General features: G+C 51.0%; 15 protein-coding genes and 1 pseudogene across 27 annotated transcripts; 6 read left to right on the plus strand and 10 right to left on the minus strand.

The window, feature by feature from the left end:
- Nucleotides 1–101,390: 101,390 nt before the first annotated feature.
- Nucleotides 101,391–103,448, minus strand: LOC127014031 (syntabulin-like). Its single transcript, XM_050893047.1, has 2 exons — nucleotides 103,439–103,448; nucleotides 101,391–102,541 (listed from the first exon to the last, which is right to left on the minus strand). Exons 1-2 carry the CDS (start codon nucleotides 103,446–103,448, stop codon nucleotides 101,391–101,393), a joined length of 1,161 nt encoding a protein of 386 aa, XP_050749004.1.
- A 6,288-nt stretch (nucleotides 103,449–109,736) lies between these two features.
- On the plus strand, nucleotides 109,737–110,625 carry LOC127014032 (NADH-ubiquinone oxidoreductase chain 2-like; annotated as a pseudogene).
- A 4,770-nt stretch (nucleotides 110,626–115,395) lies between these two features.
- On the minus strand, nucleotides 115,396–151,030 carry LOC127014781 (cullin-9-like). The gene is given in 42 exon segments (XM_050894360.1): nucleotides 115,396–116,395; nucleotides 117,389–117,480; nucleotides 117,676–117,809; nucleotides 118,162–118,279; nucleotides 119,523–119,633; nucleotides 120,128–120,202; nucleotides 120,425–120,518; nucleotides 121,446–121,609; nucleotides 121,699–121,863; nucleotides 126,034–126,174; nucleotides 126,492–126,855; nucleotides 126,934–127,193; nucleotides 127,274–127,470; nucleotides 127,910–128,027; nucleotides 128,207–128,352; nucleotides 128,506–128,541; nucleotides 128,544–128,670; nucleotides 128,769–128,979; nucleotides 129,341–129,498; nucleotides 129,833–130,015; nucleotides 130,518–130,633; nucleotides 130,909–131,085; nucleotides 131,165–131,298; nucleotides 131,816–131,991; nucleotides 132,080–132,175; nucleotides 132,544–132,649; nucleotides 132,861–133,032; nucleotides 133,115–133,205; nucleotides 133,371–133,601; nucleotides 133,919–134,024; nucleotides 134,423–134,668; nucleotides 134,827–135,030; nucleotides 135,183–135,376; nucleotides 135,481–135,688; nucleotides 135,998–136,199; nucleotides 136,421–136,805; nucleotides 137,306–137,496; nucleotides 139,300–139,438; nucleotides 146,497–147,030; nucleotides 147,399–147,553; nucleotides 148,353–148,961; nucleotides 151,001–151,030. Coding segments are annotated over 41 exon segments (7,554 nt in total). The 5' UTR covers nucleotides 148,948–148,961; nucleotides 151,001–151,030; the 3' UTR covers nucleotides 115,396–116,193.
- Nucleotides 151,031–157,230: 6,200 nt separating this feature from the next.
- SRF (serum response factor) lies at nucleotides 157,231–173,539 on the minus strand. Of its 3 annotated transcripts, none has more exons than XM_050894587.1 (8): nucleotides 173,490–173,539; nucleotides 168,404–168,670; nucleotides 162,771–163,032; nucleotides 162,247–162,426; nucleotides 160,470–160,589; nucleotides 159,585–159,776; nucleotides 158,981–159,057; nucleotides 157,231–158,711 (listed from the first exon to the last, which is right to left on the minus strand). In XM_050894587.1, exons 1-8 carry the CDS (start codon nucleotides 173,526–173,528, stop codon nucleotides 158,616–158,618), a joined length of 1,233 nt encoding a protein of 410 aa, XP_050750544.1. In that variant the 5' UTR covers nucleotides 173,529–173,539; the 3' UTR covers nucleotides 157,231–158,615. The 3 variants fall into 3 exon arrangements, with proteins under 3 accessions (XP_050750544.1, XP_050750542.1, XP_050750543.1); XM_050894585.1 differs by lacking the exon at nucleotides 173,490–173,539 and adding an exon at nucleotides 170,133–170,570; XM_050894586.1 differs by lacking the exons at nucleotides 162,247–162,426; nucleotides 173,490–173,539 and adding an exon at nucleotides 170,133–170,570.
- A 3,378-nt stretch (nucleotides 173,540–176,917) lies between these two features.
- Nucleotides 176,918–214,662, minus strand: PTK7 (protein tyrosine kinase 7 (inactive)). Its single transcript, XM_050893761.1, has 20 exons — nucleotides 214,607–214,662; nucleotides 190,510–190,803; nucleotides 189,869–189,971; nucleotides 189,223–189,413; nucleotides 188,357–188,504; nucleotides 187,207–187,337; nucleotides 186,668–186,934; nucleotides 186,307–186,440; nucleotides 185,752–185,887; nucleotides 185,502–185,621; nucleotides 185,184–185,333; nucleotides 184,761–184,911; nucleotides 184,295–184,422; nucleotides 183,795–183,998; nucleotides 179,593–179,748; nucleotides 179,177–179,409; nucleotides 178,505–178,585; nucleotides 178,273–178,424; nucleotides 178,017–178,195; nucleotides 176,918–177,796 (listed from the first exon to the last, which is right to left on the minus strand). Exons 1-20 carry the CDS (start codon nucleotides 214,635–214,637, stop codon nucleotides 177,636–177,638), a joined length of 3,150 nt encoding a protein of 1,049 aa, XP_050749718.1. The 5' UTR covers nucleotides 214,638–214,662; the 3' UTR covers nucleotides 176,918–177,635.
- A 2,281-nt stretch (nucleotides 214,663–216,943) lies between these two features.
- On the minus strand, nucleotides 216,944–221,705 carry LOC127014602 (heme-binding protein 1-like). Its single transcript, XM_050894060.1, has 5 exons — nucleotides 221,552–221,705; nucleotides 221,215–221,300; nucleotides 218,425–218,566; nucleotides 218,099–218,282; nucleotides 216,944–217,943 (listed from the first exon to the last, which is right to left on the minus strand). The coding sequence occupies exons 1-5, from the start codon at nucleotides 221,703–221,705 to the stop codon at nucleotides 217,769–217,771; spliced, it is 741 nt and encodes a 246-aa protein (XP_050750017.1). The 3' UTR covers nucleotides 216,944–217,768.
- A 265-nt stretch (nucleotides 221,706–221,970) lies between these two features.
- KLC4 (kinesin light chain 4) lies at nucleotides 221,971–245,963 on the minus strand. 5 transcript variants are annotated; one of them, XM_050895236.1, is made up of 16 exons: nucleotides 245,676–245,963; nucleotides 237,636–237,902; nucleotides 237,213–237,443; nucleotides 236,763–236,841; nucleotides 236,448–236,673; nucleotides 236,046–236,130; nucleotides 235,552–235,653; nucleotides 235,053–235,226; nucleotides 234,795–234,894; nucleotides 234,180–234,232; nucleotides 231,331–231,398; nucleotides 231,140–231,248; nucleotides 230,194–230,343; nucleotides 223,261–223,385; nucleotides 223,095–223,152; nucleotides 221,971–222,579 (listed from the first exon to the last, which is right to left on the minus strand). In XM_050895236.1, the coding sequence occupies exons 2-16, from the start codon at nucleotides 237,882–237,884 to the stop codon at nucleotides 222,490–222,492; spliced, it is 1,899 nt and encodes a 632-aa protein (XP_050751193.1). In that variant the 5' UTR covers nucleotides 237,885–237,902; nucleotides 245,676–245,963; the 3' UTR covers nucleotides 221,971–222,489. The 5 variants fall into 5 exon arrangements, with proteins under 5 accessions (XP_050751193.1, XP_050751194.1, XP_050751192.1 ...); XM_050895237.1 differs by having other exon boundaries at nucleotides 230,221–230,343; nucleotides 236,043–236,130; XM_050895235.1 differs by having other exon boundaries at nucleotides 236,043–236,130.
- A 2,001-nt stretch (nucleotides 245,964–247,964) lies between these two features.
- Nucleotides 247,965–249,701, plus strand: MRPL2 (mitochondrial ribosomal protein L2). The gene is made up of 6 exons (XM_050895085.1): nucleotides 247,965–248,220; nucleotides 248,319–248,460; nucleotides 248,550–248,665; nucleotides 248,755–248,865; nucleotides 249,209–249,282; nucleotides 249,372–249,701. Exons 1-6 carry the CDS (start codon nucleotides 247,965–247,967, stop codon nucleotides 249,582–249,584), a joined length of 912 nt encoding a protein of 303 aa, XP_050751042.1. The 3' UTR covers nucleotides 249,585–249,701.
- Nucleotides 249,702–251,200: 1,499 nt separating this feature from the next.
- LOC127015264 (cullin-9-like) lies at nucleotides 251,201–264,926 on the plus strand. The gene is given in 31 exon segments (XM_050895082.1): nucleotides 251,201–251,804; nucleotides 252,602–252,756; nucleotides 253,125–253,643; nucleotides 253,785–253,931; nucleotides 254,251–254,442; nucleotides 254,943–255,117; nucleotides 255,120–255,326; nucleotides 255,549–255,750; nucleotides 256,060–256,267; nucleotides 256,372–256,565; nucleotides 256,718–256,935; nucleotides 257,095–257,326; nucleotides 257,723–257,828; nucleotides 258,146–258,376; nucleotides 258,541–258,631; nucleotides 258,714–258,885; nucleotides 259,088–259,193; nucleotides 259,561–259,656; nucleotides 259,745–259,920; nucleotides 260,438–260,571; nucleotides 260,651–260,827; nucleotides 261,103–261,218; nucleotides 261,722–261,904; nucleotides 262,239–262,396; nucleotides 262,758–262,968; nucleotides 263,067–263,232; nucleotides 263,386–263,418; nucleotides 263,421–263,530; nucleotides 263,710–263,827; nucleotides 264,267–264,463; nucleotides 264,544–264,926. Coding segments are annotated over 31 exon segments (5,910 nt in total). The 5' UTR covers nucleotides 251,201–251,209; the 3' UTR covers nucleotides 264,829–264,926.
- A 202-nt stretch (nucleotides 264,927–265,128) lies between these two features.
- LOC127015265 (phosphofurin acidic cluster sorting protein 1-like) lies at nucleotides 265,129–333,340 on the minus strand. 2 transcript variants are annotated; one of them, XM_050895084.1, is made up of 24 exons: nucleotides 333,239–333,340; nucleotides 286,660–286,747; nucleotides 279,452–279,541; nucleotides 278,940–279,065; nucleotides 278,587–278,749; nucleotides 278,339–278,430; nucleotides 277,222–277,302; nucleotides 276,376–276,435; nucleotides 275,580–275,731; nucleotides 271,681–271,774; nucleotides 271,296–271,367; nucleotides 270,859–270,989; nucleotides 270,603–270,735; nucleotides 270,374–270,478; nucleotides 268,871–268,977; nucleotides 268,407–268,561; nucleotides 268,189–268,299; nucleotides 267,999–268,083; nucleotides 267,190–267,232; nucleotides 267,045–267,087; nucleotides 266,801–266,942; nucleotides 266,385–266,608; nucleotides 266,096–266,209; nucleotides 265,129–265,995 (listed from the first exon to the last, which is right to left on the minus strand). In XM_050895084.1, the coding sequence occupies exons 1-24, from the start codon at nucleotides 333,328–333,330 to the stop codon at nucleotides 265,880–265,882; spliced, it is 2,619 nt and encodes an 872-aa protein (XP_050751041.1). In that variant the 5' UTR covers nucleotides 333,331–333,340; the 3' UTR covers nucleotides 265,129–265,879. The 2 variants fall into 2 exon arrangements, with proteins under 2 accessions (XP_050751041.1, XP_050751040.1); XM_050895083.1 differs by having other exon boundaries at nucleotides 267,999–268,101.
- Nucleotides 333,341–340,463: 7,123 nt separating this feature from the next.
- Nucleotides 340,464–343,825, plus strand: LOC127015017 (transmembrane protein 121-like). Of its 2 annotated transcripts, none has more exons than XM_050894727.1 (2): nucleotides 340,464–340,486; nucleotides 342,275–343,825. In XM_050894727.1, exon 2 carries the CDS (start codon nucleotides 342,276–342,278, stop codon nucleotides 343,212–343,214), a length of 939 nt encoding a protein of 312 aa, XP_050750684.1. In that variant the 5' UTR covers nucleotides 340,464–340,486; nucleotide 342,275; the 3' UTR covers nucleotides 343,215–343,825. The 2 variants fall into 2 exon arrangements, with proteins under 2 accessions (XP_050750684.1, XP_050750685.1); XM_050894728.1 differs by lacking the exon at nucleotides 340,464–340,486 and adding an exon at nucleotides 341,033–341,052.
- Nucleotides 343,826–345,471: 1,646 nt separating this feature from the next.
- Nucleotides 345,472–356,833, minus strand: RRP36 (ribosomal RNA processing 36). The gene is made up of 7 exons (XM_050893048.1): nucleotides 356,545–356,833; nucleotides 350,454–350,592; nucleotides 348,319–348,385; nucleotides 347,329–347,433; nucleotides 347,132–347,206; nucleotides 346,903–347,020; nucleotides 345,472–346,665 (listed from the first exon to the last, which is right to left on the minus strand). The coding sequence occupies exons 1-7, from the start codon at nucleotides 356,831–356,833 to the stop codon at nucleotides 346,526–346,528; spliced, it is 933 nt and encodes a 310-aa protein (XP_050749005.1). The 3' UTR covers nucleotides 345,472–346,525.
- A 5,296-nt stretch (nucleotides 356,834–362,129) lies between these two features.
- On the minus strand, nucleotides 362,130–385,144 carry KLHDC3 (kelch domain containing 3). Its single transcript, XM_050894153.1, has 11 exons — nucleotides 385,113–385,144; nucleotides 377,184–377,419; nucleotides 374,667–374,843; nucleotides 372,274–372,389; nucleotides 370,831–370,902; nucleotides 370,398–370,611; nucleotides 370,019–370,105; nucleotides 368,753–368,861; nucleotides 363,468–363,541; nucleotides 363,049–363,127; nucleotides 362,130–362,829 (listed from the first exon to the last, which is right to left on the minus strand). Exons 2-11 carry the CDS (start codon nucleotides 377,335–377,337, stop codon nucleotides 362,763–362,765), a joined length of 1,149 nt encoding a protein of 382 aa, XP_050750110.1. The 5' UTR covers nucleotides 377,338–377,419; nucleotides 385,113–385,144; the 3' UTR covers nucleotides 362,130–362,762.
- Nucleotides 385,145–385,579: 435 nt separating this feature from the next.
- MEA1 (male-enhanced antigen 1) lies at nucleotides 385,580–386,839 on the plus strand. The gene is made up of 3 exons (XM_050893165.1): nucleotides 385,580–385,834; nucleotides 385,948–386,065; nucleotides 386,145–386,839. The coding sequence occupies exons 1-3, from the start codon at nucleotides 385,580–385,582 to the stop codon at nucleotides 386,306–386,308; spliced, it is 537 nt and encodes a 178-aa protein (XP_050749122.1). The 3' UTR covers nucleotides 386,309–386,839.
- Nucleotides 386,718–417,411, minus strand: PPP2R5D (protein phosphatase 2 regulatory subunit B'delta). 5 transcript variants are annotated; one of them, XM_050893162.1, is made up of 17 exons: nucleotides 417,353–417,411; nucleotides 416,348–416,431; nucleotides 412,389–412,409; nucleotides 409,453–409,579; nucleotides 408,017–408,192; nucleotides 407,519–407,629; nucleotides 405,601–405,693; nucleotides 404,962–405,092; nucleotides 404,498–404,557; nucleotides 403,695–403,803; nucleotides 402,768–402,821; nucleotides 399,840–400,010; nucleotides 397,022–397,149; nucleotides 394,851–394,952; nucleotides 390,638–390,710; nucleotides 390,062–390,178; nucleotides 386,718–389,682 (listed from the first exon to the last, which is right to left on the minus strand). In XM_050893162.1, the coding sequence occupies exons 1-17, from the start codon at nucleotides 417,377–417,379 to the stop codon at nucleotides 389,545–389,547; spliced, it is 1,722 nt and encodes a 573-aa protein (XP_050749119.1). In that variant the 5' UTR covers nucleotides 417,380–417,411; the 3' UTR covers nucleotides 386,718–389,544. The 5 variants fall into 5 exon arrangements, with proteins under 5 accessions (XP_050749119.1, XP_050749118.1, XP_050749117.1 ...); XM_050893161.1 differs by having other exon boundaries at nucleotides 408,017–408,216; nucleotides 409,384–409,579; XM_050893160.1 differs by lacking the exon at nucleotides 412,389–412,409 and having other exon boundaries at nucleotides 408,017–408,216; nucleotides 409,384–409,579.
- Nucleotides 417,412–420,193: 2,782 nt separating this feature from the next.
- LOC127014034 (testis-specific serine/threonine-protein kinase 4-like) lies at nucleotides 420,194–421,805 on the plus strand. The gene is given in 4 exon segments (XM_050893049.1): nucleotides 420,194–420,400; nucleotides 420,862–421,076; nucleotides 421,443–421,551; nucleotides 421,554–421,805. Coding segments are annotated over 4 exon segments (783 nt in total).
- The last annotated feature ends 5,883 nt before the right edge of the window (nucleotides 421,806–427,688 follow it).

Here is a 427,688-nt window from a genome sequence, read left to right on the forward strand (position 1 = left end):
CACTCATGAGCAAGGAGGGACCAGTTTCATATACCGTGCACCAGGACTCATGCTAACACAGAGTGCCACTAAGCAAGAAGGAGGGTAATGGGGGAAAAACAAGGACACACATAGAGAAAATTGAATTCATGGGAAAAAATAAAGGCAGCAAAGAAGAGAAGCCACTGAGAGATGGGGGAAAAGGAATAAAATAAAATGGGAATAAATATGTGAAAAGGAAAAGAGAGGAAAAGAAATTCAAAGTAGAATTTTTAAATTTATGGATTTCACTTTAGATTTCTTCAGCTTTGGCATGGTTTAACCCCAGCCAGCAACTAAGCACCATGCAGCCGCTCACTCACTACCTCCACCCAGTGGGATGGGGGAGAGAATCAGAAAAAAAAAACCCCAAACTCATGGGTTGAGATAAAGACAGTTTAATAGGACAGAAAGGAAGGAAAAATAATGATAATGATGATGATAATAATAAAATGACAATAATAATACTAAAAGAATTAGACTATACAAAACAAGTGATGCACAATGCAATTGCTCACCACTCATTGACCGATGCCCAGTTAGTTCCCGAGCCACAATCTGTCCCCCCTGGCCAACTCCCCCCCGTTTATATACTGGGCATGATGTCATATGGTATGGAATAACCCTTTGGCCAGCTTGGGTCAGCTGTCCTGGCTGTGTCCCCTCCCAACTTCTTGTGCCCCTCCAACCTTCTTGCTGGCTGGGCATGAGAAGCTGAAAAATCCTTGACTTAGTATAAACACTACTTAGCAACAACTAAAAACATCAGTGTGTTATCAACATTATTTTCCTACTAAATCCAAAACACTGCACTGTACCAGCTACTAGGAAGAAAATTAACTCTATCCCAGCTGAAACCAGGACAAGCTTATATTACAAAGTTGCATTCCACAGTGAAGTTTAACACAGTGGACTGCTTCTTTTAACTCTCAGGCTTGGGGAAGATAGGACAAAATATGTAGGTGAAATTCTCTGTCTTGTCCATTAACAGACATAGATATCAGTCTTGGATCAAAGCAAAACAGTAAATGACTCAAAGTTTGGACTGTTGGGCTTTGTTTCCTCCTAGCAAAGGGAACATGGCTGATACAGAAAATATTTCTTCCTGGAGTGATTCCATGGAAAGACTAACTGCCGAGCGCACACCAGGAGCAATGGTTAGTGCAAGGGTTGCAATGTGCATTCTCAACGCAGTCCCGAACAGTAGTTTCTGGGTAATTGCAAGGCCTGAGTCACACTGTGAGCGCTGTTTGAATAATCTGACCAACCAGCCTGAAAAATGATACCCTTTTCTTCTGAAGAAGAGAGCTTTCTCTCTAATTTTAAAAAGAGAGGAACACAAAAATCAATTAATATTCCATTGTAAGGATAAGTGTAAAGGTGCAGATGTTTGAGTGAACTGCTAGGTTTTGTCTTGTAATCCCTGCTAATTGGAAGGCACAATATGTTATTTAGAGTGCACTTATAGGACTAAGTTCTGCAAAATACAGGTATAGTGTTATGTATGGAATTGACCATCTTTGGACCAGACCATGGACTAAATTCATCCCTGGTGACCAGCCTGTAGGCTTTACTGGGTCAGCATGTAGAGAATCAATACTGCAGTGAGGTCTAATGATCAGCCACACAGAAGGGAAAGGCTATGTGGGGTGTACATGTATTCCTATGGGAAGTCTGCAATCTTTGTCAATCCTTGTTTTGTACTGGTGCTATGTAGTTCAAAGATGAAAGCAACATCTGTTACTAATGAAAGCCTTAGGTTGTGACATTAGTCACAACAAAGTAAGAAGTCTTGCACTGATTTTAGAAGATCACACACTCCTGTGCACTTTAAAGGAGTAGGGTATCTTTTGTTACTTTTCTAAATGTGAAATAACGCTTTTGTCACTGAGTTTCCTTTAAAGGAAAATCACCTTGATGTTGAAAGAAAATGCTAATGATGTTACCATAACTATATTGATAATGATTCCTGATTTATATGTTCCTATACCTGAAAATCTAAATGAAATTTACTGTTTTCTCTGTCTTTTTTTTTAAATGAAGTGAAATCAATTAAAAAATTAGATATTTTTAGACTATTTTCTGTTGACAGTATTCCTTGTAAACATTAACTCATTATTTATCTATCCCAAGGAATGATATGCATTGGAAGACAATTGCCTTGCAGTGGAATGTGACCTTGGCTAGTCTATAACAGCTAAAAAATGCCATCCCTCTGACGTTATATTATTTTGATGGAAGGGAAAATTAGCTAACTTATTCGGAATAGTTGCAAAGAAATCTTCAACTTCTTAGAATGAGTTCAGCTAACTTTTAGACTCTTTCTTTGGGAATGCTATTAGTTTGTGCTTGCGCAGTGTCTTTTACCTAAGAGCTTTTTTCCAAAGCATTAAGGAAACATTAATTAAGATTACAGCATTGCAGGGGAGAGGCAAAAGTTAACTTCACTTGAAATATCAGACTCTGGACATGGTTTGTCACTTTGCTGCATCTGGGACTGTGGATGGACCCTGTGACCAGCACTGAGCTCTGCCCATGGATTCAGACGCTGTGGGATGATGCCCATCAGGGAGGGCACAGCTAGCGCTGGGGTCACCCTCAGCTCCTCGCTTGTTCCTTGTCCTGGAGCAGCCCTGCTCTCGCTACTCTTGGACAGGTTTGCAACCGAATTGAGTTTGTCACACAGGCTGTGTCCACAGAAAACAACAGCCTGTGTCCTTTGCCATCCCAGCAAACGAGGATTGTGTGATAGTCCTGCCATTCTGTCCATGGTCTTTCTGCAACAGAGGATATATCTCCTCCCAAAGGACGTTGTCCCAAAAGCTCTCTGTGCTGCTCTAGTGGATGCTTGTTCTGGGGCTCCTGTTCGGGTGTCAGGGGACAGCTGCCAGGATGCATGGGTGCAGATGTTGTAACACTGTTAGCTATGTTTTATAATGCTGTGTTTTTGAAAAAAATTCCCAGCTGTCCCCACTTGCTTTGTTTAGGTTGAAAAAACAGAGCAGTGTCAGAGCACCCAAAATGGGTTCCCCTCAGGTAAAACTAAACTGAAGGATGAACTCCAGGACTGCACCTAACGCCCTCTGGCCACTACGGGGCCTTCAGTCCCTGGGGCCAGGCTGGAGCTGGTCTGGGGTAAAACTGCCAAAATATGTATAATGTGGACACGGGGTCTTAGCACCAGTTGCTTCCCCCTCTGTATCTGCTCCCAGAGCTCTGCACTTGCTGATGCAGCCCAATGGCTGGCTCTGAATTTGGAGCAGCTGCACCATGGGGGTCCAGGCCTCGCAAGCTGTGGTGTGCCTGATGGCATGGCCTCAGCTCAGCCATCATGAGCTCGGCTCCACTGCCACAGAGGACTCATCGTTCCTTCTCTCTAGAAATGTGTGTTTGGGGAGAATTTAATGGTCTTTTTGTGTGCGCTGTAGGAAGTAAATAGATCATGCATGTGTAATGTTTGGCGTGTATGCAAAGGAAAAGATACCTCCCTCTTCTACTACTTTTTCTAGTCCTTGTACATGAAGTAACCACACTTTTTCCTTGCTAGAACTCTCACTTTTGCTCTTGTCGTTTCCTTGTATTTGGATATTTCTGTCTGAAATCATGCTACCTCAGGTGAGGTCACCTACTTGTTAGACAGTGGCTTGTAGAGAGCCCAGACCATCATTTCCCCAGCTCCTTCGGCTCCCTGAAGGTTAAATTGGTTTCCTGCAGCAGTTTGTGCTTCATTATATATTCCACACATGAGACTATTTTTTCTCATTATAAAGAGTCGTTTAGGTCTCCAAATTCACATGGATGAGTTTTAATCTTTAAATCAGTCACACATGCATCAAACTTGAATGGTTCAAATTACTCTTGACTGCACATTGGAAAACAAAACAAGACTCTCAGAAGAATCTCTCTCTCCCCCCATCCCTGTCCTGTCCTGTTCTCCTCCCCCCAAAACAGAGCATATCAACTTTGTCCATCAGATTTTCATATCAGAATCTCTTTATATCAGATTTTTATCTGCTACTGGTTTCTCTGTCAAGCATCATGACAGCTGCAACATTGCTGAGCTTGATACTAGACTGTGAGTCTACAGAAAAGAAACTTAAACTCTAAGCATTTCCAATTATTCCCTCAAAGGATGCTATTTTTTGCAAGCTCTTCTTGCAAAGCCAGAAGACTTACAGACTCTAAAAGGTCCATATTTCTGTCATACATATTGCTTAATGAGTGCTCAGGAGAAGGGTAATTACTGGAGCCGTAGATTTGGTTGCAAGGCTAGAAAAATATTAGGATAATGTCATATCAAAACAGAAATTCACCAGGATTTTGCCACAGAGAGAAATTCCATAAAATTTCATTTTTATATCTACCTGTGCCCTAAAAATATATTTCACTTACTTAGTTTCCTGTTTTTCAACCTTTTTGCTAATCTTTATTTTCAAGTCAAGATTAAAATGCAAAAAATATTTTTGAAATATCATAATTAAAAATGTCAAAACTTACTGTCCATCCCACAATTTTTCATGTTCCCATATCAGGATTGCTGGAGAAAAGACACCACACTTATAACTGTATGCATAGTGAGGCATCTAGTTTAATCAGTTTGAGTGTTTTAAAGCTGTAGAAATATCACCTAATTCTGCTTTGCCTTACAGCCTGAGTCAGTGCTTGTGAAAAATGAATATGAAATGAGACTATCTGTATGAATGAGAAAGCATGCCCAGCAGGCCAAATCTGGGTGTTGATAGCACAGTTAATCTTACACTAAGGTTACAACATCTGATGAGCATACCATCAACCTCATACCAATCCATACACAGAGACAGCCATACCATTAAACCCACACCACAATTTGCATCAATATTAGCCACATATTGCTGACAAGCTTTGTCGAGAAGCCAAAGACTGAACAGATTTGGAGAGTGAACTCTCTCTAGTCATCAAGGTGGTCCCACGAAAGCTGGCAAGGCAGAAAGGTATTCTGTGGAGAAGCCTGTATGTCTGCTGCTTTCTACATTAAACAAGGATGCCATGTCTGCCCTACTAGGCAAGAGCCTGTTACTTGTATATGTGCATCCTCTAAATATTTTAGTGAATGAGATTTATGCTCTACAGCCCACCTTATGAGGATATTGCAGATAATTTGCAGAAATGAGATTTCAGAGTAAGAGTCACAAGAATGTACTATGGAAACCCAATCATCAGACTGCTGTTTATCCAATCAGGAAATATAGCAGGGTCGTGTGATCTGAACAGCTTGCTTTTCAGTACTCCCAAACATCTTGTTACAGAAATAGCTATGACTTAACAGCTATTTGCCACAAACTACTTTTAGCCAGTAATTTAAATACCAATTGAATTAGTGAAAACCATTACCTGTGCAGACAGGTAATGTTTGCAAGATTAATAATTTCCTACAAACTATTTGGCCTACGCTAATTAGATTGGATATTAGGAAAAATGTCTTCACCGAAAGGGTTGTCAAGCATTGGAACAGGCTGCCCAGGGAAGTGGTTGAGTCACCATCCCTGGAGGTATTTAAAAGACGTGTAAATGTGGCACTTACTTAGGGACATGGTTTAGTGGTGGACTTGGCAGTGCTAGGTTAACAGTTGGACTCGATGATCTTAAAGGTCTTTTCCATCCTAAACGAGTCTATGATTCTATGATTCTATGATTCTATCTCTGTTATTGAACCACTGCAGTTATCTTTTCCCTACAGGCTAGTTGCTCTCTAACTGCAAGCTGACCTTAAGGTATAGAAGCTAATGACAACAGCTACACAAAAGCTAACACAGGCACATGGGGTGGAGCATCACCAGCAAAACAGAGCTATGGTTATTACTCAGCTATCGCATCTTAGCTCTGCTTTCCTGACTGCAAGTCAGCTCTAGCACCTCTGCGTTGAAAACAGCTACTGCTGTTTATTGATCAAGTTTCTATTTTGGCTGCACATGAGAAGGCATCAGAAATTATCTAGCGGAGGTAGTGTTTCATTAGCCGGTGGAAGTTCAGTGTGAATTGGGTCAACCAATTGGGTCTTGGGTCAACCATTAATTAGCCAGCCAAATTACTCACTCAGCTTCAGGCTCTCTTTTCTCGGAGATGTGACCTTTATTTAAGTCAAAGTAACAACCGAGAGTGCCTAATATCATGAGTCAGAGACAGGCAACCTGAATCTCACTCAGATGTGACCAGAAAGTGTTATAGGTAACATTATAGCATATAGCATATCAGAGAAAGCCTTAGCTTTTATTATCCATGACCACAAACTGATCCGGTGGCATTAGCTGCTGCCTGGGGAAATGGTTATTCAGTAGGAGCTGTGCCTGTCTGCCCCTTAACTTGTATGTCTGCAGGTCACTGAAGACCTTTGGACGGCCAAGTTCCTGTGCAGGTGGATGAGAGACTCCTGCACGGAGTCGAAACCTGAGGGCAGGCTTTGCGGGTGAGAGCCCAGCAAGGAGAAGAAGCTCTGCTCCACATCTCCCACAGGTTTGTCCAGCACCGTCATCCCCAGGCGCTGCAGAGGCCTCTCCCTTGTGATGCCCACCCAGAGCAGGGGCCGTCATGGCAGGGGGCCTGGGTCTGATGAGAGTCCAGAGGAGCTGTGCTGACGGGCGCCGGGGGAAGCAGGGAGGGACTGGGAGCCAGGGCAGCCACGTGGGGCTTCCCCCTCTCCTCCTGGGGGATCTCCTGTGCTACATGCAGATCTGCAGGACAGGGGAGCCAAAGGCTTTGCTTTGCTTTTCAAAGGGGGTGGATATTCGGCACAGTCCAGGGAACAACTGACTTTGGAGTTGTCCTTTTCTGAATTTTCCTGCATGAGGGAGTGAGTTAGACCACTTCCTTGTTTATAAAAGGCTCTTATTTCATCCTCCTGTACAGAGAACTATGATAAAAAATATAAGGTGTCATGGAAACTTGTTTTTAAAAGATGAATTCTGGAAACTTGAATAAGAACTGGATTGTGTTTCCAATTACTGGGGCCAAATCCTTCTCTCAGTTGCCTCCCATAAATCCAGAGTAACTACCTAGTGTAAGTGGAGTTATTTCAGATACCTCTAGTGTGACAGGAAAAGATGTGTCTGATTACATTCAGATTTGCAGCATTTCCCTAATAACTTAGATTGCATTTAAATTATTTTTCTGGTAGTCCAACAGGATGGATGTTGTTCAGGGAGTGATAAATCTGTAAATATTTTCTTTGTTAAACAGAAATACCAGCCCCAGTCTTGTCCTCTGGGAATGTGGCACTGACAGGTGTTAGGGTTCAAAGATCAGAAAACAATAGCATTAACTTTGGAATGGACATGGGTTCCTGACCTGCGGTGTGGTGAGTGGAAAATTCACTCATCAAAGCCCTGGGAAATTAAACACCACCCCCCTTCTGACTCTTTCATACTGTATTAGCTTTCCTTCACAAGGTTCACTTATCCTTGCTTATTTTGAAGCGGGTCTGAAGATTTTGTTCTTGGTATTACATCATATGCCTTTTTCTGTAGGGGCTACTGTGGAACAGAACTGTTCAGATCCTGAACAGTTAATGTCCTGAAGGGCTGTACTGGCAAACTAAGAAGCTTGTGTGTGTATATACGTGTGTGTGCATGTGTGTTTAATAGCGGGATTAACATACTCTCAGATTAATTTATTAAGATGTGTGGTAAGTGCCCTATCATATGAAATCTTTTAGCCCCTCGAGAAGCTGTGTATCTTCACGCAGAAATTCCCGAGAAAATGATGTGTAGAAAGTAGAAATCCAAACTAGACAGCTCAGAAGTGCTCCCTTGCCTTTGAAATGACAGCTGGTCCTCCCCAGCATGCTGCCAGAGCCAGTATTATGGAATATCAAACAGGCAATATGACATTGCTCCTTTATTCCAGCCCATGGCCAGTATTTTATTGCTGATCCCACTCATTAGCTATATCATACTCCTGACTCTGGGACAAAGAGGCTGAGGTCAATATGCTAATATGCTTCAAGGAGAGGTGCCCTGGTGCTGCCCCCACTTTGAGTGTGGTTTAGAAGTGAGCATTCCCAGAAAACACCAAAGAAAGATCAAAGGTCTTCCTTATCAGCTGGAGTGTTCAGTGGCTTGTGTTAGCTTTTTAAAACATTGTCCCAACACAGATGAGAGATGAAGTGACAGGTCCTGTCATTGTGCCCAGGAATTTTCACTCTGTGACCAGAGTTTTGATATACAATACGGACAAAGCAGTAGGGAACGAGGGTGCTGTGTGCGCTGATCCCTTTTCTGTGGGATTCATTCCTTTCCCTCTTAAAAAAAAAAATTAAAATCCTCACTTTACATTAGGTATCATGAGCACCTATTCGCACAGCAGGTGTCCTGGACAGCCTTATTTCATGCTCCATCAGAAAGACATGAGGCCTGTAGGAGTCAAGACTTCTGCAAGAAGTGACTCCTAACTGACCGAGGGGACTCTCCAGGATGGGGAACTCTCTTCTGGTAAAAAAGGCTGTTCATTTCACATTAAGTTTTAATTTAGCAGAACAATCGCTTGCTTTCTTCAGAGAAGGAGAACATGTTCCACGAACAAAGACTGTCTATAACCATTAACTTTGGCCCCACTAAGCAAGAGGTCAGGTTTATTTTCCATACACTGTGCCTGCCAGACCTTTTTTTCCCTTGTTCCATTCTACTGTTTTTCATCAGGTCACTCTTATTATAATTCATCCATGAAAAAAAAGGAAGAAAAAAAATCATTCCTTTAAAGCAAAGTTAATTCAAACATCAACATGCAAGAAGGAAATCAAACAATAACAACCAAATTTAGGAATAAACTTCTTTCTTTGACCAAGCAGCACATGTCCCACAGCTATAACAGGACAAGATCAAATACTTTTCTAAGACCCCAGCAATTAGCAACAAAACAGTGTGACAGTTTTAAAGGATGAAGAAATTCTGATTGGAGTTAGCTACAACTTGCTTTCAATATAGTGTAGTCACAGGCAAGGGAGGGATGGAGGGAGTAATTCAAGATTTGTTTTTGTGACCAAATTTTGCTCTGAGCAGCCTGGATTTTGGCATTACATCAAATGACTAGTCCATTAATCATATTTTAGTCTTTGCTTTTACATTTTCCTTTTTTGATGAACAAGAATATTTTGTCAATGACAAAGATATGTAGATTCACTTAGCAAAATAAATCCCACAGACAGACTGATAAATTTATTTGTGTCCAAGGGAAAACAGTCTTAAGATTACTGAGAAAACCTGTGGAAGGAAAGACTATCTCACACTTGAGTATCCTCCAAACTCTGCAAAGAGCAAGCTGGGCCAATTTTGTTGTTCAGGGTGTATGAGTGGCTGCTTTAACTCAGCTCAAAGGCAGGAGGACACCAGAGCTCACCTTGATCTGGTGTGGACTTGACTCCAAAACTCACTGCAATTGATAGAAAGACTGTGACATCTTGGAAACACTAGCGCAAGTGGGCTTGGGCAGCTGGTTGCTTAGCTGAGACCTGTGCAGCCCACAGGAGCTGATGCTCTGTTGGTGGGCCAGCTGTTTTGTGGCATTCCCGGGGGTAAGAAACATCCAGCTGTGGGCATGAAAACGCATTCAATTGAGGTGCCAACTGAAGTCTCCTTCTCATCTGGCTGGGGGACAGCAATGCCAATGGTACCGCTCTTGTCAGAGAGCAGGATCTGGCCCCAGAGAGAGGAAGACAAGTGAAAGGCAAAGAAAGCTCCAGCCCTTTACTTGGGCACCCAAGGCTCTCCTTGTGCTAAACTCACCTGAATGAAGAAACACCACACCTCCGTGCCAAAGAATAATTCAGCTGAACTAAACCACAAGCAAAGCCACAAAGAAAAGGCTGGGATAATGAAAGGCAATGTGCCCATCACGAAACCCAGATATAGCAGTGACATTGAGGAGGTTGTTTTCTCAGCAAATAAACTGTGAAATATGTGAAATATGGAATTTCCCAGCAATATCCCCTTTTTGTGTGTGTACTAAACCACCACTACCACATGAAGTGAGGAAAACATAATGTGTCAGTTTGAAGGATATATCAAGGTGCGAAAGAGCTGCTGGCTTTCAGAGCAACTGACTGCTACAGCTGGTCACTTCCCCTGATGAGCCCAGGGCTGACCACTGGTAAAGCATGGCTGAGGTAGTGCAGGAGGGAGGTAGTGCATGACCTTTAATTCCACAGTTAGAGGAAACTGCCTGCAAGAATGCAGGAGAAATTAGAGGAATTAACTTTGTTCTGTTAATGTTAGATCTGTCAATCTAGTTCTTTCAGGAAAGCGCATGGCAATTCCTGTAAACAACCGATGGCTTTAAAGGCCTTTATCTAGAAGTCTGGTCACCTTCCATCCCACTTTTCCTGACCTTGAGCCTTAATTAGAAGGTCTGTGATTTATGACTAAACAGCATAATTGCATAAAGCAGAGGAGAAAGGCATCCAGACATAACTGGATTTACTCTAAATGTGAATGTTCGTGCATGTACTGATAAGCACCAGGATAATAAGGTGGTACATTCCAGATCTCTGTATATATTAGTGCAAAGCAAATGGCCCCAGGTGGTTTCTGAAATGAATAAAATCCTGCTCTCAGTCTGGAACTGTTAATTGTTAACTACTCAGATAGGCTTACATTCCTCTTACTTCACAAATTAAACCCACTTGTCATTTGTTATTGATTTCATAGCTTTAAGGGAAGGAAAACAGACTGGGGAAGTGAAAAAAGAAAATCTGTGTCAGGATGTGCTCCACTGTGTGTGCAGTATAATAAAAGGCCTACAAACAGATTATCTCTTTGGCATTGTCCAGCCTCCTTGTCCTTCACTCTGGGTGGAAAACAGCAGAGGAAAAAGGGGTTGTGTTTTGCAGAGGCAGATGAGCTCTGACGGGAAAGCCTTCCTCCCATGGCGCCCTGAGTGCGTCTCTACTCTCTCTAAGCAGCACACATAAGGGCAGCACTGAAATTTAATCGCTGAACAAGGCATAAACCTGAGTTCAAGTTTTAGCAGCCTGAGGGGGCGATCGTGGCACTGGGATCCACCCTCCCGCTTCCCTGTGCACCTGCTCATGCCAGGAAGGGAACAGGGGGTTTATTCTCCAGTAATTCCCCGTTTATAGAGCAGCCTTCACTTCTGGGTGTGCTCTCTCAGAACTCTGGGGACATTCTGCAGATATCTGGCTTCTTCAAGCAGAAAGTTTTGAGTGCAACACAAATGTTGCACTTCTGCCAAGTGCTGCGACCTCTGAGAGTCAGGATCCAGCCCATAATTTTCTTCAGCACATTTTTTTAAACATTTTGGACAAACGTAACTACAGAGTTTCTGAATTCAGATGTAATCCAACAAATGGCCACCCGTCAAGTGCAGAGATCCCCCTGTAGCAATCAATACACAGTAATGCCCATCACTCTTTCATGAAGTCCAAGGACCAACATTCAAGTTCTCAGTCCTTTACAGCAAGGAGGTAGGACACCCACCTCCTGATAGTGCAGAGACTTGCAGCGTGGCCTCTCCTCTCTCCCCTTACGCTATTGCTATTTCTAGAAATCCAGGCTTCACTCCTTAAAATGAGATTCCATTTCTGTAGGCACAGTGGGCCCAAAAAGAGATGCTACCAAACAGCGTGTTGTTAGCTGCAACACTTTGGAGATGGATTCTGAGGTCGTATTTGGCCTGTAATTAAGGTTTGACAAAATCCAGCATTTATCAAACCTAAATGCAGTAGGAATATCCCTCCTTTGACAAAGCAGGTAAATTTTTTCCAGTAGTGTGTACACATCCCAGTCAGTACAGCACCAGTGGAAGGAGGATAAACAGAGAAGTGAAATCAAAGAGAAATCGGCTGCTAAGCAAAAGTGAAACCAACACCTCAACCACAGGCAACACAGTAAAAGTAAAGGCAGCAGAAGTGCATGAGCAGAGAAAAGACACAATTTTCTGTGTGATATTACCTGGCTGCTTAAGGTAATTTAGTAGTTGCAATGCCAAGTGCAGGATTTCTTGTAATATATGGGGTCAAATTTTTGCAGACCTTCCTCCTTCCAGCTTGTGGAGAATCACCCTGGTACTTTGAATTTGAGAAAGTCCCTTTAACTAAGATACTCCCTTGCTTTTTAACCCTAGAAAACTTTGTTACTTTTACTGTCTTCCTGTGAATTTGGACTTTTCTTTAACTTGCTGGGACTCTCTTCATGACTATCCATTTTGCATTCACTCCCTGACACCAGCAGCTACAGCAAAATAATTAGTGGTTTGATAAAAACTTGGGAAGAGATGGACAACTGACAGATCTTGTGTAGGTCCAATATTTTTTTCTTCTGCATATTTTAATTATCTGATCCCAAACCCCAACATTTGGAAGGTAACATGCCCTTACCGTGCCGTGACTCTGCAGTCTGCCTTGCCAGCCAGCAGTCCATTCCCCATGCTAGCACGGTGCATCACAGCTCTCTCTTGCAACCTGTAACTGGATGCAAGCCACCATGTGATGCAGATTCAGGTGTACCCTGTCACACAGCAGGTGCATATGCCTTGGTATGGGCTCATTTGCCACTTCTTCCTGTCTCTTTTTGGGAGCAGAGGCCCAAGGAAGAGAGTAGTACTGAATCACAGTCCTAGACTGGGGGTCCCTGCCTCGGGTCTGTCACCGTGGAGTGGTTGCCTATGTCCACCCCTGATGTAACCACAGGGCTTTCAGTAACACAACTGGCAAGTAAGACATCAGTATAACAATGCTTTAATAGTTTGGAAATGTTTTACCAATTAAAGGAACTAAATTAATCATGTGGAGAGGGTGTTGCCTTCTCTACAGGAGCAGACCCTGCATACCTACGCAGCATCAGATACAAATGAGTAATGATATTCTGTTGAAGAAGAGGAGAGATGGATGTTTTCAGGATAGTTTGGGGAACCAAATCTCTCTTTTGATTGTGAACTATTTCAGATACCAGTTGCTTTGGATAAATTAGTTTGGACCAAATTTATTTTTAATCAAAATCATGTCACTTTCTGTATGCTTGCCATCCACAGGGAATTGGTATTTGGATTTGGACTTGGCAGCACATATCAGACCATCTGGTAATATTGTGTAGGGAATGAGATCAACAGGTTAATATTCAGGCACACACAATGATGCCACCATTTCCTCCTCTGCCGATTAGCTCTACTCTCAGGTTCTGCTGAAGGGTAAAACAGACAAGCAAATGGCTCAGAGTACTGGTGCATTACTATCTGGCAGCCATTCTTATTTCTGCCTTCACTGTGCACTGCAGGAGCAAGCTGTTAGCGCAGAGCTCTCAAGAGAAGAGCATCGCAGAGGAAGGTTATTAACCTCTACTGTGTCCTCCAGAGAGCTCCTCCCTCCTAAAGGTTAATTTACTGATTTCACTGTTTTGCACTTGCTCTGCATGCAAAAGGGAAGCACACAGATGACTTCCTAAATCAGCAGGAACCTAATGAAGATATGAATACCTTTGGAGACATCTCTGTGTTGCTCACAACTCCCAGCTATCCAACATGCAAATCTAAAGCAACCCCAATGCTGTCAATGGGTGAAATCCCTGACGTAAATCTGCTAAATTTCACCAACTTCCAGAGAGTGTCCCAAACTCAGACTTGCCATGACTCTGGCCCAGTGGTGTTGGCAGACAGGAGAGTTTCCCCATGTTGCTTTCTCTCCCAGGAGAAAATGATGAAGAGACAATGTCTCCTCTTGGACAGTATCTCTTTTCTTCACCAGTGAAATCACTCTGGCAGTTTGGGCTGGGAGATGAAGGCTTCAGCAGGTTATTCTTGTAGAACTATAATGTTTTATTAATTTTTTTTAACACACATTTGCTAGTTGCTCCCTATATTTGCATGTGTTTGTATTTTCATACCACAATCAAAGGGTTTTAAAATCTGCTTTATCTACTCTGATGTGCTGAATCAGGAAGAGGCGTTGGCATTTTTGTGGTGACATTTGTGAAGGCAGCAGGGGTACTGATGGACTCCTTGATGTACCGCTGACTCATTTGATGTGCAGGATGCACAGGGCTCACAAAACGACTTTGACTCCTTGCATCAGGCAACTTGCTTCATTTGTTGCAATAAAAATAAACGAGGCAGGGAGTTGCAGTGAGTGATCTCAAGGCTATTGTGCCTGAATGTTTTGTTTAGCAACTGGATTCCTTTCTGGCCACAAAATTCACACAGGCATCTTGCTTATTCTGACCCTTGTATAAGTGGTTTCTAGCTGCGTGTCCCTCACTTCTGGTGCCTGATTTGAGGCAGAGCCTGGATGCAGGACTGCCAGACATCCACTCCTATAATTATTCTAGCGCATGTTCCCATTAACACCGCAAACCAGCTTTAGAGCAGGCTGAAGCTAAAAGTGACAGTGCCACCTCCACACCTCCTCCAGCTCCACATTCCTGCCCTCTGCTCTGTGCCTAGAAAGCTCAGTCAGGCAGTTATGTCTCTGCCAGGCTTTGACCAGATTCAGATGCCAGGTGTCAGATTCGCTGTACTCTACCGGGGATGTTGCTTCTCCTTTTAATTTTTCAAGAGAACAACCAGTTACCAGAAAACTCAGTGATGCCGAAATAGAAAAGCCAGACAACAGACCTTAGAAGTTGGGACCCAAATTCAGTCTTCTCTTTCAATCTTAATCTCCTCTGTACTTCCAAGTCCTTTTTGTAGTGTCAACCTAAAGGTTGCAGTATCAGCTAGTGATTAGCAGGAAAATGATCCTATGAAAAGTAACAGATGTGTCATCATTGATTAAAGACTAAAGCAAATGGGATCAAATTAAGACCATAAAAGAAACCTCATTTCTGGCATTTCCTAAAATCTCTGTGTTGTATTTTATAAGTAAGTTTATCTTTCTCTAAGCATTCACTTGTATTTCATACAAGTCTGTTTAAGAACAGGAAGAAAAGATATGCTGAGAGAGTACACATGCAACACCTACTGCTTTAGTCCTTTTTACATGCAGTGTCAGGGAATACGAAATGTGAATGCAAAGGAGCATTAACCTAAACGCAGGAAAGAAAGTCCATTCCTCCTGAGGCCTGTAGAGGCAAGATTATCTTCTGAGTCAGGGGAAAACTGCAATTATAGGGATTCTCCAGTACGAGAGTTATTTTGGTTTTGGTCAATGCTGATTTTATTCCTAAAAATGTCTGGACTGGATTATAAAAAGCTGCATGCACTCACATATACGTACATAGAAAGGACCAGAAGACAAAGTGAGCTTTCTCCTGCTTGCAGAGGAGTGGGTCACAGTCCGTAGAGGGTGGGAAAGGTGGGACCACTGCCCCAGCCACCGTCTTGCACTGCAACCAGAACAGGGCCAACAGGGAAATGATGGGCTGTCACTTGAGCCCAGACCAACTGTGACATGGCTCAGCTGTACTGTCCCGAGAGAGTCCGATCTCATGTGCACACACACACACATATACAAAAATAAACACACATGCATTCAGTGCATGCCCTCTCCAGTCCAGGTCATGTCTTAAAGCCACAGTAGAGCTCTAGATTGCTAAGACAATTTTAAAAGTTAGTCAGCTGAATTTTTCCTAACAATCACAGATAATTCACTGCCTTCCCTTATTTGCAGCCTGATAGCTGCCCAGACATGTGGGAAGCTCAAGACTGTATGGTTGTGAGTCCCTTGTTTGGAGAGAGAAGTCCTGAGGAAAAGCTCTCTTGCAGGCTCACTCCTCAACCACAGCGCTGCCTCTACAGGGAGAGGCGCATCCCTGGGGAGGGAATGCCCTTACCATTTTTTTTTTGCCATCACTGCAAAACAAGTGCTCATAGAAAATACTAGCCTGGCCTGCAAGGATGTGCCCATACTCTGAGACTTGTCCTCCCTCAGCGTACTCAGTGCAAGTGGAATTTTATCTGTTGGTGCTGGTTTGGAATATCCAAGCCATTTTCCTTCTGATGACTACCTACCTCCCCCCTACAAAAGGAATGTTGGGTTTTTTTTTTGTAATATCCTGAAGGAAATAACCAGCAGAGCCCTGCTCTGTGAAAATAGACCCAGGTTTCAACATGCATTACTTCTGTCCCATTTCAGAACTGTTTGCCTTCAGCCTAGTGACTTTCAGCAGCTAGCCTGGGTTTGTCCAGTTGCTTATTTATATCTTAAAATGACAAGAGCTCAAACACATTTATTGATTCAAGAGCTGCAAAACTTTGGCATCCAGGAAGGAGCTGTTCTTAAACGACTGCTAGTGGTGTATCCATGTGGCAGTGCTTTGGTTTCTGTTTTACTTGGATCAGCTCCAAAACCCAGTCCATTGCTTTCAGCAATACACCAGACACTGCTCACTTGTGCCAGTTTACAGGCATAATGTTGGTGGCTTTGTGGTGAAAAGTTATTCTGAGAGTTTCTTAAACAAAGCCTTAATGATATATGGCTGCCAAAGTAAAAGTTAGCTGTTTCACAGCTGTAATAGCACACTGTAGGCTGCATGGCAGCCAAGCTGTCTTTGTTACTGTATTAAGTGAGGTGTGAGTGCCTGTGAGACCCATTGTGGGTGGCAGCTGCCTTCAGAGTCCTTGAAAGGATACGCTGTGATAACTTGATAAGGTGTTTGCATGTGTTAGAGAGCATGACATCTACACAAGGCTGGGTGATTAGAGCACAATTTTCTTTGGACTCGAGGTGCTCCAAACTGCATAGAAATCGGGCAGAAAATATGAAGCATGCTGTTTTTTTTTCCACAGGGCTCTAATTATTTCATGAGAAGTAATATCCCTGCTAATGTCTGATTCAGTTAATGTGTTTATGCAGAGCTTGATATATTCTTTTAGACTGCTCTCAACTTTCTCAATCAGGATACATCACATTTTGTTAGAGATCCCGACAATTGTGACGCTGGGATGTAGGATGACATTCCCAGTCTGGGGCTGGTCTCTGTAAAGCTGGTGTAAATCAGCAGGAATTCCACTGAAATTATTTAGAGAGTCTTTGCATCCTTGCATCCAGGTGCCACTCAGCCATTCTTGTTAGGTTGCTGTGGTTCTAGTTCATCGTTACCAGGCAGGGCAGCTCTCTTTTAAATAAGTGCATAGGATCCTATATCTAAGGGTTTATGTTAGTGCGCATGAGGGTGATTCTCCCCTCAGTCACATCAGTCTGTGGAACTATGTTAGCACAGGGGAGTGAGATGCAGGACCCATATGTAGTGTGAATATTGGCATTCCTTGGAGAGGGGTAAATGGCATGCCCAGCTTCTTTGAATTGCCTGTAGTCAGTCAGAGGTACTGTGGCTGCATTTTCCAAATAACTGAGAAAGCTGATTTTAACATGGGTCTGTTTTTCAGAAATGGGGATTACACCATATGACTGACTGGCATGCCGACATTAGATGTGTATCCTATAGTGATAGAGTATTTTAAGACTGTATCCTGCCCTTGATGAACAAACTTAATACACAGTATGAACAGGGTTTGGTCCCATTTCCTCTTGGTGAAACCTCATACCTCATGAATACAAGTTCTCGGGGTTTTTTCCCCTTATGATTCATTTGTCTAAATTCCACTGAAGTTGTTGAGTTATGAGAGCTTAGCAAGAAGAAAATAAACTCTTCATGACTGTCTTGTTTTGAAGGATTAAATGATTTAATTTTATAATTAAACCAGGGATACAAGCCAAGTATGTCTGGTTCTGAAATAAACACAGATGCTGAACAAGTTATCAATATCAGTGAACCATTTCCATGGTAGGAACCTGAGATGAGTGATTTGGACTGCAGTACATGTAGCTCATAGCAAAATCTGTATTGCTTAAACTTGACAAGGCAAAAGCATGTACTGTCTTGCACGTGACTACATTTGGGTTTCCAATTATATTATGCTAGCAGAAAACACAAAATCCCTCTCTCCCTTCCAAGAAGTCTCCAGCAAGAGAGAGAACTGTAAAACCCAACCATTGGTAAATTCCTCTTTTTGGCTAGCAGCATTTACAAAATATTTCTCTCTTTTGCACAGGTAAATCAGGGCCAAACTGATTGCACCTAGACTAAATGTGCTTCAGGAGGTCTTTTCAAAATACCAGTAGAGATCCTCTGTCTGCAGTGGGTTACCCAAACAAATTACTGCAAATTAAGGTAGGGTGTGAACTCACAGCAGTGCACATGTGCATGCAATCATCCCACCGTGAGTGCAGAGTGCCTTACTCCTTTCTCACTCAGAGCAGGAAAAGCTACTTCATATTTACTGCAGGCTTTTATGGTGCTTGAAGCAAGTGGTGTGCTATAAATTCACATCTTTCCTTATCTTCCAGTACCTTGTTCTTATGCCCATAACTTGAATGCCTTTCCTAGCAGTTCCCTAATCTCATTACTAAATAATGTGGTGTATTGGGTCCCTGACCTCCAGGTTATTTCAGGATGCTGCAGAGTGGGTGTAGCTGGAGATCTTGGGCACAGGCTGCAAAAGTGAATAGATATTGAACCGAGGTTGGATATAGAGTAGAAGTCAAGGAACATAGGGCTAAATTTCCAAAATTCATCTAAAGAACATCAGAACTCAACACTTTTTTGGACCGATGTTTCCATGCTGCATAATCAAATGGATTGTAGTTGTGCAGTTGTGAAGAATCTTTTCCCTTAATGAAACTGTTTTCATGTTTTCTGAAGCTGCTTTTGTTCTAAATGTAGGTAACCTGGTACATGAAAGGCTTTTCACTAGCATCTTAATATCATAAGCACAATAGCTGTGCTGAAGATTCAGATGAGCTGAGAATAAGTTAACTTTTAACAGGTGGTTTCCAAATAGACTTGCAAGTTGCAGCAATGCTGGTCTATTGATGCACATTGGAACTTGCAACTCCAGTGGAAAATACCTCAAGAACTGAAAAATCAGGATGTACTAAATTCCATCTCTTTTAATAGCTTTCCATACTGTGCATTAGCATTGTGTTTCTAGCTGAATACCACATATTTTCAAGTTATTTCTTCTTCTACGTGACCAGAAAACCTGACCTTGTAGGCTCCACTGCACAGTCCTGCCTTTTGCATGCAGACTGAGTGAATGGGTCAGACCTACGTCAAAACTCACGTGGTTGTTTATTTCTTTTTTCGGTAGCCAGGCAGATGCTGAGTTTTATTCCAGAACCCAGGTCCTGGATGACTGGCTGGCAGGGTATTCAACCCCAAATTAAAGGAACACCAAGACATGAAGTGCTATTTCTGTTCACTGCAGCTATTACAGCATTATTATTTTATTATTATTATTAATGCACTGGAGCAGTTAGTTTTCTCCTTAGTAACAGGAAGAGGTGGCCTGAGAAACAGCAGTTCAATGAAAGTTCAAGTGGTTACTCACCTAATGTGCACAACAGATCCGAGATGTGGAACCACTTAGAAATGATAGTTAAACCAAGAAATCAATGAGGAGGTGATGAATCTTGGGTGCATATTAGATTTATGTGTTAAGCTAGCCATCTGGGAGCTATTTAAATCAATTCAAATCATTCTGTCAACAGATGAAGATAGCAAGTAATCATTCATGGTATGGCTGCTATTCAGAGAGCAGTTGGGCTCCTGTCCTGCCTGTTTCCCCTGACACATGGAAAACTTCATTCTGAATTTGTGTGGAGAGGCATGAGCAGAAAAATCAACCTTCTGGGAATTTACTTTTTTAATAGTCTGTGAAAAGACTACTAGAATCTAAAGAGATTCTAGCGACCCTCCGCTCTTCTCCAAGGGCTTTCCCTTGGCCTTGTTCCCTGACTAAGCCAGGTGGCTGTGGGAAAGACAGTTTCGTGCTGCTCCATTCTACATTTAGACACAGGCACAGAGCAAAAGTGGTATTATAAAAATTTTCAACTCCAGTGAGAAGTTCAAATCTGCCGCTCATCCTGTAGGACCCTCTAGAGTGCTGCTCTTCCTCCAAAGCCCCCTTCTTCCCTCACACACAGGCAGAAAACATTCTCAGAGTCTGAAACAGAGGTCACACCTAAGCCCCAGTGAGTTTATTTTGCAAGCCCTTCGTGCAGAATGAGTGAAGTAGTAATTATAGGTTTTTCCTCCAGCTTTGTCGGAAGAGCACATGAAGGGACAGGTGGGGTCTGTGCTGCAGGGGGACAGCGGAGTTGGGCAGCTGGAGGATCGGCAGAGTGAACCTGTGGAAGTCACTGTCTCAGTGCTCAAGTGGTGCAGCTCTTGCATGTAGGGAAGAAGCAGGAAGAAAAAAGCTCATAGACTGGGAAAGGACTTTAGAGGAGATGCTCTCTGTTTCCCACTCCCCCAACTGCTTCTTCCAAGGGAGGAGAAGGGCTTTGGGTATGGCTGGCTTGTCCAGACTCTCCACTGCTCAGTAGGTTCCTGCTGGCTTCATCTCTCCCTCATTCAACAGAAAAGGTGGTGGAGTTTTAAAGGACAAAAAACTTTGTGGACATCTTTGATACTGCCTTTAAGTGCTCTGTGTTGGCTTCCCATGTGATGAAAATCATGTAGTGTATATGTATGTATGTATGTATATATATTCAGTATGTTTCATTGTTGATTAGCCACCTTCTGGCTAGCACTGTAACAACCTTGAAAGAAAGTCACCTTGCCAACACATCGGTACATAAGATATCATAACATTGCCCTGTACATAGCCTATCCAGTGTCTGCCATAATGGTGGGATATATCTTGGTAAGTATTGACTCTCTGTAGCAAAGATGGTACCTGTTGTGTGCCTGCCAAAATTGGTGATTGATCAAATCCCCAGCGATGCATATAGATGAGGCTCCTGAATTTGCTGCTAAGGACAACCACTTTTTTGAGTTGTGCTGTGAAGCCATTTGAATTGTGTGCACATCATATTTCATTTAGCTCAGACTAACTTGGATATATTTCTAACTGCAGAATTAAACACAATGCATTATTAGATCTTAATAATGCAAACATGTGAAATGGCCTCACTCTGTAACCCAGAAGGTTAAACACCTGTCACCTTCTTGACTGGAAGAAGAGGATGCTGAGAATTTCCAGAGGTATCAAAATTTAAAAGACTTGATCCAGAGGTTATGAAGTGGTTACTTTGAAGACTTGTTTTGGTTAATTCAGTGTGTAGGGCATTGTCGCTTATACAGCATGTCCCTGTACCTCACCTTCTGCAGCACCGCCACCACCAGGATTCATCTTTTCCCTCTCATGGGTAAATGTTAAAGAACGTGGTCAAGGATGAGGAACTGCTGACATGAACAAGGCTGCAGAGGATTTACTATTCAGTTGCAAAGTGACTTTTAATCTGACTTTGTAAGTGCCTGGATGGTCTTGCCTGTAAGCGTCTCTAAGAAAAAAAATTTCATGTTCAGAAACAGATTGAACTTGCATCCTTGTTTTCCTAAAACATTTTAGATATATAGCATCAAGCACCACAAGCCAGCTACTTTCTGATGGCACTATAGCATCATTTACAATATTGCAGCCAGACTGATTTTACTATAATCATTAATTGTATAGGACTATTTGCTGCCTTCCCCGTAGACTTCAGTTGTTTACATTTCAGAGACTCAAACTGGATTCTGAATTGCAATTTTGTTTTTCAAACAACAGAGGAGACCAAAATAAGTTTTGAGATTCACCATTAGATATGGCAATCCCTCATCTATTATTTTTAAAGCAGCTGCTATCCCAAGGAAAAGATATTTAATTGCTAGGGAGAACATCCAAGCAATGGTGAGTCTAGACAGCTTTGTGGGACATGGATCTAGAAATTCAGCAAAAAGTCATTTAAGACTATGTTTGTACTAAAATCTGGTCAAACACCTATCATATTTAAGCTGGTATAAATACATGCATCCATATGGCTTTGAGCAGTTAGTAAGGGATTAGTACTCAACATGATAGATTTATAAATATGTTTAGCTCTCCAATTATAATTGGCCATTTCCAGCTATCTTTTTCTTTTTTGAAAACATATATGAGAGAATAACAAAGCTGGCGACAATATTTGATGTCTTTATATGCCTTCAGAAACATGAATATTCAAGTGTGATCTTCTATGTTCTGGCATCAGCAGTGATAACAGGCATTTCAGAGAGATATGATTGTGCCCAGATGTGCGCTCACCTTCCCTGAGTGAGCGCAGGGGCTGTGGAATGAGGTGTCAGGGCTGTTTGAGTGAACACCTGCACTGGCTTCATTTTCCACTGCTTTGGCAGAAAGTCCCAAATGTCCCTGGTAATTTGGAGAGGTTACAATTAATACTGCTCCATATGGCCTTGTCCCAAAAATAACTTTTAAAATAATTTCCAAATACTGTCTTTACAAGAAACAATTCTGGAAAAGTCTGGAGAAGTGGTTTTATGAGGGACATTTGGACATTGCATAAAAGGGACAGTAGGCAAAAAGGAAATTTCAGTTTCCTGAACCTGGAAAAAAAAAAATCTTCTCCTAAAGAAAGAGAAAAAGAGAGGACAAAATAGACAGTTTGTTGTAGCTTTAATTGACTTAAGTGTGAAGGATTTATTGAACTCTCTAATTCTTTTCTGCTCCAAAGGGATTTTATTCCATTGTCACAGTCATTTTGTTTTGTGGCTAAGGTTATCTTGGTTATGAGCCTGCAATTCGGTTTCCAGTAATGAACCAAGGTTCATTACAAGGTGAAGAGAGGTATGAATGCAGCTGAGAAAACTTCTACTAAGTTGTCTCTCAAATGGTCATTATAATTTATAATTATTCTTCCAGGTCTACTTATGATATAACTGTAAAAGATGATATATAATTTCCCAAAGGCATGAAGTTACTGTTCTATTTTGATTTCTCAATCATATTACTTTTTTCTGGAGGGCTATTATTGTAGAGTTACAATCAAGAAATAAAACCATCCTTTGTGTCAGAAAGGACTTTACTGGTGCTTGTTAGGGGGGATATTAATGTGTTGGGTGTTAACTGTGCTGTTCGAACAGTTCACACTGCTGTTTAGCAAATGTGGAAGAATTCAAGGTCTTTTAGAAGAAGACAGATACCTTCCCATCACACCTGCAACAGTGCAGATGATAGATAGATAAATGTTGCCTTCAATTTCTACAGGAAACAGACAGAAAAAGGTGAAGGAAAGGAAAGAGACCACAGTTACTCAAAAAGATAGTAACAGACTTGGGAGAATGATAAAATGACACTTAATATTTGTATTTAGCATTTGAAAAAAAACCAACACACAAAACCAAGCAAAAAGGCAAGAAAACAGAAAATGTCCACAGTCCTGACACTGAATAGTATCTTTGGCAGCAATCTTACAGGAACCCACAACTACCCAAGCAAAAATCAATCTTAATATAACTACTAGCGCTACATATTTTAAAAGAATAAAGTCTGTCCTTCTTGCCATTCCTATTCCCTCAGAGGGAATTTCTTGTATATTTGTTACTCTACTGACATTTTCACTTTCTTCTGATGAGGAATGAATGGCCTTATTTCATCAAAAGAGTGGTTGTAAGAAGGGTGCTTGCAAATGGAGTATTTTTTTATCATCAAAGAGAATCATTCTAGTCATGCATAACAACTCTGTTTCAATGAAAGCAATTAATTTTCATCAAGAACTTAGTTTATATCAGGCAAGATTTTTCACTGTAGCTAAGTGGTTTGTTTGTGACAGCAGTTGTCACTACTAAATATGTGCCATTTATCCAGGGAAAAAGTAAAAGGCATTCCTTCTGCTATCATTTGGATATATAAGAAATAGCAGAAAATAAATATGTCACTAAGCTACACTCACAACAGTGAAATAAGTGAAGCTCCTCTTTCATATTCTTATGAGTGCTTCAATATAAGAGAAAAAACTAATATTGAAAATCATAAAAAAACTGAGTCCCTATCTGATATTACTATACAAGTGAGCAGTTCTACAGCAAATCTGGGTAGAGCCTTGCTAATAGAACACAGGAAGAAAGACCACGAGGAAACTTCTTTTGCCCAAAGATATGAATTTCCGTTTATTGGTCTGGCTGAAGATAATCTATTTAAAGATGGCATCTGGGAGTTAAATATGAAGTGAGAACATCCAATTTCAGGTATGCAGAAATCATGGCAAAATATACACAAGGACTTGTGTTAAGACACAGTTTCCCTAGGGGAAGAATCATGCTTACTTCCCATAAAAAGTGAGGGCAATTCATCAGCTGGACATGTGTAAGTAAGCAAGTTTCCCCTCTGTCTTGGACTTTTTCACAGGAAGGAAAGGAGAAATATTGTCTTCACAAGTAACAATTCTAGTTGTCTTGTTACCGTACATATGTTACTGTGCTAAAAGCTCACACAAAAATGTGTGGCCAGAAACTGTCAGTTTGAAGGGGCCTGGAGAGAAAGCTGGGGGACCCTTAGTCTTCACAAACCCCAAAGAAGCTTAGTCCTCAGCATTTGTAAGCCTGCATGTCAAACACATAATTCTTTGTTTGCTTCCTACCCTAGAAAATATGTGTTAATGAAGATGCCTGATTAGTTTATTACTAATAGCAAAGAACATGCAAGTGGACAAATTATTTTTGCTGTGACTTACCTCTGCTTCTGCAGAGATGCCCAAGCTAGCCCCAAGGGAGCTGGTTCACACTCCTGGGCACAGGACCCCACAGTGGCCCAGTGCTTTCCCTGACCTTCAGGATCACTCTGCACCACGCCACATTATGACATGCAGAGGGTTTAGGTCTGTGTCTGGGACTCCCAGCCAGCAGTAGTATCCCACAGAGGCGTGTCTGAGCACGCTTTGGGATGTTAAAGCACAGTATCTAAACTAGCCCTATTACTATATGCAGGACACAGATAATCCTGCCTCCTCAATTCCTTCTGTCACTTAATCTGTAGCATATGTAGTTTAAACTGTAGCTTAAATTTAATCAGGAGCAGCTCCAGCATGATGTATGGGGAGGAGGCAGGTTTCCTGAAATGCTTCTGTCTCTGTCTTGCTGCACTGCTGCCATGGTGCCAGCTGCAGCCACAAGAGCCCATGAGGGCCCTGGCTGTCTTCAGTACACTCATCTTTTCACACACACATTGAGCAACTAACACTGGTACCAAGCACGGCCTCAGGGGGCCCTTTTATGTCACAGGTTTCTGCAAGGTTGCTCTCCATTCCCATGGCACATTGCTGTTATGGTTATGTTCTTGGCATTTCCTGAGGCTGTGTTAGTCCTGCCCTTAGAGTGGCTCCTCCTCGTGAACCATGAGGTACCTCCAGCAAACTGCCATACAGGGATGGCAGAGCAGAAAGTCAACATGATGGCTTCATAGGGCTGGGCAGAAAAGGAAAACACTGTCAAGTGAGAGGTGCTGAGGTTCTGACACTTTGTTATTTCCCCAAACTGGGACAAAAAATTACATTCTCTGATACCCTCCCCATGAAAGAAAATATTTGTTTCTAAAAGTGGTAACGAAATGGCTACCTTTGACTTTACTGTTTGCATCTATTACAGAATGTATTGCAGAAAAATGGAAGTTGTTATGCTGGCATTGGCATGAAATGTCCTGGCTTCTTCAAACCAAAGCATTTCTGTGGTCCCCTGGGACTGTCAGTAGTCACAGATTCTTGTGGAGCATCTCAATTCAGTGTTGCTTCAATAGCATTCACAGATGGAAAACCACTCTCAGAAAATTTTCAGCCATGGCTAATCATAGATATCTCCTGTTGATTAAGGACTTTGACTCCAAGGCTTTGTTGGGTTTAATACACTTTCACAAATGCACACAAAACAGCCTAAGTCCATGATTTGTTGCTTAGAGGCATTTCATACTACCAAACCATCCTATCACTCTTCTCCCTCAAGACTATAATTTTTTTCTCTTACTAACATTCGAGTCTGTGAACATTTTTGGAGATGGGATACTTTTCATACAGGCCAAGATTTCCAGGAAAGACCAAAGATTATGGAGACCAAATGACAGATACTTTAAAATGATGGGACTTTCAGTGGGTGTTCTGCACTTCAGGACAAGCAAGGTGGCTACATTGAGCCCACAAAAAATAAAGCATTATACTGTATTCAGCTTTTTAAATCTTGGATGATCACTAATCTGTTGCAAATCCAAAATAAATCCTCAGAAGTCATTTGGGCTATGCAGAAATAACTGAGGAAAAAAAGGCGGCAATCACACTGTTTAAACTGACACCTGGTGCAAATTTTAACTTTTTATTGAAAGGAAAGTGCTGCGGGGACCTTTATCCTGAGGATCCCATCACAGCTACTGTTTCAAACAGAGCCTTGAAAACCCAGTCAAAGGTGTCGAAACAACTCAGGCTGGAAAGTGAAAAAAAATAGATGCAAATTTTGTGATAATTTCAATCCATGACCTGTCACTATTCTGCTGACACAGAGAAAAGCTGCTGCTCCGAGAGGAAGCAATGCCTCTTGTAGTCAGAAGAAGAGGTGGTTGACAGCAATCCTGGCAAGAGCAGAAATTTGCTCTCAGCCACAGCTAGTTCATTTTAGGAGATGGTGGCATTTTGCAGGCCAATCCCAGTGCTGTGGAAAAACGTGATTCTGCCTGCAGTGTGTAATAATTCTGCACTGTTTCTTAATGTCAGGAGCATCCAGATTTCTTGCATCAACTCAGCTTCTCCCAGTAGGTCTATTCTGAGCTCCCTGTGCAATGAAATAAGAGCTGTGCATATGTCAATGTATTAAAGGTTCTGCATGCTGTGAAACCCAGTTAAGGAAGTTTCTCACAGGCTCCCCATGCTTTTATATTTGGAGCTCCAGCAACCCTGCAATGGCACAAGAGTCTGGTGAGAAGCATGGCTTTGATTTCAGCTGACAAGTAATAGAGATTTAAGCCAAATTTACCTCTCTTTAAAGCATAATTTAGCAGATTGCTGTTCACTCTTGTTATTTCAGTGACACAGAGTTGAAGAGCACCAAATCAAAGCTGCATAATTATGAACTCTTACTGAAATTTAAAATACTCCCAAGCAATTAAAGGGTGGCTGCTCAGATGCTGTAGTACAGATCACAAATAATGGAGTATAGGGAATTATCTCACACACTGGTATTATTGATAGCACAGACACTTTCTGATCACCTTGAACTGATAATAATTCAATATAAGCTCACACAGCTCAAGAATGCCTCTTTGAATCTCAGTTTTGATTAAGAAAAGTTCATCCAAACACCAAAAAAGTTTTTTCCGAAATCAGTTTTTCCACTGAACAACAGCTTGATTGACCAACATGTTTTAAAAGATGATTACTCCATGTCAAAAAGCCTACAGTTTCAAGTGAGAAAAAACATGTTGCATGAATTTACTGATATACTATAATAAATATTTCTAGATCCTTCTATTCTATTTACTTCCAGTCCTTCAGCACATCTTGAGGTGGAAAACTCTGGAATATCAGCACTGGACACTGCAAGGCTTCATATAGAAATATAAGTGGCTAAAGTGGAAAACTGTCATCACACTGCCCTTTGATATGTCTCAAACCAACTCCAAATAGGTAAATTCTTACAATTCAGTATCCATTTATATCTTAACATCTCTCCTGTATCTGACAACAGGGATGTCAGTCGGCAACATGAGTTCAGGATATAGATGCTTATCTACCATAAAACACACAGAAACTTTTATTTAGGGATAGGTGACTTCCCTGGCTTTATAAACCATGGTCCAAAGTCCGAGGCACACAGGCATCAGAAGACACATATGCAGCTGAACCAAAGGGAGAGCGAGCTCAGGCAGAGTTTCATAGGCAAGAGATGAAAATGGTTCCTCATGAGTCCCATGGTTTTGATCAGTTAGTTAAAATAATGGCAGGAAAATGGAGACCTGCTTTTGTCAGAGTGGCTCCAGACACATCAGAAACACTTTGGTAGTAAGAAGATGGAACAAAGACCTCTGATGAGTAATATCTGCCCAGATCTGCAACACTCCCATGGACAAGCAATTATGACTACACTATCAGGTAACAAATGAGATGAAATAATTAATCCCTTATCCAAAGGATTTAGAATTACTAATCAGTTATGAAGATTTGCCAACAGTTCGTATTTGGCCTGACAAGGAAAGAGTAAATTTTCTCACAGTAAAGTTGATTTAAAAAAATCTCATCTAAGGTCCTTGAAAACTATCATTAAGGTAATTATTTGCCCAGAAAAAATAATACTACTGGAAAGACTGAATTCTAATTAAAAAGAAACATTTATGGTTGCATTACAACTAATTTCTTCCTCAGTATTGCTCGGTTCTCACTCAAGAACAACAAGGTGTATTGGTAGATATGTTAGTCAAGGGCCCTCAGAAAAGCTCAGTTTTCAACTACACCCATTTAACAGCACTTGAGGATCAGAATAAACCAACTAAGACTTAATTTTGCACTGATTATATGCCATTTTTGTTTAGTCTAGAGCAATCAATAATGCACTGTTTTTAATGGTCGGTACTGTCTCTTCTTACACATCCATAAACTATCAAAGTGCCAAAGCCACTCTTATAACAGTTCAAACTGAATGAATTATTGCACGTTAAGGAGCAATGCATATTATTAATCACTGCTGCAGTTTTCAATTAAATGCAATGAGGACTGGATCCTGGTCACTTTACCCATATGAACTGGACTAATTTAACAATTATTTATTTGCAAAAATTGACCAACAGTGAAAAGTTCAGATCAGCAGCATTTTGTCAGATGATAGACAGAACCTGATTTAAAAGCCATTAACAGGATGCCAGATGTAATATCTCACTGTACCTTGCACAAACACTATTTTCCCTAGCAATGCCATAAACAGGGTACTTTTAGAATTAAAAAAGTAGCCTCCACAATATAAAATGCCAAGAAGGGCAGTTTATTATTGTTACAAACATGTTATTAATGATGAAACTCAGGTATGATTTAAATGACTGTACCAATCCACAGCAGAAGACACTACCAGATGTAGGCTATGCCATCCAGAAACATTCCCTTGTTTCATCCTAGTGATCAGGTAAGTGGATTTATATTTCTCCCTAACAGTATTTAATATTCTTTGTGTATCTTTCTCACCTACAGCCCTCCAGAGGTATTCAATTATAGCAACAGAGAGAGAGAAGAAGTAGAATATGCTGACTTCCATTTAGATTCCAGTCAGTGTTATCAGCTTGGTCCAGATACAACTTTAATTTCCTATATCCACTGCTATGCAAGCAGAGAAGTTGTAAAACACACCTATTGGAGTAACACAAAAGGATATTCACCCAGAGCTCTCCATCAACAGTGGGATGTGAACCCATCTGGAAAGTTGCTTACAAGCCATCTGAAAGGGGGACAGAGAAAAGGATTGAATCATAGCAGGCAGATTGAAAAAGACCCAAAAATCATTGTTTCAGAAGGAATAGTGCAAGAGCTAAGCTCCCTCCCAGAAATTTGTGCAGCCAGTACTTATGCAGCTGACCTTTCCAGCATTCAAAGGGTAATAGCTTTGCTGAGATGAATGAGTATTGAACAATTTTTCCAGTGCATCAGGCAAAACAAGCTCTCAGTTGACACCATCTCTGCTGTCTTTCTTCATCTTATGTGGCTGTTGCAGAAGCATATGAACCGAGACCAGTTGCAAGCAAATGCCGTGCTGCTTTTGTTCAAATTTCACTATCTCCCTCTTTCATTATATCTGAACAATATCTTGTTCTAAACCCACCTGATGGGGGATAGGAAAAGCAATTAACCTTTAAAACTTTGGTGCCATAGTGTAATTGGCGTCTCCTTTCTCCCTTCATGACCATTTCAAACGCATGCTATTAAAATCTCTTTAGTACCTCAGGATTTATTTCTAACTTATTCTAATCCAAACAGTTTCAGAGACAGGTAAGATTCCCAACACCAACAGTGCAGTTATTTCTCAGTTGTTTGCATACCCCAAGCACTTTAAAGCAGAAGAATTAATAGTTAACTGCCTTCTAAACCTTATGTTGCCTAGGATATTACTTTTATCAGATATAGAACAATGCATATTTCATTACAACACAATTATCTGAACTCTGGCTCAGAACAAGAAACCATTAGTTTTCTTACAGCCTCAAAGAATAAACATATTTCCCTCTGAAAGAAAAATTAAATATGTACATATTGTTCAGTCTCAGCTGCATCCCTAGACACAAGCCCACCATATGCCTTCTATATTTTTATTACTACTATTTTTGTATTTTGGGAAATGCCAAAAATAAACATTTCCATCCCTGCCTTGGTAAGGTTTTGAAGTGGTGAAAGCTGACTCGACTGACTTCTACAGGGCAAATTAACAGGACCACACCATAGAAACTTTTGATCTACTATAAATTTAAGCATACCCACTGTGCCATATTAATAACTGTTGATATGAAGGTAAACATGAGCTTCCTGACTCTGGGAGCCCCTCCAGAAAGCAGTTTCTGTGAGAGCTGAGCATACTGAACCAAAGGGATACTCAGTTTCTTAATATTGCACTACTACAGCTCTGCTGTCCTTTTGCTGAACAAAAGGGGTTCAAGGGAAAGGTATCTACAAAAAATTGTCCAGGGGATAAGAAACATTGTTCTATGGCTAATGTAGATCATGCAGAAGCATCTGAACTTAGTTGCTTGTCTTGGGTGATTTCATCAGCTAGTCCTACAAGCACACCTTCCCTTGGAGCAGATGGCTCGGGCATATCCTCGCCCCTGCAGGAGTGGGGTTTGCAGGCACCACCAGTGAGCTGAAAGATGGGCAGAAGGGGGTGACATCTGCAGTAGCTCGTGTTGAATGTCACCCTTGAAGTGCAAGTTCAACAAAGGAATTGTACACCTGGGGGGGAAATACAGGTGCTCCCCTGTGACAAGTCATTAGTGTCATAAATGCCATGACAGCATGTCATTGTCCATACACAAGCATCATTGCACCTCACGGTAATCATATTTCAATATTATACAAAGCTTTTCATTAGTAGGTCTCAGGAGCACAGCAGCATTATGTGTATCCAGGCATAAGGAGCTAAAGAGGTCTGGGTCTGGGTCTGGCAGAGCCTGGAGAGCCTGAGTTTCTGGTAACCCTTGCTTTCATGCTGGCCACTCAACCACATCACTTCCATCACCTGGGAGTTAGCTATTGGTGGCAGAAGGCTGCAGAGTTCACTTAGGGTTATCACCTACATCCTTCCTTTCTCATTCCAACTTCCAAAATATGCCTGGCAATGAACAGATGACAGCACTTTACTTCCAAGGCGTTTGTCTATGGCTTAACAACTCCTTATCTCTGGTTTATAGCTCCCTACCTTAGCTTATTACATGGAATGATGCTTACAGCAATCTTTTATGAAAACCCTGGCTACTTCCTCCCACTCATAACTAGGTGCACCTCGAGGGTGAGGCTGCAAAGTGCCTAAGACAACCTGCACCATAGTTCTCATTTTGAGGGGTCAGGGGCAGGTTCCCAGGTCCTCACTGCATCACCCTTCCACTGTTGATAAACGGGAACTGGGTCCAGGACAGGAGACCTTAGATGATTCAGCATTGGACTACAGGATAGAAAATGTAAAACCTCCCCAGCCCCATCACACAGCTGCTGAGGGAATTGCAAAATGGGGGCAGGTGGAGGGGCACCCATGTCAGGCTAGCATAAAGATCGTTTCCCTGATGTGCCCTTTTGGTGTACAGGATTCTTGCTCCCAGCAACCGCTGCATGCTTGCCTTTTCAGACTGTGCTTCCCCTGCTCTGCTAGTGCTCTTTGCAGCCCCTCCTTCCCCTCTGTCTTGCATTTCTTTTACCAAGCCAGATGCAACTTGCCCTTCTCCATGTGAGGACAAACTGCACATCTGAGGAGACAATTGCTCCCTACAGATTTACTCGCAGAGCCTGGAAAACAGTCCTTTGCAGAAAGGATTTTTCAATGCTCAGTGTGCCTATGCCAAAATGCCTCAGCAGATTCTCTCGTCTTTACTTTTCTGCTGAACTAATTACATTGCCGGAGTCTGTTACTGTTTTTCTCAGGGAAGCCATGGAATAAACTATAGATAATTGAAGCCATAGAAGTGGCAAATGTCCTGTGTCCTATTCACCTGCTCTTCCTGCCCTAGGAAGGATGTGGGTTGATCTTGAGAGGAAAGACATCAGATCAGTTCTGTTTCTTTCTTCTTCCAAAATCAGCTGCTAAGTGAAGCAACAAGGCATGCACAGGAATAATAACAGAGCTTTGTTTTTCCTTCTCGTTAAAAGCCAGAAGCTGCTTAGTGTTTCACAGAGCAAGATAAGCAATGTGACATTTATGGCCATTCACACGCGTTGATTTGTTTTAGTTTATTGTGTTCTCAACTGAATTTCTTAGTGCTTTGGGACTGGACAAAAAGCCCAAAGAATATCAAAATTATGAAATTGCTAGGAAGAAAAAAAAATCAAGTAAACAAATTATGATTTAATAGTTCTTCTATAAAGTGGCTTTGCTGACAAGACAAAGCAAGATGATCTTGGCAAGCAGGATGTTGTGTTAGCTGCACAAACTTTTTCTGTGCTCATATACAGTCTCTTAATAGTTGGGTGGGATCTTCTTTCCACATTTCATGGAGAGACTGATTTACAGGTTCAAAAGAAGATGATGTTTTTTAATTGCACAGCATTTAAACAAAAATCTTTCAGTATTCCAAATCAGGTTTTCCGTGTACTTAGCAACTATCTCCAACTCTTTATTTTCCAGAGATTTTTTATTTTACCAGATTCACTTCATTGCTTCCTTCTTCAGAACAGATCTATCCTCCCCTTGGGCTCTTCATGATTATAGATTGTTTGGAAAGAGAAATAATTAAAGATGGGGAGGGGGGAATGAGAGGGGTTGATGTCACATCTTCAGTCATGGCTTGACTTTTCTTGAGACCTCTTATACTGTAGCTGGCATCTCTTGAACAGACCCCTTGAACAGACCCTTGCTTGTCATAGCTCCACCTCCATGAGTGAGGAAAAGACATATTTCTATGGATCTCCAACTAAAACCACTTCCAGAATCAAATGGTCAGTGCCCTGAATTGTCACATAGCAGATGCACAGTCTTTAAATCATTTCAGCATATATGCAGATTTAATGGGAAAGGGAAGCTGAGGGAAACCTAAATAGGTCCCATTCCCCTTCCCTTCTTCCCTTTGCCCTATTTCTGTGCTTCCTCCTGGTCATATAAGTCAATATAAAAGCGCATCCTCTCTGCTCCTGTGCCAACCTACTCACGTTGTGGCTGTATTCATTCAGTCCTCATGCAACAAACACCTAAGTAGTTTGGGTCCAAGGTGTATCACACAGAGCAGGCTCAAGCCTCCTTTTATCTTTGAATCAGTAAGATCAACATTTCTGTCTGTCACATAAGCTATTTTCCCGACAATATGAGTCACTGGAATTAGAGTGGGCTGGAGACCAAAACCAAAAAGGGAAGATTTGCTGTAATGTTCGCAAATTAAAGAAAAGCCGAAATTAGTGTAACTTCTGAACAGTACACTTGCAAGGGATTATGCAATCACTGACTTTCATGGAACTGCTTCTGCAGCCCCTATTTCACAAATGCCCCACAGAAGATGAAATGGATTCATATTGGCCAAAGAGCCATGGAGGAGAGTGTGGCTCCCAGTTCATTTATCTTCAGCACAGAAAGCTGTTTACAGGGATATAAACTGAAGATGTTTCCAGTAATGCTGCCCTCTCAGCTACGAAAGAATTGCAGAGCCCTAGACCTCACTGGAGCTCTCTTGCTGGATCCTAGTTAATGCACTGGCCTAGCCACTTTCTAAGCTCTGTCTATAAATTCCATTATAAGAGCAGTGGTGCACACCAGACAATATATTTTGAGAGGATTATTGTTCTACAAGCAAGACCATATCATTGTTTGTAGTCAGCTTTTGGACTCATGTTTTACAATAACGTCTGAAGCATGTCAGAATAGGGCAGTACTGCCTATCATTTCGTATTATGCCAAGAATGAACCTATTGATATGAAAAAGGCACTATGTGAACTATTTTTACTGATGTACCACATACACAGCCTTCCACAAGGCCAAGGGAGGGGAGCAGAGGAGACTGATTACTTTGACCCAGTCTAAATGGTATTTTTTCATAAAGGAATCTGTCTCCAACAACTTCTACTGTGACCATAAAGGATGTTGTGAGCATTATATGTTTGTATTATGGTAGTGAATAGAGGCCCCCCAGTGTGGGAGCTGAGTGTGCTTGTCACTCATCTTCTCTACTCCAAAGTGCTTCCATCTTGATTACAAACAAGATGCAGAAGTGATTTGATCCACTGCTAGGAAAAGGTTGACTAAATGAGAAAAAAAACACCCATGCACAAACATAAACATTAAGTGCACAGGCAGATGACTTTAGCCTTATTACATTAAAGTTGTATTTTGCTATAATTCTGGAGACTGTTACTTACCAACAAATATGGGATAGTCCCTTTTCTTGGTAAAAATATTACCAGAAAATTCATCTACTTTCTGCTTTCCACTTCCTTGAAAGAAAAGGTCACCTCTCCTATAATACATTTCAGATATGCATAACATTTATACCCAAATATCCCTATCAATAACCTTCCACATATTTGAGATGGACCCTCATTTCCTTCTAAATGAACCTACATGCAGAACTTCTTGTGTGTTCTGGTGTATTCTGATATCAACATGTGGGGTAAGCAGGTAACGCCTGAAAGCAATACACAAACACGACTTTTCCACGTTTACTTATCAACCTGTTTGCTCACCTGGCACGTGTTTCCATGGTCTTCTTAGATTGTGAGCTTCCCGAGACTGGGACTTTTTTCATGTTATTCACTTGGCTGTGTATGTTATGGCCTGCTGGGGGTTCTTAAATCCAGAGAAACAGACATTGAGATGAAGGGTGTAGCTGCCACTGCTGACTGAACTTTGATGTCAATGGAGTGTGTCATACTCCAAAACAGCAGTTTGAGCTCAAATGAGAACAATTCTCAAGGGAAAGAATAAAGTGCTGGTGTGCCTCCACACAGGGCCAGGCCCATGGACTGGACAACCACAAGTCCTCTACCAGGACGACTTTCTTCACCTGTTCTGGGTGAGGACAGACATTCCAGCACTTGGAGAGAGTGGGTCCTTAGGAAATACAGAGGCTGTAAATACTTGGAGGAGACTAGATGCTGGGACACAGTTTTTTATCTGGCATTTTGAATGCAGATGTGACCAAGTCTGGTGCCTTTGACCTCTTTATTTGATGGGAAGAGATACCATGTATCCTAATCTGATGAATTTGTGTCCTCTCCTGGCAGGGAATTTGTCTACCTCACAAAAATCCCACTTGCTCAGAAGACAGGACAAGATAGATTATTTTCTTATGAAGTTCAGAGAATAACTTGGTGTTTCTATTCATTCACAGTTTTCTGACTTTTCCTTTGCCCTTTCTATTTGCTTTAGTCTCCATGCACTATTATTCTTGTTAAGGTGCAGTTTTTACTTCACAGGATTTTCTAACATGAGTGGTAAAACTTAGTTTCTGTGACTAAATTTAAGTCCATTAAGGAACGATTAGGTTTTATATATACAAAACCAAAGCTTGAGTCCATAATGATTCATTCACTGTTGTACACACCTCCAAATTAGAAGTGGAAACATGAAATACAGGGAGCAATTAGTTGATGACTAATGGAGACTAATGATTTTGCTCCTACAAGACAAGATGACAGTTTTAATGTCATCTTAGTTTCAGATAGACTTCACACACCTATAACTCGTCAGCTGAAGCTTGCCATGGAATGAATTACATGTTGAAAATTAGTTGAGAGGTCTCTTGGAGATCCTGAAGTGCACATTCCTACTAAGGGTATTTGAGGTGAGCAGAGAAATAACCATTAAACCCTAATAAATCCAGTTCCAAAGAAAGTCTTCAAATGCTAAGGTTAAAACAACAGAAAGTTGTCTTTATGAACTTGCAGATAACCAGAAACAATGTAGAAAGGAGTGAACTGCCTTTATTCATCTCAAAAAAAGGTTTAAAACAAGATCCTGACAATTATATAAATGTCAGTGCCATTTACTAATTTGATTAAAACTTATATGGGAAGTGATCTTATTGTGAGTATCTGCACATTCTTCTGTGACTGACATTTCATGTGGGGGCCTGGAATGAGCAGAGGTTTGGGGAATGTGAACTCTTTCCTGTCATCTAAAGGAGTAAAAGTTTAGGGGGGTTTAGGGGTAGCTGAGACCTTGAGGGGGAAGCAAGCCCCAGGGCTGTTTTAGCAGAGCATGGGGATTGCATTTGAACTGCTATACATTCTGCTCCAATAGGCATGTTACTGTCACACTTCAAATAGGTGGAGGGAGCTCATGCAGCATACAAAGCTTGGGATTGCACTGCTATTTCCTATAACTTTTCATATGAACAAGATTTACTTCTTGTCATGGTCAGATCAGTGAAGCCACAATGTCAGTGTGCAGTACCTGCCCAAGAAGTAAGGCAATATTAAGGAGGTACTACAAATAGGATATATGTTACAGATGTTATAGGATCTCAGCACCACCTTCTGAATGTTCATCACAAAAAGTGGAGCAATGGAAAGACTTCAGGGAAATTCCACAAAAATTACCTTCCTGAGAATAAGAAGTGAAGAAACAGGAAGGACTAAAGGACTTCCAAGTAATGAGTACTGTAAAAATACATAGGAAATATAGGCTCAGTGACAGAGCAAACTGGTAACCTCACTGATCTCATGTGTTATGTTTCTGCTGTTTTCTCTTCACATTGTAGATAAGGTAAAGAAAAATCATAACACATTGTATTAGAAGGGGAAAATGCTATTTTAAGGCCAGTTTGAGCCTTTAATCCATGAGGTCTCAGTTTTGTCCCAAAACAGAATGAAAAAATAACTGAAGAAACCTTGAAATCTTTGATGAAACTGAGTTCTTTTCTAGCCAGCCTTGCTACCCATAATCCCTGTGCCAGGATGTGGTGGGTTGACCCTGGCTGGATGCCAGGTGCCCACCAAAGCCACTCTATCACTCCCCCTCCTCAACTGGACAGGGGGAGAAAATATAACGAAAGGCTCGTAGGTCAAGATAAGGGCAGTTTAATAAAGCAGAAGCAAAGGTCGTGCGCGAAAGCAAAGGAAAACAAAAGATTTTATTCTCTACTTCCCATCAGCAGGCAATGTTCGGCCATTTCCCGGGAAGCAGGGTTTCAGTACGCGTAGTGGTTGCTCTGGAAGACAAACGTAAACAAACAAATGCCCCCCCTTCCTCCTCCTCCCCCTAGCTTTTATGCTGAGCAGATGTCATATGGTATGGAATATCCCTTTGGTCAGTTTGGGTCAGCTGTCCTGGCTATGTCCCCTCCCAAGATCTTGCCCACCCCCAGCCTACTGGTGAGGGGGGGGCAATGTTGGAGAGACAGCCTTGATGCTGTGGGAGCACTGCTCAGCAGTAGCCAAAACACTGGTGTGTTATCAACACCTTTCTAGCTACCAATACAGAGCACAGCACTATGAGGGCTGCTATGGGGAAAATTAACTCCATCTCAGCTAGACCCAATACAATCTCCACCCCTTATTCCATACCATTTGCATCATGCTCAGGTCCCACATAATTTAATACACATATATATATATATCTTCTAACCATCCCATCATATTTAATTCTCATTACTGAAATCCCTTCTTACCAACACTTACGACTTTAACTACATACTTAAGCCATCTTCATACCCAACATACAGATTTACACATTCTCATTAACTACTGTCTTCTGTCCTTTAACAGAGAGATCTCACTCTCCCATTCCATGGGCTTCTTGCACTCCTCCAGATGTTCACAAACAGGCTATGACTTGGGCCTCGTCTGTCAAGATGGATGTTCAGGACAGGAGAAGCAGTATGTTTGATTGTTGAGCACCAACACTGGCTTGGTTTCAGTCATCGTTGCACTCGTCTGGTTCCTTGTGAAACTCACTCTTCGTCAGTTCAGGTCGTTCCTGCTGCATTACTTCCTACAAGATACAACTCACATCACAGATTATTTTTCCCCCAAGGTTAAATCCCCTTGAGGCACACACCGGGTCTCCCCATCCTTCCTCATTACCCACCAAGTACACCCAGGTCCTTGAGCAAAGACAATCCCATGAATGGGTTTGCCTTTTCCCATGGGAGGAGCAATCCATACCGCCTTCCCCAGCCACTTCCCCATGTGCACTACGGGAACCTTATCTCCTCCCACAGTATGTAAGGGTTTTGTTTGGGCAGGACCAGGACGGTTAGCAGATCCCCTGGTGTTAACTAGCCAAGTGGCTTCTGCTAAATTTGTATCCCAGTGCTTCCATGCCCCATTGCCCAATGCTCTCAACATAGTCTTTAACAGTCCATTATATCTCTCAATCTTTCCAGAGGCTTGTGGGTGATAGGGGATGTGATACACCCACTCAATGCCGTGTTTCTTTGCCCAGGAGTTTATGAGTACATTTTGCACAGCTGGTCCTGTCCGGACAGGCCCACGAGCTACTGCACGAGCTATTTCCTGTTTGATCTGCTCAAAGGCTTGTTGTTGCTCAAGGCCCCACTCAAAATAGTTTTTCTTTCAGGTTACTCGATAGAGAGGGCTCACAAGCTGACTATAACCTGGAATATGCATTCTCCAGAACCCCACAAGGCCTAGGAAAGCTTGTTTCCTTCTTGTTAGCTGGTGGAGACATAGTTGCTATCTTGTTGACCACATCCATAGGCACATGACGGCATCCATCCTGCCATTTTATTCCCAAGAACTGAATCTCCTGTGCAGGTCCCTTGACCTTGCTTTTCTTTATGGCAAAACCAGCTTTCAGAAGAATCTGAATTACTCTTTTTCCCTTCTCAAACATTTCTTCTGCCTTGTTGCCCCACATGATGATGTCATCGATGTATTGTAGATGTTCAGGGGCATCACCCTGTTCCAGTGCAGTTTGGATTAGTCCATGACAAATGGTAGGGCTGTGCTTCCACCCCTGGGGCAGTCGATTCCAGGTGTATTGAACACCTCTCCACGTGAAAGCAAACTGTGGCCTGCACTCTGCTGCCAAAGGAATTGAAAAAACCGCATTGGCAATGATGTTAATTGTAGCATACCACTTGGCCGCCTTCGACTGCAGTTCATATTGGAGCTCTAACATGTCTGGTACAGCAGCACTCAGTGGTGGTGTGACTTCGTTCAGACCACGATAGTCTACTGTTAACCTCCATGCTCCGTCAGACTTTTGCACTGGCCATATGGGACTATTGAAAGGTGAGTGAGTCTTGCTGATGACTCCCTGGCTCTCCAGTTGATGAATCAGCTCATGGGTGGGAGCCAGGGAGTCTCGGTTTGTGCGATATTGCCACTGGTGTACCGTCCTGGTCGCAATTGGCACCTGCTGTTCTTCAACTCGCAGCAATCCCACAACGAAGGGATCTTCCGAGAGGCCAGGCAGGGTAGATAGCTGTTTGATCTTCTCTGTGTTCACAGTGGCTACACCAAAAACCCATCGGTACCCGTTTGAGTCCTTGAAGTACCCTCTCCTGAGGTAGTCTATGCCAAGGATACAAGGGGCCTCTGGGCCGGTCACAATGGAGTGCTTTTCCCACTTGTCCCCTGTTAAGCTCACCTCAGCCTCCAATACAGACAATTCTTGGCATCCCCCTGTCACTCCAGAGATCCAGATGGGTTCTGTGCCCCTATATCCTGATGGCACCAGTGTACACTGTGCACCAGTGTCTACCAAAGCCTTATACTTCTGTGGGTCTGATGTGCCAGGCCATCGGATCCACACAGTCCAGTATACCTGGTCATCCCTTTCCTCCTCCTGGCCGAAGGCAGGGACCCTCTATTCTTGTTCCTGGTCAGAGTATTCACTGTCTGACCCTTGCAGTGCCAGACCAGAAGTCCCCTCACCAGGATCAAGGGAGGTGATTTCAGTTCTTCTATGTCTGGGAGATCGCTGATTGCCTTCTTGTGTCTCTACAGCAACTACGCTGACAGACTTCTTGGGTGGCCCCTTCTTAACAGCAGTCTTCCCTCTCAGTTCACGTACTCGGGCTTCCAGCTTAAAGGTGGGTTCACCATCCCACTTCCTCATGTCTTCCCCCTGGTCACGCAGGAAGAACCAGAGTGCACCACGCGGCATGCGCCTGGGGCTCCCTTTCCCTCTGACCGGGGCAGGAGGGGACTGACTTCTTGGGGCGCCCCTAACAGCCAAGGCGCTGGCCCGTAGGGATGAGGAGGTACAGAGATTTTCTTCAAAGTTTTGGAGCCAAGACGACACTTTCTCCACAGTTGGTGTATCCATATCTGGGCAATACATCGCTGCCAAGCTGTTAGAATAGGATGCTGGAGCACTTTGAATCACCTTCCTCCACATGGCCCGTGTGCACAGGACATCCTCTGGATCTTTGGAGACCTCATCATCATCTAGATCACTGTAGATTACTTCCAGCACTGCTAAATCTCTCAGGTATTGGATGCCTTCATCTGCGGTAGTCCACTTTCCTGGGGAGTTCACAAGATCTTCCTTGAATGGATATCTTGCCCTCACACTTGAGAGGAGCCGTCTCCAGAGACTGCAAATTGCTGCCTCTTTTCCAATTCCTCTCTCAATCCCCCGGTTTCTAGCAAGAGATCCCAACTGTTGGGCTTCCTTACCTTCCAATTGCTGACTGTCGGCCCCGCTATCCCAGCATCGGAGCAGCCAGGCAGCAATCCGCTCACCTGGCTGGCGGCTGTAATCTTTCCGCATGTCTCGAAGCTCTGATGAGGTCAGAGACCGGGTAGTTTCTGCTTCCTGTCTGAGTTCTCTCATTCCTTCCTCCCATTTCTTTGTCGAAGGACCGGCTTCTTGATCAAACCTTTCCTCTTCTTCCTCCTCCCTTAGTCATCGAGGGTATGGACCCATTGTTCTCCTTGTCCACTGTTTCTTTTTCACTACTGGGGCAATTACTGTAGTTGTTGTTGTTGTTTGGGTGCCTATCATCTCAACCATGGCATTCTCAGATGCAGTTTGGGTCCCTGCCTCAACCATAATCCTCTGATAGTAGTGAACTGTGGCTCGATAGGCACAGGCCAGGCCCCAGTACAGTGCTAGAAGCTGTTGGTTTTCATTGGGATAGGCAAGGCACCCCTCTATCAAGTGGCGCGTCAGTTTGCCCGGGTTGCTTGCCTGTTCAGGTGTAAAGTCCCAGGCTATGGGAGGTGATAACCGTCCCAGGAATCTGCCCAAATCCTTCCAAACACCCTGCCACCCAGCGACCGGCTGCCTCAGGGCACATTTCAGTATTGCCTCACCCAAAAGTTGTCTTCTCTTACACCAGGACGAGACCAGATTCCACAAAACCCATAATATGCCAATAGTATTAACTAATAGTATTAAACAGCTCACATAAGGGTGAACAAGGACCTTGGGAGCTTGCATAATAAAACCATCCACATCAATCCCGGGTAGGGAGAGGGAGATGTATTCCCTCATCTTCTCCACAAGATAGCTCCCGCAGCACAGCAAGGCCATCAATGCCAGGGCAAAGCACATCATAGCCATTGTTTGTACCAGCATGTTCCCAAGTTCCTTCATCCTCCCCACAAAATAGCTCCCCCAACACAGCAAGGCCGTCAATGCCAGGGCAAAGCACAGAGCCATTATTTCTATTAACATGTTCCCAAGCTCAGCAAAATAAAGAGATAAGCAGTGCAGCCAACAAACTCTGTGACCCGCACAGGAGCTTGCCACTTAATAACTACTATAGCTATAGCACGCTTAATACGAAACTGCCGTTGTCGAGCCACACATTGGGTGCCAAGAAGGACTGTGGTGGGTTGACCCTGACCGGATGCCAGGTGCCCACCAAAGCCACTCTATCACTCCCCCTCCTCAACTGGACAGGGGACACAAAATAAAACGAAAGGCTCGTGGGTCAAGATAAGGACAGTTTAATAAAGCAGAAGCAAAGGTCGTGTGCGAAAGCAAAGGAAAACAAAAGATTTTATTCTCTACTTCCCATCAGCAGGCGATGTCCGGCCACTTCCCGGGAAGCAGGGCTTCAGTATGCGTAGCGGTTGCTCCAGAAGACAAACATAAATAACGAATGCCCCCCTCTTCCTCCTCCTCCCCCTAGCTTTTATGCTGAGCAGATGTCATATGGTATGGAATATCCCTTTGGTCAGTTTGGGTCAGCTGTCCTGGCTATGTCCCCTCCCAAGATCTTGCCCACCCCCAGCCTACTGGTGAGGGGGGGGCAATGTTGGAGAGACAGCCTTGATGCTGTGGGAGCACTGCTCAGCAGTAGCCAAAACACTGGTGTGTTATCAACACCTTTCTAGCTACTAATACAGAGCACAGCACTATGAGGGCTGCTATGGGGAAAATTAACTCCATCTCAGCTAGACCCAATACACATATCTAGCCTGAGTTTACTGGCATCTGTCAACTAAGAAGGATAAGCACATCCTGGACCCTAGAGTAGAAAGACTTCCACTTGAATTTTTAAAAAATCTAGCTCTTATTAAACACTATCAATAATAATAAATAATAAAAATCTCCAAACTACTGTACTTATTTGCAAAGACAAAAAAAAATTTGCTGCAAAAGCATTTTGCAACTACTGAAAGCTCCAGACTAAATTGTTTGGCAAGTCATAAGGCCATCAGTGCACTCAAAGAAATGGGCTCTGCAATTATCACTCATTAACCACCACCTAACAGTTGGGAGCCAGTTGGAGAAGGTTTAGCATGAATGTAAATGAGGAGGGAGGGATATGTGGGAATGAGATTGTGTGGCATATTTGTTTTGTTTTTACTTCTTTCCAGACATATTTCAGTTTACATAAATATTTGAAGGTTGGATCAGACAGGATTTGCAGCACAATAGTATTAGGAATGCCTTTTTGCTAAAACTTTGATATGTTCTAAATTAGCCTCCAAGGAGGGGAAGGCAAATGAAGCTTTTTCAATGTATACATTTGAGCATTTAATTATTTACAGACCAGAGTGACTGACTTCCCTGCCAGTTTCTCCTCTTTTTCTTGGTCTTCCCTCTCTCTCTGTGGTATGATTAGAAAGTAAACTGCATTTTTTTAGATGACTGACACTATCTAAAGTTCCTTGCAGAAAGAAAGATGCTTGCCAAATGACAGAGTTAGGCAGTACACATGGGATGTCACGTTATAAGTGGCCTCTCACTGACCTCCCGATTTGGCCACAGAGGGTTGAAGCTGCCTTTTGGCATTTGGGCACACTTGCCTCCCCCAGGTGTGTAGGGAACGGCAGGAGATGTGTAGGGAACAGCAGGAGGACCCACCCTGCGCACAAGCTGCTTCCTGCAGGAGTGGGTTGGAGGCTCTACCAGGCAGTGCCTGGTGAAGGCAGAGGCCAGAGAACCTGGCACTGCAAAGGCTTTTGGTGCACTTTCAAGTACCTAATTTTCCAAGTGGGCAAGGAGGTTTCTGAGGAAGGGCACTTGGAGGTAGCAGGAGGTAGAGCAAGAGCAAGATACTTGGAGCAGAGCACTGCAAGGGTGAAACCTGTGATGAGGGAGTCTTGCAAAAGCAAAATATCCATTTTTTATCTTATTTACTGTTATGTAACTCTGGACCAGCTCTGCAGAAATCAGTAGATGTATTCTGGATTTAGACAGGAGTAAAGGAGATGATAACAATCTGACCCCAGCGCTTAAAAAGCTTTTTCTCAGAGTTGCTCAGGTCAGATTTCCTTCAGCTCTATATTGCCAGGATAAAATAGATTTTCAGATATATCCTGTTGAATACGAAATGCATTTTTATTTAAAGCATCTTTTAAATTAGAGCATGTTCATTAAATAAAAGAAAGGCAAAATGTATGAGCCCATTGCTGAGTAAAGCAGGAAAGGGCTTCACAGTGAGATTTGATTGTTTACATTCAATGAAAGGAAAAGTCTGATTTGGAGTGCTCAGATTTAATCTTGGTGCAGATTAAAATGGTGCTATTATGTTCTTCTGGGCTGTTTGGAAAGGTGAACTGAGACTTTCCTAGGACTGTACCATTGTAGTATATACATGAGATTTACATGCAATCACACCAGACAGTCACACAAAATTGCAGAGTCAAGGTTCTCTGGCATAAGCAATGTTAACATTGTCTTTCAGGTTTTGAATTTCTACCTGCTGTTGTAAATCACCTCTGAACATACCTTTTGGTGGGTTTGTCTGGTCATTTCCTGATGTTTCCTGTTTCTCTTGCCTGGCTGCAAAAGACAGTTGTACTGTACCACAGATGTAGTTTCACTTTTGGGGGGGATCTGCAACAGATTATTGCTAGCACACTTGCTACCTCTCCTCTGCAGTGCAATTAGACAGTGCTTGCAACCTTTAGCGGATGTCACTGGCAAGATGTCACCGGCAAAATGTCACCGGCAAAGTTTTGGGTTTTTTGATCATGGGTTGGTCTACACGACACCAGGCCTGCTGGTGACAGATGGCATACACCTGTATCAAAGGGGGAAAAGGATCTTTGCACAGGAGTTAGCAGGTGTATTGGGTTTGCGTGGCAAGGTTTTGGTAGCGAGGGGGGCTACAGGGGTGGCTTCTGTGAGAAGATGCTAGAAGCTTCCCCTGTGTCTGACAGAGCCAATGCCAGCAGGTTCCAGGACAGACCCGCCGCTGGCCAAGGCCGAGCCAATCAGCAACAGTGGTAGCACCTCTGGGATAACATATTTAAGAAAGGCAAAAGAAGTTACAGGGGAGTTGCAGTTGCAGCCAGAGAGAGAGGAGTGAGAAGATGTGAGAGGAACAACTCTGCAGACACCAAGGTCAGTGAAGAAGGAAGGAGGAGGTGCTCCAGGCGCCGGAGCAGAGATTCCCCTGCAGCCCCTGGTGAAGACCATGGTGAGGCAGGCTGTCGCCCTGCAGCCCATGGAGGTCCATGGAGGAGCAGATATCCACCTGCAGCCCCTGGAGGACCCCACACTGGAGCAGGTGGATGCACCTGAAGGAGGCTGTGACCCCGTGGGAAGCCTGCGCTGGAGCAGGCTCCTGGCAGGACCTGTGGACCCATGGAGAGAGGAGCCCATGCTGGAGCAGGTTTGCTGGCAGGACTTGTGACCCCGTGGGGGACCCATGCTGGAGCAGTCTGTTCCTGAAGGACTGCACCCTGTGGAAGGGACCCATGCTGGAGCAGTTTGTGAAGAACTGCAGCCCGTGGGAAGGGCCCACGTCAGAGAAGTTCATGGAGGACTGTCTCCCGTGGGAGGGACCCCACGCTGGAGCAGGGGAAGAGTGTGAGGAGTCCTCCCCCTGAGGAGGAAGAAGGAGCGGCAGAGACAACATGTGATGAACTGACCCAAACCCCCATTTCCCATCCCCCTGCGCCGCTTGACGGGGGAGGAGGTAGAAAGTTCAGGAGTAAAGTTAAGCCCGGGAAGAAGGGAGGGGTGGGGGGAAGGTGTTTTTAAGATTTGGTTTTATTTCTCATTATCCTACTCTGATTTGATTAGTAATAAATTAAATTAATTTTTCTCCAAGTCGAGTCTGTTTTGCCTGTGATAGTAATTGGTGAGTGATCTCCCTGTCCTTATCTCGACCCATGAGCCTTTTGTTTTATTTTCTCTCCCCTGTCCAGCTGAGGAGGGGGAGTGATAGAGCGGCTTTGGTGGGCACCTGGCATCTGACCAGGGTCAACCCACCACAGCAGGGCTCATTGAAAGAGCTTTAAACTAGATTTGAAGGGGGAAAGGGATAAAACCAGGCTCGCTACTGATAAGCCTGGGAGCAGCATGCCAATGTTTGAGGGATGGTGTGCTAGTGAGGTCCTTCGGTCTGCTCCACGATGTGCTGAGTACACTGGAGCACATTTGAAATGTCCCTGTACTAATGTGCGCAGCACCCTAGCCATCTCAGTGGAGGTAGGAGATGGAGATCCATGAGGCAGCAAAGACGCAAGGGTTATTGATGTGTTAGAAACCATGGAAGCACTTGAAAACAGCCACATAGGAATTAGGGCTTCTCCCACAAAAAAGGTGGCAGGATCAATGGCCCAAATGAAGTGCATCTACACCAATGCATGCAGCATGGGTAACAAACAGGAGGAGTTGGAAGCCACTGTGCAGCTGGAAAACTATGATGTAGTTGCCATCACAGAAACATGGTGGGATGACTCACACAACTGGAGTGCTGCAATGGATGGCTATAAACTCTTCAGAAGGGACAGGCAAGGAAGGAGAGGCAATGGGGTAGCCCTGTATGTTAGGGAGTGTTTTGACTGTCTAGAGCTTGATGATGGTGATGAAAGGGTTGAGTGTTTATGGGTAAGAGTCAGGAGAAAGACCAACAAGGCAGATATCATGGTGGGAGTCTGTTATAGACCACCCAACCAGGATGAAGAGGGAGACAAAATATTCTATAAGCAGCTGGGAGAAGTCTCACGATCGCTAGCCCTTGTTCTCGTGGGGGACTTCAACTTACCAGATGTCTGCTGGAAATACAATACAGCAGAGAGGAAACAGTCCAGGAGGTTCCTGGAGTGTGTGGAAGATGATAACTTCCTGACACAGCTGGTGAGTGAGCCAACTAGGGAAGGCGCCCCGCTGGACCTGTTGTTTGTGAACAGAGAAGGACTTGTGGATGATGTGGTGGTTGGAGGCTGTCTTGGGCACAGTGATCATGAAATGATAGTTTATGATTCTCGGAGAAGTAAGGAGGGGGGTCAGTAGAACTGCTACCTTGGACTTCCGGAGGGCAGACTTTGGCCTGTTTAGGGGCCTGGTTGACAGAGTCCCTTGGGAGGCAGTCCTGAAGGGCAAAGGAGTCCAGGAAGGCTGGACATTCTTCAAGAAGGAAATCTTAAAGGCGCAGGAGCAGGCCGTCCCCATGTGCCGAAAGACGAGCCAGCAGGGAAGAAGACTGGCCTGGCTGAACAGAGAGCTTTGGCTGGAACGCAGGAAAAAAAGAGAGTTTCTGACCTTTGGAAGAAGGGGCAGGCCACTCAGGAGGACTACAAGGATGTCGTGAGGTTATGCAGGGAGAAAATCAGAAGGGCCAAAGCCCAACTAGAACTTAATCTGGCTACTGCTGTAAAAGACAATAAAAAATGTTTCTATAAATACATTAGCAACAAAAGGAGGGCTAAGGAGAATCTCCATCCTTTATTGGATGCAGGGGGAAACATAGTGACAAAGGATGAGGAAAAGGCTGAGGTACTTAATGCCTTCTTTGCCTCAGTCTTTAATAGTAAGACCAGTTGTTCTCCAGGTACCCAGCCCCCTGAGCTGGAAGACAGGGATGGGGAGCAGAATGAAGCCCCCATAATCCAAGGAGAAATGGTTAGCGACCTGCTACACCACTTAGACACACACAAGTCCATGAGGCCGGATGGGATCCACCCCAAGGGTACTGAGGGAGCTGGTGGAAGTGCTCACCAAGCCACTTTCCATCATTTACCAGCAGTCCTGGCTAACCGGGGAGGTCCCAGTTGACTGGAGGTTAGCAAATGTGACGCCCATCTACAAGAAGGGCCGGAAGGAGGATCCGGGGAACTACAGGCCTGTCAGCCTGACCTTGGTGTCGGGGAAGGTTATGGAGGAGATCATCTTGAGTGCCATCACATGGCATGTACAGGACAAGCAGGTGATCAGGCCCAGTCAGCATGGGTTTATGAAAGGCAGGTCCTGCTTGACTAACCTGGTCTCCTCCTATGACAAGGTGACCTGCTTAGTGGATGAGGGAAAGGCTGTGGATGTTGTCTACCTGGACTTTACTAAAGCCTTTGACACCGTTTCCCACAGCATTCTCCTGGAGAAACTGGCTGCTCATGGTTCGGACAGGCATACTCTTTGCTGGGTAAAAGACTGGCTGGATGGCCAGGCCCAAAGAGTTGTGGTGAATGGAGTTAAATCCAGTTGGCAGCCGGTCACAAGTGGTGTTCCCCAGGGCTCGGTATTGGGGCCAGTTCTGTTTAATATCTTTATCAATGATCTGGATGAGGGGATCGAGTGCACCCTCAGGAAGTTTGCAGACAACACCAAGTTGGGCAGGAGTGTTGATCTGCTTGAGGGTAGGAAGGCTCTACAGAGGGATCTGGATAGGCTGAATCGATGGGCTGAGGCCAATTGTATGAGATTCAACAAGGCTAAGTGCCGGGTCCTGCACCTGAGTCACAACAACCCCATGCAACGCTATAGGTTTGGGGAAGAGTGGCTGGAAAGCTGCCTGGCGGAAAAGGACCTGTGTTGTTCGACAGCCAGCTGAATATGAGCCAGCAGTGTGCCCAGGTGGCCAAGAAGGCCAATAGCATCCTGGCTTGTATCAGAAATAGTGTGGCCAGCAGGACTAGGGAAGTGATCAAGTCCAACTGTAAACCTAACACTGCCAAGTCCACCACTAAACCATGTCCCTAAGCGCCACGTCTACATGTCTTTTAAATACCGTCATGGATGGTCACTCAACCACTTCCCTGGGCAACCTGTTCCAGTGCTTGATAACCCTTTCAGTGAAGAAATTTTTCCTAATATCCAATCTAATCCTCCCTTGGTGCAACTTGTGACCAGCCAGTGCTCCAGTGACCAGAAACTGTGCTTCAACAGATTATTGAGAGATGAATGTATACACCCAAGGCTTGGATTTTCATAGACAAAGCATGTAACCTATCTGTGGCTGCATCCTCCTGTCTGGCTCTGAAAGAAGGTGTTTACTGATGCTGGACTGGTGAACCCTCTATGTTCCCGCCAGCCAAAGTTCAGTTTCTTTGGCAGCAGTGAGGGAAGATCAGAGCAGAACTCTTCTTTGATCATATTTTGGGTTTTAAGGCTTTTTGATGCCTAGAATTCCTTTTTTTTTTTTATTTTTTTAATCATGGAGCACAGCAACTGCTAATTCTTTCAGTTCTGTTATGGCTCAGATCAGAACACGCAGGGAAAAACAGTTGCTTCAGGGAGGACTAGGGCTGTCCTTGGAGGTTAGGACACGATGCTCATTACTGATCAACGAATCTTCTCTCCACAGTGACAAAGAAAAGAGAAAGAAAGGACAGCTATTGCCTTTTTCCTGATGTTCCAGGTCTTTGTTTCATCAAAATGACCTTTAAAAGAAGTAACAAGGAGAGGAAAAGTGCAATTCAAAACAAGCAGATTTCATGCTGGTGGAAATACATTTACACATTCAGCAGTTGAGAAAGCAGCAAGTGGCAGGGTTGTGGTGAATGCCCAACCCAAAGTGACCTGAGAGGCAACATCTGAAAAACACACCAGTCCGAACTAATATTAGCTGTACGGGGGAAGTCTACACCTGCCACCAAAGAGAGGATCTAATCTAAGCATTTGAAGCTTGCAGTTCAAGACAGCGTTCATTTAGTACTCTGGTACCATTTGTTGTTTCTTTCATTTTAGCTTAGCCGTGATCTTCCTGGGATGGTGTGTGGGTCAGGTCTGCACAGCGCTCGTGGCTTCCCTTGCACTTTGCATCCCATCAGGAGAGGTCACATCAAGCGAGACTTCACAAGGACAACAGAAGCACCAAGTGCCCAGGCTTGATTGCATCCAGCAGAGACGCAGATGCAGAGCCAAGAGAAATTCTCCTGAGTGCCTGCCAGCAGCTCAGGACAACAATGAAACCACTAAAGCGGGGAGGGAGGAGCCTCACAGCTGCTGGGCTGACTCAGTCTATAATGATCATTCCCTGCACTTTTATAAGCTTGTCTGATCTTCAGCCCAGCTTCAAGAAATTCCTTGCATATGTTTCATCCCAGCTATCCGTTTCTGCAGTGTTTTGGTTCTCTCTTCATGTGTGCTGTGAATATATAAACACGTCTCTCAAGCAATTTCGCATCAAGTGAAACCTGAGAGAAAATAGATATTAAGCTTAATTGTTTGTTTAAAGGCTTTTAGCCAGACTCCCTTTGACACCAACTATGAGTTGAGTAGGAGGGAGGCTCCTTGTCTGTAGCCGAAATTGGCAGCTGATGCTCCACGTGGCCTAAGATGCAGCAGCAAAAGTGTGATCTAAGTTAGTCAAGGGAAGCTAAAATGGAGGCAGAATTTCTTTTAGTTAATCCTAGATGGACAAATTCTTAATTCCCTTTGCTATCAAGGACTGATTCCTACAATGTCTCCATGGCATCTATGAATCCTCGTCTGCCTCTGACATTCCCAGCTGTGTCATCGTGGGAAGTTCCTGGGGAAAGTCCCTCCTTGTGCTTGTGCTTTGAACAGTCCCAGGTTGTGGACAATGTACATGCAAAAATAAAAACATGGCAAATTTTCCCTTTCATGCAGATTTAAATTTTTTCATACTCTCTCCCTTAGGATCACCCCTTGAGGGATTTAATGAAGAAAAACTTTCAACATATATTTAATTTCAGTCGCATGCTTCAGGTTCATTGACTTCTGTAGGACATAAGCATGCACAGAGACATGTCTGGTGCAGATAAATGCCAAAGGCAGAACAGAGAAGTAGGTGGATTGTGGGTACAATCAGTTATGTCAAATCCTACTGTCTTTTACTGAAACAGAGCCTCAATGTTTAGTATTTTTTACCTTGTCTTCCTCTTTTTATTTTGTTCTAAAGGGCACTGTATAGATACATTTTACTCACATGCTTTGTTATATCCAAATATTTGCTGCTGTTAGCCACATTCCTCCCTTCCCATTGAGAGATAACACCCACTTCCATATTCTTCCTACATCTGGAAACACCCACAGATGTTTGCTCTGTAAAACCACCCTCTGTTCCAACAGCAGAGCGCCTGTAGCTACATAGAGAATCATAAATTAAAATAACCTAGGAAGGCCAACACATGTGGAAAGCGCTGCAGAAGCAGGGAAATAATCCTCTGCAGAGATGTGAATGCTTTCATTATGATGAAACAGATTCTGAGGCCAATTTATCTAAACACCACTGTGCTTTAGAGTACTCAAACAACAGTATTCAGTCACAGTGACTTTAAAAAAAAACCGAAACAGCAAATAAAAATGCTCCAGGTTGCTCAAGGGATTGAAAAGGTGCACCTAAAGTCTCTGAAAAGACAGGCAGAGCCCTGGCTTCTCAGTGCATCTGAAATTCAAGGTCTACCTAAAGGTCAAAATACAAATGTAGACATCTAACAGTAGGCAAGAAAAACTGTACAGCAGTTATTAGGCCAGTATAGTCATGGTGAATTGTTATTTGGCACAGGTCTGAAACAGAAGCCCCTGTCAATCCCCCACCCTTCCTATCGCACTTGAGAGCCTCCATCCCCTTCCTCCCCAGTGCTGCGTTGGGTTGAGGCTGAAGTGGTTCTTCCTTCCTGAATTGGGTTTTGGTGTGACCAAGACAGCAGCAGTCTCAGGAGAGCAGAACCCACCATCTTCTCACTAGTTGGAGCTGAAGTCTCACAAGGATTTCTCTGAGATTTTGGCATTATCAAAACTGAATCTAAGCCTTGAAATGATTCTGAGCCCAGAGTCCGGAGTCAGATGTGGGATCCTAACATCATCTACAGACAACGATCAACTGGAAACAAAAAATGGCTCAAACTGTTCATTTACAATATGTATCACAGGAATGCTGCAAATATGAACTCTGGTCATTAGAAAGGGACATTTCACTTTGAAGATAAACACAAGATGGCACACAGGCTCTGAAGAGTTCAGACATAGTTGCACATAATGAAAAGTGATCACAGAAACCAAAGTCATTATCCACTTTCTTAAAAATTCTGCATTTTTATACTCTGCTGTTCAATTTTTTACCTAATTTGTAAAATGGGGATAATGTTTATCTCTACATTATAATTATAATTTTATAACTGAAGTGCTTTGAGTTGCTTGGCAAGAAGATAAGATAACATAAAATAATGCTTTGCACATCTAAACTCTGACAGGCTATGCAAGCAAATGGCAAAACCAGGAGGAATTTACACAGTTTAGAACCTCTGCTTCACAGTGAAAGACAGTGAGTACGGGGATATTTGTGCAGAACTCCAATTAATATGCAATTTACAGAATTAACTAGAGGAATGCAAAGATCTCCCCTTTTGGTGAGTCATGTCTGAGTATTTTTACCTGGGGTATGATTGCTGTCACAAAAACCAGTCATAATAAACCTTCCATACTGCCAAGTACCACCTCAATAACAGCCACTCAAAGCAGGCACACAAAGAAGTCAGATATATTTCTTCTGTGTATCATTTCACATGTTTCTCAGTGTTGTATAAAATAAAACATTTCCAGCCTTGGCGTTCTGCTACTGCCATCTCCTTCTGTTAAAAGAAGAGCAAGACAGCATTATTGTGTATTACTCCTACAACTTACATTACAGTAGGATCAGTTTACTTTAAAATAAAGTGTGTGACACTATACAAAAACATAGAGTTTATTTATCTCTACAATGCCACAGCCATGCTCAGGGTCCCAGAAGTTTAAGTACTGAGGTATCATAATCATCTGGAATATCATGGCACTCTGTTGGGCTATTATACTCTACCAAAAAATATAAAAATAGACCATAACTTCACTGTTAACATATCTGCTTTGGAATCAGTCCCTGCTCTGGAAAACAATTTAAAATAAGGTGGGAGTGGGAAAGGACTATTTTATCTTCCATTTTGCAAGCGGGAACTGGGAGATTTGGCTCCTAATCCAGAGCTCATTGACTCAATGACAACCTTTCCCAGTGACTTGCTGAAGGTCATCCAAGGAACTTTTCACAGCATTAATCAAAAGCCTGTCTTCATTGCAGGGAAAAGAGCTTGAAAGGAAAGGAGGAGAAAGACACACTTGACATGCTATGTCTTCTGCAAAGTCCAGAACATCTCATGCTCATGAAAGCTAGGAGTAAGTTTTATATTGTACTAAGTTTGTAAAAAGCTGTCAGGGTTCAAGTCAAGGCTTGTATGCAAAAAACCTTTTTTCTCTTAATGGTGTAGCCTCTCCCATTATCAGATGAACAGATTATGATGTTTTAGGCAGGATCCACACAAAAGGGTTTTGGATTTAATGGCTTCTCTTCTGGTCATGTCTGATCATGTCTTTCAAGTACATACATTACAGTATAATATCTCAGACAGACACATGCAGAAGATGTAATTTAGCCTTTCTCACATGGAAGGAACCTGGGCCAAGAAAATGCAGAAAAGTTTGTTGTTTATATTCTTTTTCTTTCCCTCCAAGAAGAGATCCTTTATTTTCAGGATAATTGAGCCTGCCTTCTAGATCACCAAAATTGTTTTGTAGAAGGTTAACAAATTACACAACCTGATTCAACCTGAATCTAATGTTCAAGGAAAGAATTACTCTGAAATGAGAAAAGACAGAAAAACTTAAGCCTATATCACTGGACAGCTGAGAGTTGACGGTCCTCTTCTGAAAAACCATTAATCTCAACAAATTTCACAGATTTCTTTATTGCTCACATACAGTTATTAAGTGTTCAAGTGCTAGGTTAGAGAATATCTAAAAAGAAACTATTATTAAAACAGCTGGCAACATTCCATTGCACTCTGAGTGCATGGCCTTCTTTTATTGTGTGATCAGCTTTGCAAGTCTAAGTAACATACAGCAATTTGTTCAAGGAGTAGCTATATCTCTTACTAAGATAATGACCAAAATATAAATAAATTTCACAACACGTAGGAGGGATCAGATTGAAACTAACATTGAGAAACTACACTTCAGAAAGATAAGAGAATTAGTCAAAAAAGTCTTCATATCAAGACTTGGGGAATTAAAGTCTTTAAGCCTTGGCTGGTAGAATTCTTATTTCTCCCACACCTACTGAGTTTTAAAGATTGAGAGCTACTGTAAAAAACAGGCACTGCAATAAGAGCAGGTGTAATAAATTAGCAACTCAATGAAAAACAGGTCATCAAGATCAGTTAGTATTCATCCAAGAATACTGAAGGAGTGTAGGAATAAAGCTGGTAATAAAAAAAGAAATTGTAATTTTTATTACAATTCAGAGATGTAATGTTTTTAAAACCAGAGACCTCTGTGATGAGCTAGTCTGATCCCTGCAAAGCACTAGTTAAAGATTTTTGTGAAGTGTTTGCTATGTCACATTCATAACATTTGAGTGAGACATAGTGTATCTATTCAGAATGCAGTGGTCAGCGTTCAAATGTATTGTATGTAACGTACTAGCAAGTAGACTTAAAACCTAAAAATATGAGAATGATACTAAAGAAATTGCTGCTATTCTGGTCCTTCTGTCACAATGAAGGAAAGGCATACAAAATACCATAATAAAGAAAAGTGATGCTGGAAATAATGAAAAACTTAGTTCAAGTGAAGGGATATAAATGTAAAACAAGGTATTTGTTTACACAATAGAAGTTGCCTCCACACAATATCCTAGAAGTCAAAAGCTTAAAGGCTTCAAAAGCATTAAAGGCACTCCTCTGGATAGTGAGAATACCCTCAATTACATTATAGATCATAAAACTTACTGAGTAAATACATTAGCAGTGTAAGCATTCATACTTTGAGTCAAAAGGGAGTGAGGAAACAGTTGGAATGGAAATATACCTGTGGCAGACTGTTAGATAATTTTCTTCTATTGGGTTTCTTGTACGTTCTTCTGAATTCTCTGCTATCGATCTCTACTAGATCTGGATCAAAGGCATAGCCAGGGTCCAAGGCAATAATTGCTATGCTCATAATTGAGAAATAAGTCTTATACTGATTTCAAATTTGAGGATCTAATATTGAAAGAAGATGTAGAAACTTGTAAATGCAAAATATTTATTATGCATATAAATAGCTTTGTGAATTTAACTTCTGCAGTCATGAGGCAACAATGATACTCTTTGGGGTTTGGGTCCTGAGCTGAAACCTCTCTGAAATTCATATATTCTCAAATGACTCTTGGTTTATTTATCCCTTATTTGGTCGTGCTGCTTTTTGCATCTTGATATAGAGTCACAGAACAATCAGTTATTTACTTTTATTGAAAAGTAGGGGGTTTAGTTTGGATCTAAACATTGCTTTGTAAACTAGTATTTCTTCATGGCACAAAACCCCAGAATTAACTATAACAGTCATTTTCAACTGGAAGCCTGTCTGTAGTAAAGGGCTGCTGACTGCTTGAAGATGTGTGAGAAAAGGGATAGGAAAGGCAAATTCACCTAACTGTTTGACAGCAATCATCTACATGATATTTGTAATGTGGCTGAGGCCTGCATCAGAAAAACCTTGAGGTTCCCCACCCTGAGGAAGGTGAGAACCACTGCTCTAGAAACACCAGAGTAGTAAAACTAAAACAAAATAAAACTAATTTCACTGTAGCAGAAAGTCAAGAAGTAAACATGTAGAAAGTAGAAATGTGTTTTAATGCAATTTATCCTTTCTCAGAAACCCCTCACTTGAGGTAATTTCACTTTTAGCAATCAGTACCCACGTACTCAAAGTTAGTGCGTTGATGTTGATGACCTTATTCAGCCTTGGTGATTCTGATGGTCTTAATTACACTGGAGAAAAGTGAACTAATAAGAGCTAAACCATTGTCCTTTTACTGAGGCAAAGCTGAATTCAAAAGGCTGGTCTTTCATAAGTTAATTTAGGGTAGATCTGTTTTCATCCCCTCTTTGTGCTAGTGAGGAAGAAGGTGGGGAGAAGAGGCTGGAAATGAGATTGGCTGCTCATTTGCATCTTACCAAGCTCATTGGCTGACCCAAGGCCAGAAGGCCAGTGTCCTGCAGAGCCAAGTCATCCTTGTCCTGCTGCCGCTGATCTGAGTCCAATCCAAACCACTGTCATACCAGTGGAGTTTCACATGTTGTCGAGGCAAGATGGATTGAAACACCTGTGTAGCTGGGCTACACCAAACTTCAGAGAGAGTAATTTTTCATCATTAATCAAGAAGATCCACAAGATTACACAAGGCTCTCCATCAGCAGCCAGCATTATGGTTTAAACCATGACATACACTCTGCACAATTTCTGTGCCTTAAGGAGACCATGGAGAAGCTCTCTAGCCATCCACCACTCTAACTACCGTGGCATGCTCTAAACTAGTTAACTTTAGAAATCCCTGCACACCACACCACTTTACCTCAGAGGCTCCTGTCATGGTTTAGGCCCAGCCGGCAACAAAGCACCATACAGCCGCTCGCTCACTCCTCCCCCCCGCGGTGGGATGGGGAGGAGAAAATACAGCAAAAAGCTCGTGGGTCGAGACAAGGACAGGGAGGGATCACTCACCAATTATGGTCACAGGCAAAACAGACTCGACTTGGGGAAAAAAGGAAATCTATTTAATTTGTTACCAATCAAATCAGAGTAGGATGATGAGAAATAGAACCATATCTTAAAAACACACCTTCCCCCCACCCCTCCCTTCTTTCTGAGCTCAGCTTTGCTCCTGATTCCTCTACCTCCTCCCCCTCCAGCGGCACAGGGGGGTGGGAATGGGGGTTGCGGTCAGTTCATCACATGCTGTTTCTGCTGCTCCTTCCTCCTTGGGGGGCAGACTCCTCACACTCTTCCCCTGCTCCAGCGTGGGGTCCCTCTCACGGGGGTCAGCCCTCCACAAGCTTCTCCAACGCGAGTCCTTTCCATGCACTGCAGTCCTCCACAAACTGCTCCAGCATGGGCATTCCCACAGAGTCACGGCCTTCTCCGGGCCCAGCCACCTGCTCCAGCGTGGGGTCCTCCATGGGCTGCAGGGGAATCTCTGTTCTGGTGCACCTCCTCCCTCTCCATCTTCACTGACCTCGGTGTCTGCATGGTTGTTTCTCTCACATCCCACTCCTCTCTGCTGCAGCTTTTTTTTTAGCAGTCTTTCCCCTTCTTAAATATGTTATCACAGAGGTGCTACCACCGTTGCTGATTGGCTTGGCCTTGGCCAGAGGCAGGTCCGAATTGGAGCTGGGGAAGCTTCTAGCAGCTTCTCACAGGAGCCACCCCTGTAGCCCCTCCCCCACTACACAAACCCAACACAGCTCCACACCCAAAAGACTCCCAGACTCCACAATCATCATAAATACTTGTAATGAGGAGCTTTCGCTATATCTTTTGTTTACATAAGCTTAGTACTTCAGTGTCATAGCCTGCTCCTGCTTCCATTCAAATCAATGGGAGTTTTGCCATTCTCTCTAATGAAAGTAGCCCCTAGCATTGCATTACATTTGATGATGATGGATCACTATTCCTTCCTTGCAAGAACAATAATTTAGCAACTATGCCAACAAATATGCATGTGCTTAGCTTTAAGCACCTGAATAGTCTTTATTGGTTCCAGTGGAATTACATAAATTCTTGAAGTTAAATGCTCTTTTTGTTTAACCTAGCCAACCCCTGGACTCCTCTGTCAAGTAAACATGTCTTCCATTAGAATACATACAAACTTGGTATAATCTAGATACTATCAGCAAGCATATGGCTGATCCGGCTTCATACTACAAGTCTTGTAACTGATTATGCTAAAAATAAAAATGCAAACATATTCAATCAATTTGCAGTATACCTAGGTTTATGTTTTGGGGCTTTCACAATAGAAAAAATAAAGCTAGTGGTGTTTATATGGAATATAATCCTGGATGGAAGTGCAATGTATTGGGTCATCTACCAAATATAGGAAACATGTTATTCAACATGGTGACTTACACAATGAGTAATATAGTCTAAAGGGTATATTCTCCCCTGTGAACAGACAAAACTCTCAATAATGCTAATAATCCCATAAATCCCAAAGGGCCTCATCTAGCTGAAAGTATCTGCAGCCTCATGAACTGTGCACACTGCATAGGGCCACAGATGTCAGCTCCTCACCACCAGCACAGCCCTCCCAACCCCTGCTTGCCCTAGGAGAGCAGTGGTTCAGTGGCAAGCAGTTGCGGAGCTGCCCAAGAGCAGAGCCCATGCTGGAGCTTCCCTTGTATAACTGTACAGGAGGCTTGACGTCACTAGTTCCTGTACTCCGACTCCATAATTCTTCTTGAGGCTGTGATGGCAACTGGGACGTTGACTGCCAAGCCAGTTTGAAGATGATCTGTCTGCTTAAGAAATCTAGTCTGCTTGGTGTGGAGGGCTTCCAGCTCCTTGCCATATTTGAGGAGGAGGCACGTGTCTCTCATTGTCATTGCGGATGATGCTGGATAACAAGGAGTGACATTCTGGGACTATACTGGCCTCTTCAGACTTTGCTGGAGCTATCTTTTTGACTGAAGCTTCTCGCTGAGGAAAGCAGAATTATATGTATGAACTAGGGAGCACCAAACTTCAGCAAGTTACTGATGGACCTACCTGGAACTGGGCTGGGTGCTTGGGAGAGGGACAATTTGTGGTACATTTCATAAGGCAGGCAATGACTTCTGGAAAGGGGAATATTTTCCCTTTTGAAATAGAGAATAATTACAGCCCCACTTCTGGAGCAGTAAAAGACTACAAGGCAGTGTGCAGCCTCAGCTGATAGGTAGGAATCAAGGAAATCCTACAGTGTTGAGCTTTACACTCTCCCTGAGTTACAGGATACACTGATGTCATTTTCTTCTGGGACAGAAGTGCTCAGAAATTATAGCACTTCTGTAAAAAACAGAAAGTGGAGTTGGTGTGATCTGATTTTAGCCAGATTTCCCAGCAAAAGGAGGCATATGTGTTCATACCACCCCCATATACACACTTCTCTGGATACCTGCTCATCCACATGGCTTATTTCTTTGTTCACCCCTTAGCTTTGCCTTACATGGCCCCAACCAGCTTTCTCCAATACAACACCCAGCCTTGACTTGGGAAATAGTTTGTCCAGGGGCTGTTCCCAGGAGGCAGCATGAATGAGCTCTTCTCACTAGACTTGGTTCCTCCCAGTCTATGAGTCCTTCAACACTATCCCAAAGGCATTGCACCATCACTGCCTATATGCTTTACCCTAGGGCATGCAACACATATACTCAGTTTTATACTATAAAAAAACCACTTGTGTGAGCTGCAACAAGGTCTGACCTTTATTTTCAAACACTTAAAAAAAAAAAAACAATCACAACACACTAAGAATAATAATTGTTTCTTAGGGACCCTTTGACAAGTGCTATGCTGGCATGACAATTCTGCTCCAGAAGCAGCCAGTGGTATAGAGTAAGTCACTTTGCTTTACTTGTCCTCGGGACCAGGAATCGATCACTGGCTTCCTTTGTTCAGCAGTATAGACCTATACATCAAAACCCAGCCCCCATTAACTCTGTTGCTTGTGGGAGTCATTGGTTTGATTTTGTTTTTCAGAGGACCTTCATGTTACCACAAGGAAGTCACTCTACTGGTGGAGGAACCTCTTGCCAACCTTGGGCTCTCAGTACTGTTAGCAGCAGCTGGCCATTTTCGAGATTTGCTGTCTGTGGAAAGAGCTAGAAGCTTCATCCTGAATGCTGAAATTAAGCCAATGCCGAAGGAGCCCCTCTGAACCCATGAAGTTGTGCCATGACCTGCTGGATGCCTTTTGTCTCAACCCCACATTCAGAGTCAGCATCAACCCTTCCTGGGAGTCCCTGCCTCACACACAGTACAAATCATTTGATCAAATAAATGCAATGTTGGGCAATAATTGGACAGTTAATTGAAACCCTTTCCTGCCCATGGCCTCCCCAACACCTAGAGCCTGTTGAGAGGCATCTGGAGCCCACAGCACGCTGCCGCTCGGGAGCCTCCACCGAACTGGTGATGCAGCTGCAGTGCCCCAGTGGGGATAACTGGCCAGCTCTGAGGACAGCTTTTGTTCTGTGTGTTTTGGGGAGCAAACATGCCTGGGAAGGTGGGCTCTGGTGTTTGTTTTAACTTCCCAAGGAGTTAAAAGAGCCATTCCAGCATTACTCAGAATGTTGATTATAAACTCACAATTTTCTGTAATTGGGCCTCATTAATAAATTCCTCAAGTGTTCCAAAAGGCAAAATAGGTAAAACAAGAGCCACAGGGATCAGAGCAACAGGGAACTATGAGGATACCCGACTGTGTTGTTAATTCCACTTAATCAGCTCAGAGAAGCTCTGTATTCAAAAGAAAATAACCATGACTCACAGAATATCCCTGCCAGCAGGGAATGAGATTCTCTCCATTTATAGTAATATTTTTCCCACTTTTTATCCTTTCTTTCATTCCAGTTTTGAGCAGGGAAAACGACTCTCCCTCAGGGCACCCTGAGCACCCTCCGTGGCCCTGGGCCTTGGTGCAGGCTGGAAGAGCTGTGCTCCCAGGGAAAGTCCAGCACGGATCCCTCAGGGAAAGGCAGAATGAGGGTGGAGAAAGGGAGTAGAAAGCTTTTGAGAAAAAAAGTAGGGAAGAAAAGATTTGGTGGGAGAAGGCTTGCACAGGACCTGGAAGATGCTTGAAAATTTGAGAGCATAAGAGTCTGCAAGCAGCTGAAAAACAAGGGAGGTTGTGAAGCAGTCAGAGCCGCTGCTCAGGCTGCTCATAACCTCGTATCTGCACTTCTTCCCCTTCCTTCTCAAAATGGAAGATGGACTGTGAAGTTACTGGGTACTGCAGTGTCATGTATGGCCTGAAGGTACTCCTGAATATGCCTGTGTATAGCCTGATACCTGGGCCTGTTTAGTTAACCAAGGATCACACACACGAAGGTGGCTGTGTATCTATGAGGTCCCCTTAGCGCTTCTGTGTGTGATTCATCTAGTAAACACATCACAAGGGGTCATGAGGGCATCCTGCAAAGGGGAAAATCCTCCCTCAAAAACATGCCATCTCTTCTACAGCCAGCATGACTAAGGAAAATGTGCACTGCCACGGGCAACAGTTTTTTTCTTTAGACGTGCCACTTGAGGTTTTCCAGCATAAAAATCTTCCTTGAAACATGCAGTTTTGATGTCCTGACAAGCAGCAGGAGGGGAAATAGATATTACAAATGAAAACAGCTCCAATCACTGACCCCTATTTCTTTTGCTTTCCCACTTGCAGACTTGCTCCCTTACTTGATATTTGGGAATCCTCTAGTCTCAGCATCTATTTACTTTATTTTATTTTTATGAGTGTCCTTGAATGTAATGGAAGAATAAACATTTCAGTTTTCACAGCCTTGTGGCTTTTCATGGGAGCTTAGCTGCATCCAGTGTGTTTACAAAACAGAGCTGCATCATCACGTTTGTTAATTTGATGGTTCTTGGCCTATCTGCATTTTTGGCTGCCAAGCTCCCACTTAAATGTAGAGTTTGTTATGTTTTGATAGGCCCCAAGAGGAATTTCTTGATCAAAGTTTTAGAGTCAAACAGGACCGGCCACTTTTATAGCTCACAGAATTACCAAATTGTCAACAGTTGTAGACCACTGGTGGGAACTCTGTCACAGCAAGGAGCCAGCCCTGCATGTCCCCTCCTGAACCCACACCAGCCTCCTGGGGGTTGCACTCTGGCAGGGGAAATGCCAGCAGGCTGAAGCCCCTTACTCTTGCACAGGTGTGTCTGTGCTGGGATTGGGAACAGAGCCATGATCGTGATTGGGGTGGAAGTCCCTCTTCCTGATTTCCATCATGAGACGCAGAATCTTGGAGGGGTGATGACAATCCAGACCTAAATCCCTGAAAATCTGGTAGTGATGAATTAAGATAACACAAATTTCAACTCTGGGTAAGCAGGAAATATGAAGATAGGACATACAGCACCTTAAAGTGGTGGGGAATCAGGGGATGGCTGCACTGGGATGAGGAGGAAGATTTGCTGGCCTGTGGTGGAGGGAGACTAGGTGGACCACGAATATGGCTGGGAAAACTTGTCTGGAGATGCAGGAGGAGAGTATTTGGCTCAGTGCGCAGCTCAGCCAAGGTAAGCAAAGGAGTGTTTCCCTTCAACTGCCATTTATACATATATAAGCAAAAGCAAGCAAGCAGTCTTGTATGTTGTCGTGGTTTAACCCCAGTCAGCAGTCAAGCACCACGCAGCCACTCCCTCACTCCCCCTCCCCCCCCCGCTCCCAGTGGGATGGGAAGAGAATCAGGAAAGAAGGTAGAACTCGTGGGTTGAGATAAGAACAGTTTAATAACTAAAGTAAAATATAATACTAACAATAATAACAATGAAATATAATACTAATAGCAATGAAAAGGAATATAACAAAAAACAAAAAAGAGGGGAAAAAAAGGGAAAAAAACCCCAGTGATGCACAATGCAATTGCTCACCACCCACTGACCGATGCCAGAGCTGCGATCCGCCCCTCCCAGCCAACTCCCCCCTGTTTATATACTGGGCATGACATTCCATGGTATGGAATACCCCTTTGGCTAGTTCAGGTCAGCTGTCCTGGCTATGCCCCCTCCCAGCTTCTTGCACACCTGCTTGCTGGCAGAGCATGGGAAACTGAAAAGTCCTTGGCTTAAGATAAGCGCTACTTAGCAACAACTAAACCATCAGAGTGTTATCAACATCATTCTCACACTAAATCCAAAACACAGCACTGTACCAGCTACTAAGAAGGGAGTTAACTCTGTCCCAGCCGAAACCAGGACATATATACTGTAGCTTCTAGAGAGTTAATGGCTTACAGAGGAGTTAAGATGAAAATTATGGTAGTCAATATATGTTGCAAGATGTGGTGGGGGCAGGACTGATGAGAGGGAGAGCGCTGTGTGTTACCATTGTATGAGAGATACTGTGACCAACAAGAATGGAGCTGTCAAGGGGTTTTGATTAAAAAACATGCCTATGGCTTCTTCTGCTCTGCCAGCAGCTGTGCCCTGTAAATATTATTTGTTTCACTCCTGTAAAGTAGAAAGCAAAACTGGAAGATCTCCACAGAATTTCAGCAGGTCCTTTACCTACAGCTAGGCACAATAACATGCCACCTGCACAACCTGGGAGTAATGACAGCTGCCTAAACACATATTAAGGAGAAAATTGCTTCTTCTTTTAATCACTAAGAAATTTACTGGCAAAGATATGCATTAATGCAGTACCAAGATTGCACACTTCGGAGTACTAAGCTCAGCAAAACTTAAAACTTCTGAAAACCAGGACACATGCTAAGCGTCTTAGCTCTGTCCCCTTTGAGCAATGCCCCAGCTTGCCCATTGCACACATCCTGCCTTTGCACCATCACCCAGCTCCTGGACCATGACCACAGAAGGCAAAGAGAGGAGAGCTGTGCCTTGATAGGAGGTACCCACACCTGTCCTGTCCTCAAGCACTGAACTTGCTTCCCTGAAACAACATCAAACCTATTGCATTTTATAACCCACCTCTCCTTATGAAAAAAAGACTGCTGTCCAAGACCATACTCTCAGTGAAATGTCTTTAACTCACAGATTTCTCTCATATCCCACCTTGTTCCTGATTCTCTCCATGGCAAGAAGACCTTTGTACATCACAAAGTGGTAAAATGATGATGTTATACTTTCATCTTTCCCTTTTAATCACCCCCATGGTGGAGGCCTAGAGGAAGATTTGGTTCCTTTGCTCAGATCTGCCCAGCTACTCCACAACCATGGCTGCTGCTCAGGGCACCCCCAACATGCCACCAGCACTTACTCCGTAAGCCCTTTGCTTCCTCCCTGCTCTGCTTTTAAAGAAAGATTTTAGAAGACTGAGAACAGAGAAAAGACAGAGGGACTAGCTTTAGACTGTGAACTGGCATTATATTTATGTATACATGTGCCAGAAGCAGAAAAGGGATGGAGAAGGATAAGGGTGGATCTCCCATGCCTTGACTCATGTGAATAGTCCCCCTAAAGTGGAATGAAGTCGATATCTGAGTTACGGCATATCCACATGAAATGGGGTTTCAGCAGATCCTGAGGGCTAAATATTTAGACTCTGATGGTGTTGTGGTTTAACCCCAGTCAGCAGTCAAGCACCACGCAGCCACTCCCCCCGCTCCCAGTGGGATGGGGAGGAGAATCAGGAAAGAAGGTAGAACTCGTGGGTTGAGATAAGAACAGTTTAATAACTAAAGTAAAATATAATACTAACAATAATAATAATAATAAAATATAATAATAATAATGAAAAGGAATATAACAAAAAACAAAAAAGAGGGGAAAAAAAAGGGAAAAAAACCCCAGTGATGCACAATGCAATTGCTCACCACCCACTGACCGATGCCAGAGCTGCGATCCGCCCCTCCCAGCCAACTCCCCCCTGTTTATATACTGGGCACGACGTTCCATGGTATGGAATATCCCTTTGGCTAGTTCAGGTCAGCTGTCCTGGCTATGCCCCCTCCCAGCTTCTTGTACACCTGCTTGCTGGCAGAGCATGGGAAACTGCTTGAATCCTTGACTTGGGATAAGCACTACTTAGTAACAACTAAACCATCAGAGTGTTATCAACATTATTCTCACACTAAATCCAAAACACAGCACTGTACCAGCTACTAAGAAGAGAGTTAACTCTATCCCAGCCAAAACCAGGACAGATGGTCAGATAGTACATGGTCTAGAAAGAGTGTCTGAAGACATACTGGAGAAAGGAAAATGCCTGCTGATATCTCCTGCATGGAAACGGAGTCCCTGAGCGTGGGAAGCCTTGCACAGGACCTAAGCCCAGAGCTACACTAGTCGCACCAAATAGGAGAGAAAAAAGGGGGACACAAACAGTGAAACCAGAGGAAAGTATGCAGTGTACCTTGAGAAAGGGTGATTAAAGGAGCTCTGCTCTCCATGAGCTCTGACAGGTCCATGAGCTACTCCTGCCATGCAAGACTCAGCATTTCCTCACACTCTTCCCCAGGCAGCACAGCTGAGGGCTGTTTTCCACCTGGGTCTTAAGCCACAGAGGAGGTTATTTAAATAAGGAGCAGGAGGGGAAGGCAGGAAGAAATGTGATTTCCTTCATTCTAAGCAAACCTGACACCCTGGGCTGAGCCTGCCTTGAGCTAAGGACACAGTCTACCAGCTAAACTGGCATATCTTCACCAGGAGTGTATGACCCTCTGCACACGCACAGCCATCGTCAGCAAGCGGAGAGACAGTGGTGCCATTGAGCAGCCCCAAGAGCTGTGTTAGCTGCCCAGCTCTTCCATCCTATCCTGTGAATGCATTATTGATGGCAATCACGGAGCCAAGGAACCTGCAGCCTGTCTTGTGCATGGAGGCACCAGCTGCGGCTTTCCTGGGCTGTTACTGCTGGCACCAGCCATCCTCCCAGTGTAGTGGGAGAGAGAGGGGAAGAGGAGGGACTTTTGGACCAGGCTTGTCCCTGCATTGCAGTGTCCTGGTTTCAGCTGGGATAGAGTTAATTTTCTTCTTAGTAGCTGGTGCATGCATGGTAACATGCAGTTACAGCTAAATTTTCCCTTGGAATTGTGAACCACAGCCACAGGCTTCCCAGGGACTTCAGCACCCAGGCTTCAGCCTCCCTCTTAGCCACTCCAGGGTGGGTAAAGTTGCCTCCTGAAGCGTGCGATGTAATCCTACATGGCAGAGAGGCTATTTATCTGCCTTATTCACTATGCCTGGGAGGAAAGGGGGGCTGACGGTGGGCTTCGTGTGGGGTGCTGCCATCCTGCCCAGCTCCTGGGCACGCATAGCTGGAACAGCCCTGGGAGGCACGATGGGGCACAGCACAGAAACCATGAGCAGCAGTGGTGGAAGGACTGCCTGGCAGGAGCCCTGGGGATAGCAGAGGCCTTGCATCAGTGGACCCACACCTGAGCCTTTAAGATAATGGAGGGGGACCTGGAGAGGACAGTGTGGAGTTTGTTGCAGCACAGGAAGCCACTGAAAATTGCTGCACGTGAAGTGGGGCTGGACTTTCTCTGCAAAGAGGGGAGATGTGTTTTAATCTATATCTCACACAGCAGGTCTGAGTTTTCCCACTTAAAGACCATCTTCCTTTGGTTTAGAGATCTGGATAGACTAGAGAGCTGGGCAGTCACCAACCATATGAAATTTAACAAGAGCAAGTGCAAGATTCTCCACCTGGGATGGGGCAATCCTGATTATACATACAAATTGGGGGACGAGAGGCTGGAGAGCAGCCCCACAGAAAGACATCTGGGGGTTTGGGTTGATGGCAAGCTGAATATGAGTCAACAGTGTGCCCTGGCAGCCAAAAGGGCCAACCGGGTCCTGGGGTGCATCAAGCACAGCATAGCTAGCCGGTCGAGGGAGGTGATTGTCCCCCTCTACACTGCACTGGTGCGGCCCCACCTCGAGTACTGTGTGCAGTTCTGGGCACCTCAATATAAGAAGGACATCAAACTATTAGAGTGTGTCCAGAGGAGGGCAACCAAGATGGTGAAAGGTCTCGAGGGCAAGACTTATGAGGAGCGGCTGAGGTCACTTGGTTTGTTCAGCTTGGAGAAGAGAAGGCTGAGAGGTGACCTCATCGCAGTCTACAACTTCCTCAAGGGGGGCAGCGGAGGGGGAGGTGCTGATCTCCTCTCTCTGGTGACCAGCAATAGGACACGAGGAAATGGTATGAAGCTGCATCAGGGGAAGTTCAGACTGGACATTAGGAAAAGGTTCTTCACTGAGAGAGTGGTCGGTCACTGGAACAGGCTCCCCAGGGAAGTGGTCATGGCACCAAGCCTGTCAGAGTTCAAGGAGCGTCTGGACGACGCTCTTAGTCATATGGTTTAGTGTTAGGTAGTCCTGTGAGGAGCAGGGAGTTGGACTTGATGATCCTTATGGGTCCCTTCCAACTTGAGATATTCTATGATTCTAAAATGTAATGTTCTGATAAAGCTAATGCAAGAGACTGGAAACCTATGATAGCTTTTGGCATGCTTGGTGGTGTGACAGCTATACCTCAAGGCTCTGGCCAATGCAGTGTCCCATCGCATCTTGCTCTCTTCAACCCTTAGCACTGCCCAGACCAAAGTGTTGCTGAGATCTTTGGTCTCAGAAATAACCAGCAGCAGAGGAACCACCAGGGCATAACTCGGCCCCTGGCTTGTTCTAGCACAAAGCAGTGTGTCCTTATTCCACATTGTAATGGTCTGGTGTGATAGTGCACCCTTATGCTTTGGAGAAAAGGCTGTTATTCCCAAACCTCTAGCAGCTTAGCCAGAAGAATAAGGAAATTTCATCTTTGTGATTCTTTTGCCACAATAGAAAAGTGCAGGTTAGGCATAGCTAACAATCTCTCTCTTTCCTCTGTCTCTTTGCTATTAAAAAACCAAAAATTTATTAGCAGTTAACTAGGAACTACAGAATAACAGAAACGACAACCTAGAAATTTGTTCTTCTCATTCAAGCCAAGATTACCAATACATTATCTAGGAAAATACATAAAATCCATAGTAAGTTATGTAGAGTCAGTTAAGATGCAGAACTCAAAGAATTAAAGAAGTGTCCCCAAAGCACAGGATTATCACTATATCTATTTGACAAATTTAGTGTTTGCTTTAATCTACAAGCTCTTGGTATATGTCTACCTCTTAAAAATGCTTAGGGCTGCTGTGCCTTAGAATGAGAGGTGATGGTGAAAAGTGATGGAAAAACAGTGGAAATGTCTGGGTCAGAAGAAGGACAGTTTCTAAATCAAGTTCCTGCCTTATCTGCAGAGATTATGTCTCTTCTCAAGTGTTAAAAATATTTTCTCCCTCCTGATTTTACACAGAGAGAGCATTGGTTGGATTTGCAGAGATGCAGTTCTCAGGCTTGGTCCTTTCCCACCAGAGGCAGGTATGTGCTACACCCATCCTGTAATTAGCGCCTGCTCTGGGCCTCTTGTGGAGGAGAATTGCAGTTTGCCAGCATATTTGAAACAGCTCTCCATATCATTGGGAGTGCTCCCATAAAAGCATTCTGGCTTGTTAAAACATCCAAAATCAAATATGTGACTGCCAGATAGAGGATCATCCCAGCTAAATATGAAAAATGCCTTAGATCAGAGAGTCCATCCCCATGCTAAGGTAGGATATAGCTCTCAACAGATACACATCTCTCTTATGCTCCTTGATTTCTCTGCAGGATGCATGCCAAAGGCTTTTATCATCAATTCAGAGAAGGATCTACACAAGAGAAATTCCAAAACAGCATCAGGGAACAGTATGCTTTTTTTCTTCCCTCTCATTATTTCCTCACATTAAACAATTCATTGACTTTAATTGTGCTCGCCTTGGGCAAAGAAGTCTGGCAAATTTGAAGACCATTTTATTGTTAGTTAGGTGAGTTTACTTGCCAAGCATACTTTCCCGTGTTCTCTGAACATGCTACTCATCAGTCACTAACAAAGGCCCCATTCACACAAGAGCTACCAAATGGGTTTGCAACATGGTTGAGAACTGGCCCAGGGTGAGAGCTTTCAGAACCCTGCTCTGTCTGCTGCTATGGCATCCAAGGTCATCTACCATTAAGGAGGGTGCTTAAGTCTCAGTAAGAGGAGGACTCGCCTAAAGGAAGGCTTAAGTGGAATTGCAATGTCTTGGAACAAATTTGCAATCCAAAAAGTCCCTATTCTCCCAAGGTATATCAAATTCTGCTCCTTCAGGCATCCAGATCTGATACACATCAAGCAGTCCCTCTTACTTCTGTGTGCAGCTGGTAGCTGTTCCCTCTCTAATTTAAAAGCTCCTGAAATAGGTGACACATGTTCAGCTCCATCTTCAGCCCAGGGAGTTTTACTGGCTGTTTCCCGTTTTCCCAGGTAGTACCCCAAGCACCAGAGCATTGGAGGGCAGGAAGACATTGTCCTGCTTTCTGGCTGAAGCTGGATCCAAGAGCTGAAAATAAGATTAAGTCCAAGAATTTATAGAAGAGAGAGGGCGAGTCTGTAGTGGTTAGGAGATAAGGCTTAAATAAGGCTTTTCAGGGTGAAGAAGGAATTCAAATTGGGTCCAAGTGCTGCTCTCAGCTATGGAGGTGGGCCCTTGTCATGGTTTAACCCCAGCTGGCAACTAAGCACCACACAGCCACTCGCTCACTCCCCCCACCCAGTGGGATGGGGGAGAGAATTGGAAGAGTAAAAGTGAGAAAACTCATGGGTTGAGATAAAGACAGTTTAACAGGTAAAGCAAAAGCTGCACATGCAAGCAAAGCAAAACAAGGAATTCGTTCACTACTTCCCTTCTGCAGGCAGATGTTCGGCCATCTCCAGGAAGGCAGGGCTCCATCACGCATAACAGTTACTTGGGAAGACAAAGCGCCATCACTCCGAACGTCCCCCCTTCCTTCTTCTTTCCCCAGCTTTATATGCTGAGCATGATGTCATATGGTCTGGAATATCCCTTTGGTCAGTTGGGGTCAGCTGTCCCAGCTGTGTCCCCTCCCAACTTCTTGTGCACCCCCAGCCTACTCGCTGGTGGGGTGGTATGAGAAGCAGAAAAGGCCTTGACTCTGTGTAAGCACTGCTCAGCAATAACTAAAACATCCCTGTATTATCAACACTGTTTCCAGCACAAATCCAAAGCATAGCCCCATACCAGCTACTAGGAAGAAATTTAACTCTATCCCAGCCAAAACCAGCACAGCCCTTTACCAGGAAAAGCCCTCAATTTGTCCTCTAAGGTTTTGAGCCTATGCTGGGGCCCCCCACAGTGCTGCAGGAGGCAGAGTGCCTGCCAAGCAGCCACAAGGCTCTGCCTGAAAATACCCCCAAGGTAGGTAGTGGGAGTGTGGGGGAGTGCCACTGAGGCACACCTACACCTCTGCTCTTCCCCAACGACTGATGGATGGGCTCAGAGAAACTGTTTGAAGTTGAGTGCAAGTTAACTTGTCGGTAACCTGTGCCAAAGCAAAACCTTTGCCTCAGTTTTTGATCCTTATGGTCCAAGGAGGAACTGGGGCTGAAGCGCTTAGATCCGTGTTTGTCTGTAGCTGGCACAGTCCTGCGCAGGCAAGTAATAAGAGACTGCTGCTGAAGCACCCTAGCAGAGGTGATGTGGCTGCCAGGCAATGTCCTGGTAGGGCCTGGGAGCGGAGGCAGAGAAAAGCTGGAGAGAAGAAGGTAGCTGAACCCTTGCAAGGTGGTGAAGTCTCTCTTCCACTTTGCACAAGTGTAGAAATAGAGCTGCCTGGAAACTTGACACCAGAATGTTGTTTGTGCCATGTGCTCTCTGTTACCTGGGGATAAAAGATCTGCTTTGTACTTCAGGTGGGGCAGAAGCCCCCCATGGAGGCTGGATGGCATGTGGGACTGCTCCCAGGGCCAGAAGCACCACACTTGCAAGGAGTCTGAGCTAACGAACCTGCCTGGAAACAAGGGTAATGGGGAATGCAGAGCCTGACACAAGGGCAATAAGCCTTCACTGACTCATCACTCAGAAATCCTGCAGGTCCCATATTATCTTGTATTGCCATGAATAGGAGGGTCCCAGCCACCAGCCTTCATAACAGAGTGCACACTTTTAATTAAATGCTGCTGAAAGGAATTTTGCTGAGATTTCCTATGAAAACCAGTTGGATTTTTTGGTGTTTTCTGCCCTGTGAAAGTCCAATTTGACTGTTCGGAGGGTGTGGACTGTATAATCTGCCCCTTCTGCACCCTCCTCCCCATAACATGGACTGCATGGACCTTTTATCCTTTTATCTCATAAATATGAGATCTCATATCCTTTTATCTGAATATAATGCATGGGGCAACGTGAGGTGGAGCTGCTGGTGGAAGAGGTCATGAAATTCCATTGCACTAGCATTTTGAAAGGGAATACTATAAAAAAAATAGCCTGTGACACGGCTGCAGAGAAAGATTCTGCACTCTGTCAATGTCTTGGCATGGAGTTAGCAGGGACTATGGGACTGGACAAAAGCGGAGAGTGGGCTTTTCTTGGCATTGGCCACAATGAATGTGGTTGTCCAAGGAAAGTTTGTGGGGGAGGCTGAAGGGATAGAAGACGACAGACATGTTAAAGGGAAGTGTGTTCCTACATAATGAGACATTGTAACATATGTTAAAAAAAGAAAAAGAAAAAGAAAAAGAAAAAAGTCCAGGGCGGTGAAAGGATTTCTCCAGCAAGGAGGTTGAGCAGAACATAGTTTTGGCTTACCATTATGGGCCATTGTATCTTTGTAGGCACGGGGCTCTTTCTTACACTGGGACCAGCCTTTGTGTCAAATCTAGCTACAACGTCTGAGTTCTCCAAGCTGCCTCTCATCTGTGAATCAGCTTTGGTTTGTTTCTACCCATGCAGCTGCTATTTTTTATTTAGTCTAATTTTAGCATATGTACCAGCAGCTGCAAATGTAAATGGTCCCATTTCATATCCAGCACGTCTAGACGGAGAAGTGGCCCACATGAGGTATGTTGGGTTCCCCCTCTCTGCATAACTTATGTGGTGGGTTGACCCTGGCTGGATGCCAGGTGCCCACCAAAGCTGCTCTATCACTCCCCTCCTCAGCTGGACAGGGGAAAGAAAATATAACGAAAGGCTCATGGGTCGAGATAAGGACAGGGACATGCAGCAATTACTGTCATGGGCAAAAAAGACTCGACTTGGGGAAAAAAACTAATTTAATTTATTACCAGTCAAATCAGAGTAGGATAATGAGAAATAAAACCAAATTTTAAAACACCTTCCCCCCACCCCTCCCTTCTTCCCGGGCTTAACTTTACTCCTGAATTCTCTACCTCCTCCCCCACAGCGGCACAGGGGGACGGGGAATGGGGGTTTGGGTCAGTTCATCACATGTTGTCTCTGCTGCTCCTTCCTCCTCAGGGGGAGGACTCCTCACACTCTTCCCCTGCTCCAGCGTGGGGTCCCTCCCACGGGAGACAGTCCTCCATGAACTTCTCCAATGTGAGTCCTTCCCACGGGCTACAGTTCTTCACGAACTGCTCCAGCATGGGTCCTTTCCATGGGAGACAGTCCTTCAGGAACAGACTGCTCCAGCATGGGTCCCCCATGGGGTCACAAGTCCTGCCAGCAAACCTGCTCCAGCGTGGGCTCCCCTCTCTCTCTCCATGGGTCCACAGGTCCTGCCAGGAGCCTGCTCCAGCATGAGCTTCCCACAGGGTCACAGCCTCCTTTGGGCATCCACCTGCTCCAGCATGGGGTCCTCCACAGGCTGCAGGTGGCTATCTGCTCCACCGTGGACCTCCATGGGCTGCAGGGGGACAGCCTGCCTCACCATGGTCTTCACCAGGGGCTGCAGGGGAATCTCTGCTCTGGTGCCTGGAGCACCTCCTCCCCCTCCTTCTTCACTGACCTTGGTGTCTGCAGAGTTGTTTCTCTCACATATTCTCACTCCTCTCTTCTGGCTGCAATTGCTACTGCACAGCAACTTTTTCCCCTTCTTAAATATGTTATATCACAGAGGTGCTACCACTGTTGCTGATTGTCTCGGCCTTGGCCAGCGGTGGGTCCGTCTTGGAGCCGGCTGGCATTGGCTCTATCGGACACAGGGGAAACTTCTAGTAGCTTCTCACAGAAGCCACCCCTGTAGCCCCCCTCGCTACCAAAACCTTGCCACGCAAACCAAATACACTTAAAAAGTAGACAAGTAATAAACAGTTTCTGCAAAGTATGATATTAGGAGAAATTATATTGCACAATTAATTTTTTTTCTGAGAAATTCTGGAGACAAATTGTAAAGTTCACACATAAATATTTCCTTGCAGAATTGGGAAACAAAGGACTTTGTCCCTGAGCTGCAACACCAGACCTGGAGACTGAAGCTTACTGGAAGCACAGAAATGGGGCAGATGATATGTAGACTTCCTGCAATGAGTGGTATTTTTACATAACGGTGTGTTTGTTTCTGGGGAAAGGAAACGAACCATCTAGGAGGAAGAAAGGGACAATTAAAAAAAAATCAAAAGTAGAATTAAGAATATTTAATTTTTGGAAGAAAAGGTAGAGATAGTAATAAACTGATGAAAAATATTAAAATTATATCAGCAAGTACTGGTCTACCGGGTTCAAGACAGTTTTTAGGAAAAACATTGAACTGTCTGGGGGAATTGATATATCATTAGGATTTTGATATATTTGAGCCAGTTATGGCTTGTTTTCCCACTTACTATGTTTCGACAATGCAAGTCTCTGTTTGCCTTTATTTGAAGTTCACTACCACCAAATAACATCCAGCCTCGGTAACAGCTTGAAGGACTTACCAAGTTACTGGTGCTGGAGTATTCATCCTAGGGAAGTACCGTAATTCCCTAACCCTATGCCAAGGAGTCCTTCAGTGTGATGAGATGAACCACGCTGTGCCTTTTCACCAAGCCAGTCGGAGTCATACAGCCACAGACTGGACTGTGAATGCAGACGCAGATCTGAGTGATGTGGCCACATTGTTTGGTCTCTTCCAGCGAGGAATTAAGGACTTGCTCTCGCCTTGTGCTGCTGATGGTGCAGGGCCCTGCAGCTCCGCACCTGCTTGCTGGCTCTCCCGTTCCCCTGCCCGTGGCTGCTCCCAGCACTCGCCTCCTCCCACAGCCTCCATGGCCACCTCACATGCAAGAACCAGCGCAAGTTTTGCTCCCACCTGTGTCAGTATGTGGTTCGTGGTCTGCCAAGGTTTCACACACATCAGTTGAGTGCTACACCAAAACTGAGCCAAGAAAATTGAGACAAGAAGCTTCCATCCCTTCTTCAGATCACTGTACCTCCATCGGAAAAGGGAAAGCACTTTTTTTTCCCTTGCTGATACAGCAGGCCAATCCTTCCCAGGCATGTTCTTTGCTGCTCTGGGCATGCTATGAAAGAAATTCAGAGGTGGATATCATCTTTGCTCAGCCAAACTCAGATGGTTTAGTTGCTGAACAAGCTCTCTGACTTGGGTTATTCTTTCATCAAAACAGAACTAAATGAGCAATGTAGGCTTATAATCTCAAGATTATGCAGCAAAAGGCTTAATGTTTGCTTATTCGGGGACATACTTTGAGGTCTTGTTTTCTCCCAAATATTTTTCCATTTTCTAACCAGGGACTAGGCAGTGTGGGATGGCTATACAGATCCTCAGATCAGCCCTATCCTGCCCTGGTAGTATTCTCCCCATCCTATTATGGTCCTGTGTATCAGCAGAGAGACCAAACTGGTTTCTGTTCATTTTTATCTATATGCCATGAGACAGACAAGTTGAGTGGGAGTTTGAGAATAATAATTATTAAAACATCAATATAATAAAATTATCTTATACCTGTTCTCCTTCGTGAACTTTGAAGTTTCTTTTTGAGTATTTCAAACCAGCAATCTAGATGTGATCTCTCAGACTACTGGCGGTCTTTGCTCATTAATCTTGCTGAATGAGAAGTGAAGATCTGTTACAGTCATTGAGTAAAGCCTAACATTGAGCCTTGCAAGGATGAACACTTCGCCTGGAAAAGACTGTCAGTTGAGGGAAGCAATGACAAAAATATTTGTTAGGTGAGTAGATGGGGAATTCAGTATCCTTGCCTGAGCACTGGGTTGTACAACATCATTGTGTTTGGCCATCACTTTTGGTACTCTTACTGCCTGCCTCCTTGTTTTCAATCAATCATGAACATGTTACATGCTCCACCTCCCTTCTCCAAAATGTAACTGATGCCAGAAGTAAGCCAGATCAGCTCTGGTGATCCTCACACACTTAAGCAGCAGGCTGACTTTTGCATGTAGTAGTTTTCCTTTTTGATTTAAGTTTCGACATCATTACAGGGTTCTCAATATCTGTCAATACCAGAACCACCATACTGAAAACAGAATAAGTACTGCCCTGAAAATCAGCACAGCAGAATCAGGCCTTCGGGTTTAAATTCTTCAGCTCTATCACCTTGTCTTGCACATCATACTATTTGTACAATGGAAATGATAACCGGGCAAGGAATCTTATAACCAAAATAATTTGCACTCTCAGTGAGAAGAGGCAATGCAGGTCATCGGCAGTGCTGCACTGCCCATATTGTTGTCATCACCATAAAACTCTGACATAAATAAATTTTGCTATAAAACCTCCCTGTCCCAGCAGCCACAAGCCAGCCACAGCTTCTAACCTCCGTGCTACTTGGGTGTCTGAAGGCAGCTGAGAAGCAACAACACCTGCACATATTGCAGGGGACAGGCACCTTCCCGGCTTTGCCCCTCTGATGGGGGTGCTACAGTGGGGACGGAGGAGCCTGCGGGGCATCTCTCTGCTGCCTCCTGACTCAAATGCCCGCTTGAGCTGCAGCCTCTCTATGGAAGAGTTTCCTATCAAAGATGTGGTTTTATTTCAGAAGCACAAGGGCCTCTCGTGCTATTACTCAGAGCACAGTAAATAAAATACAAAGCACTGGGACTTCATGTCTGAATTGCTTACCAGTCATTCTTGGTCAGCAGTCAAGAGATGACATCCCTCACTTTGGATGAGCCTCTGGTTTTACTCTCAGACCTCTTTTGCCATTTCAAACATCCCTGTTCCCCGTGGTTGTGCTTGTTTTCCACCTGACCTTTCATTTTAAGTACAGCCAGCTAAAATGTATGTTCATGCTGGTTGCAATTATTAGTGGTTGCTGGTCTTCAAACATTGAAAAAGTTATGTTATTGCAGGTTTGACCACTGCCACGTTTACACACATGAAATTTTTTGAAATATGAGTTGTTGCAAGCATTTGTCATTAGAGATGTGCAATATCCACATGTATTTAGATTTTTTCTGTGAATATTTACATGGCTATAAACAATGAGCGCAATTGGGGGTGGCAGGATCATATAATTAATTATTCATGACCATTTCACATTTTTTAAATCTGTGAATATAACTCTGTGTCTTGACTTATAGCAAAACCAAACAGTTATACTGAAAATTGATATAAAAAAGCACCATATTTGTTATATGTCATTCTCTCTTTATAAAAGTTTCAGTCAAGCAGAAACACAGAACACACTGGATACTGCATGGCTTATAGGACTGATATAGCAAATTGTTAATAATAACAGCTTGTGAATCAGCCATATATCAACATTGCTTCCATATGCTAGCAGGCAACTACCTAAAAATAATTTTACCTGTCAAAATCAGATCACTAACAAATAGGGAAAAGTACTCAAAATGACATTGTAAAATATTCACAAAAAGTAATTTTACTAATTCCATGCTAACATGATAACTGAGACAAAGTTGAATCAATCTACTTTTCCAATGTAATGTGCTATTTATATAATTGGCCATTTTTCTTTTCTGATGGAAAATTTAATACAATTGGAATAAAAGACAGTGGGGAAAACCACTAAATGTCCACAGAGATGGATATGCTACTCTGTATCGCTCCATCAGCTTATTTGAAAACAGGGTCAGGGAAATAAATGTGAAAAAATCAAGATCAGTAGTTTGTTGCTTTTTATATCCCTTTTATTAGACATCTAATTTTATTAGCTAAATTGCTAGCGAGTCTTGCTCAGCCTTTGCCGAGGGGAGCAGCCCCTTGCTGAGGCCCCTGCCCCACCGCCCGGCAGCCCCGCTTTGCCAGAGAGTGGTGCAGGTTCGGCAGAGGAGAACCATCAAATCCTGAAATCACTTCTGATGTCAAAGTCACCTCTTGCTTAGGCTAAAAATTTCCCCCCCATAGTCTTCACAAATTTGGAGAGCAGCTTCCCTCACCATCTCCAGCTCTCTTTGTGCTGCAGGAGCCCATCCTGCCTGGGTGCCGAATCTCCCAACTGAGACTGTTAACTACCCAGGCTGCATTTTATTCTTATGCATCACCCCAAGCCCAGGCTTCAGGCAAGTCAGACTCAGCTGGCTGGTAGGCTAGTGGCTCTGCAGCTCTGACAGCTAGGCTGAAAGGCCTTAGGAGCTAAATTGCAGAGTGACAGACCTCAACAAAACTCCCTTGTCTTCTTTGATTCATCATCTCCTCCTTCACCTTTTCTGATGGCACTCCCACATGGGTGGGATCTGAGAGCCAAGGGCTGTGCCCTGCCCTGCCAGCATGGAAGGGTTTATCTGGGGGCAGCAGGGATGGGGCTCGGTGCCCCATCTCTCCTGTGGGATTCATCCTTCCCTTTCGTGCCTCCCCAGAAACTCAAATGGCAAAGTATGCTCAGGGGTGTTGGCCTGGCTGGAGCCCCATGGCTCGCCCTGTGTCACACCGCACCTGCATCATGCTGTTCAGACATACCCACAGCATCACAGTGGGGGCACCCAAAATTGCATTCAGTACATTCAGTCATACCCTCCCTGCCTCAGTTTCCCCCCTGTTTAAAATGGTGCTATTGCCTACCACAACGGGCCGTTGTGATTAATGAGTGGACATCTCTAACATGCTTTGCAAAGGAAAGGTGCTGCATACTCTCAGTGCTAAGTATATTCATTTCTTAGAACAAAGCTGCTGTAAGAACACAGAACTTGTGCGATGTACAGTAGACATTTCTGGCATAGCTTTTATTGAGGTTAATATAATATTCATAACACTGCTAAAGGACTATTTGTTGGACAAAAGGATTTTGCTACTGGCATTTAGCTATAGAAAAGTTTTTCTGGTTTATGCCCACATACTAGCATATAGTTATAGTAATAGAGTCTAGTCCCTCACTTGAAGTGACTGCTGCCAGTATTATGAAATCATGGCAATGGTTGTAAAAATAAAAGAGGTCATAACCCCTCCACACACCCCCCCCCACACGCTCTGTAGCTGATATCAAATAGTTTTGGTGGGAAAATGCAGACCTTTAAACTTTCTCTACCAAACTCAATGCATTCTGTATTTAACTTATCCTCTAAACCAGTTTGTGTTATAGGAATTTGAAAACTGCATATAACCATGGAAAAAGTCTGTACTTAATTAGCTACTGAGTCCGGCTCTATTTAAGCAAAATAACAACCATTTCTTTGTGCTAACTATTTTTAATGATATGCATTACATGCATCAGCCTGTCCTTATGCCAAGGCTATTCGAGCATCAACTCCTGCTTCACTGTTCTAGTTTTGGCAAAGAAAGAGAAGCATCAGGAAACATCTGCATGACGATGCTTTTTCATGTCTACCAGGGCAAGAACATTTCTTTCTCAGGAACAAAGCCAATTATCTTAGAATTGCGGTGGCATCAAGCAGAATACATTACAAGGTCCCAGGTGCCTTCTGGGAAAGCAGCACAGGGAGCTGGAGGAGAGGCAAGAGCAGGTAGAAAAGGCTGCTGCCTGTATTCTTTGCAGATACTTTTCTAGGGACCTCTGCAGCAAATATCCCTTTTTCCCCTTTATAAATATACGCAGTAGAAAAGGTGTTAGGGAACTCGTGTTAGTCGTGCAAAAAGGAAAAGCAGAGTGAGGCACGACCTGAGCCTCCGTGTGTTGCAGCTAAACATAGAAGGTGGCACCCATGTGCAGCGCCTGGGACAGAACAAGGCCGGCTCTGGCTGCCAAGCATCTCCAGATGCAAAGCTGCACATAGGGCTTTTAGGTGCCTTCCTTTTGAGATGCTTACACTGAGGCCCTGGTTTTGCAAAGTGTTTGAGCTGCCCTGCTGAAGGAGCTTGAATTTCGTCAGGTGTTTGGAGCAAATCTCAAAAAATCATGCCCTGCATGCAAGTCTCACTTGGGTACCTGAAGTCACTTGTTAGTCTCAAAAATCGTAGCTTCAGATTTGGCTCTGGCCAAACAAGACAGAATTGAAGGCATAGTCAGAGAGTAAGAAGAGGAATTAGAGATAAATCAAACAAGCGCAAGACTGCTGCATTTGACAGCCTCTTCCTGTTCCCTAAACTCTTCATAGTCTAAAGAGTATCAAAAGCATACAGTGGAGACAGTTGAAAAGTACAATTCCCAGCATGGCCCTGAGTGAGCTGCATTGTTTTGTTTTCTTAGCTGAGGCCTTTGGAGCCAGTGGGAAAAGAAAAACAACAACAAAACTCTCAGTTGTTCACTCTTCTTTACTGGAAGTGAAAAGTAAAGAAGAATAAGCAGTGTAGGGGGGAGGAAGATAGCAGGAGTAATTTACAGGTTGCCAAAGGGAGAAAAGATGCTCAGAAAGAGTGATAAAGGAAGGGGTTTTTGGAGAATGCTAAGAACGATGAAAAACTCACTTGAATGAAAAACTGGAGACTTCTTAGATTTTCCCTCCTGCTCCTGTGTCTCATTCAGGAAGAGGAAAATTCAGAAAATGAGTGCAAGCTGGACACAAACAGGTTAAGCTTAGAGAACAAAGCAGTAAAGCCAAAAATATGGTGACAGATCCTGCTCTTGTTTATCCTGGGGTAAATCTTGAATTATCCCATTGGGACAACTCTGGATTTGCCTCAACACAACTGAAAGCAGAATGTGGCCCTTGCACAATATGTCCAGATGTTCCTTTTTTCTATGATGAAAATGTGAGAGATTCAAAGACATCTCTCAGACTGATGAAATTCACAGCCTCCATGCTCTCCCCATGTAGCTCTACTGAATTCAGCTAAGTTACACCAGAGACAACTAGACTTTTGGCTCACAGAATATTTTTTTTTCAATGTTTTACAGCAACATTTTTTTTTTACTTCTTACCTTATCTGCAGTCTGCGGGGGCAACCAACAACCTGCAGAAGGAAATATTCCCCTTGTCTCTCTTGGGCATCATGCCAGTGACAGATAATCAGCAGGTGGAGAGGTAATCCATTATTTGCCACTGAACCTCCTGGTGCAGGTGTATATCCTTTACTTCAGCTGTCTTTTGCACTAAGTCTCTGGCTGAATGGTCTCATTTTGCACAGATTCCCTGCACTTTGTAAAGAAGCCCAGAGATATAGAAGGGATCCATCATTTTACACTCCCATGCCAAATTCTGGCAGTATATAAGCAGGTGCTCAGACATGCTGGAGATCCAGAAAATCAAGGTAATTACAAAAGAAGATGGATAGTGGGTTTAACTCACTGCACTTCCATGGATGTGCTCATGCTTATTGCAGGAGCCAAATATTGCCCCAACGATACAGTGCACAGGATTTGGGGAGAGCAAAGGGGGAGGTTGGTGGGGGGCTAAATGTGTAGCACCCTGCCGTTTCCCTTCCCTGGAAAACCCTCCACATTGTGAGGCTGAGGAGGTCATGGGTAGAGAACAAAGATACCCTGTCCTGCCTGGCAGTGCAGGCAGCTGCCCGTATGTGCCTCTGCCTTCTCCACCTTGCAGCCCAATGCCGGGGCCAGCTGGACCTGCCCACAACTCAGAACTTGTCCACTGCAGTGGGGCTGACCGGGGAGGCTGCGCGGCTGGGGTGGCTGTATGATGTGCTGCAATCAGCCCTTACATCCTTCCTCCGATGTTTTCCCATTGGCTGTCCCCAACAGGTAAGTCAGATCTGACACACAGGTTGCAATCTTGTCTGGGCAGCAGGGGCTGCTTTACCACCGTCTTCAAAAGAAGATGAGCTATGGGTGCCTCATCTGCCACGTGTCCAGCTGCAGAGAGAAGAGTTACTCAGTCATTATGGCCAGGGAGCCACCTTCCCTCTGTCTCTACTTTCACTCAAACTACACAGCCACTGGCATCATGCTGGTAGAGTTCCCTTTGCTCTCTTATCTCTTTTAGCCATGCAAACTTCTCTACTTGGTTATCTGCTATTGCAGCTGTAGGGCCTGATCCTGTCATATCTGGGGTCCTTTATGGCCCTCAAAATGCCTTTGCATTCAATAGGCAGCCCCAGGACTGGTCTTACTACCCCAGGTTTGGGCAAGTGAAGACAAAATGCATGGACAGGCTGCAGCCATAAGGTTCATCCCTGTTTCCATGGAAGACCATGACAAACTCCTGTTGTTTCACTGGGTGCAGGTGCAGACTGCTTCCAGTTCTCACAACAATTGGGTTTGTGTGGCAAGGATTTGGTAGTGAGGGGGCTGCAGGGGTGGCTTCTGTGAGAAGATGCCAGAAGCTTCCCCTATGTCTGATAGAGCCAGTGCCAGCTGGCTCCATGATGGACCTGCCAATGGCCAAGGCTGAGCCAATCAGCGATGGTGGTAGCGCCTCTGTGATAACATATTTAAGAAGGGGAAAAAACTGCTGTGCCACAGCAGCTGGGAGAGATGAGTGAGAATATGTGAGAGAAAGAACTCTGCAGACACCAAGGTCAGTGAAGAAGGAGGAGGAGGAGGTGCTCCAGGCACCGGAGCAGAGATTCCCCTGCAGCCCCTGGTGAAGACCATGGTGAGGCAGGCTGTCCCCCTGCAGCCCATGGAGGTCCACAGTGGAGCAGATATCCACCTGCAGCCCCTGGAGGACCCCATGCTGGAGCAGGTGGATGCCCGAAGGAGGCTGTGACCCCGTGGGAAGCTCATGCTGGAGCAGGCTCCTGGCAGGACCTGTGGACCCATGGAGAGAGAGGAGCCCACGCTGAAGCAGGTTTGCTGGCAGGACTTGTGACCCCATGGGGGACCCATGCTGGAGCAGTCTGTTCCTGAAGGACTGCACCCCCTGGATGGGACCCATGCTGGAGCAGTTCATGAAGAACTGCAGCCCGTGGGAAGGACTCACGTTGGAGAAGTTCATGGAGGACTGTCTCCCGTGGGAGGGACCCCACTCTGGAGCAGGGGAAGAGTGTGAGGAGGAAGGAGCGGCAGAGACAACACATGATGAACTGACTGCAACCCCCATTCCCTGTCCCCCTGCACCGCTGTGGGGGAGGAGGTAGAGAATTCGGGAGTAAAGTTGAGCCTGGGAAGAAGGGAAGGGTGGGGGGAAGGTGTTTTTAAGATTTGGGTTTTATTTCTCATTATCCTACTCTGATTTGATTGGTCATAAATTAAATTAATTTCCCCAAGTCAAGTCTGTTTTGCCTGTGATAGTAATTGCTGAGTGATCTCCCTGTCCTTATCTCGACCCACAAGCTTTTTGTTATATTTTCTCTCCCCTGTCCAGCTGAGGAGGGGGAGTGATAGAGTGGCTTGGTGGACACCTGGCATCCAGCCAAGGTCAACCCACCACAGAGAGTTAAATTTCTTCATAGTAGCTTGTATGGGACTATGTTTTGGATTTGTGATGAAAACAGTGTTGATAACACAGAGATGGTTTAGTTATTGCTGAGCAGTGCTTACACAGTTTAACCTCAGCAAGCCAGGGCATTTCTTTAACCAATAATAACTGGGGAAAATTAAACATGGTGGTGCATCAGTGAAATAATTTACCTTTTTTCTGCTGCTGGAACAAGAGTCCTCGCGGGTTTTCTGGTGGCTCCTTTCCTGGAGCACCACAACGTCCCCTCCTGCAGCTGCAACAGTGTCCCTTTGGTTTGTCATGCTAGACCTGGGCTGCAGCATGGTTGCTTTGCTATCCGCAAGCTGGGCTGCTGGGAGGAGGGGGGCAGGCAGTGAGGCTCCCTGCAAGCTTTCCCCCTCCCGCACCAAACCCTGCCAGGAGGGAGAGGCGTCACCAGGCCAGCAGGACCAGCGGGCCAGGGAGAGCCTGGAGAGGGGCAGATCTTGTAGGCTTCGAATAGTGTCACAACTCATCTCTCACATCCGTCCCTTGCTCATGGAGAACCTCCTCTCAGCTGATGAGCTTGGGCACAGTAAGCTGGACATCAAATTGGGTGCCCTACTGGAAGCAGTGTTTCTGTATTTGAGGTCTCTGTCTTAACCTCCCACCCCACGCTCCCATGGCAGTGGCCTTACAGCAGCCCAGCATGGCCTGGCAAACCCGATGCCACATAGGACTGCTGTTCTGAGACTCACTCTTTGGGGTAAATTCACTTAAACCAGCACCTATCAGCATGCTTCAGCTCCTGTCTGTTTTTCTTCTGCAGAACTGAAGATCCTCAGGACAAGAACCCTTTCTGGTTGTATGCTTGCATGGTGCCCCGCCACAATGGAATTGAGTCTACAGAGGTTTCCCTAACACACTTGAGCGGACTGACCAAGAGAGCTCCCTGGCAAGCACGCAGGCAGCTGAAGTAAATCCTCCATGCCATTGCTACCCCCCTTTTTAGCTGCCTAATCAGGGCACAGCAGTAGCAAAGTCAGAATTGTTTAGTACCTTTTGCCCAGTGTGAAAGACAGAGAGAAATACCCAGATACCCAGGGAGAAAAAAGTTGCCCTTGGGCACAGACTTTAGATACACAGCAATGAGACACAAGAGGGAGGACGACACATGAAATTGCCTCTGGCCAAAATTTATTTCTCAGGGAAGTGTTCAGCAAAACAACAGCCATCACCACCACAGAGCTCTCTGGGTCATCACAGGAGATGATTACACTGATTAGCCTTGAAGTTAAAATCAGGAAAAAAATGTTTGGATTGATTCTTGCTAGCAACTGAAAAGAGAGACTCATACTGCCCTATATGGTAAAAGTGCAGCTCACATTCAGTGGGAAAATGTGGATTTTATTTTCTTCAGTTACAGTGGTTAATCCTGTCAGCTCATTTTAATAATGCTTTTTATAAACCCACTCTGATCCAGATGTGGTATGTTATTGTGTTCTTTTCAGGGATGCTGGGCATTTAGTCCGCATTTACAACACATTAATGATGCTCACATAAAAAGAAGGGATCCAAAAGCTATGGTCCAATAATTATTTCTAACATTTTCCAGCATCTTTTTCAAAATGCTTAAATTTGCTTTATCTCTACAGGATAAGGCTTGTCTGCATACCAGGTTTTGAAAAAGATAAAAGATCCTGGCTTGACCTGAGGTTGACCTTTCTATACACAAGCTCCGCTATTGTAGAAGAACCGAAAGCAGCAGTGCTTAGGAAAACCAAACCAAATAAGCCCCGAGAAGCAGGTGGGGGGGGCTGGAGGTGTCGCCCTGCAGAGAGGTGCAGCGCAGAGTGCCAGCCCCTGCCTCTGTGCACTGCCCGTGCCCAGGCGCTGGAGAGCCAAATCTCAGTGCAGACCTCAAAGAGCATTTGTTAGCAATGAACCTCAATGGGCCATGTTCCTCCCCAACTTTGGAAAGCCTTGTGTCTAAAAGCAGATCCAAACAACTGTTCTGAAGAAAAATACTTTTTTTTTACTTTTTTTTTTTCAAGTCAAATTTGCTGTAAGCCTCCTTGGTTTCATCATCCTGAGCAAGGCACGTTCAAAGCAGGCTGAAACTGCTCAGAGATTGATGAGGAATTTGGACTTGCAGTTACTTGCAGGAATTTGGATTATTACTCATCCTTTAAATCTGAGACATTTTATACCCGTGCAACTCCTAATTACAGAAGCCACATCAAATTTGTGATTCCCTGTAGATGGTTTTTAATGGGTCCTGTTATGTGATATGAGGATTTTTCACAGACATGGGAATATACTTTTGGCTTCCTGGCCTAGTTCCCACATTTGAACTATTGGTGCTTTGACTTAGCTGCAGGAAGCTGCTGACCACGCTCCTGCTCTGCAGATCTCTGCTATGCTCTGCACATCTCTGCTGTTTAGCAGAGCAAATGAGGAAGTGATATTTCCCTTAAGACAAAATTTCCTCCAACTGAAAAACAAACCACTTTTTAAAGAACTACTTTGTCAAAATTGGTCAGGTTTTTGTTGGAAAAATCTGAAAAGCAAGTCTCTGCATAAAAGCTTATAGATGAGGGAGTCAGCTTAGGTGGGTACTCTGCAGTAAGGACAGCTTCAGGGCTGACTTCAAGATGAGATTCATCTCCCTTCTTAGGTGCTGTGAGCCTGCCAGTAAGGCTGGAAGATGTCCTCTAGGGCACATGGGTCCGGCAGTGTTTCGCAGCCACCCAAGCTACCACTCCATGAGGCTGGTTTGCCCAGAGGGGCTGAGACACCCCCTGCACCACAGCAGGAAGACCAGGAGGGCATCTTGCTCCAGGGCACCCTGGGGCCACCCTTTCCCAGGGCTGTACAAGTAGCTGGACAGTCTCACTGATTTTAATGCAATTGCTCGCAAGTGACGTGATCAGGATCAGGCCAGATAAGTCCCATTCCTACTGCTGGCTATATAAAGATCCCTGTATCAAAAAGTTTTCCTTACAATATTCAGTGCTTCCTTTCCCAGTTCTGACCAGCCCCTAGCCTCCCAAGGTACCTACAAATTACAGATGAAGAGGCTGAGAGGAAGAGAGGAACAACACAACCCAACCCTCTCAGGGCTCACAAGAGCTGCAGCTCAGCTTGTGCTCCAGAGGAAAGGGGTGGTCTTACTGTATCAGAAATAGTGCAGCTGCCACTGAAATATTAACATGCTGCATCAATTTATGTGCTTCCTGAATTAACTATATTTTACTTGCATCTGTTTTTCAGACTTGACATTGGCGGTTTCAGTTCTGCTGCTAAAATGCATCTTGCACTCAAGAAAATATTTCCTGTTCTGGTTCCTTCCCGGTGGCTTACAGAAACTGTGAGAGATCAGACAGCAATGGAAATTGTGACCACGTCCTCCTGCAGCTACTCAGCAGCAGAAAAACAGATGCAGACAGCTGCTGTTACTGAGAAGAGGCACACATGCTGAAACCACCACCTGTCTGGTCCCTCTGCCAAAAGGGAGCCTATAGGAGAGCCTGACCTATGTGGAGGATGGGAGTGAGACCTGTCTCTGTGTGACATCATTGATAAAACCATCTCACTTACCCTTGGGGTCGCTTCCCTGCATCCTCTCTTCAAGCAGACTCACCCTCCCGCATCCAGCAGTGGGGCCGGTGGGAGCGCATCTGCCAGGACGTGTGTGCCCAGGCGCTGCTGGGCCTGGGATGTCCCCCAGCACCTTGGCCCCAGCACATGCCCTCGCTGTGCCCTGAGCTAGGAGCACCCTCCATGGGGCCACCCTTCCCCAACCCCGTGCCCTCCTCTGCCTCTCTGTGTCCCCTGAGCAAACCCAGCTTCGCCCAAGGCATGGGCTGCAGAGCTTAGGAAGCGATGGGGTGTCTTGCAGGAGGAAGATGTCTGGATAAATGCAGACAGAAGCCTATTGAAAGCACAGGGACATTTCCCTTCACCTAAATCAAACTGATTTAAGCTGTGACAGGCAGTTTCACACTTTAAAGTGGCCTCTGATTAGACTGTGTCATTGTGATCAGGCTCTATGTAAACTGTGGGTGATTTCACGCTTGTATCACATTTAGTTCTTGCTAATATTTAGATCATGTGTAAGATTTTTATAAATGAGTACAAAAACCAACTATGCTGCTCATAAGGCGCTAATTACAAACCAGGGAAGGGGAAGTCTAAGAAGTAAGTGCACTTGGCAACAAGGCCATTAATGGGTATGATGTTATGTCATGAATCAAATACTGTCAGAAAGGTGCATCAAAACAGACTGAGGTATGTATAGTACACTGCTACAATACCAGTGGGAGCAAAGTTAGTCAGACCAACATTTCAGGTGCTTTATTAAGGCCAAGTGAATAATGTAGAAATAACCATCAATAATTTAACCAGTAGTTCCCTGAAACACGGAGGGATTTAAATTATTAAACAAATGCTCTTTGACTAATTTATAGAGCTGGATCTATAACATGAAAAATTATTGCTCAAACAATTTGAGTGACAAATTATGGATATTATTTGACCACAGTTAAACAGTACACAAATGTGTCACTTGTTTCTTAGACAGATTTATGCCCAGGGCTGAAGCTCTTACTCTGTGGGCATGTTCACAGCTGTCAAACACATGTGCCTGCCCTGCACACCCCAGTATGTGTACATGCCATCTCTGCATGGCATACAGTCTCCTGCTGCCATAAACACACTGAAAGTTGTCAAATCAGTCTAAAAGGTGCTGATACTTATGCTTCTCTTTCCCTCCATATTATACTGATCCATCTTATGCTAATCTTGCTATTAGCTGGTTGACACTAGTAAGAGGTGTGAACACAGCTGTGCGGCAATTCCACAGTCTGTTTATCCTGAATAAGGCATTCAGGTTTAGCTGTTGATGTCTGCTCCAACACTTCTGGGAAGGCAGGGTCCTGGGTGCAGGCAATCTGCCTGGGGTGAAGGGAGGTTTTATCAGGTAGCTCACTAGTGTACTGGATTACCATCCTCCCTTACAGACATTTTTCCTGAAGTGTTGTGCATCTAATTGCAACTAGAAGACTGAAGAAATTCTTCTTTGAAGTCTCTGCAATTACTTTGTCTGGACTGTAGTGTATGGCATTTTTTAATTTTGCCAAGCACAGGCTGCTTGCAATTGATACAGAAAGAAGGGAAGAAGGAGAAGAAGATGGAAGGAAGGAAAAAAAGCATGGTAAGATCACTGGAGCACAAACTAAGCTTTTGGATATGTGAAGAATATCCAGCATGATGAAACACTCATCTCTTCATATGACTTTCAGATGTTTTTCCAATACAAACACTGATAGTCATAACAAAACAACACTAATTAATCAAGATAGCCAAGCTATTTCCTACTTACTCATTTGTAAAGTGTGACATAGCTGTTTACACAGCACTCTGTAAAAAACACAGATAGCAAGAACGCATTGAAAAGGCAGCACTTTCATTGCATTCACCTGGTTTGCTCTTGAATACACAGCATTCTTTATAAAACAGCAAACTGAGCAACAGGGGAATCTACAAATTGTAAGAGACTCTTGCAAAAGAACTGACATTTTATCTTAATGTACATCTGCAATTATAAAGGTTGTGAGAAAGCTGCAAAATAAACCGCAACCCTGGAGGACCTGGTTCTGCACATCTACTCTCTTACGAACCAAGAGGAGCTGACAAAAAACTCTTTATATGAAGCTCAGAAAGCACTGAAAATTGAAAAACAGACTCCTATGTTCTTTGTGTATCCAAGCAATTTCCCAGAAAGGTTTCAAATTTTACAGTTAGCTTTTGTACTGAAAAGAAAAGAAAGATAGTAACCTTTACAGCGAGTGACAGCTCTGTGAAAACATAATACTGTGAGAAAACATATTATATTACATATTACATCATGAGGTGGTTTAATTAATTAGACAATATTAGTTTCTGTTGACATCAAGTATTCTTACTTTACCAAATCAAATTATAGACAGTTTCGCAATCAGAACAACATGTTTTTCACCAAAGGAAAAAATAGGTAATTATGTTTTAATATCGTGGCCCCAATTCTTAGGCTGTATTAACCTGCATTCTGCAAGAGATTAGTGGAATGGATTTTACCTTGGATCTCCACCAGCCAGGACTTCCTCTGCATTCAGAGAATTATGATTTCTTTATATTACAAGAAAAAACAAGTTGTGTCAGAGCTGCGAATTGGGTACTCCATCTTCATCAGCATAATTTGTTGGATAAATAATGTGGTCTGGCAGCTAGGGAAAGGCCTGGGAGATACGTCTCCTGGGTTATGTGCCCATTTTTGCTACCAGAGTACTTTATGAACACTCAGCAATCCCATAACTTTCCTGTGCCTCTGTCTCCTGCTTTATGAATAAGGCCAATGATAACTTCACCTTTGTAAGGAGTTTGGGGAGCAATGGGTAAAAGGTATTATCTTCATCCTATAGCTTATCATTGTTATCATTACTGAAAAAAAAATGGTTGCAACATATGCAGGAAGGAAACTATCTAAATAAAAGTTTTAGTAGATGATGTGTTCTGGATCACATGGCACAGTAACAGTTCAATTGACATAAAATCATAGAAAAGTAGAACTGGAAAGGTTTTCAATTACATTCCCATGCTATAAGGCTGTATCAAGCATAACCACACCATCCCAGACAGTATCTGTACAGGGACAGGGACATAGGGATAGGGAAGACAGGATTGCCACAATGTTCCTAAGCAATCTATTCAGACACTAACTACCTCTGTAGTTAGAAAAGTTTTCCTCCTATCTAACTTTGTTGACATTTAATTAAGTTAATTCAATCTTATCCCACTCTTACTGAATTTGGCAAGCAATTCATTCTTGTCTTTTGTTCCAGATATAGCTAATATGTCCCTTTTCAGTCCTCTTTTTTCTATTCAGAGTAAATCCAGCTCCTCACAAGCTGTGTTTTCTCTCATTGTTATCTCTGAGCTTCTTTGGACTTTCTCTTATTTGTTTACAACTTTAAGTGCTGAGTCCAAGTGTAGAAACTTCACTCCATCTGAGAGGCCTCACCCAAGCAAATGCAGCAGTTACCTCCCATGACTTTCACATGATGCTCCTGCTAATATTTAATGGCATAACGTTTGCCATTTTTGCAACAGCCTCACACTGTTGGATCCACTACAACCCTGATTTCCTGTAGCAGGACCACTGCCTACCCATTTTGCATTTTACGCTGACCTCTGCTTCCTAACTATAGTATGTCACATCTGTTTTTATTAAATGTCATTTGCTCATTTTTAGTTCTTTTCCCAGTCTAGAAAGGCCTTCTTTTTTTCTTTTTTTCTTATCCTGTCCTCCAAAGTCCTGGCAATCTTTTTCAGCCAATTTTGTAGATGTACCCTTTATTCCCTCATCAAAATTATAACTGAAAATACTGAACATAGAGAGTACTCAAGTACAGACCACTGTAGGTATCAACAGAACATCAAATTATTGCTGGCACCTTTCTGAATACAACTTTTTCAGCTAGTTATGAATCAAACATAACGCACATCATATGTCCTTAATTTGCTCATCATGAGGAAGAAAGTTATATTGGCATGAGACAGAGAACACAGAATAATAGTTCTTTAAATGAAAGCCTATTGCAATGTTGAAAATAAGGACTATTTTAGTTATATTTTCATCATATTTTAACCTTAAAGAAAGACAGAAATAAACTGAGTTGAAGTTATCCATTACTGTTTATATACTTAATCGCAAAGCTCTTGTACTGGGGCAGTCAGTACTTCCACAACCACTGAATTTTTAACTTCATTTTCATGAATGTGAGTGTATTCCGGTGAATTTTAAATATAATGTGTCACTGGATTCGGACTGGCCCCAGTTCAGGGCTGGCTGTGTCTTTAACCTCTCTCACTCTCTCCTGGGGCATTTAGGTGACTGGGCTCCCATCTCCACCCCCTTATAGCAAAACCTCGTAGCTCATCCCTCACTCTCAGGGCAGCAGCCTCTCCCCTGCTGACTGCATTTGCCTCACGGTCTCAGCCTGACGCAGCTGCCTTGCAAGACATCCCTTTGGGAGCGTTGATCCCAAAATAGGCTTTTCATAATAGCATCATTAATTTCTATAGAGGTTACCACAGCAAACAGCCCACACTCCCAGAGGGAGGAAAGGCTCCTCTAGTTCTGCATCTCAGGGGGGTTTGGGTGCCCCATTCACCCAGCCTCAGAGACCCGCAGTGGGGAGCTGTGCCAGCTCTTACAGACTGGCTCCAGCCTGCTCTGCACCCCTGTTCATGCCCCAGTTTTGCTGCCAAGCGACCTGCCCGCCTCGGGGCCGGGCAGTGAGCAAAATGCCTTCCACATCCGTGCCCCCCTTCAGCGCAGGGACTCAGGCTTATCTGACCCCGCATCAGCGCAATTACCCTGGCATCTTCAGCAGTGGCAGGTGAAGCTTCACATTTGACAGTCATGTCAAAAATGGGAGCCCAAGTTAAACTTCCCAATCCAGTCCCATTTCAAAAAGCTTTGGGTGCCTTATTGCTCCCACTTGGGTACACTTTGCATTACAGAGCCACGGTCATACAGCATGGCAGTGTCAGAGCTGGAGACAACTGCTGGCACTGGGACACATGCTCTACCAACTAACCTGGTTCATCCTCACAAGTGCAGGAATTATGTGGCTGTACAAACAGAGAAACTTCCACTGGTGACAGAGACACATGCAGAGAAAATCAGTTTGTCAGTACAGTCCTTTCCCCCTTGTAGTGCTGATGTGGTTTGTGCCTGCACCCAGCTTCCCTAAAATCCAATTAAAACCATCTGCTTGCCTTTCTCCTTTTGACATTAAGTGTGTAAAACATCTAAATGGCAGAATCTGACTCCTGTTTTGCACTGATTTAACAACTTAATGTTGGTGGAGGCACTGGAGAATCAGGGTCTCCTCCAAAAATGTACCACCTGACAACAGTGCTGATGTTACATCCTTAATGTGGTAGGTACAGAGCAGCTTATAACATGCAAAGTGCAATCATCACATTTCCATGCTGAGCTGCTAGCACTAGACAAGTGGTAATTCAGCTCCCCCAGTCCTTCCCTGGTAATAAAGGAGAAAGACACACCTAGAGAAAAACAATGGAGCAAGCTGTTTTTTGGATACCACATTAAGGCCAAATGCTGCCCAGTTTCTGCTGAAGACCTTCTGAACATTGCAGCTGAGTCAATAAAGTCTTTTCAAATAGGCTTATTCTTTTGCAGGCAGTTGCCCAAGCCAACACTTGGAGCAATCAATCCCAGCCCATGGAACCAGGTTTCTGCAGGCTGCTTGCTCTTAGCCACAAGGTAAACTGCAGCTGGCTCTGTGTCTGCATAAAAAGTGAGCACCCTACAGCAGACATGGTAGAGACTCCCCTTGGAAAGGCAACTTCAGGACAGAGGAGTGGACAGGACTGGCCATTTTTCACAGTTGTCATTTGGAACTGCTGAAGTCTTCATGGGTTGGAGCCTGAGCCTCCGCCACGGGGGTCTCTTACACTCACACAGTATGTTAATGCAAAGTCTGCTCTCAAAGACCCTGTCCACTCTGCAGACGTTTCTTCTCAGATGCTGCTGCAGATCAAAGATCTCGCAGGGACCAGGGGAATGGCAAAACAGTGTTTTCAAGTGGCTTGCTAGTTGTGGATGTGCAAAATTTGCCTTTAGTACAGGAAAATCCCACATGCAAGCCAGCCAGTCAACCAGGGAAGTGCCAGTAGGTAGGTGCAAACATTTTGCCATATGCAAAGCCCACCGTTAGGTTGCTCCAAAAACCTCTCTTTAACGTGTTTTCTCCTCTAGCCCTATTGCTGTATAGAGTACCTTGTGCATTTCCTTAGCTTTCAGTCGACCTCCACATGGCAGTTAAGTCTGTAGTGCGCAATTAATTTCACTCACTAAGAGGCACTTAAAAGAGCTGACAGCTCAATATGCCCTGGACATAGTTTATTATAAGGATAACAAGCTTTTGGTTTGCTACTTGTGCTTCTTGCAAACCTGCCCTCATTTTCTGATGTTTTAGTTATTATAGCCGTTTAATCAATCCTCTAGGAAAATAAAAGCATTTTGCCATCAATCACAGCTGGTAAAAGTAAAAAAGTCATTTTAAGCCAATTTTTTTGCCATTGGTGGAGAGGGGTCAGAAGCTTGACCCTTTGAAAATGTTGAGATGGCTCTGGCAGACAGGGAGAGCAGATGATCTCCCAGGCTTCTTCCAGCCACATGGTTCTCTGATTGTGTGAATAATGAAGTAACTTCCTAAAGCCAGTTGTGCTGCCTGCACTTATAGATATGGTTAATTCATGAGATTGTCCATTAATAATAAAGCAGAACATCGCTATGGAGAGAATATTCTACTTATTACCAACAACTCTCCGGAGATCTGCGGGGTGCAAGATTCTGCTTCTCTTAATAAATAATATATAACTCTGTTATTTCTATAATATTATGCCACTAAAGAAGATCTCGTTTAACCAGCTCTGCTCATCATCTTTCACCTGCTGTATAATTGTTGTGGTTTGTTTAGAGAGGATTACTTATCTCCCCTTGCCTCCTCCATAAAACAAAGACAATCTCTTTTCTCTTGACTGTTATATCACTCCTTTTTCCAAGGAGACAACATTTATATTGCACCTGATATATTATCCAATATCCAAATGAAAGGCTGAATTTGGCCAACACATCTCCACAGATCATTCATCATGCTCCTGAATGCTTGTACATGTCCATACTGAAATGCATAGTTTAAGTTGCTTTGTAGTAACACACTGTATTGTTTTCTCTCTCCCATAAGAGAACCTGAGGAACCTGAATGTGCACAAGTCCATGGGACCTGATGAGATGCACCCGAGGGTCCTGAGGGAACTGGCAGATGAAGTGGCTAAGCCACTATCCATCATATTTGAGAAGTCATGGCAGTCTGGTGAAGTTCCCACTGACTGGAAAAGGGGAAACATAACCCCCATGTTTAAAAAGGGAAAAAAGGAAGACCCGGGGAACTACAGGCTGGTCAGTCTCACCTCTGTGCCCAGCAAAATCATGGAGCAGATCCTCCTGGAAACTATGCTAAGGCACATGGAAAATAAGGAGGTGATTGGTGACAGCCAATATGGCTTCACGAAGGGCAAATCGTGCCTGACAAATTTGGTGGCCTTCTACAACAGGGTTACAGTATTGGTGGATAAGGGAAGAGCGACTGACGTCATCTACCTGGACTTGTGCAAAGCATTTGACACTGTCCCACACAACATCCTTGTCTCTAAATTGGAGAGACATGGATTTGACGGGTGGACCACTCGGTGGATAAGGAATTGGCTGAATGGTCGCACTCAAAGAGTTGTGGTCAACAGCTCAATGTCCAAGTGGAGACCAGTGACGAGTAGTGTCCCTCAGGGGTCTGTATTGGAATCAGTATTATTTAACATCATTGTTGGGGACATGGACAGTGGGACTGAGTGCACCCTCAGCAAATATGCAGATGACACCAAGCTGAGTGGTGCAGTTGATAAACTAGAGGGAAGGGATGCCATCCAGAGGGACCTTGACAGGCTTGAGACGTGGGCCTGTGTGAACCTCATGAAGTTCAACAAGGCCAAGTGCAAGGTCCTGCACATGGGTTGGTGTCCTGGTTTCGGCTAGGACAGAGTTAATTTTCTTCCTAGTAGCTGGTATAGTGCTGTGTTTTGGATTTAGGAGGAAAAGAATGTTGATAACACACTGATGTTTTAGTTGTTGCTAAGTAGTGTTTATACTAAGTCAAGGATTTTTCAGCTTCTCATGCCAGCCAGCAAGAAGGCTGGAGGGGCACAAGAAGCTGGGAGGGGACACCGCCAGGACAGCTGACCCAAACTGGCCAAAGAGCTATTCCATACCATAAGACATCATGCCCAGTATATAAACTGGGGGAGCTGGCTGGGAGGGGGGATCACGGCTCGGGAACTAACTGGGCATTGGTCAACGAGTGGTGAGCAATTGCATTGTGCACCACTTGCTTTGTATAGTCTTAATTCTTTTAGTATTACTATTGTCATATTATTATCATTATCATTGTTTTTTCATTTCTTTCTGTCCTATTAAACTGTCTTTATCTCAACTCACGAGTTTTTTTTCCTGATTCTCTCCCCCATCCCGGGGGGGGGGGGGGGGCGGGCAGTGAGCGAGCGGCTGCGTGGTTCTTAGCTGCTGGCTGGGCTTAAACCACGACAGTCCTTTTTTTGGCGCCCAATGTGGGGCACGACGTGTTGAGATAATGACAAATCTGACTGGAATGTGTTAGAACAAATTTCTTATAAACATACATTATATTAGTTCAATAGTTGCTGGTCACAATGTTGATGTATTTGCTCTCAAAGTTGGTGCACTTGTTCTTAAAGGTGCAGTATGTAATACCTTACTTGCAGTATATGCTCCCTGTTGTGCTGTTTATCACCCATGGGAACTGGGCCAGAGTTATCATGTTGTTGTACTTTGTAACACTGGCTTATGATACGATAGAATTGCTGGTCATGAAACTAATCTGGTATTTGTACTCAGCATTGCCTTCACCTCCGTACTTCAGGAGCCGTCTATCAGAAACTATTAATAATTACACCTTGTACCTTTTCTCATCGGAGAGCCAAGCCACGGGGGAGACACATTTCTTCAGCTTCCCCTTCTCCTCCAGGCAAATTACAGTAGCTCTTGAGAATTTTGAATATCCTTGGGATGTTCAAACCAGCATGTTTCTATTTCTATGTCTCCTGAATGTGTTCCAGGCCTTGTTTAAGGCTAAACAACTGTTTAAGAATACCTTTCAGAAATCTGCCCCGAGGCTTAATAGCCATGGGTGGCATGGCATGTGGGAGAAAATGGGCAGGTATCTAGAGAACTTCTCACCTCCAATGGTTTGGAACTTCACTCCCAAACAACTACAGGACCCTGATAAAGTGATAGACTATCTGAAAGGAAAATGCTGTGGCGATTCCAAAGAGGCACAACTTATCGCACTGTGCTGGGCCCTGGCTAGTATCTACCAAACACTGCTCGATACTGTGCAGCACCCTCAGGGGGAAGGGAGGGAAAACAGACCGACAGCTACTGCGGCTACTCCAACCCCTGCAGCAGACACAGCAGCTACTGCAACCCCAGCGACACGCAAGGCGGCTACTCCAGCCCCCACAACAGGCGCTGCGGCTACTCCAGCTCCCACAACAGGCGCTGCAGCTACTCCGACCCCTGCGACAGGCGCTGCGGCTACTCCGACCCCTGCGACAGGCGCTGCGGCTGAACCAGAGAACCAACCTGTGCCAGTATCAGTCGCCCCTATACAGAAGAAGAAATATACAAAAAAACCAGTTCGTTTAGAGAAGGATGAAGATGAACCAGGGCCATCACGAGAACAGGAGGAAGAGGCAGAACCAGAAGTGATCACCCGATCTCTATCCCCGAGTGAGCTGCGGGATATGCGAAAAGATTTCAGCCGTCGTCCAGGTGAGCACATTATCACCTGGCTGCTCCGATGCTGGGACAATGGGGCTAGTAGCCTGGAATTAGAGGGTAAGGAAGCCAAGCAGCTGGGATCACTTGCTAGGGAAGGAGGCATTGATAAGGCGATTGGAAAAGGGACACAAGCCCTCAGCCTCTGGAGGCGACTCCTGTCAAGTGTGAAGGAAAGGTACCCCTTCAAGGAAGATGTTATGTGTCAACCAGGCAAGTGGACCTCCATGGAAAGAGGTATTCAGTACCCGAGGGAATTAGCCGTGCTAGAGATGATTTATTATGACCCGGACAGTTTACAATTACCCAGAGATCCAGATGAAGTTCAATGCACACGACCCATGTGGCGGAAGTTTGTACGGAGCGCCCCATCATCGTATGCCAACCCATTGGCAGTACTAACTTGGAAAGACGAAGAGGCACCGACAGTGGATGAAATGGCTCGCCAACTCCGGCAATATGAAGAAAATCTCTCTTCATCCCTACGAGCCTGTGTCTCAGCTGCGGAAAAACTGTCCAAAAAGTCCGAAAAACTGATCGAACTGATCGAAAAGTCCTACTCCCCACCTGTACAGACCAATATCTCAGCTATTAGGAGTGAGCAATCCTCTGATCAAGAGAGAGAATATAGAAGGTATACACCACGGGGTACCCTGTGGTTTTACCTGCGTGACCACGGAGAGGACATGAGGAAGTGGGATAGAAAACCCACCTCGGTCCTAGATGCACGGGTACGTGAATTGAAAGGAAAAACAACCAGAAAAGGGGATTCTTCCAGGAAAGACGCCGCTCCAGTTGCCAGACAAAGTAGAAGGGCTTCTGACCCTCTTGAAGGGACCTCTAAGTCATTTTTACAAGAAGTGAGTAACAAATACTCTGACCAGGATTAGAGGGGCCCTGCCTCCAGCCAGGTGGAGGAAAGGGACAACCGGGTTTATTGGACTGTGTGGATTCGATGGCCTGGCACATCAGACTCACAGGAGTATAAGGCTCTAGTGGATACCGGTGCACAGTGTACTCTAATGCCATCAAGTTATAAAGGGGCAGAACCCATCTGTATCTCTGGTGTGACAGGGGGATCTCAACAGCTAACTGTATTGGAGGCTGAAATAAGCCTAACTGGGAATGAGTGGCAGAAACACCCCATTGTGACTGGCCCGGAGGCCCCATGCATCCTTGGCATAGACTGTCTCAGGAGAGGGTATTTTAAAGACCCAAAGGGGTATCGGTGGGCTTTTGGTATAGCTGCCTTGGAGACAGAGGGAATTGAACAGTTGTCCACCTTACCTGGTCTCTCTGAGGACCCTTCGGTTGTGGGGTTGCTGAGGGTTGAAGAACAACAGGTGCCCATCGCTACCACAACGGTGCACCGGCAGCAATATCGCACCAACCGAGACTCCCTGATTCCCATCCATACGCTGATTCGTCGACTGGAGAGCCAAGGAGTGATCAGCAGGACTCGCTCACCCTTTAACAGCCCCATTTGGCCAGTGCGAAAGTCTAATGGAGAATGGAGACTAACAGTAGACTATCGTGGCCTGAATGAAGTCACGCCACCGCTGAGTGCTGCTGTGCCAGACATGCTAGAACTTCAATATGAACTGGAGTCAAAAGCAGCCAAGTGGTACGCCACAATTGATATTGCCAATCCATTTTTCTCAATCCCTTTGGCAGCAGAGTCCCGGCCACAGTTTGCTTTCACTTGGAGGGGCGTCCAGTACACCTGGAATCGACTGCCCCAGGGGTGGAAACACAGCCCCACCATTTGCCATGGACTAATCCAAAATGCACTGGAAAAAGGGGGAGCTCCAGAACACCTGCAGTACATTGATGACATCATTGTATGGGGCAGCACAGCAGAAGAAGTTTTTGAGAAAGGGGAGAAAATAATCCAAATCCTTCTGAAAGCCGGATCCTGCTCTGCTGACTGAGCGGACTTCACACCATCTCTCCTGCCCAGACAGACTGTTATGATAGATGGAGTCCAAAGTCATGGACTGAATGAACTCAACGAACATTTTAAATGGACATTTTAAAGGCTTATACATTAAGGGAATGATATCTGTGTGTATATGTATTAAAAGGCAGCAAAAGTGGTGGTGATTAATTGAAAATGCATTGGAAAGTGTGGGACCTGGACATGATGTAGATGGTATAGAATAAGGGGTGGATACTGTCCTGGTTTCAGCTAGGACAGAGTTAATTTTCTTCCTAGTAGTTGGTATAGTGCTGTGTTTTGGATTTAGTAGGAAAATAACGTTGATAACACACTGATGGTTTTAGTTGTTGCTAAGTAGTGTTTATACTAAGTCAAGGATTTTTCAGCTTCTCATGCCCAGCCAGCAAGAAGGCTGGAGGGGCACAAGAAGCTGGGAGGGGACACCGCCAGGACAGCTGACCCAAACTGGCCAAAGAGCTCTTCCATACCATAAGACATCATGCCCAGTATATAAACTGGGGGAGCTGGCTGGGAGGGGGGATCGCGGCTCGGGAACTAACTGGGCATCGGGCAACGAGTGGTGAGCAATTGCATTGTGCACCACTTGCTTTGTATACTTTAATTCTTTTAGTATTACTATTGTCATATTATTATTATCATTATCATTGTTTTTTCATTCCTTTCTGTCCTATTAAACTGTCTTTATCTCAACTCACGAGGTTTTTTTCCTGATTCTCTCCCCATCCCGGGGGGGGGGGCGGGCAGTGAGCGAGCGGCTGCGTGGTGCTTAGCTGCCGGCTGGGCTTAAACCACGACACTAGCCAGCACCGTTCCTTGGAAGAGCTTTCACAGGTGCAGCAACACTGCAGCTCTGTGCTTCTCTAGCCACCTAACCTTACGCTCACTATCTCTCCCTCTCGTAGAGCTGAGCTCCGAAATTGAAAACGTCCAGCAATTGCTCACACATGAAAAGTGCCAGCACTGAATGCTCCTGCTTGATCTAACCATGCCTTGGCTAGCCTTTCAGAGCCACACAAGGGCTGGGGCTCTGTGCTTCTCTAGCCACCTAATCAGCTCATCCTCTCTCGCAGTCGAAGGAGAGCACAGGTGAGACATTTAAACCGTCCAGCAATTCCTCACACCTGAAAAGTGTTAGCACTGAAAGCTCTTGCTAGCCAGCACTGTTCCTTGGAAGCGCTTGCACAGGCGCAGCAACACTGGGGCTCTGCACTTCTCTACCTACCTAACCTCACACTCACGATCTCTCCCTCTCGTAGAGCTGCGCTCCGAAATTGAAAACGTCCAGCAATTCCTCACACCTGAAAAGTGCCTGCACTGAATACTACCGCCTAGCCAGCACCGTTCCTTGGAAGCGCTTTCACAGGCGCAGCAACACTGGGGCTCTGCGCTTCTCTACCCACCTAACCTCACGCTCACTATCTCTCCCTCTCCTAGAGCTGTGCTCCGAAATTGAAAACGTCCAGCAATTGCTCACACATGAAAAGTGTCAGCACTGAATGCTCCTGCTTGAGCTAACCATGCCTTGGCTAGCCTTTCAGAGCCACACAAAGGCTGGGGCTCTGTGCTTCTCTAGCCACCTAATCAGCTCATCCTCTCTCGCAGTCGAAGGAGAGCACAGGTGAGACATTTAAACCGTCCAGCAATTCCGCACACCTGAAAAGTGTTAGCACTGAAAGCTCTTGCTAGCCAGCACCGTTCCTTGGAAGCGCTTGCACAGGCGCAGCAACACTGGGGCTCTGCGCTTCTCTACCCACCTAACCTCACGCTCACTATCTCTCCCTCTCGTAGAGCTGAGCTCCGAAATTGAAAACGTCCAGCAATTCCTCACACATGAAAAGTGCCATCACTGAAGGCTGCTGCTTGACTTCAGTGTCCCTTGTCTACTCTTTCAGGGCCACACCAAGCGTGGGGATCTGCACTTGCCTAGACACCTCATCTTATGCTCTCTCTCTCGCAGGCTATGTAGAGCTCAGCTCCCACATTCAAAACGTCCAGCGACTGCTCCCACATGGAAGTTGCCAGTAATGGAAGCTGTTCTTACCATTCAGCTTTCCTTGGAAGTCCATTGAAAGGCCCAGGAACACTGGGGCTCTGTGCTTCTCTAGCCAGGTCATGTTATGCTCGCTCTCTCTCACAGTCGAGGTAGACCTCAGCTCCGTAATTCAAATCGTCCAGTGAATGCTCCCACATGGAAAGTGCAAGCACTGAAAGCTGTTGCTAGACCTCACCTTTCCTTGGAAGCCCTTTCACAGCCACACCAACACTGGGTCTCTGCCCTTCTTTACCCACCTAACAGAATGGTCACTATCTCTCAGTGTCATAGAGCTCAGCTTTGAAATTGAAAACGTCCAGCAATTCCTCGCACATGGATATTGCCAGGACTGAATGCTGCTGCTTGACCTCACCGTCCCTTGGCTGCCCTTTAAGGGCCACACCAAGCGTGGGGCTCCACGCTTGCCTAGCCACCTCATGTTATCCTCTCTCTCTCGCAGGCTAGGTAGAAGTCAGCTCCCAAATTCAAAGCATCCAGCGACTGCTCCCACATGGAAGGTGCAAGAACTGAAAGGTGATGTTGGACCTCACCTTCCCCTGACAGCCCCATCAACTTTGAGGCTCTGCACTTATGAAGTACCAAGCTGTCCCCTCTCTGCTTAGAGGGGACCCTGCCACACAAAGCCAACACAGAAGGCCAGCATTAGGTGTCAGTCCTGGCCAGATGTCTGTGGGAGAACTAGCTGGTGGTTGTCTCTATTGGAACTACTGTCTGGTACAGTGCAAACAGGTAGCCTAGTGTGATGGTTAGCTCGTGGGGGAAAAGCAGGGCCCAGTATTGGTGGGGCTCTTAAGGGCATGCTGGGGAATTATATCGGCCAGCAACAGCTTTCAGTCATGGACAGATCTAGCCAGGAGAAGACTGTGGGGAAGTAGCTCGTAGCTGTCTCTATTGGAGCTACCATCTTGTTCAGGGTAAGGCAGGTAGCTGAGTGTGACGGATACATTGTAGAGGAGGAGCAGAGCCCAGTGTTGGTGTGTCTCTTAAGGGGCTGCTAGGGAAAGATTGCGGCCGCCAACAGCTTTCAATCATGGCCACATCTAGCCTGGAGAGAACTGTGGAGAACTATGTCATGGTTGTGTCTTTTGGAGCTACCCTCTAGTTAAGGGTGAGTGGGTAGCTTAGTGTGATGGATAGGTCGTAGAGGAAGAGCAGACACCCAGCGTTGGTGGGGCTCTTAAGCAGTTGACAAGGAGAGATTATGGCCACCAACAGCTTTTAGTCCTGGCAACTTCTGTGTGAGATCCCTTGGTGGTGCTTCGCCATTTAGGAGCAGGGTTGTTACGAGAGTGAGTACAAGAAGCTGCGACGGAGCATAGCCAGGGCAGCTGACCCGAACTAGCCAAAGAGCTATTCCATACCTTAGAACGTCATGCCCAGTATATAAACAGGCGGGAGTTAGCCAGGAGGGGCGGATTGCTGCTTGGGCATCGGTCAGCAGGTGGTGAGCTATTGCATTCTGCATTACTTGTCTTTTCTTGGGTTTTATTTCTTTTTTTTTGTTATATTCTTTTGCATTACAATTATTATTATTTTATTAGTAGTAGTATATTTTATTTTACTTTAGTTATTAAACTGTTCTTATCTCAACCCACAAGTTTTACCTTTTTTTCTGATCCTCCTCCCGATCCCACTGGGAGGAGGGAGGGGGAAGCGGCTGCATGGTGCTTAGTTGCTGGCTAGGGTTAAACCATGACAATCGGGTATAAAATATTGCTCTCGGCCTTGAACAGACATACTTTGAAGTAGGAATAAGGCATTTTCTGTAACGTGTTCCAGTCCCAAGAGGAGATATCTAGGAATGATGAAATTCCATGGTTGTGTAAAATTTACATTAAGACACACCCCACCCCCACCCCAAACTATTAATTTTGGCCCTTGTGTCCGTGTACTTAATAGAAAAAGCTCTTGAAAGTGATCTTTGGCCAACTATGTATTGCAGTAGTGTCATAAAGCAAGCCAGCTGGCCTGCAGGAACCCAAGGCGGCAGGAGAGCATGGAAGAGGAAGTTACCGGCAGAGAAAGCAAGATTCTCTCATGGCCATCTTTGTGAACTCTTGGGGACTATGTTACATCAAGTTGTTTGTTAGATTTTTCTTCCTTAATATAACGCTTAATGAACCCTCCTGAATCTTTGTTGCAAACACAAGTAATTCAGAACTCAGGCATCACAGGTCTCTGAGTTGCCTCTGTAAGCATTGGTGCATACCACCCTCTTGAGCAAATGCTCCCCGCGTGCTGGTCAATTACTCCTCCTCCCTTCTGGCTTACTAATAACTCCCTTCTTTTCCCTTCTTCAAAATGATGGACTCTGCCAGAATATACAATAACTTTTTGTGATCCATCTCATCCTTCTTTCTCCCTGCCTCAGCCAGCTGGTGACGAGGGACAGAGTGGAATTTAGGTTTTGATATTGAAGGGAGTACGGTGTAAAGAGTGCAGGGCTACCAGGCAGCAACCACAACGCAATGCTCTGATACTGTAAATAGGGTTTGTTCCTCCTCTCTGAGTACTGAAAGCCCACATGATAGTTGGTACAACAGGGACTGCTACAGCCAGAAGATCTCCGAGGAGACTGCTGCTCCAGTATCTCCTCTTCATTCCTCTCTGAGAGACAGTATTGACATACCCAAAGGCTTCAACATCATGAGGTTCTGCAAAATCAAGTTCTTTCATGAAATGGTTTTCATTAACAACGTGCTCCACCTTCCTGCATGGAGACTCCATAGGAGATAAAAGGATGGCAGAGTTTGGATCACTTGGAGTTAAGTCCACTATGATACCAGAATCAGTGAAGCTTCCAAGAGAAAATTCACCCAATTCCTTCAGTGAAGAAGGTGGGCTTAGAGGACAGGCATCTTGAGCTCTGAAGATGTTCTTGATGAGCTGCTCCACATCTAGGCTATATGGCACCATGTCAGTCTGGATGGCCTGTTCCACCATCACGTTGCTGATTTTCCTCTCCTCCTCGGAAGAAGTTATTTTTTCATTCAGAACATTTTCAAGCATCTCTTGTTTCACAGCAGAACTGGAGGGAGCTGGATCACTCAACTCAGAGGTTGTGGTGGTCAAACTCTCTTCAAATGAATCAATCCCATTAGCTGTGTCCTCATTAAGAAGCAGCCCACTATCTGCCACCTCCTCCAGAGCTTGGTCCTCTGTGATGATGCTGTCTGGCATCATGGCACACAACACTAACGGCTTCCCCTCTGAGTCACACATGTGCTCCAGGCACGGCTCATCTCTCACAGAGCTGTTCCGAGGGATCTCCATGTTCTGCTGCAAAGATTCCAGTTTCTTGTTTTCAAAACTTATGTCTATGAAGTATTTCTGAATTTTTTTGTCTTTCTCAGCCAAGCTGTTTCTCATGCTTTCAATAACCTGCTCGAGTTTTTTAATTTCCCTTCTTGCTTCCAAGAAGGGGAGCTCTGCCTGCATACAATTACACTCTTCTTCAATCCAGTCTTCCTGCATCTGTCCCAGCTGAGCTTTGAGCTCTTCTATTTCTGTTTCCTTGTAGCAAAATAAAAATGTTGTAACACTTCCACTGACTGGTCAGTTAAAGAGTCAACATGAAGCTCCGCTGCACTGGGATGGCTATACTGCAGAGCATCGTGGTTTAACCCCAGCCAGCTGCTAAGCAACACGCAGCCACTCCCTCACTCCCCACCCGCTCCCAGTGGGATGGGGAGAAGAATCGGGAAAAAAGGTAGAACTCATGGGTCTCAACCCATAAGAACGTTTTAATAATTGAAGTAAAATATAATACTAACAATAATGAAAAATAATAATAGTAATGAAAAGGAATATAACAAAAAAAGAAGGGGAAAAAAAGGAAAAAAACAGTGGTGCACAATGCAATTTTACTCCTGTTATGACCCAGACCGGACAGACCAGAGGGTCGTAGAGGTTCTGGGATCTCCCCCAGGCTAAATTAAGGTGAAACGACACCAAACGATCACTTTGAATGTTTTATTTGAACAATCCAAACTGTGGAAGGCGTAAGGGTGGGCAGTGTGGGTTGCAGCAAAATGTTCATGAGAAGAGAGAAAAGAGAGGGAAAAAAAAGAGGGGCAAAAGAAAAGAGATAGTCACCACCCTTGGATCCCACAGTGTCGACGACAAGCGTGGTAATACTCCGGTGATGGGCGCGCACAACGTGGCTCTTTGCAATTGTGTCTTTTATAGTCTAAATCTCCGTCCACAGTCACGCCTCTTGAAGACTTCTATGAGTTCATTCTAGACAGTTCTCAACATGTATGGTAGTGTTCCAGAGGGTTCTTTATCTACTGAGCATGTGTGACTTATTGGGGCGGTGGTCTTAGGGACTTTCCAAGGAGCTACAAGCCCCCTCCTCAAATAAACTTTGTGTGACCTCTGACCATATATGGTGGGTTACCAGGCTGGTTCTGCCAGAACACAGGACTGCATATGCTCTGGCACACCACCTGTGTCCATGCCAACCAACTTCTTGCTAATGTCCCTCCCTCTTTGTTATGCAGACTGTACCTTGGTTGCTACAATATTTGAGACATTGACAGGCATTAACTCTTTCAGTCCCTCACAACTCCTGCTTGCTGGCACAGCATGGGAAACTGAAAAATCCTTAACATGAGCGCTACTTAGCGACAACTAAAACATCAGTGTGTTATCAACATTATTCTCACATGAAATCCAAAACACAGCACTGTACCAGCTACTAAGAAGAGAGTTAATTGTCCCAGCTGAAACCAGGACAGAAAGTAAAGGTAGTATGTAGTCTAGGCTAGAGAAAATTTGGGGAGAAAGAGGAAAGAAATAAAAGGTGCTGCAGAGAGACAGGTAAAATCTTCTGGCTCCTCTGTAGCAAGAGGCTGGGATTAAGGCCAGGAAGGAAAACTTTCTAAGTGATCAGACTGGTAGGTGCTGCAGTAAGGGTCAGAGAGAGATGGCACAGCTTTTCATGAGAGTCTTGAACATCAACCCCCAAACTGTCAGCGTTGGGTAGGGTGCTTTAGTTATGTCTCTAGATGGTCTAGATGGTCTAACTAGATGGTCTCTGGGAGGTCTCTTTCATTCTGTATTTGTGATTCATGAATAGATGACATTTTTGTCCCTACAGGAAAAGGGCTGTGGAGAAAGACGGTGACGATGATGATGAACCAAATGAATACAACCTTAATGACAGCTTGATAGATGATGAAGATGAGGAGTGCAAGCCTACTGATGAAGACTCTGGCTGGGAACCAAGTTCAGAAGACAAGGATAATGAAGGTGTTGAAACATCTTTTCCAAGGAGCATGCAGATTTGTTAAGATCAAAAAGGAGGTGCATGGAACAACATTAGAAAGGTCCAATCTGGTTGTGTTAAAACATGGATGCGCAAGAAGAGGAATTGCTTTGAAAACTTTTTTCCTCAGTGATACAGGCACTACAGGAAGATTGTAATGGGGGCAGTGGGATTCAGCAATGCTTTTCTTGTCCATATGTATTATTTTGGTGGGGTTATTTTGTTTGTTTTCTTAAGTGGTGGAGCCAAAGCATGGAGCTCTGGGATTATATTCTGTGGCAACTGAAGTAGGACTTTTCTAGAAGAAAATTTTCTCAGCTACTTCTTTTCCACTTCTGTCTGTAAGCAGTACCTGGCAGTTTTCTCTTTTGCACGTAGACTCTGGTTGAGGTGAGGGTGATGTTGAAATAGTAGAGCAAGCACAGAATGCCAGTGGGGCAGTGAAGGGGTAGTGGAGTGTGTAAGCTCTAGACAGCAGCTGTCCAATTTCTTGCTGAGCTCTGGCAAGGCTGAGGGTAAGGTGGTAGAGCAAGCGCATAACGCCAGTATTGGTAGGGCTCTGAAGGGGCTTCCAAGTGAAGGTGAGGGTCACCAACAGCTTTCAGTCCTGGCACCTTCTGTGTTGGAGCCCTCGATAGAGGATTTTTGTCTTTTTATACCAGCACTCTGGCTACTGTGAGACAGTAGGTGTGTGAGAGCATTAGGTGGTAACACAAGCACAGATGCTCCAGTGTTGGTGTTCTGGTTTCAGTTGGGACAGAGTTAACTCTCTTCTTAGTAGCTGGTACAGTGCTGGGTTTTGGATTTAGTGTGAGAATACTGTTGATAACACTCTGATGTTTTAGTTGTTGCTAAGTAGCCCTTATCTTAAGTCAAGGACTTTTCAGTTTCCCATGCTCTGCCAGCAAGCAGGTGTGCAAGAAGCTGGGAGGGAGCATAGCCAGGGCAGCTGACCTGAACTAGCCAAAGGGATATTCCATACCATAGAACATCATGCCCAGTATATAAACAGGGGGGAGCTGGCCAGGAGGGGCAGATCGCAGCTCTGGCATTGGTCAGTGGGTGGTGAGCAATTGCATTGACATCACTGGGTTTCCCCCCACCACCCCTTTTTTTTGTTACATTCCTTTTCATTACTATTATTAGTGTTAGTATATTTTATTATCATTATTGTTAATTTTATATTTTACTTTCGTTATTAAACTGTTCTTATCTCAACCCACAAGTTCTGCCTTCTTTCCCGATTCTTCTCCCCATCCCACCAGGAGCAGGGGGAGGGGGACAGGGAGTGAGGAAGCGGCTGTGTGGTGCTTGGCTTCTGACTGGGGTTAAACCACGACAGTTCGTTGGGCTGTTAAGGAGTTGCCAAGGGAAGGTGAGGGCCATCAAGAGCTTTCAGTCCTTGCCACTTCTGTCTGTAATCAGTAGCTGGCATTTTTCTCTTTCAGACCTAGGCTCTGGTTGAGGTGAGGGTAATGTTGAGGTAGTAGAGCAAGACCTGAGCCCCAGTGTTGGTGGGGCTCTGAAAGAGCTACCAAGAAAAGGTGAGGGCCACCAACAGCTTTCAGTCCTGGCACCTTCTGTGTGGGAGCCCTCGCTGGAGGTTTTTCTATTTTGAACCTGGCTCTGGTGAGATCAGTCTAAGTCTGAGCATACAACGCATTGCGGCCTAACTCTGGTCCTTAAGGATTACTTAATGAGATGGTTGGAGTATATGGGGAATCATCAGTGATTTGTAAAACAAACGCACTTTGTTTTACGTTTCGTTATGGTGTGCCCACACACTCTTACTTATGCTGCTATTTAGTGAATGCTTGCAGGACATCATAATTTCTTACTTTCACATTTCCTCTAAAATCCTAAACACCACCAGTAACTTTCAACCAAATATTCACCGTGTTGTTAACACACATTTTATTTACACTTCTTTCACATATCAGCAGCACTGGAATCGCATTAATTAAACAGCCATTTCATACACAAACATACACAATGCACCACAACTTAAAGAAACTGCCCTACACATGCACAACCAACCACCCACCACCCTAAAAACAACCACCCTAAAAACAAACAAGAAAAAACAACAATCAAGCAACAAAATACAACAAAAAGCAAACAAGAAACAAACAACTGTTCTTGTAGCACTGAAGTGCCCATGGCACTGAGGCTGCCAAGATGGTCGCCACATACACTCAAGGACAGAAGACATAGTGCTAACTTTACTGTTAATTCTTCCTATACATATACGTGCAAGTATCTGCACCGCAGCATAAATGCCCTTGATCGCCTTGTTAAGGCAAAAGGAGTGGGCACCAGGCACACCTAAGTCGTAGCCCAAGACGCCTTGCTTAGCCACACCCCCATGGGTACTCAGCAGTAACTAACATTAAGCAGTAAGTGCAAACTTGACTTATAGCGACACCTAGGGTTGGTAAATCTTGTGCCAGCCACCGCGGTCACACAAGAGACCCAAATTAACTGTAATATGGTGTAGAGTGGTAACGTGTTATCAAGGCAACTAAGATCAAAATGTACCTGTGCTCTCATAAGCCTAAGATGCACCTGAAGCCACCCTCCAGAGGATTTCAGCATCCACAATTAATTGAACCCTACGAAAGCTAAGACACAAACTGGGATTACATACCCCACTATGGCTACCCCTAAATCTTGATACTTTACCGAAGTATCCACCTGAGAACTATGAGTGCAAACTCTTAAAACTCTAAGGACTTGATGGCACCCCAAACCCACATAGAGGAGCCTGTTCTAGAATTGCTAACCCACAATCCACCCAACTGTCCCTCACCAAGACAGACTACATACTGCCATTGCCAGCTCACCTCCCCTTAGAGCATAACAGTGAAAATAATAGCCCCAACCCCACTAACAAGACAGGTCAAGGTATAGCTTATGAGACGGAAGAAATGGGCTACATTTTCTAAAACAGAAAACCTACAGAAAGAGATGTGAAATCATCCCTAGAAGGCGGATTAGCAGTAAAGCAGGACGATAGAGCCCCCTTAAATTGGCCTTGGGGCATGTACATACTGCCCGCCACTCTCGTCACAAGCTACAAACTCCTATAGCTAATGTGCCCATCAGCCGAAGATGAAGTTGTAACAAGGTAAGTGCACTGGAAGGCGCACTTAGCATACCAAGACATAGCTATAACCTTCAGTTTACACCTGAAAGATATCTGCTACTCACCAGATCCTTTTGAAGCTCGACTCTAGCCCAGCCAAACCACAACTAGAAATGATCACCAAACTAAAGTATTCTTTCCTCTTAGTATAGGCAATAGAAAAGACCCTTGCCACAATAGAGATTTGTATCATAAGGGAAAGATGAAAGAGTAATGAAAAACTGAAGCAATAAATAGCAAAGATAAACACTTGTACCTCTTGCATCATGATTTAGCAAGAACAACAAATCAAAATGAATTTAAGCTTGCTATCCCAAAACCCAAGAGAGCTACTTACAAGCAGCTATCACTGAGCAAACCCGTCTGTTGCAAAAGAATGGGATGACTTGTTAGTAGAGGTGAAAAGCCAATCAAGCTGGGTGATAGCTGGTTGCCTGTGAAATGAGTCTAAGTTCTCTCTTAATTTTCCTCCACAGACATTCAATCTAGCCCCCATGTAGTAAATCATGAGCAATTTAAAGGGGATACCGCTCCTTTAAAAAAAGACCACAATGTCCCCTAGCAGATAACTACTCAACTCTTATTCCCCACACTGTAGGCCTTTAAGCAGCCACCAACAAAGAGTGCTTCAAAGCTCCACACCTAAAAGTCCAAAACCAATACGACTCCCTTATCACCAATAGGCTAACCTATAATAATAGAATTAATGCTAAAATGAGTAACTAGGGGCCTCCCCCTCTCAAGCGCAAGCTTACATCATCACATTATTAACAGATTACAACTAATATCTCAGTTTTAACAGGATTAGATATTAAACCCACCCTGTCAATCCAACTCAGGAGTGTCTACTAGAAAGATTAAAATCTGTAAAAGGAACTAGTCAAACTCAAGGCCTGACTGTTTACCAAAAACATAGCCTTCAGCTGACTAAGTATTGAAAGTGATGCCTGCCCTAACCCTAACTGTCTCTCACAGATAATCAGTGAATTTGATCTTCCCGTGCAAAAGCAGGAATATATAGATAAGAAAACCCTGTGGAACCTAAAAATAGCAGCTACTACACACAAGCTCAAGCCCACCGTGTTCACTGTCCCCACCCCACCCCAAAATGCTGGCCCGCATTTTTTGGTTGAGGTGACTTTGGAGAAAAACAAATCCTCCAAAAATAAGACCACACCTCTTAACCAAAAGCAACCCCTCAAAGTACTAATAGTGACCAGACCCCATGTAGTTGACTAATGGACCAAGCCACCCAGCGATAACAGTGCAATTCTACTCCTAGAGCCCATATAGACAAGGAAGTTTACAACCTCGATGTTGGTGCAGCTGCTATTAAGGGTTCATTTGTTCAACGATTAACAGTCCTACGTGAGCTGAGTTCAGACCAGAGCAATCCAGGTCGGTTTCTATCTGTGATGAACTTTCCCTAGTACAAAAGGACCGGAAAAGTGAGGCCAATAGTACAAGCATGCCTCCCTCTAAGTAATGAACTCAACTAAACTACCAAGAGAGCCCCCATACCATACCCTGTCCTAGAAAAGGACTGCTAGCATGGCAGAGCTCAGCAAATGCAAAAGGCTTAAGCCCTTTACCCAGAGGTTCAAATCCTCTCCCTAGCTCCCTCTTTCCCACCACACCTACTCATGACCTGACCCTCTACTTTAAAATATCTTATCATATCCCTGTCCTATGCTATCCCAAGTCTAATTGCTGTAGCCTTCTTAACATTAGTAGAACGAAAAATCCTAAATTACATACAAGCCTGAAAAGGCCCGAACATTGTAGGCCCCTTCAGATTATTACACCCAGTAGCAAACAGAGTAAAACTATTCATTAAGGAGCCTACTCAGAAGGTGAATCCAAGCTAGTATCAGGCTTCAATATAGAGTATGCTGCAGGACCAGTCACCCTGTTCTTCCTAGCTTAATATGCAAATATCATACTGATAAGTACACTAACTACTATCCTATTCCTAAACCCAAGTTCACTAACCACCCCCCCCCCCCCAACTATTTCCAGTGGCCTTGGCTACAAAAGTCAGGCTTCTTATGAATTTGTGCTTCCTGTCCACGATTGCACTATAACCAACTCCTATACCTCCTCTGAAAAAATTTCCTGCCACTGACATTAGTGCTATGCCTTTGACACACAGGCGTACCAATCTGCTATGCAGGCCTGCCTCATTACTTAAGGAAATGTGCCTGGACAAAAAGGATCACTATGGTAAGCTGAACATGAGAAGGCTGGTATAGCTCTATTTCCTAAGAAAGATTTAGAAAAGTAGAAATTGAACCTAGACAGAAGAGCTCAAAACTCTCCATGCTTCCTCTATATTATTTTCTAGTAGGGTCAGTTAAAAAGCTATCGGGCCCCTTCCCCTACTAATGAACCCACATGCAAAATTAATCTCCTCCCTAAACTTACTCCTAGGAACAACCATTACAATTTCAAGCAACCACTGAATCATAGCCTGAACAGGACTAGAAATTAACATCCTCTCTATCATTCCCCTCATCTCCAAATCCCACTACCCACAAGCCATTGAAGCCACAATGAGACATTACCCAACTAAGCCACCCAACATCCTGCCTCCTACTGACAACAGCAGTTGCAATCAAACTAGTACTAGTCCCATTCCATTTCTGATTCCCAGAAGTACTTCAAGGCTCATCACTAATCACTGCTCTACCACTATGAACAATAATTAAGTTCTGCCCCCCGTCACCATTCTCTTCCTAACTCACTCAACCCAACACTATTAACCACCATAGCCATTGCCTCAACAGCCCTAGGAGGCTGAATAGGACTAAACCAAACACAAATTTGAAAAATCTTAGCCTTCTCATCCATCTCACACTTAGGCCGAAGAGCCATAATTATTATCTACAGCCCTAAACTCTCCCTACTAACTTTCTACTTATACTTCCTAATAACTGCCACAATATTCCTTGCCCTCAACACAACAAAAGTTCTAAAACTATAAATGATAATAACCTCATGAACAAAAATCCCCCATACTAAATATAACCTTAATACTAGTCTTACTCTTCTAGCAGGACTTCCTCCACTAACAGACTTCCTGCCTAAATGACTTACCATCGAAGAATTTATTAAACACAAAATGACCACAACAGCCACAATCACCGCTATACTCTCACTTCTACCTTCGCCTTGCATACTACTCAATCACACTTCCACCATACTCCACAAAAAAACCCTAACTAAATCTAAGCTTAACACTAACCAAAATCCTAACCAAGAAAGACCCTGATCATAAACCTTACCTTAATGACCATAAACTCTAAACCTAACACTAAACTTAACCCTAAAGATTGAAACTCCAACCCTATCCCTAAGCCTAAAGGTAACAGTAACATTAACCCTAATGACTGTATCCATATCCCTAAAACTACCATTTAAACCTAACCCTAACACCTAAACCCTAAGTCTAACTGAAACTCTAACCCTAACCTTAGCCCTAACCCTAACCCCTCAGCTTAAAACTAATCCTAACCCTAACGTTGACCCTAACCCCTAACCCTAAGGCCCTAGCCCTAATAGCCCTAACCCTAAAATTTCACCTTAAAACTAACCCTCTTACCCTAACCCTAAATTTAACCAGAACAACCATAGGCCTAATCCTAACCCTACCACCTAACCCTAACACTATTAACTGTAACCCTAACCCCTAACCCTAATAACCTTAACCCTGAAGTTAATCCTAAACCTTACCCCTAAACCCTAACCCTAAATGAAATTATAATCCTAATGTTAGCCCTAAACCTAATCCTTACCCCCAAACCCTCACCTTAAACCTAACCCTAACCCTGACTCTAATCCTAAATTTAACCAAAATAACTGTAAACTCAATCCTAACCCTACCACCTAACCCTAACCTTACTAACAGTAACCATAGCCCTAACCCTAAGCTCAACCCTTACCCTAGGTTGCAAGTGTCTGTTTTGGACCTAGCTCTGTCTAGGGTTAGTGTCCGAGTGAGGGTGAGGGATAACGCAAACCCTAAAACTTAAACCCTAACCCTGACCATAACCTTAACCCTAATGACACTTAAACTAAACCATACACGAAGGGACTACAAAGGGAAGGTGAGGGCTTACAAAAGCTATGGGTACTGGCCACTTTCAGTGTGAGGCCTAGCTGATGTGTCCAGTTTGGACCTGGGCTCTAGCTAGGGTTAGTATCTGTGTGAGGGTGATGAATAACCCTAACCCTATCGCTATCCCAAAGCATAACACTAACTCTTACCACTTAACCTCACTCTAACCCCTAACCCTAATGCTAATCCTAATGGCCGTAACCCTAACCCTAAACCTAAGGCCCCTTACCCTAAACCCTAATGCTAATAGTGCCCTAACAACAACACTAACCCTAACCCTTAACCCTGACTGCAACCTAACCGTTACACTAATCCTAACCCAAACTGTAACCCTAAATGACCCTAATCCTAACCCTAATTCCTAACCTGAACTGTAAACTTATTCCTAACCCGTTAACTCTAACCCTAACTTCCTTGCCAAGGGAGGTGGCATTTTTGATAGCCTAAGTGCCCTGTCGGTACACCAGTGCTGGGCATGGTGTTTTGTGGGAGGGTCCCTGAGGCCCACTGCTACAATGGGCCAGGGCACCCTGCTTTGCACGTGGCTATGTGCCTCACCAGTATCCTTGGGACCATGATCCCCAAGGCTTGCAGTATCCCGGGACTAAGAAGCACAGTCTGCTGGGCAGGTATCCCCCAGCCCCACCAGCATGGGGTTGGACCTGATGCTGGGTGCTTCGGTGCCTGGGATTATATAACACAGTCCTCTGTGCAGGGATCCCTGAAGGATTATTTTGGTGATCTCTTAGGAGTGGCTTGTTAAAATCTTGCCAATCCTTCTTCTGAGTTTCTTCACCCTGTAGAACACACCGCTGATTATGTCTTTTGATCCTGGCTTCCGGATCTGCAGGGCAATACCCACTAATATGTGAGCAACTCACTCTCAGCTTGACAATGCCAGTAGGTCTTAACTTGAATTTCCTGTCTACCCTGTGCTAGAAACTCCCTCGTGGGGTAGACGTTCGCTCTTAATAGTAAGGCACTAATGAGTTTCTTGTGGGGAACGCCCCTATAACATTCACCCCAGTTGTTACTATTTTGTCCTTTTCAAAGTTGGCAATTCCATGGCCCTGACAGGGCAACCTAGTCCAGTGCAAAAACTCTTCCTCCAGTCACTAGGACTCAGAAAGATGACATTTAGAGTGGAAATCTTCCATTCCAAGACTAGGGTCTCACCACAAACTGCTTCTAGAATCATGATGACAGCTTTTGGGTACCAAATTGATGGAACTTTCTCTTCTTTTCCTCTTGGGGCAATCCACAACTTTCTAAATTAATTCTCAATACCTTCTTGATGAACTATCAATTTTATAGTGTCGTCAGCCAATATGCAGTTCCATATCTTTCCCAAGGACTGAGGTGAGGCTGACTGGCCTCTTGTTTCCTGGATTGCCCTTCTTGACAATGGATATACTGTCTGCCTTTTTCCAGTCACTGGGAGCATCCCCTGATTGCCATGACCTTTTAAGGATGATGAAGAGTGGCCTCATTGCATCTGTCAGCTCCTTCAGTACTCTCAGATGCATCCCATCTGGTACCATCGACTTAATGCATGTCTAATGGACTTGAGTGGTCCCTAATTCTATCTTCCACTACTGTGGGTACTGCTTCACTCCTACAGATTCTGCTAGGAGGCTTGGGGACCTGGGAGGCCTGAGGGAAAATCTTACCAGTGAAAAGCGAGCTTTGACTTTCATAACTCCCTTTCTACATGTGTGAGGTTTACAAAGACATTGCCCACAAGTAGTCTGCCCTTGCTTCTACCTTCTGTGTGTTAGGTGAAGCCAAATCTGACAGCCCAACAGAGACGAGGCTGCTGCAGCTCCATGCCCCCAAGTCCAACCAGTAGTGAGGCTAAGCACGTATTCCGTGTAGGCACACAGACAAGTAAAACACACAAGTATAAATACCTGGCCAGCCATGCAGATCAACACAGACAGAAACACTCCACTCCCACAAAAACAAGCAGCACAAATAGCCTCATCCTGTTTCTCTCATTGGCTGATCAGGATGAAGAATTGTTAGTGGGAAATACATATACACATACGTACGCTGCCAGTCCCCCAGCAGATGGGCATAGATCTGCAGTGGACCCCTGGATATCAGCCTCCCCAGCTGCCAGCACCTGGACACATGAGCCCTCAAGGCTGCAGACCCGCATGGGGGAGGAAAGGAGAGGGCAGGGGAGGGGAGGGGAGGGCAGGGCAGGGCAGGGCAGGGAGCACATCTGTAGTTATTGTACATATCTTTGCAAGTTACATGCAAACTCATTTGACTAAATAAATTACATTTATGGGTTGTCACGATCTAGGGATATGGATGCTTGTTGGAAGTAAGGGAGGTAGAAGGGATAGTAGGTAGGGAGTAAAAGGGAACTTGGTAATCACGCTGCATAATCTTATCTGCCAACAAAATCAACCGGCTTTACCTCGGGGGACAGGCCACCTTGCTTAGCCCAGAAGGTGTAATTATGTGTGATCAATAAATAGCCAAATGCCTCATCATCCAATTAGTGATGTGCATGAATGGATGAATGAGATTCCCACTGTCCCTACTTACTATCCAGTGAAACCACAGCCAAGAGAACAGGTTTGGCGGAATCAGCACGGAAAGACGACCCTGTTGAGCATGACTCTAGTCTGGCACTGTGAATGGGAGGCCCCATGGTTATGCAATTCAGGACATGGTCCAGTTGCCAGTGAAATACTACTGATCATTTTTTCCACTTACCCAGTGAGGTGTGTGGCAGGGCAAGCCCCAAAGGGCTCTCACTTCTGATGCCAAGTGCCTGGCATGACCTGCTCCAGGGACCGTGTCAGGTAGGCAGTTTGACTGGGGCAGTACACCTGTCAAACCATAACACAGGTGTCCTAAGGGAGCTCAGGGAAGACAGAAGCTTCTCACAGAGCAGAAGATCAAGGCTTGATCTTGATTTTCAGTACAAACATCATCCATGAAAGCAGGGCCTCACAATCCTTTGACTTTTTGGGTTTTAAGCAGGCATCCAGGAGACAGTGGATGAGGAACTCCAGGCATGAATCTCCACATGAGGAACTCAAGCACTTAGGATGTTCTGCTCTGTCCCCCAACAACCTGGGGAATTCAGGCTGTTCCTGCAAGGACTGGTCACACTGAGGAAGATGAGGATTTCTGGGCATCCCCACCACGTCTCTCCCCCTAGTGGCCCCGAGAAGAGGGCCCAGAGAGGCATCACTCCCTGGTTGTGGGGCAGGGAACCCATTTGCCACATAGGGGGAGCAGGGTTGGCACTTCCACCATGACAGACTCTGGGGTTCAGCCAGGAGGACTGGTTCATGCAGGACTAGGAGCAAGGGGGTGGGGGGGAGTGGAAAAAAATCAGTCCTCTCTCCCTGGTCTGCCCCTGGCAGTTGTCCTCTGCCCAGCATCCCCTAACAACCCCACATCCCTCTCAGATGATACCCAAGACCTGAGAAGAGCCCTGTTATCTCCAAAACAATCCCACAAACCTCCAAATCACCCCTCAAGCCCCAATAGCAGTCCCACATCTGCCTTCTGCTGGGCACCAGATGTTACCACCTTCATCAACAGGCAGGCATTCTGTCTTGCACCTGCTCCCAGAAGCACGAGCCCCATCACTCTGTGTGGTCTGGTCCCCTGCCTTCTTTCCCATCCCTCCCCATACCTCTTACTGTTCCCTGAACTGCCCAGGAAGGAAAAGCCACTTTGCAGGGCAGACTGCATGGCCTGGGTGAGGATCCCAAACCCACACATATTTCACAAATAACTCCTGGCATGAGCACATCCAGGTCACATCATCCTCACTCAAGAACATCCTGCTCTCCCTTCACACACATGTTCCCCATAGACAACAAGGAGGCTCGTGCTAGAAGAAAACTATTTCTTTTTTAAACAGAACTTTTTTCAACCCTTGTTCCTCAGGGTCTTCTTTTTTGCAAAGACAAATTATTATCTGAACGATGTCTGTGTGTGTGTGTATATATATATAATCTATGTGTGTGTGCGCGCATGCATACATTTAGACACTTAAGAACAGTCCTGCAAACTTGTGCCACTCATAGCAGCCCATCCTGCTTCATAGCAGAGAAGACAACAACTCTTCAAACAAACAGCAAAAAAGCTGTCCCCCTCAACTATAGGAATGCACTTAACCACATCCATGTGTGGCTTTGGAGGGAATCCCACCAACTCCAGATGGGAGGCTTTGACTTGAGTGTAAACACATCGCTTTACAGTATTTCTAGACACTGGTTGGATTAGACAGTGCCATGCTAGGACACATGCCACACTCACCTGCACCTAGTCCTTGGGGACAGCATGCCCAAGGACACTGAACAGTCCTTTAACAGGTGGCAAGCAGTCCTCACTTTGCAGCTGGACTGTGACTTTCTAACTCATTTAGATACCTATGGGCAGAAATGGAGACAAGGGAGAAAGGCGAGGAGAGCGAGGAGATGTCTGAGAGAGGTGGCCACGGTAACACAGCCCATCTGTCCAGAGCAATGTTTCACCATGTTAAAGGGGGGTCACCGAGCAAGTAGCCCCCAGAGGAAATGTCTCTTCATTCCACCCGAGAGCTCCTCCCTGTCTTTGAGGAAAGACACTAATACAAACTGGTCGAGATGGAGTAGAGGCAGAGGTCCAGGCTGGCGGGCTGGGTGACAGCCCACTTCTAGTCATAGGCATCATCATCATCATCAAAGTAGGAGTCACAATCAAGGTTATCTGACTCATCATCAAACAGAAAGTTGTCTTCATCAAGGTCGTCATCATCATCATAGTCTTCCTGCCACTGCGGTTCATACTCCTCATCTTCAACCTCTTTGCCACCTTCATCTGTGTTGGGGGAGTCACACAAGATGGTATGTTTTGGCCTATTGAGGAGGAGAGCATCAGAGCAGAGCCCTGGCTGCGAGCAGCAACCACAACCCAGCCCCACACCACCCTCGTCCTCCCTACTACCATCACCTCAGCATCCTCATCCAAAGCCATGCCTCAGGGACACAGCAACCATGCAGATGCACCTAGGAGAAGGTGATTAAATGGCCTTATTCATGCATGCAGCACAGGGCTGTGTCAGAGCACCACCTGTGACTGGGCTAACAAGCTGCAGTCTGCCACCAGCTCTGGTGTCTCAGCCTCATTCCAAGGAGACCAGAAACCCTGCTCTGAAACAGAGTGTCTTTTGACTTAGTTGTCATTCTTTCTTGCAACACTCAGCACCTTGTTCAGCTCCTGGAAACACAGCAGCTGTCAGAGGGGATTGGTCACACTGGGATAGCAGATGCCAGTTGTGTTTCTTGGTTTTAAACAGCTTGTCATAAAGGAATGGACTTTGTTTTGAACTCATCACCTTCCACTCATACTTAATACCTGCCAGCTCAGTACTCTAGGACAGGGAAACAACAGACGATCCATTTCACCTCTCAACACACTATTTAACAGCTGTGTCACCTCTTCTCCATTCCCTTCTTAAAATAAATGTCAGGCCCTTCCATCTCCCCCCATGTATGTTCTTATTCTTGCTTCTCTCACCTAGACACCTCCTAGATCTCTGACACACCTTTGAAGAAAGAGTGTGACTCTCCATAGAAACCCAAGAGAGTCCAGGGAGAGCAATTTCCATAACTGGGTCTGCCAGTGATGGAGCTTTCTTGACCATAGCTGCACACCAGTGGAGGCTTTGCTGGTCTCCCTACACCACTACGTCACTTACATTGTTATCTCAAACCACAACACAGGATGCAAGCAATCAGTATCTGTTATTAACTCTTTCGTATGTCAGCGAGCACAGGAGAAAACTCTGGTCACCTGCTTTTTGTCCGCACTCACCCACCTTTCCTTGTTACCCCACTAAGAAAACTCACCCTATACATGCAGCGGCTGAAGTAGGCACATTTGAGAGTTTCACCTTTCTCTGACCAGGATCTGCCAAAGTCTGGAGCCCAACATGGAAATCCTGCTAGCATGGAAGAACAGCCAGAAGAGAGAGACAATATGCAATCTGGGGTGTATTTTGTGCTGCAAACCCGCTCCCTACATACACACAGCACTGAGAGTCTATCCCCTCAGCTGATCAAGCCCCTTTCTAGGTTTGCCGAAGATCAAACTAGACCAGAGCAAGACAAGCCACTAACAGCCATGTGAACTTCACCTGTGTGGAGTGCCAGAGAATTGCAAAGAGACGCTCCTTGATCCGGTGTACCAACTCCAAACCAGCACTGAAATGCTCTGCTTTCAGGAGCTGAAGAGAAGAGGCCAGGTCCTGGTACTGCAGCAGGGTTTCCTCTGCAATTCAAGGCCAACAAAGTCACGCTGCTTCTCACACCCTTAAGCAGAGACCGAGTCCCTTGGCTCTGATTATGAAGCCAGTCACAGCTACTTAGGTCTCCTGTGCACATACATTCCTCTTTCAGAAGGGAACATGTTGCTCCTTACTGCATCAATCTCCACCAGCAGCCAAACTGCTTCAGTGGACTTCCCAGAAATGACATCAAGAAGGCAAAAATGGGCTGGGAGAAGTGAGAGAGACCAGCTGGGTGCTGGTGTGCATGCTATTGCCCCACTACAAAGCTGCCACCCTTTGAACCAGACAGCTGGGAATGCTAGTCTTTTACTTTGGAGAGGCTGCGGGACTTACCCAGAAGGATCTGCAGAGCATTAGTGTGCAGCTCTAGGCTCTCAGTCTGCTGTTCCACAACATCCATGCTCTCAGTGTCCTGGTTATAGTAGCTGTACACACAGGAGTAGGCCAGCACCTGGAGCAGTACAGATCATGCTGTAAGCATCCTTTTTCAGCTTCAGAGTGGGCAAGATAGCCCAGTGAACCATTATGCCAAGTGACAGCAGTGCCAGGCTACCTAGAGCTACTCGTAGGATTGGAAATGAATGCGTAATTATTTTGTACTGAAGCCTGAAATAACTGATTGTTCCCACCAGCAAACCATCACAAGAACACAGACTGTAAATGCATAACTAGTGTGACTGACCAGCAGGCAGAAAGTCGAAACAGCCAGCACACAGAATCTATACATTGCTGGGCAGCCCAGGTTGAACTCAAGTGGCAATGAACTGAGAGAACTGAGCCCAAAGGGAAGCAGGCATGGTGCTATACAGCACCAAGAGCCCATGACAAAGGCGCTTCAACAAGTGACAAACTCCTATTATGAATGAATGACCTCTAAAGCCATCCAGCAGGAAACAAGACCACTGTTTCCATTTAAAGAAATAGGCCAGAAAAGCCAGCAGCAGCAAGCAACAGTGATATGTATCCTGGCAAACACAGGGGCTACCATACTGAAAAGACAAAACAGGGTCAGACACCCTTGTTCCATACGCCTCTCTCAAAATCAAGTCTGCCTGCACAAACAAGGTATATATTGCAAAGGCAATACTGCAAAGGCAATTCCCACCTCCTTCCTATGTTTCAGGGGATAGAAGACATTGCAGGCCTACACTGTCACAGGCTTACTGCACACATCCAGTGGCTGCACTGCAAATCCTTCATAATGTGGCTATCAGGGCATGCAGTACATAACTCAGTGCTCCCAAAACACCTACGGCTCATGAAATGAAGTTAAGAAAGGAAAACCGTAACATGAGCATCAAGAGGAACTTCCTAACTATAACACAGCATCAGGAGAGCTCTCAAAAGGTAAGTACCACCACTGGGGCATTTCAAATTGGAATGGACCAAACCCAGTATATGAAAACCCTAAATATAGATCCTTGTGCTGATTCCATGGTGTCAACTTGAGCTAAGCTCCAAATCCTATGACCTGACTATGAGGAACACTGCAGACAGAGCCCAGCTCAGAGTGACAGCAGGGAAAGGCAGACATGAGCTCTTCCCCTGTCCTGATGCTGTTCCTCCCCTCAAGCTTTTTCTGTCTCCCCTTGTTTGGAGTAGAGCAAAGTTGGCATCTCCTCACTTTAAGAAAGGCATAAAACCCACCAATAGAATTAGGCCTAAACCTCAGCAAGCCTGTTATCCAGCCTTACCTTCCGTGCCTGTTCTAGCACTTTGCAGGCATCAAGAACAAAGGTCAAAGTCCTAATTTTTGGCTTCTCACTGATGGAAGAAACCCTGTTCCTCAGACTCATGGCAAATTCCTGCAATAACCAAAGGAGGAAAAAAAGTCAATATCAAGCTCCACAAGATCAAAAAAATAGCACCTTCCACACAGATAATTGCTAAGCATCCTGAAGTGCCATCCCAGAAGATGCATGCAGCAGGAGAGCATTTACTGCATCCAGCTATGACATCTCTACTGTGCCATCACTTCAAGCTTTTACAGTATCTCAGCTCTAGACAGAGTTCAGCCTTCAGTCCTTCAGTTGCCACTGCTTCCAAGTACTGCATCAGTTTGAGCACGTGAACACCCCAAGTTAGGTGTTCAGTTTCCACAACAGACTTGGTAGAAGAAAGCAGGCCAAGAACTACCCCTTGTATGAGAGCAAGGGTAAAATGACCAGGCATCCCCACCTGGATCCAAAGCCTGCTTCTCAGCTTCAGGTGAAATACATTGAGACACAACAGAAACTGTCCTGCTCACCAGGGCTAAGGCAACAGAGTCAGCATCTGCAAAGGAAGGAGGAGGCCTTACCCTTGCATGATGATGAAAGGTGCATCTCTCATTGTAATCCTGAAAACGCTTCTCCTGCCAAGCTGCTTTACTCACCTGAAAGGAAAGGTGGAAGTAACCTGTAGCAATTTCCCTCAAGCACCAGGGTTGCCTGGAAATGGCAACCACACATACAGACTTTGACAATAATATCAATACTACTGGCAAGTGCACAAAGTCCAGAGTAAAGGGCACAAGTGGAGATCCTCACCCTCTCTCTGAGAGGCCAGGTGCATCTGAACACAAGCATGAACTACTGGGATATAGCAAACCACTCACCATAGCAGAGCAGTTGTAATAATCCTTATGAGTCGGCCTCCAGGGCTTGAGGCAACGCCAACAGAAGCCATGATTACACTTTGCACACGTCATACTGCATGGTAGGAGGAGAACAATGGGAATCACTCAGTCCTAACAGCCACTTTCAGACAGTTCCTCCCAGTGTTCCCCTACATCACAGGGCTATTCTGGATGTGCGACTCAGTCACTCCCATTCACTCAGTACTATGCATTTCCCTGCATGTATTTTTAAAAGCCTTTGCTGGAAGCAGATGATGCTCAAAACCAGTCATTGTGTCTCCAAAAATGAGCTGGGTAAACTGGCAGCACAATGTCACAGTACCAACTTACCAAGTACTTGAAGGGTGAACTAAACATTCCACAGTTTGAAGCAAGATCCACATGAGCACCTCACCTCTTCCCTCAGTAATGCAGCACTCCACAGTGCAGAAAGGCACTGCACAGCCCTAGGGCCACACACATGTGGGGACAAATCACAGCTAGGCTCTAAGGGCTGTGCCGGTGCAAGAAAGAAACAAATGGCGACTCCTAAGCCCTGGCTTCAAAGCCAGAGGTAACGCCCCGTCATGTAAAAAGCTGCCAGAGATCCAAGCCAATTCAAAGAGGCAGTTAAAAGAAAATTGCTTAAAGTTACAAGAATAGGTGAGCATGAAAGAGAAAATGGTGCTGGGCTATCCACTCGCCTAACCTGTACCTCTGTATGTCTATAGTGGATTCTGAGAGCAGACAAGTGCGCACGATAAAAAGGTACTGCAAAATGAGTTTTGGTTCTACTACAGAGCTATCAATGGATTTAACTCTGAATGCTGGGGAACATTTTGCTCTTCCTAGGAATTAAAAGCAATCACTCATTCTTCTAAAACTATAAAACAGACCTGCTATAACTCTTACTCCACAGCCAAAAAAAAAAAAAAAAAAAAAAAAAAAAAAAGCACAATGGACCTAACTGTATGTCTTTGCCCTCTCCTGTCTCCAGTAGCAAACAAAAATGGATACTCACTGCAGGCACCCCTCATTTTTCTCTATCTGAGCCTGGCAGCTTGGGCAGTGCTTCGAAATGAGCTTAGCCAGATGTTTGCTTTGGGCTTCACTTGTCATTCCCTCATAGTACCCATCATCATCCACCCATTGAGACATGTGGCTGCAGCTGGCAGGATAATGGGCCTGAAAGAGAGCGCCAGTCAACCACACAAAAGCAGAATAGTGTGTGCCAAACCCAAGACAGTATTGCCTGTGATTCAGCTCAGCCTCACCTCTGGGAAGTTGCAGTTGAAGCAGGATATCCAGGAGCACTTGGAACAGGCTGCCCCATAGCCAAGTCCATCCTTAAGGAGGATCTGATCACAGCCCTGAGGGTTGGTGCACCATGTCAGGTTGGAACAACACTCAACATAGCCTCTGAGGAGGGCTTTTTCATACTGTAATAAGAAGCCAGGAAGGAGATTTAAGGCAAAGAAGCTGCAAGGTCAGGTCTTGCAACCGGGGTCTGGTGCCTCTGGGCTCTACATCTGACAGAACTGCTCACAACAAAACAGTACTAAATTAGTTTACTCTTTCATTCTCTTTGTGTAAACTCCCCACCCCTCGTGTCATATCTGGAGGCTGTTTCATATAATCACAGAATAGCTGAGGTTGGAAGGCACTTCTGGAGATAAAAACTAGTCCAACCCCTCCAGCTCAAAGCAGGGTTGCTCGGGACCATGTCCAGTTGGGTTTTGAGCATATCCAAGGATAGAGACTACAAGCCTCTCTGCCCAACCTGTTCCAATGCCCCATTACCCTTACTGTTACAAAAATAAAGTTTTCTTATGTTTAAATGGAATTCCTTGTATTTAAATTAGTGCCCACTGCCTCTTATCCTTTCACTGGATATCACCAAGAGGAATCTGGCTCCTTAATCCCATTTGTGTATTTACACGTCGATAAGATCCACCCCTGAGCCTTCTCTTCTCCAGGCTAAACAAACCCAGCTCTCTCAGCTTCTCCTAGAGTTGTTCCAAAACCTAAATCATTTTTGTGGCCTTTTGCTGGATTCTTCCCAGTATGTCTATGTCTTACTTGTACTAGTGAGCCCAGAAATGGACATAGTACTCCAGATGTGGTCTCACCAACACTGGGCAGAGGGGAAGCATCACCTTCCTCAACCTGCTGTCAATGCTCTTCCTAATGCAACCTAAGATGCTAGTGGACCTTCTTAGCCACAAGGCCACACTGCTGGCTTATGTTCAACTTGTGGTCCATCATGATCCCATTTTTTTTTTTTCTGCAGGGCTGCTTTCCAGATGGTTGGCCCCCAGCACATACTGTTGCATTGGGTTATTCCACCCCAGGAGCAGGACTTGGCATTTCCCTTTGTTGAACTTCACAATATTCTTGTTTGCCAAGTCCTCCAGCCTGTTAAGGTCCCTCTGAATGGCAGCACAACCATCTGGAGCATCAACCAGTCCTCCCAGCTGTTTATAATCTATAAATTTGCAGAGGGTGCATTTGGTTCCATCATCCAGGTCACCAATGAAGATGTTAAACAATGTTAACCTTAGTATCAGCCTCTGGGTTACACCACTAGTGACTGGCCTCCAGCTGAGCCTTCTGCCATTGATCCATAACCCTTTGAGCTCAGCAGGCCATCTCACTGTCCATTCATCCAGCTTGTACTTCATCAGTTTTTTTCTATGAGAATGTTGTGGATGATGGTGTAGAAAGCCTTACTAAAGCCAAGATAAACAACATCTCCCCTCATCCACCAAGCCAATGATCTCACCATAGAAAGCTATCAGGTGCTCTTTTTAACTCTTTCTGATTTTAAATTCCTCAGCAGAGTTTTGCTTAGTTACATGACGTGCAAAAGGGAAGGAGACTCGCTTTGCCTACAGCCTCTAGACATTATCGCAGAGGACAAGGCAAATTGGTTATCAATAAGGGACTGTTCAGGTAGGGACCCAGGGATGCAAACATACTGCACACAGTAGCTTAGTTTCTATGCTCAGTTACTATAGTGTAAGGACTGTGCAAACATACACAAAGCTAGAGGAAGTTCAGAAGAAATCCTGTAGCCCTCCTGCAGAGATTTTTGCATACCTGGAGAGCTGTTCTAAAGCCACCAGGCACAGAAAGGACAATACAGGTCACAACAAGCACTAGAAAAGGTGCAAGCCCTGAGCACTGAAGGGATCAGACAGGGTTCTCATTCATTTCTCTCTCTCGTTTATTCTCTCTTGTTCTTTCTCTCTCACGCAACCTAAACCAGAGTGCGCACTGACAGGTTGCAGGGACGTCAGCCTGTGTCATAGCAAAATGCCTGGCGGAGGCAAAGTCTCAACAAAGCCACTTCATTTTTCTCAGAGAGTCTACATCTGTGTCTGTTGTCATCCTGTTGATAGGCAATGTGATCATTTCTGCCCAGAGACCAGTACCCAGAGAGATAAATGGGTACTTGAGTCAGCAGACAGCACCAAATCACAGCCTTCACAGAGGCTGAATTTCACAACGTCTGATGTTTGGAGTTTTGCTCTATCTTGTTTTCTTGGTGAGGAGGAGAGAGAGATGCAACTGCTGAAGCAGATCTAGGATTCTTACTGGAACCATAAGAGAAAGAGCTGCTCTCAGGAAGCCTAAAAGGAGAGGGAACAAGTGTCCAACGAAGGTCTGGGAAGAAAACTAGCCAGGTACAATCAAGAAGTTGAAGTACTGCATGACACTGACCAACAGATCTTAGAGGAACCTTTGCACATGCTGGAGTTAATCCAGGTATGGAGCCTATGGCATGATTCCCAGCAAAGAATCCCTGGGGGCAGAATGGGAGACCATTTCTGAAGAACAGACTCTCAAGGAACTTGAGGGAAACAAGGTTGAGAGAAAACCTCTTTCAGAAACATAACAGGGTTTATGTTTTGTAGAAATACAAGCATGAAAAGTTTAAACTCAAATATTCTTGTATTAGCAAGCTTCCCAGCAGGCATGGGAAGGAATTTCTCACAGCTATTTGGCACCGGAGACACAGCTGCATACTGGGAGCAGTTTGGGCTTCCAAGTACAAGAAAGACGTAAACAGATTAGAGAAAATGTTGTCCATAGGCCACCAAGACAGTCAGGGGCTGGAACACAAAATGTATGAGGGCAGGCTGAGAGTTGGGTTCATTCAGCATGGGGAGAAGGCAGTAGAAGGGGATCTTACCACTGCCTAGAGCTACCTAAATGTAAGATGCCGAGAAGACTGAACCTGGACCAGTATGTTTTAACTTCAGTGTTAGATCTTCACACAATAATCTGGCTATTTTGAGTACAGGGTTGGACCAGAGATCTCCACAGATTATTGCAACCTAAATTATTCTATGACTGTATGTGTGACTGCACGAGGCATTAACACTCCGGCCATACCACTTACTGAGCAAAAAGGGAAACAGGTAACATTTCAGTGAGAGCATCAGAGCAACTTGTTAAAATTGGCTGCAATTTATGTTGACCTGCAAATTATTTTTTTTTTTTATAAAATCGCCATAGCAACAGGACATTAAATCCTGCTCTCAGACAGGTGTGACTACAGGATTTGCAAAGCCAGTAAGAACTGCCCAGATACATGCACTAATTCTCCAAGCACTTCTAGAAAACAAGATACAAAAGATACACTGAAGGAAATGCTTTTCTGTAGCCTTGCCCATTTTGATTGCCGGTATGCAAGCTTAAAGAAAAATTATAAGATAGAGCAGTCTTTACGACTACTGTTCATTTCTCCTTATGTCTGTTCACACAGAATCATAATGACAGTAACGAGCTGGAAGAGGAGGAGAGTATTTTTGGAGAAGCAATTGCTGGCAGAGACCTGTCAAACAACAGAGCAGTGGAAAACAGATGAGACACCTGTTCTGTCCAGCAATTAACAAAAAGAGTCTGTCACGTGACAGCCACAGCTCTGCCATTAGGTGGGGAGGGCATTCAGCTCTAAGTAATAGCTAAAAACTGAAAGAATAGGGAGAAAAAGTAGCTTCTGCCTCACAACAAGCAGCTCCTGCTGCCCCCTGCTGACTGAGGACTAAGGTGAGCAGAGCTCCGGAAGCCTGGTTTAGAGATGTCTGTAGACCCACACAGACTTAGAGTGAAGATTAAGTCTGGTGTGGTAACTTCTGTCATCTTCACAAAAACCGGAGGTGCTCAAAGCCAGAGACTGATGGAAGAGAAAGGACGTTGGGGTCATTGATGCAGTGATAAAATGAAATTGCTCAGATGTTTTCTCTTCATTTGTCCTAGATTTTACGGTTGCTTCCAGCACACCAGCAGAGGATACTTGTCGTGAGCTGCTACCACAGGTCTCACTTGGTTCTCAACTAAGGATGCATCTGAAATGTTGTTTGCTGGAGACACGTTTAGAGGAAATACCACTGTGCTCTTTTGCTGATGTTATGCCTTCCTGAATAGCTGGTATTGACCATGATCAGAGACAAGACACCACTGGGCAGAAATCTGGTCTGCCTCAATTATCACACCGCCAGTCCTAGTAACGGGAAGGGGAAAAGCAGCAGCAAGATTATCTGCTAGTGCTGACCAAAATGAAACAGAGCTTGGACACCCAGTAACCATCTCTCCTACTTCACCTTGGCTATAATCTCCTTGGAGGAAACGATGGAACAAATGAAGGCTGCAGTTGGCTGCGCATGGCACTCAGATATGGGACAGGTGCAGTTGACAACCATGTTCTGTTCAATGCGAGTCGTGAGATACTCACTCCAACAGGACTGTGAAGGCAGAAGAGGAGAGATCAGAGCTAAACAGGAGCTGCACCACCTGGGTCATGTGACCCTGGAAGCCCACCCCACCCAGCAGAAGGTGCACAAAACCACCACAAACCATGGATAAGTACGCAAACACACAAAAGTGGGAACAGACTAATCAGGAGCTGAAGGACTACAACAAACAAGGGAGCTGAGAAAATAAAATGTATGACATCTGTGAAAATCACCTGATAACAGCTTCAGACAAAAAACAGCTGCTCCAACTAGGCAGCAGCGATTCCCTACTAAGTTACAGGAGCCAAAGACCCCAGGACCTTCACCTTGCAGCAGTAGTGCATGCAACAGAGGGTTGGTGGCTTCTCAGTGGGACACAGCTGGTTCACACAGACTGGGCAGTGGGATCCTGGGCTCGGGGGGGGCTGGGCATCCTGCACTTGCAGCCCCGAGGAGATGAGCAGGGTCTCATGGTTCTCCACATAGCACTGGATCAGGAAATCCACATTCCACCTGCAGTGCATGAGCAGGTGCCGAGCAACATCATCTGTGATGCTCAGAGTATCCTGGACCTGCTGTACTGTCTGGTTCATGAGCAGCTTCGCCTCCTCTGGACTAAGCGTGTGCCCCATTGGCACCTGCAGCATTGCCATGAGAAACTCCTCCGACCTGCCTATGCCAGGATTCAACCTGACATGGAGAAAATGTGTCACGTCCATATAGGGTGGAGATGCGCACCCCTCCACACCTGGTGACATGCATTCCTACCAATACAGGCAGTCTATGCTGTCCTCATCCAGAAATGCCTCTGGCGGCCTGCTCTGGAGAACCATCTGTGCCTGGCCCCCAAGAGGTGTTGTGGGTTCAGCAGAGATGTACTCCAAGACATGAGGCCTCTCCTCCTGGCGCCGCAGATAGCCCTGGTTCAGCAGGTGCAGGACACAGGACAGCACGTCCACGCTGTGGCAGCAGAAGCCCAGGAACTGCAGCCCTGGCCCCAACTCACCCTTCTGACAGGCATCAGTCACCTACAGCAGCAAGGGAGCCCCACATTGCAGTGCGGCACAGCACCCAGGAGGCCCCTCTCTGCCCCTCAAGCTCTCCATACCCTAAACACCAGGTTGTCAATGTGGAGCTGCTTCTCCACCTTGAGGATGCGGGTGATGAGGCAGCAGAGGACGTTCCTCTTCCTTTCCAGGGCGCTGACCTCAGCCCTCTCTGCCCGCAGGTACCTCTGCCGGGGCAGCAGCCTCAGGGGGTGGCCAGAGGCATGGGCCAGGGCTGCCTGGTTCAGCCGCAGCACACCTGGAGCTAGCACCCGACCCAGGGTCAGCCAAGCCCCGAACTGGGCCCTGAAGGAGCCCCAGGACACATGTGCGGCTGTTGCTGGACCCAACCCTGGGCCTCCCGCTGCTGCCTTCACAGGTGTCAGCCCCATCCCTGTCCCCCACACACAGCCCCAAGCAACAGCCACACACAAAACCCCTGGCCCCGGTCCCCAACCCCACACACAGACCTGAGACCCAACTACCCATGCTGACCCACGCCCCATGCACAGCCCCAAGCCCCAGCCCCACACATGGCCTCAGGCCCCAACTTCACACACAGACCTGTGCCCCGAGCACCAACAGACAGACTCACCCCAGCCCACTCGCTTCCCCTGCAAGCTCATGCACCCCTACCCCAGCACCCACTTGGGGCTCAGACCAACACCTCCCCAGGGGTGCCCCAGCCCCACACTCACCTCCTGGCATGCAGCTCCGCACCAGGACGCCCTCGCCATGGATCAGTGGTGTCAGTGCGTGGTCCACCAGGTCAGCAGGGAGCCCCGTAGCCTGCAGCAAGGCCTCCACAGCCACCTCCTGCAGGAGGGCATGGGAGCGGAATGGCCAGCCAAGACCCACCAGCCACAGGCCCAGCCAAACAAGAGGGGGGCCTGTGCCCCAAACACCGCTGGAGACCCCACCGGAAGGGAGGACACGGCCCTGCCACACTCCAGCATCCGCTGCCTCCCTCACCCTACCGTGGCCCCAGCTCCTACCTCGGCGCTGTTGAAGCACAGCAGGATGTACATCTGCAGCGTGGACACGTGGAGGACGCAGTCTCCAAACTGCACTTCGGCATGGCCCAGCCACGTCCACTGCAACCGCCGGGGCTTCGTGCACTCCCAGCCCAGCTGGCTCTGACCTGCCAGAGAACAGCATCAGCACAACGGCCGGGGACCAGCCCTACCGGGCACTCCCACCACACCCCAGCACTCCCGCCACTTCTGGCTGAGCTGCTGTGGAGGGCCTTGGCCCCAGCCAGACCCGCACGCACACCCACAGCCGCAACACTCACTCCGCCTGCAGAAGTCAGCAAACTCATCCAGGGGGAGCTCAGCGCCGCTGAGAAAAACCTCCCAGGTTCATCCATGTAGCAGAACGGGGAAACGGGCCAGCAGCGCGGGGACAGGGCCAGCACCTTCACCTCCGGCACATCCGCCACCGAGGCACTCCCCAGTGCCTGGGCACGCGGACACGAGGGCAGCTCAGGACAGGCCTCAGGATCCCTGTGAGGAACGTGGGTGGCCCCCAGCCTCCCCACCCCACCAGCACGCTCACCTCATCCAAGCCCGTGTCCAGCTCCAGCAGCCGCTTGTCCTGCTCCTGCAGCTGGAAGAGGTAAAACTGCTGCTGGAGCTCCTCCGACTCAGCCAAGTTGCTCAGCATCTCTTGAGGGAAGCGGCTGGGGAAGCACAGCCCGATCTGCTCCACGATGGCTCCTTCCAGCCAAGACAGCCCTTGCGCCAGGAGCCGGTCCCCCAGGTAGTGCCTGCCACAGCCGCCAGCGTCAGGTCAGGGGCCGGCCCGAGCCCCGTGGCCATCAGCCACCCGCCAGGAGACGGAGACAGAGACAGCCCCAGCTCTGGCCTCACCCCAAGGCGCACGGGCCCAGCAATACCTGTCTCCCCTCCCTGTCACCAGCAGGGAATGTGCCTCCGCAGACTGGCAGCGCCCGCAGGCCCTCACAGCCTTTCCCTCCACACACCAGAGCCGGGAAAAGCAAAGCGGGAGCACCACTGCCACACCAGGCCAGGCTCAGCCACGGCCTCAGCACTGCCTGCGCCTCCCTCACCATGCCACACCACACCACACCAGGCTCTCTGGTCCCGTGGAGACACGGCACCCCTCACCGGTAGAAGTGCTCGAAGGTGTGGGCGAGCTCCAGGCCACTGAAGACGACGAAGGGCTCCAGGATCTGCTGCAGCCGCTGCAGTGGCCCTGCGCTGCCCGCAGCCCCGTGGAGCTCCTGGATCTGCCCGTCAAGGTAACGGGCAAACTGCTCACTCACCTGCAGAAGGACAGGGCTGGCTGCGGAGGGGGCTGACCGGGTGGCCGCAGGGCCGGGCTGGGGGAATGTCCCTGGGGGGAGCAGCTGGGAAACCCTGGGGCTCTCGGGCAGGGGCCAAGGGTGCCCAGGCACCAGCCCGAGGCAGGAGCACGCTAGGGCTACGCCATGACAAGCGCCACACGCCCGCAGCTGGGCACCATCCAGGGCCGCCGCAGGGCAGGGCAGGGCAGGGCTCCGTGGCTCGGTGAGGGGGCCAGGACACCGCCCACCCGCAGCTCACCCTGAGGCCGTGGGCCAGGGCAGCCTCCCCAGCAGCCACACTCCCTCGACTCACATGCAGGGCAGTAAGGAAGGAGAGCTGCAGCAAAGCCCCCGCGAAGCCCTGGCCCAGGGCCAGCACAAAGGCAGCCTGCTGCCCAAAGAGCTCCTCCGTGGCACCACGCAGGCGCTGGTACAGCCCGCAGTATCGCTCCACAAGGTCCGGCGCCTGCCCTGCTGCCTCCAGGAACCGCTGCACCTGTGGGATGCGCCACGAGAGGGGTGAGCCCCGCAGCAGGATGCGCCTGTGGCCCGCGGGAACATCCACAGCCAACACCACTCTGCCGACACCAACTGCCTGGGTCCCGGCCAGGGCCGACTAGAGGCCCCAGTGCTGCCGCAGGCTACTGACAGCTTGCAGCGAGGCGAGAGTGCAGCCCCGAGGGCTGGGCAGGGGCTGCAGGGGCAGGACAGAAGCGCAGCAGCTGCCCAGTAGGAAATAAGTAGCCCGACACCATACCTGTCTCCCGGCCTGCAGCACCAGTCTGGGTGCAGCGGCAGGCTGATGCCCAAGCCCTGCCAGGGTGGCAAGCACAGCAGGGCTGTCCCCACACCCCTCCGGGTCCCGCGGAGGCCAGGTACAGCCCCGCACCCTCCCCACGCTCCCAGGGCACTGCCAGGCCCCACTCCCCCCTACACCCACCCGGTGCCAGGTCCCACATGCCCTCTCCGGCCCCCACAGCCAGCTCTCCAAGCTCTACCTGCTGCTGCACCACGCCACGCCAGCACTGCGAGATGCCCCACAGGCTGCTCGACTTCTCCACCACCGCCTTCGCAGCCCTGGCCGGCACCTCCTTGTTCTTCCCCTCCTTCCCACCTGCCAAGGGACAACCCCGGGCTCAGCGCGACTCCATGGGCAAGCCCCGCACACTGACCGACAGCAGCCTCCCCCTTTCCCTGAGGGGTGCAGGACAGAGGAGATGCCGGGGAGGCACGGCCACTGCGGGGGCACGGCCACAAGCCTTCCCCAGCTCGGGAGCCTCCTGTGCCACACAGCCGTCCCCAGAGCTCCCCAGCGCATCCCCACAGCCACAGCCTGGCACTCTGGACCACCACCCTCCCAGCCCCATGGGAGGGCAGCCCCTCACTCACCAGTTGCTCTTGCCTCCTCTGGCTCTGGGCCGCCAGGGTCCACGTGCACCAGGAGCTGGGTCAGGCGCCGCACACGGGAACCAAAGACAGCACCACGGCTCGTGGCATAACGGGGCGGCTCCACGCTCTCCAGGTACTCGCTCAGCAGCCAGGCCAGGGGGCTGATGCCGTGGGGGTCTGCGAGGCCAACCAGGCTCAGAGTGCGGTGCCTCAGACTGGGGCACGGCGCGGACGGGCCCGGGAGAGCGCAGAGTACCTGGGCTGGTGATGCTCTGCACCAAGGGGTTCACCAGGGCCTCCCAGCACGTCCTGCCCAAGGCCTGGGCCGCCTCATCGTCAGGAAGGAAGCGGTCGGCAAAGCCCTGCTCATGCTGCAGCGCCCGGTTCAGCCTGCAACAGCGACTGGGCAGCACATAGTGCTGCCAGGCACCTGCCGACAGCTGAGGGGACTCCCCCAGGAAAGCAGAGCGCGGCGGTCGCTCCCAGCTCTGCCCCTTGCCAGGCATGATGGCTCAGCAGCCCCACTCGCCCCCAGCAGCCAGGGCCCCTCGCTGCCCCCGGGCCCTGCCCGCACTGGGCCTTGGGGCCCTCGCGGCCCCCGCCAAACTGGGGGGCTGTGCGGCACCTGCGCCTGCAAGATCCTGCCTGCGCCAGGTCAGGACGCGCCAGCCCCTCTCTGGTGGGGTTAGCCGTGCCCACGTGCCCAGCTTAAACCTGGGGGACCCCAAGGTGGTCCTGGCCCTCTGGGACTGCTGGTGGCCATGGACGAGTGAGGGCCCCTCCCTGTCCAGGTAGGACACCTGGCTGCTCCTCTCCTGGCCCTGTAGTCCCCTCGTGGGCTGCCACCACCGTCCCCCCAGGCCCTGGGACACTGGGGACACGATGGCACAGCCAGGAGACAACTCACCTGCCAAAGAGCTGCAGCAGTCGGCCTCGGTCCTGGCAGATCTCCTGGCACCAGGCATGAGCCCGAGCAGTGCAGGAGAGGAACGTCCGCCGGCACAGCTGCTCCTTGAAGATGGGCCAGAAAGTGGGCTTGGGACCCAGCACCTCGATGCCACGCACACGTGTGTCAATGCCGCCCTACAGGAGAGCACGACCCTCAGCTCCTCAGGCACGGCCCCGACGCCCCACACTGCCAGCTCCCTGGCCCGGTCCCCTGCTCCCCTACCTGCTGGCACCGCTTCACCCGGATCTGGATGATGGGCCAGAAGCGGGTCATGTTCTCCAGCAGGATCACTCTGCTGTCTGAGGGCAGGATGGTCACCTGCAGGCAGGCAGACAGCCCTCAGCACGCCAGGCAGCGAGTGCCAGCCACCCTGCAGGCTCCCCTGGCCACCCCCCATTAAAGCCATGGCCTCTGTCTCCCCCAGCAGCCCCTACGCAGCCACAGGGCACCCCCCGCCAGGACCCCACTTCTGGCTCGCAGCCTCAGGGCAGCCCATGCCCAAGTCTCCAGCACCCGCTGCCTACAGCCAGGAAGAGGCTCCCGCAGCACAGCTCCTGCCATCCCCACCTCCCTGTGGGGCACCTCCCAGGGCCCCGCACCAGGGCGAGACCTTCACGGGGCACGGCAAGGACCAGCCCACCGCTCCCGTGGGGCCCCATGGCCTGAGCAGCCCGTGTGGGACTCACCGCGTTGAGCTCAGTTCTAATGGTGGCAGGGCTGTCTCCCCCCAGCACCACGACACGGGCCGGCATGTAGCTGGAGTCCTCACTGGCCACCAGCATGCTCATCTCCCTGCAGCACAGCACACACGGTGCTGCCCGGCAGTCCCCACCTCCCTGCCCTGGCCCCTGCCAGCCCCACGCACTGCTGCCCACATCCAGCAACCCCCAGGACAGGGACCACTGGGGCAGGGCTCGCACAGATCCCCAAAGCCCTCTCCTCCCCACACGGCTGCTGGCCCTCCTGGCCCCAAGGCCCCCCAGTCCTCCCGGCCCAGCCCCACCTGACCACCACACCACACTGCATGTGGATAGTGATGAAGTGCGAGCCAGTGCTGCCGTTTGACTCCCAGTAGGTCTTGGGGTTCCTGTCCGTGAGCTTGCTGGCCCGGTGGGGGTTGGACGAGACCTGCACCTTCTCCCAACACTTGTCCTCCTTCACCTCCACGCTGGAGCCTGTGCGGAGAGCACATGGAGCCTCCAGCCGCCAGGCCAGCATGTCAGGCACAGGGGTCCAGCTCCTACTCCCCGCACTCACCTCGGCACAGGTTGTGCAGAAAGACATCAAAGAAGGGGATGCTGATGGGCTGGTGGCTCCGGCGGTGCTCCTCAATCTGCCCCAGCACCAGCTACAGGATGGGGCAAGGCTCTTACCAGGGGCCCTGGGTCCTCCTCCCCTCGCCCACCGCAGGGCTGCGGCAGGCAGAGAGCAGAAGGCTGCCCCTCGGTGCCGGGGACAGCTGGACGGCCCCAAGACCCAGAGCCCCAGCGCAGCCGGGCCTCCCCAGGCCCACCTGGATGCAGCCAGCCAAGATGCTGGTCGTCAGCTTCTTGTAGAGGCTGGCGTACTTCTCACAGTCAATCACCAGGTCGAGCAGGGCTGGCGCCAGCGACGGAGCCGTGCTGTGCTTGTCCAGGGCTTTGGACAGAGCCTCGCGGGTGCCCACACGGCACATCACCACCGCGCAGTCCTTGCTGGCGGTGGCCAGGCGGTGCAGGAAGCCAACAACCTCCTGCATCACCTGCTGAGCAGGCAGCCGTGAGCGCCTGGGCGGGTGCTGGGAATGCACCAGGCCCCAGCAGCGGGGTGCTGCAGCGCTCCATCCCCTCCATCCCGACACTGCAGCAGCGCCCACAAGAGCCTGGTCGGGCACGGCACTGGGCACGCCAGCCACCGGGATGCGGCCAGGGCAGCTGCTCCCCACCTCTCCCAGCACGTTGGCCACAACAAGGCCGGGCTGCTGCAGCCAGGGACCCCGCTTCACCAACGCCAGGCCCGGCCAATGCTCGGCACAGCCAGCAAAGCCACCCCTGCCTGCTGCGAGTCCCGGGGCCCCCTCACCTCCCGGTCGCTGCTGTGGGCACTCAGGGAGGACAAACAGGGCTCCACACACTCATGCCAGGGCAGCGCATCCTCCTGGTAACGGTCCAGGAACTTGTTCAGGATCCTGAGTGATGGAGGGGGGCCACTCAGGCCGGGGCACACAGACAGCAGTGCCAGAGGCAGCCCTGCTTCCCTGCCCCACCTGGAAGGCCAGCATCCCACAGGGACTGGGAGCCAAGGCTCCCAGGCACCTCAGGCACCCCACCAGCACCCAGGCACGTGCTGCACTGCCCCTGCGTGTCCCCACCAGCACCCAGGCATGTGCTGCTCTGTCTCCCCATGGCCCTGCGCCCCAGGACACCCCAATCAGCACCCGCATATGTGCTGGGGTGCACCTGCCCCTGGTGAAGAACAGCCCCACCAGGGCCCACAAACATGCACCATGTCCCCCCAACATCACCACCAGCACTCACACACCTGCTGTGGGGGCCCCTGACCCCCACCAAATCCACCTGGACCCACCTGAGGATGCTCAGGCTCACGGCCTTCTCCGCCCCCAGCAGCTCAAAGCTGCGCAGCAGCAGCCTGAAGCATCTGTGGTCCTGCAGCAGCTGGGCCTCCTCACCAGAGGGGACGGCGCCTTCACTGCAGAGCTGCCGCTCCAGGGCCACCACCACGTCCTTGGACAAGATGCCGTCCCCCACGCCACCCAGAAGCGTCCGCACATCCCTCAGGTCCAGTGGGGCCTCTCTGCCTGCCACAACAAGGACACATGGGCCCAGCCCTTGCACTCGCTTGAGAGGCACCAGCGGGGTGCTCTGCCCTGCATCCGTGCCCCGCATCCAGGCAAGGCAGCCCTGCCCACTGCATCCGTGGGGCCATGGCATGGCGGGGGGTGCAGGCAGCACACTACCTGCCATCCCAGGCCCAGGGGTAGCCGGTGCTCCGCGAGGCGGTTGATCGTGCTGAGGGCCAGCGTCGCGTGAGGGCAGCCGGTGCTCTGCCCGTCCCACCAGCAGCTCTGCAGCACCGTGGGGAGATCACAGCTTGCCAGCTGCTCTGCCAGGCCCCGGTGGCTGTCGATCAGCATGTTCACCACCAGCAAGCCATTCTGCACACCTGAGGAGCCCCTGCAGGGACAGAGCGATGCGGGTGCCTTTCTCCCCCAAGCACAGAGCCTCCCCTGCACCCACAAGCCATCTGCCTGCCTTGCCCGCCCCCCCCTTCCCCCCCATGCAGAGGGCCCCCCTACCGCCAGCCACTGTCCTCACTCTGCCCCTACCCTGGGACCCTCTGCATGGTGCTCATGGCAGCAGGGATGGCACTCAGCAGGCTTGCCGAGCCCTCGCTGGAGGCAGAGCCGATGCTGGCAAAGATCTCCCGCATCATCTGCGCATCGGCATGGTTCAGGGGCAAGGGCTTCCCACCGGCACCTCCTGGCTCGCCGACCACAGCTCCTACCAGCACCTTCAGGGCCTGCAAGGTCAACAGCAGTCAGGAGGGCAGCAGGCATCTCCGCCACATCTGGGCGAGCCTGCACCCTGCCCGCCCACCTACAGCATCCCCTCTGCCCCACTCACCACCAGGCCAGCCTGCTGCACCAGGGCGGAGGAGGCGTGCTGCTGCATGCAGGCCAGCACAGCCCGCACACCACCCTCCGTGGCAAACGGCACGCGCCAGTCATACTTCGCCATGAGCACAGCCAGCAGCCGCAGCATCACCACCACCAGGGCCTTCTCTGCCGCCTCAGTGCTCAGCAACTCCACTGCTAGCCTCACCAGCTTCTCCCTGCACGGGAAAGGATGCCTCAGGAGGAGCCTCCTGGCACTGCCGCTGGCACGCCGGCACCTCAGGCCCTGCCAGCCACCTTCTCCCTGACCACATGGCTCTACCGCAGCTGGGTCAGCCCCAGGAATGAGCCTGCCTGGGACAAAGGGACACAAGATCCACCTCTCTTCTTGCCGAGCATGCAGGGACATACCGGCCTTCACACTTCCATTGCCACCTCCTGCACTCCCACCTCCAGTACTGTCCGCCACCCTGCCAACACTGCCCTCCCCAGCCAGCAGGAGGGGAGCGCAGCACCCCACGGCTCACCCAACACTCCTGGTCCCCAGCCCACCCTGGGCTTTGCCGACTTGCTGCTTGGACTCAGGCTCCTCCTCCAGGATCTTCATGATGTGCTTCAGCCCGGCTAAGCGCAGCCCCACCTCTGAGCTGCTGCTCTGGATCACGTCCACCACGGCTGCAATCTTGGCCAGCGAGCCCCTCTCGCTCACCCCCTCGGAGCTGCCCAGCACTGGCGGAGGGAGGCAGGGACGCAGGCATCAGGGCAGCAGTAACACCTCCAGCAACTCCCAGGGTGCCATGCACCCACAGACCCAGCACCCACAGGCTCCCCCTCCCCAGGCAACCTCTGGGTGTCTGGCCTCCCATGCCCTGCCCCGAGCCTTCCTCCCTCGAGGCAACGGTGCCGCCTCCAGCACTGTTCGTGTGCCCCAGCACATAGCAGGCCACTACCTTTGATCTGCTCCTCTGTCACCGCTGGGAAGAACAGCCCTTCCTTCTCAAGGAGCTCGCTGAACAGCTGGGAATCCGACTTCACCATCGCAGCGGGGGCTCGGGGCGGCACTGTGGCTGCAGAAAGGTCTTCCTTCGCTGCCTTGGCCATCATGGCTTCAGGGCCAGTGCTCCTGCAGCTGGCACCCTCCAAGGACACCGCAGTGTTCCCCCCACCATCCTGCTTGGCCCCTCTGCCGAGGAAGTATTTGGCATAGATGTGGGAGCCGCGCAGGTCACGCTGAGCGCTGCCCTGGCACCGCTTCTCCAAGACCCGCAGCACCTTCTGGGCCAGCTCCGCAGGTATCGACAGCTGGATCAGGGCTTCTTCATCCACCTCCAACAGCTGGACAGATGGGGTCAAGTTAACCCTCACAGACTCACCACAGACCCCACGCTCTTTGTGACGGCCAGTGCCAGAATGGACAGAAAGGCTGCAATGCCAGAGGCCCCCAGGGCCATTCCCCAGTGCCACCCTCCCCTGGCTGTCCCCAACTCAACTACCACCAGCCCAGACCTTCCACCTGCACTCACCACTCAATCGCAACTGGCAGAATCACCCCATGGGCTTGCCTCGCCTACCCAAACCTCGCTGGACACAGTCACTCTTACAGGGTCATGGGAGACCGCGTTTCCTCTCATCTCTCCTCACCCCTTTGCTGTGACCAGCTCCCCACGCTTTTGCCATCCCCCACTCACCCTCCCATTTCAGTCCCATTTCTGCCCCGTTCAGGCTGTCCCTGCACAGCTCACACTTGCCATCTCCTCCTCTGGGCCCAGTCCCTTCCCTAACGTTCTCCCTCGCTCCCTCCCTCCCATTTCCCCACTGCAGGCTCTGGCCCATACCTGCTCTCCCTGGTCCTGCTGGATGAGACAGACGATCTCTTTCTGCTCCTGTGCTTCCACCTTCTTCACGAAGAAGAGCAGCTCCCACCACTCGGCACGGCTCAGGGCCTCTGCAGCCTTGGTCGCCTGCTCCCCCAGGTAAGGCAGAGAGTACAGCCCCGCAAAGGGCTTGCAGAAAAACGGCTGCACAACTGCAGGAGAGCAGAGCAAGGAACGGCACTGTCAGCTCTGCCAATTCCCCCGTCCTCTACTGCACACCCCTCATTCCCCAGGGAAAGAGCTCATGCGGACCGTCTGGGCAGAAGCCTGCTGTGGGAAAGGGAGGTGACAGGAGGGCAGTGAAAGAGGGGGAACATGCTGGGAGGAGACCCCAGAAGCTGTAGAGATGGGGATTACCATCTTCACTTGAACCTCTTTGGGCTGTAGAAAAGAAAAAGCACACACTCAAAATGGTCACCTCTAGCTCACTGCTCTGCCAACCTGTTCCCACAGTGCCTGGACCAGCCAGGGCAACGCACTCAGACACCCAGCACCAGCAGAATCCACAGTGCCAGCATGCAGCTGCAGAAGGGGAAACAGAGCTGGCCCAAGATGCTAGAGGAGTCAATGGATAGGAAGTTAATTCTGCCATGAGCTTCGCTCTTTTCCAAACGCCTCCTGCTGGCTAACAGGGCAAATACCTACAGGCAAAAGCAAAATGAGACTGCACAGTTATCATGCTGCTTTTAGCTAATGCATCCAAAATGAAGAGTGGGAGATAAAATCCAATATGTAGGTTAGATATTTCCTAGGTAATTTAGAAATAAGATCTGAATCAACACTTGCTGACATCTGCTAAGCAACAACTTGCAGCGCTCTCTGCAAATGCAAGGTGGGAGACATTTACCACCTCAAGACTCAACAGAAAAGGTGCAAACTCACTCCAAGAGGCTCATGTGTGCTCAGAGCAACTACATACACAGCTGATTACAGTCAGTCAGTCAACATGAGCTAATTTATCCAACTGTCAAGATCCAAAGCAGAAAGCATCTACTTTTTCAATTCAATTTCTATCTGGGGTATGATGACTGGAAAGAGCTCTACATGGAAGTGGAATAGAGCCAATGCTTCTACCAAAATCAGAGAGACCAAGACAAAAGGCAAAGTCTAACCAAGTTCATTTTAACTTAGCCACTTCAAACTGACATGCAGATAAGCCTTTAGTTAAGAGAGGCAGAAGCCATTAAACAAGCCATCTTTTCAACTGGCAATAAGAATATTTTTTAAAGTGTGTAATTAGCTGCTGATCTCATGTATATTCTGTCTCTTGCAGCAGTCACATCCAAATCACTCTACCCTAAAGATGTCCTACAAGATCACAGGCGTGATAAAAGAGTTACTCTAACAGGTTCCCGTGGCCAGAGTCACGTCAGACACTGAACAAGAAAGTGGTATGTGAAGTCTGGATTTTCCCTTTTATCTTCTCCCAGTACAAGGGCAGTGTCAAAGGATTCTAGGAGATTCTGCAGGTGTCTTACGAAAACAGTGCATTTAATGTTCACCTTGCCCAAAACTGAGTGGTATGAAGTTAAATAAATTGTTGGCATGTTAATGCTTTTAAAAATCCACATCACTTATTTAAGGGGATCTGAGGGTCTCTAAAGCAGCTTCATCTCAGAGAGATTCTACGTTCTTATTTTGGCAGTTTGTTCAGTTAATTCAAAACACACATTTTTGACAGTCACAGTTTAAATCAAATTTTATGCTTTTTATATCATGACTTTTACTATATCATGACAGAAGTCTAGGATTCAAAAACACTCCATGCAACCACAAGCCATGTAATTACTTAACCAGCTCTACATGGTCATACAAACTAAAAGCTCATGGTGCTTTCTAAATCCAACCTGCTAGCTGCTATATGCTTAGCCATATAATGTTCACCACTCAAAAATAAGCCACAGCAGAATCAGAAAGAGATGGTACAGCCACACACATGCAGCACATAATCTCACCTGTGTCTAGATTAAAGCTCTCTATCAGACTATATTCTTTTTCCTGAGCAGGAGGATCTTCCCACTCATCTCCAAAGCCAACAATCTCCAACATGTGCCAATGCATCCAGTAGGTCCGACCTGTTGACTGCCATAAAACCTGTGGGTGAAACAGATCTAGATGATCAGATTTGCTCACTCATTCAACCCTCGTGCTACATTTGTCCTCCCATTTCCCAAATACATGGAGATAGCAAGCACTGTTCAAGTAGAAGACAACGTAATTCATATACAGATTTCAACATGCACATTGTCTAATTTTTAAGCATGCCATCTTTATTAACTTGTTCCCCTGGTTACACCTGGATCTTTATTAAAAAAACCACCAACTTTGCCTGCAACCACTACAGATCTCATCTAGCACAGCAGCAGTGACGGGAGTGCATCTAGTTAAGCATGCTCATTCCAAAAGCGTCCAGCAGCAGGTGCCTTGGGAAAAGCACACAAAGGAAGAACGTAACAAACACTACCTCAAGGCAGATGAGCTGTATATAAAGTGTCTTGAGGCACAAACCACTTGGAGAATGCAAATGTAAAGAAAACTATTTTTCCTACTTTGACTTTACCTTCTCTTGGTTATACTTTTACACCTTGGTCATTTACCAACCCTCTCAGACAGATTTTGGGCTCTTGACAAGCATGTCTCAAAGAAGGCAATTGTTTCCTGTGCTTTGTCCAAGTTGCCTCTCAAAATCAAAAGGATTTTTTTTATGGCTTCCCATACTGTAGTTTTACATTTAACCTTCTGAGCAGAAGGAGGACCCAGCAACAGCAAGTACAAGTCAATAACTTAAAAAAACCAGCAGAAAAACATATGGGTTGCCTGATTCACTGAGCTCTTTTGGAGTTACACCAGTGCTACTAGGACTCTGTTGTGCTGGAGAGCTAAAGAGAGAAGATGCTGAGAGACTTTACGAAAGCACTATATTTATGCACCAATTAGTCTTCAATGAATCCCTGACCTAAATTGGTTATGTACCAAATATTATCTCAAAGGAGTCATGGAAAGGTATGACTGAAGGACCAGACACAACAGTGAAACTTTTTCTTTGGAGAGGCAAAGAAAGCAACAGAAAACAGAGCAACAAAGGGAAGATGAGACAAGGTAGGAGACAGACTCTTGATGGACTGGCCCCAATCAAAAATGCACATGAATTTGCATTTTGCACACAGAAGACTGACAGCAAGCCTCAGACAGGATGAGCTGCAAAAGCAGAACTAATCAAAAAGGAAAGTATCAAAATTTTCACAAAGACCATGGAGAAGGTGTTCTTGTAACTTGGAACTCACTAGTCACCAGCAGATAAACTGTCAATACAAAGCAAGTGTGATACACAAGATAAGAAAGAGGAACAGAGATAAAAATCAAAGTTCCCTTCAAAGAGAGACTGATGGCAAAGGCCCAGAAAAGCAACGATGATCAAGAGATGTCATTACAAAGATGATTTTGAGATGTCACTCATTGAATGGTTTGACTCACAAGTTTCTCACATAACTCTGGGGGACTGCTACAGACACATACACAGATATGAACATAAAGAGCAGGGTAAAAATTAACACCCCCAAAGACTGCATGTACATTCCCAACTTCCTAGACAGACTGGAAGGCAAGGAACACTAATAGCAGCAGAAATTAGGTACTTCCAAATATAACAGCCAACAAACTTCTTCACGGAATATTTATTACCATTTAGATCTGGTTTTGCCAGTAGTGTGAGCCTTACAGAAGACTGTAATTGAAAAAAAAGCCTGGATGGAGCAATTGCAAGTTCATTCAACCTAATTAAATAGAAAAATAGACAGGAGAAGGAACCCAAGGAACCAACTGGACAAAGGGAATGGAAGTTAACAGTATACTTCAGCTCCACAGTGAATAAAAAAAAAAACCCTCTGAAATTTATATCACAGGCAACAGGAGAAAAATGTGAAAGGATCTTGGTGCTCTTTCCAAGTGCCCAGTTACATTAAGAGTAAAAGCAAGTACAAGCTTATAAGAAATAGAAAACAGAGTTTCAGAAAAACACAGATCTTAGAAATCAAGGAGCTTAAGGACAAAGAAAGAATCAGTAGGAAATGTATTTCCTTTGCAATTTATCTTTACGGACTGCATTATAAAAGACAAAAGGTTTATCAACTACTTAAAAATAAGATGCAAAGCAGTTATTCAATTGAGAGGGCCTGCAATGAAAAATCACCTATGCATCGTCCAAAACTAGAAGAGTATTTTACTTGAATATTGAGTAAACACAAAAGAAAGCAAAGCAAACTGATAATGGGTAGAGGGATACAAATCCGGAAGTTGCCACAACTGAGAGAGAAGCGAAATTCAGTTTGGAGGAGAGAGATGAAAGACATGCCAAGTAATCTGCCAGAAGCACAGCTGGAAAGTGGGAAGGATTTAGGTTATTCAGTGGTGTTTCCATGTGACTGACGAACACTAAAGCCAGTGCTTCTAATTTGAGAAAAAAAATTGATTAAATAAATCATCACTACAGCTTCACTACTTCGGCTTCAGTAGTATGCAAACCTTTAAAGCATATTTTAGTGGAAAGAACAACTAAAAGTGTTCAAGATAAACAATAAATTTGAATTAACAGGTAAACCTGCTTCAAGTTTCAATTCTGACAGATTGATGCATTAGCTTTCTTTGCTGAAGTAACTGGTTTTCTAAATAAAAAACAAAGATCGATTTCAATTGTCAACTTCAGTAAAGCACAGGGCATCAAATGGTAAATTATTAAACCAGAGAAGAAAGCGATTAAGTAGAGGAACTGTGGGCAAGAAATCTGCTCAACAGAACCCAAGAACTTAGGAGTATGAAGGGGAAAGAACAGGACTAGAAGAAAGTGCAAATAAGATGGGCAAGCCATATTTGCACAGCACATGCTGCCCTAACAGTTACGCTCTCCCAATACAAGCACACACTGGTAATATCCACCACCAAAGCAGATAAGGCTGGAAGCATCCTTCTTGCACTTGCACATTCCAGAGCATTTTAAGCTGCTGGTTTAAATTACATCTGCAAGAAGTGCTCCAAAACTAGAAGGCAGTTAGTTAAGGAGCCTGGACCAGGGTAAGTTAAAGTTACTGAAAGGCAACTGGAAAAATTCATCCCAAAACCAGTTCTCACTGAATAACAGAAGAGTATCAGAAGAAAGAAGCAGTCAGCAACCGGCTGAGAGAAAACACTAAAAGAATATTCACACGATTTCCCTGTGCACAAGAAAAAAAAGGAGAGACAATAGGAGAAAAGAAATAAGTGTTCAGTGTTCTTAATTGGCTAATTTTTATTTGGCTGTAAATGAAAACAATGACATTACACAAAATAAAATGGGCTGTAGTCCAAGAAGGCTAGAGAATCTCATGCTTAACAAAAGCTGAAAGTAGATTTAAAGGAGATGGTCTTCAAACATGCAGAAGGTCATGTCAAATTCTCTACCTCCTCTCTGGAAAGGTTGGTAATGAACTTTAAGTTACAGCAAGACAGATCTGGAAAGAGCATTAGGAAGTCATGTATTTCTACAGATACCAGAGTAAGGCTTTTCAGCTATTGATTTTTGAATATCAGCAACGCACTAGCATGGCACTTAAGTCTATTCACAGGCCATCTACATCTGCAGAAATCAGCTTGAAGTAGTGTCATGGCTTAACCTGGCAGGCAGCTAAACACGACACAGCCGTTCGCTCACTCCCCACCCCCGCAGTGGGATGGGGGAGACAATCGGAAAAAAAAGTAAAAGCCTTTGAGCATAGGCTGAAGTGGCACCTGAAGTACAGCTATGACCCACTGAAGTGGCCTCAGACTGCTTATTTATCATCTGCAAAACCAAATTATGTACTTTTGCAAATTACTTGGGGGAAAGAAAACAAAACAAAACAAAACCCCAAACCCACACCCACAATTGCACACACTAACGTGTGCAGTGGTTACAGTTTCTCATTTTACTGGTTACTATCTCAATTTAGTAAAGATTTCATGAACTGAATTATAGCCCTGTTTGCACCCAACACAATGCTGGATTGAGCAGAGGACATGAGCAGAGACAGCCCTCTATCTATGGATGACAGCCAGCTAAAGCTTGATTTTTAAGAGAACAGAAATTGTGCCTCTAGCTGCAGTGTTTGGGAACCTCAAAAGCATGCCCAAAGTGCAAGATCAGCAGACAGCCTGCAGAAATAACCATACATAGAGTGATGCACAAAGCCCACCAGCTCTCCACTGCATAGTCAAAACAACATCTCAGCTCTCACTGCCCAGCCTTCAGGATGGAGAAGAAAGTCTCAAGAAAGAGCTCTAAGTGGGAGCAAACACCTCCCCATGCCCACAAAAAGGCTGGAACAGCACTCAAATGCTCTCCCACCCCCAGGACTCAGTCCAAGCCCTGCTGCTCCAGCACCGACCCATACAATAGCAGGATGTTCTGGGAGTGGCAAGAGCTGAATGCCTCAGGCCAAGAATCAGAGATCAAGCCAACAAAGGGAGCCTTGTGGTCGGTGTTTAGTACAGGCTGCCCAATCAAGGGGAGCCTATTGACAAAGCCTTCTTAGTCCAGCTACAGGAGGGATTGCACTCGCAGGCTGTCATCCTGCTGGGGGACTTCAACCACCCTGACATCTGCTGGAAAAGTAGCACAGCAAGCTGCAGGCAATCCAGGAGACTTCTGGAGTGCATTGAGGATAACTTCTTAGGCCAGGTAATAAGACAGCCCTACCAGAGGAGCTGCATTACTGGACCTGTTGGTCACCAACGCAAGTGAGCTAATCACAGACACTAAGACTGGAGGCTGCCTGGGCTGTAGTCATCATGCACTGGTGGAGTTTACAGTTCTGAGGGATACGGGACAGGCAAAGAGTAAAGTCAGGACCCCGAATTTTAGGAAAGCAAGCTTCCAGCTGTTCAAGGAGTTAGTCAATGGGACTCCCTGGGAAACTGCGCTCAGGGACAAGGGAGTAGACCAGAGCTGGCAGACCTTTAAGGATGCTTTCCATAGAGCACCACCCGAGGAACCTGAACATACATAAGTCTATGGGACCTGACGAGATGCACCCCAGAGTCCTAAGGGAATTGGCTGATGTAGTTGCCAAGCCACCTTTTGTGATATTTGAAAAGTCATGGCAGTCAGGTGAAGTCCCCAGTGACTGGAAAAAGGGAAACACTGCACTCATTTATAAAAGGGGTAGAAAGGAGGACCTTGGGAACTACCGACCTGTCAGCCTCACTTCTGTGCCTGGGAAGATCATGGAACAGATCCTCCTAGAAGCTATGTTAAGGCACATGGAGGACAGGAAGATGATTCGAGACAGCCAGCATGGCTTCACCAAGGGCAAGTCTTGCCTGACATAGTAGCCTTCTATGATGGAGTGACTACATCAATGGACAAGGGAAGAGCTACAGATGTCATCTATCTGGACTTCCGTGAGGCCTTTGACATGATCCCCCACAACATCCTTCTCTCTAAATTGGAGAGATATTTGATGGATCGACTATTCCGTGGATAAGGAATTGGCTGGATGGTCGCATCCAGAGAGTAGTGGTCAACAGCTCAATGTCCAGGTGGAGATCAGTGACAAGCGGTGTCCCTCAGGGGTCTGTATTGGGACCAGTACTGTTTAATATCTTCATCAATGACATAGTGGGATCGAGTGCATCCGCAGCAAGTTTGCAGATAACACCAAACTGACTGGTGCGGCTGACATGCCTGAGGGACAGGAGGGACCTGGACAAGCTCAAGAAGTGGGCCCATGTGAACCTCATGAGGTTCAACAAGGCCAGGTGCAAGGTCCTGCACCTGGGTCAGGGCAACCCCTGCTATCAATATAGGCTGAGGGATGAACGAATTGAGCGCAGCCCTGCAGAGAAGGACTTGGGGGTACTGGTGGATGAAAAACTGGACATGAGCCAGCAATGTGCGCTTGCAGCCCAGAAAGCCAACTGTATCCTGGGCTGCATAAAAAGACGCGTGGCTAGCAGGTCGCGGGAAGTGATTCTGCCCCTCTGCTCCGCGCTGGTGAGACTCCGCCTGGAGTACTGTGTCCAGCTCTAGAGCCCTCAGTACAAGAAAGACATGGACATGTGGGAGCAAGTCCAGAGGAGGGGCAACAAAATGATCAGAGGGATGGAACACCTCTCCTATGAGGAAAGGCTGAGAGACTTGCAGTTTGTTCAGCCTGGAGAAGAGAAGGCTCCGGGGAGACCTTATTGCAGCCTTTCAATACTTAAAGGGGGCTTATAAGAAAGATGGGGACAGACTTTTTAGTAGGGCCTGTTGCGATAGGACAAGGGGTAATGGTTTTAAACTGAAAGAGGGTAGATTTAGATTGGACATAAGGAAGAAATTCTTTACAACGAGAGCAGTGAAACACTGGAACAGGTTGCCCAGAGAGGTGGTAGATGCCCAGTCCCTGGAAACATTCAAGGTCAGGTTGGACAGGGCTCTCAGCAACCTGATCTAGTTGAAGATGTCCCTGCTCATCGCAGGGAGGTTGGACCAGATGACCTTTAAAGGCCCCTTCCAACCCAAACTATTCTATGACTCTATGATTCCTCCCCCTCCTCAAATATTGAGGCCTTTTCCCTGATCTCCGGCACAAACTGAGCAACTCAACTGCAAATATGCAGCTCTAACAGCTCTTTTCAACACAAACTCTCATTTAAGGTCTACTCACCGAAAGGGCGTTTTTAAAGGGAAACAGATCCTGGCATATACTTGCAGATCAAAAGAAACAGCTATGTAGGCCGTGTCCAACCCAGTGAGAACAACAGTATGCCATAAGTATTGTCATTCACACACCAAGGCTTAAGACCTTCAAGCACCTTTTGCTGTGTTACTCGTTTGTGCCAGCTAGCCTGTTTGCTAACCACTCCCAAGATCAAACCAGGGCTAGGGACTGTTCCTGGGAGGTAGGATATAGCCACCTGTTTCAGAGGCTAAGAAATCTTAGCAGGACAGACCATACTAAACCAGACTAGCTTTCCTCAGGACCCACACTTCCAGTTCTGAAAGGTGACTTCTTTGCTAGGACAGATGTAGACAGTGTCTTAACTATGATAGCCTATTGTCCAACTTCCTGCACATGAAGACATCATTAGGAAAACATCAGTCACCCCTGTCACTCCCCTCTGCCATCCCGGCCAGACTACTTCCACTAATGACCTACCTGCACTGTGTGCATGCTATTAGTGCTCTGAAGAAACTCGCCTTCCTCCCCAGCTCTAACATCACCACAGTCCTCCAGCAAGCGCACCCTCATGCCGCGCACCAGGTTTGCCTGTAAGTACTCCACATAGCCACTGCGGTCTGTGAAGTCTGACGGGGTCAGGAAGGCACGACCCTGCTTTTTGTGGGGACCATGATTTGAAGTGAGCACAGGCATTTGGGCAGCAGTGCAGGATGTGGCCCTGTGCTGGAAGATGGAGCGGGTGGCACGAGGCTGCAGCTCCTGTTGGGGCAGCAGCTCTGCCTTGTGGCTCTCGTCCCAGCCCATCACATGCACCAGCTCCAAGATGAGGTTTGCCATAGCCATGCTGAACTCAAACTCCTGCTTCACACGGCTCCTCTCCTCAGTCAGCAGGCTGGGCACAGCGCGGTCCTGCTGCTCCCCTCCCTGCTCCACGCCACTGCTGAGCTTGTCCATGAGAGAAGTGACACACAGGTAGCGCTTCACTAGGATGAACAGCAGCTTCCCGGGGATCTGCAACAAGCACCGCTGTCAGAGTCCAGCCTGCAGAGCACCTCCAGCCCCCAGCTCTCTCCAAGCCACCTGCTCATCCATAGTCAGGCTCCCGTGAGAGCTCCGGACCAGCAGCCAGCAGCAGAGTCCTCTCAGCCCACCCTCATCTCCCTGCTCAGAGACAAGGCTCTCCATGTGCCTCTCCACCACCCCCCAGCCTCGAGCCAGGTCCAGATCCTGTGCCAGCTCTCCCAATACCCAGTCCTGCTCAGCTGCCCACTGCTGACTACCCTCCTGTCCCAAACAAGGACAACAGCTCTGGCCCCCCACTCTCATCCCTCCTGACCCCTAAAGCCCACAGGCCCAGGGCTGGCAGGGCCTGCCGCTACCTGGGGAAGGTGAATCCCCTCAAAGGACATGCAGTGCTCGTCAGAAGACATCATCTCAGCAAACAGCTCCAGCAAGGTGTAGCGACTGTCGAAGTCCATGTGCTGCTCAATGCCATCCTGCTGGCTCAGGGACAGCAGGACATAGGCCCGGCTCCCTGCAACAACAACAGAAATTCTTCAAGCCCCATAAAGATAACCCTCATCCCACCCTCCCTGCGCGAGACAGACTTGCAGGCAAGTCTGAACAGCTTTGCTGCTCAGTGTAACCTAGAACCACGTTCTGTCCTTTAATCTCGATTGGCAGCATTTTGCTCCACTGAGTAACACTGCATTTTTTCCACCCCTAAAGCTGCAAGATTCCCCCAAAGCAGCAACCCCAAATAACTGACTCCCAAACAGGGTTCCACGGAAGAAAAAAGTTAAGTTTTAACCTGAATCAGCCACCCATCTGCCCCACTGGAGAGCCACATGAACTCGGGCACTAGGACAGGGAAAGCCAGATCTCTTGTGGGACACACCGCCACTAGCAACCTTCCACGTGCACCCAAGCCTCATCAGGCACTTCTGAGCCATGGCAGCTCCTCTCAAATGAGAGGACTGGGTGAGGACCAGCCTCTACCCACCACGGCCTGAGGAAAGGCTCCTTCTCAAGAACAGGCCAGAGCCTTTCCAATGGACCCCAACACTCTGCCAAGCCCCTTGGCTAAGTCCTCCTAACAGTTAATCAGCATCTCAGCCCAGGAACCTGTCAGGGGAAAGAGCTCCCAAGTCTTAGAGCACCCCAGACAACTACGACCCAGGAGCCACTTGGAAGCTCCAGTCTGATTCTTCCCCTTTTGCCAGCGAGCCCCGAGACACACTGCTTCCTACACATCCCACACCTACAAAAGGACTGGCACCCCTCAGCTGCCCAGCAGCACCTCCTCAGTGGCACTGAGCAGTAGCAGCCCCCACCTGCATCATGCGAAGCCAGGGCCCTCAGCATCTTGCCGGCACTGCGGCGGATTTGCTTCTCTTTGTGGCACAGCATCTTCATCAGCAAGTCAAGGGCTCCCGTCTCCTTGAAGGCACCTGCTAGTGAGCCAATGCTGGCGTACGCGCTCAGCACGTGGATGGTGTTGAGGATGGAGGACTCGGGGGTCCCAGTCTCAGCCATCTGCCGGCCAGCTCGCTGCACCAGGCTCCTGACATCAGCCTTCATCTCCAGCAGCGAGGCTTCATCCAGCGGGACATCTGCAGCAAACGGGCTGGCTGCCTTCTCCTCTTTCACCCACTGCCCTTCCAGCTTCCTCTTGCCCAGCAGCGCCGGGCAGCTGGCACAGACCTCTTCTGCAGACATCCACATCGAGATGTTCTCCGGCTTGGTCTCTGCAGAGGAGGCACTGCTGCCTCCCACTGCTCTCTCTTCCAAGCTCACGATACTCCACTGGATCAGGTACTCAGGCTGGCCGTCATGGCCTCGCCGCTGCCGGAGCAGCTCCTCCGGGTAGGCCTGCAGTTTGGCTCCCAGGTGCACAAGCAGGTTGCCATTATGCCTCTCATTCACCATGACGGGAAATGGGCCTGCAGAGACAGAGGGGAAGGAGAGGCAAGCTTTTATTTCTGAGCTGCGTGCCAGGGAAAGTGTGAGCAAGCACCTCAGTTGCTTGACAGTGGAAGTGGCTGAGGCACAGCTTTTGATCGTGAGATCCTGCACCCCAGATAAAGCTCTGAAGAAAACCCCATTTTGCAGAAGCTCACATCCCCCCTCCAAGATAATGAGCCAGTGTTTCATACATAAACCCTGTTCCCAGCATTACTGGCACACACAGAAAGAGGTTCTCCTCAAAAAACCCAAGGCAAAATGGGCCGATTCAGATCCTCTTATAAGACAGCAAATAATGACAGGAGACCTGGGTCCTGTTCTCATCTCTGCCACTGTCCACAACATGACCCTGCACAAGTTGCTGCTTTTGCACTTCTGTCTTCTCTCTTGTTATTTACCATTTATATCTGTTTAGACTGAAAGTTTACCTAGAGCTCAAGGCTCTCTCACTGTGGAGCTGTACCTAACTTGAGTCACCAGGCCCTAAAGAAAATAACCAGCAATTTCTCAGATCAAGTTCATATACATCAAATCAGGTCACTATCTAAAAGCCACTCAGTATTTCCTCCTTGGCCTCCTCTCAGATATTCTTTGCCTTTACAATGTTTAGTCAATTGGAAAATTCAACAAAATTAAAAGATTGCTACCCTCTGCTGCCTGATTGTTCTGCATATGTTAGGACTAAAAAGAAGCAGCCATGACACTTCTCTGCTTTCATCTATGCAAAGAGGAGCATGAAATAATTTGCTGTCTAAGACTGAGTGCCAGCAATCAGCTGGCCAACTGTATACAATACCACACACAATGGACTGACTTCATTACTACAAATAATGCCAGATCAGTGTCTGATAAGAAGGTTCTTAGACGAGCTCAGGCAGGTGGTGGTGGAAACACATGAACAGGCCCTCTTGTTGTCACTTACTGTGTTGGGTTTGTGTCGCGGGGTTTTGGTAGTGGGCAAGGGGCTACAGGGGTGGCTCCTGTGAGAAGCTGCTAGAAGCTTCCCTGGCTCCAAGTCGGACCTGCCGCTGGCCAAGGCCGAGCCAATCAGCAATGGTGGCAGCGCCTCTGTGATAACATATTTAAGAAGGGGAAAAAAGACTGCTGAAAAACCTGCAGGGGAGAGAGGAGTGGGATGTGAGAGAAACAACCATGCACACACCGAGGTCAGTGAAGAAGGAGAGGGAGGAGGTGCGCCGGAGCAGAGATTCTCCTGCAGCCCGTGGTGAGACAGCAAGCTGTCTCCCTGCAGCCCATGGAGGTTAACGGTGGAGCAGAAATTCCCTTGCAGCCCGTGGAGGACTCCACGCCGGAGCAGGTGGCTGGGCCCGGAAAAGGCCGTGACTCCATGGGAAAGCCCATGCTGGAGCAGTTCATGGAGAACTGTGGCCCGTGCAAAGGACTCGCATTGGAGAAGCTCGTGGAGGACTGACCCCCGTGGGAGGGACCCCACGCTGGAGCAGGGGAAGAGTGTGAGGAATCCTCCCCCCCAAGGAGGAAGGAGCAGCAGAAACAACGTGTGATGAACTGACGGCAACACCCATTTTCATCCCCCTGTGCTGCTGGCCGGGGAGAAGGTAGAGGAATCAGGAGCAGAGCTGAGCCCAGGAAGAAGGGAGGGATGGGTGGAAGGTGTGTTGTTAAGATATGGTTCTACTTCTCATTATCCTACTCTGATTTGATTGGTAACAAATTAAATTGATTTCTTTTTTTCTCCAAGTTGAGTCTGTTTTGCTGTGACCATAATTGGTGAGTGATCCCTCCCTGTCCTTGTCTTGACTCACAAGCCTTTCACTATATTTTCTCCTCCCCATCCCACCGGGGCGGGGAGGAGTGAGTGAGAGGCCACATGGTGCTTTGTTGCCGGCTGGGCCTAAACCACGACACTTACACATACTAGCAAGAGAAGCAGTGAAGCAACATGCTATTCAGCTGATGGTAACACAAGTCATTCTTAAAAAGGAGTTAACATACATAGGAAATAGTCAATCCATGTACAACCAAAGAAGATACTGACCATCAAAGATTATGATAGGCACATTAAAGATGTTTCCCAGGTGCAGAGGGAAGCCTGAACTCCTGAGAGATTCAAACCTGCCTTCAGTTGTGCCTTCCTTGGAGTTTGCAGCAAGCCAGCTGGGAATCTTCTTACAGTCTCTGTAATAAAAGGACCAAGTTATTCTCCTGTGCTTTGTAACACTGTTTAGATGCTGCACCATAAGCCAAACAATTGTTTTCCTTAACTGTGCCTGTACAGGGCACAAAAAAACCCTACCCCAAGAGGTTCACATAAAATAAAAATCATAGTAAACCAAGTCTCTGTGAAGCATTATTTTGTTTGATAACATCACCCTGTCCCCACTTCACAGCATTTAGCATGAAAAAACTCTTTAAAGCAGAGCTATCAGAAGGCGCTCAAAAGGATTTGTAGCTAGGTAGGGGAGAATTTGGATTTAGGGCACCTGAAGAAGTAGCTGCAATGCGTATGATGAATGAGGCAAACTAGAACATATGACAACCCACAGCTAAACTGTTAGACTGCTTAAATACATGCACTACGGTAAGTTTCAGAGTTGTGGCAAATGAATATGCCCGCTATGACGCCGAGTCCATAAAGCACCATGGCACCCGGTTCAGAAGTGCAGCCCAGCACAGCCTGCGCACAGGCAGGCAGAGCATCCGATCACATTCCCGGGACGGCAGGGCCAGAGGCCTGCCTGCACATGGAAACCAGTAGGGCCGCTAAAAACGATTTGCCTCGGCAATGGCCGCCGCGGAAAAGACGGGTTTTCTTCCGGGCCGTTCCAGACACCTCAGCAAGCCCTGGTCCGCCTCCCGGTCTCTTCGTTCACCGCTGCCCCGCCGCCCCCACCCCAGGAGCCGCAGCTAGGCCTGCCGCAGCGCTGCCGCAGCGGGGCAGGGGACAACGGGGCCCGGCCCTGGTGCACGGGGAGGCGGCTCATCCCCCAGGTCTGTCCCGACACGGAGGAAAAGGAGGCGCCCCCTCACGCGCCAGGCCCCTCGGGAGGTCCCGTCCCCACCCAGCGCCGTTTCAGTTCTCCTCCCACACAGTTAACAGCACGGGGCGACGAGGTGGCCGAGAGTCGCGGCCTCCGCCAAGGGTGGCGCGAAGCGGCACCAGCCCACTCACTCCCTCCACCGCCGCGACGGGAGGGGACCAGAAACAGCACCGCGACCCGCACCTACCAAAGCCGCCGCCACTACAACTCGCCACTTCCGGGTCCCCGGCACGCACGAAAGTGCAGACCACGCCCACTACGAGTAGCGGCGAGGGCTACGAGAGCTCGCGGGAAGGGAGGGCGGAGTCGTTGCGTGCTGCGCGCTTGCGTTTTGGTGGCGCTTCCGGCACGTGCCTGGGGCGCCTTCTGCCGTTCCGCGGGCCTGAGCGTTTCTCTTGGGCTCTGGAGGTCCTGGGGTGCGGTGCTACCCAGCAGGACTGAACCGGGCCGCAGCCCGCAGGCGGGTGCGGAGAGGAGCCGCCCTGCCCCGCCCCGCGGCGTGTGCCTCGCTCGGGGGCGGCCCGACATCCCGGCCTCTTGCGGAGGACGCAGGCCTGGGCTGGCTCCCGAGAGCGGGGGGCCTGTTTGTGGTGGCACACTCCAGCCGTGTGTCACTGGGCTTCTGCCCCCCGCTATGCTGCCTGCACACCAAAAATGGGTGTGAGGGACAGAAAAGTATGAAAAATCAGAGTATCTTCTGATTCTCCTAGCTAATATTAGAAACGAGACAAAAATGAGGTTGGGAGCTGAAGACTGCATCTGCAAGAGCTCAAGGTGCTTGTGTTACACTGTGTGTTGGTATGGTTTCTCTGGTGATAAATGAACTTTGTTAAGGACTGTTGCAGGGCAGGTGAAATGAAGGCTAAAAGCATGTAATGTGGCACTAACATTATTGCAAATGCAGTGTTAACCAAAAATTACAGTGCAGCAACTTCTTCAGGCCTGGGGTTCTGGGGTGATTTCAGCCCTGCACCCCACCCTCTATCCACCTTGTCTGGCTTACTTCAGTGAGAACTGCGCTCAGTCTCGGCAGGTTTTGGGTTGTAATGCTGCCCTATTCTCAATGTTGCTAGAGAGGCAATTGAAGCCAGTTGCACCCAAGTTTGGCTTGTTTCCAGTTCCTTTTCTACTTTGGTTTTATATTGATCTGTAATGCCCATACCATAAAATGTAAATTCTTATCCTTTGCCCATATTTCCCTTCCTTGACAGGCCTCACAGCAGTTAGCTACAATCTAGTAGGTGCAGGTTTCTATTGGTCTGTTAACATTTGTTTTAAATTATAAACAAACATTAAAATCAAAGGCTAAATGGGTGAGAGTCTTATTTGATCCTAGAGCAACTTCATGTATGTGCCCAACCTCATTTCTACCCTCAGTACTAATGCAACTGATAAGACAATTTCCATGTTTTACAATAGCAATCAGCAATTAATACAAACAATATAATTGCAATTAACTATAGGCTGGATAAATCAGTGCAGTGCTGCATCACTCTGTGGGGACCATCCTCTAAAGCTGTGGCACCAATGGTGGACTGTAAATGTTTGTGTTTCCAAGCCAGCCTCTTGATTTTTCCATTAGTACACATAACCTGTGTTGATGCTATTGATGCTCTCTTTCCAGAATCCTGTGGATGCTCTTGAAATCTCTGTGTTTTCCATTAACATGTCATCTTCTTTCCCCATTAACTCCCAAGGCATTGTTAAAATTTAGAGGATCGAACTGGTATTTAGTTATATCATGCTTTGCCTTTACAAGTCTCTTCATCTCCTGTACAGATAAACACAGTATATTTGCACTAATGAAGGGGAAAATAACTTCCTAAATGCACACAACTACATAAAAGCTGATACCACACACACAACCATTGATGTTTTCCTCTGTTCTTGGCAGCTGTTATTTTGTGTATGTACTGCACTTGCAACAATGCTGTGTTTAATGTCACAAACACGAGGTGGTGATAATGCTCTGCAGTGGGAAACACAGCCTGGCTGGTAACATCAGCTGGCAACATCCCATAGCCAAAATTGTCACCAACAATAAATGGCAGTGGCTGGATAGGACACAGGCATCTTGTTTGTGATGCTGTAAGGTTTTCTGTGGTATTCATCTGCTCTGCTTATGTCTTGGCTCTGATGGTCTTGATACCATGCTTAGTCAGTCATTTATCCTAAAAATAAAGATTATGTCTGTGGTATCTTGCTCCATGTTAGGAGTCTTATATGTCATACACAGACTCCTGTGCACAAGTAACGTGGGGTTACTTGTGCTGATAGGGGTTTTGTGGTGCTGAACCACAAGATATATCTGTGTAGGCATGCTGAACATGGGGCTGGCTGTGGTGTAACCCGTAAAAGTGAAGCACCTCCCCTCCCAATGGAGAAAGAGCCATTTCAGTTGTGTTTTGCTCCTAAGCACTTTCTGTACAATCTTCTCCCCTCCTGCTACACTGAGATATATTTTCTCCAAATTGCACTGTGAGGAATAGTGTAGTCCCTCCACTGCACTGACTTTTATCAGTGCTAAGCTTTCCTTACATTATACATCTGCTCCAGGACCTGATGATATGTAGAGGCTAGTAGTTGCATTTTTAGATGGCATACTGTTGACCCAGCAGCACTGATGATTGTAACGAGCCCTTCTCCCTTTGGTTTCTTTCCCACCTTTAGACACTTCACTGAGCCCTCATGTGCCCTTGACCTGGCTTCTAGGGGCCTACAGGCATCCACCTTTGACCTGACTTTAAGTAATGCCTCTCCAGTTTGGACTTCAAATATTGCTGTATCTTCTCATAGCAGTTTTCTGCAGGGAATTTAACATTCTTAGTGCTGGGCCTCATAAAGACAACAGTTAAGCTCCATCCTTAAAGGCATCAGGTGTCCAAAAGTAATGGACTTGGAAGAGAGGAGGGGAAACAATCTCATTTTCATTTGAAACCTGGATCAGATGCCTGTCAATGTCAGAGGAAACTGTTCTGCCTGCAGCCTTTCAAGTGGTTTATTTTAAAGCCCAGTTTGTTCTTTCTCCTTGTTCAGAGGCCTGGGGATGGTATTGCACACACCAACCACCATGTCTGGATGCTCTGAGATGCCCGCTGCATGACATCTCCCATGATGACAGGGCCTTGGCCAGCATCACTTATCTGTCGAGTCCCATATCAGGTCAACACTGCCTTAACAGCAGCATCATCTTTTATCTATCCTGGAAATCCTGAAAAATTTGTCACTACTAAAAAATATCTGTCCTCCTTTGGTTTGTGGTAGTTTATCAATATATAAATATATAATCAGCCTGGGGCCAGGCCTAGGGATCATCTTTTCTTTGATGTTACAATGGCAAAAATTCCTCTTCCTAGGCCTTAGTTATTGCCTAACTACTCCATAACCAACATGGGCTGTTTGTCCTCCATGTTTTAACTCTTGCTTGAAGTCCTCCTGCTCCTCCCTGTTAACACTCATGAATTAGAACAATTCTTTTCTTTTTCAAAAGTCCCCATTCCTCCTCATTCCTGGTTTTTATTTCTCTTGACTCGACACCATGCCCTGCTCACCAGCACTGCTCCTAAGCTTTCAGAAAGGACAGCCCTCACAGCCCTGCTGTCCACCACAGGCCCCCCCTGGCCCACCCACTGGCTCTGGGACTCCCAGAGTACAAGTCCAGCTGGTCAGGTCTCACCTGTGCAGGAGGCAGTGGGGATGGAGACTTTTGCAAAAAGCCCCTTTGCCACATCATGCCCAGACAGCCCCCCACCCTCCACAGTACACAAACAGGTGCAGGAATCTGCCTCTGATCCCCATTCATTGGCCCGAAGGTGTATGTCGTCCCCTCCCACAAAGCATGGCCAAGATCCCAAATCTGTGCACAAAATGATAACATTTATTGAAAGAGTAATTTTTTTTAATACAAAAGAAAGCTCTGTACATAGTACTGTGATTACTTCCACATCCTTCCAGAAACACAACCCTGGAAACTGGAGGGGAAAAAAAAAAAATCCCACACACACTTATGCGTGCACACACGCACACACGCACACACGCACACACGCCCCCCTCAAACCAGTAAAATGAACTAAAAATGTCACCACACAATAAATGCCATTTCATCCCTGATACACAAGTGTTCTTACAAGTCTGCACTTAAATAAAATACACCATTAGCGTTTAACCAGCAGTTGCCTTTGGGGAGCCAGGGAGGGGATGCAGTCAGACACCCTGTAGCAGCAGGGGCACTCCTGCCATCCTGGCCCAATAGCTCTGCTCCACAGTGCTAGCACAAGCAAAGCGGAGCAAAGCCAGGCCACAGTGATGTGCTGGGGCAAAAGACAATGCAAACCCCAACCCCAGCCTTCTCCCTGGATGAACTCCTAGGTACCCAGCCTTGTTTTGGAAGCATCACTGACCAGCTTTCCTACACCTAGCAAAGGAGCATGGCACAGCACTCCCACATGCTCCGAGCTGCAGGGTATGCATCACTCTTAGAGCAAGGATACTAAGGGGAGGCAGCATGCAATGTCACTCTCACCAGATGGGCCACCCCACTCCCCACAAGCCCTTCCCAGGCTGCCTAACAGACCAAGGGCTGAAAGACCATTCTGGAGCTCTTTGCACAGGGGGCTTGGAGGGGACCTGTCCATACCTGTGCACTAAGGAACAGCTGTAGAGGGGGAACTACAGCCCAGATCATCAGCGAGGAGTTCAGGAGATGCTGCCTGCACAGTGAGCAGGGAGAGCAGAGATCAGCCACTGCTGGCCACTTGCCACCCATGGAGGAGTGGGGATGCCCATATCCCTTAGGCAGTCACAGGTAGCACTGCCCCACACCAAGAGCAGTGACAGAACAGCCACGGTTCCCAGGACCAGAGGTGAACAGGGCAGCCATCAGAAAACCCAGCCCATCTCTGGCTCCCAGGCACACTGCAAGACCCTTGCTCCTGAAGGATGGGTTTCCCACTTCCAGAGACCAGCAACTGCTTCACTTGCCTTCTGCCCACTAAGCCCAAAATGATGGGTATGGAGTCCTCAGTACAGGTAAGTGGGAAACAAGCATCCCACTCAGTTCAGCTTGATCCCTGGCACATGCTGGTGGGTGAAGAGCACAGCTTAAACGCTAATGCTGAGGGAACATGTCCAAGGTTACAATACAAACTCAAAAGCAAGGCCCCTTTCCTGCCTCCATGCCCGCCCACCCCTCTCCCATCCCCCTGGTACAAACCCCATGAAAACTGTACAGGAGCCAAACTTTTATTCCTTAAAGAATTACATAAATACTGAGTTTAACACTTAGAAAAATAAAGTCATTTTCTTTTTTTTTTTTTTTCCTCCAAGGCGTCTTTTGTCTTTAACTTAAAAAAAAAAAAATAAATGTTACAGTAGCTGCGTCTTCCCCTAAGGATTCAGCAGCTTCTCTCACTCACTCTCCCTCCAGGGACAGGGCTAGGCAGCAGAGCCATTCACAGCAACTCCCATGCAGGACCAAGCATGCTCCAGCCCTTTTCCCCTGGCCTTGCTGAGCTTGCACAGGCATCACAGCTGCTCCTCCACAGCCCAGGATGGCCTGCAGGTCACCCTGGTGCTCAGAGGAAGAGCCTGCCATCTGCCCAGCAGCTCAGTGCCCCATGGGCTCTTCCCTTTGACACTTGAGTTGTTTCTCCACCTTGCATCAGACACAGAAATTTAGAAAGCACTGGCTGGAGCTGCAGGGGGATGTGGGAAAGACCCAGCCACGTTCCCCTGGGTGTAAGGAGTCCACAAGCAGTGTGACGGCTGAGAGGAGAGCGTGGGGCTGGACTGGCCACAGAGCCCCTCAGGAGCTCTCTGTGGCATCGTTGTGCTCCTACGCATCCAACCAACCACCTCAGCTGTGCAAGGGCAGCCACCCGGGCAGAGCCAGTCAGGCTGCAAATCTGCCAGGCAGCCCAGTGAGGAGGCACTAAGGGCAGAGGGCTCACTGTAGTGCATACGAGGAGGACAGGGCTACGAGCCGCAGGCTGTGCCCTGCCCTCCAGAGGGAGGGCGTGCACGCCCAACCAGAGATGCACATGCAAACTGGCCACTCTCCCCTGTCCAGAGCCCAGGGTGAGTTGCTGCAGCCAGGACCTGTCACCCCCCACAAAGGCACATTGCTGAGGCCAGCAGCACAGCCTTGGCCTGCTCTGCTCTGAGCTGCGCCCGCAGGACAGCTCTGGGTCTGAGCTGAGCCCCACACAGAGCAAATACTCATGGGCAAGGTGACTTGGAGTACCCAGAAGGAGCCAGAGCCTCCAGCTGGGAATGGCCCACAGTATTTATTTACAGCGCAGAGCAATCCTCCGCTCAAGAGACAAGTTTCTTTGGCTGGCGTGAGACAAGCACAGCTATCGCAGCATCCGAACGCCCCCAAGCCCTGCATGGCCCCAGCACAGCTCCACCCCAGGTGGGTCCTGCAGCCCCATGCGCATGCCTGTGTGTATGTGTGTGTGTGGGTGGGTGCATGTGTGTGTGCATGTGTGGATGAAGGAAACGTGAAAAGGCAACAATAAATAACTGGTGCAGTCTGTACGAGAAGGAATTGCCGCCAGCCCCAGCACTGGCATGACAAGCCAGGGACAGCACAAGGCTGGCAGCAGAGGCCTCTCAGTCACTCTTGGCGCTGTGTGAGGTGTCCAGGTTGACCACCTGCAGCTCCGTCAGGCTGCTGCCACTGCTGCTCTGCTGCCCGATGACAGCCATCTAGAGAGAAAAGGGAGGAGGAAGCACTGGGGGACAGCTTGCCCTGAGACCATGTGTGCCAACAGCTGGGGTGGCACTGTCCTTTCTGGGCACCTGTCCAAGGAGGGTAAGACTTCCTCACCCAAGGGTGGATGGCACTGACAGCTTTCCCAGACCTGAGGCCTGGCCCTACCCAAGGGCCTGGGTCTTCCCAGACCCACAAAGGATGTGCAGGCAGGGGCAGAGCAAGGACAGCCCCTGAACACCTGCGAGTACCACTCTGCACCTACCTGGTGAAGCTGGACAGCTGAGACTGGGATCTGAACGGTGCCTGATGGGGCTGTCAGGAACACTTGGGGGACACCACCTGCCACAGAGAGAGAGCACAAATGACACCGTCCCTTAAACAGTGCTCTCCCATGGGTCCCTTCTCTCAGCTCCATGGAGCTTCACAAGGGTGAAGGTGCCTGTTTGCATGCATGGAGGCATCCCAGGAGAAAGCCACATGTGTTAGTTTTCCAAATGCTGGGAGAAGCAGGCACAAGCCCTCAATCCAAGTCTTGCCTGCACGGCTTCATGCTGCTTTGCCCCCTCATGCAACCACATGTCCTTTCCAGAGTCTCCTAGCTCCCTCCACTGCCTGCCCCATATGCCACCCATCCCAGCGATCCTCACTTTTTCCCCAGCAAATGGCTCAAGCAATCCTTTGCATAGGAGAATGGCGGGATCTAAAAGCACGCATCAAGCGTCACTCCTGCCAGGCCTTTGTACAGCTGCTAGGACTGCTTAGAAGAAAATTCTTTGAAATTAATATACAGCATAAATACATGCGAGACGAGAAAAATCAGGGTGTCAGAGCACTTAAGGGAGCACTGACCCAGACAGCTGTCTTACCCTGATCCTGGACCTGGCCGTGGGACACCTGCATCGCTGAGGGCGCCTGTGAGAAAGCGTTGAGGACTGCAAGTCCACCATCCGCAAGGCCAGATGTGGGCGCGTACATCACCGCATGTGGGCTGGGGTACATCATGTGGCCACCCACAGTGGTTGGCACAGACGATGTCATGATGGTCGCCGGGAGGGTCACTGGCACCAGGACAGACTACATGTGAGCCACACGAAAGGAGTCTGCTACACTCACACGTCTGCTCAGCACCCCTCCCTCAGCCACCCTTGGCATGCTGTCCTGAAGCAGCAGGTGCATGGAGATACCGATCTTGTTCTCCCAAGCTCTTGGGGGAAAAGCCCCATGGAACAGGCAGGAGAGCTCAAACCTCTCCTTTCATGAGTGAGTATGAGAGGGCAGAAAAGCACAGTAGCCATATATCCCAGGACTGAATTCACCTTGAGATACAAGTTTCCTGAAGAAGCTTTAACAAAGCTGTTGTACTGGATTCAGCCTGCATCCAGGCACCTGAACTCAGATTTTGCTGACAACAGAGGTGTCCTCTGCATATACAGGAAAAACCTCTAGGGGCAATGCTGGCTCACATCTGAGAACTGGGCAACCTGTTCCCAGCTCCATGCTGCAAGTAAGAGAGGCTCTGAAATCCCTTGTAATGTGCCCTATGCACAGTGGCATCTATATATAGATATAGTGTAGCACAGGGGCTGGCAAAAGGGATAAATACACCTGGGAAACTGTCAGAAAGGCTGGGATAGACTTGGTCTGAAGAAGGATCCTAGGCAGGGAGCAGGCATGAGGTCTATTGGTGTGAGTTGTTATCAGCAGTGGTTAGGAAGGAAGACAGAACATGGTTACCATAATGTCCCAATTACCTGTTCCGCTGGAAGAGGTCTGGGTAAGGTCAGTGCTGCTGTCACTAGAGGGAGACGTTTGCTGCGGTGCCTGGTGCACCTGGATTGCCTGGACTGGGACCTGCTGAGCCATAGTACCACCTGGGGAGAGAGAGGAGCCCATGAGTCTATGGCTCAGCAGGGATACAGGCACTCTTGGCCGTGTGAGAGCCCCCTAGTCCTTCTCTGGCCGCATGGCTTTGCACTGTGCTGGGGAAGGCTAGCCAAAAGCAGCACGTGGCAGAAGCCAGGCCCAAAGAGCAGGCCAAAACCTGCTCTTTCCTGGCACGCAGGGGCCAAGGAGGGGTTAGCTGGCCTACAGGGCTCCAGAGAGAAAAGGAAAGGCCACAGCAGCTTTTGTCCAGCTCCCAGGCATGGTTCAGGATGTCTGGGGTCCTCCTCACCATTCCTGGCTCCACCAAGACACAGCAGAGATGATGTTGGGAGGAGAGGGCCCAGCACATGACCCCAGCACTGCCCATGCTCAGCCAGCCCTGCAAGGATCATCTCACTGCACCAAGCAGAACTGCGAGAGCCCAAATGCCCAGGCCAGCTGGTCCCTGCTGCCTTCACACTCTGGAGCCCAGCTCCATCCTCCACAGGGCACTCGGGAAACAGCTACCTCACCCAGCTTGTGATCTTAGGCACATCAGTGCCCTACACAGGGATTAGAGACCACTGGGCCACAAGGCGTGCATCCCAGATCTGCAGGGGCACAGCCACACAGCCTCCAGCCCAGCCCACTCACTGTAAAGCTCTTCAGCTCCAGAGACGGAGCTTGGCACAGAAAGCTCCCCTCAGGCTCAGATCCTGTCTCCAGAGGGAAGATCAAGGGATGCCAGAGAGCAGGAATCACTGGCCACCTTGCTCAGACTGGGCATATCCCCACACATCGCACCACAGAGAGACATGTCCATTATTCTCTTAGCTCCTCCAGATCACAAGGAAAACCCAGTCCCCTTGCATGGGATCATGCTGTCTGCCAGGGCCTACGGGAGCCATAAGGGTTCCAAGAAAGCACGCAGGCTATCAGACTCATCAACTTGGGCACAAACAGGCAGGACACAAGAAATACTGTTCTCACTCTCAGTGCTAGTCATCAGATGATGGCTGCCCCCACAAAGGAGAGCCTAGCCCTGCTCTGAAACTCCAGCCAGGAGCATGTCCAGTCCCAGTACAACACCTGGAGAGGCTTGACTCAGCACAACAAGAAATTCCTACAAAGGACAATGCACACAAGGCAGCACAGCACCACCACTCCCTCCTCTGCTCTGGGTCTCTCCTGATCTATCCTCTGTACTGTGGTTCAGCGACTGACTGCAGATCCAAATACAAAAGCAGGGGTAGCTGCTCAGAGCCAAATGCCAGCACTCAAAAAACATCTCTTGGGCATCTGAGCCCCTGCAGTCTCCTTCCATCAGTCCTCCTAGGAGCACAGTTCAGCCTCAGAACAGCTGCACCAGGGACCTGTCTCCTCTGCATTTGCTAGCCACAGGGCAAACCCTGGGGCAGGAGACTGACAACCCACTGCTTCCCTTCGTCTGTATCCCCCAGGATGCTGCTCCTGCCTATGCCAAGCATTCTCTGCCCTGTCTTCCCATCTCTCCCCTACAGCTACAGCCACAGCCAGGGTGCTCTGTACTCTGCCTCCTCTGTGCTCCCACCTCAGTTGGGGGTCAGCTCTCTGGCCAGGACCAGGACCCCCACAGACTCCTCCATCCCCCCACCTCAAGCAAGCGGAGGAGAAGCGAGTGCTGACCTGTCAGCGACACGATCTGCCCTCCAGCTCTGGCAGGGAAGCGGAAGACTGTCTGTTGTGCCTGCTGCAGCTGTCCAGCCGTACCTGTGACCACCTGGCCCTGCTGGCTGGAAAGAGCCAGGGAGTGCGGCTGTAACTGAGTGAGAGGAATGGTAGGGGTCCCCGGAGAAAGGGAAGCACCTGCCAAAAGGAGGGAGAAAGAAAGGCTTTGTCACCACCAGCTCTTTTCACTCCCTCCAGGCTTCTTGGTGCTGCCCTGGGGTCCCATCTCAGCTCCCAGCCACCATGCCCTTCCCAGCAGCAGGGCCAGCTAGCAGCACTCTAAGGAAACAGTCGCTACATTGACCCTTCTTCAGCCACTGGCCTGGCTGGGCTCGAGCAACGAATCCCAGCCAGGTTCACCCTACAGCAGCAACCACTCTGCTTCCTCCTGCCACTAGGTCTCCTTTCCTCTGGAGAGGGCGGCAACACAGTCCAGGTGCAGAGATGGATGGATGCAGTCCTCAGCCCGTAAAGACACTGACCTGACATGAGGGTGAAGCCAGTGGGTATCGGCATGAGGCCCCCAGATGTCACTGCACTGGCTCCAGTAGTCTTCAGCACTGTCCCGTTGGCACTGGTGACGGCATTGGGGCTGATGCTAGCAGACACTGGCGCCAGGTAATTAGTGATGGGGAATGACGGGCCACTGCTGACCTGCATGGAGGTCGAGGTGGTGGGGGCTGTCTGGATGGTAGATGTTGTCCCCGGCAGGTTGGTGACAGTGAACGCTGGTTTCAGTGCATCCTGGGGAAGGAGAGATTGTGACAACTCAGACCAGCCCTTGGATCTGGTCAACATCTGCCCATTAGACCAAACCAGGCTCCGTAGGTTGCAACCCTGTGCTAAACCATACCCCCACAGCCTGCTGCCAGCACATGGAGCAGAGCCAGGGTAGCAGAGAGGAGCTGCTCGTACAAACATGAGGAGACTGTGCCCAAAAATGCAGCATGAGGAGAGCTGGAGAGAGCTCAGTGTAAACCTTGGATACAAGCCCAGGGCCACACAGGTCCCCTGAGAGACTTCCCTGCAAGACACCAGGGGACAAAGCAATCCTTCTCATCCCCAGGAGTCCCCACATCCTCTAAGAAGAGAACAGCCTCTTTTTGGCACACAACAGGCAAAAGCAGTCCTTGCAGGGACAGACGTAAAGGCAAACACACTGTCTCCTGTCAGGAGCACACACCACTTCCCTTATGGCAGGAAACACATGGCCAAGAACAAGCTGAGAACTGGCTCTTAAATGCAGCTGTACACCGAAAGCAGCAAGGGAGAGGTGAGTAGGGCCAAACCCAGACACCCGGGACACCCAAACCCAGCCCCGACAGCTGCTTTGGCAGGCCCTGGGGAATGCCTCCACAAATCTCCTGGAGCAAAGGGGAGAACCTGGCCGGGGAAGCACCCATTTGACAGTCCACTAGCAGGAGATGGGCACGAGGCAAATGCTTCCAAGGGACCCCGCGTGTTAGCTACAGCCAGCACGCACCATGGTCCTGCAAGGAACGTCGGAGCTCTATGCCTGTCTGAGGGCAGCATCGCCAGGGAAGCTGAGCACCAGGAGGAAAAGGGTCCTGCGCTGGGCCAACAGCCTGAGAGGCTGGCCTCCTGGGTCTCGGAACAAGGGAGGAACATGTACGCCAGGCTGCAGGGCACGTAACACCCCAGTTTCCACAGCCACAAAGCACATGGCTGGACATGGCTTGGATCTGCAGGAACCAACCAAGCCCAGCATGATCCCTGCTGCCCCCGGTAGCCACACTTCACCTAACATGCCTCCTTCCCCCAAATCCCCTTTTGGATACCCAGGGTCTCCATGGCTCCTCTCCTGCTCAGCTGACCAAGAGCAGACTGCAAATACACTGCTCCACAGGAGACCATGCCACAGGCCACAAGGGACCTGCTGTCCCCATGCCCTGCCACGGCTGCCAGCACGCCTGGGAAGAGTTAAGGCTGCCACGCTCCCACCCCTCCCGCTGCAGGCTGGTGGGCCCAGCTCTCCCACATGCTAAGCCTTGTTCCCAGCTTGTCAAGCTGCCAGGAATGAGGAATTCACAGCTCAACGAACAGCTAAAAAAGGGAAGGCAGCCCATTTTGGACAGGGGGAGCCAATCCCGGGCACTCAGCCGTGCCCCAGGGCCTGGGGAGGGAGGAGAGCAACACCCCTCCACCTTGGCACCGCAGTCCCTGAAGTCCGAATTAGAAGAGGCACGTGATAACAGAGCGGAGCCCAGCAGAGGCACTTTCCATTAGCTCAACCACAAGCTCCTGCCATCCCACATGGGATGTGGAGGCTGTGGGTGCCCTCCCCACATGGGTGACAGGGTAGAGCTCCCCCCAGCCCACTAGGCCACGGGAGCCAGAGCAGAGCAGAGCAGGTGCTGTTCCCAGGTGGAAAAGCCAGGCTCCCTCATGCCCAGGCATAGCCCTGAAGCTGTACACCCCTGAGATATAGTCCCCAAGCAGCCAGGGCACTTAGCCTCCCCCCACACTCTGTACTCTCAGGGCTGGAGGAGGCATCCCAAAAGATTCACCCTACTCAGATGGACTCCCAGGACTCCCTAGAAGCACGAGGGCAAACTTCAGTATGATCAGAACAGCAAAGGTGCTTGGGAGGGGTGCTGTGCCAGTAGGCTTGAACCACGCACGCCCCACCTCTGCCCTCCCTACTTTGCCAGAGGTAAGACTCCGATTCGTCCCATCTTTGCTGTGTTTCTCTTGGGCTGCAGCAATAGCTCCCAGTACAGAAAGAGAGCTGGGAGAGACCTTGGGAATGGACACCCATTGCCTTCGCCCCATGCCTGTCTGGGATGCCTCAGAGCCCCTGAGCACTGTGGCTCACCCCAGCACCCTGCAAAGCCCAGGCTACGTGCATGAGGCCAGCCTCCAATAGGAGCCAACTCATGGGTCACCTTCAGCAGAGATTACCCAAGGGGTCACAGACAAGCCCTGAGGCAGCACAGCAGCCCTGAAGGCCCTTCCCTTCCTGATCCAGCTGCACATCCATCCCCCACCATAGATCACTGCCAACTTCAGTTTACAGAGCAGTGCCTGGGGAATCAACACGCAGCAGAGAGGTGCAGCAGAGCAGCAGGAGATGTCTGCACAGACCCACACCACTGTGCATGCTTGATAAATACTATACAGCATGAGTGGACCACAGGGCATGGCCCAGGCCATCTGATGCCCATCCTAGACTATAGTAGGGTCTTAGGGACAAAAAACAATCCCACTCCACAGCTTCTGGGGGCTGCCTGGGACAATGCTGTTCAGCATGGCCCAGACCCCCCAGCCAGCATTATTACAGGGATGTTGCAGGACAACTGGCCTTGGAGGTACATGGGAAATCCCAATCTGGTCTCCAACACTTGGTCTGCATTCTAGATGGGGCATAAAGTCCCACCCTTCCCCCACCCCAAAAAGAGATGACCAGACCAGGGCTACTCCCATGCTCTCACCCTAGTCTAGAGCCCCTGAGCTCCCTCCAAAATCCCCTCTCCCACATAACCACACCCAGGAGATTACATGAGGGCACTGTGTCCTTTGGGGCCCGCAAAAGGTCAAACAGGTCAGTGTACGACAGTATCATCATGAGGATATAGCTGCTGCTTGAAAGTACAGCATGCCTCAGTCTCAGCTGCAGCCTGAGCTCAGCTCCGTGGCAGGGAGTTTGTGTTTGGCACAGCAGGAGGATCTCATAGCTGCTGCTGGCTGTAGCGCAAAGGAATACCAGGTGACTGCAGGTAACAGCCTGGCTGCATTGCTCCCCCCTCTGCTGCAGCAGCAGAACACAAGCAGGTTTTGTCCATACAGAGGTCCAGGAAGCAGAGTTCACAGGAAGGCCAGGGAGCAACTGCCCAACCCTCTCAGAGCATCCTATGTGGCTGGACCTGACAGTCCAGGCACTTAATTTCCTGGCACCTCCTCCAATGAGGCACCCATAACCCAGCCCTGTGTACCACCCACCCCTCAGCAAGGATGCCAGCCACCTAGCATGGCCCACCCACAGGCTCCCTTCACCCTCACAGGGCTTCTTGGTCTATCTGAATTGGGCTGATCTCTGCCAGAGCACCAAACTGGGCTTCCAGCCCTGCAGAACGCACAGTAGGACTGGGGAGGGTCAGGGTGGGACTGTCCCCAGCCCCAGGGCTTGCCATGGCAAGAACCCTCAACAGGCCAGGGGTGGATTTAGCCAGAATGTTAACCAGAAGACATGGCGACAGGGCTCCTCCAGCCCCACACCAAATGCTGGCTGTGGCCACAAGGCACCCCACACTAAGCATTACCACTCATGAGTACTGGGATGGAGCTTGCAGGGTTGCATCAGAAAGCAGGCAGAGAGAAGCTGCGTTAAGATCTCCTCTGCAGAGTAACTGCACCCCAAGAGCACACTTCCTTTGGAGCCACCTAGCAGTACTTTCAGGGAAAATCTTAAGGGACATGATATGGACAAGCCCCATGCCAGGGACAGGTCAGCTGCCATGCACAGTGCTTCCTGCACCTCCAAATTACTCCACGCACTCATTACCAAAATGCCCACAGGACTTGCCTTTTCATCCAGGAGAAGCCTGAGAGACACAAGTCCTTACAAACACAGGCTGCACAAGGGAGAAATTGCTGGTGACAATGGGCTCCTTTGCCTACTGGAAAGGGCTGGCACAGCTCACACTAGGAATCAGAGGCACCAAGGGGAGTCACGCCAGACTGGGACAGCCAGGACTGTTGTTGGGCTCCCATCAGTGGGAAGTCTTCCCAGGGACACTTCTGGGCTGCAGCACAGAGCTCTCCAGCCAGCAACACCTTGGCCCACCACAGCTCCTCTGCCTGCATGGATCTCTGGGACTGCTGGTATTTCTCAAGGCTCAGCAGCTTGATGCAACACTGCACACACGTGGGCAAGAGGGCATGGAAGAATCGTGGCTGCCAGGTACCAGCAGCACCGTGATCAGAGCTGTTGGGCTGCCACAGGATACAAATATGCAGCTGAACACCCCTGAAGCCCAAGACAACATGCTGGACACACCTCAGGGCTGCACTCACTGCCTTTGGGATTACAGCCCTTCTCCAGGTTCTGTCTGCTTAATGTTTAGTGGCTACTGTATGGCAACGATGCTGCTGTGGCTTGGGTAGAGTTGGCTGGAGGGCTCCTAGAGTAAGGCCACAGTTCATCTGGAAGGATGCTTTTGCAGCAAGCCCAGTACCTGTGCCATGAGCATAGGTACAGCAGAGCTGCAGCAACTCGCAGCACCCAACGGCACTCCATGCAGGCCCAGGAAGCTGTGGCACAACCCCCATTTCAGCGTGTTGTCCCAGCCTTGCACCACAAACTCCCCTGCCTCCCATCTCCAAGTGCCTGCGGACCCGAACACCAGCCTGCAAAGGAAGCAGCAGGGATATGGGAGCCAGCTTTCTTGCAACAGCTCCAAGGAACAGCACCAGGGGATGCAGGGACAAGACAGGGCCCTTCCACCAGAAAAGGGCCATTGCCTGACTCTGCACCCACAGGCAGGTCCTCTGAAGCACCCTGGGCAAAAGGCCACAAGTAACACAGGCAGGCAAGGGCCGGCGCCTGCAGGGACACCAGGCAGGGAGCAGAAACGGTCCGTCCAGCCAAATGTTTCCATTCCCCATGTCCTCCCTGCCCCCTTCCAAAACAGCACCAAAGCAAGAGACAGCTGCAGCTTATAAGGAATGTGAGGGGCCCTGCCAGGGACTCTGGCGAGGGAAACCAGGCCTTATAAGGCCATGGAGGCAGAATCAAATTTTTATCAATGAGTGCAAGAGCATGGAGACGCCCGGGGAGAGATAACAGCACTGAGAGCTGGCCTGGGGGGTGGGCTGGGCCAGTGGGGAGCCCCGCTGCAAAGGCCAGGGCCAGGACACCTGCGACTCACTTCCCTCCCTCTTCGAATCACCACGACCACCAGCCAAGTGAAGGAGCCAGCCCCGAGAGGCCACAGCATGAGCTCGCTGGAGTCGCAGAAGAAGGGGACCCGTCCTCAGCTTCCCAAGCTGCTATTCAAGGAGGGCTGGGGATGATCAGGGCTCCCAGCACAGCCCCACGGGCACAGCCGATGCTCCCCAAGGTGCCCAGGCGTGCGGCTGAGCAGAGGAACGTTACCTTGGTCTCCCCACTGCTGTCTGACTCAGACACCTGGTAGGTGAGGTCCGTTTCCTCAAAGCCCGTGGCGCTCATGCGCTGGTCAGTGGTCGGGTCCGAGCGCGGGGGCGAGTCTGGGGAATTGAGGCACGTTTGGATCAACGCCTTCCCCGTCTCACTGGTGATCATGGGCTGCAGCTTCCGTGTGGCAAACGTGTACACATGGCCCGTCTCGCTGGCCACCAGCAGCAGGACTTGAGTGCCAGTCAGCGTGGAGAGCTCGTAGGCCTGCCAGCAGCACAAGGGAAGAACAGGGAGTCACAGACAGCAGGGACACATACAGTGCAGGACAAGAGTCCCTGGCATGTCCCTGCACTCCCAGCACGGCCCTCCTTTTTCTCACACCAGCTCCAGCTCCCTGTCACCCCAGTGGAGCTGTGCCCTCTAAAACCAACTCAAGATTGGTTCCCTACCAGTTGAAGTGCCCCATGCTGTGTTCCCATCTCCTTTAGCATGCCTTCAGGGGATGTGCATGCCAAGAGGCCACAGGAAAAGAGTGGTCCCCTCAGGAGAGTAGCCTGAGGACATGGGGACACTGGGTTGTCCCCATTCTGGAAATCCCACCTGCTTCTCCAGACATGTCTGGGTGCCTCCCCCCCTCACCTCTGCTGAGCCATGCGAGAGGATGCTACTCAGCCCATGTATCTCTGCTACCTCTTTCCTCTCACCAACACCCCAGCCAGGCTAGGACCCAGACTCCCCTCTCAGTCTTCACAGTCCTGACCACAGCTGCACCCAAACACCCCTGCAGTGAGGCTACCAGCCGCTGGGATTGACCTGTGGGCTAGGAAGAACACTTTTCATTTACCATCATGGCACAGCCTGTGCGAGACCACTGAGTATCACAGACAGGATGGCCTCATTCTGCATCCTGCGCAGCCAAGACGTGCCCAGCAGTACTCACAATCATTCCCACCTTCCCAGGGTGCGTGAAGCCCAACTCAGCTGGGATACAGCGCTGCCCAGTTGTTCAGAGGATGCTATAAGCACCAATGGGGATGCAGATGAGCTAGCAGCATCCAACTGCACACAAAATCCCCCAAGTTTCTAATCTGTCTTTGCACAACCGCTCCAGCCACCAGAAACCACGGAGAGCACTCTGGACCGACCGAGACATGGCACTGGCCCCTTCCGCAGCTGAAGGAGCCAGCCCTGCCGGGCCCTCGGCAGGGCAGGGCAGCCCAGCTGTGCCCAGCCACAGGACTGGCGCAGCACCCAGCAACGGCTCACAGAGAGGGGCCTCGAGGGCTCCTATCAGCTCCGGCCGAGGACTGCACTGGGACGGGCCTCCCCGGGCGCAACAGCCGGCTGGGGACCGCCAGGCGCACCCGGTATCCCCTGGCCCCGGGCTGCAGGACCGTGATCGCCCTTCCCGCTCCCGGCTGCCCGTAGCCCCGCGGACGCCAGGGACCGGCCGCATGCGACAGCCAGCCCCGCCGGAGGCTCCCGCGCAGCCCCCCGGAAGGAGCTGGTGCCGGGCCGCCCTCCCCCCGCGGGACCGGGAAGCCGTCGCCGTTTCCGGGCACGGCCCCGCCGGCCGGCTCCCTGCTCGGCCCGGGCGCGCGCCGCCCAGGGGCCAGGGCTCCCGCCGGGCCGCCGGCCACGGACAGGTGGGTGCCAGCCGCCCCCCCCCGGCCGACCCCCCCGCGGCCGCTCGCCTCCCGCGCCAGCCGGAGCCCCGGGGCCGCACCTTCTTCATGATGCCGGTCTTCCTCTTACTGAAGGTGGTGTAGCGCCGCAGCTTGTTGTCGATGAACTCCATCTTGATCTTCACCCGGCCCCGCGTCTTCTTCCCGGGCTTGGCGCCGCTCACAGCCCCACCGCCCCCGCCGACGCCGCCGCTGTAGGCGGCCGCCGCCGCTCCCGCCGCGGGCCCCGCCGCCGCCGCCGCCTCGACCAGGCCACGCTTCACACCGCGCCGCTCGCCGCCCAGCTCCTCCTCCTCGGCCGACTCCGAGTCGCCCTCGCTGCCGCTGTACAGCACCTCCCGCTCCAGGCGGCCCCCGGGCGGCCCCGCCGCCGCCCCGCCGCCGTTCGCCCCACGCGGCACCGGCGACCGGCCCAGTCCCGAGCCGCGGGCCAGCGCGGCGGCGGCGCCGTTCCCGGCCCCGGCCTGGCTCGGCAACATCGCGGCGGCGAGCGCAGGTCGGGTCGGGTCAGGCCGGCCCCGCCATGGCCCCGCCACCCGCTCCGCACTCACGGCTCCGCTCCGCCGCCGCCCCCGCCGCGCCGCACCACCCCCATATAAAGCGATACAATGTTGCCTTTTATGGCGAAGGCGCTCCTTATATGGGGCGAGCCGGCGCCCCGCCGGGAGGCGCTACCCCATTGGCTGGCGGCCGCCAAGCGCCGGCGCCCATTGGCCGGCGGCTGGCGTTTGATTTGCATACGTTCCGACTGCGCTCGCGTCACTCCCAGATTGAAACACGCAGGGAGGCACTTAAAGAGATAGCACGCTGCGCCGCACGGACGGGGCGGGCCAGGTCGGGCGGCAACGCGCACCGAGGGCGTTACGCTGCTGCGGACGGCGCGGCCCGGACGTCCTGCGGCACGGCGGAGGAGACTGGGCTGAGACACCCGCTCTCACAGCCCTCGCTCCCCCATTCCTGCTGCCAGCTTCAGGCACTCGTGTCCTCGTACGGGACACACCACGTGGCTGAGACTCCCTGCCTGCCCGTGTCTTGCCCTCAGCCCCCGCCTCACCATCATCAGGAGCTCCGCACCACCACGCCTGCCTCTTAGTGATACCACCAGGTGTTGCTCCAGGCAACTCTCCACCCCCACTGTTCCCACATCCTGCAGGGGGCAACGCGCTGCCTGCTTGTCTCTGGCGGCTGCAGGGTCTGCCTAGGGTCAGGAGGAGGGGCTGCAGAGGCACTGAGAGGGTCCGGGGGCCACGGGGGTGCTCGAGTGTGCAGGGCACAGGACTGGGCAGCTGTGACCAAAATACACATTGCCCAAGCACGAGTTGACCGCTGGTCAGAAGAAAAAGGGTCTCCGTTTAGCAGGGTGGGCCCCAGCTACCTTCGAGTCCACAGGAAGAGAGAATGAGGTCCTGTACCACAGCCATGCATGCGTAGGACAGACCACCTGTATGCCTGTCCCCTGGGGATATGGCTGGGCTGGCTCCAGTACACAGAGAGAGGCCCATGTCCACCCCCACTCTGCAGCTCAGAGGGTTCCTAGGGGGTGGCACAGGCCATGTCCTCTGCTCAGATGTGAACCAGGACCTCCACAGGAGAGGGACAGCCCACGCAGGCAGGACAACTGGGTGCATTGTGGCAGGCTGCATGTGGGTCAGCAAGGGTGCAGGAGGGACCACACAGCCCCAGCACTCAAAGCTGTGAGGACAGACAGAGCCACATCCTTGCCTGAGAAAAGGGCTCTCCCACACCCTGTCCTACAAACAGGAATTGCAACCCAGGGCAAGACCTCACCTCTGCCAGCACCAGCCCTGCCACAGACCCATTTTGCCTCCTGGGCACCCCATGGAGGGTTCTGCAGCTTGCACAAGCCCTTTCCATATCTGCCTCATCACTCGGAGGACATGCACGCTTGCCACCAGCCTTCACAGCTGTTTCCCACTCTCTAGGGCCAACCTCCTACAAAGCAAGGGAGTAACTGCAAAACCAAACACCCCCCTCGCCGCCGCCGCCACCACCACTGCCGCCTCCCCCTCCTCCCCGCCAGCCATGCTCCTCCAGTGAGCACACATGCCATTTATAGCTCCCAGCAGGGCTGCTGGGACTCACATGCCTCCCATCACATGTCCTGGCTACCCTCCCTTCGAGCTGAGTGCAAACTACACCTGGCACAGGTGAGACAGAGGCCTTGCTGTGTCACGCCAGACTGAGGAAGGGTCAACGAGACCCTCTGCATGGCTGGAGGCACCAGTTAGGCTGAGAGCAACTGGCACGTAGATCCAACAGCCAGAGCCAGGCCGGTTGCCTGCTCAGCACAAGCGTGCAACCGCTGCAGGTGTCAGGATTGGGGTTCCTCTTGTCCATGGGGCTGCTACATGCTCCCTCTTTCACCCTCCCCAGGCTGCAGGAGAGTCTGCACAGGGAAGAGGTGAGAACTGGCTCATTTTGGGCTGGCTCATCCCTTCTGCTGCCATCCTCTCCCTCCCTAGCCTCACCTTGGGGATGCTTTCTGAGACGCTTGTCTCACTTGTGCTCTGAATGGGACCAGAGCATCAGCCTGCCTCTGAGCTTCCTAGGATGCTAGTCTCTCACCAAGGCAGCCAGATGCACGCTGTAGAGCCAAGCTCTGTCCCCAGGCCACCATCACCCACAGGACACAAGTTACCAGCAACACTGGACCTCCCTAACCAAACAGCATCCAGTGGCAGCTGAAAGCAGCTTAAACCAGGTTTTTGGCCACTTGACAGTCCCATTCATCTTCAGGGCTATTCTCATTTACAACCCCCCAGTCATAAAATTCATATTTCTAACCTTCTTCTTTCACAGCTGTGGGCACAGCACTTGGCACTATGCCATAAAAGCCTCTCACCCAATTACCCCCAAGGATCCCTCCAGACAAGCTGCTGCTCCACTGTAGCATGGGCCTGCTGCCAGATGCCCCCAGTGTCACCCCAGCCCTCCATGTCCCCTTTGCAATCCTCCTCTAGGCCATTGCAACAAGTCCTTTCTCATCCTTTTCCAGCTCTTCATCCATATTTCAACTGGGGAACTATTAAACACTCTCTGCACTCAATGCTGGGGTTGTGATGGTTTCCATTCTCTTACTTATCTTACCATCAATACTTCAGCTGCTTTTTTGACTGCTGCTGAGTACAGGTAGATGCTCTTTTTTTAACAGCCAGATCTCTTCTATGAGCAGTAACAACTAGATTGGGGGTACTGCTGCACATGCAAAATGAGGTTAGGGCCTTTCTTAATGTACTTTTTTTGGTCAGCAGAGCAGTGCTTCTGCCCTTCATACGTGGTATCAGGGAACAGCACGAGTAGGGCTGCTCCATGTGGGTGACTAGCCAGTATCTAAGGGTGATCCCCTGCCCTCACTAACAGGTATAGTCCCACGGTACCTGAGCAGAGCAAAGACAGGTGTTGGTAATAGGGTCCATCCACAGAGCAAGCGATGAACCAAGTCCAGTATCCACCTGGTCAGGAGATAGGGCCAAAATCAGGACTGGATAATAAGGCTACAATCTATGCCTAGAAGACAGGGCTAGAGGCAAAGCCAAAACAGGAACACCTGCAAGATTGCTCAAAACAAAATTGAAGGCCCAGGCTTGAGCTTAAATGCAGCTCAAGAGGGTGGGAGGTCCCAGGTGAGGCTGCTTAGAACAATTAAGGCCCATTAATTCCCCCACAGGTGTCTGACACAGCTGCATAAGAGCAACAGGGCAGTAGATGAAATCAGAGCAAACCAAAAAGCGCTTCTTCAAGCTGCATAGTGGATCTGTGTGCTCATTGTCCTGGGATGCTCAAAGCATGCATAGGTGTAAGGGGAGCTTGCATAACTTTCTAGCAAGAAAAAACATCAAGAACTGCTGGAAATACCTGGTTTGGAGGTCCTTATGCTTTAGGGAGTTGTTAGCTGGGACAGTGCATACCTGCTTGCTGTACTCTTACACTGTTCTGTAAATGTTCAGTTTTGGCCACAGCTGGTGGCCCACAAGGTGGACCTTTGCTCTGATGGAGCCGTGCTGTTCTTTCTGGCCCCGGATACCACAGGTTGTCTTCCTTTCCCAAGTTTTGTTTTTAAGATGTTCCTTCAATTTGGGCTGAGGCAGTTGGATCCCACCTCTGTCAACTGCCCAAGTCCTCTCATTCTCCTGCAGGGGCTCTGATTTCCTGCTCTCCTCCTCCACATTTAGCTAGGACTATATTTGCTCAGCTCGCTGTTTCCAATTAGTTTGGCCAACATCTGTCCCCAAGGATACAGAACTTTTTCATGACATCACTCCCAAAAATACACATTCCCAACCCCCGTCTTTCGGCACCCTTTGGGTCTGGAGTTTGTCCTAGCTTTGGTGCCTTTCCATTTGGGTGCTTCCCTGTAGCCACCAGGTCTTGACTGCATGGTAAACAGGCAGTCGAGTCCCCAGGATGTGTTGGGATAAAGCGGAGCACCCCATCCTGACACTGCTCACAGAACCAGCCCACTGCAGCCATGTTGTTCCCTCCCAGTACACAGAGATACCTGCATGCATGAAGCTGGCAGAGCAAGGATGTCACCCCGTAAGTCCTTGGCATCTCTATTCTCTAGCCATGGCATCAGAGAGATGCTGCTTGGCTAGGCCACCACAAGCGATGGTGCCTGGCTCCTCATCCAGCCCACCCAGGAGCATTTTGAGCAAGCACAGCAATAGCCCTGCTACTCTGCCTGTCACGTCCAACATGTGGCAGCAAGGTGGGAGGACAAGGGATCATTCATTGTATCCAATATGCAGATGGCCTTCGCCTGGGGCAGAGACTCAAGGTCACTTGCTGACCTGTCTGTCAGCTGATGCTGTGCAACTGCCCTTACCTGCCCCTCACCTCCCAGACAGCCTCTGAGGAAGAGCACGCATGATCAGGATGGAGTAGGTAACCCCTGCTGAGGGATGAGATGAGATGCTGCAGCATAGGAATGCTAGTCCAGCTAGAAGGATCGAGTCACAGGCTCCGATGTGATCTATCCACAAGTGCCCAAGTAAGCAGTTGCAGAACCAGCTGGGTATATTTCTGGGGCAAGATGTGCTCTAGAGGTAAAGAATACCACAGGGATGCACAGGCAAGACAAGACACATTCATTAGTGACTTGGCCGCAGGAATCAGCCCACAGCGTGCAGCCATCCTGCCTGAGATGTAGTGCAGCAGGCAGGAGAGTCCACAGGAACGGGATGGATGGGAGAGATGGAACAAAAGAACATCAAACAACAGCAAATGCATGTGAGAGGTCACTTGTAAGTTGGAGAGCATGCATGCAGCACTGCTACGGCACTTGCACGCTTCAAAAGGGTTGTGTACACACTGGGAAGGACTGGAAGGAGCGACAAGAGGGATATGGAGCTGCAAGGGAGAGAGAAGGCACATCCCGAGACCTCTGCCCATAACAGCTCTTCCCAGTGTGCACAATGCCACCAGCCCTAGGCTGTGGCCAGGCCACCTAGGGAAGGGTCATGGAGGCAGCAAGGGTTCAGGGTGGTGATAACCTGCTGCCAAGCCCACTATGCAAAGGAGCACCATGTCTAGGGAGGAGAGAGGGGCCCAACAGCCAGCCACAGCCACCTTAGCTCACCAAGAGGCCTTGGCTTGGGGAGACTCCACAGCTCCCAGCTGCAATACACATCACAAGTGTTGGGAAAGGAACAAACACTTGTGATAACTCTGCTCTATAGCTAGCAAACTTGCTTGCACCCAGACAGGCCCAGATGACCCCATTCCCAAGCCCTGGACCAAATCTGAGCTCAGAGCCAGCTAGCACATTCCAAGAAATGAGCCCTCTTCACCCTCCAGCATCTCCATAGCCTCTCTGAGTAGCAGAGGTGGGAAGATCCTGGACATTTTTGGTCCATCCCTGCTTAAAGCAGAGCCAACTAGATTGGGTTGTTCAGGGCTTATCTGGCCCAGGGCTGAGTATCTCTGACGATGGAGATCCCACAGCTTCTCTGGGACTGCCTCAGACCTTTACCGCTCTTGGGGGGAAGCATTTTTACCAATATGAATTTCCCTTGTACAGCTTGTGTCCATTGCTTCAAGTCCAGCCCCAGTAGGCCTCCTGGAAGAGCTCAGATCTTTCTCTGTAACCCCCCAACCCAGAGCTGTGCAGCAAGCAAAACTGCTGGTCTGCAGCTTGGCCAAACCCAGCATCCCACTCTGGCTCCAAGGGAAAAGGCCTACCCCGTGCTGGCTTGGCTCATGTTCATGCTGTGCGGACTGGGGCTTCTTGTATATCATCTGCCCACCCCTCCTTCCCCAAGAGACTGCCAGGACCCTACCATTGCTCAGGGCCATTGGCACAGGGGAGAGGGCTGCAGTCCACATGTGACAGCAGGAGTCCCCCCAGGATCCCCATCCAGGCCTGGCCCTGCTAGCTCCTCAGTTGTGTAAGAAGCAGCCGCTGAAATCTCGCATGCAAAAACACAACCCAGTGCTGGCTGCAAAGCTGCCCCAGGCCACAGGGGTAGGTGCACAAACCCAATTACAAAGGAGAAAAGTTGCTATGAAACCTTGGCTACCTGAACTGGCCGGGGAAGCCTGTCAACATGTCTGTAAAGCAGCTGCTTGCAGGGAGTCCGAGGGACATTTTCTCCTCCCTCCTCAAGGGCAACCTATGACTGCTCCGAGAGACAATAAGCGCTGAGGCAAAGTGCTCCCTTATAGCATGACAGGCTGGGAACGACATCTCAGATCCAGCTGGGAAGGGGGCAAAAGGGTTAAACACAGGAGACAGATGCCTGAGGAACCAGCCCCCAACCCTTCCCAGGAACCATGTGGAGGAAAACAGCCATCTGACAGCAGCATCTTACAAAGACCAAACAAACAAAAAAAAGCCTTCTTTATTGAGAGCAGCACATAAAAACCCAACAAAACCCAACCCTTCTTGGCTGTGGTACCCTCCGCTCAAGCAAACAAACTAACCCACTCTAGGCTGCATTCCAGTAACAGAAATACTATGGTAGGGAGGAGTCAGCGCTCTGGAAGAGAAAGAGGGAGAGAGGGCGCTGCCCAGAGTCATCGTACAAAAAAAGGCACAGGGTAGTTGGGAAAGGTAGTGAGCTCCTTCATACGCCAGGCACTTGTGTTCCTGCTGGCTGGCCTGTACCCATGAGGTGCGGGGGAGGCAGGCATGCCTAGCACAGATGGACGGAGAGAGAGGCTGGGCCAGGCCAGCAGATATGCATGTGGTGAGCGGGGACAGAGAGCCTGGTGCTAGAGCCCAGCTCTCGCCGGGTGAGGGGGAGCTGTGCTCCATCCATGCCAGCAGCCCAAGGGTGCTGGGCTGGGCAGGCGGAGAGCAAGAGGCAGCAAAGGCTGTCTTTTGGGACCTGTGGAGGAGAGGGGTGGGGGGGACTGGGGTACACTGGCTTGTGCTTTGAGTCCAGCAGCTGCTGGTGCCGAGCTGCTCGCTGGCGCATCGGGGTCTAGCTCAGCAGGGGGCCACAGGAGTGCCAGGGGCTCCCCAGGCACCTACAGGCCCCTGTCCACCCCTCCACGTCCTTCCCCAGCAAGGGCTGGAATGCTCAGGCTTTGCTGTCAGCTGGGCTGTCCCCAAGGGCAGTGGCGAGCTCGCTGAAGGAGGGTCGATCCTTAGGGCTGGGGGCCCAGCAGCGCTGCATCAGCTTGGCGAGGCGGGAAGGGCAGCCCTCGGGGTGCGGGAGCTTCGTCTTTCCAGACTGCAGACCTGGTGTGAAAACGAAGTCCAAAGGGCCATTGGGAGAGGTGTGATCCTCTCCACGGGGTGCAAGGAGGGCAGCATCTCTCCACATGGGCTGGAACAGCCTCCCCAGCCAGACCAGCACCGTATCAAGAGGGGGGATGTCACACAGCCCAGCTGGCCCCCTCTACCACAAGAAAAGGAAGTAGGCTACAATGCCAGGGACAGCACAAGGTACTCCACCTACCTGCTAGGACCTCATCATCTGCCAGTGGGGTGTAGGGCATCTCCCCATGCATGAAGACCTCCCACATGAGCACCCCAAAGGACCACACGTCTGACTTAGTGGAGAACTCGTCCTCCAGCACAGCTTCAGGTGGCATCCAGCGCAGTGGGATCCAGGCCTGGCGGAAGTGGTAGTACTCACTGCAGGCAGGACAGGCAGGCAATGAGACTGGTGCCATCCCATCCCCTCCCATTCCCCTGCCAGGCTCCCAGCTGACCTGTTGTACACATCCTTGCTAAGGCTCAGGGATGAGACCTTGACCTGCCGCTGGGCACTGACCAGGCAGTTCCTGGCTGCCAAGTCCCGGTGCACGAACCTGCCGTTGGAGAGATGCTCCATGCCCAGGGCCACCTGTGTGCAGAGAGACACCTGACCCCAGAGAGATGTCAGGACTGGCTGCCCTCCTCAGGGTCTCAAGCCCCACAGCACTTCCAAAGCTGCACTATCACCTTATGTTTGGTAGTGAGGGGCTGTGGCTTCAGAGACTCATCTTTGCTCTTGGAGATCCTCAGGAACTGCTTCAGGTCCCCCTAGGAGACAGACAGCAACTCAGAGGGAGCACCTCTCCATACCGCCAGCCGCATCGGTCCCTGCAGTGCCCAGATGTGGCAAGCCCACTGGGAGGCCCACGGATCCTCATCTCCTGGGCCACAGTCCCCGCCTGTCCTCCCAGTCCCTGCCCTGTAGGGCAAGCCAGTATCTCACTTCTGGGCCTCAACCAGCTAAGATCAGGGCAAGCAGGCCTGATGTTTCCAGGAGGTTTTTCATGCCCCAAATTGATTTCTCTCCCATGAACTCCAGGCTCCCCATAGCAGCCCTTAGCATTTGCAGCCATTCTGCAGCATGGAGTCCCACAGCTTAACTTACTCCGCTGAGTCCTGGACATAAACCAGAAATCAGGAGGATGTGGAAGAGGGCAAAGTCACCTCCAGGTCTTGCAGGAGACCCCCATTCCCCTTGAGACTCCTCCACACATTGGGAACAGTGGTAAGCTCAGCCTGGTCTCCCTACATCTCGCTTGCCCTGTGCTGCCAGCCTGGACCATGTCACACTTGCAGGCCCCATGCCCGTTGTCGACCCCTCCTCCTCCGCACTGCAGGCACTGCTGGCAGGGCCCTTACCAAGTCCACATACTCCAGGACCATGTAGTGTGGCTCTGCCTCGCGGCACAGCCCCAGTAGCCGTACCACGTTGGAGTGGTTCAGCTTGCCAAACATCTCTGCCTCTCGCCGGAAGTCCAGCTGCAGCTGCTCATCCCTTGTCTGCAGGCTCTTCACCAGGACCAGTGCTTCACCCTCACCGTCCTCTGCACCTTTTGCCTTGGCCAGGAACACTTCGCCAAACTCCCCCCTGCCTGGAAGTGTAGAGCAGCACATGGGAAGACAGCATACATTAGGACAGCATATGTATTTGACAGCCCAGCAGCTGCAGGCCCCTCTGTACCCCAGCCCATCCAGTTTTCCGGCTAGGACATGCTGGGGTTTCAGCCACAGGTTTCCTGCTGGAGTGGGGTCAGGGCCAGGGTGGCCCAGCATACCCAGGGTTGTGATTGACTGCAGGTTGGAACGTGGAAAGTGCATCTTGTCGGCAGCACTGTGACGCTTGCTGGCCCCAGAGCTACTGCCCAGGTTGGTCAAGGCCAATTCTTCCTGGATCTCTGCTGTCATCTGCCCATTCTGCAGCAAAGCACCACCTGCAAGGGAAACACAAACAGCTTCAGCATCCTGCCAGGCTGTGCAGAGAATGTCACGCTGGGGATCAGCCCCTTCTGGGGCTGACACTCGAAGCACCCAAAACTGGCTCCAACCACCCCAGCCTGCTGTCTAGCCCCAGGCAAGAGTGGCCTCCACACAGTTGTTCCCTCTGGGCTCACATCTGGCCCCATCTCTGGTAGCCCTGCAGCCACGCTTGAAATCAGATGCTGAGCAATGGCTTTGGTCCCAGAGCCATCCAGCCCCATCTGGCCTTGTCCATCCCATGCCACTCAGTCATCCCAAAGGGGTGGCTACGTCCAAACTGCCATTGACAAAACTCTGCAGAACAGCAACAGGAGATTGGATGTGGGAGGCAGAGATAGACCAGAGAGGACCCTGCTCACTATAACCACAGTCTCTTGATGCCCAAGAGACTCTCAAGTCTATCTAGCATCGGCTGCTGCCACCTGACCCTCCTGGTCCTGCTCAATTCCCAGCAAGGCAGCAATGCTCCTGTCCTTGGTAATCTTGAACCTGTCAGACCAGATCAGCCTGGAGTTTCCTTTACTACCTGGGTTAAAGCAGTGCTAGGAAGCACTGTCCTTGCAATCAACCCCAGCAAGCTTTCTGCTCAGGAACTCCATTAGAAATTTCCCTGGCACAAACAGAAGCCAATGAACAGGACAAAAGATTATTGCCTTAAGAAAGGAGAGAACCCTTCATTTTACAGGCAGCTTGTAGAGGAAAGACTGTATAGATAGCTGTATAGATAGCACACCTTGATTTTGAATGCATTTACTGCTTGGATCAGACTTGGCGCTAGGAAGCGGTATTTCCCATAAGCTGAAGGTAGGAGTTTGAATGTAAAGTGGGGCACAGCACCGAGCTAAGGTGGCTGGCACATGTGCAGCATCACCCTGCGTTACTGTGCACACTCCATTTCAGCTAGTCCGGGAGCAAGCATTAAGGAAACACCTGGCCATGCAAAAGGATTTAATCACAAAATTAAGACTTGACTCAACATGAGGTAACTCCAACAGGCATCCCACTGCCCATAATTTCCATCAAGGGGTATTGTACAGCAGCGTGTGTACACGCACGCTTACAATGCATGCGTACAAGAGAGATACCAGCTCACCAGCACATCCTGAGCAAGTCTAGCCACGATGACAGGGACCGTGGTTTTGTCACAAGTAGGCTTGGAGCTGTGAAGACTGAGATATGTTGACTTAAGAGCCATGGCTACTGACAGCTGTCCTCTCCCACATGCTGGAGTAACATTTGCAGAAGACCATAGTGAAAAAACACCATCTACCCTATAAATCAAAGCTTGATGCTACTTACACTCTCCCTGTTTTTATGCTAATTATTAGCAAGACTGTTTGACCCTGTGCTGTCTGCACTCATGACTGATAATGTCTCAAGACTACAAGCTTGAAGCCAAGAGGATAATACAAGACAACCACTGCAACTGTGCCAAGAAAATACCAAAGGCTGCAGAGTGAGTACACTGCCACTGAGAGACAGCACCAGCGGGCAGCAACAACAAACACTTTTGAGAACAGACATCCCCATGTTTCACAGAGCTTTGACAAGACAGTCGATAACAAAGGGACCGCAGAAATGACCAGGAAGTTTAATTTATGTATCCAGCAGTCCAGAGGGGAACCAAGTGTAGAGGAGCTGCCTGCTTTGCCCACCTGCTTGCAACACCTGAGCATCTCCTGGAGAAAGAGACACAGCCATGCTGCCCTGGAGAAATTAGCATGTGCCAACACAGAAATCAAATGCTCCCCTTAGTCTCCACAGCTGTTAACCTCCCCAAATGCTATGTCTTTATTCACCCAAAAAGCAGCACAGTCAGACAGAGGAACACTGAGAGCAAGCACCCTTGTTACAGAGGATGTGGCACACCAAGGATGTGACCTTGGAAGGTGACTGACTTGTTAGGAGTGCATTGATCCATAGGAAATCCATAGGAAGGATCCACTGCAAATCCATAGGAAGGTCAAATCTGTCTGGATCCTGAGGGCACTGGAAAAGTCAACTGGTGGCCAGCCAGGGAGTACTTGTCATCAGGTAGGTGCTGAGATACTCCAGGTTACCCAGCTAAAGAGGGACTACATCAAAAGGAGGAAAACAGCCAAATCTTTGAAGACCATGGTGAAGGGGGTGACTCCACTGGAGCTGACAGCAAACACAAACCACTTTTCCAGAGAGGCTATGGAAGTACCAAACAGGAGTGTAGACATCTGGGCAGCTGGGTCTGCTTGTAGCAGTGAGGATGCATCTGACAGCTAAACTGGTTCCAAATGAAGGGGATAAGAAGAGGCAAACTCTGGCAGAATAAAAAGAAAAATATAATGAAGATAGGCCAAAATAAAAAACTGAGACTACCTCAAAAAAGATTAAAACAAATCCTTTCCCAGGAAGAGGATGCTGGCCAGAACCTGTTGGCGCAGGTGAGCTGCCTGCAACTTGTCCACAGGAAGAGCTCAAAGTGGTGACAGCAGCAAAGCATAAAGCTGCAGAGATGCTCCTGCATCCTTGCTCCCAGGTGGTTCCCCACAGCCAGACTTCTCCTCTGGAGGTTTGGCTCTGTTCAAAGTACCAATACAAGGGGAAAAACAGGAGACAAACCCAGTGGTGATGTTTTGCCAGGACCTCACAGCAACCCCCACACAATCAGGACGTGGCTGCGTGCTGGAGAACTGGGAGGGGGAAGCACGATGTCTGTATTTACAGTGGTGTGGGGGGAGATCCAGGGAATTATAAGGGCACCAAACTCAACCGCATCCCATCACTTACAAGTCCTCACTGGTATCAGTGATGCAAGGACAACATGACATCAGGAGAAAGAGCTGAAACAGCTTTTGGAAATGAAAATGATGCCCCAGAGATCTCTTGAATTCACTGAAGGAGTCATGTAGCTCATGCACAATGGGGATCCAGTTTAGTCTATTTGCAGAGATTTTGCAGGGTCTCATGGAAACAGCTGTTAAAAAGCAGCTCAGCTGCCACAAGACAGGAAAGAACATCCTCCAATGGACGCACAGAAGGTAGGAACTAGGGTAGTACAACATGCTGCCAACATGGAAGGGGCGCTGCTGGCAGCTGTTTGCCAAAGCCGCCAACTTAGCTAGCAGCAAAGGTACAGGCCAGCTGTGGCCAGCTGCAGAGGGTCACTGAGAACTGGGAGGTGCAGCCCGAGATACAATGTGAGGCCTGGGGAAAGCAACCTCAATGTCCCATCCACAGTGGTGGGCTCAGCCCTGAGCTGCCTGCTGTCTCTCCAGAGTGAGCTCTGTGGACAGGGAACTGAAGCCAGTGGCACAGCTGGAAACAGGGCACAGCACAGCTGTGTCACTCTGCAAAGCTGGATGCACCAAGTCCTGTCTGGGGCTCCCCATCTCAGAAAGGTGATAGTGCAGCCAGAAAAGGCACTCGCAGGAACAATCAGACATACAGAAGAGCTGTGTGTTCCAGTGCAGAGCTGATAGGTGACAAGCTTGAAAAGCAAAGAGATAGTTTTTAGATAACCTTTATGCTCCAGAAGTCCTTGTTGGAGGATGCTGTAGATGCTCAAAGCTTATATGGGTTTCAGAGATAACAGGGTGAGTTCACAGCAGAGTTCAAGGCTGTTCAGTGAAAAGTCTTCCCTCCAGCACCAGGAGCTGCTGAACTGTGATTTGAACAGGCTGGCAGAGTAGTACTATTTCATTACGTTGCAATAGGGATACTCCCCTCCCCTTGGCAAAGGGCGTATGTGATGCCATGTATGGGTGCTGGAAAGCAGGAGTGATAAATAACTCAGCAGACAGCGATGGCCACCACGTGGGACTGGGATGCAGGTTTCACACTAACTTGCCTATTTCTCACCTGGCAACAGGTCTCTGCCACCAGCCATAGCCAAAACCGACAGCAAGAGACTCCAAGGGTAAGGAGGAGTCCCCTGTTCCCTGGGAGCTCCCTGCCCCTCAGCCCCTCCAGCCCAGGGGTAAGAGGCCAGCTGTGAAGCCCCCACCCCCAGGGGTGCCAGTCTCACCATTCAGACACTCCATTTCAGGCTCCTCGCACTCCGGGTGCTTCTTCAGCCTCTTGGCTTTTCTCCGCTTCTTACAGTAGAACATCAGCCCCAGCACGATAATAATGTAGGCAACAGCTGCCCCCACTGAAAGCCCAATGGTCTGGATCATCTTGTAGGGTGTGTGGCTGCCAGGTCCCTCATCCTCTTCCGCTGCCGGCTTGTCTGTGGGGCAGAGAGCACCGAACCCATGAGGGTGCAGAGGGATTTCCCAAATCCTGCTCAGGAATGTGCTGGAGGAATGAGAAAAGCCCTCCTGCTGCTGTGGCCACTGCCTCACCCAGCCACAGAACACTAGGCAAAGCCCACAGCACACTGCACTGCATCCCGATAGGGACGCTGCCGTGACTCCCCAGCAGGCATGACCTGACATGCAGCACCCACCAGTGGGGCCAGAAGCAGGGCCTAGAGCTGCTGGGGATACCAGGAGGCCATGTCCTGACATTGGGTACCTCCCTTACCTACAACGTATAGGAAGGCCTCACGGTGCTTGATGTTGCAGCTGTTGCCGGCGATACAGGTGTATTTTCCAGAATCCTCGGTGGTGACGTCGTAAATCACCAGGGAGCCATTGGGCATGATCTGAATCCTGCCAACCACATAGAGCCCTTTGCAAGCACCAGAGGGCAGAGGCGGGCTTGGGGCACCTGCAGCCCCATCTCCCCAGGATGCCTCAGTCTCAGCCCCATATCCCCACTGCAATCATCTTGAACGACAGGCTGTGCAATGCTCAAGAACAAATGGTTGCAGCTCAACTGCAGCTTGGCAGGCTGTGGCAGAAAGGGTAACCCTGGGGCCAGGAGAGTCCAGGCCCTGGGACATGGAGACAACTGACTGTGTGCCCCGCAAGCTGGGAACCCGCATGCTGGGTAGGCACAGGGAGTGCCATGCTGCGTCATATTTCAGTTTGGAATGAAGGCTGTGTACCTGGGCAGGAGCTTGCTCGGATCCAAAATTTTGTCCTTCCCTTTCCACTGGATGTGCGGCACGGGGTCCCCCTCTGCCTGGCACTGGAACATGGCTGTGTGCCCCTGGTACACCGTCGTGGGCTCTGGCTCTAGCTTGAAGGTGACGTAAACTGAAGGCAGAGAGACCGACACAAATGCTGTCAGCTCCTGGGAATGGTGCTCCCACAAAGGAGCAGGGCCAGCACTGGCACAGTGGCCCATGCCCTCTCACTCTGTATGCAAAGCACTGACAAACCAGACACTCAAGTGCCACGGGGCAGAGCTCGGGGTCAGGCCAGACATTTCTCCCTCTGCAGGGGCATGTCAATTGGGTGCCACCCAGGCAAACCTACTGCAAGGCCAGCACAGCAGGAAACCCACCTGCCTGCTGTAGAGCCCTCACCTGCTACCACAAGCTGCACGGTGGCACGGATCTCGCCCTGTGGGCTGTTGGAGGCGATGCACGTGTAGTTCCCTGAGTCGCTCCTGCTCACCTTGTGGAAGGACAGGATGCCAGCATTGTGGCTGACATGGGATGGCAGGCTGCTCCCATCTGCAGGATGCAAGAGGGATGCAGCAGTCATGCATGAAGCGCTGTGCCACATGGTGGCTTCCCATGCAGCCGCAGCACCGCTGCTTCGCCCATGTTGGAGGTGGGCCAACGCAAAGTTCCAGGGGCCCCATGTCAGAAACAGACATATCGTATCCAAGTCCCCCTTACCTGTTTTAGTCCACTGGATGGTGGGTTTTTCCCGACCAGTGGCTGAGCAGGACACTGTAACCTCCTTATCAAACTCCATGCACTGCAGTGGCTGGGGTGGTGGGGTGAACTTCAGCTTCTCTGCAAGAGACAGATGTGCTGTTAGGCCCCCCTAGCCACAGGAGGCACTGGAGCTGGGGTATCATGCCTGCACCCTGCCAGGCAAAAGAGCTCCCCACAAGAGGAGGATGTGGAGTGCTTGTCAGCATACCTAGCACGTGCACCCGTGCGTATCCCTCGATGCTGCCTGCTGGCGTGCTGCTCACGCACTTGTACATGGTCCCATCATATACCTCCACGTTGTTGATGCGCAGTGTCCCATTCTCAGAGATCTCAAACCGTGAGTCCTGCCCAGAGGGAGGGAGGGAGTGGGGCAGAAATGACACTGTCACCAGCCCTGGGCTCAGGCTTTGCTTGTGGCACTCCTGATGCTCCACATGCCCACACCATGCCTCAGACAGACATAGCCCTGCTGAGACCCACATGGAAAACTGAGACAAGCTGCAGTGACATCTCTCTGAGGGACATCTCTCTTGTCACTGCCCCAAAAGTACAGGGCTGGCTGCCAGCCAAGTGGCTGAGGACAGCCAGTTGTGCACGCATACACCAGTAGGATGGAGATGGTGCCAGGAACATGGCCAGAGTGGGGGTGACAGGGATGCTGGGCCTAGGAGCAAGGTGAGAAACAGCAGCAGCAGAGGAAGGAGCTGAGCAGGTGCCTGGCAGAAGTGCCCATGAGCAGCAGGGGCTTGCCCCATCACCTCACCTCAGAGATGGAGACACCGTTGCGGTACCAGGTAATGGTGGGCTTCAGGGAGGCCTTGCTGAGGCAGTGCAGGTATCCCGGCTTGCTCTCCTCCAGCTGGCTGTCCTTGGGCATCTCCACCCACTTGGGTACCGCTGGGCAGGGAGGCAAGGGGTTACACAGGGCCACTCACCACCCCTCTGGCCAGCACCAGTGCAGACCAGACAGGCAGTGTGCAGTCAGCCATGGGGCCTTGCAACCCAACCATGAGAGATGTGCCTCTCTCTTATCAGTAAGGTGATACGCCATCCCGCCCCAGCTCACCCCACCCCCCTATCCAGCCCCTTTCTCTGCTCCCAGCCCTTCTCGGAAAGCTGCCTACTAGCCACAGTGATGCTCAGCTCCTGTTTCTTCTCTCCAGCCTTGTTGGCAGCATGGCACGTGTAGGTCCCCGCGTCCGTCTCAGTGATACTGGTGAAAACGAGCTGCTCTGCCTCTTGGTGCACCCTGCCAGCAGTGGGAACTCGTTCCTGGTTCCTCTCCCACCAGACTTGGGGCGTGGGTATGCCTCGCGGGGCAGTGCAGGCCACGCGGTGCCCCTGGTTTGCTGTCAACACCTTCGGGGACAAGGGTGCCATTTCTTCGATCTCTGAGAGGAGCAACAGACAGCAGGGCTCAGACAGGGCAGGAACATGTAGCTAACCCACCAGTATCATCATCCCCATGGGAGGCACCAGCCGAGGGAGAGAGTGCACAAGCTATATTTGCTCCCCTCATCCAGGCAGCAAGGATGTGCCATTTCACAGATAAACCAAGCAGTTCTCCATGTACTAACCCATCACTATATTGTCACATAGCTCCAGAGTGACACTGCAACTCTGGGACCCACTGCCCGCCCTGCCACCAGCCCCATGACCTCACCTGCTAGCCGCAGAGTCGCCTTCAGCACAAGAGCTTTCCCCCTCTGCCCACGGCCAATGCACTTATAGATACCGGTGCTGCGAGCCCTCACCTGGGTGATCAGCAGGGAGCCATTGGTGAACACAGTGGTCCTGGGCACGTGGGGAGAGGCAGGGGTCAGTGGGCATCTCTGCAGGACATGGACCAGAGCCACAGCCCCGTGACGTCCTACATAAGCCCGTGGAACCAAGAGGGAGACTTTGTGCTGAGTCAAGCTTCCCAGTGCGGGGGGAGCAGCACACATAAACAAGGAGATGGTGGGACACATGCTTCATGGAGGAAATGAGCTAATAGAAGTCTCTTTCTTGGAGAAGAGCTGGCTCCCACCAAAAGAGGTATCACCAAACTGGGCCAGGTCTGAAAGCTGGCACAGCCAGGAAAGGGGTGTGTAGGGGGCACAAGGTGGCGCCCGGGAGCTGCCAGGCCACTGGGCATCTGGCACCCAGATAGCACCACTTGCCTTGCACAGTCTGGCTGAGAGACTTCCTGGGCTCCAGGATCGCCGTCCGCAGGCAGCCTGGGCTGGGAGATGTCCCCAGCTCTGCGGACTGCCCATGCATAGGTGTCTGGGGCTCAGAAACATTCCTGGCTCTGGGGATCACCATGCACTGGTATCTGCAGGTGCAAGATGGCCATGGGCCCAGTGATTGCTGCGCAGATGTTGGGGGATGGGAGGTGTCCCTGAGTCTGGGGATCACCACCTGTGGGCATCTGGTACTGGGACATGTCCCTGACTCTAGGAATTGTCCTAAGTGGATATCTGGGGCTTGAGCTCTCCCTGGCTCCATGAAATCACCACATGCGGACATCTGGGGCTGGGAGACATCCCCAACTCTGGGGATCATCATGCGTGGGCATCTACGACTGACAGCCCCACAGACTCATTTGAGGACAAACTGCTTGCTGAGCCCTATACAGATAAAAGCCATGCGCAAGTACCAAGGCCCTGCTAAACCCAAGCCACCCAAGTTGAGAAACTAATCCCAATGGCCAGCCTGAAGTTGAATGCTTGCCCCTGGGCACAGCCAGGGTTTGGCTTCTCTCTGTTGCTTCTGGAACACGGTGCCCCCTCTCCTCCCAGCCCTGCCTACATCACCAGGGTCCCTGTTACTTGGATCTGTTGGTGATGGGGCTGTCTTCAAAGAGCCACTCCTGCGTGGGAGGAGGCACGGCTGCGAACTGGCAGTCAAACATGGCCTCTTCGTTCTTGGTCACGATGAGGTCCTGCGGGACGATCACTGCCTGAGGAAAGCTCTCATCTGCAATGGCAGAGACCACAGGAGGGTGAGAAGAGCAGAGTAGCCTGTGGTGTCTCTTTACCAGTGCTCTGGGGGAAACTCAAAAAAGAGCTGGGAGCACCCTGCAAGCACACTGCGGGCCCAAAGGAGGCAAACATGGCAGCACAGCTGTAGTTACGCAGCCAGAGCCCAGGACTGCACGTGGTAGGTGCTCTTGGGAAAGCCCCTTCTGCTTCCAGCAAGGCCCTGAGCACCCTGGGCTCCTAGCAAACAGATCAAACCTGCCACTGGACTGCAAATTCCCTTGTCCAGTTCCAAATACCTTTCTAAGGTCAACATCTCCTGCCCTCCCTGGGCCTTGCCTCCAAAGGCCAACGGGGCATCTCACCCACGCAGCACTGCAGTGGCACTGGTATTAACAAAACCAGTAGCACCTACAGCCTCCAGGGTCCAAATCTTGTTGAAGGAGGGAGGACCCTGGTGCTCCAGTACCAGAGACGACAGCATAGGCCTGCTCCAGGAAGATGCAGGGGCAAATTAACACCTGTAGACAGGGTAGGGTTCAAACCCAGCCAGGTGTGTCAGGCCTGTCTCTGGCCAGAGGCTTCACACAGGGAAAGTCACACCAGTCTGACACTTCCCCTGCAGCCTGGCTCCTGCCCTGCAGCAGAGGACAGGCTGTTAGCAGAGCAGTAAAACAGCTGAGCCCCCAGCCCTGAGCAGCCAGGACACAGCTCACCAATGATATTCAGTGTGAAGTTGTTCTGGCTGCAGACAAAGCTGACGGCACTGCGGGCACAGCAGTAGTAGAGACCGTTGTCATCAGGGCTGGCACTCTGCAGGGTCAGTGTTCGCTCCTTGTTGCTGACAGAATAGGAGCTGCGGCCGTCGGGGAGTGGGGTACCGTCCCGAAACCACTGCCATGTGGGGCTGCAAGACAGGGGCAAGAGGGTGACCAGGTGCAGGGCACCAGCAGGGCTCCCCAGAGAGCATGTGTGCGGAGTAGACAGCCCAGAGATGGCCCATTTCCCTGCTTCTCCATCCCCACTGCTGGCCCCAACACAGACACGAAGCCATGAGACATGCAGTCAAGTGGACGGGACATGACTGGAAAGCAACGGAGAGTGACCGCAGCACACCAAGCAGCTCAGCGACTGGACTGTGACAGCCCGTCCTTACTGTGCTCCTCGCTACGCGGCTCTGAGGAAGCCATTTGCCTTCTCCCCCGGTGCTCAGCCACAGGCTCAATCCCGCCTTTCGCCTTCCCTAGACTCTACTGAATCCTCGCAGGAGAGAGGAGAAAAAGACACAGAGAGGGGAAGAGCACGCAGCGAAGGTGCAGGGGAACCCCTGGCAGGGTCCACTCCTTGGGAGACAAGCCTTACCGCGGGTGGCCGTCGATCTGACACCGCAGCACCACTGTGGAGGAGGGCTGGATCTCAGCTACACTGGCTGGCTGCTTCAGCACCACACTGCCTGTCTCAATCCCTGTGGGATCAAAGAATATCAACACAGCTGGCTCTCCAAAACTAGAGAGCCCAGGTGGATGCCAACTCAGTAATAACCAGAGCAGGCAGCAAGGGCACAAGTATGCTTAGAGACACATAAGCCCTCAAGCCAGCATGGCGTAAAGGGACACCCACCCTGCAAATGCCCCACACTGCCCTGTGTAGCTGTTCTCTGAGGGATAAGAGGGGCTCTGAAAGGATCTGTAGTGCTCAGAACACACTTGGTGCAGTAACATCCCCGTTTCATATATACAAATAGGGAAGGCAGCAGGAGAAAGCATCTCTGACAGCCTTAGGGACATCAGAAGATACAAGCGGCCTAGAGGGCAGGAAGGACATGGTAGCTGGAGACGAATCCTCCTTGCACAGTTCATGCCGTCCGATCCCCGTCTGACCACCACCCCCACAAGCAGCCTGGCAAAGCTGCTGTTTCCAGTCTCAGGCCCTTCCAAGAGGGTGCTTTGCCCTGTCCACGGTGGGCAGCACCAGGCTGCGGCGTGCACCTGCCCCACACTCACACTTGATATTGAAAGATGCATTGGCTGTGCGGGCCTCCTCCCCAGTGAGCAAGTTCCTTGCTACACACTGGAAGTCCCCGGCATCCCGGTGCCGATCAACAGCAGCAAACTGGAGGTTGCTGCCTTCCTTAAAGCGCTGCTCCGTGTCCTGAACGGGGAGCCCGTTCTGCAGCCATTCAAACTCCACAGCTGCTGGCTCCTCCACCTCGCAGCGGAGGATGGCACTGCGGCCGTGCAGGGCGTCCTGGGAGTATGGCTCCTTGGTGAAAAGGATCACTGCCTGAGTCCCCACAGCTGCAAGACAGAAAAAGGAGAGCAGGTTTAGAGCATGGGGATGGGGAGAAGGGAGTAGGTAAGCATGTACTGCTCTCAAGGGTCTCCAGACAGCCAAAACCACCGTATTAGGAGAAACATACCCCAAAGCACATCTGCCAAAAACAATCCCCAATGGGGGAGTTCAGACAGATCTGTGCTCAGATTCCAGCACAGCCGCTTTAAGGCTGTCTCTCCAGCAATCACTGGGACAGGGCTGCCTGAGCTTGCCACAAGCCAAGGAGAGTCCTCTATTCCTTGGGGCCAGGGGCGCTGGGAGGGAGCTCCCGTGACCTACTGCTGAGTGCTGCACTTCCAGCCCAAACAGAGAGGTGTCTTGCAGTGTATGAGCTGGAAAGTCACTCATCAAAACATTGGAGAGCAAACAGCTTCCTGGGCAGTTCAGATGTTTCTTTGAGCTCCTCTTGTCCTGTTTTTTGGGATGCATCCTAAGTCCCAGCCATGCACCAAGTTTGCTCCAGATCACAAACACCCATAGACTGTTTCTAGGCTTTCCTCAAAGCTTCTCTTCTTGGGATCATGTCTCCGTCTCACCTTCACATCCTCAGAAACTACCCAGAAAAAAAACAGTCTGGAACAAGGATTGCCCATGGGAATAAACACAACAGCTGCTGGAGCACAGCACAAGAGGATGCAGCAGTGACACCCCAAGCTTGTGCTGGGGACTCAGCGCACTTGCAAGTAGGAGTGGAAACAAGAAATTTCAATGGTTGACCCCAGGGTCTGATAGCGGCCGTGGGGAGGCTCTGGAGGGCTGGAAGCATCTCTCTGCAGTGGTGGGAAAGCCAAAGAATCCTCCTCCACACACTAACCCCCATCCAAGAGCTCAGGGTCCTGGGGACAGAGCAGCCAGTGCTTCCCTAGGCACTGCTTGATGTGGCTGCCAAGGGACTGTGCTAGCATATTCCTAAATCTGGCTGCTGCCTGGCCACAGCCAGCCATGCAGGCACTCTGCTCTGCTTACCAGCTGGCCGCAGAAAGGAAAGCAGACAAAGGGCAATTCAGTACATCCCGATTGCTGTTGCACTCTGTTCCCAGCACCATGCTCTGCAGGGAAAGGGGCCAAGTCAGGCAGATTTCGAGCATCTTAGAAGCAATCTCTCATGAAGGCGAACAAGAAAGTGGTAAAAATGGTGCATTCCCATCACTGCAAGGAAAACGGCTTCAGAAAGCAGTTGCCTGGATGAGTTACATGAACAGGATTCAAGCCCAGCTGAAGGGCGGCTCCTCTTTGGAGGCTCAGCCACATCCTCCTGCCTGCTGTTTGTATAAAAGCCTGGTAAAGGGACACAACTTGACAGGACATCTCAGTCACCCAGAGCTAAGGGTAAGGGATCCTGAAGGGGATGTTTTGAAGGGGGCATCTAGATCACCACATTCCAGAAAGCCTCAAGAGCCCTTTCCATGCTGGAAAGCCTTTGGAGCCCACTGTGTAGCACGAGCACCAAGCAAAGCCTCTCCTGCCTGTAGCCACTCCTGGGCACTCCAGTGCCACCCACACATTTCCAGCACAGCTAGCCTGAGCTCTCCCGCTCACAACAACAGTGAGGCACAGATACAGGCGCTCATCCAGCACTGCTGCTCCCCAGGATGAGGCTCCAGTCTCCCAGCTCCAAGCACATGTCAGCCAGGAGCACGGGCACCTCAGCCTGTCTGCTAACACCCTTTCCCCATAGTCCAGACAGAGAGAGCAACAAAGTCCTCCCATTGCAAAAACCACAGAAGCCTGTTTCGAAAGACGGTGGGGCAGAGGACACAGTAGTTCAGAGCCCAGAGCTCTTTCCTGCCTGCAGCCTTTGCAAGATGGGACTGTGGGTTCAATTCTAATTTTCAGTCACCCCAAAGAAGCCACCAGGAAGGGGGCAGCAAGGAATTGGGAGGTCACAGGAACAGCAGTGCACGACATGTCACAGGGTCTAGGACATGGACCTCGTTGCAGCCTGGCTTTTTACCTTCAGCATGCTATTGTGCCACTGACCTTGGTGCACAGGCAACATACCGAGGGGACTGTCCCCAGCCAGGTTAAGTCCCACAGCTCCTGGGTGGACATCACTTGTCAACTGCACTCACAGCATTTAAGGCCACCAGGAGTAGCCACAGACTGACCCATGGCCTGCATGACAGAGCTGCAGACAGTGCCCGAAGTCCTATCTCCTGGGTCTCATATTGAGCTAAGCCCCATCAGCATACTGTGCTCCAAGGGTCAGCATGTCCAGTGAAGTTTCCATCATCAGAACCGTGCACCTCCCCAAAAGGTAGGAACTATCCATCAGTCTGTGACAGTTGTCTCATCAACACCACAAGATGAACACATGCCCCAAGGCGACACAATGTGCGGGAACATGTGTTCTTACATAGGTACACACATCTAGTTCCCCGCACATCAGATCTGTCTCGCCAAGAGCACTCAGCAGGGTAGCAACCACCTGACCCCACGGAAACACAGCTATGTGCTCAATAGCGCAACATCTCCAGAGTATCAGGAGCTGAGCTCATGTCAAAACAGGCTGCTGGGACAGACAGACAGGAGCAAAGGGGAACAGAACAGTCAAATCCACTCAGGTTTGAACCTACAAGAGCTCGGTCTGTCCTTTTCCACAGATATGCTTCAGCGCACCAAGGCACGTGTCCATCAAACCATACCTGTATGGTACAAAACACATGCAAGGCAGCAGTGTGCATTAGGAGAGCTCATGAAGGAGATGGATCCATTCTCCTCTTGGGCTCTCGGCATCCCAAAACCTTTCACAGTCTACTAGTCATGCTACTGCTGGAGTTAGTGATGAAGAACCTCCCTGAAGGTGTAGGCCATTAGGGTATTAAGACATGATATTTTAAATTAGGTGTGCTTCTAGCATTAAATTGTCAGCATTAGCAGTATAACACTAAACAGCAGCAGAACTGCTTTCACCCCATCACTGCCAGCACAATTGCATTTCACTCAGCGCTGGTCAGCTGAGAGCTTCAGCAGCCTCATCACATGCATCCTGCTGCCTCAGCATCCCCCATGTCCAGGCAAGAGGACATGGCTCTGTGGACAGGGTACACGATGAAGGCTTGGCACAAGCTCCACATGGGAAGCAGGGATTTTACAAGGTGTCACGAAACACTGGGATCCAGCTCCTTGGTAAAACAGGAGAAACTATTTATGTGTCCATTTCCCCAGGATGGAAGGACAACCATTTCAGTTCAAGCGAGATTCCCGTGATGAATGTCTCATGAGCACAAGTGCCAAAGCAAACTGGGATAAATAAGTGTTAAAGCGCAGTAAGAGCCATAAACTTGTGTTTTGTTTGGACAATAGCATCCAAGGTGCCATGGATGGACTGGCTGCACATGCTGCAAACCACTGTCCCAACCATATATGAGATCTGGGCTGCAAGGAAAGACCGGTAGCAGCTAGATGTGGTCCAGATGTTTTGGAGTGGAAGACATCAGAAGCCCAGAGCTGGACACAGCTTTTCACAGTACTCTAAATCCAGAGTACCAGGGCCTAGTGTTCGGAGATGGGAAGTGCTGCACTTGCCCGTAAAAGCTGTACAGCCCTGGTCCAGGAAACAGCTGCAGTCAGCAGGATTCACGCATCCCCTCCACCTCATCTGGGCTTTTGGGACAGAGGCTCAAGAAAGCTGTCCAAGCAGAGGGCTATCTGTGTGGGATGCCATTATGCCAGAGTTTGGGTAAAACCTGTATAAAGCCAACAGACATCACCACCTGTACTGAATGAAGAACAAAATGCCTCTGCTTGTTCCACTCACCCAGCTAGAGGACCTCCCAGCACCACTGTGTGGCAGAGCCATGGTCATGCATGGCTTACCCACTGGAGGCTGCCAGAACTGCCCGAGCTGGCAGATGAGAGAGCTCTTCCAGCACCTGGTGGAGAGCAAAGGCGACCCCTGCTCAGTCTGACTGGACACCTTCACAACAGCATGTTTCTGCTGTGGTTTCATGAGCTAATCTGGGCTGGGGGGCATTGCTAGGAGCTGCTGAAAGAAGCAAAATGACTCTTTCTCTTCCCTTAGTGAGAGCCACCCCAAAAAATACCCAGCAACACCAAGTTTGTTGGAAGTCAGCTTAGCAAGCCCAAGCCAGTGCAGAGCTCTCCCCTAGTAACACAGCTGGGCCAGCCACAGTCCCGCAAAGCCAACACCAAGCAGCAGTCCCAAATGTGTGCGCTGGCAAACACTCGCTCTCTGCATTTGTATGTGACACAAGCCACCCCTGGCTGGGAGAAAAAGAAACCTTCAACACATGTTTCTGGCCTAAAATAATTTCAACTGTGGCTACAAAAAATTTTGCAGGAAAGCTTCAGCAAGACTAAACACACACATTTGAAATGCAGCACACGTGAAAACACCCAGTGGTGTTTTACCCAAAGTATATTTAATTGAAATGCAAAACCCTCCTGTTGAGGTAATAGATGAAGGTTAAGTGAATTGTGTAGGGAAGTCACACTGGTACCTACAGGTCCCCAGGGTATCATTCCCACACACCACAGAGCAAATCATCTGCAAGGAGGGGACAGGCACCAGCAGGATGCACAAGGATGGAGAGAAGAGGATGCTCAGATCACATCCCGGCTCTGAGAGCATACTTACAGCAAAGACCTGAACACAGGAACACAGCATCCTTCATGCAGAGGTATCCACCTGCTCAAAATTAGTAGCCCAACCCCATATGGGTGCTGACGAGCAACTTGCAAGCTGGGGAGACCAGGCAGCACATCTCCTGCCCCGCCTGACAGGCCGAGTTGCCTACATCTTGAAGCAATCCAAAAATCATTGTCTCCTTCCCTAACGACATCGCTTGGGAATGCGGCCTCAACCACAAGGCCTTCAGCTGCTGCACAGCCCCTGATCCCTGCTGTCTCCACAGCCATCTCACCTACAGCCATGCTAGGGAAGCAACAGGCAAGTTGGCTGGCAGCGGCGCGTGCCACAGCATGGCAGCCCCCTGCCTGCACAGGGCACTTGCACCGAGCAACAGTTGTGGAGGAAAGCAAGCTGGCACAGATCTCAGCAGGCAATGGTTAGCCTCGGCAGGCATTTGCCATGGCTGTGGTGCCAGTAGAGCCGGAAGCACACTGCAGTGCTCCACATCCCCAGCCCCATGGGAGATTCACGCTCAACCCCAAGCCACCCACCCCCAGGTATGCCCAGTGCCCAGCTCCTGGGCACTTCCTCACCGAGCTAAAAGAGCTCTGGACAGAGGACAGAAAGGGAAAAGGAAAGGATCCATTTCACTTTGTACCCAAAAGAGCCTAGGTTACCAACCTCTTGAGACACCACAGCTGATGCAAGGATATGAATAATCCCAAAGCTGCTTGCAACCGAACAAGGAATTAAAAACATAGGAATGGGATTTGGGAGAGGGCTTTGTGCAAGTTTAAGGTTTTCTGGTTTGGAAAGCTTCTGCAGCTTGTAACCCGGGCCCACTCTCCAGCCAGGCCCCAGGAGCGTTATTCTGCAGACTTGCTTCCAGGGGCACTTCAGCAAAGTTCACCCTGGGTCAGCTCAGCCAGATGTGCAAGCCAGCTCCTTTAATGCTCTGCATCTGGAACAGCAGATTAGAGGAGCTGCAATTCATCTGCAGTGCCCAGGGCAGCAAAGCCCAGAGCACCCAAACTGCATCCTTCCTCCCCAAAGGGGAACCATCCTCCTCCTCTTCTCCCCTGCCAGCAGGAGGCCTTGGATCTGCCCCAGCTGTGGAGGGGGACAGCTGGCTTAAAGGAAACAAATAAAATGAAGACCCACAGGTACCAGGATGCAACAGAAGGAGCTAGCTGCAAAAACTGGCACAGCCAGCTCCCTCAAGGAGTTCTTCTGGCCGAGGACGTGGCTGGCCAGCATCTGTTCTGGCCTCTCAAAGCAGAGAGGACCTCAAATGCTCCCATGACAGAGCAGGGGAGCTCACAGATGTCCCAGCTCCACTGTGGAGCCAGTGCTCCCTGGGGATGCACAACTAGCTTGCAAGTCTCAGCCCTGAGGTGGGAGCTTAGTGTATTTACACCATCAGCTCAGCACCTAACTAGACAGAGAACTTGGTAACACACTGCTAAACATTTGTTCCCTGTCCGTTTTCTTTAATAGTTAGCAAAGATGCCATGTTCCCTAGGAAGGCACTGCTGCAGCACACAGGTGGGGAGCCTGCTCTCCCTGGCTCCCCAAACCTGCAGGGCCCTTTGCAACACCCAAGGGGCAAGAAGCACAGCAACTCACCTGGGGAAGGCCCTGGGTACCTTGCAGCAACCACACAGTGCACTTTCCAGCAGAGAGGAGGCCGGGGATACAGCTTGGAGAGAGGAGGGTGACCTGGCCGGAGATGCCCTAGCCCCTACCACTAACTTGAGGTAAGCAGCGGGAGTAGCCCAAGTCCATCCCCAGGCTGCAGCCCTTCAGCCTCAGACTGAAAGAGCAGGATTAAGAGACACTTTCACCACTTTCTACCAAGCGACCAACTCTGGATGTGTCAGCTAATTAACAAACCTCAGCAAAGCAAGGTGGCAGCGATAGCTTTTTGCCACCTGGGAATCCATTGCTGATGTATCACCATGCCACCATATCCACACTATGACCTTCATGCTTCTGCCACTGCCGTTGCTCAGACCATTGAGGAAACAAAGCCTCTGCTATCAACCCAGCAGCAACACAGGCTATTCCTCTTCGATGAAGAATCACTAAGGGAAAAGGAAGGTTTGGATGAGCTAACGCACTCTGAACTCATATCACTCTGCAGCACTTGCTCCCAGCTCCGTAGACCTGTAACAAGGCAAGGAAGACATAGGCCACAGCTACAAAGACCACCTGGCTCCCTGCAAGCCCAGGGGCAGAGCTAAGGGCCACAAGAAAGGCAGCCCTTGGAGAAAAAGAGCATCAAACCTCAGTAGAAGGGACTGAGAAGCTTGCACTCAGGTCCCATGTCCCAAAGGAGCTCAACATGGGATGGACACAGACAGCCGCAAACACGGGACTGATTTATCCCCATGTTCTCTGGGAAAGACATCAGGCCGCAGCAGAAGTCTGGTGTCAAAGGCAACCATAGGCATATTTTCAGAAAAGACCATGACCTGTGCTCCATCCCAAGGCCACAAAAGGCACAGCGGGGATTGTGTTAGGGTTTGGGGTCCTGGACTCTCACAGGTTTCAGTAACACATTCCCAGAAAGCTTTATCAAATAGGTCTTGTCTTTAGGAGCAATTTATTAAACATCATTGTCTGCAGGCAGCAATTCCTTCTGTTGCCAAGTCCTCGGGAATGGCTCCAATGCTGAGGCTTTGCTTTTAGCCACTCTTGGATCAAAGAGCAGCAGACTCTGGGTTCAAGCCCTGGCTTGCTTCTGAAGGCTGGGCAATCAAATCACTGGGCTGGAGCATCCCAAGCTTGCTGGTCCAGAGGAGGCACTGTGAGAACAAGGCTCCACTCACTGCAGTCAGGTTTAACTCCTCATGTGCTGGGTGTGCACTCCTCACCAGTAGCTTAGCCCATCCAGGCTTGGCAGCAGCTCCTAAAAGGGAGCAACGTTCCAGACACCAAAGCACTGCTAATGCTCAGGACTGCAACTCTCACCTGACAGCCTTTCCTTCCTGCTGCAGCCAGGCACAGCATGCACATCCCCATTGTCCCTATGACATCTGGGCCCCAATGGACTTCACGCATCCCTCCTTTTCTCTCTTTTCCCCATCCACAATCATCATCCCAAGCTGTCAGCAGCACTTCTTTGCTTGCCCGCAGCACCCAGGCTCCTTCCAACTCAGCCTCTGCTGCAAACAGCCACGTGTGCAGAGAAGCAAGCCAGCCCTCCCCGGGCCAGGCAAGCCACAAAGAGCAGCACGCAGTAAAACCACTCGCCTGGCCTCTCGTCCTGCCCTCTCTGCTGTCACCGGACCAGCCAAGCACTTAGTACCTTGATCCCACCTCCTGTTCCCCATCTGCTGCAGCCCAGAGAATGCAGGCTGCCACAGAGCAAGTAACGCACGCCAGCATCTGCTCTTTGTCCTCACGAGGCTCTCGGTGAGCACAGGGCCCCATACAGACCTCCCATTCATGGCTCGAGCAAGCCATGTGTTTCCTGGCACAGTTCATTATGAACATGCTCCTATAAAAACAGATTTTTGGCATGCCAGGACTGGGAACAACACATGGGTCAGCTTTTCCTCCCCTCCTGGTCACAAATACAGAGCCAGCAGGCTCATTTGTGCCAGTTGAAGCTGTAGAAGCAGGCAAGAAAAATCATGAATGCTTAATAATACAAGCAATCCCCCTGCCTCACAGGTCAGTCCCTATAGCCACATAAAGCAGCTGCTCAGAGCATGCCTGCTCCACACACAGCCTATTCCACTGCTTAGCAGATACCACGGAAACAGCAGCCAAGCCAAACACCCAGAGAGATTTGCATCTCTAAATGGTTTCCAGCCAGCATGTTCCTCTGTGCAAGAGGTTCCAGTTGAGAAAGCCTCTCAGATGGCTAGAGTTGCAATAAACCACTCTCCCACCAGGCCAGATGGAAATGGTTTGATGCAGGCAAGGAGCTCTGAACACAGCAGGCTTGGTCTGATCAAGCCCAACATCTGGAAAGTCTTTGAGCACCCATCATGTAAGCCTTTTAAAACTACTTTGTTTCCCATTCCAGTTAAAGTAAAACCAAAAACTCACTCTGCACCCAGGAAAGAAATTATTCCTATTTGAGTCCCCAGCAAAACTGGATGGGTACAAAACAGCATTTCCAAGAAATGCTCAGCTAGAGCGGCTTTGGCTTCATGAGCCAGGAGGAACTGCACCAGCACCTAGGAGCTCCAGGTCTGGGGTAAACACAGCATGGTGGTACTGGTGTGGATCAAGACAATGAGGGACTTGGGAAAACACCATCTATTCGCCCCTGCAGTTGTACCACACAGCCGGATCCAACAGCCCTGCTCTGAGAGTGTGGGTCTGCTCAGACGACCACCAAGCCTCTCCCTTTCATGGTGGTTTGCTCTGGACTTGCAGGAGACGCAATGCCTGCACACCACCACTTTACACCAGTTATCACACCACCACGCAGGCCACGCATCTAGTTCTTCTCCGCATGCTCCGTGGAGGGCCACATCAGATCGGCCTGTAGCACAGCCACTTGGATCCATGAGCAGAGTTTCAACTGCAAAGCACCCAGATACGCAACCTTCCAGGCAGGATCTACTGATCCAGAGGAGAAGCGACCCAGGATGAAAGCAGGCACAGAGGCATCCCCATCCTGTAACACCTCGGTGCATCTGCTCATCCCACAGTACTTGGCTCTTTTGCTTGGGTCCCAAATGGAAACTGCAGAGCTGGTCCACTCTTTCCTCATCTCCATCCCTGTGTGCCAATGCAAGATTACATCTGCCCAAACCCTGGCCACCCTCATGGACCCCACCAGGAGCCCTATGACATATGACAGATGCAAGCCCTTGTTTGGAAACATCTTGGCTGCTGGCCTACCAGTGAGTGACAATTGCTCTGCAATGGGCCCACAGCCTGAGCTCACCCCTGGTGGCCCACAGCACCGCTCTCCACTGCCCTCTGCATGGTGGGGTGCTTTTAAACACAGGCTCCAAGCAATCATTGAGAAGCCAACTGTGCCCTTCAAACCAACCTTTAGAATTAAAAAAAGAAAAGCCGCAACCACTTAGCACAATTCCCATTAACCTCCCCAGACCTGTTCAGAGAGGCTGCAAGCTGTGAGGGATTTTCTCCCCCATGGTTAGCAACCCTCCTTGCCTCTCCCTGCCCTTCCAGGCCCAGGATCCCATACTTGGGAATGGCTAAGCCCAATTTCTGAGCAATTATCACAAGAAATCAGAACAAAGCCACTAGCGTTTGAACACTGTAAATCAATTGCTGGAGCAAACGCTGAGGCAGTGCTCACAGTAACGCGCTGGGGTGCAGCTGGCCATGGGAAGAGCTCGGTGCCACACACAGTGGGGAGGTGCCTGCAGCCTCCATTGCACACAGTCCCAGTCCCAAAGCAGGCAGGAACTGCTCACACATGTGCCGCAAGAGAAAGACTAGTATAACTGAGAAAAAGGCTCAGCACAAGGACAATGAGCCCAGGTACCCAGCTGCAGACTCCCAATGGCTGCCAGCACGTGCCACAATAGCCAGGTTACCCTGGCGCTGACCTCACTCACCCACCCAGTTCAAGCGAGTTTGGGGCTTTCCCACCTCTGTTCCTCACACCACCCATCCTGCTTCCCCAGCACAGACCCTGTGAATCCCAGCCCCCTCCCCAGCCACACACCCCTCAGGCTTGCTTCCTCCAAGACCATCCCAAGCTCAGTTTCATAACTCTGCCATAGGAGCTCTGCAGCCTCTATCCTCCACAGCTCCCTACCTTCATCCTTGCACTGGCAGCAAGCAGAGACCCTGCTTTCCTGTGTGCTCAAAGCCAGGCAGCAGGGTACGAGAAGAGCCACCCCAAAGCAACATGACATGATAACCTCTGCAGTCAGGGACAGGGCGGTGGTGTGGAGCGAGGTCCAGGGCATTTCCCACTGCATGAGCTAGCTGCTGCTCTGGCAATGAGTAAGAACAGCAACAAGGGTGCTACTCTGCAGCCACAGAGCGACGGGAACATTGCAGGAGGTTCCTCCTCATTCCCAAGCAGAGCAGGGCTCCTGCCAACCAATATCCCACTGCAGGCTTACTTGGGCTGGTGGGACAGCCACCATGCTGCGCAGTTTGTTTCCACGGCTGAAGGATTCGCTAGTGGTCTTTAGGGTATGGAGGATGTGTCTGGGCTGAACTGCTAGCTGTGCCTTTGCCCCACAGTCTCTCCTAACATCTCAGTACCTTGCTCAAACAGGGGAAAGCTGGAGCAAGCCAGGGAAGTCCCAGTGGTAGCCAAGCTCCTTGGCTCCCTGCAACAGCGGGGGCTGCTGAACCAGAACAGCTGGCCTTGGCCCCACAGGAGGCCCCCGTCTGTCCTGGGAGCCCATCAACACCGCTCTGAGCTATGCTCTGCAACAGGGCTGCGCCTGTGCTCCTGGCATCTGCTGCAAGAGGAGCCATGGGCATGTCTGGGGGGACAACGCCTGGTCCCAGGGAAAGGATGCCATTCTTTTGGGCCACTGAGGCAACCGGGTGGTCCCAAGCCCCTAAGAGAAGCCCAGGTACCCCTCCTGAGCCTCCACCCCAGAGAACCAGCCCAAGCCATAAGCGCAGTCCCGGGGTGGTGCAGCTGGGAGGGGGACAGGGCAGAGTTAGCAGCCAGACCACAGCTTCTCCTGCCCAAACACTCGGGACACAGGCACGTGCTGGCAGCTGTCTGCACCACTCGGCCTCTTCTCCACAAGCCAGAAAGCTTGCTTTGGTCAGGCAGGTGGGCCCATGCCTGATTGCTGAGCAGCACACGCAGTGGTGGCCATGGGACTCCCAGGAAAGACAGTACATTATCTTGGTGGCAGATAAACAGAGAGAGGAAGAAGTGAGACAGGAAGGCCACAAGCCCAGTGCAGGAGCTGGGAATCCTGCTGGCTCAATTAAACAGTCTTTAATGGTGCGTCAGCCAAAGGCTCCCGAGCAGACATCGCCAGCTGCATTGCCAAGCCCCAGTGAGAAACACAAATGCTTTAAGGGTGACTCAGCATCAGCGACAGGCTTGCTGCACCCACTGGTCCTGCCAACTGACTCTCCCAGGCTTGCTCAGAGCCCTTGAGCAATTCCCTGGCTTCCTCAGAAACACTGATTTACAGCTGACGTGTGCTACTTGCAGCGCATGGCAGGCTGGAGACGCAGCTGATCTGGAGGCTGAGCTCTCTGGCTGGCACGGCAAAGGTGCACTTTTCTCCCACGAAAGGAAACATGGCAGACAGGCGCCAAGTGGAGCCAGGATGAGCCACGTGCCCCCGTGCAGTGGCCTCGAAGGACGATGCTTCCCCCACAATTTTAGCATGGGGCATGTGAGAATGCAAAGGTCTTTACCAAGCAAAACCCCTCTGGTGGTAGAGGAGAGCCCAGGCGGTGTTGAACAGCCAGGTAGGTCCTGCCAGCAGGGAAGAGCTGTGACAGACCTGGCTCAGGGCTCAGCACTCCTTGCCCCAGGGCTGGAGGCAAGACTGCGGCAATGAGGCCGTGTTGCTTCACCCACAAGGTCTGTGTGGCTGCGAACTCATCCCATGGTGGTTGGGGCCAGCACCTCCAGGTATCACACGAGTGCTCACTGCGACATCCTCATGCCCCTTTACTCAAGCTAAGGGCTGAAGGCTGCTCCTTACATCCAACGTCCAGGGATGTTGCTCCTGCCATCCCAAGCCCAGCCAAGAGGGATTCCTCCACAACAGTGCTGTGTGTGTGGAGGGAGCCCCTGGCCAGGGCTTCACATTTTTCCTGTTCCAGCTGAAACGCCATTCCAGGAGATGATGGGAAAAAACAGAACAAGCTCCATAAAGCTGCCTGGCACTTCCCTTCAGCAAACAGGAGCCCCAGCCAGCGTAAAGAATGGAAACTCAGGCTGCAGAGACAAAAGGCGGGGGGGGGGAGGGCGGGGGGGGGGAGGCCAGGGCAAGGGAAGCAGTGCGAAGAGAAGAAGCACGCACACGAGGCCTCCAAGCAAAGCCAGCCACTTCATCAACACACCATCAGAGAAGACAAGGCTGCTGCTCAGACCCGGCCCCTCTCCATGCAGCAAAGCCATCAGGTCAGCACCCGAGCCAAGGCTGTGCTGGGCACAGTGCACTCCTGCCAGCAAGCCCTCCTTGCTCTCACAGGACTGTTTCTTGGAGAATTAAGCAGATTTGGCACTGAAGCTGCTTGAGCCAGCTGCCTCTTCTGCGTGCTGCCACCAAACGCACTGGAAGGAGGAAAACCACCCAAACCTGCGCTGGCTCTCAGATGTGCTTGGCCAGGACGTCTTGCAGATCTTGCTTTCTGAGGGGGCCCGGTGGGAGGGTTACAACCTTACCCAGCAGACCCCAAGCCAGACATGGCTCACCAGCAAGCTCCACAAACAGCCTGAGAGCAACAGAGCAGGGACAGCAGCTGGGGGCGGCTGACAGGAGGAGAGAAGGTTGAGACAAGAACTCACATCTACGCCAGCACAAGTACCCTTGGTGTCCCCCTCTCCATTTTGCCGACAGCTATATGTTTATGCTATCTACAGGGACTTCAAGACCACCCATAAGCAACCCTCCAGCCCCAAGGAGGACACTTGAAAGCTGGGGACAAAGGGACAGCTGCACTCCTGAGCCTTGCGTGCAAGGAAGCAGACAAGGAGCTTATTTATCTCCCAAGCCCTGCTCTGGGATAAATATTTTAAATCCCTCTCCAGGTCATGGCCATATATTTACAGCTAAGTTTCCCTTAGTTATCTGCCTGTAGACTCAGATGAAGCCAGGAAGATCCAGCTGGCCAAGCTCTCCAGACAGCTTATAGTTCATGGGAGAAATGGTTCATCCAGTGCCACAGTCTTGAAAATGACACCCATGCCATGGCAACTGCTGCAGGGATTCAGTTGTGCACCCCTGCATGCAGCTGCCTCTGTATGGCCCACCCACAAGCATGCATCCAGCCACTCACTCTGCCTTCCCAGGAGCAAGGGGATGGCACAGAGGCTGGGGGATGCCACATACAGCACTACATCGGGGCAATCCTGTAGCCGTACTCCCCACAGAGCAAGGCTGTGCCATGGGTCCAGCTCGAGGTGAGTCTCTGGAGCATCCTGCTTCGCCACTTGGTTTACTGCAGGTTTGACCCGTTTGCTCCCCTCCCATAGGAAGGGAAGAAGCTCCCAGGAAAGCTCCCGACAACACACACCAGCTTTTCCTAGCAGCCACCATGGTGCTGCAAGCTAAAATTGCCCCATGCATCCAGCAGTGCAAGAGACAAGTGGAGCTGCCAAAAGGCATTGAGGAGACACCCAAAACAGGCCTCACTCCACTAGCTGCACTGGTGCCTCTCCTATTTATATGGGCTCTACACTGTCAGGTTTTGACCTCTGCCTGCATCTGAAGCTTGCAGAGGAGGGACTGGTTGCCCAGGGCTTCTCTCTGGGTTCGTATCATTTCTGCATCACTCCTCACGAGCATTTCAGGGACACTAGTTAATACTGCCTGCTGTGCATTGCACATCCATTTTCAGTCTATGTGGCACTGCCTTCCTCCTGGCTACAAAGCATCATCCACAACTCCCCATATCTGTCCCCAACTATGCCCTACAGATCTGCAGATTTCATCCAGCTCCTTCTCTTTTCATTGCTGGAAAGTTGAAGACCAGCCCCATTTCACAATCACCTTTTATGGTTGTGCAGGGCAGCACTGCTGTCCAGCTACGGCCCAGGACCTGCCTCCTGGGGGAAACATCACTGGGGAGACTGGACCTGTAGTATCACCTTTGAAAGCAAAGAGGGCACAGAAAGGAACAGTTCCTTGGTTATTTTCCTTAGAGCCGTTTATGAATCTATATTAAAAGCCACAAAAATAGGAAAGCAGACAGAAAAGCTAATATTTCCTCTGCTGATGCAGTATTAATTAAAAGGCAGCTTCTCTATGAGACGTTGCTACATTACCTCTCAGCTAAAAATGGAGAAAAGTCACTGAGTAGGAAGAATATGCAAGCAGGGCACTTTCTGGAATACTTTTACAAATCAATAACTAGGCAGAATGCTTGCTACAGATAGATCTAAACCAAAGCCCCAGTAACACATTAAAGAAAAGCTCAGGTATAACGGACTCGCAGAGACCAAAGTTCATACTAACCAAATCTCCTTGAAAAACAAGTGGTTTTCTCCATAGCGGTAGGACAGCTGATTCCCAATGTATCTGGAGAACAAATAATTGTTATTGGACAGTCACTAATCCACCCGTGGGAAGAGCACCAGGACATCCTAAGCAACCAAATGCCAAGGAAGCACACAAACAGTGGCAACAGACACCCAACAACCAGGTCCTGGAGAGTAAGAAGTTGTGCTGAGATATCTGCAGGTGCCTGGCTGCTCACCGTGGCCGCTTGGCAATCCAGGTAAAATGGATTGCTCCATCAAACCCATGGCACATCTTTGCATGGGAGCCATGCAGGAGAGCATCTCCAGCCAGTCAGAGGCAGGGCCAAATCCCAGCAAGGCCACACGAACACAGTGTGACACTGAAGGATGCCCAGCACAACACTCTTGTTTCCTTGGGTGCTTATTTCCTTGCCAAAATGTTAACCATTAAGATTAATGGTTTCTGCTTCAGGCCACGTGGTTTTGAGACTTTTCCTTAGCTGAGTGGAAGAATTCTTATCAAAGAAGTCTCTGATTTCCAAGAACCACCTGAACATCTCAGCAGCCCTGCCCCACCTCTGCTCTGATTTCTCACCACCTGTTGTGAACTGGGGGCCTGGCTCAAGGAGACAAGACCAATCTCAAGATGGGATGAGGAAGCCACAGCCACACCTGGCAAGACAGCAGTGCTCACAGCCAGGCATCGGAGAGAAGCTGAGCAACAGGTAAGTCTGAGAAGGGGACACGTGACATGCCATGTGGGGGTCTGGATACAGAAGAGGAACCAGGAAGAGGGGAGACAGGAGGCAGAACTGGAAAAGGAACAGTTGCACCTGGGCCAGAGCAACAAGGCAGCAAGACAGAGGCAGGACCTGGGCAGAAGGGTCAATGCTGCTGTGCCAGGCAAGGCCCCAGCGAGCAGCTCCTCCACTTACGCATCTGAATGCTGCAAGCACACACAACATGCAGGGACAGCCATCAGGAGCTAACTCAGCAGAGAAAAAAAATCACGTGTTGCCTTCGTAGCTCGGCTTTTGCTTGGAATATGGTGGATAAACATCTGTTCAAACCTGGCTGGAGGAAAGGGTGATCTCAAGACAATCAGCTGACATCCAGCCATCTCACTGCTACAGAAGGAGGCTCAGCCCAGGAACTGGCCACTCCCATAGCACCTGCCAGGTGCTCTCAGATGTCTCCAAGGCTCCCAGTGTTCACAGCAGGCAGTATGGAGGGATACAAAGAAAAACGCCAAGTAACTCACAGGAAGCTCTGTTTTCTTTGGTCTGAGACCATTTGCACACTTCTTCAACTGCTGGAGGAGACTTTCAATGTTGGCCCCTCTCCAGGGCAGCTACAGAGGCAACTAAACAACTCGTCCTCAGCAGCACCAACCCATCTATGCTCCCATGGATGGTTCAGGAGAGCTGTATGCACTGCCCTGTGTGGTACCCTACAAGACTGTCTGGTTTTATCTCCTCTGATCTTGTCTTTGCTGGGAAAGACAAAAACCATAACCTTTCCTCCCATGAAAGCTTCCCACTGACACAGGCACTGTCAGCGACTTCAACAGAGCCAGCACCATGGAGCAGCTCCATGCCACACAAGTGATGGGCCTCCCCAGCAAAGCCAGGACACACACCAAAGCACACTGCGTGGAGAGCAATAAAGGCACCTGCAAGCCGCAGCTTGTCCTGCCTTTAACCATTTGGAAAGTCACTGTATGTTTTGGAATCAAAGGCTTCCTTTGTGCTCCTAAAGAGGCCAAGGAGCAACCGTAATGAGGAGAGTGTTTATAGTTGGTCTTAAGCAATACTGTGCCTATCTTGTGCCAGCATCATGTTCAACAGCAAGGACAACCTTGCACAGAGCTGCCCAGAGGCACATAAGCCTCCCCTCTGCAGCCAGAATGGGGCTTGGCCTCCCCGTGCCATGGTTCTGGGGACAGAGCCCTCTGGCTTGTGGTGACAGAGGACGGAGCCTACTCGCTGGCGTGCCCATATTGACAGCAGTAGGATGCTGTCTTGGCTGCTTTTCAGGGCAGTCCGAGCTGCACCCAGGCATAAAATCCTGATGCTGGGACAAACCTCATCTCACAACAGAATCGCAGGAGAGGAAAAGTTATAAAGCTTGTCACCTTAGAGCTACCTTGAAAACAAATATCTGTCGTTAGCACTGAGGTCTGAGTGCAAAGTGCTCACGGACACTCCTGTCCTCCAGGAAAGGAGTCATCTAGGAACTGAACGTATGTCAACCAGGGGCTATACAAGTAGACTTCCAATACTCAGTCACTTAAACCCCAGCCCCTTCCTGCACCAGCTCCCAGCACAGGCAGCAACCCTGTGTCATCACCTTCTGCCAGCCTGCAACATCTCACTTTCCAGAGCGGGAGGGTTCACACACCCGAAATCAAATGTGTCACCCCACCTTCCAGACAGACCTCTGCTCATATCAGTTTTCTTCATTCCTCATCCTGCACAATATGAACACCAATCCAAGACATCCCAACCTCACAGAGGTCTAGACCATCTGACAGTGGTGGATTCAATTCGCGCACACACTCAGGGGCCCTCTGCACGCCCCAGTCCACAAATGCCAAACTTCCTGCCTGCTCCATTCAAATCAGAGCTTAATTTGACAAGGAGAAGACAGGCCATTGGTATCCCACTGGCAAGCTCCATCTCACACAAGGAATCATCGGTTAAAAACAGCCATGCCTCCTCTCCAGACACACAATTTGTGTGCACCCGCTGTGCAAGGGGACAGGGAGTTCACAAGTACTCATCACTGCGACGTTCCACCCTGGTAAGTCCCAGTCTGAATTCTCCTGTGGTTGGATCTGGCTAGTTTTCCTTTCTGTTCTCTGGGGCACCTGGACACCTCAGCATCCATCTGTTCACTATCAACAGGAATGTTTTAAATAGTGACCTGGGCCTCGCCTGGATGTCACCTAATATTTTTAATGATTAAAAGGCATTTTCAGGAGAAGTCCTTGCAGAACAACTTCAGAGGGTCAAAATCAGAGAACAGAGGATGGATTTTTGAAAGCTGACCAAATCAAAGGAGCAGCCCCAGGCAGTAACAGTCTGCAAAGAGTATCCAGCAAAAGCACCTACCCATCAACCTTCCCAAAGTGCTCCAAGATAAGCAGGCTCGAGAAGGGTCCAAGCTGGGCCGGCCCACCAAAACTCCTCATCCCAGGCACACAGACCAGGCTTTCAGAAGCTTGCAAATCACTCTGAAGTCCCCCTCGCCTCTCTCTTTGCTGATCAGACAGCACGTATCAGTTACCTCTCAGAGGAGAGGAAAGCAGTCTGTTCTGTGCACAGACAGAGATTGCTTCCCCGAAAAAGGCAAGGCTTAAATTAAGACTAGAAGTACTGTACAGCTCAGCCTTTTAAGCTCAGGAAAAACATTTTTGTATTAAATTTGAAAAAAACCTGGCAACAGTGAGGAACGGAGCTGGAGTAGCAGTCAATGAAAAGCACATGCGCTGCAGACCTGGCTGCCAACACAAATTGATGCTTTGAAACAAAGACCACTTGTGTTTGGCTTGAAGATCTTCCACAGCTACTCAGCAGGGGCTGCACAGATTAAAAGGAGACACAGGTAAAACACAGGAGAACAGCACTTGCTGCCAAGTATTTCCTCAGAACAAAGGAATGACCTGAAATGGAGTCCCTGCCTTGACGGGGTGGCATGGGTTCATCCTCACCGTGCTGCAACATGCCAAAGCAGGCAGAGGCAAGAGGAAACATTGGACAAACTTTTGGACACGACTCTATTCAACCTGAATTCAAGCAGCACCCAGACCCACAGACACACAGCCTGGACCCGGAGAGCTGCAGTTGCTTAACACACTGAATGTGCCTCCAACCTCAAGAGCCCACAGGAGCTTTGCTACAACCAGCCTGTGCCCATCTCCCATGGAGGAGAATATCCAGAAGAAACCCCAGACAACTATTCTTCCAGTGCTCCACTCCTTGAGACTGCAGACACTGGCGAGCATCCTGCAAAGCTTCTGTTGCACTCTGGTCTAGTTCCCAAACCAACCTACATCCGTATAAAGACATGCCTTGGAAGCCTCTCTTCCTTCCCGCTGCCTGCACAGTGATACGTTCAGAAGGCACAGGAAGAGTGAAAAAAGAGATGGTCTTCCTCACGATGATCCTTCAGTCTGGCCCTTTTTTGTTGAGGAACACCAGCCGTCCGGTCTAAACCAAACAGCAATAGCAACAGTTCCCATTACAAAGCAAGGTGGATTTGCTGGAACCGTGTGACTTGAGAGGTGATGGGACGCCGCTCCCTCACATAGCACCCAACAGCAATGCAGGAAAGCAGGCCCTGGACCAGATCCCCCAGCAACAGGCAAGGAAGAGGAGAGACAAACAGAGAGCTGACAGCTCATCAACACAACCAGGACAGCAGATCCTGACAGGGTTGGGTAGGATGGAAGAGGTGGAAGTGCAGGACCCTGCCCAGGCCGTACCCTCCAGAATCAAAAAGCCGTGTGCTTGCTTTCTTATGCTGTGATTCAATAGCTCTGGCATTAGGAAGGGAGCAAGCAGCTTCTAAAAGACCCCAGGGTCCCCCACTTTACTTGCACTCCCTCTGAACAACCTCCCTAAAAGGCAAGAGATGCACAACGTATCTGGACTGCTGAAAGCTCACGAGGACATCAGGAACAAGATGTGCAGAGCCTCCCAACCACAACAAAGCCCAGGGAACAGCCACTGCTCTAGCAGGCAGCCACATGAAAAGCCTCAAAACCTGCAGCATCCCTATCTGCTCCCTGTCAGGTCCCTCTCAGAGAACAAATCCTTCCATGCCCCACAGTGGGATTGCTTCTTCCAAGCAAGTTGGCACAGAAGGTATGCTACGTTCACAGCACAGCCCTTTAAGCCCACTGTGCAATGTAACGTCTGCTTTTCTAACAGCCTAACGGCATTTACAAGTAACTCTTGGATGCTACCTCCCAACATCCTCCAGGCAAGGAGCAGGACATGGAAACAGGCCACCCAGCACAGCATCTCTGCCATGCTGAAACGCACACTGATGCCCAAGAACCAACATGTTACCAACTGTCAAATCGTCATTTCTTCATCTCCCCTCCCCCTCTCTGCTAAGACACAGTTGATTTCTTATAAAGGTAAAAGACACTACACTTGCCCTTCTCCCACCTCAGGCATGACCAGCCTTCTCCAGTAGGTATCGCCATGCCAAAGATGTTCCCCTCAGGGCCTGGGGAGGTGAATTGCTACAGCTGCCTCTGTCACTTACAGAGCAAAATCCACTGTCCTAGTTCACAGCTTTTGCAAACCCCCCGAAACCCAATGTTAACAGCCCATGCAACTTAAATCCTCATAAAGGAGAATGTTCCTGTGCATCTGCCAAGCATCTTGTCAGCCTCGCTGCCCTCCAGGCCTTCAAAGAGCTGCCTGTCCCAGCCCATGAGACCGCCACTCATGTTAGGAGAACGAGACCTGTTTCCTTGGAGTCTGGACAATCACATGTCCTCCGATCTCAGGGGAATTTCCCTGCAAACACCGCAGCAGCAACTGCCTTCACAAAGAGCACGTTTGTACCCAAGTCTGTCTGCTGCTAAATAAGCATTTGTTCCAAGTTCCCAATATCGAAAGCAGTGGAAACACCCACTGCTAATGTGAAATATTTTGCATTCCAGGCCTGAGAGCTATGCTTGAAAATGTTCAGAGAGGAAAGAGTGTTTATTCACTGGAGAGAGGTGTAGGTCCAGCTATTTACTTAAGTCCACGTGTGCTTGCTGGAAGACAGCTTTGATCTTTGCAGCTCAAACAGCAGACGAATTGCAATGGAGGGAAGAAAAATATTAGTGTAAAGTTCCCCTAGTAAATACCTGTAACCAGGCCTCACAGCCTTCAGATCTTTTTTAAGTGCCTTATCGCTTACAGCCAGACTGGCCCCTGCATTCTTGCCCGCTGCCCCAAAGCCAGGCTCTTCCCACTCCTTTCCTACCTTCTTCTCTCCATTCCCCTTGGACTCCATGGCCTTTGGAGAAAGCACAGCCTGCCCTCCTAGGACACCTATGTTTGTCTGCTTGGATGCAACATGGACCCGCCTTTGGTCAAACAAGGTGAGACCTATCCATCTGAGCAACACGCAGACGTGCGGTGCCATCCACCCACCTCTCTTGAGCAAGAGGGCTTCAGCAGGCTGTGAGGAAACGCGCTCCCATCAGCAAGAGCATTCATCACCCAGCATGCAACTAAATACAGGTGCTGGCTGCAGTTTAAACATCTGCCCATCTGCCTTTAGAAGATGGTTTAATTCCAGATCAATTAAGAGATCAGAGGACATCTTTAAAGGATGCAGAACATGTCAACTCTCTGGTTGGGGCCAGCTCTCAGTGGTCCAGGACCCACTGTGCAGACAAAGAAGTGCCTACAGCCATGATTATGGAGTCACCGTGCCTTTGAAGCTCCTGCCATGGTGGGGTTACAGCCTGCCTGGAGCACTGCCTGAGCACAGCCAAGTCCCAAGAGGGTTCACATCCTTTATAAGAAAAGAATGGTATTGGCTTGTCACCGCTTTGCCCCAAAACAGCCAAAAAAATGCTGGGCAGCACAGCTTTTTCGGCTGCTGAAGGGATGCTCACTCAGCTCAACTATCATAGTACCTGGTCTGGCTGCAGAGGACTTGGAGCCGCTGGAAAAACAGATGGCAGCTTCAGCTCAAAGAGCAGAAGTCACCCAAGTTTTACTATTGGAAATTAATTTTGGACCCTTTAAACCCAAGAGAAATTCTCAGATCCTATCTGATCATTCCTGTTTTCAGAGATTTTCTTCTTTAGGAACAGGCTTGCTAGCGAGCACAAGAAAAGCACTGCCATACAGAAACATACAGCTCAACACAGGACATGGAGGCACTTCCAGAACAAAACAGACCTTTTAGGGTTTTTTAGCTTTAAAGACAAGTTGACTCAGCAAATATTTCCTCTGCTAGCATTTCAACCACATGTTCCAGCAGAAGCCAGCACACATCTGGCATGCTTCAGTGTCATTGCCAGAAAGATCACAGCTTCGCTGAGCAACGGAAATGGAGAAACAGGGACCAGCAGTCCAGGCACCGAGCACTCCTGGAACACATACGTGGCAAAGGAGGATCACAGAAAGGACCCATATCAGCCATGGATATCCCACACCTCACAGGTCTTTCCCTAGCCCTCTCTCCAAACAGCATTCACAGGCAAAGGGAGACACTGCCCTGCAACCTGCAAAACTTACCACTAGCCTGTAAAACCTAGACATCGAACTGTACATTTTGGCCACATTGCTGGCATCTCAGATTTTTTACAGTGTCCGTGAGCTGGATGGCAGCACGTTCCTCCCAGTGCTGTAGGACATGGTCCTGCTGAGCAAGAGAAACGAGGAGGAGAGTACATGCTTGAAGCAGCAGAGAAACTCCAGCAACTGGAGAGGGGAGCGTGCTGGCAGGAAGGGTGGCGCACAGCCCTCATGGGCAGGCCTGCACATCCCAGCTGCCGGTGGCGGCATGCTGGCAGGTAGGCAAATACTGCCAGCAAGTCCACAGGGCCCTGTGGCTCCAAACCAGAGCCCAAGCAAAGCATGCACTCCCCCTCTGGAAACAGCCTTCCCAGACGGCTGCCAAGGCATTTGGCAATTACGGTGCTAATCAGCTAAATAAGTGCTGCTTTTTGTGCTTATCAGCTGTAAATTAGACATTACTTGCAGCCTGGCAGCAGGGCTCAGCCACAGCTCCAGACACTCAAAGAGGAGCAGCAGCGCTATTAATACCTTTCCCTCAGAGGCAGTATCCTCCCCAGGTGCTAGACTAAGATTGCTCTTGATTTTGCAGCAGAAACTGCAAAACAAATTGTACAATTGAGCACAGTGACACAGAAGGGACCACAAGCAGCTACTGGCGGCATGCAGGACCCTGTCTGCAGGGTTCCCAACTGAAGGGGGCAAGAAACACGGCAGCATAGTGTGGGGCAGACACAGGACCCTTCAAAGCCAGGCTGGAAACCAGCTCACAGTCCCTGTGGCTCTTGCACCACAGCCAAAACCCTGGGCTCCTCAGGCAAGGAAAATGGCGCTAGGAGGCCAGCAGGGAAAACACCATGGAGCAGAGCGAGGGAAGGTGGGTTTGGGCCTTGCGGCTGGATTTGAACGCTGTGAAAAGCAGCAGCCAGGAAAATCAACCAGCCGCCCCCAAGCCTCTGTGCCACCGATGAGGATGGCAGAGCTGCGAACAGCCAGGGAGACTGGCTCACACCCTGCACAGCATGGAGGGTGGCACAGGGGGGACGGCTCACCCGGATGTGCTCAGCAAGCGACAAAACCCCCTCAGCAGTTGGGAGGCCAATTTCTACGGGTGGGAGCCCAATGCATACCCACCATCTTCTCTCCGAGTTTTGATCTGCTCTGATTTCATGGGAAAAACACCCACTGCTACACACAAACAGCCTTCCTGGCATCAGCCCTCACGACTGGGCCCGGAGAGGCTGCGAGACAGGGCCGAGCCCAGCGAGAGGGGGGCTTCGAGAGCCACCTCCCCGGAGGAGCGCCTGTTCGCCGTCTCCCAGACGGCAAATGTCTGGCGCATTTGCATCCGAGTTCATTTAAATGACGAGCGAGCGGGCAGCAGGGCGAGCCAGCGCACGCCGGGGAAGGAGAGCCAGGGCGAGGCGCTCCGGCAACTCCCGCAGCGCAGCAGGGCTCCGCGGGGCGGGGGCGCGGCCGCCCTCCGGGGTCGAAGCGACGGCGCCCCGCGCAGCTCCTGCTCCGCGCCGGAGCCCTGCGGGCCGAGCGGGCCCGTCCTGGGACACTGGGCCCCATCACCGCCGGGCTCACAGGAACCCGGGGGGCCCAGACCACCGGGGGCTCTGCCCAGGAGGCGGCTGCGCCGCCTCCACTCCCCGGGGGCGGCGGCCGCGGAGCGCCTCCGCCCCCGCCCCGCCGACGGCCCCCGCGCGGCCCCGCCGCCGCGGGCGGGCACCGGGACCCGCATCCCCAGGGCGGGGGAGGCTGCGGCACTTAGCCCAGCCCGCACTCACCCAGCACCAGGAGCGCCCGCACCGCTGCCATCCTCCGCGCCGCCCTCCGCCGCGCCGGTCAGTGCGCGCCCCGGCCCCTAGCCATGCCGCCGCCGCCCCGCCTGCCGCCACCGCCCCGCCGGGAGGGGCTTCCGGAGGCGGGCCGGCTACCGGAAACCGGGCGGGGCCCGGACAGCGGCGGGCCGGGGGGGAGCGGGGCCCCGCGGGCAGCGCCAGGCCCAGACCCCGGCTCAGCCGGGAGCCCCTGCCGCGGTGCGCGAGGCGAAGCGCTCGCCGTCACCGTCCCCCGCAGAGCGGGCCCGAAGGGCCGCTGGGGAGCCGCGGCAGCCGCCGAGCCTCACCGGCACGGGGGACGAGGGTCGCGCCAGGAGACCCTGGGCTGCCCAGCTAGGACCCCCGCGCCGCAGGGCGCCGGGTGCCCCCTGCTCCTGTCCGTAGCAAGCCCCAACATGGGGCGTCCAGAGCAGCGAGGAGGCGACAGGTTCCCCTGCCGCCAAGGGGCCCCTCACAGACGGGCTGTTTGTTAAACACAAAGCTCCTCATCTGTACTGCTGTTGAGAGACCCTGTGAAAGCACAGGGGCATCTGGGAGCCAGGAGCTCTGCACCCCACTACGGGCAGAGGGCTGGACACACAGCCCCAGCAGCACAACACATTTTCTGCTCCTTGCTGCTCCTCCACATCGCCCAAAGTCGGGGCACAGCAGTGCAAGCTGTCCTGGCCACCTGCACAGCGCAGGCTGGAGGCCTCCCTGCCTGACCGAACACCTCCCGTGGAGCCTGCTGCAGCCCTGCACCACTGGCTCTGGCAGCTGCAGCTCTGAACGCCAGCTTTCCAGACGGTTTGCTGAGCCTCCAAAACGCTGGCTGCTTTTGGTACTGCGTGGAAGACTCACCATCAGACAGTGCTGCTGGATCCATCACAGAGAATGCTGAAACCTTGACTCAGCAAAGCCTGTGGCACAGGATGGGAGCATGCCTGCTGCCCTGTGTGGCAGTGCCAGCCTGGAGCTGCACCAGAAGCCCCTACCATTACCACCTCCAGCAGGGCCTGGGAGACGACGGAGCTGCCCTGGCAGGGCGCGTGGCTGTGCAGCTTTGCCAGTAGCCGCAGATCAGTGCTCTTTCATAGGGAAGCCACCACTTCCCATCACCGAAAGCTGTTCTGGTTGTGGCTGGGGACCAAGCAGGCTCAGAGGAAGTGGTAGCCTATTCAGCAAGCTCTAGAAAGCAAGCTTTACTTCCACCTGCAAGCTCAGGGCAAGCAAGCAAAGCAGCTGATGTGTAGTAAGAGGAAGGGTCTCTGTCCCACGCACACTGGCTGACTTTGCTCTCCCACTGATGCTGAGCCACCTGATTCCAGCCTCACGTAAGGGAATTGCTTCTCCTTCCCCAGGAGAGAAGTGAGCACAGCACTGCTAATCCAGGTATTGCCACTCTTATCTGAGGAGCACTTGCCACATCAGCCCTCAGAGCACCTCCCCAGCCTTTAGTGCTCCAGGGACAAGAACTGCACAAGATACCCAGGAAACCACTGTCTGCTCTTGCTGTGCTTGCCCAGACTCTGCCTGAAGCTACCTCGCTCCCTCGAAGAGGAGGGTGTAACATGCTCAGCGCTGTTCTCCCCACAGCCACAGGCTGGGCAGCCAGGCTCCCTCACTGCCAGAGGGCAAGCCAGCCTGCACAGGGCAGTGAACAGCATCTGATTGGAGAATGGAGTGGCAGAAGCCACCTGCACTGCTAGGGCAATGAGACGACAGAGCTGGCCCTGGCCTTCCCCCTCTCCGGCTGCATTGCAGGGTCAAAGGGCCAGAGCCAGAGTTTGAGCAGCAGCAGCAGGAGGTGAGGCACACAGCACACCTCCAGTTACAGCAGGAGGAAACTCCTTGGGAACTGGGTCAGAAGCAGTCAGAAGTCCCTCCACACTGAGCCAGTTAAGCACATCCCTGCAAAAGTACACCAGTTTCTGCAGCCAACCAGCATGACGTGCAGTCACTTTTGAATTCTCAGCTCCCAAGATGAGGTGCAGTACAGTCAAGGAGCCAACTTTTTGCATGGGGGAAAAAACGAGGCTAAAGCAGACCCCATCCAACAGAAAACCACCTTACCTGCAGAGGAGTGTGGCCACAGTTGTTTGTAGCAGCAATGTAAGCAGCCTGTGCAGCAAAGCAGAGGCTGTGCCTAGCTGAAGACAAGGTCATAACCTGGGCAAACATTAGAGCCCTTCTAATTAGCCACAGCTTTGCAGCCTGGAGCATCCTGAGGAGGGAGAGAGCAAGGCTCTTCCCAAGCCAACCTGGGCACCCCCCATCCCCACCATCAGTGATCTGCAGCTGCAGTGGTTTGAGCTGGGTTTATTTACTGTTGGCACTGCCAGCTTCCTCCAGGAAAGCATGACGATACTCATGGGTGTGAAACTCACTGATCAATGCACAACACAACACACAGCGGTGCCACTGCTGCTGCTGTCAGGACCTGTCCCTCTCAGCTTGCAGCAGGTCTGCAAAACAGCACCCACAACTGATGGACAAAGGCTGCCAGCGGTCCTGGCTGAGGATGGTGAGTGACAGCCAGGGAGGCACCCAAAAGTCCGAAGAGAGCCACCCCAGCAGGAAACATTCAGGATCCACATCTTGCTTGTGGCAAGCCCTTTCCCCCTTCAAACCCCACTGTCCCTGTAGCAGCATTTCAGCAGCTCTGGGACAGGCAGCAATTCTCACAGGAACCAGGCCAGAGCCCAGACAGAGCCCCACACCACGTACACAATCATTTGCCTTCTAAACACCATGAGCTCGTGACTCTGCCAACCACAAGCCCCACTAGCATGCCTGGCACAGCTCTGCAACCCCAGCTCAGAGCTGAGAGAAGCCCAGGTCAGGCTAGCACATTGCACAAGCCCACACGGTTACTGCCTTACATGAGCCCCCACCACATACTTCCCACCAGAAGCCTGCTGCAGAGGCTCTCCCTGATGCCAGCTCCAGCCTCAGCTGGCCCCTGAGGGCTGGGCCCTCACAGGGCAGAGTGCAAACCCACTCCACAGTCTCCTAGTCTGTCATTTTGTTGGTAAATGGTGGGTCAGGATGTGCATTTGTCTCCTTTGGGTCAGAACTGCCATCTACACCAGGTCCAGTCGCAGGACGGTTTGCGGTCACAGAGGGGACTCACTCTGCTCGGCAGATGAACCAGATCTCATTGCGGCGCTGAGGGATGCTGGGATTTTCATAAGCAGCCACGATGTAGGTTTCCCGGAGCACAGTGTCTGTGGAGCCCAAGAGCTCCCAGAAGAGACTGATCTCTCGCAGAATCGTCTCCTCAGTGGTCATCCCATAGAAAACCCTGCAGCAAAGGGAGCAAAGTAAGCAACAGAGCCAGCACATTCCCCCTTCCCACAGCCAGGGCTCCCATCCCTCCACCCAAGGAACCACAGCAGCCATGCAGGGAGTTCATACACTTCTGCTGAGCTGAGAAAACACCTCTGGTGCTGGGGTCACCTGGTTATAACCCGGAGCGGTGCCCTCTCGGTGATGTGGATTTCGGGGTCTGTGGGAACAGGGGGGTTTTGCTGGAACTCTCCCGGGAGATAATAGGCAGTTATGACCTCACGCTCCAGCTCGGTCCCCTCCTTGGTCAGGTGGATTTCATTGAGCACTGGGACGGTCATGCCCAGATAGCAACCTGGAAGGAGGCAGGAAGGCAGTGGGCACAGTGAGATGGCTGGGTCAGTGGCAGCAGCCCTCCTCCCCACTCCAGATGAACAGTGGTAGGGCCCTCCCTCTGTGCAGCCTGCCAGCCCCCTCCAGCCCCTGACTGCACACACCTACAGAGTTCTCCTTGCAGATGTAGTGCATGAGCTTCATGAAGCTCATGGAGATGCTCTGCTCATACATGGGCTCCCCCTTGGTGACACACGCCCACTTCCCAGCTGGGTACCGCCGCTCCTCGTAGGCTGCTTCCTCGCACTGAAACAGGCCACAGACAAGCCAAGTCAGAGTTAAGCACACTGACAACACTGCAGCACTTGGGTGGCAAAACCAACACCGACAGGCAGCAAGTGGGGAGACAGGACCCTGCCAAACTGAGACCCCCTGCTAGTCAGTGATTGGCAGGGGAGGCCGGAGAAGGTGAGGGGAACTGGCATCACACGCACCTCAGACAAGGACGCTTAACAGCACCAGGCGAAAGTCAGCGAAAGGAAAAGCACAGACAGGGGACAGGGTGCAGGGAGGCTTGGAGGCTCCTGGCATGCACAAGGAATGCAGCACATTCTCAGCACAGGACTTCCTGCTCCTCTCCAGCCGCTGTCCTGCCTACTCACAAGGATGTTCCTCATTCCAGGCACCTAAAGGCCTCCAGTAAGGTTGACTTTATTCTCAGGTGCAGTGCCTTTTCCCTGGAGCACTGCGTGCAGAGAGGATAACAAGCAAAAAGCCTCCTGCCCAGTAGAAGGGAAAGTCTGGCAGAAGAGCTCTAGCACCCAGAAAAGCATTGAAGGGTGGAACAAAACTCCTCTCAGATCCTTCTCCCATACCAACAAGTGACAGGAGGAAGAAGAGACATGAACCCAGCTGGCTAAGAGGGGACAGCTTTATGGGATGGGTCAGAATCTCTATTTTCAGCACAGATGCCCAGTCTTCTGGACAAACCCAACACAGAAGCGGGGCAGGGGGAGCAGGGAAATTGCATCTGCATCTGCTCATGGTATGGTTATAACCACAGGTACCACATAAAGAGGGGCTGGGAAGTTGTAGCCAGCACCTATCTTCCTGCTCTCAGCTTCTTCTTCAGCCAGATTAAAGCAGTCATGAGACAACCTTGTTCCACAGAGCTCAGGGTACCTGTCCAAACTTCTGTGCTCCACAGCTGTGCTAGCAGTGAGTGAGCCAGGAAGTTGTGACCAGCCTCAACACTGAGTGCAGCCTCCCTGTGCCTACACCGAAATCAGGTATCTACTCAGAAATCCAAACCAAAGGCAGAAGGAAGGTATCTGGGCTGTTCGTGTGCATCAGTGGAGTGCCAGGAAGAAGAGTGCCCCAAAACACTGCAGGCCAGCCAGCATTCGCCCTCTAGATGGGGCCATGCCTGCTATTGTCCCACCAAGCAAAGCAAAGCAAGAGCATTTTCCAAGCAAGGAAACCACCAGTCCCTCTAGACTATTTGCAACTCTCATCTGCCACACCATCTGCAAATAAACCTATCAATCCAGCAAGGCATGGTGTCTGGCCCTTCCACAGCCTGATCCTTATAGTAAGCACCACCACTCTAGAAAATGAGAGTTGACCAAGAGGAAGAGTGGAGATGCTTCACACAGATGCAGTAGCAACAGGTCCCTGCAATGTGAGCTGGGGAATTTGACTCAGTACTGACAGAGCCAGGCTCTGTAGGTGGCATAATAATTCACTTGTCTCCAAGAGGATGAGGGCTTGTAGCACTGGGAGCTCAGGAGGAGCAAACAAATGCTACCAACCTGCCCAAGCCTGGGAAACGTGTCCTTAAGGGCCCCAGCTCCAGAGTCTCCTCAGCACTAATGCCAGGAAGTGGCTCCTACCTCCTCACCCAGCCCCAGAGTAAAACTCCAAGAATCTTCCTCAGGCACAGAGGGGATGCCAATAGCAACAAAAGATCTTCAGGCCCCGCAGAGTCTTGAGGCCCCATTCCTGCCCAGAACTGGCATAGGTAGAGAAGAGCCCAGACTAAGTCCCTGGGACCCAGAAGAACAGGGGAAGAGGGAGTGTGGTGAAGCCCCAGTTCAGAGCTGTACAACCCACATGCTCAGACACGTTTTACTAGCAGGAGTGCTGGACCTCAGCCCAGAAGAAATTGGTTAAGCTCTCCTCATATAGAGGACAATTGACAGATGTCTTCTTGGTAGCAAGCCTGCAGGGACACAGGAACCAGTCTGACAAGTGCTTCTTCATAGTTGTTTCTCAAAGCTCAAAAGCACCCTTTTGTGCGAGAGATGAGAGGAGGTGTGCAACTTAGCCAGCAAGAACAGAAGATCTTCAGGCAGAAGCTACCATGTTTGGATTGGCAGTTGTGACAAACAACACCACATGCTCAGGTTGGACAGCCAGGGCCTTAGGGCCCGTGTTCCACACAGAAGCAGCCTTGTCTTGTGCCAGCTGAGATCTCCAGCTCAACCAGTAGCCACACAACTAGCACAAACACAGCAGGACTTTGAGCTATACAACAAGGTGTTTTGAGCAAGGCAAGGAGCAGACTCTGAACTGAAAATTCACTCTCTTGGATGTGCCCACCCCAGCAGAGGATAGGTTGGTAAAGGAGGCAGCTGGAAGCCAGGAGACCAGAGAAAGCAGCAAGACTAGTCCAATTTTAAAATAAAGGCTGGGAAGCTGCGCGTTGCCATTACTCAACATAGAAGAAGATGCAGGAATGGCAGAATGCTGCACCAATCCAGAGTTGCCATCCTGGCTGCAGTGCTTCTGCAGAAACCTCTGTGAGGCCAGTGTACATAAGCCGACGTGTGGCTGCCTTCTCTGCAAGGAAAATGCTCTTCCTGCTCCCCAGGCTGGCAGCAGCACCCGCACCAGCCTCACCCCAGGCAGGCAGTGGGCGAAAACCTAGGTGTGCAGAGAGGAGCAGGCCTCACCTTCTCATGCTGTGAGAGGGTAACATACGGCACGGGCTCGCGAGTCTGGTTGTGCCGGGTCATCTGGACGATCGGGCCTGCCATATCTGCAAGGCAAAGCACAGGAGAGGCGAGGCTTGCCCAGGCTGGAGAGCAGAGGGAGTCCTGCGGCGCACCGGGCTCGGCCCCACCAACTCCGGTACGTGCCGCCGGCCCCGCAGCCGGCTCGCAGGGCGCTGTCAGCCCCGGAAGGGCTCCCCCGCCTTCCGCGTCTGCACCACCTCCGCAGCCCGGCTTAGGGTCCCCCCAGGCTGCCTCGGCAGCGGGGCCCCCCGCCACAGCGCGGCTCAGCGCTCACCTCGGGGCAGGCTCACTCGGTGCGTGCTGGCTACGGCCTCCCAGTAGGCGAACAACCGGCCCCGCTCCTGCTCCTCCTCGTCGCCATCCTCCCCGCCGCCAGCTGCGGCCTCCTCGCCCAGCCCGTCCAGGTCCTCCAGCGTGATGCGCGCCATGGCCCCCCTCCGCCGCGCACCCGGAAGTGAGCGGTCCGGAGGGTAGCGCCCCGCCCCCGACTGGCGTCACAGCTGTCGTCACGAGGCCGCCCCCTCGCGCGCCGGCGGGCCCGCTGTAAATGCGCACGGCGCGTGTCGCCGTTGTTCCCCCAGCAGGCGTCGCCCGCGTCCCCACTCCGCTCCGCCCCCCGGCTCCGCTCCGCGCCCCCCCCCCCCCCCCCCCCCCCCCGCCACGGGCCGATCCGCGGTCGCTTCTAGGGTCGGCTTTATTTAATAAAATAAAGTACAGCAATCAACCAACTGGCGGAGAATCCACGCACGGCCGCCCCCCACCCACACTCCCCAGCGCCCTGCTCCTCCTTCGCCACAGCTGGGGCACGCGGCCGGGCAGGGCCGGGTGCGGCCTGGGGCACTCCCGCCGCTGCCCCGGCCGGGGGTGCCGCCGCCGGGCGTACAAGGCTGCCCCACTTCCACCGGACTGGCATTGCTACCTGGCTAGCGTGTGCGACTGGTGCCGAGCGTGCTGCCACCGAAGCTGCCGGCCCTGGGTGTGCAGCAGAGGAGCATGCGTGCAGGCTGCGATTCCCAAACTAGCTAGGGCCTCCCAGCCCCCATAAGCCCATCTGGGGCCCCAGGCTGGATAGGCAGACAGTGGCACAAGAGCCAGTGATGGGGAAAAAAGAGCAGTTGAGGTGGGGAGGGTGCCGGGTGCTGCCCCGTGCAGCGCAAAGCTGTGGTGCGCCAGCAGCAGAGCGGCCAAATGCAGGGGGCACCTGCAGCCGGGTCAGTTGGAGGAGAGCAGGGAGCTGTGGGAGGACAGGTCCATGCTGCTGGCGCTGAGGCCTCTACTCTCTGCACGGAGGCCTTGGGTGCCCTGGAAAATACATCGCCTGTGAGGACCAGCACCTGCAATCCACACCCCTGCCCCAAAGCTGCCAACCCCACCTCCTGCACCCCTTGCCTTGCAAGCCAGGACTCCCCCAGTGCCGTTATCAGCCACATTAGGTGCCACCTCTGCACTCCCTACTCCCATTCTGTGGCTGGAGGGCTTGCTGAGCTCAGCAGGCAGGGAGATGGTTGCTTGGAGGCAACACTTCCAGTTTTGGAGCTATGAACTCAGAAGAGGGGCTGCACAGCTGCCCAGGAGGTGCAGTGCAGGCACCAGCCCAGGCCACCGCTTGGGAAGGCAGAGTAGCTCCAGCCCTGCACAGCATCAGAGTACATCTGCATGGATGAACGCCTCTGGTGAAGTCTTGGGCACTGCATGTGTGGCCCACTGTGCCCCTCTGCCTGTGTTGCTGGACACAGCCACTGTAGCCAGCTGCGGCCACACAGCCCCCACCCCAGCACCCATTCCTGCAACAGCCCTGCTGCCCACCCAGTGCTTACCTCAAACGAAGCATCGCTAGACTTGTGCAGGTAATTTAATGAGGCAGCTCGTTTCATGCTACAAGAAAGCAGAGGAGAGCAGGTGTGATCTTGTGCCTGGCCAGACCCCGACCCCCAAGGTAGCAGGGCCCCCGCCCACCCTGGCCGTCACAGCCCTGGTCCCTACCTGGTGTTCCTGGGCTCCAGGGGACCATTGCCCTGCAGCTTCTTGACCAACATCTCACTGCTCCGCCGTATCACATCCCGGATTTTCCCCAAAGAGCTGCTTCGCTGGAGGGTGCCACTGCCATCCTGAACACAGAGACACAAGCCGGGGCAACGGCTGAGTGGCACTAATCAGGCTCTAGCATGCTGCAGATGAGTGGCCAGGACCTGAGCTTGGCTCCAAACACCCTCTTGCCCACTTGCACTGAGGATTTAGCCTTGGCCCAGAGCAGGCTTACTGCTCACTACATGGCTCCCCCTCACCCTGGTTCTTCATGGGACACGATGAGCATGGAGTCAGGGACCCCCACCACCATGGCCTGGCTCCTCCAGACCAATCCTCCCTCCTGCCTGGTACAAGCCCAACACAGCCAGGCTGCTGACCTGCACCAGGCCACCAGCACAAACGGCACTGGCATCCCCACAGCCCTGCTCAAACATGGCATAGCTCCATCACCTGCAACAGCTCAGGCAGGAGCTACCAAGGAAGTCCCGGTGGCCAGGGAAGCACCAAGCCCTGATGGGAGCCCCAAGCTTGGGGGTGCTTTTGTCAGGGCAGGACATGCTGCTAGAATGTTCATTTCAAGGACTCCCTCCTCATTTGCTGCTGGCTGGAGACTATCCTCCCCCTCCCCTTACCCTTCCTCACCATGCCATTGCTATTCCTCCTCTGCAGCACTTGTCCTGATGCACATCCTGGTCCTGCATGCCGGGCCCGCAGGCTCACTCATATCAGACAGGACCAGCCTACATGCACGCATGGCCTTGTCCCACCTCAAACACCCTCAAAATGATGAGCTTTGAGCCTGCTGAGCAATTCAGGCAGCTCCATCTGGGATGCATTCATTTGGCTGCACCAACATTGTGTTGCCAAGCAGGCACCACTCTCCTTGGCTCCCAAACTTTAGCTGCGCCCAGCCTTGCTAGCTGCCCCAGGGTGGTACCTTGCAGGGGTTTCTTTACAGCTGCCTGCTTTTTCCAAAGACCAAAACCAGCCCTAAATCTTGTTCCCCAGCCCGCTTCCTCCCATGTGCCCACAAAGGTCTGCAGTACTCAGGAAGGCACTCTCAGCTCTTGACAGGCTCTAGCCCATCTCCTGCATTTAGCTCCACATGCATGCAAGGCACAGGCTGCTAGCATGACACCACCTCATGCCACTGTGCCATCATGGCACCAAGCTCTTCCCCTGTGGCCAGGCATGCTCATTACACAAGGTTGTGGCACCACTGCTGATGTGGAGTTACTTTTGCTCTGATGGCCTGATAACAGCAGTCCTCCCTGCTCCTGATCCCAATGGCCCCTGGCACATCAGGGCAGAAGAAACAGAGATAAGGCAACTGCAAAAGCCCTTTGCTCCTTACGAGCATGTGTGGGAGCCCCTTTGTACCTCTCCAGATGACCAAAATTCCCTGGGGCCCAGGCTGGCAGCAGCGATTACCCCAGGACTCTCCATGCAGCTCTGCAGGTAAGCAGGGTCTCTGCCTTAGGCCAGTCACCTCCTTGTGCTGACCCCTACAGGTTGTGGCCATAGGGAAGGCTTTTCCAACACTTCCCTGCTCCAATGACCCAAAGCTGATACAGCCCTAGACCCTTCTCCAACAGCTGAACAGGACTCTTCCTACCAGCAAACCTTTCTCCTGGTATTCATCTCATCCCTTCTTGGATAAGCCAAGTGCATTGAACCTCTTCACTTTCTCATCAGGATGAGGAGTTTCCAAACTGGGAGCCATGTGCTGTTGCTGCAAGGGACCCACTCAGGAATGCAGAGAGCACCAAAAGTATTAGCAAGGTAAACAATTCGACTCCTGCACCAGGCATCCTGGGCAGGTTTTGGAGGAGCTGGCCATCCATATGTGACACTAGCAGAGACAGAGATAGGGGTGGGGTGTCTTTTGCCTCCCCATCAGACTTGCACTGGGTCACCACCCTCCCATGCCAGGCACTGTTCCTTTTGCCAGGGCACACAAGCCGGGGGTGGAGCAGGGAACACAGCTGAGGCAGGGCAGCGGGACCATGGTACAAGGGCAGCAGGATCCAGCCAGGAAGTATGCTCTGGGGTCAGGGCTGGAGGATGGAGCCACATCTCCCCAGCTACAGTGATGCAGACTGACTGCAGATCAACACCAGAACCAAATGCTACTGCACGCTGGGTTAAAAATAGCCTCCCTTCTCTCCCCACTGCCTTTTCTGCAGAGCTATTTTTAACCCAGAACATTTATGGGGCTTGGTTTACCGCAGAGCCCCCACCTCATTGCACCCACCAGGATGAGAGCACTCAAAGAAAAAGAAGCAGCTCCACCACTGAGCCACTCTCCACTGCATGTTCCCACCCTGCCTGCTGCATGGAGGCAGAGGACTTGGGCAGGATTTGGACACATGGAGCTCAGCACTGGGGGACACAATGGGGTATTTCTCTGGCTAATGGAAACACCTGTTGGGGAAGGCCCAAGCTCAGACATCCCAGGGCAGCCCTGCCACACACGGCTACAGAGCTAAGGTTAATAGCAACCCCAGTTCGGAGGTTAGGGAGAGGCACAGTGGAGTTGGGCCCCTCATCTCCAATGCTCAGCCTAGCAGAGGTGCCCTGGGGGCAGCACATCCCCCTGCACACACACAGACACCAAGCACCCCCACACCTGCTCCAGCAGCATTTGCACCCGCCACCCCAAGGCTGACCGACGCTGGCCTACAGAGCATGGAAAGAAGCACAGGGCAGCGGTTTGGGTCTGTCTACCTTTAATCAGAGGTATGGTTGTTACAGCACCAGGTCCAGGACATGGCAAAACACAGGGGCAGGTGGCACTGAGGCCTGAATGCACCCTGCACTGGGGACTCTCCAGGAACATGGAGCAGCGCTGGGAGAGAGAGGCAGGGAAGGCACAGCCCTAGAACACTCAGCTCTGGGCTCCACACCCCATGGTCCTGAGGACAAACCTCCTTTCAGCAAGCACAAGCTCCCAGGGGAGCAGCATGCATGTGCCCCAAGGCCTCTGCATCACCACAGGAAAGCCAGGCCCAGACAGACACAAGCACATTTAGTATCACAACCTCCCAGATGACTAGCATGAGAGAAACTACCTAGCTAAATAAATAAAGGGGTGTCCTGCGCTAGCCTCTGGGCTCTATCCTGCTGGCTGCAGCCTCCCCAGCTTTCTTCCCAGGTAGGAGGGCAAGGGAGGTTCACTTCTTACAGGAGATGGGATGAGGGTGTGCACCCAAGGATGTAAGGCTCAAGGCAGTGGTGGTCTGGCCCTGGGAAACATCCCCTTTCCCAGTAGGGACCAACAGCACCAGATCCTGTGCAGGCCTAGAGTCCCAGAGGCACTGAGCCACCCCAACACAGACCCAGAGTCAGCACTGTATTCCTAGCAATAACAGGGTTACAGATTTCCCACCCACTTGGCTAGGGACAGCCAGACAGCTAGTCACAGCCCCAGGGACCACGCCTGGCAAGCCAGGTCCTGTGTTCAAGAATTGCACTCCTTCACAAGCAACCTGGCCCCTTCTCCTCCTGTGGAAACCTCCCTCCAGCCATCCCATCTGCCCCCACATGCTCAGAGCACCCCAAGCCCCAGCTCTTCTTTTCCTCGCATCCTTCTTTGCACCTCCTTTTTCCCCCAACCACTCTGTTCCAAACCAGCCCATTCCCCATCTCAGCCACTTCTAATGGCCTGGGGCCTGGCCCCTTGCAGAAAAGTTCTGCTTTCCTCCTAGTCTTCCTCAGCCTCCAAGGAACAGCGAACAGCTTCACTCCCACCTCTCCCTCTCCCAGCAGCCACACCTGGGGACCCTGGAGCCCAACAGGGAGCAATTAATCCCTTAATGCCATCAGGTGAGGAACTCTGCTACAGCATCAGTCAGGAGGTTGCAAGCAAACATGCTTGTCCTGGCAGGTCCCTGTTCCATGCACGGCGCTTGGCTGTCACTCCCTCACCTTGTCTTCGATGTACAGTAGCTATGGGCTGCCCTACATTCCTGTGCCCCTGCAGAGAGACTCACATGCTGCCCCTGGGTTGCAGACCTCTGGAGGGAGGAGGATAGTAAGACAGGGACTGCCCTGTGCTGCAGGGAGAGCCCAGCTCACCAGTGGCCAGCGCAGGTTTGCTACAAGGCACTAACATCAGCTAAGCCTACAGGGAAGAAAACAACTGGGCACATGACAGCCCTGCCAAGGCCAGGCCTCTCTGTCCCAAAACAGCCCCCCATCTTCGTGCCTCCATCCTGGCCCCTACAGAGATGGAGGGAACAACCTAGGAGGGTTGAGGATGTCTAATGATGGTGGAGTCAGCATGCCTGGAGTGAAGACAATCCCCTGCAGGCCTAGTCCCCAGGGATGTGCAAGGGCAGGCTGGGGATCAGGGCATGCAAGGGGACGGTGGCCCGTCACCCTGGCCTAGGGGAGCAGGCAGCTCCTCGCAGATTCTTCCTGCTCTTGCTGGCCATGGGACTGGAGCTGGGCCACGTGGCCAGGCACTCCTCTGCAGGCATCGCGGTGCCCTCGCGCGCCGGGAGGGTTGGGGGACTGGCGTGGAGTTCTTGCCGAGGAAGGAGGGATGGTGTGGAGGAAAAGTCGGAAGATACAACACAAGCATCCAGGTGATTGCGGTGGAGGGGAAAGAGGGAGTCTCGGGAGGCATTTAAGCCTAGTGCACAGAGAGGAGAAAGACACAATTTACAAGGCCATGAGGTTGTAGGTCACCCAGGGAGCGGGTGGGGCAGGGCCCAGGCTGCATGCAGAGACAATGGGCCACATCTGGGCAGGGAAGGAGTCTTGTGAGGCTGGAACAGCAGGCTCATATCTTTGCCAGCATACTCTAGCAGGCTGGCAGGAACAGCTAGCTCAGGGAGGAACAGCCTGGGCCTCCTGCACTGAGGGCTCCCTGCTCCTGGGCCTTGGGCACGGGGTGCCTGCCAAGGCCTCAGCACCACTGAGCTGGTGCCATCCCTGCTCTCCCAGCCCGGACCCTGGCTCTCCCAGCCCAATTACCTGGCCAGCAAGTAGCTGGCCCAGGTCCTGGGGTGCTTCCAGAGCTGCCCTTGGCAGCAGGGCACAGAGGTTGCTGGCACCCTGGGGGCTCCCATGGCCCTACCTGCAGCAGCTGACAGCTAAGGGATGGCAGCAGAGACTGCCCTGAGGCAACACGTCGGAGGTCTCTAGACCAGCACAGGGAACAACTGGCTGTGACAGACAGGAACAGCGGGAGCTGCCTCAACCTTCTTTTTGGGGAGCTGCAGCCCAGTGCAGGGCTGCTGGCTGGCTATGTGTGCAGGAGGCTGGAAAAGGCACCGAGCATCATCTGGCAGCAGCCGTGTCCCCTAGGGTGCTGGCCTAGCCCTCAAACCCTCTATCTACAGCTGGCTGGGCCAGGGAAGCCCTGCCAAGCCCCCTGGGGAAAGGTCATATGAGCAGGGACTATCCCTGTTGGCTGGGTCAAGCTGGAGGAGAGGGTGACATTGCCTTGGGATGATCAGCTCAGAGACTGTCAGGAAGGTCTCCCAGACCATCACCAGTGAAAAATGATCACCCAATAGCAAACACAGCCAGGAGAAACTGCAGAGACACCAGCCAGGACAGATACCAGGTGATCCTAATCCAAACCTGCAGCCCTCCCTCTATGCTTGTCTAGCCTCTCTACTAATGGGGAGGGCCCAGGGTTGGTGCCTTGCCAGGGCTAGGACCCTCTTCACTCCTGATGCCAAGAGCTGGGACAGAGGACAGCCCCACATCTGGCAGAGCTGCCAGGTCCCCTCCAGCCACCTGCTGGGTACAATCCACAATCAAGAGAGCCAGCAGGCTTCAGGCTTGGGTGTTGAGGGGCTGTCATGGCAACAGGGAAGAGGAAGGAGGAAGGGAGGGAGCTCATGCGGGTAGGGATAGAGCCAAGCAGGGTGGGGAAGGGTTAGTGACAGCAGATGTGAGGGGGCAGCGAAGGATTCTGTGTGCTCAGTGTGTCGACTGTGCCAGGCCGCAACAACCCCTGGGTACCCACTCTACGCTCTCAACTAGAGTTTGCAGGCGTAACAGTAAGCATTAACAGCTCTAGCAGCCCTTGAGCCAAGCACCCACCAGCACCATGCTCACTTGCCGCCTCTTCTCCATCCTTCTCCTTGCAGAAGACAAAAGGCACCTGTCTCAGAGCTGGACCACTACCTTTCTCCAAACTCAGCGCTAGTGACCAAAGTGCCCCTCAGTCTCAGAGCAAGCCTAGACAGGCTCAGGTCGCCCTGTCTGTGCCTCAGCTAACACCAGCCTCTTTTGCCACCACTGGTCAGCCTGGCCTGGCATCCCGCAAAGACCTGCCTCTTACCACCTCTGCTTGGCCAGAGCCCACAGAGGGCATGAGACCAGGAGAGGGGGGACAGCAAAGACGCTGGCTGCAGACTATTCCCATGCCCTGCAGTCACTCAGTCACAGACACACCAGGCACATACACACACACACACAACCCTCCCCAGGCTCAGCATCGCCTGTGGCGCAATGCAGGACAGACAGCCAAGTTGCTCACAGAAGCTGTGTGGGCCCGAGGTGAGGCCAATGCTCTCAGCCAGGGCCTCAAGAGGGGAGCAGAAGGGAGAGATGTTAATAAGGTTGCAAGGCTAAGATTAAGGGCACACCAGGACCAGCTCATGCTGTGCATTGCTAGGGCCTGGCAGCCCCCTGGAAGCAGGAGCCCTCAGCTGGGGATATCTGGCCTGTACATCAGAAGGCAGGCCCAGACACGCACCTTTGTGGGCTGCCTGGCTCATGCCGAGAAAGAGGGGAAGGAAGTGTGCAGGGAACAAATGGAGACAGACAAGGATGCCACGACAGGCCACGCAGGGACAGCCCTGAGCCAGGCTGTCCCTTCCCTCTGGCAGCCAGCTGAGGCCATTCTTGATGGTGTCTTGTACTTACCCCGCTCCATTCCACGCCCATACTCACTTCCTCGCTACCGTCTGTGGCATTCTCATACTTGACGCTGCCCCCCAGGCTCCGACGTCTCTCTGTACCATTGCCCTCCTTCAGGATCTCCACCACCTTCGTCTGGTTGATTGGGTCAATGCCCTGCAAGTAGAAAGGGATAAGGAAGCATCACGTTTTGCCCTTCTGTGTTCTTTCCCTCTAGCGATCTGCTGTGCCATCACTGTGCTTGGTCCTGTCCCCTCTCTTGGCCATTGCCCCATCTCCAGCACAAGAAGGATGGAGCCAAATGCCATCCTGCACTTAGCAGTCCCTATTTGGGTTCCCAGCTCAGTGAGCCCCCCACCAAGCCATAAATCACCCTGGGGGACAAGTGCTTGCTACCCTAAAGCTGACAGCTTTTTTTCTTCACATTTTGGTGTGTGAAGGTTTCTGCTGTCCTTCAGTCTTTGTACTAGGTGCTTACAGCTCCTGCTTTATTATTTGAGGACTGAGAGTTCAGGGTGAGAGGTACTCTAAGAAATCCCTAGTGTGTTCCCTGGACAAAAAATTAGTAGGAAGATGACATCTCAGTGAGTGCAGATCTCCTCAGTAGCTTACAAAACCCAGTAACCTGCCCTAATCCAGCTGCAGTATTTCTGCACTCAGAGCCATGCTTTCTCCCCCACATGTACACACAGACATCTGCTCCATCCATGCACGCATGCACATGCACAGCCCCACATATGTACACACGTGTGTACCCCTGCACAAATGCCACCCCAGCCACCAAGGTGCTCTGGTGTCGTGGGAATGTAAATCAAGGATATTAGAGGCTGCAAGGCCCAGGAGAGTCCCTCACCACACCCCAAGCCAAATGCTGTGCCATGACCCGCCACCCCAAGCCCCACAATGGAGCCCTGGTGGAGCCTTCCACCAGGGAAGGTCCCTCTGGGGTTACCTGCCGCCGAGAGCGAACTGCACACTCCTCCAAGGTCTCAGCTGCCTCTAGCTTGCCCTGGCGTCGGTACAGCGCACCCAGGTTCCTCAGAGTGGTATTCACAGTTGGGCTGTAGTAATAGATGGAAGGTGAGTGGGAGCCCCGGGGCCACCCTCTCCAGAGCCCACAGCTGCCCACGAACCACCTCTTACCTGCTAACCTTACAGGCCTTGTACCAGCCGCCATACTCAGCGTAGGGAGCACTGTCTCTGTGCTTGCTCTACAGGGTGAGGAGAGATGAGAGCTGTTAGCCCCATGCCTACTGCCGTTCTCTGGCCTGTGCTCTCCCACTGGGTGCCAGGGTCAGGCCCCAGGCAGCACTCCCACACCAGCCCAGCCTTTGGAAACACAATGTGCAAATGCAGTGATTAAGTCCAGCAGGTTCCTGGAGGGAAACCAGATTTGGTCCACAAGTAGAAGTCACATCCCCCTCCCAGCAGGGAGCATAATCCCATCTCCTTGCCCCTTCCATGGTACCAAAGGCAGCAGGGACAACACAGCCCATCATCACGGCGCTCTGGAGGACATGACACCCCACCCCCCCACCCCCGCCCCGCATGCAAAAAGGAGACAAAAACACACCAACCAACAAAAACCCCATAGGCACACCAGGCAGCATGGGCACTAAATCCCTCAGCCCTGGCTAGCAAAGGAATCAGCCAGCCACATCCAAGCCTTCTGCCTGCAAGGTCAGGCCTGCCCCATAGAAGCTCAGCCCAGCTAGCTGTCTCCTTTCCATGCCCAGCCTTTGCACCCCAAAGCTGGCTGGCTGGCCCCACCACAGCCAGGAGCAAAGAGGCTGCTGGCTAGAGCAACAGGAGAGGGGGCAGAGCTTGATGCTCAAGGAGAAAGATCTAGGGCCAGGACAACCCACTCTGCAGGGCACTAGCTGCCAGCCAGCATTGCCCTGGGTCAGTAAGGACCACAGCATCTGCAGGCAGAAATCGCCGCTGCTGCAGTAGCAGGGCTGCCTGTTCACACACTGTGCACCCTGGTGTGTGGCAAGCACTTGGGGGTGTGCCATGCCCCTGGCTCTGCACCCACAGGCCACATGGGCTGGGCAGGAAGCACCTAGCCCAGCAGGGCTGCTCTCACCAAGCCGGTGCAGGGGGCCACTGCTCCACAGCAGGAGTTTCCCTCTGGCAAGGGCTCTAGCCCAGAAGAAACTGTCTTCACAGGGACGATTTTCTTATTCAGTCCCACAGCACTTCTCAGATCTTTACCCCACATACTGGAGTCTCCCTGAGCCATAGGCACACATGGGTTTCCTTGTGCCAGAGCCTACACAGCCTGGGCAGGCCCCAGGGACAGGAGAGCTCATCAGGACTCAAAACACCTCTGAAGCTTGTGTAGGGGCAGCCCTAAGAGGGTGGCTGAACCTGAGGATAGAGGTGTCAAATCCCCTGGGACAGAAAGAGCCTCGCAGGCCAGGGCTGCCAGCTGTGCCCAGGGCTGCCTGCTGCTGGCACGAGCTGGCCTCCCCCTGCAGCCACTGAGAGCAAAGGGAAAGAGGGGTGAGGGAAAAAAAAGAAGTGAAGCTCTGCAAGGGAGCTTTGATCCTTTTTAATAGATGTGGAAACACAGCACAAAGCAGAGCGCAGCAGCCCCACCCCTGGGCCAGCAGTACAAGCAGGTCTGTGGTTACTGCCACCTGGCCAGAAAGACCATGTCAACCATACCGTGCCATGGGGCATGGGCACAGTCGCCCTGGGGACAGGAGCCCCAGGGGCAGGGAAAGAGGCTCAGCCCTTGCCCCAGGCTGTAAAATGAATCTCATTCCAACTGCAGGTCCTGAGCCTGTTCTCTTGCCCCACAGCAAAGCTTGCGCTATCTGGAGCATAGCTTCACACTACAACTATCTACTTTTGACCTCTTAATTCTCCAAAGATACCACTAGAAGTGTCTCAATCCCAGAGGGGGCAAGGGGAGCCTGGTCTCTACTCCAACTTTGATTTCTCTTGCATAGGATGGTGCCATAGCAAGTGTGATTTCTTTGCAGCAGAGTCTTCATAGGGCAGCAATCGGAGCAGTGCAAGACAGAGCTGAGCACTGCCCTGCACGGGGACCACACAGAACGGTTCAATAGGAAGACATAGCATGCTGGTGGGAGGCAGCTGCTAGTGCTCTGCTCTTAGGACTCGTAGGATGGGACTGATAAGTCACTAAGCCAAGCCTGCCAGCCTGCTGTCTGAGCCCGTGTAGGGATGGGGCCTGCTCTGAGGGCAAAGAAAAAGGAGAAAGACAGTGTCTGCTCCCACTGCAGCTACAGGACTAGACCAGAGCCCTTCATTCTCACCTGCCAAAAAGCAGGTGAGGTCTTAGGCTTGGGAAAAGCAGAGACAGGACTCAGCTGCATTTATCAGCTGAGCAGAGAGCAGGGCCTGGGCAACAGGAGCAACAGTTTCTTTGCCTCTCAGCCTAGTCCAAGGCAAGCACAACCCATGTCTATCCTCTTTCAGAGGCCAGCTAGGACATAGAACAGCTAGGGCGTGCCCTATGCAGAGATCTTTTTCAGGAGGTTTAGCTCCATTTCCTAAGCAAGGTGATGGCAGCAGTTTCTTCGTGACCTCCATTTTTCCCCAGGCAGCCTTAGGGCTGCTTCAGAAGCGGGTTGTGCTCTGGGTACTAGCAGCTCTGGAATAGAGTGCCAAGGCCCTGCAGCACAACCCTCTGCCATCTTCCATCATCTGCATGCCCTAGAGGGATCACTAAAGCAGAAAGAGAGCGCAAGCAGCCACGGCTGAGAGGCTGAACAACCCCCTGCCCCAGGAAGGGCATCAAGCTCTCTGATGGGCCTTCCCTCCCTGGTGGCCCAAGGAGCAGCCATGCTCTCTCCCCACACTCCAGACCCCTCCTGGCCTTCATCAGTGGCCATGGCAGCTCTTCAGACTGCAAGAAGGAGGGTCTGGCTGTGATAAGAGAGGATCAAAACCCCTGGATCTCCTTCCCCTCCCAGGGCTCTTGCTGCTATCAACAGGCAGCACCAGCAGCTCAGACTCACCTTGCTCATCTCCTCTCTCTCCTCCGCATGCATCCAGATTGGCTTGTGTTCATCTGTGCGGGGAAGAATGCAAGACAGCGCCGCTCACCACCTCAGCCTGTTGCTCTGCCACTTCCACTGGGGCTCTGCCTCCTACACAGCCCAGCACTCTGTCCCCAGAGCCAGCAGCTCACCAGAGGGAAGTGATAAGGCTTCCAGATTCCCCTGATCCCTGGGCCAGAGCCCCAAGAAATACAACTGACATTGCAAGGGCAGGACAGGGAAAGGAAGGAACAAGTTCTCCCATGGGGGAATACCTGTGCCAGGTGTACAGGAGAAACTTCAGCCTATGCCTGGGAATGATTGTGCCACTTGCTATTCCCCCTTTTAGCCACAACTATTCCCAACCTGGCAAAGACTGACAACTAGAGCTCTCCAAGACCCCTTCTGAGAGAAGAGGTGGAGTAGCATAACTCACTAGAATGGCAGTTTCTCAAGAGCTGCCCAAAGCAGGGGCCCTGCAAGGCATCCCGTCCCTCTGCCAGGGGGACACCAGAACCAGCTAAGTCTGGGCTGAGAGCCAGGATACCAAACTGCTCATACTTCCCCTGCCCCTACAGCTTCTGCTGTACAAACCATCCACAGAGCCAAATTCCTTCACGTGAGCACGGGTAAGGATCTCCTTATACAGCACCTCTGCATCTTTGTATTTGCCTTGCTTCAGGTAACAGGAGGCCTGCAAGCAAGAAAACAGCTCCAGTCCCACTGGGCAACACAGATTAACTCTGCCCCCCTCTTGCAGCTATCTCTCTGCATCTTCCAAGCACCAAGCAATGCCCACCTTTCCCACAGCACCACTCCCCATCCCCACATGGCCCCTCCCCAGGGTCTCACCAGGTTGTTCTTGGTCTTGGCCACGTTGGGGTCATCAGGACCCAGGCAGCTCTCGTAGATCTCCAGGGCCCGGCAGTAATAGTACTCCACCTCATCATACTTGCCCTGGTTCTGGCACAGCAGGGCTAGATTGTTCAGCTGCTTGGCCACATCAGGATGGTCTTTGCCTAGGACCTGGGTAAACAAAAGAAGAGAAGCCACAAAAAGTCAACTCTTAAAGACTGCAGTGGACTCCTGGAGTTAGTAGACACTGTAGTCCCTCCAGGACATGCCTATGTCAGACAGAAGCCAAGGACTAGGGAGGTAAAGAGGAGAAATTCCAGCTTCCACCTCCTGGCAGGCCTCTCTAAGGCTGCAAACACTGGAGACACAGGAAGAGTGGTGGCAGAATCAGCAGCCGAAGAGACTAGGTAGGTCCTGGATCTCCCAGGTGCAGTGAAGTAATGAGGGAAAACCCTCAGGGGGAGCTGGAAGGCAGGAGCGCGTGGGAGACCAGTACCTTCTCACGGATCTCCAGGGCTCGCTTACACAGTGGCTCTGCTTCTTTGTACTTCCCTCTCTTGCCGTAGAGAACAGCCAGGTTGTTCAAAGTTGCTGCCACCTGCAGAGACATAAGCTTCTCCATGAAACAAAGCAGAATCCAGTGGGACCAAACAAGGGGTGCAAGCAGCAGTAACAGTGACTGTCCCATTTCCTTCATGCCTGCAGCACAGCTGATTCCAAAGAGAAGGAGGTCCAGAGGCAGAAGGCTACCCTGACTACATCGCAGGATCCAGAAGCCAACTCCTGACAGGCCGTACTGCACAAGACAGCAGGAAATACTGAAGCAGTAAAACAGACCCCCACACCACGTGAACAGCACCCCTCACATCACAGAGCACACTGCTGTCCTTGGCAGTCCAGCTGTAGACACACCATGAGGGCACCACTCTAGCCCCAGCGGCACCCACAGGTCAAGAGAAGTGACTGAAAGAGGAGGGAGACACTCACCGCTGGGTGGTCTTTGCCCAGAGTCTTCTCACGGATGGAGAGCGCATCATTCAAGAGGTGTGCTGCCTCTTTGTATTTATTCTGATCCCTGCAGCGCAAAGTCAACCAGTTATTCGGGATTTGGACACCCCAGCCCATAGCAAGCAGAACAGCAAACAGCAGTCCTCCTTCCACACAGATCCAGCCCCCACAGCCCTTTCATTTCTCCATTCCTCCGTACCTTAGTGAGTCCCTAGTTATATCGGGGAGTTTGGCGGTCCAAACACCTCATCTGTGCCAAAACCTTTTTGAAAGGCAAACCACTGGAAGCTGGGGGAGCTCCCTGTCACCAGAATGTGCTGTCCTGGTAAACAGGAGAGGCAGAAAGCTGTCCTGGCCCAGTCCTGCCCTCCCCACCATGCTTACCTGTACACTAGTGCCAGGATGTTGAGCATGGTGGCCACATCAGGGTGATCGTGGCCTGATGTCTTCTCCAGGTCCTCCAGTGCCTGCTTGCAGAGCGGCACAGCCACCTCATAGCGTCCCTGTGAGGCATACTGGATGACAAGGTTGTGGAGGGTGCGCAAGCGTGCGGGAATCTCATAGCCTCCCTGCTGGGCAGCTGCCACTGCACTGCTATGCTGGTGGGGCACTGCAGGCACAGAGAAGTAAACAGGGGCACTGTTGGCACAGCAGGCTTGAACAGAGACAGCCAGCAACCATGCATGAGCAAACACTTACATCCAGGACCATGCTCCTCCTCCTCATTCGGGAACAGATCATCCAGAGAGTCCTTGGTGGAGTCACCCTCCTTCTCCTCCTGAGAGGATGGGAATCACAATACTGTTGGTTCTCAGAGGAGACAGCAGAAGCCTGGGCTGAGTCAGCCGCCAAACTCTCCTCCCTGCTGCAGCCCACCAACACCCTCAACTTCCCCTGTTGTCTCTGCCACCATCTTCCCCCCCCCCCCCCAAAACTAATAAAGTCAGATTTCCCCAGTACATCCTGGCATGCTACTCCATGTTATTCCAGAGACTCTGCTCCATGCAGGCTCCCTTTATTGACAGGCATTGCTGTGCACGGTAGCTGGGAAGGAGCAAAATCCAGGGCAACGCTATCACACCTAGGCAATCCTGCTGGTCCAACCTCCCCCACCCCCAAAGGTGGCTGCTCAACAGGACTAGGGCATACCGAAGGCGAGACATCCTCATCGTACTTCTTTAGCTGGTTCATGAACTCAAGGTGTTTCTTCTCCTCCTCCAGCTGAGCCACGGTTTGTTCACTGCGCTGCAGCTTCTGCTGGGTGTTGGCAAGCTCGTCACGCAGCCACTGGTTCTCTTGGCACAGTCTCCGCACCTGAGCACGCAGCTTCTGCTTCTCTGACTCCACGGCATTCAGATGGTTGGACAATGCCATCATCACCTTGTCAAGAGTCCCAGTCAGTAACTACCACAATCTTGTATCTCCCTTGCATGCTTAGGGCCCACCCTCAGGGTCACGCTGGCCTTCTACACTCAGCCCCTTGCTGCCCCTGCAGCTTATGGGAAATGGCCACATGCCTGCCTTCCCCTGTCAGTCCTGGGTAACACCTAGGGGGTCACCCACCACTCTCACCTGAGCTTCTCCAAGCCCCAGTTCAATCATCTCCACTGACTTGCGGAGCAGGTTGGACTTCTCATGCACAAGATTGGCTTCTTCATCTTTCTTCAGGCACTTGATGGTCTCCAGCAAACTGTGCAGGATGGAGTTGTGTTCATTCTTGAGTGCCTCCAGCCCTTGCATCACCAGCTTGGTATTGGAAATTATCTCCTCTTGGCTCAGCTTGTCCAGTTTCTCCTCCCTTGGGTACACCATGGTGGACATAGTCCTGCTCCTGCAGCCCTACACAGAGAGGCAGACAAAGCCTGAGCACCTCAGTGCTGTTTCAGAGAGCCACAGCCAGACACAAGTGTCACAGCCTCCTTCAAGCAGTCAGAGACAGCGTTCAACTGGTTGCCTTACTCTAAGCCCTTCCCCTTCCTCTTCCGTCTCCCTTTGACGGCAGGCAGCTGTCAGGGCATGTGTCTCTGCTTTTGTGGCACAGAGTGCTGGCAACCAGTGCAGGTGGCACATGGGGACAGGAGACAAAAAGGCTAGAATCAGTGCTGACCTCCAACACCCCCACACTCCCAGCAGCAAGGAAAGCTGATTTAACTTCCATTTAAGAACAGAGATTTGTAGTTGGCAGCTGGGGTTGCAATGTGTACATCTCCTGCCCACAGACCACTGATGCAAGGAGGCTGTCAGAACTCAACACCTCTTCTGACTGCAGAAGAAAGTGGAGGGATGCCAGCTCAAAGCTTTCTGCTTACTCAATGGAAAATCTCCTGGAAGAGCATCTCTCAGACAGGGAGGCATCAGTGGCCGTACTAGCCCAAACAAAAAATTCCCTGACCAGAAGAGTACACCCTGACAATCCCAGCCCTGCATGGAATGGCCATTGTGGCGATAAGGGACATAACACGGCCAGCATGAACTGATTCACAGTTGTGTGGGAAAGCTTACATATACCAACTGCTACAGTTACACTAGTGTAACCCTTGCAGGAGTGTCAGCTTGAAACACTAACAGCTTTTCCAGCTTCATTTACCTTGCTGCCAGCCCAAGGACTCCTCAGGATGGCATAGGAACTCTGTATTTCCTCCCTGTCCCATTCCCCCCAGATATACAGCAGGAGAGTACCAAGCTACTGCCTTTGCACAGGGACACCAAGTGCTACAGCCCACAATGTTAGCGTAGCTGCAAGATCCCTGCATAGAAAAGCCAGGAGCTAGGGAAACACAGCAGGCCAGAGGGCGAGAGACATGACAAGAAGGCAGGACCTCTTATAGCAGGTTGACAGTACACTGTCTGCTCCACGACTCACTCATCTAACTCTCTCTCAGCCTCCTCCACAGCTGGCCCACCCCAGCAGCCTCTTCACATTACTCAGCAACGGCAGGAAAGTCACCACCCACCTCGCTATCAGTCACTCCAAGGCCAGCCTCCTGCAGGGCTGAAGGCAGCCAGCTGCCCAGCAGCACCTCCTCGCCACCCGGAGCTGGCAGGAGGCACTGCAACCTGAGCACCCAGGGCCTGGCTGCCAGGAAGCTGGCAAACTGCCCAGGCACTATGCAGGAGGAGGTGGGGGAAGAGCTGCCAACAGATTTGTCTTTGTCCTCCTGCAGGACCCACCTCTGAGTGGTTTGAGCTCTTTGTTCAGCAGCAGCCTTGTGCCTGGTTTACTGAGCAAGCAGAAATGCTGCCCCAGGTACAGGAACAGAGAGAGCAGACCTCCTTCTTGGCAGGGCTCCTCTCCTCCCCAGCTGTGCACTCTGCCCAGGGAGGCTCAGGGCGATCCCCCAGCTCAGCTACCATCATCCCTGCCTGGGAGCGGGCCCTGAGCAATAGAGGGGCCCAGTTTCTTCCTCACTGCAGCACTGAAAGTGAAGATGGCGAACAGTGCTGGGGCAGTTGCTATAAGTACACACATCTCATTATACCCACCCATTTCCTCCTCTTTAGCCTCAACTCTTCCAGAAGTTCCTTGAGTTGTTTTATAGGCCCTAGCTCTCCTCTCAGCTCCTCTTTGGTTTCTGTTCCAGTGATGCACATCCATCCTCAGGAAGGCTCAGGAAGGGCAGCAAACTCTCAACACACAGCAGAGACCTTACTGAACCTCAGCAGGGCAGAAACACTTCATGTTTCTTGAAGACTGGGTTCCTGTTCATACCTTTGAGCAAGAGCCGAGTCCTCCCCCACCTACCCAAGAGTCACAATGCTGACTTCACATTCACTTCGTGATCCAGCATCAGCATGAACCCAGAGCCATACTTCACTGTATCCTTCACTTTTGGGTATCTGCCATGATCCGCATGCAGTTACCCTGTGGATTGAGCATTTTACACTGAAAAGTCTCATCTGGACTGTGACATTTCCCAGTTTGCTTTAGAGAAGACCATATGATAAGAATGGCATGAAAAACCTCACTAAGATCAAGATAGAGGGCATAGACTACTGTTTTGAAGAAAAGACTAGGCCTGTTGAGTTGGCTGCCACTCATATCCCGTCTTCCAAACTGATTCTCCAGGAACTGGCAGCTAAGCATTCTGGTCCATAATTCCCCTGGTTATTCTTTTTCCCACCTTTATAACACATCTGGGGGAGTGACCAAGGGCTAAAGCAACAAGGGAAGCCCTGCCTAAGGCAGACTTCTGCGGGTGAGCACAATTCAGGAAGAGATGTGCAACAATTCCCAGCTTCCAGCCTGGCAGCCCAAAGGATGCTAGCGCTGCCACATCTGGCAAAGCACTGTTGTGCTGCTCTGAAATGGGTCCAGACAGGCTCAACAGGCACTTACCTACTTCCACAGAAGCCAAGGTAACAACCGCTAAAGGGTGAAATGGCCCCGTCACTGGTTTCAGCTCATAAGGAAACACAGCCCCAAACTCAGAAACAGGGAAATCAGGAAATGGGAGTCCTCTGGAGCATAGGCAATGCTTGGGACACAAGGAGATACCCAGAAGCAGCCTCATACCCAGCGTACAACAAAACTACAGCTCTGCCCGAAGGCTCACAGAGCTGTGCAGCACACGTGCCTCTTCATCTGTCCCTCTGTGTACCGGGTCAGCTGTAAAATGCTGACAGTTTTCATGGAAGCATTACTTATGTTCATACAGAGATCTTGCTACCATCTTTAAAAAGTACAGTACAAATGCACTGGGAAGAGGAACATGTTACAAATGATGATAAAAAGCCACCAGAGCTTGCACCTTGCTAGATAACAGAGCCAGACAATACCCAGATCCATAGAAAATCAGCCTCATTAATTCCGCTGTGCACAGAACTACTCCTCAACTGAGAAATCGCTGAGCTGTGTGTTAAACCACCAGTGCCTCTACTGCAGCAACATCCTGTCTTTCTTCAGCCCTTCCAGCAGTAAAAGCTTCAAGCATTTCACAGGCCCCACAATCAACTTGTTTTTCAGAACTGTAAAGATTTCAGACTGAGAAGGGAAAATAATCAAAACATCCTGACCCACAGCACATCAGACTCATCCTACCCTGCAACTACATCCTCAGATCCTCAAAAACATACCAATACATACTCCTCTTCTCTCACTGGCTGTGCAAACACCTCTACGCAACTCTGGTCTTTCTGCCCTAGGATGACATCCTAGAAGCACAGCTCTGCTAGGTATCAACATGCTTCCAGTGCTCAGGGGTGGACAGGGGATTGTCCAGGCTGGACACAGGATGCAAAACCTGAGAACAGCACATGGGCTGTTCACTTTCAAGTACCAACAAGAAAACAAAGAGAAGACTGCACAAAAGTCACTTAAATGCTGCTACCTCTTGCACAGCAAAGAAAACCAACAAACACTGGTGGGAGCTGACTTCTTATCTCTCCAAATTGACAACTCTTCCCTACAGAGCCTTACTTCTAGCTCTCCCTAGTGCTGGCAGGTCTACACTCAGTGCCCAGCCCTTCAGAGAGGAAACATGCTCTATGGCAACCGACACCAAGGTCAGGCAGGCTGAGGCTGCTGTATAAGCACTCTTCCTACTCCCACACATTCAGTAAAGGGCACTGAGTGTCCTTTATCCAGGCAGAAAACACACTTGGAGGTTCCTGCAGAGAGCAGGGGAGACACCGTCATTTGCCTTTGGAAGGGGGAGGTTCAGACTGGAATAGGAAGAAAGAGTGCTTTTCCAATGCGTTCCTCGGGAGCTGGAGTGCCCAGCTCCTAGTTTATTCTGCTGCATTCCTCACAGCTCTGCAGGTGTCATGGCCCAGGTCTCCACCAGCATGTTTCTGCTCTAGCTGGCATGTCTTCCCTATTTACAGTGAGCTACTAGAATAGCCTGGCTTTCCGGCAACACCCATCTCCCCTCCCCTCCCCTGCTCTCATTTGGAGGAGTGCTGCAGGAAGACAGGGAAGGAACATGCATGCACTGAGCTTTGTAGCAGTTGCAGCAATCAGCTGGGAATCCATCAGCTCACACATCCTGCCAGGCAGAAACCTTCCTCCTGTATTCAAGTGCATAACCGGGAAATCACTGAGCATCAGCAATTTCAGCAGCCCACTTTTCTGCCTCTGAAAACTGCTCCCACATGCAAGAGCTTTAAGAGGAAAGAGCTGGAAGCTTCGCTGCTTCTATCTTAAACCCACAACAGCTGCCACAACAGAAACAAGGATGCCAGACTAAATGGATCCAAGTTACTCACAATCTGATGTGCATGAGGTCCTCTGTCACCATTTGTCTCTGGCTTATGAGTTTCTCCACCCTACTGCCAAAAAAGGGGGCACGTAGAGCCCCATCTTCCACCCGAAGTTCTTTCCCAACCCCAGCCTCCAGCCTGGACCTTTCTTGCACTGGACAGTCTAGAGAGTCAAACCAACACACAGAAGACTTCAAGTACCATAGAGACTGTTCTGTTGCAACTTCCTCCCTAATAAAAGAGTCTGGCTGTTGTATTACTTGGAAGGGATGCCTAGAGGTCTCTTAGAGGTCTCTGGTCCATCCCCTCACTCAAAGCAGGTATCTGATCAGGTATCTGTGTCTAGTCAAGGGCTGAATATCTCCCAAAACGGAGATCCCACAAGCTCTTCAGACCCCTGTCCCGTGGCTTAACCATCCTCATGCAGGAGGAAATAAAAAAAAAAATCCTCATCTGAATTCCTTAGATAAACTCCTTATTATATTTGCCTTTGTTGAACACCACTTCAGGACAAAGGGACCAGGCACCACAGCACTAGAAACTGACCCTAAGCCCAGAGGAAGGGAATGCAGCACATGCCTCCTTTCAGCAGGGTCCCATGTGGACAGGGTCCCTCTGTCCCAGAGCAAGAGAGGCAATGCAATCCACCTCCGGCAGCAGAGCAGGGAGTGGAGGCAAGGAGCTGTCCCCCCCACATTCTCCCATGCCCAAAAACCAGGACTCTCCTTAGTATCCAGGCACCCCCTCACATGGTTTTAAAGCCAATCTCCAAGCCAAGAAAGGCTTCACCCAACCAGCTTCCCCAAGCTTTAGAGTCATGTGTAACAGTACAAGTCGACTGTGCTGTTGGAAACAGCCCAGCCCTCCCTATCCCCTGGACAGGGATCAAGGCCAGGATTGCTTCTTTCAGCAGCAGCTGACACATGCTAGCTCTAGCTGAGTGTGAAGCTCCAGGAGTTTTTCTAGATACCGGAAGGCCTGTGTTGGGAAAGTCTGTGCTAACCAGCAGGCTGCAAGAGCCCCAGGGGCTTTTAACTAGGACTAAGGAACTAGATTTGCAGCTCAAGCGGAAGGGCTCTCCCACAAGGAGATAGGAGGCTCCCTTTATGCTCTTTCCCTTCAGGACTAAACACTCTTCTCTGCCCCAGGAGCTTCAGCTCCCCACCACCTACAGTCTCTAACAGAAAACACACAGTAGCATAACCTTCCTGAAACCTAGGGCAAGGTGGTGGTAAGCTGGCTTTACAGGGACTTGGCCACAGTGACTCAGGTTCACATCACTACAGAAAGGATCTGGGAGCTTCCCATCCCCCTCCCACTTTCAGGCCCATAGCTGGAAATGGGAAGTCAAAAGCTATAGGGTTTGTTCTGATTGACCAGAGCAAGCAATTCCTGTTACCAAAGCACGATCCAATTCCAATAAGCACATGTGCTCCGAGGAAGACAGAGGAGATGGTCTGTTTGGCTTTGAATCAGATCATTCATTCCGTTCAAGACCAGAAAGGTCTTACTCCTTTCATTCATTAGCGATCAAATAATACAGACATTGGAGGCAACAATGGTTAAAAAAACAACAAAACAACCAACCAACCAAAAAAAAAAAACCAAAACAGCACCAACGTGTGCCATTAGCAGAAAGCCATTCTGCTCCTTATTGCAGTTCATGCTGTTTACAACCCCAGCTGGCCAGGGAAACATGCACCTTTCAGCAGGCCACCGGAACCAGAACAGCAATCTTCACCACCCCCACCAGCAAGCTTGTGCTAGCACCTTCAGATCAGCTGATAAGTCCTTGTTTTTAAACTCTTGCTCATGTCTGCAGCAGCTCATCAAATTGATTCTGCATCTGCTGTGCCTGGGACTACAGTGGAACACCATTAAAACCTGTTTCCAGGCTAGCGGAGACAAGAGCTAAGCAGCTGGAATGAAGCCAGGACAAGCATCTCTTCCTAGCTTCAGGATCTGATTGGGAGTCTCACTCTATAAAAGACAGAGTGAGAGCCATTACCTTCCCCTGACAGCATGAAGTAGTATTAAAGCAGGCAGAATAATTCCCAGGAGCCAGTACCTCTGCAGGCATCTGTCTAATGTGAGGGCTATGCACTGGATGTGCCTCAGGAGTACAAGAGATGGCCAGGACGCAGCTGGGACCAGCAAGTGCCCTGGAGCCACTCTGCGTACACTGAAGGGCTCTGGAGTGCCCACACTCCCTCCACAGTGTACCTGGGGCAGCTGCAAAGACCAGCTGACTGCAGGCTGCAAGACTGAGCTATTATTTCCAGAAGCAAACAGGTCTTGTAAACCATAACAAGGCATCCAAATTCACAGAGACAAAGCTCTACCTGCATAATAAGCAAAGGATCTGTTTTACCTCTGGCTCTCCCAACTAGCCAGAGGTAAATCTCCTCTCCGTTCTTTGAGGAGCTATGTGGCTCTTTCCTAGCAAATCAAGCCTTTATCCAGCAACTCTGCCAAGGTCAAAATCTTGCCACGTGTCCTTTGTGCCCCAAGAGCCATTTTGGTATTTGGGGTTAATGCCGTTGTTCCTACCTAGACATTCCTCCAAAATAGCAGATGAGAGAACATGTGCTTCCTGCTCCTTCTGCCAATTACAGCAAAGCTCAGCCATGTTTATTTACCCTGTGTCTGAGCTGGCCAGATCTTTGACCCGATGCATGCTGAACACCACCCTCCTTCCCCTCACACAGAGGCGGGGGCAGCTGTTTTCCGTGTCTCCAAGGTGGCATGGGAGACAGGAGACCAAGGGCACTGGAGGAGACCTTAGCATGGAGCCACAAGAGAGTGCCAGATGCCAGCTATGCAAGACACAGGGAAGCCTGCGGTTGCTGGTAATGTGCTGCTGCCTCCCACCATTGTGCAAATTTCTCCCGGCTGCCTGGCCAAAGCATTCTGCTGCAACACCATCCCCCAGCCCTTCTTCAGACACCTCCTCCCAGCCGCATCCTCTCCCTCCCAGAAGCTTACCAGCAATTGCCCCCCCTGCCCCCCATCTTTGGTAGGGTGCACCTCCACTTCAGAACAGCTTAGTAAGCAGTTTATCAATGGGAGGAAGGTTTGGGGGAAACAAGGCTCTGAAAGTTTGAGAGCCATTGCTGTATGATAGGAGCTGCCTCCATCATCGTTTCTCTGGCTTTGTCTGGCAGCAGGAGGCACGCCCACTGCGTATCCTTGGGACAAGCAAGCCAGAGAAACCCCTTCATCCCTCAGTATCACCACAGAGAAACTCTGTGCCCACCTGGCTAACCGTAAGCTTCCCAAGGAGAAAAGTTTTCATCAGCTCTGCCCGAAATTGCACTTCAAAGCAGTCCTTTGTTACAGGACGGATGGGCACCCTGCCCGTCTCAGTCACTGGATGGGAATCCTCCCCCACCCCACACCGCAGAGGAGCAGTACCTGGCTGCCTGCAGCAGCTTGTCCAGCGTTGGCACTCCCGGAGGCCCCAGCACCACAGAGAAGCGCAGGCCACAGGGATGCACGGCTCCCACAGTGTCCGCCACGCTGCCCTCCGGTTCTAGCAGAAGCGCAGGCACCAGGCGCTCGGCAGCCAACCACACTGCAGCAGGGGGAGGGGAGGAGATGCAGCCAGGCTCCAGAAACAGGATGGTCAGACGCTCGCTCTCCTGGGAGCGCAGAAAGCGCCACGCAGGCCAAGCCCAGGGCTTCCTCCTCAGGGACCAACGGGAGCACCATGGAGCAGAGCAGAGTCCCCAGATGGCTGCCACATGCTGCCCAAGAGGCTCTACCCCACCATCGAGCTCCTGCTCAGACCACCAAAGTCATCCCTGCCCTACACCCAGCTAGATCTGCTCCATCCTACACTCAGTTTTGTGGCGACAGGTTTTACATCCTGTTTGGTATCACCCTCACCTGTGTCCCCACTGCTGACCCCATCCCAGCCCCTAAGGCCAAGCAGGTGGGGCTGCAGAGAACCCTCCAGCTGTGTGATTGCTATCGCTGTGCCTGTAGAAATGGCCAGATACAGGACAAGATCGTTGGGAGTAGTACTGTGTCAGCACTGCACAGTGCAGAGCTGGGCCAGGCACTGCCTGGAAGCGTTCATTCGATCTCTAGATGCTTTACGCAGAGAGAGGACAAACACCACAGCATCACAACATCCAATGTAGCCAGTGGATTGTTGCTATAACCATCCCATTCGTGGTAACACGCAACCTTCACAGTGCTCTCTACAATGTTTTGTGAGCCTCGGGAGGCATGCTGTTCTCAACTACCTACATCTGCCTGAGCCAGTGCTTCATCAGGATTCCTGTCCCTCCCCACAGGTTCCCCCAGAGGGGGAAGGGCTTCAGGTGTCCCAGGAGGGAGCCTAGCCATGTTGACATGCAGTCTCTATTGCCTCATCTCACAACACACGCTTCTTCACTAAAGCATCGTACTGTTCTCCCTTCCCTTCTCTAGCTCTTGAGGGCAAATCTGGCTGGCTATGGGGTACATATGGCTACAGTATGGTTAAAAAAAAATTCATGCAGGGTGCAAACACGTATTATTTATCTTACACTGAAAGCCATTCCTGGCAGTGAAGACAGAGCCTAATTATAGAGCAGTGAATCCTGCAGTCTGTGCGCACAGCACCCTGGAAACAGCCATGACTGGGACTTCAGGCTGTCCCACCGCTGTCATAAACACACGCTTCCCTCGGGGGCTCCCAGCTTCTGCCAGCCATCCCTGCGTGGCGGGCAAGAGCACAGGCAGCGAGGCAGCTGGCCCTGCCTGCAGGGAGGCTGCACAGGAGCCCAGGGACCCGGTGCCGCCTGAGGAGGGCGGGAGCCAGCAGGGCCCCCCGAACCAGGGGCTCGCCTGATGCCGGAGGGGGCTGGGTCCCGTGGGCCGCGGGGCACACCCCGCTGGCTCCAAAGTCCGCAGAACCAGCGCCCTTATCGCCAACCTCGCCGGCAGGCGGGAGCGCGCCCCAACAAGCAGCATTACCGCGGCCCGCCGGCTCCGAGCACGACGGTCCCGGGCCGCGCACTGCCCCTCGCCCCCGCTCCCCCGGCGGCCAGGGCGCGCTAGAGCTCCCGAGCCACGCCGGCCCCGGGCCCGGCCCCGCGACGGGGACTCCTCCGCGGGGGCCCCGCTCCGCTCCCGCTGCTCGCGGTGGGGCACCGCCCCCGGCCTCCCCAGGGAAGCCGCGCAGCTCCGGCCAGCGCTGCCTGGGCCCCGCGCGCCCCCTCCCCTCGCCATCTGCCGGGCCGGGGCCGTTTCCCCTGCGGCCGTGCGGGGACTGCCCGGGCCCGCGCCGAGGCGGGCGGCCACCCTCCCCACAGGCCCCGCAGCGGCGGCCAGTCGGTCGGTCGGCAGGCCCCCGGGGCAGAGAGACCGGCCGCGCCGCCTGGCCCGCGGCGGCCGGGGGGACGACCGAGTCCCGAGCGCTACAACCCCGCCCGACCAACCTGCTCGGCGCGAGGTCCCGATGGCCGCCGCGGCGCAGTCGCGATCCCAGTCGCAGCCCCGGTGCGGCGGCGGCGGCGGGGCGGGAACCAAGCCCGACACCACCCGCCCCCTCGCGGCGCAGCCCTTTAAATCCAACATGGCTGCCGTCTCGGCCCCGCCGGCAGGCGCGCGCCACCTCGCGGCGGCGCCGCCAGCCTCCAGCGCTGCGGCCCCGCCCCGCCCCTGCACGCCGCTTCCGGCGGAGCCCCCGCCCCGCGCCTTGGCGCAGGCGAGATGGCGGCGGGATTGTGCCGCGCCTTCGGGGCGCTCCTGCTGTCGGCCGCGCCGCGCCGCGCCCAGCTCCCTGCCCTGCCCCGCGCCCCGCCGCCCGGCCCTCCGCCCTGCCTGCCGGGGGGGGCGCTGGCGGCTGCCCGCCGCGGGCTGGGCGGCTCGGCGCCGCGCTGCACCACCGACCCCATGTGGAAATGCCGGGTCAAGTACACGGTGCGGCCCGTGGGCATGAAGAAGACGGGCGGCCGCGACCACACAGGTGGGCGGGCGGCCGGGGGCGGGCAAGGCTCCGCGGCAGGCGCCTGGGGCCGGTGGGGCGGGGGCGGGCCCGCCTGCAGCCGCTCCCCTCTCCTGCAGGCCGCATCCGCGTGCGGGGGATCGGCGGGGGACACAAGCGGCGGTACCGCATGATCGACTTCCAGCGGCTGCGCTACGAGGAGGGAGCCCCGCCACAACCCTTCACCGAGAAGGTCATCAACGTCCGATACGACCCTTGCAGGCGAGTGCGGGGCGCGGGCTCTGCCCCGGACCCGGGGGGTTACGCCTGTGGTGGGGCCCCCCCCCGCCCACCGTGGGTTCCCCGTGCAGGTCGGCTGACATCGCCCTGGTGGCCGGCGGCAACCGGAAGCGCTGGATCATTGCCACGGAGAACATGCAGCCAGGGGACATCATCAAGAACTCTTCTCACATTGGCAGGATGGCAGGTGCACGTCAGGGCCAGGGGCGGCCGCGCCGGCCCTGCCAGGGGTTCATCGGCTGCTCCTTGCCCAACTCATCAGCTTCTGTCTTGCAGTGTCAGCCAACGAAGGGGATGCCTACCCACTGGGGGCTCTGCCTGTCGGCACGCTGATCTGCAACCTGGAGAGCCACCCTGGGAAGGGAGCGCAGTACATCCGGGCAGCTGGTGCGTCTCTGGGCAGGGGACCCACCATTTGTAGCCAGGTTTGGCTTAGCACAGATGGAGAGGAGGGCAGGGGAGCACCGCTCTGGGTGGCCAGTGACAGGGAGTTGCTGTCCTCCCTTTTCCCCATGTTAGGTTGCAAAACAGCCCCCAGAAAGGTGGGGGCAGCTCTGCCCCATTGCTTCCTGGCGATGCCTTGAGGTGCTGTCTTCAGGAAGAAGTGCTGCACAAAGGGCAATGGCGAGGACTTTGGGGAGTTCCCAGCGTGGGGATGTGCTCGCCACAGGGTGGGATACTTTGTCCTGCTGCTCGGAGCAGCTGCCTCCTCTCCTCTTGCCTGCTGCAGGGACTTGTGGGGTGCTGCTGAGGAAAGTGAACGGGACGGCCATCGTGCAGCTGCCCTCCAAGAGGCATATGCAGGTAGAGGAGCCACCCTGTCCCTGACCTGACTTCCTAGGCACGCAGCTGTGTGTCCCCAGGGAGGCCTGCAGCTCTTCTCTGTCCCCTAGGTGCTGGAGACCTGCGTGGCCACGGTAGGCCGTGTGTCCAATGTTGACCACAACAAGCGGGTGATCGGGAAGGCGGGCCGGAATCGCTGGCTGGGCAAGCGGCCACACACAGGCTTGTGGCATCGCAAGGGTGGCTGGGCCGGGCGCAAGATCAAGCCTCTCCCACCCATGAAGAGCTATGTCAACCTGCCGCGGGTTGCAGCACAGGAGTGACGCCGGGGGCCAATAAAGCATTCTCTATGCCACTGCTGTCGCATTACGGCTGACTTTTCTGCATGGGGCCTCGGGGTGCTTTCCCCACAGGACACATTCAGCTGTGTTCAGCCCCTGGCAGGAGTCGGGCTGCCAGGAAAGATGAGTGTGGGGCTCTGGGCTGCCTTGGCTTGACATTGGGGTGGGTGGGGGTCTTGGTGGGGTCAAACAGAGCTCTGCACGATTGTGCCAAGCCTGACGCCGGGAAAGCCAGGCTCTTCCCCCACCCTCAGCTTGCAGAGCAGTGAAGGCAAGTGGGCAGCCATGCCGTAAGGCAGGAAGGTGGCTGCGAGGCAGGGCGACCTGCTGAACAGCTGGGGAGCACAGTCCTCGGCACCTCCCAGCCCCGGTAATGCCCTCCCTGCTCCTGAGCCCCAACTTCTACTGCCGGCCGCTGCTGCCCCCTTCCCTCGCTGCCCTCCCCGTCCCACACTGCCCTAGCCCGCTGCCCCCCAAGTGCCCCCAGCCCCATGCGATCCCCGCTGTCTACCGGTCCATGCCGTCCCGGGCTCCCCGGTACCGCCCGCCCCAGCCCCGCCCCGCCCCGGCGCAGCGAGGTGGGGCCGAGCCGCTGGCGGGCGAAGCTTGGCCCCGAGCGGCTCCCGTCCAGGCGGGCCGCCGCGCATGCGCGCCCGCTGACCCGGAAGCGGCGTGGGAGCTGTGTTGGAGGTAACGCGGCGCGGCGTGGCCCCGCGGTGGAGGGCGGCGGGCTGGGGCCGGGTCTGGCCTGGCCTGGCCTGGCCTGGCGAGCGCCTCGAGCGGAGCTATCCTGGGACGGTCCCGGGCCTTTCCTTTTTGGGGAGCCCTATTGGAGGCCTCGGTACCGGAGCCCCGAGGTGAAGTAGCGCGGCCTGCCGGCGAGGCCGGGGAGGGGCTGAGGCAGCCAAGCCAGGCCGGGCCAGATAGGGCAGGGCCAGGCGCTTCTCAGTGCCCTGGAAGCTGTCGCTTGGCCCACGCTTAGAAGGAGTTTTACTGCTGCCGCCAGCGGGTCCTGCCCACGCAAGCCCGCTGCCCTGTAACTGTGGTGCCGCGCTGCCCACCTTTAGCAGCTTTTGTCCCAGGAACCGGGGTGGCCAAGGCACAGGCCTGTTCCTGGACTGTGCTTCCAGTCCCGGTTGGGTGATGTGCAGCAGAGCCCTCCAGCACAGGCTTGCACTGGTGCTCAGGACCAGCATGCACACTCCACCTGGCTTGGGGAGCTCTGTCAGCACACAGCCAACTTTTACAGCTGAGCTTCCTGGGAAAAGCTGCCCTCCTTGGGCATTGCTGTCCGTGTTCCTGCTATGCACACAGCCCATTTAACAGTGGAAAGATCACTGTGTCCTGCCCTGTTATCTTCTTGCTGCATGTATGCTGTTTTCTAGGGAGAAAGTGAGCTATATATCATACTTTAGTAGCCTTGTTGTGTTAGAGAGTTACAGCACTGACCTTGAGTACAGCCAGTACAATAACACATTTTATTTGTTACACTGCCACATTACAAGCACTGTGACCCACAGGATTTTCTAGCCATAGCAAAGCCCATGCCTTAGCCACATCTCCCCAGCTCCTGCTTCCCCTCTGTCTCTGCAGGCCCATTTCCCGTCATGGTGAATGAGAGGCATAATGGCAACCTGCTTGTGCACCTGGGAGCCAAACTGCAGGCCTACCCGGAGGAGCTGCTCCGGCAGCGGCGAGGCCATGACGGCCAGCCTGAGTACCTGATCCAGTGGAGTATCGTGAGCTTGGAAGAGAGAGCAGTGGGAGGCAGCAGTGCCTCCTCTGCAGAGACCAAGCCGGAGAACATCTCGATGTGGATGTCTGCAGAAGAGGTCTGTGCCAGCTGCCCGGCGCTGCTGGGCAAGAGGAAGCTGGAAGGGCAGTGGGTGAAAGAGGAGAAGGCAGCCAGCCCGTTTGCTGCAGATGTCCCGCTGGATGAAGCCTCGCTGCTGGAGATGAAGGCTGATGTCAGGAGCCTGGTGCAGCGAGCTGGCCGGCAGATGGCTGAGACTGGGACCCCCGAGTCCTCCATCCTCAACACCATCCACGTGCTGAGCGCGTACGCCAGCATTGGCTCACTAGCAGGTGCCTTCAAGGAGACGGGAGCCCTTGACTTGCTGATGAAGATGCTGTGCCACAAAGAGAAGCAAATCCGCCGCAGTGCCGGCAAGATGCTGAGGGCCCTGGCTTCGCATGATGCAGGTGGGGGCTGCTACTGCTCAGTGCCACTGAGGAGGTGCTGCTGGGCAGCTGAGGGGTGCCAGTCCTTTTGTAGGTGTGGGATGTGTAGGAAGCAGTGTGTCTCGGGGCTCGCTGGCAAAAGGGGAAGAATCAGACTGGAGCTTCCAAGTGGCTCCTGGGTCGTAGTTGTCTGGGGTGCTCTAAGACTTGGGAGCTCTTTCCCCTGACAGGTTCCTGGGCTGAGATGCTGATTAACTGTTAGGAGGACTTAGCCAAGGGGCTTGGCAGAGTGTTGGGGTCCATTGGAAAGGCTCTGGCCTGTTCTTGAGAAGGAGCCTTTCCTCAGGCCGTGGTGGGTAGAGGCTGGTCCTCACCCAGTCCTCTCATTTGAGAGGAGCTGCCATGGCTCAGAAGTGCCTGATGAGGCTTGGGTGCACGTGGAAGGTTGCTAGTGGCGGTGTGTCCCACAAGAGATCTGGCTTTCCCTGTCCTAGTGCCCGAGTTCATGTGGCTCTCCAGTGGGGCAGATGGGTGGCTGATTCAGGTTAAAACTTAACTTTTTTCTTCCGTGGAACCCTGTTTGGGAGTCAGTTATTTGGGGTTGCTGCTTTGGGGAATCTTGCAGCTTTAGGGGTGGAAAAATGCAGTGTTACTCAGTGGAGCAAAATGCTGCCAATCGAGATTAAAGGACAGAACGTGGTTCTAGGTTACACTGAGCAGCAAAGCTGTTCAGACTTGCCTGCAAGTCTGTCTCGCGCAGGGAGGGTGGGATGAGGGTTATCTTTATGGGGCTTGAAGAATTTCTGTTGTTGTTGCAGGGAGCTGGGCCTATGTCCTGCTGTCCCTGAGCCAGCAGGATGGCATTGAGCAGCACATGGACTTCGACAGTCGCTACACCTTGCTGGAGCTGTTTGCTGAGACAACATCCTCTGAAGAGCACTGCATGTCCTTTGAGGGGATTCACCTTCCCCAGGTAGCGGCAGGCCCTGCCAGCCCTGGGCCTGTGGGCTTTAGGGGTCAGGAGGGATGAGAGTGGGGGGCCAGAGCTGTTGTCCTTGTTTGGGACAGGAGGGTAGTCAGCAGTGGGCAGCTGAGCAGGACTGGGTATTGGGAGAGCTGGCACAGGATCTGGACCTGGCTCGAGGCTGGGGGGTGGTGGAGAGGCACATGGAGAGCCTTGTCTCTGAGCAGGGAGATGAGGGTGGGCTGAGAGGACTCTGCTGCTGGCTGCTGGTCCGGAGCTCTCACGGGAGCCTGACTATGGATGAGCAGGTGGCTTGGAGAGAGCTGGGGGCTGGAGGTGCTCTGCAGGCTGGACTCTGACAGCGGTGCTTGTTGCAGATCCCCGGGAAGCTGCTGTTCATCCTAGTGAAGCGCTACCTGTGTGTCACTTCTCTCATGGACAAGCTCAGCAGTGGCGTGGAGCAGGGAGGGGAGCAGCAGGACCGCGCTGTGCCCAGCCTGCTGACTGAGGAGAGGAGCCGTGTGAAGCAGGAGTTTGAGTTCAGCATGGCTATGGCAAACCTCATCTTGGAGCTGGTGCATGTGATGGGCTGGGACGAGAGCCACAAGGCAGAGCTGCTGCCCCAACAGGAGCTGCAGCCTCGTGCCACCCGCTCCATCTTCCAGCACAGGGCCACATCCTGCACCGCTGCTCAAGCAGCCCCCACTCCTCCACCAAAAGAGCCCAGCATCTTCAAGACGCGCTCAGCCTTCCCAAGCCGCAGCAGCTATGTGGAGTACGTGCAGGCGAACCTGGTGCGCGGCATGCGCGTACGCATGCTGGAGGACTATGAGCAGGTCAGCGCGGGTGATGAGGGTGACTTCCGCCAGAGCAACGATGGCACGCCACCTGTGCAGGTATCCTCTGCTGGGAGGGCAGGGGCTGTCAAGGGGCCTCTCTGCTCTGTTGTGCTGTAAGAAGCACACAGCCTTGCGTGGGAGCAGTGGGGTTGGGCTTGCCCTCCCTCAGCTGGGTATGTGTTGGGCTCTCCTCCTCAGGTGTACTGGCAAGCCCTGGGCTGTACATACTGGGTTCACTGGCACATGGTGGAGATCATTGGCCCTTCGGGGCAAGAGGAGCATGAGGGCCAGGAGAAGGGGTCCACCCTGACACACAACCACAAACTGGCAGCAGGTGAGCAGCCTGTCAGCTGGGCCTGCAGCTTTTCTCCCCAGCCCTTCTGCAGCTGCATGCTGGCACTGTGGATTCTGCTGGTTGCTGGATGTCCGAGTGCGTTGCCCTGGCTGGTCCAGGCACTGTGGGAACAGGTTGGGGGAGCATGTTCCGCCTCTCTTGCTGCCCTCCTGTCACCTCCCTTTCCCACAGCAGGCTGTGGGACAGTGGGGACCTCTTCTGCCCAGACGGTCCGCATGAGCTCTTTCCCTGGGGAATGTGGGGTGTGCAGTAGAGGACCGGGGAATTGGCAGAGCTGACAGTGCCGTTCCTTGCTCTGCTCTCCTGCAGTTGTGCAGCCGTTTTTTCTGCAAAGCCCTTTGGGGGCTGTACTCTCTGCCTTACCTGGGGGAGCAGGCAACCAAGGCTGCAGAGGCCCTGAGCCGTGCCGAGTGGTGGGAGCTGCTCTTCTTCGTGAAGAAGGTGGAAGCACAGGAGCAGAAAGAGATCGTCTGTCTCATCCAGCAGGACCAGGGAGAGCAGGTATGGGCCAGAGCCTGCAGTGGGGAAATGGGAGGGAGGGAGCGAGGGAGAACGTTAGGGAAGGGACTGGGCCCAGAGGAGGAGATGGCAAGTGTGAGCTGTGCAGGGACAGCCTGAACGGGGCAGAAATGGGACTGAAATGGGAGGGTGAGTGGGGGATGGCAAAAGCGTGGGGAGCTGGTCACAGCAAAGGGGTGAGGAGAGATGAGAGGAAACGCAGTCTCCCATGACCCTGTAAGAGTGACTGTGTCCAGCGAGGTTTGGGTAGGCGAGGCAAGCCCATGGGGTGATTCTGCCAGTTGCGGTTGAGTGGTGAGTGCAGGTGGAAGGTCTGGGCTGGTGGTAGTTGAGTTGGGGACAGCCAGGGGAGGGTGGCACTGGGGAATGGCCCTGGGGGCCTCTGGCATTGCAGCCTTTCTGTCCATTCTGGCACTGGCCGTCACAAGGGGCGTGGGGTCTGTGGTGAGTCTGTGAGGGTTAACTTGACCCCATCTGTCCAGCTGTTGGAGGTGGATGAAGAAGCCCTGATCCAGCTGTCGGTACCTGCGGAGCTGGCCCAGAAGGTGCTGCGGGTCTTGGAGAAGCGGTGCCAGGGCAGCGCTCAGCGTGACCTGCGCGGCTCCCACATCTATGCCAAATACTTCCTCGGCAGAGGGGCCAAGCAGGATGGTGGGGGAACACTGCGGTGTCCTTGGAGGGTGCCAGCTGCAGGAGCACTGGCCCTGAAGCCATGATGGCCAAGGCAGCGAAGGAAGACCTTTCTGCAGCCACAGTGCCGCCCCGAGCCCCCGCTGCGATGGTGAAGTCGGATTCCCAGCTGTTCAGCGAGCTCCTTGAGAAGGAAGGGCTGTTCTTCCCAGCGGTGACAGAGGAGCAGATCAAAGGTAGTGGCCTGCTATGTGCTGGGGCACACGAACAGTGCTGGAGGCGGCACCGTTGCCTCGAGGGAGGAAGGCTCGGGGCAGGGCATGGGAGGCCAGACACCCAGAGGTTGCCTGGGGAGGGGGGAGCCTGTGGGTGCTGGGTCTGTGGGTGCATGGCACCCTGGGAGTTGCTGGAGGTGTTACTGCTGCCCTGATGCCTGCGTCCCTGCCTCCCTCCGCCAGTGCTGGGCAGCTCCGAGGGGGTGAGCGAGAGGGGCTCGCTGGCCAAGATTGCAGCCGTGGTGGACGTGATCCAGAGCAGCAGCTCAGAGGTGGGGCTGCGCTTAGCCGGGCTGAAGCACATCATGAAGATCCTGGAGGAGGAGCCTGAGTCCAAGCAGCAAGTCGGCAAAGCCCAGGGTGGGCTGGGGACCAGGAGTGTTGGGTGAGCCGTGGGGTGCTGCGCTCCCCTCCTGCTGGCTGGGGAGGGCAGTGTTGGCAGGGTGGCGGACAGTACTGGAGGTGGGAGTGCAGGAGGTGGCAATGGAAGTGTGAAGGCCGGTATGTCCCTGCATGCTCGGCAAGAAGAGAGGTGGATCTTGTGTCCCTTTGTCCCAGGCAGGCTCATTCCTGGGGCTGACCCAGCTGCGGTAGAGCCATGTGGTCAGGGAGAAGGTGGCTGGCAGGGCCTGAGGTGCCGGCGTGCCAGCGGCAGTGCCAGGAGGCTCCTCCTGAGGCATCCTTTCCCGTGCAGGGAGAAGCTGGTGAGGCTAGCAGTGGAGTTGCTGAGCACTGAGGCGGCAGAGAAGGCCCTGGTGGTGGTGATGCTGCGGCTGCTGGCTGTGCTCATGGCGAAGTATGACTGGCGCGTGCCGTTTGCCACGGAGGGTGGTGTGCGGGCTGTGCTGGCCTGCATGCAGCAGCACGCCTCCTCCGCCCTGGTGCAGCAGGCTGGCCTGGTGGTGAGTGGGGCAGAGGGGATGCTGTAGGTGGGCGGGCAGGGTGCAGGCTCGCCCAGATGTGGCGGAGATGCCTGCTGCCCTCCTGACTGCTGTTGACCTTGCAGGCCCTGAAGGTGCTGGTAGGAGCTGTGGTCGGCGAGCCAGGAGGTGCCGGTGGGAAGCCCTTGCCCCTGAACCATGCCGATGCGCAGATGATGCGGGAGATCTTTGCCAGCATCGGCTCTGCCTCCAGCGAGGGCTCGGCAAGCCTGCTGAGTGCCATCCCTGCTGCCATGAGCACCATGCAGAGGGTCCCAGGGTAGGGGCAGAGTGAGGACAGTGGCTGGCGGTAGGGGGGCCCTCTGCATGGGGGGGAAGGGGGGGGCGGGCAAGGCAGGCAGATGGCTTGTGGGTGCAGGGGAGGCTCTGTGCTTGGGGGAGAAAGGCACCCGCATCGCTCTGTCCCTGCAGGGGCTCCTCAGGTGTGCAGAATGGCTTGCTGGTGGTGAACATGCTGATCGACAGCCACCGGGGCCTGGCAGAGCAGCTGGCAAGCTGTGATCTCCCCACGGTGCTGCAGAGCTGCTGGTGGGACGGGCAGAGCACCGGCTGCCCTCACGCGACGCTGGCCCTCAGCACGATCAACCGCCTCGCGGAGCACCGGCTACCCCTGGGCCTGGGGATGGCAGGTAGTGTGCTGCCTGCACCCCCCGCCATGCCATGGCCCCACGGATGCAGTGGGCAGGGCTGCCTTGCCTGGATGCGGGGCACGGATGCAGGGCAGAGCACCCCGCTGGTGCCTCTCAAGCGAGTGCAAGGGCTGGGCCCATGTGTCCTTGTTGTGGCAGGCAGAGAGGCCCCACTGGACCTGAGGGATGTGCGGACGCTTCTGGGTGGCGTGGGGGACGGCATCTTGTCCAAGGACGTGGTGGTGGCCCTGGAGCGGCAGCTCTGCAGTGAAGGCGCCGTCCCCTCTGGTGAGGAGGCCCAGCTGCTGCAGGACCACAGATGCTTCAGGCTGCTGCTGCGCAGCTTTGAGCTGCTGGGGGCGGAGAAGGCCGTGAGCCTGAGCATCCTCAGGTGGGTCCAGGTGGATTTGGTGGGGGTCAGGGGCCCCCACAGCAGGTGTGTGAGTGCTGGTGGTGATGTTGGGGGACATGGTGCATGTTTGTGGGCCCTGGTGGGGCTGTTCTTCACCAGGGGCAGGTGCACCCCAGCACATATGCGGGTGCTGATTGGGGTGTCCTGGGCGCAGGGCCATGGGGGGACAGAGCAGCACATGCCTGGGTGCTGGTGGGGACACGCAGGGGCAGTGCAGCACGTGCCTGGGTGCTGGTGGGGTGCCTGAGGTGCCTGGGAGCCTTGGCTCCCAGTCCCTGTGGGATGCTGGCCTTCCAGGTGGGGCAGGGAAGCAGGGCTGCCTCTGGCACTGCTGTCTGTGTGCCCCGGCCTGAGTGGCCCCCCTCCATCACTCAGGATCCTGAACAAGTTCCTGGACCGTTACCAGGAGGATGCGCTGCCCTGGCATGAGTGTGTGGAGCCCTGTTTGTCCTCCCTGAGTGCCCACAGCAGCGACCGGGAGGTGAGGGGGCCCCGGGACTCGCAGCAGGCAGGGGTGGCTTTGCTGGCTGTGCCGAGCATTGGCCGGGCCTGGCGTTGGTGAAGCGGGGTCCCTGGCTGCAGCAGCCCGGCCTTGTTGTGGCCAACGTGCTGGGAGAGGTGGGGAGCAGCTGCCCTGGCCGCATCCCGGTGGCTGGCGTGCCCAGTGCCGTGCCCGACCAGGCTCTTGTGGGCGCTGCTGCAGTGTCGGGATGGAGGGGATGGAGCGCTGCAGCACCCCGCTGCTGGGGCCTGGTGCATTCCCAGCACCCGCCCAGGCGCTCACGGCTGCCTGCTCAGCAGGTGATGCAGGAGGTTGTTGGCTTCCTGCACCGCCTGGCCACCGCCAGCAAGGACTGCGCGGTGGTGATGTGCCGTGTGGGCACCCGCGAGGCTCTGTCCAAAGCCCTGGACAAGCACAGCACGGCTCCGTCGCTGGCGCCAGCCCTGCTCGACCTGGTGATTGACTGTGAGAAGTACGCCAGCCTCTACAAGAAGCTGACGACCAGCATCTTGGCTGGCTGCATCCAGGTGGGCCTGGGGAGGCCCGGCTGCGCTGGGGCTCTGGGTCTTGGGGCCGTCCAGCTGTCCCCGGCACCGAGGGCAGCCTTCTGCTCTCTGCCTGCCGCAGCCCTGCGGTGGGCGAGGGGAGGAGGACCCAGGGCCCCTGGTAAGAGCCTTGCCCCATCCCGTAGCTGGTGCTGGGGCAGATTGAGGAGCACCGCCGGAGCCACCAGCCCATCAGCATCCCCTTCTTTGATGTCTTTCTGCACAACCTGTGCCGAGGTGAGTGCGGGGAGTAGGAGCTGGACCCCTGTGCCTGACATGCTGGCCTGGCGGCTGGAGGCTCCATGTGCTCTCCGCACAGGCTCCAGCGTGGAGGTGAAGGAGGACAAGTGTTGGGAGAAGGTGCAGGTCTCGTCCAACCCCCACCGGGCCAGCAAGCTCACGGACAGGAACCCCAAGACCTACTGGGAGTCAAACGGCAGCACTGGCTCGCACTTCATCACTATCCACATGCAGTGTGGTGTGGTGGTCAGGTGGGGCTGGGCCGGGAGGACTGGGGGGCCTTGGGGCCAGCAGCCGTGTGGGGAGGAGAGGGCTTTGGGGATCTGTGCGAGCCCTGCCCCAGTGGTCCCTGTCCTGGGGGTTGCTGGATGTGGGCAGCAGTGCGTGGGGCTGGCAGGGGCCAGGGCAGGGAGGTGGGGACTGCCGGGCAGCACCGTGTGTGCTGTGCTGCAGGGAGATGAGCATGCTGGTGGCCAGTGAGGACTCCAGCTACATGCCGGCCCGTGTCGTGGTGCTGGGGGGAGACAGCCCTGCCACCATTAGAACTGAGCTCAACGCGGTGAGTCCCACACGGGCTGCTCAGGCCATGGGGCCCCACGGGAGCGGTGGGCTGGTCCTTGCCGTGCCCCGTGAAGGTCTCGCCCTGGTGCGGGGCCCTGGGAGGTGCCCCACAGGGAGGTGGGGATGGCAGGAGCTGTGCTGCGGGAGCCTCTTCCTGGCTGTAGGCAGCGGGTGCTGGAGACTTGGGCATGGGCTGCCCTGAGGCTGCGAGCCAGAAGTGGGGTCCTGGCGGGGGTGCCCTGTGGCTGTGTAGGGGCTGCTGGGGGAGACAGAGGCCATGGCTTTAATGGGGGGTGGCCAGGGGAGCCTGCAGGGTGGCTGGCACTCGCTGCCTGGCGTGCTGAGGGCTGTCTGCCTGCCTGCAGGTGACCATCCTGCCCTCAGACAGCAGAGTGATCCTGCTGGAGAACATGACCCGCTTCTGGCCCATCATCCAGATCCGGGTGAAGCGGTGCCAGCAGGTAGGGGAGCAGGGGACCGGGCCAGGGAGCTGGCAGTGTGGGGCGTCGGGGCCGTGCCTGAGGAGCTGAGGGTCGTGCTCTCCTGTAGGGCGGCATTGACACACGTGTGCGTGGCATCGAGGTGCTGGGTCCCAAGCCCACTTTCTGGCCCATCTTCAAGGAGCAGCTGTGCCGGCGGACGTTCCTCTCCTGCACTGCTCGGGCTCATGCCTGGTGCCAGGAGATCTGCCAGGACCGAGGCCGACTGCTGCAGCTCTTTGGCAGGTGAGTTGTCTCCTGGCTGTGCCATCGCGTCCCCAGTGTCCCAGGGCCTGGGGGGACGGTGGTGGCAGCCCACGAGGGGACTACAGGGCCAGGAGAGGAGCAGCCAGGTGTCCTACCTGGACAGGGAGGGGCCCTCACTCGTCCATGGCCACCAGCAGTCCCAGAGGGCCAGGACCACCTTGGGGTCCCCCAGGTTTAAGCTGGGCACGTGGGCACGGCTAACCCCACCAGAGAGGGGCTGGCGCGTCCTGACCTGGCGCAGGCAGGATCTTGCAGGCGCAGGTGCCGCACAGCCCCCCAGTTTGGCGGGGGCCGCGAGGGCCCCAAGGCCCAGTGCGGGCAGGGCCCGGGGGCAGCGAGGGGCCCTGGCTGCTGGGGGCGAGTGGGGCTGCTGAGCCATCATGCCTGGCAAGGGGCAGAGCTGGGAGCGACCGCCGCGCTCTGCTTTCCTGGGGGAGTCCCCTCAGCTGTCGGCAGGTGCCTGGCAGCACTATGTGCTGCCCAGTCGCTGTTGCAGGCTGAACCGGGCGCTGCAGCATGAGCAGGGCTTTGCCGACCGCTTCCTTCCTGACGATGAGGCGGCCCAGGCCTTGGGCAGGACGTGCTGGGAGGCCCTGGTGAACCCCTTGGTGCAGAGCATCACCAGCCCAGGTACTCTGCGCTCTCCCGGGCCCGTCCGCGCCGTGCCCCAGTCTGAGGCACCGCACTCTGAGCCTGGTTGGCCTCGCAGACCCCCACGGCATCAGCCCCCTGGCCTGGCTGCTGAGCGAGTACCTGGAGAGCGTGGAGCCGCCCCGTTATGCCACGAGCCGTGGTGCTGTCTTTGGTTCCCGTGTGCGGCGCCTGACCCAGCTCCTGGTGCACGTGGACCCTGGCGGCCCAGAGCCAGAGGAGGCAAGAGCAACTGGTGAGTGAGGGGCTGCCCTCCCATGGGGCTGGGAGGGTGGTGGTCCAGAGTGCCAGGCTGTGGCTGTGGGGATGCGCTGGGGAGCTCTGGGGACGGCTGTGTGGCACAGGAGGCTCCCGAGCTGGGGAAGGCTTGTGGCCGTGCCCCCGCAGTGGCCGTGCCTCCCCGGCATCTCCTCTATCCTGCACCCCTCAGGGAAAGGGGGAGGCTGCTGTCGGTCAGTGTGCGGGGCTTGCCCATGGAGTCGCGCTGAGCCCGGGGTTGTCCCTTGGCAGGTGGGAAGGAGGGGAAGAACAAGGAGGTGCCGGCCAGGGCTGCGAAGGCGGTGGTGGAGAAGTCGAGCAGCCTGTGGGGCATCTCGCAGTGCTGGCGTGGCGTGGTGCAGCAGCAGGTAGAGCTTGGAGAGCTGGCTGTGGGGGCCGGAGAGGGCATGTGGGACCTGGCACCGGGTGGGTGTAGGGGGGAGTGGGGCCTGGCAGTGCCCTGGGAGCGTGGGGAGGGTGCGGGGCTGTACCTGGCCTCCGCGGGACCCGGAGGGGTGTGGGGACAGCCCTGCTGTGCTTGCCACCCTGGCAGGGCTTGGGCATCAGCCTGCCGCTGCACCCAGACTGGTGCTGCAGGCCGGGAGACAGGTATGGTGTCGGGCTACTTATTTCCTACTGGGCAGCTGCTGCGCTTCTGTCCTGCCCCTGCAGCCCCTGCCCAGCCCTCGGGGCTGCACTCTCGCCTCGCTGCAAGCTGTCAGTAGCCTGCGGCAGCACTGGGGCCTCTAGTCGGCCCCTGGCCGGGACCCAGGCAGTTGGTGTCGGCAGAGTGGTGTTGGCTGTGGATGTTCCCGCGGGCCACAGGCGCATCCTGCTGCGGGGCTCACCCCTCTCGTGGCGCATCCCACAGGTGCAGCGGTTCCTGGAGGCAGCAGGGCAGGCGCCGGACCTTGTGGAGCGATACTGCGGGCTGTACCAGCGCCTGCGTGGTGCCACGGAGGAGCTCTTTGGGCAGCAGGCTGCCTTTGTGCTGGCCCTGGGCCAGGGCTTCGCGGGGGCTTTGCTGCAGCTCTCCTTCCTTACTGCCCTGCATGTGAGTCGAGGGAGTGTGGCTGCTGGGGAGGCTGCCCTGGCCCACGGCCTCAGGGTGAGCTGCGGGTGGGCGGTGTCCTGGCCCCCTCACCGAGCCACGGAGCCCTGCCCTGCCCTGCCCTGCGGCGGCCCTGGATGGTGCCCAGCTGCGGGCGTGTGGCGCTTGTCATGGCGTAGCCCTAGCGTGCTCCTGCCTCGGGCTGGTGCCTGGGCACCCTTGGCCCCTGCCCGAGAGCCCCAGGGTTTCCCAGCTGCTCCCCCCAGGGACATTCCCCCAGCCCGGCCCTGCGGCCACCCGGTCAGCCCCCTCCGCAGCCAGCCCTGTCCTTCTGCAGGTGAGTGAGCAGTTTGCCCGTTACCTTGACGGGCAGATCCAGGAGCTCCACGGGGCTGCGGGCAGCGCAGGGCCACTGCAGCGGCTGCAGCAGATCCTGGAGCCCTTCGTCGTCTTCAGTGGCCTGGAGCTCACCCACACCTTCGAGCACTTCTACCGGTGAGGGGTGCCGTGTCTCCACGGGACCAGAGAGCCTGGTGTGGTGTGGTGTGGCATGGTGAGGGAGGCGCAGGCAGTGCTGAGGCCGTGGCTGAGCCTGGCCTGGTGTGGCAGTGGTGCTCCCGCTTTGCTTTTCCCGGCTCTGGTGTGTGGAGGGAAAGGCTGTGAGGGCCTGCGGGCGCTGCCAGTCTGCGGAGGCACATTCCCTGCTGGTGACAGGGAGGGGAGACAGGTATTGCTGGGCCCGTGCGCCTTGGGGTGAGGCCAGAGCTGGGGCTGTCTCTGTCTCCGTCTCCTGGCGGGTGGCTGATGGCCACGGGGCTCGGGCCGGCCCCTGACCTGACGCTGGCGGCTGTGGCAGGCACTACCTGGGGGACCGGCTCCTGGCGCAAGGGCTGTCTTGGCTGGAAGGAGCCATCGTGGAGCAGATCGGGCTGTGCTTCCCCAGCCGCTTCCCTCAAGAGATGCTGAGCAACTTGGCTGAGTCGGAGGAGCTCCAGCAGCAGTTTTACCTCTTCCAGCTGCAGGAGCAGGACAAGCGGCTGCTGGAGCTGGACACGGGCTTGGATGAGGTGAGCGTGCTGGTGGGGTGGGGAGGCTGGGGGCCACCCACGTTCCTCACAGGGATCCTGAGGCCTGTCCTGAGCTGCCCTCGTGTCCGCGTGCCCAGGCACTGGGGAGTGCCTCGGTGGCGGATGTGCCGGAGGTGAAGGTGCTGGCCCTGTCCCCGCGCTGCTGGCCCGTTTCCCCGTTCTGCTACATGGATGAACCTGGGAGGTTTTTCTCAGCGGCGCTGAGCTCCCCCCTGGATGAGTTTGCTGACTTCTGCAGGCGGAGTGAGTGTTGCGGCTGTGGGTGTGCGTGCGGGTCTGGCTGGGGCCAAGGCCCTCCACAGCAGCTCAGCCAGAAGTGGCGGGAGTGCTGGGGTGTGGTGGGAGTGCCCGGTAGGGCTGGTCCCCGGCCGTTGTGCTGATGCTGTTCTCTGGCAGGTCAGAGCCAGCTGGGCTGGGAGTGCACGAAGCCCGGCGGTTGCAGTGGACGTGGCTGGGCCATGCCGAAGTGCAGTTTGGAGACTGCGTCCTCCACGTGTCCACGCTGCAGATGTACATCCTGCTGTGCTTCAACAGCGCCGAGGTAGGAGCTGGGGCCACGGTAGGGTGAGGGAGGCAGCGGATGCTGGAGTGTGGCAGGGCCGTGTCCTCCCTTCCGGTGGGGTCTCCAGCGGTGTTTGGGGCACAGGCCCCCCTCTTGTTTGGCTGGGCCTGTGGCTGGTGGGTCTTGGCTGGCCATTCCGCTCCCATGCCCTCCTGCAGGAGGTGGCTGTGGAGGCCTTGCTGCAGGCTACGGGGCTCCCTGCTGACCTGGTGGACCACGCACTGACACCACTGATCCATGGCGAGGGCGTCCTGGTGCGGAGCTGCATGCCAGGAGGTGAGTGTGGGGCTGGGGCACCCCTGGGGAGGTGTTGGTCTGAGCCCCAAGTGGGTGCTGGGGTAGGGGTGCATGAGCTTGCAGGGGAAGCGAGTGGGCTGGGGTGAGTCTGTCTGTTGGTGCTCGGGGCACAGGTCTGTGTGTGAAGTTGGGGCCTGAGGCCATGTGTGGGGCTGGGGCTTGGGGCTGTGCATGGGGCGTGGGTCAGCATGGGTAGTTGGGTCTCAGGTCTGTGTGTGGGGTTGGGGACCGGGGCCAGGGGTTTTGTGTGTGGCTGTTGCTTGGGGCTGTGTGTGGGGGACAGGGATGGGGCTGACACCTGTGAAGGCAGCAGCGGGAGGCCCAGGGTTGGGTCCAGCAACAGCCGCACATGTGTCCTGGGGCTCCTTCAGGGCCCAGTTCGGGGCTTGGCTGACCCTGGGTCGGGTGCTAGCTCCAGGTGTGCTGCGGCTGAACCAGGCAGCCCTGGCCCATGCCTCTGGCCACCCCCTGAGGCTGCTGCCCCAGCAGAGGTACCTGTGGGCAGAGAGGGCTGAGGTCAGCGCCCTGGAAAGGAAGAGGAACGTCCTCTGCTGCCTCATCACCCGCATCCTCAAGGTGGAGAAGCAGCTCCACATTGACAACCTGGTGTTTAGGGTATGGAGAGCTTGAGGGGCAGAGAGGGGCCTCCTGGGTGCTGTGCCGCACTGCAATGTGGGGCTCCCTTGCTGCTGTAGGTGACTGATGCCTGTCAGAAGGGTGAGTTGGGGCCAGGGCTGCAGTTCCTGGGCTTCTGCTGCCACAGCGTGGACGTGCTGTCCTGTGTCCTGCACCTGCTGAACCAGGGCTATCTGCGGCGCCAGGAGGAGAGGCCTCATGTCTTGGAGTACATCTCTGCTGAACCCACAACACCCCCTACCTCCCAGGTCCAGCCCCAGGTTGCCTTCCAGACTGTAGAGATCAAGACAGCAGCAAGCCCGGCCTCTGCTGAAAGGAGACAGACTTTTTCCACTTTCAGGTAGACAAGGACCTGGCTGGGCTGGGAGGACACAGGCTGAGTCCAGTCTGTCTCTTCCTGAATACTTGTGGGTTTTATTTTAAATAAACAAGCCAAGCTCCACCCAGTCCCAGTTCATAGTCTGTCGGAGAGCTCAGCTGGCCTATGGCTGGGAGTGTGGCCAGGTCATACCACTGGTTGCTGTGCTCTGACAGCTGTGTTTGCTGGAGTGGTGGTAGTAGCTGCACCCTGCCCGCATTTGTTCTCTCCCAGCTGTGCTCGGCCATGCCCTCAGGCATGGAGGGACACACACACACCCCTGCCATAATGGTACCAGCATTAATTTATTAAAATTAATCCCGAAAAGTAACCATACAATAAATTTAAAAAAAATAGAATCTTGTAAAAAAAAAAAAAACCCAGGTGCCCCCAATGCCACACCTCCAGCTGGCAGCACCATGGGGCACAGCTGGTCCGGAAGGGATGGGGAGATGAGGGGGACAGCCTCAGCAGTGGTATGCCAGCCTCAGCAGCAGGGCTGCAGGGGGACTAGAAAAGCTGCTGAGGCTCAGCCCCACAGGGCAGGGCCAGGCACAGCAGCGCAAGGCTGGCACCAGGGCAGTACAGGGTTGGTGGGCCCTGCTCAGCACCTGCCCCCCACCATGAGCAATCCTGCTCGCTCCAGCGCTGGGGAACCTGCCTGGCTCCAGCCCAGCTGGGGTCCTGGCTGGCTGGGGAGCTGGCCTGGCAGGCGCATCTGGGGAGAGCGGGGCCCAGAGCCCTTTCTGGGTCCCTGCTGGCTGGTGCCAACCCTTGTCCCACGCTGCTGTTGGGGGTCATTGGAGGCAGATGGCATGGTGCCTTGGCTGGTGTTGGAGAGTGCACGGACCCAGTCTCACTGGCCTCACCTTCACGGGTCTTGGCCCACAGGGAGCGGTGCGGGTGTGGTATCTCCCTCTGCAGAGCAGGCAGGGGCTGGGCCGCAGAAGAGAGGGGACAAGAGCATGTCTGTCTTTCTGTCTCCCTGTCTCCTCCTGCAATCCTCTGCAGCTCCATCCCAGGGCTGCCCCTGCATCTCACACAGTCTTCGAGTAGCCAAAGATGCCCACAGGGAAGTACTTGACATGTGTTGGCCACTGTGCTGCCAGCTGGAAAAACTTCACATCGTTCCACTCCACCCCATCTATGGAGACTGAGAGGAGAGGGTGCAGTGAGGCGCAGCCTCGCCACAGGCAGCCTGTGCTGCTTGGTCTGCTCCCTTACAGCCCCGTGGGGCTTGCACGTCCCCTCACCTCGCAACATGGTGTTCTGGTGCTTGGCTGTGCAGATGAGGCGTGTGATCCCTTCGATGACTTGGCTTTTGGGCTCCAGGTCCTTCTCTTTTGGTTTCTTGCTCAGGAACATCACTGGGGGCCGAGGACAGATAGGACCAATGTTAGGATGTCCCCACCTGGCCCTGGGTGGGAGCCATCACCCCAAGGCTGGCAGCACTGACTGGCTCCTGCTGGGCTCCCCCCCTGCCCTTTTTGCAGTGGACTGTGGCCCCACAGCTGGAGAGCACCCCAGGGTGGGCTTGGTTACCTTTCTTGTTTTTCTCCTTGGTGACCACGGTCATGGCCATGGTGCTAGGGGGCACCAGCTCCCCTGTGCCAGGGATGCGGCTGACCTGGAGTGAGCGGAAGTTGCTCTTGAGTGTGTTCTTGATACCCGTCTCCCGCTTCTCGCCCTCCTTCTTCCTGTCCAGCCCTTGTGTTGTCCAGTAGTCCACCTGCAGGCCCATCACCTCCACACCAGGGCTCAGAGACCTAGGCAAGATGGGCAGCACCGTGCAGCACACAGGTGCTGTCCTAGCTCCTCTCCCTCCCCGTAGCCCAGCTGCAGCCTGCCATGGGAGCACACTGGCCCAATAACCCCAGGATGTGGCAGCCTCGCCAGTGAGCACCTCAGACCCTCCCACCCCAGCACCCACTGCCTCAGGCTGAGTGGGGCTTCCTTACCCAGCACCCGAGAGGCCACTGCTGACAGACGGGGAGGGTGGTGGGGTGCTCACAGTCTCCTTGCCATAGGGGGCCGCTCCACTGGTGGCTGGCGCTGAGCTCAGCAGGGAGGAGGTGCAGACTGTGGCATCATCCGAGTCCACTGGGGAGGAAGAATGTGGGTCAGGCAGGGCTGGGGGACACCAACAAGGGCCTCTGCACAGTGGAGAAGGGAGCCAGGGACTGTAGGTTCCCAGGGACTCACCGGAGGCGCTGAAGGACTGCTCCACCAGGCCCACCTTCACCACCTGCAAGGACAGACAAGTCAGCTGATCCCCAGCATCAGCAGGGCTGTGCACTGCCCCTCTCCCCCCAGCTCCAATTGCCCACTGACCCCTCAACACACTCACCCCCACAAAGGGTACAAACTTCTGGCAGGAGTCCTCATCAGGGCTGCACAAGGAAGAGAGGCTGGTCAGGGTCTGGGTGTGTTGAGCACGGAGTGCCATGCGGCTAGCCTTGTGGCCCATGGACCCCCCACACTGGCAGGGGCCAATGCTGGCTCAGGGCCACAGGGACTGTCTCCTCTGCCCTCCCTCCCATGGGACCCCCTGTCCCCGACATGGCAGCACAGGGCACACTACACAAGGAGGCAAGGAGTCGGCCCCTCCAGTGCTGGGAGAGGGCTTGCATGCAGGAGGGCAGCCCTGCCCCGCTTTGGGGCCACAGCTCCTCTGCACAGCAAAAGGCATGAATGCACATGGGGGTAAGGGGGGGGAGAGGCGGGGCAGGCAGCGGCACAGCAAGCACAAGCCAATACCTGATATAAAAATCAAAATAGAGACTTCTCTTCCTTGGGTGCCAGAAACCAAGAGAAGGGAGAGGTGAGAGTGCAGCTGGAACATGAGCATCAACCCCTGGGCAGCACAGTGCTGGCTCATGGCCCCCAGCCCAGCCCAGCCCTGGCAACCGGTCCCCACCGTTGGGGCTGTCACAGCCCACAGCTGCTGGAGGGGCCGAGTGCACCAAGGAGTGGCAGGGGATGGTACTGCAGGCCTCTCACTGTGGAACCCCAGCTCCCCTCAGCACCACGCTGCTCGCCAGCAGAGTAGAGCATGGAGCCTCACTTGTTTGTTCCCTGTCTCCCACAGCCCTGTCCCAGGCATAGCCCAGACTGGGGCCGCACGAGGCAGGACAGGCGCCCCAGGGCCATGCTCACCTCTTCTGCTTGTACGTCAGCATGGCTTCAGAGATGGGGAGCTGGTGAGAGAGGCTGGCTCCAGCGATGAACTGGGTGACGCGGCCTGCAATGTCCACAGTGTCTGTGGGCGCAAAGAGCCGTGAGGGCCTTGGTGGCAGCTGGGCTCCCCTTCAGGGCACTGCTGGCCCCAGCCTACCCCGCTCCTCACCTGCGATGGGTGGCTCAGCCCTGCTGAACAGCTCCCGCCATGCCGTGTCCAGGAAGAGAGTGCTGTATTTGTTATCCACTGAGGCCAGGTACTTGGCCAGAGGGTGAGAGCCTGTGGGTGAGAAGGGCAACATTGGCTCCAGGCAGGGGAGTCCCAGGACTGGGACTCCCTCCTGTGGGAGAGGACAATCCTGGGGCCGGGCTCGCAGTGGCTCTCACCCAGCGGCACAAGCAGGAAGCGAAGGTAGTTGAGCCAGTCAGGTGTCTTGCTGGCCAGCTGCTCCACGAAGAAACGGAGGACTACGCTCAAGTAGCTCTGGTCCCCTGCCACCACCACCTTCACCGGGGGAGGCATGTGGGAGTTACAGTTACAGCTGCCAAAGGGAGAGAAAAGGAGACCGTGAGGGATGCGCAGTGGCTCAGCAGGTGGGACAGGGGACGTGCCCTGCCAGGCCAGCCAACCCAGCATCAGAAACCCGTTGCTGACAATTTCCAGCTTGCTGAGCACTGCCATGGGCACAACCAGCACTGGGATCCCCCACTTTCCCCAGGGCCTATACCTGCTCCTGTAGTTGTGTCCACAATCCCAAAGGGTCCTAACAAGCCCTGGGGGAGCCAGGGCCCTTCCCAGCCCTTCTTTGCAGTCATAGGGAGCCACCAGGCTGAGCCCAAGCTGTACTCACTATCGCTGGATGCGCGAGACAGTGGTGTTGAAGGCTGCCTGGATGTCCGCCACGGAGCAGGTGGATATGACCAACTGCTTGTGCGCCTGGAGCTGCTCACTCACGTACTGCCAATGCAGAGAGCTTGGGTTAAGGCACCCTGGGGGGCATGGCTCTGCTGGCCAGCACCAGCCCATGCCTGCCCTGGCCCCTCTGCCCCCTGGGATAGAGCTGGGGCCCCTGTCGCCCACCCATGCCATGTGGGGAGGCTGAAACCATCAGGTCACCCCTGGCTGCATGCCTGAGCATCCCCACTCCTCCCAGCTCTGCTCCAGGGGGCTGGCTGCCCTAGCCCCCTGCTCTCGCCTTTGAGCACAGCAGTCACCACCCTACGATGGCAAGAGCAAAACTGTCCCAAGAACCAGGCTGTGCTCCTTGAGATAAAGGGTTTGGTTCAGGGATCCTCTGATTTAAATCCTGCCATCCCACAGCAGGGCCCAGCTCTAGGCTCAGTCCCCCTCTGCTCATTCCTTTCTCTTGCTCTCTCCCACTGTGGCATTCCAAAATCCTTCTGTGCCTCTTCAGGTGTCTGTGCAGCTGAACAGTGGTAAAACAAGCAGTCATGCTAGACAAGAGGGCTTAAAAGATGCCATGACAGGGTCTGGGAATAGGCATTGCTCCTTTTTTCCCCATCAAGACAAGAGCGAGAGCAGGAGCACGCCAAGGATGCGTGGCTTGGGTCAAGACTCCACCACCTCTCACTGAGAAGCCCTTTCTTCTGCCACAAACCCTGCCTTGATTTTCCAGCACTGTTTCTGGATGTCAGATGTAGCTGCAGGATCCCAAAGGGGTCTCACCAGTGCTTTATATAACTGCTGTTCGCATGTTTGCACACATGTACATGGCCCTGCTCACCTTCAGCAGTCAACTCCTCCATGCATGGGGGAGGCAGGTGCTCATCAGGGGCTGGGCCCACCCTCCCATGGGCACGATGGTGATCAGTATGAGGCAGGAAGGCCTCACATGCCTCCCTGCCCAGAGACCCCAGCTCTCACAACGCAGTTAATGCTCCCTGGTAGCGGTGGGCTATGCTCTCCCACCTCTGAGTGGGAAATGGCACCTCTGCTGCTTCCTAGGGCCTGGTGCCAGCAGAAGTCGTCTGGCACCTCTGCCAGGGCATCCAACAAAGCTCTGACCAGTGTGGTCACTGGGAGCCAGGACCAAGCAGTGAGGGCACAAGGTATAGTCCGTTAACCAGCCTTTCTGGGACTGCCCAGGGCATTGTGTTTTGAGGATCCAGCAATGCTGGTGTGTGGCACATGACGGAGGAGACACACCAGATTCTTGTGTCTGTAGCTCAGCACTGTGCAAATGCACTGTCTCCCCGAAGGAAGGGCCACGTTGGGGGAGAGGAGGGCACAGCTGGTGCCAGTTTCCCTAAGACACCCTGCATGGCTGGGAAAATTCCCTGGGACCCTGCTTACAGCTCCCCCCATGCATCCAGCTCCCATCACACCTACTCACCTGCCCCTGCCACTCAGCGACATTCACCAGCACAATGCTCTCGGGGAGCTGCTCGTCTGAGACCAGGATCTGGTTCAGCTGATCATAAACAGACTTCCGGGGCACCTACGGCAGTGTCACCACAAAGGTTAACCCCAGCCAGCCACCTTGGCTGCTCTGCCCATGGCTGAATGCCTGGCAGAGCTCTTGAGTGAGAAGCCTCCAGGTGAGGCGGCTTCCAGGGCCTCACCTGGGTGCTGTGCCATGAGTCTGGAGAGCTCTCGCTGTCCAGGCTGCTGGTGCGGCCACCCTGTCCCTTTGAGCTCTGCCGGTCCTTCACAGAGGTGCTGCGGGGACGCCACAACTGCTTGCTCTCTGCCTTGCTGTGAGCGAGAAGCAGGAGAGGCAACACTGTTGAGGAAATCCGATCTCCACCAACCCCCATTCCCTCCAGGGAGCCAGCGTGAGCCCTCTCAGCCCTGGCATGGGGCGCAGACCCGCCTTACCTGGGGGACACGGCACTGGGAAGCTCGGCTTTGGTCCCGGGGCCCAGCTGGGCCAGCCTGTCCACACTGCCCTCCCTCGTGGCAGCCTCTGCAGGGGCCAGCCATGAACACGACTCCTCTGTGGCCAGCTCCTGAGGGCCACACACAGTCACTTCACACACAGCACTCTCCCTGCCCTGCTCCCTGCACCCATGGGTGCCCCCATCCAGGATAGGCCTGGTGGCCCTGCTGGAGAGCAAAGCCTGCAGAGCCTCAAGGTGGCTGGGCTGCATCTCCTGCAGACCCTAACCCTCCTTCCACTCTTGCTGCTCTCCAGCCCAATCTACTTGTCCCCCCAGCCCTGCTCCTAGGCTGGTGGGCACCCCTGGTACCCCAGAAAGCAAGGTGGGGCCTGAGGGAGCTCCAGCCCCACTCCACATCCTGTAGCCTGGACTCACCACCGCAGGGACCTCCACTCCTGGCTCTTCCTGTGGTCGCAATGCTCCTGGCTTCCGCTTGTCTGCCTCGCCCTGGGGGACAGGGAGTGGGGTCAGAGCAGGATGGAGCGCCCCGAGCAGGGCAGCTGCCAGTGACCCATGCCTGGCCTCACAGAACACACACTCCCACAGGGGAGCCTGGCGTCCCCCTGGGAGTGGCCCCAGAGGATGCCCCCCATCGCTACCTGTCTGCCTGTGCTGGGAAAAAGAAGAGCAAAGAAGGGAAGGGACAGTCCCAGGCAGGTGCTGCCAGGAGCTGTGGTCTCAGAGGGAGCTGCAGGCACCGCAGGGATGCTGGGCTGGCTGGGGAGGGAAGGGGACAAGAGGTGGTGGTGGTGTAACTCACAGGGCTGCCCGACTCTTGATCCTGCCCTTTCTGGCTGTGCAGACTGCCGATCTCAGTCTGGGAACCAGAATGAGAGACTCCCTCAAAGAAACGCCTGCAGAGAAACAGACAGACGAACGGACGGACGGACGGACGGACAGACAGACGGGAGAGAAAAAGGCAGGAATAAGAGAGGAACAAAGTCACCATGATCACAGCACACCCCCGCTGGCCTGTCCCAAGCACAGAGCACTGTCGAGAGGTCCCCAGTGGGACACAAGGCCAGACACCCAAGTGTCCGAGCGACTCATAGCCTAGGAGCAGACCTGCCAGCAGACTGCTAGCCCCACACACCATGGTCTGCTGCAACAATGCTGGGTGCAGGGACAGGACACTTCCAGCAGCAGCTTCCACCTTCCCTTTCTGCTTTCCCCTTTCCGGAGGCTCTGAAGACCACAGTATTGCACACAGAACCACACCTCAGGTAGCACAGCAGCACAGCAATGTTCTGTTTTGTTCCCCAGCACTTAAATTTGCCTTTTTTTAGGTCTTTGAGCTGATGTTTTGGTAGAGCTGCACAGTGCAACTCCAAGGTCCTGTTCCCAAGTCACAATGGTCAACACAGGAACTCCCTTGGGGCAGCAGGACCGTCTCTGCCACCACAGTGTGAACTTCCACCTTTGTTTCCCCTTTTTCCACCCATTATTTATTTGCCAAGGATCCCTCCACATCCTGTGGGCTGCTCAAAGACCAGTCTTTAGGAAACAAGCAGGCTCTATCACTGGATCGTGCCTGTCAGCTTTCCCAGGACCCTTGCAGCAACTGCAGCCCATCTGCAATGTGTGACTTTCCTGCAGGAGATCTGAGCTAGCTTCCCTCTAAGCTGTATGTATGTATTTGCTCACTAACTCCCAGGAAAAGTTTCTCCTGATTTGCCTGGTGTGCAGATGGGGATACCAGGTTGCAGGTTTCCAGCGATGGCCACAGGATATAGATGGCATAGGATATAGAGCAGTTCTTCTGTTAGGACTCTGCCAGAGTTTCCTTTGTTTTCCATTGTCCTCATCTGGATATATCTGCAGCTTTCTGCAGGATACCTACAAAGCTCTGAACATCCTGGTTGCTCCTTTTACTTTCCTTTTAACATGTTTCGTCATTTGTATACAGCACACTGTGCTGCCAGACACAACAGTGTTTGTCAAGTTCTTTGCTTTTACTGCTCCTACAAGGACATTTGATCTCAGTAAATGATGGTCCCCACCACAGAGCAGCTCTTCAGCAGCAGTGTTCATACACTGGCTGGGAGAAATCATGGCTCAATTTTCCTCTCACTGGCTCCGTGACCAGCTGCTTCACGACATGCTCATTTACCAAAGCTCCAGGTTTAGAGTTGGAATTGTGCCCCGGTGGGACATTTTCTGCAGGTCACACAGGGATAAATGATGTCTCCTGTTACTAATATATTTCTGCTCTCTCCACCCCTCCAATCCCTGCTACAAGACCTCAGGCATTGTCACCACCCTGTACAGTCATGACTCTACACTTGCCTTTTCTCAGCCAGCAATTTCAATCCATACAGATAATGTTAATAACTTAAGAGTCAAACCAGAGAAATATGTAAGTTTTCTAATAATTCACCCCCCAATCAGCAGCTCTCCCACACTCCTCTGTACTGTCCCAGTAATCCCACCAGAACATGACATACCCCTGGTGCCACTGGCACCTCAAAAAGATATCTTCATCCTCTCCTTTTTCTTAGACATTGGATGCGTCTAGATTGTGTACACTTGGTCTGGCTTTCAACACCCCATTTAAATGGGGCTGTCTTCCCCTTCCCCATGGAAGCTGTGTCTGTTTCTGCCCTCTCTCACCTGCAATTCAGAAGCTTTCATCCCTAGAGGATGTGTCACACTGAGCACAGAGCTCTTCTGCAAGTCTCAGCTTTCCCTGTTCCTCAGTTTAAAGGCTCTCCTATAGGCACGACTGAGTCTGAGTATCAGCAGGTTAGGTAAATCTCAGCCCTTCTGCACAGCCTCCTGTTTTCAATGAATTAGCCCCCTCTCCCCCATCCATCTTCCCAGTCACCTATGGAAACCTTTGCTCCTTCACCTCCAATCTCCAATCAAAGGCTCTGACTGTTGAGGTCATACCTAACAGCCTCAGTTCTAGCTCCAGTTTCGCCCCAGTGCAGGAGCAGCCTACAGCTGCATGGCCTCCCTGGCTGATCAAAAGGATGGCTATGACCTCCCAACACCACTGGCCCAATCCAGGGCACCAGCCACTGCTCACCCTTAAGGACTACCTTAATGCCCTTGCTCCACAGAGACCTTCACATTGTCTAGCAAAGCTGTCTATGACAATAAATAAATCCAACATGAGGATCACATCTTGAATTTACAGGCTGGGTTGGAAGGTCATCACCAGCTGAGAAGGCTATGCAGGGCCTTGGAACCACGCAGTCTACAGTAAAGACCTTGGCAGTTGGCTCCCACATCTCCTTAGAAAAAGTACAGACCCAGTAATGTGAATTCAAGGGGATAAACACTCAGCACTGCCAGAAACTGAGGCACTAGAGAGCAAACCAAGCTAGGGACACTTTGTGAACAGGCTGAAAACCAGCCCAGGGCCCAGTAGGCTGTCCTACCAGAGACAGCAGCAAACACTCAAGGAAGACTGTAACAGCAGGTACAAGCACAAACCAGCACTTACTCTAGGATGCTCTCCCAGTGACAATGTTTGCAAGTGGGCACTTGCAGAACCAGGGCGGGGTCTTATACTTAAATACTCTCAATAGACTTTTCTTACAGTTTACACAGTTTTACATAGTTTACATACATAAACCATTATCTGACCAAAAAAGACCTTCCTTTTTCTCCCACAGCACCTTTGTTTCCTTTGATGAGAGACCATGTGAAACTCCTTTTGGAGTCCAAGCAGACCACCTAAGCAGCTCCCCCTTGACCATGCGCCCGCTGTCTCCTTCACAACGACGTGTGGGTTTGTGGAAAACATGACTTCTGTCATGTTCCTTTTTCTTCACCAGTGCCCCATGGGTTCCTGAATCCAGCAGATTTAATTTCAAACAGTTTGCCTGTGGCAGACCAAGTCTGCTACCCCTGCTAAGTACCTTCAGCAGGGATTCCAACTAATCCAAATTATATTTAAATACCGAACTATAGAAACAATAATGACAAGTAAGCTTCGCTTGGCTAGAAGAGACCCAGTGCACTGTGAGGCAGCCAAGTAGAAAGACAATAAGAGGCAACTTTCACACAAAAGGACAACATGGAAACAGAACAGCCATGAGCAGAGAGGCCAGGTGAACGCAAATCACGTGGGAGAAAAACCTGGTTTCACTGCATGGTCAACTGGAGACCTCTGTGCCAAGTCAGCAGTGCTTGGCAGAGCAAGTCAAGCCTCCGGGTTCCTGGGGAACGCGGTGAGGGACATCGCTGATGGTTGCTAGTCACATGTCTCCACAGAGGGCAGGAACGCAGCATGCAGATCTCACAGGGACACAAGGACTGGCCCAAGCAGTCACAAAGTGCTCAAAAGACAGGCATGCTTCAGTGTGGAGAGCCCTGAGAAGGCCAGGACTGTCAGCAGACAGATATGAGCATTGGGAACAGCAGGGGCTTAGATCAAGTAGGTATTCTTCCAGAAGATCAGTAAGTGTCAGATGCTGGGTTGACAGGAAATTAAATGAGACTAAATGTGAAGGAAGCCAGTTTTAATGGGCAGTTTTGAGTTTATTAAACAGGATATGCAAGTAAGGAGCTCAGTGGTGCCAATAGAAGATGGCGATGGGAGTGGAGACAAGACAATGCCTGCATTAGCCCAAGCAACAGAAAAGTGTCAGAGGGCATTTCTCCAGGTCCCATAGACTGTGCTGTCGGCCTGTGACTCTGTGCAACTCTTACCTCAGAGTGGGCTTGGGTGTGCTGTGCACACTCTCATTGTCCTCAATCTCCGGGCCGCTGTCACTGTTGTTGCACTCTTCCAGGCTGTCATAGAGCAAGCCCAGGTCTTCCTCCACCTCCTGGGTCTGGTCTACAGGGTCAGAGTCCAGGACCTGTGGGACCAAGCCCAGAGGGCAATGAAGACATATGGAGTCACCTACATCCCAGGCCAGGCACGTACAAGCTCCCTCCCAGCCACAAGGCACACCACGGCACTGTTCCCACCTCAGGGAGCCAAATCCAGGCTGTGGAAGAAGCAAGTGACACTGTCATTGGGCCAAAGGAGGATGCCATGAGCATGACATCTGAAGGAGTCTCAGACACTCATCATACTTACTGGGAGTTAAGACACCTGGGAGGACCTGCACTGGCTGTGCTGCACACTCAGTGCAGGCTCCCAGCCAAGGCCAGCTACCCCAAGGCTGATGTTAGCCTGCTCTCAGTTGTGAACAGGATTGCCTCTGCAAGGCCAGCTCCTGGGGCAGAGCCAGTGTATGACAGCAACCTTCTTCCCCTGACCCCTCTCCCCAACAGGAAGGTGTTTTTTATTTGAGCATGGGGCTCAGAGCTGCCTTCTTAAGGCAGAAGGCTTTGGAAAAGCCAAGGCCCAGTCTGTGCCATATCTCACACCACCTTTGGTAACACCCCTGAGCACCTGCAGCTCATGCCTTGTGCTCCCAGTGAGGGGAATCAGCACTCTGACACCTACACATCTGCAGGAGACAGTGCCAAGTGGGACAGCCTTCCCGCTTCTTACCTCCTCCGTCACTTTAAACCTCTTCAGCAAAGCCACAAATTTCTGCTTGAAGTTTGGTTGCTAAAACAAAACAAGGGAAGAAAAAAGATCAGCAGAATTATCAAACCACATTCCAAGATGACTAACGTACAGGCCACGGTTGCTCTCTTTAACATGCCGTCGGCTCCTTTCCAGGTCCACAGGCCCAAGGTCAGTTATGATCTCCCTTGCTCTTTAAATTTGCTGTAGGATTTGGACTAAATCTGGACTCTGCAAGAAGCCGCTGTATCTGGGCATGAGGGAGGGTGCAAGGACTCAGACTCTTTCTGCTACAGGCTGGAATAGCACTTTCTCTCCATTTAAATCCCCCTTCTCCCCAGACCATCTGGTTGAGGAATGCTGCCTTCAAGCAAGAAAAGATGGGGAACAAACTCAGGAAGAAGGTGCCCAGGGACCTGCAGGGCTGAAGCAGATGGGGATGAGGAGATGCTTGGAGAGCAGGGGGCTGGCAGGGCAGCTCCCCGCTTCTGCTGACAGGCAGAGGAGCTGCTAATGGTGCACCCTTCCTTGTGCCAACCTTCCCCTTCCTCATGGAGGGAAGCATGCAAGTCAAAACTGTGTTGCACACTGATTATCACTGATATGAAGCCAGGCTAAACACAATACAGACCGTTAGCTGGGGTACAGCTCTGAGCAGCAAGCTAACTCATTAATGGCAAGAGGTTTGCCCCTTCTCAGAGCCAAGGGGTCTCTCCCCTGCTCTGCATGAGAGCCAGCATCCCCCCCAAACCAGCCTCACTCCCTGCAGGGAGGGGAGGAAGTGAATCCCTTCCATCCCTTTGATCACATTGTAAATGCTGATGTTACTCTCGTCATTGATGTGGTTCGGATCATTTTCCTCCTAGTCTTCTTGGTTTTCCTCAAGTCATCCTCTTCGTCAAACAGATCCTGCAGGCAAAAGGTCACAGCACATCAGAGCAACTCGGAGTGCGGGAGGCAGCATCTCCTAGAAGTTCCCTTGCCCCATGCTTGCCCCCCATTTTGAAAAACCTTTGTCCACTGCTCCCAGAGTCTTGCTTCTCACTTCTCCCACCTCTCTCTATGCAGCTCCTTCTCCCTCCTTAGCACTGTCCCCCAACAGACCTTCTTCCCCAGCACCTTTGCCTCCAGGCCCCTCCAGAGTGACATGTACCAGCAAGATTCAGAGGAGAGACAGCAGCTTTCTGCAACAGTCCTTGTTACAACCTAAAACTCTTCTCTCTGCACTCACCAGGCTCCCTGTGACCCATGTGTTGTTCTCCTGCTCTCCCCTCTCCAGGGTTAGCTCAAAGGGTGCAGCACCTGAGCTCACAAAAAGTGTTCTCCCAGGGATCAGCCTCAAAAATACACACAGCTCCCAGGGACATGGGGCCCTGATGTGTTAACCCAGTACGATGGGACAGGCAATGTGGAGGACTCTGAACAGGGATTTGTCCCTGTGCTTGATCAGCATGCTACAGGTGTTTTTTGGCCTCGAGCGTAGGCACCACAACAAAAGGACAGCAAACAGCAGGGGCATAGCTCATCACAGGGCTGGGACGGGTCTGCCATCTCTGACCATTTTCAGACCCAGACTGTACTTCTTCCTAAAATCTCTGTTCTTTCTCAGAGAGAGTGAAGCCTCTGGCCTGTTATCACAGGGAGATGGGAGAGAATCGCGGTGCAAGATGGAGGGGGCTCAGCAGGGGTTTTATGCTGCAGACCAGACAGCTCCAAGGATAGACGGGTGAGACCTATGGCTCTCCAAAGTCCCTTGCCCCACCATGGACTTGACAGCAGCCACAGTTCTTCCTGCTGTCAGGTATTGTGGCTCTCTGCCCTCTGAAACCATGACAAATGTTTACAAGGGAGATGAGAGGGCTCAGGGTGATCAAGACCCTCAACCCCTGACTCTTGCCCCAGAAATGGGACCAGGACATAAGCCGCCTTGCCAGGCCTCCCTTACCTGACCCTGCACAGCATCATCACTGGCTTCCTGCTCTGAGGAGAAGCTGTCATCCTCTTCTTCAGAGTAGTTATCAATATCTGGGGAGCGATCTGAAAGCAGACAGTGCAGATGCCACAGTAAGCATGACACCTGTCATGGCTCCAGTGAAATGATTGATATTGCTGGCAGGTGCTTGGGGACGCACTCCGTTACGCATGTCCTGTCCTAAACGCTTGCCTTCAGGTCTGTGATGAGTGCTAACGCACCTGAAGCTTTGATTTTAGGACCTGAGGGGACACTTCCATCCTCATGGTCAATGGGCTGACTGGACAAAGAGTAGATGCTGATTTCAGCCACTCGGATGTTCACATCCTTCATGTTGCTGTGGAGGCCCAGAAGCTGCCCGCCATCCGTTGGGTGCTGCATCACCTAGGCAGACAGACAAGCCCCCTGCCAGGGTGACACAATGGCAGCTGGCAGCCCACCCCCTCTGTCTTATAGCTAGCCAACAACCCAGAGCACTCACAGCACCGAGTGCCTGCCAGCTGGCCCAGCTCCCTTCCCAGCGCTGGCACAGGGAGGCCATGCGGAGCTCCCCTCTGTTCCCAGCACCCTGTACCTCCGCCATGTTAATGATGCCCACTGCAAGGGTCTTGTAGCCCAGGATTGTGCGGTTCTTGTATCTCTTCCTCCGCTGCAGCATGATCTGTAGTTTGTTGCCATCTCTCTTAAGGAAGTGTGGGTACTGGGGAAGGGAAGCACAGGGAAGATGGCAGCAGGAGGGCAGGGCTCAGCGTGACACACAGGTAGAAAACTCTTCCTCAGTGCTGATGTACAGTAGGATCTGACCTGCTGAGCTTTGAGGTGCCCCTCAAAGGCCACCTGCACTCCGCATCATCCTCCAAATCCCCATGCCCAGCAAAACAAGCCCCAGAGCAACAGAGCAGCTCCAGGACCAGCGCCAGGCCAGCAGCAGGAATCCGTGCTGTTATGATCTGAGCATGGGCAACCACAGGAGGCCCCTCCTCAGAGGCTGCCCCCTTCACACTGAGCCCCCAAAGCTGTGCTTGCCAAGAAATGCCAGGTGAGGGGAGCACCAGGTAGCCCAGGGGACCAGGCAACACAAGGTACCTGCAGTGAGAAGGTCAGCTCCAGCTCGGTCTCCATCAGGCCGCCAGGTGGGAGGACGTATTCATTTGATCTCAGGACTCGCTTTGAACCCTACAACAAGATTGGCAGATGCACACAGCTAAGCTGGAGCGTCTTGGCCACAGACTCCACTGCACCACACACACAAGTCAATTGTGTTCACAGTCCACAGGGAAAGAGCCAGTGCCTTGACTCTGTTCTGTTCCACCTTGCAGAGCCACCTTACACACACCAATCAACACTTTGCAAAAGCCTGCAGTTTCTCCTGAGCTGCCAAAGGCCCCTTCTCCTTGCCCACCTACCAGGGAGCACTTGCTCTTTCCAAGCCTGCTCTGCTTAATCTGGCTCCTTGCACCTGCAGCCCACTGGATGCTGTGGAGAGGGACACGGCTAGAGCCAGCAGGAACCGTGCATACAGCACCAGCAGGAGAAGTAAAGGGTCCCAACACACTGCCTAGCCAGGAAAGGGACAGGTACTGGAGCACATCTCTGTCCCCCAGCAGACAGACCCAGTGCAGACCCCTGCCCAAGCACAGCTGGCAGGATGGCTCTGCTGGGACCAAGGCAGGATGTCCCAGGGGAACAGGGGTCCCCGCGCTTGCCCAGCCTGTGTCTCAGAAAACTCCTCCTAGTCTTTTCCTCCGGCAACCGTCCTTATCTTTCCACATATACAAATGGTTTTTTGCCCCAGGAGGGCAGGAAGAGAGGCACTCCACTCCACTTTCCTTTACTTCTGTCCTATTTTTACTATCTCTACAGCTTGACTGCTGACAGAGACACTGAATGACTTGGGGGATGAAAAATGCTGTCTGCATGCACCAGGCTCTCTTGGTCACAGGGTGGCACAACTCACAGACCCCCCAAAAGGCCCATGCCCACTGGCTGTGTCCCTGCAGGGCTATGGGATCAGCTCCAAGTATAAAATAGCCGATGGTGGTTCCTCACTCTCTCCTGCCTCCCTGTGAATGGGCCAGCAAGCTGAGACATTGATTTAGGGAGGCAACAGGATAGGCGAGTACAGCTGTTCTTGCAAATCAGTTATCATTGCTTTTGTAAGCACTCCTTAATTTAAACTGTGGGCTAGTGAGCAGATGGGTCAAAGCTAACCAAATAGGCACAGCAGTTCAAAGGAACCGGGTCCCACCTCATATATGTTGCCCCTTCCCAGGACCTCATTGCATCCCCACGTCCTTCCCAGCTTGACCCTGACAGATGCTGTGGCCAGCAGGATCCTAAGCTGGCTGTGGCCAGAGACCCTTCAGCAACTTAGACAAATCCTAGATTTGGGTAAGGTTAGGTGAGGTTAGAGCCTTGATGAGGTTAGAGTCCCCAGGTCTTCATCTCCACTGCAAATGGAACAGCAGCCCTGGAAGTCATGACAGGAGCATGCAGGTGGCACCGTAAAGGAGACCACAGCTACATCCTCTCTGCAATCAAAAAGAATGGCAATGAGCACAGGCGTGTTTCAGCACCCAGCGAGCACCGAGGAAGCTTGCTGATGGGAACTTCAGCAGGGTCCAGCAAGCCTGGGTGGTGCTGATATAAGGCCTTTCTTGCACCTCTGTTGCTGGTGTTACCCATGCTAGCAAGGAAAAAAAACCAAACAACCTATAGGGGAGGCAAGAAAGGCCTCCACATTTTGCAGTGATGCAGCGTTACAGTTCTCACTGATACCTGAGCAAAGACAAGCTCTAGCGAAACCCTCCTTGGTTTTCAAGAGGCCCAGTCTGAGCTGTCTGCAACACTGTTCCCAGTGACTGTGTCAGGAGTGAGGCTTTCCTGTGAAACGTCTTCCTAAAATTGAAGAGAGGAGGTGGAGCTCATCCCCTTCACCATCTGTGAGCTTTCCTGGCCAAGAATGCACTGACTCTTCCTTCCTGAACTCTTCCTTAATAAGAGATGATAGGTGGTCACTATGACAGTGACCATTTACTTTGGCACATTTATCATTTGCTGTTTGTTGCAGAGAGATTATCCACCAAAGATTCGTTCTTTCATCAAAACACACATACTGCTGCAATTATTCTTCTTGAAGATGCTATTTCTGGGGACAGAGTCACAGCAAAGGAAAGGTGAGGACAGCCTGGGTGGCGCATCCAGTGAGTTTCATAAACATTGCCGTCCTGTGTGTTACTGTCATTTACCACTATGGAAGTTACACACCCAGCTCCAATCCTAGGCTCTGGCCCTCAGTGAAACGCCGGTGCACATCCACATGACATTGCAAGGACTGGGACAAAGGCTGGTTCATTATCACAATGCAAGCAGAAGGGAGGAGCAGCGGAGCTCAGAGAGCCCTAAAGAGCAGCACTTTTTAGTGTTGCCAAGGCCAGTTCTTTATGGGTGCAATGACCTGGCAGGCTGCACCCTGGCTGAGCTCAAGCCCAAGCCCTAGGAGATACCTGGCCTGTGGGGTCACATGAAGGGAGAGAGATCATAATGTCTAAGCTCAGTCCGAGGACCAGCTCCCAGGGCACCATGGAGCATAGCACTTGGGACATGGGGTAGAAAAAGGGCTAGACATTGTACTGCATATACGTGAGGTACAGTCCTCTCAGCAAGGTAAAGCCACTACCTAAAGCTCAAGTTCAGCCTGCAAGGTTTCATGAAAGGGATGGCACTCACTTATCCAGTAGGAAACACTGATCACCTTCAGGAGCAAACCACGACCCAGCAGAAACTAGCATTGCTCCAATTAAACAGATTAGAAACTAGCACCTGGGGGCTACTACCTGCCTATCAGCAACAGGGAGGTAAGAACAATTTGGGATTTCTAGTAAGGTTGACACAAACCTCATGAGGTTCAATAAAGGCAAAAGCAAAGTCCTTCCCTAGGACATCCCATGACTTTGCTGCCTGGGGAGAATTCCAGGCAGCAGGACAGGCTCTGCAGAAAGGGACGGGGGGATCTTGGGGGACGTCAAGGTACCTCTACATTGGCAGCATGCCCTGTTGCAGCAATGACACCAATCTCAGCCTCAGCAAATGTGCAGACAGAGAAAAGGGATTCCTCCCCTCACTCATCACTGGTGACACCACAACTGGATTCCAGAGCCAGTTTGGGCTCCCCAGTACAAGACAGACATTGACAGACTGGAGCAAGTCCAGCAGAAGACATCAGGATGGTCAGGGGCTGGAGCACAGGACATACAAGGAGAGGCCAAGTGAGCTGGGTTTGTTCAGATGGAAAAAGAGAGGGTGAAGGGGTACTTTACTGCTGCCTACAGACATTTCGCAGGAGGGTGCAGAGAAGAGAGAAGTGAACTCCTCTCAGATGTGCACAGGGACAGAGTGAGAGGCAATGCGGATGAGCTGGAACACAGGAAATTACCAGTAGATGTTGGGATTTTTTTTTTCCTCTGTGAATGCAGTCAAACATTGGAACAGGACACAGAAAGACTGAAGATTCCCCATCTCTTGAGAAATTCAAACCTCAACTGGACATGGCCTTAAGCACCTGATGTAGCTCAGCCGTTCTGCAATTCAAGTAATGTCAGGCAAGACCAATTTCTCAGCAGAACAGTTGAGTATCACCATCAATACTACAGGAAAACTTAATATCAGACTGTTACAGTGAAGATCATGACAAAGACTGTCAAGGAAGTGAAAAGCAATAGGAAGAGGTTGTGGTCACAGATCTTCACTACCTAATAGACTGAAAACATACAGGAGCTTTCACTACCATACACAGGCACATGATGCCCAGGTCTGGTTTGCAAGGTTCAATCCCCAATTTCATGTATAAATCTGTCCTGATGGGTCTTGTTTAAAACACAGGGTTGAGGCTAGAAGAGCATACCAAACCTGGAAAAGGAGAGAGAACTAACATAGTATGGGAGACCAGGCCAAGGCAGACAGCAAAGCACTACCCAGAATTCAAGGTAAAGGTGCATTTTGGGAGAGAATAGTCCATTAAATATCATCAGCAAATTCAGTTATTTAGGGGGTAGCTAGGATTGCTCAGGCAGGAGTGGAAAATCCTACAAGTGGCTGCAAAAAGATTAGAAACAAAGCATGAGTGAGGTGTAGACAGAAAACTGCATGTACCTTCCATGCATAGCAAGAAAAGGCAAAAAATCCAAGTTCCTGCAGGGAGCAGGGCTGGGGCAGCAGGCAGAGGCAAACGAGCTTCTCAGCCTGGCCTATTTTGTAGCACACATTCTGGTCCACTATGTAGGGGCTGCCAGCATCATCCCTCTACAGCAGCACCACGGGTTGAACCTGAGTCACCAGCCACATCCTGCAAGCAGCTGTAGGAGGATCTGCATCCCTCCCACAGCACCTGTCACAGGAGCTGAAGGTTCTGGGAGTGCTGGGGCTTGTTTCTTCTTTCTTTGTTTCCTCTATTCATGGCTCAAGACTCAGTGTTTCTGAATTATAGTAAGTCTCTCTGCCGAGAGGGAGCACCACATTTCCCTTCCCACCATAATCAGTTAAGACGCCAAGACAGATATCTGCACCTTTATGGAGCTGAGCCAGGCACATGTGAATTTCTTAATGCCATGCTGAACAATACACAGAAAGCAACGCTCTATGACATCTCCAGTCTGTTAAAACAAATAACGAGGGATAAAGATTTAAAAAACACTCAAGTGATATGAGAGTAAGTCCCCTTTTTCACAGTAGTTCAGACTTTATCTCACTGAAAGCCACTGAACATTAAATATTCAAATCACCTCTGGAAATGGGTATGTTCTGTAGACAGAGAAAGCTCCCTTAGTCCTTTGACAGCTGCCTTTTCAGATGAAGGAGCAGATAACAGCACATGCCACACTTGGAAACTGTCTTTTAAGACCAGAAGGGCATGATCACTGTGAGGAGATCAGATATTCTAGAAAGGCTTACACTATCCTTTGGGTCGTGTACATTCATTGAGCAGACTGTCTCCAGTGCTGGGGCTGTTGTCTTGGTGCCAGCCCCACTCAGGCAGGGTCAGAGCTTTGTTTCCATGCAATCTGCCTTTCAGAGCAGCAACTTTGTGACAGGCAACTTCCTTAACCCAACAGAGCTACTACTGAAATGAGAGAAAATATAGCTCCCCTTTCCACTAGTCCCCAGCTGCCCCCTTGGGAACTTGCAGGTCCTCCACAAATTACATGCATCAGCTGTTTCCATCCAAAAGATGGAGATGGCAATGCTTGCTGGGCAGCCTTCGAACAGCTTCTTGCTAGCGTGACTCATCTGTTACCTAGGAGAGGAGCAGGAGGGATGGATCCATTTGAGGCCATTCTGTAGGCAGGCTGCGCTGAAGCTGCCTACAGCTTCCATCTGCCTTCCAGGATGGCTCAGCAGTCCCTGACCCTGCCAAGGCAGCTGGTCAGGCAAGTGAAAGCAGCCTGGGGAGGCACACAAATCCACCCCACTCCCACAATGAGTGTCGAGCCACAGGGTAATGCGGGCAGAAGTATTCTCCTCCAGTTTCCTTCAGCTTTGCAGGGAGCCCACACCATCATGCAGCCATGGGTATGTGGCCATGCAGCGAGGAGGTGAGCATGTTTAAATTAAGACCCTGAATGCAGCCTCTGTTCCCTGGCAGGGAAAGGAGCCCTACAGTGAAGAGCCCCTGTGGCCTCAAACAGTCACTGCTGAGGCCTGTTAATTTCTTTTGCCAACAGGGTGCAGGCTGTCCCTGTGGCAGGGACCGGGGCGATCTGTTTGAAAGAGCTGGAGTCCCACTGTGCAGCCTCTTCCACAGTCTCACATTTGCAGTGCATGAGAGAGGGGCAGCTGAGGACATACATGCTCAGCACATGGCAGCCCCAGCATAAGGGGGGCTGCATGGTAGACCAAGGTTCCCCAGTCCAGAGAAACAGAGACAGCTTGGGCCGACAGTGCAGGAAATAAAAGGAGTGAGGGACCAGCCTAGCCCTCCCAGCCACGTGGGACCCACAGCTCCCAGCTGGCTCCCAGCCCCCCAGTCCTGTGCCGCTGGCACCTGTGGCCTAGCCTTGAATGCTCCTGCATTTCCAGGGTCCAGGCAGCTCTCTCCTGCCCAGGTTGTTCCCTTGCTAAAGCCTGCACCAAAGGGGCACAGGTCTTGGGGGTCTCAGGGCTGAAAGCCCAGTGCTTTCGGCTCTCCTGAATGGCACCATACACACAGTGATGGAAAGGCCAGCAAAGTGGGACACTGACCAACAGTGTGTGGACCACAGCATCCTCCTGCTGTACTCACTCCAGGCCCTGGGTTTCACACATTTCGCTTTCAGTTCCATCTGTGCAAGTGAATCAGGTCTGCCATGAAGGCAAACCCCAGCTCCCAGAGCTCCACTAATACTGCAGCTTCCAGCACTAATCCAGGATTTAGATCCTAATGTGTGCAGCACAAAGAGCTCTGTGGGAGCACAAAGCTGCTGAGCTCCCGCCCCACGGTGCTTTCAATGGGATCAGCAGCTTTTCTGCTAGCTGACAAGAACGAAGGAAGGACACCAGCATCCCAGCTGGGTTAGGGGAGCTGTGGCAAGGACAGCATACTCAAGAGGCATCTTGCTTCCATGTTGTCCTTTGGCAGGTGGAAAGGATGTGCCTGCACCCACAGGGACCCATCTTTTCACCACCAGCTGCAGAGAGGGAGACGGGAGGATTGCACATACCAGGATGGAGGCAAATTCCCTCTCTCCTTGGTGACAAAGATCCTCTCCCCTCCCCTCTGCCTGGTTCAGAGTAGAGGCACCAGGCCTAGTGGGGATGCACAGAGAAAGGGAGGGGACAGCAGAGGCAGCAGTGAGATCACACAGGGTGCAAATGTCAGCAGAAGTCATGCACAGAGCTGCTGATCCCTTGCACTCTTCCCTTCCCACCCCAGGAACGAGATTCAGATGGAGGGCGCTGCCAGAAACCACCCAGCACCGAGTCTGTCTAAAGGGTCGGGAACAGTGGGGTAGGGGATGCCAAACTCTGAACAGCAGCTTGAGAGGAGGGCCTTGGCTGAGGCAGGCAGGGAAGCAAGACGCACTCTGTCCCAGTGCAGAGGCCTAACCAAATTCATCCCTGACACAAACCAGCACCAGGCAGCTTGCTGCTGTCCCTGGGGCATCATTCCCATCTGCCTGAGAGCCAAAATCTCCCCAAGGGTACTAACCAAGACAGAAGCAAGAGGTTGGCACAAGGCAAGGGACATGCAGACCAGCACTTCACAGAGGGCACAAGGATGGGCTTGCTGCCATCAGGCAGCAGCAAGGAGATGAGCCTACCTGAATCTTCACAGCGATAAGCACAGAGCTCAGCTCTTTGTCCAGCTCTTTCAGCACCGTGAGTTTCTTCAGGCGCAGACTGCAGAGCCTGTAAGACAGAGAGAATGGGACACATTCAGGCACCACCATCCCTGGGGCCCTGCCACATGGTACCCGGTGCTCAGAAGGCAGCCTAGATGCTTGGCCCAGCCACAGGCACAAGCTTGGCCGAGGAACACTGGCAATCATGCGTCACCGAGACAGCCCATTGGGGAAAAAAGGAAAGAAGGAAAATTAACAGAGCTAAAGCAGGCTTAAGGGATTAGCATGCGACAGGAAGTCCAACAGCAGGCCATGTGGTAAAGAGATCCCTTCCCAAGTAGGGCTGTTGCCAGCTCTGCTTAAATCTACCTTGGCCACAGTGCTGTTTATTTATAAACCAAAGCACTTAAATCCACTCTTATCCTGGACTTAGTTAAGGCAAATGTTCCCATGCAGACATCACAACTCAGCTTTTCTCTTGCACAGTACCACACAGAGCTGACTTGGGAAGCTGGGAGGCAGCAGCCCTGCAGGAAGCCTCATAGAGCAGAGCCACCCTGACAACCTCAAATCCTGGGGACTCAGCATGGTAAGTGGCACTTCCAGGAAAAACCCACAAAGGAGCCTGAGGCTGAGCGAGAAGAGCTACTTTTGCTGCTTGAAGAATTAGTAAGTGCCTGTGAGACAGCCAGCCACCCCGACCTCCTGCCTAGGAGCCTGCAGCAGGACTCCCATGGAGACTACTTGAGAGGAACTATGTGTCAGGGAGCACAGGCCAGACATGTTTTTACCAGCTACACTGGCACTCTCATGTTTTGCAAGCTAGCCTCTGTGCTCCACGCTCAATGTCTGCATTGCTGCAGCCAGTGGTACCCAGGACTTTTGTGGATACCAGTGTGCTGTACCTGAGATTTAGGCCAGCCTCCCTGGAGAACAGATGGGCTAGTACCAAATATCTTTCTGTCTGACACACTGTGCTCTCTGAGGGCCAAACCTATTCCCCCCTGCTTTTTTTTTTTTTTTTTTAAGAAGGAAAAAAACCTTGCTCTTGCTATGCTAACATACAGCAACAGTATAGAACAGCCCAGAGGTGGAATGACACTGGAAAGGGAAGGACAGACAGCCATACTACAGGACAGGTTTAGGACTTAGCAAGTACACACCTCCTACCAGGTCCCTGCCCTCCCTGCTAAAATTATTTTAGCTTGTGCAGAAGGTTTGCTGGACTGTGACTGCAACCCTGCTGCTCTGTCCTTTGTGTTTGGATAGCAGGGCATGGTGGAGACCAGAAGTCAGGAAGCTGGGAGTGCAGGCAAGCTCTGCCCACCTCTTTGCCAGATGGCCTGGATTCCTTCACCCAAAGCCCAGGGCTACAGCCCCCTAAGCCCTTGTACCCTGCGCACCCCAGCACTGCAGTCGGTGATCCCAACTCTGTCTACCCTCTGAGCCTCTGCTTGTAGGAAGGGAGAAATCTTATCATCTAGGGCAGGCTTCTTGGTCCCCAGAAACACTTAGGCAAGGTTAGGAGTGAGCTGTAGGGAGCGTGGCCAAAGACAAGGAGGCCACCTCTAGGGCAGGGAGGGCAGGACTGAGTGTTAGCCAGAAAGATGGGGTACAGCAACTACACCAGATGTACTAAGGAAAAGCTTGCAAAGAGGCTAAGCTTAGCTAACACCATCACTAACCAGTGCTAACTTTGACTGTCCCTAGTCCCTAGCCAAGCCACAGAGAGGAATGAGGCTTGAATGTGTAAGACAAGGACAGAACATCTACTCAAATTTTCCATACAGCACTGATCTAGTTGTGATAGTTACCTGCATGGAAAAGTTATCCCCAAAAGATTAAAACTTCCATAAGGATATCCAGTCTTAATTTGAGGATATTGAAAGATTATAATTCTACCTGGCAGTTGTTCTTGCTGTAAAAACATGCTCCTTATCCAAACTAATCCACTCATTAGCTCTTTATGCTCCCCTCTGAGGCACTCAGGAGTCCTGTTTGTACCTGGTATTTTTCCTCAGGGAAGAGTACATGCATACTGATCAGCTCTGCCCACTTGGGCAGCTCTTTTATCTCCGATAAGGCACTTTAAAGCTTCTTTCTTCTCGTCCTACCCTTCTCCAGTTTTCAAGATGTCTTTTACACAGTGGGAGACCCTGTATTCTGCCCCTGGTCCTCCCATACCACAAGCAGGAAGGTGGTTAACCCCTTCCACCATCTGCTCTTCTGCCCCTGCAGCACTCAAAGATGTCACTAGCTCAGGTATAGGTTGTACCCTGCAACTCCAATCCCTTCTCAAAACAGTGCTTTCTAAAATACCACTACCCTTCCCACAGGGATTAGCATGCATGTTCTAGAGTCTAAATGTACTTATTTGCAGCACAAGAGCACATAATTTTTAAAGGGTGCTCCCTAGCACCTTGGCTGTCCCTGATGACCCTCTTTTGATCTGTTACTTAACCAATCCCTGCATCATCCAGATTTGTGTCACCGCTAGGTGTTTAGTGCCAGTACTGGACAGCAGTGGGTCTCACACTCATCCCTGACCCCTGATCACACAGTGATCAGAACGGTATGCCTCTCTGAACACATCAGCCAAATCCCATGGCAACTACCCCATGGTCTTGCCCAGAACTGATCACTGCGTGATCCTCCCAAGTCACTGAACTTTTTGGTAGATAAGTTATAAATCTGGATCTACTTGCTCATATAATTAAACAGAATAAGTAGCAACTGCTCTTGAGCTGTGGAACTACTGCAAGGACTTCCTCTATATTGAGATGTAGTGAGCATGACTGTGTAACACTCTGATAACAACAGTGACTGACAGCAACAAGGAAAATAAGCTCCAACAGGACAGTCTGACTGCCTCCTGGAACTCCAGTACTCCTACACTCCACTGCTGGTCATTTACTGGTGAGAGGTACTCACCATTTCCTGGTATTGTCTTCAAAAAAATGCTGCCTTCTTTCCATCACTAACTGGGATGGTCAGTCAGCCAAAAATCCCCTTTCCTGATCATGGCTTTTTAAACATGCAACAAAATAAAGCAGCTCCTACTTTTCACTCATTCCGCTCTACCTCCTTATTCAACCTGATACCAAGCAGGAGCACGCACCCCACCACCACTGCTGGCTGTATGTACACATACACACATTCACACACCCATCACTGTCACCACCCCCAGCTGAGATGATGGTAACAAAAAGGAGCACACGCACATACATGTATCCTGACAGCACCATCCCTGGCTAAGGAGCATGTGCATGTGTGCACCAACACACATGCACACAGACACACACTCTCACTCACCTTAGCTAAGCAAGCACTGACTTTCAAAGTTGGGATTCTGAACACTGCAAGCAATTACATCAAAATAAGATGGGGGGAGAGGAGGGGGGACATGACGGATGTGGAATAGAGAAAGGAGCAAACCCAGGAACTCACTGAGGTAACTGTCTGATAGCATTAAAACCTCAAAAGTGACATTTTCTAGAGTATGCAATTTTCTAGAGTATGTTCTTAGACATTGAAGTCATACTTTGAAAACACCCCAAAGCATTTTCTAGGCAAATTCTAGGCGCATTTTTTCCTTTTTTTTTTTTCCCGCTCCAGGTTGCAGCTTCCCAGCTGTTTCCTTCCTCTCTAGTTAAATGACAAATTTGGAGGTTTTGCTCTGAAGTCTGATGAAACACTTAAAACACTGTCACCAGCCTGGCCTGTGAGTTCATCTTGAAAAGCAAAGCTTCTGTAACACATGCATTTTGTGAAATTCAGTGCCAGCAGCAAAGCACTGGCTCCAACTGTTGTTTGCAAATTCATCCAACCTTCTGTCCCAACAAGTGACTACTGCTCACAGATGACACACACAGTGGCTAGTTTTACTGTTGCATTTCAAGGCCAATGTTTCAGTGAATGCCACACATCTCTAAAGCCCCTGATGCCAGGGGAATACAAACCAGAGGTACAGTTCCTAAGGCTGGTAGAGAGGGAAGGAAAACAGGATGAAAATACATCTGTGCATAGTACAGGAGGAGCAGGTTAGAGCCTGTGCTTTGCCCGTAAGCCTGAGAGCAACTAGTAAGGAGAGGAAAACAATTTTGATCTACCTATGGCCTCAGCAAAAAGATTTGGGGGTACACCGTACACAGTGGGGGAGCAGCAACTTTAGAAGCAACCTGCAAAATTGGAGCTGCACAACTACCCAAAACTTATCCACAAACTGGCAAAGGTGCCTGGCAGAGAAGCAGCTTGAGCTCTGTGTAAACAAGGAACCTCAGACATCTCTTTTTGCACAGGACACAGGCATTGAGGAGGCAGAGGTGCCAAGGAGCACTTCTACTAGGATCACGCATGGAAGGTGAAGGCTAGAGTGTAAAGTGAGGCAGCAACAAGGGCTCTTTGAATGGTACATCTGGCTACTAACGGGATATAAAACCTTAATAGAAGGTCTCACACTCCTTTTGAGCAGACATGGTACATTTTTTCTGCTGGCACCCTGGGCTGTTCCGTGCTTGACCACTGGTGAGTAGCAGCTCATTATCTGGGTAGGATTATTTTCCTGAACACTTGCACTGATTTCTTCAAGTGGCAGCAGCCAGGCTCCCTGGGTTTTGCCTGTAGCTCCCATGCCACTTACAAACACCTTTCCCAGCACTGGCCCTCCACGCATCCTTGTCAACACTACCACGCTTATTAGATGCACAGTCGTGGGCTAAGCCTTCAATAGCAGCAGTTTAGCAGCTCCTCAATATTTTTCCTGACTTTGACAGCTCGGGTTTGCCTTTCAAGGTGATATCCATCTCTGAGACTGGGCTTCTGGAGAGATGCCAGATGTTCAGTGGGGCTCACAAGGTACGGGACACTCCTGCACCCCTGCTCAATTGCTGCGCAGCACCTGTTTCCTGCAAAGCTTCCCACTAGAGGGCAGAAGGCAACCAGCCAGGACCAGACACCCTGGGCGATGGGGATGCCCTGCAGCTCGCCCTGCAGACTGGCTAGTCTCTTAGAGCAGTTTGTAAAAGCAGCTTTACCCCCTCTGATTAGAGGGGTGTCAAGTCCTACAGCTCACCTCTCATAGTGGCCAAAGCAGGTGCCAAGGGAAGAGCACACAAACGGGGTGTGAGCAGTGAGATACAGTCCAGAATGCGCTCTAAGCCACAGCTTTCTGAAGTCAAGGTACTCCCTGAGCCGTGATATGCATGCACGAGACACCACTGATGAACGCAGAGGGGAGGAGAGACCTACTCCACTTTCAGAAATGAAGTCCCTGTTGCCAGCAAACAGGAGCGATGAACTGGGACAGCAGCAGGTACTTCATCAGGCTCTGCAGCTCAGGCATCAGGGCGGGTAGGTGTGCCAATTACATGCTTTAAGATGAACTGGGATGAAAGCCGACATCACCCTGCTTTGATAGCCTCCCCAAGGCAAAGTGTGACAGAGCACTCAAGGCTTGCTAGCACACTCTTGCCTCTCTGCCCTCCAGCAACTGCAACTGCTACAGCCTGGGAAGGGCAAGTAAAGCAAGCTGCACTGAAGTGGTGTAACAGTAGGATGCAAGGGCCAAAGGCCATGACAGCACCCTCCTGGGGTCCCCAAGGAAAGAGCTAGGGCCAGGGCCACCAAATACTTTCTGTGTATCAGGTCCCCCAGCTGAGCTACGCAAGGTGGTGTGCAGCACAACAGCCCTGGTGCCAACCAGCAATCCTCTCCTTGCCATGAGAGGCATTTTGGCTCCCCAGCATCCTAGCTGACAGCAGCTTGCTACCAATAGCACACATCTGCCCTGCTGCTAGATCCAGAGCAGACTTCTGTTACTGCAGATTGCAGTAGGTTTGACTCATCCCAATTCCCAAGTGACCTTCCCAAAGGAAATCCCAAAGTATGAGGGACAGGAAGACAAAACTCCCCAGGTTGCTGCATCCCTTGATTTTCTGTAAAGCATTTCACAGCTTATGGCTCTGCCTGTCTTAGGAAATGCAGCCTGTTTTCCCATGTGACTATTCCTGGTCCCCTCCATCATCCCACCTCCTTTCAAGTGCCTCTAGACAGACCAAACCCAAGGGCAAAGCTCAGACATTCTGGAGGACCAGCTGACACTCTTCTTCCTTTTGTCTCTCAGGGTTATAACAGCAAAAGAATGTAAAGCCTGTACTGACAAGACGTTCCTTCTCCCCACAGCAGCAAGTTGGCCGCACTATGCGGGAGGAGTGCAGAGGGCAAAGGCATGCTGGAAACGCCAAAGAATGCCAGTGTTGGCAGGGTATACATTACCAAGAGCAAGATGGCATCCTCGGTCAGGACAAATGGGAGGCAAAGGGAAGAAAAGTGTCCTGCAAGTAGATATGTCCACCTTTCCTTGTCTTCATGGCTGGCTGCTCGCATCTTCCCAGAGTCCTCCTCACAGCCTTGTGTCCTGGTTAGTACAGGCCCCCTGGGATGGCCATTCAAGGCAGACTGCAACCTCTTTTCAAAGAGGCCAGTGCAGGCCCTGCCAGTGCAGCACACTGAATGGGACCTCAGCACCACTGTATTGAATTGGAGCACCTCATTTTTTCATTTTTCCTATCCTCACAGGAGAGAAAGCCCACCCCAAAAGCCCCCGCTGTTCTCATCTGACTGGGCAGTCCATTCTTAACTGCATTAAACATCATCATCTCACTGTGTAAGTACATTTATCAGGCATGCCCTGTTCCCATCAGCCCTTGGAAGAGTGCCTAACTTTTTAACCTCTGCGCAAATGATCTCAGAAAGCTCTGGTTTGGTCAGCGACTTGCCCTTGAGCTTGCTGCACCCAGCTGCTCTATTAAATACACTCAGAAGCGGCTTTCCCACTGCAGGCACCATAGACGGGTCTGCCCAGGAGCTCTGACTGCCACCCAGAGGCCTCCTGGACACAGCCTGCTCTCCCATCACAAGCTCTTAGCACTCCTCTGTGTTCAGATATATATTTCATAGTATTGCAATACCACCAAGACAGCACAGCCACTCACAACAGATGCACGGGAAAGAGCAGGTCACACCCCAAAGAGACACAACAGTTAGGACAACGCATAGCAGACATACCAGGCTGGGTCAAATGCACCTACAAGATAAGGAGGCTCAGAGAAGGGACAAGAACATCAACAGACCATGTGCATGTCTCAGCCAGCAGCAGTAGCTACTAGTGATCACCAGCAACAGCTATCAGAGCTGCTTGCTACCTGTGTGAAAGCAGCCAGGTGTGAGGGAGGATCAAGCACAGCCACGTAATGGATTCACTGATGTCTGGAAGACATAAGATTCACTCAGCATTACAGAAGAGATCTGCTGGATTTATCTAGGAGAATATAAATATCTTTCTGAATACCTAACACGATGTGCAAAATCATTCTCTTCCCCAGGGCTTTCAAAACTGGTATCTGATAGCTGTAGCCAAACTGCAGCCAAAACTGTTCTGGGACCAGCCACTATGTTTACTTCAGAGGGTTTAACAGGTTATGCTTTTGAGACATCCTTGTTAAAAGAGATCAGCCAAGATGCCTTACTGAGCGTACACCAGCCCTAAACACAGGGAGTCACGCAAGGAGAGGCAGAGACCAGCAGCAGTGCTGTGCTTAGGGTGCATAGTACTTTTCTTTCCAAAAAGCTACGTCTACTACAGGCTTTCAGCTGCTTTTGTGCTGCCAAAATGTTAACATGCAGACAGTGCACGTGGAAGAAGATCTGAACGGCAAGGAGCTGCAGCTTACCTGGTGCTACAGAGCAGCTTTCCTTTTAGCATAGTGTCCCGGTTTCGGCTGGGATAGAGTTAATTTTCTTCCTAGTAGCTGGTACAGTGCTGTGTTTTGGATTTAGTAGGAGAATAATGTTGATAACACACTGATGTTTTTAGTTGTTGCTAAGTAGTGTTTATACTAAGTCAAGGATTTTTCAGCTTCTCATGCCCAGCCAGCAAGAAGGCTGGAGGGGCACAAGAAGCTGGGAGGGGACACAGCCAGAACAGCTGACCCAAACTGGCTAAAGGAATTATTCCATACTGTACGACATCATGCCTAGTATATAAACTGGGGGGAGTTGGCCAGGAGGGGTGAATCACTGCTCAGGAACTAACAGGGCATCGGTCGGCGAGTGGTGAGCAATTGCAGTGTGCATCAATTGTTTTGTATATTTTAATTCTTTTAGTATTATTATTCTCATTTTATTATTATCATTATCATTATTTTTCTTCCTTTCTGTCCTACTAAACTGTCTTTATCTCAACCCACGAGTTTATTTTTTTTCGATTCTCTTCCCCATCCCATGACTTATCTCAGCAGTGTCAGTTACTCACAGGCTGACAGGGCCCTGGGGGCTCCAGCAAGCAGCACACAGACTAAGCAGATGACACTCCATGCACCTGCAGCTGCTCACTTCCAGCCACTGTCCCAGTGGAACAGGACATTCTTTCCAAGGATCACTGTGCCCATCCAGCATCTCAGCAAGCTGCAAGCAGAGCCAGGAGCTATCATGACAGACGTTTCATCTAGCAAAAGGGTCCGTGAATAACTTGGTGTGCCTCCTCACCGCATCCTGTATTATAGACACACCGGGCACATGCAGCCATCCAAAGACAACCTGGCTAAGACAATTTGAATTCATAACACACATGAAAATTCAACACCCTACCAACCACTTATTCTCTTTAAAGCACATTTTTGTAGTCCTCACCGGAGCACCAGAGTGCCTATCAGAGAACTCAGGAAATGGAGGGACAGGTGGTTTATCATACAATCCTTTCCACCAACTCGTGGGAATCTGTGGCTGAAGTGAAGGATTTCCCGCACAATAGGTGCACACAAACCCACCTGGTGCAACAGAGGCGGTCCTTTATGCCCATTATCTGGGCATGTGTTGGCCAAGTCAAACCTGTACGTTCAGATGCAGTGTCCTTGCTTTCTTTCTAAGTACTCTGAATTTTATACAGGACGTTGTTAAACATTTCTGAAATGAGTTGTCCCCAGCTCTTCTACACGGCCTGTTAGAAAAACATATGCCAGTGCACATACCTTGGGACTGGCCCACAGGCAGATCTGCACCAGCCAAATGAAGCAGAAGAGACAAAAATGTGGCTTTTTTGGTTCACTGATCAAACCATAAAAGAAGCCGATAAAAGAAAGAAAAGCTAGTTCAAGCCCAGAATAATACTGAAAAGTTTTGAAAACAGCCATGAGGGGACACCTCCGAATCTGACTCTATCTAACATGGAGGAAGTGGTTAAGAAGGGCAGACAATAAAGCTGCAAGTGACTGTGAAATTCTAGCCAGTTACAATTTTTAAGAGAAGGACAGAAGTCAAGGGACAACAACATCAGGGGAGCAAACTTAACTAAAGGCCCAGGATCTGGACATACCAATAGGGTACCACTCAAAGGAAAAACCTAGTTCAGAAATATCTGGCACTTCCTTAACAGGAATGCTGTGAAGGCATCAGACAACCCATCCTAATGCCCGAACAGAGGGGCAGCACAGCAGCCTGGCTAGATTGCACTGTCTTCAGTTCCAAGGGCAAAGCAGCAAGCATCTAAAAGATTAAACCAAGTCAAATTACCAAGGGCATGAACAGCAATACGCAGAAACAAGAACAAAACACAAGCCCAGAGAAGCCAAGGCCCCCAAAGCATTCATCAGCTTGTTAGTAGCATGTTATATTCACTGGTACTCAGTTTGCAGCTATAAATAGGCTGCCAGTTCAAAGGAGAGGTGAATCCCTTCCTTGGGATAATCACATACGGAGAAGAGGCAGAGGAAGCTGTTCCACCGGGAAGGCTGAAGAGCACTGCTACCCAGGTACAAAAGCACAGGGTCTTTTGTTAGCGCGACTCCTTGGGTGCAATCGCTCTACTCTTCCCTCATGTAAGATACAAAAGATCGATCAGACATTCTACATCAGAGCATCACTATTGCTCCTTATCGTAAGTGGCAGGTGGCAGGATCAGCCCAGATGTTGTGGAGGGGATGGAGGCACAGAGGCTGAGGTGAGAGGAGACACAGGTCCACAATACCTGGACACCAGGTATCTATCCAGAATCCTGGAAGCTACACAGACCATCTGACATGCTCAGAGCACCTAGCCTCACAAACACAAACCATATCTCCAGCAGTGGCAGGGCCAGGGATACCCAGCCGAACAGCAGTAGTCCTGCCTGCTGCTGGGCAGGAGATGCTCAGAGCTGCTCTCTGGACCAACCTGACACAGGAGAAGCAGTTCCACCACTGTCACTGCAGATATAGCATGCTTCCTCGCAATGCCTGCACTAGAGCAGCAGCCCAGCATCTCCAGGATTCCCATATTCAGCCCAGTGTGTCCTACAGTAGATAAAAAAGCTAGACCCCATCAGCTCCCCACCAACAAGCACTCATAGCCAACACAGCAGGCCCCAGAGCCATGTCACAATACAGGGAAGTCCCACCCAATCTTAAGTGAACCTCTCATCCACTGCAACCCTGGCAACACTGTCTGGAAGAATCATTTTGCAGTATCACTGGGCCTGGCTCCAGTACCAAGTACACTGACACATTGAGGGAACAGGAGTACAGTTTGGTCCTGTCCACAGAAGCAAATACCACCAAGGTCCTCTGATGTCACCTACACCTAAAGATGCTTGTTTGAAGGGAATAACCATTTGTCATGAGCAATTCCACACAGAACAATGTGGGTTTTTACAGATCTGGAGTGCAGCCAACTCTGCTTTGTACAAGGGGGAAAGACAGCCCAGGAACTGAAGTAGCAACAGGGAGAATTAAAATAGGTTTGTACCCTGAAAGAAGGAAGAAGGTCTGGAGGTCTCCCTTTCAAGGCATCAGCCATTGGTGGAGGAGGCTTTTGCTTTAGAAAGGCTAAAGAGCATCGCTACGCAACCAGAGAAGAAATCACTGCAGTGCTTTTGAGTGGAAAGGCAGAGGCGCTTACTGAAGTCCACAATCAACTACGGCACTGCTTTCTAAAACTTCTCTGTCAACACCCACATGACGCTGAACAGTGTGATTTCAAACTGCCACAGTAGGTTCAGCTGCACCCATTGCACACTATCCACAACCAGATTCTACCTGATGAATGGTATATGCCAAGCCTGCACTAGTTTAGGTTTTTTAACATGCACTAAAATTGCACTGGCAAATTTAAATACAACTTTACAAGAATAATCCCTGCTTAAAATTAGCATGTAATTAGAGGAGCATGTACAGGTCAGTTAAAATTGGACCCCACTGAAGTTATTCCTGCCCTCATCAAGAATATATACAACTCTGTTATCCTTCACATTGCAACAGCCAAAGCATGTGCAGCACAGGGCCAAGGCATGTCTTAGCTGTGGGACCAAATTTACCTGCTTAGAAGGAACTAACTCTCCAGCACTGTCACAAGGCACAAGCTGATCTGATCATACCCTAGTCAAAACTGAATACTCTGCATGTAGAAATCAGCCTTGTTCAGCACAGGGTTTTTGTGAGCTTTTTCTGAAACTTGTTTTGTTTCATCTGCACACAATCATACCTAATTATCCCACATACCCCAAGTGATCCAACTCACATTCTGTGTCAAAGGGGCTTCTAGGCAGCATCCATCCATGGTCTGTGTCATCAGAGGAGATAAAAGGTGACAGCAAGGACAGGATGGGAAAAAACAAACAGTACAATCAAAGGAAGGAAGAAGGTTCACATCAGAAGAAGAGGCAAGAGCATCTTGCAAGAGCAGGACCACTGTAGGCAAAAACTGCCATTTCTGAGGAAGCCAAGAATGAACGGAAGTCAGATAGAAAGTCCTGCGAGCACAGCACCTGCCCTTGAAAATCACCTTCCCAGGACCTGCAGTTTACAGGGCACAGTCCTCCAGGCCAGGATTTTTACAACTGGACCTTGCTAATAAAGTACACAGTCCTGTCCAGACCCCAGGCCAGATTCATCAGTCACAGATGCACAACTAAGACTTTTCAGGTGGGTGTGCTTTCTGGGGACCACACAACAGTGGCTGTTCATCTGGGCTGAGAACCTCCATCCTTCAGTAACCCTGGGTCTCCCTTTAGATTTCATTACACTTGAGCCTCAGTGCAGCAAGAATGTTTGCAAAAAGCTCTTCTATTTAATCTCCTCTGTAACGGCCTTCCTCCAAAGCAGATGTGCAGATAAAAGCCAAGCCAGCATGTCTTAGAGCACACTCAAAAGTTGAGATATTCTCTTCAAATCTTTTAGAAAAGAGAAATACACCTAAAAAGTACATTGAAATTTTAACAATCATCCTAGCTAGTAAAAACTATTTTCTGTGAAGTTAAAAAAAGTTTTGCAGTAAAATGCTTCATAGCTTTAAAGAACTCAAAGTGAGCACAGGGAACTCAGCAGACTGACATCTGGAACCAGAGTTAGCTGAGTGCTAGCCCCAGCCTTGACAGCTGTTTCCTGCCCTGGATACATGGAGACAATACCTCTGCAAACAGAAATGAAACACTTTGGTTCATTGGCAAGTTGCGGAGTTGAGAAACCCAACTGGAAGCTTGAAAAAGCAGAAAGCCGATTTTCCTCTTTGAACCTCCAAGTAAAAGGGGAGAGTGTATACGATAAGATCTGATAGCTCCAGACTCTTGGGGGGCATTGAACAGAATCCATTGGTTTCTGACTACTCAGGAATAATAATCCTCCATCCAATTAACTGGGCTTTTCTATACAAAACATGTTTAGATGAATGTTCTTATAATCCGGTACATCTAAAGTAGTTTTAGTGAGCTAATTTTAAGGGACTGACCTTGGAGATTTTAACTGAACTTTCATTTCCATACAAAAGCAGATTAATTATTTGTGAATTTTCAATCTAGTAAACATGAAGTGAGTCACTCTTTCACTTTTAAAAAAGGAAGCTAGAAATTAATACACTGCATAACCCTCTAATTTTTATAGGACTCCAGGAAGAAAGACCACAGAGAGTTCGCATGTGCTTGGGTACACTTTACCGTGGTGATCATCCTGAGCCCATGCTGCTGTCAACAGGTATGCTATAGGTAAGTGGTAAAGGACTTCCCAGAGACAGGTTACTGACTTCAATCTGCTTCTGTGAGAAGGTACATAAAGCTTTTTTCATATAGCTGAGATGCTCCAGAATGTAAGAAGGCAGAAGCAAGGCTGCAGCAGAGCCCTGGGGAGTCTGCTAGCAGTAGCAGCAGCATTACTATTAGCATTTGGTACTCCAGCTCTGACCTATTTTGAAGAAAGGAAGTTTATGTTGTCTAACAGCCTTGCATGTTTCTCTTCTCTCCACCAAAAGGGACAAGGCATCCAACTATTGTCCAAGCCTCTGAGGACTCCTATTAGAAGCATACAAACCTTGAACTCTGTCAAAGAGGCTTGATGTCCACTGCATTTGTGCTGCCAGAAGTCACAGATGAGTGCATGTTGCCAAAAGTAATTAACATGAGGATGCATTGATCTTGTTGTGCCTAAACAAGATTCTCTTTGTTGGCCCAATATTTTTAGGATAAGTCCTAGTGAGTTTTCTGAAGCAAACCTCTCTCCCTGGGACACGTCTTTATGATACGAACTCGTGAGGTACTTCCATCTTGAAATTTATGCCTCCAGCTGAGTCTGGCATTTTAAGACACTCACATTTGATGCTTTTGATCCAGATTTGGACTTCAGTCCCAAAGCATCAGCAGAGCAGCAGACTGAGGTTGTCTTCTTGGCACATATTACTCCCACATTCAAAGACTAGTTACTGGGCTAAGAATTGGCAGCATGAGAAACTCTTGTTCATGTCACCCAAAATCAATTCTATACACAGAGAATGGCATAAAGCCATCAATGTTCATGAAAACCTGACCTGCCTCACTAACATAAACCAAACTGGCTTTTCCTGTTTTGGAAGCAGATCAGCACCTGCTGGAAGCAGCAACATCGAATAAATTTCTTTCACATTTGAGGCAGCCAGAAAACTCAGCACCCACTTGGCTACCAGCTATGCACATTTGCAAAGAGGAACAGGTAAGTTAGACCTACCTAAATGCTGATTGCCCTCAGCAATGCAAGGACAGGTCTACCTACTACAGAAGAAGCTGCTGTTGTTCACAAGGTTTCTCCTCTGTCCAGCCTTATGCACACACTTGTCTGTTATAAGTACAGTCATTCTTAAAAGGAAAGCATTTTTGTTCTACTGCACTGTGGTCAAACAGGAGCCCTGGGTACAGTACAAGCTTATAGCAGGACACACTGCTGCCCTCCAGAACTTGTCAGTCCATACCCTGCAAGTCCAGAAGGCTGTTAAAAAGCCCATCTCCAAGGTCGCAAAGCCTCAGACACACAAGAGCTACCATGCCACACTTCCCAATGTCTTCTGCAGGCTGCAAGTCACTGCGCCAGCCAGTGGCACAGGATAAATCCCTCCTTGTCCATGTCCACACTTTATTTCCTGCTGTGGCAAGCTCAAGCAAGTACATCCTGCAAGCTGCTGCTTTGTGTAGCAATGCACAAATATGGCCCATGCAAATGCAAGTGTGCCCACGGACAAGCTCTGCTCTTTGTCTGCCTTTACCAGACTGTGAGCAATGTATGTCCGAAGACCCTTTACCAGGCACTGCTCTGCTCCAGCACATGACACACAGCCATGAAAACAAGATGGATATGGGAAGGAAGGCCAACTTGCTGTGAACCACTCCCACTGCAAGCTGACCTGGGATATGCCGTTGCTGAGCGAATGCAGATCAGGGTGCAGTGGCAAAAGGTCCTCCCACCAGAGCATTCATCTGACAGGAGTCCTGCAGCAGCAATTGCACATCTTTGAAGACCTCTCCGGTAAGAGGAAAGAGACCCATTTGGAGCAGGCTCAAAACACTCCTGTTGGGAGAATGAGGGGTGAAAACATGAGCTACTCAAGCCAGCCAGCTTGCCAGAAGTTGGACAGTAATGCTCAGCTCCCATTGAGCCTGGTCTGAACTGGACCCAGTGTTTCTTTGGCTGACCAAATTTCCCTTCCACTGCTGGGAAGACAAGCAACAGCAATCCTTCTACACACATCACCACCCTGGCTCTTCCCCTCCAGATAAAAAGCAACTAGCCAAAACACAGCTGTTTGTACTCATCTCTTCCTTTTTGCTACTACAACGGATAACTAGAGCTTGGACAATTCACCTCATCCTCCCATCCCACTGCACAACTTAGCAAAGCTGCTGGTCATTCAGTCATGCCTCCTTAACCCTCCCAGCACTGCTCCTTGTTTCGGATGAGAAGGCAGGGCACAGAAAGGGAAAGTGAGATGCCCAAGATCACAGAGAAGTTGGACCCAAAGGTCCCACTTTGGACTTGCACCTCAGGTCACCAGATGCCACTCTAGCAGGAACTGGTATTTTTATAGAAGCCTTTATGATTTACATTCACACCACAAATCTCTTCAATAAAAACAGACGGAGGTGGATTGTGTTGGGCTCTTATCGCCTTCACGAAATCTCCTTTTCCCCCTCCAGACATTCCTGACAGGCAGATTTCCCTGACCTACTTTTCCAGAAGAAGAGAAGTTTCAGCTACTTCCCCTGAATTGCAATGAGCTTCCACATACCAGCAAGCGGCTCCTCAAGAGCAAGGGAGTGAGCAGCCAGCACTTCCCAGGAGGAACAGACACACCGTGAGAGAACCAGAAGCCCCTGAGCCCTGCCACCAATGCAAGCCTACCCAAACATCCATGTATACTGCAGTGCAAAGACAGGGGCTAGCAACACTTGATGCAAGCTGGGTTCTATATGTGAACAGATATCTATGTTCCCCGCTATGTTTCCCTGTGGAAAGTTTAAATACATTCTGTTCATGCACATCTCCATACACAGAGGTCAGAGAAGGAGAGGCCCAGCAGCACTCACTCTCCCATCTCCATGAGCCGTCTAGCAGATATTACGATGTTGTCATCCTTCTCCAAATGCTCAGAGCCTCTCTATGAATTGGCTGGATCCTTGCACAGGCAAAATGCAGGCGAGAGGGACTGCCAAGAGGCAACAGCAACCACCTTGGAGGGGAGGTCACCAAGGTAAACTGTGGGTTCACCATTCCACCCTTTCAGTTTTCAGGTTCTCATTTCTGAGAGCAGAGATGAACATTTGCAGTGCAAGAGGGTCATCACACAGCCCTGGCAGCCAAAGTAGCTGTGCAACAAACACAGTGCCAGCTCAGCCCTGGGTGCCTGAGCAGGCACTGCGCATTTCATGGATTAGAGCTGAACTGCAGTGCTGATGAGTGAGCTCCGTTTTCACTGTGTCTGGAACAATACATGTTTCTGTTCCCAGTTATTTCCTCCTCACTTTTCACTGCACTACGAACTACCACTGCCAGCTTCTTAAGATGGGAGAATAGAAGGTCTAGCTGGCAGAGCTTATACACAAACATGCCTGAACAGCCAAGGCACTGGGGACATGAGCGTAGGTATAGAATAAAATGCTTGCTACTGCACTACTGTATATGACATGAATATAAAAAAACCCCATAGAGCTCATCAAAACTTGCAGCTGGTTCAGACCATTGCCACAGTAAGCTCAATCACTTTTCTCCAGCTGCCAGAGCGCCTCACACAATGGCTTCTGTCAGAGTCTGACTGGAATGCACTCCTTAAACCATGCTTGATGATTTCCCTGGATTCAGCATCGACATTCCTCCTTCTAAGGAAAGGGAAGAAGTCTAATGTCATCCAGCACTTCACAAAAAGAAACTGGATGAAGGAATATGCCTGCTTTAAATACCTGTGCTGATCTCTGGAAAGTTTCAAGGGCTCCAAACCAATATTTCACCAAGAAGAGACATGTCAGATTCTTAACACTCTCAAATCAAAAAGAAAAAATAAGATTGAGCCTGAACACTTCAACTTGCATTCCTGAAATGCAAACCTAAGCTCCATCCAAGTCTTCAGCACGGCATCACAAACTCTCTCTAAAAATTTAGGCAGCTAAAGCTCTGCAGAGAGTAAGTATGTGTGAGTGTGTGTGAAAGACTGTCCCTCCGCAGATGCTCCCTCGGCTGGAGTTCTTCAGTGCTACAGCAATCTTCTCCAAAAAGGAATATTTCTGTTTAGGATTATACTGAACAGGTACCTGAGTGCAGATCCCTCCAGATCTCCACTGGTGAGCTTTCGCCATGACAACTGACTATGTTTATTTAAACATATTTATTTAAACAATTAAATATTTATTTAAACAATTATTTATCCATGTGAGGACTTTCCCCTTTGTTCCATGGCAGCCTCGCTTTTTAAGAAGCTCCTCTAAGAAACCTTGCTGAAGGCCTTTTGGAAATCTAAGCAGTATATCAACTGGATCTCACAGTTCTTATGCCTCAACAATTCCAAAACATCTGAGAAGCAAGTCTTCTTTTTACAAAAGGGCCCATACACCAACATCGTATCTATCCATGTGCTCCACTGCCTCCATTCTTTAGCTTGTACTAACGTGCTTGATGCTTACTAGTCTACAGTTTCTCAAATTTCCCTTAAAACCCTTAGAAAAGTGTGGCTCCTGGGAAAGACACTGGCTGAAGCAAGAGGCTACATATTGCACTCAGTAACCCAGCTATTACAGAGTGGCATCTGTCCAGACTGCTCCTGTGAATCTAGTCCTGGGCTACTTGTTCAGGTTTTTTCCCCATTTTCTCCATAAGTTCTTCTGCCACCACTTCAAGCTGTAAAAGGCTTTTCCAATGCACTCACTACAGAGAAAGGTTCCAGCCAAGGGAGCACCCAAGCTGTTCACCTTCAGAGCCAGGAGGCCGTGCTTGTCCTTCTTATGCTCTTCCTGTAAATATCCTGTCAGCCACAGTCAGGACTCAGGGCTAAGGCAGTTCTAGACCAAAACAGTGCAGCCATGTTCATGTTCTTAGGTCCACCCTAACCCAAGCTGTGACCATGCAGATATCAAGATAATGTCACATAGCAGGATACTTACTTGGATTTTTTTTTTTCCATTTTGTTAAAGACTCTGCAGTCTCAAACTGCATTAAAATACAGCTCATTGATTCAAACTGTCAAGGCTAAGAAAACAGCAAAACTAAAGGAAGCCTACATGAGTACCTTTAATCTAGCCTTCTTTAATGTTCTTGTTTCAAACTTCTCTAACGGTGGTTAGGTATGTCCATTCTTCTTGTATTGAAACACCCCAACCCCGTTTGCAAGGGGAACTTAATCTTCTAAATCAAGAAATACAAAACTATTTAAATAAAAGAATCCTTCATTCTTGGAGCAGAGTTTCTTAGTAAATGACTGGCATCACAGCTTCAATTGTATGACACTGCCCATGCAGCATCCAACACTTCTGTGTGAGGCGGAGCTGTTAGTACCACCTCGTCCACCAGAACAAAGATAGCAAAGCCACCATGCCTTGCAACCAAGGGATGAGAAGGGATGACAAACCAATCTTGATTTGTCACAGTGATTCTCAAGGTTATGCATCCTCAGATGGAAAATCGTCCCTGAAAACCACTTCAGTCTATGAACTAGCCCATCACATCAGAAGGGACAGGCAAAGAAACATAGACATTGATGCTAAATTACCTGAAGTTACTTTGTCTCAAGCCTCCCATTTCTCTAGGCTTAAAGAGAGAGAGAAAGAGCAAACAGAGCTTGGCAGCCTCTGAAAAGTGTCAGACACACTACTGAACCTATACAGCTCCCAGAAACGTGGGAGGAAGTAACACTAACACAGAGACTCTTCAGCAGAGAGCTTCCCCAGAACACGCACAGCTACACCAGACATCCTCTCCTTCCTTCCTCCAAGAAGGCCTCCAGAGTTCCTGCAGGCATATTCAGTTGCTGATGTGCAAAGAGACTGCCACAGCACGCCACCCTCTGCGGGACAACTGGATGAGCACAGGGCCACTGCAGGAGAAGCCCATAGTGCCGATGCTGCGGCACTCAGTGCCCTCTGTCATGTACATGCTGCCATGCTGGCCTCCACTATTGTCACTTACAGGCACCACATTCAAATCCCAGCAGTTTGAGATGGGGTGGGGGAGCACAGGGGGCTGCTCCATGCAAACAGATTGACACAGCAGAGCCCTTGAGCACTGCTTCCCTAGCAATCGAGACAGCAGAGAGGTCTTTTTGCCAGCTTTCTACCTACCAGCTGTCTCCACAATATCTGCACTAGTAGCTGCATCCCCACCACACACAGGAGGCACCACGCACAACCCTGGGAACAGAGCACCTTTTCTGAAGCCATGCAGAGTGCGAGAGACAGTGCTCTTCAAGAAAATGATACTTTGACTTATGTTGTCGGACAACTTTAACTGCCCCTCTGCCAAGTCATGACTGCTCAGCCTGTTTTCCTTTGGTAGACAGGTCCTTAATGAGATATCTGAGCAAGAACAGCCTGCAGATTCACCCTAGGAGGTGATCTTAGTGAAGGATTCACAGATCAGACAATGGCTCAGAATGACCAGAAGATGCCCCAATGAGAACCTGCTCCAAAAGACTTCTCAGCTCTTGGATCCATGGCTTCCCTAAAATTACCAGCAGGAGCAAGCTGCTCAACCACAAGCGTACCCTCCCCAGTACAAGTCACAGAAGACAGCCAGACCCTAGGGAGGGCTATCCCCAGACCTCTCGAATCACAGTACGATCAACAGCTCTCTCATGTTTGGTTAAAGCGGACAGAATCTCCTCACACTGATGACTGCAATTTTTGTGGTCAATAAAATGATGTATTACTGTGAGATACTGCCCAACCACGTCTTTGTTGTAAAAGCATTTGCAACTCTTACCATGGACCACTGCTGCTGCTCCTCACCAGAGCAATCTATTGTGGACCTCTGCATACACACACAGCATGCACAGCCAATGAAAGGGCTCTTGGAAAAAGGGCAGATAGGCAGAGTAGAGACAGCCAGCTGAGCTCAGCAGAAAGGGGTGAACTTCCAAGACCTGTTTCCAATGCCCTCTCAAAGTACTGCAGCCAGTCTGAAATCTCAGCATCCTCAGATACTTAAAAAGCTGCCTGTCATGGTTTAACCCCAGCCAGCAACTAAGCACCATGCAGCTGCTCACTGACTCCCCCCACCCAGTGGGATGGGGGAGAGAATAAAAAAAACCAAACCCTCGTGGGTTGAGACAAAGACAGTTTAATAGGACAGAAAGGAAGAAAAATAATGATAATGAGAATAATAAAATGAGAATAATACTACTAAAAGAATTAGAATATACAAAATAAGTGATGCACAATGCAATTGCTCACCACTCGCCGACCGATGCCCTGTTAGTTCCTGAGCAGCTATCCACCCCTGCCGGCCAGCTCCCCCCTGTTTATATACTGGGCATGATGTCGTACGGTATGGAATATTCCTTTGCCAGTTTGGGTCAGCTGTTCTGGCTGTGTCCCCTCCCAGCTTCTTGTGCCCCTCCAGCCTTCTTGCTGGCTGGGCATGAGAAGCTGAAAAATCCTTGACTTAGTATAAACACTGCTTAGCAACAACTGAAAACATCAGTGTGTTATCAACATTATTCTCCTACTAAATCCAAAACACAGTGCTATACCAGCTACTAGGAAGAAAATTAACTTTATCCCAGCTGAAACCAGAACACTGCTGGGCAGAGATCCAAAGCATCAGAAAACTCACATCTGAGATCTAGCTGCAACTCAGCAAGAGGTCAGGCACAACCAAACAGAACAGCATGCTCATGCCCAAGAAGCTTGATGCAGCTGCAGTCTGGAAATTAATACTTTACTCTGGAATAAAAAATCTTCAGTGGCTGTGAAATGCAGCCACTGTTTCCTTGGTAACAGAGGTGGCAGGACATCTCTCCCCAGTGCTGTTCTCCAGAGTCCTCCCTGGAGAGCCACAACCAGGGCAATGCACTAAGGGCACCCTTGGATCTGCAGTCACTCCTCAGAGGGCACCCACAGCACCCACCTTCAGTCTAGCATCCTGCTGTTGGCAACCAACTGCTTTCACAGCAGGTCAACAGCATATAACCATTGGGCTCACACAACACTTGACAGTTACAAGTCCAGGTACCACCTGAAGATCAAGAACACTGTCAAGGTCTCAACATGCTCCTGGGCCTGTAGAATACTTTCAGGGTTTGCATCCAAAGGGTGAGCAGTGATAAATCAAAGCAGTAGGTAAGACTGCAGAATTTAAAAAAACCACATTATCCAAATCAGAAGCCACTGTTCTTAAAATTAGATACAGGGATACTTGCTCAAACTGCATCCACAGCAGAAGCATCCTCTGCAGCCCTAGTCTAGGTGCTGTTTGTCAAAGGGATCCCATCAGAAGAGTTATTTTTAAGACTCAGATCTTTAACTTAAGATTTTCATTAGCTGCATGGGTATCTTGGGGAGGGCTCAGCCACTCACTGGACCCCATGAGCACTACAGGAATAGCTCAGAGTTATCCTGTCACTGACAGTTCTGACCTATGATTTCCTGTGCCCCACTACACATATGCACTCCTCTGGCAAGCGAGAGGCCAACACTGCTCCCATCACATTAGCACAAACCCTCCACTTCATCCCCTGCAAGGTTGGGGACCTCTCTGAGGAGAGCCACTGGTAAGGCTCAGCAGCACAGGACCCCCTCTCCCCGAGCCAGGCCATGGCCACACAAAACCCTGGTGTTCAGCCTCAGAGATCATCTGTCCCAGATCAAGGAGCAAACATGGTCACAGCCAACTGAGACATCAGGAGCAGGTTTCTTGCAGACAGCTTTGACTAACCACAACTGGCAATGGAATTTCTTTTAATCCTTACCAGGTGAGCAAAGCAGCCCAAACTATTCCCCTTTTTTGCAGGTAAGCAAAGGATGGACATGTTGCAGTCCCCGAAGCCCATTGCTCCTGAAGGTGCAGTTCCTCCAGCCCTTCTCTGTGCATTGCCAGACAATCCCAAATTTGCACTGTGGCACAGAAGAAGGGAGTCTTGGTCACAGGTGTCTAACTACAGAGCTACGGCCAGGGAATTAGGAGGAAGGCTGGCATACACACTAAGGCTTGGGTATTGCATTCTAATGTGAAAAGTAACAAATTTTGAGCATCTGGCTCAAAATTTAAATGAAATCCAAACCAAAGGCAGAGTGAGTACAAAGTTTCTTTTGCAGCAAGACATCAGTCTAGGCTGCTCTTTTCTCTGCAAGCAGCAGGATTCATTACTGGAGCACGGACTGATGTTTGCAAGCACACAGCAGTGGCAGCCTTCCACAGCTATTACCCTTTTCTGCCCTGCACACATATTCCCCTGCCACTTCAAGGACAGTCTTCACAGAAGCCTAATAGGTTACGACCCTTCCTCCAAACACTGCTGAAACCCTCAGATCATGCGAAGTTCCTTGACTTGGTTTTGTCTGGAGGTTTAGTTTTACTGGGGACGGTGGCTGATTTTGTCTTAAAGTGTTCAAGAGAGCCTATTAAGCTTGCACTGGGTGCCCACAAAAAACAGTCTTGTGCTTCCAGGGAATCCCTTGACTGTGCTCACTGCAGCTCCCTATCATGTTCAGCTGAGAGAAAACAATCAGAGAGAAGGAAACCAATGCACAGAGCAGTGAGGGATACTAGACAAGTGCCTTGCTAGCACAAATTCATGGAGCTGGGGGCTTTCCAGAGAAGAGAACACAGCATTGGTTTGTTACTGCAGAAAGGCGTTAGTAACAAGGCACAGACACAGCAGGATGCAGCTCCATGGGAGCCTCCAGGAGCATATGTTTCAAAGTTGGGTTGGGAGATATAATTTCATTGTCCCACGTCAGGATTTGGGATTACCTGGTAGGATAGAAACAGCCTGCTCTTAAAGCAAAGCAGAACTGTATCAAAAGCTGACCTCCAACTATACCCGTGGTGTAAACAGTATCCAAAAGCCAGTCACCTGAGGAATGAGAGACAGGACACTCATTACTATCTCCCAGACCCTCCTCAGTCCAACAGTAAGCAAACAAGCCAACAAATAGATAACTATTCCAGGAGAGGTCAATGTCTATGGAAGAAATTTACTTTATGGCAGCCACCAGCTGCTCCCAGCACTGTGAGCCAGCCTCCCCATCCCAGCAGACACGCTGCCCCAACGCTTCCTACTCAGGATCTGTCACCAAGTTGGCAGGCACACAAGTGCTGGCCCCGGAGGGCTTGCCTTAGGTGCCCCTTGGACTCTGCTCCAGCTCCAGCACAGGCTGCCATGCTCCAGGAAGAAGGTGGCCAGCAACATTCACATATCCCTGACGGGCTTGTTTCCACTTGCAGGAGGGCACAGCACACAGCTCTGTTTGTTAGGGTGGTGCTGTCAGTAGGATTTCAGGATGTGTCAGGGAGAAAGGGAGAACAGACTGCTGACACAAGTCGCCCACATGCATGATAATGGTTCATACAAGCCAATTTCAGAAAGAGTTGAGAAAGTTATTACCATTATTTCTACCTTTGCCTGCTCAATCTTGTTGTCCTAGTTACCAAAGCCCTGGTGACTAAGGCAACCAGCCTTGGCAAGTAAGAGGCAGAACGTAATGAGATGTAACACAAATATTTAAGATTACTCTGAAATAGCAAAAGCAGAAACAAGTAACAGCAATTCTGTGCCCCCAGCATCACTCCCTGTCCCTTGGTCTACTACATTCTTCATCAACCCCACAGGAGTCTGGGAATGGACACTCAGGTATGTTTGTGATATACTCAGGAGATGCAAGATGGACTGCAAACCCAACTCAAATGTCCAAGAGCTCCCCCTGCACACCCCCTCTTCACACAGTGAGTTAACTGTACAGACACACATGCACAGTCTTGTGTCCAGACTGAAGATCAGAACTTGTGCTACCATTCAATAAACAGCTCTTCTCTATCTATGTATGGCCTCTGCAGCATCCAGGCTCCATGTTTATAGCGTGCTGGAACATTTCACACAGGCATTACAAGGCATCTCCATCTGGGAATTGAGTAACATGACAATCCTGTGGTTTCTGAGATCACTAACAGCTCTGCAAGAATTCAAGTCCTGATCACATATTTGCTTCTCTGTTATTTTTATCACACACATACAATACCCAGAACATCTCCAGGCTCAAGGCTGTGTAAAGCTAAGTCAAAACTTACTTTAAGCAAACTGTGTGGCTTCGACAGTATAAAGGGAACAACTACTGCAGTAACCATGCGCCACAAAATGATCAGACACGCATGTCCATCTGGCAACAATCTAGTCTCAGAAAAATATCTATATTATAAGAAAGCACCATTTACCAGCACACTTAAAACATGCAAGGGGTGGAGGTGATCTGGCATAAATAAGGTAGCTGAGGGTAGGGATGCTGAGATCAACCTTTCTCCTAGACAAAGATCGACCTGCCACTATTATGTTGAGGCTATGGAATCCTCAGAAGTTGCAGAAAGACTTTGCAATGTCTGTGACCACATTCGGCTCTATCACCCTCATCTGCTAGGTATATGGGATAAAATAATCCTGAGCATCCCAGCAGGCATTACACCTGGCTGATTAGCCAAGGCCACTCCATGAGTTCTACATCTTCCAGTTCCTGACTTGCATCACTGAGAGGTGTGATGGGAACTAAAGGGTCAGGTCCAAACACTTCAATGCTTCCAGCTTCCCTAAGCCACCAAGAGGATCTGATACTTCTGCTGTCCACAGTTCAGCACCTTCATCTCTAAACTGTTATGATCATGACCCAAGTGCATATTCAACGGCATATAAAGCCCAAAACATAAGCAACTCTTGCTGTCTTGGAACTCCAAGCAGCATTTCACTAAGCTTAGGTTTTTCTCCACAATTGCTGTTAAACTTCACAGAAATGAGAGAAAACTATGTGCTTTATACTTGAATCAAGATTCATAAAAAGACATCAGTTATGCAGAACCTGGACTGAAAAATAAAAACTGGAACAGCTTTTGATGAACACTGCATGTTTAGCTTGCCCTGAACATTAAGTACACAGTAGTGCTGGGCACCTCACAAGACTATTATGCTGGGATGGGTGATCAGATCCTGAAGAGAAGATGAGAAAATTTCAATCCAGATATGCATATAATATCCCATGGTGCCTAATAATAAGGATGTGTTTAAAATTTGATTTAAAAGAAACAAAAAGATACTTTTATCTCTCTCCAACCCTTAATTTCCCTATATTATAGCTGTCTACCATTTAATTCATCAGCTTCTTATCTGTTAGAAAACATCCACATAAAATGGGAAGTTTCATTTTCTCCCTGGTGATTCACATTGTCACGCTCAAAGAGATATCCACCCAGGGCCTTGTAAGCATCCTCATGAGAAGGCATCAGAGCTTCAGAAGAAAATTTCTGAGTATGTGGAGCCAACAGTGCTGCACACTGAACTCACAGGAGTGAAGGGGATGGTTCTGCACAGACTGCATGTTCCAGGGAGGACCTCAGCTAGGAAGCATCAGGTCCTAAATTACCTTGGGACCTTTAAAAATTCTGCCTTCAAGGGCTTAGCTAAAGGCCCTGTTTGAACTACACTCCACTCAAACAAACTTCAGAGGAATGAGCTCCCTTGCAGTGAGCACTGTTTTAAGAGCCATGTTTCTGCTTAAGTTACCAATATTTTTTCACCTAAAATGAAAACAGTATAAGTTTTCAAATTACTTCCAAAAAGCTTGATTTAAATTGTGGCTTAGCTCACTCTGACCTAAATGCATGAGGCCCAGGAGACAACAAAACCCTTTAACTACGGCAGGAATAAGCAAGCAAAGGCAGCAGGGAGGTTGCAGAGAGGCAGTGGCTCTCACTAATCTGCCCAGCTGGAGGGAGGGAAGGCAGGCACGGCACTGCAGCTCTGCATGCTCTCTGAGAAGGGGGTGCTTTCTGCCCCTACCCCTTCAGAGGCTGCTTTGCTTGTCCAGTAGGCAAACTGCCCCAAGGCCCAGCCCCACTCCCCCTCTCACAAGTGACATGAATAGCGAAGCTAATTGGGAAGCCAGGAACTGGGCTGGGGCTTGAGGGAACCTATGCAGGTTGCCACAGCAACTCTGCAAATCCATGTCACTGGAGACCACCATACTCAGAAAATTCAGACAGCAAAGCCCTTCTAGTACCTGGAAGACAGCCAGTTATCCTGCTTTCTGGCAACAGGATTGCAAGCCTAAGTAAGATCAACCCAGCTCAATCTTATGAATGGAAGATCTCCAAGGGACACCAGAGCAGCTGGGACATCCGGCGCAGGCTCGGCATCCAGCAAAGCCAGGCTGTAAAGGTACCATAAGGCAGATCCTTGAACCGCCACCGTGATCGATACCCCAAGTTTTTCCATTTGAGGGAACAACACATTGGAGATCTTTGAAGACTATACACATCGGTTTCAGAGCAGCATGCATGTTGTGTGCAACACAAACAGCTTGTTCTCTGTTAAAAAGTAGCCTGAGCTGCTTCAGCACAACAGGCAATAAAAAAATAAAACTAGACCTACTGGAGTGAGTAGTCCTCAGAACCACTTTATAAGGGCTGACAATAATTCAGAGCACAGCAGTCTTCCAGCATTTTTCAAAATCCCAGAAATAAAACTGGGCGTTTTCCCTTCTTTCTTGTTTACATCATCTCTCAAAGCTTGAACTTAAGTACCTGATATTAAACACCTGGCTTAAGCCTCAGTCAGACAACACTACAATCCCTCTGGCTTGCAGTATTAGCAAGAGTTAGTAGACAATGCAAGCTCTGACTGCTTGTAACTGCCATGTAGAAAGTACAAATTATTCCAGCAATTCTAGAGATAACCTGAAACATGAGACTCATCTACCATTTGCATTTCTGTCAGCACTGCTTTTGCCTCCGTCTGCAATATCCCAATTTGACAGCAAGTCCAGCCTCACTTTCGGTGATGCTGTGGGATGCAAAAACTCTGCAATTGAACACTTGCAAAACATAATAAACCCCAGACATGCACATATTTCATTGACAGAGGAAACATAAGATATATGCCTTAACTCTTCTTGCAAGAAAAGAGATTTAACCCAGCAATGTGAACAGCTATGAAATATGAAGAAAAAATCCAGAAGATACAGGTGACAACCAAGCTCTAGGACAGAGATCAGCACATGACTATGAAAAGTCCCTGCATCAGTTACAGCCACCTCTGCTTCCAGGTTTGGTAGCTGCATAAAGCACACGGTACCTGCCCCCGGCTCTCCATGAACGAGCTCTGTGTGCACACCCTGTGTATGAACCAGCATCCCATCTCTCCAGAGTAACGCTGCTTACTCCTCAAAAGGCAGACTGAGACAGTCTCCCACAAGCTAGTTTTATTTGAGCATCCTGCACAAAGAAGAGCCGCTCACAGACACTAAAGCACTGGGTTTCAGACTCAAGATCGATTTCCCCCCTGGAAAAAGAAAGGCTTAAAGGAAAGACTATTCAGTCGTAGAACAAAGAAGTGTGGGGGTTATTTGTTAGCTGTTCCTGCCAGTTTTTTCTTGATTTTGCACTGCTTTTGATAAAGCTAGTATCTGAGCAGTATTGATAATCTGTTCAGCACACACCTCTAACTGAGAGCTCCACTCCTGATTGAATTGTCTCTAGCATAAGATTTCAAAGCCCTGTGAACATGCCTGCCACTCACATGCTGAATGATGTTTGATTGCAGCCCCAGGTATGGCAATTCGAGCTTAAAACACCTCTGTGCCCAGGAAATTCTGTAACAGCTTCAAACATAATGAGAAAGGATGAGTTCTTACACATGCACACACTGCTGCGATCGCCTTGGGAATCCGTATGTTTCAGTGCAACTCCGCTATGCTTTGGTGCTTTTGGAAGAGCCTTTCTTCCAGTTAGAGACATATTTCCATCTCTGCAGAGAATTTTCTTCAAGGAGTCACCTGGAGAAGGTGCCGGGGAAGAGGACACTTGATAGCATGCCCATTAGAACTGGTGCTCAGTGAGAAATACCTTACGCTACCCAGTTATCCTCCAAATCACCGTTAATTGAAGCCAGCCCAAAACAAAATGTAAAGAGGACTACTTATCCACATTAATCAAAGGAATAAAAAGATATCTGTGAAAAAATAAAAAGGAGGGTTTAATCTGTTTATACTAGGATTAAATCAGAAAGACCTTTTCCTTATACAGCTGCCCCCCCGCAGACAAAACAGCATCGCTTCATTTTGTGGACCTCATGCTGCAGGTTGTGCCCATTAGAGAGCATGCAACAGGCAGCATCTAGCAGATAGATATCTGGGGTAATATGTTACTGTTCACAGCCAGCTTCCCCCACGATGTCCCCAGGGGCCCAGATGGTTCATTTCCACGCTCATTTTCAGGTCTTTGTAAGAGATGTTCACAGAAATCAAGTATCACCCGAGTTCTTTGGGAACGAACACCAACATCCCTTTCAGAGGGTATAGGCAGAGAAGCTGGTGAACCAAGCCAGCAGCCCCCACCACTAGAAGAAGCCAATGCCTTGTTCTCCACTCCCTGTGATCCCCCACCACCACCATGTGTTTGAGCACATGATGAACTGACTCGACCTGCTAATCCAGCAAAGAATGAACCTAAAAAATAACGAGTTGTTTCCTTCCAGACCAGCACTGACATGGCTTGCCACATAGTCAGGCATGCACTGGAAGTAGTGCCAGAGAAGGGGTGCCAGTCCCAAGCTGCGAGGCCTGGACTGCCAATTCATGCCATCCAAGGTGTCATGCCGAGTGTAGGTACAGTGGGTTTGGAATTCGGCCTGGGAAAGGAATAAAGCTCTCCCACCTTCTTTTGAAACAACCCAATGCATGAGTCACCCACAGGAAGCACTTTTAATGCCAACTACACATATCACCCAGCACCCAGCAGAAAGGCATGCAACTCAGCAAGGCTTCCTGTTAAGGTGAGACAACAGCAATTAGCCGCTTCGGGGTGCCTCTCACCTTTCTCTCCCTCAGCATACCATAGTGCTAATACAGCTTCATCAGGACAGTATTGTTGGCTCTATTTGAGTACTTTTATTTCACCTATTTTGTCCTGTGCTGAGTCCTGCAATCTGCTACACAGATTTCTATTGACAATGCTGGCTGTGCTGTGATGAGAGCTCACACAACAGCTTTGGGTCACGCGTCGCAGCTACTTGCATTGCAGATGAAAGATGCCAAACAACACATATTCTTTGGAACAAAAAAAAAAGCTGATATTTGAGAAGATACTTACTAGAAAACCATTCAGTGTCAGGATCTAACATGTCACCTCCTAAGGCTCAGCATGTAAGACTTCCCATTGGGGATTTTTTCCATATTTTTTAAGATTAGGATGGACATTAGTCTTAAAGGTCTGTCTGGCCTGACCTCCTGTAGAGCGTACACAAATACCATACTTGCTCAGGCAAACAGAAAATGGCAACACACCAAAAATCCACAGAAAAATGGTCCATCATTTATCAGTGAGTAACTAAATAACTTGGGCTGGTGTCAAGCCGTCTCTGAAATTTATTGCCCTTTTTGTGAGGTATGTCAAGAGAATAAAAGGCTACATGGCTGAAAAAGTGCCTCCCCATCAGATATTGGATGCAACTCCTTTCAACAGACAGACAAAGAAGCAGGCTGATTGCAAGAATAACTCCTCCAGCAACAGTGTCCAATATTCATTCACAGGAGCTGAATTTAACATTTGCACAGTTGAAATTCAACAACTTCAAAGTCATTGTTGCATTAAACAGCACCAAAATCTTTACACTTAGAAGCAAAGTTACAGCTTTTTGAAGAGCTCTGATTCCCATCCTGAACAGCTCTGCCTGGATCCAGAGATGGCTCCTCAAGTTGTTCCCTAGAAATTGTTTCCTTTCCCAAAACAAAGTACTAATCAGTAGGAGAAAGTTTCCCTTCCCCACCATACACTCCTGGCCTGCAAGTCTCCAACACATAGCCAGGGAGCTACAAGATGTTCTTTAGAAATGGGGACAATTACCATCATCCATCCTCACAACCTCACAGCAGGGCACAATCTCAAGCACCCAGAGTGAAGCATACCATGATCTGTCTGTTCTGCTGCATCTCAAGCAGATAGCAGAGCTTAACTGCACACGAGCATCTGCACAAGCTGCCCACAGCCAGTTCCCATGTCAAGTGCTCGGCTGGTTGGTCATCTGGTGGGCTTTACTATTCCCTGCCTTCTCCTCCCTGGCATGGGCCCCACCACGGTGTTACATGAACCCACAGACTTAACACTGCATTACCTGCTGCAAGGTTTGGAAGCACCCATTTCCAGTTAAAGTGCGAGACTTTTAGGTTGCCCTGTATGGAGCCAGGAGTTGGACTCAATGATCCTCATGGATCCCTTCCCACTCAGGAGATTCTATGATTCTATGATATTTGAACTGTAAATGTCTCTTCTATCTTAACACACTCCGCTAACACCTGAAGCATGTGAACCAATGACCCTACAGAGAGCATCAGAGCAGCTGTAGGATTTGCTTCACACCGTGGTCAGCCAAACCTTCAGACAACTTCCAGAAGGTCTACGGACAGCTTTTCTTTTCTCCATATGCCCAGGGAGAAGCAATTGAGAGGAAATGGTGGGACTCTGCTCGAGAAAAGCTTGATTTTTTTCTTTTCTAAGAAATAAAATTTGTAATTACCCAGCCCCCTGCTTTGTCTAAAAGCAGAGCAACCGATGAGAGATCAATATCTCTAGTAGATACCTCACAGATAGTTTGCACACCCCTTCCCATCTCTTCTGGAAAAGATGAGGGAGGGCAGGGTTTCAGGTGCACTGGAAGAGGAAGTTTCTCAGCAGGAAGGAGTAAAGGCGAGGGGTGTTCACCCGTAGCAGCACCACTGCCTGGAAAGTTGGCATTTCTCCTCTCACCCACTGAGTGACAAAATTCCTTAGAAAAGACCGGAAAGCAGGCAGATTGTCTCCTCTCTACCGAAAACATGCTGACTAATCCCACCCATGTCCATACAAGAGAAGATGGAAGTCAGCTACCATGGATGAAGTAAAAAAACCATAGTATCCTTCCAGCAGCCATCTTTCAGAGTAGATTTTCATCAAACCTTCTTTTTGCCTTCCAGCAGAGCTGCTGCTAGCTCTAGGGAGTCTCACCAGGCAATGCTCTTCTATGAAGGGGCAGCTTCTCAGCATCCTTGCCACATTACTCCATTCTCCTTTGGGTTGGTGAGAAAACTAACTCAGAAGAGAGAAAACAACTCCTACCAGTTTATCCCCTGCTAGGGATGTCAGCTGCTGGGAGTTAGTGCTGGATTGGCACTCAAATTCATACTAACCAGTCACCCCAAACACCACGTTCAGTCAGGCTTTTCCATCTGCACTCCCAGGGCACAACAGTGTATTTCACATACTGCAGTCATACCGCCTTATGCTTGCTGTAATTCTCATGTGTTACTAAACTACTCACACTACAGGTGATTTAGCAAGGCAGCAAGAGACTGGAAGTCTGCCAACAGCCATTGAGAAACAGTTTGAAATGCATCCCAAAGGACAAGGGAAAAAACTCAACCACACACCTCGTAGCTCAGCTTTCTCAGATCTGCAATGAAGTAGGTGCCTGAAGAACAACCTAACACTCTGAAGAACAACCTAACACTCAACACGTTTGTAACACTCTGGAGCTGTGGCCTCAGGACCTGTCTGCAGTGAGGAGCAGGATTTTACATCCAGTTTTGTGTAACTGGATGTAGCCCAGTAATTCACAGCATAGAGACAGATCTGATTCTAAAACATATGCTTTAGGAGCATCTCACCCATTTCATCTAGAAGCTGCAGCCACTAAGAAACACACAGCTTGTCCTGATGGAAAATTTCTTATTTTATTAGACACCTTCCTTCAGAGCAAAATCTGCATACACGTTCAAAATCAGATCTTTACTCCCAAGGAAAGGAAAGCTGCTAGCCTTGATATTCAGAGGGTGACATTCCCCAAAAGCATAACCTCAGCAGGCAAAGTAAAAAGAAACCGAAGCCTGCCTTAAGAATCACAAAGCTTTACAGAAAATCTCCTACTATCAATGCAACAGAAAGCACATGCCAAATTCTGCGAGGGTGGGGAAGAAAGATGAGCAAGAACGAAATACCCCTGTGGGTCCCAAGCAACTCTAAACACTTTTGTTCTCAGATGTGTCCACATGGAAAAGCAAGATTTTTTCCTAGTCCCTAATGTCTCAAGGCCTTCTATTAGAGAAGAAGAAAAAAAAATCATATTTAGGGGGTACTTGTTGTGGACCTGCACACATACTGTAAGAGAGCTTATGAGGTTCACTCCCCAAAGCACAGCAGGTGTAAGTCAGAGGAAAGGAAGCATTCAGCTCTTAGGTGAATTTGCTCTAAGTTTGTCCTCCATCGGGGCAATTTAATGTTAGTGAAAGAGTGTGGTGAAACTCAGCACAAGCAATATATCCTTGTGTTTCAGGCTGTAAAACTTAAGACAGCCTGTCAAAACCAAAGTCAGGAGATCTAAGATTGGCAATAGCTGCACATCCGCAGCTTTAAGTGCAACATAGTGCAACACTGAAAAGCTCTTTTGAATCAGTCATACACAACCTCTTACAAATTCCCAAGCCTGAAAATCTCTTTACTACCCTGTTTCACTGGCCTGGTCATTTTACTACCAGGTCACTACCAGTTGCCACCACACACCATCTGTCATTAGTAGACCTACTCAACAAACAGTTTGTTCAGGAGCTGCTTCTCCCAAACATTGCAGGCTGTCCATGCACAAGAACAAGGTCACTAGGCAGAAAACAGACTCCTTCCCTCAACAACCCTTTTATCTAATCCTAAACATTAAGGCTTAATCCTTCAAAATACTTGTATCATAGCTGAAATACGGGAAATCTCAAGGTAGTACAAAACCTGAAAATATAAAGGGAAGAAAACTGGCAAGTGCAAAGCATGGCTGGCTTTCACCCAGCCTCACCTGTCCTTTATATAATCTGCATGTTGTAAGAAACAGAGAAAAGCTTGAGAACTGTGGGAACCTGAGAGAGCCTACGCAGACACCACAGGCTTGTGTTCCTACTCTGCTTTAGTGATACAGTTGCAAAATGGCTTCAAGTTCAAGAGGACAGAAGCACACAAACTCCTCTCCATTTTTGCCCCCTCTCCCTAGACTTGCACCAGAGATGTGGCCTGTACCAGCTAGCAACTTGTTTGCTTTAAATGGATTTATTGCTTTTCTAAAAGGCTGAGCACCTCTGTCCCAGGAGAAGGAGGATGACGCGCAACAGGCAAAGCACAGTGCAGGTGTGATGTCCAAGACAAGCACGCTGGTGGAGCCGAGCATTCTGCACAGACATGTGCTTCAAAGGTAGCATTTCAAATACTCTCCATCACCACCTCTCATCACCAGATATCATTCAGAAGCAGCAACTGTCACTTGCAACCCCATGAGCATCCTACAGGTATGGAAGCTAGCACACAGAGCCGGCACTTGGAAAAGAGTCCACAGGTACAGGGAGAAGCAGGAAGGACTGACAGTCATGTCACCACAGCTCAAATTCAAAGGTCTTTTGCAGCGCATGCATTTCCAAAGTGTCCTTAACACGGGTGGTAACTTGTCACTGAGGTCCATTTTTTGTCTTTCAGGTGGGCGGGGGAGGTGTGTGTGTACGCACGCATGTTTCAGTTACATGCCCAAAGAGCAATAGATGCTCTACAGAACATACACCACATATGCTGTGGGAAGAAAAGATTTGCTATTGCAAAATAAGAGAAGAAGTTGTTGTTCAGAGGTCTCCTTTCAGGCAGTCTGAGATTATCTCTCTCAACCCCAGAAAGAAGCAAGTTATTTCCCCTTCAGTGGCTTCATTTCCCATAGTTAGTCAAGAACCAAGAGCCAGGACACTCAAAAGGTACTTCTAGAAATCCTCACATTGTCACCAACCTATCTTTTTTCTTTCTTTCTTCTTTTTTTTTTTTTAAGAAGATCCCTTTTTTTAGCGTTTGTTGTTCTACTGGCTGCTGCTGCTTCTGAGAAAGTCCCTCGTCTTGCTCTCTGCCCTGCTGCTTAGACAGAGAAACCATATCAGATATCAATTCACCTTCATTGTTGACAACTCAGGGATCCTTCTAGAGGGCTGTCAGCAGCAAATATTTGTTCTAGATAACAGGAATTGAATTCTGAAACCTCACATGCTTTACTTATACCATCAAATATAACTAGTGCTGGCAAAACAACACATAACTCTACACTTCCTTTTCATAACCTCTTTCAGGGTGCTGTGCTGTCGGGTATCTCAAGGAAGATGCTCTGTAGAACTGTATCCATCTGGACAGCTGCGGCTGTAACCACCCTGGAAGAGATCTACACTGAACACTTCTCAACAGAATTTTGTTTGGCTTGAAATCACATCTACTCTGAAGGCAGAGACCATGGAGATTCTCTCACACAAAGCTACCCTGGATTTTAAACGTTGATCTACTTAGTTTTGCCTTCTTCCCAAAGAGAGTTCCAACATCCTGCACATCTCACAGCCAGCTCTCCTTGAAAAGTCATTTACTCTCAGAGTATTAGGAAAAAAATAGGTTGTAATTAAGCAGAGTTATTAATCTTTTGTCACTTGGGACCCAAAACCTATTCATATTCTTGTCAACAGGAGTGTTTGCCACTACAATCAGGACTGGACACAACACAAGTGTCTCATCATTTTTCAGAAGAGAATAAAAGATCTTCTGGGTGCCAATAACTAACTGGTCTGCCTTCTGTTCACAACAGCATTTAGCTGGGATGTTGACCACTTCTGCTATCCCATCACCAACCATTTTTGCTTTTCTGCATCTTGCCCAAAGAACACCATTCCCCTGGCACAGGCACAAGCTACCACAGTCTACGGCCCAGTTTCTTACATATCTCACAGCTCTGCTAGCTACCCAGAGGAGAAATAACCATGGCTGCAGTGGTAGAAGTGGTCTTTGGAACATGCTTTTCAAGATTCTTCTTCTCAAGAGGAAGGAACTATCGGGATCTGCTAAAAGCTTCAAACTTCCCCCAAAAGACACTTAGATCTAAGAAGGAAGTGTCCAGGTCACTTAAAAAGAGAGGCTGGAGAACCCAGTGGCAGCCAGGAAGCCATTTCTTACCTGGACAGGTGTCTTGGTTTCGGCTAGGACAGAGTTAATTTTCTTCCTAGTAGCTGGTATAGTGCTGTGTTTTGGATTTAGTAGGAAAAAGAATGTTGATAACACACTGATGTTTTTAGTTGTTGCTAAGTAGTGTTTATACTAAGTCAAGGATTTTTCAGCTTCTCGTGCCCAGCCAGCAAGAAGGCTGGAGGGGCACAAGAAGCTGGGAGGGGACACCGCCAGGACAGCTGACCCAAACTGGCCAAAGAGCTATTCCATACCATATGACATCATGCCCAGTATATAAACTGGGGGGAGTTAACTGGGAGGGGGGATCGCGGCTCGGGAACTAACTGGGCATCGGGCAACGAGTGGTGAGCAATTGCATTGTGCACCACTTGCTTTGTATAGTTTAATTCTTTTAGTATTGCTATTGTCATATTATTATTATCATTATCATTGTTTTTCATTCCTTTCTGTCCTATTAAACTGTCTTTATCTCAACTCACGAGGTTTTTTTCATGATTCTCTCCCCCATCCCAGGGGTGGGGGGGCAGTGAGCGAGCGGCTGCGTGGTGCTTAGCTGCCGGCTGGGGCTAAACCACGACAACAGGTAAGAATTACCTGTATTTCTTACCTGGACAGATAGACAGGACTCAAATTTTGGGGCCAACTGTTCTCACGCTCCTTGGACAAACTCCAAGTGGTCAGTGTGAAGCCTCATCACAGTTTCTTCAGGTAATGGTCAAGGCACAGAGAGGTTCGGTGATTTCCTTCACAGACACCACATCCCTGCCTGCAAGGGTATGAAACAAAGGCTTCTTTGTTCTAACTGGGGTCCAACCGTGTCAAGATTAAAGGATGGCAACTGGATTGCTTACTGTAGTCACAAACAATTATAAGGTTAAGAGACTTCCTTTCCCTCTTCTTGGCTAGGCTCTGAGTAGGCAGAAGTTATAAGGCAGGGGGTGGCTGTTAAACCTTTCCTCCTCCAATTGCTTAAGAGGCGTGTTTAGGGTTGTTAATTTTGCCTCCTACTCCTCACCTCGCTGGTTTAACGGCACGTTTACCTATGTATGTAGGGAGCAAGTGCATCTTGCCGCACAAACAATGAATGAAACAGGCTCCTTGAAACCATTCTCCCATCACTCTGCATCCTTTCACATTAAATACCCATACAGATGCATCACTGGAAAGATCACTGCTCAAATTTTGCTTAAACTACTGCTGCTAGTCATGAAACAGCTTAGCCTGAAAATGCACCATTCTCTCCCACCCCCTTTCCTGCACTTATATCGGCTTTTTCCAGGCTGTCTTCTCTCCTTCTTTTCCCCTCCTGACCCTCAGTACCACCCCACTGGAAAAAGACAGCAAACCTTGAGGATGGTTGAGAGTTACCTCTGCAATGCACCCAGGCACAGCAGCCTACAAACAGGGGGTTGGAAGAGAGCCAAGTTCTCCATCACAGGGGATCTAATAGGACCTCCAACCACCCTCTAACCACTGATTTCTATGAAACATGGTTCTTTGAGGTAGTTGCCCTTGACAAGCCAGGACAAAATTGGGCAAATAGATCAGAAGCTGAGAGAATTGGACAGACATAGTGTATTTTCTTAGTAGTTTCCTATGTGAGGCTACGACTCATTTGCTGTGTTATTCACAATACCCAAACATTTGGGGAGGGCAAAAAAAAAAGGAAAATTAATTGAGGACAAACCATACCAAACAACTGCTGCCCCACCATGTGCACAGGAGAGTTCCAGTGATATAACCACATAACCTCCAGGCTCTGCTACAGCGAGACTTCACTGCTTTTACAGAAGGAAGCAATTTAGAGTTAAGATCTGGTTCCAGGCAGAGGCGCGAGATTTCATCTGTCTCTGCCACTTTTTAACTGTTGGATGAATCACTTCACCTCTGCTTCCCCTCACCCATGTCTGTCCAAAGCATGGAGTAAGACCCCCACAGAATAGGCAGCGTTTCATCATAGCACATCATGCAGCATCTACCACAACAGCACACGAGACTCCGCCATAGCCTCTTGGTGCCTCCTGTCACACAAGCTGATTTCCAGATAATAAGCACATTGTCAAGAAGCATCTCCTGAGGAAGCATTAGGATCTGCCCAGACAGCCTGTCCCAGCATGCACAGCGTGCTACTCAGTCACACAGTCATTAGCCTCTCTCATGCTCCATTGCAATCTATGCAGATATTACCTCCTACCAGGAGCAACGTCTTTCCTCAGCTCAAAGGGCCCTTAAAACCTCAGCAGAAAGTCCAAAAAATCCCAGCTGATTTCCACATACTGCTTCCCAAACCTTCCTCCAGACTCCACCAGTTCCCATGGTCCTCTGAGCCTGTTCAGGGGATTCCCATCTGGCAGCATCCAGATCAGACAGCAAGGAAAACTCTGCTGGTGACCTGGCTCTCAGATGGTTTCTCTCCAGTTGCCCCTTTCTGAGCACCCTCAAGCTTCCTAGCCCAGCTCTCCAGTCTGTGGAAGCCAGGGAAGGATCCCCAACCATTTCCTCTAGCTTCAGCTTTGTCTTTCCAGCTCAGGGAAACACACCAGAGTGTATGGACAGTCTTGTAAGGCTCCATTTTTCCCAAGAAGGACAAATTTCTTGCTTTATGAGTACTGGCACTGTTGCAGGACATTGGCTTTGGGAGCAACCCTGCCACACCTCAAGATCACTTCTGCTTTACAATACAACTCCACAGTCACCCTAGCACACACAAGGAAATGGCAACACTACAGCATGGACACAAGCAGCTGGGAACAAAGTGGGGAGAACAGGAACATGAGTCATAGCTATGGCTTCAGGCAGGGAAAGGGTTATTTGAACTAGAAGAAGAGTAAGCAACTTCAGATCCTGGATCTGAATCTAAGCCTCACTTCAGTGTCCAAACCACAAGGTCATCCTTTCTGCTCTATTTTCAATCCAGTTACTTGTTTAACAAAAAGCATGTGACCAAATTCATTGCTGCTGCATAACAGCCTCCCTAGAAACGTTAGAAAGAGCTTACTAAACAATCCACAGGTCAGTGGTAAGGCTACATGCTGCAGCAAACTTTTAAAAATATTTTTTATAGGCAACAGAAAGGGTATATTACTTGGGAAACACCACATCTTTAACTGGTCATTGCTTTACTTAAGATCACTGTGTTTGAACTTCCAGCTGTTCACTTGGGGTCTGCCCAAAAGCAACCTCCGGGCAGACAGAAAAAAAGTGGAAGTCTGCAGCAGCACATTGGTCTTCTCTCATTTTAGCCATGCTGAAATTAGGCATCAGCATTAGTATGGCTAACATCACAGAATTTTTTTCACAAACATAACAGTTTTTGAACTTTTCTGTCTACATATGCAGCAGAATTGCTGCACCAGCTGTCCCCAAAACCAAGGCTGCTTTAACAAAAGATGCTGCACTGCCAGCTTAGCTGAGAGCAGCAGTCAATGGCGTGGCAAGGTGCAAACGCACCACACCTCCATGGAGGCACAGCACTAGTAGTCTGCCACGATACCTGTTGCTAAACAGCTCGTTCACTGTGTCTCCAGGCTAAAATAAAATGTGTTAATGAATTAACCACCACAAAGCAGTGAGTGATTACAAAAACACCACTTGCGGCCTTGTCTGCAGGAGGAAAAGAACAAGTGCTTAAGATACAGTGACAAGTACCTTTCAACCAGGTTTGAAAGTGCTAATGGGGATGCAGGACAGGCTACATCCTAACACTCATCACCTGGTAGCTGCGGTACACCTCCAAGTCCGCTGGAGATGTGCCAATGCAGCCAAGCTGGGAAAAGCAGTGAAATGAGGTCAAGGTTAGTTCACTGATCCACACCAACTTCCTCCAGTTCTCTGCTGCAGGCAGTTGTTCAAGTGTCAATAGACACCTGTCGGCAAATCCTGCTACAGTGACTTAAAACACAGGGCATCCTCCATCGTCCAGACTATCCTGGTAGAGATCTCCACGCATGCTGACAAAAAGGGAACACGTGCCACGCAGCAGCTTCTATAATGCATAGTCTAACAATTTTCCTACTAATGATGAACACAGAGTTAAGGTTTCATTACAGCTTGCTACTTCTGAAGTAGCAAACCCACCAAACGTCCTATCTGTTTCCTTTGCTGTTATCTTGAGCTGGCAAGCACCTTAGATCTGACTACCTGCAGGCTCAGGAACATGGTACCACGGTAAGATACATCTGGGAAGAAAGCACAGGGGAGGGACTGAAGTGATACAATAGCAGTGATACAGGCCCGTGGAAGAGACAGTGTCAAACCAGCATGGGCATCCATTTTTGAGGCTTCCTCATAACTGTAAGAAAAAAAGTTTTACATTAAAAAAAAAAAAAGTTTAATTTTAAGGAGTTGCACAGTTAAGATTCTTCACTCAAAAGAATGATTCTCACCAAAACTGGTAAATTTGTGCGTAGGCTTTTCATCCACTTGCAACACAAGCTGTTAATAACCAGAGCCTGTACAATGCAGTTCTCTGCTCAGATCCTTGTGGGTGGAGCAAGTCCCTGAAGTAAGGGTGACTTGTCCGCGCTTCCACAAATCATTATTGCAACAAATAAAGTTATCCCCAAATAAGTGTGAACATTTCATCAATAGACAGGTGAGATGAACAAAGTGTAAATGCAGAGTAATGGGAAAGTTGTCCTTTTGTCTGACTGGAGATTAAGGAACATAATAGGCAGAAAAAAAGCTTGAAAAGTCAAGGGACTTAACAAACATCAAGGAAAAAATGAGCAAATTATTCATATATACAGTATGCTGTGAAATCCAAATGGACATCCTGAGTCTGCTTCTGATAAAGGAGCACAAAAGAAAGGAAGGAATACTTGGAGTAAGCAGCCTCAAGCATAAGGTATGAGAGGACTGAAAGAAATGTCAACTTATGGGACTGTATTTCAGGGATGCACATACAAGAAAATTCAGAAAGTGTAACAAAAGAAAAAAGCTGATATTCATTAACAGTGAAAAAAATCTAAAATCCATTAAAAAACAACCCAAGCACATCAAGAACATAGTCCAGCTGAAAAAGTATTAAAGAACTGGAAAAAAGTAGCAGAACCCTTTACAAGGGAGTTATTCTTATTCTAACCCTGCTACCATTGTAACAGCACAACAGATAATTGTTAGTGTTTTTCAGTTTTGGAAAATGGAACCAAAGACATAAGTTCTGCCATCATCCCAAACTGCCTATAGTGATGAGAATTTAGTTGTCATATGCACAGAAAAACAGTTAAAAATACACAGCTGAGCATGGAACTTGGACATTTTTTGTCCAGGAGATGCTCCCACATGCACTGGCTTTGGATCTCATGCCACTTAAGATATGCTCGCACTGAAGAATAAGAAGCATGATAAGAAGGATTTACAGTGGAAGTGTAAAAATCAGCACAAGCAAGAAAATAAGGAGAACCTAGAAAAACTAGAACAGCAGCCGAAATACAACAGGAGTTTTTATTTACTAAATAGAATCTGTCTCTGGGTTAGACCACATGAGACAGGAGAAGCAGAAAGAGCATGAGAGGTGACAGTGGGCAGTAAATTATAAAGGAGATGGCATTGCAACAGGCCTACAGAAAAAGCCAGTGTAACTTTGGGCTGTGTGCACAGAGGCTGAATCACACTGCAGAGCAGGGAGTGGTCTCTGTAACCACACTTGCAATGTGTCAAGGTACCTGAAATACTGTCTCTCTCCTTTGGTTCCACTGCAATGAGTATATTGAAGCATCCAAACAAAGCCTCATTTATCTAAGAGAATTCTAACTATAAGAGCATTATCACTTAAGCTATCTGCTTCCCTGAAGGCAGAGACAGGTTCCTGCTGCCACATCCCACACAGAGGAGTAAGACGCTCTCACTTCTTGTTTCCCAAAACAGTTTCCACCACCTTTGATGTAGTTAAAAAAAACCAAACCAAAACAAAACAGAAGCACAGCTTCCCCATCAGCTGGGATGCTGAAAGCTTGGACCAGATAAGAACACAAGGTATTTGGAAAATAGCCTTGCCCAGATGCTCATCTGGCATGCTATAAAATGCAGTATGTTTCTCACCTCCGGCTCTTTTTTGGAAATAATTTCTTCTGAAGCTGACTGGAGACATGCGTTCAACCTAGAATCATTCCACATTGCAAACAATTACACAAAAGCATCAGCACAGATTTCATCAAAGAATGGATCTGCTACGGGAACCCCCTAAGATACTGGTGCTCAGCAATTTATTTTTTTGACAGAATAAAGGTCAGGGGATCTCCATCCCAGAGGAGGGTGCGCTATACGCATACTACATGGCTGTTAGTAATCAATCACAAGTAACTGAGTACGCCAGAGGAAGCGGAATGAGCACTCATAATGTATTAGCACAATAAGAACAATGCAACATTTTTGATAAGCCATCAGACAACTGAGCTAACACAGCCTGGCTAATGAATGAAACACTGGAGAGTAAGGCTAGGAGGCAGCATGGCAGTTACTTCAAATAAAATTAAGCCTTCAGGAAAGTCACTATTAATATTCTGAAAGGAGCACACACCCCCATCAATCATACCGGCAGGGGACACTTGTCCTGAGTTCCACTAATGAGCAGAAAGAAGGAATAACAGACATCAACTCAATTATCATATGCTCAGAAGGCAAGCATATGCCAGAGGAGAAATCCCAAACATGCTCTTCTGCAACAGACAGGCCACAGAGAGCAACAGATAGTGTCAACACATCAGACGTATTATGTTGCAGGTTTGTAGCCAAGCCCACAAGATTAAGAATAATAATCAATCTGATGGCTGCTTAGAACATTTTGTTTTCTATATAGGACTAAAAGGAAATCATAATTCAAACACCGCAAGTATCACCAGTTCTAAGAGACTGTTTCCTCACAAGAAACTGTGGCCTCTCCCAAGCACTCCGTGTCTGGAGCTACTCCGGTTTGTCACGGCATCATAGTATCGTTTGAGGGAACAATCTGGAATCATTTAACATTCCCAGAGGTGCAACTCTGTAGCTTACCCAAACAGAGCAGATTTTGCTGAGGTTGGAAGTTTACCATGAAAATGCCTGATTTACCCAGGAAACCACTCAAGAACATCTCAGGCAGATAAATACATGTTATTCCAGCTGGAATAAGTGTTTCTTAAAGGAACACCCAGTTCAGAGGCTCTTCATCACCAAATCAGCTTCAGAAAAGGAAACTCTTAGGGGTTGCAGAAAAGACAGGCAATACTCCTTGCAGAGAGAAAACAGACCCCTGAGTCCATAGCTGACAGAGCAGCCTGCTTCATGCGGCTGCGAGATGCTGCCAATCCAGTTGAATGCAGCTGTGCCAGAGGACAGCATGTTCCTCCATACTGTATAACATGTACTGCTCACTGCAAGGGTTTCCGGACCTCAGGCAAAGGAAAGCATGCAACCAGCTGCACAAATGAAGTCTTACCCTACTCTCTGTGAGGTGTCAGGTAATAGATACTATCTGCCCAAACAGGACAACAGGGTTGCAGAGATGAGAACATTCACCTCATCACCGTAGCTGGCACTTACGGGATATTTCCAGTTGTACTTGCAATAACTGCTCTCCTTCCAAGAAGACATTCATTAGGCTATAACTTTCCAAACCACACATTTGGAAGTTTTAACGATGGAGAATTCGGAGCATCTTCTGAAACAACGTCCTGAAGGTGCACATACACAGTCTCACAAAGTGAGCCCAAACCACATGCATTTCCCTAAGTCAATGCTTATCTAACTATCATAAGCAGGAGACATTGTGTTCGAGCACACTGTGTGGGTGGCAAGCAAGACTTGGAATGTTTTTGAGCTCACGCATCGTCCCGAGATACAAGGTACTCTGGACGAAATGCAGTGTATTTCAATGCTTGCAGCACCATTCACAGCATAATTTGTACAGGTAGAATCTGCCTTTGCAATCTGAGCTCAACAACACTGACGCATTAGCCAAAATACAACTCGTATCTCTCACCTCTAACTAGAAATGTGATGACTTATCACTGAAACAACATCCACATAACACTGAACACAACAGCTGTGTCACGAAAAAAGAGTAAGAGTGAACACAATCACACAATCTTATCTTGTTTCCTAATTAAGAACTTGCATTTATGGGCTCTCAGATATTAAACGGAAAAAAAGGAAGAGCAGTCCTATTAAGAGAGGTTGAAAAATACCACTACTTGGAAAGAACAAGACCCCAAGCATATTTGCACAAAGTCCTTCCACACATTTTTTCCAAATGTACTGCCTGATCAGTGTACAAAACAATGAAAACACAGCAAGACATTACCTTGATGCGGACAGACTTTTTACTTTGGCAAAGCTCTAGTTCATTTCTTGCAGTCTCCATACAGTGAAAACCTGCTACAACGCTTAAGGATACTTATTTGCATGGTATCACAATAAAGACACTTTCTCCCACCTCAAAACACCACTATGAAGACTTTTACTAAAATAACTACGAGTGGAAGTTAAGGCTGATTGATTGACTATTTTAGCAAAAGCATGCTTCACACCCTGCAGCATGAATCAACCAGGACTGCTTTCGTTCTAAGGCATCATGATGGGAAACCAATAATCCCTATCCCAGTGGGTAGCCTAACTGTAGATGCTAAGAGCATTTTGCTTGGTTTCCAGGTGTTTACTTCCTTCTGCCTCTCTGCATAATAGCCCACCGCCCAGAAAATTCAGCTCTGCCTCCCCTGAGAGCCAAAGGCAGCTGCATCTAGGCTATGCTTACTCAGTTCATAGGAAGAGCGTTAAGAGTTCACAGATCTCTCTCAACTTGGCCCTGAAAAGAGAAAGACCCCAGCAGGAGGGATGATACCTCCATCCTGACAGCAAGGCAACTTCCAAAACTAAACGTGGACTTAGTTCAGTGGCGCATTCCTGATTCAGCAGGAAAGATTTCCGTTATGGGCAACAGTTCATCTTAGAAAGCCAAGATCCTCCTACAAGGCATCAAAAGTCTTACAGTCATACTATTGAACTGTTCAGTACACTGGGGCTTGTACTTTACAGTGCCTATCTTTACTGGCCCAGACTGCTTCTCTGAAATCCTGAAGGCCGACACAACCTCTCAACCATCCTGCATTAACAGCCAAACACAGAGCAACCCCACAAAGGCTGATCTAGCCCAGTCCCACTCCTGCAGCAGCCGGAGCTGCATTTTCAGAAAATGAAACACCTAAGAAGGAGCACAGGAACAGCAAAGACTTACAATACAGAGTCTAGAAAAAGAAATCATGTTCTATAGCATGAAAATCAGTGCAAAGCTCTCCTTTCCCTAGATGTCCATAGGGCTGGAAGAATTGAGACTACACATGCGGAAGAGACAGAGAGGCCCAAGGGAGAAGGATTATTGCCCTTGAATGGATATTATTTTGCCACCACCACCACCCCCAAAGCACAATAAGACCAGAGACCACCTGTGCCAGGCACTGGGACAGGACAGCAGAGTTTCTACCTTGAAGAACACAATGTCAAAACTAAAACATTATACAAGCAGTAGAGGAAGAACATGGGCAAGCAATAAGTAAGCACAGTGCACAGATACACCATTAACCCAGCTCAGATTTGGGGCTTGATCTCCCTTTAGTTTCAGTGAACACAAATACCTGCCTGATAGGTGCCCACCTGTGACCCGCTCACTCAGGAAAGCTTGGGCTAGCTGAAGACTAGGAAACACAGAAGCACCAGTCCCACACTGGTCACTGTGGCCTCACAGGACTTCTCCAGACGCCTGCTGACAGGCATAGCAGCACACCATGTTAGAGCCATGGCCTCTGAAGGAAGAATCAGCTTCCATCAGTTTCTTCCCATCCTAACAAATGTTACATTTGAAGACATTCCAGAGATGAAATTTCAGATTAATTTTACAGAAGTTCCCTCCAAACTGGTGTGTCAGATGGCTGCCCCCCATGGCTATCAACACACAAAGAAGGTTGTGCATGAGAACAGGCATCTACACAATGCTAATGGAAATGGTCCTTGTGAAAAGGCACAGGATTCATTGGGCCCTCAAACTGATGACACATCACTTCTGCTCACCCACTGGCATCCCGCTACGCATGTAACCCACTTCTAAACTTGTTCTCATTATTCCCAGTCATTCTGTCTTTGGTTTGCCCAAAGCAGTTCCTCCTCTGTCTAGCTCTTGCAGCATTTCCATTTGTGAAGACTATGTGCATACACATGCTTCACCATCACTAAGTTCTGTGCTCTGTATCTGCAACTTCTACTCTTTCTGCAGGAAGTCAACCTGGTAATTCTGTCCTGCTCTCCAAATTCCAGCTTGGGAGTAACCTACCCACAAATAAACAATACCTCAAGTCACTTCAAAGCTATAGAATGATCACTGCTTCCTGCTCCACACAACGGCCTCAGCATGTGTCATCAAAAGGTACACTGGCTTTTCACAGACACATGTTGCAAACTTCTTCCCATTTGCTGCCTCCTTGGGCACCACAATCTCACAGGCTTTCTCTACTAGCTTGGAATATTTTGGAACATTTCTACTCCGACCCATCTGGCCACTCAATCACCAAGTTTCCCCCTACAAACACATCAGCATTCTGAAGCCCTTTCACAAAGGCTCGTGTTCTCCTGCCCTACAGGAACAATTATTTTTCCCCTCTTGAATTTTACGCCTCTAGTTTTTGTGCAGCACTTGAATACATCACTTGCAGACAACATACCACAGCCCAGAGACACATGGATCCAGAGTGACTTCCTGAATCTGCGCCGTAACTCTCATGAGAAGACCTCCTGATCAATGTCTGATGAGTGGGCCAAAAGACATCTAGCTCATTAACACATCCAGCACCTCCTGGCTCCAAGACAGGTCTTTGCATTCTTCCCATAAGCACATCTAGCCTAGACATACCCTTAACCATACAGTCAGCAATGACATTTACACCATTCAGCTTGTCTTCCAGCTCTGCCAGAGATACAACTGTGAGTTCAGCTGGCAGCACAGCGAATCCTTTTTGCTGTTACCTATGGTCTGAAGTGTAGGTGACACAAGTAACCCCACAGACCCATGGATGCCAGGTGCCCACTACCTGGCTTCAGGGGACCGGCTGTAAGGCCATCATTCACTTCAAGGGCAAAGAGGCAGCTTTCAGAAGCAGTATGGCCGCGATGATATACCCCGCTCTGAGATCTTCCATGGTCATCACGGCAGACACTAGACAGAGGCCGCAACATGGAGTCAACGCAGTCGTGGTCCGGTGCTGGCACACCCAGCCCCACCGGTCCCCGGTGCTGCCACTGCTCCCACTGGAAGCACGCCGGGCGGCACGGTGAGGGAACGGCGGCCGGGGTAGCCGTTCGCCGCGCATCCAGCCTCTGGCCGGGGCAAGGCCCAGCCGCCACCGAGGGGGCGCGGCCCCAGGCCCGGCTCGGCGCGGCGGGACAGGGATGCTGCAGGGGCCGCCGATCCCGGAGGCGCGGAGGGGCCAGCCGGAGATCGCCTCCCCCCCCGCCCGTGCCATCCCCGGCCCCGACCGGCCCCGGGCTCACCAAGGCCCCCGGAGCGCAGCGGGGCGGTCTCCGGCGAGGCCCCGGGAGGCGCGGCTCACCTGGGTACGCAGCTCGGCGCCGAACGGTCGATCTCCCACGTCGCGAAGAGGTTCATGGGCACCGGGACCGGACCGGGGCCGGCCACCGCCATCGCTGCCGCCGCCGCCGCCGCCCCGCCGGCCACCGCCGGGGGCCCCGCGGCGGGGCCCGAGCCCAACGCGCCGGCCGCCGCCGCCATCGACACTGGCGATGGGGGGCGGCCCGAGCCCCTCGCCTCAGCGCCGGCCTCCGCCTCCGCGCGCGCCCGCTCGCTCGCGCGGCGAGGCGGGCCCGGGCGCCCCGCGGCCGCCAACCGGAGCGTGGTAGGGCGTGGCGGGGGAGGCTCCTGGCCAATCAGAGCGCGCCTAGGGCGAGGCCTGCGGCGGGAGACGAGCCAATCGGAGCGGGGAAAGGGCAAGGATGGCGTCTTTGGCAACCAGCCAATCGGAACCGAGAGGGTGGTGGCCGGAGCGGCCAGTAGCCAATCGAAGAGGGAAAAGGACGCGGCCGCCGGGGAGAGGCCAGCCAATGGGAACAGCGTCGCTGCTCCGGCTGGGGCGGGCCGTGGTGGCGATCCCTTTAAAGTGCGGCAGCCTCGGCCGGCGCGAGCTCGATGAGGGGTGCGGTCGGGCGCGCGCTCGATAGCCTCGGGCTGCGGCCTGCTCGCGGGGTTGCCATGGCAGCGGGGAGCCGAGCGGCGGGGCCGGGCCGCGCCGCGCTGCTGCCCCCCCCGCCCCCGGGGGCGCCGTCGTGAGCGGGCGGGGAGTCAGGGCCGCGCTCCGCCGCAGCGGCCGGTCCCTGGGGTGGCTGAGGGCGGGGTCTGTGAGGGCCGGTTCAGAGCCCGGCCGTGGAGGGGCTGCGCCGGGGGCGGGTGAGGGCGTGTCGTGGAAAGGTCTGCCAGAGCCCCCGGGACGATTACGAGCTTTCGGCTCCTGTGGGGAGGGGGCTGCCTGGGCCCCATGGGGACGGGGTTGAAGGGATTGCGGAAGCAGGTGAGCAGCGCGGCAGGTCAGCGGGTGGACATGAGGAGGAAATGACCGGAGCGGGGCTGGCACAGGGAAAATAAAGACCCACGGGCCTGGCGGGTTGAAGCTAAAAGCAAGACAAGCCTTGCAAAAGGAAGCTGAGAGCTAAAACTGACTCCTTCCTCAAAACCGCTGGGAACAAGGACCCACCAGAGCATCTGTAGGGCCAGCACGGTGTGCAGGGGTAGAGCTTAGGGCAAGCCTGTGGCACAGTAGCTGAACAAATGCATTGCTGTGGTGCTGTTGTAGCAGAAAGCAGGAATGATCCCCTACTGGACCTCACCTTTAGCAGGGCCTTAGCAGAGGATCTGTCTGAAATGGCACTGCCTCTGGAAAAACGGAAAAGGAACAGTACCAAATCATCAGAGCAGGGTGATGCTGGCTGAGGGATCCTGAAAGGAGGCAGAGATGAACTGGGAGCTGGAGTGCTCGTCGTTTAAAACCACCTGAAAGAAGTAGCCGAGTCAATAATGGCCAAACCACAAAATAAAGAGAAGCCCCCAGCTTCTGCAGGGACCATGCCAGGTCCCTGTGCTGTTCAATATACTCAGCAGTGACAGAGTTTTCCATTGGTGCAGTGTTATTCCAGGCAGACTGTAAAATGCGGCTCATGCCAGTGGAGGGATTAGGATTTGAGAAGCGGGAGCGACACAAATTTGCAAAGCAGTATAAAACACCCACAGTTTCTACTGCGGATCTTGAGCACAGCACTGGTGTTTTCAGAATGTTATCAGTAAGCATTTCAGGGTCACTTTCCTGAATACTGATGTCTAATTTATAGCCTGTCCCTTGGATCTCTTCTTTTTACTTGCATTTGTCAGTTCTACATTTCATCTGCTGTTGAGCTTCAGGTCTCTCAGTAACACACAAGTATTCACATCAGCTTTCAGTTTGACTAGATGAATAATCTGAACCATCATCAAACGTTTCCACCTTGCTCTCTGCCCCCTTTCCTAGCCCATTTCTGCATCTGATAAACAGCATGGATCCCAGCACAGAGTTGCCCAGACCTCCTCTCTTGCTCGCAAAACAGCTTGTTTGCTGCTTTGATGCGTTTTCCTTCCTTTAAGCAAGTCATTAATGCATGAGAGGACCTTCCCTTTCCTCCTTGACAGCCTTGGTTCTCTAAGAGCATTTGCTCTTAGGTCCTAGCAGAGGCTTTTGTGGAAATCCAACTGGATCAAGGATGAGCTGCATTTTCATAGCATTCTGCAGATGAACGTGAAAACCTTGTTCTGCAGCAGGAGAGAGTCATGTGGCGGTCGTGCTGGCCTGGCCTTATCTCAGCATTTCCACCCATTGTGGTTTGATCTCAGCTGGGTATCATCATTGCCTTTCCCCAAAAGCAGCTGACTGCTCCAGAGGACCCTGCTAAATATAGGGGCTTGATTTGTACCTAGAAAACCCATCGCAGTGCCTCCCCAGCTGTTTGCTTTTGTCCATTTGCCTTCCAGTCTTAGTCACCGTTCCCAACTATTTGTGTGGTACTTAAATAGCATTGAGTAGCTCCAGGCTTTCAGGGACGCCCTCTCACTTCCGGGAGGCCAGAGGTACCTCTCTGCTCAGCCCAAGGCAGCCTGGTGAAGTGACAGCCCTTGAACGTAGCCTTCCAGGTAGCACCCAAGGGCTGGCAGTCCTGCAGCTCTCCTGGGACACCTCTCTGGCCTGGGAGGGCTGCTTCTCCCCTGCCTTCCTGAAGGATCCCCATCACTTCCAGCCACCTCTACTCTGCTCTGTGGCTGTGCCACACTCTATGATCTGTGATGCTTTTTCAGAGCTGTTGAAGCTCTCGGCATGGTCCCCAGGTCAGAAATGGCCTTTCCCCATTGCAGCCACCACTTGCAGTTTCTTGCTGACGAGCTTCCTCCTTTTCCTGCATTTCCCCTGGAGGGATGTTCAATGTGATTGAGGTGAACTTCTCTGGCTCTCTCCCTGCAGCCTGTTCCCTTTGAGTACCTCTATCCTTAGTGCAGCTCACTTGTTTGTTTCGGCCTTCTGGCTTTTCTACAGATTTATGCATTTGTTCTCAGGCTGTTTCAATGTGCCTTGTTTATTTGGGGGCCTGGCTACACAGCCTGCTTTTCATTTTTTCCTGCCTTCATGTTATATTGACTTTGTGCCTACAGCATGAGCTACCCACAACTGTGCTCTTCCACGCATGGTGGATTTTCCCTGTCTTTGGGGTCAAAATTTTCCTGTGTTTTTCATTGTAAGTGCCAAAGCCTGGTTATCTTTCAGCTTAAACAGAGCCTGGTAGAGTTGTCATCTCATTCAGCTGCTTCCCCACCTCCTTTTAAGTTGAGACCTTTCTGCGTGCTGACCACCAGCTGAGATTTGCTTCATCATGGATATGATCTTCAAGCACATCAGGGACAGCACCCAAGGAACCCTTGCTCTTCAGTGTCCAGGCAACCAGCTTGAAATGTGCCTCCAGAAACCCCCCTTTTTTTTTCTGTGTGTCACTGCTATCCAAATGGACCATGCCCACCAGCTTCTCCCCAGCACTTCAACACTGTTTAGAGACCTTGTAGCAGCTGGCATCTTTGTCCTTGGCAGACAAGGCGCCACAGTGTGCCCCCTTATGTTGGTCAAGCCCATGCAGGGCACCTGATCCCTTTGGGCCAGCTCTTTTCTCAACCACGCTGTTCCTGGAAGAGCCATGTGTCGCTTTAGCCTTTGCACCCTGGACAAGGTTGAGGTGTAGCAAGACACAGCAGCTGCTCAGGAGTAGAGCATTTCTCTTCAATACAGATGTCCCTCTCAAACCGCCCTGGTTTTAGCTGTAAGAGCACCTTTTGTGGTGCAAAGCCATGTTTTCTCCCTTGTGAGCAAAACCTGCAGGCCCCTGCTGCCAGCAGCCCCAGCCTGGAGTGGTGGGAAAGGGTGCTGTTCTCGGGCACCAGGCCCAGCGCAGGCGCATTTGGCTGTGCCCTGGGCAATGCGGGGCTGAGATGAGCTCGCCCCATGGTGCTGGGGGTGCTCTGACTATGGCTGGGGCTGGAGGGTATATGGAGGATGTTCGGGGGGGCGGGGGGGGGGGGGCTCTGGCCCCGGGGCCTGGGCGGGACAGGCGGGTGCTGCCGGTCACACACTCCCCCCCACCCCCCACGCCATGACAAGGAGCCAGGGGTGGCTTTGCCCTGAGCAGGCTGTGTAGGTCTGCACTGGCCCCCAGTGGCTGTGGTACAAACAGCCGTTCCGCGGGCTGTCCCCGCATCCAGCCCGGCCTCCGGGCCCCGGCGACAGTGCCACATCACCAGTGCTTGGGCTGCTGATCCCTGCTCCGTCACTCGGCTACCTCACCTTGTGAAGGGCTGGGGTGCCTCCCTGCCCTGCAGGAACTCCAGGATTTATGTGCTCCAGACCGCAATGCCACAAGCCTCAATTTTCAAAATTATTTTGAGCCCAGGCTGCCAGGACCGCATGCATTACTGGCTACTGCCTTCCCCTCTGGGTTCATCAAGGTGGTCCAGCGCATGCGCTGCCACAACTTTGCACCAAGTGCCCCTTATCATGCTGTTTTCCATGATGGTTTTTTCACTCCTCCTCCGAGTTGCTGCCAGCAGAAGTGGCAGCACCCACTGTCTGGCCCATCAGGTGCGTGATGATGCATGTGGCTGTGTTTGAAATTAAGGTTTTTCAATAGACACCATTTTCTCAGAGGCCCAGCCCACACCCCAAAGAACATTGTCACCATTGCTTAGCTCCATCCCCTCCATTCTGTATTTTCACAAATGGTTACCTGGATTGACTCTGTATGTTCACTCCTTTGTTTTCCTACTTGGCATACCCAATTTCTTGCCTCTCCACTCTGATGTCACCTTCCAGCACCTTGCTCACATTAGGCCTTTTTGTGATGTTAAAGTACTGTTCAGCACCCTGTGATCCTTCACTCAGAAGCTGTTTCCAGTTTGTTTTTTTTAATTTGCCTTTCTGAAGGATTCCCATCAGTTCCAGCCACCTCTCCTCCTCTGCTCTGTGGCCAGGCTCTGGGGGCCACGAGGCTCTTTTGGAGCAGTTTAAGCTCTCAGCATGGTCCCCAGGCCACTGCAAGCCTTTCCCAATCACAGCCACTGCTTGCTGTTCCTTGCTGACAAACTTCCTCCGCTTCCTGCAGTTCCCCTTCAAGGATGTTCAACATGACTGATGGATTTCTCTGGCTCTCTCCCAACAGCCTTTGAGTGTGTTGCGGTCACTGCCCTAGAGGGACTCTTCAGTGATAACAGTGGGGTGCAGGTGTCCTAGGCAGCAGAGGGCTAAGCTGAAGATGCTTTTCCTCCCAGGTCTGGAGCCAGCAGCAGCAAGGGAGCAACTATCTGCCTGGGAACCCTGGTGTACCCCTCTTTGGTTTCCTTCCATTTTGTCTCTGATCACAGCTGCATCCATGTGCGAACTCTGACACCCTGGTTCCAGCATTATGTTTTAGAGAAGCATATAAGTATCTGCTTTTGCTCTGGTTGCTTGTTTTTATGTGCCTTGTTAAAGCAGCTCTTTACTGCTTCCCACACAAATGTTGTCACCTCCTGTCCTAGTCCCTGGTGAAGACTCAGGGGTGTTATGATTACCAGCCCAGGAATGAATCATCTTGTCTTTAGCCCCACTGGTTGGTAGCTGCCTCCAGCACCTCTCTCCTACCTCTGTCACATGGGTACCTCTGTGGTCACCCCCCGGGTACCTCCACAGACAGAGACCCTTTGCTCCTCCCTACAGCCTGCAAGAGATTGCCCTGATACTGAGTGAGAGCTGGCACTTCTGTGTCCAGCAGGAAAGATCTAGGTTTTTTTTCTTGGCCTCCCTTCTCATGCCTCACAGTGGTCTCCACTCAGCTTGAGTTGCAAGGTCTGCTTTCCTTTTTGGAGGCAGGTTGCTTTGGCTGCTTTGTTTCCCCGCTCTTTCAGCCCTTCTGGAGATATTGCTGTTTTTTCCTGGACTAGGAGAATGATCCCACAGCCAAACTCTTCACCTTATTGCACCTCTCTAATGCAGACCTCTGCTCCCTTCACACAGGCCCTCCACTTGCCTGCATAAACCAGCCCACGCTCACCAGAGGACACATAAGCTGAGCCTGGATGCTGGTTCAGCGTCTCCATTTGCCATGGACAGTACTGGTGGGATTCATATGTTCCTGGTGCCACCCAAGATGCCCCAGGGCATCAGATACAACAGGGGAGTTATGGCCACCCTGTCAGCAGCTGGAGGTTAGGTGGGCTGCACTTCTCCTGACACTCAGTGACTGTGACTGGCACTTGTCCTCTCACTCAGGTCTATGCCTGGTTTTGCTCTTAGCCCATCACCAGAGATCCGACCACCTCCTCATCTTCCAAAATACTTATATTTACAATAAGCACTTCAAAGTCAGAGTGGAAATGTACTGGAAAACCTTCCCTGTGTAGCTAAGACCTAAATCAATTAGAAACAAGCTCAGAGTTAAATGCAGTAAGCTGCTCAGGCTGATAGAAGAGCATTTGCAGAGAGGGATGTCCGCCAGGGTAAGGGAAACCTTTCATCTTCGCTGGCCTGGTTTATCTGCACACAAGCCCCCAGCTGTGCCCAGCCCAGCTCTACACGGAGCTGGAGCTGGATCTCCCCAGCACCCCGCAGACCGGCACGGCTGGATGCCAGGTCATGGAGGTGCATGGGTTCCCCTGCCTGCTCCACGAGCAAGGCCCTAGCGAGGAGGGGTCCCGTTCCCTCCTGGTGGGCAGCCAGCAGGCAGAACCCTTGCCAGCCCAGGCTTCCCTGGGTGCCCCAGGTTTTCCTGGGGCCTCTCCTGGGCTGCGGCTGGGAGCACCCATGGCCCTGCAGGGTCTGGGTCGGGGGGGCAGGGCAGAGGGGCCGGGGCAGGAGCAGGCCGTGGAGCAGGAGGTTGGCTGGAGGCGGGAGGATGGGTGGGGAGGGTGGTGCAGGATGTGGCCCCAGGGCGGGACCTGATGGGGGCAGGAGGGGAGCGGGAGCGGGAGCGGGAGGGTGCCCGGGCGGGGGAACAAGGGGCGGCGGCGGCCCCGGGGTTGCCGGGCGGAGGCGGGCAGAGGGGACCGGAGCAAGAGGGGGCGGCGGGAGGTACCGGGCGCTCCGGTGAGGCGGGGGCCGCCGCAGTCCCCGCCCGCCCGCCGGGAGGGGCCAAGCGCCGCCGCCGCCGCAGCAGAGCCGCCGCCGGGGCGCGCCGGGCGATGCCGCGTCGGGCCCGGGGCCACCGCCGCCGCCGCCGCCGCCCTGCCCCGGCGCCCCGGGGAGCCGCCAGAGGTAAGCGCGGCCCGGGCGGGGGGCGGCGGGCTGCGGCGGGCTGCGGGCCGCGCCGGGCCCCCTCCTCGGGTCGGGCTCCCACGGGCGGCGGGCACGGCCTGCCCCCTCCTCCCCTCCCGGCTGCGGGCTGCCATCCCTCGGCGGGCAGGGGGCTCGGGACAGGCAGGGCCGGGGGCGTCCGTGTGCCCAGGCACCCCAAGGGGACGCAGCCCGCGGTGGGTTGCACTTTGCCGTGGCGGGAGGCAGCGTGCGGAGTGACTGCATTCTGGGGGGACCACCAGGCCCTGTTCGTCAGGTGGGGGCAGCCTGCTGAGCTGGGGCCTGGGCTGTCTCCGGCTCCTCCAAAGTCTTGAGGCCATCGGGTGAAATGCGGGAGAGACCCCAGCCGTGTAGCACACTCCAGATGTGCCACATCCACCAGTTCCCCCGTGCCCGCCAGTCTCTGACCTCTCTCCCTTAGAGGCACCTGTGTCTGGCAGGCTTAGGCTTCACTACCTCCCTCAACATGCCAGGATGCTTCTGGGCCCCAGGATGCCTGCTCCCTCAGCCAAAAAGCAGGAGTTCAGGTAGCTTGTGCCCAGGGCCCTGTGCTGTAGGTGTCAGCACCAGGAGCAGCAGTGTGCAGGAGTGACCATTGACCGTGTGGCCTCCATCCTGCTCCCAAGCGCTTGCTCCATGGTCAAGTGCCACCCACACGTTGCCTGCTGGGTGACCAGCATGGTGTTCCAGGGCCCCTGCATGGCCCAGGTGTGGCTGAGCAGGCTTTGTGCAGGCAGCCATCGTGCAGCGCTGTGCCACACAGTCAGCAGGCCAGCTTCATCCTCCATTTCAGCTGGGGGGCTGGCTCCCCTCCAGAGCAGCTGCTGAGCCGTGCCCAGCGAGGCCCTGGCTCCGTCCTCCCTCCGTCTCTGGCAGCAGCTGCCCACAGCTGTGCTTGGCCAGGGGGAGGGAGCCTGACAGTCCTGGTGCCATCCAAGGCAGGCAGGGTGCTTTTGAGAACCGTGCTTTGCTCTGCCCCAGCCTGGGAAAGCTGAGCATCCAGCTGAAATTCAGGGCCTGTTGCAGAGCTCCTTGTGTCCTGGAGCTGTGGGCTGGTGCTACTTTTCCTTGTTTTCAGTTTGTCGTGCTGGGGCCAGGTGGGCATGGGCAAACAGCTGTAGGCAGAGCTCTTGGGGAGCATGAGGCTGAAGGAAACTGAAGATGTTGGGCCAATTTCTTCCCTCTCACCCCACAGGACAGCCAGGCTAAAAATAATCCTTCACCTCATGCTGTGCATGAAAATAAAGGAGACTAAAAAGAGAGTGGTCCTGGATAATAGCAGTTAAGGACCTGCTTGTGTTAAAAGCATAGATATGCTCTTGTGTGCCTGGGTGGGGGAGAATATAACCAGAGCCACTTGCTGGGAAATCCCATGGAAAATAAGGCATGTACCCTTCACAGTGGCAGAGACTAACCAGTGTGATGAGCTACTGGAAGAGACAGTAGCATCCCAAGTGCTTGAAGGCTGTCCAGCCTGCCCCACCATATCCCCATGTGCAGCCTAGGAGCTGGGTTTCAGCCAGCATGCGCCACCAGGATGGCCTGGCCAGGAGTCTCAGGAGCACTTCGGCTAGGAGTCTGCGGGTTTGGAACAAACCAGGAACATAGGATGGGAGAAGATTCTATGAGCCCCCTCACCTTCTTTCAGCCATCCACAGTTGTTGGGGAGAGGGGGGCAGAAGGGGGCCCAAGGGTGGGGATGGGGAATCCCAGCAACTCCCTGACGGCCCTGCCTGTTCCTCTGTGCAGGATGGTTCCCCCACCACCTGTCAGCAAGCCCCACGTGTGCCTCTCCACTGTGCTCATCATGACCAGCCTCATCCTCATGGATGCCTACTTGGTGGAGCAGAGCCAGGGCTCCAGGAAGCTGGGCATCTGTGTCATGGTGGCAGTGGGTGACGTGTGCTTCCTGCTAGTGCTCCGCTACGTGGCCATCTGGGTCGGGGCAGAGGTAAAGACAGCTAAGCGGGGCTATGCCATGATCCTCTGGTTCCTGTATGTCTTCGTTCTGGAGATCAAAGTCTACTTTGTATACCAGAACTATAAAGCTGACCGGAAAAGCCTGGATCTCATAGCCCGCAAGGCGCTGACCTTGCTGCTCTCCATCTGCATCCCAGCCCTCTACGTGTTGTTGGTGGCCACAGAGCACATGGAGTACGTCAGGACATTCAAGAAGAAGGAAGATCTCCGCAACCGCCTCTTCTGGGTCATTGTGGACATGCTGGACGTGCTGGACATCCAGGCTAACCTGTGGGAGCCCCAGAAGAAGGGGCTGCCACTCTGGGCTGAGGGCATCATGTTCTTCTACTGCTACATCTTGCTCCTGGTCCTCCCTTGCGTGTCCCTCTGTGAGATCAGCATGCAAGGGATCGGCATCATGCCACACCGGATGATGCTGTACCCCATGCTGAGCATGCTCACTGTCAACATCACCACCATCTTCATCCGAGGCAGCAACATGGTCTTCTTCAGGGACGCCCGGGTGTCCAGCATCTTCATGGGCAAGAACATGCTGGCCATTGGGCTGAAGGTCTGTACATTTGTGCAGTACCAGCGGCACCGGCACCATGCACCCCTGGGGCCAGACCTGGCCGTGCAGCACAGCGCCCAGGCCCAGCCCTCCCCAGGGCTGCACAAGTCCCGGGACCAGCCTGCCTGCCCTGAGGAGCTGGCCCAGGACAACACGTGACAAGCCAGCAGGAGCCACAGCCTGGGCATCGCCACACCTGGCTGTACCTGCAAACCCGAGGCGGGCCGCTGAGGTCCCCGCCTGGACAGAGCGCAATGACTCCACTCCCTCCCTTCCTGGGCAAAGCTGCTCCAGTCCCGAAGGGTTGCATGGCGAGGGCCCCCTGTAGCAGCCTCTGTAAGGCCGCAGAGCAGTTTGGGACCTCAGCATCCCACCAAGTGAGATAGGCAGTGGAGTGAAGGAGGCGGCCAGGTTTGCCTGCCGCACACCATGTCTGGCTGGGGCCAGGCAGCCCTGCCCTACCCTGCGCCAGGCTCCCCCCCATCAGTGCTCCCCATGCAGCACTGCCCTCTGGCCAGCCAGGGCTCAGGCCAGGGGGCTGCACGGGGAGCTGGAGGTCACCCGCTCTGCTGTTGTGGTTGGCCCTGGCTCCAGCTCAGTGCTTGGCAGCAGCCTGCTCCCTGCTGCGTGAGCCAGGGTCCCCGTGCTGGGGGAGTGAGGCCTGGGCCTCCCCCTGCCTGTCACCCCTCTCAGCCAGCTGCAGGCTCGGGGGGACCCAGAGGGGGTGACTGTCCTTTTTTGTATCTCCCTCTTTGCAATAAAAGACCTGAGCCCTGCAGCCTCCTCATGTCTGTGTCCCTGCCAGCAGGCCAGTCCCCCCAGCTCCCGTGGGTGCCTGTCCCTCTTGTGCCTGGATGTCCAGCTGCAGAGCACGTCTTGGGTGGGGGGCTCGCTCAGTGACTGTCCAGGCCTGGGGAGAGCATCCCAGACACCTGGGTCTGAAGCCATTCCTCCTGGCCAGCAGTTGTGTCTGGTGGGCTCTGAGGGTGTCACTGGGGGAGTTGTAACTGCAGTTACATCAACTGGTGCCAGCCATGCCCAATAGCAGCCCTCCCCAGGGACACCCAGAGCAAGTCCCCACACATAGCGACATCAGAGCAGGTCTGGCAGAGACACACTGCTGGGACAGCATTAGAAACAGAAGGAAAATAACCCAACTGACTCCTTGAGGCTGGGAGGCCACAGCAGTAGAAAGCTCTCTGGAGATGTTGGAAGCATCCCCTCCTGTTGGAGCTGGTGTTGCCATGCTACCACCTGCCCCAACGCCCAGTGCCCCCACAACAACTGGCTGAGCTGGGCAATGCCCCAGGGCTTCCCCTGCTGCAGGGTACTGGGACCAGGAGCTGGCAGGGAGAGACAGGCCAGTAGACTTGCTCATCATCACTAATGTGCTGAACAGAAGCAGGTAACATGCCAGCAAGGATGTCCTCCTTGCAGGCTGGCACACAGGCCTCAGCACGAAAGAGCCATTTGGCTCCAGAGGGGCAGGAGGGGAAAGCAGGACCACTTTGGGGGTACACCAGGTTTGCTCCCTGCTGGGCAGGACCTACCAGCAGCTGGGGATGGGGACACATGGACTCAGGAATGCTGCTCCCACATGGCCCCTCAGCAAGGCCCTGGCAGCAGTGACCCAGACGTTAGCCACCTCCAGTCTGTCCAGGCCCCAGTCTTCTTCCCTTATTGCATTAAAGTACAGGTGGGGGTTTGTTCAGCTTTGAATTAGAAACTGAGAGCATAAAACAGCAGACCAATGCCACAAAGGGGTCAGGACAGCCTTGGGCTTTGGTGCTGCCACACCGCTCCCAAGGTAACTCTCCTCTGGAGGCACAAGGATGCGGCAGGCTCTGCATCCCACATCACAAGGCAAGAAGAGGAAAAAGCAGCCAGGCACAGTGCAAAGCAGCAAGCCACATGCAGGTTAAACGCAGCTGAGGATTTCCATGTGGTCTCTAGCCAAGCTGGCACATCCCATTTCTACTGCCTTCCCCCAGTTACACTAAAACCTGTCACCAGAGCAGAACTCCCGTCACCCACAGGAACTGCAGTGAAGGCAGATGCTTCAGCAACACCCTCAGGTGGGCATGATGGAGTTGCTCATCATTCCACCTCTTGCTCATTGCAAGGCCTTTCCCCAGGCCCCACACACCAGCTGTCCACCTGCATACAGCACGACTGTGCCCCTGGAGCACTCTGCCCTGCAGAGCTGAGGCACTCTCCCAGCACATGCTCTGACCTATCAGACAGAGATCATCTGGGTCACATCCGTATCACCTCCTTGTCAGCACAGCCACAGGAGGCAGGGGCAATCAGGAGTGAGGACAAACAAGAGAGCTGGTAGTCAAACATAACATTGGAGAGAGGCATTAACTCCCGTAAGTTCAAACACTTTTGACTCTAACAGCACTGACACTGGGAATAAAGGAAAACTGAGGTATTTTATTTCATACTGAATCAGATTCCTAGAAGCACTAATAGCCCTGTAGAGACCACCCTGAGAAGCCAAGAAGAGAGGCAGCCCTGCTGGAGAGATCCCAGGCAGCAGTACCTGAGCACAGTCAGCAGCATGCCCTGGCTGCGAGGAAGGCCAGCCATACCAGGGGCTGCATCACCAGGGTGATCCTCTCTCCTTTACTCAGCACTTGAGACTACATCCAGATACGGCACCCAGGCTGGGCCCTGAGAAGACAAATGTTGGTCCTCTGGGCTGACTCCAGTTGAGGATGTGAAAGTTGTCAGAGGCTGGAGCACTGCAAGGAAAGGCTGAGGGAACAGGGTTTATTCACCCTCAGGAAAAGAAGGCTTTGGGAAGACCTAACAGCACCCCTTTCCCACCCATCCCCCCAGACCTATGACAAGGCTACTGAGAAGATGGAGCCAGGCACTTCACTGAGAACAAGACAATGATTATGGACTAAAACCAGGCAGGTTTCCTGGAGGAGGAAAAAACCAAAAATTTTCATCTTGAGAACTTGAAGCAGTGGAGGTCAAGGCCAAGAGAGGTGGTAGCATCTGTCCTTGGACATTCCCAGACCCACCTCAAGAAGCCCTGGTCTGAAGTCAGTGCTAGCCCTGCTCTGAGCAGGTGTTGTACCAGAGCCCTCCCACCTGAGGTCCTTTCCCACCTCACCTGGTGTCTGATAAGACCTGGAGTAGAGCCAGCAATGCAGGGTAGGGCTCCTGCTCTCCTAGCTAGAGGAAGAGATGAGCAGGTGCAAGGACAGAGACAGCTGTCAATACCATGTACATCTGCATGACAGACTTGTCACTCCCCAGGCGTGGTATAAACCACAAGTGAAGAGGACATTTCAGCTACAAAAAGCACTATTTCCTTCAGTTCAGCCTCTGCTCTGCTGCCTAACAGCATCACTGTACAGTGAAAGGTAGATACTGGGAAGAGGGATGGCCACCTTCCAGGCCTGGCCAGAGCAGAGTAAGTCCCAGTGCCAGACAACAGCATGTCTGTCCAGCAGTCACAAGTTCTTCTGTGAAGGCAGATGGCGCTTGTCTTTGATGGCATTCCTCTTCCTCTTCTTGTTCAGGAAGCTCTCCAGCTTTCCACTCCTCTTCAGCTCTGCATACTTCTCGGCTAGCTCCAATTTCCGCTTCTCAGCTGTAGAGGAGAGGGGAGCAAGGTTTTAAACTGAAACCTGAATCATCTCTACAGACCAGACGCTCCTCACCTCTCCCTCCCTGGCTCCAGGCCTGGCTTGTCCCTTGAGTACTAGCGCTAGAACAACCCCTCCACAGCTCTGTGTAATATTATGGACAACTCACTTCCAGTGCTTGGAATCCTGTCAGCAGTACTGCCTCTAGGTCTTCCAGCAGCATGTTCACACTGAGTACTTACATTTCTTTAGGAAGAAGGGTTTCTTTCCCTGCTTGGCCAATTCCCTCTGTTGTCTCTTCAAAGACAGCTCCCTCTCCCTCAACTTCTGCTGTTTTTTCTGTGCCTGTTCTTGCTGTGTCTGTACAGAAAGGATGGCCTGTGTCAGCAAATGTCTAGGCAGACCTCAGGTCACGCATCCTCTCTTCTCGTGCACTGCCTCACAGTAGGGGAGATGCTGCACTGAACTCACCATACGGTTCAGGAGCTGCTGGAGTTTCTCCTTCTGCTCCATGTTCCGGCATTTTTTCAGCTGCTTCTGAATCATCTGAAGAAGAGAGCAGAAAGCTGCATGACTGCCTGCCTGCCATGTCCACTGTGAAAGGCTTTTGCGGAAGCTGCCCCTGCCAAGCAAGGTTGTTCTGGCCAAGGACAGGCACACAGCATCACCTCCTTCTCCTGCTTCTTGATGCTGTCCAGAAAGCTGTACGTCTTCATAAATATTTCAGGCTTATACTCTCCAGACAGGTCATCAAATCGAGGGTCTCTGTGGACCTGAAGGCAGGGAAGGCAAAGGTAAGAGGATCACCTGGTAAAAGGTAAAAGGCCAGGATTATCCTATTAGCAGCCTGCTTACTCTCTCTTCCATGTATCAGACCTTGCCATTTTTTTTTTTTTTACCAGCAATATTATGCACCCACCATTGAAAACATCTGCAGTTGGCAAAGACTGAGTCCAATAATCAAGGTGGCAGTCCCTCACAAAGTCATCACACCTGCATCCAGTCTACCAAGCAACAGTCATTTCCGTATGCAAGTCCACCACCCAGGAGTAGCCAATTCAAGGAACAGCAGCATGAGTGCTGCCTCCAAACACCTGCAACTCCCAGACCAAGAGCTGGCTGAACATGTGTTGTCAAGGTGATGGATTTGGGAATTCAAAACTATCTAGATTTTCACAGATTACCTGGGTTAGGTCATACAAAAAGAGAGAGACAAAAAGAGATCTCTAACTGTGGAAATTAACATATTAAGATGATCCAGCAATGGTAAGTCAATGTTATATTCAGATTAGAAACTAGATGGACATTTGAACTTTCAACATGATTAGTACTCAACAATGACCATAGCTTGCAGTGCAGTTGTCACTGGTGGCAGCCATTACATCTTCTAGAAACACTTGGGTCTCAAACATTCAAGTTACTCCTCAAGTTGTGCATTATGCAGGGCAGCAGGTTATACAGAGAGCAGCCGCTCCCGCGCCCAATCTCTTGTTCTCCCCAGAGACATGCTAGCACTACCTGCACTCACCAGACAGTGGTCCAAGCCCTACCCTCCAGAAACAGCCTGTGTCATCTTCAGCAGCCCCATTACCATGTCTGTGCTCTATCAGCATCGCTAAGGGAAGTCAGCTCCTGAACTGGCGAGGGGGAGCACCCACCTTCTTTGTAACAGAGACAACTTGTCGCAGAAAAGGTACAGGCTTCTTGGCAGACATCTCCAATGGCCTGAAAAAGAGAAAAATGTACTTAAGAGGATCAGAGGACAGAATGAGGCCCAGACTAACATGTCAGGAGGTTAGCCAGACCCTCAGGAGAACATTACTGCACAGTGCCGAAATGGCAGACTCTCCCATTCAATCCTCACCATGATACCTACAGAGAGCAAAGAGGTGACTTGGTCAAGAGCCAGACAAGGCTACTACAACCAAATGATCTATAAATGCGTGGTTAAAACAATCAGACACAAAACTTGATACAGCCCCACTGTATCAAGTGAAGACCCACCACTTGCATCAGTAAATGTGCCATACTCAATTATTCCTCTCCCTCTCCATGTTTTCATTCATCATGCAACAACCCTCTTCTATTCCTGGCCCACCAACTCATCCACTCTTGACTAACACTTACACTGAAATGCGAGACCAAAGTTGGAACTTCTGCACTGACCTGGTAGTTACAAAGACAGGCCAATTCTACTGTGGCCAGGCTCAGCGAGAAAGCATACCCTAACACAAGTAAAGAAAAGGTCAGCCCGCAGGAATGAGGGCCACACAGCTTATGGTACACACCCCAAAAGGGACTTCACAGTGAATCAGGACCATGGTGACAACCGATTAAGTGAACAAGTTCTCCTTGCAACACAGGCCTTTAGAGCTTGATGCTTTAGGTGTACGAGGGGGACAGTATAAGGTGGGAGAACGGGGTATTACTCTCCCTATATTACTTGGACGCTGTGTCCTGCGATTTGTCAGTACATCAGGCAAGTTATTAGAAACATGAAAAGACCTGTGAACCATCCGCTGAGAGTATTCACAATGTAGGCATTATACTCACATTCAGGAACACAGTAACACCAGGGCAAGAACATAAATAACCCTGCAGGCATAAGTAAGTTTTCCAAATCCCACTAAGGGCAGTGTCCAGTGTATTTTCATGTCTGCTGATGTGGCTACACCCCTGTACAATGCTCTCCAGTCAGCTTTATACAGCATTGCTGAAGACAGCTCAGTTCCAGGGGATTTCCCTGAAGTCCTTTTTTTAAGAAGCTCGCTTCCATAACAAAAACATGAGAGAAACAGCATGTGGGATTTAGTGATGCATCACTTAAAGGATTAGGGAAATTAAATAAAAACAGAATTATGCAAACTGTGTGGCAGAAATAGAGACACTGTGAAGATGTTGCACTACACAAAATCCCCCAGTCTCTTGGGTAAAAGGTAAAGCAGAAACATTATTCTAATCAACTGTTTAGGCAGAAGAAACATGTATTCAGCAGAGATTCAGCAGAAATAGGTTAGGGAATGCCAGTGTAACAGAGGAAATCTGTTCAAATCACTTAGTACTGAGGACTGAAAACCAGCTAACTACTGCAAATAAAGGGTAATGGTATAACAGTTGTTACCAGTAGGGGCCTGTGGAGGACTGTAAAAAGATCTGATAGTTTTTGTTGTGTTGAATACCTTTTATAGTCACCACATCAGTAGCACCTACAGAGTATGCAAACAGGAGATGTAAAGACCACTGAGGAGAGGAAAAAGTCTGTGATAAGTACTGTAGAGAGGAAAAAAGGAAAATCAACACAGACAAGCCACAGATGAGACAACAGCAGAAGGATGAATTAAATTCCAGAACAATTGGCTGTCACTGCAACTCCAGCCAGTGGGAGCCAGGCAGAAGATGCTGATAAGCTGGAAGGGGTTTAGAAAACAGCAGGCTAACTATTTAAGGGCCCAGGGGACACAAGTAAAGCACTACCATACAGCTTAAAAGAGAAGCATACCATGCCGTGGGCTAAAAGTGCCTTAACACAGAGGGAATAAAGGAATTGAGTGCTGATTTAACTATCAAGTAACAGGTGGCTGCTGGGGATTTGAACAGGATAGGATATCAAGAGCTCTGAAACAGCAACAGACCATTCCCAAATGAAACACTATAGTGAAAGGCATTATTGTGTAGCACATTAAAGGATATCTACACAAGCTCCAAGGCAACACTGTGAGGAGCTCCCAGCGTAACTTCTGGAATGCAGAGATCACACATGCACATTTTTCTGATGACAAAAGAACCTCTTTACCCCTTTTTGCCTTGTTGCTCCTTCACCGTAGCTTTGGTAGGTTTTGCAGTTTTCTTCCCACCGGTCACCTGCTTGCACACTCTTGTTCTCATGTCACTCTGCACTTGCAGTAGTTCCTCAAAAGACAGGTGAGACTGATCTGGAAGAGACCACAGGACACAGCTGAACCAAACAGCTTCTCAAGGCACTTCCCACACCCAAACTCCACCAAGAGGGGAGTCTCAGAGCCTGAGACAGTGACACGAGCACAGTGGTGCCAACCCTATACAACTGCATGGCAGAAAGAAGCCACTGCATCTCTCAGCCTTTGATTTCTCTCCCGTTAATCGCTGCAGTCTTTAGCACTAGAAGTTTCCCCCTCTCGCCAACATGTCTTTGCTTCTCTCTCCACTCAGTGGCACACACATGACCAGTTCAAAGTTTTCACCTGGTACAAAGAGCGGTATGAGCTCCGCACTGGGCTACATTTTGGCTACATTGCAAATTCTGAGGGGTCACCTCCAGTCGACTCTTTAACAGACTGTTCTTGTCCCATCACCTTTAGATGGGCATCATCACATCTCTCACACCATGAGACCAGCCAGAAAGTGCAAGAAAACCATGTGGCCTGTTCAGTCTGTTAAGACTCGGAGACAGTCTCTCCCCACTGCACATCTGCCATAGCTCTGCTCAGTCTGCAATGAAGCGATTCCCACAGCAGAGCTTCCTCATTACCCCAGAGGCCTGTAAACTACTGAAATCCAGACATTCAACCTTCACCATCTCACTAGCAATAGGAATAGGTTATAGCCTGATTCACTGAGGGAAGAACAAAACCCCACAACACCAAAAAGCAGTTTCATATGGCAGCCCTGCCATGAGCTCCCCACAGTGTTATTTATACCTTGTGTTTCATAAAATATTCCTTCTCTCCTCTGACTGCTGACTAGAAGACCAACACAAACAACACAAGAAACAGCAAAACCAATTCTACCCAAAGTGCTGATGAATGCACAAGATATTCTTCTGGAATTTTCTGTTGCTATGTTTCTTTAATATCCCTCAGTGACAGTAATCTTTAACACTTCTTATAACCACAATGTAAAAATGTTATCAACAATTCTTTCTGGATTTACAAATCTGGGTATTCAGGACTAGCAATCCAAAAACATTTCTTAAGGCAGCACTTGGATATGCTCATTCCATTCTCTGGACGATGGTAAGGGCAAGAAGGAACAAGAGGGTTTGCATTGGCTCCCTTCTGAAGGAGAAAGTCTCGGCAAACACCACCTGGGTGGTGTTTGCCTGCTCAACATCTCTGAGCAGTGACAGACACATGGTCTTTCTAAGCCTTTGCAGTACTATGCATTTGGCACAAAACACCCCAACTGTGGCCTAGCAAAAACAATCATATCCTGCCTGTGGTGGGCTGACCCTTGCTGGATGCCAGGTGCCCACCAAGCTGCTCCATCAGTCCCCTCCTCAGCCGGACAAGGGAGAGAAAATATAACGAAAAGCTTGTGGGTCAAGATAAGGACAGGGAGATCACTCAACAATTACCATCATGGGCAAAACAGACTCGACTTGGGGAAAATTAATTTAATTTATTACCAATCAAATCAGAGTAGGGTAATGAGAAATAAAAACCAAATCTTAAAACAGGCTTCCTCCCTTCTTCCCAGGCTTAACTTTACTCCCGAATTCTCTCCCTCCTCCCCCTCCCCGAGTGGCGCAGGGGGACGGGAATGGGGGTTGCGGTCAGTTCATCACAACATTGTCTCTGCTGCTCCTTTCTCCTCAGGGGGAGGACTCCTCATGCTCTTCTCCTGCTCCAGCGTGGGGTCACTCCCACGGGAGACAGTCCTCCACGAACTTCTCCAACATGAGTCCTTCCCACAGGCTGCAGCTCTTCAAGAACTGCTCCAGTGTGTGTCCCTTCCACAGGGTGCAGTCCTTCAGGAACAGACTGCTCCAGCATGGGTCCCGCATGGGGTCACAAGTCCTGCCAGCAAACCTGCTCCAGCATGGGCTCCTCTCTCCATGGGGTCACAGGTCCTGCCAGGAGCCTGCTCCAGCATGGGCTCTCCACAGGGGCACATCCACCTGCTTCAGCGTGGGATCCTCCACGGGCTGCAGAGGGACAGCCTGCCTCACCATGGTCTTCACCACAGGCTGCAGAGGAATCTCTGCTCCAGCTCCTGGAGCACCTCCTCCCCCTCCTTCTTCACTGACCTTGGTGTCTGCAGAGTTGTTTTTCTCACATTCTCACTCCTCTCTTCCGGCTGCTGTGCTGCAGCAGGTTTTTCTTCCCCTCTTCTTAAATATGTTATCACAGAGGCGCTACCACCATTGCTGATAGAGCCTCTGGCCAAGGCTGAGCTAATAGGACATGGGGGAAGCTTCTGGCATTGTCTCACAGAAGCCACCCCTGTAGCCCCCCTACCACCAAAACCTTGCCATGCAAACCCCATACACTGCCCCATGACACAAGGTTTCTGCATGTTCTGCCCAAATCTGCTGCCAAATTCAGGAAGCAACATGAGGTCCGTCACATTGGCTCAGAGCATGGACTCATCATCCCAGTCACTCTCATCTTGGCAATAACCAAGACTTTCTGCTTCAGAATCTACTCACATTATCCAGAAAACATAATGAGCATATCCAAGCACTGCCTCAAGAAATGTTTTCTTTTTGCTTGTTCTGAACACCCAGGAACTCTGCTCTGTCAACGCTCATTAGTCCTCTGAGGACGGTTAAGGGAACACCGTATATCCAGTTTGCCGCACAAGGGACAAACGAAATATGAATACAGCACTATTTCATTACACTGCTTCCCCAAAACACCCTTCCCACTTATCTTACTGCAGTTTGATATCCTCTATTGCTTGGGCTCCCGCAAACACCCTCGCCCCTATCTTCTTAGGGATGACAGCACTGTCGCCCTTTCTGATCTCCCTCAGGTTCTCCATCTTTCCCGTGTCACTCTTGTACAATCACTTATTGCCTGCCTGCCGAGAACGCGAAATCACCTTCAGACCAAAGAACGGTGCCTGCATTCAGGTAGGAGCTGACTGCCAAGCAGCTCAGCAATTTAAAGTAATCACACTGTTGGGGTTCACAGGGACTTAAGAAAACCAATAAATTCTAGTACTTAGACAAGAGTATCTGCCACCACGCTATTCAAATTCAGTGCAGATAGCTTTAGACTGCTGCACTATAGGAGAAATCTGTGCTAATTGTACACGTTACAGGGGTATAGAGCAATTAATCACTATATAGGGCAATATTTGAGTGTCACTGAATACTCAAAGCATCACTGGACAGACAAATGAAAGACTCCGAGCAAGGATAGTCAAAAGGGCAAAGAAAGCATTAAAGGAAAGGAAGAATGATGTGGAAGCTACTCTAACATTTCATGAAGAGAGACAAGACACCATCACTTGCACAAATACTCCATTTGGCTGCAATTCCAAAATGATACCATTACGACAGCAAAGGCTTACAAGATGTCAATGAAAATGAGATAAAGACACCACATAAAAAGATGCAACATTTACCAAAGGATTAGAAAAGAGATTTGGTATAAATCAGACAAAGCAAAGGCATGCAGAGCTTCCACTGATAAAATATTTCAATACTGGTATGGGATACCAGACCAGACTTGACTACCCAAAACCTAATGGGGAAAGTGCTTTCCACACAGTAGAATCAGTCCATGAAATACATCCTACTACCTATTTGTAGGACACTGAATTAGCCACTCGCATCGATAAAAACATCATTTGACATCAGCATAAAAAAAGAAGCCTATTTTGGGGCAGAAGTGAATGGTCCCAGCAGATGTTCACTGCTGGGCAGCAGATTTTGCAACTGTGTGTGTTAAAAGGTTGCTGGCTTCCTGCTCCAAAGTGGCTGGTCCTATCCACAACCTCTGCACAAGGAGAGTTCATGATGCTTAAAATCTGTGCTATAGGTTCTCCACTAAAATACCTATTAAAGACAGGATTAGCTTACTTTCCTTGTTTCTTGCATTCTTTCTTGACACTTTAATTTCCCTTTTTTTTTTTTTCATTCCCTTTTCCCCCTGGAATATAACTTACTATCCTGGTTTCAGCTGGGACAGAGTTAACTCTCTTCTTAGTAGCTGGTACAGTGCTGGGTTTTGGATTTAGCGTGAGAATGATGTTGATAACACACTGATGTTTTAGTTGTTGCTAAGTAGCCCTTATCTTCAGCCAAGGACTTTTCAGTTTCCCATGCTCTGCCAGCAAGCAGGTGTGCAAGAAGCTGGGAGGGAGCATAGCTGGGGCAGCTGACCTGAACTAGCCAAAGGGGTATTCCATACCATGGAACGTCATGCCCAGTATATAAACGGGGGGAGTTGGCTGGGAGGCGCGGCTCGGGAACTAACTGGGCATTGGTCAGCGGGTGGTGAGCAATTGCATTGTGCATCACCGGTTCCCCCCCCCCCTTTTTTGTTATATTCCTTTTCATTACTATTATTATATTTTATTATTACTATTGTTAGTATTATATTTTACTTTAGTTATTAAGCTGTTCTTACCTCAACCCACGAGTTTTACTTTTTTTTTTTTTCCCTTTCCTCCTCCTCCCCCCACTGGGAGCAAGGGGAGGGGGAAGCGGCTGCGTGGGGCTTAGTTGCTGACTGGGGTTAAACCACGACACTTACCTTTTCTGTGCTGTCTCTACAGTCCATTTCATGTTCCCTCCTGCCATTTTTTCCCTTCCTCCATTATTTTGTGGATTGTTTTCTCTTCTTTCCACCTCTTACTAGGCTACTGTTACCTGCTGATAACATGGGCATTTCCTGCTCACCCGCACAGCCTCCCCAAGTTTCGTCTCCCCCCCCCAGACTCCTGTGACACATGGACACCTTATGCCTTTCTCAGCTGAGCCTGTTGAGAACTATACAACCTGCTGAGCACATCAAAGAGTGTCCAGGATGCAAAAACAGATGGCCTATGAAAGGGCTTGTATCCACCCAGTCACTCCCCACTGAGACAAACTTAGTGCTGGACTCTAATATAACTACTTCTGTTCCAGAAACAAGATTACAGAGGGCCCAGACAGATGGTAAAAGCAAAATTGCTCTTCCTATTCACATTCAGCTGTGGGAAGGAAAGGGTCACTGTCAGTGGTCTTCTCTCCGAGCTTTGCTAAAGCTTATCATTAAGAGAGGAAAACGAAATGCCTACAGATGGGGGGGCACCCCACACACCACTGGAATCCCCTTCCTGAAACCCTAACTCTAGACAAGATGCACCGCCCCCACAGCCCCACACAAACACAGCAAGGAGACTCCTCTCACAAAACAACCAGTAACTTCTCACCCCTGTGACACACCATGCCGTGCCATGCCATATATTTAATAGTATTTAGCACTGACGTCCATTCCCTCACAATTCTCTCCAAGGACCTTTGACATATTTCTCATAAGGTTTTCATTCTCACCTTGATCATTTTAAGACAAGGAAACCACATTGCATATACTGCTGCAGATGAGAACAACCACCTCAATACACCAAACCCAAGCATCACTGCTGCTGCCACAGCTATACACCACCTGGTTCTTCCAGCTTACCTGTCCTGTTGAGGACCTTTCAAGCTACTGCATATCTAAATTTGCACAGAGATGTCCTTGAGAAGATGTATGAGATCTCCCGCACATGGGGAAGGCAACTGGGAAGAAGAGAAAGAGGCCCCAAGTTTTTGTTCTAGAGACCTCTCAAACAGCTCAAACTGAAACCCTGCTGTTGATCCCGAACTCATCCTCTGAGCAGAGCAGGTGGGGGGAGGAAAGCAGGAGCATGAAGGAGCTGGAACACGGAAAGGGACCAAGCCCTTTGCCAATTCACTTCCCACCGAACGGGTGGCCGTGACACCCCGACCACGTCGGGAGAGGCACTGCGGTCCGGGCGACGCCAGGAACTGAAGCCGCGCAGGCCGCACCGCCTCGCCCGGCCTCCGCACCTTCCGAGTGCGCCGCGCCAGCGCCCCCGAGGAGGTGCGGCAAGCCCCGGGCTGGAGACCGCCACCTTTCCCGGAGGGCGCTCCCGCCCCGCAGGGCCCGCCTGAGCGGGGCAGCCCTTACCTCTCCCGCCAGCCCCCGCCTCCTCCTCCGCGCCGCTGCCCGAGGTCCCCGGGGGGCTCCCGCTGTCGTCGCTGTCGCCACCGTCGCTGCTGTCGCCGGAGCTCTCGCCCTCCACCGCCTTCAGCCTCCCGAGGGGCTGCTCCGCGGCCGCCGGCGCGCTCCGGAGCAGCGGCCGCCCCCCCGCCGCCGCCTCCTCCTCCTCCGCCGCGGCAGCTCTTCGCCATCCCGCCGCCTGGGCCCGCCAGCCCCACCGGGGCCGGCCCCCCGCGCCCTCCTGACGCGGCCGCATCACCGCCCGCTCCCGGCAGCGACGCGCGGCACCGTGGCTCTCCACCCCTCGGGGCGCCGCTCCCCCCAGCCTCCCTCCCGCCCGGGCCCACCGTGAGCCGCCGGCAGACGCACAAGCAGCGCGGTGAGGGCAGAGAGCGCACGCGGAACCGGAAGTGGCGGGGCGAAGAGCCATGGCGCACGCGCAGACAGAGGCAGGCGGGCGGAGCGGGAAGGAGCGTTTATTGGCGCGGCAGGGCGCTCAGGGCGCGTGCGCGGCGGCGGGCCCCGCCCCCTCCAGCGCGTTGCCCAGGAGACGGGCCAGGGCAGTGTCGCGCGGGCCGCGGGGGAAGGTGTCGGCCTGGCCCTCGGGGCAGCGCCAGGGCCAGGCCGGAGCGGCGGCGGGCGGCGAGAGGCTGTCGGCCAGGGCGCGGAGCTGTGCAGCCAGCAGGCTGAGCTCCCGTCCCGGCGGCGGCGGGGCGGCGGCAGGCGCGGGCGGCGGCGCCGTGGTACGGGGCGTGGGGCGGTGCTGTCGGGCGCGCAGGTAGGCAGCCTCCTCCTCCCTGCAGCGAACACGGGGGTGAGGGGCGGCCCAGGGGCACGGCACCGCTCTGCCCTCCTCCCCGTTTGAGCCCTCACCTGAGGCAGTGGCTGGTGCAGGTGATGGCGTGGCCCCCGCCGTCCCGCCGCGCTGACACGCGGAGCCAGGCCCAGGTCTGGTCTCTGCGCAGCACGCGCAGCACCGCTGTTCCTGCTGCGGCCGCGGCCCCGGCGCCGGCCCCGAGCGCTGCGGGCAAGGGGCTGCGTTAGCCTGCGGCAGGGCAGAGTGGCATGCTGCCTGTGGACCCCGCAGGCTGCCCTGATGCGGTCTGTAGTCAGTCTGCTGCTCTGGCCCCAGCAGGACAGAAGCCACAGGTAGTGGAGTCAGGTCTGTAACAGTCCTGCCCCCTCAAAAAGCTGGGGCTCAGGTGGGGTTGTCCCTCCTCTCTGGACTGTGGCAAAGCAGGGTGCCCATGTTCCCAAGCTTGGAAGCTACCTGTGACCTTACAGACAGTGTATGGGGCATGTAACCAATTCTCTGCTTCATCCTTTTCGGAGCAGGGAGCTACAGCGGGCAGGACTAAATTAATTTTGTTTCTGTTGTCCTGGACAGCCAGGTTTCAGGCATAGCCTGACCATGTATCCAGAGAAAGACACACACGTTCCCAGGCCTGACACTCACCCACGGCCCTGTGCTGGGCAGCCGCTAGGTCAGTGTCTTCAGGGTGCAGGAGGCTGTACCACGACTGACCGATCAGTTCCTCCCTGCAGTAGCCAAGGTGGTAGGTGACACTGGGGAAGACAAGGGGAGTGGGGACTGAGTGCTTTGCAGGGTCTGCGCTGTATCAGCAAGGAGCAGCTGTCACGTGATGGAGGAGAGAGCAAAACAACAGGGGTACAGAAATGAGTTGCAAACGAGGGAAGGAAGAGGCTTGGGAAGTGTCTGGGAGAGTCTCACTGCTCGCACATGGTCCAGCCTGTGTCCCACACACAGGCTTGGTGAAGGGAAATGATCCTTGCTGCCCGAGATGTACAGCTGGGGCTGTGGTGCGAGCAGGCATCCCTCACCTCTCCGTGACATCGGTAAACGTCATGTCTAGGATGTGCGTGCTCTGGAATAGGTCGTCCTGGGAACCAGCATCGCCATCTGCAGGCAACCGTGCAACCGGCGTGCAGAGGGCCAGGAAGGCTGCGGTGGAGGGGGAGGCCGGCCAGCGCAGGGCTGTGAAGCGCCCGTGCACTGCCACGGCCCGATTCCCCCCATGCTGCAGCCGGAAGGCCTTGGACGTGCACATCTCGCTGACAAACGTGACTTCTGCAGGGATACAAACCGGCCGTTGCGAGTCAGGGGCTCCCTCGCTCTGCTCACAGCAGAGCTGGCCCTGGCGCTCTGACTGCAGCCACAAAGGGCCAGAGCAGGGCGGCAGCATCTGTGAAATGCCAGCCGAGGCCTCTCTTACCCCTGCCGGGCTCCTCCTGGGCAAGGAGGAGCTTCTTGCGTGCATCCTCACGCGCTTGCCCATCTAGGATGTCAAAGACCGTGTCCCCCTGGGCGAGCAGCTCCACCTGATAAAGAGGGGGCTGCCGTCATGGACTGTGCCTGCCGCAGTGGGCCATGCGCTGGGCAGCGTCAGCGTGCAGACCGCTGGAGCCAAAGGCCAGCATCTGCTGGGGCAGCGTGCCATGCACACAATAAAGGCACCAGGACAGGTACGGGGACAGCGACTGCAAATGCCAGTGGGCAGGCCTTACCATGGAGAGGCCCAGGACCTGAGCCACGTTCTCTGAGATGTAGACCAGCTTGCTGTTGGCTGAGAGCACAAGCAGAAACCCCGGCAGCAGGGAGAGCAGCTCCGCACTGAGGGCCGGTCCCGCAGGAGGAGCCAAGTCTGCAGGAGGAGCAGAGGGTGAAGTGCTGTCTTGATGGGGCAGGAGCAGGGCCCCCCGCAGAGCCAAGCTAGCGTGGGGTACAGCAGTGCCATGGGTACCTGGAGGGAACAGCTGAGCCCCCCGCAGCTGGAGGCACACCAGGGCCATGGTGTGGAGGTAGGAGAGCCGCTCCTTCTCCCGCGTGGAGATGGGCAGCAGGGAGCGTAGCGCCTGCAGCTCCACATTGATCTGGTCCCGGCGAGCCTTGGAGGCACTCTTGGTCGACCTGCAAAGCCAGCCATCAGGGGAGACATGTCCAGGGAGGGAGAGGGACAGCAATCCCCGCCCGCTGCTATGGGGCGAACTGCAAGCTCGGGGACATGGAGTGGAGGTGCTCCCCTAGAGAGGCTCACAGCGCCCATGCCAGCTGCCTCTAGGAGAGCAAACTTTGGTGGCTGTTTCGGTGCAGCGGGTGCAGGCAGAGGTGCTCATGGCTACCCAGGGGAACACACTGCTGGTGTGGCTGGTGCCCCTCTCACTGGGGGCCAGGTTGGGCAATGACCTGTGCTTTGGGGGGAAGCCCGAGTGACATGACCTCCCCACCAAAACCCCCAAGGATGGAAACTGCACCCAGTGCCAGAATGTGAGCCCCAGCCCTTTGCATCTGCCTTTATTCTTCAACCACCTGAAATCCCCCTGCTCCTCCAAGCTCCCGCACCTTCCCCCCCACGCACCGGCTGGCAGCCCCACTGTCCCAAGCTGGTGCCAGCCCCTTGCAAGGGCCATCAGGCACTACACAAGCTGGCCCAGGGCTCTCCGCAGCTAGGAGACCATCACAGTCCTGTAGGTAGGAGGCTGTAGGGAGCTCACCTGAACGACTTCGAGGCACTGGGCGCCTGCTTGCCCCTCCTGGGCAGGCAGCTCATCTCTGCCTGCAGCGGCCTGTGGCAGTGGCTGCAGAAGATGGTCATGGTGCCGGCACTAGTATGCCTGAAGCTGGCAGTGCACAGCTGCCTCCTTCGCCTCTTGCTGCATCTGAACCTGCTGACCCCACTGCTCCCAGCCTCCTTTTGTACCCTCCTGGGGCGCAGGGGCCAAGCCGCTCATGGAGAGAGTTACCTCTTGTGACGCAACTCCAAACAGCTCGGGGCTATTTTTAGAAGGCAGGCTGCTAAAAATAGCCCTTGCAGCCAGCTGCAATCTGAGAGGGGAAGCAATAAAAGGAAGCCAGGGTCTTTAAAGCAAACCTGGCCGCTCAGGAGGGGGTGATGATGAAGGTAGCAGGATCCCCCTGTGGGGCACACATTCGCACAGCTCCTGGCCCACAGTTGTTGCCAGCCCAGCAGAAGGTCCATGGTGGGCTGAAGGCCTGTGGCTAGTCCATCCACCCAGCAGCTGCTCTCTATCATCTCTGATGACCGAGCTAGGTGCTGGGAGAGGGAGCTGATATGCTGAGAAAATCCACTGGAGACATCTGGACCAAGGTGGTAAGCAGTGTCCCATCCCTGGGTCTGCAGCAGAGTCCTGGCAGAGGGAGGTCAAGGCCACAGCACCCCTGAACCTGAGGGAACCCTTGAAGGGAAGTGGGGTGCCTGTGACCCTCTCCCTGGTGAGCCCCTTCTTTTCTCCCCAGAGAAGCCTTCTCCCCACCAAATGTTTACTCTCCTAGAGGCAGCTGGCATGGGGCGCTGAGCCTTTCTAGGGCCTGTTGTTTCCACTCAATGTCCCAGAGACTGTGATTCTCTCCAGAGAAGCCCCAGTGACAGCCATTCATGGACAGAGCCAGGAGCACCTTGGGGAACCTCTGTGCTCAGCACCATGCTACCCAGCACAGTGAGCCTGGGTGGTCTGTGGGTGCTTCCTGGTGCCTGGCACCCTACAAGGAGAGTAAGCTTGGTGCTTCAGTGCTGGGGAAGGTGATGCGATGGCAAAAAAACCCTCTACCATTTCATGGCACGGCTTGAGAGAGAGCCTGTGGCTGAGGCAGCTGGTTGAGCAGGGGAGCTGGAGCTGCTGGACAACACATGGGAGATGCCCACGCAGCCCTCACAGGTAACCTGCAGGTGCCAAGGACCACAAAGGGGGAGCGTAGGCTGGAGGTGCTCTCCCTGAGCCAGATTTGCTGTCAGTACACCCTGGCTTGCTTCAGGCCCCAGTCCTGCCATTGATGCTCATCACCCACCACAGCGAAGTGCTGCCAGTACCTGAAGAACAAGCTCTTGTCGCAATTGTGGTGCCTTCTGTTCTCTTGCCATGGGGTTTTCACTGCTCTCATGCCACTCCAGGCAGCTCCCTTGCACCCACATTGGCCACCTCCCACAGGCTGAGGAGCCCAGGCACCTCTGCAACCTCGTGCTGCTGGATGAGCAGCACTTGACCCTGGCTACAGGCCAGCCCTCAGGGCAGGGGAGATGGCCTGGGCCCTCTGCCACCCGTTCCTGGCACGCAGCCACCACCATCTCTCAGCTGCCCTGTGACTTTACATCCCAGGGAACACCCTGAGCACTTCCCTAGCTTTCCCTGCGTTTGCTCCGCTACAGTTGCTGCCGGAGCTCCTCTTCACATCGGACACCTCACCTCCATGGGAAGGGGCTTGGGCACAGCCCTCTGTGCCACCCAGACATCCCTCCACCTCCCTCCCTGGGGTGGGGAGCTGTGGGGCACCCACCTTCCTGAGGCAGCGCAACCCAGGAGACACACACCATCTTCCTCCCTGCCGTCTCGCAGGGCAGCACAGCCCCGGGCAGGAGGCAGGCACGCCAGGGCAGTGCTGCTGTGGGGGGCCCAGCTCCCCTTCTCCCACCCCAGCCAGGGCTGCAGCTCACACCAGCCACAGCCCACAGCTGCCGCAAGCCACTGGTGGCCTGCAACTGTGGGGGAAAGCACCTGGCTCAATCTCTCCCCTCCCACACCTTCTCTCCCTCCAGTTTGCCTGCTAGGACACACAGAGCAGCAGAAACCATGTCTGCCTCAGCATTTATAAAACTCCCCCCAGTTGCTGTTTTACAATGGGAGCTGGGCAGAGAGTCCAGCTAGGCTCAGGCCCCCACATCAGGCTCAGCTTGGGGCTGGCGCCTGCCATCTGGTGCCAGAAAGCTGGTCAGTGCTGGCAGGTGCAGGCGTGGAGGTCCCTGCTCTCTCGAGGCAGTGCAGGAACAGTTCATAGTCCAAGGCCAACCCCAGGGCCATGGCTGGTGGTAGGAGTTGATTCAGGCCCTTGGAAAGTGGCTGGGGACCAGGCCAGCACATCTGCAGTTCCACAGGCAAGGGGAAGGAAGGCAGGAGACGCTGGAGCCATCAGCAAGGAGGGGGGTTCACAGTTGTGCTGCTGGGACGAGCTGATTTCTTCCCCTGCAGCTGGCTCTGCCTGCACACTTACGCTGCCCAAAGCATGACAAGGGCAGAGAGAAGCCTGGCTAGGGCAAGACAAACTGAGCTCACATGTTCCTTGCTTGAAAGGGCTAAAAAACTCATGCAGGCAGTGGAGCAAGAGGTCAGTGTGTGGAGGGGCGAGGATGGGGTGGTAGAGGGACGAGCCGGCATCAGCCCTGGGACGAGACGATGGGGCGGCTGATGGTGCTGTTTGTTGTCATGGCCGAGAGCTCCCATCTGTAACACACCAATGGGATACACTGAGAGAAAGCATGAAAACAGTGCCCAGGGCTGGAGCAGCTCTGCTGCATGTCAGCCTCAGCTGTGGTCTCCAGCCCAGCCTGCCCTGAAGCTGCACAGTGCTGAGGAGGGCCCCAGGCAGCCCTCAGCCAGGGCTGGAACACCCCAAGGACAGGGACCACCCATGGGGCGACCTCCCAGCAAGGCATGCAGTACCTGATGTCATGGGGAAGGCAGGACTGGTCCAGGTTGTACTGAATCACTGCTAGCTTACACAGCGTCTTTAGACTGGGGCCTGCGGAAAGAGGGCAGTTAGCCACAGCAGTCCTCATCTGGACACTATGGGGGGTCCAGGCATCGTGCAATCAGTGCCATAGGAAACAGGGCAGAGCACCCCAGCCATCCCTCTGAGGGACAAGGCATGCTGCACACCAGGGCAGGCTGGAGTGGTTTTCTGTGCTCCCACAAGAAGCCTGTGAAGAGGAGTGCGTGAAGAGCCATGAGCCCAGCTCAGGCCTGCAAGCACAGCAGGCACCTGGAGCCATGTAGGACACTGTATGGTGCTTCACAGCAGGGCCTGCTCACAGGGCATCTTGTGATGAGAGGCGCAAGCTGAGCAGGGAGTGCTCACGTACTGAAGTCGAGGATGTAGAGATCCGAGTGATCCATCAGGTCGAATTCATCACCCATTCCCTCCTCTGGAGACGGGCTGTAGAAGCCAAGCAAAGTGTGTCAGTGAGTGCCAAAACACTTGTACACCAGTTACGGTCCCCTGGGCTCCGCAAGGGCTGAGCAAGTCCAGGACTGTTCCTGGCCTGCAGGGGCCACATGTTCTTGCATGTTCTTGCCCCATGCAGGGGCCCTCTGATCCCTCCTGTCCCTCTGCTTGTCCCAGCAGCACCCAAAGCCATCACTCTCCCAGCTCCTCACAGAGTAGGCAGAGCTGCCCAGAGCCAGGGGGCAGAAACACACACTATCTCCTCTGCAAGCCATAGCAGGGAATAGGGGAGCTACCTCCTTCTCACACACAACCACAGTGACTCCAGCTGCGAGCCTCCCCCTCACCTGCCTTTGTTACTTTGCTGCACCTCCAAACACAGGTCCCACTCTGCAGGGAACATCCCTTTTCCCTTCTTGTACATTGACCAGCCTCTGGCTGGTTTCACACTCCTCCTTCCTCAGGTACCTCCCAAACCGCTCTCCAACAACTGAGCAACCCTGGGGCCTCCCCCAGAACTGTGGCACCCACCCTCAGGGCGTGAGGAAGGTGCTGGCAAACAGCTGCCTCCAGAGCTGAGGCTTGTTTCAGGGCTCTATTTTCTCAGCAATTTCAGTGGATCCAACCCTCCAAAGAGCTCCACTCAGAGGGGCAAAGCTGAGCCCTGGGATGAGGCTGAGGATGACTCTGAGCAGGCTGGAGAAGGGATGTTACAGCAGCTCCTGAAGGCAGGCAGGCATGCTTGCACAAGCATCTGTCCCACTCTTTGTGTGATAAACAAGCCCCATGGGCTGCTCTAGAGCAGGCAGGGCCAGACAGGCTGGCATCACCTGGAGAACCCAGTGCACTCTTGGAGACTAACCAGCTTCACAGCAATGCTGTGTCATGGAAGGCTGCCCTAATAACATGTTAGGAAACACATACAGAACAAACTGCCTGGGCAGGCAGGGGTCAGCCCATCCCTACCTGGCCCCAAACACCACATGGGTCAGCATGACACAGCCCACACCGTCTTTTTACAGACATCAGGCCAGCTTCACCTCACGGCCAAGGGGAGGCACGCAATGGGAAGTACAAGCATTTGGGAGAACATCACACGGGACAGGCATCTGATCTAGGAAGAATCAGACACCACACAATGGCACAGTACAAAGTCCAAAAAGCTGTGCTGGTGTCCCCAATGAGGTAGGGGAGATAAGCTGGAGACGCAAGAGGACTTTTTGCAAGGCTCTCTAGTTGTGCTGCAGGGCCACAGATCATGGGAGCCATAACCTGTCTCCAGAGATGGCAGACTCAGCAAGCTAGTGGCCATCCAAATTTTCTGCAATCTGGAGAAGCAACAAAAGGAGCCGTATGCTGCAGGCAACACAGCTGTGCTCTCCCTGCCCACCTCAGCTCTATCTTCCCAGGGCTGCACGAAACATCTGCAGACTGCCACACACCATATGTTACTCATGAGTCATGCCATGGAAACCTGTGAGCTAGATTCTCCTGTCTGTAAGCTCTCAGGAGCGCTGATGCTGCTGGGCACATAGGCAGCATGCACTGTACCACATTGCCGCAGCACTGCAGTGGACCAGAGTGCGATATGCCAAGCTGCTTTCTCTGAGAACAATATGGAAGGTGCTTTGCAGAAGTCCAACTTTTTCTACAGAGGAGCGAAGGCAGCAGCAGAGAATAAGCACCTGAAGCAGATGCTGAGGTCTTCACCTGGTTTAGTGGCAGCTCTTTCCCTTTGTCCACAATAGCCATATGTACCTCCTGCATTAGCACAAACTCTCCAGCAAAAGCCCACCGATTAGCAACCTGCAGCCAGGAAAACATCCTATTTTATTAGCTTGCATTCCTCTGACTAGGCCAGCAGCTGGACTGCTTTTGGGTTCTGCTGCATGAGCTGAAGTTGTGTGCCAAGCACAACAGCACAAGGTTTGAAACAGGTTCTGCCCAGCCACACGCTGTTCATCACTCCAGTTCTCACGTGGTTAAGATCTACTGCAATTATTTCAGCACAGCCATTGAGATGTTGTAAGAGAAGTATAGAGAAAGCAGCTGGAAACATCTGCATGGCAGGGCAAGCACAGATATTTATCAGTCTCACTCAGGAATCACTGTGGGCTCCAGCCACAGCTCCCTGGTTGTGCCAAAATGGGGACGGCATTTCAGAAGACTGTAACTGAGCATGTGTCAGGCACTGATCAGTGCAGCAGTCAATTTAAACCAATCCCAATTTGCTGATACTTCCACCTGATGTTGGTCCTGGAATGCTAATGAGGAGCTATGACTTCAGGCATTTCTAGGGAACAGCCAGCCTCACCTATGGTTTCCTGCCTCCGCGATCTTGATGGAACAGCCAAAGCACCTGAGAGACTGGTCACTGCATCCACTAGCACAGAGACACCAGCCTGTGCTGGAACAGTAGTGCTTGGACCAGGGGAAAGCACTTCCATGGCTGATGGTTAGTTGGAGAATTTGAAAGAAAGGAAAGGTGTTTTAAGTCCTGCTTTGGTTCGTGACAAGGCAATTTACTGTGTCCTCACTGCTTAGCTGGGACCTCATGCAGTGACTTCTCACCCCAGTGTCACTTGCTCCCCCACCTACAACCCACTAAGCTTCACACCTCAAGGGACATGAGACAGTACCTGCCCCCACCAGCTTCCCATAACCCCAGCACAAACTGCGGGGCACAGCTCACTGCTGGCAGAGAAGATTTGTTGCTGATGGGTCTCATCTGCCCGGATACAGGCAAGAGCCCCTTTAATTCCATCCCTGTGTGCTCACCACACCACAATCTAATCTCACATCCACGTCACAGGAAACCCTAGACCATCCCTTATCTTTCAAAGGAAAGCCAGCAGGCACCAGGTCTGTGGTTTTAATCACCAAACTGCAAGCAGCTAGGGAAAGCCTGGAGTTCAAGACCAGGAGAGCCGTAACTCCCAGACAGCAGGATACAGGGCACCCCTTTGCCAGCCAGAGCCCAGCAAAACTGCTGGTTCCAGCTGCACAGCAACTCAGCATGTTGGCAAATGCTCTTGGGCCCAGCACCAAGCACACAGCGAGAGCCCCTACTCCCTCACCAGAGCCAGGCATTTCTAGGGCTTGTCAGGGAAAACAGCCTCAAGCCAAACCTGGATCGGCATCTGTTCAGCTAAACTCTGTTTTATAGCATTCCCCCTCCCCCTCGTTCTCCCTTGTGGATGGTCTCTGCATGCTGAAGTGCTGGTGGGTTTGGGAGGAAACCAGACCAAGGCCACAATGGTGACACAGTTAACGGGAACACTGAGCTTAGCACTACATGACTTCCTGGTCACTTAAATGGGACACAAGTGACAGGATTGCTGCTGGCCACAGTGAGAGACCACAGCTGGGGCAAAGAGACCAGGCTGTGGGCAGGACTACAAAAGAAGCCAAGCATTTGGATGCCACAGGAGCAGGCACCCTGCAGAAGTGCCTCTTGAACAGTCTACAGTGTACGTGAATCCTGTAAGGGAAATCAGGACACAAAGGGGTTTTGCCTGCCTGTCCCCCAGTGCTGCTGCCTATCAAGCTGAGCCTCCTGGCTCATCTTCTAAGGAGCCCTGCCGGATCCCCCGCACTGTGTGCTCCCCCTCCCCTTCCCGGGCAGGGGAGCACAGGTCAGGAGGCAGACCACAGGGAGTTCTCCATTACAACGACTTCCTGGAAAACTTCTTATCTCGCCAGGCAGCTCCAGAATACACCTGATAACTGTTACAGGAAGCAAGCACAGTCCCCACCCCCATCTCCCCCTTCCCCAGCCTGCAAGAGCCTCCCCCCAGTCCAAGAAGGCTGCATTCCTGGCTGCCAGCAGCTCTTCCTATCCCAAACTGGTGCTGATGAACTGGCCTGCATTGGGGTTGGGCCTGGATTAAGGAACAAGTTGAATACTGAAATCATTCAGTGGAGAAGACAAGGCACTGCTGTGTTGCCTGGCAGAGGCGGACCAAACTCCAAAAAGCTGGTGTTAAATTTATTGTGGTTTGCTAGTATTTCCTAGGAGTGCCTAGGCTTAACATCAGAGTTCAGCTGCTGCTGTAACACAAATCTACACCGCAGCATCTGAGAGCATCCAAAACTGCCATCAAGCCCTACCCAGCCTTCTACCATACAGAGCAGCACCCAGTATCTGTTGAGGAGACTGGATAAACTCAGCACTTCTGCATACCTCACCTGCACTAAGCACTCCCTCACACCCACACGGACATCCTACAACTAAGCACACACCCCCAGCACTCCTGGGGCCTGAAGGCCCTTCACTCCATCACACACTGGTATGGTCAGCCTGTCAGCAGAACCTGCCCTGCTTTGTCCTCTGCCCCAACCTGTCTTCAGAAGTATCCCCAAAAAGCCACTGCCAGGATCCCAGAGAAATGCCCAAAGCTTTCCAAACCATGTGGAGGGCTGAAAGCATTTCAGATGTCTCTGCAAGGTAGATGCTGGCAAACAGGCCTGTGCTCCCGAGCTGCAATTTGTCATTCCAGACAGCATAGAGTGTGTCCTGGTGATGGGCCACTTCCTTTCTTTTAGCAGCTGTGAAGGCTCTTGGCCACATCCAGCTGCCCTGCACCCTCACAGTATCACTTCCAGTGTTTGACAGCTAAATCCTTAACACCATGTCCCTTTTGTGAATGGAAACTTTGCTAAGGAACACTGGCACAGAAGGGAGTGTTGCCTTGTCATGTGTATGGGCTCCTCAAACAGCTCCCAGCTGAGCCAACATCCCACTGCAGCTTGGCAGACACCACACTTGCCAATGAAAGAGAGAAACTCTGGTGGGAGAAGCAAGGCAGCATGTAGGGGAGGATAAGTCAGTCAGAGGTCTGCTACAGCACAGCAGACTAGGATACTTGTCCTTCCGATGGCAGGATCTCCTCCCTCCCACCTCTTTCACAGAAAGCTTGACCACTGCACAACCCCTCCTGAACAGCATGTTACTTCTGCCTCTACTTGTACAAGAAGGCTTGTCACCAGGTGCTTTACAAGCTTCCATGACATCTCCAATCTCCTCCTTGGCTTTTTTCCAGAGGAGCCCTAATCTACATCTTTTCTTACACTTGTAAGGTAGGTGGACAGTTGCTATGTGCCTCTGAAGTGCATCTGACTACAGCATGGGGCAGAGTGTGGAGGGACATTGTGCTGAAGGGAATGCCAAACCCTCTCACATAGCCACCCCACACAACTCACCTGGTGCCTCCAAAGAGAATGATTTTGTCCCCCACTCTGCAGCAGCACTGCCGGCGTCGAGGACATGGGCCTTTCCCCTTGGGCTCAATCTTCCTCCAAGAAAGAGAAACTAAGGGGTGGAAAAGAGTGCACCAGCTTGTCACAAGAGCCAGATATAAGCAGGTTATGGATTTAAACAGATCACAGCAAAACCAGAGGCCCACTGCCCCACAGACACCAACTAGCCAACATCCACCTTCCCTGTCAACCTCCTCTTCTCGCTAGCGACAAAATGATGCACTTCTATGAGGTTGTTACTGAAGTGTCGCTTAGATGCCAGGCACAGCCCTGGAGCTCTACCTGCTGAGATAGGATTTGCAGGTCGAGGCCTTTTGCTTGCAAAGCCTGAGTGCCAGGACCCGCGGGCTGCCACGGCAGCAGGTCAGACATCACAGGGAGCTGTACAGGGCAGAGCTCCCTGCTGCGGTCCAAATCTGGAGGGAGACTCAGGAACCAGCTCCATCTGCTGGCAGCCACTGCGAATGCAGAGCATCCTCGCAGAGTGGAGACTGCTGGGACAGCTTGGTTGTGGGAACGGAGCATGGGGAACTGAACCAGATGGAGAAGACAGCAGCCTTTGTCCTTGCTGCTTTCTGTGGCAAGGATGCTGGGGGGTGATTAATCACTAATGCACAGCACTGAAACCTTCAGGAGCTCTCACACTAGCTCGCAGATCAGCTTGGGGAGCAGCAAGTTGGCTGCTCTCAGGTAACTTTACTATGCAAAGCAATTAGCAAACAAAATCAGTCTAACGGACTGCGAAAAGTGCCTGAGGACTGAGGACCATTCAGGGTACCAGCTGAAGAACCACCCCTTCTGCTGCACAGTTTGATCTGGTACCAAGAAAGTGCGGTATGGTGATCCTGCAGCTCAAGTTGAATGGTTTCCCCAGCTACGGTCTCTCGCTCCCCTAACCCATTGCTTCCCCATATCTTCTTTTCTGCCAACACTTCCGCATATTTAAGAACAAGACAAAGTTTTGCCAACCACCCTTTGATTAGCTGTGTCTTTCAGAGATACTTCCTTTTCCACTTTCTAACTGAGATTTGGAGACAGTCTGAGGAGGAACAGGCGTCCCAAGCATGGTAGCAAGTTCCTGTCAATGCTGTCAGAAGAGCCATTTCCCCCCAAGCAGGCTCCTAGCCCTTGGAGAGTATGCTCATCTGAGCACTCATACACTTGAGGGCCTTGAGCACTATCACTGCAACAAGTTAAAAGCATAAATACCTGGATTGAATTTCCAGAGATCGTGGAAGTGTCTGTTCAGGCGTGCGTTGTAGCCACCAAATACATATAGCTCCCCATTGTAGCTGACTGTGGGGAGTAAGCATAGACATCAGTGTGCCACCCAGTGTAGAGCCCAGCGGGTCCCTGTCCCAACATCAACAACAAAGCAAAGTGGTGCTGGTTATCCACCTTCGCTTACATCACCTTCATGTGCAGGGCTACGCACAAGGCTTTTCAGTGGGCAGCAGCTTTCCGCAGAAGCCAGGCTCTGTGCACCCCTTGCTTAACCCTCATCTCCACCCAGCGGACCAGACACCCCTTCTGGGGCAGGCAGGAATTTCCTTCCACTGTCCTCCTCTCTCAGCAGACCCACACTCACATGCTGAATGGCTCCGCCGGCCTTCAGGGAGCACTGGAGTTGGAGGGGAGTCCAGCCAGGAGTTTGTTTCTGTATCAAATACTTTAATGCGGTTACAGTAGATCTCATTGTTGGAGTGAAATGGCCCAAAACGATCAGCTCTGCCACCAAATACGTACATCTTTGTTCCAATAATGGTAGCTGAATGGAAGTCTCTCCAGCGAGCTGGCGTACCCTGCAGGTAAAACAGAACAAGAGAAAGAATGCAGATTACCCAGGGAGATAACACATCTTGATGGGGAAGTTGGGGTGGCTGTCTTCTCCTGGAGAACTTCCTCTCCTGCAGATCCCAGCCACACCAGACAGAAGCTGTGAGACAAGTGTGGGCAGCTACCCCAGAGAATAGCAGATACAAGACTTCCTCCACAAACCAGAGTGAAAAGCAGACACTGACCTTGGCAGAGATTAAGGTCCACATCATGTTTGTGGTGTCCAATTTATGGATGTCATTTGAAAAGCAGTCAGCCTGGAAGACAGCAGGGCAGCCTGGTCACAAAGGGACTGAGAAGCCTGGTCACATCTGGCCCCAGGAAGGACGCTGTCCTACAGACCTGGAGCATCCCTTTGGAGTCAGTACTTCCTAAAAGACATGGTGCTTGCTCCAAAATGTCAGGGTATGCAGCACGCTTGTCACTTAACAAGAGGGAGGCAAATCCCATTTCTCCTCAAAGGTCTCCTGTCTCTCCCTGCAGCTTTCTCATTTATTTGGTGCTCAGTTCCTCCCCGCAAGGCTGTCCTGCACACAATACATACATTCACAGCAGAACCCTGCCTCCACTCCATGCAGCGACAGAAGAAAGGGGCGCTAACGGGACAGTCAGGTCTTGGCTCTGCTAAGGCCACCTGATGAGAGGTAGAAGCTAAGATTACTTCTAGGAAGCTAAACATCTAGGAGCAAATACACTTGGGGTTCTGAGGATCCCACAAAACTTGTCTGCAGCTAGCTGCCTGGAAGAGCCTGCATTCACACGAACAGCACAGACTCCTGTTCCACCAGGCAGGGGAGATAGCAGCGAGACAGCTACAGGCTTGTTTGGTCTTGGTTAAAAACAAGCCACATTTGAACTGCTCTTGCTGCTGTAATCAAGATCACGGCTTTGGCATGCTATTGTCCTCGGAAGAGGGGGAATAAACCAGGGACTGCCATAACAGAGTCCCAGCTTTCTTCCAAATAAACAGATGTGACTTTGCACAGCTTTTTTTGAGCCTGGTGATAGACTGAAGTGATATTTACCCACTTCTTAAGATCAAAGCATAAGGATTTGCTCAAAGGACCACTAGGCACACTGACAGCTGGTGCAGGATGACCTTCGGCTCCAGGTATTCTTAATAGGAGGGCAAGCAAGTGTTTGCTGGAGGGGATCAGCAAGATATGAGAGCAGGTACAGAATACAGGGAACATGCACCAGATTAGGACAAAACCTCACAGCAACACCACAGACTTTGGAAAGTGATTTTTCTGGCTCATTTCTCAGCCAAATTAAAATAAATGTGGATCAATATATATTTATTAAAAATGTTATGTATTTATCTATCTAAATCTGGCTGAGAAATGAGCCAGGAAAAAAAAAAATATATATTTTTACCTCTATATATCTATATGTTTTGGGGAAGGAAAAAAAAAATCCACCATTTTTTTAGGCCTACTTTCCCAACCATCTTCTCCACAAAACAATGAGCATAACCTGAGTAATTAATGCCATAACTTTGCTGAGTTATAAAATGAAAGCAACTATGGATACAAATATGCCCCTGTATCCTGCCTCTACCAATGTCCTGGGTAGGAACACCCTCTTTCCCAAGGGATCGCAAAATAACAGTTACAGAGACTACTCACCAGCTGTTCATAGCCTCCGAATATAAACATGCTCTTTGCCAGGACACAAGCTGAGTGCCCATCTCTCGCTCCTGGGACCATTCCAGACACCTTTGGCGTGAACCACTTGTGCGTGTCTGAAACAAAACAGGAGGCAATGCTAAGAAAATATGGTAGATGTTGGGATGGGATAGCTCTTTACTACTGTTTGTCATTTCTAAGACAGAAATCCTTCTTTCACACACAGCACCTGCTTCTCTGAAGAGGCTGCAAGCTTCTTCAGGCAAGGCTACCTGCCTGAGCCTCCACACAGGGGCATGGTGACAGAGGTCTCAGCTCCTGGGCACGGCCACTGACCCTGCCCGACCTGACAAACAGCTCATGTTTTAAGTGTGAGTAGTACAGCACTGCTTGAATAATGTTATTTTTATTGAATCTCTTGCAAAGCCTTCTTGTGAGTCACTTATCAACTCTGCATTTACAGTTTCAATTACAATGAAGCAATGATGCTAAGTGGCTCAACTGACCTCATGGCATGGAGATGCTGACTAACTGACTGAGGAAAAACACCTCTCTCAAATCCAGGCAGAAGTCACTTAACCACAAGCTCACCATGCCAACAGAGCTACTGTGCACATCCCCACCTCTGCAGTGCAGCTCTCCCTATCTTATCTGCTCCTCTTGTTACATTCTCATCCCCTGTTCAATGGGAGCCTTCCTCACCCTCCACAGTTCCCTTCGCACTGCTCCCCGTGAGCCTGCACCAGCCAGATTCAGCCCCTTAGCCCGCACACTCCAGGGGTTGGCTTGATTTAGGGGAGGACTTTAAATCTAGCCAAAGCTGTTCTCCATGCCAGGGCAACATGGAGCCAAGCTAGCACCTCTCTGCCAAGCACAAACAGGCACCTGTCCCAAGAGCCCAGAGAGGCACAGATAAGCCTCGAAGCAGCAGGAGACATTCCCTCCACCCTCCCTAACTGCTGTGAGCTGCCAAGAGCAGTGCTTATTTCAGGAAGCAGTAACATTGGAGCCAAAGCAACATTCTTCACGAGGATAACTTCTCTGAACTTGGCCTGCGGCCACAGCTATCCACCTAGGCTCCAGCTGGAACCACACAAAGGGTCTTGCAAGGTCAACAGAATCCCTGGGCAGCCTCTAGCGAGAAAGCTGCAGCAGCTATTGAGTTCCTTTCCTTCATGGGGCTGCTTCCAAGCCCAATCACATGGTAGCCGCAAGAGCTCACCCAAGCGCAACACATCAAATTAGAGATGGAAAAGACCTCAACTTGTGAACTTCTCGGCACCCCAGGGGACAAAATTGCACTCAGCCAGGACTTTATCCAGCCTGATGCAACTCCTACAATGGAACTTACACCACAGACATGGGACTCTGGCTGCCAGCCTCACTTTCCAGGATTGGCAGGGGACAGGCACAGCGTGTACAGACAGCTGCAGAGGGTTCGGACCAGGACTTAAGTCTGGCCTTTCCGTTAATTTTCACTTAATGCTAAAGTGCTGGAGTTGGCAGGGAGACCAGGCAGCTCCCACTACAAGGCCTCTGCGTAGGCAGGGTTTACTGGTGGCTTCCCAGCTGCATGTGTCAGGGGAAACGGGAAACCCTGTGCCCAGAGAGCAACTTCAAGCCGTGAGACATTTCCTGGCGAAGAAGGGAACCCATGACCAAGGACCAGAGCAAGCAGTTTCCTTGCAAGTCCAGCAAGCCAGTTACTGGTCATTGTTTAGATGGACTTGCCTCCAGAAACCAGATGTACTCCCTTCCTTTTCTCACACTCCCGTCCACTCAGTTCCTGATGGTGCCTGCTCTCCCTAGGTGCTCCAGCAGCACTATGGAGAAGCCAGCCGAAAGGCTCAAGGAGTTTATCTTTCAGGTTTATCTAACTTGACTCATGCCTTCCCTTATTTTGCCATCCTGTCCCTGACTACTACTGTGTTTTATAACTCACTCTCCTTCATGCTTTCAGAAAGAAGGACCACCCTGGAGAAGAACCACAATCCTCGAGAGCTCTAGCCCCTTCTCACTGCAACCTTCAGCCACAGTTAAGGAATAATACATCACACAGAGATAATGCTTCAGTTGTAGTTACTATCAGAGAGAGCACACAAAGGTGATAGAAAAATTAAAATCAGTTTGACTATCAGACAAGCTCAGTAATCTCTGTTCAAAGGCTTTTACAGAGAGTCAAGTGTGCAGACACGTTGGCCACCCTGCTCCCCTTCTAAACCTGCTGAAACAGCCAGCGACACCAATTCCCCATTTACACCATTTCCTCCAGACTGTCACTTTGTAGAGAGGCTGAGGGACAGGAAAACAAGTTGGGGAGCAGTGCAGTGGGGCAGAAAGAAGGTCTCATCAAGAGCAGTTGTGACAAGGAAGAGTGAGAAACTGGAACTTACTGACATCAAAGGCATAGAGCACGTTGCAGGCTCCCTCAGTGTCGTTGCGACCACCCCATATGTAGACTGTGTCATCTATGAGCACTGCTGAGTGCCCATACCTCATGTAGGGCACCTCTCTCACATGGTCTCGGCTGTTTGTCCACACTGGAGGCAGCTTGATCCAGCGCAGAGACACTGAAAGCACAAGTTTGAGCCCATGTCAAATGCTAAGCCTGCTACACGTGCTCACAGGTCACAACCCATCCTGCATGGTGCTTTTTTCCTCTGTGACAAGGTACAGAAGCAGTCTAGTAAGCAAGACAAAGCTGTGTCTGACCCTGAGTAGTAGCTAGTTAAGGAATATGGAAGCACAGTTTTCCACAGGCCCCCGTCACAGGCGAGACTAGAGGAAGCACTGGAGGACCAGAGGACTCTGGACAGAAATAGGCTTCATTCTGCATCAGTTACGCTGAAGAGGTTTCCATTCTGGTGCATCCTAGACCGTGAGTGAAGGTACAGCACACACACAAAAAAAAACCATAGGAAAAGGAAAAAGAAAAAGTGCAGAGGTGATAATGAATGCAGATACTACTTTAGGCTAGTAACATTTTTGAAGAGACACAAAGCTGGAAGAATGGGCAGCACAGGAATAATTCACTGCAGCAACATGCAAGGGAACACACGTGAAGGCACCATTTGGACTTGCAGTAATGCAGTTTAAGTAAAGCAGCTTTGTAGGAACAGGGTTTGTTTGCTTTGGTTTTGTTTTTTAAGCTTTAGATGAGACAGCTGTCTGTCTCCTTTACCTCCATCCATACCTGAGTTCTCCCTGATAACCGTGTGTTACTAATAGGAGTTCCTTGTGATTACAGGTGCTCCTTCCTGGCAGCCTGTATGTCCTGTTCAGCAGTAGCCAGAGCAGTCAACAGGTATTACAGGGTTTAATGACAAGTGCAAGAGTCACAGCGAGTGTTACGTGGCCATTACGTAACGGCACTCAGACACACTCCCTCTACCACACATGCAGCCTCCAGTTTTGTTTTCAACATGGAAATAACACAAAATATAGCAGAAAACGGTCTGCAGTTCCCCTGAAATACTAACATAGGGAAAGGGAAAGGGTCAGGAAAGGTGAGCATCTATGCCAGAGGCAGAAAGGGCACTGAGGAAGCACAGTCAATGCTAAAGTCAAGATAGATGGGATGTTTCCTACCTAAAACACAGTCTTCCTCTTTGGAAGCCTGAAAGAGATCATTCAAAATCCAGTATCTTGGCTTTAGCACTGGAACCTGGCAATGCTAGCTGAGCAAGGGCTTGGAAAGCCGATGTGGTGGCTGCAGCATCATGACACTTTAGTATTTGGGAGTGGTAAGAAGGGAAGACAATGCAAGAGCATTCCTTTGGGCATGGTAATTATGCTCCCACCATAAGAGCAGTGCTCTACTGGCACATTTTACAAGCTACAACATTCAACCGTCTTGAGTGTGAGAGCCCAGTCTCTCTGGAGAGAGACGAATGTCTTTGTTTACAAGATCCTGAGCTACACTCCCCTCTACACTGTGAGTAGGTCACCTTGGCAGCCCTGGGTAACCAATGCCTTTATCCACTACTGCACAAGTCAGTCTTCTCCACAGTCAGATTTAGAGGAGTGAATTCACTGCATCTTACAGACAAACTAGTTTTATCTACATGCCACATGCATGTTAGGAGAGCATTCAGCATGCTGTCCAATCTGCAAAACTGGTCACTGGTTCTCTGCTCTTGTCTGTGTTCAGCTGGACCCATCCAAGCACCTGTGCAGTTTTTCAACCACCTGCTTAATTATAGGGAAATACTTCATGGACCAGCTCAGTAACCTCTTCAGTTCAAAGAGCACTGAATCAAGAAATACAGCCTCTCCCAGCACAGTCATGGCTCCAACTCAGCCTCCTGACAGATACTGGCTACCCTACAGAAACGGCTCCAGCTCCAGATGCTTTTCTAAGCCACATTGTGAATCTGCACGATAGCTACTGCCAGAAGGAGAAGGCCTCCATCCTAGCCACATGCCCCTAGTGACTCCATCATGCTGGCAGCGGTTGTTAGCTGCCCCCACAGGGAAGCAGCTCAGGAGTCTAAACCTGGAGACTTAACTGAGTGCACTGGCTCCCACCCTACCCCTTCCATGCTAGGGGCAGCTTGGTCATGCTGCAAACTGGATGGGGGACCTGCGCCAGCTAAACTTCGCCTCTTTGCACCTAGTCGAGTTAGTGTTCACAGAGAACAACGACAAAATAAGCCATTGGCTATGTGGTTACTTCTAATGAGTCCTTATCCTAGCAGTCTGCTGAACTACAGCCCCTCTGTGCCCTGCCCCTGAAGCTGAAAATACAGAGCTGCACAAGGGAAGAGGCTCCCATCTACACTGATAACTTTTTTGGAAATTAGAGTCATACAGCATGTTACAGAGTGTAACATGTTAAGCAGCAACGGGCAAGAAAACTAATAACCAAGCCCAGCAAGCCACTCCTTTGTGCACCAGAAGGACACATTTACCTGCATTAAAAACATGGACATCAATCTGCCGCAGAGTCTCATAGTCTTCTCCAGAACAATATCCGCCAAAGGAATAGACTTTGTGCCCGACGGCCACGGCCGCGTGGTTCACCCTCCGCGGCCCACCTTCCAAGTGCACTGCCCACCGTAGCATTCCTCCCTGCAAGCCAGACAGTCTTCAGGGCCTCCAGTGCCACAGCTGCATGCTTCCTGCACCACCACGATGTCACCTGGCGCTGTAACAGAGACAGAATACTAAAATAATATGATCCATCTCACAGGTCTTCCTATCTTCCTTGAATGTCAACTACAAAGTTGTTGTATCCTCACTCATCTGCGTCCCAACTGGAGATGGTTTTACTCTCCCCTTGGGAAGGAGACACAAGGCAGGTACTGTAACCTGAGCAAGGCTTGGAAGAATAAGCAGAGATGCCCTTGCATACAAAAAACCTCAGGGTGGCTGTACAGGCAGCCCAAGCCAAGCACCTTTGGTGAAGGCAGCCGAGTGCTGCGCACCCAGCCATGCCCCAGTCGTGTACACATCATGTACATGCCAGAACAATTTGTCCGCATGAATGAAAACACACAGCGAGAGCCAATTGTGAAGGTGAAAAGAATAGAGCCAGAGGGAAGACAGCGTGGTCTTTGGATCAGTCGTGAGAAGCAGCAGAGGAAAATATTTAAAAAACACACCCAACAAAAAACCCCAAAGAACAACCCCCACATAAAGCAACCGACTCCGCGATATGGGGGTGGACAACACTAGCATTTGGACTCATTGATTTGAGTGCTAGGGTCCAGCTTAATTAAACACAAGAGAACAGAAACCCCCTAGTCTGGGGAGAAAGCTCTTTGCTAATGATCAGAATAAGGCCTTTTTCTCCCGCAGCAAATCCAGGCATAACTATGAAAATTTTGTAATATCGTATCTCAGTTAAGAAACTGATATGCTTCACGCGTCAAACAGAAGGCTTAGATCAGCTCTTAGAGGAGTCACCGCAGCTGATTTTTTGCACAGATTCTCCTTTGGATCTAAGGATCTGGAGCAGAGTCCTGCCCAGGTGCTTCTGAAAAAGCAGGTCTGTTCAATTCTTTAACAGTTTTCCCCCAGCTGAAAAACAGCCATTAGAAGAGATATCAGTGTTTCAGGCAGCCTAAAGAAAATTCTCTTTTTTTATTGCTTGGTTCTAGCTTCTTGGAAGATGTAGTCAGCGCACTCCCACCCCACACCCAGTTTTAACATTTGCAGAACACTAAGAAGCTTGCAGATGCCTTAGAACGAGGACTAAAATTCCTACACGTTTTCTCTGTCCCTTTTCTTTTTGGAAAGTAGCGAGTTTTCACAAGAAGAACTTTCCTCCTGTTTAAAGTTTCTGAAGTAGCTGGAGAGCAGCAAGAAGGGACAGCGCCATGCTGCTCTGCTCTAATTGGCCTCCCCCAGCCCTTCAGCCAAGCGGAACTACTGCTCACAACCAGACACCTGTACAGCCCATCAGCAGCCTGATCACTGCAGCATCTGGCCCACCTGCACACTCCCACTTTATCCCCACCTGGGGAAAGAGTCAGAGATGCCACCCAACAGGAAGCTCCTGGCATGGAGCAGAGCTCAGGCCTCCAGCTCCAGCCATGCATACAGTTCAAAAGCATCCAGAAACCAGTCACCTCATTCCAGAACTCCTAAGCCTCAGCAAAATTTGAGTAATTTCTTTTTAAAGTTATTTCTTTTTCAGGTTGTTCCCAAAATAAAGACCGGCAGCCAGAGCATGCTCTGTACATGAAAGTTACAGCAACAGGACATGTGCAAAGTCTGAACAGAGAGCATCCTGCAGTCTTACTTGCAACAGATGAGTGCAGACCAAGGAGTCCCTCCTGTGAAGCCACTTGCTGCAGCAACCACCGTAACCTAAATTGCAGTCAGCAACTCAGAAAGTCACATCAAGCTTTTCTCCAGCAGAGCTGTTCCAGAAGGACCCAGGAACAGCCCCCCTCTGCTACAGGCCATGCTTCATTGTATGTCTGGGACCACCCCAAATTCAGATCCAGCAGGTTTGTTTTTTAAATTACTATTTTTTTTTTAAGCTAGGCAGCAGCTCTTGTATAAGTCCTCTGCAAAGCTACAGAATAGATGAGTTTCCATGGAGACAACCAAAGTCACCTTTCAGGCTATTTTGAAGGCTTCACATATCTAAATCTGATTCCTGCCTCAGTCATGAGTTATCACTGAAAAATCTAACCAATATTTTCCTCAAAATCACTTCTTGGTTAAGTGATTCTGTAAGAGACTCCTCAAGGAGCTTAACTGGACTTTATCACCAGTGTCAATATTTTCAACACCCTTCAGACTGAGTCCGATCCTGGCAGATTAAGTGGATGAATCTTGCTTCCAAATTCCCCACTTGGTTCCTCCTGGGGTAGAGGAGCACAGCAGCCTGGTGTGGCAGGCAGGCATCATACCAAGCCGCTCGCCTTTTTTGCCAGAAAGGCTGGGAAAACTCTTCTTCACCCTTGGGAGTTCACTTGAGCCGTATACAGAGAAGCATGCTGCTGCCAGAGCAGGACGCTGGTCCTTTCACTCTAACAAGAGTCAGCTACCCTGCCTGAACAGTTTCATAATTAAAATCAGTCACAGGAACACAGGAAACGAAGGCTGCACATCCTAAGTAGTTCATCTGGTCAACTGAGAGGCAGCAGCTCAAGGCCCAGCTGGTTACACTGTAGGAAACGATGTTGAAGTTGTAGCAACAATGTTACAATGTTGTTTCCTACAATTACTGGGAAAGGTTTTTCCAGAGATCAGCCCTTCCCAGGAGGCAGGAGGTCGTACACAGGCCCAGGGCAGTGGTGGGGGTGATGGGGTTGAAGTTGGCTGCACTTTGCCTTGGCTCGGGACCGGGATACCCCTTCAGAGCAAACACAAAGCTTAGCCAGCACAGCTTCTTGCTGCCACTCGTCAGAACCAGGGCACGCAGAAACACTCATTCACTTTATGAAAACAATCAGAAGCGTTGTCGTGGTTTAACCCCAGCCAGCAACTAAGCACCACGCAGCCGCTTCCCCCTTCCCCCTCCCAGTGGGGTGAGGAGGAGGAAAGAGGGGGGAAAAAAAAAAAAGTAAAACTCGTGGGTTGAGATAAGAACAGTTTAATAACTAAAGTAAAATATAATACTAACAATAGTAATAATGAAATATAATAATAATAATAGTAATGAAAAGGAATATAACAAAAAAGGGGGGAGGAAGGGAAAAACAAACAAACAAACAAACAAACAAAACCACCAGTGATGCACAATGCAATTGCTGACCACCCACTGACCAATGCCCAGTTAGTTCCTGAGCCACGATCCGCGCCGCCCCGCCAACTCCCCCCTGTTTATATACTGGGCATGATGTTCCATGGTATGGAATACCCCTTTGGCTAGTTCAGGTCAGCTGCCCGGTCATGCTCCCTCCCAGCTTCTTGCACACCTGCTTGCTGGCAGAGCACGGGAAACTAAAAAGTCCTTGGCTGAAGATAAGCGCTACTTAGCAACAACTAAAACATGAGAGTGTTATCAACATCATTCTCACACTAAATCCAAAACACAGCACTGTACCAGCTACTAAGAAGAGAGTTAACTCTGTCCCAGCCGAAACCAGGACAAGCGTGAAGCGATCCTTACAGGATCATATATTAAAAGGCAAAGGAAAACACAGGATTTAACAAGCTGCCAGGGTTTTTGCAAACCTGAGTGCTCTTCTCTACACCGTAATAAAAACATCCAGCCAGACTCCATCTTCCTTTTCTGCCACTGGCCACAACCCTACCCCGAAACCGTCACAACGTCTTCCCGCCTTCGCCAAGCACTTGTTCTCCCCTTTTCAGCCATGCACAGGTCCACCCCACTCTCCTCCTTGCACAGCCCCACAGCCCTGTCTCCCAAGGACCCCCCACTCCTCCCCATGCTTTCTGCATCCAGCTCCAGCCTCTCTCCTCTCCTGCCTTTTTTTGAAATCATTTAATTAGAGCAGTCTTCTGTCCCAAAGTCAATTTTCTCGTGCAATTCCCCTCTCTGCACTATCTGCAAATATGAGTTAAACACATTTTTTGAGAAAAAGTTATTTTCTGTCCTACAACTATGCACGCCATTAAGTTCCATTTCAGGTTTTGATTTCCAATGATAATTTATATGATATAAATGAGGACATAAATACACCACTTTCCAACCTCATTCCTATGAGGACTTCTTAACAGGAGGCATTAATACACTTGGCATTAGGCAGTGTGCCTTAGATTTCTTTAAAGATTACACAGGGCACAGCCAGGGGGAGAGTGGAACAGAAAAATCAATATGAAACAATTTACTAACAATTTCCCCCAACTGTATAATATTAAGTTATGCAAAATACATTCTGTGATTTCTCATTTAGGACACCAGCAACAGGGATGCAGGCTATAAACAACAGAAATATTGATAAGACAGAGGCAAATTGTAGCAGAGAACCGGGAGGGCGCTGGCTGCAGGAGGCGGTACACATCCTAGCTCAGGCAAACCAGGTGCTTTTTCACTCTGCACCGCAAACCAAAGGGACAGTCAGTGACACTAACATTCATCATGGATCAGAGGAAGGACTTTCACACCACAGAGAAATTAAGCTTGAATCATTTAAATCACAGAAGCTATTGCTACTGCCAAAAGCCAGCAGGGTAAGAGGAGGGTTGCCTTCTACACGCATTCGTGCAGACACTGAGCTAAGCGTGTCTCCCTTTTCTGGATCCTGCTGAGCCATCCCTCTCCTCCCCAGAGCTGCACCTCTTTTAGAGCAGCCTCCACAGTTCATCTGTGCCCACAGCAGAAGCTGGTTGAAGGTCTGAGGAATCTCCTTTGACTGATTCAGCATGTCCAGCTGGAATCGTGCCCCAATGCCCCCAGGAACTATGACTGTGTACTCATAGGGAGACCAAAAAGCTCCATCAAAACAAGCACAAGTTTCTTATACAGTGAGAGAAGAGATTTTCTAGATGAAACAAAACCAAAGAAACTGCACTCCCGCATGCTCTGTTAGCTCGGCACACACCCGCTCACCGTAGATCAGGGAGCTCTGGCTGCCTCTCTTCCCCCAGTCTCAGCTGGGAGAAGCGATGTGCTGAGCATCCTGACCGCATGCACGCACACACTCAGGGTCTCCTTTGCAGGAAGGCACACGTGCTTCTGTTCAAGCCACTGCTTGCTTTCACTGATGCATGTCAGCTCCCCACTTCACCTCTCCAAAAACTAATAGATCTTTTCATTTCATTTTGCACTCACACAGGCAGCAATCATGCAATCTTCACAACCTCCCACTTCCCTGGTCTGGCATAATCTATCCAGAGTTACAGTCAAGTACAGAGAACACAGAGAAATTTGGGTGGAAACCCTGCTGGGTCCTGTCATTAATTGCCAGGAATAAGAACGTTTCTAAAAATCAGGTTACACTTCACCTACTGTTGAAGTACCCGATGCTGATGATGCTGGAAATTAAGTGAGCACAGCAATGAGTTGCTCCTGTGCCACTAAGCACAGGGAAGCTAAAATTAAAAAGTGCTCAAAATAACCTGCTGTGGTTCCACAGAAATGCCTGAAGCCCTCCACTGACTGTGCACAGCACCACAAGCCCAGGTACACAGTTCCAGAGTAAGTGGTGCAACAACAGCCGTGGGGTGACTGCAGACTGGCTCTGCTGCTGCAGTCAGGCATGACACCTGACCACAAGTGGAAGCTCACAAGTCTGTTAGCAGAGAAATAGCTATGGACGTCCTTCAACACCTCCCTTGTTCTTCGTCAGTGCTGACATCCAGCAAAGGGAGCACAGCAATTCACCTGGGGCATTTCACTGCTAAGCAAGGGAACAACCAGATTTTAAGTCAGCTCTGTGTTCTTCGAATACAGCACCTAGACAACACTCTCAAATCTCTGGCTGTGCTGTTGTCTGAAGATGCACATAATGCCTGAAACAACCTTCATCCTAAGTGCCCCAGCTTCTACCTAACAAGAGTCTACCAGCACAGCATATAGCCATCTGAGATCACCAGAAAAATCACTCAATAATTTCTCACTAGCATACCTTCCAAAACTGTTGTGGTGACTTGAGCAAAATGGCATAGATGGGGGGGGGGAAGTAATCATGGCTTTTAGTCAGATTTTTCAGCTGTTTGTTCTATTTGCTTTAGACTTTCTATTTGCAATCCCTACAATTAACTATGAAAATATTTCAGTTGAGATAGAAAGCTACAGACCATCTCCAAGTACAGCAGCCAGATGACAATCTTAGAACAAAAATATGTATCCTTGGATCCACTTCTTTGCGCAAACAGAGTTCACTGGGCTGCCTCATTCCTCTACACACACAGAAAGAATCCTAGAGCCATTTCTGAAAGCTGCTCAGATTAGACTTGCTGCAGTCAATTCCCACAGCAAGGGGGAGAAACCCAGCAGAAAGTGACCTAGATTTTCAAGGGCTCACTCTGTCACCCCCAGAATTACAGCACCACCCCAAGCAGAGCAGCCTACTGCCCCTGCAAAGTTGCTCTGGAGAGCAAATCCTACCGTGCGGCTGCCTCAGTCCCGTCTCCCAAAAGATGCCAGCCACAAGGTTTAGTAACACTTAAAATAGTCCAGCCAGCTCACAGCAGTCCATATAGACAGTTCTATTTCAAGCACATCCAACTTACTGTTAGAGATAGCATGAGAACAACCCGCTTTCTTCACTCATGCTTGACATTTATCTGATGCTTTGACTATTTATGCTAAGGCAGTGTGAAATTGCAAGCTTGCACATTCAGCAGCTTGGACACTTGCAACACAATTCCAGCACCAGTAAACTAGACAGTGCTAGAACAGCCCCTGAGCTTGTTAACCAAGACCAATCTGGAAGCTTGTGTTAGACATGGGAATCACAGACCACACTGCTCAGGCAGAAATTTATTCCGGTGTCCCTCCCTGCAGACAGCAGCACCACCTCCTTATTTTTGCCCAAATATTTTGCCCACCGCTGACTTACTTTTGCCCAAAGCCCAGCTAAAATTCTGCACCTACTGAGCTGACTTCTCCCCTTCCTCACCTTGCCTCCCAAACCCCACTGCCACTTCTCTACAGAGTGTGCCTAAGCTTCAGAGATATTCCTTGACCCCCTTTCCCACACCAGAAATTTGTCTCGGCCTCTGGCTACTGCCAAGCTGTTTCTGCCATGCCAAGGGCAGCCTTTGGGAGGGAGCAGGCTCAGGAAAGCCGAGGTGACAGCTAACGTGGCGTTTCTTGTGTTATGCAAAGCTGCGCCGTTTTCTTCCTATGCACCTGCTGTCACACCGACACCAGGACCCTGCAGGCAGAGCGCTTCGCTGGGCTCAGCGGGCGGCCACGCACAGCCAGGGCAAGCTGACAGCGCTCACCGGTGTCAGTCTTTCCTCTGCCTTGGTGCACGGGGCCAGGAAGGACCCGGCGTGAAGCCCCGAGCCTATCAACGTGGCCAAGCCTGGGTGAAAGCATGAAAGGGCTGAAATCGCACAAGCCCGCGGGGATGGAGAGAGAAGGCCCGGCGGCGGTTACACCAGGGCGAGGAGCAGGAGGGCAGACCCCGGGAGGGACCCGCCAGCCCCCGGGGGAGGAGGGGGGCGAGGGGGGCCGGCTGGTCGTCCCCCACATGGGCCTCTCAGGGCCGCCCCGCACCTCCAACCGCCGCCCGAGGGCCCTGCCCTGCCCGCCTCGCGGCCGAGGGCAACTGGGGAGGGCGGCGGCCCCGGGCCCCGCGACCCCGGGCCCAGCCCTCACGGAGGGGCTCGGCGGTAGCTCCAGCTCCGCCGCCGGCCCCTGGCACCGGCACAGCTCCACCTGCTCCCCGGCAGGGTGGCGCGGGCATCCCGCCCCAACGGCCGGTCCCTCTCAGCCCCAGTCCCTCTCAGCCCCAGCCCCGTACCTGGCGGCGGGAAGGCGGCCCGGCAGCCGCGGCCCGGCAGCCCCGCTCCAACGGCCGCGCCCGCCGCTCCCTGGGACTTGTAGTCCGGCACCGCCCCGCCCGCCCGAGACCGCGGGCGCCCTCCCCCGCCGGGGCGGCACGGCCCCGTGAGGCCCCTCCGACAGTGCCGGGCCAAGGCCCCCTCGGGGGTGGCGCCTTCCGTGCCCTGCCCTGCCCTGCCCTGCCCTGCCCTGCCCTGCCCCGCCCCGCCCCGCCCCGCCCCGCCCCGGCCCCCCCTCGCGCTGCGCCGGCCCCGCGGCCAGGCACGATATGGCGGCGCCTGGAGAAGCCGGGGGCGGCTGGGGAGGGCGGCGGCGGCGCGTGCCGGCGGGCCCCCCCGCCCCTGGACTACAACACCCACAGTGCCCCGCGGCAGCGGTGGCGCTTCCGGTCGGCGGGGGAGACCTCCCCGGCGCCGCGCCTGGTGGATGGCGGTGGCGCGGAGCATGGGGCCGGAGCGGGTGTGTCCCGAGGAGCCGGGGCCGCCGGAGGCCCCCGACGGCGCGGCGGGATGGAGCGGCGACGAGGAAGAGGAGGAAGAGGAGGAAGAGGAAGGCGGCGGCGGCGGCTACTTGTACCAGCCGCTGAGCCAGGAGCCGGAGCAGGGCCCCGGCGAGGCGGGCCTCCCCGCCACCCCGGCGGGCTGCGCCGAGGCGGGCCCCGGCCTGCAGGAGCGGCTGCAGGTACCGCCCAGCGCCTCCCGCCGGGCCGGGCCGGGGGAGACCCAGCGGCTGGGCGGCGCGGTCCCGTGGGCGGAGGAACGGGCCCGACCCCTGCTGCCCACCTTTCTCTGCAGATGCTGAGGCTGCACCTGCCCGACCCGCCGGCGGACAGCGAGGAGGAGGAGGAAGTGGTGGCGGCGGAGGAAGGCGCTGCAGCTCAGAGCAGCCGCAGCTCCATCCCCATGGATGCAGGTAACGGCGTCTCCGGCCAGGCCCTCCTGGCCGCCTCGTGTGGGGCTCGGCCACGGTCTCATGCCCTCTCTGTTCCCAGAGCATGTGGAGCTGGTGAAGAGGATGATGGCCAGCGTGAAGCTTCCCACCCTGGGCATCCCCGCCTGGGCCAGCCAGATCTCAGAGGACCAGTGGAAGGACGTGGTGCAGCGCACGCTGCAGGCCCGGCAGAGCCTCAGTGGCCCCAGGCCCGAGTGGAAGTGAGGGCCAAGCTGCGGTGCAGGGGCTGCTAACCCCAGCCCTCCTCTGCCGTGCAGGCGAGGCAGGCACCCGCTGCCTCGGAGCTGGGTGGCGACGGGACTTGCCGGCATCGACCTTCCAATTTCTCCCACTAACATTGTCCAACTTCCCTTCCTGCTCCTCATTCCTGGTTCTGGCTGGCACGTAAGTCACTGTGATGTCCCTGTGTTGGCTTCCTCTGCCTCTGAGGAGCCTGACTGGTTTCCATACGTGTGTGGAGGGAGGGGGCTTGGCCAGCTTTGCCCGGATTCCCTTGGGACAAACACTGGATTTGTCCCCATGCTGTCAGTGCTGGAGAAGTCCCTCTCCACGCTAGGGCCCTTCCTCCCAGGACAGGGGCTGTGTGTTGGAATATCAGAGGTGGAGTCCAATGTGTCTTTCCAAGAGATCAGTTTTATTTAGTTCTGTACATACAGGGACATCTGTACAAAATCCAACACTTTCATACTATGTAATGCTCTACTGAAAATAAAGTACACCATATGTACATATGAACTGTAAGCAGCTTAATACTTGTGTCCAGGGGGTGAATGCAGTAGTTAGTTTTGCTTGTTCCCTCGGGAGGAGGGAGCCAGGTGAAGTGGAAGAGGCAGCTCCAGTTCTGTCCGTTTGGCTGATGTGGGGAAAGGCATAGGCAGAAATGAGCAGCACTAATGCTAGAAACGAAGTGTTGAGCAAGGGGCAGCTGTAGCGTGGCAGACGCAGGTCTGCGTATGAGCAGTACATGTGGCGGAGAGGGTGAACACACTCCCTCCTTTCTCACATGGTCCCCTTCTTAGATGTCCAGGACACTGGAATGAATAGGCAGCAAACTAATGGCAATGTGAAGGTACTAAGCGTAAGTTCCCTGACCCAGAACAAGACACACAAAGCTATGAGAACATCGAAGCCATACAGTACGTAGTCGTGATGCGTTACAGTCCTGCCCCTGCACATGGCACAACCCCGGCAGCATTCCTCCGGCCACGCTCAGGGATTTCCGGCAGAGACAGACCATCTGCAGTACAGCGACAGCCTCTGCACACCAGAAGTCTCTGTTCCTTCTGCAGGCAGAACAGCCCGCAGCAGGGAAAGGCAGCCACTGCCTAGCAGCAAGCAGGCTTGAGTGAGGGCACACATATGCTGTAGCACTCTAAAAATGAGGCGGCAGCTTATGACGCAATGCTAAGCGGACAAGTTGGAAAGCCTGTACTGCAACGGGAAGAAACATCCTCCCCAGCCTGAGCCCTGCTGCAGGTGGCGCTCAGCAGTCCTCGTCTCTGCTGTGCCCCGAGATGCCAGCCGCTCCTATGCGCCATCCGGCATCACCCAGTGCATGTCTACATGCTGTGCCAGGCATGAGGTAATTGATTGGCAGCTGACCATGAGCTTGGACTAATGTTCAAAATAAGCAATACCCTCCCTGAGGTGTTTCATAAGTCTCCTGATGAACTGGCCCATTGCATGAAGCGGAGGGGAGGCAGGGTCCTGCGTGACTGTGGGTGATCTCACACATACTCATGCTTGCCAGCTGCTCCTAAGGGATGGTGGCATGCCTAATGAGGGCCAAACTGAAAGAGCTAAACAGGGCAGGGGGTACAGAATACACAGGGGAAAAAACAGCTTAGTTTGGGTTGGAGGAAAGATGTGCTGCACACCAGCAGTAAGATTAGAGGGGACCTGGGAATGGTCTACTGGTGAGGACAAGCAGATACACCAGGACCTTCTGCAACATCCCATGATGCTGCAAAGCAGTGTCAGACTAGCACCGACCCCATAAGCCCCCTGAACTATTGCAAACTCACTAAAGCTTATGTGTCAAGAAAGCAAGCGCAGCAGGTAAGAAGCAAGGAAGACTCCCTTTTCTATCACAAGCCAGCGTCTCTGAGGTGGCACCTTGGCCAGGCACTGAATCCGCACCACAAAAAGTAGGGGAGAAAGCTGGATCACAGTAGCACCCAAGTGCTGCGCAACCCCCTGGGCTATCAGCAAGTGCACCCTAAATGCTAAATTAGCACAAGTCCCTGATGCACCATATGATAACTAACAAGGGCCTCTGGCCACAGCAGGTGCCAAATTAACAGGGCGAGGTGAACTTTGCTCAGAGCACCCACGGAAGCAATTCAGCAGTAGCACCTAGCCATTGATCATAAAGAGGAGACAACTGAACACTCAGAAACTCAGCCTGGCCCCATCACATCTATTCGTTGCTTCCACTAGTTTGCAGAAATGACTAGCAGCACAAGCTTCCTAGAAACCCTGGCCACTGCAGAGCTAAGGATGGGATATAGCGACAAAGTGAAAGCTGCAGGAGTATTTTAATTGAGCAGGTAGAGGAAGAAAGCAGAAGTCAGTGGCTGATACCTGCTACAAAGCGGGAAGTTAATTCTGGGCCCACAATTAACCCAAGACACCAGGATGGAGACGAGTCAGCACAGACCAACACAAACAGCTGAAGGAATTCACTTTCCCACAAGAGAGCTTCTAAGAATGCTCTAAAGGGAGGGCTGCAATAGCATGTAGTGCTTGCACCCAGCTTTACTGGGGGTGGTGAAGCACTGAACCCCCACTCCACTGACAGGGGAACAGAACAAGGGGCTTGAAGCAAAAGAAAGGTGGAAGCGAACATCTCCTCCACTGTACGTGAGACCCTCCAGCTGCGGAGCTGCACCCCAAGGCAGGGCAGAGAGGCAGCAGAGCCCCCACAAACTCTGCCACACGCTCCTCCCCTGAGCTCAGCCCAACCTCTGACCACCGCAGGGCTTGCCTGCAAAGGCAGCACAGGGGCAGGCATGTTGCAGATGGGCACTTGGGGCTTGTAGCAGCATGCTGAGCCACGCACAGTCATGTCTGGCCAACACAGAGCCTGTGTTGCAGGGCAGCAAGGCTCTGGCTCCCAGGCAGAGCAAGAACCAGGCGGCAGCTGGAAATGAAGCGACTCCTGCCTGGGCTGATACAATCGCAGGTCAGGCAGGCTCCCTTCACGCACGCACACCCAAGGTGGAAAAGCAGGAGGAAGGAGGAAAAGCGGGAGGATATGACAGTGGTGAGATACAAGTTATAACGTAAAACCAGATCTACCCTGGAGGGATGCAGATGGAGTGGAGGACAGGCACAGCTCACCATGTTCATTCCTTATTTATACATGAGAACAAGTGCATTTCCGTGACCCCTGGGGGAAAGGGATGGGGCAGAGCTTCCCGGGCCAGCTCCTGAGCCCGTCAGAGAGCCTCCTGGCTTGAGGTGAGAAACTCTTCTGCTCTCTTGTGGGCCTCCAGGGCTTTTATAGTGTAGACGTCCTGAGGAAGCTCAGATTTCCGGCGCAGCAAAACTTTCTCCTTCTTAATGTCTTTCAGCATCTACGGACAAATCAAAGGAGTCAGCGATCAGTAGCAAACCCTTTCACCTCTCCAGCCTCCCCATTCTCTGATTCCAACCGCTCTGGGATATGCTGGGTGACACTGCAGCATGCTGCAGAACAGGCTGAGAGCCAAACACAGACCAAAAGGACACAGAAAAGTCCCACTTGCACATTTTCCAGAGTGGGAAGGTTAGATAAACTCCACTCTTCAGACCGCAGGTTGATCTCTAACGATGAGGGATGAGGGATGAGGGTAGGGCATTTACCCTTGGAACACTTGGAAAGAGCCAGTTCTGGCTGCTGGACCCTGGACTGACTATGCTGATGTCCTGGCTGGTCTGAGAGTAATTGTGGAAGGACCCTAGCCACCTACACACCTGCACAGCCTCCGTCTCCACCGTTTTCTTCAGCAGCTGTATATCCTCTGCAGTTGGGGTCTCCGTTTCCATACAGCAGACAGGAGGCAATGGTGGAGGTGCGTAATACATGGGGTACTGCAGACAACACAGACAGCTGGCGAGTCAGTATGCCATCCAAGACCAAGCCTTCTCCCCCAGCATCCTAACACAGCATGGCACACTTCTTCCAGCCGCCCTCTCTGGCAAGGTAGCAGTAGGTACACAGACAGGAAAGGAGCATCTTCTACCCATTCCTACCTGTGCTCTCTGAGCCACAGCACACTGCATGTGCAGCCACAGCTGAGACAGGAGTCCATAAACACATACATGCTCTCTATAACGCATTACTTAGAGGTCAGTGCTGCAGAGGGCCAGGCTGGTAAAAAACTGCCAGCATCCTCAAGACACTGGGTTTCGGGAGGGACAGACCAACGCTGCAGCTGTGTGCGCAGGACTCAGATCAGGTGCTAGAGCCTCCTCTCATGAGCTGAGGAAGCAGGTCAAGACCCCCAGCACATTCTTGTCTCATTCATCCTAGGTCTTGCTGTTACCCACCTGGGGGTTCAGCCGGGCCAGCTCCTCTATTTTCTGCCACATTTCTTCTCGCTCCTTCATCCTGAACCTTCCCCTGCAGAGAGAGAGAGAGAGAGAGCGCCCGCGCAAGTGTGAACGCCCAGGGAAAGTGCAGCTTTCACTCACAGGAAGACAAAAGCAAGAGACAGCAGAAAAGTGCAGGCACGGGGAAAAGCCGCTCTGCCCTTCAGACCCCTAATTCTATCTACAGGTGAGATGTGGCAAGAAGAGGGGACACACTGCAGCTAGCAGGAGGTAGGCAGGCACACTCCTCGCTCACCTCAGAGCACAGGGTGGAAGCAGTGGGCTGCACAGGTACTTCTTCCCTGACTTTGTGCTGCAGGAGTGGACCAGAGCAACTGGTTTCTGGAGTAAAGCAATGACACCAGTCTGGATGTCAAACACACATTTTCCTGGTGCCCCAGGATGCAGATGCAGAGGAACAAACTTCCATTTCCAATAGAGCTGGGGCTCAACTGCCCACAGTTCCCTCTCTCTCTGGCCATAACACACCAGACAGCTGCCCAAACCCCCAGGCACAGCTCTTGAACTTGGCAGAGATTTTGGCACAGACCTTCAGTGACCCTTCAACTGGGCCACCTGTAAATCCCAGGGCAGTGAACGTTTCCTGCAAACAGAGGTGAGCATCCACTACTTTTATTCTCTTCTACATTTTAAACATCTGCACTAAAATCTCTGCTTTATTTCTGAGTTTAACTAACTATCTGGCTTTCATCCCAGGTACTGGTCTCTCTAGTGCCCTACCTATCCATGCCGAGGAAGTTCTTATACTCTGTAATCACCTCACACTTTTGAAATATATGTAAGGAAGGAGGCTAAAAATGAGAATGAAGCTGCCAAGCATTCAAGCAGCAGACTACTCCATCAGAGAACATAGGATCAAAAAACCCAACCAATCAACCAAACCCCAAATGAATAACCCAGACCTCATTTTCTGAGAGCTCTGGAGACCTCTGCAGGGGACTGTGACCAGGAGGTAGCACTGATCTTCCCTAGCTCTTTCCTGACTCATCCCCAATTTCTCCAGAATCCTTTTTAATGTCTCCTAAACAGAAACATACGTATTACTCCAATCTTGCCACTGGAAATGTAGACCAATACGTCTGTCCACAAAGGCCCTCGCATCATGAAGGCCACTGCCCCTCCTGCTGTCCTCATCTGCACTGCAGAGCCTCCCCACGTTGCGGGGAGAGCCTGTCCCTCCATGACCAGCCTTGGCTGCAAGCTGCACAGCCAGGGGTGCAGCGGTGACAGGCCTGAGCTGGCATGTTACTTGTAGGCATGGTAACTAATTAAAAACATGGCTAAGCCTTTTCTGAGCAGGCCTCTCAACATCTGGTTGCAGCCTAATTGTGTACCTACAAGCTGTCTCCTTTTCACTGTTTCACATTTACTGGCTTTGTTCACACGAGCAGTCCTTCCCACACGTGCTATTTTCTAGTTCATAGCACAAGGTCTCTAGTGGCTCACTGGGAAAACACTTCATAGGTCTCTCTTCCTTTTTCTCTCTATGCTAAGGAAGCCTCAGCGTTTCAAACTCGTCAGTCTCACTGAATATGGCTGAGGTCCTGTGGAAAAAGCAAGGCATCACACAGTTAAAGGTCAGTCCTGCATTACAGTGATCCAGCCAGCATTCCCACAGGCAGCCTTTGGCACACTGCTTTACTCCGGAGGCGCTCAACATCACAGCCTCACAGGTTTTTATTAGAAAAAAAAAAGTACCATTTCTACTCTGTTTAAGTCTCCGTGCGTGAAAAGAAAACGGCAATTGACTGCAACGCCACATTACTGTCCACCGACAGGTATGGCCTGCAGTCAGCTCTGCCAGGCAGGCAGCAGAAATGAGCTGCGGATGCAGCATGTCTTCTCCACTGGAAGGGAGGCAACGGGACCTGCTGCTCACCAGAACAGGTCACAGCACTCTGCGGAAGGAGGAGCAGGTAGAGGAAGTGCAGGAATGGCACCCCAAACTCCAAAGGTAGACTCTTCAGCTACAAAATGGTCTCGTTCCACCAGGGAGACACCACTAAACAACACTTTCTCCTGCCTGTGAAACATGCTTTTTCTAACCCCGTTCATTCCAGCAATGACTTATTCTATTACACTCCAGAACATGCAGCCACAGTGTGGGGTGCACATGGATTTGCTTCTATTTCTTGGATATTTTAAAGACATGGGGGGAAAAGATGACATTTTCCCGATGGACTTAAGCAAAGAACTCAGACATACTGCTCTAAACCCAGGTTTCTAATTCCATCTTCCCAAGTGCATGCTCTTTTTCCTCACCATTGTCCTACGTCCTGTCCAGTCCCAGGCCCCTTGCCCAACAAACCCCAATCTCCTCACTTCTCCTCCTCTAATTTGTTCCCTTTACCTATCCCATTCCTACTATCTGTTGACATTAAGAATAACACTACCACCATCACCAGCCCCACCCCAACCCGGCTCTTCACGGTACCTCTGCCCAAAGTCTCTACCTCCTTTCTACCTCCTTGCCCAGACAAGCTGCTTTTCCCCCCAGCCTGCTGTCCTACCCCATTCCCTTCTGCCACCGATTTCCCTTTTTAGTTGTTTCCCAGCCTGTCCCTACAGACCTTTCACAACATTCTCTCCCAGCTCTAGCATCCCTTCAGAGGGGGACCTTTTCACACTTCTCAAGCCAGGAAGAGCTGCTAATGCTGTGCTAGTGACAGCAGAGTTGAGCCTTCTTGTTTTCACCCAGAAAGGCCTCCTTAGCTGGGTCCCTGTGGCAGGGAAATCCCACTTAGCTGAGGAATTGTCTCATGCTCACCATAGGTAAATTAATCTCAGATTCAGCTGCTAAAAGACATATTTACATCCCACCCACCAAGTTTTCAATTGACATTTTACCAAATTTGGTTATCTAGGGGAGCAAAAGGTATATCCTTGATAAAAACCCAACACAAGGTTTTCTGAAGCATCATTAGGCAGAGAGGCGCTACGGGAAAAAAAAGATCATCTTAACATGAGCAGAAAACAGTGCAGCTCTACCCATCCATTTCTTGGACAGCTCTGAGCTGCTTTGTTGACCTTTTCTGGAACAGTTCTCCATCAACCACACACCAATGCTGGGAACAGTCACCCTCAGAAGGTCAGCATGGGTAGAAGCTAAACAGGTAGAAAAAGCTCCTGATGGAAACACCAGGTAGATCTCATAGTAAATATGCTGTCACTGTGACTTAAAATGTATGTGCAGACATTCGTGGGCTTCACAAACGCCCTAGAATGGCGGGGGGGGGGGGAGGAATCTTGCTTGCTCCCAATTTAGATGTTAACAAAACGTTAATTTCTCCACGTGCAGGTTACCTATCCCCAAGCTCTGATTCGTATCTCAACTTTGTTAATTATTACTATTTCACAAAACAACTGAATGTATCCCAGAGCTCCCCACTGCCAGCAAGGGTTAGCCCTGCTCTCCCCACCACCACCCTTGTGGCAGCCCTGGCTCATCCAGGAATGAAAAGCACTATTTTATGTCACTAAGTCAGCAGAAAATAGACCCAGGAAAAAAAAGTTTCCTTCTAGCTTACTGAACTGACTCAGCTCACTACGGCAAGTCATACAAGCACCAAAACCAGCACAAGGAAGCAGAAAAAGTGGAGTTTTTTCCTCTTTACAGCATCATGGCACAGGTACTTGCTGAGCTCAGATCTTATCTCCACCATTTGGTCTTTGAAATTCCAGGTATTATTCCATCTTTATTACTGGAAAATTGAAAGCATCCTGTGGCATGAAAGATTCATTATGCCCATTGCAGCAAAGCTCTTCAGAAAATTCTTTCTAAAGCAGCGGGATTCCACTGGCATCACTACGACATACATGAACTGGTAAATATTGCCAAGGCAGAGCATAAGCATCTCTGCAAAGGTGAGTATCCTCTACATTGCAATTTATTTCCTCATGACCCAGCAAACTTTGTCACTCTTTTCCAAGCTACCTGCTTCAGCAGAACTGAAAGGATTTTTATCAGGGCACACATTTTACCTTTTCTCATCCCTACACACAGTTATTGCTGAGGAATCATACTTTTTGACAAAATGATTTGCACCACCTTTCCATTTCTCCTCTGCCTACTGACATCTACCATCTGTTACTGTACCCCAAGGAGACTCCAGGATGAGCTCAAGTTACTTGTCAAGAACCCCTTACTCACTTCTGCTTCTCTGCCTTGTATTGCTGTGTGCAGTCATCAAAAAGCTTTTGGTTCATCTCCATGAACAGCTTCAGTGCATTGTAGATCAGCCCATGGATTGTCCTGCAAAGAAATGAGGAAAGGAGAACAAGTCATGGTGGTATCCTTCAGGTTCTCAGCCCTGAGTTAGCACCAGCAACACAGACAAGAGCTAACAGCAGCAGCAACTCATATACTACAGCAATGTGACAAAAGATTTTCACACAGTCCCAGCTCTTAGCATGGGAAAATCCCCTCAACAAACACAGCAGAGACTATCGCACAGGGAGAAAGAGATGGAGAAGAAAGAGAAGACCACTGGGACAGGTCTGCTCTACTGTGGTCAGACTAATGAATGCAAAAATATGCATTCATGCATTTATTTCTTGTAGTTAGACACTGGAAAGGAAGGATGCTAGGGACCTGCTCGGGGCTGTTCTCAAGGGGGCTTTACCTAATCTAGCTTTAGTGCCTCCCACAGTTCACCTCGCATATACGCAATGACTTTTTTGGGCTGCCCAATATTCAGTCATGAGCTTTGTCACTGAGCTGCCCAAAACACAGACATTCAGCAGCCCTGTGGAGATGGGAACCAGCACAAAGAATACCACAGAAGAAAAGCCGACTTCGTGCCAGCAATTTATGGATAGGTTGCACTGTATGTGAGCTCTCTCTGGGACAAGGACTCTCCTGAGGAATACAAACAAGTATTGAAGCTGTCTCTGAAATACCTGACCCAGAGGCAAAAGATGAGAGACTCAGCAGATTGAGCTCTGTGCCTCACCAGCTCTACAGATGGAATAAGGAAGAGAGCTACAGCCCTGCTGGACTTATGCAGGCTGTCTGACAAAGTGTTGGAGTAGACAAGCTACAGGAAGGAAGAGGAGAATCTGAGCTACTCAACGTGCCCTGAGAAGATGTGGCTAGTGCTAAAACAAAGACAAGGAGAAATAAGAGGAAAACACCTTCAGGACTTCTTCTGCCATACCACTGGGAAGGAGACAAGAAGAAAAGACAGAAACAGCAGAATCATGAAACTTGACTGCAAGAAGGAAACAGAACTGGTGAAGGGTTTCAGACAAGAACATGAAGTCCTTTTCTGAACTCTGATCAGGAGGGGCAGTAACACCAAGTGAGAGTGTGTCTGTGCGCATCTGTCTGCACACACACATGCATATGTGCACACACATCATACATGTGCCTGTCTGCACATGCATGTGCCTGTTGGTGCACATGTGCATATCTGGGTGTTTGTGTACATTCATGTCTGTGCATCTGTGTCTACCCCAGTCTTTAGAGCTCCCTTGACTGGTGGCTCAAGTTCGTGCTTCCTGATACAATGAATAGAAGGAAGCAGTCAAACAGCAGACCAGTGGGGAGCTCTCTGCAAACAAGTTCCACCTCACAACCCTGTCTTTGCCACCACTCCTAAGCCCCGGACTTGCCCAGTCTCCCTAGAATTATTTTGCGTTTTTTCCACCCTCTAAAACAGGGGAAGATGAATTTTTTTGTCTTCTTGTGGTTCTTGCTGGAAGATTTTAGGATCTCGGCTGTGGGCTGAGTATTTTTAGCTAATTCGTTAACAGGAAGTGAGTTTTACAACTTGAATTAACCAGGTAAGGAATCAACTGAAGAAGCAGTCGGAAGAAAGGAAGTTGACAGGAGAACCATAAAACAGACTAGTATCAAGGAATCAGACAGAGGGCAATAATTTGACATGGGACATCTGCCCAGTTAGTTCTGCTCTCTCCTGTTCCTGTACTCAAGGAGTCAGGCACTGCATTAGCCAAGGTCTCTGGTCATGGAGAGCATCTGGGTGATCATTAGTTAACAAGCAGCCAGAAGCTGGCTGGAAAACCTACTGCACACCTCCAAGAGACTGGCAGCATTACTGATATGCAGGTATCAAGCTCTGGGAAGACTCAATGGCCCCAAGGTGGGTCATTGCAGGCGCCTGACCCCTTGCAGAAGCAGGCCACTGTGGTCTGCTGTGGCACTTTTCCATGCCGATACTACTAACAACCCCTCTGGCTCAGCACCTGGTGTCACTGAGCGCCATGCATCATTGCACTGTAGCAGCATGCCTCAAGATTGCTAGTAGGTCAAGCAATCCTGCATGCACAGCAAGTGCCAGAGCATGTGGAAAGACCTACTTGTTCCAGTGACTCTTGGAGTTCTTGTAGAGCGCTGGAAACATGATCGGGAGAATTTTGGCTGCATTATCGCTGATCAGGCTCATGATATATTCGTTGTTCCAATAGTACAGCGCTCGCTCTGCCACCTGCAGTGGGAGAGAAAGCCATCCTTGGAGAGGCTCCTTCCAGTAACACCTGTGGTGCACAGGGAAACTGTGCAGTGCTGAGACCAGAGCTTGCCACCACCCAGCCGTGGAGCAAATGCTTCCCCCACAGCACAGGCAGCAGGGCTGACCTTCACCAACTTCTACAAGGCCATTCATCCCTGCTGCCCAGCCTTCTTTCCCTTAGCCTCTGCCAGACACTTCTCACTTCCCTGGGGAAAACCTCACGTTCTTGACTAGGCAAGCCTACCGTCGATATACTGATGACTCCAACACCCTTTACACAACACTTGAGGACAGTAACGTCATCCACTCCAGGTCCCAGCTCAGACTAGCTCCAAGCCTCCTTTGTTTCTTCAGACTCTCCTCTGTAAAGCTCCATTCCTCCCATTCCTCCCTGGCCTTCCCCACAACAGTCTCCCTGGGCTTTGGAGCATGCTTCAGTCACCAGGCCCACAATTCATCCCCCTGATTTAGTAAGGGTGAAAATATGGAAAATCTTGGGGCAGCCATCCTGCTCTAAGACAAACAAGTCTAACAAGTTTCCACACAGTGATACATTCAACCACAATTCTTCATATTTAACCACAAATCTGGGCAATGCAGATCACCAGGCTAATTTCTGCATTTAGTGCTAGCTTGAGAATGGCTTAAAAACCTAGGAAGAGAGACATCCAGTCTCAGTTTTATATTTCAGATGATGGAGAACTCATTATATCCCCTTAAGGTATTGTTCCACATGAGTAAATGAAATGAAACTCACCTCGTGTTCCTTATCTAGCTTTGGTTTCCAGCTATTAGATCTTGTTAAGCTTCTGTCTGCTAGATTAACACACAATCCACTCAGAGAAAACTCTCCTGCACCAAGATGTTCAGACTTACCAAGAAGTCAATTCCTATTTTTGTTCTCAGACAAGCTGCAGACACAGAGACTGTTCAGCCTGACTGTATGGCACACCTTTGGGGTTAATTTTCTTAGGCTGTAAAGTGTTTGCACCTTCTCCAGGTTTTTCAGTCTTGTTTTTCAATGAGTTGGCAGCAGATGAGGGCCTTTATCAAGTACAGGATGCCTCTCCTCCAGCCTTCACCTTACTTTATTCAAGCTCCTTAGCTCCCTATGGTAGCTCCTTCCACGCCCAAAGGTCCTGTTAGTCCTTTGGTTCCCATCACCACACCAATAATCCATGTCCAGCTGGTTTCCATCAGGCTCCCCCAGCCCTTTCCAGGAAACAGTGACCTTTTACATATACATGTGACCTAGACTGACCTCATTTTTTGCTTGTAAACACATGACTTTGTACCTCTCTGTACCAAAAGACAGACTGAAGCCAGTCTGCCTTACTGTGCAGTCACACTCACTCTTGGGGACGGCTATGTCACTATTTTAACACCCCACCCATACCTGGGTCAGCCATGTGTTTCACCAGCAAGCTATCTTCTTCCTGGGTGCTCTTTATGGCAACCTAAACCAGTGAGCCAAGAACACCTGCTAGCAGCTACTAGCAGGTCCTACCACCATGGACATTTTAAGCCTTAAGACTACCAGCCACAGAGATTGTTTTAGCCTTGTGCTACAGCCAGCTTCCCTTCAGTGGGAACAAGGAAGAAGGAGACTCTAGCACTTTTTCAGTATACCTCACTCTTTACCACTGTCCTGGTTTCAGCTAGGACAGAGTTAATTTTCTTCCTAGTAGCTGGTATAGTGCTGTGTTTTGGATTTAGTAGGAAAATAATGTTGATAACACACTGATGGTTTTAGTTGTTGCTAAGTAGTGTTTATACTAAGTCAAGGATTTTTCAGCTTCTCGTGCCCAGCCAGCAAGAAGGCTAGAGGGGCACAAGAAGCTGGGAGGGGACACCACCAGGACAGCTGACCCAAACTGGCCAAAGAGCTGTTCCATACCATATGACATCATGCCCAGTATATAAACTGGGGGGAGTTAACTGGGAGGGGGGATCGCGGCTCGGGAACTAACTGGGCATCGGTCAACGAGTGGTGAGCAATTGCATTGTGCACCACTTGCTTTGTATAGTTTAATTCTTTTAGTAGTATTATTGTTATATTATTATTATCATCATTATCATTGTTTTTCATTCCTTTCTGTCCTATTAAACTGTCTTTATCTCAACTCACGAGGTTTTTTTTCCCTGATTCTGTCCCCCATCCCAGGGGTGGGGGGGCAGTGAGCGAGCGGCTGCGTGGTGCTTAGCTGCCGGCTGGGGTTAAACCATGACAACCACCTACACCAGAATAATACAAAGTACCTTCTCTGCACACTGTCTCTTTGGTCGGCCTCCCTCCAATACTGCAGCCAGCCTGGTTTTACTGCAACAGGGTGACACTGGATGGATCTCCTCTATGTTTTCTAGCCAAAACAGGAGGTGGCAGAGCACCTCTGCTCCAGCTCCAGCCTGCTGCAATACATGGTGCTGAATAGCACAGTTCAGCAGGAGGACACTGATTCGCTTTGTTTTCTCATTGGATGAGCTTGCTCTGTGGTTGTGGTGAGGATTCTCACCGCCTCCCACCACATGTCACCCCAATACTCACCCTGATCACACCTGCATGTGCCACTGATCCACAAAGACAAGCCCAAAAGCTGCGGTGTCACCCTCGCATGCCAAGTGGGTTACAAGCCAGTGCCCTATCCCCTCCCTGAGCTGCAACCCACCTGGAAGTGTGGGCTGGAGACACACTTGGCCAACTGCCTGAACAAGGGCTCCATAACTTTCACAAACTCAGATGGCTCAATCACGTCCAGGATCTCCTCCAGCTCATTTAAAAACATCACCTCCTTGGGACTGTGAGTTTTCGGCCAGAACTTCAGCAAGCCCACAATCACCTGAGTGGGGAGGGTACAGAGACAGTGTTAGAGGCTGAAAGTTGACACCAGCTGTGAAATAAATTTTTAAGGGTCTGTCACAACAGCAGAGGGAGGAAGTAACAGAAGAGACTCTCAGAAAGTCAGGGTGGGTTACTGGGGAAGAAAGAAGAGAAAAGCCCAAACTCTGCCAAGTTACATGCAAGACAGCAGCACTGCCCAGGCTGCTACGATTCTGTACTACAAGCTCAAAGCTTAGAACCACTTTTTTCCCCAAACACAGCTTAACACAGAAGGCTCAAACCAGAGCGGACAGAGGCTGGCAGATGGTGAAGGAGAAGGTCACTGAGGAATCATTATTCAATACACCAAAGAGCCTGAACACCGGGGAGCACCCAATAAATAATGCAACGGACAGGTTTGGGACAAGGAAAAGGAAGTACCATTTCACACAAAAGTAATTGGATTATGGAGCTCATTCTTGCAAGACTTTGTGGAGACTCAAAAGTCCAAACAGACGGCAGAAGGGAGCAGACAAGTTTATGGAGGTTACACCTAATGGTGATCATTAAATATGACAATGCAGATGCAACTTCTGGCCGAGTAAACTATTGCTTACAAGACACTGGAAGAATATACTAGGGGAAGGGCTATATCCCACTTGATTTTATTTATTTATTTTTAATACTGCTTCCTTCCCTACCCATCTGCTTCTAGACACGGTCAAAGGCAGGATCCAAGATCCTGCAGACCTTCACTCTGTTGGAGCCATTGGTACAGCATTTACAGAAGTGCTAACTCTGTGGACACTAGACTCACACACAACTGGCAGTAGGAGTTGCTCTTTCAAACCCTGTGTACTTCAGCAACCTGATCCTGAAGGCAGCACTTGAGAGGAAGTTCATAGCAGTGGAAGGACAGCAGTGGGCAATCCAACAGCAAGATCAGAAACATCTGAGCATTATGTTTCCACCAGCTCAAGGCTTGAGAAGCCAACAGTTTGGTATCCTCAGTGTTTGTCATTACTCAGGTCTGCCGTTCAGGCAAGAGCTAGCGTCAGTGACTCAGACATAACTTCTCCTACAGCTAAGGCGGTGTGAGGTGTGTCGAGTCTGTCTTTGCTATTACTGAGCACATCTGAGGCCTTGCTCACCTGGCAGTCATTCAGACTGCTGTTAATGCAAGAGCTACCATGTCAAGCCTTGCTGAGCAAGCTTCTGGGAGGCCCACTCTAAGCGAGTGTGGACCTAGTGAGTGATCTGGCCTCCTTTCAGCACTGGTGGCAACATCTCCTAGTGCATTTAGAGCCTTGCTGATGCACAAGCCCTGTTAATTCTTCAAGACTTCAATAACCGCAGTCATCTCAGGAGTCTATTCAAAACCTTCACAAGCAGGATGCTTCAACAGGACACAACCTGTGGCAATACGGCCTTGGTATGTCTGGTTGAGACCCAACACAACACCCACTGAAGGTAACGAAATTGGGTCATCCCACTGCTTTCCACAAGCACCAAACCAGACCTGGGTCTCTAATCCAAGGGCCACTAACCCGTTACCCAGGAAGCAGTGACGAGCTATGGAGCTGCAAAATGAATCCTGGAAATATTGACAGATTTCTGTTTCTCTCTTATCCCTCACCCTACAGTAAGTGCTTTGGCAGAAGGCTGTTGGGCTGGATGTCAGCCACAGGAAGTACTCAGCATGATCAGGAAGCTACTTTACGCAGTTTGTTTCAGAGCAGGCTTTTGGGAACACAGGAAATGGAGGACCCACATTTAAAGGAAAAGCTGGGAGGTCTGCTTCAGCACTGCTGGTGTCAGAGCTGAGGAGCCAGAAAGCTGACAACAGCTGACCAGCTTCCACCGAGCACAGTCAGGCTCACCATGAACGCAGACATTTCAGCCAGAGAACAGAACGACCTCAGTTAGCGTTACTCATTAAAATGCTCACACTTTCTGATGCTCCCTGCTACAGTGACACAAGCACATGTTCTTTGGCCATCTGCTGTTTTGAGGCTGTGAAGCTCAGCTCTGTAGAAGACATTTCCTGGCCTACAGTGGGTGGAGAAACACTTGTCTCCTGCTTGCACCCTCTGCCAAGCCAGCACATAGCCTGGTTAACACTGCAGGTCTGTGCAGCCAGTAACTGGAGTATGTGAGGTCCCGATCTACACTGCTCACACATTTTAGAACCTGCTGTTTCCCAGCACTACATCCTGAAGGCAAATGTGTCTACAATGTGACTTAACACTGTGGAGGTAGCAAACTGATGCTAGAGCAGGAAGAAGAATACTTTCATCAAGGAACAGTGGCTTGCCTAAGTAGACCTTTGTGTCCCAGGTTCCTAACCTCATCCCCACAGTTTTTCAGCCAACTCCCACAGTGTGGAGTGAAATCTTACTATTTCAGGGCCTCCACAAGCTCACGCTGGTTCCATCAGATATCAGATGGCCATGTGTTTTGTCTCTGCAGTATCTGTCACTAGCTGAAAGCTCTGCCCTGAAAGGACAGCTTGGTATAGTGTTCCTTCTGCTATACCAAGATCCGAAGCACAAAGGAAAACTACAGCCCACCTTCCTGAAGCTTTCAGGAGAGAACGCTAAAGGCTTGCACATGAGCAGCACAGCCCCTTCTGCCCACAGGGTACTAGGCAAACCCAGTAAACAATCCAGTTGACTCCCAGCCTCTTTAGCCTTTTTTCACCCTTGCTGTACTCTAAGGAAGCCATGAAGCTTTTTGGGACTTGACTGACACACAGAGGTTAAGCAAGGTTACTCACTGGCTCTGTCAAGCTGCTGTCTTTCTCCAAGAACTGTACAACACAGTACGCCAACTGTAGGAAAAAAACATGGCAAGATTAGAGCTTCCTCAAATGTACCCGAGATTAAAGTGCCACCACCACCCTAGGCTTGAAGTCACATTATGCCCTCCACAGTGTGTGTGATGAGCAGACAGTTGCAGCTCCAAATGAATCCAGTTCTTCTGACGGCAAGTGAAGGCTCTAAGACCAAGCAGGCAGGGCCTGAGCTCAGGACATTCGTGCAGCATAAAGGATAAAACTTGAGCCACCTAAAGCAGTTCGCAGCTAATACATTCAAATGCAAGCATAGCTGCACACATGGGAAGGAATAAATCTGACTATCACAAACCCCATAAAAACAAGGCTGGGAGAACAGACATCACTGCTCAGTACCCATACTTTTTCACTTCCTAGTCTGAGTCCTGATCTTCTTTACTCTTCTATCATATATTCTAAATTGCAAGAAATTAATCTCTATACCAGCCTAGCAGCCCAGCACACTGACTTCTCCGCATATCTCAGTGGTGACTAACAGCTGACACACCACACGCACAGGCTGATGACTGCAGCTCAGAATTTTACCTCTCTGGTTTCATCAGGGCCCAAATATTTCACAAACTTCCAGCACAAAAAGGCAAAGCAGGCCACAGCATTAAGTCAGCAGGAAATGGCAGGATACCCTCCTATCAGCCAGAAGCAAAAAGCACACACATATACATACAGGCCCAGGCACCGCAAGGCTGGGACAAACCACCGCAGTAAGGGACTAGTGCAGAGCCCAAAACACTTCACAGCAAGAACTTTGTACAATACAACAATGCAGCCCGGTGAATAGCTATAAGCAAGCCTGAACAACGGCTTTTGCAATAATCACATTCTGCCCTGGGAACTTGAAGCACTTCTCACCTGTGGGTGGTAGACACTGAGAGACTTCACCTTGTGCAGTGGTAACAAGACTCTGATGAGGAACATCTTGTGCTCTTCCTTCAGAGGCAAAGCAAACCCATTGATTATGCTGAGAAGAAACAAGAGTCTTGTTAACATCTTTACCCAGCAGAAATACAGTATCTCTCACCCCAAAAGAATCAGTGGCTTGCCCTAGCTCTCATTAGTCACTTGAGAAAGCACCCACCAGAAGAAGTGTGGTTGCTGGGGCCCAGCCTGCATACCGTGCTCAGCGAGAGTGTTTCCTCAGCAGGCATGGCAGGGAAATGCCTCTGATGGGGCCTGGGCTCTGCTCTGTCCTGTGCCAGGCTGAGCCCACACACACTTAAGCAGAACCTCTGGGGAAGGGCAGCACAGAGGCAGCCCAGTCCTTGAGGCTTGTACTTTACAGAACAGGAGGATGGCGGCATAAGGGAAGGCTGCAAACAGAAGGGCAGGTGAAGCCATGGAGAAGGCTGCCCACTGCTAAGACTTCTCAGGGCCGTGAGGAACTCTTCTCTTTTACTGCCTGCTAAGGCAAGATAGCAAGTGTGACTGAACTCAAACTCAAAAGCACAGGAGACAATGGGGAGTAGAAGGCTACTACCGTATTTATTGGCAGGCTGGACAGTACTTTCACTGTGTGCTTTGTCAGACCGAGATCCTCTGGAAGAGGTGGCTCCTGCAAGAACTGCTGAAGGAAGGCACTGCCAGCTCATGCAGCATGCTGGGCTGGGAGGTCTCACTCACTATGGGCCCTCTGGGACTTCCAAAAGTGCTCTTACCTTCCTAGGATCTCCAGCAGCTCTGCAATCCCATTGTGGTGCTCTGTTTCATAGATGAACCTAAAGCGGAGAGAAGAATGAGAGGTCATTGCGAAATGCTGGATAAGAGTTTGATAAGCAAAAGAAAGGAAAAACACTGGAGACGGGGAGTTTCCTAGCAAATAACAGAACTCCAAGATGACAGGGCAAGGTGTAAGAGACAGAAGCAAATAAATTCATGGCCCCCAGATCAGCTAAAGCTCACAGGTCCCAACATTTGCTATGTGTGCTGAAGACAGCGCTATTACATCCTCACTGCTTTTACACACAGGTGAATGCTATCCCTACCAAAGTAGTGTGACATAACTGAGTCACTTAGCTAATCACAGTCTGGATCAGAGAGAATCACAGCCTAGTGCCCCAAATTTCTCTCACTGGATTGTCCCACTCACTCACTAGGCCAGCGGCACTAAGAAACTTCTCACCTGTAAAATATATTGTTGATCTGCCGCCTCACATATGCTCGCAGACCCAGGAACTTCCCGTAGATCCTGTGCAGAATAGTCTTTAGGAAGTCTCGTTCTCTGGGGTCTTCACTGTCAAAGAGATCCAGCAGCTGTGGGGAGAGAAATTCAGTCAGTGTCTGCATACTGCCTGTCTGGACAAAGCTACCAGCAACACTGGGCACTGCTCCTGCTTGGCAAAAGTGGCTCTTTCAGTTGAGTGATGCCTTCAGCACCCTGAGCACAGTGGTCGCTTCCCTGAAACATGCAGCCTCCTAGTCACAAGCTGGAATCATCAGCACTTCTTTCGTCTTCAGAAGCACAGTGATGGGCTGCACAATCTACAAAGCTGCGTGTCCCCGGATTTCCCCTGAAAGGCCCCCAGTAGCCCTCTCCACATGCACAATGAGTGGTGAGTTCCAGGGACTACAGCTCACACACACTCTTGCCCTGCACAGAGAATTCTGGCTGCTCATTCAAGACTAGACAAAGGAAAAAAGAAAACCCACATCATCAAGCACCTGCTGACAAAGCTGGACTGTTTGCATAACATCTTGACCAAAATCTGCTGCATGTCCTTCATAAAGGTGGTGCACAGTGGCAGGGGCAACGATTACTTACAGATAGTACAAACTTCTGGTCAATGTATTTCTTGGCTATGTTTGGTTGAAAGTCAGGCGATTCCAGGAACCGGAGGAAGAACTCATACACCAGCTATGCAGGGAGAAGGAGAGATCACTTAGAAACCCCCCCCATCCTCTCTCCAGTGTTTATTTCAGATTTTAAATGTTTTCCTTCTCCTTAAGGATTTGGGGAAAAGCTGAAAGCCTGAACGGGAGCACAGAAAACACAGGAACCTGTGTTTCATCACCCAGTGGGATGAACTTAGCTGCTCTTGCTCTGATGGGCAGGGGGCCGGTGGTACATAACTACCCAAGTCTGCATGAGATCTCGTCACCTCAGGTCCCACCAAAGACAACAGCCACCTACTCAGATGAGGACACTAGGCCTGGGAAACTCTTCTCCCACCTTCAGCCCACATCTCTACAGAGAACAGAAATCTCCAGAGGAGATGACAAAGGCTCAGGCTTCATTGGAAGCCCTTGAGACACACCAAGGAAGAACAGAAAAGCAGAGAAATGAAACGGACCCCAGGAAAACACATTGTGTCCTCTGCCTCCTGGGGATTGACTCCAGACTGGCTTGGCCCCGCTAAGCCATGTGAGCTGCATGCTGTGTCCCACTTGGACAACAAAGACAGCTTGCTTTAAGGCGGCTGTCAGTGCTGAAACAGCAACTTCTGGTCCTGCTGTCCTCCTAGAGGGACAAGTCCATTCCAGGGCTGACCCTGCCTAGTGCTTCTGAGGGGCCATTAGGCCAAACAAGAGCACTGCATCCTAAAGGTCTGACTCTGGAGTTGAAGGAGCTATGGGGCCACCCATCCACAGGTAGGGCCCAGCTGCCAAGGAAGCAGCACAGAAAAAAGTGAGGTAATGACCAAAAAACTCAGCACACACTTGCCACAAATCCATGCCAGCTGCTGCTGACTTAACTCTGAGAAACAAATGCTTTCTAGCATTCATAGCACTCTGGTGCTGAGGACATGCCATTTCTATTGACATTCACATTCCTATGTTAACTGCAGCAGTGCAAAGTGATTAACCACTGCTGCAGAACTGCACCTTATTTCCTCTCTGTATTTTCTGCTTCATTCTGCAGTGCCTGGCTCTTGTTCTGCCTTTGTCTGCTTGACAACACGTCCCTGTGCAAGTGCCTGGGGAGACCCCCATAAGCTTACCTCCTGAATTGCACTGCTGAGCTCTGCTAAACCATGCTCACTGTTGCTTTCATAACCTTTTTCCCTAGTTTGTCTTAAAGTCTATTTCCCAGGACACTCAGCCTAATGAAAAGATCCTTGGCTCCCTTCCCCTCTTCCTCCCCTCCAGTTCCCTATCTTTTCTAGTCAAACGTTTGCTCCCAGTTAACACAAGTGAATTACATCCAGCATACAGGAGACATGTTAGCAGGTGCCAGCACAAGCTTTGCTTTGGCACCAAGCAGTCCTCTTCCTCCATGTGCCTCCCAGGGAGCTGGGCAAGGAGAGGAGTGCTGAAGCAGACAGGGGTGCTGTCTCCAGTGCTGCTGAAGCCCAGAGGATGAGGGCTCTTGAACCTTCGGGAGGGACATTAACGCTGCTGGGAATTGCTTCTTACATAGGCAATATGGCACAACTCCCTCACACCCAGTAAAGTGTTCACTCCCAGCCTACCTCAGGGACACATGGGACTACAGCCATCTGCAGGTGAACACTGCACACAGCCATCAGCCTGTTTCCAAGACACCCCTGCTGCCTGCATTGCCTACAAGCCACCTCTGACCCACGGGTGGCAGGCCTTGTCTCTCCCCATCCCCACACCAGCAACCCTCACAGGCTGGGGAAGCAGCCAGCAGCAGGGCTGTCAGGCTCCAGCACCACATCGTCTCTCGACTTCCTGGAGATGAATTCACCAGATCTATATCCCCCCCTCCTCCTCCTCACCTGAAGGTGCGGCCAGGCAGCCTCTAATGTAGGCTCATCTTCCTCAGGGTCAAACTCCGCGCCTGTGGGATTGGATGATGGCGGGAGTGTCCGGAAGAGGTTCACTGAAAACTGAGGTGAGTGAAAAAGTGTATGAATGACATCCCTGCACCTCACAATGGTCCTCCCCACAGCAAATCCTTCACTGCAGAGCAACATATTGTGATTTGCCATAGCTGTGCCCACAAACAGATCCCTCCCTAGAGGCTGTAGGGTTACAGTCTGCATATGAACTCCACAAGTGCAGTCTGTGCCAGAGACAAGAGCTTCCACCTCTCCCTACACCAGGCACTGTCCCCACCCCACTTCTTCTCTTTCTGGGGGTGGGCAGGTAACAAGGAATGGGTAGGACTGGAGTCATACTCCTCTCTGACAAATCCCCATCCTCTCCTCCCCTCCATGCTTCTGAACAGTCCCTATTTCTTTGGCACAAAAGCACATACTGGCCCCATGCCCTACCATGATAACAGCTTCAGGATAGATGGCCTCAGTGACAACATCACGGTTGTGTGTGATGTATTCCACCATCTCATTGAGACCTGCTCGCTTCACCTCCTTGAACTTCAGGTCACTGAGTGGGTCAGAGATGAAGTCAAAAAGCACGCAGCACTGCCGCAGCTTCTGGATGAAAAGCTCTTCTCGTTCATGTGGAGGAGCATCTGTCAGAGAAAGCAGGGACGTCTGTCATTGGAGATAGGCACAACACCTTCCTGGTTTGCTCAGGTATCAGTGTGATTTGCTCCCTGTCCTGCGTTCCCCCTCCCCCATCACAGTCCCTCTTGAGCTGGTGGGAGAAGAGGGAGAGGCAGTGTTATCCCCGCTATGGAGATGGGACAGTGGAGGCAGAGGGATTGCAAGGCTTCTGGAGCAACTATCCCATAAGGCGATTTCAAACATGGTAGCGGTTTCTGATCTGATAAGCACTGATCCCTTCCCAGTACAAGGTACACTGGAAAAGGAACTCACTTAACTAGCTCCATCACAGACCAGTGACACCCACGCCCTGCACCCCACAGTCACAAAGGGAGCTGGGCAGAGCACACTGTAGGCTAACCCTCCTCCCAGAGAGGAGCCCAGAAGAGAGGGGCCAAGGTGGCAGAGGCCCTATGTTAACAGCATTCTCTTTTTTATATGTTGCCACTGGAAACTATGCACTGCTAAGGCCAATGAGGCAAACTTACCTCTTGCTTGCAGAATGGCTGCTGAGCTGCAAGGCAGTCGCCCTTCCTAAAAGGACTGCCTGTTTCTGTGAGCAATGTCAGCAACGGGTCTGGCTGAGTGACTGCTGAAAATGCTTTCTCCTTGTCCGCACTTAAGTCATGTTTAATTGCACCATTATGTAGACTAACTGCTAATGCTGGGTAATTGCCCTAATGTGGACAAGTTCAATAGCACTACCATAATTTGCAATGGAAACACAAGGAGGAGGAGGAGGAAGCCTGGTCGTCTCCCAAGAACGGGTGGCTGTAGGAACCAAGAACAGTCTGCACCAAGGTCTCTGCACTTCACCACCTTCCTGCACAACCTGCTGAAGAATCTGAGGCAATCCTAAGTACATATAAGCACGAGAGTTTAAATCAATTTAAATGGGAAGGTAAGTACTGAAGTTCACATTGAGTATCCTCCTTTTCTTTTAGGCTATCCATCAATTCTCAACCTGCTGCCAAGCCAAGCACCTTTCCCAGAGCCATCCCTGCCGCACTGCCGGCACGAGATTAACAGGACACTGCCAGGGTCGCTTTGGGAAGAGCCCTTCCACCACCGCACTCTGCCTGGAGAAGGTGCAGCTTGTCATGCAGGTCATCCCCACCCCACAGCTTCTTTACCTTTAAGGGCTGGGAGCTTTTGCAGTTCCCGGTTTTTGCTCAGATTGAAGCGAGAAGAGCTGTGCCGGCGCTCCTTCTTCACAATCTGGGGTCCCCCCGAGTACTTAATCTTATTCAGCTGGGTTGGTGGGGGAGCACTGTTACTGGGCCGCTTATTTGAAGTTGTCTGCTGCTGCTGCTGCTGAGGCTGTTGGGCCTGATGAGCGAGAAGAGAGTAAAACAACTCATAAGCTTTTACCTACAAGCCTCACAAGCAATCAGGTACCATCAGCATCTTCTTGGACTGAAGAAACCAGGCACATTTTTCACTGTTGCACTTGCAATTCAGTGCATCTCACCCACTCCTGCAGGGCTCTAGACCCGTTGGTTGGATTTGCAGCATACCTGCAAAGTGAACATCAGTTTTACTCATATTTGCGAGGTACCACAAGACACCAGAGCCTCCCAGCACAGCGGGTGCTACAGATATGGAAAGCAAAGCCACATCTTGCAACAAGTTACAGGAGTTTGTTGACACAAAAAAGCAGAAATAAGAACTTTCCATGGTCCAAACATAAATCTCAGTGTGCTGCTGCCTCCAGTTACAGCATTCTGTACAATACACAGCAAACAAGTTTTGAAAACTAGCAAGTTGATTCCCTATCCTTGTGCAGGGAACCACCTGGGAAAAAGCAAAGCAGTGTGTAATACAGAGCAGACATGAGGGCCCTGGAAAGGCAATAGTGAAGACCACTAAAATCATTGCTGCATCCATAGACCAGGAGCTGCTAGTCTACGAACCACACAGGCCATACCCAAACCTTAGGTCCCAGGCTGTGGGCTTTCCCAACCCGTCCTGGCTGCTCCCTCCATCTCCGCCTTGTCTCAGCCTCACTGCTGTCTGGAATTCTCCTGTTGATTTACTTTTTCCACATCACCTCTTCTAGCCACACAAACTCTTTGCCTGAACTTTCCTCCAGCAGACATCCTCTCCACTTCATGCTTGTTAAACAGCACTTACAGAGGCACTTTCTTATTTTTAGCAGGTGACCAGAAACTCAAGCCAGTGTTCGCTCAGCTCAGCTCTGTTCTGACCTTGCCAAAGCTCTGCTGGTTCAAGTCCCACTTTGGCCATAATGGCTCAATAACTGACCCTTTAACACCACACTGACCCAACTCATGGAAAACTTAATATGGAAGAGGGCAACATCCCACCAGCAAGTCTATAGCAGAGGGCGCAGCTGGAGACAGCACTCAGCCTACTCTGGCTCTGCTGCGTGAGCCCAGCAACTCTCCCTTCCTCAGCTCTGCCACCTCCTTCCCACCAGCGCATGAAGCCAAGGAGCTGCAGGGTGAACCTGTTTAGGACACGACAGGGATAGCGCAATGGATGGGGAGCAGAGGTGGGTGAAATCCTTGGATGTCACCCTCTCCTTCCCCCATAAAATTCCAGCTGCCATATACAGCATAGTGGTACAAACGCACACCTCCCCAGAACACCGACCAGCAGGATTTTGAGGGAAAGCACCAGCAGTGCAGGAGCTCATCACAGCTCTCCTCCAAATGAGATATGGTCAGTCTCTTCCTGTGAGGAGCAGCTGAGCTGCAGCTTACCCTGCACAGTTCTTACCCTGAACTGAGTCCTGATGGTTTCCAAAGAGGTGCAGCACAGCACCACAGTGCAAGAGAGTTACTGCACCCGCAGCACGTGGGGAGGCAGCAAGGTAGGAATAGGGAAATCCTTCTACAAGGAGACACTGCTCTACAGATTAGGGTCTGTAGAGCAAGTGCAAAGACTCCCTGTGAAAAACAGCGCCCAACAAAAAACACCAATTGTTTTGTCAAGCCATTACTTTGAACTAGAAATCAGAAATATTTTGTTTCTGGTCTGGCTCTGCTTGAAGGAAATCTTAAGTGGTTCTGTTTCAAGCTCAGCTCCAAGCCAAGGTGGGGGGAGACAACAAGATTTGAACTCTCTTCAGTTTAGATTTAATCCGATTCCTTTCATGGAGCGGGACTGTCCCACAATGAGAGGAGGGAGCAAGATGAGCCTGTGATGAAAACAGCTGTGTCTGCCAGACAAAGCAGGCCCAGACTACAAATTGGAGGCAACTTATCCTGAACAGTGGTGTCTCCTCAGTTAAGTCAGGCTGAATCCTTGCTGGAAACCTTCCAAGAGTGAGAAGTTCATTCCTCACCCTGAATATTTGGGTATCAGGGCAGCATGAGCCACTCAGATGTTGTCCAGACGCTTTTGGGAAAGTTAGTCCTCTACTCTGCATCACTCTCCTTCAACAGGGAAGAAGGGCAAAATCTGAATGCTGACCCACCGTGGAGAAAATACGGTATAGAGAGAAACAAAAGATGCATCGGCAGCCTCACAGGTAACACTGAGGGAAGCAGAACACATGGGTCCTCCTAGCTGATGGGACATGCCTGTGCACTCCCCACCCACCCAGAAATGCCACAGGCAAATGTTCCAAGCACGGTGTGTGTACTGCGTGCTAACAGGCTGCAGCCACATTGCCTTCATCAGGGGTCTGGAAAAGTCCTTGCCACCAGCTTCTACAGTCTTCAACAGCTGGCATGAAGAGAGACAAAACACAGCTTCAGGTTTAGCTGCTAGTTATTTGAGAAACAGACATACACATGCGAAAATCACACAACTAAGTTTGCTAGAGAAAATCTGATGATGAGGAGGTCAGATATACTCTTACGCTGCAGTGCTCAGAGGGTTTTAGGATGGATTGCTTCTATATGGACTTTCTGGCATCAAGCTGAATACTAGCTTTCAGGAGGTGCTTCCTGTGGCAGGCCTGCTGTCCTTCTGCCTTCAACACCTCCTACCTTGGCCACATGAATCAGAGGAGGCTTGTTTTAAGTTTCCTAACACTTTCTTCTCTGAAGTTTCCATCCCTGAAAACACAGCAGACTGCTAAAACTGAAAGCTTTTCTCGTAATGCACGGGTATCAACCTCACAGACTGTTTCCCCGACATCAACACCAGCTGACCACTACATGGCTGCAGGCACCTGATCAGGTTCAGCCTCTACCTGACAGGCAGGGCTCACACCACCACAGCAAAGCCGGCTGCTTGGGAGACACTGTTTGCCAGCGGCTGTTACGCTGCACGTGCTGAAGGGACCAGAGAACAGCACAAAGCTGCTTGCTCAAGCGTGGTGCAGCAGCCCCACCTTTCCCGCTGCAGTGGAGCGGCTACTCGTGCCAACAGGATGGGCCAGCCCCAATTGCAACCGCGTTCGAACTCCCCCAAGCATAGGTTCCCTGGCTTCATAGCACTTCCTCCCCACTGGTTCCCACCACCTCCTTACTAGGAACTTGCCTGCACAAGTCAATGAGCCCCAGGCCTTGGGCTTGCTCGGTGCCGTTTCTCTTCACCCCAGGCTCCCAGGGACAGAGACCCTCTTCCCCCAGCCACCCTGAGCTGTGCCAGCTTCTCCTCCACTCTCCTACCCATGTATGACCTCACCTCTGCAGGCACTCCTACCGCGGCTGGGTGCATCGCCGCTTGGAAAGCCCTTCTGCCTCACTGGTCCCTTGAGCATCCCTTGCTTGCTAAGCTTCTCAGCCCAGATCTGCTCTCAGCTCCTCCTCCTCAGATGACTTGTCCCTTCCCATCCCTCAAGTCAGTACCTGCTCTCTTTGTCTGCTCTTACACAGCTTCCCTATTAAAATCAAGCTCTCTGCCTCAGAAGTAACATCAACACACTGTAACGCCTGTCTCTGAATAATGAACTCCAGGTACTGCAGTAACAAGCCCCATGGAGATATCTGCAAAGCACATAATACAGCAGCTCAGTGAAAAGGAGCACCCTCTCCCAGAGCTGCAAATCTCATCAGCGAGGCTCCAAGCTGCCCTTGAGGCTGCAGAGCAACTCCTCTCTCCTCTTTACTGCTGCTGCTAATCCCTGCTCCCACTTCCAGGTCATTAACTCTCTTCCCCACCCAGCTGCCTCTCCCAGTCTTTCTGGCCAGGAGGAGTAACTCTTTCTCATCCTCTCACTCAACACTGCCTTGGTCTCTGACATTATTTCTTTTTTCTCCTTAAATAGCTACACAGAAATTCTCTCCATTCATATCTTCATCATGTTCCAGAGGGAATGAACTAAACAAACCTTTTATTTCGCACTCTCTGCTCTTGTGTTTTCCTCTGCTGCTCCTGTCTCTTCCTGAGCAAACTGCCCCCCCCAAAGCCAGGGGCTGTCCAAGCTCTGCTGGCTCTTTACCTCAGATAGCTTCACCTTAAGATGGGCATGTAAAAGAGCACTGCACTACCCCTGTACTTATGAGAGAACTCAAACACTTGCTCTCCCTTGTGGGGATGCTTCTGCTTTTGAACATATCTGCCCTTCCAGATCGGCTCCACTAAAAGCTCCTTCGCTGCAGAGAACAAAGCATTATGCTTAAGGGTTTCTGGACTGACGCCTACCCTCTTCATATCCCTCCACAGAGATCCCCATAGGAGGTCCTCATCTGCTGCACTTGCTCAGATCTCTCAAACCAGCGCTGCTCTTCAACAAGCTTTACTCATTCCACCAGCCAGACAACTTGCCTGCAAAACAAGTCACAACTTTCTGGTACCAGGATGATTTAGGGCTGAGTCCTCCCCTGCTCCTTGGAGCATGGTGTGAGAGAGGAAAGTGCATACTGGAAGAGGGCTGCCCAAATGCTGCTCTCCTGCTGCAAGCCCAGTAAGCATCTATTGAGATATGAAGAAAAAAGAAAATTCTCTTTGATGCACACAACTTTCACCCTAGAAAAGACAACCAACCAATTATAACTCCATGGAGGAATTTACAGGGCACAAAACTCTCACAGTGGCAGCAGAGGCACCCAGGCGAGGCTCAGCCCATCAGCCCCACCAGGCAATACCACTCCTGGTGTTTCACGAGTCAAACCACCTCCTGTTTCTGACACGAGGAAGGAGTCTTGCTCCCAGCATACATTACCTAATTCCTCACAGTCCCCCAATGTGAAAGTCAAAATACCTTTCTGTGCTTCCTGAAGAGCAGGAAAATTGCATTCAAACTGGTATACATTTCTTCTTATCAAGCAAAGAGCTCTCTTCCATTCTGCAGCAGAGCAGTCCAGAGACAGGAAAGCACCAAGAGAGAACTTCACTGCAAACTCAACAGGGAAAGGAAGAAGAGACCTGTGGTAGTGCACACTGAAGAGGTGTCTCCTTTCTGCTCTGCTCTCTGTTCCTATGATCAAAGCAGACCCAGCCTTCCATCTTAAAGAAGGGCTGGATTTTGTTTGGAGTATGAGGAAGTAGCTGGGTATGTTTTGTGGGAGGGAAGGTTAGACGCATCACTTCTAAGTTTCTTCTGCACCCAGGCACAACCAGACATTACGTGCCATTTCAGGTCACAGAAGGAAGCTTGTAGCCTGCACTGTTCTTCTTTTCTTACTGCACCACTTGTAACCAGGAGAGCAGCGCCACAGCCCACCACTGATTTGGATGGGGACATCAGAGCCCTCTGCTTTGATGGCTATCCATCACCCTCGCATTGCAAGACCCAGGCTTTACTTCCTCTTCCCAGAGCTGTGAACTCAGCAGACAAAGAGTGACAAAGAAATAAAAGGTAAGCCTGACCCCATGATGTCAAGGCAGGAGTTCTCCCACTTCCTCAGAGTTGGCAGACAGCTCTCCCAGCAAGCTGTTTTCAGCTGTATACACAAAATAACATGGGCAGAGGCCAAGACCAGGATGGGATATAAAAAGAGGACCTACAAAACTGCTACCTGCTCCAAGGCAAACAAACTCAGCTTCTGATGCCTTGCTGGCCACACGACAGGTTAGGCATGAGCACGGCTTGGACCCTGAAACCAAGTGGCTAGTAGCAGGGATATTTTCTGAGGCTCTGCAACACAGATCTATGCGTTGAAGGAGACTCTAAATTAACCTTATTTTGACTATGACCATTCCACTGAACTACAGACTTCTTACTAGTCTTCATTAACCTCACATGTCTCCTGTCCCCAGTTCTCCAAATTACAAGTGCAACGTGTTCCAGACAAGACTCAAGCACACAGGCTTCTACGGACGTAGAAGTGGTACAGCTTGTTTGCCAAATTGCAGTATTAAAAAAAATAAACCACATGTATATGCATGCTTCCTTGGACACGTGTACAACAGTCTTCTGAGCCAAGTCTCAAAATCCACAACCACACTGTCTGAGTGCCAGACAAACTCAAGTCTACCAGCAAAGTTCTAGTTTACCCAAATTTTTCCTAATTCTAAGCACAGCTTATCATATTATCATGTTCTGCTGAGGCCATTCTAACACATCTAGCTTGGCAACATAAAAATTGAGAGTGAGATGCTGCACAGCTGGGAATACACTGTGCCTTCTTGTGAGTAATGTTGTGTTCAGCAACAAGGCTGTTATACCAAAGGAGAACCATTTAATCTCTAGCAGTTTACCTCTGTTCTTTCAGGTGTCCTATCCATTACTTCCTAATCTCACTCCCCCAGAAAATGCCTCAGAAGAACACGTTCCTTTTCTATTGCTTCTCACTACTCTCCCACTCTGACACAAGGTGACAACAGAGTTTATTGCGCTTTGCTCTGACAGGAGCAAAGAAGCTGCTCCTGTCTGTCAGGCTTCCTCCTTCTTGATAACCGTGGCTCTTTCCTCTCTGCACCCAACTGTACCACGCTCTGCCCACCTCTGTGAGCAGCACTCGCCGTCAGCTTCGCGCCAAATCTCTTTTAACAGGGCTGCAGGGTATGAGACTCATCCTGTCTCTTCCACAGTCATCGTTCCCTTTGGGTCAACTTTCAAGGGGAACTAACTTCACCGTAACTTTAGTGTTTGCTGCTGTCTTCTCTGATTCCTTAAGATCCCGGTGACATACGTTATGTGGCAGAGCAGCTTGAAGTAGCTAGAATGAAAGATGTTATTCCTCCTCAAAGATGAGTTGCACACGCACACTGCTGTATCCAAGGTGAAAACCTTACCTCTTCCGAATTCTCTGCCCCACCATCCTTCCCACTACTGCTGCTGCCAGGCTTTGTGGCGCTTTTGGTAGACTTCGGAGACTCCTGAAATGATGAAAACATGTTCAGAGAAAATTTCACCTTGTGCAGAATTTCAGCATCTCTTTGCAGAGTTCAGCTCTGCACTACCACAGACCCGCCCCACCTCCACCCCTGCAGTAAGCCCTGCTTCGGGCAGTGACTCCCAGCCCTCTTCCCCTGAGAAGGGCACCCTGAACAACTGCCCTGGCAGCGGATGCCCGTGGCGGGGGCACGGGCCCAAGCAGGAGCAGTGCTGGCACGTCCGGTACCGGTCACCGCAGGCTGACCCTGGCCAGGCACCTCCAGGTGACAGGGCCCCGCGCCCACCCAGCCTGGGCCAGCCCTTCCCCAGGGCACGGCCCCGCCGCTGCCCGCCGGAGCTACGAGGTGCAGGGCACCCACAGCCTCGGCGGGCACGGGGCCCGGCCCGGCCGCCCCGGGCGGCGGCAGAGGCGGATCCGGGCCGCCACCCCGCCTGCGGGCAGCGCCGGGCCGCCCCGCAGCGGGGCCGCGGCAGCCACCGCTGGCCGTCCCGCAGCGGGGCCGGGTCACGGGTGGGGCCGTACCTCCCCCACTGGGGGCATCGCGGGGGAGGGGCGGCCGTGCCCCGCAGCCCCCGCGACCTCCTGCCGCCTCCCAAGCGCGCGGGGCGGGCCGCAGCCCCCACTCCCCCGCCGGGCTCGCGCGGGGGCACCTGCACCGGCGGCCGCCCCTTCCCCCGCCCCCCGCCCGGCGCGCGCCCCCGCCGCCCTCCTGCACCACCCGCCCCGCCCGCCCCGGGCGCGCGCCCCCGCCCCCTACCGGCCGCAGCCCCGCGCGCGCCCCCGCCCGAGGGCCGCGCCGAGGGAAGGCCGCGGCGGGGAGGGCGGCGGGAGCGGGCGGCCGGTCACCGGGCCGCGCCCGGCCCGCGCGGGGGCACCCCGGCGCCGCCGCCGCCCGCCGCACCTTCTCCTTCTTCAGCTTGTACGGCATGGTGAGCGCCGGGCCCCAGCCGCTCCGCGCCCGCCGCCGCCGCCGCCTGCGCCCCGGCCCGGCCGCAGCGCCTTGCTCCCATTGGGCCAGCCGCGCCGGCCTGCCTAGCAACAGCCTTCGCCGCCGCCGCGCGGCGCTGACGCAGGGCAGCAGATTTTTCTTATTGGCGAAACCGCGCACCGGCGCCGGGCACGCCCCCGGGAGGCGGAGCGGGGCGGCGGGCGAGCGGCTCTTCCGGGGCGATGCGGGCGGTGTTGCCGGTCCGTGGTGGGTTCCAGCCCCAGCCCCAGCTCGGCGCGGGCGGGTCGGGTCGGGTCGGAGGCGCCCGCGCCCGTGCCCGCGCCCGTGCCCGTGCCCGTGCCGGGGGGTCCCCCACAGGGAAGTGGCTCTAGGGGCGTGCGAGCAGGGGCAGATCTCCACGGGAGCCCCGGCGCTGGCAGGCGCCCGGCCACGGGGGGGAGGCGCGGAGCAGCTGCCCGGGGCTCCCGGGTCCCTGCTGCGTGCACATGCCTCCCGCAGGGCGGGAGTAAAAGTGGCGGGGGTCCTTTTCCTGCTGCGTCCTGCGCAGCTCTCCTCTGCATTGCTTGGGGAGGTGCCTGTTGCCTTTGCGGGGCAGGTGCTTGTTGGTGCCCCGAGGCATGGCTTTGGGAGGACGTTGATGGAAATAACGGGGTCAGTGCAAGCTGGTGGATGGATGGATCCAAAAACGGATGGAAATGTGTGTGTGGAAGCATTGCAAGGCCCAGCAGAGCCAGAGCAGTGCCCCTGCTGATAATGGAGGAGCCTGTTCCTGGGACATGGGTTGCATGGGGCAACTCGGACAACTCATTGGCAGATGGCCCTGCATCCTCACAGTAGGAGGACAGCCTCCAACAGCCTGCAGACATTGCCTTCAAGCTGATGATCAACGTGGGGAAAAGCAACCAGTGGGCAGCAAGCTGCCCTCAAGTTCATGGACCTGAACTGAACGGGACCTGCTGGCAAAGGGCCACGCAGTTAGGGCTTGTGATGCCTAGAGAGTCCAAGGTCAGTCCAAAAGCTTATTGTCAGTGTGTTTAAGATGGTGGCTGCTGGCCTACTGCAAGAGGTGCAAGAGCTCCCATTCACTTTAGCCAAGCTGGTGGTGAGGATCACTCTGACTTTGAGCAGGTGAAGCTTTTGCCTACAGCCTGCGTTGTGTGCACTGTGGGCTTATTACTGGGAAATCCATGTTGGGTCCTCAGGCCTACACAGCCACTCTGCACAGGGCACACTCAGATGGGATGTGGTGGGGAGCAAAGAGGGGCACTGGGCTGTGACAGAGGTGCTTCAGCAGGAGCACAAACTTTTCAAAGTCATCAGGTGAACAAACCTGGCATGGCACATGGGGAAAAAAATTTCCCTGAGACTATTATAAAAGATCAGTCCAACAGCTTATTGTCCGTGTGCTTATCATCATTGGCTTGACAGCCATTGGCACTCAAGGTTCCCCAGGAGCAGAACAAGGCCCTGGTTGCTGTTGTCCCTCTCCCGTGTCATGCACGAGTGACCCTGGCCAGAGCACTGGCACAACCCTCTGGGTGCTTGTGAGCAGGGCAGCGCACCAGTGTAAGCAGGTAAAAGCCGCTTGCTTGAAGAGTTCATGGCTATCACCGTTACCTTTCATAAGTTGTCATATTGAGTTCTGGATTGGCTTTCCCTGCAGTTCCTCTGTTCACCAAGCTGCTATTGGCCCCTGAATTCCTCCCAGTGCCAAGCAGGTGGTGTTTGGGCCTAATCTTCCTGAACCTGCCAGCAGAGGAGTTGCATCCCACTGCCTCAGCCGCCTAGCAGCTGCCTTTTCCAGCAGGAGCCCTGCACACCCAGTGCAAGCACATGAGCAGCAAGGTCTGCCCTGTGCCAGTCTCAATTTCCAGCCTAGTCTTGGTCATGAAGGATGTGCTTGCCCAGAGCAGGGAGCGTTGCAAAGAGCAAAACTGTAGTTTTCCAAGTTTGCCAAAGAAAGAGCTCTGGAAGAGGTTTCACCAGAAAGCCCTTTGCTGCCAGCTGCCCGGCCTCTCGGCCCAGGACACCTCAGAGTCCAGCCCCTGCAGCAAACGCCAATGAGCAAGCTCTGCATCCCCCCGGCTGGGGCTGCTGGCAGCACTCCCCCCACACCCAGAGTTGGGGACACCCTCCCAGCTGCCATCTCCATGGCAGCAGGTGCATGACAAGGGTGGGGGACTGTGATGGCTCCAGGGTGTGGGGTCCTCAGCCCAGGGCGGGCAGCGAGAGGGCTCGTGCATCGTCCCCCCTTGAGCGAGCGTGCTTGACTGTTGTCCCCTCTCGCTGCCTGAGCAGCACAAGTTGGGGACCTCAGCGCTGCTGCTGCTGCTGCTGCTGCTGCAGATCCAAGGGCTCTTCTAGGCCAGCTCAGGTATTTGACCTTCCAGCTGGGAGGCTGGGTCTCAGCTGTGGCTATTGGTGGTTCTAGGCGGCTTCGAGGAGCTTTCTCAGAAATGACTGGCCAGCTACTGCTGCAAAGCTGCAGGAGAAGAGGGTCCTCATCTGCTCCTGCCCACTGTGCCCTGCAGCCATCCCGGCTGCCCTCCCTGTCACCCCACCTCAGTGGGTCATCAGTGGGTCATCGGCAGGTGGGTGGCTGCTGCCAGCACTTGCGGTACGGTGGCATGAGCTGTGCCAGGGGCCAAACCCTGAGCAGGAATTGGAGGAAACGGCCAGAGGAGGGTGAGGGGTGCTGGGGGCTGGGAGGGGCACAGAGGTCTGGGGGCACCTGGTTCCAGCTGGGGTCCCCCCAGCCTTCCTTGACCCCCCCAAGCTGTGCTGCTCACAGGCATGGAGGAGGTGCCCCCCGACCCCGAGACCATGCTGGTGCTGGGGAAGCTGGGCTTCCAGCTGGGGCTGCTGCTGGCTCACGGTGCCTACTGGGAGGTGTATGAGGCTGCAGCCCCCCCACTGTGGCACAAGGTGGCCATCAAGGTCATCTCCAAAAGGGAAGCGCTGGAGGAAGACCTCAGGAAGCTCCTGCCCCATCAGATGCAGGCAGAACAAGCAGGGGTCATTGGCAGTGGGCAGCGGGGGGCCCCCCTGAGCATCACGAAATGCTGCACGGCAAGAGGGGGCAGTGGAGGGTCCCTGGGGCATCAGGGGCTAAGGGGGGCAGGGGGAGCCCCCTTTGGGGAGCTTCATGGGCAGCGGTGCTACTGGGAGGCTCAACAGGGCGGGGGCATTGGAGGGGTCCCTGAGGCAGGGAGTGGTTGGGGGAGTCCGTGCGGTAGGGGGCATTGGGGGCACCGGGGGGCAATGGGCAGGGATTCAGAGGGGCAGGGAGCTATTGGTGGTGGGAGCTTCAGGAGGATGGCAGCCGTGGTGGGCACTTTGTGGGGAGCTGCCAGCGGTTAGGGCAGCATTGGTGGGCAAAAAGGCCGGTGGTGCAGGGGGCGCAAGGCAAAGGGGGGCCAGAGGGGGGCAGGCCTGTCCCGTCAAGCCCCTGCTGCCCACAGGTCTTGAAGGGCTTGTGCCACAAGCACCTCGTCAGGCTGTGCCAAGGCATGGAGATGAGGACGGGCTTCTACCTCCTCATGGAGCTGGCCCCCTCGGGGAGCGTCCTGGAGTGGGTGCAGAGCCAGGGACCCTGCTCCCAGGGCCAGGCAGGGCTCTGGTTCTCCCAGCTGCTCCTCGCTCTGGCCTACCTGCACAGCAGGGCCAGCGTCCACCCGTGGGTGAGCACGGGGGCATGGGGTCCCTGCTCTGGCAGCTGGGGACAGAGCTCCCCAAGCCAGCGAGGGCTCTGCAGGGCCCCAGCCATGCTGACTGGAGGATCACTCCCCCCAGCCCAGGCAATGAAGGGCCTCCTGGAAGCCTCTCTTTGCCTCCACACCTCCGTCTGCCGCACTGCACCCTTACCTACCCTCCCTCTACACGGCCACCTGCCCCACAGCTCCCAGTCCAAGCCCTCCTCCTCCTAGAGGCACCCCTGGCCCTTCATCTACCCACAGCTCCCTCCTTGGCCCCTGACCTCCCCCTCCCCACAGCTGCCATCTGCTCCTGCTGGCTCCCAGCACATGCTGTCTCTCCCCTGCAGGGACTTGAAGCTGAAAAACCTTCTCCTGGACAGCAAGGACAATGTGAAGGTCTCCATCCCAGCTTCTCCAGGAGGATGGCCCTGCAGGATGCCAGTGGGGAGTCCCTCGGGGCCTCCCCACATGCAGGGTTGCCCGCCAAGGCGGTGCTGAGCCGGACCTTCTGCGGGTCCTATGCTTACACCTGTCCCAAGATCCTGCAGGTGCAGCCCTACAACCCCTTCCTGGCAGGCACGTGGAGCACAGGGGTCGTCCTCTATGCCCTCCTCCCAGCGTTCCCCTGTCTTCCCCCGAAGGCAGCCCCTGCCCCAGGACTGCAAGGTGGGGGCCTGGGGGTGGCTGGGGGGACATTGGAGGGGCATTAGGGGGCACTGAGGGCATTGGGGGGTGGGAGAGCAGAAGATGGGGGTCAGGGGAATGGGAGACAGCTATGGGGCTTTGGGGGGCACCTAGGAAGCATTAAGGGGTAGCTAGGGCCATGAGAGGGCATGGGGAGCTTTGAGGGCCATGGGGAGGGTGCTGGAGGGCAGCTGGGGGTCATCAGGGGAGAGCTGGAGGGCACTGCAGGGGCTGTGGGGGCAGTAGAGGAGCTAGGTGGCATTGAGGAGCATTGGGGGCAGCTGGGGCACCAGGGGCCAGGGACATTGGGGTGGGAGTGTGCAGGGGTCTCCCAGACGATGGGCTTCCCCTAGGCCCTACCATGACCCCCGTGTCCCCCCAGGAGGTGATCTTGCACCTGCTGTGCCCAGCCCCGCCAGTGCCTCTCAGCTGCCGAGCTGCTCTGGACCCGCTGGGTCTCTTGGTTCCTGCCCCCGGGGCACCTGCCCTCGGGCACCTAGGCCACCAAGCACTCGGCACCCATATGCAGTTTTGGGGCCCCTCGACTTCAGGGAGCTGCTAATAAAAGACTTGAACCCTCTCTTGGCTCCCTCTTCCCTTGCAGAGCTCCCATCATGGAGAGCCCCTGCAAGGGACCTCCCCCAATCCATGGTGGCATCACCCTCCAGCCCACAAAGCAGCCCCCACATCTGGGGACATCTCTCCATTCAAAGCCCCTCTGTGACCGCAGGAGCTGCCAGGGCCCAGGAATCTGGAGGTTCCCACCATGAGCAGAGCCACCCCCAGCCTCCCAGGACTGTTTCTCCAGTCCCTTCGTCATCTTTGTGGCCCTTTGCAGCACTTGCTCCAGTATGTCCATGTTTCTCTTGTACTGGGCGGCCCAGAACTGGACACGGCGCTATGGGGGTAGCCTCACCAGGGCTGAGGACAGGGGAAGGATCACCTCCTTCCACCTACTGGCAACACTCCCCCTAATGCAGCCCAGGAGGCTCTTGGCCTTTGTTGCCCCAAGCATGCACTGCTGCCTCATGTCCAACTTGGTGTCCACCAGGAGACCTCCAGGACCTTCTCTGCCCAAGTTGCTTTCCAGCTGGTTGGTCAGCCTCCAGCATGTACTGTATCAGGTTGCTTCAGCATTATCTCCCTTTCATAAAGCCATGCTGATCTACTACTCCTGATGGCCGCCTTGTCCTCCATGTGTCTGGAAATGGTTTCCAGGATTACTTGCTCCATCAGCTTCCCAGGGATCAAGGTGAGGCTGGCTGGCCTGTAGTTCCCTGCATCCTCCTGCTTGCACTAATTGAAGACAGCAGCGGCGTTTGCTTTCTGCCAGTCCCCAGGAACCTCTCCCCATCACCATGGCCGTAATTACACAGATGATGGAGAGTGGTCTCGGAAGGACTTCAGCCAGCTCCCTCGGCACTCCAGGGGCATCCCATCTGCTCCCAGGGACTTGTGTCTGTCCCATTTGTTTAAATGTTCCTCAAACTGGTTCTCCCTTCTCAGGGGGAACTCTTCCTCACCCCAGGCACTCCCTCTGGCCGCAGGGGCCTGCGATTCCTGAAGGCAGCAAAGGCCAGAAAGTTTCGAGGCCATGACTGGCTGGTTGTCATACCTCCAGCATGTACTGGTGCCCGGGGTTTACTCTCCCCATGTGCAGGACTTTGCACGTCCCTTTGTTGAACTTCATGAGGCTCATTTCTCCAGCATGGCCAGTCACCTCTGAACAGCAGCACAACCCTCTGGTGTATCAGCCACTCCTCCCAGTTTTTGATCATCTGCAAACTTGCTGAGGGTGCACTCTGACCCATCATCCAGGTCATTAATGAAGAGGAGAAGGAGTAGTGGCCCCTGGAGCAGGTTGCCCAGAGAAGCTGTGGATGGCCTATCATTGGAAGTGTTCAAAGTCAGTTTGGACAAGGCTTAGAGCAACCAGATTGAGTGAAAGAGGTCTGCCCATGGCAGAGAGGTTGGACTAGATGATCTGTAAGGTCCTTGCCAACCCAAACCACTCTATGATTCTATGATTCTGCATGGACTCTCGAATTCCTGGAGATAAAGTCACCAGATCTGCAGCATCTGGAGGAGGTTCACGGAAAACTGAGGTGAGCAAAAAGGGGTTTGAATGACATCCCTGCACCTCGTGACCGTCTGTCACTGACACTGTCACTGTCACACAAGATGGTCAGCATGGAGAAAACCGTGGAGAGACGCCTTTTGGACACCTTCAGACACACTGGTAAAGAACTGCCCAGGCAGGCAGGTGAGTAGAAATGCTTCCCAGATGCTTTACTTCTTAACTGACAACTCTGTAATCTAAAAAGCACTACTCATTTCAACACGGGGCTTTCAGAAACTGGCTTAGCTACAGCCAAGGATGGATCAGGAGAGTGGTAGAAGCACTCTAGCTTTGCTGGAGAGACTTGGCTCAGCCCCTGCATAGCAGACTGGAGCACTAGCATACACCAAAACTCTGTCCAGCTCTGCTGGCTTCAGTCAGCTCTGTGTCTACTGTTGACTAGGAAAACTAGCAGGTAGCAGGCAGGGGGTTGTGCTGACTTGGCAACATCAGCAAGCGACACTTCTCTGAGTCATTAGAGCATTGCACGACAGACCTTTCCAAAGTTGGCGCTACCCAGGATTTTCCTGACTTCAGGAATTGAGCATGGAAGGATGGCTCCACAGTCCCCTCCATCTTGAATTCTCCATAATTTCCTCTACATGGTCCAACCTGGGGACAGCTGGGTAAGCAGAATGAAGAAGCCCATGGTGCTGTGCTGCAAAGGCAGCAGCTGGAGGAGTGCTCAACCCACCAGAAAATCCTGCGCTGCCCATCAAGCACAAACCTGTGCCACCAACTTGAGCTATAGAATTTGTGCCATGATTGGTGGCTAGGGAAAGCTTGTAGCATCAGGTTTTCCTCTTTGTCCTGTCAGAGAGGAGCAGTCTGAGGAACAGAAAGCTGTGGGTAGCTGTCCTCCTAGCAAGCCTCTCTGCATTTCCAGAGGCACTGCTGCCTTCCTCAGCAGGGTGCAGTCTCCTTCTGCTCTGCCCTGAGTCACCTCTCCTTGGCTTTTGCCCCCCTTTCAAGCACCTCCTCAAAGGAAGTGGCTCTCCCCTTTTCTGGTTTCTCTGCTGCTTTGAATATCCTTGGGCTCTCCAGAGACTTATCTCCCAGTGGTTTCTTAACCAGTACTTTCTCCTGGCCTTTTGGGGTTGCTTCAGTGTCTCCTGCTCTGGATTCTGTCTTTTGGGGAGACTTGGTTGAGCTCATCCACAGCCAAACACAGCTCTCATCCCTTCTCTTGATAATGGTACTTAGGATCTGTGCTCACTTGCTGTCCTTTGCTTTCCATCTATCTTCCTCATCTCCAGGCCAGGCAGGTGAGTTCAGGTGCGGCTGCCTCCAGAGAACAGAGGGTGGGGAGGAGATTGCCATCAGTGCAGTCCAGCAGGCTGTGTCCTTGCCCCATGGCCTGTCTCCAGACCTCTTCCAGATCATTGCAGACACACAGAAACCCTACGGAACATGTCCTTGCCCACAGGGATAGTTTCTACTATTGCTCTACCATAATCTCTTCATGCCTTGAGCTAAGAAATCTCAAATTCTTTCCCAACCTTTACTCTGACTGGATTTTCCTGTTCTTCCTGTACATGCTCTCTTTGTAGAACCACACAGTTACTGGCTGCTAAGAAATCCTGTGGCAGCACATTCCCTAAGCTGTTTTGCATTGTTCAGATGAAGTATTTGCTGACCGCAGATGGTAGAATTTCACCCTGGTTTGCCTATAACAGCAGCAGAAGTACAGTTTACAGTGGACCCTTGCCTCAACAAACTCCCATCGAGTCCACCAGAATTCAACCATGGCATTTGGGGTTAATTTGGAATTCAGAATGGATGCTGTGCATTGATTTCTGTGAGTGGGCAAATTTCTGAGGCAGCACTCATCTCTTTCAACAGTTAAGAAGGGCAAGTACTGTTCCCAAATGGGAGAACCTCTTCATGTTCTATAAATGTACTAACAGCACAGAGGACATTACACTAAAAAAAATAAAAAAATAAAAAATTGACGTGATTTCTGAATCTTAAAAATCTGATATGATGGGAGAGACCAAACAAGTACCTGTTTATACTCGTAAAGGTTAAGGAAGAGAAGCCTTTAGAAATGCTGAGAATAGCTTAAGGTCGCCACAGGAAAATACTTGCTTGTCTTCTTTCTAGCACAGAGAAAAAGCCAACCGGTATTAAGACCCATGCCACAAAGACAGACTTTCAAGTAATTTTCCTTAGTCGTCCTTCTCAGTAATAAACTTCACCATGAGGCATCTCAGAGGATTTATGACACCTGAGTCCATTCCCCTTGTATCAAAGCCTGTTGGGCAGCTTGCAATTCCCTCTTCACAGGACTGCACTGTCACTCCCAAGGAGCCCCATACAGCCTTTGCAGAGCCTGCTTTTGGAGTGACCACCACTCATGACGTGTCACGAGGCAAAGCTCCTAACACATGGCTAACAATCCCCAATTGCAGCAGTCAGTCTTCCCAATGAGACGTAGGAAACGAAACAAAATCAGAGGGACATGAACACTTTCCTTTGCTGTTCAAATCATGCAAGAGAACAACCAGTCTTTCCAAAAGCCTGGGTGAAAATTTTAGCAATTATGATCTGGTCGAGAGAAAATCTCTAAAAGGTCTCAAATGTTAGGAGAAGCTTCCAGAGATATGACAAAGCACATATCAGCACATTACACAGTAGTTTCTGCTAGCTATCCATAACTGCTGAGATAGTTGAGGCTTGTAGTTTAACAATTGCTTCCTCCTTTTTGGTCCACTGCCTTGTCTTTGCTCCTGGGATTAATTCATTCATGTATTTCTCCATGTTCCATCAGGTACAGGATCAGTCAGCAAGTCAGAAGAAATGGATGCAAGACAGCTGAGTTCACTTGTCCAAAGAGCCATTTTCCAGGAATTGCTTCACTTTTGCACTTTGCAGGAACACAGAAGGTACCCCAATAGATCAACACAGCAGCAGCAGTGGCAGTGGGAGACAACACACGAGCATGGCTGGTTTCTGCAGTGCATTGCTGTCTTGCTCCCCAATGGTACAGACAGCGTCACCAGCTATTGCTGATACCGAAGGGGATGTTTTATCTGTTCTTTATCTGCCACTACTTGTTTCCAGTGCAGAATCCTCACACTGCTAGGGAAGCTCTGTAGCAAGTTAGCCTTGCCTGTCTGTGTCTGTAGAGATCAGCAGATGAGGACATGCTTTCCTAAGTGTATCATAACCTCCCCGGAAGGCTACAGAGCAGGAGGGGGGCAGTCACAGCCAAAACTTTGATATGGCTGCCTTCTGCTTCAGAGAAAGTTTTGGAAGATGAAATAATGGAAGGCAATGATCTCTGACTGTTCAGGGACCAAGGCTATGATTATCTGTGTCATCTCAGTGCTTCATTGCTGTCCTCACTGCTGAGTCTAACAGTCAGGGCTGCCGCTAGTTTTGCCTCTCTTCGCATCCTTGTATCAGCTACGCCATTTCTCCATGCGCAGGTGTGTGCTGTAGCTTAGCCTCTAGCCCCTCGCAGGGTCTCACAGCCCCTCCACGCCCATGCAGAGCAGGTGATGTTCTTCCATTCGCAACTGCCCTGTTTCCCCATGTCCCACCAGCTCTTCACGTGGAATGATGCCAGGCTCATCCCCCCTGCTGCCCCTTGCGAGCGGCAGCTCAGCAAGCTGGGTGTCCATTCCAGGTGCTGGGGTGCCAACGTTTCCAGTCACCCACGGGTTTCCATGACACCAGAGGGGATATCTCCCAGGTGCCTGCACTGGGACAGGCACCAGCACAGCACCTCACACTTCACCACAGTACACCATTGCACACTCTGACATGCCCCTGCCTCGCCCTGCGC

Source organism: Gymnogyps californianus, chromosome 3 (genome assembly GCF_018139145.2).
Source record: "Gymnogyps californianus isolate 813 chromosome 3, ASM1813914v2, whole genome shotgun sequence".
Classification (NCBI taxonomy): Eukaryota; Metazoa; Chordata; class Aves; order Accipitriformes; family Cathartidae; genus Gymnogyps; species Gymnogyps californianus.

Coding starts and splice junctions, on each gene's coding strand:
- KLC4 (XM_050895235.1), bottom strand. CDS start 237,884: ATGTCCACCATGGTGTACCCAAGGGAGGAGAAACTGGACAAGCTGAGC. Junction 237,444..237,635: donor TGGGGCTTGGAGAAGCTCAG/GTGAGAGTGGTG, acceptor ACTCTTGACAAG/GTGATGATGGCATTGTCCAA. Junction 223,153..223,260: donor CTGGAGCCCAGGAACACCAG/GTAGGGACCAGG, acceptor GCTTTCTTGTAG/CATGAAACGAGCTGCCTCAT.
- SRF (XM_050894585.1), bottom strand. CDS start 170,570: ATGTTGCCGAGCCAGGCCGGGGCCGGGAACGGCGCCGCCGCCGCGCTG. Junction 168,671..170,132: donor AGACCGGCATCATGAAGAAG/GTGCGGCCCCGG, acceptor TGCTGCTGGCAG/GCCTACGAGCTCTCCACGCT. Junction 159,777..160,469: donor GACCTCTTCCAGCGGAACAG/GTAATTGGGACA, acceptor TCCTGGTGCCAG/TGACCCTCCCGGCGACCATC.
- MEA1 (XM_050893165.1), top strand. CDS start 385,580: ATGGCGGTGGCGCGGAGCATGGGGCCGGAGCGGGTGTGTCCCGAGGAG. Junction 385,835..385,947: donor GCCTGCAGGAGCGGCTGCAG/GTACCGCCCAGC, acceptor CTTTCTCTGCAG/ATGCTGAGGCTGCACCTGCC. Junction 386,066..386,144: donor CTCCATCCCCATGGATGCAG/GTAACGGCGTCT, acceptor CTCTGTTCCCAG/AGCATGTGGAGCTGGTGAAG.
- PPP2R5D (XM_050893161.1), bottom strand. CDS start 417,379: ATGCCGTACAAGCTGAAGAAGGAGAAG. Junction 407,630..408,016: donor ATCCTGAAGCTGTTATCATG/GTAGGGCATGGG, acceptor CACTCACCTCAG/TTTTCAGTGAACCTCTTCCG. Junction 390,179..390,637: donor TGGCCCGGCTGAACCCCCAG/GTGGGTAACAGC, acceptor TGTTGTCTGCAG/TACCCCATGTATTACGCACC.
- LOC127015265 (XM_050895083.1), bottom strand. CDS start 333,330: ATGGCGGTGGCCGGCCCCGGTCCGGTCCCGGTGCCCATGAACCTCTTC. Junction 279,066..279,451: donor AGCTGACCTTCTCACTGCAG/GTACCTTGTGTT, acceptor TCCCTTCCCCAG/TACCCACACTTCCTTAAGAG. Junction 278,431..278,586: donor TCCTAAAATCAAAGCTTCAG/GTGCGTTAGCAC, acceptor GTCTGCTTTCAG/ATCGCTCCCCAGATATTGAT.
- MRPL2 (XM_050895085.1), top strand. CDS start 247,965: ATGGCGGCGGGATTGTGCCGCGCCTTCGGGGCGCTCCTGCTGTCGGCC. Junction 248,461..248,549: donor GTCCGATACGACCCTTGCAG/GCGAGTGCGGGG, acceptor TTCCCCGTGCAG/GTCGGCTGACATCGCCCTGG. Junction 248,666..248,754: donor TCACATTGGCAGGATGGCAG/GTGCACGTCAGG, acceptor TCTGTCTTGCAG/TGTCAGCCAACGAAGGGGAT.
- PTK7 (XM_050893761.1), bottom strand. CDS start 214,637: ATGGCAGCGGTGCGGGCGCTCCTGGTGCTGG. Junction 184,912..185,183: donor CGTGCAGCTTGTGGTAGCAG/GTGAGGGCTCTA, acceptor CTCTGCCTTCAG/TTTACGTCACCTTCAAGCTA. Junction 178,425..178,504: donor CCCTCACTACCAAACATAAG/GTGATAGTGCAG, acceptor CTCTGGGGTCAG/GTGTCTCTCTGCACACAGGT.
- KLHDC3 (XM_050894153.1), bottom strand. CDS start 377,337: ATGCTACGGTGGGCAGTGCACTTGGAAGGTGGGCCGCGGAGGGTGAAC. Junction 370,106..370,397: donor CCGGCGGAGCCATTCAGCAT/GTGAGTGTGGGT, acceptor TACTCCCCACAG/TCAGCTACAATGGGGAGCTA. Junction 368,862..370,018: donor TCTCTGGAAATTCAATCCAG/GTATTTATGCTT, acceptor TCCACCCCTTAG/TTTCTCTTTCTTGGAGGAAG.
- LOC127014602 (XM_050894060.1), bottom strand. CDS start 221,705: ATGGCGCGCATCACGCTGGAGGACCTGGACGGGCTGGGCGAGGAGGCC. Junction 221,301..221,551: donor CCGAGTGAGCCTGCCCCGAG/GTGAGCGCTGAG, acceptor TTTGCCTTGCAG/ATATGGCAGGCCCGATCGTC. Junction 218,567..221,214: donor CCCTCTCACAGCATGAGAAG/GTGAGGCCTGCT, acceptor GGCCTGTTTCAG/TGCGAGGAAGCAGCCTACGA.
- LOC127015017 (XM_050894727.1), top strand. CDS start 342,276: ATGGTTCCCCCACCACCTGTCAGCAAGCCCCACGTGTGCCTCTCCACT.
- RRP36 (XM_050893048.1), bottom strand. CDS start 356,833: ATGCGGCCGCGTCAGGAGGGCGCGGGGGGCCGGCCCCGGTGGGGCTGG. Junction 347,434..348,318: donor TTGTCTCTGTTACAAAGAAG/GTGGGTGCTCCC, acceptor CCCTGCCTTCAG/GTCCACAGAGACCCTCGATT. Junction 346,666..346,902: donor ACCCTTCTTCCTAAAGAAAT/GTAAGTACTCAG, acceptor TCTCCTCTACAG/CTGAGAAGCGGAAATTGGAG.